The sequence below is a fragment of the Gorilla gorilla genome, chromosome 5 (genome assembly GCF_029281585.2).
Source record: "Gorilla gorilla gorilla isolate KB3781 chromosome 5, NHGRI_mGorGor1-v2.1_pri, whole genome shotgun sequence".
In the NCBI taxonomy this organism is placed as follows: Eukaryota; Metazoa; Chordata; class Mammalia; order Primates; family Hominidae; genus Gorilla; species Gorilla gorilla.
Window position 1 is genome coordinate 42251948 of NC_073229.2, and position 576716 is coordinate 42828663.

The window sequence follows — 576716 nt, forward strand, 5'->3', positions numbered from 1 at the left end:
TGGATATTTCTATCTCCCACCTCCTCATCTTGTCCTGCTGGAAGGTCTTCAGGGGCAATAACACGCAGGGACAGCTGGGCGCAGTGGCTCACGCCTGTAATCCTAGCACTTCAGGAGTCCGGGGCAGGCGGATCGCTTGAGCCCAGGAATTTAAGACCAGCCTGGGCAACACGGCGAAACCCTGTCTCTACAAAAACTACAAAAATTAGCCAGGTGTGGTGGCACGTGCCTGTCGTCCCAGCTACTCAGGAGGCTGAGGCAGGAGGATCGCTTGAACCTGGGAAGTCAAGGCTGCAGTGAGCCGTGACCGCACCACTGTACTCCAGCCTGGGTGACAAGGTGAGACCCTGACTCAAAAAAAAAAAAAAACAAAAAAAAACATGGAGCTAGGATAACAAGACCTACCTGAGGTTCTTAGGAGATGTCATGCATCAGAAATATGTCCATGGTGGTTTGCTTGCTTTCCTTTTTCATCATAGATTTGCTTGTAAGCAGACAGTGCACAAAGGACATTCCTCTCTGTTAATGAAACCCTTTTGGTGTTGAGGGGCCCATGTTTTCAAAATTTTTAAGGCGCTTACTGAGGTCTGCAAAAACTTCTCAGCTCTTCACTGTGAATTTTCATGGGGATTCTTTTTCTTCTGCAGTTTTTTCTTCCTTGCCTCTTCTTGAGGTATGTGTTCCTGTTCCAGTTCCAACAACTCCTTATTAGTCAGTTCCTCAGGAACCACCTGTAGGAGCTCCTCAATGTCTTCTTCTTCCACCCCCAGGTTAAAATTGTTTGCCGTCTCAACCACAGCCTTGTTGGTTTTTGCAACCTCCTTGTCCTTGGCAAATCCTTTGAAATCACGGATGAACCTCTTGAGTGTCTTCTTCCAGATGTCATTTATACGTTCCTTGGTAACATCACCCCAAGCCCAAGCAAGGGTCCTGATGGAGTCGTAGATGTAATCCTTTCAGAATTGCATCAGCGTCCTCTCCATGTCTTCCTTTGTTGCAGTAATAACCTGAGCAAAGCTGCTCCTCCTCAGGCAGTGGGCCTTAAAAGCTGCTGTAACTCCTTTACCCATTGGTTGGTAATCCTTAATCTCTTGTTTCAAGATCAGTCACTTGATGTGGCCTCTTACTGGCAACAATAGCCATGGATTTTCTATGACAAAGGGACCGTGATGAACAAAGCAACACGAGATTAATTGAAGCACAAGAGAAAATAATGCAATCAAGAGGCACAGTAAACAAGGCACGTTTATACTGCTGGTATAACCCAGTATTTCTTTTGTTTTGTTTTGTTTTGTTTTTGAGACAGGGTCTCACTCTGTAATTTAGGCTGGAGTGCACCGGCACCATCACAGCTCACTGCAGCCTTGACCTCCTGGGCTCAAGAGATCCTCCTACCCCAGCCTCCTGAGTAGCTGAGACTACAGGCATTCGCCACCACACCCAGTTAACTTTTAAACGTTTTTTATAGAGATGGAGTCTCACCATGTTGTCCAGGCTGGTCTCAAACTCCTGGGCTCAAGCAATCCTCCAGCCTCAGCCTCCCAAAGTGCTGGGGTTATAGGAGTGGGCTACTGCACCCAGCCACATATTGTTTTACAATAAACTGTTTTTAATAAGTAGAAGGAGTACACTGTAAAATAACAATGAAAAGTACAGTGTAATAAATACGTAAACCAGTAGCATAGTCACTTATTAAGTATTATATACTGTACATAATTGTATGTGCTATACTCTTATACAACTGAGAATGCAGGTTTGTTTACACCAGCATCACCACAAACATGACTAATGCATTGGGCTGCATTGGACTTTATGATGGCTACGACATCACTAGGTGACAGGAACTTTTCAGCTCCATTATCTCATGGGTCCATAAATCATATATGCAGTCCATCATTGACAGAAATGTCACTATGCCAGGTATGACCGTATAAGCCTATGTGCTCTCTTCCTGCTGCAATAAAGTCTCAGTCCTGCAACTCTGGGTTCATCATCTTTAGGAGAATGGAGGTGATAATACTCTCCATGTAGGCTTCAAATAAAGGAAGCTTTGCTGTTCGCTAATCTCAACTCAACAAGAGAGGCTCTAGGGACCAATTAGTTGGAGAAATGGTGACTTTGTTTCTTCTTTTTTTGTTTTTTTCCTTTCTTAACTTTGTTCCTGATTTTAATGGAAATGCTTATTTCACTGTTGATATGTGGATCTGGCCTTTCCTTCTCAACATCTTTTAACTTTTAATTTTGAAATAATTATAAATTCATAGGAAGTTGCAAAGATAATGCAGAGTCCCATGTACCCTTCACCCAGTGGTTCGCTTATTACCTATGTAATACAATTATCAAAACCAGGAAACTGATACCAGTGCAAAACTGTTAATCCAGGCCTTATTCCAATTTCACTCGTTTTTATGTGCACTCATTTGTATGTGAGTGTTTGTACACCTCTACCTAATCTGATCACATCAATAGTTAGATTTGTGTAGGCAGCACCTGAATCAAGATACAGAACTGTTTCATCTCTACCTAGGAAATCCCTGGCAGTACCTCTTCATAAATGACTTTGAAAGTAACTTGGCAAGATTGGTAGCTTTTTTAAACTTTCCTTTCACTATAATATACATGCAAAAAAAAAAGGATACATAATTGAATAAGTGAATCGCTCAATGAATTCTCAGAAGCAACACACTATGTAACCAGCACCCAGAGCAATGAAATACTACCAGCCCCTGCTTGTGGCCCCTTCTGGAATGACTGTTTTTCAGTGAAGTCACTGAGGCTACAGGTCTCTCTCGAGGACTTAATGTTGTGGAAACATGTCATTTTTCCTCTAAGATCAACAGGATAATACTTAACTTTGGGAACTTTAAAATAAGAGTTTTATGCTAAATCTTAGGCTGATTAAGTTACCTCTGCATATTAGTTTGCTAGTGTTGCTGTAACCGAATACCAGACTGGGTGGCTTAAGCAACAGTAATTCATTTTCTCAGAGTTCTGGATGCTAGAAGACCGAGATCAAGGTGTCGGCAGGTTTGGTTTCTCCTGACGCCTCTCATCTTGGCTTGTAGATGGCCGCCTTCTTGCCATGTCCTCCCATGATCTTTCCTCTGTGCCTGCGTGCCCCAGATGTCTCTCTGCACGTCCTAATCTCTTCTTCTAATAAGAAAACGAGTCGATTGGATTAGGACCCATCTCAATGGCCTCATTTTACTCATTTTAACTTAATTAATCACATCTCTTTAAAGGCTCTATCTCCACATACATTTGAGGTACTGGGGGTTAGAGCTTCAACCTATGAATTTTGACATAACACGATTAATTTAGTCAGCTGGGCGCAGTGGCTCACGCCAGTAATCCCAGCACTTTGGGAGGCCGAGGCTGGTGGTGGATCATTTGAGGTCAGCAGTTTGAGACTGGCCTGGCCAACATGGCGAAACTCCATTTCTACTAAAAATACAAAAATTAGCCCGTCATGGTGGTAGGCACCTGTAATCCTAGCTACCTGGGAGGCTGAGGCAGGAGAATCGCTTGAACTGGGGAGGAAGAGGTTGCAGTGAGCCGAGATCATGCCACTGCACTCCAGCCTGGGTGACAGAGTGAGACTCCATCTCAAAAATAATAATAATTTAGCCCACAACACTGAAGAAATATTTTTTAAATGCCTTTATTTTCTGGCTGGTCATGGTGGCCCATGCCTGTAGTCCCAGTACTTTGGGAGGCTGAGGTGGGCGGGTCATTTGAGGCCAGGAGTTCGAGACTAGCCTTGCCAACATGGCGAAACCCCGTCGCTACTAAAAATATAAAAAGTAGCGGAGTGTGGTAACACACATCTGTAATCCCAGCTACTCAGGAGGCTGAGACACAAGAATCACTTGAACCCAGGAGGCAGAGGTTGTAGTAAGCGAGATTGCACCACTGCGCTCCAGCCTGGGCAACAGAGCAAGACTGTCTGAAAAAAAATAAAATAAAAATTCCTTTAGTTTCAGTAATGGAAAGTCATCCTTGTTGAAATTATAAAGATTTTGTTCCTTTACTTAGCCTAGTATTTGCTCTCTCAGTAAATACACAACTCTTACAGGATTGAAGATGATCCAGGAGCCACGTAATTAGTTTAACTACAATACCCCATTCCCATTCTCATACTTCAACAAGCATTTATCTCAGCAAAATTATGTGAACAAATATGAACTTGAAAGAGCCAATCCTTTAAGATAAATCCCCAGTGGTTAACTAGGCCTAAATTTAAAATAGACCTAAGTGGGACCTGGCACTGTAGCTCACATCAGTAATCCCAGCACTTTGGGAGGCAGAGGGAGGTGGATCACTTGAGCCCAGGAATTTTTGAGACCAGCCTGGAGAGCATAGTGAGACTCCCCGATCTCTACAAAAAATTAGTCCACACCTGTAGTCCCACCTACTCAGGAAGCTGAGAGGTGGGAGGATCACTTGAGCCTGGGAGGTCCACACTGCAGTGAGCCGTGATGGTGCCACTGCACTCCAGCCTGAGTGACAGAGCAAGACCCTGTCTCAAACAAACAAAAAACACCTAAGTGAGCATTTGTTAACTAGATGTCACACACATGTTCTGAGTTCCCCCCAAAACCCACACCTTTGTTCAGTTTGGGAACTCCAGAGTTCACCTGAACCAATCAATCAGAGCTCACCTGCCTTAACCAATCAGGACTCAGATGTATCAACCAACCAGGCGTCATCTGTATCAACCAACCCAAACTCAGCTACACTGACCAATCAGAACTATGCAAGTTTCAATCCTTCATTTACATATGGACCTGATTGGAAACCTGGGTAGAATTTTGCTATAAATCCAGGACCCTTGCTTTGTTTTTTGAAACCCATCTTTGTTTTACACAGAAGACCATATCTCTGTGGTTTGGAAACTGTTCACGGCAATAAAGTCTCTTTCCTTCAAATTCCTTTTCAGAGAACTTCTGTTCACAGTTGCTAATGGAGTGAGTTAAAACAGCCTGGAAAGGAAGGAACTACTACTTGTTTGAGAGGAAAGCTCCATACAGTACTACCATATATGAAACTCCAGAAAATTCAAGCTAATCTCTAGTGATTGCCAGGGGAGAGGGGGATTACAAAGAGCCACGAGGAAACTTTTATGGGTAATTATGTTTGTTCAACAGCTTGATTGTGGTCATGGTTTCACAGATGTGCACACATATCAAAGCATCAAATTGTACTATGTGCAGTTTACTGTAAGTGAATTATACCTCGATCTGCATTTTTTTTTTTTTTTTTCTGAGATGGCCTCCTTCTGTGGCCTAGGCTGGAGTGGCCCAATCTCTGCTCACTGCAACCTCCACCCCCAGGGCAGAAGCAATCCTCCCACCTCAGCCTCCTGAGTAGCTGGGACTACAGGCATGCATCACAATGACCAGCTAAATTTTTGTGTGTGTGTTTTTTGAGACAGGATTTGGCCATGTTGCCTAGGCTGGTCTCGAACTCCTGGACTCAAGTGATCCACCTGCCTTGGCCTTCCAAAGTGCTAGGATTACAGGCATGAGCTACCATGCCCGGCCCTCATTTTAAAAATGGCTTTATTACTGATAAGAGCTAGATTAGAGGATGTAGTGTAAGTATACTCTCTCCAGAATCTAATCACCCTACCATGCTGTGGGCCTTCTGGCACTAGGGACAGACTGCCTGTTAATTGCAGACAACCACCCACACAGAGGAAGGCGAGCTGACTGAGCATGCTCAGTTCTTCCGGAACACTTGTCTTCCCACAGGGAAGGAGCAGGGGATGTTAGTCCAGCCTTCTGCAAATGTTTTTCTTTCTGTAAAAGGCCAGATAGTAAATAGTTTAGGCTTTGCAGACAGTCCCTGTCAAAACTACTCAACTTTGTTGTAACGTAAGAACAGCCATAGATAATACATAAATCAGTGAATGTGGATATGTTCCAATAAAACTTTATTTATGGACACAAATCTGAATGTCATATAGTTCACATGTTTCAAATTTTTTTATTTATTTTTAACCATTTGAAAACATAAGACCCACTTTTCGGCTCATGGGGCGTGCACACACAGGCTACAGGCCACAGTTTGCTGACCTATACTCAAGGGAAATCCCTCTACACTGAGGCATAAAGAAAACAAATTTCCCCCTAAAAATAAGCATTACAGAAAATACAGACACCTTTATTTAGATTAGTGCATATATTTAATAGTGTGATATTAGAAATACCTTGTCAACACATAGGGAAAAATAATATATTTTAAGCAATAAAACCAAGATTAAAATAGTCCATGATAGCTTTGTCACACAAAAACAATGGTAGTCACTCTCCTCCCCACGCACAAAAGGTGGCATCACTGGCTTGTTGAGTGGTACATTTTCTTACCTTGCTGCATGTTTTTCAGATAGTTCCTTAGTCATACACATGCTTAGCCTTGTAATGCCATGGGTATGAATCTTCCTTCATTGAATGTAAACCAGCAACTAAAGTGCTTGTTAGCCTGTGAGCCCTACAAACACCCACTCCCATATTCTAGGGCCTGTTTTTCTCTGTCCAGAGCTCTTAGCGTGCTTTATCTCCCAAAGATCCTCAATGATAAGCAGTCCACCATGAAGAATGCTGGTTGGTCATTCCATCTTGTGCTTTGTTCTGATGAGAAATGGGGTAACAAGACAGGACCCACTGTCCAATCACTACTGTGATGTTTGACTTCCCAGAGATTCAAGAGCCTTCTGTGATGGAAGGATCAGAGAGGCCAGGCTGAGATGGCCAAGGACAGAAAAGGAGGAGGGGCAGAAGAAGTCCATTGTAAACCTAGAGGGAGGGGTGGCCCGGGTGTGATCCACAGGAGACCAAGCAGGCCATCTCTCCCTCTGTCCTTGGCTCTCTGGATCCATTAAAAGAAATTCCCCTTAGTCCTGGGAATAGAACTTTCAGGTGGCCCAAAAGTTCCACCAGAATTTGCCCTCCATCCATCAAGGCAGGAGTTCTTTGTTTAGTGGAAAGCAGAACTCTACAGTTTAAAAAATTTGCATTCAGTTCTTGGAGCCACTACTTCTTGGCCATGACCTCTGGGAAGTTATTTAACCTCTCTGGGCCTTCAGAGGGCTATCTGCAACATAAGAATAATAGTATCTCCTCTTCAAGGTTGATTATAAGGATCAATTGAGTATGTAAACTGCATATGTTATGTACATAAAGCGGTAAATGTTCACTCCCTTCTTCCTCGTTACGCCCGATGACTTTACATTTGGGCTGCTGTCCCCTATGCCAGAAATTCACATTTGCATGCAAACAACCATAACCCTGGTCACTTGATAAGGCAGATTCTAGGCTTATGAAGCTCAATACTGGTTAAAAAAAAAAATCACATTTTCCTTCTAACACTATAGACAGTATTGAATTGGCTAGTTATACAGAAAGTGTAGGCATAAGCAAAGCAATTATTTAAAAAATAAAATGACACACTTTTTAGTTCTGCCTTTCCCCAGTAAATTACAATAAGTAAAAATAAGATGGTCCCATGAGGATGAATACTCCGGGAGATGACAAAAGCACCTAAAAGCTGAATTTTTTTAAAGAACCCATGGGGAAACATTTTCTCTGGCACTCCTGCCCTGGTGTTTAAATACCTTGCTTCTTCATCAGCAATGCATTCCTAGTTTTCCCATGTGTTACAAAAGCATTGTGCAACAGGATATTTTTTAGGTGTGCTCACACTTGGTACCACAACACTGGTTCTATCTCTCATTCTAATCTTCCCACAAAAAATGTCAAGGGCACCACCAAGGCCACCAGCCTCAGGACCAAGGGTGGATGGGGAACTACCCTGAACCAGTCAACGTAGCAGGCTACAATTAACTCCAGTTAATTGCTCGGGAGTACTGCTTTGTGGGTGGGAATGTTTTAATTGTCTTTCATGTTTGAAATAAGATTTATTCGGTAGAAAAACTTAAATGTACTTTTAAACATATGAAGTGAATACATCGATGTCAAGTTATTTTGGAAAGTACCTGTCGGGGACCAGAGTATCATAACCACGCCATCCAAGTTAAGACTGACTGTATTTCAGAGTTTTGGAATATATACACAATTGCTGAGTCGTTATCCCTATCTATGGCAGTCCAAACGCACAGCCTACAGAACATAATAAATGCTTAATGAATTAATCACTTCTATTGCATTTAATGTAAACTGGGGATCCGTTTACATTAGAGAACTATACTGCTAAACAACACCGAGAGGAATCAGTGTAGTTTTTCTTAGAGAAAGAAAAGATAATGTTACAATGCTACCTTCAACCTACACGGCATTAAGCTCCTCCTCCCCTTTCTATGGCCTCAGTCCTTAGAATACGATTCTTCCTTAGCTCTTGAATGGCCAACAGCTGCTTTCTTGAGAGAGATGAAAACTGCCATTGACATAGCACAGAATTAAAAACCAGGAGGGCCTGGCACTGTGCGAGTGTTGCCGTCAGCACAGAAAGCTTGCTGCATGCAAGACTCCGTACCTCCACAGATGACCCGTGCCTCTTAGACAAGCTATTTTAACATACACAGCCATCTGACTGCAGGTCCTACAAGAGAAACCGTGTTTAGAATGCTGTTCCTTAGAGGCAATCGCAGCGGCTAAGACAGAAATCATCCCTTTTTAAAACCTTGTTTAATTCACCTTCTCTAAGGTTCTACAGATAGAAATCGTTGTTCATCTTTAATATGAGATCGTGCCAGCTACAAAAACACAAAACTCTTTTAAGTATATACCTTAGAGTTTTACCCAGCCTTTATTTCTATTAACAAGCATCTCAGTTAAAAGAGCCACGTTTTTGTTTTGTGCCTTCAAAAACCGGTCTTTTAGTACGTGGGGATACACATCTAGCCCACTGGGGAAGAAGGTCAATGAACTATTCTAAAAGAGTGAGTTTTGTGCTGTAACTCTCACTGACTGGTCTTGGATTCAAGGATTCCTGTGGGGTCCTTCCACTTTACAATGAACTGCGCCATTATCTGTCCTTTGAGCAATAACTGAAGGAAGCTCCATTTCTGATGGAACCATTCATGGAAACCTTTGGATTCCCTCTCTCCATCTTTTCTCGGCTGAAGATTGTGTCCTGGTCACTGTCAAACTCAGACTCGGATACCATCAGGCTGGAGTTGTGCTCTGTGCTTCGGTGCTTGATACCTAGAGAGAAGCACAGAAGCATCTGAGGAGGAACGCCGTGATTCACTTCCAGCTGTCAGTCGTTGTGGTTGCAGGTCCTGTGATGAGCACGGAGTGGTGCTCTCCGCCCCTTGAAAGCAATCACTCAAAACAGCAGGCGGTTTGGGTTTCCTAGCAAGTAACTGCAGGGGCTTTGATGCCTCACCCGAGCTTCTGTCCCAGCTTTGACAGTGCCCAGCTGCTTGAGCCTGGGCAAGATACCGAACCTCTCTGAGCTTTCAGTCTCCTCCTCTATTCAACTGGAAGATAACAAAGCATCTACCCCATGAGTTTATGCTGAGGATTAAGTGAAATAGTGCATGTAAAGCTCTCTTGGCCCAGCCTTTAGTACATTGTAAGCATCCAACAAACGAAAGCTTCTGTGATTTTACCATTTGGTTAAAATATTTTTGGTAGAATATTTGATTTCAGGGGGTCAACCTAAGATACAGAACAGGTATAAGATTCAATTCCTACTCTCAAAGGATTTATGGTGTCTAGCTAGGGGTTTAAGACATAGACTTGGCTGGGCATGGTGGCTCACACCTATAATCCCAGCCCTTTGGGAGGCTGAGGTGGGAGGATCACTTGAGGCCAGGAGTTCGAGGGTACAGTGAACTATGATCGTGTTGCTATGCTCTAGCCCAGGTGACAGAGCAAGACCCTGTCTCGGGAAAAAAAACAAAAACAAGACGTAAAAGGCATAGACTCATGAGAAGATGGCTCATAATGGGTAAGATGTTTTTTAAATTGTATATGAATTAGGAGATAAGCACATATACTTATGGCTGGGGTTGCTTCAGTAATGTTTCCCATAGGGTGATGTTGCAGAACTTTCTCCTTAGTTCAGCTAAAACCAGGCTCTTGTCACACTACTAGGAAAGATTAGGCTCACGGAAACATAGAGGAGTGAGAAAAATGGAATTTATTGGTCAAAAAGGAAACAAAAACTCTCAGCAAATAGAGAGGGGGTCTTGCCAACAACCTCCTGCCTCACAGATTGAATCCCAGGTTACCACACAGAAACTGAAAAGGCCAGGCTCCTCCCCACTGCAAATGACACGAACTTCCTGTGGCTCCATCCCCTTTCCCCAGTGCGCAGGTGGACATTATTTAGGAAGAATCAGCTGGGCAAGGGCAGGGCCTTCACTGGGGACCAGCAGTCCGGTTTTTCAGCCTTCAGGCTGTTTTAGGCTTGGAGGTGGGGTTTCGCCAGGGACTCTTGGCTGTCTCCTGTCTCTATCAGTGAGATTTGAAGAAGAGATTTTAGACAAGAGGACAGGGGAAGGTCATGGAGTATGCAGAAGCATCCGGGAATATTTAGAAAAAAACTAGTTTGTTTGGAGCAAATGATTCATGTAGGAAATGATGAAGGAGAGGCTGGAGAAAGAGAGGCAGGGACCTCACAGAAAAGCACATGAATACAAAGTAAACCATGAAGTTTGGATTTTATCCTAAAAGCAGAGAAATGACACTATTAAAATGTTGTTCTGAGACATTAATAAAACCACAGTGTGCAGGATGGAAGACGGACAAAAGACATAGAAGCTGCTGTGGTCTGAATGTTTGCACCCCCACAAATTCATGTGTTGAAATCTAACGCCTAAATGGTGGTACGAAGAGGTGGGGCATTTGGGTGGTGATCGAATGGGATTAGTGCTCACATAAAAGAGGCACCAGAGGCCAGGTGTGGTGGCCCACACCTGTAATCTCAGCACTTTGGGAGGCCAAGGCGGGTGGATCACTTGAGGTCAGGAGTTCGAGACCAGCCTGGCTGACATGGAGAAACCCTGTTTTTACTAAAAGTACAAAAAAGATTAGCTGGGCATGGTGGACAGGTGCCTGTAATCCCAACTACTTGGGAGGCTAAGGCATGAGAATTGCTTGAACCTGGGAGGCAGAGGTTGCAGTGAGCTGAGATTGCACCACTGCATTCCAGTCTGGGGGATAGAGCGAGACTCTGTCTCAAAAAAAAAAAAAAAAAAAAAAAAGAGGCACCAGAGGCTGCCTTGCCCTTTGTACCATGTGAGGATGCAGTGAGGAGGCACCAACTATGAGGAAGCGGCCCTGCCCAGATGTTGAATTTGCCTTCCCAGCCTCCAGAACTGTGGGTAATAAATATCTGTTGTTCATAAGCCTCCTCTTCTGTGGCATTTTGTTAGAGCAGCCCAAACAGACCAAGGCAGAGGCAGTGCAACGTAGAGGAAGAGCCCAGCCTCCACCCCACCTTCAGCACTCACCAGCTATGTTACTTGGGCAAGTTGCTAACCTTTCCTTTGCCTCAGTTTCCTCATGTGTAAAATGGGGATAATCATTGCACATACCTCATACCGCTATGGGCAGGATTAGAATTCAATGGGTAAAGTACTTCAGATGTACCTAGTACATATTCAACATTAAATACCTGTTTATTATTACTATTAGTTCACGGGTGAAACTGTAAGGACCTGAACTGGGGTGGTGATGGTAATGACGAGGAAAGCGGGCAAGGGTCTAGCAGCAAGTGCGGGTGTCTGGAGTGGGGGGCGGTATGTGTGGAGCACCAGCGACTGAGGTTTCAAACTGGGGCAGTGAGAATGGGGGTTCTATGAATAGAAACAGGAATGTCAGAAGGATGAGTGTATTTTAAGACAAAGATGGGTGAGATAATGCAACCTAAAGCACGTTGAGCTCTTAGGTAAACGTCACTATAATACTTCTGATATTATGCAATGCAAATGGTGAGCACTCAATGTATGCTACTATTTATTCTTCCTGTGAGGCTCTTCCTGCCAAAGCCCTATTAGCTACACTCTCTGTACACGATCAGTCATTCTGACCTGAGTGTTCCTACCCGGCATCGTCCATGCATTGATAGAACTCCTTGCACTCCAGTATAATTACCCTCCCTCAGGCTGTGAGCTCCTGTAAAGGCAGGCTCTGTGCTTCCTCCTCTCCCAGTCTCCAGGGCCTAACCCGGTGCCTGTGCACAAGGTAGGCATTCAACACTCACTGTGAACAATGTTTTGCACCTCACAACTCTGAAAAAGATTATATCTTCCATAAAAATTATCTTAGTCATACGCCCAGAATTATGGAAAATCTATAGAATCGGTGTTTAGCAGCCTCAGAGGGCCAGAGAAGTTTCATTAAGTATGCAACAGTTAATAAACGAGAATGAAAAAGTTAACCGAGGTGGGCAACAGGTGCTCCTAAGCATAGGGATCAATACACTTTGTGAAGAAAGTCAATTTTCTGTAAAGCCTTTGTGTCCATCTTTATCAATGGCTAATTAGATAACGCAGCTGCTGAAAAATGTTAGGCTTTAAAGTCCAAATGTCCTCTTGCTGCATTTCTGTCCTAGCAGACCTAAAGGGAACAGCGTTCAGAGCTGAGCTGTGGGAGCGTCTTCAACTGCCCCCACCCTCCACCCGGGAGTAGAAAAAAAAGCAGGTGCTGGGGACATCTCTGTTTAAAAAGCAGTCTTTGCCCTGTGGTCACTGGTAGGTGCCCAGCTGATAACATTTCATATCCCTCATCCATTAATGCCTCAAAGTATTACACCAAAATTTCATTAAATTTATAATGAACCCACTGCCTCCTGCCCCCACCCCCGCATTAGCATATCCTCAGGATTGATGAAGGTTATTTTTCTTTTTCTTTCTTGAGACAGAGTCTCAGTCTGTAGCCCAAGCTGTAGTGCAGAGGTGTGATCTCAGCTCACTGCAACCTCCACCTCCCAGTCTCAAGCTATTCTTCTGCCTCAGCCTCCCGAATAGCTGGGACTACAGGCGCACACCACCACGCCCGGCTAATGTTTTTTTTTGTTTTTTGGTTTTTTTTTGTATTTTTTAGTAGAGATGGTGTCACCATGTTGCCCAGGGTGGTCTTGGACTACTGAGCTCAGGCGCCTTGGCCTAAGTGCTAGGATTACAGGCATGAGCCACCGTGCCCGGCCTGAAGGTTGTTTTTCATCACAGAATCCCAGCCTCACTCTTCCTTCCCAATTAAAGTGCTGACTCCAGCAAATCGTTCTCCCTCTATCCAAGTTAGCCCTCAGGCATACCTAGGTTAAATCATGTAAAGGTGCCAGGCAGTCATTCTGGAGACTGTCTTACCATATTTGGGCCTCAGTTCCATTCTTTCCTGTTCGTCCATGTTATCCAGGATGGTGTACTTTGTTTTTTTCCTGATTTTAGTCCTTTTTTGTCTGAAAGGAACAATGAAAAGCTCAACTCAGATCTTTAGAAAGGTAACTGAGAGCTAGGATTTAACGCACAGTAAAGACACTAAAGGAAACATTTTGCCTTTATGATGTGATAAGTTGGCGTCTTTTATTAAAGAAATATACACAAGGCCAGGTCAGAGCTCAGAGGGCCATTATGCATCTTGGAGAAACACATTTCTCGGTATGAACAGCCACATCACTCTTGCCCACCTATCTACAGGTCTCAGCTAAGCCTCAGGCTGCGGTGCCAATTCTCAACACCTGTGTGTTGGCCCAGGGAGCTCTTCTTCATGAGTAATTCCTTATTCAGAAAAGCCTGGATGAGCAAATGTTCCCCTGAACCTGTATCACCCTGCTATGTCCAATGCTGCAGTAATGAAAAGGTGTCATGAACTAGCAATCAGAAAAAAAAGCAAAAATTATAATAAATTCCCACAATTAATTAGCAACAGCTGCTCCCCACCTTTTTCTTTTTTTTTTTTTTTTTTCCTCAACACATGAAAATTATGCTGGTCCCATGCGCCTCATCCTATGTACAGAGACTATTTGAAAATACACATCCAAACCATGCCAAGGCACGCGGAGAACAAAATAGTAATTTCATAGTAAAAAAGCAATTTTATGGGAGCATGATGATCAGAAGCATAGGTCTCAATTTAGCACTTGCTAGCTGGTGACTTAGAGAAAATTATTTGAGACTTTTGTGCCTCCATGTCCTCACCTGTAAAATGGGAGTAAGAATAGTCCCTTTCTCACATGGTTGATGAGAGGACTGAATAAGATAATACAAACAAAGCACTTAGCCATTAATCACAATGGCAAATACTTCATAAATGTTCACAGTTATCACTACTAGCATCATCATCTTCTACTTGATAGACATGTCACAAAGCTGCAGATGTTTAATGCCATGCACAGTAGGGTCACATATGGCTCTGGGAAAACTTAACGGGATTTAGGCCTCTAAGTGCCTGCACCTGGCTCCCTTTCACCAGTCTTACTTTGGGAATGTAATCACAAATAAAACCAAAATAATCTATAAGTGATTTCTGAAAAATAACTATTAAAATACACTCCTCTTTTTGAGATGGAGTTTTGCTTTTGTCGCCCAGGCTGGAGTGCAATGGTGCAATCTCAGCTCACTGCAACCTCTTCCTCCCAGGTTCAAGCGATTCTCCTGCCTCAGCCTCCCAAGTAGCTGGGATTACAGGCATGCGCCACCACGCCCAGCTAATTTTGTATTTTTAGTAGAGATGGGGTTTCTCCATGTTGGCCAGACTGGTCTCAAACTCCTGACCTCAAGTGATCCACCCACCCTGGCCTCCCAAAGTGCTGAGGTTACAGGCATGAGCCACCTCGCCCAGATTAAAATATACGTTTTTTAAAAATCACACCTTTGGAGAGCAGTTACAATGTTTCACATGAAAGAGTGGACCTGATGCTCTCTTCTAAGGACAGAGGGTTGAGCATGGGGTTCTGGAAGATTTGGCCAATGAGGTAGCTTGAGGCTTCTCAGAGGTCAGCTCCATGGAAAAAGGAAACACCTAAAGCAAAAGTTCTCTTTGGCGGTGTTATTGCCTCGCTTACAGTTTCAAATTTATTAAAAATGATTCAGGTGGATTAGATTATTGCTTTACATAATGAAAATAATCAAAACCTACCATTTGTAACAGTATACTTCCAGAACTCCTTCCTCTATTGAGACCTGTAAGGCCACTTAGGTACTTGTGAGATATATATATATATATATATACACACACACACACACGCACATATATATATATATATCTGTATGTATGTTTTCATCACAGTTCCTGGCTAATAACTCCCACGGCCCTTGTTATAATGCTGGGGCACTTTAGGCCTCAGAAAACAGAATCTCTCTCTCTCTCTCTGACCTTCTCCTGCCTTCTTTCACCTGCTTTTTATTCTCCCCAAAGCAAGAAACTTCCCCTGCCTTTCTGTCTCGGAGCTGGCTATGAAGACATTCTCTGACCTACTTTGTCTGATTATAGGTCATAAAACCCTCATTTCAGAAAGAGTTCTGCCTCCTACGAGGAGAATAGAGTGCTTTACAGAGAGGCTGAGAAGAATCTGGACAGGCCTTGCTGGGCTTCCCCACTCAGCCTGTTAGCATCACATCATACCCTTTTGGTCCAACTACTTTTCTATAAATATCCAATGAAGTCTTCATAAAAGGCCCAAGACGACAGGGTTCAGGGAGCTTCTGGACAGCCAAACATGTGGAGGTTCCCGGAGAGTAGCATGCCCAGAGAGGGCATGGAAGCTCTAGGCCCCTTCCCCATATCTCACCCTATGCACCTCTTCATCTGTATCCCTTGTAATATCCTTTGTAATAAATAACCAATGTGTTTCCTTGAGTTCTTTGAGCCACCCTAGCAAAATAACTGAACCCAAAGAGGGAATTGAGGGACCCAATTTAGAGTCAGTCAGAAGCCCAGGTAAAACAACCTGGGGTATGCAACTGGCATCTGAATGGGGTGGGCAGCAGTCTTGGGGACTGAGTCCTTAACCTGTGGGATCTGACGCTATCTCCAGGTAGACAGCGTCAAAAGTGAATTGGAGGACACCCAGCTGGTGTCCACTGCAAAGCTGTTGCTTGACTTGTGTGTGCGAAGAAACTCCCAAACAATGGTCACAGAAGTCTTCTGTATTGATTGTGGTTGAGTGAGAAAACAGTACCACTCTAGTGAATATAATGTAAGACTGATAGAGAATAACATTAGATATGATAGAGAATCGTTGACCCTCCTAGAAAACACAAGAGCTGCAATGAGAAAAAGCTGCCTCTCATATTCCATTTATTTAGGCACTTATGCTTTGTGGCAGAAAGTGCATTACTATAATAAACAGCTTAGTGGTTTAACAAGCCCAAGTAAACAATTCCTAAGCTGTCAAAACACACTTAGTGTAGGGTCTCTATTTCCCAGGAATAAGCACTCTAGGTACCTTTTGCAGCAGCAGATGCAAAGCCAAGTGAAACCTCCTGTTAGCACAATAAGAGTAAAAGCCAACACTGTCACATAGAATATACTCCACTCTGAAACACAAGAAAACCAAAGTGGACATAGTTATAGGCTATTTGTAGAACAACTTTATTTTGATGATTCATAACAAATATTTCTGAATCCCTACAAGGAAAGGCCACCTGTGGAGTTGATAACATCAGACTGGTAGCAGAGCAGAGCAAGGTAAAATACAGATAAATCAAGAACTGTAAAACTAAAACTGCCCTGTTTTTATCTATTGGGTTTCAGGGCCTCACAAAGCACATATTTCATGCGAACTTGGGAACAGAATAATCTGAAATAACTAAAATTAGTCAATTACATAGTAATGCCTCTTATATAAACACACATGTATACCACATCAAAATATTCATTCCAGAATGCCAAAAATCACAACCCCTACCCCTGAAAGTTCTGGCTTGGTTTTAATAAAGCATCTATATGGCTGTTTATGGCATGAAGACATTTTTCACGGCCAGAGAGCAATTCAGAAACTACTTGACCCTCATTCCTTCCACATCCTTACAGAAATCTAACGTGAAAAGCTTTCAACAGTAATTCAGAGACAGAGAAGCCCAGTTTAAATCTACTAGGGAGCAAAGTTTAACTCTATTAGGCAGGGTGCGGTGGCTCACGCCTGTAATCCCAACACTTTGGGAGGCCGAGCGGGGCAGATGACTTGAGGTCAGGAGTTTGAGACCAGCCTGGCCAACATGGCAAAACCCCGTGTCTACTAAAAATACAAAAATTAGCTGGACATGATGGCACACACCTGTAATACCAGCTACTTGGGAGGCTGAGGCAGGAGAATTGCTTGAACCCAGGAGGCAGAGGTTGCAGTGAGCTGAGATTGCGCTATTGCACTCCAGCCTGGGTGACGGAGCAAGACTCCATCTCAAAAAAAAAAAAAAAAGGTTTAACTTTATTAAATGTTATATAATTTCATTGGAATAATGATCCAAGGGCTGGCTATTTTCTGATTTTTATATAGTATTAAATGGGAATATACTTTGGCAGTCAGCTCTTACTATCCTTGGTGCCAATTATGTCCATCTGGTTCCCCAAACAACAAATTTACTTAGTAGACTGCCATTAAAATATAGTTTTCTCCCCAGAAGGGGCACCAGCTTGCCCTGCTGTGGCTCCAGTTTTTGGTGCCTGCCTGTGTGAAGAGCTGGAAGAGTGGGCCAAATTCTCTTCTTTACCTGATTCTAGAAGATCCATACCAGGGGCCACTTCACCAGAAAATCACACTGAGCCTAAGCCAAGGCAGGTGTAACCTGGAAATGCAGCCCGTGGCCCAAGCAATTCTTTCTTAGAAATGCCAGCAATAGTGAGCCAATTCTGCTCTGCCAAAGGGAATTTTCTCATTAGGAAGTTTTATGTAAAAGCCTAAACACACCCCACAAAGTAGATTGTAAGAAGGGTCTTAACTTACTACCAAGTGAGCTGGTTCACTTGGCTTCAGGTGAGAAAAGCACTGAATGTTTATAACTGCAGACCTAGGCAGATAGTTCTCTTTTTCTATCTTTTCTCTTTTCTTTCCCTCTTTCCCTCCCTTCCCTCCCCTCCCCTCCTCTGCCCTCCTCTCCCCTCCTTCCTTCCTTTCTTCCATTTTTTTTGAGACAGGGTCTCACTCTGTCCACTCACTGCAGACTCAACTTCCTAGGCTGAAGCAATTGTCCCAGCTCATCCTCCTGAGTAGCTGGGACTACAGGCACATGCAACCACACTCAGTTAATTTTTTAAGACAGGGTCATACTATGTTGTCCAAGCTGGTTGGGACCTCCTCTCAAGCAATCCTCCCACTCAGCCTCCTGAGTAGCAGAGACTACAGGCGTGCATCACCATGCCTGGCTTATTTTGTTATTTTTTTGTAAAGGTGAAGTCTCACTATGTTGCCCAGGTTGGCCTCGAATACTAGGCAGATATTTCTGATACCTGAGAATGAGCTGCCTTAAGGCTCCTCACCCAAAGCCTCCTCTATACCAGAACTCACCACAGTTGCTCTCTCCATCCCAGATATAACGCTGTATAAGGTTCTCCATCCATAACTGAGAGCAAATGCAGCGCTTTGTGAGGGGGTCGCAGTGACCATGGCCAGAACACTTTAGAAGGCAACCTGCAAAGAGGTGTGTAGGGCTGAGGTCAGCATGCAGAAAAGGGAATCCCTGGATTCAGCTTCTTTTGTATCTTCAGTAGCATAGGTCCCAAATAAAAGCATCTTGTTGAATTAAGAGCCTCTTACAGTGTGGACAGGGGTTCTGGAGATAGTCTCTCATCACTGACAATCTCATCAGAAAGCAAATGGCAGAAAAAGCCAGTCCACATCACGCAGCAAAAGCCTTAAAAATATTGGGAGGCCGAGGTGGGCAGATCACAAGGTCAGGAGATCCAGACCATCCTGACCAACATGGTGAAACCCCATCTCTACTGAAAATACAAAAATTAGCTGGGCATGGTGGCACATGCCTGTAGTCCCAGCTACTCAGGAGGCTGAGGCAGGAGAATCACTTGAACCAGGGAGTTGGAGGTTGCAGTGAGCCGAGATCATGCCACTGCACTCCAGCCTGGTGACAGAGCAAGACTTTGTCTCAAAAAAAAAAAAAAAAAAAAAGTTTACTGGCTGGGCGCGGTGGCTCACGCCTCTAATCCCGGCACTTTGGGAAGCCGAGGTGAGTGGATCACTTGAGGCCAGGAGTTTGAGACCAGCCTGGCCAACACAGCGAAACCCCACCTCTACTAAAAATACAATAAATTAGCTGGTCGTGATGGTGTGCGCCTGTAATGCCAGCTACTCAGGAGACTGAGGCACGAGAATCACTTGAACCCAGGAGGCAGAGGTTGCAGTGAGCCGAGATCACACCGCTGCACTGCAGCCGGGGCAACAGAAGGACAGAGCTAGACTCAAAAAAGTAGAAAAAACATAACATTGTCTGGCCTAAGAAAATAATTCTAAGTATTTATCTGGAGTGCAATGGCAATTATTGAGGACATGCCCAAAGATTTATCTACATTATAGCATTATCTTTAAAACCAACCCTAAAACCCATGAATAAGAAACGGGTTGCATAATTATGGAGCATATCCAGGGTAGAATACTATGTGGCCATAAAAATTTTATTGAAGAGAAATTTTAAAGGATTGGGGAACATAATCATAGTATACTTTTTTTTTTTTTAAGAGACAAGGTCTTGTTGCTATGTTGCTGTGGCTGGTCTCAAACTCCTAGCCTCAAGACATCCTCCCTCCTCAGCCTCTGGAGTAGCTGGGATTACAGGCATGTGCTACTGTTCCTGGCTCATAATACGATTTGAAGTTAAAAATCAGATTAAAAATATATATCATGTCATCCTGATTGTAGAGATGGGGGAACTGGAAAAACATATATCAGAGTATTAACAAAAATTTTCTTTGGATGGTGAGAATTCTGGACCTAGAATTTAGAGAATTATCTTCCTCTTTGTGCCTCTCTGGATATTCTAAATTTTGTACAATAAATAAATATTATTTTTGTAGCTAGAAAAAAAAAGAGTTATTGGCTGGGTGTGGTGGCTCAGCACTTTGGGAAGCTGAGGTGGGTGGATCACTTGTGGCCAGGAGTTTGAGACCAGCCTGGCCAACATGGCTAAGGCTCTACTAAGCCATGATGACTAAGGCCATCTCTACTAAAAATACCAAAAAAAAAGAAAAGAAAAAAGGAGTTATTAAAAATTAAGTTACTCCATATTATAATTGAGAAACTCAATTGTAGATGGATATATATATATCTACATAGATAGACAGATAGATAGATATATAGACAGATATCTGAAACAAATTAAATTTTACTGCCCAAACATTATCATGTCCCTTGTAACTCTCATTTCCCTGGAGTCTACTGAAATAACCACTTCAACATAACAAGAGATTCATGTTACTCATGAAATGAAGATAGAAACAATGGGACTATGAATCATTTGAGTACCCTGGAAGGGGTGGTGAGCATGGAGCTAAGAAAAGAGGCACACCTGGAGAAGGCATTTGCGAGCTGTCTTAAATTTTCAAGGAGCTACATGACATTATCATCACAACCTAAGGCATGATGTCCAAGGGAAACAAATTATATAAACATGGCTTTTGCAGCCAGTAACACTTATTTGTCTTTAACACTGTTCTTTCTGCCAATAGCCATTACGTTGTGAGTATAATCTTAATTTTAGACCCATAATTACTATTGTTTTCCATTTTTCTTCCAAGACCAAGAGTAGTTGGCAAATGCATGCTGCAGGAAACTCTATTGGAGAAATAAATGTAAACAAGTCCCTGGATGCTAAAGTGAAAATGTTCACATGTCACTCCTCTTCTGTGTTTGTCAAACTTATCCATGATTGGCAAGTCTGATTGTTTTAGAATATTCCATAGGGGACCTACCTGCTGTATCAACCCTCAAGACCTTGAAAAGCAAGAAGTCAGCCTTCTCCTTTGAGAGCCGCATGTGCAGATTTCGGGCCACTTCAGCAGCTTTGAGAACCTTGAAAGGTGGACCGCTCTGTACATAAAACACAATCACGGTGCTGCGGAGGAGACAATGAGAGAGGACAGCCACATGGTCAGACGGTGACTACCATGACACGCTCACCACAGCATCTGACCTGTGAAACTGGGGAGGTAGACGGCTACAGCTCTGTGGCTTGCCAAGGACAGGGGCATATCTGTGAGCCAAGGAATTGATCTGTTTCTATTCACAAAGCCTCTTCAGTCTCAACGTACAGCTGATCAAAGACAGACAGATCTTCAGATAAAAGAAGCAATGTGTAAATTATGTATCAGTTTTTGAAAATCCTAACCAAATGGGTCTGGAGAGCTATCAGGTTAGTGAACAAGAATGCATCTATGTGCTGGGATGTATGAAGTGTTACATCCATGGGGATGGAAGCTCCCATGCACAGGACGCTTCTAGATCTTGCCCTATGTACCTTTTCATCTGGCTGTTCATTTGTATCCTTTAATATATTCTTTGCAATAAATCCATAATAGTAAAAAAAAAAAAAGGAGCAATGTATATATGTGTGCAAAAAGACAAATATACACAAAATAACTTGCAGACATGTCTTTCTTTTTACCTTTTTTGATTGAAATATAACTTACATATCATAAAATTCATGCTTCTAAAGTGTAAATGGAATGGCTTTTAGTATATTCACAAAGTTGCACAACCATCACCACTATCAAATTTCAAAACATCTTCATCACCCCAGAAGGACAATCCACACTCATTAGCACCTCCTCTCCACACTCCCTGGCAACCACTAATCTGCTTTTGGTCTCTATGGATTTGCCTCTTCTGGACACTTCAGGTAGATGGAATCATACAATATGAGACCTTCTGTGTGTGGCTTCTTTCACTTACCATCATGTTTTCAAAGTTCATCCATGTGGTAGCACACATCAATACTTTATTCCTTTTTATTGCCAAATGATATTCTGTTGTATGAATATATCACATTTTGTATCCACTCATCAGTTGGTGGACATTTGAGTTGCTTCCACATTTTGGCTATTATGAATTTGTGCTATGAACATTCATATACAAGTTTCTGTGTAGACATAAGTTTTTCATTTTTATTGAGTATATACCTAGGAGCGGAATTAATGGGTTATATGGTAGCTGTATGCTTAGCATATTGAGGAACTGCCAAACTATTCCACAGTGGCTGTACCATTTTACATCCCCACTAGCAATGTATAAATGTTCCAGTTTCTCCACAGGCTCGCCAGCACTTGCTATGGTCTGTCTTGGATTCTAGCCATCCTAGCAGGTGTGAAGTGATATTTCAACATGGTTTTGGTTGGCATTTCCCTGGTGGCTAATGGTGAGCACCTTTTCATGTGCTTATTAGGCCATCTGTATATCTTCTTTGGAGAAATAGCTACTCCAATCTGTATTCATCCCCTAGGGTTGCTGTAAAACACATCCCACGAAGTGGCTTAAAACAACAGAAACCTCTTCTCACAGTTCTGGAGGCTAGAAGTCCAAAATCAAAGTGTTCTGTTAGTTCTGGTGCTGCCAGCCATCCTTGGTATTCCTTGGCTTGTGGAAGAATCTCTCCAGTCCCTGCCTCGGTCATTACATGGTGTTCTTCCTGTGTGCCTCTCTCTGTGTCTCTTGTCCTCTTCTTAGAAGAACACCAGTCATATTGATTTAAAAGCCCACCCTACTCCAGTATAACTTCTTAACTAATTACATCTGTAATGAGCCTATTTCTAAGTAAGGTGACATTCATAGGTACCAGAGGTTAGGGCTTGACTATATTTTGGTGGGGGGCAGGGGGTGGATATAATTCAACCCACGGCAAGTGTTTCATCATGAAAGGGTGTTGGATTTTGTCAAATGCTTTTTCTATGCCTATTGAGATGATCCTGCAGTTTTGTCCTTTATCTTATTAATGTGGTTTATTACATTTATTGATTTTTATATGTTGAACCACACTTGCATTCCTGGGATAAATCCCACTTGGTTAATGGTCTATAAACCTTGTAATAAGTTGCTGGATTCAGTTTGATAGTATTTTGTTGTAGATTTCTGCTTCTATATTCACAAGGGATATTGGTCTGTAGTTCTCATTTCTTGTGATGTCTTTGTCTGATTTTAGTGTCAAGGTAAAACTGGTCTCACTGAATGAGTTGGGAAATGTTCCCTCCTCTTCTATTTTTTGGAAGTTTGTGAAGGACTGTTAATTCTTTAAACATTTTGCAGAATTAATCAGTGAAGCCATCTGGTCTTGAGTTTTGTGGAAAGTTTTAACATTACTAATTCAATCTCTTTATTTGTTATAGGTCTATTTAGATTTTTAAGTTCTTCTCAAGTGAGTTTTTGTAATTTATGTCTGTTTAGGAATTTGTCCACTTAATCTAGGTTATCTAATGTGTTGACATACAATGATCCATAATATTCTCTTATAATCCTCCCCCACCCACATTTTTTGGAGACTGAGTCTCATTCTGTTGTCCAGGCTGGAATGCAATGGTGTCAACATGGCTCACAGCAGCCTCAACCTCCCAAGTGATCCTCTCACCTCAGCCTCCTGGGTAGCTGGGACCATGGGCGTGTGCCACCATGCCTAATTTTTTTTTTTTTTAAGATGGAGTCTCGCTCTGTCACCCAGGCTGAAGTGCATTGGCACGATAGCTCACTGCAACCTCCGCCTCCTAGGTTCAAGCAATTCTCCTGCCTCAGCCTCTTGAGTAGCTGGAATTACAGGTACCTGCCACCACACCCAGCTAATTTTTGTATTTTTAGTAGAGACGAGGTTTCGCCATGTTGGCCAGGCTGGTCTTGAACTCCTGACCTCAAGGGATCTGCCCACCTCGGCCTCCCAAAGTGCTGGGATTACAGGCGTGAGCCAGTGCACCTGGCCACCTGGCAAGTTTTTTGTGAAGATAGCATTTCGCCATTGCCCAGGTTGGTCTCGAACTCCTGGGTTCAAGCGATCTGCCTGCCTTGGCCTCCCAAAGTGTTGGGATTACAGATATGAGCCACTGCATCCAGCCCTTTTTATTTCTATAAAGTCAGTAGTAATGTGCCTTATTTCATGCCTAATTTTAGTAATATGAGTCTTCTCTATTTTTTCTTAGTCAATCTAGCTAAGGATTTATCAATTTTGCTGATCTGTCCAAGAAACAACTTTTGGTTTTGTTGATTTTCAGACATGTCTTTGATTCAGTATTTGATATTTTACGAGGGAAATATATGATCCATTTTAGAAAGAGTTCCTTAGAAAATAATTAGAACATGTTTAAATTTGGTGTTTTTCTAAGTGAACTTCAGTTCTCTGGAAAACTAACCAAAGTGGAAGAGCTGACAATAGCTAGGCAAATGGAGTTACTGTGAATAGTGGGCTTTCATTCCCATATTCTTTTTCTCCCTCCTCCCACTCCACCCTGAGCTAGATAAGACTTTAAAAGTAAAACTCAGCCAGGCATGGTTGCTCACACTTATAATCCCAGCAACCTGGGAGGCCTAAGTGGGCGAATCACTTGAGGTCAGGAGTTTGAGACCAGCCTGGTCAACAAGATGAAACCCTGCCTCTACTGAAAATACAGAAATTAGCCGGGTATAGTGGGGGCACCAGTAGTCCCAGCTACTCAGGTGGCTGAGGCAGGAGAATCACTTGAATCTGAAAGGCGGAGGTTACAATAAGCTGAGACCATGCCACTGCACTTTAGCCTAGGCAACAGAGTGAGACCCTGTCTCAAAAAATAAAAATAAAATAAAATAAGAAATAGGTTAAATAAATAAAACTCAAATACAAAGATGTCATGAAAAATAAAGGCCAGAGTTTCAGCCTCATATACTCCCAGGAGATGGCAAATGGTAATCAGTGATCCTTTCACATTGAGAGAAGCCTCAGTCCCCATGAACGTGGGGCAGGGATGCAGCCCAGCTGTGAGACATCCTCTTCACATGCCCCAGACCCCTTGCCCAGCTCTGAAGACACCAGAGCTAACAACCATCTCCCCTGCTGTTCCCCAGCACCTCCTTCACTCAGAACATTCCCAATCAGCAAACATTTACTGAGAATTTTAGGAAGGACCTAGCATGATGTTGGCCATACTACTGCCCTTTGAGAAAAAAAGTATATGAATGGGATAAAAGTGTGTCAAAAATACAAAAGAAGCAGAGGAATGAACAGTTTTCTACTAGACTGGGATGAGGTAAGAGCTGGAATTTTGTACGGCCAAGGCCCCGCCTTGGGTGTGCAGCTCCTACCTGAGATCCGAGTGGGCCCGAATCTTCTGGACCTTAATGTCCGAGTCCAGCACATTCAGCAGCACAGCCAGCTGCCTCACAAGGGTGTCCTTCCGCTGCTCTGTCAGCTGCCCAACACCAACCTGCAGGGTCAGCTCCACCAGGCCACTCTTCCTAGGGTCTGGGGAAAGAGAAGATACAGGACTTGCACTTGGACATTTGCACAGGCTTTAGAGTATAAGGAGCGAGGTTTCTATAGGAGCTCAAAGTTACTCCTATGCCATTTCTACATTTGAGTTGTAGCACTCAGGTAAATTCTTTCAAACATCACAAAGGCCCCTATCTGGGAGTACTTTCCCTTCTTTTATCACAGTTTGTTGTTTATAATTTTTTTTCCAGAAGATAATCGGGTGTACCTAATTAGCCTCTGGGCTAGCTGAAAATTTCAGCCTCTTCCACATTTTCCCAGGACCAGAAAGAGAATTTTGCTTCCAAGTGCCATGGGCACTTCCCAGTCCAGTTTATGCTGAGGTCATTACAGCCACTTCACTGGAGCTGCCTCCCTCTGTGCCCTGGTATGAGGCCCTTGTGTCCACTTCACATTAAGTCTTTGTCTTCTGGCAGGAAAACAAACGTGAAAAGAAAATCTAGTTGCCAGATAACATTCTCTTTTAAAGACTGATGAGGCTGGATCTATCTGGGGATACACAACAAGGTGTAAGAGACATCCTCAAAGTGGGTCCAGCCAAGAGCTGGAGCCAGCCACAGGAGGCCTCCTACACCAGTCACATCTGTCAGCGTAAAGACCCCAAAGGCTGACCAGCCAGAGCCGGCATGGCCAGCTCCAGAGCCCAGGAACTCACCTGGCTGCACTTCCACAGTGGCAGTGTCTGTGTCCGAGGCCCCCTGACTGTCGGTGACTCGCAAGTGGAAAGTGTACACCCCCTCCACCAGATTCGTAAGCTGCAGAGCCGCACCGTGGTCAGAACCATCGATGACATCCTGCGAAAGAACACGGATCACAGGGCAGCTGTCAATCCTCGGGTCCCAATTTCTGGGCTTCTGTTGATCCTAAACCTCAGTGTCCCATCTTTTTAACACAGGTGTGACTTTAAGAGGGAGGCTGCAGGGGAATGAGGCTGGCGGGATAGCTAAAGACTGGAGAAATCCTCAGCATCTCTTCCCCAAAAAGCACCAGGGGGCACATCCTCAGACAGTATTTCCTGAACTGAGTTTACCAAGCACTTTCCAGGAATTACCAAATAATTAATTGTTTCCAACAAAGGGAAAGACCATTTGAATTAGGGCAAGGATGCTGAGAACAAAGCACAGGTTTTCTGGGTCTTATTTTCAAACATAGCTTTACAAAACTCTCATCTTGAATTCCCTCATAATGTATCATGTTCACCTGAAATAACCCAAGACCCTGTGTAGCGTCCTCTGTTCTGTGGGCTTCTAAGCTCCAAAGAATGAGAGAAGAACTTCCCAGACTCCTGCTAATAGAAGGGGTGATAACGAATATGTGCTGTGAACAGAGACTCATCGTTATTACATTTAGAGGCTAATCCCCCATCTAGTTGAATAGTGTTAATTCTAGAAGTGCTTAGAAAATATAAAGCATTTGGCAGGGCGTGGTGGCTCACGCCTATAATCCCACCACTTTGGGAGGCCGAGGCAGGCGGATCACGAGGTCAGGAGATCGAGAACATCCTGGCTAACAAGGTGAAACCCCGTCTCTACTAAAAATACAATACAAAAAAATTAGACGGGCGTGGTGGTGGGCACCTGTAGTCCCAGCTACTCGGGAGGCTGAGGCAGGAGAATGGCTTGAACCTGGGAGGTGGAGCTTGCAGTGAGCCGAGATCGCACCACTAAACTCCAGCCTAGGTGACAGAGCGAGACTCGGACTCAAAAAAAAAAAGTATAAAGCATTTTCAGTTCCTTCCCTGTGACCACTCCTTAGTACATCTCCAAGAGTAAATCTGTATCTCTCCAGCCCTTAGAAATGGCAGGAATGAAGACGTACATACATTTATGTCCTAAGAGGCAGAGTGATCTAATGGGGGTAAAATGCCTGCCAGGAGCTAAAAACCTAGGTGTGTCTAGTTTGATTAAAAATGGATTAGTTAAGGCTGGGCGCGGTGGCTCACGCCTGTAATCCCAGCACTTTGGGAGGCCGAAGCGGGCGGATCACAAGGTCAAGAGATCAAGACCATCCTGGCCAACATGGTGAAACCCCGTCTCTACTAAAACTACAAAAATTAGCTGGACGTGGTGGCACGTGCCTGTAGTCCCAGCTATGCGGGAGGCTGAGGCAGGAGAATAGCTCGAACTCGGGCAGCGGAGGTTGCAGTGAGCCGAGATTGCGCCACTGCACTACAGCCTGGGCGATAGAGTGAGACTCCATCTCAAAAAAAAAAGAAATGGATTAGTTAACCTTGGCCAAGTCACTTCTCATCTCTGCATTTTGCCTTCTGCATCTATAAAACGTAAATAGCAATCCCTGATCTATTGACTCATGTGGTACAATATGAGGAACAGAAAAGAATCCACTTGGACCAAAATACGAAGGATGGAAAAGCATCCTGCTGGAAGACTTGACCTCAAAGTGCTTCCAAGCTATGGTTTCCTGCCCCATCCAAAGTCTGTTCAGGAAAAAGAAAGGATTTCAGCTTTTGGCTAAATCTCAAAGCAGCCTACTGCCTCCAGCCTTCAGAACATTCAAATGTAGAAGCATAAGCACCTTACAGGGAACACGGAAAGAGAGATGAGGTCATTATAGAGACACTGCCATGGACCGAACTGTGTCCTTCCCAAACTCCTGTGTTGAAGCCCTAACCCCATACGACTGTATCTAGATATAAGACCTATAAGGAAGTAGTTAAGGTTAATTGAGGTCATAAGGGTAGGCCCCTGATCCAATAGGATTTACTGTCCTTATAAGAAGAGACACAAGAGTGTCTCTTCCCCTGATATGGGAGGACATGGTAAGAAGGCAGCTGTCTGCAAGCCAGGAAGAAAGACCTCACTGGGAACTGAATTAGCCAGCAACTTGAGCCAGTCTTCCCAGCCTCCATAATGGAGACAAAATAAAGTTCTGTTGTTTAAGCCTCCTTATACTTATATCCTTAGAATATACTGTGATATATTGTTTGCAGCCCAAGCTGACTAATGCAGATGTAATGATAAGTGGTCTAGGAGCAATTCTCTCTCAGTACTCACTCCAGCTGCTGGACTCTGGCCATCCCGGATCCACAGATAGGACACAATTTCTTGGTCATCAGTAGACCTTGAACCATCCAAAGTAATGGAATTATTGGGAAGCACAAGAACATGTCTGCCACCAGCCCGGGCTCTGGGAGGACTATTATTTTCTAAGTCAAATATAGCAAAAATGAAAGCAAAGAGATTGATTTAAAACACCAGTGATAGAATAAGTGTGTCATAAAACATCCACAACTCTTCCACCTTGCAGATACAGTATGTAGAATTAAAATATCCAAAAAGGCATTTTTTTCCCAGATGCATATAAGATACAGACTTCCTTAAAGCTCCATTTGTACTTAGTTAGCTATAATTTGTGATGAAAAAGGTAAAGCAGGTGGCAACCTGTACCTTGGGAATTTTTCTAATATTGTTATACTTTTTCTGTCCTTGAAAAATAGAAACAATGATTTTACCAACATTTAGGGTATTGAAAGTGGCAATATTTTGGTTTACAATATACTTTGGGTCATTTTGTACTGATCCACACTATCTGGCCAGAAATATTTCCACTTCAAGTACTGCCAAATCTTGACTCTCTAAGACAAAAAAAAGAAAAAAAAATTGAGTAAAAAGTAGGCTGGGTGCAGTGGCTCACACCTGTAATCCCAGCACTTTAGGAGGCCAAAGCAGGAGAATCACTTGAGACCAGGAGTTTGAGACCAGCCGGGGCAACACAACAAGTCTTCATCTCTATGAAAAATTAAAAATTGAAATAATAACAATGATAATTAGGCCCTCACTTCTCTGACTAGGTGTTAAATATAAATGAGGCAATGGCCAGGCATGGTGGCTCATAACTGTAATCCCAACACTTGGGGAGGCTAAGGCAGGATGAGTGCTTGAAGCCAGAAGTTCAAGACCAGCCTGGGTAGCAAGACCCGTCTCCATACACAAAAAAAATTAAAAATCAGCTGGGCATGGTAACACACACCTGTAGACCCAGCTACTCAGGAAGCTGAGGTGAGAGAATCACTTGAGATCAGGAGTTTGAGGCTGCAACGAGCTATGATCACAGCACAGTACTCCAGTCCGAGCAACAGAGTGAGACCCTGTGTCTATTTTAAAAATAAAAAAATGAGGCAATGTAAAAGCCATTTCTGATGTAATAACTTCAGAAAAGAGGGGCCAGGGAGCACTACAACACTGGGGTACAGTGGGGAGATCATAATAAGACACAGCCTCAATTTGGAGATGAGGCTGCTGTGAGGCAAATCCTGCTTGTCCAGAAGGGGCTCTGGGACCCAGCCTGATCCCTCCCAATTTCCCCTTAGAAACAAGTCAAGATGCCTGTTCAGACTATTCTCTCTACTTTTATGCATGGTTGAAAATCTCTACAATAAAATCTTTGGAAAAATCCAAATCTATATCACTTTGCTGTTAAAGTTGCTTCAGCCTCTCCCAGCTGCCCAGAGGATAAAGTCCAAACCCCTAGGCATGGCCCGTGGCACATATAACCCTCCATGGCAGAGCCTGTGCCTCAGGCTGCAGCCACTCTCCCAGCGTCCCACACTCTTGCCATTCTACAATGCTTGAACCTTTCCATCCAGCCAGGCTCTTATACTCCTCTGCACTTCAACACGTTGTAATCATCCATTCACTAATTCATTCAACACCTCTGATTTGCCATGAGTCTAGCACTCTGCTATACTGAGGATACAGAGATGTCTGAAGCAAAGACACTCAGGCAGTTCACAGTCAAATGGGAAGACAGACAAGGAGACAAGTACCTAAAGCAGTATTGCACTAGTCTAGACCACAGATTTCACATTAAGAAACGATATGGAATTTGAAAACATCTCTTTTCTTGAATTTCCAAGGAATAAAGGAAAAAAAGCATAATGGTGTCATTTGGACGTGGGTCTTTCATTACTAGTAGTCACAGAAGAGTGAAGTCATTAGAAGATATGCTCCACAAACAAAAGGAAATGTCTGCTTGCAGAGGGCGACTGAGAAACAGCTAACATGAATAGAAGAAAGTTGGCTTTTTTTCGGCCAGGCAGGGTTCGGCATCTGCTGCGAACAAATAAGCAAACACCAACATCTCTGAATAGTCATGGCCTGGCTGAGGGTCCTGCAGACTCAAAAGCAGAGCAGGCCCAGCCCTATCCACCTCAGACCCACTCACCCTTCTTCACAGCCACAGTGAGGGTGGACGTGCTGCTCAGTCCCTGCTGGTCTTTCACTGTCAAACGGAAGTGGTAGGTCCCCACCTGGAGACCAGTCACAGTGGCTATTGCTTTGTCAATATTTTCCATCTCCACTGCACTGGGGCCTCTATAAAACATAGAAGTGGTTAACATAAGGGAGGGGGCATGGGGTTTTGAATATGACAGGCATGCGATTTGTGCTCTTATAAATGTTTTGTTCCAGCTATAACATATACCATTTAGAGAATTCTAAGAAAACTCCATTCATCTGTACTCTCTAGTTCAGTGTAAGAGTCACAAGCTAAAACCTATCTCAGGCAAAGTCTGCTGGATTACTGGGAAGAGAATATTTGTTCTCGATTTTTTTAAGTCAAGCTGCCAGTGAAATGATCTATCCTTGGAAAATGAGCCTTAGAAACGACTCCCATTTCTTCTTTGAATAAAATTAGGTGAAATCCTCATCTATCTTTAGGGAGAGCATGGAGGAGGAGGGAATAAGCCAGATAAGCCCTCTCCTAGGAGAGAAATCACAGTATAGTCATTAAGATCGGGGCTTGTCAAAAATACCTCAGTATGGGTCCAAGCTCTTTCTCTTACTATCTGGGCAACCTTAGTCTGTGTGGTCTCATTAGTGTCTACAAGCCTCAGTTTCTTCAACTTTAAATAGGAATAATATTCTTATTTATCTCTTACAAACTGATACAGGGTTCTATGAGACAGAGCATGTAAAGCTCAGAAAATGTTAGATGATATGGGTCGCCCCTTACACTGCATTTCTGGTGTCTACAGTCACTGCAGGATGGGTTGAGTGTAGACAGGATCACACGCAGGTTTCCCTGAACCTCTTCTGTCATGAGCTCGCCTCACACCAAGACAGCCCTGTTCAACTGCCCCAAGCTCTACCTCCCTCCGCTGTCAATGATGTCCATCCACACTTAATGTACTCTTCAATCAATAACGCCCGGCCACTTCTAGAAACGTGCTTAAATCCCAACTCCTCAAAACGCTCAAGCTGATTGTTTACTACAGATCCTCCAGAGAAGGGATAATATTAGCATTCAGCATGGGCATGAACCTAGCTCAGTGGCGAGACAGACTACCTGACGTGCTCCCAGTGGTAGAAGACAATGCCGTGGTCATCGCTGCTGCTGCTCCCATCCAGGGTAGCACTTTCCACTGGGAAGATCAGCTCTTTATCAGGGCCGGCCACAGCCACTGGAGGTCTATTGTTTTCTGGAATTACAGAAACAGTGTGAAAAAGTATTATCTCTTTGCATTAAGTCTGCAATCCTGTGATTTCTTGATTTAAGTATATTACTCATCTTCAGACCAGGCAGCCACTAGAGTATGCAGCATAGTTTGGAATCCTGGAGTGAAGCACTGCAGCCTCCTAGCTGATCCAGGAGTTGAATAGTCCAAGTTCAAGACTGCCGTTATAGGCAGCCAAGAAACACTGTCTCTAATAGACACATCTTTGGTTTATTTGGTTTAAAAGATCCTCAGTCGGCCGGGCACAGTGGCTCACACCTGTAATCCAGCACTTTGGGAGAACAAGGCGGGCGGATCACGAGGTCAGGAGATCAAGACCATCCTGGCTAAGACGGTGAAACCCTGTCTCTACTAAAAATACAAAAAATTAGCCAGGTGTGGTGGCGGGCGCCTGTAGTCCCAGCCACTCGGGAGGCTGAGGCAGGAGAATGGCATGAACCCGGGAGGCGGAGCTTGCAGTGAGCCAAGATTGTGCCACTGCACTCCAACCTGGGAGACAGAGCAAGATCCGTTTAAAAAAAAAAAATCGTCATAGGGTGAAAGAGAAGGAAAGGAAAGAAGGGTAAAATGAGAGAGGGAAGAAGGGTGGGGGGAGGAAGGAAAGAGAGAGGAAGGGAGGGATGGAGGGAGGGGACAAAGGGACATCACAGAGAGGGAGGGAGGGGACGTCGATGTGAAGAGACCTGCTTTATCAGGTAGGGCTTACTTCCTTTTGTCTCTGTAGCCTCAGTGCTAACACAGTGCCTGGTAAACAGTAAATGTTCAAAATATTTTAAATTAAATGTTAAACAAAAGTAAAAGATATAAAGTATTGCTGATATTGGCAGGGCGTGGTAGTTCACGCCTGTAATCCCAGCACTTTGGGAGGCCAAGGCAGGTGGATCACTTGAGGCCAGGAGTTCAAGACCAGCCTGGCCAACGTGGCGTAACTCTGTTTCTATTAAAAATCCAAAAATTAGCCAGGCATGGTGGCACACATCTGTAATCCCAGCTATTCAGGAGGCTGAGGCACTAGAATCATTTGAACCTGGGAGGCAGAGATTGCAGTGAGTCGAGATCATGCCACTGCACTCCAGCCTAGACGACAGAGTGAGACTCTGTCTAGAGGAAAAAAAAAAAAAAGTATTGCTAATATTGATATAAATAGATAAAATATGTGTAAGCCCAAAAAAAGGGCCAGGTGTAGTGGCTTACACCTGTAATCCCAGCACTTTGGGAGGCCAAAGGTGAGAGAACTGCTTGAGTCCAGGAGTTTGAGACCAGCCTGGGCAACAGAGTGAGACCCTGTCTCACAAAAAAAAAAAAAAAAAAAAAGAAGTCATGTAGTCAAAAGCTGTGGCAGCCATTACCCAATGTTTGGACCATGCCACAGCCCCCATGATCCTACTCACTACATAATAGGGGTTTCCCTTTGCCGTAGGATAGAGTACTTGGGTGACCATACATTTACAAAGCCCTTTAGGATGGTGTCCCAGGCTCTCTTGGGGTCATCTATTGTCATTCCAATCCCTGACCAACCTCCCCGCCACCTCCCATTCCCACATCCCTACCTCTTTTTCTCTCTCTCCAGTCACAGTAATTCCTTTTAAATCTTTGAATGTACCAGACTCTCTTCTTTGGCGCTCACGCATACTGTTCCCTCTGCCTAAGAACTCTTCCTCTTCTCCTGTGCTGCCCACCCCTCCCATTCTTCACCGACTAACTGTGACTTGTGCTTCAACCTTGAGCTCATGTACGAGCTCTTTGAAGATGCATCTCACCCAGGTGAGTGCTCTTTCTTTGGGGTCCTGTAGCACCCTGCAGTTATTTTAGTAAAGCACCAATCACAAAGTTTTATGTGAACTTCTCCATAAGCCCTGCAAGGGCAGAGATCAAGTCTATCTTGTTTAATTCCACATCCCGGGGTCTAACTAATAGAATTTTTTATGTATTAGCGGCATAAATAAATAAGTTGTCTATAGGTTGAGTATAATCTCATTGCCAGGAACTGGATAGAGGTTCTGGGACTAACAGAACTCTTCTAGAAAAGTTCTAAGGCAAAGACCATTATCAAACAAAGGTATAGCTACCTTTAAGGTTATTTAACTCAGGAGGTAGGCAGAGCCCTGGGTTTTCATGAAACTATTAATGAACAGTGACACTGAACTGGAACGTGTTCCCCAATGTCTGGCTACATCTGAGTGTCAAGCCACACATAAGAACCAGCCCCTTCAAGATCCCCTGGAGCTCTCCAGAGCAGAGTGGGGCACCTGTGGATGCATCCACAAGGCAAATCGGAGCCCACAAGCAGTGCTGTGGATGGCTGTCATCTCATCCTTCATGCCATAGTTTACAGTCAAGGCAAGATTTAGAACCTTGAAATGAAATTAGTTTTATATGGAGCTTTGGCACCCACAGGCCGGTACCACCAAGTGTGGCATCTCCAAACCCCAGAAGCCCAGCTATCATTTCTGCTTTCATCTCTGAGGCCAAATCTCTTTCTCCTCCACCTACCAGGCTGGACAATCACAGTCACCACAGCAGTAGACTGTTGCCTTGAAGAATCTGTCACCTTCAGCTGAAATGTATAATCTCCTTCCTGCATTGCAGATAAATGAAGGTACGGCGTCTGTATTCCCTAAGTAATAGCAAATACAAAAATAGAAACAAAACAGAACAAAAAAGTAAAGAAGCACAAGTAAATAGTATGACAGAGTGAAAAACTAACAATATTACTTAATACAGAGATCTTGCTCAAAAAAGAAATGTGTTTGGCCAGGCACGGTGGTTCACATCTGTAATCCCAGCACTTTAGGAGGCCAAGGCAGGTGGATCACTTGAGGTCAGGAGTTCGAGACCAGCCTGGCCAACATGGTGGAACCCCATCTCTACTAAAAATATTTTTAAAAAATCAGCTGGGCATGATGGCGGGCACCTGTAATCCCAGCTACTTAAGAGGCTGAGGCACGAGAATCACTTGGAACACGGGAGAGGGAGGTTGCAGTGGGCTGAGACTGCACCACTGCACTGCAGCCTGGGTGACAAAAAAAAAGAAAAAAATATGTTGGTCCCCAGGAAAGTGCAACTGAAAGTCTACTGTGCATCCTCATATACTATTGAAGGAGTGTAAACTACTATAGCCTTTTTGGAAGCCAATATGAAAACAGCTATTAAAATATTAAATAAGCACATACTCCAACCCAGTAATTCGACTTCTTAGTATCTACCCCAGAGAAATGCACAAGGAGACTCGTCCATGGATGCTGACTGAAGCACAGTCTATCACAGCAAAACATGGAAACAATCTACACAACCATCAACAGGAGGATGGTCAAACACACTATGATACACTGTGGAATGCTAGTTTAAAAGAAAGAAGTTTAAAATCATGAGGCAGGTTTATAAGTACTAAAATGGAAAATGTCAAAGACATATTAAGCAAAAAAAAGAAAGTTGGGTCGCATTCAAAACCAAACAGCAAAAAATTTTTTAAAGAAATCCACACAAAAAAGAAATTTGTGGAACAATGCATACAATGTGAAAGGTATTGCTACATGTATATACACACACTTACACAGACACATGGAAAAGATTCTGGAAGTGTACACATTAAACTGATAAAAGTAATTATTTCCAATAAGGACACTTGGATGACAGTGGTGATCAATTTATTTGAACTTATTTTAGCAGAATTTATTTGAGCTTTATTATTATTATTATTTTTAACCACAAGAGGCAATTCATGTATTACTTTTGTAATCAAAAATAATTTTTTGGCCGGGTGCAGTGGCTCATGCCTGTAATCCCAGCACTTTGGGAGGCTACGGCGGGTGGATCATGAAGTCAGGAGTTCAAGACCAGCCTGGCCAAAATGGTGAAACCCTGTCTCTACTAAAAATACAAAAATTATTCAGGCGTGGTGGCAGGCACCTGTAATCCCAGCTACTCGGGAGGCTGAGACAGAAGAATCACTTGAACTCAGGGGGTGGAGGTTGCAGTGAGCCAAGATCATGCCACTGCACTCCAGCCTGGGCCACAGAGTGAGACTCTGTCTCAAAAAAGAGAAAATAAGTAATAATAAAAACAACTTTTTGCTGGGTGTGGTGGCTCATGCCTGTGATCCTAGCACTTAGGGAGGCCAAGGCAAGAAGATTGCTTGAGCCCAGGAGTTCGAGATCAGCCTGGGCAACGTGGCAAAACCCCATCTTCACACACACACAAAAAAATTAGCCAGGTGTGGTGGTGTGTGCCTGTGGTCCTAGCTACTCGGGAGGCTGAGATGGGAGGATATTTTGAGCCCAGGAGATCAAGGCTACGGTGAGCCATAGTTGCACCACTGCACTCCAGCCTGGGTGACAGAGTGAGACCCTGTTTCATAATAAATAAATAATATAATTTTGTAAAATTCTAAGTCAACCTAAGTTTTTACAAAGTCATTTTTTCAACTGAGTATGCAACAGCTACACTTGGTGACCTCAGGTTAATACCCTTTCTTTTTTGTCGTTGGTAATAGTTTCAATTATTGCTTATGTTTGAAGTTCATGGCATCATGAAAAGAATTTTTAAGTCTTATTACAATTTATTTACTTTTATAGATCCCAAGATTGTCTAAAGATAAATGTTTCTATGTGTATTTTTTAAGGTTTTAATGGAAAATTTAAAAAGAAAATTTTTACAAGATCCATTGTGCTACCAGGGGAACTTCTGAAATTTGAAATGCACCCTTTTAAGAACTTTTGAAAAAAAAAAACTTTCCCCTACTTTGACTAAATAAGGCAAACCACGTTTCTCTGAAAAGTTCAACAGGGAAAGTATAATTTCCCAGGAGTTGCCTCCAAATTGATCTGGTACGAGAATGCTTCTGCACACAATGGAAGGGAATGTTGTGGCAAATGGGAACTGAGCAGACTACTGTGTCTCACCGATGCCCCCAAGGTAGCCACATGTTTCAGGCAATTGCAAAGGTTTCACTTCCTTCCCCAGTAAGAACACAGCCTCAGCAGGCTGCTTGGTACAATTTTCAGACAAATATAAAAGGGTCTGATTCACAGACCTCATTTTGTGATTGCCCCAGTTAATACCCCTTTGGACCTCTTAATCAAGCTTAAGGCAATAAGGTTGTTACTATGGATACTCTTCGGGGAAAGAAGAGAGAGGGTGTCTGGCAACTGGGCTGGTGTGTAGAGGCAAGGCTCACAGCGTGGCCCAGCCCTCAGGAACTTTGGATACATGTCCAGTATGCATGGATGGATTCTGGAGTATTAGCTTTGGATGCATAATTCCTAATAATTAAGTAAAAGAAAATTAGGAAGATTTTTTTTAACCGTGAAAATACAAAATATCCCATCTTCCTGTTTTGTATCCAACCCGCCTCTGAATCAGAATTCTTAACACAACAGAAGCAAACATAGCACTTGCTACAACCCTTAGGTAGAGATGGACACCACCAAGAGGGTTCTCCAAGGATATCCAGACAACTCATGGCTCTTTCAAGTTCCATAAATCTACCCAGTCGCTTTTAACTCCTCATAATTGCAAGGCATGTTCCAGGAACACTGGAAAGCAAAGTAGGTAAGTTTCCATGGAATGTCCGATTTTATCTTAAATACTAATGAGAAATGTATCTTGGACTGGTGAGGCGAAATTTGAAGGAGAAAAGGAAGATGGAAATGTAAGGTCCTATCTTTTTTTTTTTCTCATGAAACTCAAATAATAACATAACTTCAAAAACACCAAGCTGGTTAGCAACAAAAACAAATAGCTTTGCCAATCACAAAAAGAAGAATAAGCAAACGGCTCACACACACAACAGAAGTTTCAAGATTATTATGTTGTTAGACAAATATGCTTAAAAGATTTGAACAAATCAAAAGGTAGATACAAAGAAGGCCCTAAAAAGCGACCAGTGGATGTAGACAAGATAACATGGAGTTTCTATAAACAGGAGAAACAGAATAACAAAAAAAATTCTGATAATGAGGTTTAGATTAGATTATTTCTAAGGTTTCTCCCAATACGAAAATACTTCTCTAAGAGATGTGAGACTTTTCCCAAACCGATCTCAAGATCTAATTTTCAACACAGAGCCAATTGGTTGCTGTCCTGTGCTTATCTAAGTGGGCGAGGGGAAGGGATGTAAACTTGGAAGATTTGTGAGCTTAGGTCCTTTTCTAATAATTGTAATAGATCAGATAACTTTACAAAATAAATTATCTAAATTTAACTGCCTACCCCAACCAATAGCACATAGCTAGGTAGACAGACAGACAGACAGACAGACAGACAGACAGACAGACAAAAGTCTGAAGGCAGGATGGAGAACTTGCCTGCATGACCACATGTTTGCCCTCACTCCCAGGACCCAGGGACCACTCATAGAGGACAATCTGGTGATCGTCACTGCTCTGGTTTCCATTCAAAGTGATGGAGTTTTGGGGCAAAGTTATGGTGTGATTTGGTCCTGCATTAGCAACTGGTGGGTAGTCCACAGCATTGTTCACTATTAGGGCTGCAGTTGTAGAGTTAGTGGCTCCGTCCGAGTCTGTAACAGTCAACCTACAAAAAGGAGAAGAAGCCATAGTTGGAAGAATATGCCAGGCTGGGTGCAGTGACTCACGCCTGTAATCCCAACACTGTGGGAAGCTGAGGTGGGAGGATCGCTTGAGCCCAGGAGTTCTGAGACCAGCTGGGCCATAGAATGAGACTCTGTCTCTATTTAATTAAAAAAAAAAAAATTAGCCGAGTGTGGTCATGCACAACTGTAGTTCTAGCTACTTGGGAGGCTGAGGTGGGAGGATCATTTGAGCCCGGGAGGTCAAGGCTGCAGTGAGCCGATATCGCTCCACTGCGCTGCAGCTCAGGCAGCAGAGCAACAGACCGTCACAAAAAACAACCAAAAAAAAAAAAAAGTAGACAAAAAAATAATATGCCAAATCTCAAGGTAAACTTAGGTAAATTTAGTCTGCTCATGGAACAGTTCTCGGAACAGGTAAAAATAGAAATTTAAGGATGAAGCAAAGATAAACACAGACTTGATATTTTTGTTTGCTTTTGTTGCTGTTGGCTATTTTTAGTTTTAGTTCATAACATATTGATGTCAGAGTTTCACCTTTATGGATTTCTGATTAGCTTTTGAGATGCTGGGTGAAGAAACCATCCTCACCCAACACAGATGCCACTCTCTTAACGGAGACTAAAAATGGATCAGGTTTAAGATCTGCCTGCAGGTTGAGCATGCAGAGACAGCAAATCACTCCTGAATTTTCAGCTACAAAGCTTTTTACTTTTTAATCCTTTTCTAGAGGACTTATAATTATGTTTTCAGGATACTCCTTGCAAAGCGGTGTTAGGATTAAGCACTTTCAAATGCGAACCAATGCTCAACCTCTGCAAACAAAAAAGAGAAGTGCATTAACTTTCCTGCACTAAACTGATTCCTAATGTGGTCCTGAGGACAGTGAATTCACAAATGGGTCACTTCATCCTTCTACGTTAAAGATGGTGGTGGGAGCAGTGATGAGTGCTAAATAATATCAATAGGCATATGACAATGAAGCTGTGGCAAGAATGCAGGCCTTCCCTGCAGGGAAAAGACATGTAGGGGGCACCTGTGCATTCTGAGCTTCCTTCCACACTATCCCTCATACTCCACACAACCAAGATCCAACTTCTACTTCTAGCTCTGACAGCAAACCAAACATCTAAAGTCCTTCCTTCTCAGCCAGGCTGAGTCAGGACACTTTCTGGGCTCGTTAGGAAATTTCTTCATGGGTTAGCAGCAGTAAGCTGCTCCAATCAGATGGTAAAGCGTAATTAAATACAAATGAATTAAATGAATCTCATAAAGTACCTTTCACTATATATAAATTTTACTCCAATAAATAAATAAAGTTCCTATTTTGATGAGGATATCAGAGTCTCCAGTGGCATGCAACCAAAACCCCCATGAAAGCCAAATCTCTTTTGATCAAAATAAGAAGTGCAGTGTTTTATGCGCATTAATTTAAAGAAACAGTCAAAATGTAAGTAGCAGGCAGCACAATAAAGGCAGGGACCCACTTGCCTGAAACTATAGTTACCAGGATCAAGGTTAGACAAGCGTAAGACGGGAGAGTCAACTGAAGTCTTCTCTTCTATGAAGGGCCCGTTTATTTCTTCCCAATGATAACTCACTATTTCAGTATCATCTGTACTTTCTACAAGATTAAGAAATAAAGACAAGAATGAAATACAAGAAGAGGAAGACATAAGTTTTATACTTTAATTACTGCATATTTAAATTCATTTTTATAAGAAATTATGTACTTGCCTAGATCTCAATGGATATATACTGTATTAGAAGGAGATTCTTTCCTACTCCTGAAATTATATCACTATTTTTCTCCTGGATTTCCACCAGATTTGAATGAGGCTGTTCCCACTCAGTTGAATATTTAAGAAGCACAGTGACAGATGCTTTTGCTTTTAAAAAACAGGAGTCAACAAAATGCAGCACATGGAAATGCTACTTCTGCTCACCTCAGCTACAGCATACTGATCATTTTAAATAGGCACCTGAGCTGACAGGTTCAAAAAGACTTGAGTTGCCTTTCTACAACTTACAAAACATCTTTTACTACCTTAATTATTAAGGGGTAAATCCAGAGAAAGGTCACAGCCTTACATGAAAATTTTCCATTTCTACTTTAAAAGTGAACAAACATAATGTGCCATGCAGATTCATAGAAATTTAGACCTGGAAAGGGGCTAGTTTCATCTAATTCATTTAAGGGAAGAACAGGTTCATGTGACAGATTAATAATCCTGAACAGTTTCCTGTAAATAAGCCATACTGAATTAGAGGAATCAAAATGTGACCTATTTGGTCATGTAAATATTTCCATTTAAAATATGCTTTATTTTCATGTTGCTAAGATGGAAATATGGATTATTTTTGAGTAGATGCAAATAGTCATGTCAATGTGATCTCTGTAAATTTGCAGGCTTGCAAGATAGAGCAGCTTTAATGGCTAACAAGTATTCTTCTCCCAACAACCAAGGCAACTGTTCTTCCTCTAAAGGATTTGGTATTAGCTTTGTGATTAAATGTACATAAAATGCAATTACCTGTTACACTGATAAGGTTGAACCTAGTCAAACACAGGATGTTTTCAACCTATTCTTATTTACATGGACACCTGTAGTTAACGCAGGGGCCCCTTCCACATATACTCCCATAGAAGAAACGATCTCTGAACGAATTTAAAAAAACCACCCGCTCCCTCACTGAAGACATCCCTTCTAAGAGTTCTTAAAAGTGATTTTCCCATCTGGGAGGGGGCACCTCCCCTCCCAAGTCAGGTCACGGGAGCTCCTCTATATAAAGACATATATATATATCATATATATGATATATATATCATATATATATCATATATATATCTTATATATATCATATATATATACATATATATATAAAGTGATTTTCCAACTGCTAACCATATATACCACACCAGAAGGAGATTCTTCAGTAATTGCTCTAATTCCCTATCAAATGGCCAAGCCCTAAAGAACTTTCTAATAGAATAGACAAAAGGTGACGGGAAAATAAGCACAGGATAGAGGAGCTAAAGGAACTAAAGAAGACATAAAACTAAAGAAGGAGGTGATCATTTATCAAAGTAACAACCCATAAGTCCTCCTAGCTTTGATGCAGAGCACTCATTACATTTCGTAGCACGTAGAGAAAAAAAGAAATCCCTAAACTACCACAGGATACACACGGCTGCCATCAATGAGGGCTGATGTCAAAGGCAAAGTGAGCTCTTGCAGTTGGGGAGAAACAACTGCTACAGGTGGCAGGTTGACTCTTCTGGCTGTAACAAAAAAAAGGACAGTGACTGAGCCCATGTTGTGTATGCGTATGTCATTACCCACATAAAATCATCTACTTTAAAAAATTGATTATACATGTCCTGTCAAGAAGGTGTTTATCCTACAGGCCTCAACTATGGAGAGCACTTTTTAAAGTCTGGAGTCTCTCTATGAATTTCAGGAGCTTGTCTGGACATTTACACTTTTGCATGTAAGCCCAGGCTCAGTGAAGATGTACAATAATAAACAAGGGTCTCATCACAGAATGTGAGCAGTAATTACAGAGCAGGAGCAAGGGATGAAGGGATTACAGTTCCAGCTCCTCGGATTGAGTGGATCTTATATCTCTAACTGAAGGCAACTACCCCCCTCCACCCCCCGTAACCATATGCAAAAGATAGAGCTGTCGGGCCCCCAGGGTGGGCTAAAGTGGGTACAAGGGAGGTTCACCTTGACTGGGTAGGTTGTGCCCTCAGCACAGGTGAGGGGGTGGTGGAGGCTGAAAGCCAGCCCATGTTCTACTCACCAAGCCAGGGCTGTGCCCACCCAGCCCAAGAACCACCTGTTTCTAATTCACATGAATGCACTGACCGATGGGCACACATTTTCCCCTGACCTCTTGGTTGCTCAGTTGAATGTATTCAACATGCCCCTGTTTCGAAGGTGAAGCTGAATCATGGAGAGTGGAGGTAGAAGTTAGAGTGGATGGTGAAAATGTCAGATAGAGAGGGCTAAGGTACATTTGCCACCATTCGAGAGCAGCCAGCAATAACCTTGTCAAGCAAGTACAAAGTGTTATGCGAAAGGTAGAAAAAAAAAACCAAAAATATAATCTTTGCGTGTTTTCTCTACAATGGAGCCTAATACAAAATAGGTTTTGTCTCTCGAGGTAGACAGGTAGATAGATATAGAGTCATCCAGGCACCAAAAATTGAGATAAATATGTACAACAGGAGGTCATTCTCTTACACCGGCTTACCAGGCTTAACAGTGACATTGACAAATCCTTCTCCAAAGGCGTTTTCACTAGAAACAGTGACTTTGAAGACATAAAGTCCGACGGACAACTGTAACATAAAGAAAAGTTAGACAGTTCAACATGCAAGACGTGATGGGTCCACTACGTAGAAAAAGCTAAAATGTCCCAGAAGCCGCACTCCTAAAGTCAGCATAGAGAGGGGGCTCAAGAGACAGTCTCATTTGGATCTGTCAAGAGGCTGCCGCATGTTTGAAGCCTGAATTCTGGAGCACTAAGGATCACCTAGACAGGCCTTTAGCTTCGCTGCAGAGGCTTCACAGAGGCCTGGGTGAGATGGACCAGCAGAGGGCAGCAGTTCTCAAACGTGTGTATGGAACCATGCATTTTTACCACCTAGCTCTGGTGCATTGGTTGCCAGTGGTCTGGATGCCACACTTTGAGAAACAGAGCTCCATGACATGAGGGTGATGCAAGTCTGTGTTGTACCATTAGCTGTGTGGTCCCAGGAGATGAAGTCAACATAATCATCTGGTAGGAGACTAGATCTCTAGTCGCTAAGTCGGTTTATATATCCTCCTAGGCCAGAAAGAGGGCATGTTTCTTGTGAGTGCTTGTATCATACAACAATATGTGATAGGGCAATTTGTGACCTGGAATGGAATTATTGGCAACTCTAGAGATGTGCCAGATTGAGAACCAGAGATAAGTAGAATGTCCTTAACACTGCAAGGAGAGCAAGAGTTACAACAGGTTTTTAACCTCTCTGCAATGCTTGTGGGACAACCAGGCTCTTTTCCCCAAACTGAGATATACCAAGCAACCCAAATAAAGAAAAGCCATCCAAAGCCTCTTCACCATCTGCCTGCCTACTTGCATGGCTGAAACTTTATTCATTCATATCCTACTTTTGATCTTACCATGAGAAAGATGTTTGCAGCTGGGCGTGGTGGCTCATGCCTGTAATCCCAACACTTTGGGAGGCCAAGGAGGGCAGATCACTTGAGGTCAGGAATTCAAAACCAGCCTGGCCAACATGGCGAAACCCCACCTCTACTAAAAATACAAAAAAATTAGCCGGGCGTGGTGATGCACACCTGTAATCCCAGCTACTCGGGAGGCTGAGGCAGGAGAATCACTTGAACCCGGGAGGCAGAGGTTGCAGTGAGCTGTAATTGCGCTACTGCACTCCAGCCTGGGCAACAGAGCAAGACTCTTGTCTCCAAAAAGAAGAAAGACGTTTGGGTTCAGTAGCTAAGAAGGTATTAACTGAGCTCTATGCCGTTATGCTGTGCTGTTAGACACAACCAGTCTCCAGTTACTTACTTGAGAGAGGTTAAGAGTTTGCTTGTGTCCTTGTTTTATTTCACCTTGGTAGTCTGTGGGGTGGCTTATTAAACTCCATTCATAGTTGTAGGTTGTTTCTGAGAGCAAAAAATAAATATGAGTAGTTATAAATTCTGAGAGGACACTAGATAACCTGGGCAGAGGGAAGATGACAGCCTTTAAACCACCAGTGCAGATTACCTTAGATATACTCAACTCAGCTTTCTTTTTTTTTTTAACTTATATATATATATTTTTTTTATTTGTTTTTATCCCCTCACTCTTGTTATCATCTTATGAACTTGACTTTCAACTATCAGCCAAGTAAAGAATAACATGTATCTTCTTAATGTAACATTTCTTTTTTTGTTATAAAAACATACATCTTACAGGAAATTTTTAAAATGTATAAAGTTAAAAAAAAAACCTCCCTAATTTAACCATTAGTATGTGACGAGTTTTTTCCTAGGGGGCTACATCTGACTATCCATATCAGTTTTAACATAGTATAATCCATTGTGCTTTTCTCTTTTTAACAAAAGGCAAGGAGATTTCAATTCATTTGATCTGTTGTAGGGGTTTATTTAAGGACACAAAAACAGAGTATAAACATGTCTATGTTAAGATGAAACTGTCTCCCAGCTTCAGATATTAGTAGTTAAAATATAAGGTACCTCGCCTCAAAGGATTAAAATGCAAATGCCAAATATTATCATCTCTGTGTATAAAATTTTGACCAATATGTGGTGGAGAAAAAAATGAATTAAGGAACTAATCTGAATGAGAAATAGTCAAACACCTTAAGAATGAGTTTACCTTAAAAACAATGCATTTGACAGGCCACAGGTCCCAGGTCAAATGCTTACTGAATGGTAGAGCATTGGACAAGTAGAAGAAAGAGCATTTTGAATAAATTTTTTTGAGCAGCTAGTGTGAGGCATCCTGAGAACCTGAGAGCCGTGATTGTCAATGCCACAGTATCTGCAAACAAACCTATGGGTGCACGCCACTTCCCTCTCATCCCGGTGGAATCTTCCCAGGTTCTATGGGTTATCACAGTTCAAGAACTGGTACGTGGCAGCCTCTCCTGATCTGCTTTGCATCATCAGAAATTTATGACTTTCCATCCTGACCAATTAAACGATACATACTGTATTTAATTTCCTAGATTCTTACTCCATTTGAAACTATTTCAACAAATGTTGATGCTTAAGAATAATCAAAGCCTTGTCCTCCACCTTTGTTTGTGACGTCGTGCAATGCTGTGAAAAAGAATCGGCGTTGTAAATAGCCTGTAAGGACCTGCTGAAGAAAAATACCCCAGTTCCTAGTGGTCAGGGAGGAAGGTTAAACTCTCACCTACAGGTGGCGCTGGCGCAACAAAGGCCTTCAGTTCAACTTCATTGTCGGGTAAAGTTATAATTAGGTTATCTCCAGCCGATACCATAAGTTCTTTCACTAAAAGTTAATTAGAAATAATACATGCAATTATATAATATAATGTGTTACATGACTGCTCTACACTAGATCTGTTTTTGGTATCCATAAATTAAAATAACATATGTTTTTGTAATAGTTCTTCATAAGATTTTAGCTAAGGCATGTTTTTCCTCTGGCTAGAAATTGAACTGTACACTATATTATAGTACAGGGTTTTAAACCACAAATATGAGTTGGCACTGTGACAAAAATAATGATTCAAATTGACTGAGCAATGTACTGAGTGACAAGAGTTGCGTGAAACAGGTTTCATGCAACTGTGGATTGGGTCCATTTTCTCCCTTGCTACCAGCTTTTCTTGACGCCCTGGTGTGAGCTATTTTTAGTTATAAAAAGATTGAGTGTAATCCTAAGTGTTTCTGTCTCATTAGTCACACTCCACTCAGTTCTGATAGTAGCCTCATGAATTACTGCTAATGGCCTTGTACTTGGAACTTTTCCAAGACAAAATCCAGTCACCCTCAATATAAAAAGCCTATTTTAACTTAAGCAGCAGCAACATTAACTCTTATCAAAAGTGCTTAGCCACCAAGTAAGCATTCAGAACAATACTTGTTTACTTTCTCTGTAACCAGATTACATTGATATATTCATAAATTCTATCGGTTTGGCTCCATTGGACATTAGTTTCACTTGTAAAATATATTGTGATATGTCCAGATACTACAAAGAGAAAAGCAAAGATTAAAAAAAAAAAAAAAAAAAAAAAAAGCTGAGTGCTCTCCAGAGGGATCAGCTGCAAGGAGCTGTCAGACAGGTTGTTCATTTAATCCACTCCCCTCCTCTCAGTCCTCAGTCCCTCGAGTGCCTCCTAGATCAGCTGCAGAGGCTCTCAGTGGCTTTGCTGGCTCCTCTCTTGTCATTTTCACTAACTCTTTATCCTGAAAGTCAGCAACTGTAGACCTAGAAGGGACATTGACCCAAACCTATCATGTTATAGATGGGGAAATTAAATCCTAGAAAAACAAAGCTGTCCAAGGCTGTATGGTAATTAGCAATAGGTCCACCAATATTTAATTTAAATGTATTCATTTCAACAAACACTTATATACGGGATTAAACTGTGCCAGGCATTGCCCTAAGGGCTTTAAAATGATCAATTCATTTAATCCTCATTACAACTGTATGCAGTAGGTTCTCTTAAAACCCAAACATCCTGGGCCAAACTCCCAGGCCAGTTTCTTTTTCCGTATACTACACAGCTTCTCTCCCACTATTATCTTTCTCTCTATGGAAGCTCAGGATCAAAGTAAATACAAAAGTTAGAGAGAGTAATCTCCAAAATACATGGCCCACAGAAAAGCTCAGGAAACATCACCCTTAGGTCTAGCATATTCTAATAACTTCCTTATTGGAAAATCTAATGGAAGCTTTGCAATCCTCACCACAGCCTCTGTGACACATGGAGCTTTGATACGTCTTCCCTTTTGGAACTACAGGAGACCAGAACATGCCACCCCAAAATATGATTTGTGAAAGGGAAATAAATCTCGGGACCCCCAAATCACTAAGCCAAAGAGAAAAGTCAAGCTGGGAACTGTGTCAGGCAAACCTGCATCTCATTTTATTCCTAAACAAGATACCTACAAAGATTAAAAAAAAAAAAAAGCTACATGCCTTCATTATAATTTGCCCACAAGAAATTCCTTGTGGGCCTCAAGATCTTTGCCCTAAAACAGTTTTGCTGAATTTCACCCTGGCAATGTAAATCAATAGCTTATCTTCACAGGTGCAGGGGGTGGGGGAAAGGACAGAGCTCAGCCATCCCTCTGCTCACCTGAGACAAATGCATATCTAATTGTTTCCTCTGCCCTATTGTTTATGAAAAAATACAGATTCACTGAGCCAGACAAGGCATAAGTGACTATTCCTCTACCCCCTCTGGCAAGTAAATGGTGTATTCAGTGAAAGACTGATCAAAGACTCAAAAGAATGCAATATTTGTCTCTTATCTACCTATGACCTGAAAGACCCCCTTCCAGTTGTCATGCCTTTCTGGACCAAACCAATGTACATCTCACACATACTGACTGATGTCTTATGTCCCCCTAAAATGTATAAAACCAAGGTGGCCAGGCACAGTGGCTCACACCTGTAATCCCAGTACTTTGGGAGGCTGAGGCAGGTGGATCACTTGTAGTCAGAAGTTCGAGACCAGGCTGGCCAACACAGAGAAACCCTGTCTCTACTAAATATACAAAAATTAGCCGGGCATGGTCGTGGGGGCCTGTAATCCCAGCTACTCAGGAAGCTGAGGCAGGAGAATCACTTGAAACTCAGAGGCAGAGGTTGCAGTGAGCCAAGGTCACGCCACTGCACTCCAGCCTGGCCACAAAGCAAGACTCTGTCTCAAAACAAACAAAATAAACCAAGCTGTACCCTGACCACCTTGGGTACATGTCATCAGGACCTCCTGAGGCTGTGTCACTGGTGAGTCCTTAACCTTGGCAAAATAAACTTTCTAAATTGATTGAGACCTGTCTCAGATACTTTTGGTTCACAGACTGTAGGAAACTAGAATATGCCATTGCAACTATAACTCTTTTATACAAGGATTATTTTGAGCTGTGTTTTTTGTTTGTTTGTTTGTTTTAAAGAAACAGCAGACCAAGAGGAGCTCTGAAAACAGAGTAGAAGTTACTCCTTTGTAAGGGGAATTTATATCTATAAAGGAAATCTCCATTTGTAAGGATGTCTCTCCTTCTATACCAGGAAGAGACGGGTGACTACATTCCAAGAGATCCACATCCATAGAGAAGGTCCTGACAAATCTGCATAATGAACCTCACTCTTGCTTACTTTGTTTATTCTAGGCACCTTTGGCCACTTGCCTTCCCCACAATCCTCTTTCCTTGTTTTAGTTCAAGATGCTATATAAGCCAGAGTTCCAGGCTTATATAATATAAGCTTATATAATATAATAAACCTCTCTGAGATTTCCTCATTTCCCTGGGTATCTCCCACGTATAGGTAAGATGCACATGTTATAAACTTGTTTTTTTTTTTTCCTCTTGTTAATCTATCTTTTGTTACAGGGGCACTAGCCTAGAACTTAGAAGGGTAGATGGAAAATTATTCTGTCCTCCTCGATAGAACTCTCTCCCTCTAGCTTTCCTCTTTATCTCCCACCTCTCTGGCACAACTACCCAATCAGTTTTGCAGGCTCCTTCTACACTTCCAGCTCCTTGTATAACAATGTCCCCAAAGTTCCAGTGCTCAGGCCTCTCCTCAGCTCACCCCCCTCTCTCCCTGGATGATCTCCTATGTCCCCCGTGTCTCCAACTATCACCTCCACACTGATGACTCGTAATCCTTTACCTTCAGCCCAACTGCTCATCTAATTTTAGTTCTGTATTTTCATATGTCTTAGCGTCCTCTTCCTTCACATCCTTACATTCATTCAATCACTTATCAAATCTTTGTGAATCTTCTCCCTTCCTGTCTCCTAAATCTGGTTCCTTCCCTCCATCTCTGCAACCATTCACCATAGCCTTTTCATGGATCTTGTTGCCTCTAGTCAACTCCACACTATTTTCTTTTTTTTTTCTTTTTTTTCTGTTTGAGACGGAGTCTCGCTCTGTCGCCCAGGCTGGAGTGCAGTGGTGCAATCTCAGCTCACTGCAAGCTCCGCCTCCCGGGTTCATGCCATTCTCCTGCCTCAGCCTCCCAAGCAGCTGGGACTACAGGCGCCCGCCACCACGTCTGGCTAATTTTTTGTATTTTTAGTAGAGATGGGGTTTCACTGTGTTAGCCAGGATGGTCTCGATCTCCTGACCTCATGATCCACCCACCTCAGCCTCCCAAAGTGCTGAGATTACAGGTGCGAGCCACCACACCTGGTCCCTTTTTATTCATTTTTTACTTTTTTCAAGACAGTCTTGCTCTGTTGCCCAGGCTGGAGTGCAGTGGAGCGATCTCAGCTAACTACAACCTCTGCCTCCTGGATTCAAGCAATTCTCCTGCCTCAACCTCCCAAGTAGCTGGGATTACAGGTGTGTGCCAACACGCCCAGCTAATTTTTTTGTATTTTTAGTAGAGATGGGGTTTCACCATATTGGCCAGGCTGGTCTCGAACTCCTGACCTCATGATCTGCTCGCCTGGGCTTCCCAAAGGGCTGGAATTACAGGCGTGAGCCACCGGGCTCATCCCACACTATTTCTTAATACAAATCTGATCATTTTGCTTTCCTGCTTAAAACCATTCAGGGATTCTCTATACCCATCCAGTAAAGTGCAGAATCTTTGGCACAAAATACATGATCTTTCCAGTTCTTGTCCTGCTTACCACTCCAGTTCCAGCCATACTGAATCCCTTACAGTTCTTCTGAAATGTCCCATGAGCTCTTGCACGTCTGTTTTCTTGCACAGGCAATGAATGAGAGATGATGGGTGGGAAGCACTGAGCATATTGCCTGGCACTCTGTAAGTGCTCAGTAAATACAATGATCACGATGGTTATGAAACATGTTGCTCCCTCCACCTGAACACCAGACCAATGCCATTTTTGCTGGCTCACTCTATCCTAGCATCGTCTCCTCTGGAAAGGCATCCCTGGACCCTGCTAGTGCATCAGGGTGCCCCTCTGCTCCCACAGCAGCCTCTCACAGCACTTACCATATTGTATCAGAACCACCTCTTTACCTGTCAGTCTCCTCTCCTGGACTATGGAGTCCCTGAGGGAAAAGACAATGTCTTATTCATCTTTTTATTCCCAGTATGCAGCACCGTTTCTGGCACATGATAGATGCTCAAAAATGTGCCTGGAGGGAATGAGTAAACTTTAAAAGTTGTCACCACCAAATTCTACAGCCTGTCTTCAGTACATTTCTTGAAATTGTATTTTTTAAAAGTTACCTGTCCTGGGAGCAGTGGTAGGAGATATGGGTAGCTCAGATGGGGTGGACCCAGAGGGGGCTGCGCTAGTGGGAGGTGTTGGAATGCTGTGCTCTGAACTCCCCGGGGTGACTGTGAGCACTGGGCTTTTCTCCACGGTGACTGAGCTGAGCTCCAGGCTTGCTGGAGGAAGACTATGGGAAGGCATTAGGACCTATGAGATCAATTACAAGGATAAATTGTTATTAAAAAAAAACAGTTCAACTCTTCAAGCAACTCAATGTTACCAAACTTTTTCATAAATTAGCTTTGGTAATGTTTGAAAAACCATGAATAATATTGCAAAACTCTGGAACTCTAGACCATCTCTCTCAAGTACTCTCTTTGCTGTCTATTAGAAATATAAGGCAACTGTGGGTTGGACAATTAGTACAGGTGAACTCACACAAACACTCAAAGAATGAGAAAGTAATTATAGTAGCCCCTAAACTGACCAGTTCAATGGACTGAATGTTTCTGCCCCACACCTCCTTCCACCCCGCAAAATTCATTTGTTGAAATCCTAACCCTCAATGTGATAGTATTTGGAGGTAGGGCCTTTGGGAAGTAATTAGGTTATCAGGGTAAAGCCTTCATAAATGGGATTCGTGCCCTTATAAGTAGAGGAGAAAGAGCTAGCTAGTTCTCTTTCTTCCTTGTAAGGACACAGCAAAAAGATGACTACCTGTAAATCAAGAAACCCTCACCAAGAACCCAACCCTGCTGGCATCCTAATCTCAGACCTCCAAACTTCAGTTCTGTAAGATATAAATGTCTGTTGTTTAAGCCACCCAGTTCATGGCTGATATGGCTAGGCTTTGTGCCCCCACCCAAATCTCATCTTGAATTATAATCCCCACGTGTCAAGGGAGAGACCAAATGGAGGTAACTGGATCATGGGATGGTTCCCCCCCATGCTGTTCTCGTGATAGCGAGTGAGTTCTCACGAGATCTGGTGGTTTTATAAGCATCTGGCATTTCCCCTGCTTGCTCTCTCACCTGCTGCCATGACTGTAAGTTCCCTGAGGCCTCCCCAGCCACGTGGAACTGTGAGTTACTTAAACCTCTTTCCTTTGTAAATTAACCAGTCTTAGGTATGTCTTTATAGCAGTGTAAGAATGGACTACTACAATGGTATTTTGTTACAGCAGCACAAGCTAAGACAATCACTAAAGCAACAATTGAAGACAATCAAATAATTCAATAGTAAACAGGCTTCTAGAGTAAGTCATCTTTATTCATTTTATCCATTATGTATAACCGATAACTTAAAGTTACAGAGTTAGCCAAGTTAAAGTTCTTAAACTAAACAGTGTGTGCTGGAGGGAAAAGTCTCATAATATGATAATAAAATATCTTTTGCGACTTTTAGTCAGTAACTGTGTGGGGCCAGGTAAGTAAAACTCTTAGACTAAGAATATAGAAGGCCCACAGGGACCATGTGCAGTGAGAAACTCACAGAAAGAAAAGCTATAATTCAAATGTAAATCAGAGAGGACGCCATTGGTGCTAATTGAAAAAACAACTACTCTTTTCTACAGTTGAGAAAAGTCCATAGGATATGGCATACATTTTGTGCTTGGAGGTGTGATCCCTTACATCACTACAAATAGTAACTGAGTCCCTACTGGGTTCCAGATATTTACTAAGCAACTGGTGAAACCTGCAACTAAATTTCCAGAACCAAGGCAAAAAAAAAAAAAAAAAAAAAGGACAAAATAATGAAATTAAGCTGTATTGATCAAACTAAGGGAAACCAATTGACCAACATTTTAAAAATCAGGTAGTGGGTTTACTATATAATTTTAAGATGTTTGATTTAATTGAATTTTCAGGCATCTGGGTTTGTGAAGTGAGTGCTATAGATTAAGCTGTTCATTGAATCTGTGCTCTCTAAGAATAGCATGAAATTCAAAATTACTGCAAACCAGGGCTGCAGAATAGGTGTCCATAACATTTTATACTAGGGCCTCTGCAAATCCCATAGGATGAATTGAATTTTTTTTTTTAATCAAGTCCTGAAAAATTATTGCCAAGTTGAAATAAAGAATGAAGGTAGACAGTGGTCAGAGAAATTAAGGCACCTTGGGCCAAGGTCACTAAGCCAGAAATGGCTGAAGGGGAAGAAAACTCTCATCCTCCTCTTCTCTAAAACATTCACTTTTCCACCATGCTGCCTCTCCAGGCTGGAATCACATGCCAATTCTTCCCTTCACTATTCAGTAATCCACCCACAACCTCCACCACAGAACTCCTCACTAAGTCATCAGGACACAAGGTCCTCTCCGACAAACCCCTCCAAAGAAAAATCAGTCCTCTATGGAAGCCACTGAGCACCAGCATCACCCATTTCAGCCTTCAAGTTAACCTGGGCCTCGTCAGCAAAAGTTTCAAATGGCTCTTGTTTCTATGCTCTCTACTCATTTACTTTAAAACAACTTGTTTTAGGTGATTTCTCTAGTCTTGTCCATAGGAAAACACAGTTGCAAAAAATGTCCTTTATCCTCTACAAGTTTGATCTTGATTTATTTTTCCTAGATACCCTATTCAATGGCACTATTTTATGCATAGTACTGTTATGAACATTCATGTACAAGTTTCTATATGGACATGTTTTCTTTCTCTTGTGTAAATACCCAGAAGTGGAATTCCTGGGTCATATGGTAAGTCTGCATTTAACATTTTGAGGAAATGCAAGACTGTCTTCCAAAGCAGCTACACTGGGGCCAGGCATAATTGCTCACACCTATAATTCCAGCATTTTAGGAGGCCAAAGCAGGAGGATTCTTTAAGCCCAGGAGTTTGAGACCAGGCTGGGCAACAGAGTGAGACTCTATCTCTACAAAAATAAAAATAAAAAAAATTAGCTGGGTACTGTGGTCCCAGCTACTCAGGAGGCTGAGGTGAGAGAATCACTGGAGCCCAGGAGTTTAAGGCTGCTGTAAGCTATGCTGCACCGTGGCATTTTGACCTGGGTGCGGAACAAGACCCTGTCTCTCAAAAAACAAAAATCAAAAACAAACCAAAGTGGCTGCAACATCTCACATTCCCACCAGCAGTGTATGAGAGTTCCAATTTCTCTGCATCCTTACTAACACTTATTATCTATTTTTAGATTTTATTCTAGCCATCTAGTAGATGTGAAGTGGTATCTCATTGTGGTTTTGACTTGCATTTCCCTAAAGATTAATGGTGCTGAGCATCTTTTCATGTGCTTCTTGGCTATTCTTCTATGATCTTTGGAGAAATTCTATTCAGATCCTTTGCCCATGTTTGAGTTGGGTTATTTGTCTTTTAATTATTAAGTTGTAAGAGTTATTTATATATTCAGTATACAATATTTATGGTATATTTATCCCATTTTATGGTATATTTATTCCATCAAGAAAGCTTTACTTTTTTGATGTTGTCATCTGAAATACAAAAGTTTCTACTTTTTATTAATTCAAATTTACCATTTTTCTATTTTATTGCTATGCTTTTGATGTACTAAGAAATAATTGCCTAAGTTTACAAAGATTTATGCTGAGTTTTCTTCCATGTCTCTTATAGTTTTAACTCATATATTGAGAACGTTGGTCCATTTTGAGTTAATTTTTTAAAAATAAGGTATGAGATAGGGGTCTAAATTCATTCTTTTGCATGTAAATATCCAGTTGTCCTAACATCATTTGTTGAAAATACTATTCTTTCCCCATTGAACTTTCTAGATACCTTTACCAAATACAATTGAACTATTTTACATATTTTTTTGGTGAGAGAAAAGATCTTAGTTTCTGTCATCAATTCCAAACTTTGCACTGCATCAGAATGAAATAGTTTCTTTTCTTTCTTTCTTTTTGTTTTAAGAGATGGGGTCTCACTCTGTTGCCCAGGCTGGTCTCTCACCCGTAGGCTCAAGCAATTCTCCCACCTCCACCTCCCAAGTAGCTGGGATTACAGTTGTGCATCAGTGTATTGGGCTTGAGCAAATGACTTATTATGCTATGCATCTAATTTTTGTGAACACTTATTCAGAGGTTGTCTACAAATCTAATGTACTTCAGAGGAAAATTTGTATTTCAATGGAAAGCAGCATGTTATCGGTGGGGCAAGGTGGCTCACATATGTAATCCTAGCATTTTGGGAGGCCAAGGCAGGCAGATCACTTGAGCTCAGGAGTTTGAGACCAACCTGGGCAACATAACGAAATCCCATCTCTACCAAAAACATAAAAATTAGCCGGGTGTGGTGGCACATGCCTGTAGTCCCAGCTACCTTGTGGGGCTGAGTTGGGAGGACTGCCTGAGCCCAGGAGGTCAAGGCTGCAGTGAGCTGAGATCAGGCTGCTCCACTCCAGCCTCGGTGACAAAGTGAGACCCTGTCTCAAAAAATTAAAATAAGATAAAAATAAATAAAAAAAAACATTATCTACTGGATACCTCTCCAGTTATCTGCCTCTAGTCGTTCTTGTATTTGAGCTATTTTTACAACTCTGTAAGTTATAGGTCATAAAAATGATAAAAATGTAAAATAATTCTTGTCTATAGACATGTAAATTCTCCTGTCTGCTAGAGCTTCAACTGAACTCCCTCCTTTCCTCACTGGAAACCCAGTTTTACCTCTGTTTGTACACTCATTTCAATATATTTTTTAACCTATGAATGTGCCTGTTCTTCAGGTTTTCTTGTAGGATAATTATAATCTAGTTCCTTCAGTGATTAATGAGTAGAATAAAATCTCTAACACGTGTTCATTTTATATCTAAACAATTCACAATTTCACCTATTTGAATAATTATTTTTTTTTATTTTTATTTTTTTATTTTTTGAGATGGAGTCTCGCCCAGTCGCCCAGGCTGGAGTGCAGTGGTGCGATCTCGGCTCATTGCAAGCTGCACCTCCCGGGTTCACGCCATTCTCCTGCCTCAGCCTCCCGAGTAGCTGGGAAGCTGGGACTACAGGCACCTACCGCCACGCCTGGCTAATTTTTTGTATTTTTTAGTAGAGATGGGGTTTCACCATGTTAGCCAGGATGGTCTCGATTTCCTGACTTCGTGATCCACCCACCTCGGCCTCCCAAAGTGCTGGGATTACAGGCATGAGCCACTGCTCCCGGCACTGAATAATTATCTTTTAACAAAACCAACCTCAAAGAACTAATGAGCCAAAAGATTTTTAATAGAGCTTGATTTCAGAGAGTTCCATCTGTATAAACCAGGAAGTAAATGACTTGGCAACATGAAAGACAGTAAATTATTTTAATATTTACTGATATGAATAAAGAACATGGTTAATCTCTAATACTTTCAGATTATTTTTAATTGAAAGTTTTTTCAGGCCAGGTGCAGTGGCTCATGCCTGTAATCCCAGCACTTTGGGAGGCTGAGGCAGGTGGATCATGAGGTCAGGAATTCAAAACCAGTCTGACCAATATGGTGAAATCCCATCTTTACTAAAAATACAAAAATTAGCTGGGCGTGGTGGCAGATGCCTGTAATCTCAGCTACTCAGGAGGCTGAGGCAGGAGAATCACTTGAACCTGGGCAGCAGAGGTTGCAGTAAGCCAAGACCATGCCACTGCACTCCAGCCTGGGTGACAGAGTGAGACTCTGTCTCAAAAAAAAAAAAAAAAAAAAAAAAAAAAAAAGTTTTTTCATTTTAATCCAATTATAAGTAAGGAAAAATATAGACACTTCAAAATTCAGAAAAATATAAGCAGAAAAAAACCTTCTGATTCAATCTTGGCTGGGCACGGTGGCTCATGCCTGTAATCCCAACACTTTGGGAGGCTGAGGCAGGCGTATCATTTGAGGTCAGGAGTTCGAGGCCAGCCTGGCCAACATAGTGAAAACCCATCTCTACTAAAAAATACAAAAATTAGCCGGGCATGGTGGTGCACACCTGTAGTCCCAGCTACTTGGAAGGGTGAGGCAGGAGAATCGCTTGAACCCAGGAGGCAGAGGGTGCAGTGAGCCGAGATCATGCCACTGTACTCCAGCCTGGGCGACAGAGCAAGACTCTGTCTCACAAAAAAAAAAAAAAAAAAAACCACTTAAAAATGACTTCTAGACCTTTTTAAACAATTTTTCGTGGTTGAGATTATAATGTATAGTCAATTCAATTCGGCATTCCTCACTTATTCTAACATAAGTACTGGAATCTAAAGAAGGAAAAGTTTTCCTTTAAAAAATTCTTAAAGTACTCCAAGCTTTTTTTTTACTTTATTTCCACCTATACTCAGCTTCCGCTGATCAACATGCTCACCACATTCTCAAGTCCTGACCAGTTTCCAAACAAGCAACCTCTGAGCTCTCCAACTACTCTCTCCTCACCACACAGTTCTCATTGTCTGTCTCCCTGACCTCCTGCCATTAACACTTAGGCTTTCCACCTGCTTTTGAAATCGCTCCACTGCAGTGACCCTCATTCTTTTTTCACCTGAGCTTTTTCATGGAACGTTTTATGACGCTTAAGTTCTCTCCTTCATAGCTCTCTCATCCTATCAAATTGTTCATGATGCCATGTTGAGTTTCTAGCAGCCAAAGCACCTGTTGGGTCTTGAAGAAACCTACTAGGGTGGATTTTCAAAGCCCCTGGGTGTATGTGCTGGCCCCAGGGACTTCTATACCATCTCCCGTTGCCTTAAATATCGCTAGAGTATCCAGGCGCGGTGGCTCACGCCTGTAATCCCAGCACTTTGGGAGGCCAAGGCAGGTGGATCATGAGGTCAGGAGATCTAGACCATCCTGTCTAACATGGTGAAACCCCATCTCTACTAAAAATACAAAAAAATTAGCTGGGCGTGGTGATGGGCGCCTATAGTCCCAGCTACTCGGGAGGCTGAGGCAGGAGAATGGCGTGAACCCAGGAGGGGGAGCTTGCAGTGAGCTGAGATCATGCCACTGCACTCCAGCCTGGGCGACAGAGCGAGATTCAATCTCAAAAAAAAAAAAAAGAAAAAAGAAAAAATCGCTACAGGCATTTCTAGGGAGAAGTGCTAAGTCATTATGAGCTGGCTGACTCGTGAAGGCAGAACTATTCTTTTTAACAGCCTGGCCATGGAGGTATAGCGAAGGAATGAGATGTTCTGCTTCCTAGAAATCTCTGAGAGACAGTCATCTTTCTTGCCACCACCTGAGACAGGTGCCCTTAGGCGGAACCTCCTTAAGCTCATACAGCCTGAATGAGTGCCCGGCTCCTGAAACTCAGCCCCTCCTACGGTCTGCCCCACTCAGCCCATCCCACCCCCAAGCACATCCTGAACACACCCACCTCTTTTCCAGAGCTGTTGCTGGATTGTTCCTGGAGCTGAGAAGCCTTTTCTTTCTCCAACACCTCTCCTGAAGATGGAGCAGTTGGCAAGGGAAGCAACACACTTCTCTCAGGGAGTTTTGGGGCAGGGGTTGAAGCCGACTCATTTAGGTAATGGAGCTCAGGGTCCTGCTGCGTCTCCGCTGGCACTGCAGGACTGTCGCCAGCAGAGGAGTTGAAGGCCCCCTCGCTGCCCGGCAGTAGGCCCCAGTCCATGTACTCGGCACTCCCTCTGGGCTCCTGCTTGCCACTGGGTTGCAAGAGGTCCTTCTCCAGCTCCCGGTAGTCATCTGAGTACTCAGACATCTCCTCTAGGCCCCAATCTTTGCCTAGAAAGGGCAAGTCCTTTCTGATATCCTCAGGTGAGTCCCCCCAGATCCCTGAGGGGGAGCCCCTGTTCAGCATCATGTCCCCATAGTCCAGCAGCTGTGCAGGCCTCTGAACAGGCCGGAGCACAAAAGTGAGATAAGACCTGATGGGGCCCATCTTCTTGGGCTCACAGTTCTCTTTGTGGGGGCAGCTCACCAGGTAGCAGCGGCCCTCGAACCACCAGGCCAGGTCACAGCTGGACAGGTCACAGCAAGCGGCCGTGCAGTCTACGACAGGGAAGGTGTGAGACACCCGCATGATTCTGGTGGTTTCCAAGTTAGGTGAAATGACTGCATTGGAAAATGTCCTCCCCTTGCTGCACTGCTTACAGGCACAACCTTTAAACAAAGTAGTTTCTAATGAGGGAGAGAGGCATATCACAGGGAAGCACCTCCAGCTTAAGAAACCAGGAAAAGGGAGTCTTAATCCCTGGCCAGTCTGGCAAGCAAATAAACAATCAGCATTTCACACAGAAAGATCACAGCAATCCATCAAACCATCCATCCATATATTCATCCCCCTACCTTCCCACCCACTCATTCATCTTCCATCCACTCATCCTTCCATTCATCCACCCGTCTTTCCTATCTTTCCACCTTTCTACCCATCCATCTATCCATCCTTTCACCCACATACTCATCCATCTACCCTTCTACTTTTCCATCCATCCATCCATCCATCCATCCACCCTCCCATCCATCCATCCATCTTTCTATTCTTCTACCTTTCCACTCATCCATCCATCACTCCATCCCTCCACCCATCCACCCACTCATCCATCCAGAGATTCTTACACCTATCCATGCACGCTTCCTTCCATTTGTTATTTTTTCATACAGTTTCACTCCATTTACTTAACAGGAACATTCTTCTACATTATATTTATACCATTTATAATACTTTGTTCCTCACATAAAATTCAATTATACAGGTTTACTTTACAAAATAGCATCATATCTTTGTTTTATCGTTAATTGATTTTAAGTCTCACAGGCTATTTTAATGGTGGATAAATTGACAGGGAAGCAAACTGTCACAAGGAGGCAAGGAGACCTTTGTAAGGCAGAAGCCTCCAACTCAAAGCTTAGGGCAGTTTTCAGTGTGGCTGGAGGTGGTGGATTCCTTGGGACACCTCTGGAGTGCACCATTCCTTTGTTCTGCAAAAAATCACCTGAATGGGGGCTGTTTAGATATACATACCTTAAAAGCAAAGATCTTAATGCTAAATAAAGAAGTTTGAGAAGGTGGGGCTCCCAACAACTAAATCATTCTTCATTTGGTCCAAGTTGCCATAATTACTTCAGAATCTATTAGAGACACTCTAGAAAGCTCTTCTATCAAACTGGAGACCAGGGAACCTGTCGCCTGTGTTTGTATGCTCTATAAATCCTAGCCCAATCTGTGGGAATACTAGTTACTTGATGATTCTTGACAAATTAATAAAATCACTGGTTAGCCTTTACAAAGGTAAAAAAGATAAAGAAGGCTGAGTGTGATGGTTCACACCTGTAATCCCAGCACTTTGGGAGGCCAACATGGGAGGACTGCTTAAGCCCAGGAGGTTGAGGCTGTAGTGAGCCATGATGGCACCACTGCACTCCAGCCCAGGTGACAGAGCAAGACCCTATCTCAAGAAAAAAAAAAAAAATCACCTAGAAGCATCTGCACCGTCTTGAATCTCCACCTGGTTCAGCCCTCCTGCCTCCACCATATCCATCAAGGTGACCCATAAGTCCTACAAGGTGTCTACCTCTGGCCCCTGGGCCTTCAGCAGCCACTCCTACACAAGCTGGCCTGGTGCCAGCATCAGCTTCTTGAGCTTCTCTCGAGTGGGCAGCAGCAGCAGCTTCCAAGGTGGCCTGGGCACCAGTATGGGTCTGGGTGGAGGCTATGGCGGGACCAGTGGTATGGAGGGCATCACAGCCATCACAGTCAACTAGAGCCTGCTGAGCCCCCTTAAGCTGGAGGTGGACCCCAACAACCAGGCCATGTGCACCCAGGAGAAGGAGCAGATCAAGACCATCAACAACAAGTTTGCCTCCTTTATCAACAAGGTATGGTTCCTGGAGCAGCAGAACAAGGTGCTGGAGACCAACTGGAGCCTCCTGCAGCAGCAGAAGACAGTTTGGATGAATGTGGACTGCATGTTTAAGAGCTACATCAACCTACGGCAGCAGCTGGACACGCTGGGCCAGGAAAAGCTGAAGCTGGAGGCCGAGTTTGGCAACACACCAGGGCTGGTGGAGGACTTCAAGAACAAGTACAAGGACAAGATCAATAATTTTACAGAAGGCTGGGCGCGGTGGCTCACATCTGTAATCCCAACACTTTGGGAGGCCAAGGCGGGTGGATCACCTGAGGATAGGAGTTCAAGACCAGCCTGACCAACATGGTGAAACCCTGTCTCTACTAAAAATACAAAAATTAGCTGAGCATAGTGGTGGGTGCCTGTAATTCCAGCTACTCGGGAGGCTGAGGCAGGAGAATTCCTTGAACCCAGGAGGCAGAGGTTGCAGTGAGCCAAGATCATGCCCTTGCACTCCAGCCTGGGTGACAGAATGAGAAGACTGCATTTCAAAAAAAAATAAAAAGTAAAAAAATAATTTTAGCGACGGAGAATGAATTTGTCCTCATCAAGAAGGATGTGGATGAAGCTTACATGAACAAGGTAGAGCTGGAGGAGTCTCGCCTGGAAGGGCTGAATAACGAGATCAACTTCCTCAGGCAGCTGTATGAAGAGGAGATCCAGGAGCTGCAGTCCCAGATCTGGGACACGTCTGTGGTGCTGTCCATGAACAACAGCTGGTCCCTGGACATGGTCAGCATCATTGCTGAGGTCAAGGCCCAGTACAAGGAGATCACCAACTGCAGCCAGGCCGGGGCTGACAGCCTGCACCAGGTCAAGTATGAGAAGCTGCAGGCGCTGGCTGGGAAGCACAGGGATGACCTGTGTCATACAAAGATGGAGATCTCTGAGATGAATCAAAACATCAGCCGGCTCCAGACTGAGACTGAGGGCCTCAAAGGCTAGAGGGCTTCCCTAGAGGCCACCATTGTGGATGCCGAGAAGCATGGGGAGCTGGCCATTAAGGATGCCAATGCCAAGCTGTCAAGCTGGAGGTCACCCTGCAGTGGGCCATGCAGGACATGGCGTGGCAGCTGCATGAGTACCAGGAGCTGATGATCATCAAGCCAACCCTGGACATCGAGATTGTCACCTACAGGAAGGTGCTGGAGGGCGAGGAGAGCTGGCTGGAGTCTGGGATGCAGAACATGAATATCCATACAAAGACGACCAGTGGCTACTCAGGTGAGCTGAGCTCGGCCTATGGGGGCCTCAGCTACAGCCTGGGCTCCAGCTTTGGCTCTGGCGGGTGCTCCAGCTCCTTCAGCAGCACCAACTCCTTCAGGGCCATGGTTGTGAAGATCGAGATTTGTGATAGGAAGCTGGTGTCTGAGTCCTCTGATGTTCTGCCCAAGTGAATGGCCACAGCAGCCCCTCCCAGCCCACCCCCTCCTATGACTGCCCCAGAGCCTGTGGGGGAGGCCACTGTGCAGGGGAGCATAGGGAACAGGAGACCCACCTGAGGCTCAGCGCTCCCCCTCAGCTGACCCGCGGGGGAGTTCACTGCCTGGGGTATCCCCCTTGCCCATGCCTCCAGCTACAAAACAATTCAATTGGTTTTTTTCCAAAATAAACCCTCAGCTAGTTCTGCCAACTGCCCAAAAAAAAAAAAAAAAAAAAGGAAGATGAGCAAATTGCAAATAACATTTATTGGGACACAATAACTCAGGAATTGATATTTTGAATTAAGGGAGAATACCTCATAAGAAAAGGGCAAAAAGGAATGAAAAAGTAGAGATTTGCAAAGGAAAAAATATGGGTCTCTAAACATTAATGACATCATCTAAAACATTAATGAAGGTATTTTCTAGAGTATATTAAAGATGAAATAAGGGGACATTTTTTCTTACACACTAAGCAGGAATGAGTTTAATAAGATGGATGGATGGAGGGGAGTAAGTGATCTACAAGTCATGATGGGCTTTTCCAATGGCAATACTTTCTGGAGTGGCCCTCACATCATATAAAATGGTGTGCCCAAAATTTGGGTGCTTCTGAATCATCTCCAGGTGCTGCTGAAAACCCAGATCCCAGAGCCACATCCCTAGGAGGTCTGGAGTGTGGCATGAGAAACTGCATTTTAACAAGGGTCTCGCTAAGGTTATCTTCCTTATGGCTTTGTTATATTTTGATAAACTGTACATAACAGTTTTTCTAGTCATATCACCACCCTCAATCCTTGGTATACTCAAATGGGCTCAGCCAGCCCAGTCTAGTCATGGGTCTTCTTAAATGATGCTCACCAATGATTTTTTTGCCATGAGTGTATCCACCATAAGCAAACTGAGTATAATGAAAATAAAGATTTCTGATAAAAGGAAGTCTGGCCTTTCCAGCTAGATCTAGTATGCAATTCTTTTCAATATACAAACATAAAGTTTTCCTAGTATATATGAAATGTGATTTTATTTTCCCATGGAATAGTCATGATAAAAATTAACTTATATTCCTGTTTACAGAAAACCACTCATGCATGAGGTCTGCCTTTCATGCTTTTACCTGTAAAATAATTCTATTGAAAAGCAAACCAACAGCGTCTTCACCTCAGGTTGATCTGAGTTGCTTACACTAGTCAAGAAACTCAAGTCCAACACGGGTATCTCCAGGGTAGTAGTTCCCTACCTGCAATTGTCACCAGCAGCAGCAATGAAGAGAGCACACCTGTGGGGGGCGCCATTCTGCACCACACAGTGGGTGATGGCAGGCTTCTGATGCGGCCCTGAAGAGCGTTTGGTGCAAGCTTCCTTTGATGTTTTTTAGGAGCCAGATTTGGCCTCAAGAACTTCAAAGGAAAAACATAAAAGAGGAAGGAAGAAAAGAATAGGTAAATGTAGAAACATCCAAAATTATTTCTATCATTCATTCATGTCAGTGGGAAGCCTGTCCTGGTCACATCACAGAGCCACATCCCAGGCAAACATCCACCTAGAGCGTTTGTTCAAATAGCCAGTATAGTTCCTAATAAGAGCCAAAGAATTTCATGCTTACTCTCCTTACAAGCTGTGGAAATAAGTGAGGACCAATCAAATAAGAAAAGCAAAGGCTATTTATTCAGAGCTTGTTATAGAAAGGCAGTCAGCCACCATCACTTGTTTTTGGCAGAGACTCAAAGACAGGCAGAGGAGTGGGAAAACTTTATAGCAGAAAAAGAGAAAGCCTCAGGTGTGCTCTAATTGGAGGCTGTTGCAGGGGGAAGCTGCAGGCAGCTCACTAGAAGTGGGGCATCCTCTGTGATTGGTTAGGAGGCATGTTTGGCTTTCTCTGACTGGTCCAAAGTTGGAAGAAGTGATAAAAATTAAGGAAGCCATTAGTTATTAATCAAGTCCTGGTCATTCGGGGCTGATTGTTACAGAAGTTACTGTTTAGCTTCCAGGATTGTTTTTAGAGATAGCAATCTGGCTTCCTACAAGTCTGACTTACAGCAGGCTGGCTTCCTAGGCTGCTTATTGTAGATAAGGGACTGGTTTCCCGGGCTGTGGATTGTCGGTCAAAGTTCTATTTTATATTTGATCTGGCCACTGTCTGCTTTTATATCCAGGCTCTCAAAGCTAAAACTATGAAATAATGATGGAATAAATCACACTACTGTATTTCTTTTTTTTTTTTTTTTTTGAGACAGAGTCTTGCACCGTCATCCAGGTTGCAGTGCAGTGGCACAATGTTGGCTCACTGCAACCTCCGCCTCCTGGGTTCAAGTGATTCTTGTGCCTCAGCCTCCAAGTAGGTGGGATTACAGGCACACACTACCACACCCGGCTAATTTTTCTATTTTTAGTAGAGGCGGGGTTTCGCCATGTTGGCCAGGCTGGTCTCGAACTCCTGGCCTCAAGCGATCTCCCCGTCTTGGCCTCTCAATGATTACAGGTGTGAGCCATCACGCCCAGCCTATATTTCATGAATTCTAACACATAAATATTTTCACATTTTACCATTTCTGATATCAGGATGTCCTACAATTGCAGATGGCCATGTGCCAGGCAGGAAGTGGATGGCATTGTTTATGCATGCACATCAGCTGTGCAGAACTGGAGTCAGAGGCTTGGAAGAACATCCCAAAGACAACATGAAGCTCTCTCTTAAGAAACGCTGCATCCCGGCCGGGCGTGGTGGCTCACGCCTGTAATCCCAGCACTCTGGGAGGCCAAGGCGGGCAGATCACGAGGTCAGGAGTTCCAGACCATCCTGGCTAACACGGTGAAACCCCGTCTCTACTAAAAATACAAAAAAATTAGCCAGGCGTGGTGGCGGGCGCCTGTTGTCCCAGCTACTCTGGAGGCTGAGGCAGGAGAATGGTGTGAACCCGGGAGGTGGAGCTCGCAGTGAGCCGAGATCACGCCGCTGCACTCCAGCCTGGGCAACAGAGTGAGAATCCATCCCAAAAATAAAAAAGAAAAAAAGAAATGCTGCATCCCCCAAAGCTCATGATGGCACGCAGGTAATATGTGGAAAACCAACAGGTATCAATAACTGCATTGACAAGTTATTGGGCAGGAAGAAAATTTAGGAATACCTTCATGTGTCAGTTATGTTCCTTTTTACACATGCACAAGAATGATTTATGATAAAAATTTGTCTAAATAAGCACCCCCCTCAATCTCTTTCAATTTGTTTAAACATTCTAAGTGAGAAGAAAGTGATAAATCTTGGCTTAATTGACAGCATTCTTTTCCTTAGTGGTATTTAAAATAATCATGCATTTTATTAAATACAATCATTAGCATCTTACATTTCATTGAATTTAGTTAATATAAGCACTTTATTTTTGCCTGGTACTTTCTCAGTGTGATCTTCACAACAACCCAGACATATTATTATCTCTGCATTAGGTGATAGAATTGAGGTTCAAAAAAGTGAACTGGTTTGCCCAAAGTAGAAGAACCAGTACAAGGCAGTCTGGACTTGGATCTGTACTCCAAGTGCTTATTATTTCAAATACATAACAAAGGCTCCCAGGAGGAAACACACAAGTTCATGTTCAAAAAACCTAGATAAGGTTTCCTAATGCGGTGTCAGAATCCCACTGTGAGTTGCAAGATGGTATGTTGTAATAAACTAGAATTTAGCTCCAGTTCACACCAGTCTCTCCCACCCACTCCTTCATTCCTCCTCCCTCCACGCAGAGGATGTGTGGATAAAACCTTATAGGAGGACAACACTCTTCCTCACCCCTGTTTCCAGAAGCACTGCAGTACTTTTAGAAATGTGTAAGTGTTGTAGGGATGAAAAAGAAAGGGAAACATCCTGACAGATGTCTCCAGTCAGTTATTTAAGAACTCTGTGGCAGCCTAATGGGGGCAGGAAATAACCAGAAAGGACAAGGAGCCTGCAAACAAAATCAAACACATAACATTCTCTTAAGATGGTGTCTGGAAGTTCCAGGCCTTGTTTTAGAGTTTAATCGAGAAACAACTCAAATCACAAGAGTGCCGCCCGTTGAAATGCACATAGGGGACTGCCATCGACCACACCGAGCACAGCTGCTGCCTAGCCTAACACCATCACTGGCCATGCTCTGGGTAGGTGAAAAGGGCCTTTAAGGTCCAGAGATGGGCTGAGTTAGACCAAGGGACAGGAAGGAACCAGAGTAAAGGTGAGCTAAGGTAAGGTCAGGAGGTGGGTGTAACACCTCTGTGTCAGTACAACGGAGCTGAGGCCATCAGAACACCTGCTTTGATAAGGTAAAATGGAGAAAGAAAACAGTAAGCATTTCATAACATTCATGCCTAAAATCCTAGAGGAAGAACACCTGGTTCTGCAAAGTTTGCCACCAATAACTCCCTTTGCTTCCAGTGAGGAAAGTATGTTAGAGATGGGAGGTGGAAGGGAAGACTGGCCATCTTCCATCTGCAGCCATTGACTACCCCCTAACAAAAGGGCAAGAGAAGAGCAACTGGCCTCCCAGAAATGACATTTATTCAGCTGCCCAAGGTGCTGGGGCCCAGAATAGCAACACTGCTATCAGCCAGGGACCACTGGTCAAGAATCCCATGGATACAGATTGGGCCTCCACCGTACCATGTGGTACCTTCAGGCAAATTAAGAAAAGGCAGCTCTAAGAGAAGATACTGCTCTGAAGGAACACAGTTTGGCAAATGGACTATAAGCCAAATTCCCAATCCCATGCCCCCTTGGTGAATGCCTTTGGTTGTGCAAGGTACAACTTTCACAACCATATTGTACCTGGAAAGCAATTTATTGTCATTATCTCAGTGCAAACATTACAGGTGCTCAGCATAAAAAGCATTTCCTCTTCTCAATACCATATTTAAGTTTCTTTTTTTGGGGGTACATTAATGTAAGAAGACAATGTGTCTCCATTTCCTCAACATTAAAAGGCATACGGACTAGATGTTATCAAAAATTCCTTCAGTTCTAATAGCTTATAAGTGTTGCTTTTTTGTTTTTGTTTTTGTTTTTTATTTTGGGACAGAGTTTCGCTCTTGTCACCCAGGCTGGAGTGCAACAGTATGATCTTGGCTCATAGCAACCTCTTCCTCCCGGGTTCAAGCGATTCTCCTGCTTCAGTCTCCCAAGTAGCTAGGATTACAGGCGCCAACCACCATGCCCAGCTAATTTTTGTATTTTTAGTAGAGATGGGGTTTCACCATGTTGGCCAGGCTGGTCTCGATCTCCTGACCTCAGGTGATCGATCCACCCACCTTGGCCTCCCAAAGTGCTGGGATTATAGGCATGAGCCACAATGCCTGGCTAAGTGTTGCTGTTTAAATACATAGTTAGTACTTTATGGATTAAATAATCCTTCACATATATTATCTTATTTGATCTACTTGTAGGAACTGTTTCTGAGTTAGGAGTTCTCATTCCCATTTTACAGGAAAGGATGCTGCTGAGTTTCAGAGTCAGTCTTTATACTCAAGACCTCAAGTTTTCACTGTGGCACCCCCACCCTCTTTGATAGTTCTGTGAAGTTCATCCATTCCACTGTGGATTACTTAAGACTTTCCTTACTTATTATTCAGTCTCCGAATGACCCAGTTCTCTTGCTGGACTCATGCTCTCTCCTGCTGCTTGCCTTTTGCCCACCTCACTGTAGTTTTCTGTCTTCATTAAAAGGGAAGAAAATATTTAAAGAATTTACATAGAAAGCCTGTCAAGCTCTTTAACAATTTTGATCAAAGGTAAAGTTTAATCGAGTGACAAAATAGAACTTTTAAAATAAGCCTTCACAAGTTCAAAATGTTATAAATAGTACAAGCCCATATATCCTTCCATAAACTCTGCATGGATCAATTGTATACATGTAAAGATCTGAAAGGAAATGTCCCCCCATGGTGAAAACTGGTGAGAATAATATATGCTTTTTTTCTTTTCCTTTTTTGCTTCTTTTCTGATCTGTATTTTCTATTTTTTTCTAAACTGAACATATCTTACCTTTGTATTAATAAAATACACTTATAGATTTCATTTTTATAGAAGACAGATATTTTAACATGGTCATTCTGACATAGGTTTTTAAACAAAATTACTGAGAGATGTTGGAATGGATGTTTCTTTTTTTTTTTTTTTGAGACAGAGTCTCACTCTATTACCAGGCTGAAGTGGAGTGGTGCAATCTCGGCTCACTGCAACCTCCGCCTCCCGGGGTTCAAGTGATTCTCCTGCCTCAGCCTCCCAAGTAGCTGGGACGACAGGTGCCTGCCACCATGCCTGGCTAACTTTTGTACTTTTTAGTAGAGACAGGATTTCACCATGTTGGCCAGGGTGGCCTCAAACTCCTGACCTCAAGTGATCTGCCCACCTTGGCCTCCCAAAGTGTTGGGATTATAGGCGTGAGCTACTGCGCCTGGCTGGAATGGATATTTCTGACTCCTATTTCTGGCTGTATCCTGTTACTCAATCTCATTCCTTCTCTAGGCTTCCGGTCATGCATGACCCCTAGGCCATCTGAGAAGCCTCACCCCAGCTGAATTCTTTCCCTTCTTTGGGTGACGGTGATGACATCACTGATTCAGAGATGGGGTAAGGCTCCGGACTGGTGTCAGAGAATGAATGAGATGTGGGAATGGGGTGAGCCCAGAGATGGGGCCAGAAATGGGCAAAGCACAGAAAGGTATTCAACAAGTACTGATGGATCACTTCCTGTGCCAGGACATGGACAAGGGAGGGATGAAGGTCTAGGATGCAGAGAATGAGGCTCAAGGATAAGATGAAGGTGACTGTGGCAAAGACTGCCTGTTCAGTGAACATTCTCCATTTATTCCTTAGTAATAAAACTCACATAATTATCTGGGGCCCCAGAATACCCAGCTAACAGACTACATTTCCCAACCTCCCCTCACCCTTTGCAGCTCAGTGTGGTCATGTGATTATACACTGGTCAAAGAGACAGAAAAGGAACTACTGAATAAAACTTCTGAGGGAAGCTCTTTTTGTCCTCCTCATCTTTTCTTCTTCCTGCTGCCTAGAACAGAAAACAAGGTCTGCTGCCACAGCAGCCATCTAGGACTACACAGAGGCCTTGAGAAAGCAAGCCAGTGCTGGGAAGATGGAAGGAGCTGGGTCCTTGAAGACGTGGGACTGCCTACCAGCCCTGGACAGCCAACCTTTGAATTCTTGAGGAAAAAATAAACTTTTCTCTCATTTAAGCCACTGCTTCTCTTGAACATTTGTTTCTAAGAAGCCAGGCCAGGTGCGGTGGCTCACGCCTGTAATCCCAGCACTTTGGGAGGCCGAGGCAGGTGGATCACCTGAGGTCAGGAATTTGAGACCAGCCTGACCAACATGGTGAAACCCTATCTCTACTCAAAATACAAAAATTAGCTGGGCATGGTGGCACATGCCTGTAATCCCAGCTACTTGAGAGGCTGAGGTGGGAGAATCACTTGAATCCGGGAGGTGGAGGTTGCAGTGAGCCAAGATCGTGCCATTGCACTGCAGACTGGGCAACAAAAGCTAGACTCCATCTCAAAAAAAGAAAAGAAAAAGAAAAGAAAGAAAGCCAGACCTAATTTTATCTGATAAGTGACACTATTTGTTTTTCGGGTTTTTTTTTTTTTTTTCCAGTTTATGGGTTATAAAATACTTTGGTTCAGGTAAGATCAAAGCAGACACCTACAGTGAGTAATGGCTGCTTTATGGACAATGCAAATACTATAAAGCCAAATGACAGTCTAATAATTTTTAAAATGGCAGATATACCCTTCTATTCTGGAATCACTTATATGGTAACTAACATATGCTTCCTTATAGAAGCAATTAATTTTTTAGGTGTATGTATATTTTCTCTTCAACTAAATTGTAAACTTCCTGAGGAAAGCGACTAATTTAAAACATAAGCTGATACATTTATACTTCTGGTTTTACTTATTTCTCATCTACTAATAGTAACAATTTTAGTTAAAAAATGAATGCTTAAGTATGCATTTTAAATAAAAATATGTTCCTTTAGTTAAAAACATTTTTTAAAATGACATGATTTCAAAATTGCTGCTCTCCATGCCAAATAACTTTGCAGTCCCCAACTGTGAACGAACTAATTGGCAGCATACTAGAAAAAAGATGCTTAAATGCCAATTTAAGTCTCAAGGAGAAAACAATTTAAAAAATAAACAGAAGATTAAATTATATCCACATCGCTTCAAATTCTAACAATTAACAACAACTAGGTAGAAGATGTAACAGAAGACTATAGCAATAAAAAATACAGAAAACATAATAGAGGACTATAGCAACAGCAACAGACAAAAAATAGAAGACCTAAGGCTGACTTTAACAAGGTATTTGCACATCTATTTTAAGACAACTTTAAAATGCTACTGAGGAAAAAATAAATAAATAAATAAATAAAATGCTACTGAGGAACACAATAAAACCTTAAATAGATGGAGAAAAACCTTAAATAAATGGAGGAAACCATGAATAAATGTTCTTGGACAAATAGACTCAATATCATAAATATATCAGTGTTTCCTAAATTAATTAAAATGGTGCTGGCAGAATTTTTATTTGGGTGAATGAAAAACTAGAAAAAATGAATTTTAAAGTGCACATGGGAAAATTAACAAGAAAAAAGGCCACATTTTTTGAAAAATGAGATAATTGAGGGAAAACTAGTCCTACCATATAATGAAATATATTATTTTTAAAAATCATTAAAGGAGGATGGTACAGGTGCAAAAATGGATCACTGAATGGTACAGATATTCAATAAATGGATCCAAATACTTCCAAGACCAAAAGACATGATTAAAAATCGCATGTCAGGCCAGGCGCGGTGGCTCACGCCTGTAATCCCAGCACTTTGGGAGGCCGAGGCGGGCGGATCATGAGGTCAGGAGATCGAGACCATCCTGGCTAACACAGTGAAACCCCGTCTCTACTAAAAATACAAAAAAATTAGTCAGGCATGGTGGCGGGCGCCTGTAGTCCCAGCTACTTGGGAGGCTGAGGCAGGAGAATGGCGTGAACCTGGGAGGCAGAGCTTGCAATGAGCCAAGATCATGTCACTGCACTCCAGCCTGGGCGACAGAGGGAGACTCCGTCTCAAAAAAAAAAAAAAAAAAAAATGGCATGTCAAATCAGTGGAGAAGGCCAGGTGCAGGGGCTCACACCTGTGAGCCAACCGCTCACAGTTTGGGAGGCTGAGGCAGGTGGATTGCTTGAGCTCAGGAGTTAGAAACCAGCTTGGGCAATATTTCAAAACCCTGTCTCTACTAAAACTACAAAAATTAGCTGGGTGTGGTGACAGCCACCAATAATCCCAGCTACTGAGGAGGCTGAGGCACGAGAATTGCTTGAACTTGGGAGGTAGAGGGTGCAGTGAGCCGAGATTATGCCATTGCACTCCAGCCTGGGTGACAGAGCCGGACCCTGTCTCAAAAACAAAACAAAAAAAAAACAAAAAAAAAAAGAAAGAAAGTCTGGGCGCAGTGGCTCACGCCTGTAATCCCAGCACTTTGGGAGCCCGAGGCAGGCATATCACGAGGTCAGGAGATTGAGACCATCCTGGCCAACATGATGAAACCCCGTCTGTACTAAAAATACAAAAATTGGCCAGACATGGTGGCATATGCCTGTAATCCCAGCTAATCAGGAGGCTGAGGCAGAAGAATTGCTTGAACCTGGGAGAGGAGGTTGCAGTGACCCAAGATCACGCCACTGCACTCCAGCCTGGGCAACCAGAGCGAGATTGTGTCTCAAAACAAACAAACAAACAAAAAAAATCAGTGGAGAAAAGGTAGGTTATTAAATAAATTGTATTGGAGAAACAGGTAGCAATTGAAAAAAATGCTAAGCTGTATCCCTGAACCAGATAAATTTATCTTTTTTTTTTTAGCTTTTACTTTTACAAGTGTTGAAATAAATTTCTGATGAAAAGCAGAAGCCCATAAAAGCACTACAAGAAACTATGAGCCTGACTTTTGACAAGGGTTCCAGGACAATTCAATGGGGAAAGAATAGTCTTTTCAACAAATGATGCCACAACAAACAGATACCAACATGCAAAAGAATAAAATTTTACCCCTACCACACAACATATACAAAAATCAACTCAAAATGGATCGAGACCCAAATATCAGAGCCAAAACTACAAAACTATTAGAAGAAAACATGGGTGTAAATCTTCATGAACTTTGATTATGCAATGGTTTCTTAAATATGACACCAAAAGGACAAATGATAAAAGAAAAAATAGATAAAATAGACATCACCAAAATTAAAAACTTTTGTGCTTTTAAGGACACCATCAAGAAAGTGAAAAGACAGCCCACAGAATGGGATGAAATTTTTGCAAATCAAAAATCTAATAAGGGATTTGTATCTAAAATATACAAATAAGTATTATAATTCAATAATAAAAAGACAAATCATTTTAAATATGAACAAGAACCTGAATAGACAGTTCTCCAAAAAAGATACATAAATTGCTAATAAGCTCATGAAAATATGCTCAATATCATTAGCAATCAGGGAAATGCAAGTCAGAGAGACAATGAGATACCAACTCATACCCACTAGCATGGCTATAATAAAAAAGACAATTAAAAACGTTGTCAAGCATGTGAGAAATTGGAATCCTCATACATTGTTGGTGTGAATGTAAAATTGTGCAGCCACTTAGAAAATAATTTGGTAGCTCTTCAAACAGTTAAACAGAGTTACTATATAACCCAGCAATTCTACTCCTATGTATATACCCAAGAGAAATGAAAACATATAGCCACAAAACAATGTGTACATGATAAGGGAGTTAGGCCTGGCAGGGTGGCTCACTCCTGTAATCCCAGCACTTTGGGAGGCTGAGTGGGGAGGATCGCTTGAGCCCACGAGTTTGTGACAAGCCTGGGCAACATAGGCTGAGCCTATGGTTTTTTTGAGCCAACCCTGCCTCAAAAAAAAAAAAAATTGTACATGAATGTTCATAATAGCCAAAAAGTAGAAACAACCCAAACATTCATCAACTGAAAAACGGATAAAAATAATGTGGTATATCCATGTAAAGGCATAGTAATAGGCAATATAAAGGAATGAAGTATTAATACATGCTAGAGCATGATAAACTTTGAAAATATACTAAAAAACAAACAAACAAACAAAAAACCCAAAACATTATGCTAAGTGAAAGAAGCCAGAAGCCAGTCAGGAAGAACCACATATTATTTGATTCCATTTATATGAAATATGCAGGATGGTCAACTCCACATAGACAAAAAGTAGATTAGTAGTTGTTCAGGGTTGGGAGATTGGAAGAAAATGGGGAGTAAATTATAAGATGTACAGAGTTTTTGCTTTTTTTTTTTTTTTTGAAGTAATGAAAACATTCTAGGCCAGGGGCAGTGGCTCACGCCTGTAATCCCAGCACCCAGCACTTTGGGAGGCCAAGGTGGGCAGATCACCTGAGGTCAGGAGTTCAAGACCAGCCTGGCCAACATGCTAAAACCCTGTCTGTACTAAAAATACAAAAATTAGCCAGGCATAGTGGAGGGCGCCTGTAGTCCCAGCTACTCAGGAGGCTGAGGGATGAGAATCGCCTGAATCCGGGAGGTGGAGGTTGCAGTAAGCTGAGATCATGCCACTGCACTCTAGCCCGGGCGACAGAGAAAGACTCTGTCTCAAGAAAAAAAAAAAAAAAGAAAAATATGGCTAAATTGTATCCACTAATAAAATATATGGATTTCTTAAATGTTCATGGAAAATCACCATAAGCACAGTAGAAGTGTCAACAACAAATGGGGAAAATATTTGCAACTCACATTGCAGACAAAGGATAATTTCCCTAATACATAAGAGCACTTTCAAATTAATAAAAATTCAATAGAAAAAGTCTATCAACAGACAGAACATAGAAAAGAAAATATAAGCGCATATGAAATACATTAAAAGATGTTCAGGCCCGGGGGCGCAGTTGCTCACCCCTGTAATCGCAGCACTTTGGGAGGCTGAGGCAGGTGGATCACTTGAGCCTAGCATTTCAAGACCAGCCTGGACAACATAGGGAGAACCTATCCCTTAAAAAAAAATAATTAGTGTGGCATAGTGATATGCACCTGTAGTCCCAGCTACTCAGAAGGCTGAGGCAAGAGGATTACTTGAGCCCAGGAAGCAGAGGTTGCAGAAAGCTGAGATCACACTGCACTCCAGCCTGGGTGATAGAGTGAGACTCTGTTTCAAAAAAAAAAAAAGAAAAGAAAAGAAAAGAAGAAAAAGATGCTCAAATTTACTCGCAAAAAGAAAAATGCAAATTAAAACAGTGAGATGCCATTTTTTACCTAAGAGATTGTCACATATGGAAAAAGTCTGGGCCAGGCATGGTGGCTCACACCTGTCATCCCAATACTTTCAGAGGCCCAGGCGGGAGGATCACTTGAGTCCAGGAGTTCGAGGCAGGCCTGGAAAACACAGCGAGACCTCATCTCCACAAAAAATAAAAGAATTAGCCAAGCATAGTGGCACCACCTGTAATGCCAGCTACTCAGGAGGCTGAGGTAAGACACTCACTTGAGCCCGGGAGGTCAAGGCTGCAGTGTGCCCAGATTGTGCCACTGCACTCCAGCCTGGGTGACAGAGTGAGACCCTGTCTACAAAATAAAGAAAAAGAAAAGATGGAAAAAAGAAAGAAAAACTAGAAACAACCAAATGTTTGTCAGCAGAAAGCCAATTAAATAAACTACGGTCTGGTCATAAAATGAAATACTTTGCATTAGTAAAGAAGCTCTTCATGTACTGTTATATACCAACACCTTTTGTTAAGTGAAGAAAGAAAGTGCAGAATGGTATATACAGTACTCACCTCTTGTGGGAAAGGGAATGGGGTGGGAAAAATATAAATATAAATTTGCTAGAAAATGTATAAAATATCTCTGGAAGAATTCACAAAAAAATTGTTAACATCTGTGTTGATGAGGGGAGAGAGGGCTCAGGGAGAATTTTGTTGTTGTTGTTTTTGAGAGGGAGTCTCACTCTGTCGCCCAGGCTGGAGTGCAGTGGCACGATCTCCGCTCACTGCAAGCTCCGCCTCCTGGGTTCACGCCATTCTCCCGACTCAGCCTCCCAAGTAGCTGGGACTACAGGCACCCGCCACCACGCCTGGCTAATTTTTTGTATTTTTAGTAGAGACGGGGTTTCACCGTGTTAGCCAGGATGGTCTCGATCTCCTGACCTCGTGATCCGCCCGCCTCGGCTGAGAATTTTTTTTAAAAAACAAATCGCCTTTTGTATTTTGTGAATTATGTGAATGTTTTTAATATTAAAAAAAAATTTAACATTCCTGCCTTTACTTTTGGTCGCTGAGAGCTTACATCTACTCGGCATTAAGAGCTTCAAGTGAGTAACACCAGACAGCCGTAAGAAAAGACCTGGGTTAAATGCAGGAAGGGAATCTGTGCGTAACACAGAGAGGGGTGGAGGATGAGCAGGGTGGGCAGACTTAGCAAATGAAAATACAATGCAGGATTCCCAGGTAATAATTGAATTTCAGGTGAATAATATTTTTTTTATTCTGCAATATTTGGGACATTATTATAGTGTTTTGTCTGGCAACTCTAACTGTGAGAAAATGCCCATGTGCCCTGGGCAACCCATTTAGAACTACAGCTCATGTATTTCTCTCCCCAGAAGATCTACAAACACAACACTATGAAGAGAAAGAGCTGACATTTACACTTCACTCCTAGAAGCAACAGCTCAACCCAGATTTCAGTCCATATCCTGAATCCCCACTGATTTCTGAAATCACTTAATGTAAGCACAAACAACTAGTTAACAAGAGAAAGAACACAAGGAGGAACAGACAGATCATGTGAGGGGGAAAAAAAAAAACAAAATGAGAGAAAGACCTAGAAAACAAACCACTGAACAAAAGGAATGGATTTTAATTTTAATTTTCAATTTTTTTGCATTGAGCAACCTTTATTTCAAAGAGATGGAATTACCATGCTGCTCTGAGACAAATTATTTTTCAGAGCCGGCTAACAGCTTTCATCTCAGCTGGGGCTGAGTGTATGAAAAAAAATCCTGTATGTGACAGCCAGGATTCAACATATCCAGAATCTGATATTTATTTCTTAACTGCCTTGTTTTTTTGGTAAGGCTTGCCCAAAACTATCCTGTGGATAATAGGAGGAAATATATTATTCATAGATTTCTCTTTCCATTTCACCGCAGTTGAGTTTGCTTTTGATTTCAGAAAAGTAGCTGTGACCAATAAACGCAGGTCAACTAAGAACAGCCCCAAGATACCCCGTGGCAGGTTTCCTAAGACTGTGATGAATTGCGAGCATGTTTCACAGATTGATTCAAATGTTGGAAGGAGCCAGCCTTAGCAATTCCTGACATATGCCAGGACAGACGCCTTGGGAGAGGAAGCAAATGCTCCCAACTGTGTCTCCACGCCCTTCTCTTCTCCTCCGGGTCTTCTTTCTATCACCTCCCAGTCGCGCCCAGTGCTCTCTCCCATACCCTGGAAATATCCAGCTCAAAAGCCAGTTATCTATGCAGCTTCTCAAACACAGCCTCCAAGCTGAGGTCATTGTTCCCTCCTCTAGACAAGTCCCAAAGCTAGATTATCACAAGTGCAACTATGTATAAAAATTGTAATTCACATTTGTAAAAACTACCATTCATTCCATAATGTTCCTGGCATTTTACGTCCATTAGTTTTAATCCTTTGGGAAAAAAAAACAATTACATATTACTGTCCCCACTTTATAGATGATGAAACTGAAGCTCAGAAAGGCTAAGGTATCCAAGAATTAGATCCAATCTGGGTATGTCTGACATCATAGAATATGTTCTTTCCCTATGCTATGCTGCATATGTGTCTCTCTCCTTCACTTAAAAAAAAATCAATTGGGTTTTCTTCTAATTTACAAAAGCAATAAATATTTATTATAGAGAATCCAAGCAGTTAGGTGTAGCAGAGTGAATGGCATTGTTTTACCAGCCAGACCCTCACTGTCATTATCCTCTCTGCCAAGTGACCTCACTATGTCATCATCACTCAGCATCTCGTTGCCTGGTTCCCATACATCCCATTGTAAGCCACAGGGCAGGGGCTCTGTCTGGTTGCAACTATATCCCCAGGAACTATAGGAGGGGTTGGTACATAGTAAGAGCTCAAAATTTATTCAATAAATGTATGAATGAATAAATGATTGATAAATCTCCTGAATAATTAAAAGTGAACTGTAATATACAGTATTGAGAGTTAATTGTAACTCTCAATTGTTTAAATGTAATTTAAACAATTACATTAATTTACATTATACAGCTTTTTTACTTTGGTCTTTACTTATTTGCATCCATCTGAAGTTACAAATGTACATTATAGCATTATGAATAATAATAAAAGACTGGAAACAACCTAACGTCAATTGACAGGAGACTGCTTTAACAAATTATGATATAGCCAGGTAATGAAATTCTATGCAGCTCTATATACACATTGGTATTATTGAAATCTCTAGATATTAAGTAAAAAATGCAAGGAAAGTCAGTGACTATAGTAAGCTACCTTTATGAAGAAGAAAGGAGGATATTTATTTCTGTATATCCTATTTGCTTGTAGTTGCAAAAAAAATACAGAAGAATATAAAACAAACTAAGAGAAATGATTACGTGTGGAGGGGAAGAAAAGGGAAATTAGTCAGGTGAGACACAAGGGTGGGAAAGAGACCTCCCACAGAGTATGTTTTTACTCTAGATAATGTGATATGCCCTCTAAATATTTTAAGTTAATCACTTTTAAAGGCAAACAGTGTTACAAAACAGCAGTTCCATGCTTATTCTCTCCAGCCCCAAGACCTACTCTGAAGATATAACCACCTTTAACACTTACAGCTCTTCTTTCTGTTACTTGCCTCCACCTTTTAAAAAATAATTTATATCACTATTTCTTGAGCTTTCCATTTCAAACATTCTCTTTTGCATCTTACTATGAAAGATGAAGACTTAGTCACCTCCTACCATGCTGCACACAGACACATACACACATCACCCCTTCTCTACTTCTTTCTCATGGTTCTATTATTGTTTAATTCCATCTATAGTCAGTATATCAAAGAGGGAGTCCCTCTTAAGAAAAAATATTATCAGAAATATGAGTTTCTCTGGTAAGCAAGATGAACATCTATCTTTTAAACAAGGCAGTGCTTTCTAGAACTGGAAGTCCAATAAGACAATTGTCAAAGTGAATAATTTTTCCAGACCCTTCCACAGAAGACATTGTTTGTAGGTATTAAAGACTCTGTTGTATGTTGTTTTAATACTCCTTGGAAATATTGCTTAAATACAAGGCTTTACAAAAATTACTGGTATGAAAATTGAGGATATTTTTAAAACCCAATTAATAATGTAAAACATCCAGTATGACCCTCTTGAGGTATCCTTAAAATTCATATATTCAAATACCATACAAGTCTAATTTATCTTGATGTTCTTAAGATGAGTAATTTACTTAAGTTTCTTACTGCAGTATGATTTTTAATAAGGTTATTATATATTTTTTTGAGACGGAGTCTCGCTCTGTTGCCAGGCTGGAGTGCAGTGGCGCCATCTCGGCTCACTGAAACCTCCGCCTCCCGGGTTCAAGCGATTCTCCTGCCTCAGCCTCCCGAGTGGCTGGGACCATGCACGACACCACACCCAGCTAATTTTTGTATTTTTAGTAGAGACGGGGTTTCACCATGTTGGCCAGGATGGTCTTGATCTCTTGACCTCGTGATCTGCCCACCTCGGTCTCCCAAAGTGCTGGGATTACAGGCGTGAGCCACCGCGTTCGGCCTGGTTATTTTTGATAGCTTATTTTCTAAAAACCCATACGAATGCAGTATAGACTTTTAAAACAACTTTTATTTTCTACAGGGTTTACTTTATTATAACTATGTGAATATTCTCACTAATGAACCACATATCTTTCTCTTAAAAACTTTTGTCTTACCTCTAGTTAATAAATTTCTCATTTGGTTGCTTTCTTAGTTTTCTATATATCACTATTCTTTTCCAAATATAACAATAAAACTATAAAATGTTTCTCAGTAAGTCAAACTCATCGCTCATATTATAAAGAAATAATGATGTTGAATTAAATTCATAATAAAATGCTGAATTCAAAAGGACTTTAAAATTGGGGGATGTTAAAGGGATGTCAAGTAAAGATATTTAAGCAAATTTAAAAACCTTATTACCAATATTTCATTTAAAAGTTGATATTTAATATCATAAAAGTAGGAAGGATATAATCTCATAATAAGGAACAACCATTTACATTTAATAAATGTAGTCGTAATAACTAAAAAAATACTAATAATAATAAAATGGAACCTCAAATGTCCAATATTAGGATATGATTAAACATTATTGAATTACAATGAAGGCATTTAAGTGATCTAGTAGCAGAGCACTTAATGGTATGATACAATGTCTATGATACAGTATTATATGAAAAATACAGCTTATAAACAGAAAACACAGTATTATCCATGAGTGGAAAAAGTCTGGATTTCTATATCTAGTAAAACAGCAATGTGGCAAAATCTTGAGATTGCTGGGGAAAATATAATAAATATGCTTTTAAATACCTAGCTGTACTCACAAGAAAATAAAGGATATCCCCAAAGGCCCAAAACAAAGAGGGAGCTAGAAAGCAGAGCGGAAAGCTGATGGTGAAGCTGAAGCTGCCAGATACAGCACTGATTTATACAACAGAGAGATGTGAGTTTCATGGATGCACAGAGGACAGAAGTCAGAGCCTTGAGCTCACTCAAGGTGGGGAGTAGGAGCAAAAATGCCTCATAAAGCCAGGAACCCTAAAGAAGTAGAACCTTGGTAGGGTGTGGTGGCTCATGCCTGTAATCCCAGCACTTTGGGAAGCTGATGTGGGTGGATCACCTGAGGTCAGGAGTTCGAGACCAGCCTGGCCAACATGCTGAAACCCCATCTCTACTAAAAATACAAAAATTAGCCAGATGTGGTGGCGCACACCTATAATCTCAGCTACTTGGATGGCTGAGGCAGGAGAATCTCTTGAACCCAGGAGGCGGAGGTTGCAGTGAGCCGAGACTGCGCCATTGCACTCCAGCCTGGGTGACGGAGTGAGACTCTGTCTCAAAGGAAAATGAAAATAAAAATAATAAAAATAAATAAAAGAAATAGAACCTCGTTCATGAAGGGTAGACCAGAAAAAAAAATTTGGCCACTGGGCTCTGTATGCAGATAAACTTCTCCTTCAAGAATTGGCAACCATAGGTTTGCTTAACATAAGTTTGGGCTTGGCTTTTCATTACTAGTTTGGCTTAATAAACCCCAGGGGCAGAAATTAACTTAAAGTTGTCCTGAGTTGTCAGTGCCACAGATACTTGGCAGAGGCAATTATAAATTCCTTCTGGAAGAACTTTTCTCAACCTCAGAGAGAACCTAGACAAACCAGAACTTACAATTCAAAATTACAGGCCAAGTAGAATGACTCACAGCTATAACCCCAACACTTTGGGAGGCCAAGGGAAGAGGATTGCTTGAGCCCAGGAGTTTGAGACCAGCCTAGGCAACATAGTGAGATATCATCTCTACTAAAACTTAAAAAAAAAAATTAGCCAGGCATGGTGGTGTGCACTTGTAGTCCCTGCTACTCAGGAGGCTGAGGTGGGAGAGTTGGCTGAGTTGAGGCTGCAGTGAGCCATGATCACACCACTGCACTCCAGCCTGGGCAACAGAGCAAGACCCTGTCTCGAAAGAACAAAACACCCCCAAACAACAACAACAACAAAAACACACAAAAAGTACAAAACACACAGGCAACACAAAGAAAAGCAACAGAAAAGAAAGACAAGAGTATTAGGTCCCAAAGATTTCAGATAATGGAATTCTGGCATATAAATATAAAATGAAATGTTTAAAAAAAAAAAAAGAAGTAGTAGCAAGGTACAAGACAAAAAAAAAAAAAGAGATCCTGGCAGATTTGAAAAATAACCAAGCACTTCTAAAAACAAAAAGATTTTTGCTATTAAAAGCTCAATGGATGGGCTAAATAGCAGATTAGACACTGCTGAAGAGAGAATTTGTGAACTTAGAAGGTCACATTTGAGCAAAGACTTAGAAGAGATGAGGGAGTGAATCATGTGGACAGCTGAGAGGAAAGAGTTCCGAGGCAGAGGGAAAAAGAAACACAAAGGCTTGAGTGGGGGGAATGTGCCTGTGTATTGCAGGAACAGCAAGAAGGTCAGCATCGCTAGAAAAGGGAAAGCACTAGAAGGTCAGGGTGGGGGACAATGGGAGGCTGTATTATAGGTTAGTATGAAGGATCTTTGGCTTTCACCATGAAACTGGAAATGTTTCAGGATTAGCTCCCTCGAGCTTCTGCATTGAAAAGAGAGTATAGCAATCAAAGGCAGAAATGGAGAGACAAGTTAGCAGCTTCGGCAATAATCCAGGTGAGAGGACGGTGTCTTGCACCAAGGTGGTAGCAGTGAAGGCCCTGAGGAGTCAGAGCCTTGATTTATTTTAAGGTAGAGCATATAGGATTTGCTGATGGATAAGATGTAAGGTGTGACACAAAAACAAGAGTCCTAGATGACTCTGAGCAACTGGAAGAATGGGGTTGTCATTCTCCAAATGCAAGAGATATCTAAGTGGAGCTGCTGAATAGGCCACAGGATAAACACGTCCAGGGTTCATGGGAGAGAGGGCTGGAGACATAAACTGGGAGGCATCATTGTGTAGCTGGTATTCAAAGCCACAAGACTGGTTAACACCACCAAGAGACGGAGTGACAATGGAAAAGGAATGTTCATGCTTGAGGGATGAACTTGAGTAGAAAGAGTGAAAATGCACGAGGGGGGAAATGGCCTATTTTCAAAATATTCCATGAATATGTCTCACCTAGTCACATGCATCTGCAGAGAGACCTTAAGGTGCAAGGGGGAGAAACTTAAAATAAAACAGTGCTTTCTGATCTTGAGAGTGCCATATTTTGCTGCAGCAGGCGTGCAAATCACACTATAGCAATTCCCTCGCTGCTTCAGCCAGAGCAAACCAAATATAGTTCCAGCCTGACTAAAAAGTGCCGACCATCTGAAATGACAATCACATGGATCCCATTCGCTGTTCATTCTAACACTGCTGGATTAATTGGCCTAAAATCCTGTTTTGTGTTTCCTTGGTCAATAATATGCTACTGAAAATAAGTTAGCAATTTATTTTCAATATATTTTGCCAATATTGGTCGGGAGTAGTGGAGTCAAGCTTCCTGAACTTGATATTCAGACATGAAAAAAGTATGCAAAACTGCTTCACAAATTTTTTAAAAAATCATTTTTGTCACCTGGACTGTGGCACTCCAGAATTTGGTTTTAATCTCAGCTAAGAAGATCCCAAACATGAGGCCTCTTCAATTTTTATATATAAAAAAAGGAAATGCTGACTATCCATAATTGTGTTTTTGTTTTTTGAGATGGAGTTTCACTCTGTCGCCCAGGCTGAAGTGCAGTGGCATGATCTCAGCTCACTGCAACCTCCACCTCCTGGATTCATGCAATTCTTCTGCCTCAGCCTCCCAACTAGCTGAGATTACAGGTATATACCACCACGCCCGGCTAATTTTTATATTTTTAGTAGAGACGGGGTTTCACCATGTTGGCCAGGCTGGTCTTGAACTCCTGACCTCAGGTGATTTGCCTGCCCCGGCCTCCCAAAATGCTGGGATTACAGGCATAAGCCACTGCTCCCGGCCCCATACTTGTGTTTTTGCTTTTTTTCTATCTTCAATCTTTCCCTAAAGACAACTGTATTAGTCTGCTCAAGCTTCCATAAAAAGAAAAAAGTACTATAGAGTCGGTGGCTTAAATAACAGAATTTATTTTCTCAAAGCTCTGGAGGCTGGAAGTCCCAGATCAAGGTCCGACAAGGTCAGTTTCTGGTGAGGGCAGCCACAGAGTGGGAGACTCTGGCATTTCTTCTAAGAAGTACGCTAATTCTATTGGATAAAGGCCCCACCCTTATGACCTCATTTAAAGTTAATTACCTCCAATAAAGTCTTTACCTCCAAATATAGTCACAGGGGTTGGAGCTTTAACATATGAATTTTGGGAGACACAAACATTCATTCTATAATAGCACCTATGCGTATGCATAGGAATGCAGCTGACTTCCTACTGCCAATTCAAAATAAGAAACAGAAACTATGTGGTATCAGCCAGGGTGGGCATGGAAGAAAACTGAGAAGCATACAGTCACACCTACATCCCTTTTAGGGAGTCCCTGTCACATCCTGCTCATCCTCCCATCATCTCCCTTCCATTATGTTTCCACAAACCCAAGCTTCCAAATGAAGGTGTTGGCTGATATTACTTATTTAAGCCTTAAGGTCTTATTCTTTCTTAGGACGTTAGCATTTTCATCTGGAGATTCCTGAAGACAAAAAGGTATTTCAGGTACCTTTGACAGATGATGGTACGGGAGATATTTGGGAGATGGGCGACTATCTTATGGTTCTCTACTCATAGTTCCTTAACACACTCACTTTATTATTGAAGCTTGAGAGAAGCAGGGTGTTGCAGCAACAGACCAAGCCCCCAAGTGTTCATTAAAAAGAGAATTGAGCTCTCTAAAGAGGCAGATCATGGAGACAAGAACCACCATTATTCCAGGGGACATCCAGAGACACAGCCCACACAAAAAATATATTCATATTAATCTATCTGGGAGGAAATTGGCATCATTAAGAAAATCTTGGAAAGCTCAAAATAAAAAAGAAAACTTTCTAGTTCAATATGGCAGATAGATGTATATCCAGCTCTCCTCTTTCCTCTGCATGGTCTTACTGGGGGGAAAAACTGTGAGGGGAGGCAAACAGGACATAAGAACAGACAAAAGAAAATAAACCATAACAACACTGGAAAATAAGAACGGACATCATTAATAGACCAATCATTTCAAAGAATTCCTGGAAGATAGAAAGCAGATGGCATGGCACTGACTGGAAAGGAAGAGAGGAAACTCATTTCCTAGAAAAAGGAAGAACAGCACTTTTGGTGACAGCACTGGAGAAGCTCCAAGCCCCGAGCCAATGGATGCAAAGAGACAGAACCAGCCAAGGCACAATCGTTGGGGTGATCACCAAACGAAAAACAGATCTCAAGCTAAAGCCAGAGAACTGCTCTCTCAAGAGACGGAGATCTACCTCCATGGGGCCCTGGTGGCAGCACTGGGCCTGGGAGAAAAGGAGAGTCAACAGAGTCTGCGGACACACAGCTTTGCCCTGGAATGAAATCTACTTTATTCCGAGAGTCAACAGAGTCTGCGAATGCACAGCTCTGCCCTGGAATGAAATCTACGTTATTCTGAAGCACCACACCTCTAGGCAGAGCTCTCCTTCCAGTGGCTGCCTGGGAAGTGCTCACCCACACACACCAGAGGGAAACCTCACCAGACACCTCCCACCCATGCACTCAGATGCCACAGCAAGCCTCACATGAATCAATGAGTGGACAGCTACGTCAGAAAGCACCATAATCGAGATTCAGAATGTTGCATCAATGCAAACTCCCTCATGGTACTTTTTTATAGTCACAGCCTCTCCTCAGCCCTAACCCTTGGCAATCAGAAATCTTTTCATCTTTAGTTTTGTCATTAGTAGCATGTTATAAAAATGGAATCATAAAGCATGTACCCTTTTGGTATTGGCTATTTCAACTAAAGCAAATTAACCTGAAATCCAAAAAAAAAAAAAAAAAAAGAAAGCAGCCAAGTATCCTATCAGTGGAGCCCCTCACAGATCAAAAGGAATAGGCAACCAAGGACTGCTAGACATTTGAGAAATTAAAAAAAAAAAAAAAAAAAAAAGAACATGAAAAAGAAAGGCTATGATAAACAAATAGAAGATTAAAGGAACAAAGAAAAACTTTAAACCACAATTAATATCAATAATTAAAATAGTAATTAATATCTTTGGAAAAATTTGAAAGGATATTGCCTCCATAAAACAAAAATAGGCTGCTACAAATGAGGGGCAAAAATCATAGAATAAGAAAAATTATTGGAAATTCAAAATAGGATTGTTAAAATTAAAACCTCAATGAACAAGTGGAATAACTGTTGATAATTCTAGCAGCTAATATATATTAAGTACCTCCTACGTGTTAGGCCCAGGATCTGTTCTTCACATTTTAAACATCCTAACATACCTAATAATCAAACTAACCCAGTGAGGCAGGTACTATTATTCTCCCCATCTCACAGGTGAGGAAACAGAGTTAAAGAGATTAATGGCTGGGCGCGGTGGTTCACACCTGTAATTTTAGCACTCTGGGAGGCCGAGGCGAGAGGATCACTTGAGATCAGGAGTTCGAGACCAGCCTGGCCAACGAAACCCTGTCTCTACTAAAAATACAAAAATTAGTCGGACATGGTGGCAGGTGCCTGTAATCCCAGCTACTCGGGAGGCTGAGGCAGAAAAATTACTTGAACCCGGGAGATGGAGGTTGCAGTGAACAGAGACTGTGCCACTGCACTCTAGCCTGGGCAACAGAGTGAGGCTCCATCTCATTAAAAAAAAAAAAAAAAAAAGAGAGAGAGAGAGAGATTAAGTCACTTGCTCAGACAGCTAAAAATTAGCTAAGTCAGAATTCAAAGTCAAGCTATCTGGCTCCAGAACACCTGTTCTACGTGGCTGAAGGCAAGTTACAGATTTGAAAGGTAGATGTGAGGACATTCCCCTAGTGTGCACATGAACACAAACACACACATACACGCACACACACAAAGACAAAGGAAAAGAAAATATGGGGCAATGTTAGAAGGCATAGGGGAGAGTCCAGAATTTTCATCATCTAGCTAAGAGGCATTATAGGAAGAAAGAACAGAGACAATAGAGGGGAAGAAGTGAAGAAATAATAGAACAAAATTTCCTTTAAATGAAGAAAACCAGTCTTCAAATTAAAAGGGCCTACATAGTACAAGCAGGCAAGCAGGATATATGGCCTAGACATCTTGATAAAAGTTAAGAACTCCAAAAGTTCTTAAGGACATACCCTAAAATCTTCCAAAGAGAAAAAAAATAGGTTACCTTCAAAAGAACCAGAATCACAGAGCAGCATCATATTTCTCATAGGCATTAGTGGAACAACGAGGGCAATGGAGGAATTCAAAATTCTAAGGGGGATGAAGAGGATTGGTGAATGGGTACAAAATACAGTTAGAAGGAATAAGTTCTAGTGTTTGATAGCAAAGTAGGGTGACTATAGTTAACAATAATTAATTGTGTATTTCAAAATAGCTAAAAGAGAAGATCTGGACTGTTCCCAACATAAAGACATGATAAATATTTGAGGTGAGAGGTGATGATATCCCAGTTATCCAAATCGATCATTATACATTGTATGCTTGTATCAAAACATCACATGTACCCCATAAATGTGCACAATGATTATGTATCCACAAAATATCCATAAAAATTAAAAATAAAAACTTTAATATATACAATGTAATACATCTTTAAATTCTAAAGAAAAATAATTTTGAATTTCTTTGTTTTCTTTTCTTTTTTTTTAGACAAGGTCTCACTCTATCACGCAGGCTGGAGTGCAGTGGTGCAATCTTGGCTCACTGCAGCCTCCGCCTCCTGGGTTCAAGCAATCCTTCCACCTCAGCCTCCTGAGTAACTGGGACAACAGGTGTACACCACTACACCTAGCTAATTTTTGGGGTTTTTTTTTTTTTTTGTAGAGACAGGGTTTCATCATGTTGCCCAGGCTGGTCTAGAACTTCTGGGCCCAAATGACCATCTACCTCGGCCTCCCAAAGTTTGGGATTACAGTTGTGAGCCGCCATGCCAGGCCTTGAATTTCTTTATTGCACAAACTATCTATCAAACATGTAAACAAAATCAACATATTTTTGAACATTTGAAAACTCAGAATATTATCACCTGCATACAAATAAAAATTTTTTTGAAGGAGGTATTCCAGCAAAATGAAAAATGAATCCGAGAAAGAATGATGAAATACATGATATACAAGAAACAATAGCAGCTAAGTGTAATGCAGAAGAAGGAAAACATTGAGGAAAAAATAGAAAATGATCTATTAGAAGATAATTGGAAGAACCTCGTGCTGGGACCTTGACACTCAGAATTCATCTGCACAGCTTCATATAGCCCCTACCTTCATCTCCTCTAGGGAAGGGGATGGAAAGGTGAAAATTACATTTCTCAACATCCCTGTACCTAAGGATCTGAATGTTATTCAGGTTCTGCCAATGAAATGCATTCAAGTGAGATTCGGAAGTTGGACGTGAAGCCCTGACTCCCATATTTCCTTCTACATGCAATGTAATGTGGGCTGAACAATGGAACCTGGAGTGCGGTGCCACATGATCCTGTCCTATTCAAGATTTCTGCCCAGCCTTAAGAGTTGTACAATATGGTTAGGCTCTTCAGCCTGTAATCCCACCTACTCAGGAGGCTGAGGGAGGAGGATGGCTTGAGTCCAGGAGTTCAAGGCTACAGTGAGCTATAACTGCACCACTGCATGCCAGCATGGGCAACAGAATGAGCTCCCCTCTCTAAAAAACAGAAACAATAAATAAAAGAATTGTATAATACAGTACCCTATAACTTGTTTTTTTTTCATTTCTATAAAATTGTCTGCCAAATAGAACAAGAATAAAAATGGTGTTAGGAAAATTGCTTTTCAGATAAATGACAAAATTAGAATCCCAACTTCATACCATATACAGTATAAATTTACATGAATTAAAGGCCTAAATGTGAAATGCAAAGCTTTAAAACTATTAAAAGTAAATGTAGCAGAAATATCTTTCTAACCACTGATTAGGGATGGATTTATTAACAAGACCCAAAAAGCAAACATTATAAAGAATATATTTAAATATATATGTGTATTCATTCTCAAATATTTATTGATACAACTTGATAAACAGAGTCTATGGAAATCCATAGCTAACATCATATATAATTGTGAAAGCCTGAAAGCTCTGCCCCTAAGATCAGGAAGAAGACAAGGATTTTGCTCTCACCACTTCTATCCAACATTGTACTAGAGGTTCTAGCCAGGCCAATTAGGAGAGAAAGCAAATAAAAGCATCCAGATTGGAAAGGAATGTGTAAAACTATGTCTATTCACAGATAACATGATCTTATATATAGAAAATCCTAATGAGTCCACAAAAATATGACTAGAGTTCAGCAAGGATGATATGAAAACAACATACTAAAGTCAATTGTATTTCTACACATTAGGAACGAATGAGCTGAAAATAAAATTAAGAAAAGAATTCTGTATACTAACATACTAACAGCATCACAAAGAGTAAGTACTTAGGAATAAATTTAACAAAAGAAGTATAAGTCTTGTACAGTGGAGACTGTAAAACATCATCAAAAGAAGTAAAGACAACCTAAATGAATGGAAATAACTCAAATGCCCATAGGCTTAAAATGGATAAACATATCATGGTATTATATATCTATCCGGTGGAATATTATTTGGCAATAAAAAAGGAACGGCATATCTACTACATCATGGATAAACCTTGACACCATTATGCTAAGTGAAAGAAATCAGACACAAGGACCACATTTTGTACCATTCCATTTACATGAAATGTCCAGAATACGCAAATCCATAGAGATAGAATGCAAATCAGTGGCTGCCAGTGGTGGGAAGGAATGGCATGTGACAGACTGTTTAAGCATCTGAGGATTTTTTAGAAGTGGTGAAAATGGGGCCGGGCTTGGTGGCTTGTGCCTGTCATCCCACAACTTTGGGAGGTCAAGATGAGAGAATCACTTGAGGGCAGGATTTTGAGACCAGCCTGGTCAACATAGCAAAATCCCGTCTCTACTAAAAATACAAAAATTAGCTGAGCGTGGTGGCACACACCTGTAATCCCAGCTACTCAGGAGGCTGAGGCACGAGAATCGCTTGAACCTGGCAGGTGAAGGTTGCAGTGAGCAGAGATCATGCCACTGCACTCCAGCCTGGGCAACAGAGCAAGACTCGCTCTCAAAAAAAAAGGGGGTGAAACTGTTTTGAAATTGATGGTTGGATAACTGTGAATATACTAAAAGCTACTGAATTTTATACTTTAAATGGGTAAATGTTCTGATATGGGAAATATATCTCAATGAAGCTAACATTTTAAAAAGAAAATGTATTGAACACCTACGTTTGCAGGGCACTATTCTAGTTTGTGAGGATATAGCAGTGAATAAAAAGGTTCCCTTTGGGAGTTTCCATTCCAGTGGAAGGGCCACATAAATTGTCCCAAGATACCCAAGGAATTTTGAGGTTTTATTGTGCAATTAGTTTTGGTAAACTGTGCAGAATAATGATGAAAAAGAGAATTTCCAGAAGCTAGGCGGCTTCTGGAACAAAAGTTCCAATTTGCAGGAAGGTAATAAGGTTATTTACAGAAATGGCAAATTAAGACCTAGGTGCCAAACTCCAGCAACATTCTAGAGTGAGTTATTGAACAGATAATTCATGAGCACTTCACAAAGACAGTAGTGACCAATTTATAAGTGTGGTCTTAAAAAAAGCAGGGCAGGCCAGCAGAACTCAATTGTTTTTCTTTCTACTTTTCTATATTTTCCAAATTTTCCATAATGATAACATGTAATATATCTTAGTAACAAAAGAGGACTTCACATACTTTTTAGATGGCTATTGTTCCCATGTTGTTAGATCAACAGAATGCTGTAAGAATTACGGGCTGGCAGGCTCTCCCAAGACATCCTTATGTGTACAGTGCAGAAATGCGCTGGGGATGATGTTACAATTAGAGATCACTGTCAACAGGTGGTAATGTGCTACCTGATAACCTCCTGGTCAAAATTTCTGCTGAGGACTTAGTGCTCAGTCATAGCCATGGAAAGAATGAATTGGGAGGGAAGGTGATTAGGTCTTAGTGAGCGTTTTCCCTCCCTCCCTTCCTTCTTTCCTTCTTTTTTTCCTCCCTCCTTCCCTCCTTTCCTCTCTCCCTTCCTTGTTTTCTTCTGAAAGACATGATTATGGTCTGATAAACAGAGGTCAGAATTAGGGAACAAATGATACAGTGAGGAATTCACAGCAAGGGCCTACCTAGGTCATGAGCTGTGGCCCTAGCAGAATAAAGAAATGAACACGATGTGTAGCCTGAAAACTGGAATTTACCTCAAGCACCAAAGTAACCTTTCCTACTCCGTAAATGCAAAAAGAGGCCAGGATTTCCAGCAATCTTCTTAGTGGTTTCGGTTCAGGGACTAACATTATGGTCTTAAAAGTACAGATAATTATCTAATGAACTGTTAATTAATCCACAGAAGACAATCTAGAAGAGGAATATTTGTGTGCATCATTTATAGTCACTATTCAAAAATTATTAAATTACTCAAATAACAGCATAAATGTTCACCAGAAGAATGCTGAAGACATGTCCTGAATGTAGGAGCCTCTTTCCAAATACTGCTTATTCTAGGGCAAAATGAACTGAGTAATTGTGCTAATGAAAAGTTAGACCTTATTCATCATTGCTTCCAGGTTTTATATTATTTCAAGCACACGTAGTGCTGGAAAGCATGTCCTAATAATTACAGAACATGGGCAATAAAAACATCCTATAATGGCATTTAGCTTCCTAAATCACCATATTTTTAAAAATCTAAACTTCCTAAATAAGTAAATTTGTGGACTGTTGCTTTTATAGACCTTGTTTTAGAGTAAGTACTGGTTAGAAATGTCAGGTATTGTAATTTTCCCACCTTTTTAAGAATTTTTTTGCTTTCAGTTCAATAATTTTTCTAAGGAACCTTATGTTTTTGTTTTCTAGCCTGTAAGTTCTCTTTAAAGTGTTTTTATTTTAATATGTCACACTTGATTCTGAAAGAATTCATGAGACACACTTGTAAGTTTTAAAGTGCAACTGCCCTGTGGGTTTTTAAAAGATCTGACCAGGTCCGGAACACCTGTCCATTTCCGTTCCCCCATCAGGTTCTCACTGCAGTGCTTTTTTCTTTCTTTCTTTCTTTCTTTTTTTAATACAACCCTTGCATTTACCATCTGAATTAGTTTCCTAGGGCTACTGTAACAAAGTACAGCAAACTAAGCACCGGAAAACAACAGAAATGTTTTGTAGTCTCTCACAGTTCTGGAAGCTGGAAGTTGGAAATCAACGCATCAGCTGGGCCATGTCCCTCTGAGAGTCTGATCAGAATCCTTCTTTGTCCCTTCCTAGCTTCTGATGGTGGCCGTCAATCCTTGGCATTCCTTTGCTTGCAGCTGCATCCCTCCAATCTGTCCCTCTATTGTCACATGGAGCTCTCCTTGTGTGCCTCTGGGTCAAAATTTTCCTCTTATAAGGGTACCAGTCGCAGTGGATAAAGGGCCCTCTCATAACCTCTTCTTGATACCATCCGCAAAAACCTTATTTTTACGTAAGGTCACATTCACAGGTATTGCGGGTTAGGACTGAACGCATCTTTTGTGGGGACACCACGCAACCCATAACACCACTGTTTGTACTTTTCAAAAGAAAAGCTTCCTGAAATTTGCCTGTCCTGTCCCATTAGCGACTGCATGAAGTACCTAGAGCAGACAGTATTTTCTAAGTTTAAGGTGAAAAACGCCATCTACCTTATAGTGAGACAAAATAACAACTCGAGCCTTTACACACTAGGGGTTTTCTTTCATCTCTGACCAAAGGAAGTCAGCCAATGATGGAATCAATGACAGTCCGGCATGGTGGCTCACGCCTGTAACCCCAGCACTTTGGGATGCCAAGGAGGGAGGATCACGAGGTCAGGAGATTGAGACCATCCTGGCTAACACAGTGAAACCCCGTCTCTACTAAAAATACAAAAAATTAGCCAGGTGCGGTGGTGGGCACCTGCAGTCCCAGCTACTTGGGAGGCTGAGGCAGGAGAATGGCATGAACCCTGGAAGCGGAGCTTGCAGTAAGCCGAGATCGTGCCACTGCACTCCAGCCTGGGCGACAGAGTGAGACTCTGTCTCAAAAAAAAAAAAAAAAAAAAAAAAGAAAGAAAGAAAACTCAGAATACATGAAACACTTATCCCAGCATAAGGTACTGTACAGCTAAAAGTGATGGGTGTGGAATGGTGAGGCTTTCTCATGGCTGCTACCTTTTTTAAAAATAAAAAGACAAAATGAGTTATGAAACAAACCTTGTGACTGAAACTTTGCTGTCCCCGTGGCTGCTGCTTTAGATCTGAGATAAAATTTTTAATGAAGGAGATTAGTGTGATTTTCAAAATTATATGTTACAGAACCTTGGAGAGGTACACCCCAGGAGAAATGTGCTTTTACTGGCTGCATCTCTCTGCCTGGGCTCTAGCACACTGTCTGAATGGAGGCTGAGTGAATGAAATAAATCCTTCTTTAAATAGCGTGACAAGGCCGGGCCTGGTGGCTCATGCCTGTAATCTCAATACTTTAGGAGGCTGAGGTGGGAGGCTCACCTGAGGTCAGGACCAGCCTGGCCAACATGCCGAAACCCCATCTCTACTAAAAATACAAAAATTAGCCGGGCATGGTGGCGCATGCCTGTGATCCCAGCTACTCGGGAGGCTGAGGCAGGAGAATTGCTTGAACCTGGGAGGTGGAGGTTGCTGTGAGAAGAGATTGTACCACTGCACTCTAGCCTGGGTGACAGAGTGAGACTCTGTCTAAAAAAATAAAAATAATAATAGCGTGACAAAAACTTACATTAAAAAAATTGCTGGGTGCAGTGGCTCACACCTGTAATCCCAGCACTTTGGGAGGCTGAGGCGGGCAGATCACTTAAGGTCAGGAGTTCGAGGCCAGTCTGGCCAACATGGTGAAACCCTTTCTCTATTAAAAAAATTAGCCAGGTATGGTGACATGCACCTGTAATCCCAGCTACTTGGGAGGCTGAGGCAGGAGAATTGCTTGAACCCGGGAGGCGGAGGTTGCAGTGAGCTGAGATTGCACCACTGTACTCCAGTCTGGGTGACAGAGCAAGATTCTGTCTCAAAAAAAAAAAAAAAGAAAGAAAGAAAGAACGAAAGAAAAAAGAAAAAAAATTACATTAAAAAATTAGTCATTATACATCGTACATTCCTAGAAAAAAATTATAAACAAATCATGCCAACAAATGGCTGCTTTTCTTCTTTTAGATTCTCGTTCCATTTATTCAATTGTGTGTGTGTGTATATATACATATATATATATACACTTTAGTACAGCTATCATCTTAGAGTTGTATAATACTTTCATTCAATATTTTATCACAAAAATTATCCTTCATTGTTATATTTTTCATAATTTGTTTGCAACATTCCATTGATTATTACAATTTACTTCATCATTTCTTTGTTTCCAACTTGGGATGTTTATAAATAATGCTGGAGTGAAATGCTTCTGCAGGCTCAGGAAAGGGCAAGCTGCAGCTTTTGTATCTGAAGGGAATGGAAACAGCCCAAAGAGGGCCTCTTTCAGAGATCCAAACAGACTGTCTGCATAGCATTGTCCTACAGGCTGTTAAGAACGAGCTGTATTTATAGGTTGCCCCATTTATGGTTTACTGAGTGAGGAAACTAAGCTGGCAAAGCCCTGCTTTTTAGAGCCAGTGAACTCACAAAAGACGCAGCCATAATATATTCCTAGTTCAATTTAGCCAGTGGGGCAGCTAGGGAAGTTCTCCTCTTTTATGATCCTCTTTCCTTGCCGTTATCAGCCACTACTTTGACAAAACCTGTCTTTGCCAAGGCAGCCTTCAGCTTCAGCGGTGAATGCAGGCCATGGGTCTACCTCCTGAGCACCTCTCCAGGAGTCACAGAAACAGCGCTAGAAAGGAAGGAGGGGATTTCCCACTCATTGGGAGGGTCAACTTGATAAAACAGATAACAGAACAATTGAAAGGAGCAATAAGTGGCATGTAGTGAAGGAGTATACGTTGGGAGAAAGAAGTGGTAAGAAACAAATATGCACCAATTGCTATGGTAAATTTTACCATCTTTTCCACAGTCTTAGATTAATGCACTGTCTTACAGCCCTTGTATTACAACATAACACCACAGTTTTCTACTCCTGGAAACACTGTCCCTACATTAGGAAAAACAATTTTACAAGGTGAAACCTTGAGTGTACACCATGTGGCTTTAAATATTCCCAATTATGGAAACAACTTAGCTTTCAAATGGCTCAGCACTTTTATTTCTCCCTAAATTCAATTCTTATCTAATGGGGTCACCACTGCTATCTAAGTAGGTGCTTTGCCTTGTGCTATAGTAAGTAAATTATCACCTTTAGAAAACATGCCCCAAGGAAGGCTAGAGAAAGTGCAGACACCCCCGCCAACGACTATGCAGCCCGCCCAGCCAGGGCTCCACCCTCTCCAGGCCCAGAGGCTGGATGCTTTGTATGTCAGTGAAAGTAAATCTGCTTTGTGCCATATTCTGAAGACAGCTGGTGATTACTAACCTTTAGTATCAGGCAACTGTTCATAAACCTGAGATTGTCCCATCTTTCAATTATTATCAGCAGACCTGTGATCAGCTAGTAAAAAGTTTTCCTTTAGAATTTAACTTTCAGGCATTAAGTAAATAATTGTTTGCTTTTTCCCTATGAAGGAAGAGGAGCAAAATGGAAAGAAGGTAGAATATTGTCAATTAACAATCCATCCTATTAAAAATCAGGAAATAAGTGGTTTATAATATTCATCATCGCCATTATCAAAATAATAGTCATTTATAATAGTTCTTTGTATCACAAGGCAATTTTACATATATCGCATTAGTTAAGCATCCCAATACCACCAGAGGTAAGACAAATATTGTTATCTCCAACAGGTATATAGAATATTCTAGTTGAATCGGTTGAAGCTCTGTGGCTCACCATTCAGAAGTTAAGTTTCCAGTTTCTCCAAAACAATCTTCTAAGTATCAATGAGTAAGGAATATAAAAGATGAAAATGAGTCTGGTCTTTCTTAATTTCAGCACTTTCTCTCGCCAAAGCAGTTGATAAATCATTCATGAGGCACACTTCTCCACTCCTTACTGCCTGGGCCTGGGGAGTGGTACAGAAAAGAAGGCAGTTCTAAAAGTAACCTGCAGAGATGACTTGCCTAGCTGCTCCTGCACCTACAAAACGGTCTCAAACTGCAAAATCCTCATCAACAAAGAAGGAGATAGAGTGAAGGAAATAAGACAGCACATGCAGCTAGATGCCAAGTCAACAAAGTAAAACTCTGGCAGTTTTTCAGTACTATTAGTCTATGCTCTGACTTTCTCCACTGAAAGTGGATAAACCTGTGCCAATCAACACAGAGGATTACTGATAAATATGCTGGCAACAGAGATAATGCTTTACAATTGCAGGATAAAATGACTCCCTATTAGGAGATCAAGTAGAATTAAGGGAAACATAATCCAGCATTGGTTTTTAAACACAAGAAGGGCATTCTTGAGGAACGGGGAGGAAGCAGATTCTGTGGGGCTCTAAAGGGAGGGCCAGGGACCAGCTGGGAGAAAATACAGGCAAGGAAGATATTCCAAACCCTCCTTTTTCAACTTCCTAGGAATCAGATTATTGGGGAGCTGCTGGAAAGATAATACAAGATTTTTTTCATACTCAAACTCATCAAACTAATAAAAAAATCAGCATTGCAGTAACACTGTGAGGCTGGTGAAGGGTTAGCAAAGTTCTCAGAAGCAACAGTATCTCTGTATATGCAGACAAATATACAGGTAGAAGGTGCACTAATCAGGGAGATCCCATTCCCAGGCAGGACCAAAAGCATTCCCAATATGCAAGAGGACTTATGGCATGACAGAGAAGCTCTTTTTAAACATAATCATAAAACTGTACTGGGAAAGATAATTAAAGATATGAATAAAGGGAACGTGAAACCTCATTCAACTTGGGAGGACAATACATATTAAAGATAACAATATGTTACGTTAACAGAGAAACAAAGAGTGAATTAAGGGCCAGGCTCAGTGGCTCATGCCTGGAATCCCAGCACTTTGAGAGGCCAAGGCAGGAGGATCACTTGAGGCCAGGAGTTTGGGATCAGCCTGGCCAACATAGTGAGATGCTATTTCTATATTTAAAAAAAAAAATTAGAAGAATGAATTAAAACTCAACAGAATGCTTTAAAATACTTAATGAAATTTATTTGAAAACATAAACCAGCAAAAATATAAAAGGATATTTGGGAAATGAGAAGAAAAGGTAATGATAAATTTAATACTTATTAGAACAAAAAATTATTAGATCAAAAAAATCTTCTAAAATGTAAAACCCCAAATGACTTTTTATTCGGACTTATTCCACAACAAACTAGGAATAATAAAACTACAGGATGAGAATTACTACTTAACAAATGCTGTCATGACAACTGTAAACTACCACTAGAAAGGAAATTTACTTGGATGTTCAAAAGACAAACAAAAAATTAATGTGAATAGTAAAGAAAAAAGAGGGAGAAGGAGGGAAATACAATATTAGTTTCAAACACAGGAACAAAATTATTTTGGATCAATTAAGGAATTAGATATTATCAAAGGCAAGATAAATAAACACAAAAAAATAGTCAAGCCCCACAGAGTAAAAAGTAGCATTCTCCAAATAGCATTTATTTAACACCTGTCATGAAGGAATGAAAGCTCTAAATGTTAGGAATACAGAGATGAATAAAGCAGGTTTGACAGAACTTCTACCAGCCTGGCAGACTAACACATGGAGGCTCCTTTCAACAAACACATGGCCAGGCAGAATAAAATACAAGCACACCTCGAAACACACACTACCTTGATTCAAGTGAGTTCTACAACATGTCTTATTTAATCTACTGTAGTCTCTTTTTCTGTCATGTATTCTATGTACTAGAGAAAAGTTTGACCCATAATGGGTGACAAAAGATGTACAAGTAATATTTCCAGACCTGTCAAAACCAGAGAAAAAGCATCACAATGAATATTAAAATATAAGTTTTAATGTGGCTCAAAGTGTGTATTTTCATGGGAAATAGTCAAGAAGCAAACAGTAAATATCAGCTGATATAAGAGGCAGAATTCCAAAATGGCCCCACAATTCTGATACCGTGTTAGTCCCATGATTACATTACAGTAGATAGCAAAAGGGATTTTGCAGATATAATTAAGGTTACTAAACAGTTGGCTTAAAGATAGGGAGATTGTCCAAATAGTCCTAACCGGTCATATGAGCTGTAAACCAAAAGGTATCTAATACAGGTCTCAATCAATTTAAAAGTTTATTTTCAAGGTTAAGGATATGCCTGGAAGAAAAAAGAACAAAATCACAGAAATAGTCTGTGGTCTGTGCCTTTCTCCGAAGATGATTTTGAGAGTTTCAATATTTAAAGGGGAAAAGCTGGCTAGAGGGGAAAGAGGGAGGATATGGTAATCCACATGTTCCAAGGGAAAAGAAACATGTAAGGGAACAGTCAATTATATATTTCTCTCAAGCTCTGCAAATCAGCACTTTACATAAGATAAGGTGAGCTTAGAGCAGCTACCTGTGGAGATATTTAACTTTTTCTCTGTAGCTATCTGCTTAGGAACAAAAGGAAAGGCAGTTTATTTTCTTTCTTTACTTTTTTTTTTTTTTTTTTTGAAATGGAGTTTCACTATTGTTGCCCAGGCTAGAGTTCAATGGTGTGATCTCAGCTCACTGCAACCTCCACCTCCTGGGTTCACCTCCACCTCCGCCTCAGCCTCCTGAGTAGCTGGGATTACAGGTGCACACCACCACACCCAACTAATTTTTGTATTTTTAGTAGAGATGGGGTTTCACCATGTTGGAAGGCTGGTCTCGAGCTCCTGACCTCAGGTGATCCACCCGCCTTGGCCTCCCAAAGTGCTGGGATTACAGACATGAGCCACCACACCTGGCCAGGAAAGGCAGTTTCTTGTAGGATTCAGCTTTTGGCTTAATTTTTTTTTTATTTCAGCATAGTGAATTTCTGTCCTCAGTTTTTGTTTTCCTTTCAGAGAACCCTTTAAAAGCAGAGTGTTTTCTCCAGTTGATAATAGAAGGAGAAGTCAGAGAGAAGATATCAAATATGAGAGAAATCTTCCATTCCTGGCTTTGAAGATGGAGGGGTCCATGTGGAAAGAACTCAAAAGCAGCTTACAGGAGCTCAGAGTAACCCTCAGTGGATATTCAGCAATAAATGGGGACATCAGTCCTACAACCCCAAGGAACTGGATTCTGCCAACAACCAAAATGAGCTTGGACACAGATTCCTCCCCAGAGCCTCCAGAGGAGACTACTTTCAACTGACAACTTGATTTGGCTCTAGTGAGACCCAAATAAATGCTAATAAATGGGTGTTTTAAGCAACTAAGTTAGTGGCAAGTTGTTCCATAGCAATAGCAAACTAATGCAACAGGCAAGTGGGTAGGCATCTTCTGACATTATGAAATACTATGAAAGAATAACAAACACCACTGCAGCCTAGAACGACCAATGAATCACGTAAATAAGGGCTAAAAGAAACCAGAGGCATGTCAATGAGAGACTAAAAACAAATGGAAGAAAGATTGCCAAGATATGCCTCTTTATGGGGACTTTGCTTTAACAACCTGTGGAGTATTAATTTACAGCTTCCATTTCCAGGATAAATGGAACATATATAGATGCAACCACAAAACACTTTGAATACATACCTACGCCCCAAAGAAAGGGAATCTCTAGGTGTCAGAGATCCAAGAAAAACCAAAGCCAAAACAGGTATCAACAGATGACATTGTGGGTTTCCCACAGGATTTTAGGATCTGAACATAGGCCCTAGCAGCAAGCACTGGGCATTCAATGACCACTTTGGAACAGGATATACAAGGGGTCTTCAAAAAGTTCATGGAAAATGTAAATTATGAAAAAACTATGAAGAGATTTCAATTTTTTTGTACCAAAATAAACTTTTACTAGCTTGTTATAACTTGTTTGAACAGAATCTAGTTTGAGGCACTAAGAAGAATAAGACATCACTTTTAAAACAGCCCCTATTAGAGCAACATGAATTCTGTGAAAACTGAAGGAAGAACAAACATCAAATTTATGATGAAGTTTGAGTAGAAGAATAGTAAAATCACTGATACTTTACAAAAAAACTGTATGAGGACAATGACCCAAAGAAATCAACAGTTTACAAATGAATAACTTGTTTTAAAAATGGATGAGATGATATTGAAGAAGCAGCCCACAGCAGCAGATCATCCACATCAATCTGCAAGGGAAAAGTTCATCTTGTTTATGCTCTTATTTATTTTCCTTTTTTAAAAAATTTTTTTCTTTATTTTTTCCTCAGAGATTATTGTTCTGATCATGCCCTAGTTGAAGAGAACAGATAATAAACAGCATAAAAAATAGCTGACACCATAGACATTTCAACTGGTCCAGCTTATACATTTCTAACAGAAAAATTAAAGTTGAGCAAACTATCTACTCCATGGGTACCAAAACCAGAGTGCCCAGATAAGCTGCAGACAAAAGCAGAGCTTTCAATGGAAATTTTAAACAAGTAGGATCAACTTTCTGAAGCATTTCTTCAAAGCTTTGTAACAGAAGATGAAACATGGTTTTACCAGTATGGTCCTGAAGATGAAGCACAATCAAAGCAATGGCTACCAAGAGGTGGCAGTGGTCCAGTCAAAGCAAAAGCAGAGTGGTCAAAAGCAAAGGTCACGGCAACAGTTTTTTGAGATGCTCAAGGCACTTTTCCTGTTGACTTTCTGGAGGACCAAAGATAACATCTGCTTATTATGAGAGTGTTTTGAGAAAGTTAGCCAAAGCTTTAGCAGAAAAATGCCTGGAAAAGCTTCACCCGAGAGCTCTGCTCATTCCTCTCAAAAAACAAGGGCGACTTTTCAAGAGTTTCAATGGTAAGTCATTAGGCATCCACCTTACAGTCCTGATGTAGATCCCTCTGTCTTCTTTTTGTTTCTTAGTCTTAAGTAATCTTTAAAGGGCACTCATTTTTCTTTAGTAATGTAAAAACAACTGCACTGATGTGGTAAATTTCTAGGACCCTCAGTTCTTTGGGGATGGACTAAGTGGCTGTCATCATCAGTTACAAAAGTGTCTTGAACTTAATGGAGCTTATGTTGAGAAATAAAGTTTATATTCGTAATGTTTTTTATTTCCATTTTTCTATGAACTTTCTGAAGTGCCCTCATATGGCCTTAGGACACAGGGGCAGAAGAGTGGGACTGAGTTCAACTGATGAAGGTAAGAGCCTTGAAGAATTGGTCCAAGAAGGATCCCGCCTATCAGCTAAGAAAGGAAGGATGTTTGCCATTTATGCAGATCCTTGAGTTAAAAAAAAAAAAAATCTCTCAAGGGAAATCAGAACCCCAGGTCTGCTTGGTAGAATCCAAAGTCTACCTTCATAATGTGGGAGCCCAGCTGAAGAAACTAATGAAAAAATTGGCTGAGCCCTAGGTAGAAGCATTGCAAAATCTGTCTAGAGGGATACTTCCCAACACAGAGCACATAGAACTCCACCAGAAAAGCAACTCCCACTGAAGACAAGTCACCTTTAAAATATGTAATACATACTAGGGAGCAAACCAATATAAAGGAGAGGTGGCAGATGAAACAAACAGAAGCAAGAACTGAAAGTAAAAGAGTATCAAAGAGACAGTAAAAAATAAGTATGTTTGAAGTGGTAAAAGAGACTAAAGTAGGGAGAGGAGACAAAAATCATAATAAAATAACAAGATAGTAAGATTTTTTAAGGGTATAGTTTAAAATACCTATATCAAAAGTTGTGTGATTAGAAATAAAGCTATTGAATTTTAAAATCCAGTGAACTCAAATGGGAGCTATATCTGTGGAAATAACCCAAAATGCAATTCAAGGAAATAAAAAATTGGAAAATGCAAACAAATAAGAGTTGTAAAGTAATAAATGGTCCAACAGACATCTCCTGATGGCTTCAAAAGGAAATAATAAAAAGAATTAGAAAGAGGCGGCCGGGCGTGGTGGCTCAAGCCTGTAATCCCAGCACTTTGGGAGGCTGAGGTGGGCAGATCACAAGGTCAGGAGATCGAGACCATCCTGGCTAACATGGTGAAAACCTGTCTCTACTAAAAATACAAAAAATTAACCAGGTGTGGTAGTGGGTGCCTGTAGTCCCAGCTACTCGGGAGGCTGAGACAGGAGAATGGCGTGAACCTGGGAGGCAGAGCTTGCAGTGAGCTGAGATTGCGCCACTGCACTCCAGCCTGGGCAACAGTGCCAGACTCCGTCTCAAAAAAAAAAAAAAAAAAGAATTAGAAAGAGGCAAGATGTGAAGGGATCAGTTGTAAGATGAATACATACTAGGGATCTAAGGTACAGCAATGGTAATTATAGTTAACAATCCTGTATTGTATACTTGAAATTTGTTAAGAGAGTAGATCTTAAATATTCCTATCAAACACAAACAAACAAAGAAACAGTCAATAAATAAATAAATGAGGTGATGGATAGGTTCATTATCTGGTTTGTGGTAGTCATTTCACAATGTACACAAATATCAAAACATCACATCTTTCCTGATAAATACAGCCAATTTTTATTTGTCAATTATACCTTCGTAAAGCTAGAGGGAAAAAATATGTAAAGAGATAATGGCAAACAATTTTCTAGAATTGATGAAAGAAAAAAAAGTCCTTATATCCAGAGAGTACAAGAAGTTCTGAGCTGGATTAAAGTAAATCTATTCCTATATTCACTGAAATCAAACTTTAGAACAACAAAGACAAAGAGTAGATCCTATAAGGAGCCAGAGACAAAAGACAGATGATCTTAAAAGGAACAATCATCAGACTGACAGCAATATTTTCATTGGTAAGAACAGATGCTAGGAAATAATGGAAATAAAATCTAGAAAGTATAGAGGAACAAAAACTGCCAACCTAGAACTTTATACTCACTGTTAGCACTGAAGAGTAATAATAAAATAAAGGTTCTTTTAAGATAAAGACTGAGTTTACTATGCATATATTCTTACTAAAAGAGTTACTATATGACATTTGGGGCTGGATGAAACTTTTAAAAAAAGAGTTATTATAAGAAAAGCTGGCTGGATGCAGTGGCTCACACCTGTAATCCTAACACTTTGGGAGGCCAAGGCGGGCAGATCACGAGGTCAGGAGTTTCAAACCAGCCTAGCCAACATAGTGAAACCCCATTTCTACTAAAAATACAAAAATTAGCCAGGTGTGGTGGCACGTGCCTATAGTCCCAGCTACTGGGGAGGCTGAGGCCGGAGAATCGCTTAAACCTGGGAGGTGGAGTTGCAGTGAGCTGAGACCACACCATTTCACTCCAGTCTGGGTGACAGAGTGAGACTCCATCTTAAAAAAAAAAAAAAAAAAAAAGTGCTGAACAGCAAGGATGAAAGAAGCATTGGTAAGCAAGAAACTGGCTAGCATGTTGGTGAATAATAATAAAATATTATTCAAACTAAAATGTCAAATAATAATAAAGTGAAAGATGACAGAGAGGGAAACTGACGTTAAAGTATAGTAAGGTCATATACTTTTAGAGAACAAAAACATTTATTAACTTTAGATTTTTGTGAGGAGAAAGGCTGTAATTGTTTTTATTGATACATAATAGTTGTATATATTTTGAGGGTATTTTGGTACATGCATACAATGTGTAATGTTACTAACTTTCAATTTTTTAAAGTAAATATGCATGTTAAAAATAAAACAGTCCCTTCTCTATAGAAGCTTCTACTATCCAGGAACAGGATAAGTGATGTTAAAAGGCATGCCCAGTGAGCAAGAATGCCATCGGGGAAAGAGAGATGAGATGAGGGCATTAGGGAAGCCTTCAACAACATGATGTTTAAGTTCTATCCTTAGAAATTAGCCATTTGTTGAAAAAATGCAATCCAGTCTGTGGGGACTGACTGTACATAAAAGGCATGGACTCTTGGAAGAGTTGGCATATTTTGAGTGGTTCCATATGGGTGTAATGTAGAATAGGTGTGGGTTATGATGGGATAAGAAGATGAAAAGGTAGACCAAGAAGAAATGTTAAAGAACTATATAGGTGACATTAAGAGATCTGCGCTTTATTTAGTAGGTGGTGGGGGCATATCGAAGACATTTTTTAAATTTTTTCATTGTGGTAAAATATATATAACATAACATTTACCATTTTAACCTTTTTTTTTTTTTTTTTTGAGACAGGGTCTTGTTCTGTTGCCCAGGCTGGAATGCAGTGGTGCAGTCATGGTTCACTGCAGCCTCAACCTCCTGGGCTCAAATGATCCTCCCACCTCAGCCTCCCGAATAGCTGGGATGACAGGCACATACCACCAACCCTGGCTAATTTTTGTATTTTTTTGTAGAGACGAGGTTTCACCGTGTTGCCCAGGCTGATCTCAACCTCCTGGGCTCAAGTCATCTGCCCACCTCAGCCTCCCAAACTGCCGGAATTACAGGCATGAGCCACTGCACCTGGCCCATTTTAACCATTTTTAAATATACAATTTAGCAGCAACCATCATCACTATCTATCTCCACAACTTTTTCATCATCTCAAACTGAAACTTTGTACCCATTAAACAATAACACCCCATTCCCACCTACTCCCAGTTCCTGGTAACCCTTATTCTTGTTTCTATGAATTTGACTACACTGAATAGTTGATGTAAGTAGGATCATACAATGTTGTTTGTGTCCAGCTTATTTCACTTAGCGTAATGCCTTCAAGGTTCATCCATGTTGCAGCATGTATCAAAATTTCCTTCCTTTTTAAGGCTGAGTAACATTCTATTGTGTATATTTAACATATTTTGTTTATCCACATATCCATCAATGGACATAACATTTAAAATTTATAACCAGGGGAGTAATGTGTTCATGTAACTGCTTTAGAAAGGTAACCCTAGAAGGAGATTAAAGGATACCACTTGTGAACCAAAAGATGAACCCGTTTCCAGAAAGTGCAAATGGTCAAACAGGTGGAAGAAGTCTAGTAAAATGAAGTCAGAAATGTCTCTAAGTTTGGGAAAAGCAGTTGTAGTATAGTAGGGGATAGGAAACATTGAAGACTAGTTAACCTAGTTAGCATGCTCAGAAACACATATCTGCATGGGAAGACCTTTCCTATACTACAATAAATTTTGAACATTTGGCACCTATGTTTAAGACAAAGAGGTTGAAGACACCAAATTAACAAAATATTTTAGCCTCTTAAGAAATACAAATATACTGAGAGAGATGGTAAAAACAGTTTTCTTGAAAATGAGACATCTTAGGCCTTGTATGGTGGCTGATGACTGTAATTCCAGCACTTTGGGAGGCGGAGGTGAGCAGATCACTTGTGCCCAGGAGTTCAAAACCAGTCGGGGCAACATGGCAAGATCTTGTCTCTATAAAAACTATAACAATTAGTTGGGCTTGGTGGTATGTGCCTGTAGTCTCAGTTACTCAGGAGGCTGAGGTGGGAGGAGGCAGAGGCTGCAGTGAGCCAAGATCGTGGCACTATACTTCAGCCTGGGTGACAGAGCAAGACCGTGTCAGAAAGAGAAGGGGATGGGAGGGGAGAGAAGGGAAGGGGAGGGGAGGGGAGGGGAGGGGAGGGGAGGAAGGAGAGAGAGAAAGAAGAAAGGGAAGGGAAGGGAAAGAAGGAAGGAAGGAAGGAGAAGGGAGGGGAAGGGGAGGGAAGGAGGGAGGGAGGGAGGGAAGTAAGGGAAAGAAAGAAAGAAAGAGAAAGAGAGAAAGAAGGAAAGGAAGGAAGGAAAGAAAGAGAAAGAAGAAAAGAAAGAAAGGGAAGGAAGGAAGGAAGGAGAGAAAGAAAGAAAGAGAAAGAAAGAAAGAAAAAGAAGAAAAGAAAAGAAAGACATTTTAAAGCGTTATTTTGAAAAAATTTTGAAGGTAACTCTGTTACGTTGATTACAAAACAGTGCAGCTACACATCATGTACTTCATCTTAATGATGAAAACAAAAGATGGTAAGGTATGCTGACATAATCACAATCTTAGAATAACAGGATTGTGATCCTGGGAAGGGACAGCCCATACTTCTCCATCATCACATGAATAAACATCCTATCAACTGTAATGCTTAAAATGTATGGGTGTTATGGGTGGCAACGCTGGAGTTAATTTACCCTCCATGCTCATATTCTGATGCTTAATAGCATGGAATGACCCCAACTTTGAAAATTCATTTTTAGGCCTGAATTATCCTCTTATTCAAGCTACATTGCTTAAATTAAATAGATGCTTACTATAATCCTTTGCAGCATTTTTTTTTTTTTTTTTTTTTTTTGAAATAGAGTCTTGCTCTGTGGCCAAGGCTGGAGTGCAGTGGGGCAATCTGGGCTCACCGCAACCTCCGCCTCCCGGAGTTCAAGTGATTCAACTGCCTCAGCTGGGATTACAGGCGCCCACCACTATGCCTGGCTAATTTTTGTATTTTTAGTAGAGATGGGGTTTCACCATGTTGGCCAGGCTGGTCTTGAACTCCTGACCTCAGGTGATCCGTCCATTTCGGACTCCCAAAGTGCTGGGATTATAGGCATGAGCCACTGCGTTCCCAGCCTCCTTTGCTTTTTTGAACTTAAGGAAAAGAATGACCAGCAAGTTGGCAGACAGGATAATTCTACAATATTATTTAGAAGGAAAAATAACTAAAACTTGAACACTATTATCTTTACCTACTGGTGTCATTTAAGAAGCTCTACTTTAAAACTTAAACACCTGCTGTTAAAACACCCTGCAAAATGATGATGCCAGATGTTACTCTGGCTCAACCATTTTTATCGTTTAATACAAATAAATGAGAAAATATTTTCTCATTATTGAATTCACATGAATAGTGTCTAAAGGTACAGATTTTTAAAGACAAATAGAAAAATAACCTACACTATTTGGGTAATGGGTACACTAAAAGCCCAGACTTTGACACTACACAATATATCCACATAACAAAACTGCACTTGTACACTCTAAATCTATAAAAAAAATTTTAAAAACAAATAGAAAAATAACCTACCAATTATTCTAGGCCTACTAAAGCAAAGCTCCTTCCTTGGGGGTATTAAGCTACCAGAATATTAAATTGACATGATTTTATGATTTTGATTATTATATTTTATTGTTGCTGTTATAAAGGTGCTGCAAGGAAAAATTTATGCATTTTATGATGATTTGATATCATAAATCAGAACAAGCTTTGGACATGTCAAAATAAATCTATTTTTTAGTACCAAATTATTTTTAAGGTATGAAAAATATTTCCTGAAAAAGAACACATCTCAAAAATAACAACTTTTATTGAAGCGTTACTATTAAAACATGCCAGGCAATGAGCAAAGATCTCTTAAACATATTATTGTATTTAATTCTTACAGGAATTTCGTTAAGTAGGTCCCATTGTTATCTCTATTTTACAGGTGAGGAAACTGAGCCTTAGAGGGTTTAGAGAATTTGCCAAATGTGAGACAGCCACTAAGTGGCAGAGCCACGCCCGAACCCACACCCTCCGACCTGGCAATCTGCAGCACTCTGTTCCAGAAACGGGCATACCTGGCTCTACATATAGCAGTGCCTCAATAACATCGTTTCATTCAACGTTGGTGACAAAAAAATTCCTGGCCAGGGCCACTGTCTATGTGGAGTCTGCTCATTCTCCTCATGTCTGCGTGGGTTTTCTCTGGGCTTCGGTTTCCTTCACATCCCAAAGCTGTGCATATGTCTACATGGTCCCCGTCTGAGTGAGTGGGTGTGTCTGTGAAAGTGCACCCTGTGATGGGATAGCTTCCTGGACAGGGCAGAGTCGGGGTTCCCACTCTGAACCAGAGAGACTCTGGCTACCCATGACCTTGAACTGTAATAATTGGGTAAATAATGATCTTGTTTTTACTAATCCTTCTTAACTGTATGTATAGATCCCATTTATTTCTATGTTTAATATTAGAAGTGTTGTGGTCTTTATTTAGAAGTTTGGTGATTTTTTTATGACCAGAAATATGCTGTAGGAACTTAACTCTTGTTTATATCAATTAGCCTATGGTAAAACTGGTTTCCTTATACCTCGTTGTGCTTAAAGGTTCACAGTTTCCAAGAACGTACCAAGAATGTTAAGTGAGGACTTAGTGTATTTATTTAAAGAGAATGCTTCCTATCTGTTGGCTAGGGAAAAAAAAAAGTCAAGAAAATTTAACAGCAACTCTATTCTTTTACATTCATATATTACCAAAGCTCTCTTTTGGCTATTTTTAATTCATAAAGATTTTGGCTGAATTATTTTCATTATTTTGAAACAAAAATTAAGTTCTTGCCTCGGCATTTTGCATTACAAATGCAAATGCATTACAAATGGTTAATACAAATAAATCAGAGTACTTAGGTAATATGTTTACATTCCCTTTTTCAAATTACAGAGGAATTCACCTTTCTCTGTGACTCCTACGTCTATAACTGAACTGACATCTCCAGTTTTCCTCATCTGAATTAAAAATAATACTAAAAAAAGCACAAAATAAAAGTTTACATTTGGCATAACTTTAGTAGTCTCTACAATTGTGGTCTTCCTATAATAAACAAATTGAAGCATTTGGAAAGTGAGCATGTATTTCAGGAATAAAGAAATAAATACCAACATTTACTTCCAAAATTTTTGTGTTGGGGGGGAACATTGTCTACAATTTATTTTTTCTGTTACTATCAAAAACATCATTCAACTTTTCAATTCAAGCAGTGGAAAAAATACTAACATTTAACCGACAAACAAAAATGTTTTGATGAACAAACCAGCAATAAAAGTGTACATGAGTATGTATATCATATTTTTCCTCCTTGTATTTAATTAACAAATGACCTTAAGATGATAACTCTCAAAATTTCAGGTTTATCCTCCTGATTAATTTGTGACATTCCTTGGAGGGAATTCAAAGAGAAGAAGAGAAAGGTTTTAAGCTTCAGATTATGGTAAGGAACAGAGACAAAATGCATTTAGCAAATAATAGGAAAGATCACATAAATAGTTCTGAATGAAGTTTAAAGAAAACGATTCCTTACTTCTAAAAAAATGCAATTCGTGAGGTTGGGAAAAGACACTCCAATTTCCCCGACTCCATCCTACTAGTCAACAATCAGTGCAGCAATCAAAAAATGCCCTTTCCTGAATGCCCAGAAGAATCTTAAGAAACTCACCTTCTGAACTCAGGGCGTCTCGATTCTACTTTTGTTGGGTATTGGCCTGCCTACTGGCTGCCCTCTTTCCTATTTCTCGGCCAGGCGGGCTGGGAAGTAGATACCGTACCTGGGGTCACTGCTGGCGACACTGAAGCTTGCCCCATGCGTTGCTGCTGGCCCTGAGCATCACTCGCCGTCCCACTTGTTCCTCCTCGTCGTCATCGCAGGTCTTACACACACACGTTCACACCCTCGCGCGCGCACCTGCTGTTAAGAGGTACAGCCCCACCCCAGCAAAATCCTCGCTTCCTCTTCCCCGGGACGTAGCCCCAGAGGACCGAATCTGGACCAAGCCCAAGACAGGCTGAAGCTACTGCTGCGCTCTCACCTGCGGCAGTGACAGCGAGCGCGGCCGCTCTGCGCGGGGCCAGCCAGGCCCGCCGAGGGCAGCACAGGTGGGGCAAGGTTGCACCCCCGGGGGATCCCCGCCCACCGCCCGCGGCAGCTTCTGCAGGCTCGGGGAAAGCGCGCGCCAGTGATTCAGCGCCTTTCCGCCGCCGCGGTTACCACGGCGACGCGCGCGCACGCGCACGCGCACACACGCCCTCAGGGATGTGGGGCGCGGCAGCCGCCCCTGCTCAACTACCCTGCCCAGCTCCCTGGTTGCGCTCTAAGTACCCGCACTGGGGCGACACACTCCCACCCCGCAGGGGACCAAGCAAAAGTCTTTCGTGAACCTGAGCGGCCTTCATACCCTACCTGCTTTCCTTCACCAAGCCCTTCCCTGTCACCGTGGCCCTAAACAGTCTGGGGGATGAACACTCCTTCCAAATAAACACCCGGGCCAGGGTGGCTCAAGGGAGCCGTGGGTGCACTGCCTGGGTCAAAACCCTTCGCGAATGTGTCCCCCAGCTTGTCCCCAGCTTGTGTCACCCCAGCTACACAAGTTGCATTCTTCCAGTGGGAGTCTCTTTGGCCCCTACTCTGTAATTATCTTTCTATTTTGAGCAGGTGCTTTCTGACCGAGACTGGGAACCCGTGCTAGGAGGGGCTCACATCACCTCCAGGCCTTGCAGGTTAACTGTATGCCCAGTATAGTTTGACATTTGCATCTTGAGGAACGTGATAATCTAAACCACAGAAAACTTGGGTGGAAGACTCTTGCATTTTTACTGTTTTAATAAAGATGCGAAAGCATCTAGGGATAATATCATGAGCAGAAAAGGTAGCCAGGGCATTCCTCGCACATCTCATTACTAGGAGGTATAGTGCAGTGCTTAGGGCTGAGTCACACACACTTGATGAATAAGCTTCTTGGCTACTCGTATTTACCGAAGAGCCTTAGACAAGTTACATAATCTAGATAAACCTATTTCCTCAATTATAAAATGAAGATAATAGCATTCATATAGGATGATTCTGGGAATCAAATAAGATAATGCACATTTAAAGAGTAAAAACCAGCTGGGTGCGGTGGCTCACGCCTGTAATCCTAGCACTTTGGCAGGCCGAGGCGGGCGGATCACGAGGTCAGGAGATCGAGACCATCCAGGCTAACACGGTGAAACCCCCGTCTCTACTAAAAATACAAAAAATTAACCGGGCGTGGTGGCCCGCGCCTATAGTTCCAGCTACTTGAGAGGCTGAGGCAGGAGAATCGCTTGAATCCAGGAGGCGGAGGTTGCAGTGAGCCGAGATCGTGCTACTGCACTCCAGCCTAGGCGACAGAGCAAGACTCCGTCTCAAAATAAATAAATAAATAAATAAATAAAAACTAAAGAGTAAAGACCTGTCCAGGACTCAAAGAGTGAAAATCAGCTTGGACTTGGAAAAGTTAGTACTGCCAATGATCAGGCTGAGAGGACAAATACAAAGTCAGAAGCAAAATTAACAGGCAATGTTGTTTCCTCTGAAGTCACACAGCAGGTACAAAAAAACAACACAACTCCTTGTGTTCCATTTTTGAATGACTACTACTTTCTACCTTTGCTTTACTATTCCCTTCCATAACTGGGGATACCCAATTGCTAAACTCCCTTCACCTCCTGACAGCACCCAATCCCTCATTAATCCCCCTTTCTCTCAATCTGCCTCAGAAACAGCAACCAACTGGATCCCAGCCCTGATTCCAAGACTCTCCCTGGAATCCTTTAATAGGAAGCCAAATCTTTACAAAAGACACTTCCTCCTTTCTCTGCTCACATGGCATTCCACAGGTACTCTTTCAATGCATCAAGCCAATGAAATCTGATTTTGTCCCCAACGATCCTTGGCTGATTAGCCTTTAAAGAAACATATTTTTAGCACATACACACACACACAGGCTTAGCCCAGAATGTTTAACTATACCATCTTTTTAACTCAGAGACACTGTAATGAATATCTATTTTCATTTTTAATGAATATATCTATTTTGGTATTGTATGAAAATGTTAGTCTCCTTCTTTAGGACACAGATGTGAGGCTACTACCTTTCACTTCTTTTCAGCATTCAACGGACATCCATTGAGCTCCTACTATATGCCAGACACTGCAAGAGGTAGTAAGGATAAAATGATGTATCCTTAGTATAATTTACTTTGTCTGCTCTTGCTTATGCTTTTGGTTGGGACATTTGTACAATAAAAGATAACTTATTTTGAGGGTGGGTAAAACTGAGGTTTAGGAAGGTTAAAGTACATTCCACATCAGTGGTAAAAATCGTGCTTAGCGTAATGACAGTGCTGCCTCATTGAAATACAAGACTTTAGGCCACGTACAGTGGCTCATGCCTATAATCCCAGCACTTTGTGGGCGAGGCAGGAGGATTGAGTGAGCCCCGGAGTTCGAGGCCAGCCTGGGCAACGTAGCAAGATCCTCTCTGTACAAAAAACAAAAACAAAAAGTAGCTGGGTGTGTGGTGCACACCTGTAATCCCAGCTACCCAAGAGTCTGAGGCGAGAGGATCACTTGTGCCCAGGAGGTTGAGACTGAAAAACAAAAACAAACAAAAAAAACCCCAGAAGATTCTATGTTAGAATTTCACTAAGCAGGAAGGTAAGGCAAGCAAAGCTACTACACTGGAAAAACTTTGAAAAATTCCAAGTAAAAAACTCAAGATATAGCAAATTAGTAGGTTAATTCATTGATAACTATTGCTCATGAAAGCAGACTAAAAGTGGTTTTTTTTGAGACAGTCTTGCTCTGTCGCCCAGGCTGGAGTGCAGTGGCATGATCTCGGCTCACTGCAACCTCCGCCTCCCAGGGTCAAGCGATTCTCCTGCCTCAGCCTCCTGAGTAGCTTGGATTACAGGCACGTGTCACCACGCCTGGCTAATTTTTTTGTGTTTTTAGTAGAGTCGGGGTTTCACCATGTTGGTCAGGCTGGTCTTGAACTCCTGACCTCGTGATCCGCCTGTCTTGGCCTCCCAAAGTGCTGGGATTACAGGCGTGAGCCACCACACCTGGCCTAAAAGTGGTTTGTTTCTATACACTTCATTTATAATTTTTTAGATTTTGTCATACGCAGTATACAAGAAGGTATTTCATGTAGATACTGTGAGTTATATAAAGGAAATGATACATCCATGGTTTTAAAACAATTTGACAATTATTTATTTATTTATTTTTGAGACAGAGTTTCACTCTTCTTGCCCAGGCTGGAGTGTAATGGCAAGATCACGGCTCACTGCAACCTCCGCCTCCCAGGTTCAAGCGCTTCTCCTGCTTCAGCCTCCTGAGTAGCTGGGACTACAGGCGCCTGCCACCACGCCTGGCTAATTTTTGTATTTTTAGTAGAGATGGGGTTTCACCATGTTGGCTAGACTAGTCTTGAACTCCTGACCTCAGGTGATCCACCTGCCTCGGCCTCCCAAAGTGCTGGGATTACAGGCATGAGCCACTGCACCCAGCTGATAATCCTTTATTTAATCTAATATACTATACTGTATTTTTTTTTTAAGAATTTAGACTTTCACCCATCTATGTTTTGCAATGTGATCTGAAGTTCTAACTTAGCTCTTCTAAATGAAAGCAATTTATGCCAGAATAACCCTTTTCCCACAGAAATGTACTATTGTATTACCTCTATGATGTATGCTACTCTACTATTAACATCTATTCTCATTTTTTATTTTATTTTTGAGACGGAGTCTCACTCTGTTGCCCAGGCTGGAGTGCAGTGGCACGATCTCGGCTCACTGCAAGTTCTGCCTCCCGGGTTCGTGCCATTCTCCTGCCTCAGCCTCCTGAGTAGCTGGGACTACAAGCACTCACCATCACATCTGGCTAATTTTTTGTATTTTTAGTAGAGACAGGGTTTCACCATGTTAGCCAGGATGGTCTCGATCTCCTGACCTCATGATCCACCCGCCTCAGCCTCCCAAAGTGCTGGGATTACAGGTGTGAGCCACTGCACCCGGCCCTCATTTTTTATTTTTAATGATTAAAATTATGATTAACACTTAAACTTTTTCGTTGTCACTACAAAGGGAATATTATATATAAATATCTTTTTTTAGGTGTTTAAATTTTGGCACTCCTGATATAAATAAGATTCTGTTACTTCTAATTATTCTCGCTGGCTTTTTTTCAGACAAAGGAAGCAGATATATTCTTGGTAATTCTTGGTGGAGTGAGAAGCAAATGGAAATCTGTTTTCTTCTACACAAAGAGGAAGAAGCAGCAGTAGAGCCAGAAGCAGGAAGCAGATAAAAAATTTAATCTCATCATGGACACAAAAACATACTAAAGCAAACCATAAACAAATAAAATTATTTAAATTTCTGTGAGGAAAATATTTTTCTTTAAAGCACACTTAAAAGTAATTTGCATTTACTTCCTGTAAAGCATTTCCATTTTACAATTAGCAAAACTAAAAGGCTATGTCTCTTCACGCATTTATTTTTGTTAGAAAAATGTCCCACGGTGCTATCAAACTGATTTTAACCATCATCAAGCTTAACTTTGCCTCTGTTGACAACATGACTACAAACATGAATCAAAAAGGAGTTAAGGAATTTTAAGCCATAAGGTTTCAATTATAGCTTACCAATTATGTAATTAGCTGACAAAAATCAAGTCTGATGTAGAATAGCTGTCATCTACTTAACTGCAGATAATCATGGCATTTTCATTTAAGATGATCTGAACTTATGAAATAAAGGATCCAGTCCCAAGAACTCAATAATCCCTTATGTTTTCTTTTGAAGACTTATTTTAAATTTAACTATTTCGGTGCCTGAATGGAAAAATATAAACATTAGCTCAGAGACAATGTGGTACCTGTTTGGAATCCAGCTGGCAGCTAGAAGCACCGTTGAAAACTCTGACAGGCTTTGTGCCCTTTTTATTAAATGGCCTCACATCCTGAACGCAGGAATGTGTTCATTTAAATAAACATTAATCTTTAATGTTGAGTTCTGAAAACACAACCATAAATCATAGTTGGTTTTTCTGTGACAATGATCTAGTACACTATTTCCTCCACAGCAAACCTACCTTTCCAGAAGGTGGAAATTGTATTTGCAAAAATCAGGACAAAACTCACATTTGAAAAGCATTTTACAATATTATATCTAAGTTGCACAGAAGACCCCAGTGATCACTAGGAAATCTACCACAGTCCAGTTTTTCTAATCCAAGAAGTTCCAAACTTCGGGGAATAATGTGTCCCTCTTCTGCTGCTGCTCTGAAAAATATTCGATCAAAACGAAGCTTACAAGCAGCAGTTATTCCAAGATTAGAGTTCATTTGTGTATCCCATGTATACTGGCAATGTTTAGGTTTGCCCAAAAACTCCCAGACATCCACAATGTTGTTGGGTAAACCACCACATCTGGTAACCTGAAAAGAAAAAGAATACTCTCTAAGATACACATAGCCTTTTGCCCACTAACTTAAAAAAAAAAAAAAGGTGTTTTTGCTATTACCGTGCAAGAAATTACTAATGCAGAAATGCAAAACAATGAGATACATTATAAAAAGTACTATGCTGCATAGTAGTATGTAATATAAAAATATCAAGACAGCCAGAGGGGTTTGGAATTTGCCCCTTCTCTTCTGCCACAAATAGGTTCCTAACTTTGGGTTTCAGATAAAACTTAGAAGGCTGAATATACATGGCCTGTTACTGCTGTTATCTGTTTTTAAAAACTGAACTCAAGTGAAAAGAAGGCAGAACTGCCACTCTACGTTAGTCTACAACTTCAGAAGTACAGCATTCATATGATCCAAAAATTTCAACTGCCTTCAGTTTTATTTGAAGTTTATTAATAATATTAATTCTGTTTGCTCATTCACACTCCAGGATTTAAAAAAATTGTTTGTGGTAAAATATACACAATATAAGATTTATCATTTTAACAAATTTTTTTTTTTTTTGAGGTGGGAGTCTCACTCTGTTGCCCAGGATGGAGTGCAGCGGTGCAATCTCGGTTCACTGCAACTTCCACCTCCCAGGTTCAAGCAATTCTAGTGCCTCAGCCTCCTGCATAGCTGGGATCACAGGCGTGTGCCACAATGCCCGGCTAATTTCTGTATTTTTAGTAGAGACGGGGTTTCACCGTGCTGGCCAGGCTGGTCTCGAACTCCTGGCCTCAAGTGATCTGCCCACCTCGGCCTCCCTAAGTGCTGGGATTACAGGCATGAGACACTGTGCGCAGCCATTTTAACAATTTTTAAGTGTACAGTGATGTAGCATCAAGTACATTCACATAGTTGTGCAACCATGACTATCATCCATCTCCAGAACCTTTTAATCTTCCCCAACTGAAACTCTGTACCCATTAAACACCAATTCACCTTCCCTTATACCCCCAGTCCCTGGCAAACACCATTCTACTTTCTGTCTCTATGAATTTGACCAGTTTAGGAAATTCATAAGAGGAATCATATAGTATCTTTTCCTTTTTGGATTGGCTTCATTCACTCAGCATAATGTCTTTAAGATTCGCCCATATTGTAGCATGTGTCAAAATTTCTTCATTTTAAGGGTGAATAATAATCCACTGTATACATATAGCACATTTTGTTTATTCATCTGTCAGTGATATTTGGGCTGCTTCCACCTTTTAGCTACTGTGAATAACACAGCTGTGAACATCCATGGGTAGATAAAATATATTCAAATCCCTGCTTTCACTTCTTTTGGGTATTTATACCTAGAAGTGTAATTGATGCATCACATTAGTAATTCCATGTTTAATTTTTTAAGGTCCTGAAAAATCCCACTGTGTCTCAACTGAGCTATAGGCAGGGAGAAAGAGACTTTGTTTCAGACCTGGAGATCTGGACATGGTGGTGGCAAGAAAAGTGGGTAAAAAAGGCTAATAAAAGCCAAAAAAGAAAAAAGAAAAGGAAACCTCAGAAAAAAAGAGAGTCAGGAACAATTATCATGGTCCAATCTTTCCATTGTTCTCATATTGCACCTAGGAATACTGCAAAGAAACAACCTTTTCTAAACTCTTCTACAATCATTTTCTCTACCTTTCTTTCTAATCCTATATATATATATACACACACACACACATATAGTTTAGTGTTGTCTATTTCTCATGCACATTTTTATTTTCCTCCAAAAAGAGCCCCTTCTTCCCCTAGGCATACAGCATAGGCTAAACAAATATTCGCTGAATTGCAAGGTCACTTAAGACATTTTCAGTGACTAAAGGTCCTAGTTTTAACAGCTTTGGTCAAAGGAACCTAAATTAGTCTCCATAGCAATAATCTGTCCTCAAACATCAAACTGACTTTGTCACTCACCTCTCGATCCCTTAGATTTGTATCTCCTGCAAATATAACTGTAGCTGACTCTGGAGCCTCTTGCATTTTCTTTAAAACCATTTTTAACTGATTCATTCGTTCCGCAGCATGCCCTCTGGTGCTCTCCAAATGGGATGTCATAAGGCAAAGCTCATTTCCTGACACATTCACCTGCAGCAGGACAAACAGTCATTAAAACTGTCCACTGACTATTAATACTGAACTTTAATAATAAAATCAGCAGATTGTTCTGTCAAATGGTATATATTTACTAAACTGAAACTGTAAAATCAGCACTATGCCTATCCCTCCGGATCAAAAGAAGTATTAAAGCACTAACTCTGTCCCCAAAGACGACGGTTTAGCAAGCACGACCTACCCCCAGATGTCACCTCCACTGTGAACCTTTCCCCAGTGTCCCCATGCCATCAGCGGCTCCCTCCTCAATACACCTAAAGTATGCTGAACAGACTGTTTCAAAGCCCCCTAGGCTAAATTAAAAGGACAATTATTTCCCTCCTACAAAGCCATAAGTCATTTGCAAAGCAGAGATGATTCTTATTTATTGCTGTATTATTAAGGGCCTGGCATACAGGTATTCCAAAAAAGTCAGTTAACTGAATGAATGAGAATCATTTACCATTTGCAATTAAGACACCAACAATGTACAATCTATCATTATACTAAGTGCCTGCAGAATAAAGTCTAATTCTTTCATATTGGTCATTCATGCTCTTCTATAATCAGGAGCCTACCTACTTCTCAACCTGTCATATTTGCCTCTCCATGGCCCCTACACTCAACTGAATAGAATGCTCATTCATACTCATACATGTACACCTCTTGCAACTTGCAAAAGTTTGCTCATGGTGGTTTCTCTACTTGGACTCTTTTTAACATCTATGTCTTACATATTTTTCAGGGTTCATTTCAAATACCATCTCCTCTATAAAACTCTCACTAAACAATCTGGCTAAAAGTCATCTCTCCTTTCTCTAAACTTCCACACATCATTTATACCTCTCCTGTGGCACTTATGCCTTTCTTATGTTTTAGTTACTATATACACACTCTCCCTTACTAATCTATATACTATATCAGAGCAAGATCTATTTTTCATTTTTGTAAGTCTCATAGAGTAAAATATAGCAGCATGTATAGAGTAGAAAGTAAAAACATTACTTTAGGAAGCAAATGTGGAATGTTAGCAAACTCTCAAATATTCTTAAGAAAACAATAGACCAAGAATTCTATCTGCATTTAAAATTTATGTAAAAACTTAATTTTAGAGAGTGTTAAAGACTATCTAAAAGAATCTACATGTGTGAAGCAAATTTTTCTCTAAAGGCAATGGTTTTAAAAAGAATAACACAAAACTATGAAAAAATCTTTTTTTAATAAAACACTCAATTTTTAAAAATTACTCACATGCACACATAAAAGGTTTCTCATCATTTTGGTACTTGGAAAAGGAATAATCTCTTGGCTTTTTAATTTCACTCTTGATTTCTTCAACATTATAGCTGTGAAATATCCTTCTTCATGACCTACAAATGTTTGTGGAAAAGAATTTAGGCTGAGAAGGTGAGAGTTATTTTCAGTTTACCACAAGTTTGCCTATTGAAGAATTTTATAGCAAACAGGTAACAGATATTTACATGGATCTAAATCTTTAAACTATTATTTCAAAATAGTTCATCATGGCCAAACAAGTCTACCTCCTCCCTCCCAAATTTTAGCTAGAAGCTTAGAAGAAATAAAATAAAATAAAAAAAGACCAGGCACAGTGGCTCATGCCTGTAATCCCAGCACTTTGGGAGGTCAAGGTGGGCGGATCACCTGAGGTGAGGAGTTTGAGACCAACCTGACCAAAATGGAGAAACCCTGCCTCTACAAAACACAAAATTAGTCAGGCGTGGTGGCACATGCCTGTAATCTCAGCTACTCGGGAGGCTGAGGCAGGCGAATCACTTGAACCTGGGAGGCAGAGGTTGCGGTGAGCTGAGATTATGCCATTGCACTCTAGCTTAGGCAACAATAGTGAAATTCCGTCTCAAAATAAATAAATAAATAAAAATGAAAAAAAATGTAAACAAGTGCCAAAAAATAATGCTGACAATATCAGATGAGAAAATTTGAGAAATTTCTGAAAGACACAGAGTAGATGAGATGAACTGTGGCCAGCTGATATCCACTTACTACTTCTCATACTAGAAGTTCCAGAAAAATTATAGTAAATGAATAAAAATCTAGAAAGATATAAACCTGCAAGAACAGAAAATAGGAGTAGAGGCCATGAATGAAAGCTTCCAATAGTTTTTCAGAAAACAGAAAACAGATGGAGAAGTGGTAACCGGTTTATCAGAAGAGAAGGAAACCACTTGAGTGACTGTAGCAGAGAACCATAGACAGGAAGCAAGCAGATTTGTTCCACCAAAATCTGGAAACACTTAGTGCTTGAACATAAAGGTACCACAAAAGGTAAGGTGCTGAGCTAAGACGAGGAGGGCCAGTTGAAGGTCTGGATATGGGGTTAAACAACTCCCAGGTTTCCTCAACTCCTTAGAGCTAAGTGACTGTCCCTCTATTAACAGGAGACTACAGTTTTACAGAGAACTAAATTTTAGAGGCTCCAGAGTCACCAGCCACAGGGAGGGGCATGCACGTTAGCCCAGGGCTGATAGGGGAATGGGTTGAACACTGATTAAGTAAAGTGTGCCTACTCAGCTCCCTTCCCCTGACCTGCTTCCAGAAGGTAGGCAAAACAAGCACACCACCCCAGCCCTAACACCCAGAAGGCAGAAAGCTAAATAATTCTTTTTTGGAGAAACAAAATGGTCTCAGATTAAAGGCCTGTATATACCAACACACTGACAATTGTGGGTCTCCCTCAAATGAATAAGCAGTTTGCTCTACAATCAATCCCTCACCCTTGTCCAGTAAGGTAAACTACTTAGCCTTGCTCAGGCATACTAAACTGTAATCAACATTTTAGTGTTTGGTGTTTAAATGTGAACCAAAAGCCAAGGATCCCTACATATTTAAGGAACAGGTCTAACATGACATGATGGATACTGACGTGACATAACATAATCAAAATAAACAAAAAGAAAGAAATAAAAACAATGCAGGGAAAGAGATTAAAACCTAAAACAAAAAACTAATAAAAAAGATACTGTATCCATAAACCAAGAAAAGTATGCCATAAAAAAGATATTCAGTGAATAGGAGGCCTAGGAAATTAAAATAATGCTATCTAAAAGTCAAGATAGTTGCCAAGAAAGTAGAACAGTCAATAGAGATAGGAGAATAAGAGAAAGTTAAGAAAATTCAAGGATCAACCCAGGAGGTCCACTGTTTAACAGAGGGAATTCAGAAAAATGGGAGAGTAAAAAAACTTAAGGAAGGAAAGAAGAGACAGGGAGAAAAGGAGAGAGAAATAACGAAGACAATGACAGGAGAGGCGAGGGGAATGGTGGGAGGGAGGGAGAGGGAAAAGGATTTTCCAACTAAGGTTTTCCACATATTAAAATTCCACAGATTAAAAGTTCCCACCAAGCATTCAGTACAATAGATTTTAAAAAGACTCAAAGAACATGAGGGTTAAAAAGAAGACCCTCAAAGCTTCCAGAGAGTAGGGAAAAAGAAAAGAATAAGAATTAGAATGGCATCAGCCTTATCACCCATCATCAATAATGGAAACTAGAAGACATTGAAGAATGCCTTCAGAATTCTGAAGGAAAACATCTATTTACCCAGATACCTATCTTCAGCCAAACTATCAAGAACTACAAAGCTACAACACAGACATTTTCAAATATGCTGGGATTCAAAAACTTCACTATCCATGCACTATTTCTTAGAAATTAATTAGAGAAGGTGCTCCAATAAAATAAGGAAGTAAACCAAGAAGGAAGCATGGGAATCAGAAATCCTAAAAGAATCCCCAAGAGAATACAAAAAAGTTCCATAAAGAGAGACACACACAGACTGAGAGAGAACCCTCTCCTTAGAAATTCTCGATTAAGGAGTCGATTGAAACTAAAAATCACATACTATATAAAAATGAAAGTCAAAGAAAGCACTATACAGTTGACACTTGAACAACACAAGTGAACTTTAAGGTCCACTTATACAGATATTTTTTCAGTAAATACGGTTGGTCCTCTGTATCTGTGGGTTCTGCATCCACAACCAAATGCAGGTTGAAAATATAGTCTTCCCAGGACATGAAACCTGCAGAAATGGAGTGCTCACATATAGATGGGTTCTGCAGAGCAGACTGAGGAAACTGAGTATGTGCGAATTTTGGTATCCATTGAGGAACCCTAGAACCAATCCCCTGAGAATACCAAGGAAAGACTGTATATGAAAATCATGAGATGTGGCCAAAGTAGTATTTTAAATATATTTAGCAAAAACAAAATAGATGGAAAATTTAAACACTAAATTACTCAGGGCTAAAAAAGTACAAAAAGAACAACAAAATAAATAAGGAATTATAAAATAAAGACTTTTTGAAAAAGCATAATAACCACAATGTGATTATTTCAGTTAAAACTTTTAACAACTGAATTTCACCAAAAAGGTGTTGTTTCTCAAATTTTAGTGATTTATATTTTCCTGAAAAATCATCCATTTCCTTTTCACACTATTAACATTAAGTTGTATAAAATATTCTCCTATAATTCTTGTAGTATTCTGTGTCTTGCTTATTTTTCTCAAACTTATTTATTTGTGCTTTTTCCTCTCTATGTCCCGATAGACCAACTTTGATTTATCTCTTTCACTGATCTGTTTTTCAAAGAAAAGACAAGTTGAATAACAAAAGTTGTTACCTGTAATAATCTCATAATTACTTGATCTCTTCTTTAGGTAGCTATAATATGGGGGAATAACTTCCTGTAGAAATATCACATCTGGGCTGTACCTAATGAAAAACATCAATTTATGACAAATACCAAGTATACCATTTCATTTTCAGCTACCTAAATGAAGGAAATCCCACAACATACCAAAAACAAAAAACCCTCTAGGGCACCTAATACTGAGTGTTTATGCTGATCTTTGATAACTATAAAATGAGAAAGATGTGTGCTATTTATTAATGTAGTACTATAACAAATATATCAAAAAGAACTAGAAAAACTGACAATAGAAACCACCATATTGAGAGACTTCAATGGTTCTATACACTAAGAGATGCTTTCAATGTTTCTTTCAATCCTCTTGAAGCAGTTATTATCCACAATGAAGAAAACTGTCCACAGAACTTAAGTGATTTGCCCAAGATCACAGAGCCAGCATGGGGCACAAATAGATCTTTTTGGTAGTTTTAATTTCACGTAGTTACGATAAACAAAGTTTAAGAAGAAAACAGTACTAAAAGGCTTCTAACGAAAATTAGTGTTCCCTCTTTGCTGCAGCCTGCAATCCTGCTCTCAGACGCAATCATCTCAGTTCTTCAGATGTTTCTTCTCAGAGCTGGACATTGAACTTAGGTTTAATTCTAAAGCCCACAACCTTGAACTGTTACTTTGTATATACATAAGACACAATACTATTAAATAGAAGTGATAATACTTACAAAGCTAAGTAGGAACACACCCCTCGAGCCCTCTCTGACAGATTGTTTAAATCTAATCCATCAATATTCCAGGTAATGAGAGAGAACATGCTGCCATTTTCTTGCTGAGTATCTTCAGATGGGCTGATTTTAGAAGTGGTGGAATCAGTTGTTTCTTCATTGGTTAGGTCAACACTGGCAAGATCAGAATAAAACACGGCTTTGCAAATAATCTATAAATTGATTAAGAATTATTTTGTATTTGTAGCCCTCATTTTACAGACAAATTTTAAAAGAGCCCTAAAAGTGACACTGTCCTTACAGGGTTAACAAGAATTGCATGCCAGGTTCTAGACAGAAATATAATTAAGCATTAATCACGCTGCACTTTGGCCCACTTCTTTGTACGGAAAGTCATCCCATAGCCCTATATACTGACGACTTGCATCCCCATTGCTCCTATGGGTAAGATCTCTGACATCAGAATCATAAGGCTTTTGTTTAAGAATTGCTTAAGATGTTTTTCAGACGCTGAATTCCAGCAGAAAGCTGACACCAGCCAGTTTGAACACACCCCAACAGGAACCGAATCAGCATGAGAATGCAGTTTCTTCATCTCTAGATCCCATGACTTCATCATTGCACTCTGACCAATCAACAATCCTCACACCTTGGTCCACTCCAAACCTCTTTAAGTTTCAAGCTCCAAACTTCTCAAGGAGAATCTGAAGTTTCCTCCAGTCCCCTGGTTTGGTCGCCTTACAATTAAAACTTTTTTTCTGCTGCAACCTTTGGTGTCTCAGGGTATTGACTTGCAAGCTGTACCTCAACTACCTAGGGCACATGTCCACAAGGTAGTCAGGACTTCCTGAGGGTGTGTCACGGGTGCGTCCTTAACCTTGGCAAAATAAACCTTCTAAATTGATTTAGACCTGACTCAGATACTTTTGGGTTCGTAGATAGATTCTTACTGTACTGTCCAAATGTTTGCTCACTTAGGCAGTTATAAACAACTTAATATCCTTCAATGACATGTGTCACTAGAATAATTGTATAAACTATGATCCCAAATTAGACTCAGAAATGTAGGATTTCTAAATCTTTTTGGAATTTTTTAAAATCATATGTTAAATAAGATCTCATTGTGGCAGATAAATAGGAACTGCAAATTCTTTGCTACTCCCCTCTTTGAATGATGAAACCTAATGCCCCTCCCCTTTGAATCCAGACCTTAGTGGCTTGCTTACTACAGGGAAAGAATATTCTGGGACTTTTGAGGTTTGGCCTTAAGATAATCTGCCACTTCCATTCAAGGCTTTTGGAACACTCCCTCCAGGAACCCTGGAACTGCCATGTAAAAAGTCCAACCACCCTGAGACTGCCATGCTGGAAAGGACATATGTATGTGTTCCAGTCCATAGTCTTGACTCCACCATCTGCTCCCCCAACCAATACCCCAGACATATGAGTGGAGGGACAAACTTTATTAAAAGGTTAACTCCTAAGCATTTATAAACTATTCATGAATTTTAAAAATAGGTGTCTGAATTTATAGTTTTAATGCCAACATTTTAACTTTTCTCCTATACACCATTCACCCAGGTTCCTCAAATATTAACATTTTACTTACTTAACATTTACTTGCTTTATTCTTTTTATTCTGAACCATTTGTTTAAATATTTTTGTATTATTTCCTAAACACGAAGACATGCCTTACATATACAGTTATGCACCACATTTGGAGAAGCGTGTCATTAGGTGATTTCATCATTATGCAAACATCATAGAGAGAATTTACACAAACCTAGATGGTATAACAGCCTCCTACACACCTAGGCTATATGGTCTAGCCTACTGCTCCTAGGCTACAAACCTGTACAGCATGCTACTATACTGGATACTGTAGGCAACTGTAACACAATGGCACTTACTTGTGTTCTAAAAATACCTAATATAGAAAAGGTATAGCAAAAATACAGTAATATAATCTTATGGGTTCATCTTCATTTATGCAGTTTGTTGTCAACTGAGATGTGGTTATGTGGTGCATAACAGTATACTCTAGTATGATCAACAAGTCAGAAGATTATCATTGATATAAGTTTTTCTTTTTCTTATTGCCTCCTATGGCTAGATTTAATAATATCTAAAGACCTAGTCCAATCTTGCCAATTGTGCTACTAGTGTCCTAATCCAGGATCACATGTTATATTTAGATGGCATGTCTCTTTTAATTTTCTTTAATCCAGAACAGTTTTTCAGTCTTTGTCTCTCATGACTCTGACATTTTTGAAGAGTACAGGCCATTTATCTTACAGAATGTCCTTCAGATTGGGCTTATGTTTTCCTATTATTTGATTCAGATTATGCATTTTTTGGCAGGAATGTCACAGAAGTGATAGTATGTCCTCCGCAATGCACCATATCAAGCATCTGATATGGAGCTGTCCCATTCCTGGTGATGTTAGCTTTGATCACTTGGTTAAAGTGTTGTTAACCAGATTTCTCTACTACAAAGTTATAATTTTCCCCATCATAGTAAGTATTTTGTGGGAAAGTACTTTGTGATTATGTAAATATGCTGTTGTTCACTGAACTTTCCTACTAGTTTTAGTATCTGTTGATATCTACCTGAAATAATTATCAATACGGCAGTTCCCAAATGAAGATTTTTTTTCTAATTCCTCATGTCTTCCACATTTAATAGATGGAGTTCTACTGTAAGGAAAAATGTTCCCTTATCTCTTGGATAACTGTATTTATATCAGTATGGGTTCTTTTTTTATGGATTGTAATCTATTCCTACCAAGCATCCTGTTGCTTGGGTTATACCAGATTTCATGGGGAAAGGGCAGGCAGCTTTTAAGCTAGGTCTTGTCCCCAACATTTTCTGGGCACCTCCTTACTTTCTAACACCACAGATATCATAGGCTCATCTTGTACTTTTTTTGCCCCTGCTCTGGAATCAGTCATTTCTTTTTAACTTCTTTTTTAATTTTTACATTAAGCCCCTTTCATTCTATGAAATCAGTCATTTCTGAAAAGCCCTTGTTCCTTTCAGTGAAGAACGGTATTTAAAGGCCACGATCTGGGTGCTAGATGAACTTAATGTCAATTTTGTAGCATAAAATATTTTGAATTGTCTTCCTTTTACATAAAAATAACCTTCAAGAGCATAAAAAAAAAGTGCAAAACTTTCTTTTGTGAATTTCATCCTACCCAAAAGTTCTCTTATTCAACAATGAGCTATTAGACTTTTTTTCAACGTCTTACTGTGGGTGAAAGAGAGATCAGACCGTTACCGTGTCTATGTAGAAAGAGGAAGACATAAGAAACTCCATTTTGATCTGTACTAAGAAAAATTCTTCTGCCTTGAGGTGCTGTTAATCTGTAACTCTAGCCTCAACCCTGTGCTCACAGAAACATGTGCTGTATTGACTCAAGGTTTAATGGATTTAGGGCTGTGCAGGATGTGCTTTGTTAAAATTGTGTTTGCAAGCAGTATGCTTGGTAAAAGTCATCGCCATTTTCCAGTCTCGAGTACCCAGGGACACAATGCACTGCGGAAGGCCACATGGACCTCTGCCCAAGAAAGCCTGGGTATTGTCCAAGGATTCCCCCCACTGAGACATCCTGAGATAATGGCCTCGTGAGAAGAGAAAGATCTGACCGTCCCCCAGCCCGACACCCAAAAAGGGTCTGTGTTGAGGAGGATCAGTGAAAGAAGGCCTCTTTGCAGTTGAGATAAGAGGAAGGCATCTGTCTCCTGCTCGTCCCTGGAAATGGAATGTCTCGGTATAAAACCCGATCGTACATTCTATTTACTTGGATAGGAGAAAACCGCCTTATAGCTGGAGGTGAGACATGCTGGCGGCACTACTACTCTTTATTGCACTGAGATGTTTGTGTAAAGTCAAACATAAACCTGGCCTACGTGCACATCCAGGCATAGCACCTTTCCTTAAACTTATTTATGACACAGAGTCCTTTGCTCACGTTTTCCTGATGACTCCACCATTACCCTCTAGTCCTGTCACATCCCCCTCACCAAGATGGTAGAGATAGTGATCAATAAATACTGAGGGAACTCAGAGACCAGTGCCCATGCAGATCCTCCGTATGCTAAGCACCGGTCCCCTGGGCCCATTTTTCTTCCTCTATACTTTGTCTCTCCGTCTTATTTCTTTTCTCAGTCTCTCGTCCCACCTGAAGAGAAATACCCACAGGTGTGGAGGGGCTGGCCCCCTTCATCTTACCACCAGAGAGAAAAAGCCAAGTGATTCCATGCCTGATCAAAGATGTTATTTCCTTTTTATGAAAAGCATTAAAACCAGAAAGGAGAAATTATTAGCTCTTTATTTCTGTCAAATCTTCTGTTTCATAACTGAATTTAAAAATATATATACTATCATAGACAAAGGTGTTTGCTAATCACATTAGGCCCCTTACCTATCCGGCACACACACCTTTTTTTCCAAGTTTAAAGATGTCCAACTATAACTCAATCTACCTCATAAAACTGTAAACACAATCCCTACTTTCCTCAACAGGTGGACTGTCATGGGTGATGTATGGGGAGAGCATGATGGTGTCATTAATCACAGCTTATACTTACTGAGCTCTATATGCCAGGCACAATTCCAAGTGTTTTACATCTATTAGCTCACTTAATCCTTACAACAACCCCATGAGGAAGGGGTTGCACAGATAAAGAAACTGAGGCAGAGAGAGGTTACACAGTTACTAAATAGCACAGGTAGACTTAGAACCATATTACTATCCCCACTGCACAAAGAAATTGAGGCAGAGAGAAGTTACACAGTTACTAAATAGCACAGGTGGACTTATAACCTTTGCATTTTGGCTCCAGAGTCCATGCTCTTATTCACTATGCCATCCTTTCCTCCTCTAGTTTCATTGTAATCCAATTCCATATTGATATAGTTTGGATGTTTGTCCCCTCCAAATCTCATGTTGAGATATAATCCGTAATGTTGGTAGTGGGGTCCAGTGGGAGGTGTTTGGGTCATGGGGGCAGATCCCTCATTAATGTCTTGGTGCTATCTTCACGATACTGAGTTCTTCTTGCAAGATCTGGTTGTTTAAAAGTATGTGGCACCACCCCACCCCCTTGCTCCTGCGCTCTCCATGTGATACCTGGGCTCCCCTTTCCCTTCTGCCATGATTGAAATCTTCCTGAGGCCCAGCAGAGGCTGGGGCCATGCTTCCAGTAGAGCCTGCAGAACTGTTAGCCAATTAAATCTCTTTTCTTTATAAATTACCCAGTCTCAGGTATTTATAGCAACACAAGAACCTAATACAAATATCTCTGCAATTTATGCAACACCCACAATATTTAATATTTAATGCAGCAAGAAAAACCAGGCAACTGTATTAAAAATTTCCTTTTGGAAAAATGAAAAGGGAAATAAACTCTAAAACGTTGCTGTACAGAAATACTAAGGGAACAGAAAGGGACTGGCAAACTTTAGGGGCATGATTTGTTGACTTCATTCCTAAGCAGAGGAGGAAGTGCTTTTGTCAGTATATCTGGTGTCTTAGGTTTTATGTGTTAGGCCAGTGCTCCTCAATTTTAAATCACCTGGAGATCTTGTCAAAATACAGATTCTGATTCAGTAGGTCTGGGTGAGACCTAAGATTCTGCATGTCTAACAAATTCCCGAGTAGCAGTGGCACGCTGCTGGTCCAGAGTCCACACTCTAAGTAACAAGGCTCTGGGACACGGGCTGTCAATGCTGGCTCTGCATTAGAATTACCTGCACAGCTAATAAAAAAAAAAAAAAAAAAAAGCCAATAAGGAATAATGGGCCCCACTCAAGACTAATTAAATTAGAATCTCTGGTTTTTTTTTTTTAATTCCCCAGATAATTCCAATATGCAGCTAAGATTCAGCATAGCTGTTTTAAGAGGATTTCCCTTGTCTCTCATCAGAGACACTGAAGATAGATTCTAACGTAGGGGACTAAATCACTTTAGTGTTCAATTTCAATTTTTGTTGATATCCCAGGAATTCACTCCAGAATTGAGATTCCTGCGCCATTCATTTAAGACAGCCAATGCCCTTGCTCAGCAGGGTTGAGTTTTTCTGGTCATAAAATCTTCCAATCAATTTTTTTTTCCTTTCATTTTTGCTAAAGCCAACATCAAAAATCTAATCAGGTCACAGGCCTTAGAAACACGCTGAAGTTTGCCCCTTCCCCATTTTTCTCTCTTGAGCAAACTAAACTTTAAAACTTCACTCTCATTCATACTTGACCTGAGTTCTGAGAGACAAGAGACCACAGCCTAATCAACACCTTTGCTTGTTTTTGCCAATTTACCATTCCGGGGTAAGAGAATCCTAATAGCCATGACACCATTGATCAGCTTGATCCGCATCTTTTCTGAGGGCCTATTACAGGAAATCTACTTATTTTGTTACTATTTATTGGTTACAATATAGTCTGTTGCAACCAACAGACATTAACTCAGCTTGGTTTGACCAAAACAGGAGAATTTCTAAGGAAACAAACATGTCACAGAGCCTGGTACAGAAATACAGCCATGTTTAAGGAAGGGCAGTTAAGGGCTTTCTCTCAATCCTACACTTCAACTTCCCTCTGCTTCATTGTCTCTCTGCAGACCTCTGTTCTCAGCTTCTTTGTACACAAAAAAAGATATGTATGAATCCTCACAGGTGCTAAGTTAACATGTTACAGTTCCAGCTCCATAGGAAGACTCAGACTTGACTCTCTTGGTCCTAATTCTGAAACCAAGGGGAGGATCTCACTGGCCAGTTTGAGCTAGGCAAACACCTCCTAGTCCAGCTTGCTCTGGTTAGTAAAACGGGAGCCAGAGACAGATCACTGTGGGTGAGTAGACAATTCCCCAACAAGAGGCAAGACAGAGAAAGGAACCTAATGAAAATATCTTATCCCATCTGTAAGCCAGTGTAGCTGAAAAGACCAAAGGGAAAATAAAGTCTCCACTATGAACAGTCAGTTTTACAGGTTGTACATATAGCTGCGAGAATTTTATACATTCAGTAAATATTTATTGGGAGCTTATTATGTGTCAAATGTTGTGTCAGACTTTGGGAAATTAACAATGTACAAAACAGATACTCCTTACTAGATGTGCAGTCTAGGAGGAGACATAAAATAATGAACAGCAATTATAATACGGACTAAGGTGTTGTAACAGGGGTCATGCAGGATGCTATAAGAGTACCTAAAAGGGGACTCTTGCCCAGACTTAGGACATCAGGAAAAGCTTCCTAGAGATAAATCATGTCTCAGCTTGGGCCTTTAAGACAAATATTAGCAAGGAAGGAAAAAGAAAAAAATTCCAGGCACAGGTAATAAAGATCTTTACGAAGTTTCAAAGACAGGAGAAGATGATCCGTTGGAAAAAAGTAAAAGTTTGATAGGCCTGGAACCTGGAAAGGCAGGTTCTAAGTTATGGAGCCAAATAGTAGAGGGCCTTGTAAGGCAGCTACACTTTTTAAGTGCAGTAGTGCAGGAACTGGAGAGGGGCACTGAAATAACAGGAGTAGGTGTGCATTAAAAAAAAATAACAACAACAACAAACCTATTATTCTGGCTGGCCAGCCTAGGGCCTAGAATAAATAAACAATACAGGAAGCAAGGAGACTTCCAAGTTGCCATTTTTCGATAGAAGATTTAGCCTTCGTTCATTTGTTTCAAACCTCTCGCTTACTTATTTCCTATCATTTGAGTTAAACATTACATTTCCATTTTTTCCTCCCTGGACCCCAAATCACGTTCGAAGCGACAGTCTGGGGCAGTGTTAGATCCGCTGCTGGGGCGCAACTCCGCGCAGCAGCAGCAACGCAAGCCCTGCTCCTCTGGCTACGCAGCTTGGAGATCTGCCTCAGCATCGTCCGCCCAGCTCCACGGCAGGTCCCAGGACGCGCAGGACTACCTGGTATGGCTCCCGCTCCCCTCATCACTTACTAGGTCTTGGGCTCAGAGTTGGTTTCAGGGCGGCGTTCCAAGGCGCTCTCCTCCACCGGAGGCTCGAAGTAGGAGTTCAGAGCCCTCTGAAAAACAAAGGCACAAGGGATGAAGTTTGTGCGCTCCACCGACCTAGGTAATGGAGCCGGAAGCGAGGACAGCAAAAGCGTACTTCCATCTCCCAGTCGTTCTCGGCCAGGAAGCACTGAGCCACAGCGGCATCGCAGCTTGCGACCGAGGCAAACTCCACACACAGAAGTCGCCGCTTTTTCACCTCGGGCTCGCCCTCTTCCTCCGCCGCCTCCCTCCCGCCCTCCAGGCAACTCCCCAACTCCATCTTCTTGCCGCCTCTGCACCGCCCCTTTAAGCGGAACAGGAGGCCAACGCGTGGCTCTGCGCAGGCGCCTGTGCCATGGCGCTGCCGCATCAACCGCCCGGCGGGGAAATGCGCTCCGCTCTCGGGCAACTGGTACAGCTGCGCCGCAAGCGAGCCGCCGGGGCGGTGGGTGCGAAGTGCGCATGCGCGCTTGGTCACAAGCGTGCGGGGAACGTCAGTGAGCAAATCGCGGACCACCGTGGCTGCCAGCTCGCCTGACGCCCGGCCTCTTGCGCTCCTAGGGGCGGAGAAGGGTGCGGGCTCTTCGCCCTTTGTGTCCTTCTTTCACTAACTTCTGGACTTTCCAGCTCTTCCGCAGTTCGTTCTTGCGCAAAGCCCAAAGGCTGGAAAACCGTCCACGATGACCAGCGTGACTCAGTCTCTGCGGGAGGTGATAAAGGCCATGACCAAGGCTCGCAATTTTGAGAGAGTTTTGGGAAAGGTATGGGAAAGGTATGGGAGAAGCCGTGGCTTCTAATGAAGGAAAAGAAAGCACCGTGCTTGGTGCCGTTGTGAGCTTTGAATAATTATCTCGTTAGGTTGTGTTCTAGTACGCCTGTAAATTCACCTTAGTAATAATGAGTATTACTTTAATGGAGCCCCTAAATATGCTGGGTCGAACGCGTAAGTTCTCTATCTAAACATAGATAAGTATGGTTATGACTCGTGGACACAGAATTCCTCAGTTCCAAGGCTGGGAGGGACTTTGGAGTTTGATCCTTCAACCAACAAACGTCTGCATTGCTCCAGAGAAGAGTAAGAGAAACCTCTGCATTTAAGGCACATTACCGTCTAATTCTCTAGGCTCTAGAAGATTAGAAGATACATAATTGCAATAAGGTACAAAAGCCAAGTGCTTGGTAGAGTGGTGAACGAAGGGAGAAGTTGTTCCTCTGTAGTGGTTTGGGAAATTTCTCAAAGGCACGCAACTCCTGAAGAAGTAAGTTAGCCCTTGGAGGAAGACTGAGTGCTTTTCTGAGACCAGCACTCACAAAGCCCGAAGGTGTTTGTTTTTGTTTTTTTAGGATGAGGTTTCGCCCTTGTTGCCTAGGCTGGAGTGCAATGGCGCGATCTCGGCTCACTGCAACCTCCAACTCCCTGGTTCAAACGATTCTCCTGCCTCACTCAGCCTCCCGAGTGGCTGGGATTACAGGCATGTGCCACCATGCCCAGCTAATATTGTACTTTTAGTAGAGACAGGGTTTCTCCATGTTGGTCAGGCTGCTCTCGAACTCCCGACCTCAGGTGAAACGCCTGCCTCCGCCTCCCAAAGTGCTGGGATTACTGGTGTGAGCCGCCACGCCAGACCTTGAAGGTGTTTGTTTGTTGTTGTTGTTGTTTTGAGATGGAGTCTTGCTCTGTTGCCCAGGCGGGAGTGCAGTGACACGATCTCGGCCCACTGCAACCTCTGCCTCCCGGGTTCAATTGATTCTCATGCCTCAGCCTTCCAAGTAGCTGGGATGATTACAGGCATGCGCCATCAAGCCTGGCTAATTCTTTATTTTTATTAGAGACAGGGTTTCATCATGTTGGTCAGGCTGGTCTCAAACTGCTGACCTCAGGTGATCCACCTGTCTTGGACTCCCACAGTGCTGGGATTACAGGCATGAGCCACCATGCCCCGCCAAAAGCAGGGATTTATTGAAAATCAAAGGACACTCCTGTGTTTGTGGTGTGGAGCAGCAGCTCAAGGGCCCTAATACCCCACTGAAGTGTCCTATTGGCCACTTGGTACTCATCTCATGTAAATGAAGTGGTGACCCACAATTGGCTGTGAAAAGCAGCCAGTGAAAGGCTAAAGTGAAGTTACAAAGTTGCCCTTATATGCAAACAAAGACGTGGCGTGCAATCAGCTGCTGAAGTGAAGTTACATAGTTACACTCTTATGGGAAGATCTGATTGGTTGCAGAAAGAATAATTTTTTTTAAGGGATAACTTACTTCTTAGCGTAATTTCGCTTTTTGCAACCAATCAGAGGTACTTTCAATTTCCCATCTGCCACACAGAAAAGGTGGGGTTTGGAAAGGGAGAAGCCTCTGGTTCTTTTGTTACTTGGTGTGGGAAGTTAGGGTTTTACTTTCAATTTAGTTCTAGGAAGTCAGCTTGAAACAGCCCTAGGTTCCCTGCCTCCAGATCCTATTCTCCTGCCTCGCTTGTAAGAAAATCATGTTCCATAAGAAGCATTTATAACTAAACCTTGTGAACCCCCAAAATTTGAGACAGGTCTCAGTTAATTTAGAAAGTTTATTTTGCCAAGGTTGGGGATGCGCACGCAGTGACGCAGCCTCAGGAGGTCCTGACAACATGTGCCCAAGGTGGTCAGAGCACAGCTTGGTTTTATACATTTTAGGGAGATATAAGACATCAATCAATATATGTAAAATGAACACTTGTTGGGTTCGGAAAGGCGGGACAACTTGAAGCGGGAAGGGGGCTCCCAGGTCACGGGTAGGTGGGAGACAAATGGTTGCATTCTTTTGAGTTTCTGATTTACCTTTCCTAAGGAGGCAGTCAGATACACATTTATCTCAGTGAGCAGAGGGATGATTTTGAATAGAATGGGAGGCAAGTTTGCCTTAAGCAGTTCCTAGCTTGCATTTTCCTTTTAACTTAGTGATTTGGGGGCCCAAGATATTTTCCTTTACATTTGCCCCCTTTTCTTTTTTTAAAAAAATTTTTTTGGAGAAAGCATTTTAGAAGAAAAATGAGTCTTTGATCCCAGATTTCATCTGATCTCTCATGCTAGGATGGTTTATTCCTAGACAGGTAAGTCCCAAGTTATTAGGAAAGCTAATTTTTAGAAGGCTGTGAACTCCCATGTCCTGTGAAGAGAAAATAGGGGGAGGAAGGGTGAAAAACAACAAACAAAAGAACAATCCTGGAAAATATACATAGGCCACGTTATTCTGAAGTCCATACATCAGTAGGCAGGTATGAAAGTGGCTTATGCATGTAAATAGGTTGCTGTTATCTTCTTCTGAAGTTTAAGTTGTCTAGCTTCAGTTTGCAGGGCTTTACAAAAGCACAGCTGTTTTCAGTGACTCCTAATTAGGAAAAAAAAGGAAAAGGAAGAAGAAAAAAATTAAAAATATTATTTTGGAGACTTGTAGCCAGGAAAAATTAGAATTCAGCCTAAACTGTAGAAAATAATAAAAATTGAAAAAATTAGGCAAGACTAGTATCTAACAACAAGTGGACTATAAGTTTTGAAACATAATTTTTCTCTCTCCAGTTTTCCATTTTTACTAAAGACAACTCATGGTAGGACTGATTTGCTTTATTATATTTGACCAGATTATTTGTATAAAGTGTAGCAAGAATAATTATTTTTCATATAGGCTTTTTAAAATTGGCTTTGAAGGAACTTTGTTCCATAGAAGGAATCTCAGATAAGATTTTTTTTAAAGCCAAGCTCAGCCATGGATTTGTACCATCAAATACCTATGAGTAGGGTGAATTTCCTCTTTTTGATGTTCCATGATAAACCAGGGGCTCCTGGACCTGTCAGAAAATGACATTCTTTACTTAGCACAGATCAGAAATCCTGTACAGAGACTGTGTAAAGTATAAGGCCAGTTTTCCCAAGGGCTTTTATTGGCTCCATAAGTCAGGTTTGATTACTTAAAGGAAAGTACACCTTTCCACTCAAAGCCTTGGTAAAATAATCAGTTTCTCCAACTGTGTCCTGTTACAAATGAAAACAGATTCTTATTGCACTTATGCAAATAACTGTATTGGCACAAGTTAAGAATACTCACAAATAGTTTACAAATTCTGGAGAAATCAGGTAGAGAGAAACAAATATGCTCCAAATTTTGTTGATTGGAGTATACTAAATTGTTAAAAGCTGTCAATAGCTCAAAAGAAAAGTTTCAAGGCTCTGAAAAACAAAGCAAAAGATCAGCAATGTTTTAAGCAAAAAGTCAAAAAGATTAGTTCAGTCCCCTTAGTTAATTCCTATTCTGCTTGATATTCATGAGCATTTTAGCTCTCCATGAGTTCTGAAAATTTTTCCTCTATTCTCATGTAACAATCTCCAAAGTTAATGGAGACCTGCATTCAAGAGGAAACAACAGGTGCTGGAGAGGATGTGGAGGAATAGTTATGTTTTTACACTGTTGGTGGGAATGTAAACTAGGTCAACCATTGTGGAAGACACTGTGGTGATTCCTCAAGGATCTAGAACTAGAAATACCATTTGACCCAGCCATCCCATTACTGGGTATATACCCAAAGGATTATAAATCATGCTACGATAAAGACACATGCACACGTATGTTTATTGCAGCACTATTCACCATAGCGAAGACTTGGAACCAACACAAATGTCCATCAATGATAGACTGGATTAAGAAAAAATGACACATATACACCATGGAATACTATGCAGCCATGAAAAAGGATGAGTTCATGTCCTTTGTAGGGACATGGATGAAGCTGGAAACCATCATTCTCAGCAAACTATCACAAGGACAGAAAACCAAACACCGCATGTTCTCACTCATAGTTGGGAATTGAACAATGAGAACATTTGGACACAGGGCGGGGAACATCACACACTGGGGCCTGTCGTGGGGTGGGGGGATGGGGGAGGGATAGCACTAGGAGAAATACCTAATGTAAATGAAGAATTAATGGGTGCAGCAAAACAACATGGCACATGTATACATATGTAACAAACCTGCACGTTGTGCACATGTACCCTAGAACTTAAAGTATAATTAAAAAAAACAAATTTAACAAAGAAAACATTATCAAGAATAAAACACTTAATGAATCTCAAAAAACAACAACAGCAACAACAACAAAAAACACTTTCTAAAGAGGACCAAAACAACACAACAATTGTGCGTGGATGACTAAAAGTTTTAGGGCAGCCATAGTCAAAGACACAATTGACAAGGAAATTTGATACCTCTCCTCTGTAGCACACAATAATTGTAACAATTATGATTATTACTGATAATGTACACTAGGTCATATCAGAATTACAGGAATTTCCCATAATTTTGGAACACATACCAATAACATATTTATACAAATACATCTCAAAGAAAGCCAAACACTGTCGCATATTCGACAATGCTTCCTGTGTAATTTTTGTACCAAATAAGCCAAATTATGCCATTTTTGGACTTTAGGGAACCTAATATCTTAAAGGACTAATTAGGTCTGAAAAAGACATAATTTATAATTTGATTTTGGAAAGTTTGTCAAATATCAAATGTTTAAAACACCTGATATCACAAAAATAGGATCACAGGTCATTATAAAATAAACCATTCATTTAACCAAAGTGATAACTCAAGGATTTCATAAAAAGGTGAAAACCTTCTTTCTTTGAGAGAGGAGACTTAACTTTCCAAACAATAAGCCCTAATAAAAACAGCATGAAACTAATTAAATTTGTTTTCAAAATTTTATAAACAATCTATAAAATTTTAAAGTTGACCATAAGATATAACTTCTAACTGGGCATGGTGGCTCATGCCTATAATCCCAGCACTTTGGGAGGCCGAGGTGGGTGGATCAGGAGGTCAGGAGATCAAGACCATCCTGGCCAACATGGTGAAACCCCTTCTCTACTAAAAATACAAAAATTAGCTGAGCGTGGTGGCACGCGTCTGTAGTCCCAGCTACTCGGGAGGCTGAGGCAGGAGAATCGCTTGAAGCCAGGAGGCGGAGGTTACAGTGAGCTGAGATTGAGCCACAGCGGTTCCAGCCTGGGTGACAGGGCGAGACTCCATCTCAAAAAAAAAAAGAAAACAAAAGATATAACTTCCATAAGCCTTTATAACCTTTATTAAGGAGTCAGTTAATGTGTCAAGAAAACCTTGTTAATCTGATTACAGGGGCCCATAAGCTGATCTTGCATCATTGTGCCTTTGACATTAATCATTAATTTATAGAGAAACCAAACTTATTGTATCTTTCAAATTTGGACCTTACAGTCTTACGTGCCCACCTCTTCTTCGATAGTCTCTGGGCCTTGAGGAGTTGAATGCCTTTAATTTCTGGCCCTGTATCTCAGGAATGCAGTTTATTTTGATTGGCGTCTTCTACGGGGCCTGAAGATGACAGCTTCAATTGCTGTCAGTGTTTAAGATTTAGCAGGACTTGGTGTCCTTTTCAGACCCAGGAGTCAAAGCCCTGTAACCTAAGGTCACAAGGACTTTAAAAGCACATACAGGAAAGTACGCAGTTGTAATCATGTTAATTAAAAAATTTTTTTTAATCTCAGTTTTTTCCTAAACATAGGAATTATTTCAACAAAATGTAAACTCTGTTAGGTCAGTTACCAAAAAGCAAAAGAAAAGACCTGCAATGCACAGAACATGATGTTGGAAGAAAACACTTCCTTTAGACCTTTAAGACAACAACGTGCCTTTTTAAAGGGCAGAGAAAGCTGAAAAAAAAGGCAAGATGCAATAAAAATTGAACTTTCAGTTTAAAAAAAAAAAATTAAATTCTCTTATAATTTTTTTTTTGAGATAGAGTCTCGCACTGTTGCCCAGTTTGGAGTGCACTGGTGCAATCCCGGCTCACTGCAGCCTCTGCCTCTTGGGTTCAAGCAATTCTTGTGCCTCAGCCTGCCAAGTAGCTGGGACTACAGGCACATGCCACCAGGCCTGGCTAATTTTTGTATTTTTGTTAGAGATGAGGTGTCACTACGTTGGCCAGGCTGGTCTACAACTCCTGACCTCAAGTGATCCACCTGTCTTGGCCTCCCAAAGTGCTGGGATTACAGGCAGAAGCCACCATTCGCAGGCAAATTCTCTTATAATTTATTAAGAGTAAGTTAACCCCTTAAGAAAAGTTTACTTTTCTAACCAATAATTTCGTGTATATGTGTCTTTGTTTTTTAACATAAAACCCAGTCTCTAGAAAGAGCATTATAATTTCCTTTTAATTGTAAACAACATGATCATATACAATTTTTTTAAAACAAATCCTCTTATTGTGACATACACAGACCATTCATGACATGCTTGAACTTTTATCTTAGGACTAAATTTACCATACAGTATTCTTTCTCATGTAAAATTATTTCTCTTTTAAACTTTCTTACCACACACACACAAAATTTGTTTTATAACTTCCTTTACAACATCTCTCTTATTTCCTGATTCCTTTACCTTGTTGTATACATAACCTTTAAATAAGTTTTGTGGGGTTTTTTTTTGTTTGTTTGTTTTTTATCTGAGACAGAGTCTTGCTCTGGCACCCAGGCTGGAAGGCAATGGCCTGATCTTGGCTCACTGCAACCTCCACCTCCTGGGTTCAAGTGATTCTCCTGCCTCAGCCTCTCGAGTCGCTGGGATTACACGTGCACCACAATGCCCAACTAATTTTGTATTTATAGTAGGGACAGGGTTTCACCATGTTGATCAAGCTGGTCTTGAACTGACTTCAAGTGATCTGCATGCCACGGCCTCCCAAAGTGCTGGGATTGCAGGCATGAGCCACCACCCCTGGCCTAAATAAGCTTTGAATTAGACAAAACTTACCGTTTTTGGGTTTTTTTTTTTTGTTTTTTTGAGATAGAGTCTCATTCTGTCACCCAGGCTGGAGGGCAGTTGCGTGATTTCAGCTCAGTGCAGCGTCTGCTTCCTGTGTTCAAGTTATTCTCCTGTGTCAGCCTCCTGAGTAGGTGGGATTACAGGCGCCTGCCACCACGCCCGGCTAATTTTAATTTTTTGTATATTTAGTAGAGACAGGGTTTCACCATGTTGGCCAAGCTAGTCTCAAACTCCTGACCTCAAGTGATCTGACTGCCTTGGCCTCCCAAAATGCTGGGATTACAGGCATGAGTCAGTGCACCCAGCCCTAGAGTTCAACTGTTTTTTTATTTTCTTATTATATTTTAAGTTCTAGGGTACATGTGCACAACATGCAGGTTTGTTATATATGTATACATGTGCCATGTTGGTGTGCTGCACCCATTAACTCATCATTTACATTAGGTATATCTCCTAATGCTATCCCTCCCCCCTCCCCCCACCCCCCGACAGGCCCGGGTGTGTGATGTTCCCCACCCTGTGTCCAAGTGTTCTCATTGTTCAATTCCCATCTATGAGTGAGAATATGTGGTGTTTGGTTTTCTTTCCTTGAAATAGTTTGCTGAGAATGATGGTTTTCAGCTTCATCCATGTCCCTACAAAGGACATGAACTCATCCTTTTTTATGGCTGCATAGTATTCCATGGTGTATATGTGCCACATTTTCTTATTCCAGTCTATCATTGATGGACATTTGTGTTGGTTCCAAGTCTTTGCTATGGTGAATAGTGCTGCAGTAAACATACATGTGCATGTGTCTTTATAGCAGCATGATTTATAATCTTTTGGGTATATACCCAGTAATGGGATGGCTGGGTCAAATGGTATTTCTAGGTCTAGATCCTTGAGGAATCGCCAGTGTCTTCCACAATGGTTGAACTAGTTTACAGTCCCACCAACAGTGTAAAAGTGTTCCTATTTCTTCACATCCTGTCCAGCACCTGTTGTTTCCTGACTTTTTAATGATCACCATTCTAACTGGTGTGAGATGGTATCTCATTGTGGTTTTGATTTGCATTTCTCTGATGGCCAGTGATGATGAGCATTTTTTCATGTATCTGTTGGCTGCATAAATGTCTTATTTTGAGAAGTGTCTGTTCATATCCTTTGCCCACTTTTCGATGGGGTTGTTTGATTTTTTCTTGTAAATTTGTTTAAGTTCTTTGTAGATTCTGGATATTAGCCCTTTGTCAGTTGGGTAGATTGTAAAAATTTTCTCCCATCCTGTAGGTTGCCTGTTCACTCTAATGGTAGTTTCTTTTGCTGTGCAGAAGCTCTTTAGTTTAATTAGCTCCCATTTGTCAATTTTGGCTTTTGTTGCCATTGCTTTTGGCATTTTAGACATGAAGTCCTTGCCTATGCCTTGAATGGTATTGTCTAGGTTTTCTTCTAGGATTTTTATGGTTTTAAGCCTAACATTTAAGTCTTTAATCCATCTTGAATTAAGTTTTGTGTAAGGTGTAAGGAAGGGATCCAGTTTCAGCTTTCTACATATGGCTAGCCTGTTTTCCCAGCACCGTTTATTAAAAGGGAATCCTTTCCCCATTTCTTGTTTTTGTCAGGTTTGTCAAAGATGAGATGGTTGTAGATGTGTGGTATTATTTCTGAGGGCTCTGTTCTGTTCCATTGGTCTATATCTCTGTTTTGGTACCAGTATCATGCTGTTTTGGTTACTGTCGCCTTGTAGTATAGTTTGAAGTCAGCGTGATGCCTCCAGCTTTGTTCTTTTGGCTTAGGGTTGTCTTGGCAATGCAGGCTCTTTTTTGGTTCCATATCAACTTTAAAGTAGTTTTTTCCAATTCTGTGAAGAAAGTCATTGGTAGCTTGATGGGGATGGCATTGAATCTATAAATTACCTTGGGCAGTATGGCCATTTTCACGATATTGATTCTTCCTATCCATGAGCATGGAATGTTCTTCCATTTGTTTGTGTCCTCTTTTATTTCGTTGAGCAGTGGTTTGTAGTTCTCCTTGAAGAGGTCCTTCACATCCCTTTTAAGTTAGATTCCTACGTATTTTATTCTCTTTGAAGCAATTGGAATGGGAGTTCACTCATGATTTGGCTGTTTGTCTGTTATTGGTGTATAGGAATGCTTGTGATTTTTGCACATTGATTTTGTATCCTGAGACTTTGCTGAAGTTGCTTATCAGCTTAAGGAGATTTTGGGCTGAGATGATGGGGTTTTCTAAATATACAATCATGTCATCTACAAACAGGGACAATTATAGAAGGACTGGGGGTCCTTCTATAAGCATTTCTAATGGAGGGTCCTGCCTTGCCGCTCTTTTGGCTTCAATATCCACTTGGCAGTTCCTTTCTGTTTCCCTTTCCTTTCCGGTGACCCTGGCAGTGTAAGACTGCCACCTCTTTAGGTTTCTGTACAGCCAATAGTAATCTCCTAAGGGCTTCCTGATGTTTGATAGGTGTTCCCTCGGAAGTTAGGAATTCCCGTCTCTCCATATTGCTGCATGGGCATGGAGGACTAGGTAAGCATACTTAGAGTCTGTATATATATTTACCCTTTTCCCTTCTCCTAATTCTAGTGCCCGAGTGAGGGCTATTAGTTCTGCAAGCTGAGCACTAGTTCCTGGAGTGAGGGGATTCGTTTCAAGTATTCCATTATCACTGACCACTGCATACCCCGCTTTTCAAAGTCCTTTTTCTGCAAAGGAACTTCCATCAGTATACAAGTTGAGGTTGGGATCAGTCAAGGGAACCCCTAAAAGGTCCCCTTGAGCAGCATTAGGTTTGAGCAATTACTTGTTGGCATTTATGTTCTATCTTTTCTTCATTGTCTGGAAGAAATGTGGCTGTGTTAAGAGTTGCACAAGTGCGCAGTCACACCACTGGCCCATCAAGTAATAGAGCCTGATATTTAAGTAAACGGTTGTCTGACAGCCACAAGTCTCCTTTAGCAGCGAGTATGCCATTCACATCATGAGATGTTCACACAGTAAGATCTCTTCCCTGTATTATTTTAACTGCTTCAGATACTAAGACTGCTACTGTTGCCGCTACCCGTAAACAGTGAGGCCAATCCTTTGCCACTACATCAATTTCCTTACTCAGGTATGCCATGGGTTGCAAGCTGGTCCCTCGGACCTGTATAAGGTCTCCTAGAGCTATTCCTGTTTCTTTTGTGACACATAAAGAAAAGTCTTGCCCCACTGGCAAGCTTACCACTGGGGCTTGGGTTAGGGCCTTCTTTAGGCCCTGAAAAGCCGCTTCTGCTTCAGGTGTCCATCTTACTAAATGGGTATTGGCTTTCTGAGTTTCCTTAATTAGTGTGTATAATGGCCTGACTATTTCGCTCTACCTGGGAATCCATATTCGGCAGAAGCTTGTTATGCCAAGGAACCCTCTTAGTTGCTTTAGGGTTTTGGGATGAGGATAAGCCAGTATAGGCTGGATACGTTCCTCACTGAGGGCCCTTGTGCCTTTGGATAATTTTAGCCCTAAGTATTTAACCTGCTGTGAGCAGAGCTGAGCCTTTTGTTTGGAAACCTTGTAGCCACAGGTAGCAAGGAAATTTAAGAGTGCTTGGGTGGCTTGATGGCACAAGGTTTCTGATCGGGTGGCTAAAATTAAATCATCCCCGTACCCAAGGACAAGAGTGTCCAGGTATGAGAATTGGCTCAAGTCTTGGGCTAATGCCTGGCCAAATAGATGGGGGCTATCCTTGAACCTTGGGGTAAAACAGTCCAGGTGAGTTGAGACATTGGGTTCGAAGGATCTTCAAAAGCAAACAAGAATTGAGAGTCAGGGTGTACAGGGATGCAGAAAAAGGCATCCTTAAGGTCCAGGACTGTAAACCACTCTGCTTTCTGTGGTTTTTGGGAAAGCAGAGTACAAGGGTTAGGTATAGCGGGGTATAGAGGAAGAACAGCCTCATTGATAATCCTGAGATCTTGCACTAACCTCCACTGTCCATTAGGTTTCTGTACTCCTAAAACTGGAGTATTGCAGGGGCTGTTGCATGGTTTTACTAGGCCTTGGGCTTTTAAGTCCTTAACAATCTTTTGAAGTCCTTGTTGGGCCTCGGGTCTAAGGGGTACTGCCTTTGGTAGGGAAAGGAGGTGGAATCCTTTAATTTAACTTGAATAGGACGGGCATTCTCTGCTCATCCATATTGTCCTTCTGTTGCCCAGACGTCAGGATTAATTCCTTCCTCAAGCAGGGGAAAACAAACAGGTGTTCCTTCTCCTATGTTCAGATATATAATGGCCCCTGCTTTTGCTAGAATGTCTCCCCCTAACAAGGGAGTGGGGCTTTCAGGCATAATTAGAAAAGCATGTGAAAAGAGTAGAGTTCCCCAGTCACAACTTAGTGGCTGTCCTAGGACCCCTCGGATAGTGACAGATCTGGAGGACAGTTGTCTGGGACAGGAGAGTAAGACTGAGAAGGCCATGCCAGTGTCCAGGAGACAGTTAACCTCCTGGCCTTCAATGGTCAAGCATACCCGGGGCCCTGTGAGGGTGATGGCATGGGCTGGTGCTTGCCCCGGGCACCCTCAGTCCTGCTGCTGGATCATCTGGTTAGTGGCTTCTGACTCAGAGGACCTTCGTCCCCTGGGGCAATGGGCCTTCCAGTGATTCCCTTGACATAAGGGGCATGGACGAGGGGGCAGCTTGCTTCTACTTGGACAATCTTTTTTAAAGTGTCCTTGTAGACCACACTGGAAGCAAGCCATATTAGGCATTCGATTTGCCCAGCTTTTCCCTTTTCCAGAGCCTCCAAAGTCCGCTTGCCTGAGGGCCACGACTAAAGCAGTGGCCTTTTTTTTATCCCGTTTGTCCCGTTCCGCCTGGTCCTCCTGATCTCTATTATAAAAAACCGAGGTTGCCAAGTTCAATAGGGTCTAAGTTTTGCTCCGGGCCTAAGGCGGACTTTTGAAGTTTTTTTCTAATGTCTGCAGTTGACTGAGTGATAAACTTATCCTTTAAGATTAGTTGGCCTTCAATAGAGTCAGGTGACAGAGAGGTATGCTTCCTCAATGCCTCCCTTAGTCTCACCAGAAAGGCAGTAGGATTTTCTTCCTTTCCCTGTGTTATAGTGGACATCACTGAATAATTCATAGGCTTCTTCCTAGTTTTCCTTAGTCCTAGCACACAAGTTAGCAAATGTCTGCGGCACCAATTTCCATGTTCTAATTCTGTGTCCCAGTGAGGGTCTACACTGGGAACTGCCTGCTGGCCTGTGGGGAATTGTTCTCTTTCCTCTATTGTCATCCTATCATTGACCTGACTGAGATACCAGAGATCACCAAACTCTTGGGCTGCAGTTATGGCGGCACTTCTGTCATTTGGGGTTAGTGTCTGATTTAGCAGTAACATTATATCTCTCCACATCAGATCAAAAGCTTTTCCTAACCCTTGTAAAACATCAGTATAGCCATCAGGGTTATCTGAGAATTTACCTAGGTCTATTTTAATTTGCTTTAAGTCTGAGAGAGAAAAAGGTACATGCACTCTGGCTGGGCTGACTTCTGCTCCTCCCACTGCTTGGAGGGGGCATAATCGGGGAATATTGGCACTGTTTGGTTCATTGTTTATCCCTTTGTCTATCTCCTTTGGACCTTTGGGTAAAAGGGGGGTCCTTATTAGTTGGGGAAGGAGTCGGGGGGATGCTGAGATAGGGAGGCAGACTCTGAGGGCTTCCTATAGGGCATAAACCACACTTTTTACATAATTGCGAGTTGTCTCTTAATGAAAAGGAAGTTTGCACATATGGCACTTCACTCCATTTGCCCTCCTTTCTACAGAAGAGGTCTAGCTGTAAGATGGTGTTATAATTTATACTTCCCTCAAGAGACCAGGTTTCTCCCCCTTGAAGAGGATATCGTGGCCAGGCAGTACTGCAGAAGAATATAAGTCATTTCTTTCTTAGCGTCTGAGGGTCAAATTGGTCCTTATTCTCCAGAATACATCTTAAGGGTGTTTTTGCCTTGGGGTGGGGGGAACGTTTCCCATCTGAAAAAAGAACATAGGGATACCAGCACCCCTAGTCATTTTCCGATGAGCATTAGTCCTAAAGCATCCTCTAAGGGCCTAACGCTTATTCTTTTCTAGGGTGCGTAACCACCCATGGACCTCTGCTTATCGAATTAGTTACGCTCACCAATGTAGCAGTCCTGCACCTATTTTCCCACCTCTCTTGACCACAAAGAAAGGGGTCTGGGCTGCTGGATTCTAGTGGTCCTTTACCAGCATGCCCAACGTTGCTTTTGTGCTCAGGGGTGAGTCCTAGAGCTGGGCTGGGTTCCTGGGTATTTCATAACAACCCAGCTCCCCCATCAAGATGCATTCCCATAAACAACACTCTTATGCAAATTCATTTCAGAGAGGTGTAGCTAACCTTTTGAGTCAGGATTGAAATAGTCTTTTGATTATGTAAGTATGGGCTTGGCTGAGTGCAAACAGCTCACACGTTTGAGGAGACCAATTATTAGGCAATTTTTCTAACTCTGCTTCCACAGAGTCTCTGTATCAATTACTGAATACCTATTGTGGTTTTTTCCCTCAATCACCTGGGAGGAACCATCTATCGTCCTGTCCTGAAGGGAGTTCCTCCTAGGTCTGGTCGGAATTTGTATGGTAATTAAGATTTAAATCCTTTGTTAGGAAATCTGCTGGGTTAAGTGAATTATCAGTGGTTGGAGTTACATTACCCTTTTCTAACATAATAGCCCCATACTTTAAGATTTTTGATTTAGTAAGCTACCTTTTTGCTTTTTTTTGACTTAGAATAATGTAACTGGTGAGGTGTGCTCACAAGTTTTCCTCTAAAAGTTACTTTTCTACTTTTAGCAAAGCAGTTGCCACTACCGACTGAATGCATTTGGGCCATCCGCGGGTTACTGGGTTAAGGATTTTTTATAGGAAAGCTACAGGTTGCCAGTGGCCTCAGTGCTTTTGGGCTACGCCTTTATTTACATTGACAACAGTGGTATTGGAGTATTATAGAGTCACAGAGAAGACCTTCAATTATCAATTACAGGTTTTAAATTTACACTGGCTTTTAAAGGAATAGGGCACACTTTTTTTTTTTTTTTACTATTTCTATCTTTTTCTTTCTTTCTCTCTTTGACTCCGTCTTTGTCTCTCTCTCCGTCTCTCCCTCTCTCTCTCTCAGCCATTACAAACTTGGGGCCCTGGCAAGGGTAGTGGGGAACGGGTCCCACATAACTGCCCATGTCGAGAGCTGCATACCTGAATCAGGAGGGACACCAGGGATAAGACTCCCTGGGTTACAGCCCAGGTGCCTAAGGACACAACGCAGAGCCTCCCTAGATCCCTTTGGAGATACAACTTGCTAGAGGAAATGAAAGTGTGAACCATTAGTACCTAGGAGGCAGGGATCAGAGGAAGTAAATTCAAAGGTAAGGAGAATTTTGGGGCTACACTTTCAAGAAAGTCGTGGTCAGGACCCAGGAGGTATGGGTCAGAAGGAAAGGTAGGGGCGCACGCATGGGCGACTGTTGAGTAGAGACTTCTGGCTGTGCCATGATCTCAACAGGCTAATGCCGGGAGTTCCGGATGACAGCTTTCTGCCTCTAGTCAGCCCTCGGCTTCCCCAAGAAAATTGAAAGTGGAAGCTGGCTCCAAGCAGACCAACGTCCCCAACTCAGAAGGGTTGGGGGTTGTTAGAAAGCCCTTCTGCAGATAGCGTAACACCTGAGTCTGAAGTCCGGCGGCCACGCTCATCGTTTTTAACTGGCCGACAGGTGCCCAGTATTTGCCTCCAATTCTAAGGAAGAATAGGACAGAATAACAAGCGAAAGTGGTCCAATATTACTCACCGCTTTGGATGTCCCTTCGTGGTCACCAAAATGTTACCGGGGGTCCTTGGTCCCAGAGCTCCCAAGATGGTTGTGGGCCACTTCCACAATGGTGGCAGGCCACTTCCAAGATGGTGGCAAGCCTCGTGTTCTCTTACCTGGGGTTCTTGGCCTCACAGATTCCAAGGAATGGAATCTTGGGCCACGCGGTGAGTGTTATAGCTCTATTAGAAGACGTGGGTCACGGAAGAGAACCGTGGAACCCAGTGACTAGTGTTCAGCTCGATTAGGATGAACCCAGGCACTTAGCTGTGCAGGAACAATGGCAAGCCTTTAGCCTGATTGGGAGTGGCAATGGACGCCTCGCTGGATCAGGAGCACAGCGGACACCCTGCTGGATCCGGAGGGATGGGAGTCGGTGGCGGGTCTGCGGTGGCGGGTCTGCGGTGGCGGCAAACAGCAGTGGTGGATGGCGAGCGAAAGCTTAGCTCGAGCCATAACAAACATGGACCAGAAGAGTGCAGTTACAAGATTTAATAGAGTGAAATAGAGTGAAAACAGAGCTCCCACACAAAGAGAGGGGACCCAAAGAGGGTTGCTGTTGCCAGCTTGAACGCCTGGGTTTGTATCCCGATCCTTGTCCCTCCCACTGTGCTCTCAGGCAATAGATGATTGGCTATTTCTTTGCCTCCTGTTTTTGCCTAATTAGCATTTTAGTGAGCTCTCTGGTTGGTTGGGTGTGAGCTAAGTTGCAAGCCCCGTGTTTAAAGGTGGATGCGGTCACCTTCCCAGCTAGGCTCAGGGATTCTTAGTTGGCCTAGGAAATCCAGCTAGTCCTGTCTGTCAGTTTGAGCCATAAAGTTAGTTCATGCTGGTACCAAGCACTGATAGGAGATTTGTCAAAGGTCAGGGGCACCTCCACTCAGAATCACTTTATGGTTACCAAATGTGAACCCCAAAAATTTGAGACAGGTCTCAGTTAATTTAGAAAGTTTATTTTGCAGTTGGGCCCGGTGGCTCACGCCTGTAATCCCAGCACTTTGGGAGGCCAAGGCAGGCAGATCATCTGAGGTCAGGAGTTCAAGACCAGCCTGGCCAATATGGTGAAACCCTGTCTCTACCAAAATACAAAAATTAGCCAGGTGTGGTGGCAAATGCCTGTAATCCCAGCTACTCAGGAGGCTGAGACATGAAAATCGCTTGCACCAAGAGGCGGAGGTTGCAGTGAGCCGAGATTGTGCTGCTGCACTCCAGCCTGGGTGGACAGAGTGAGACTGTCTCTCTCTCAAAAAAAATTAAGTTTATTTTGCCAAGGTTGGTTCCGATGACGTGCCCAAGGTGGTCAGATCACAGCTTGGTTTTATACATTTTAGGAGACATGAAACATCAGTCAATATATGTAAAATGAACATTGGTTTGGTTTGGAAAGGTAGGACAACTCGAAGCAGGGAGGGGGCTTCCAGGTCACAGGTAGGTGGGAGACCAACTGCTGCATTCTTTTGAGTTTCTAATTAGTCTTTCTAAAGGAAGCAATCAGATATGCATTTATCTCAGTGAGCAGAGGGATGACTTTGAATAGAATGGGAGGCAGGTTTGCCCTAAGCAGTTCCCAGCTTGAATTTTCCTTGTAGCTTAGTGATTTTGGGGCCCAAGATATTTTCTTTCACAGCCTGAAAAACAAAAGCCCTTGGTATTGTCAGCTTCTTGAGTTAGTTAACCAAAGAACGTTTAGGGGGTTTCCTAAATGTTTTAATGCATGCATGTCTGTTTTTCTGAGTAAGACAGAATACTGGGAAATTTGGAAGTGGAGTTTAAACACAGAATCAGCTGCAGTCATGTATAGGTCCCCTCCTGAAACACAACTCTCAGGCTGTGTTGTAACAATGTATATAATAACTGTCCCTAACTATCTCTCAGGGCTTTTGTGAAAAATAGAGGAAATAATACTTAGACAAATACATTTAATGTTTTCAAATGGCAAATGGCATAAAATCCAAGGGCATACTATTTGATAGTAACTCTTTGAAAGATAAGTTATCCAGAAAAGGATGTATTGGCCTAAGGGGAACTTTGAATTCCTTAAAAATCTATAGTCATTTTCCTTGGTAAGCTTTCAACAACTTCGTGAGTGTGTATCTTCTTGTGATAATCTTGCCATGGGTTGGATTGCCTTTGAGTATCCGGTTAAAATCCTCATACCTTGAACAGACACACTGGAATAGTCATAAACTACATCCTTGCCTAAGTTGGCAGTGATGGTAACTTGCCTTCCAAGAAGACTGATATGCCCGTTGAACCAGAAATACAGAGTTTCCCAGAAGTTGCAGTACGGTTGAAGTGTCCAGATTAGTGCTATCTGGTGGAAATACAATGTAAGCTACAATGTGAGTGATATCTGTAGTTATAAATTGTAAAATAGCCACGTTTTAAAAAGTGAAAAGAAATAGGTGAAATTATTTTAGTAATACAGGTAACAGTATATCCAAGATATTGTTTATCATGTAATCAATGTTTAAAAGTGTTAATCGGGCAGACATGGTCTCATGCCTATAATCCCAGTGCTTTGGGAGGCCCAGGTGGGAAGGTTGCTTGAGGCTAGGAGTTTGAGACTAGCCTGGGCAACATAGCAAGACCCCTTCTCTACAAAAAATTAAAAATTTTCCAGGCATGATAGTGCGTACCTGTGGTCTCCTCTTCTCTGAAGGCTGAGGCAAGAGGATCCCTTGAGCCCAGGATTTCAAGGCTGCAGTGAGCTATGATTGTACCACTGCACTCCAGCCTGGTGACAAAGTGAGACCCTGTCTCTAAAAAAAATTTTTTTTTAAATTTTTTGAGTCTTAAATCTTTCCATACTTAATTTTTGAAATCCAGTGTGAATTTTATACTTATAGTACGTCTGAGTTCAGACTAGCCACATTGCAAGTGCTCAGTACTGACGTGGCTACTGGCTGTTAAACTGTACAGATTGATACCATTGTAGGTACTCTGTATTTGCTAATTTGATCTAAAAGAGGTTTTGTGGCTGTTTATGTTTTGTATAGGCAGAGTTGCTAGGGATAAAGTATGTATTTATGCATAGTGATTCATAAATCTAGTTGTAGACATGGTCTCTTTCCTTTTACTGTACTTTTTTTTTTTTTTTTTTGATACAGAGTCTTGCTCTGTCGCCCAGGCTGGAGTGCAGTGGTGCAATCTCGGCTCACTGCAAGCTCCGCCTCCCGGGTTCACACCATTCTCCTGCCTCAGCCTCCCGGGTAGCTGGGACTACAGGCGCCTGCCACCACGCCCGGCTAATTTTTTGTATTTTTAGTAGAGACAGGGTTTCACCATGTTAGCCAGGATGGTCTCGATCTCCTGACCTCGTGATCCACCCGCCTCAGCCTCCCAAAGTGCTGGGATTACAGGCGTAAGCCACTGCGCCTGGCCCTTTTACTGTACTTTTAAAGGTAATATTAACTACACAAGCTGTTCTCAATTGGAGGTGATTTTGCTCCCCGAGGGACATTGGCAAAGTCTGGAGACATTTTTGAGGGACACTACTGGCATCTAATGGATAGAGACCAGAAGTGGTGCTAAATATCTTACAGTGTACAAATCTGTGCCCTATTCCCCCACAACAAAAAAGTATGCAGTCCAAATGTTCATAGTGCTAAAGTGAAAAGCATTGACTTAGAACAAAGTGAAAAGCATTGACTTAGAACAAAGATTAACAGTCAGGCTGGGTACCATAGCGCACACTTGTAATCCCAGCACTTTGGGAGGCCTAGGTGGGAGAATTGCTTGAGGGCAGGAGTTAGAGACCACCCTGGCTAACATAGGGTGTTAGACTCAATCTTAATTTAAAAAAAGGAAAAAAAAAAAAAAGGTTAACAGTCAGACTAAATGTCCTGCTCTTGATATAAAGATCACTTTTAAATTTGTCAACAAACTAAGTACTGTGGGACTATAAAGAAATACTAACCATAGTTCTTGGCCTCTAGGAATTTATAACCTAGGAATGGAAAGTGTATTGCAAGGAAGAGTCCCATCAGAGGTACTGTTTAGAAAAGGAGTTTCATGAGTAAGTTCAGGAAACACTGATGTATCCTGTTTTAAAAATTTTGGTAAAATACACATAACATAAAATTTAATACCTGTGTTAGTCCATTTGCGTTGCTATAAAGGAATACCTGAGACTGGGTAATTTATAAAGAAAAGAGGATTATTTTGACTCACAATTCTGCAGGCTGTACAAGAAGTGGGGTGCTTGCTTCTGGTGAGGGCTCAGGAAGCTTACAATCATGTCTGAAAGCAAAGTGCAAGCAGGTGCGTCAAATGGCGAGAGAGGGAGTGCCACACTCTTTTTTCTTTTCTATTTTATTTTATTCTATTCTTTTTTTCTTTTCTTTCCTTCCTTCCTTTCTTTCTTTTCTTTCTCTCCTTTCTTTCTCTTTCACTCTTTCTCTCTTTCCTTCTCTCTCTTTCTCTCTCTCTCTTTTCTGTCTTCTCTTCTCTTCTTCTTTTCTTTTCTTTTTTCTTACAGGATCTTACCCTGTCACCCAGGCTAGAGTACAGTGGCACATTCACAGCTCACTGCAGCCTCAACCTCCTGGGCTCAAGCAATCCTCCTTGTCTCAGCCTCCCATGTAGCTGAGACCACAGGGGCGTGCCACCACCTCCAGCTAATTTTTAAAATTTTTTCTAAAAACAGGCCTCACTTTGTTGCCTAGGCTGCTACACTCTTTTAAACAATCAGATCTTACATGAGCAAGAGGGGCACCAAACCATTCGTGAGAAATCTATCCCCATTACCCAAACACCTCTCACTAGGCCCTACCTCAGCATTAGGGGTCACATTTCAACAGGAGATTTAGAGGAGACACATACCATCTTAACCATTTCTAAGTGTACAGTTTTGTAATATTAATTACATCTTCATTGTTTTGCAATGATTACCACTATCCATCTACAGAAGTCTTTCCATCTTGCAAAACTGGAACTACGACCCATTAAACAATAATTCTCCATTTCTCCTCACCCCCAGCTCTGGCTACCACCATTCTACTTTCTGTCTCTATGAACTGACTACTCTAGGTACTTCATATAAGTGGATATATTGTATCCCTTTTACATATTAAAACTTTTGAGTAGTTCTGCAGTAAATAAATATGCTTAACATTATCGTGTTTAAGTTAGTTGCCATTGAAACTTTTCTCCCACAGTAACACGTGAAGGAACATACATTGGGAATATCAACTGATATGCACTGTGCTAGGATCTAGAAATACCATGTGGACTCCAACACACATAGAAATAAGGAAGTGGAATTCCAAAGGAAGGCAAAGTGTAAAGTCATCTTTATGGAAATGAGTGATGAAGGTGAATACCTGAATGAGATGTCAAGAGGAGGAACACACTGGAGAGAAGCAGTAAAGATTTAGGACTGAACCTTAAAGACATACAGGCTTGAGAGAAAGAAAGCATGTAAAGAAGACAGAAATGGTTAGAAAGGTAAGAATAGAATTTTTTTTTTTTTTTTTTTGAGACAGAGTCTCAGTTTATTGCCCAGGCTGGAGTGCAATGGCACGATCTTGGCTCAACTGCAACCTCTGCCTCCCAGGTTCAAGCATTTCTCCTGCTTCAGCCTCCAGAGCAGCTGGGATTACAGGCACGCGCCACCATGCCTGGCTAACTTGTGTATTTTTAGCAGAGATGGGGTTTCACCGTATTGGCGAGGCTGGTCTCAAACTCCTGACCTCAAGTGATCCTCCTGCCTCAGCCTCCCAAAGTGCTAGGATTACAGGTGTGAGCCACTGCACCCAGCCAGAAGAATAGATCTTATACTTACTATTAATTGAAAAACTTATAGATTTTGGACTGACTACAAAAGGGCAGTGATATTCAAAATTGATCAACATGATATACAAATAGATATTTTCAAGTTCATTGGTCATTAAAACTGTCTTATGTATAAGCAATACACAAGACAAAATAAGGCATTTTTTTTCAAAGATCTATGCACAAAAAAATTTGTTGCAGCATTATTTGTGATATCAAAAGTAGGAAATAGCTGGGCATGGTGGCTCATGCCTGTAATCCCAACACTTTAGGAGGTGAAGGCAGTAGGATAGCTTGAGCCCAGGAGTTTGAGACCAGCCTAGGCAACAAAATGAGATCCCATCTCTACACAAAAATAAAAAAATTAACCAGGTGTGGTGGTGTGTGCCTGTGGCCCCAGCTGCGCAGGAGGCTAAGGTGAGAGGAACCCTTGAGCCCAGGAGGTCGAGGCTGCAGTGAGCTATGATCACGCCACTGCACTCCAGCCTGGACAACAAAGTGAGACCCTGTCTCAAAAAAAAAAAAAAAAAAAAAAAAATTGTGTGAGGGGAAATAACCTAAATGTCCAACCATGGGAGAATTAGTAAAAGAAATCACAGTAACTGCATGTGACTGAGTCCTGTGTTACTATAAGTCACATCTTAAAAATGACTTACTAACAGGAGCATGTCATTAAATGATGTGCACCTTAAAAACTTAGAAATTTCCATTGTTTATTTTTAAAAACATCTACATAGCACTATGTGTCAGGCACTGTGCACTTTGTTCATCTGAACTCATCTTTTTATGGCGAGAGATACAATAAAAGTCAAAATACAACAGTCTGGAATTTCACCATACGAATTGGTGTTAAAATCTGATAGATAAAAAGAACTGTAGAGACAGACTGTAATAGGTAAGTAGGCACAAAAGACATAAATAGGCTGTTCACAGAAAAAAGGCAATAAACATTAAAGGATGCTTAAAAGCACTGTGAGTCTGGCTAATGCAAATTAAAACCATGAGATACTATGTTTTGCTGGTCAGAGTGTAAAAATTAAGGTAATATGCATTATTGTTGAGCAATGAGGGAACAACATATTCATTACTGTTGGAAAATAATCTGGCAGATCTGTTAAATTTAAAATATGGCTGGGCGCGGTGGCTCACACCTGTAATCCCTTTGGATTTGGGGATTTGGGAGGCCAAGGTGGGCGGATCACCAGAAGTCAGGAGTTCGAGACCAGCCTGGCCAACATGGTGAAACCTCGTCTCTACTAAAAATGCAAAAATTAGCTGGGCGTGGTGGTGGTGCCTGTAGTCTTTGAACCCGGGAGGTGGAGGCTACAGTGAGCCGAGATTGTGCCACTGAACTCCAGCCTGGGCAACGAGAAAAAGACTCCGTCTCAATAAAAAAAAAAAACTTTAAAGTATATACTCTTAATACCCAGCTATCTAATTTTGTCAGTCTGTCCTATACAAATAAAGCATCTTTGTGATGGTAAAAAAAATATAGAAATAACACATTTTTAAGAAATAGTTTGATAAATTCTAGTATATTCATAGTAGGGAATACCACACAGCTATTGAAAGAGATCTATATACATTGGGCTGGAGGCTGCGCATGGTGGCGTGCCTTCTCCTTTTGGGTCACTTAAGCCCAGGAGTTTGAGTCCAGCCTGGGCAAAATAGAGAGACCCCATCTCTAAAAAAATTAAAAATAAATAAATTGAGCTAGAGAAATGACTGTGATACATTGGGAAGAGAAAAATGAAAGCTGCCAAGTAATGTATATAATATGATCCCATTTTTGTAATTGAATAAAAGGCAAGAAAAACACCCTTTAAGAAAATTTTGTATACCCTGTGTATATATGAGTAAGCCTAGGGAATGGTATAGAATGATATTCAGCACCGAAAGAGTAGTAGGTAGGAAATTGTACTTCTATACTGCTTTATATATGTAAAATGAATGTTTTTATTTTTATAATTAAAAATCTAATAAAAACAGTAAGTTAGATGGCTCAGAGATAGGATTTAAGGAATCAGCATACAATTAGTGAAGTAATTAACTCAAGAGTTATTCATATTTTAGAGGAACGGAATGTGGCATAAACTCACAGCAAATATAACTATTTTATAAAATTAATTAATTTTAGCAGTAGTGAATGGATGACCAATTTCAAGAGAAATGATGAATACATTTTCTCTGCCATGGAACATAGTCAAGATTTAGTTCTTTCTATGTAGATCCTCTGAGCTACTGCTGAATTAAAAACAGCACTAAGAAAAAACTGTAGTTTTTACTTGGCCATCCTAGGAGTTCCAGGACTTTGTAGCATACAAAGTGAGCAGAGATGATTTAAACTTCTTTGTGCCTGTTTTGTTTTGTATGACTAATGGGCTGTTCCCCTGGCCTTGATTTGCCAGATTTGCATTCCTTCAGAGCATCATCCCTTCCCGGGAACTACCGTACTAGATTCCAAACTGAAGCTCAATTGCAAAAATTCTACACAATTTGCGCTTTCCGTCTTTAAAGGAGAACTGGAAGTGTGAACAAGCATTTCCCAAATCCTCAATCTATGGAAGACAGGATAAGAAAGGCTCCTTCCCTGTCAGCCCCCTTTTCCCAGGTTCAAGGCAGTAGAGAACCTGTCTATCAGAGAAATCTTGCCAATAAGATCCATGTGATAGAGGCCTTCAGAGCACCCACCTTTATAGGCATTCCAGAATGATTCAATAAAATCTGCCACTTACCAGCCTTTGGGGAAGAAAAATATAGTGATTTCTTTTTTAATCATTAAACTTTGTTTTAGTGGGATAGTAATTGTTTTTATTCTTTTGTAGCATATCTGTCACCACCACCAGTATCTCAGTGAACAAAAGCAGTGTTACTTAAGCTTAGCTAACTAACCTTCAGGGAATATTTAATTTAATTCCTGTTTGCTCTTCCCTAGGCCTTTGTTTTGCTTCCCATGGCATTAGTTTGCCAACTCTTGTTATTTCTGGCCTTCTCTTATAACCCTTGCTGTTTTGTACACTCCCTGAGGATTAGGGCAACATCGTACTCACCTTTGGATCCTCTACCCTTGCCCCATTTGCCTGCCATTTTCACTTATCCTTCAAAGTCCTTTGCAGGTGACACCTGCTATCTCTGAGAAGGCTTCCCTGGCAGCCCCAAATGTCTTCCTCTGATCTACTTCTACAACTTGACTAACTTTTGTTATGGAACTTTCTGTATATTATTGAAAATATCTGCTGATTTGTTTGTCTTCCCTCTATACTTTTTCCTTGGGAGCCAAGTCCATATGCTTAATAACCATTTGTCAAAGGGAACTTTAGTGCCTAGTGGAAGGTGCCTATTGGAAGGTGCCCAGTCGAATGCCTTTTACATAGAAGATTCTCCCCATAGTTTGTTCAGTTAGTTGCTGAAGCCACTAAATATTGGGCATATTGTTATAGAATGCTCCTTGTTGACCTTCAGGTTTCAGTGTATTCATTCACTCAACAAATATTTGAATGCCTACTATGTGCCTACACCCTTACTGAGCCAGAGACATACATTCCTTTAGGAATGTATGTTAGCTACTAAAACATTCCTAGTCTAGGTACTGGAGATACATCAGTGAAGACAACTGACAAAAACGCCTGCACGCAGTGGAAGTTCTATTTTAGTGGAGCAAATCAAACACTAAACAAAATAGGTAAAGAAAATATATAGTATGTTAGATGGTGATAATTGCTATAAAGGAAAATAAAGGTGGAAGATAGAGAGTATTGGTGCAGGAGAACTTAAATCCACCCCCCACCCTGCCCCAAGATGTGTATTCCTGTAAGTTCTTTTTTTAAGAATTCAATTTTAAATCTTATCTGGAAAGATATCACTGAAACAGCGAAGTTTCAATAAAGACCTGAGAAAGTCATGAATATTGAAGGAGAAGAGTATTCCAGGAAGGGGAACAGAAGGTGTAAAGGCCCTCAGACTTTCCATTGCTGTGCTTTCCATTGTTTGAGGGCCCCATTAGAGAGGGTTTTAAGCAGATGAGTAACATAATTTGACTTCTACAGCTGCTCTTTGACTTACGATGAGGTCGCATTGGGATAAGCCCATCATAAATTGAGATACTTTCAACTTAACAATAGTTTCATCTGAACATAAAGTCAAGGATCATGCTGAATGCATATCACTTTTGCACTGTTGTTTTCTGTCAAGCAGTTTATATTTTCAAAGGAGCATTCTTGTAGCTACTATTGAGACTAAACATGGGGATGGTGGCAAGGGCAGAAATAGGGAGATAAATTGGAAGTCAGTTGCAACAACTCAGGAGAGAAATATATCCTATATCCTTCTGAGTAAATCCAGTATCAAGTCTGGTCTTTGAACGACTAGTTAACTCTAAGACTTAAGAGCCAGCAAAGGAGACTGGGGAGTGGCTGGGAGAGTAGGAGGAAAACCAGGAGGAGGTGGTGTCATGGGAGTTAAGGGAAGCCTAGGAAAAGTTCACGACGTCACCAAATGCTGAGAGGTCACTTAAGGGAAAGAGAGGCTGCCAAGGGTCCTTTGAGTTTTGTAGTTAGGTCATAGTTGACCTCGGCAATAGAAATAATTTTAAGAAAATTCATGCCAAACTATACAAACCAAAGTTTCTGTTTGATAATAGTTTTTATAATAAGGATGCAAATTAAAGTGTTGTTGTTTTGGGGACAGGGTCTCACTCTGTCAGCCAAGCTGTAGTGCAGTGGCACGATCACAGCTTACTGTAACCTTGACCTCTTGGGCTCAAGCGATCCTCCCCACCCCAGCTTCCCTCGGAGCTGGGACTACAGGCACATGCCACCATGCCTGGCTAATTGTAAAAAATTTTTCTAGAGTTGGGGTCTTGCTGTGTTGCCCAGGCTGGTCTCAAACTCCTGGGCTCAAGCAATCCTCCCACCTCAGTCTCCCAAAATTAAAATGTTTTGATCACCTGTGATATACCAGGCCTTGTCCTAATTTGAATTTTAATCTTAATTTTTACAAAACCCTATAAGGGCAGTACAGTACATTGTCTCCATCAATGGGGAAACCTCAGTTCAGGGTCTTGCCTAAGTCTGCTTCCAGAGCCAGTACTCTTAACCATTAAGCGGAAGCCACCTGTGTAATGAAGCTACTAAAACATACATTATAAAGCAGAAATGCTGGACTGATAACAGCAATATGGTTGAACCATGGTACTTTTATAGCATCTACCTTTCGAGATCCCCTTGAACATAAATGCCATCTGTGTTTGTTGCTGTTGCTACCCCATCACACTGCCACATCCTGTCTTTTTACCTCCTTTCCTGCTTATATGAAGGTGCATTCATACACTGTCCTTAGACACACCTCCTGTCATCTGCAGTGTCACACACAAAGTTAGCAACGTCCATCGTCAGGGAAAATTGCTTGAAAACAGCCTTATTCACAAATATACACATACAAAATTGTCATCCATTAAGATTCTCTGTTTTTCTTTGTGCTTCTGTAGACAGTCTTCTTTTGGGGGTGGCTCACGTGTTTATGTACACAGATTTTCTCATACCATATGTCACACTCCTGTGCTTTAGGCCCATTACAGACACCCTTACTGAGCCAGAGACATACATTCCTTTATCTGTTTAGCAGAGGCAGTGGAGGCAGTGGTGGTGAGCTGCATAGCAGCCAGCAGCAGTTACAGTGATGGCAGTGGCTTATTTGTTTATCCCACTGCTCAGCAGAATGCAACTCTTTTAAAAAAAGACCAGAATGATCTGAGATGCCAAGGCTTAAAGAGAATTCTTGGTTCTCAGCTTCATAAAGGACCATCTCAGTGATGAATAACAGCATCTTCACTGCTGTTATTAGGCAGCCCTTCTCCTTATCTTTACTGAAAAAGTGAGGAAAGGAGAGACTGTGTCATGTGGAGTGTCTCTTTGTGATGAATTGTATCTCAGATGGGAGAGGGAGGGTGAGGGGCTATGGCAACCTGAGTCTTTTTTTTTTTTTTTTGAGACAGAGTCTCACTCTGTCGCCTAGGCTGGAGTGCAGTGGTGCGAACTCGGCTAACCTCAACTTCCACCTCCCAGGCTCAAGGGATTCTCCTGCCTCAGCCTCCCAAGTAGTTGGGATTATAGGTGTGCCCCATCATGCTTGGCTGATTTTTGTATTTTTAGTAGATACAGGGTTTCACCATGTTGGCCAGGCTGGTCTTGAACTACTGACCTCAAGTGATCTGCCTGCCTCGGCCTCCCAAAGTGCTGGGATTACACAGACGAAGTTGCATAAACTCATATGAATGCATGAAGTGCAAGGAAGAGACAGCACAATATAAGGCCATATATAAAAGGGACAGATTATTGTATATCTGTGTGTACATGTAAGAATTGTTATGATATACTGAGGAGCCCATTGTGGCAAATAGTGCTGAGCCATAAAAGTTCTTGCCAACCTACTGCAATTGTCCAACCTGCAGGATCCTGGGACTGAACACATCTGGACAGTTCTCTGTATTGTTAGGCCATGGCAGGTAAATTTTTGACCCCTTGACGTCATAAAAGCCTCCATACCATCTTCACCAAGACACCTAAGGAATCAGAACCCAGTTGTCTGTAGCAGTCCAGGTGATATGTGAGGGTAGGCTGTTTTGCATAATGGTTAAACCTGAGACATTCTAGTTAAACTTTTCGACAGTTTCTCATCTGTAAAATGGAGACAATAGTATTCACTTCAAACACTGGCAGCACTGAGACAGCACATGTCAAATTGCTCAGCATGGTCTCTAACATGGAGTTAGCTATGTTGATATAACTGAATAAACAAGTGTGTGCCCTACAGCCCGTCTTTACCAAGGCTGAGATTTTTTTTTCACAAGGTTCTCTCCCTACTCCCCTTCCTCATCAGAAAGAAGTTAGCTTTGCATTGGCCTCTTCCCCAGCAAGACTACTTATTAGCTCTGGGAGGGTGGGCAGGACATTCCTTCATCATCTTCCGTTGGTTTAATTCTCTTATTTGACTTGAGGAGACAAGAATTGAGAACATATAAAGGCATTTATATTGCCATATCAGGCTGCCCAGTACAAAATTCTCTCTATTCCAATGTAAATTTTAAAACAATTTTATTAGTATGTCCTTTGGCCTTTCAAGTTGGGGGGAAAAATCAAAACCAGTATTCTGTACTAGAAAAATCTAACTGACATTTGTCTTACATTTTGTCATCCCAGCCAAAGTTAGGTAATCAAATGGAACTTTAAGAACTAAGCTTTACTGAACAAATTGTGCCTTAAGATACACTAAAACTGAGGCGCGGTGGCTCATGCCTGTAATCCCAGCATTTTGGGAGGCCGAGGTGGGTGGATCACCTGAGGTCAAGAGTTCAAGACCAACCTGGCTAACATGGCAAAACCCCATCTCTACTAAAAATACAAAAATTAGCCAGGCATGGTGGCACGCACCTGTAGTCCCAGCTACTCAGGAGGCTGAGGCAGGAGAATCACTTAAACCTGGGATGCAGAGGTCGCAGTGAGCCGAGATTACACCACTGCACTCCAGCCTGGGTGACAGAGCGAGACTCTGTCTCAAAAAACAAAAACAAAAACAACACATTAAAACTACCTGTGCTGTCTACAAGCCTCTCGTATTTAGTTCTATTTCTTCAACTGCCTGGCTTTTTCCCTTATCTTCACCTGGATAACTCCTGCCTGTTCTTCAAGACTCAGATGTCGTTCTCCAGGAAGCCTTTCCTAATGTCTTTTCCCTGGAAATATACATTTTTAAAAGTTAGATATCTTTACTCCAAGAAACCTGTATTTATTCTGTCTACAACAGTTTCTTCCTCTGCAGTTTATGTAGTTGTCTCTTCCTTTAGACACTGAACCCGCTAAGAGCAGGGATTAAACTTCATTCATTTTTTACATTGTCAATGCCTGCTATAAAGAATCACATAAATGTGTGAATGAGGTTAAGTTTACACCTTATTCCTGCTCGGTGTGTATTATTAGTTTATGAGGACATCTTGTGGCTAGATCATTTATTGCTATAAACAGACGATCATAGGCCAGGCGCGGTGACTCACGACTCTAATCCCAGCACTTTGGGAGGCCAAGGTGGGTGGATCAACTGAGGTCAGGAGTTCGAGACCAGCCTGGCCAACATGGTGAAACCTCATCTCTCCTAAAAATACAAAAATTAGCTAGGTGTGGTGGCATGTGCCTGTAATCTCAGCTACTTGGGAGGCTGAGGCGGGAGGATCGCTTGAACCTGGAGGGCAGAGGTTGCAGTCAGCCGAGATCAAGCCACTGCACTCCAGCCTCAGCAACAGAAAAGGACTTCATCTCAAAACAAAAAACAAACAAAAAAACAAAAAACAAAAAACCCAACAACAAAAATCCTGTTCTAAAATTTATTTTTGACATTGATTTACCTGTTTTGCAAAACATGACATAATATTGTTTAGGATGTTTTATATCGCGTGGTTCTGTTTTCCTTCAGGGCCTTCAACAATAAAACCACTAAATAGGTGGTTTGTGAAACTCTCAAATGTCTTCCTGGTGGGAGTCATACCTAGAGGTTACTCATATATAGTTAGTGATTGGGAGATGTGAAGGTGGAAGGACCTACATCTACATCTCAGTTTCCATCACATCTTGGGTGATCTTGAAAATAAATCACTCTGAATTTAAGTTCTCTGCAAAATGGATGTTGTCTCTTCCTTACTATATAGTATATGTAAAGTGCTTGGCACAGTGCCTAGCATATCAAAGTGCCTAATAAATGGTACTTATCTAGAATATAACCAACCATTTAATGCTTGAGACATCCCCCTACTCCCAAACACAACAGACACACCAAATACTCATCCATATTCTTCCTGAACACCTCTAGTGAGGGTGGAAATTACTGTTTTGGATGCAGCACATTCCACTCACAGCTCAGCTCTAACTTATACCATGATATTATATCCTGATGGTTTTTCCTAGTAATTTAAACATAAATATATAAGAAACCTTACCTTTCCATAAGTTGCCTTTTTAAAGATGTTTGATATAAAAATCATAAATTCTTTTTTTTTTGAGACTGAGTCTCCCTCTGTCATCCAGGCTGGAGTGTAATGGCATGATCTCAGCTCACTGCAACCTCCACCTCCCGGGTTCAAGCAATTCTCCTGCCTCAGCCTCCTGAGTAGCTGAGATTACAAGGGCACGCCACCACTCCCGGCTAATTTTTGTATTTTTAGTAGAGACTGGGTTTCACCATGTTGGTAAGGCTGGTCTCAAACTCCTGATCTCGTGGTCCACCTGCCTCAGCCTCCCAAAATGCTGGGATTACAGGCATGAGCCACCACCGTGCCCAGCCAAAAATCATAAAATTTTAAATGCATTGTTGCGTATGTTTATCTTTCATGTAATACTTTTTCCTTATACTTACTATAAATGGGCCAACACCTTAAAAGCAGTAACTTACTTTGCTGGATTTTATTGTTACATTTATACTTTATACTAACATGGGTTTATAGTATAAAAGTTTTTTTTAAATGCTAGTAACTCAGTGACTGAATTTGTCTTTTAAGTTGAACTGTTCATTAAGTGACTTAAAATGTTATTATTATTCTGCTTGTACAAAACTAGGAAACAACAAATTAAACCTATAATGAGTTAACAGATCTCAGCTGGGTGGCTTTGTTGGCGTCAAAGGTCCAATGAGATATTAAAAAATGCCAGGCGTCATACATATGACTGAAAAGCTCAGACTGAATGTTTAATTTCTGCAGAGGAGTGAAGATCAGCAAAAACTACTATTTTTTCACTAAACACTCCTTTTTCTTTAAAAATAACTTGCATAAGGGTTAATTTCTATCAGAGATTGGCAATTTACTTGAATTTCTGAGTCAACTTTTTTCAGAAGATTCAGTTCAATCCATTGTTCTTCATGGGCTTTTTTAGCTTTTCTAATTCTACAGAATGAATGTTTAGGATTCTTTTTTTTTACACTTAGATTACTCTTGTCTCTGCTGCTCCTGGGAAAGTGATTTGTGAAATGAAAGTAGAAGAAGAGCATACCAATACAATAGGCACTCTCCACGGCGGTTTGACAGCCACGTTAGTAGATAACATATCAACAATGGCTCTGCTATGCACGGAAAGGGGAGCACCCGGAGTCAGTGTCGATATGAACATAACGTATGTATCCAAACTGTATTCCAAATACCTTCTGTGTGATAACTGTCTAAACAACTGAGACTAAACACATTTATATTATTAGTAACGCATGAGATTCAATTCGCTGCTTATCTCCTTAACTGCACCTATAGATTTTGTCCTAATATTCCACAGCCTTAAAATCTAGAACTAGAGCAGTTAATTTGCAAGTACAGTGTGTATCAATAGTAAAAAGGGAATGATCCCAAACATTCAAAAAAGCAACATTCAGCTTTTAATGTGTATACTGATGCAGGGGGAAAAAACCACAAACTGATGGCTCATAACTGTTTCATACAGTCCTTAAAAGTGCCATTCAGGGCCAGACGCAGTGGCTCACGCGTATAATCCCAGCACTTTGGGAGGCCGAGGCAAGAGGATTGCTTGAAGCCTGGAGTTCGAGACCCCCATCTCTACAAAAAATAAATATTATTTAATTTTAAAAATACCACTTATAACACTATGAGGATTGTATTGAGTACATACAATTCAAAGTAAAGTTAGAGTTCATATACACATTATAATCTTACTCTAACAAACTGAACACCATTGCTGGGGTTTTTTTTTTTTTTTTTTTTTTTTGGACACGGAGTCTCCCCATCACCCAGGCTGGAGTGCAGTGGCGCAATCTGGCTCACTTCAGCCTCCGCCTCTGGGGCTCAAGTAATTCTCCTGCCTCAGCCTCCCTAGTAGCTGGGATTACAGGTGTGCGCCACCATGCTGGGCTAATTTTTGTGTTTTTAGTAAAGATGGGGTTTCACCATGTTGGCCAGGCTGGTCTTGAACTCCTGACCTCAAGTGTCCACCCACCTCAGCCTCCCAAAGTGTTGAGTTTTAAGAATGGGCAGCAATCCTGGATCTCTCCCTGTGACTACACAGACATGTTCTGTGAGTTAAACTACATGATCAGGGAACAGTGCCCCTCAGGGTCAAACTTCCAAAATGTAAAAAACTCAATTCCAACATAAACTGGTACTATTGCAGCCCCATTCAATAAAGAAAGAGCTGGGCACAGGGATTTAGTTTCAAGACAACTGCTTTTTCCACCTAAGCAACAAAAATATAACTAACTGAGAGGTCAGGTTGAGAGCCATTGTGAGTAGATATGAGGGTAATGGAAATAATGTAGGCTTTTTTTTTTTTTTTTTGAGACGGAGTCTCGCTTTGTCGCCCAGGCTGGAGTGCAGTGGTGCAGTCTTGGCTCACTGCAAGCTCCGCCTCCCGGGTTCACACCATTCTCCTGCCTCAGCCTCCCGAGTAGCTGGGACTACAGGCGCCCACCACCATGCCCGACTAATTTGTTTGTATTTTTAGTAGAGATGGGGTTTCACCGTGTTAGCCAGGCTTGTCTCGATCTCCTTACCTTGTGATCTGCCCGCCTTGGCCTCCCAAAGTGCTGGGATCGCATTGGTGGTTCAGTGGTAGAATTCTCGCCTCCCAAAGTGCTGGGATTACAGGCGTGAGCCACCGCGCCCAGCCAATGTAGGCTTTTAAGGAATCTAAATATTTTATCAAGTTTACTTAAGAAACATTCAGTCCCTCTTCATGGGAATAACTTGAGGGTACAATAAGCAAATTACAAGATGCAGCCAAATGCCCTTTTTGAAATTAAGATGTACAGAAAAGAAAGGCTCTGCTTATGTTACTGGTGTGCATATTCAGCAGTCCTTATTTCATGTGGTAAGAGGTAAGATCAGTAGATGACTTGATTTTCCCTAAAAGTCTCTATTAAGAGCAGAGAGATCTTCAAACCTAGCACTGCATTTCATGATCTACTAAGGTACTTTTGCCTTTAGAACCCTAAGGAATTTTCAGTAAGTCAAACATAGTTTTGGCCTTTCAAATATGTGTTGCCAAAAGCATTGGCCATCAAGAGCTGCCTACGCTTCAAAAACTGATTCACTTCAACAAAAACTAGGACATGGTCTTTCAAAAGTTAGAGATATTTCAAAAGTAAATGAATAATGTTACAGTCAGTTAACACTTCATGATTCACTCTTTGATTTACTTGACATGGTACCAAATTTACTCCACCCCTGCACATCAAGTTCTATATTATACAGACTGAGGATGCCTGTTAGACTGTGACTTAGGTTAAAAACAAGCGAGGTTCCAAAACAACAAAAGGGGAAATTTTAGAGTATTACTGACAAAATGTCAATCTCCAAATTCCCCGGACTTAATGTTTACTCATCTGTAGCACAAAGGGTTCCTTATCTTCCCTCAGTTTAAGTTAATGGCTGTTAGCCAAAATTCTTGATTTCTAAGACAAAATTTAGGGAAATAATAAAAACTGGCCAAACTACTACTAAACATACCATTTTTCATTTCTTTACATTGAGGTATGTGAATTCAAGACAAGCCTGTTCTTTCCAGCAATAAGATCCACCTTTTTTTTTTTTTTGAGATGGAATCTTGCTCTGTTGCCCAGGCTGGAGTCCAGTGGCGCGATCTCGGCTCACTGCAACCTCTGCCTCCTGGGTTCCTGCCATTCTTCTGCCTCAGCCTCGAAAGTAGCTGAGATTACAGGTGCCCACCACCATGCCTAGCTAACTTTTGTATTTTTAGTTGAGACGGGGTTTCACCACGTTGGCCAGGCTGGTCTTGAACTCCTGCCCTCAGGTGATCTGCCCACCTCGGCCTCCCAAAGTGCTGGGATTACAGGCTTGAGCCATCGTGCCCGGCCAGATCCACCTTTCTTATACATCCTAGCCATAAATACTGAAGTCTTATTTTGAATATGGCAAAAATACATATCCTTTTTAAAGGTTTCTTTCTAAAAAGCAGAAACATAAAAATAAACTGTAAGGAAATTATTTCCCTTTAAAACATTAACATTTGTTTTAAACAATCCTCATCTCCCCAACTTTTTTTTTAATTAGCTGGAGCCAGCTGAGTTAAAGACAACTTATGATTACAAGTGACTAGGATGTACATCTCTGAAAAATATAGACAGTCCATCATCAAGATTGTAAGGACATCATATCAATTCCTTATAGTTGTTATATTGTCATTTTAGAGTCAAATAAATTGTAAATATGGATAGGACAATATATAGACACCAAGTGATATTTCATCTAAGAAGTTAAGGAGATTAAATGAAAGCTGGAGGAAATCTTTCACCAGCCCCAAATAAATGTGAAGTGGGAAATGTAAAGGGAAAAAAGGGGAGGCAAGAAAACCTCTTCTCACATATTTGGGAAAAGAAACTTGTGTGGGTAAGGAATGGGTAAAATAGAACCTGGTTAGGACCAGCCATTCACATTTGGTAGTACAGAAAGCTTACCAATACTACCGTTAAACTATTTTTAGGAGTAAAATAAGTTACATAGGAACGCTGTTGTGAGATGCACACAACTTTCCCTTTGAAAAATTATTTGCTGTTAACTATATTCATTTTCTTTCAAGGTACATGTCACCTGCAAAATTAGGAGAAGATATAGTGATTACAGCACATGTTCTGAAGCAAGGAAAAACACTTGCATTTACCTCTGTGGATCTGACCAACAAGGCCACAGGAAAATTAATAGCACAAGGAAGACATACAAAACACCTGGGAAACTGAGAGAACAGCAGAATGACCTAAAGAAACCCAACAATGAATATCAAGTATAGACTTGACTCAAACAATTGTAATTTTTGAAATAAACTAGCAAAACCAGAAGCAGCTAGAAATATTCTTGGAGGAAAAGGACCTGGATATCAAGTAGGGTAAAGGTGGGGGTGTCTTTTTTCACTTTAAGCATCTTGTTTTCTAATCATGTGTGATAATTGGGTGAAAAATTCTTAGCTCAAAGTGTTTTAAAAACAGGTAAAGCAAAGAAACTAGCAGGACCACTCTCAGTTAAGATTAAAACTAAAGTTCAGTGTTAAGCTAAAGGAGAAATAGAAATTAATGGTTCTAATTCTGTTTGGGCTGCTAGGAACAACAGAAATTTTTCATGGTTCTAGAAGCTGGAAAGTCCTGGGTCAAGGCCCCAGCAGATCCTGTTAGGTGAGGGCCCGCTTCCTGGCTCATAGATGGTGCCTTCTCACTGTGTGGTGGAAGGGGCAAGTGAGCCCTCTGGGTTCTCGTTTTTGAAATGGAGTCTCGCTCTGTTGCCCAGGCTGGAGTACAGCAGCACGATCTCGGCTCACTGCAATCTCTGCCCCCTGGGTTCAAGTGATTCTCCTGCCTCAGCCTCCCAAGTAGCTGGGACTATAGGCATGTGCCATCACATCTAGCTAATTTTTGTAGTTTTTTGTAGAAACAGGGTTCACCATGTTGGCCAGGCTGGTCTCGAACTCGTGACCTCAGGTGATCCACCCGCCTTGGCCCCCCAAAGTGCTGGGATTACAGGTGTGAGCCAATGTGCCCAGCCTGGGTTCTCTTTTGTAAGGGCACTTACTCCAATCTTGAGGGTTCTGCCCTCGTGATCTAATAACTTCCCAAAGACCCCCACCTGCTAATATCACCTTGGGGGTTGGGATTTTAACATACAAATTTAGGGGAAACACATGGAAACCATAGCAATGGCCAATCCTTAGTGAATCTTAGGTCCTTCCCAGATCTAAAATGCCAAGCTACACTTGCATTTCCTTTTTTTAAGATTATGAAACTTCAAAATATATGAACTACAGCCCATATTGAAAAATAAAATAGATTGAGCCATATGCCTAAAAAAGACCTCAAGAAAGTTTGAGGCAAAGCACGTTAGTGTTACAGGAAATGGTCCAATAGAGGGGGAAGAGAAAAAGCATGCTACTAGCCCCTTTTCTTGTACCGAGAATAAAACCATGCAGATCTCAAACCTCCAAGTCTACAGTATTGAAAAGACCAAGTTCACTTCTCAGAAGTCTCCAAGTTCAGTTGACTGTGGCACTCTGAGACAGCTTCTCACTGTCACTCAGGCTGGAGTGATACAATCACAGCTTACCGTAGCCTCAAAATCCCAGGCTCAAGACATTCTTCCACCTCAGTCTCCTGAGTAGCTGGAACTACAGGCGTGTGCCACCACGCCTAATTTTATTTTTGTAGAAACAAGGTCTCACTGTTGCCCAGCCTCGTCTCAAACTCCTAGGCTCAAGCAATCCTCCTGCCTTGGCCCCCCAAGTACTGGACTTACAGGTGTGAACCACTGCACCCAGCTGACTCTTACTTGATTTCTGTCAGGGAATCTTAATGAACATTTCATGACTAAAGACTAAAAAGGATGCAGCTTTAAGTAAATTTAAGTCAAGTTAACAGTTAAAGACAAATCCTTTCCCTACATTAGATCGCCTGCTGATCTGTCCACTGTGAAAGGGCAGAAGACTCCACAGTAGCAATAGTAGCAGTGAGCATACAGGAGTCCCAGATGTTTACTTCTAGTATTTCCCACTAAAAGGAAGCTGGGCTCCTTGGAGAAAACAGCTGACTCCAGGGCTTGAGGCTGGGACAGAAAGGTTACAGTATCCTATGCATGAAAGGAGATGCTCAAAATAATAAAGGCATGCAAATTATGATTTGGAGGGAAAAAAATAAGAGGCCATAGTGTTTAGGTAGATAATAAATGGCAGAGATAGAACACTCTCTTACAACAAATGCTGTAAATGGACAAAGCATTAGATTTAGAAAAATCACTATTTTGTAACCATCATAGTTAAAGACTGGTTTGGGTTTTAGTCTGGAAAGAATCGCCAAGGGAGCTCCTGATAAAGGAACAGGGTATTTGCACATTGCTTCCCAGAGATTGCTAGTAGTAAGTACCACATATAGGGCAAAACCAGGACACCTTGACCAGGCGCTCAAAAGTAACATCAATGAAGAGCAGATGGAGAGTATACTTGAGAAGGGCGTAAGCACGAATAAACAATTCAAATGCAAAATGAGTAACAATTTACAAGAAAAATTGCCCTATACTCCAAAAAACATAGAGGTCATGGAACACATAAAGGCTAAGGAACTGTTCCACATTAAAGACAACTGAGAACAACTAAATTCAATGATCCTGTACTCTAGAGGGGAGATCTAAAACAAGCTACCAAGGATACTGGGACAACAAAACGAATATGGATGATAAAGAGTATCAACATTCCCTGAGTTTGGTAATTTTACTCTAGTTATATGAAATATTCTTGTACTTGGAACATATGCCGAAGTACTAAGGAAGGGGTAAGGAAGCACAAAGCGTGCAACAAACTCAAATAGCTCACAGGTATAAATGTACAGAGAAAATGAAAAAAAATGTGGCAAAATAAAAATGAGGGTAAAGATTATACAACAGCTTTCATATTACTCTGGCAACTTTTCTAAATTATTCCAAAATAAAAACATAAACAATGGCTGCCAAAATGCCTAACTTGGTGAACATAAGTATAATTCAATATGGTAAATTAATTCAACATGGTAAATTAAGAGCATAGGCCTTAAGAGCCAGCCAGCCTGGTTTTAAATCCTCTACTACTTATGATCTGAGCTTGAGCAAGTTACTTAACCTCTGCATCTATTTCCACCAAAGGTTGAGAGGTTAAGACGAGCTTAGAAGAGTACCTGGTTATAATAAACATTCAAAATGTTATTTCAAATAGATTCTAATTTTTAAATAAGAGGACACATGAAAGCATTTTGAAATTTAAGAATGGCCCTTTCCCATGAAGCAAGGCATAAGGCCAGGTTGCTAACTGTTGAAAGCTGACAGTATGTTCTTGATTCCTGTTCTTGTTGAAATTACACACTCAATTGCCAGATATTTTTCTTCTGAATTTACTATTTAGCCACAGACTATGAAATGAAATAATTCCCTAAGGTGACCAGTAACATCAGTGAAATGGAAAGAAAAAGTTAACACTTCAAACTTTGTGTATTCACCTGAATAGTCAGGGAACTTTCACCTATTTTATTTAGGTTTTTTTTTTTTTTTTTTCAAATTCCAACCAGAAGCTAAATACAATTGGAAACTGGTAAGCACTAGTTTTACTCCAAAGGAGTAGGATCATTCAGATTTACTCCAATAAAAGTATGCAACCCTTAAGCAAAGCTTTTCTTCATTTAAAAGGAGAAAAAAAGAAAAACAAAAAAAAAACCTATACAGTAGTCTTTCCTTATGTTCATTGCACAAAATGAGTTCTGCTTTTAGAACTTTGACACTCAATGGTTAATTTTACAATTTAAGATTCCAACTTTATAACCTTTTTTCTACTCCAAAACACCCTTGTAAAGTTTTTCTTTAGGATGGTGTAGAAACCAGCATTTCTGCAAAATTCACTGGAATTTTTTTCTTTGTAAATAAAAATCTCTTCTCTGTAAAACCAAAAACAAAACAAAACCAAACCAAAAGAAAAGTCCTCTACCTATCATGGTTTCTGCAGCTATGCATGTATTTCTGTTTTATAGCTGCTTTATAGCTACTTCAGACTCCAGATCTGCTTTAATGTGTATAACTGCATCCACACGCAGCAGAATACTCTTACAATAGCAACTTGGGGAAAGAGATCTGGAAAAAAAAAAATACATGAGTACCAGGAAACAAACATGGCCCAGTAAAATATGAGGCAAAAATGCCTACAATGAGATGCGTTTTTCATTTAAGATTTCTTTCCCATGGTTGTATTTTCTTTTTTTAAACCAGTTCTGGTCATTAGAATGAATCTGACAGTGCTCTGGAACAACTGTGATTATAGCAAAGTTATTGTTTTTAAAAATGTTATTTATACCTGTTACATTCACTTCTCACCCTCTAAATACTGATGACAGATGTCAAAGAGGCAAAAACCAGCACAAATGGGAAGACCATAAAAATGAGTATCACCTTGTGCTTTCAGATACATTTAAGCATTTCAGTGTACAATAGTCCTTTCATTTCACATTTTTAGTAAGACACTGATGCAGTGCAGCAAATATGCAAAGCATCTTCTTTCACACAGTCCGTGCACGACATCTAATTTTTGTTTAAGTTCTGAGATAAAAATGATTTAAAAAAATCCAGGATGAACAAGTTTCAAAATGCATAGTGTTCTGTGCATGAGTCCATTTTCTTTAAACTCTGAAAGAATAAAGTGGTAAGAAAACAAGAAAAAAAACTGCTGCTGCATTCTCTGATCTTCTCCATTTTGCTGGTCAGTACTCTACTCTGGCATATAAGGACGGAGGTGATCCTCTATGGTGCCAACTGCCCAGTGGGTGAGCTGTTCCTGTGGCAGGTAGAGGCAGATGCTGCATAACTTGAAGATTGTAGCTTTGTTTTTTGGAGTCTGGAAGGGGAAAACATTTTAATATTTTTTAAAAATAAGACTTTAGCATAACTGTCACATGAAGTCCATTTCCCACAATTTATTAAACATCTTAACATACAGAGTAAGGGACAAATTGTAGTCCCTATCCATATTCTAGACAAACAAAATCTTGCCATATAAGATAAAGGAAAAATTTATGCAGAATTAGAAGATAAAAAGTTAGGGAAGTAAACCAGAGACTACTTGCTAGAAGAAATTAAAGCTAAAGGCATTTCATGGGGACAGATTTGAGAAGTTAGAAGTCATTTTTATATAGAGGAAGATAAAGCAGATGTGGTAAGAACAGAAGCTAGTGAGAGGATGAAGGAATAGGTAAAAATTTAAGGCTGGGTGTGGTGGCTCAGACCTGTAATCCCAGCACTTTGGGAGGCTGAGTCAGGAGGATTGCTTGAGCCCAAGAGTTCAAGACCATTCTGGGCAACATGACGAAAACCCATCTCTACAAAAAATATAAAAATTAGCTGGATGTGGTGGCACACGCCTGTAGTCCAGCCACTCGGGAAGCTGAGGTGGATAACCTGCACCCAGGAGGTCAAGGCTGCGGTGAGCCATGATCCATATGCCAGTGTACTCCAGCGTGGTGACAGAGTGAGACCTTGTCTCAAAAAATAAATAAAAGAAAGATTTAAGCATATCCTGGGGTAAGGGACTAGAAAAAAGCCAAAGTATTACCAGTTAAATCAAAACCCTTATTTTTAAAAAGTAGTTACCATTTGAACATCCAACTTAATTACAAAGTTCATCTTTTCTTCACTATCTAGCACCTCTAAAAGGCAAAATAAGGACTCTGACTTTGAAGATGTCTGAAGTAGCCTACAAATGTAAATAAACCTATACATATGTACATATACTTTACTTGTATTAGTTAATTTTAAATGTAACAACCTTACATTAAATTTAACAACCTTAGGATTATCATTTGTTCAATTTCACAGAAGCAACATGCTCACAGCAGTTACCTGTCCAAGATCATACAGCCAGCAAATGGCTGCATCTAAAAACTAAATTGCAATACTTGGATTGCTGCTTAAATGGGAAGTGGTTATTTGTTGTTGGCGGTGTTTTTTGTTTTTTTTTTTTTTGAGATGGGGTCTTGCTGCATTACTCAGGCAGGAGTGTGTTGGTGCCATGGCTCACTGCAACTCTAAACTCCTGGGCTCAAGTGATTCTCCCCTCCCCTGCCTCAGCCTCCAGAGTAGCTAGGACCACAGGAACACGCCACAATGTCCGGCTAATTTCTTTGATTTTTTTGTAGAGATGAGGTCTCACTCTGTTGCCCAGGCTGGTCTTGGACTCAAGCAATCCTCCCCCATCGGCTTCCCAAAATGCTAGGATTACAAGTGTGAGACACTGTGCCCAAATGGAAGTGCTTATTTGAAATAAATGTGGATCTTTTAAATATATGTCCCTCATCCTTTTAGATTTAAAAAGTCAGCCGGGCGCGGTGGCTCACGCCTGTAATCCCAACACTTTGGTAGGCCAAGGCAGGCAGATCGTGAGGTCAGGAGATTGAGACCATCCTGGCTAACATGGTGAAACCCTGTCTCTACTAAAATACAAAAAAAAAAAAAATTAGCTGGGCATGGTGGCAGGCACCTGTAGTCCCAGCTACTCGGGAGGCTGAGGCAGGAGAATGGCGTGAACCTGGGAGGTGGAGCTTGCAGCGAACTGAGATCGCGCCACGGCACTCCAGCCTGGGCGACAGAGACTCCCTCTCAAGAAAAAAAAAAAAAAGTCCAGGTCAGTGCTTCTGGAAACAAAGTGTGTTTCAAATCACCTGAGGGTTCTGTTTAAACTGCAGACTCTGATTAGTAGAGCCTGAGAGTCTATATTTTTAACAAGTTCTCAAGTGATGTTCATCCATTGCCCACACATCTGGTAGACATGCTTTAGGGCAATGGTTCTCACTATGTTCACTAGAATCATGACTTTTAAAAGCTTTGAAGGAGGTGTTTTTTTTCCCTTTTGTTTAAAAAAAAAAGGCTTGCCAGGTTGCTGTAACATGCGGCAAAATTTGGGAACCATTGTTCTACGATGAGGCCTGGGAAATACTTTTTTAAAAATTCATTTTATTTTTTGAGACAGGGTCTCGTTCTGTCATTCAAGCTGGAGTGCAGTGACAAGATCTCACTGTAGCCTCCTAAGCTCAAGCAATCCTCCCCCTTCAGCCTCCCCAGTAGCTGGGACTACAGGCACACGCCACCATGCCTGGCTAGTTTTTATATTTTCTGTAGAGATGGGGTTTCGTCATGTTGCCCAGGCTGGTCTGGAATTCCTGAGCTCAAGCAATATGCCCGCCTCGGCTTTCCGAAGTGCTGGGATTACAGGCATGAGCCACCATGCCCAGCCTATTTTTTGCTTTTTAAATAACTTCAAAAATAATGCAGTGTCTGGGGGACAAAACAATTAAGTAACTTGTATATAAAACGTTTACTAACCAATAAGCTTTTTGAATGAGCCTGTAAGTGGTTTTCAAAAAAGCTGCTTACCTGCAAGTGCTGTCTGTCAATGAAGAGAAACACTGACTGGTTAGGATTGTTGACAACGATTCCAGTCTTGTCCTTGCGGCTCAGTACATGCAGAAACTGTTTTTCATAGTCACCATGATGAAACTCAAATTTGGCCTAATTACAAAATACAACATTTATATTTAACTACAAACAAGTTATACTACCTATCTGCATCTATATGCTAGCTGTGCTGTCCAATAAAGCAGCCAACAGTCCGTTATCTTTTCCTCTTTAAAAAAACAAATTTTGGCAAACCCACAGCCAATAATATCACAGGCAAAATTTAGATTAAAAGCAATTTACAATTCCATTCTTCAGTAGCACTAGCCACATTTCAAATGCTCAACGGTCACATGAGTACTGGCCACCATTAAGAACAATCTCTTGAGATACAGAACATTTCCTTAATTGTAGAGAATTCTATTGGACAGTACACTCCACAACAGCAGTTGATCAGGAAATGCTCTGCATCAAAATGACTAAATCCTAGTACTCCACGATCATAAAATTGTATTTTCAAACCTACTCAGTCCAAGACTCCCACCATAGTACTTTAAGCCCCAAGGACATCTCTGTTGGTTAGGAGTCACATTGTTAACTGCTGTTTCTAAGAAAAAAAAAAAAAACCTGTTCATTCTAACCCTAGCTGCACAACTCACTAGTTACGTGACCGTATGCAAATCCCTTATCTAAACTTCAGCTTCCTCATCTATAAAATAAGGCTGTAACCCATTTCACAGGACAGTTAAGAGGGTTAAATGAAATGTAAAGCCCACAACTGAAATATAGTTTTGCTCCTCACAGATAGGCTCTGTTTTTATGTGAATTTTTCCCACAGTTAGCCTTGGGTCATTCTCAAAAATCTGTGAAGTTATGAAAGACTGTTATCAATTAAGTCAGAACACTCCCTTCAATCTTTTAACATGAGGAAGATCAACTCCATCCTCCCACAAAATATCTGTTGGGCATGGTGAGACACCAAATGCTACATGACATGACCAGGCTTGATGGAGAATTCAAGAAACCTAGATTTAACATTCAAGAAACCTAGATTTAACAATATGATATTTAGATAATACTGAGTTGTACAAATAATTGTTAGCCCATTTTGGTTCAAACAAATTTTATTGCCGTTACGTCAAAAACAGTAGGAAATAATAACATTGAAAAACCAAGTTCCTGCTATGTAGCATTTTATACCTAGGAGCTTTTCTTATAAACCATAACATAAAATATGATATAGCATCACAATATACCATATGTAAAATGATACTGAATTGTACTTCCATACAATTCAAATATTAAATTATTAGTATGATCATAAGCATATCAAAAGCATGCTATTAGCTACTAAACAATAGGAATAAGGTTACTTCAGCCTTAAGGGGCTTACTATACTGCTGAAGAGGACAAGTACCTCCAAATATAAAACCCAACTTGCTTCGAATCCTTTCCCAGAATAAGATGTGGTTATCTGTAAAACTCCAATTTTTTTTTTTTTTGAGACGGAATTTCGCTCTTGTTGCCCAGGCTGGAGTGCAATGGCATGATCTCGGCTCACTGCAACCTCCGCCTCCTGGGTTCAAGCGATTCTTCTGCCTCAGCCTCCCAAGTAGCTGGAATACAGGCATGCACCACCACGCCCAGCTAATTTTGTGTTTTTGGTAGAGATAGGACTTCTTTATGTTGGTCAGGATGGTCTCAAACTCCCAACCTCAGGTGATCCATCTGGCTTAGCCTCCCAAAGTGTTGGGATTACAGGCGTGAGCAACCGCACCCGGCCCAAATTGGGTTCTTATCATCAAACCACTATAGGAGAAAAAAAATAAGTAACAGTAAGTAACACGGGAACATTATGATTCTGGATTGCGCCTTTAAAGATTAAGAGGATTTCCCCAGGACAAAGTAGTGATGGTTAAGTAATCTGATAAATGCTGACTGGGCATGGTGGCTCAGACCTATAATCCCAGCACTTTGGGAGTCCAAAGCGGGAGGATCACTAGAGGCCAGGAGTTTGAGACCAGCCTGGGCAACACAGTGAGATCCTATCTCTACAAAACTAATTAGTTGGGCATGGTGGTGCACACCTGTGGTCCCAGCTACTCATGAGGTTGAGGTGGGAGGATCACTTGGGCCTGGGAGGTCAAGGCTGCAGTGAGCCATGACTATGCCACTGCACTCCAGCCTGGGTGACAGAGTAATACCCCATCTCACCATCTCAAAACAAAACAAAAAAAACAGCCATACTAGGAAACAGAACCAACACAAAAACAAATGTGTTAAAAACTGAAATACTATTCAAGTAACAAAGCTGCAATATGGTATGCAACCAGGGTGGGTGCAAGAACCAGTAATCACACTGAAAAAAGGTTTGAGTGAGACTGAAAAAGGCCTTCCTTATAATTCTTTAGCATTTCAATTCTATCATACTGAATATCCACTTATCTGAAAAGAAATGGTACACACACACAACTTCTCATAAGCAGCATGAAAGAAGTAAATCCCACAGAAGTAACGAAATATTCTAACAGTCAGGGGAGGAGCTAACCTTGGCAGTAGCATTAATAATGAAGAGAAAAGAAGAGATACATTTTAGTAGTACCTCCCAGCACTTCACAGTACACTGAAGAACTCAGTATTTAAAAACAATCCTTATTCTGGTTCCGATTATATCCTCACTACCCATATATTCAGATTTTACAGTGCTTCAAAAAGCCAGGCATGGTGACTCACACCTGTAATCTCAGCACTTTGGGAGGCTGAGGCAAGAGGATCACTTGAAACTAGGAGTTCAAGACCAGCCTGGGCAACAAAGTGAGACCCCCATCTCTACAAAAAATTAATTAAATTTTAAAAATAAGTAAAGTGCTTTAAGAGTCAAAAAACAAAAAACAAACAAAAAAAAGAGGCCTTCAAGTTAACATTTACCATTCCTTTTCTCATTTTCTTTGAGAAAGAACTGAGTGAGTTATATTTAAGGCCCCTCATATAGGATATTCATACATTTTAAATTACTTCAGAAAAGCAAATTAGTTCTTACAATATTAACCTACTTACTGCAGTTGAATTCTAAAGTCATTACCTACATCATACTGCTTACACTCAGTCCAGAATTTTAAGATTCTATAATTAATATAGGTAACTTTTCACAGTACAGGGTAGTGAGTTAAAAGCACAGTTAGTCCAGGCTTTTATCCTATTTAACTGCCTTGGGCCTTATTTACCTAATTTCTGTCTCAGTTTCCTCCTATCTACCCAGTTATTTTAAGGACTGAGATTAAATATATACAAAGTAAGAGAAAGTCTAAGGCCAAGTGTGGTGGCTCATACCCGTAATCCCACCACTTTGGGAGGCCAAGCCAGGCAGATCACTTGAGGTCAAGGACACCACCCTGGCCAACATAGCAAAACTCTGTCTCTACAAAAAAAATACAAAAATTAGCTGGGTGTCATAGCATGCGCCTAGCCTATAATCCCAGCTACTCAAAAGGCTGAGGCACAAGAACGGCTCAAACCTGGGAGGCAGAGGTTGCAGTGAGCCAAGATCACGCCACCACACTCCAGCTTGGGCGACAGAGCAAGACTCTGTCTCAAAAAAAGGACGGGCATGGTGGCTCATACCTGTAATCCCAGCACTTTGGGAGGCCGAGGCGGGTGAATCACGAGGTCAAGAGATCGAGACCATCCTGGCCAACATGGTGAAAACCCGTCTCTACTAAAAATACAAAAATTAGCTGGGCGTGGTGGCATGTCCCTGTAGACCCAGCTACTCGGGAGGCTAAGGCAGGAGAATCATTTGAACCAGGGAGGCGGAGGCAGAGGTTGCAAGGAGGAGGAGGTTGCAGTGAGCCAAGATCACTCTACTGCACTCCCATCTGGCAACAGAGTGAGACTCTGTCTCAAAAAAAAAAAAAAAAAAAAAAAAAAAAGCTGAAACTAGTACAGTCAACTCTCAATAAACATCAGCCATGACTTCAAAGAGTACTACTTGACACAAGACTAAAGTTAACTATTTCAAATAAGGTCCCAGTGGGAAAGGCAGGGTATTAGAAATTTGAAAACATACTGTAATAAGCAGACCTACATTTTTCCAATGGGAAATCCTTAACTAAAAAACAACAAAATCCTAACACCACCTCCAGAGAGCAGCTAGAGTTATCAGCCCTGCGCTGAGAACTTTAAACATGCCTTTTCTATTCCTGTTTTCATGCCTTTTATATTCATTTTCTCCCTTCAGTCAGATATCATCCATTAAATGACCGAAATACAGATGCTCCACGACTTGTGATGTTACATCCTGATAAACCCAGTGTAAGTTACACGTATTTTAAATCAAAAAGTGACTTTTGAACTTACAACAATTCCAATTTACAATGACTTCACCTGGATGTAGTCCCATCATAAATCGAGGAGCACAGTGAATTCATATGGCTTTCACATCATGGTAAAGTTGAAAAAATCTTAAGTCGAACCATTATAAGTCAGGGGAATCTGTACACAGTACTTTCTTATGTATGTAACCAATGGATTATCTTTAAAACTTAGTTGAATTAATCTTAAAACATTAAAAATGATAATTATTAGAGCTTATGTGTAGCAACATTACCATGGGGCGGGAGAGTATATCAATTTATACAGTCTGAAAAACATAAGCACCACAAAGATACTTCAGGGTAATAAGTAGAAGCAAAAGTTTTAAATGACAAATAACCCTCACAATTAGCTTAAAATAAAGAAGCCTTCTAATATTTGATTTAGTGTACTTAAAATGAGTCCTTAATATCACTTTTCTGATTATAAAAGTATACTTAAGAAAATCGTGGCAATATATGCCATAAATTATAAAGGGAACACAAATGTAAATATATATAATAAAAAAGGAAAGTTAGCTATACCTGACCTACAACTAAGCATAATTAACACTTTGGTGGACCTCCATCTTCTATGCATACAAATATACTGTAAATAAAACTAGGTTCAACATGAGTAAATGCCCTTAACACTAGAGGGGGGATTCACTTGAGCAATGTCTAGTATACCATGACAAACAGTCAAAAGTCAGCAAGATTTTAAGGTTAAGAATGACTACTAAATTTACTTCTTTCTTCTATAATTTTATATACAAATCAACTTCTACAAAATGATCTCTTCACCCATTTCAGATCACATTCCTTGGGGAAGCAGCAGTTAAACAAACATACGGTTTTAGAAGGATGTGTGGTGAAGGGTTCAAGAGTTACAGATCTCAGAAGCTTATCTGTGGTCCCCTCTATAAATCAGTAAATGTCCACTTTAAAAGATTTTCTCTAGTCATAATTTCAAAGCCACACTGGGCAGGTGGAACCACCACACTGTCAAAGAGATTCTATAATCCAAACGCTTTCTTCTCTTGCATCACAATATTCTAAATAGGGGAGACTCGTGAAATAAAACTATCAGAAACCATTTTCCCAAAGAATTTCTCAAGTTAGACCCTATTATATTCTAGTAGTTTTCACATATTGAAATACTCATCACACTTTAGACCAAAATACCTGAACAGGCCTAAAAGGCTCATCAGATTCTTTCCACCTAGAAAACAGGAGACAGACGATTTTTTCAATATCATTCCGAGGCCAAAGAATGAAATCCATCTCCTGAGTACAGCCAATTACATCCTATAAAATGATTAAAAAAAAAAAAAGTTTACTTTTAAAGAAACAGCTACATCAAGCCATGTCACAAATTATAGGGTTCCCCTATAAAAACATTTTATAAGTACAAAAGACCTACCATATATCATTTTATATCTTAGGAAGTAAACATAATAGTTTATAATCTGAATAGCTCATGATGTAATTTTTTATTTTTGGAGACAGAGTCCCTCTCTGTGGCCCACGCTGGAGTGCAATGGTGCAATCTCCGCTTACTGCAAATTCCGCCTACCAGGTTCAAGCGATTCTCGTGACTTAGCCTCCCGAATGGCTGGGATTACAAATGTGTGCCACCATGCCCCGCTAATATTTTTTGTATTTTTAATAGAGACGGGGTTTCACCACGTCAGCCAGGCTGGTCTCGAACTCCTGACCTCAGGTGATCCACCCACCTCAGCCTCCCTAAGTGCTGGGATTACAGGCATAAGTCACTGTGCCTGGCTCTAATTTTAATTTTTATCTTACAGAGAGTCACATACACTCAGTCCAATGCTCCTAACACCAAGACCTAGACTTACCAGTGCATGGTGAAAACTCCAACAAAATCTCTGATATCTGTTGTATTGTCAGACCCTGAACCTTTATTTCCACCTTTAAAAATCAATCTATTTAAAAAGATGTCTTAGAACTCCTAATATGAATCACTATCCTCTTATTATAGCTGAAATGCTATTTTTATTTTGATAGAAAACTACTTTTCTCCATTCCTGACTTCTGCTTCATTATTGTAGCCAGCATATTAATTTCTGAAGGTCCATAATTTCTTCCAGACCAGTATCTGGTTATCTCCAGCATTCTCCCCAAGTAACTGTGGGGATCTCTTGGTTCAGGTATGCCCAGATTAACTTTTAACATGTTGCAGAAGTTTACAAAGCTGGAAGCACTTCCTTATATTCGCATTCCCCCCAAAAAAGGAAATACAATAAACGGAGAAATAAGACATTTATCCACAATAATAATACACAATATTATGAGCCTAATACAACAAAGTTGTCCATGTTTTACTCAAGGTCAGGTTTTCAAAAACAAACCTACTTCAAAAATTTTTAAACTTTCTGCATAACACTTAAATTATTAAACCAGTTGGCTACTGGCAGGGTGCAGTAGCTTACATCTGTAATCTCAGCACTTTGGGAGGCCAAGGCAGGAGGATCACTTGAGGTCAGGAGTTCCAGACCAGCCTAGCCAACATGGCAAAACCCCATCTCTACTAAAAACACAAAGAATTAGCCAGGCTTGGTGGCGCACAACTGTAGTCCCAGCTACTCGGGAGGCTAAGGCAGGAGAATCATTTGAATGCGCGAGGGCAGAGGCTGCAGTGAGCCAAGATCACGCCACTGCACTCTAGCCTCAGCGAAAGAGCAAGACTTTGTCTCAAAAAAAAAAAAAAAGTCCGAGATCATCAACACCTAACACAGATTAAAGAAATCCCTTTATATACTTCATCCACCTAAGAATGGTCTGGCATAAAAAACGTGTTTTTCTAATCCTATAAACACAATGCTTTAAAGTCATGATCCCAGTTATCAACATGGCACAAAGACAAATTTACCTGAAGAGACTGGTCACTATCATAACTATCCACTTTAAGGGGGGTTCGGGGGGCGGGGAAATGCAAGGTTAATCCACAGAAACTTTATCAAGTCAAGACTTAAGGCAGAACTTACCCTTCTCATAGACTGATATCGAGGAGCATGGAGCTGTACCACATCCTTCTGTAAAAGCTCTAGGGAACTTTCCAAGGAATAGCTGGAATCTCGCACACCTTTCAGGATATTTTCTTCATAATTATTTGTCATGACTGGTATAACCTCAGACACTTCAAAAAGTGCTGACTTTTTCTTCTAAAAGAAAAGAAAATGGTGTATTAACCCACAGGGAGCACAGCCTTTTAACACTCAGTTCATATTACAATGTCATGTAACATTAACTCCACAAAATTCTTAACTGTCTGCAGTAACTTATACACTGAAGACACATTTTCAGATAAATTCCTTCTGTTCTTCCCCTACCTCCCCCTCCAACCATACATGTACAAACTATCATTAGAATGTTTAATGCTTGAGTTTTATAGCATAATGGTATCCATAGCACTATTTTGGACAATACTTCTTAAAATTAAAAATCTCACCAGTTTTAAAACAACGCTATTCAGACAAATGAATAGTTTTATTCCTTATATGGGCCAATTTCCATTACTTTCTCAATATTACATAATCAAAACCATCAATATTTGTGGTTTTTTTTTTTTTTTTTTTTTGAGATGGAGTCTCGCTGTGTTGCCCAGGCTAGAGGGCAGTGGTACCATCTTGGCTCACTGCAACCTCTGCCTCCTGGGTTCGAGGGCGTCTCCTGCCTCAGCCTCCCAAAGTGCTGGGATTACAGCCGTGAGCCACTGCACCCAGCCAAAACCATCAATATTTGAAAGACTAAAAAGAAGCACACCAAGTTCTCTTTTAATACTACTCAAGACCAAGTATGCATCACAAAACTACTTTTCAAAATTCTGTACTATTAAGTATATATCATGAATTATTCAGGGCAACTGCATGGACACTGTCCATTCACAGAATAAAACCAGATTATCGTTGGTGTTAAAGAATTAAGATGGTGCAATTTGGGGCAATATATAGATTAAATACAAAGATATGGTCTCACTACTTATTATCTTGGATTTATTTAAAGAGCATACATTATATCATCTTCAACTAAAATCCAATCTCATCAATTTTGAGTCAGCTTGTCAACAAAACAAAAGTGGAGATGTAAGTCCTTGATACCACCCAATCTTGGGACAGTCACTTCAAAAATTACTTAAAAATCACTTTACAATGCTATACTTCAGCAGCTAAGAATGTTCTTAAATACAAATAACCTTTTAGGAGTTACGAGTTGGGGCTGTGCGTGGCAGCTCCTGCCTGTAATCCCAGCACTTTAAAATGCCATGACAGGAGGATCACTTTAGCCCAGGAGTTCAAGACTAGCCTGGGCAATACAGTGAGGCCTGTCTCAGCAACAAAAATAGTAAGAGTTAAACAGTAGGGGGAAACCTGGAAAACTTCCAGATACTTAATAGATACCACACTAAGATTGTATTTCTGATCTGAAATTAGCTAACAATTTAAGCACCAAGATCCAAGTAGCACTTCCTTACATTCATAACCTCATCTTTGGTCAAATAAGCCTTGCTGATAATTTAAGAAAATGTTCATTTTAAGTTGCAAAAAATACTGCTTTTATCATCCCATCCTTGACTACTCACAACTTACTGTTTGCTATTTAACTGCGGAACTAATTCTGATTAAGACCTCCACCGCCCCTAAAAATGAAACTTCCTCTAGGTCATTTTAAATTTTTAAAAACTGTACTTCTATACAAGGCAAAATGAACGCTAAGTAAAAAAGAAAATCACACTTCTAAACACAAATTAACCATTTCAGTATTTAATTGCTCCTAAAAGGTGTATTCTACTTCATTAAATGTAAGAGAAAAGGTTACCGACATTACGCAGTTTAAGAAACAGGATAACTTTAGCATATAAACAGTCTTGATTACAATTTCACACTTTCAACCATCTTATTTATATTCTACATTAGATAATCTTTAAATTCCATCATAAGGTTTCCCATGTTAACTCCACATAAAATTTTGTAATCTTGCCCACCTCATGTCAACTCAGTGTATACTACTACTAAGCTTCAGACTCAAATTTATTTCCAAACCAAAGAACGCTCAAGGGTCTTTTCGCATGCCGCAACTGCTCAATTCACAGAATCACCCCTAAGGGTGAAAAACCAGAGCATACAAAGCAGACTTTTTTTCAACCACTCTTTAACCTAATATTCATAATAATTTAAGAGTAACAAATAATATACACTTACAAAAATCACTTGTGCTAATTCACCATTAAGAACTTTAAATTACCTTCTCCTTGAATACAAAGGCAATATACATCTTGAAGTCAAACTGGTCAGCTAGAGATTCTTTTTTCTTTCTAAGCTGAGCACGTAGTCTGTTCAGAGCTTGTTTCTTCCGGGAGTTTGGGTCCCCCATTTTGAAATACAGGTGGTACTAAAGCCTTTGGAAATTGTCACTAAACTATGGGCACTTTTTCTTAAGACTCAAGTACAACAGAAACAAGTCATTTTTTTTCCTGCTAATATGATTGATTAGCGAAAATCACTATAACCCAAAAACTGCACCTTCTGTCAATATTAGCAGACTGTCATATTACAGGGTCAAGAAACAAAAGCTGCTGTCCAGTCATGTTTGGACAATAACGTTTGGGGTCAGACGGGAAAAAGGGAGGAAAGAAAGGAAAGAAAGAGGAGAAAATAACTAACTTTCTGGAAAACACATTTGGCTTAACTGCCAAAATAAAGGCTTTGCGGAGAAATGAAAAGCCTATAATCAGGATTTAGGTGTGCAATAAAACACAGCTGACACCAGACCAATCCCTAAAATCCATCCGGATTTTCCCCCCTTTTTAGAAAAGGGATTAAGAAAAGAAACAGGGAGGGGGAAGTGTGATCCTTGCTTTCCAAAAAAAAAAAAAAAAGAACTCACCAAAACCAAAACAAAAACCAAAACAAAACACCAAAACAGGGTAGGTGAATGAAACTGAAATATCTAATTAGATTTTACCCAGCCAGCTCCATGGCTGTAGTACCTAATTCTTAGTTATTTCAGATTTCACTATTGCTATGTATTGTCAGTGCTTGTTATTGATTACACTTGGTGGTGAGCATAGAGAAAAGTGCAAAATCGGTAGAGAAGGAAAGGGAGAGGTACAGGGTTTCCCTGCAATCAACTACAGTGTATACCGGGGGCGGGCAGCTGTGGCCCAAAGGAGCCATGAGAAAAAACAGCGGAGTCATTACCAACTTCCCCATCACCCACATTTTCACCCTCAGGCGGCTGCTAACGCTGCTGCCAAGGAGAATCATGACGGCAGAAGGAAAAGGGGTATATAATACGGTATTAATTATTCCGGCTCTGTGGTTAGACCTGATTAATGCCCGGGTTCCCAACACCCCCAGCCTGCAACTAGTCCTACATTCCCCAAGGGAGACTTCCCTGTGGATCTGCCCCCGTTCAAGATGGTGGGGAGTGCAATTTATCTTCTTGTGAGCATTGCGGAGGCAAAGGTGGCGGGTTCTTCTCCCAAATCCCAGGCGGTGCCCGGAGACCACCTGCCTTCCGCCCCCCAAGGTCCCACCCCCACCCCTTGCCTTCAGCGGCAGCGACTCACTCGCACCACGGGAGACACAGGATCACTCAGGTTTTCACTCATTTCATCGTGGAAACAATTCCCGCCCGGGTGGAGTAGGCGGGAGAGGGTAAATGGGAAGGTTCAGTGGGGGAAAAAAAGAAAATGATTGTGTTAATGTTACTTCTAAAGTAAGCCCACCCACCCTCCCCCCAAAAAATTAAGTTCCCGGATTAGCGCTCTCTCACGTTGAACAGACCATGTTTCCAGAGTTTGGATTGTTTAGGGTGGGGTCGTTAGTTTGTTTCCCGAGGGGCAGGGGGTGGAATTGAGGCAGCTAGGGCGGGGTGGGTGACGGGGAAATCCCCTCCCTGTCCCCGCGGAGCCCGGGACTCACGGACCGACTCTAGGGCGGGGTTTGGGCCCTCTAGCCGCAGCCTGCGGGCGGAGCGGTGGCGGCGGCGGAAGAGGCGGCGGCGGCGGGGGCGCTGCTGGTAGCACGGGCAGGAGCCATGTCAAGAGAAAACCACCAGCCAACTGAGCCCCTCCATCCCCGCTGCAGTGCGCACTGTGACTGGACCGCCCGCGCTGCTGCCGCCGCTCAGCCCCCACCTGGGACCCATAGTCTGGCTCGGCACCCTGGGTGGCAACGGAGGGGAAGGACGCGGAGACAGCGGCGACAGGGAGAGAAAAAGAAAAAGAGGAAAAACAAAGAGAAAGATGGGGAGTTGGATTGGTACTGGCGGCGGAGGGGGAAGGGAAAGGAAGCCCTGCGCTAAGGGTCAGCAAAGTAACCCCCCAAAATAAAGTTATTTCAGTTCAAGCATCTGCTCTTGAGTCTTTCTTCCCCCTACAGTCGGATTCCGGCTCTCAGGAAAGGTCGAGGAGACGCGGAGGGGGGAAAAGCCGAAGCGGTTGGTGAGCGTCCGCGGCGGTACTGCCTCGTTCCCCCCCCCGCCGGTGGCTGCAGAAGCGGCGAAGGCCTCGGGCGCCTCCCGGGTCCGGGGCAGAGTCGCGTTTGAGAAAAGAAGCGAGAACAAACAACTTAAAATGGCAGCGACGGCCGCTGCGTCACCCGCCTCTCACCGGCACCGCCCCGGTGTGACTGCGACTGCGCGTCCTGCGGGACCCCACCATTTGCGCAGAATCAAAGGGGGAGAAAGGATTGGAGGTGGGAAAGTTTTCAAGGTTACCGAAAAAGAGGAAAACAGATCAAGAGTACGGAATAGGGACAGGTCTTTTAAAAGTGGAGTCTTTGAATTTAACCTCTCCATTTCAGTAATCGCCCCTCAAAAGGGGAGTTTGAGAGTTGAGACTCCTCTCTCCTCCAGTATGGAGTATCCAAGGGGCGTGGAAAGGGGGCTCCCCGCCACTCCTTCCGCCCCCCTTCTTCAGGAAGTCCCTGTCTCCTGAGTTGGCTCTTCGCCCCGCCCCGATGTCGTCATAAAAGCACGCCCTCAACCATCCTCAACAAAACACCCGGATGGAGTCGCACTTCCCGAGTCTCGTCAGCCTCTCAGAGTCAGGCTGGGCGCAGGACAGAGCCGAACTAGCGACCTGGGCGGGCCAAAACTGCGGAAGTCGGCGGAGAGTGGGCGAGGGTAGGGGCGGAGCAAAGAAGGAAAAGGAAAGTGTGTGCTGGAGATTGGAAGATTCTTATTTCGATTCTTATAATTAGTTAGTCCTGGGGGTCGGCTCCGCGGTATCCTGCGGCAGCAAACCTAGAACTCAATTCGACACCTGGAATTTAAACGGCGTGCGGGAGCAGATGTCTCATGTTAGTGCTACTTGCCTCTGTCCCCACCCCGCCACGTGCGCAGGCAGGGAGGGCGGTCCTCAAGCTTCGAACAAGGTCAAAGACGCTGTTCAGACGTTGCTGCTGTGGCTTAGGAGAGGAGCGGCCCAGTCTGACTCGTGGATTTTTACCCACTGCTGTCAGAACACACTTTCTGTTAGAATCCCCCAAGACCTCAGACCTACAGCCTGCCCCTTAGGTGGTTCACTGTCTTCATCGAAACGTTTGCCGCCGAATCGCACGTCTTTGGCACCAAAAAGCGTTGAGTCCATTTTTCAAAGCTCTAATGTGCTCTTTAAAACACAGTTATGTAAGTACTTAGCAAAGGTCAATACTCCACATAAGCAATGCTTATATACTCATTGGCTACTCTGAGATTTTAGAAGTCCATTGGGACCCCAATTACTACTTTTCACTTCGTGAAGTCAAAACAGATCAGCTGTAATAACATTATTTCAGCCATGAGCCAAAAGAATAACTGGTACCCACCCTTCAATATAAATTGTCCAGAACCAAAGGATGAGAGTCCTGAGATTTCCAAATAACTTCTAATCTCGGAAGATACAGCTTGCATTTTGCTAGTGCTTTGCTGATTTGTTTTCAAAATCATGTAACTATGGAAAGCTCACAGAGATAAAACAGAAAATGTCACATAGTTTAGAGCATTGGTTTAAAAAAGAAAGATTTTTAAAAGTAAGCCGAGCATGGTGGCTCACGCCTGTAATCCCAGCACTTTGGGAGACCGAGGCAGGCGGATCACCTAAGGTCAGCAGTTCGAGACCAGCCTGGCCAACATGGTGAAACCTCGTCTCTACTGAAAATACTAAAATCAGCCTGGCTTGGTGGCAGGCGCCTGCAGTCCCAGCTACTCGAGAGGCTGAGGCAGGAGAATCGCTTGAACCCGGGAGGCGGAGATTGTAGTGAGCCGAGATCGCACCATTGCACTCCAGCCTGGGCAACAGAGTCGGAGAAAAAAAAAAAAAAAACATATGAGACATACAAGCCAGTATGATCTTCAGGTGATCCGCCTGCCTCAACCTCCCAAAGTGTTGGGATTACAGGCATGAGCCACCGTTCCCAGCCGGCTTATATGTTCTTGACCTGGCCTTGACTTGTATCCATGATCAACTTCATGGAAGAATTTTTAAAATAACAGCTTTATTGAAATATAATTCACATACCATATTTATCTACTTGAAGTGTACAATCCAATGGTTTTTAATATATTCAGTGTTGTGCAGCCATTACATTACCCCACAAAGAAACCCTGTACCTATTAGCAGTCACTTCTCTTCTTTCTAGTTTATGTTCTGTCTATAGATTTGCCGTTTCTGAAATTTCATATAAATGAAATCATTTAATATGTGGTCTTTTGTGACTGGCTTCTTCACTTAGCATAATGTTTTCAAGGTTCATCCATGTTGTAGCATGTATCAGTACTTAATTCCTTTTTATTGTGGAATAATATGTATTGTATGAAATTCTATATTCATTCATCAGTTGATGGACATTTGAGTTGTCTCTGCCTTTTGGCTGTTATAAATAATGCTGCTGTGAACATTTACTTAAAAGCTTTTGTATAGACGTATGTTTTTAATTCTCTTGGGCATATACTTAAGAGTGGAATTACTGGGATATATGTTAACTCTATCTTTAACCATGTGAGAAACTGCCAGATGTTTTCCAAGTCCGTTGCATCATTTTACATTTCCTCCAGCAGTGTATTCCGATTTCTCCACATTCTTGTTATTATGTCTTTTTTAGTATAACCATCCTAGTGGGTATGATGTATGTCATGGTGGTTTTGATTTTCCTTTCCCCAATGATCAATGATGTTGAGCATCTTTTCATGTGCTTAGTGGCCGTTCTAATATCTTCTTTGGAGAAATATCTATTCAGAACTTTTGCCCATTTTTATTTATCTACTTGTTTATTTATTTATTTATTTTTTGAGACAGAGTCTCGCTATGTTGCCCAGGCTGAAGTGCAGTGGCATTATCTCAGCTCACTGCAACCTCCACCTCCTGGGTTCAAGCAGTTCTTCTGCCTCAGCCCCGAGTAGCTGGGCCCACAGGCCCCCGCCACCATGCCCGGATGATTTTTGTATTTTTAGTAGAGACGGAGTTTTACCATGTTGGCCAGGCTCTTCTCAGACTCCTGACCTCAAGTGATCCACCCACCTCGGCCTCCCAAAGTGTTGGGATTACAGGTGTGAGCCACCAAGCTCGGCCTTTTGCCCATTTTTAATTTAAAAAATTGTTTTTTAAATTATTAAGGTGTAGAAGTTTTTTATTCTAGATACAAGTTCCCTGTCAAATATATACTTTACAAATATGCTCCCCTATTCTAGATACAAGTTCCCTGTCAAATATATACTTTACAAATATGCTCCCCTATTCTGTGGGCTGTCCTTTCACTTTCTTGGTGATATCCTTCGCAGCACAGAAGTCTTTAATTTTAATAAAGTCCAACTTATCTATGTTTTTCATTTGTCCCTTGTGCTTTTGTTGTTTTATCTAATACACCATTGAAGAATTTTTTCACTACTATAATAATCGTGAAAAAAACAGTATGGAGCAGATGTTGAGGAAAAAATGAAGTTTTTAGTTTCAGCTACTGTGAAACAGAATTGGAGACACCTGGTCACAGCTGAGCAAATCCTATGAAACTGTGTTATGGTACTGTGCTAGGTCTTAATGAGATGAGCCAAGAAATAGCAGCAATGTCCCCTGGAGGAAGAAAACACTGCTAGCTCAATTTTCTCTGTAACTTGAAAGGGCTATAAAATAAGAAGGTAGTCGAAGGAACTAAAATTTTTTAAAGCCGTGACCAAACGTTTCTCAATGAAATTCAGATAAAAGTCAGAGAGCATTCACTTAAGATTTAGCTTCTTTAACTGTGGAGAAATGCATTTCATTGTGTTAGAAATGGCTTACTTAGGGTTAGGCTGCTTCAAACACAATAGGATTTGTGGAGTGATGATTTGATGGTGGCACCTTGGCTAAAAATATCTGCTTAACTTCCCTTTTGGAGTTTTAAATTATACCACTAGATACATTGAAATTTCCCTGGTTGAAATGCAGATATCACTGCAAAGGTTACATTTTAATGAAATAACACCTTATAGAGATTCTGTGCGAGCCTCCTTTCTGAAGAAACACAATGCAGGCCAGCTTGGGAGGGCTCCTGTGTTAACTTCCAATCTTAAAGAAGGACAACCTCGGATAATCCCAGTCTCTGACATTTATAGCAAGTTAGGAAATGATTTCTCAAACCTATGCTTATGTAGCCTAAATAAATGACAATAAGATAAACAATGAAGTATTTAACAATTGGTCTTCACTTTTCTAAAAAGAGCCAGCCTTTTCTTTTACCTTTAAAACATACATTGTCTGTACACACATGCTCTTCTTTTACAGAAATCTAGTTTTCTCAACATGCTCAAGCATATTAGACTTCTCAGGGTTCTCAAACATCTTGTCCCTTCATTAGTGCTATGAAATTTGTCAGACATGGGCCTTGAATTTTGGCCATATTTATGATTAACAGTTCAATAAGCATGATAAACGTCTACAACAGAACAAGTTTATGGTTAGACTCTACAGGCCTTGAGAACAAGTTCTGTTGCTCTACAGTTTGATCCTGAAAGCAGCCACACCAAGGATCTTGTCTCCAGATTTCAACTCTACAGATTTACCACCTAAGATAATTATGATATTATGTGTTAATAAAATTTCATAATCCAATGGGGATTTTCACAGCATGTACTCTAGCACATACAGACCTCGCATCTACAGCAGAGCTGCATGGTTATGAAACAAAAAGGGTATTAAGAAGAGAAACTATGTTTTGAGAGCTATTCTTACCCTTTTTAGGAGGATCAGGGGATAGCTTGGTAGTTTCTTCTTTAGTCTCACCCTTATTTCATGTTAGCCCAAACTATAGAGGTCAGTGCTTATTTGCAGGCTGATCGTTGAATATTTATTGAAGGCCTAAAACAAGTTGTAGGCTTGAAAAATGAGATTTGAGCCGGGTGCAGTGTCTCTAGCCTGTAATCCCAGCACTTCGGGAGACCGAGGCGGGTGGATCACCTGAGGTCAGGCGTTCCAGACCAGCCTGGACAACATGGTGAAACCCCGCCTCTTTTAAAAATACAAAATTAGCCAGGTGTGATGGTGGACTCCTGTAATCCCAGCTACTCGGGGGCCTGAGGCAGGAGAATCTTTTGAACCCAGGAGGCGGAAGTTGCAGTGAGCCGAGATCGCGCCATTGCCCTCCAGCCTGGGCAACAAGAGCAAAACTCCGTCTCAAAATAAAAAAAAAAGAAAAATGAGATTTGGCCAGGTAGCAGCCATTGTCCTGGAGCTTGGGACAGGGTTAAGGACCAGAGGCATTTTCAAGTGAGTACATCTATCCCACCATGTATTTTCTTTATTTTTTAACTTCTTCTTTCCCCTGTTCCTTTTTTTCTCTCGCCTGCCTTTCTTTTTTTCTTTTCCACTTCTCATGCTTTATGCCCACCAGCATTATCAGAAAATACTAATTAGACACCTTTTGTTTACACTTTGGGTTAAAGCTATACAGATTGCTGTCCAAACAAATCTGCTGGCACCATTTAATAAGGAATATTTTTTACCCATTATCTTTGCCTGTTAGTCTCAATTTGTTATCAAACACACTTCTATTTAGTTTTCCTTAACCCCCGGCTCTCACTGACTTTTGCTTATTGACTACTTCCTAATTTCATTTCAAATATTTTTCTAAATTCCAGATGTGACTCCCACAATTCAAAATGCTCTTACTATTCCATTTAACGTGTCTAGGAAGGTTATAGTAGATAAATTGAAAAAGCGACCTTCTGACACTTTTGTTAGAAATCCATCATCATCCTTAGAAAGAAAATGTTAAAATATTATAGAGTTCGTGCCACTCTTCTTACCCTATTCCCACATACAAAGAAGGCAAATTTGAGCAATTAACATATCAAGGAAAGTTTAAATGTTTTAGAATTTTTTTCCTCCCTTCCCAGAACACATTCCATTCTCTATTCCACAAAGATTAGGTGTTGGAAAGGAATGGGAAAGATATATACATGTATAACAATTTTTTCCACAGGTAAGGTAATTCCACTTATCTAAAATCATGTAAGTATACTGTAATTATGGACGTCCATTAATTCTTTGTCCAGTAATAAGACATGTTAGTATATATATAAGCCTATGTGCAAATATATACATATATAAGCATACACAGTACCAGTACACTTTTCGTTTGAACACTGCATGTTATCTGTTTGTAACAAATTGCCCTAAAATTTTGCAGCTTAAAATACCAAACATTTATTATCTCATATTAATTGTGGATCAGGAATTCGGGAGCAGCTTTACTGGGCAATTTGTCGTCAGAGTTCTTCATGAGGTTGCAGTCAGGATTTTGGCCAAGGCACCAGTCATCTGAAGGCTTGACTCAAATGACTGTTGGCAGGAGGCCTCAGTTTCTCACCATGTGGGCTTCACAACATAGTAGCTGGCTTCCCTCAAAGTAAGTGATCTCGGAGAGAGGGAGATAGAAGCCATAATGTCTTTGATGACCTGGGCAAAGAAGCAATACTCCGTTGTTTCCATATTGGTTATACAAGTCAGCTCTACTCAGTGTAAGAAGAGACTGCACAAGAGTGTGAGTATAAAGAGGCAGGGATCACTAGAGCCATCTTAGATACTGGCTACTATAAACATCTTTTATGTTATGTACAAAATAAAAAGTAGCCATCTAAAGGTTTTTACCAGAGACCTCTAGGTCTATCATAGTCAGCACAGATCAGGTTAGAGGTCAGCAAACTTTCTTAAATGGTAAAAGTAAATATTTTAGGCTTGCAGCCCATACAATCTCTGTTTCAACTACTTACCTGGGTGGTAGCATGGAAGTAGCCATAGATAATACATAAATAAATACATGCGCCTGTGTTCCAACAAAACTGTATAAAAACAGGCAGCTTGCCTGCAGGTTGCAGGTTGCAGGTTGCCCTGGACTAAATTATACCGAAATAAAACCCCCAAAATCTCAGTGGCTTAAACTACAAAGCTTTGTTATTCACTCACGATGAGTGAGTTATAGGCTTTCAGGAATTCAGAATTATGGAGAATCACATGTTTCCACGATCCCTGAAGCAGAAAACAGAGACAAGACAAATCCCACACTGGCTTTTAAAGCTTCCACCTGGAAGTGATATCAATCTCACTCTAATTTCTTTGGCCAAAGCAAGTTACGTGACTACCCCTAACTTCATGAGATCAAGGAAATACAAATACAACCTACCAAGTGCCCAAAGAGTTGGTGAAGCAGATATATTTGGTGATATGAATACTAGAAGCATACTATTTACAATTCTTTTGCTCTTGTTTTACCTTTAAACCTTTAGTTGAAGCTGACACTGTTAGCAACGTTAGGAGAACTCACTCACTGCGGAAACGCTAGACTATAAAGTCTATTTTTAGTCACATTTTGCTTTTGCTTTTCCCCAAACCACTCTTGTCCTACCTGCTTCAACTCTTCTGGATGTATCTATTGTCATTGCTTTCAGCAGACAATGTTTATGCTATAAAACTTAAGTTTTTGCTTAATGTAGAATAATTAGCAATTTTTTTTTTCTGCCTGAAATGGAGCTTCACTATTTAGCTTCCAATTCAAAGACAGGCTTCCTAATGTTTCCAGAAAAAAGAAATATAAGCAGTTAGTTATCTACCTCCTCTTCTACAACAGTAGAGAAGTTAATCAATTACAAATATTTGTTGAATACCTACTATATAATCACACTGTGCTGTGTGTTTTGAAGGCAACAGAAAAATAAACACTTGTTCCCAAAGAGTTTTAGGTAGTTACCAAAATAATAATAAACATCTAAAAAGAGTGAGTAATACTAGACTGTATAATTAAGAACTGAAATGTGAATGACAGGCATTGAGCAGGATAACAGTAAGATAAGTAGGAGGTCAATGAAAACTGAGTTAGATGAGATTCACAAAGGAAGCGTACTCAAGTTAAGTTTTGAAAGTTGGTAAGAATTTTGCTAGATTTAAGTGGAAGAAGAGAGGGAAGAGAAGAATGAAATTTCTGAAAAGGAAACATAATAATTGAGGGCATGAAGGTGGATTTTAGTCTGGTATATCCATGAGACAGTGAAGATATCAATCTAAATACAATGGAAGATGCACATTTAGAAAGAGCAGAAAATGCTTGAGAAAAGATAGAATGAAGCTCTGGTTCAAGATGGCAGCCTGAACACACACTCTTTGGTCTCTCTCTCTCGCAATACACAATTAAAAAGAGTAATAAATAATTTTCAAGTGAACAAAGCCAGAACACCTAAGAAAATGGGAGGAGGACAATTAGTAGACAATAGTTTTTAACTAAATGCTCATAAACTGATGCTGGTGTTGACACCCCAGTTAAAGCCCTCTTTCTTGGCTCCCTGCCACTTTTTCCTAAAGGGAAGCCTTTCTGTTTAGCACTCTCTACTTGACTGATTAGAACTTCCTGTCATGCCAGGCTTGGTGGCTCATGCCTGCAATCCCAGCACTTTGGGAGGCTGAGGCAGGTGGATCACCTGAGGTCAGGAGTTCAAGACCAGCCTGGCCAAACTGGCAAAACCTCATCTCAACTAAAAATACAAAAATTAGCCAGGCGTGGTGGCGGGCACCTGTAATCCCAGCTACTCAGGAGGCTGAGGCAGAAGAATCACTTGAACCCGGCAGGTGGAGGTTGCAGTGAGCTGAGATTGTACCACTGCATTCCAGCCTGTGCAGCAGAGCGAGACTCCATCTCAAAAAAAACAAAAAACAAAAAAAAAACCAAACTGAACTTCCTGTCAGCCTCTTCTATTTTCTGGACAATTAACTAGCAGGAAAACAGCTCTGTATAAAATAATAATGGAAACACATAGGAAAATCAGCTAATTTCCTCTTCTTCTTTTTAACATAAAAAAGTATCCCTAAATCACTGGACACATGAAGAAAATCAGCTACAAGCAATTCGAAAACTGGAAGAAGCAAAAATAAAGGCTGACTACACAAGAAACAATTTGGGGAACAGAAAAATAGCTTTTTAAGCCTCTAGTTAGTATTCTCAGAGGTAGTTTAGAAAATTAATACATGAAATCACAATGAGATGCTACAAATAAAGCACAATTAGAGAACATGAAAGAGCACTTGGAAGTTAATAATAAGCTTGTCACACTTCAAAATTGGTCAAAATATGACATTAGAAAAAAGGAGAAAAAAAAACTAGAAAATATAAAACTCCTAGAGGTCTAATCCCAGTTCAAGCTCTAACCAATAGGAATTCCAGAAAGAAAACCTAGGGAAAATGCAAGAATAGAAGTTACTGCAGAAAATATGCCAAAGCTGAGATACCCATGAATCTTCAGATTGAAAGGGCATACTGAAAGACAAGCAAAATAATAGTAGATGAAATAAGGAAAAAGATAAGATTCAAAAGGCAACCAGAACAGAGACAAATAGGTCACCTACATGGGAATGAAAATCAGACTGACAGCAGGCTAAATATCTAGAATTATCAGATATCAGAAAACAATAGTGTCTTTTCAACAAATAGTGCTAGAACAACTGGGTATACATATTAGCAGGGGGAGGGTCTTAACCACTACATCAAACCATGCACAAAGACTGTGATGACTCTTGGACCTAAATGCAGTAGCTAAAGCAAAAATATAGAAAACACAGGAAAATATTTTCATGACTTGAGGGTGGGCAAAGTTTTTTAGATAAGACACTAAAAGCAAAACCTTGGTAGAAACAATTGACAAATCAAAATCACCAACTTTTAAAACATTTGTTTATCAAAAACATTGTTAAGAAAATAAATAGACAAGTCACAACCTGGGAAAAAATTCTGCAAAACATATATTTGACAAAGGATTAGAATTCAGAATGTATAAAGAATCCCTACAACTTATTAATAAAAAGATAAACAATCAATTTTTAAACATGAGTTAAAGATTGAATCAGACACCCCCTGATATGGTTTGCCTGTGTCCCCACCCAAATCTCATTTTGAATTGTAGCTCCCACAATTCCCATGCATCATGGGAGGGACCCAGTCAGAGGTAATTGAATCATGGGGCCAGGTCTTTCCTGTGCTCTTCTCATGATAGTGACTAAGTCTCAAGAGATCTGATGGTTTTATAAAGAGGAGTTCCCCTGCACAAGTTCTCTCTCTTTGCTTGCTGCCATCCATGTAAGACGTGACTTGCTCCTCCTTGCCTTTGCCATGATTCTGAACCCCCCCCCGCCCCCAGCCATTTGGAACAATGAGTCCATTAAACCTCTTTCCTTTATAAATTAACCAGTCTCAGTTATGTCTTTATTAGCAGCATGAAAATGGACAAATACAGTAAATTGGTACCAGTAGAGTGGGGTGCTGCTGTAAAGATACCTGAAATAATGGAAGCGACTTTGGAAATGGGTAACAGGCAGAGGTTGGAACAGTTTGGAGGGCTCAGGAGAAGACAGGAAAGTGTGGGAAACTTTAGAACTTCCTAGAGACTTGTTGAATAGCTTTGACCAAAATGCTGATAATGATATGGACAATGAAATCCAGGCCAAAGTGGTCTCAGATGGAGACAAGGAACTTGTTGGGAACTGGAGTGAAGGTGACTCTTGCTAAGTTTTAGCAAAGAGACTGGTGGCATTTTGCCCCTGCCCTAGAGACTTGTGGAACTTTTAACTTGAGGGAGATGATTTAGGGTATCTGGTAGAATAAATTTCTAAGCAGCAAAGCATTCAAGAGGTGACTTGGGTACTACTAAAAGCATTCAGTTTTAAAAGGGAAACAGAGCATAAAAGTTCAGAAAATTGGAAGCCTGACGATGCGTTAGAAAAGAAAATCCCATTTTCTGAGGAGAAATTCAAGCCAGCTGCCAGAATTTGCATAAGTAACAAGGAGCCAAATGTTAATTGCCAAGACAGTGGGGAATATGTTTCCAGGGCATGTCAGAGATCTTCATGGCAGCCCCATCCATCACAGGCCTGTAGGCCTAGGAGGAAAAAATGGTTTTGTGGGCTGGGTCCAAGGCCCCCCTGTTCTGTGCAGCCTAGCAACTTTGTGCCCTGTGTCCCGGCCACCCCAGTCACGGCTAAAAGGGGCCAAGATATAGCTCAGGTGGTTGCTTCAGAGGTTACAAGCCCCAAGCCTTGGCAACTTCCACATGGTGTTGAGCCTGCAGGTGCATGGAAGTCAAGAATTGAGGTTTGGGAACCTCTGCCTAGATTTCAGAGGATGTATGGAAACACTTAGATGTCCAGGCAGAAGTTTGCTGCAGGGATGGGGCCCTCATAAAGAACCTATGCTAGGGCAGTGTGGAAGGGAAATGTGGGATCAGAGCCCCCACACAGAGTCCCTACTGGGGCACTGCCTAGTGGAGCTGTGAGAAGAGGGGCACCATCCTCCAGACCCCATAATGATGTTCACTTACAGCTTGCAATGTGCACCTGGAAAAGCCACAGAAACTCATTGCCAACCTGTGAAAGTAGCCGGGCGGGGAGCTACACCCTGTAAAGCCACAGGGGCAGAGCTGCCCAAGGCCTTGGGAGCCTACCTCTTGCATCAGCGTGACCTGATGTGATATGAGATATGGAGTCAAAGGAGATCATTTTGGAGGTTTAAGTTTTGACTGCCCCGCTGAATTTCAGACGTGCATGGGTTCTTTAGCCCCTTCATTTTGGCCAATTTCTCCCATTTGGAATGGGTGTATTTACCCAATGCCTGTCCCCCCATTGTATCTTGGAAGTAACTAACTTGCTTTTGATTTTACCAGCTCATAGGCAGAAGGGACTTGCCTTGTCTCAGATGGGACTTTGGATTGTGGACTTTAGAGTTAATGCTGAAATGAGTTAAGACTTTGAGGGACTGTTGGGAAGGCATGATTTGTTTTGAAATGTGAGGACATGAGATTTGGGAGGGGCCAAACTCATCACTCACATTATAAAGAAATAATGAGGTTGAATTAAATTAATAATAAAATGCTGAATTCAAAAAGGACTTTAAAAATTGGGGGATGTTAAAGGGATGGTCAAGTAAAGATATTTAAGCAAATTTAAAAACCTTATTACCAATATTTCATTTAAAAGTTGATGTTTAATATCATAAAAGTAGGATGGATATAATCTCATAATAAGGAACAACAACTTACATTTAATACATGTAGTCGTAATAACTAAAAAAAAACTACTACTAATAAAATGGAACCTCAAATGTCCAATATTAGGATATGATTAAATATTATTATATAACCCTACGATGAATTACAACGAAGGCATTTAAATTATCTAGTAGCAGAGCACTTAATGGTATGAAACAATGTCTATGATACAGTATTATATGAAAAATACAGCTTATAAACAGAAAACAAAGTATTATCAATGAGTGGAAGAATTCTGGATTTCTGTATATAGTAAAACAGCAATGTGGCAAAATCTTGAGATTGCAGGGGAAAATATAATAAATATGCTTTTAAATACCTAGCTGTACTGAGAAGAGAATACAGGATATCCCCAAAGGCCCAAAACAAAGAGGAAGATAGAAAGCAGAGCAGAAAGCAGATGGCGAAGCTGCAGCTGCCAGACACAGCTGCCAGATACAGCACTGATTTGTGCAACAGAGAGATGTGAGTTTCATGGATGCACAGAGGACAGAAGTCAGAGCCTTGAGCTCACTCAAGGTGGGGAGTAGGAGCAAAAGTGCTTCATAAAGCCAGGAACCCTAAAGAAGTAGAACCTTGGTAGGGTGTGGTGGCTCAGCCTGTAATCTCAGCACTTTGAGAGGCCAAGGCAGGTGGATCACCTGAGGTCACGAGTTCGAGACCAGCCTGGCCAACATGCTGAAACCCCATCTCTACTAAAAATACAAAAATTAGCCAGATGTGGTGATGCACGCCTATAATCCCAGCTACTTGGATGGCTGAGGCAGGAGAATCACTTGAACGTGGGAGGCAGAGGTTGCAGTGAGCTGAGATCACGCCATTGCACTCCAGCCTGGGTGACAGAGCGAGACTCTGTCTCAAAGGAAAATGAAAATAAAAATAATAAAAGTGAATAAAACAAGTAGAACCTTGTTCATGAAGGGTAGACCAGAAAAAAAAATTTGGCCACTGGGCTCTGTATGCAGATAAACTTCTCCTTCAAGAATTGGCAGCTATTGGTTTGCTTCACATAAGTTTGGGCTTGGCTTTTCATTACTAGTTTGGTTTAATAAACCCCAGGGGGAGAAATGAACTTAAAGTTGTCCTGAGTTGTCAGTGCCACAGGTACTTAGCAGAGACAATTATAAATTCCTTCTGGAAGAACTTTTCTCAACCCCAGAGAGAACCTAGACAAACCAGAACTTACTATTTAAAATTACAGGCTAAGTGGAACGGCTCACAGCTACAATCCCAACACTTTGGGAGGCCGAGGGAAGAGGATTGCTTGAGCCCAAGAGTTTGAGACCAGCCTAGGCAACATAGTGAGATGTCATCTCTACTAAAACTTAAAAAAAAAATTAGCCAGGCATGGTGGTGTTCACCTGTAGTCCCTGCTACTCAGGAGGCTGAGGTGGGAGAGTTGCCTGAGTTGAGGCTGCAGTGAGCCATGATCACACCACTGCACTCCAGCCTTGGTGATGAAGCAAGACTCTTTCTCAACCAAAATAAGTAAAATGGTACAGCCACATGGAAAAAGATCTGGAAGTTCCTTATGAAATGAAATCTACCCCTACCCTGTAGACTCAGGAACTTCATGCCTAGGTATTTATTCAAGAGAAATGAAAGCTGTGTCTACAAAAAGATATGTACAAGAATGTTTATAGCAGCTTTACTCATAATAGCTGAAAATTGGAAACAGCCCATGTGTCCGTCAGTGGGAGAATGGATAAACAACCTGTGGTATAGTCATACAGTGAAATAGACGAAGACTACAACATGGATGAATCTCAAAAGCGTGCTGAATAAAAGAATGATATAGAAAAGATTGAATGCTTGGGAGGCCAAGGCAAGAGGATCACTTGAGGTCAGGAGTTCGAGACCAGCCTGGCCAACATGGTGAAACCCCGTCTCTACCAAAAATACAAAAATTAGCTGAGTGTGGTGGCAGGTGCCTGTAATCCCAGCTACTCAGGAGGCTGAGGCACAAGAATCGCTTGAACCCAGGAGATGGAGGTTGCAATGAGCCAAGATCATGCCACTGCACTCTAGCCTGGGTGATAGAGCAAGACCCCGTCTCAGAAAGAAAGAAAGAAGGAGAGAAAGGAAGGAAGGAAGGAGAAGACAAGAGAAGAGAAGAGAAGAGAAAAGAAAAGAAAAGAAGAGAAAAGAAAAGAAAGAAAAGAAAAGAGAAAAGAAAAGAAAGAAAAGAAAAGAAAAGAAAAGGAAAGGAAATGCATACGAATTCATCCTCATGAAGTCACACCGTGGAGGGATTTACTGGAAAGAAACACAAGGGAACATCTAACGTTCTGTATCTTGATATGGATTTGGGTTGCAGTGTCAGAACTCATTGAATGGTACACTTAATATTTGTGTATTTTGTGTACAGATTTTACCTCAAATGAAAACAATTATAAAGAAATATTGAACTCTAAGTAATGATATGCATGCTGAAGTGTTTGAGAGTAAAGTATAGTGATGACTGCAATTTATTTTGAAATGCATAAAAAAGATGGGTCAACAGCTGAACAGAGAGATAGATGGATGGATGTTTGGTAAAACAAACATATTATAATGTTATTTGTAAACCTGGGTTGTATGTATATAGGTGTTCACTATAAATTCTTTAAACTTTTACTTTGAAATTTTTCATGATAAAATTTTAAGAAGAAATAAAACAATGAAATATTGCTTTCAACATTTTAAAAGAGAATTATCATAAATCTAGATTTTACATTCAGCTAAACTATCAACCAAGTGTTAGAGCAACATGAAGCTATTTTCTAGTTTTTCAAGGAATAATGAACATGTGTTTTTTGCCTCCCAAGAATCTCTTAGGGCTCCATCCCTACCCTATGCTTAGTTCCTGTGCTTCAGGTGGGATATTCCCACCTCTCAACATTATGGGTAGGCTTATAGCTCAGGTTTGGCCAAGTAAGTTATTTCATGGCCCTGGCCACAGTGGTTGATTCAGAAATGAGTCAAGCAAGTTCTATCAGGCAGTCCACGGGTATTTTGCTGGAACTGTCAGGAGAGTTATTTTTATTTTTGCTAGAATCACAATCTGTGAAGAAGAGATGAGCCTAGAAGGATGCTGATACCTCTATTCGCCAGTACAGGAAGTGACCTTGCTTGAGAATAAAGCCAATACAAAGGAAAACAAAACCAGAATATGGAGAGAAAGAAACATTGCAGTGATTACATTGTTGGAGCTCCTGGATTAATCTTTGGACTTTTTAGTTATCTGCCCTATAAATTCCCTTTTTCTTTGCATTACTTAGAGTAAGGGAGATATTAATCACATAGTGAGCAAGTCATATTTTTCTTCTTGTAGTGGGATGAATAGTATATACCCAAAACTCATGTCTACCTGAAACCTCAGAATGTGATATTATTTGGAGATAGGGTCTTTGCAGATGTAATTAATTAAGGATCTCAAGATGTAATCATCCTGGATTTAGGGTAGTCCCTAAATCCAATGACTGGGTTACATATAAGAAGAGGATAAGACACAGAGATACACAGAGAAGAAGGTCATGTGAAGACGGAGGCAGAGATCAGAGTGCTGAAGCTACAAGCCAAAAAATGCCAAAGACTGCTGGGAGCCACCAGAAGCTAGGAAGAGCCTTCTTCCCTTCATTCCTGAAAAGGGAAATAAAAGAAAAAAGAAAGAGAGAAAGAAGAAAGAGAGAAATAAAAGAAAAAGAAAGAAAGAGAGAAAAGAAAATAAAAGAAAGATTCCTCCTTAGAACTCCAAGAGAGCATGGCTCTGCTGACTTCCAGCTTCCAGGACTATGAGAGAATAAATTTCTGTTGTTTTAAGCCACCTACTTTCCAGTAATTTGTTACGGCAGCCCTAAGAAACTAATATACCTCTAAATAAAGAAAGATAACAATTAGAAACACAGGCTGCCTATAAGCCCAGCATTTTGGGAGGCCCAGGTGGGTGGGTCTCTTGAGCCCAGGAGTTTGAGACCAGCCTGGGCAACATAGTGAGACCTTGTGTTTACAAATATTACAAAAATTAGCCAGGCGTGGTGACACATGCCTGTAGTCCCAGGTACTCCGGAGGCTGAGGCAGGAGAATTGCTTGAGCCCAGGAGGTCCAGGCTGCAATGAGCCATGATCACACCACTGCACTCCAGTCTGGGTGACAGAGTGAGACCCTGTCTCAAAAAAAAGAAAAAAAAATTTAAAAACGCTGAGAAAAAATGTCCAAATATGAAGCAAGCTAAAAATGTGGCATGATTTTTGAGCAATTGAATGAAAAGACAGTCTATTTGGATGGATGTTAAGAACACTTTATTGTGGGCGGGGTGCAGTGGCTCATGCCTGTAATCCCAGCACTTTGGGCAGCTGAGGTGGGTGGATCACTTGAGGTCAGGAGTTTGAGACCAGCCTGGCTAACATGGTAAAATCCTGTTTCTACCAAAAAATACAAAAATTAGCCTGGCATGGTGGCATGTTCCTGTAGTCTCAGCTACTTGGGAGGCTGAGGTGGGAGGATTCCATGAACCCAGGAGGCAGAGGTTGCAGTGAGCTGAGATCATGCCACTGCCCTCCAGCCTGGGCAACAGAGTGAGACCCTGTCTCAAAAACAAAACAAACAAACAAACAAACAAAAATAATACTGTCTTGTGAATGGCCCAGGCATTGTGATAATGGAACTTGCCAGGAGGGCATTATTCCTGGCACAGTATTTTGTTCTACAGTGAACAGTATTTACATAGTCATAATAATGCAACCCTATATATTGGCATTACACTCTTAGAACAAATCTATAAAAATAACATACACTCCTTGAATATTGTCATGCACAGAATATAAATGCTATCCCTCTTGACAATGTGAAACTAAAGACATAGATGACAGAAGGTGGAATGTGGAAGGGGAAAGATACATGAGAGAGAGAGTAAGGAGACAAATGATCTCATTTTACTTTGTAAGGAGTTAAGAATATTCATGGCAGCACAATTATTATGTATACATAAAAATTAAAAATTAACAAATTAGAAGAAAGAAATCAGTGCCACCAGAGAATAGAAAAATGTTTGAAGAAAAAAGGCAATGAATAACAAAGTGTGTATTTCTTCAAAGTACTAAGGTTAACAAATGTCAAGCACAATTCTATAACTGGCTAAACTTTTATTCAGGATGGAAAGAGTAAAATAAAGCATTTTTATATATTTAAAAAAAAAAAAGAGGCCAGGCGCGGTGGCTCACGCCTGTCATCCCAGCACTTTGGGAGGCCAAGGCGGGTGAATCACCTGAGGTCGGGAGTTCGAGACCAGCCTGACCAACATGGAGAAACTCTACCTCTACTAAAAATACAAAATTAGCTGGGTGTGGTGGCCCATGCCTGTAATCCCAGCTACTCGGAAGGCTGAGGCAGGAGAATCGCTTGAATCCAGCAGACGGAGGTTGCGGCGAGCCAGGGTTGCGCCATTGCACTCTAGCCTAGGCAACAAGAGCGAAACTCCATCTCAAAAAAAAAAAAAAAAAAAAAAAAAGAATATTTAAAGCATCATTATTCATAGTAGCTCCAAATAAAACACAACCTAACCTAAATGTCCATCAACAGTAGAATGGATAAATAAATTGTGATATAATATAGGCATACAAAGAAATGTTTTACAATAATAAATGATAGCTACGTGCAACAACATGGATGAATCCCACAAACATTACATTGAGCGAAAGTAGCCAGACACAAAATAATGCTAACTATATAAGTTTGTATAACACAAACTATATAACCATATAAGACTATATTTATATAGGTGGAAGAAAAACAAATCTAATCTATAGTAGCAGAAGTCAAGATAGTGATTACCCTTGGGAGGAAAAAGAAAATAGTGCCCTAGTTATCTACTGGTACGTAAAAAACCACTCTGAACTTAGCAACTTAGAACAACCACCACAATGTGCTTTGCCAACAAATCTGCAATTTGGGCAGGGCTTCGAGGGGACAGCTCATCTCTGCCTCAACAGCATAAGCTTGGACAGTTCAAAGGCTGGGGGCAGTGAGGGCGGGTGTTGTTGGGGACTTGAGACTTGGAGGTGAAATCACTGGGAGTCTTACCCACTTACATGTCTGGCAGTTAATGCCGACTGTTTGCTGGGACCTCAGGGACTGTTGGCCAGAATACCTACACGTGTCCTCTCATGTAGCTGCATGGTTTTTCTTTACCATGGTGGCTGGATTCCAAGAGCAAACATCCCAAGAAACAGGAAGAGAAAGCTGCCAGTTTCTTAAGGCCTGGCCTGAAAACTGGCACAGTATCACTTCTGCGGTACTCTATGGGTTAAGCTGTCAATTGAGTCAAGATTCAAGGGCAGGAGATAGAGACATTATTTCTCGATGTGAGGAATGGTGTCAAAGTAGTATTTGGGGACTATATTTTATAATCGCTGTAAGCTCTAATTAGGAGCACATGAGAGGAGAGGGGGCTTCTGGGGTTCTGGTTTCTTGAGCTAGGTGGTGATTATACAGGTATCTTTACTCTCTAATGATTCCTTCATCTGTACATATGGTTTGTGTACCTTCCTGAGCATATGTTTCAACTCCAATAAAAGAAAAATTTAAAAAGGATGCAAACACTCTTTATGTCCAGATATAGAACAATCCCTAAGACATAGTAAAATGCTATCATGGTTAAGTACTGAGCTCTGGGGGCTTGCCTGCTGGGTTCAAATCTAGTTCTGCCAATCCTAGGCTTTGTGTCTCAGTTTTCTCATTTGTAAAATGGGGATTATAATAGCTGTTACTCCAGGAGGTTATCTCAAGGATTAAATGAGTTAAAACATGCAAAGCATTCAGAATACTAATAGAAAAATAGAAAATGCTCGAGAACTGCTTGCTATTTTTGTTATATTAAATGAAAATTGCAATTTGTATAGGTAAAGCAGTGTCTACAGTATGATGCCTTATATGGTTTGGCTGTATCCCCACCCAAATCTCATCTCAAATTGTAGCTCCCATAATCCCCTTGTGTCATGGGAGGGACCTAGTGGGCAGTAATTGAATCATGGGGGTGGGTTTTTTCCATGTTGTTCTCATGATAGTGAATAAATCTCACAAGATCTGATGGTTTTATAAAGGGCAGTTCCCCTGCATACCTGCCCTTGCCTGCCACCATTTAAGATGTACCTTTGCTCCTCCTTCACCTTCTGCCATGATTGTGAGGCCTCCCCAGCCATATGGAACTGTGTGTCCATTAAACCTCTTTTTCTTTATAAATTACCCAATTGTGAGTATTTCATCATAACAGTATGAGAACAGGCTAATACACTGCCATTTGTGGGAAAATGAGTAGACGTACCCATGGGTACAAACTATCTATAAGATCAGGATATACAATAAACTAATAACATTGGTTGCCTGTGGGAGGGAGATTTTTCACAGTGTAGACTTTGGTACCTTTTGAATTTTCAACTATATGAAGGCTGCATCTGGGAAATGGGTCTGGGTAGGGAAGAGGACTGTTGCTTTTTTATTGAGTGAAAGTAGCCAGACACAAAAATTTAGTGTTATATTTTCTACAATGTACATGATAAAAATACTAAAAGAAAAGACAAGATGGGTCAGATTACAGAGGGCCTTATAAAAGACCAGGCATGGAAATTTAGAGTTGATTAAGGCCTGAAAATGGCACTGGCAATGGTGATAAAAGGATGAATTTAAACACTTAATAGAAAAAATCTAGAAAGTAAAATATCTGGATAGAAAATGATAGAGGTAAGTGAAGAGGACACCCAAGTTTTGGTGCGAGTAACTGTTATGGACTGAATTGTGCCTCCCCAAAATTCATATATTGAAATCCTAATCCCTAGTATGCTTCAGAATGTGCCTGTATTTAGAGATAAGACCTTTAAAGAGATGATTAAGGTTAAAAAATTATTAGAGAGGTGAAAAAGTTATTAGAGTGGTCTTCAATCCAATATGATTAATGTCCTTATAAGAAAAGGGAGAGAAACCAGAAATACATGCACAAAAGAAAGGCCATTGCTGGGTACAGTGGTGCATGCCTGTAATCCCAACAACTTGAGAAGCTAAAGCAGGAGCATTGCTTGAGCTCAGGAGTCTGAGGCAGCAGAATGAGACCCTGCCTCTGGTGCAAAAAATAAAATAAAATAAAACCCATGTGAGGACCCACCAAGAAGATGGCCATCTGCAAGCCAAGGAGAGAGAGTTCAGGAGAAACCAAACCTGCCAGAACCTTGATCTTGGACTTCTGACCCAGAGAACTGTGAGAAGATAAATTTCTGTTGTTTTTAGCTATCCAGTCTGTGGTGTTTTGTTATGGCAGCCTGAGCAGACTAAGACAGTGACTAAGAAAGTGACCATGCCATGACCACAGGCAGGAAAGTGGGAAAGGGAGCTAGTTTGAGAAGGGAGGTGATTTTGAATTGCAGCACCAGCCAGGCATAGTGGTTCATGCCTATAACCCCAGCACTTTGGAAAGCCAAGCCTAGAGCCCAGCCATGGGAGGTTTGCCTGAACCCAGGAGTTCAAGACCAGCCTGGGCAATATAGTGAGATGCCATCTCTGCAAAAAACTCACAAATTATCTGGGCATGGTGGCTTGCATCTGTAGTCCCAGCTACTTGGGAAGCTGAGGCAGAAGGATTGCTTGAGCCCAGGAGCTTCAGGCTACAGTTATCTATCACAGCAGCACTGCACTCCAGTCTGGGTGACAGAGTGAGACCTCATCTCAAAAATAAATACGTAAATAAGGCCAGGCATGGTGGCTCATGGCTGTAATCCCAGCACTTTGGCAGGCCAAGGCAGGCAGATTACTTTAGGTCAGGAGTTCAAGACTAGCTTGGCCAACATGGCAAAACCCCATCTCTACTAAAAATACAAAAAAATTAGCTTGGTGTGGTGGTGCACGCCTGTAATCCCAGCTACTCGGGAGACTGAGGTGGGAGGATCATTTGAGCCTGGGAGGCAGAGTTTGCAGTGAGCTGATATCTGACCACTGCCCTCCAGCCTGGGCTACAGTGTGAGACTCTGTCTCAAAAAATAAAAAATTAAAATAAATAAATAAATACATATATACATAAAATAAAATTTAAAATTGCAGCCCCAGTGAAATATGGTGGCTCACGCCTGTAATCGCAGCACTTTGGAAGGCCAAGGAGGGCAGATTACCTGCAGTCAGGAGTTCAAGACCACCTGGCCAACATGGTAAAACCCCATCTCTACTAAAAATACAAAAATTAGCCAGGCGTGGTGGCACATGCCTGTAATCCCAGCTACTCGAGAGGCTGAGGAAGGAGAATTGCTTGAACCTGGGAGGCAGAGGTTGCAGTGAGCTGAGACAGAGCCACTGCACTCCAGCCTGGGCGACAGAGCAAGACTCCATCTCAAAAAAAAAAAAAAAAAAAAAAAAGAAAGAAAAGAAAAAGAAAACAGAACAGGCCTTTTTAACTGCAGAGGTAATGGCTACAGGGAAGATAATGTGACTTTGGAGTGAAAGGATGGAGAGAATAGGGAGCAAGGGAATACATAGCAAAGGAATGGCAAGAGAAATAAAAGGCAATAAAAAGGGAAGGAACTGCTAGCAAATAGGACAGAAGCCAAGGAAGCCGAACATTTGAGGCATGAGAAATCTTTTTTTTTCTTTTTAATGCTGTAGAGAGATACAGAGAAAGAAAAACCAGAAAAGAATAATGGATTTAACTAAAAAGAGGTCTTCGTTGACCTTTTAGAAAACAGTTTCAGTGTTGCTGGGAGGATGGAAACCGCATTGCCAAGTATGCAGTAGATGAGATTATGGATAGAGAACAAATGCAACCCCAAGGCATTTACCATCCATTTAAGAGCTTAGGTAGCCCACAGAAAGTGTGCTGGGGGCTGGGCATGACTATCCACGGAGACCTGTTGTAGCGTTGAAGGTAAATGGGGAAGGAACCAATGAAGTGGGAGAATAAAGGAAGACCAAGTAGAAGTGAAGTCCTCTGAAGGTTTGCCTAGGATGGTTGGGAACACCTTAGATGAATTTATTTTAGAAAGGAGGGGGATAAGACTCCCAGAGAGGGAGGAGGCAAGGTGGAGAGATGGCGTACCAATACACAGAAGTAGAAATTAGAATAATTGTAGGAGCTTGAGACTTGGTAGTGGCATACACAAGAAATTCATTGAATGTGAAGTAAGGGAATGGAAGGAAAGCTTGAGGAGAGAAAGAAAACCCATTGGTAAGATTATGAATTTCATACAGGTAAAAATTCATAAGAATTTCATAAGAATTCAGTAAAAGATACCAAGCAATAGTAATACCTATTCACTAATAAAAGCTCAAACATCTGTAAAACAAAAGAAATAACAAAGAACTAAAGACAATCTGGGCCGTTTACGAAATCCATGTGTGTGACCTTAAAGAAGCTCTTTCCCAAATCATTTTCTGTTGTTGCATTGCTGTTTCCAGAGTTCTGGAATTCTATGCCACAAGCTGAACATTAAGGTCATTGATATCATCTGAAGCCAGGAAGAGTCTCTGCTAGGAAGACTTTTAGCACAAAATCAACTATTCTCTGCTCCAAGTAAAATGTCTAAACTGTCTGCAAAGGCAAATGGCTAAAAGCTTTGACAGGAATACTTTGTTAAGTGAGATTAGTCATGACCTCTTAGTAATATAAGCCTGAAGAAAGAAATGAAAGTTGGAAGTAAAGATATGAGTCATGCTGCAACTTGGTAGCTGGCATTCATTCAGGAGCTCAACAATGTCAGCAGATCTTAGGCTCCTTCCTTCTGCTCTGCCAGTCCTTATTCTTGTTAACTCATAAATTCAAAACGGCTGCCACAGCTCCCAACATCACAGTTCAAAGGCAGAAAACAGGGTAGTCAGGGTAAAAGTCTTTATCCTCCTGGGGCTACTCTTATCAGGGGAAAGATTACCTTTCCCAGTAGCCCTGTAGTAGACTTCCCCTCAAATCTCTTTGCCATATAACTGACTACTCTTAGATGTAAGGAAGGCTGACAGAAGGACACAGAATGGCTATGACTGGCTTAGCTAATAATGACTCATCTGCTAGGGCTGGGTACATTCCCCAGACAAAATAAGGCAGTGGGGCTGGAGCAGGGAAATGGCTGTTGAGTAAGCAACAATGTCTGTCACAGTGAATTTAGCCCATATACATATAAGTTTGGTCTTAATTCTGTATCAAATTTTGTATGATATTTTCTGGGTTTTTGTTGTTGTTGTTACTTTTTGAACATTTCTCTACTGGACTGTATTTTCTTTGTGTTTGCATGTGTGTGTTTCCTAATAGTTTATAGGGAAATAAATTTTTGTTCTAGTGGTTACCTTATAACTACAAGTTTATATAATAAACCTAATCCTCTTTCTTCAAGCAAAACCAGTTGACTCCATACTATGAACACTGACAAAATTAGCACACTACCACTTCCCCTTTTCTGCTGTTCTTAGTATTTATCTTCGCTTTTTTTTTTTTTTTTTTTTTTTTTGTAGAGACATGGTTTCACCATGTTGGCCAGGCTGGTCTTGAACTCCCGGCCTCAAGTGATCCACCCACTTAGGCCTCCCAAAGTGCTAGGATTATAGGCGTGAACCACCGTGCCTGGCCTTTATCTTTGCGTTTCTAAATATACTTATTCTATTAGGTTGGTGCAAAAGTAATTGCGGTTTTTGCCAGGTACTTGATTTATCATCTTTAGATGATTTATTTCCATCCCTGGCTATTAAAGTAATGAAATCAGCACAACTTAAACTACCTCCCTCTCTTCGTCACCTTTTCTCTCCCCACTATTGTTCGTTTTATACTTTCTTGATAGCAGGCGAGAATTAGAAAGAATGTAGGTGCTTGGTACTTTTACTGACATATAAGGGAGATTTTCTTGCTTAGGAGGTTGGAAAGGAGATGGCTTTCACTTTGATAATGGAACCAAACATATGGCCTGGTCATGAAGGAAGGACAAGCTTCTAACCCAAGGTTATTTTCATGAGATATGAAAGGAAAAATATCAGCTCCTGGTGTGCTGGCACAGAGTCCCAGCTACTCAGGAGGCTGGGGCAAGAGGATCATTTGAGCCCAGGAGTTTGAGTCCAGCTTGGGCAACATAGCAAGACCTATCTCTAAATAAATCAATAAATAAAGTAATCAGTACTATGTGGAACTGAATTTTGAGGAAAGTCTAGTAGGGGAGAGATATATAGCTTTTCTTCAGCATCCAACACAGGATTTAAACCTGTGGAGAAGGTGGAGTTACCTCAGGTTTTTTATTTCCTTCTGAATGTCATAAGTAGATTTGGACCTAAGGCTGTCCAATTCCAGAGAGCAGTATAAAATGGGGAAGGCCGGGCGCGGTGGCTCACGCCTGTAATCCCAGCACTTTGGGAGGCCGAGGCGGGCGGATCACGAGGTCAGGAGATCGAGACCATCCTGGCTAACACAGTGAAACCCCGTCTCTACTAAAAAATACAAAAAATTAGCCAGGCGTGGTGGCGGGCGCCTATAGTCCCAGCTACTCGGGAGGCTGAGGCAAGAGAATGGCGTGAACCCAGGAGGCGGAGTTTGCTGTGAGTCGAGATGGCACCACTGCACTCCAGCCTGGGTGACAGAGTGAGACTCCATCTCAAAAAAAAAAAAAAAAAAAAAAGAAGCAGAATACTATGTATGCTCTTCCACTCTGCTTTGTGTGTGTGTGTGTGTGTGTGTGTGTCAGATGGAGTCTCGCTCTGTCACCCAGACTGGAATGCAGTGGTAGCTGGGGCTAAAGGCGCCCGCCACCACGCCTGGCTAATTGGCTAATTTTGTTTTTTGTATTTTTGTACAGACAGTTTCACCGTGTTAGCCAGGGTGGTCTCGATCTCCTGACCTGGTGATCTGCCAGCCTTGGCCTCGCAAAGTGCTGGGCACTCTGCTTTTTTCATTTAAGGATGTATCCCAGAAATTTGTTCATCTCAGAGATCTTAAATTTTTTTCATGACTCTATAGTACTACCTTGTGCCGATATACCATAATTTATTCAACTCATTGCCTATAGATGTGCGATTAGGTTAGTTCCAATATTTAGGTATTATAAATAATGCTACAGTGAGAAAGTCTAGAGTAAATTCCTCGAAGTGGATTTGCTACATCCAAAGTCAACGTGCATGTCATTGTAGAAATGCCTTGTCAGGGCCAGGCGTGGTGGCTCATGCCTGTAATCCCAGCACTTTGGGAGGCCAAGGCAGGCGAATCACTTGAGGTCAGGAGTTCGAGACCAGCCTGGCCAACATGGTGAAAACCCATCTCTACTAAAAATACAAAAAATTAGCTGGGTGTGGTGGCAGGCACCTGTAATTCCAGCTACTCGGGAGGCTGAGGCAGGAGAATCTCTTGAACCTGGGAGGCAGAGGTTGCAGTGAGCCAAGATCATGCCATTGCACTCCAGCGTGGGCAACAAGAGTGAAACTCTGTCTCAAAAAAAAAAAAAAAAAAAAAAAACAAAAAAACGCCTTGTCAGATACAGACAAATTCCCTTCTATAGGGCTTTTAACATTTGACACTCCCAGTAGCCATGTATATGAGTGCTTGTTTTCTCCCAGCCTCACCAGTAGAGTATTTTATTAGTTTTCTGTTGCTCTGCAGAAATTTCCACAATCTTAGTGGCTTAAAACAAAACATGTATTATCTCATACTTTCTGTGCCACAGGAATCTAAACGAAGTTCAGTTGGACCCTGAGCTCAGGGTCTTACAGGGCTGTAAACAAAGTGCTGGCCAGTGCATTGTCATCTAGGGGCTTCATTGGAGAAGGATCTGCTTCTAAACTCATTCCAATTGTTGGGAGAATTCATTTCTTTGGAGACATAACACTCATGGCCGCTCGCTTCTTCAAGGCCAGTAAGAGATACATCAAAAAAAGTCTAAGCCCTCTGTTGAAGGACATCCTAATGATTACGTCAAGGCCAACAGGATAATCTCACTTTCGATAATTTAAAGTATACTGATTTGGGGCCTTAATTACAATTATAAAATCCCACCACCTTTGCCTTATTGAATAACCTAATCATAGGCATAATCAGAGGTCAGAGATTATGGGTGGCATTTTAGAATTCTATCTACTGTAAGTATGTTGTCAAGCTTTTCTATAGCTGCTAGTCTGATAGTTGAAATAGTTTTTCAGAGTTTTAATTTGCATGTCTCTTATTCTCAGTAAAGTTGAGCATGGTTTTGTATGTTTAAGGACCATTCCTCTATCGTTTTCTGTGAACTGTCCATTCCTGTCTTTTGCCCATTTATCTACTGGGCTGTTGGCTTCTCCCTCTCAATGTTTTATAGCTCTTTAAAAATTAGGGAATGTAGTCTTTTATGTGTAAAAGAAATTCCCTATATTTTCTCTTACTTTATCATTTGTCTTTGCTTATGGAAATCATCTGATTTTTAAAATACAGACAATTTCCATTTTAAGACAATGTGTAGGCCACAATTGCGTATATGAAACAAAACATATTTAATGCCCAGGGGCCACCTTCTAGACCATCTTCAATCCTTTAAATAATTCTGCACTAAAATAATCCCCTGAAGATCCTGAGTATATTATTCTTTTTTTTTTTTTCTTTTTGTCTGAGACATAGTCTCACTGTTGCCCAGGCTGGAGTGCAGTGGCGCGATCTCCGCTCACTGCAAGCTCTGCCTCCTGGGTTCACGCCATTCTCCTGCCTCAGCTTCCTGAGTAGCTGGGACTACAGGCAACTGCCACCATGCCCAGCTAATTTTTTTTTGTATTTTTAGTAGAGATGGGGTTTCACCATGTTACCCAGGATGGTCTTGATCTCCTGACCTCGTGATCCACCCGCCTCAGCCTCCCAAAGTGCTGGGATTACAGGGTGAGCCACTGCACCCGGCCAATCCTGAGTATATTATTCTTAACATCATCTGAGTCTCAAGTCCCAAAACCTTCATTAGTAATGTGTTTCATCATTTCACTTCTCTTAGCTGTGCTTATACTCATCAAAGAAATGGTTTGTCAAAAAATAAATTGGTGCAATGTAATTATTATTTATCAATCTGAATAAAAATAAAAAATTGGTGCAAATATTTGTGGTTGCTAAAGTTTTGTTTTGTTTTGTTTTGTTTTTGAGATAGAGTCTCACTCTGTCACCTGGGCTAGATTGCAGTAGTGTGATCTTGGCTTACTGCAACCTCCACCACCTGGGTTCAAGCTATTCTCCTGCCTCTGCCTCCTGAGTAGTTGGGATTACAGACGCATGCCACCATGCCTGGATAATTTTTGTATTTTTAGTAGAGACAGGGTTTCACCATGTTGGCCAGGTTGGTCTTGAACTCCTGACCTCAGGGTGATCTGCCAGCCTCAGCCTCCCAAAGTGCTGGGATTACAGGCATGAGCCATGGTGCCTAGTGGTTGCTAAAGTTTTTATGGCTAAACATTTTCCAGTATTTCTACCTCCTTATCCCATCATTTAATCCTTTTTAAATTAATATTTTAAAAATTTTATTATTGGCCAGGTGCAGTGGTTCACGCCTGTAATCCCAGCACTTTGGGAGGCCAAGGTGGGCAGATCACGCAATCAGGAGTTCAAGACCAGCCTGGCCAACATAGTGAAACCCTGTCTCTACTAAAACTACAAAAAATTAGCTGGGTGTGGTGGCGGGCACCTGTAATCCCAGCTACTTGGGAGGCTGAGGCAGGAGAATCACTTGAACCCGGGGGGCAGAGGTTGCAGTAAGCCGAGGTTGCACCATTGCACTCCAGCCCGGGTGACAGTGCAAGACTCCGTCTCAAAAAAAAAAAAAAATTATTATTGAAAATTCCAAACATATATAAAAGTAGAGGGAGTGAATAAAAAATCTTCATGTACTCATCCATACTAGCCTCAGCAGTTATCAACACAAGGCCAATACTGTTTTACTCATACCAGTGGTTCTCAACTGGGGATGATTTTGCCCTGCGGAAGGTTATCTGACAAGGTCTACAGACATTTTTGGTCTTCACAATTGGGTTGTACTCCTGGTAGCTAGAGGGTAGAGGCCAGGGATGCTGCTAAACAGCATACAATGCCCAGGACAGCCCCCACAACGAACAATTTGCCCAGTCTAAAATGTCAATACAGCCCATACTGACAAAGCTTGATTTATACCTTTTCCCTTGCTTCTCTCAATAATTATTTCAAAGAAAATATATGGTATAAAATTTCATCTGTAATTACCATTTATAGGTAGAAGCTATTACAATAAAACCCACAATATTGTCATTACAACTAATCTCTTTTTTTAACCCATTGCTAATCAGGTAACCTTAAACAACTCATATCTTACCATCCCAAAATATTCAGTCAGCGTTCAAATTTCCCTTGGGTATTTTTTTAAATACAGTGTTTAGTTCAGACGAGATCCATACATTGCATTTGGTAATATGTCCCTTATTTGTACTCGATAACGCCTTCCTTCTGCTTTTTATTTTTAAAATATTTTAAAATTAATTTTTTTTTGAGACAGGGTCTCCCTTTGTCTGTAGTCCCAGCTACTCGGGAGGCTAAGGCAGGAGAATCGCTTGAACCCGGGAGGCGGAGCTTGCAGTGAGCCGAGATCGCGCCACTGCACTCCAGCCTGGGTGACAGAGCGAGACTCCGTTTCAATTAAAAAAAAAAAAAGAAACAAAGAAAAGGCTAGACGTAATTATTACCAAGGTGTTTCTGCTCCTTCAAATTGCAACAGCAGTTGTAATTTCAGTGCCTAGAACAGTAGTAATTGGCACGTATAAGGCGCTCAATGAATAGCTGCAGGATTAACTGATAATCGGTTGTCTCCTGAACAATTCCTACTGCACCACACCATAGTCAAAACACAAAAAGCCAAAATATAAAAGCCCCTAATACAACTACGAGGCCGTGGAGCCAGGGCTTTACACAAATATATGTCGTGTACTACATATTAATATATATGCACATACAATATTTTGTTCTTCCGGTGCTAACGACTAATGGAGGCAAATCTTTCTCCCTTTCGTAAAGGGCTAAAACTTTGCATTTTAAGGAAGTTCCAAGAGCAGGGTCGGAGAGGAGGGTCAAAGGGCACAGGCCTCCCAGCCCGCAGAAAACCCCCACGGTCCTCAAGTACTCGCTACCGTTGACCGCGCAGGCGCAGGAAGGGGCGGGGCCGAGGGAAGAGGCGATTCGCGGGATCCAGAGGCCCCGCCCCTCGTCTGCGTCAGTTGGTCACGTGGTTGTTCGGAGCGGGCGAGCGGAGTTAGCAGGGCTTTACTGCAGGGAGCGCCGGGAACTCCAGCGACCGTGGGGATCAGCGTAGGTGAGCTGTGGCCTTTTGCGAGGTGCTGCAGCCATAGCTACCTGCGTTCGCTACGAGGATTGAGCGTCTCCACCCAGTAAGTGGGCAAGAGGCGGCAGGAAGTGGGTACGCAGGGGCGCAAGGCGCACAGCCTCTAGACGACTCGCTTTCCTTCCGGCCAACCTCTGAAGCCGCGTCCTACTTTGACAGCTGCGGGGCCGCGGCCGGGGTAAGGGCGAAGGGGTTGTTGAACGGTCGCGGGAGCCGGGGCGGGGTTGGGAGGTGAGTCGAGGGACTGCCCCATTGGCTGGGTCGGTTTTGGCGCGCTCTCACTTCCGCGCTTCCTATTGGCTGGCTGGCGCAGTTCCCGAGGCGCGCGCCGCGGTTGGTAGGTTCGGACGCGCGGGGCCACACTGCCCGCCCCCTAGCCTGGCGCTGGGCCTCCGGGACGGGACAAGTTGGCTGGGTCCGGGCTTGGGGAGTGCAACGCGGGTAAGGGACTCAGCCTGGGCGTGCCAGCTGTGGGGATGAGGCGAAGCATCCATCCTCTTGGCAGTTAAGTGGCTGGTCCTGATCTGAGGGATCTGCAAATTTGGCTCATGGAAAGAGGTGGCTGAATCCTGCGTCTCCCATTAAACGGATACTGGCGTTGTTGATACGGGTTTCGCATGGACCCTGTCCTGTGCCAGGGTTTTTAATCTAGCTATTAAAGGAACTGGAGAATAACAAGCAAGTAAGGGTTGCAAGGTCGCTGACAGGCGTGGGAAACTTGTGAAGGATTAGAATGCTAAGTGGCTTTCAGCTTTTTTCACACTAAGGTACGTTTTACGTCGCAACCTAGGACACAGCTATCTAACCAAATGAGACGTTGATGGAAGCAATGTTTCTCGTCTCTTCAATTCCATTCTGTTCAGTTGCATTTTTCTAAGCAGTGTTGCTCATGACTCACTAAATAATTTCGAGATCACGGCCCGCGACCCGCAGTTTGAAGAACATTGCGTAGGGTCTGTTTACTGGGGCCCTAACACCATTTTCTTAACATGAAATAGAGTAGAAAATAGCAGAATGCCCGCACAAATTAGATTGTTTTGTTTTCTAAGCTTTTTTTTTTTGAGACGGAGTCTCGCTCTGTTGCCCAGGCTGGAGTGCAGTGGCAGGATCTCGGCTCACTGCCACCTCCACCTGTCGGGTTCAAGCGATACTCCTGCCTCAGCATCCCGAGTAGCTGGGACTACAGACGAGCACCACCACGTCCGGCTAATTTTTGTATTTTTGGTAGAGATGGAGTTTCACCATATTGGCCAGGCTGGTTTCGAACTCCTGACCTCAGGTGATCCGCTTGCCTCGACCTCCCAGCACTTTGGTGATCATGCAGGTGATCCGCCTGCCTCGACCTCCCAAAGTGCTGGGATTACAGATGTGAGCCACCACGTCCGGCCTTTCCTAAGCTTTTTTGTTTGCACGTGTGTGCACGCGCCAGGACACAAGGTAAAATGTATTAATGTTAGAAGCCACTGCACTGAGTAAAGGCATGGCCACAAAAATTAGGGACATCTATCGACGAGGCACAGGCGCAGACACGGCAGGGGCCAGTGGGTAGTGGGCAGTGGGCAGTGGGCAGTGGAGGAGCAGTTCAGATGCTGAGTTTGGCCCAGTGGTCTAGTCAACCACATTACATAGATCCCTTTCTACCTTTTCCCTCTTTCTTGCTTGTTAGTCCTTCAGTTCATGTTACTGGTTAAACATTTCCTACAAATGTAAATGCATGATCTCATTTGACCAGATATTAAGTCCGTATTAAGTTATTGTCAGAGCCCAGTTTATTATACCTTAAATCTGTCTTTGAGTCAGGAAAGTTAAGATGCTGCTCTTTAGGATGGACCTGGGCATACCCTAGTATCTGTTTATTTTGCTTTTTCTGGTGACTATTTAATCCAGGACAATATGTTTAGAAATTTTAAACCAGTTTTAGAAATTGGTTTAAAATACATTAATTTCATTTTTTCAGCTATAATTATTATGTGTGTATATATGTAAAATATAGATATCAAGAGTCATTAACTTTAGTCACCTTAGTCATTGACAGGGCTGAGTTTGGATTAAGAGAGAAAAAATAATAGTTCTGCTGTACAATAGTATAATTTTTATGATTGTAAGTATTTTAAACCTGGACTCCACCTTTGGGGGTGCAAACCATATTGTTTTTTAATTACTAGTCTTCTGTGCTTCACCATCTACATAATGAATCCCAGTATGAAGCAGAAACAAGAAGAAATCAAAGAGAATATAAAGGTATGTGATTGAATAACTTTAATTTTTTTTTGTAGAAAGCATGCGGCTAAAAGTATTTTGACATAATTTATCCAAATTTAGCCTGGCTATAATTTCTGTAAGTCTTGAGTTAGTCAGAGGATGAGTAACAATAGAGAACATTTTTCAAAAACTAATTACGGTTGAATATTAAGTTTGACCCAAGAATATGGGTTGTCTCTTATTTTGGTCTTTCAACAGTATTTTGTAGTTTTCAGAGCATGAATTTTACACTATTTATGTTAAATTTTTTCCTAAGTATTCTTTTTGAGGTTATTGTGAATGGAATTGTTTCCTTAATTTGATTCTCATTTGGTCATTGCTACTGTATAGGAAAATAGTTGACTTTTGTGTCTTGATTTTGTGTCCTGAAACCTTGCTGAACTTAATAGTTCTAATTGTTTTTTAGTAGATTCTTCAGGATTTTCTTTTCTTTTTGTATTTTCTCTGTGAATATTCCAGAAGTATATTTAGGATTTTCTATGTATAAGATTATTACTGCTTTGTTTCTACTCTTATATTTCATGAAATGTTATTAAAATCCATTGTGTATATCTTCAGAATTAAGAGTCTTTGACCACAGACATGTTTTGCATTATATTACACATTTTTCTAGAGTATACCATATTCATTACCATCTAACCTATTTGATTTGCGATACTTTTTCAATCCCTATATGATACTTTCACTGGAAATCTTATTCCAAGTATTTATTCTTATGACAGCAGGACAGAGTTTGTTTAGTTTTGAGTTTATACTTCTGACTAGATTCATCTTTATGGTTCTAAGTGAATTTACAATTTAGCTAGGTCCTTCCACACAACTTAAATTATATGAATACCTTGGGAATTGGACCACATCTTCAGGAAAACTATCAATTTGCGGGTTTAAATTAAATAAAGAGCCAGGTGCCCATGGTGGCTCATGCCTGTGATCCCAGCTACTTGGGAGGATGAAGTAGGAGGATTGATTGAGCTTTGGACTTTGAGAACAGCCTGGGCAACAAAGGGAGACCCTGTTTCTAAAAAACCATAATTAGCTGGGTGTGGTGGCACCCACTGGTAATCCCAGCTACTGGGAGGCTGAGGTGTGGGAGGAATTGCTTGAGCCTAGGAGTTTGGGCTTCGGTGAGTTATGATTGCTTCACTGCACTCCAGCCTGGGTGACAGAGTAAGACCCTGCACCTAAAAAAAAATTTTTTAATATTAAGTAAATTAAATTGAGTACCTAAAAGCCATTGATAAGTATAAGCAAGTACCTTTTGATGGGTTTTTTGTTTGCCTTGCTTTTCTTAGGATTCTTACAATATTTTTCTTGAATAAGAATGTCAATTGACATTATATTCGCATTGACAATTTGTGAATTTGATTCCATTAGCTTCCATTTAGGATGATGGCATCTTCCCACTGTGCTTTGTGTGTGATTATTTAAAATTTTTGTTATGAAATTTTTGAAATATTTAAAAGTATTTTAATAATTTACTTCCCCAGCTTCAGCAATTACCGCTATACGGCCAATCTGGTTTCATCTATGTCCTTATTTACTCCACTTTTCCTTCAGTGGATTAATTTGAAGCAAATCACAGCCAAATAATTTATATATTTCCAGCAGATTACATTTTAAAGAAAGTCTTGTGTTTACTAGCTACAGTGAAACTATCTTGAATATAAAGGATACTAGGTTCTGTTTGGTTTTGGTTCTACCTCCAAAGCTGAGACCTTGGGTGGGTTAGTTAGCATTTCAGCCTCAGTTTACTCATCTGTAAATTGGGAGAACTGGACTAGAACTAGATCCTTGTGAGTTGCATGCAAAATTCTGTGTGAATGTGCTTTTATGTGAATTTTTTTGGGGAGAGGATTCACAGAGTATTAAATAGTTTTCCAAAAAGGTTAAGACCCATTAATATACAAGAAACTTTCTGGCTTTAAGAGTCTATTATTCCAATGCATACTCTATATACAGAAAATAATAATAGTAATGTTACATTGTTTTAGGCAAAAGTCTATATAGCTTATATAAATAAAAGTTAAATCTTGGAAATGGTCTTTTTTTTTGGTGACAGTTACTTAGCTGGCTTCTTTGACCATTATTAACAGAAAGCATTTAAATAACACCTCTTGTTAGTAAGGTTCCAACGTTACATTTTCTTTTATTTGTCTGGAGACTGTTGACTAATCTATAATCTAAATTATATCTGAAATGTTGATGTAATATTTGTTCTCACAGTAGCTGGCATTTGTCCTTCAGTTAAATGGTGAGATAATAATCAGCAGTAGAAACTTTACCGTGGGAAAGGTGAACTCTTGTCATGTGAAGTACAGTGTGGAATCAGTAACTTTCTCACGCTGGTATGGTATCATGTTCTTGCTAACCTTGTTTGAGTATTCACCATTGTTTGCTATCCCATGGTGGCAGTATAACTAATGATATTTTGCAAAAATAGGAGAGAACTTTCAGATCATGAAATATACAGGAAGTTGTTTACATATTACAAGGAAGGCAATATTTTCACCAAAACAATAGCTTGGGCATTTTAGAGTATTTTAGTATGCCTCAGGCACTGACATTTTAGCCACCTTCTAATGAATGGGCTTGAAGCAGAACTGCTTCTACTATCAGGTAATGGTTGAGGGGGGATGTCTATTACACATGTACTTTGTTTTGTGTAAAGTATGTTCTGGAAAGTTACATTCTTTTGGTGAGTACATATAAGTATTTGGGGGATATTCATGATTTAAGGAGGCCTGAAATGAATCTTTTTGATTAGGGAAAGAAATATTTTGCAGTGTAAATGATTAACCTTTTCTTCCAGTTTACCTGTTTGGTGAGTTCATACCATAGATGTTACGATGTTTGGTTTTATAAAAGAGTACCTGTAAGTTTTTAGTTTCTGTGTGGAAGATTTTTTCAGAGAGAATACAGATAGCCTTCTTGTATTAGAATTTTGTCATATGTGGTTTGAAACTGTTCATTGGAGCTGAGGAATTTTGTTAGGTTTGTTTTAACTAGATATGATTAACAAAATGACCATAGCAAGAGCATGCATTGAAATGAGAGAAGTTAACGTGTGTTTGTGTCCAGTTTGGGTGATATGATTCATTCTTAAGAATTCTTTAAACTTTAATTTTTGGAAATAACAAGTTTGTCAGTTGATTAAACCAGTGTCTTGTTCATAGGTGACCTTACGCAATTATATAGCAGACCAAATGTTTGTGTTGTTAGTGTTCCTTTTTCCCCCCCTAAATTATAGAAGGACTAAGAGTAACACTCCATACAGAAACTCAGTAACTAAATAACCATATTGCAATTCAGTAACAAGATAATGAATTATGCTGACTTTTTAGAATAGTTCTGTCCCAAGAAGAACTCTGAAGATGATTCAGCCTTCTGCATCTGGATCTCTTGTTGGAAGAGAAAATGAGGTATGCACTATATGGCTAAAATGGGGTACTGGTGATACAATGTCTACATTGAAAACATTTCTACTATTTTCTTGGTCAGAAACACATAAACTGTTGAAATTTGGAAATAATTTTGGAATCACAATTATATATTTCCCAAAGAAGTGATTTTGGTTTTAATTGTTCAATTTAAGAAGTTCGTCGGGTGCAGTGGCTCACGCCTGTTATCCCAGCACTTAGGGAGGCCGAGGTGGGTGGATCGCCTGAGGTCAGGAGCTTGAGACAAGCCTGGCCAACGTGGTGAAACCCCATCTCTACTAAAAGTACAAAAAAATTAGCCAGGCGTGGTGGCACACACCTGTAATCTCAGCTGCTTGGGAGGCTTGAGGCAGGAGAATCACTTAAACCTGGGAGGTGGAGGTTGCAGTGAGCCGAGGTCACACCACTGCACTCCAGCTTGGGTGACAGAGCGAGACTCTAAAATAAAAATAAAAATAAAAAATTTTTAAAAAAATAAATAATAATTTCAGCTAAGCTCTTGACCCCAGTCTAATCCAAAATAATTGTTGCAAATAAAATTCCTAAAATGTTACTATATATTTTGGTAGAATTTTTAATTGTATAACTTTTTTAAAGATCCAGAGATGTAAAAAAGTTAGATATGCGTACTCTTTTTTTAATACATAAATGAAAAACCACCTAATTTCTTGTTAATTAAATCAAAGTAAATACAGTTGATAAGTGTTTTCATTATAGCTGTCCGCAGGCTTGTCCAAAAGGAAACATCGGAATGACCAGTTAACATCTACAACTTCCAGCCCTGGGGTTATTGTCCCAGAATCTAGTGAAAATAAAAATCTTGGAGGAGTCACCCAGGAGTCATTTGATCTTATGATTAAAGGTATGAAAAAATAGATAACTTTTGTCTTAATTTTAAATTATGATATAAGGAAAAATTTGTTAATACTATTATGAATTCTGCCAATTACTGTAATCTGGGGATAGTATAACAGCACTATAAATGTTTTTGTATGTGACCATTTGTTTGACAAGATCCATGTGTGGATGAAATGTTAGGAAAAGGAGGCCCAGTGCAGTGGCTCACGCCTGTAATCCAAGTAGCTTGGGAGGTTGAGGCAGGAGGATGGCTTGAGTCTAGAAGTTTGAGACTAGCCTGGACAACACAGTGAGGCTCTCTCTGTATGAAAAAATTAGCTGAGCATGGTGGCTTGTGCCTGTATTCCCAGCTACTCAGGAGGCTGAGTCAGGAGGATCACTTGAGCCTAGGAGTTTGTGGCCGCAATAAGCTATGTATGATAGCACCACTGGACTCCAGCCTGGGATACAGGGCAAGACCCGGTCTCTGAAGGAAAAAAAAAGGGTAGGGGGAAAGGATAGTTATTAATATGACAGCTCTGATAATTGGATTGCCTTGTAGGGGTTTACAAGACTTGGAAATAGGCTTTTTAGAAGAAAAATGTTTAGATAATGAGTTCGAGGTATGAAAGGAATTTGAATATTCCAGGAGAGTATGGCATAAGGAAACCAATAAAAATATGGATGAAGAGAGTAAAGATGAATGAGAAGAATTATGCCTATAATAAGTACTAGTTTTTAATAGAATGGTAGTATACATCAGAAGAAGAAGCAACTGATGTTTTGTAAGCATTATGGAAGATTATTATTTCTGTATGAATTATGGGTCATTGAATGTTAAGTACTGATGATAAAATTGAGGCCTAGAGAAGTTAATTGACTTGCTGAAGGTCACAGTAACATTTGGACTCATTTTGAATTGCCTTGAAGACAGGAAGAAGAGAAATAGACGGTAGGATTTTTATTAGGCAAAATTAGGAAAGGTTGACTGGATAGAAATAAAGCAGCTCTTTAAAAATATTGTAGATTAAAGAGCAGGATTTGTGACACTCATATCTGATTAGGTTAAAAATTAAATCAAGGATTAGTTAAACTGCTAAAGTTAAATATCAAGACAAATAACTATATATCATGTTGGTAATATAACCACAGGTGGAACACATTATCCATGTAACCCTCTGGGATACATGGTAAAAATTAAAATAACTGTGAAGAAATCCCAAACTTCATTACATTTGTTGTTTGAACTTTATTATATTTGTTGACAGTGGTATTAGTGTAATTTTGAAAAAAAAAAAGTTGTGTATATTTTAGGACTGAGCAAATGAATAACATGTTGAAGTATTACATTTCCTAGCACTGCCCCTAAACAGGTAGAAACAAACTACACCTCTGTAGAAAGGAGCACACCGTGTATCCAGTTCTTGGTTTGTAAACACTATTCTTCACTAAAGTTCCATGGAGAAATTGCTGATTCCAGGTCAGGGGCAGGGAAACTTTGGGTGATCATGGATTATCTTTTGACAGAAAATAAGGAAGTACTCAAAAACGGGTGGACATGTTGAAAGAACACATGTCATCTTGGAAGGATTCTCACAGACTACAGTTGGGAAGATTTGAGCATCAAAATGAATAACGTCAAGAATGGATTATAATACATTGAATAAAAAAGGACATATGAGTCTATACTGATAAATTTTCTTTTACATTGGGGTAGGAAAAGTTTTTATTTACAGAATAATGCTAACTACTACGTGTAGAAGGAATTACATAAGTGGAAAAAAATTGGTTTGCCATCCACCGTAGAAGTAATAGATATAAGCCAGAAACATCAATCATCAATGGAATTAAACTTAGGTAAAAAGTTGTTGGAGGACAGGGTATTGACACAGTCTCAAATATTTTGCTCTACAGATCATTAGTTAATTACTAAGGGAAAAAGTTATCTTTACAAGGCAGAAATCTGATAGATAGCATCTTAATCAAATGATCAAATTTAACATCTCCAGTATCATGACAAATTGGCATGTGCTTCTTGATGATACACTGAGGATACATACTTATATAGTATTCTTATACTATACATATATAGTATTCCTGCCAAAAATGTTTAGTTTGAATCTAATCATGGAGACAGAAATAAAAAATTAAGGACAGTGTACAAAATAATTGATCTGGACTTTGTAAAAATGTCAGTGTTACATAAAAAGACATGACCTCACAAAACAAATGTATTGCAAAAATCTTTAATAATCTAGGTGGAAGATATATACCTATTGTACTTTTGTTGTAATTCTTCTGAAGGATTGAAATCTTGGAAATGTTGGGGAAAATAGAATAATATTGATTTTATTTTTTAACTTTTAATCTTTTAAAAATGAGTATTACTAAACAATATGGGGGTACTAAGATTGGAAATTTTTTTGAAACAAATTACTTTGTTTTGACAGTAATGATTTTTAAAGTTATATGTAAAATATTATTTTAGAAAATCCATCCTCTCAGTATTGGAAAGAAGTGGCAGAAAAACGGAGAAAGGCGCTGTATGAAGCACTTAAGGAAAATGAGAAAGTATGTATTGAGTATAATTTGTACCGTTTTTAAAAATTCCAGGATTGTTTTGCTGCTTAGCACATTTTATTAGAGCAATATGAGCTAGCTTTAGTATTGGCTTAAGAAAAGTTTAAGTAAAAAGGCAGCTCTTGACAATTATACAAAATGAATCCTGTTGTGTTGAGAGTCAATTCTATGCTGCATGTCCTCCATGTTATATACTTGGAGGCATGTAATTTGATTTATAGCATAGCAAATCTATAGAATACTGAACTTTATTTATGTAATACAGCTTCATAAAGAAATTGAACAAAAGGACAATGAAATTGCCCGCCTGAAAAAGGAGAATAAAGAATTGGCAGAAGTAGCAGAACATGTACAGTATATGGCAGAGCTAATAGAGGTAGGTAATTTAATAGTTACCTGGTTCAAATTTATGTATTTTTCTATAAAGTTGAGGTAGTATAGTGTGATCACTTTGAAGTGTTAGGGCTCTGGAATCAGATTTCCTGGATTTAAGACTTAACTTCCTTCCTAACACCATTAAGTTTGCTGGGTAGAGTGGGTTTATCCGTTCAGGGCTTCATCTTCCTCATCCACAAAATGAGAGTAATGATGCCTACCTTATAGACTTGTTATGAGAATTAAATGAGTTACAATAGGTGGACAATTGCAAGGAGTACTTGCACAGAGTGAAAGTTCAGTAACTTAATTATTGTTATGAAGCAAAAGACCATATTTTTTGGTAGAGTTATTAAAAGGAATTATCCCTGGAAAATATGTATAGCAAATTATTTCATAGTTGACACATTCTAGGTAGTTTTAATTTTAATACCAGCTTGACATTACTGTCATTTATAAAATTGATAATTTGTACACTAAATGAGTTTTGTGGTTTTATCTGACTTTAAAACATTTTGTAAGTAGCTAATATGTTTGTAAGAATTAGCCTGGTGTTGCTTTATCAGACTTGACCTTAAAAAGGTTTTAAGATTTATTTATTCATGTTTGCAAAAAGTTTTTCTTGCTGATAGGAAGAAAGTTTTTCAAATCAAAACTTCATGTAACTGAATTGTGACCTTACATTTGAGATCCATGATAGAATTAATGTTTGAAGTTTTCATTTGGAGATAACTGTGGTAGCTCTCTTAACTGCCTTAAAAGTATTAGTCCACAGCTGATTGGAAATGTAGAACACCTAGTTGTCCTTGCAGCTGATTGGGAAGTACCTGTTTATACTCTGAAATAATTTCAGTGCTTTAAAAAAAAAAAAGACAAATTATTAAACACTTTGACTTTGCTGACTATGATCTAGCATGGTAGAGACTTTGATATAATACTGTTTATAAATGAATTTATTGAGGGGCAAGATGAAAAAAATCTCATAGCTATATCAGTATGCTATACGGGTCAGCTATATCAGTATGCTGATCAACTTAGGTTTTAACATTTTTACAATAAATTATTGGTTTATTCTTTAAAAGAGACTGAATGGTGAACCTCTGGATAATTTTGAATCACTGGATAATCAGGAATTTGATTCTGAAGAAGAAACTGTTGAGGATTCTCTAGTGGAAGAATCAGAAATTGGCACATGTGCTGAAGGAATTGTATCTTCCTCTACGGATGCAAAGCCATGTATATGAAATGCATTAATATTTGACTGTTGAGAATTTTACTGCCGAAGTTTACCTCCACTAGTTCTTTGTAGCAGAGTACGTAACTACATAATGCCAACTCTGGAATCAAATTTCCTTGTTTGAATCCTGGGACCCTATTGCATTAAAGTACAAATACTATGTATTTTTAATCTATGATGGTTTATGTGAATAGGATTTTCTCAGTTGTCAGCCATGACTTATGTTTATTACTAAATAAACTTCAAACTCCTGTTGAACATTGTGTATAACTTAGAATAATGAAGTATAAGGAGTATGTGTAGAAAATTTGTCTGTTTCTATGCTTTTATGTTGTTCTCTTTCCATTCTTTTGCTAACTACCTTGGAGGAGACAAGGAGAAAACGAACTTAAAGTATTTAGACTGAGATAGCTGAGGTTTTAACTCCCAAACTTTGTTGTACCTCAAGCTCATTGTAGACACTATTGATATTAACAAGTTGTTTTTGGAATGGAGCATGAGAATCTATTTTCCAAAAGCTTTTCAAGTGAATGTGATTAGACAGAGGCCCAACTGGCTAGCAGGATCAGACTCTTCTTGGAAGCTTAAAATGATGGATGATGGTGATAATCCTCAAGAAACAAAGTGAGGAGTGGGTAGAAGTTTGACAGAAAAAATCAGGAATAGCTGAAAATTATGGAGCTTTTCTATTTCACATATTGGTATAGTGCAAAGTATGTAAATATTGAAGACTAAGAGTAGGGTCAGATTCATTAGGGATTTCCCATATATACTAAGTTTTGAAGGAGGAAAAGTACAAACTAGGGGTATGCAGCATTGGAATTGAAAAAGTTCTATGAGAGGCATACAAGTAGTTTTGTATAAATTGGCAATAAAGAGCAATGTCATGCTTTTATTTTTTTTTCCTTTGAGACGGAGTCTTGCTCTTGTTGCCCAGGCTGGAGTGCAATGGCATGATCTTGGCTCACTGCAACCTCTGCCTCCCTGGTTCAAGTGATTCTGCCTCAGCCTCCTGAGTGGCTGCGATTACAGGTGCCTGCCACCACACCTGGCTAGTTTTTGTATTTCTAGTAGAGCCGGGGTTTCACCATGTTGGCCAGGCTGGTCTCGAACTCCTGACCCCAAGTGATCCGCCCACCTCAGCTTCCCAAAGTGCTGGGATGACAGGTGTGAGGCACCACACCTGGACTCAAGCTTTTGAAAGGATTGTTTTAGGTAAGTATCCTTACAGAACCTTAATTTTCTCTCTCTGTCACCCAGGCGGGAGTGCAGGGGTGCAATCTCAGCTCACTTCAGCCTCCACCTGATGGGCGCAAGTGATCTTCCCACTTCAGCCTCCCAAGTAGCTGAGACTACAGGTGTGTGCCACCACACCTGGCTAATTTTTTATATAGACGGGGTTTCGCCATGTTGCCCAGGCTGGTCTTGAATTCCTGGCATCAAGCGATCCGCCTGCTTCGGCCTCCAGAGTGTTGGGATTACAGGCGTGAGCCACCGTGCCTGGCCTTAATTTTCTTTAATACTGAGATAAAGCCTACCTCAGTGTTATCGTGAAGATTAAAACCTTTAGTGTCTAGACTAAGTGCCTTAAAAATGGAAGCTGTTACTAATCTATAACAACACTGTCCAGTAGAACTTATTGGGATGATGAGAATATCTGCTGTACAGTATGGTAGCCATTTCTGTGTGGCTGTTTAGCACTTTGAAGTGTGGCTAGTGTGAATGAGGTATGGGCATTTTAATTTAAGTCACTACAAGAAGCTAGTGGCAATTACGTTAATGTGGCTCTGTGTGTTTCAGGTGTGGATCACTAGCCTAAAGATAGAATTAAAGAATAGGTAAATTAATTTTAAAGGAATTGAAGAATATTCTGGATTAGAGCACGAGGGGACTCAGTTGAGAGGCCTTTAGCATGGTTAAGAAAGAAAATAGGTAAGTAGAATAGGGACTTGACAAATAGAAAGTATTTTTGTAAAATGCCAGAATTTGATGGTGGGGAGCAAAAGGAGAGGGAATTGAAGGGGATTAAAAAACTAAGGTAGTAGCTAAAACCATAAAACTTCTAGATGATATAGAAAAGTTCTTAGTGACTTTGGGTTTGTCAGAGTTCTCAAATAGGACACAAAAAAGCATCAACTTCAAATTAAACATTGTAAATTTTAAAAACTTTTTGAAAGACAAGCAAATGAAAAGGCAAGAACAGACTGGGGGAACATATTTGCAGAACATAGCCAACAAAGGATTTGTATCTATAAAGAACTAGGATATGTATGAGATGGAAACTAAGTGCATGAAAAGATGCTCAACATTAGTCACTAAGGAAGTGCAAATTAAATGACAACCAGATACTGCTACATACCTTTCAAAATTGTTTTAAGTTTGAAAAATAAAAACAACTCCATCAAGTGTTAAGGATGTGAAACATCTGAAACCCTCCTGCAGTGGTGGTGGCAGTGCTAAATGCTACAACTGCTGTGGAAAAGCTGAACAATTCCTTAAAAGTTATACATACACATTTTATATGGCTCAGCCATTCCACCCCTGGGTATTTACCCAAGAGAAACGAAAGCATATGTCCACATGAAGACTAGTTCACACATTTTCATAGCTTTATTTGTAATAGCCCAAATATCCATTGGTAACTGAGTGGATAAATTATGGTATAACTCTACAGTGGAATACTATTTAGCGATAAAAAGGGGACAAAAATTGGTACACACCACATGGACGAATCTCAATGTTGTGTGAAAGAAGCCAGTTAAATACATACTGTATGCTTCTATTTATTTAAAATCACAAAACTACAAAGTATAATGAGAAAGCAGATTAGTAGTTGCCTAGGGGTCATGTAGGGGCTGTTTTGGGGGACATATTTTAAGCTTCTAGTCCCTGGGAACTGACCCTAGTGATGGAGAATTTGTAGGAATTTCCTGTGGAAGATGAGTCTGATTTTTAATTAGGTATCAAATGCTAGTATAACATGTCAGCCGGGTGTGATGGCTACGCCTGTAATCCCTACACTTTGGGAGGCTGAGGCAGGCAGATCACTTGAGGACAGGAGTTCGACATCAACCTGGCTAACATGGCAAAATGCTGTGTCTACTAAAAATACAAAAGATTAGTTGGGCATGGTGGTGCACACCTGTAGTCACAGCTCTTCGGGAGGCTGAGGCACACAAGAATTGCTTGAACCTGGGAGGCAGAAGTTGCAGTGAGCATAGATTGCGCCACTGCACTCCAGCCTGGGCAACAGAGTGAGGCTCTGTCTCAACAAAACAAAAAACATGTCAATGAAAATACCTTGGAGAAGAGGTCAGGGAGTCAATCAAGCCTGGCCCATTAGAACAAGTTCTTTGAAGTTGGTTTAATAAAATGCAGTCGAGCTTCGTTAAGGAAATGGCAAATGGATAAGGATCAGTTGGAAAAACAGTATGCATGAAGCCTGGATTAGACTGAACTAATTTGTCAATATATTTTACAAGGCTAGCATAACTGATATCAAGATTTGAGGATGGACCAGCCGGGTGTGGTGGCTTATGCCTGTAATCCCAGCACTTTGGGAGGCCCAGGTAGGGAGATCACCTGAGGTCAGGAATTCAGGACCAGCCTGACAAACATGGTGAAAACCCGTCTACTAAAAATACAAAATTAGCCAGGCGTGATGGTGCATGCCTGTAGTCCCAGCTATTTGGGAGGCTGAGGCAGGAGAATTGCTTGAACCCAGGAGGTAGTGGATGCAGTGAGCCAAGATCGCGTCTTTGCACTCCAGCCTGGGCAACGAGCGAAACCTCATCTCAAAAAAAAAAAAAAAAAAAAAAAAAGGTAATGAGGATGGACCGTAAGGTTGGAGTGGGGGGAATCTAGAGCCTTATTAATACAGATTGAAAAATCATAAATAAAATGGCAAGTCTAATCTACTAAAAGATAAAACGATGACCAAGTTAGGGTTTATCTCAGGAATGCAAGACTGCTATAATATTAGTAAACATGAAGTTCTTTATATTAAAGGGGAAAAAGCATATCATCTTAATAGATAGTAAAATAGCAGTGATAAAATTCAACACCCTTTCTGGTAAAAACCCTTGGTAAGCTAGGAAAAGAAAAGAATTTTAACCTGAAGTAAACTATGCTACCCATGCTTAACATAATGCTTAATGGTGAAGCTTTGGAATTAGTTGCAAGGTCAAGAGCTAGAAAAGGATGGACCACAATTATTTCCAATTCTTTTGGAGGTGGATGCAGTGAGACCAAATAAAGGATAATTATAGGAAGGGAAGAGAAAAGCTAATCCAAGAGCAGCTAGAAATGAATTTTAAGACTACACCATGGGTAAGATATCTCCCCCAAATAAACTGAAGTGTTATTAGAAGAAAGAATAAATTCTAGTGAGCCAAAACGCAACAAACGTCCACCACACTGCCTTAGGGCCCTTGTACTTTTGGTTTGTTTAGAAAACTTCCTTGCCTATCCCACACCCTTCAAGATATTTCAGTTGACTTTTAGGTTGTGACTAATTAGGTTGTTAGGTCAACCAAGAAGGATAAGAATTGGTGTATACATATCTGAGCTCCTTGGGACCTCTGGATGAAATAATTCTTAAGGCATGTGTGTTGTGTGTTTACCAGATGGTTCCCCAGCAGGATTAAGCTTCCGTTTACCTACAGTGGCAGCTTTCTTCATAATACATCTTTTATTGGCTTTCTTCCCTTCCCTATTGCTAGTTCCCGAGATCACCTCCCAAATAATATCTTTCAAATCCTTAAGCAAATCCTCTGATTTGCTTCTAGGAAAACTCAAAAGTTGGGAGAGATGAACTTAGGAGGGACAGCAAAGGAAAACAAAATCACTGTTGTTAAAGCTTTGGTAAGCCAGCTTAAAATTCAAGGTTTACAGTAAAAATGCCTCAGCTCGAATCTGAACCTTGTATCTTACCTCCTTCAACTTAAAGGGGTTCCAGAGACCAAAAAGGAATTTGAATAGAACATATTATTAGACTACCTTATAAGCTAATCTTCTGTAGATAAAATGTTAACCAAAATTTCTCTAAACATTGTCACAGAGAGGCCTTCAGCAATTTCTGGTTAAACCTGTTAATTGAACAGAGCCATTTAATTTCTCTCTTTCCCAAACATTATTAAAATGACGGTAAGCTGTAAAAAACATCATAATCCCGTGCTGACCAAGCAGAGTCAACAGAAGTTGAGGCAAAAGTCACAATGCAGGGAACAGAATAAAACAAAAGCAAACGATGTAAGTATGGCTAAGCAATTCCATTTCTAGAAACTTATTCAACAGATATGCTCACACATGTGAAATTACACATATTTAAGGTTATTCATTACAACTTTGAACTATCAAAATATTGGAAATAAATGTTCATCAGTATAGGACTGGTTATATAAATTACAGTTCACCCTTGAACAAGGCAGCCATTAGGGAAGCCAACACCTGTGCAGTTGAAAATCTGCATATAAATTTTTCTTTTCTTTTTTTTTTTTGAGACAGTCTCAGCTCTGTCGCCCAGGCTGGAGTGCAGTGGCGCCATCTCAGCTCACTGCAACCTCCGCCTCCTGGGTTCAAGAGATTCTCCTGCCTCAGCCTCCCGAGTACGTGTGACTACAGGCGCGTGCCACCACGCCTGGCTAATATAAATTTTCTTTGGCAATCTTCTGCTTTTAAAATTTAGATACTTTTTCTTTTTTCTTTTTTTGAGATGGAGTCTGGCTCTATCACCCAGGCTTGCGTGCAGTGGTGTGATCTTGGCTCACTGCAACCTCTGCCCCTGGCTTCAAGTGATTCTCCTGCCTCAGCCTCCCGAGTAGCTGGGATTACAGGCACACACCACCATGTTTGGCTAATTTTTGTATTTTTAGTAGAGATGGGGGTTTCACCATGTTGGCCAGGCTGGTCTCGAACTCCTGGACTCAGGTGATCTGCCCACCTCAGCCTCCCAAAGTGCAAGGATTGCAGGCGTGAGCCACCACCTAGATAAATTTTCTGTTTTGAAATTGTTATTTGAGACGGTCTCACTCTGTCACCTGGAGTGCAGTGGCACAATTTTGGCTCACTACAACCTCTGCCTCCTGGGCTCAAGCGATCCTCCTGCCTCAGCCTTCCAAGTAGCTGGGGCTATAGGCACACACCACCACACCTGGCTGATTTTTTTTGTAGAGATGTCTCACTATGTTGCCAAGACTGGTCTCGAACTCCTCGATTCAAGCAATCCTCCCATCTAGGCCTCCCAAAGTGTTAGGATTACAGGCATGAGCCCCACCCCACCTGGCTGAAATTAGTTTTTTATTTGAGGGAAGGTCTTATGTTTTTTAGGCTGGGCTCAAGTGATCCACCTGCTTCAGTCTTACAGGTAGCTGAGATTACAGGCATGCCACTATGCTCAGCCTTGCATATAATTTTTTACTCTCTCAAAACTTAATGATTAGCCTAATGTTGACTGGAAGCCTTGCTGATAATATAAACAGTTGATTAACACATATTTTGTATGTTATATGTATTATATCCTGTGGTTTTGTTTTTTGTTTTTTGTTTTTTGAGACGGAGTTTCACTCTGTTTCCCAGGCTGGAGTGCAGTGGTGCGATCCGCAGCGTCTGCCTCCTGGGTTCAAGCGATTCTCCTGCCTCGGCCTCCTGAGTAGCTGGGACTACAGGCACACACCACCATGCCCGGCTAATTTTTGTATTTTTCGTAGAGATGGGGTTTCACTATGTTGGCCAGGATGGTCTCGAACTCCTGACCTCATGTTCCACCCTCCTCGGCCTCCCAAAAGTGCTGGGATTACAGGCGTGAGCCACCACACCCGGCCTATATCCTGTGTTCTTACAATAAAGTAAGGTAGAGAAAAGAATTAAGCAGATCATAAAGAAGAGAAAATATTTTTTACTATTCATTAAGCAGAAGTGGTTCATCATAAGGGTCTTCATCCTCATCATCTTCATATTGAGTAGGCTGAAGAGGAGTCTGGGTGGCAGACTTGCTGTCTCGGATGGTTGAGGCAGAAGAAAATCTTCATATAAGTGGACCTGAGCAGTTCAAACCCATATTGTTCAAGGGTCAACTGTATAGTACAGTCATACAATGAAATACTCTGAAGCAACAGAAAAGAATCAAACTCTTTAAGATGTAGAACAAAGTGTGAAATAAATTATGTATGTATAGAATGCTACTATATGTTAAAACAAGGACGACGTAAGGGATAGATGTATATTTTCTTCTATATAGATAGAATACCTCTGGAAACATACAGAAGAAACTACTTCTTTTCTTTTTATCCTTACATGAATTGATACATTTTAATTGGTTGCATATATGCTTCTTTTCCATATCTAATGTTTTCTTCCTGGAGTAGGAATCTCCAATAGCTGCAACACTTCTGGTTTTAGTGGAGACGAGGGACTTACCTGATTAGTGACTTTGGGAAGAATAGCCCTCAGGTGCTTGCCTCAGCTCTTCCCTTCTTCTTCTGGGGAGTGAGGGCTTGCACAGAGCACTGATGTTCTCAGCTGCTTCTCTTGGTTCAGGGACAGGCTGAAGTCAAATTACTAATCAAGTGAAGAATAAAGACATCACTGGACATGCAAATGCTCAAAACATTTACCTCCCCTTCATTCTTTCTCTGGAAACTACTGAAAAATTTTGAAATTAAAATGTTGGAATGAACCAGGAAAAGGGAAGAGAGAGTATACAGTAAACAGAGGCTTCAAGATGAGAGGGGTAATGGGGGGTCCTGGATGTTGAAGGGAACCCCTAAAATACTGTATTTGTTAGCTATAGGGCAGGCCCAGATTGGAGCAAGAGGATGGTGGAGCCAGAGCTGACAGTTACTCAGTGCATGATTGTATTGAGAGATGTTAGACATATAGAGGAAAGTGTGGGAATAAAGTAGTGATAGGTATTCAGAAAACTAAGTAAAAAAAACAAACTCCAGCCGGGCGTGGTGGCTCACGCCTGTAATCCCAGCACTTTGGGAGGCGGAGGTAGGTGGATCACGAGGTCAGGAGTTTGAGATCAGCCTGGCCAATATGATGAAACCCCATCTCTATTAAAAATATGAAAAAATTAGCCAGGCGTGGTGGCACGTGCCTGTAGTCCCAGCTGCTTGGGAGGCTGAGATGGGAGAATCACTTGAACCTGGGAGGCGGAGGTTGCAGTGAGCCGAAATCATGTCACTGCACTCCAGCCTGGGCGACAGAGCGAGACTCCCATCTCAAAAACAAAACAAAACAAAAACTCCAGAGAAAACAGAGCTGTGGAAAGAAGGAAGTGTAATCATAATATCCTGTATGACTTAGCCTTGAAAAATATTGAATTAATCTTATTTGGTTTTAATGTATTTATTTATAACAGAGATGGGTCTTGCTATGTTACCCAGGGTAGTCTCAAACTCTTGGCCTCAAGCAGTCCTCCTACCTCAGCTTCCCAAAGTGCTGGGATTACAGGTGTGAGCCACTGTGCCCAGCTATCATATTTTTTAAATGAACAATTGTGACATAATTACATCGAGAGAGGAAGGGTAGGGCAGGTGAAGGTAGGCAAGATGAGTGTTAGAATGCCAAATTCCATCTGTCCTATTCAGAAGGAAGAACAAAAATCCCCAAAATTGAAAAAAAAAGACAAGAATTAACAATGTATATAAATTATTTAGAAATATGAAGGTAAATAAATACCAGAAGAAACAACTGAAAGAATTCAGATGATTCCCTCTGGGAGTGTAAATGGGGAAGGGACTCAGAGACTGCTGTTTCTCACTAGAGGCCTTACATTATTTGACTTTTCAACTGTGTACGTGCATTACTTTGAAATAAAAACTTAATTTTAAAAGCATTAAAAGGCTGAATGTGGTGGCTGACGCCTGTAATCCCAAAACTTTGGGAGGCCAAGGCAGGAGGGAATGCTTCAGCCTGGGAGTTCGAGATCAGCCTGGGCAAAATAGCGAGACTCCATCTCTATTTTAAAAACGTGTGTGTAAACATATATGTGTGTATATATATATATATATGAAAAAGAAATTAGCAAGGCATACTGGCTTCCACCTGTAACTCTAGCTCCATGAGAGGCTGAGGTAGGAGGATTGCTTGAGCCCAGGAGTTCAAGGTTATGTATGATCTATGCCTCCAAATTTTCAGAGGCTAATTTGAGTAATAACAAAACTCTGGTCTCCCATTTAGCCAGCTCTACGTGTATTAAACTCTTTTTCTATTGCAATTCCCCTGTCTTGATAATGTTCATAGCTCAGTGGTGTGAGCTATGATTGCACACTGCACTCCAGCCTGGGTGAAAGAGTAAGAGGCTATCTCAAAAAAGAAAGAAAGAAAGAAAAAAGAAAAAAAGTAATTCCTGGCAGTAATTCAGTATCTAAATGGAACTTCCAATTTCCAACCCTTAATGTATTCCTATCAACTAGATTCTAGTTGAGAAACTCTACATTCCATACTTCACAAAACCACAAAGTATGGAAATGTACAGTTGCTCAGCAGAACATAGCTTTTTCTGGTCTAAGAGCTGAGAAAATTCCCCTCCAGATCCTTCTTAAGGAAACCCCATCTGATGATGTGATTAGCATCCTCCACAACATTCCTATCCCAAATACAAGTGAGGATCACGAATCTACGTGACATTTTTTTAAATAGCCCCCTCTGTGCCTAACACTAAAGCACAGCTCAGTCAAAGCAAGTCTGTGAAAGATGAAAGTACATAATTCAATGTTATGGTTGCAACTGAAGCTAGAGGCAGGTGTAGTTAGAGAATCAGGTACATATCCCTTAGGCACTTTTCTGCCAATATTATTTTTTCGAATAAAACTTTTGATGAGGTTGGTTAACACACAGAGTGCAGGTATTCTGTGGCAGATTATCTAGTAGACAAAACAGAATAACATCTTTTTATGAAAATCTAAGAGCCTACCTAACTTTAGGTGTCGGAACACACGCGCTCTATCTCCATCCAAACGTTTGTGCCAGTGGAGTTGCGGGCTGCTGCAGGTGGAGGTAGGCAAGAGGAGTGCTAATTCTAGTGCTAATTCCCAGTCAGCCCCATGTGCAACCAGATCATGCTCTGATAGCCGGAGAACCATCTCAAAAGCACCACCACTGGAGGTTCTGTACTGAAATAGGGCTGAAAGGATTCAGGTGGGTCAATAGTGCCTGCTGAAGGAGGCGGCCGTGGTGGGGCTAGGATTTGGCCTTTCTGAGTGCCTTGGTTTAATGTCATCTAGTAACTCCCAAAGTGCACCATTGCTCCTAACAGTTATATACATGATGCATCTTCTGATGAATTTCAGAATTTTATGAACTTAATTTTTGTGAGGTCTTTTTTTTTCACTTTTTTTTTTTTTTTTGAGTACCAATAAGTCTTTATTTATTCATTGTATTTTCCCAGGGAAAGGAGGAGGGAAGGGAAGAGTCAGCTTGTGTTAAAAAATGATTAGAAAATGGGAAAGGAAGTACCCAGTACAGCAAAATCAACCATCAAATAAACACCCCAGTGATGGGGTCACCAAAGCCTAAAGGGGCTCAGTCTCCTGCAGTTCAGGAATGAGGGAAAAGGATCAGGAAAAAAACAGACAGGTACAGGCTTTCCTACCCTCCCGCCCCATAAATTCAAGATTTTACACAAAGCTTTCTTTTCTAGCAGTAAACATGGAGTTACATTCGTTCGTCTCCTATTAAACAATCTTGTGGCCACTTTGACATAAGTTTCTAGTTTTTTTTCACTTTTAATAATTTTTTTTTTTTACTACACAGAAGCACAAGGTTAAAAAAAATTACCAGCATATTTTTTTCCAATGGGAAATCAATTGTAAAATACATATTTTTAATCAACTTCAAAAAAAGATATATTAGAAAATAAGAGTTTCATGATTTAATGGTAGACCTTGGGGATAGACATTCTCTCTAGCCTTCGTATAACAGGTGGCAAAAAATAATAATTCCAGTTCTGTAATTTTATAAGTATTCATGTAATTGCCCCATGAGTTCTTGCTCTTTGCCCAGACAGAGCAGATTTATCAAGACAGAGGAACTGCAATAGAGAAAGATTTTAATACACATAGAGCTGGCTAAATGGGAGACCAGAGTTTTATTATTACTCAAATCAGCCTCTCTGAAAATTTGGAGGCTAGGGTTTTTTAAGGATAGTTTCATGGGCAAGAGGCTAGGGAATGGGGAATGCTGATTGGTTCCATTGGGGATGAAATCATAGGAGGCTGGAACTTGTCCTCTTGTGCTGAGTCAGTTGCTGGTTGGTGACCATAAGATCAGAAGACCCAGCTTGGCAGTCTGGGTGGTGCCAGCTGATCCATCAGAATGCAGGATCTGAAAAATACCTCAAATACCAATCTTAGGTTTTTCAATACTAATCTGTAGGTGCAACCGGGGAGGTTGGAATCTTGTGGCCTCTGGCTGCATGACTCCTGAGCCATAATTTCCAATCTGTGGCTAATGTGTTAGTTTTATAAAAGCAGTCTGGTCCCCAAGCAAGGAGGGAGTTTGTTTCAGGGAAGAGTCTAGGTAATCATCTTTGTTTCACAGTTAAACTATGAACTAAATTCTTCCCAAAGTTAGTTTGGCCTATGCCCAGGAATGAACAAGGGCAGCTTAGAGGTTAGAAGCAAGATGGCGTCAGTGAGGTCAGCTTTCTTTCGCTGTCAGATTTTTCTCACTGTCATCATTTTTGCAAAGGCGGTTTCATTCATGTTCCCCATTGTATCTAACTGCATGCTTTAACATCTTTATTTCCTAATGGGAAAGAATACACTCATGAGCAAGCTCAATGGGCTCTCTCTATGAGGTAATTTTAAACAGCATTTCTTTTCTGAAGTTTGATTATTGCAGTTAACTGTGTGAAAATCTATACAGAACTCTTCAACTACAAAGGAAAACATCGATTTTTATTGTTTATTTCAGTTTTCCAGGGTAATACAGTGGCACAGAGAGCTGCAACATGTAACTGGATTTAGAGAAACTAATTCCTGTGAAAACCAATTAGGAAATACAGCACCTCTGCAAAATTCTCTGTCCATCCAGACCAATTCTCAGCAGCCAACATTTGCAAATGATATTTTAGAGCACTGTGGTCTTTAAGCTCCTTGACGCAAGACAAGTTATTGCATGTCATGACAGAGAGAACGTAACAAGTCCAAAATTTAAGGAGGAGGTAGCTGTTTATTTCACTTTTGATAGTAGACTCGAATCTGCCTTCAAAAAAACTAATGAGAATAGGAATAAATTGCAGACTTTTGGCTCTTTTCTGGCTGACAGGGTTTAAGTAACACCAACATGCCACACTCTGGAGCAGCAGGATCTTTATTTTTGGTGCCAACTCCTCATCTTGCAACAAGTGAGCCACTTCTTCCATGTACTCAGCTGCAAAGTTCCCAGCAGGTGGTCCTCCTGTAAAACAAGCATTTGCATTTCCAGAAGTATTTGGTGTATCTATTAGCTAGTAACACTTTGGAATGCTTATATGTTCATATTCTTGTTGCCCTGTAGAGGATACTTTGGATACTTTGAATTTTCCTGTCGTTTTCCCCCACCTCCCATGCTGCTGCCATGAAGACCAGAAAGTGTGTGTTGATAAGCAAGCAGTGATATGAAAAGCCTGGGAAAGTCTCTGCTTGCTGGTCTCCTCCCTGGTTCCTTTAAGCAAGCACCCAGGAGTGAGTATTTCTTTCTTTCTTTCCTTTTTTTTTTGAGACGGAGTTTTGCTCTTTTTGCCCGGGCTGGAGTGCAATGGCACGATCTCAGCTCACTGCAACCTCTGCCTCCCGGGTTCAAGCGATTCTCCTACATCAGCCTCTCAAGTAGCTGGTATTACAGGCATGCACCACCATGCCCAGCTAATTTTTTGTATTTTTAGTAGAGACGGGGTTTCACCATGTTGATCAGCTGGTCTTGAACTCCAGACCTCAGGTGATTCACCCACCTTGGCCTCACAAAGTGCTGGGATTACAGGCATGAGCCACCGTGCCCGGCCAAGAGTGAGTATTTCAAGGTGAATAAAACCTGGTTGTGTTCGCTTAGCAAATATCCCTCATCCAATGAAATGTTATCAGAATTTTAAGATTACAGCTAAGAAAAATTACTAAACTACAGTGTTATAAAATGAGTGTCGCGAAACACTCATTTTAGCACAGCCATTTAGATCAGTACCTGTGAAGGCCAGCAGTCCAATTTTCTGGGCAGCTTGAGCTCTCTTCTCAATGGGTAGAGATTCATTCATCAACACTTGGCCAAGTACAACAATTTTTTCCTCATGAAAATAAGTCTCAGCTGAAGGGATTTTTTTTTCCTTCTTCTTAACAAAAAAGCCCTTAACAGTGACACGCCAGAATTTCTGGAGACGCCGACACAGCCCCGCAAAATACCCATACATCTTAACCCAAATTTGCGTACAAGAAAATCGGCTGTTAGCCATTGTGTAAAAAGGCCAATGATCCTTCAGGTACACCACTGGCAGTCACAGGAGTTCACAGTCAAGAACTCTGGAATGCATCACTTAGCAACACTGTGGAATGGAATATACAAACCAGGGGAAAGCAATATATGCCTAAATTCTTCAGCTTGTCATTGAAGGCCTTCTACTATTTGGACTAAACAATTTTACTTTCATTTCTCTGGTGTACAAAACCTCAACTTAAACTTGTTTCCCGTAATGCGCATGAATCTCACTACTGTCTTTGAACCTTTGCTCAGGCAGGGTATATTTGGAACTTGCCCATTCTAGTCTGATTATTCCCACATGTACTTTGCTTCTTTCCATTGATCTTTCATAGCATTGTTACCTCTTTTACTTGTTTGCTACCCAAAGAGAGTTCTCTACATCATAGATTTATCTTATTTTGCTGAGAAAATAGAAGCAATGAAAAGAGAACTTGCATAACTCTTACCAGTGCATCCACCCACCTATCTGCATCTACGGTACCCATAGACTCTGTCTTTCCTCCTGTTACTGTGGGTACCCTCTCTGTTTGTGCAGTAGATGTCAATCAGCTCCTCTTACCTCACTCAAGGATGTTGCTCTACGGTTCTTCTCTTATCTTGGTAATTTTTCCATCTCAACTGGACCCTTTGCATTATCAACAAACACGCTATACTTTTTTTCTCATTAAAGAAAGAATACTCTCTTGACTTCATATGCTTTCTTCCCACAGCGACTGCACATTCACTTCCCTGCTCCCCTTTACAGTACAGCTCTTTAAAGAGCTGCTATACTCACCATCTCCAGTCTTTCTCATTCTTTCTTGGATGAATTCCAAACAAGATTTCAACCCCATGACTCCACTGACATTGCCTGTCAGGGTCATCAAATTGTCAGTCTTTGACATTTGACACTCCTTTCTCTCTGAAACACTTTTCACCCAGCTTCTAAGATACCACACTCCTAATTTTTCTCCTCCTGGCTACTCATCATTTTCCTTTACTGGTTCCTCTTCTTATGACCTCTAAATATTGGAGGGCCCAAGGCTCATCAGTCTTTGTATGTGTTCTTATTTTTTTTCTTTTCTTTTTTTTTTTTTTTTGAGTCATGGTCTCTCTGTGTCCTCCAGGCTGGAGTGCAGTGGCATGATCTTGGCCCACTGTAGCCTCGACCTCCTGGACTCAGGTGATCCCCCCACCTCAGCCTTCTGAGTATCTGGGACCACAGGTGCACACTACCATGCCCAACTAAATTTTTTGTAGAGATGAGGTTTTGCCATGTTGCCCAGGCTGGTCTTGAACTCCTGGGCTCAAACAATCCACCCACCTAGGCTTCCTAAATGCTGGGATTACAGGCGTAAGCCACCATGCCTGGTCCTTTTTTCTTTATCTATACTTCCTAGATAAGATAAACCAGTTTATGGCTTTAACTATTACCCATATGCTGAAGACTCCCAGTTATATATATTATATATATATTATATTAATTATATGTATATATAATTTTTTTTTGAGACATGTTGCCCTGTTGCCCAGGCTGGAGTGCAGTGGCCCAATCAGCTCATTGCAGCCTTGATCGTCTGGGCTCAAGTGATCCTCCTGCCTCAACTTCCTGAGTAGCAGGGACTGTAGGCCACCACACCTAGCAAATTTTTTTTTTTTTTTTTTTTAAGAAATGGGGGTCTCACTATGTTGTCCAGGCTGTTTTGAACTCCTAGCTTCAAGCAATCCTCCCACCTTTGCCTCCCAAAGTGCTGTGATTATAGGCATGAGCCACTACGCCTGCTCCAATTTTATATCTTTAACTGGATTTCTCACCTGAACTCCAGACTCATATTCAGTCACAAGCTTGATATCCCCATTTGAATGTCCAAGACGCTTTTCAGTTTTAACACTTCCAAAACAGAGTTCCAGGTCTTCCTCCCTAGACCTGCTGCTTCTTAGTTTCTATATCTTGGAAGATGGTATTACATCCTTCTAGTTGTTCAGGTAAAAAATTCTAGATTCATCCTTGGCTTCTATCTATCTCACATCTCGTTTTCAACTTATCAATGAATGTATTGGCTCTACTTTAAAACATATCCCAAATTTGAGACATTCTACAGAATATACCTACATATGCTCTTCAAATATTTTAATGTGTGAAGGCTTAAAAAAATTGGGGTTACTCTGCTAGATTAAAAGAGCCTGAGAGACATGACAACTAAAATAAAAATGTAGGCCGGGTGCAGTGGCTCTCACCTGTAATCCCAGCACTTTGGGAGGCCAAAGCATGTGGATCATCTGAGGTCAGGAGTTCAAGACCAGCCTGGTCAATACAGTGAAACCCTTTTTCTACTAAAAATACAAAAATTAGCCAGGCGTGGTGGTGCACGCTTGTAATCCCAGCTACTCAGGAGGCTGAGGCAGGAGAATCACTTGAACCTGGGAGGTAGAGGTTGCAGTGAGCTGAGATCATGCCATTGCACTCCAACCTGGGTGACAAGAGTGAAGCTCCATCCCCAAAAAATAAAAAATAAAAACATAAATGGCCAGGCGCGGTGGCTCACGGTTGTAATGCCAGCACTTTGGGAGGCCGAGATGGGCGGATCACCTGAGGTCAGGAGTTCAAGACCAGCCTGACCAACATGGCGAAACCCCGTCTCTACTAAAAATACATAATTAGCCGGGCGTGGTGGCGCATGCCTGTAATCCCAGCTACTCGGGAGGCTGAGGCAGGAGAATTGCTTGAACCCAGGAGGCAGAGGTTGCGGTGAGCCGAGATCGTGCCATTGCACTCCAGCCTGGGCAACAAGAGCGAAATTCCATCTTGAAAAATAAATAAATAAATAAAAATAAAAATGTAATCCCTGCTTGGATTCTGTACATAAACACGTGTGTATGTGTCTCTGTGTGTGTGTGTGTTTGTGTATGCTATAAACGGTATTACTGGGACAATTGGGAAAAACAGACCTTCCTTGTCCAATAAGGTAGTCACACATGGCTATTTGAAATGTGACTAGTCTCAGTTGAGATGTGCTATGAGTGCAACATGCACCCTGGACTTTGAAGACTTAGTAGGAAAAACTGTAAAATATTTCAATAATTTTTATATTGATCATATTTTGAAATATTTTACATTAGGTTAAATAAAATATATTATTACAATTAATATCCCCTGTTCTTTTTTCTTTGTCTTAAGTGTGGGTACTAGAAAATCCAAAACACCAAGCATGGCCTCTTTTCAAGGCTTTTGTACTTTCTGTTGTGCAGGGGAGAAAACATCATTTCTTTTTTTCCCCTTTTTACATTTTTAGTTGGGACACTGTCCTGAAAATAAAAGTCAGATTAACAAAAGAAAAATAAACGGAAGTTTATTAATGTGTGTTGTACCTAATGTGCAGGAGAGACTTCAGTTCCAAAGTATTTCTCTCTCTAGGCAGTGGCTTAGGGGCTTTGCTTAAATAGTATTTTAACTAAGAGCCATGAATCCTATCTAGTGACAAGACAGAGAAAAGACCATCTTCAGGCTTCCGAAAGGTGAGAAAATGCCTGAAGGTAAGTTGATGGGAAGAGTAAAGTCTGTTCCTGGGTCCTCTGGCAGTGCTGTCTCTGAGCTCTGGTTACGAGCTGACCAAGGCAGAAAGGAGTGGCAGAATATGTCCCTGTTTTAACCTTTTCACTATAATCTCCAGCATTTTAGAGAGGAATATTTTAGTTGCCTCCAGTTGCCTCTGCCTGGAATGTTCTTCCCAGAGATAATCCACGTGACTCATCCCAATAGCTCCTCGGGTCATTCCTCAAATGTAATTTTGTGTGAGGCCTTTGCACTCCTTTTTTTTTTTTTTTTTTTGACACAGGGTCTTGCTGTGTCACCCAGGCTAGAGTGCAGTGGCACGATCATAGCTCACTGCAGCCTCAAACTCCTGGGCTCAAGCAATCCTCCTGCTTCAGCCTCCCAAGTAGTTGGGACCACTGGTGCACGCCACCACGTCCAGCTGGTTTTTAAAATTTTTGTAGAGATGGGAGTTTCAGTATGCCATGCAGGCTGGTCTTGATTTCCTGGCTTCAAGGGATCCTCAGCCTTGGCCTCCCAAAGTGCTGGAATTACAGGTGTGAGCCACTGTGCCCGGCCCCTGACCACTCTCTTTAAACTTGTGATCTTTGCTTTCTCCCTGTGTCTGTCTTCACCCCACCTTGTGCAATCATTTCTCCCCTTCTCTGCTTTGCTGTCTTCCCTTTGCCAGGATATAAGGCCTGGGAGGGCAGGGATTGTTGTGTCTTTTATTTTTCTCTACTACTCTATTTCCAGTGCCAAGAACAGTCCTTGGCATACACCTCGTTCATAGTAAGTAAGCAACAAATACTTGTTGAATGCATGAGAAGTTAGAGTTCTAATTTTTAGCAAACAATTATTATTCCTTGAACAAGGTGTACTTAGGACTGTCTCAAAATCAAAAGATAATATTTGTTTACTAAGAGGTACTGTCTCCAGGAAAAGTCAGGGATAAAAGTATTTTATTTGAGTTTTTCTGATACAGCGAGAAGTACCGGCATTTTTCAGTGAACTGAGGTTTACAATTTTACTTTACAATTTTGTAAAGTAACTAAGGCAATTTAGTTAAACAGTATAGTAGCAAACCTTATAGAGGAAAATGTTTGTACCACTGACTCAGTAAAAGCAATCACTGGTATTTAACGAGTCACTTGGTAAATACTGTCAGAGTTGAAAGTCAAGGGCTTCTTTGTGATGATGCTGGTGGGGTCTGAGTGGGAACAGAACATACACAAATCAGTGAAGGCACTTTTTTTTTTTTTTCCCCGAGACAGAATCTCACTCTGTTGCCCAGGCTGGAGTGCAGTGGCACGATCTTGGCGTGAGCCACCATGCCTATTTGCCCTCAAGGAGCTCACAGTCTCTGCTCATAGATACCACAACAGTGAAACTTAGCTGTTTTCTCTCCAATTAGCTTTACAACAAACTGAGATTTATTATCTCTATTTAGAGATAAAGGAATTTCAAATTGAAAATAAAAGCACGAGCTGTGGTGGCTCACACCTGTAATCCCAGCACTTTGGGAGCTCGAGGCGGGCAGATCACCTGAGGTTGGGAGTTCGAGACCAGCTGATCAACATGGAGAAACCCCATCTCTACTAAAAATACAAAATTAGCAGGGTGTGGTGGTGCATGCCTGCAATCCCAGCTACTCGAGAGGCTGAGGTGGGAGAATCGCTTGAACTTGGGAGGCGGAGGTTGTGGTGAGCCGAGATCGCACCATTGCACTCCAGCCGGGGCAACAAGAGCAAAACTTTGTCCCAAAATAAATAAATAAAATAAAATAAAGGTGAAAATGAGGTGCAGTGTGTTCTGTAAATACCAACTTAGAAAGGGCGTGTGAAAAAAAATAACATCAGACTGCACATGATGCTAGTAATTCAAAAATAATTTTTATTTTAACTTACATGACTGAAAGATCAATGAATACAAATGCCACAAAACTAAAAGCACCCCCTCAACCAAACATAAAATACAGAAGTGAATACAAAAGATCTGGAATTAATTACTCATGCAATAGTCAAAAAAAAAATAAAAAATAAAAAAATGACAAACCAAACACAAAATCCTGTAACATCTGTGTTTGACTTTCTATAAAAAGAACCATTTCAACCATTTAACATAAGCTATAGTCTATACCTACTAACTACAGACTGTACAATGTACCTTAAAAGTGAAGGATGTATGAATATATATAATATTTATAAATATACAGATATGTACATTATAACTTCACAGTTGAAAGAACCATTTGCCAGAAGCCTGGCAAACAATTTGCACTTTGAAATGAAATGAGTCCTTTTTAAAAGTCTTGCTAAAATGTAAATATGTAAAATGACATCTAAATGATACAAACACGTCCATAGTACAGTTGATATTCCACAGTTTAAATTACACTCACATATATTGTTTTGATACCTTGGCATACCCCACCTTGTACACTCTTTAGAGGAAGAAAAGATATTTTAATAAGAGCTACTGAATGGTCTTGTACTTTGCTTAATGAACTTGCATCTCTGATACTGAAGCAATAATGGGACCTGATGTTTGAACTATTTGGCCAGGGAATCCTACCAGTGAGTGATTTCCCTGGGGGCAGTAACCACCCCCTCAGGATGTCCTTCTTTCTAATCCCACGGTCATTTTTACAGAAGGAGGGACCACTTTAAATGTCCCTCCACTCCTACTCCATTAGGATTTCTCTGACTTCTGGGTTCCTCTACCTCAAAGAGCATCACAGGTTTGTGAATCTACAGCTTTTGGTTTTGATTTGTCTTAGCAGCAAAACACCCCTACGGTAAGAATATCATAAAAAATAGCTCTCATTAATTAAAAAAAAAACATAAGCTTTGAGTTTTTTGTTTAAGTGTATAGGCATAATCTTAATGTAGTTCTTAGTCATTTACTTATCTTTTTTCCACAATGGAAACATGATTTTGGAATTTTCAGGATGGGGAAAAGAAACAAAATAAATTATGGGAGTTTTTTTTGTTTTTTTTTTTTTTTGAGACTGGCTCTCATTCCTCTGTCACATGGGCTGGAGTGCAGTAGTGCAATCTCAGCTTACTGCAACCTCTGCCTCAAGTGATCCTCCCACCTCAGACTCCAGAGTAGCTGGGAGCACATATAATTAAAACATCTAAACTCTCATAATGGGTCATTTTGCTGGGTTCTGCAGGCAAACTTTTATTTGAAGATATTCTTTTTTGTGCTTTGTATTGAAAGTAAAGTTAGGTAGCTAAGGGGACTACTCAACCCTGAGAACACGACCGAGAAAAACTGCAAGGCGTATGATGTTTGTCGAAGTATCACATGACTATTTCAAGCTTATAGAGAAACTTGCAAAAAAGTACAAAGATGGCTATTTTTAAATCTCATACATATTAAGATAAGATGGACTCTTTCACTGAGTATTATCAGACACAATCGACGATGTAATCTATTTGAATTATACCATAGCCCTATTCTATATTGGCCAGAGGAAAAGTAGATAGGTACTGTGAAACGAGACTCTGAATTCTTTCTATAACATGTTTTTTTAGTTGTTGTTGTTGTTTTGTTTTTTGAGACAGGGTTTTGCTCTGTCACCCAGTCTGGAGTGCAGTGGTGCAATTACAGCTCACTGCAGCCTGAATCTTCTGGGCTCAAGCAATCCTCCCACCTCAGACTCCCAAGTAGCTGGGACTACAGGTGCATGCCACCATGCCCGACTAATTAAACTATTTTTTTTGTAGAGACAGGGCCTTGCTATGTTGCCCCGGTTGGTCTTGAACCTCCTGGGCTTAAGCAATTCTCCTGCGTTGGCCTCCCAAAGTACTGGGATTACAGGCATGAGCCACTGCACCTGGCCTACATTTTTATTTCAGTTGTCGTGTCTCTCAGGCTCTAAACAATTTCCAGCCCAAACCACAGCACCATCTTGATGAAAAGGGCCAGATATTAAGACAGCTGTTAGGCAGTTAACCTGTAATTAAAAGGCTGTGGCAACTTCAGTTCCATGACGACCTCCGACTTTAACACAGTCTCGAGGAAATTTGTCCAATTGTTCATATGCCAGCCGCCCATCTTCTCCTAAATACAGAACATTAAACATGAATACCAATTCAAACTTAACGTTTTTATTCATTACTCAAAGTAACATAGTGCCAATTGTTTAGGGATGGGTTGCTATAATATGCTATGCTAACTTTTGGTAAGGAAAAGTTATCTTTTGTTATTCCTAATTATGTCATTGTTTTCCAGGTAATGCTTAGAACAACCAAGAACTTTTGAGCTAATTAATGCCAGAGACCAAAAGAATGCCAGGGTATGAAACAGAGTAGAAGTCTTATGGCCATTTGATGTTGACAATTTCATATAATCGATTTATTTTAGAGCAATTGTATGGATTATATTTTAAGTACATTAGGGATTTCAATATGGCTAATGCACTGAACTTTTACATAACTTTTACTTGTATACATTATATATCGATACATCTAAATGATATGTGGTAAAATCAATCTTAGGCTTTCAAACTTCAGCTAAAAATTACTTTTTACTATGTAAACATACAGAGATGCCTTCTACCAGCCACCAGCTAGTTCAGTTTTGTCCGTAACGCCACCTTGAATAGTTAGGATGCAATTGCAAATAATTTTAATGTTTTGTTCTATTTTTCTACTTTAGAAAATGATTTAGAAAATGAGAAAATAAAATGCAAAGACAAGTGATAAGAAGCAGGCTTTCATACATGTAATGCAAGTGAGACAAAGATGGAAATAGTTGTGCCTAATCAGAAGTTCAGCTGGGTGTGGTGGCTCACACCTGTAATCCCAGAACTTTGGGAAGCCAAGGTGAGTGGATCACTTGAGGTCACGAGTTTGAGACCAGCCTGATCAACACAGTGAAACCCCATCTCTACCAAAAAATACAAAAAAAAAGTTAGCTGGGTGTGGTGGAATCCGCCTGTAGTCCCAGCTACTTGGGAGGCTGAGGCAGGAGAATTGCTTGAACTTGGGGGCAGAGGTTGCAATGAGACGAGATTGCATCATTGCACTCCAGCCTGGGTGATAGAGCGAGACTCCATGTTTAAGGTAGGCTAGGCTAAGCTATGATGTTCTGCAAGTAAGATGTATTAAGTGCATTTTTGACTTAACAGTATTTTCAACTTACAATGGGTTTATTGGGATGTAACCCCACTGTAAGTCAAGGAGCAGCTGTCCTCAAAATTGAGTAAACTTAAAACTTCAGTTCCTCCATGGTGGCAAAGGTGAACAGCCCAACAGCCATTTAGGATGGCTGCTGTCATACTGGACAGTGCACATATAGAACAATCCCATCACCATGGAGGGATCTGTTGGACAGCTCTAGGTTAAAATGTCGAAATCATTCCATACTAGTTGGTAAATAGTTGCAGCCCTGAGTCCTTTAAGTGCCCGCAATGACCTTCTGCCCTTTGTCATAGGGCATTTTATCAATTCCTATGGAAAATACTATCCTCACTATATTAATTCAATCATTTGTGTAAGAGAAAAATGTGCCAGTATTTGTGTATTAGGGGCAAAGAAGATTCATAATATTGACTTCAGGGGGATCTCAAACTTTATATTAGAATCACCTGGGAGGCTTCAAAAAATCCTTAAAAAATCCTGATGCCAAGGAACACTTAGACCAATGAAAGCAGAATCTTTGGGAGTAGATTGTTTAAGCTTCCCTGGCGAATGTGCAGCCAGTGTTGAGCACTGCACACTGGTGGTGTGAGAGGACCCAGGGCTGATGTGAGCAGAGTGCATGAAGAGCTAAGGTGAAGCAGGTATGGTGATGGCTTCTGGAGATGCTGCTGTTTGCACAGCTCCAGTGAGGCCCGGGGCACATTCTGTAGGATCAGCTTCCATAGGTTACACTGGAAATAGAAGCTTTGTTGGCTATGCTTTATAAGCGCCTGGCTTACCTTCATGGTTATTTTAGAATACGAAGGGATAAAGGAGTTTAAACTAATAATACCTTGGTACATTTTTAGAGAATTAAATAATTTCTATGCCTAATACAACCATAAGGAATAACTTTTATTCTTTAAACAAATATATACTGGCTAAGATTTCTGTGGAAGAAATCATATATTCAATAGCAGAATGAAGCCTTGTTAAACCCATAATTGTAAGAAAGAGGGCCTAACAATAAATGGGATTTTCACAGTGATTATAAATGCCATGAGAGTCTTCTTCATGTTGTTAAGTTAGTATCACTAAACAAGGGTGGCTTTTTTCTAAGTTGCAGTATTGATTGGATTATGTCTGAGGATTTCTAGGAGCATAGTTTTTATACTTTAAGATTGTGTTGTTGAAGTAAAATTATTTATAATAATTATTTATACTTTTTTCTTTTTTTTTTTTTTGAGACAGAGTCTTGCTCTGTCACCCAGGCTGGAATACAGTGGCATGATCTCAGCTCACTGCAACCTCCGTTTCCTGGGTTCAAGTGATTCTCCTACCTCAGCCTCCCAAGTAGCTGGGACTACAGGTGCACCCCACCACACCTGGCTAATTTTTGTATTTTTAGTAGATACATGGTTTCATCATGTTGGCCAGGCTGGTCTCAAACTCTTGACCTCAAGTGATCCACTCACCTTGGCCTCCCAAAGTGCTGGGGTTACAGGGGTGAGCCACCAAGCCCAGCTATTTATACTTTTTAATACAGAGTTAAGAGAGGCTTTCCCCACCCTCCCAAGTCCCCAAAATGAATAAATGTATAATGCCTGCTAGGCATGAACCTTCATAAAATAAAGTGAAGAGGAAGGAGTATCTGGATATTTCAGAATAAAATAAGTACTCCAATTCTTTTCTTAGGTATCACGGCTCAGATGGGCAGAGGCCACAGGGCAGTCAGAGGTTAACCTGGGAGTCAGGGTGAGGCTGAGATACCTGGGGATTTACAGCATTCCCTGGGATGCATCTCTGGTACCTCACCCAATTTCTGTCCTCCAGGGAGTGTCAACCCCACCTGGCAACACAGCCTGGATTCCTATTGCCTTTGCTTTATGGTTTGACTTCTGTGTTCTTGATTCTAAATAGTACACAGACTGATCAATCCATATAGAAAGTCTCCAGACAATATAGTTCACTCTCAGCATCCAGACAGAACAAGGAGTTGGGGTGAGATGGACACTGATCAGTTCTTCATACTCTGTGTGTGAGAAGACAGCCTACAGTGGGGAAACTGCTAAACAGGGTACATGAAACTTCTCCTTACTGGAGAAGGGAACATCTAAAAGGGAACATCCCTTAGAGAGTGCCAGAAGCAAACAATCATGTAAACAACAACAATAAAACTCACCCAGAGACAAGAGGGTTTCTGAGGCCACATTTCTGATTTCTTCAGTATCAGATTGACACAATGTCACCAGCATTTTAATGCTTTCAGTAGCCTATGGGGGAAAAATAGGTTAAATCGTGTTTTGATATTTAGGTCTAGAGTTCCACGAGACTTGGCATTTCACAACTGGTGGGAACTTTAGCCTCACTTTGTTGCCCAGGCTGGAGTGCAATGGAGCAATCATAGCTCACTGCAGCCTTGACCTCCTGGGCTCAAGCAATTCTCCTGCCTCAGCCTCCTGAGTAGCCAGGACTGATTTTTAATTTTTAACCTTTGGTACAGATGAGGTCTCACTATGTTGCCCAGGCTAGTCGAATTCTTCTGCCTTGGCCTCCTAACATGGTGGGATTACAGGTGTAAGCCACTGTGCCCGGCCAGCTGGTAGGAATGCTAAAAACCACTTTACCTATGGGGTCAAACCTAGCTGAGTGTCTGAAACCCAATATTCCTGGGTGCCACTCCAGATGCACTATATCAGAATTTCCTGGGATGGGGCCCAGAGTTCTTACTTTCAGGAATTCTGATGATCAGCTAAATTCCTCATTCCACAGCACACTCCTGGTCTAGAGGAGTGAAGTGACGAGCTTGCTTTTCCAGAATAGAATCCATTTTCCCTGGTTCTTTCCACTGAATCTCACTGATTCCAAAATGGCTCTAATTTAAAAATTCTTACTATTTAGTTTATATGCTAAAATAGAGGAGGAGGTAAAGGCCATTAATAACAATTCTTCTATTTGTTTGTTCCACAAATATTTATTGAGCACTCCATGAACCAGACTATTCATAAGGCATGAGAGATTCCACAGTGAACCAGACATGGTTCTGGTCCTCAAGAATTTACAGTCTAGTGGATTCAGAGTATGAAAACCCATGCAGGTCACTGTATCCTTATGTCTTTATTTACTTTGTCTGTATCACAGACATCCGTCACTGGTATATCACTGGATATCAGGAAAGCACCCAAATAGCAATCACTGTGGGCTTTCTATTTGGGCACCTGAAGGTAATTTTTTTTTTAACCAAGTAACAAGGCAAAATTTCCTACAGCTGTTTCTTTTTTTTTCTTTGAGACAGAGTCTCATTCAGTCACCCAGACTGTAGTACAGTGGCGTGATCTTGGCTCACTGCAACTTCTGTCTCCTGGGTTCAAGTGATTCCCCTGCCTCAGCCTCTTGAGTAGCTGGGATTACAGGTGTGCGCCACCACGCCTGGCTAATTTTTGTGTTTTCAGTAAGGATGAGGTTTCACCATGTTGGCCAGGCTGGTCTCAAACTCCTGACCTCAGGTGATCCACCGGCCTCAGCCTCCCAAAGTGCTGGGATTACAGGCATGACCCACCATGCCTGGCCCTAGAGCTGTTTTTGATCACAGGCCATTAACTTTTTCTTTTGAGGTATTAATTCCTTTCTTTATCAGGCCTGCAGGTCCCTGCCTCTTTTCCAAGATTTTGGCAAGTTCTAAGGTGTGGCCTTCTCTCATTCTTTTTTTTTTTTTTTGAGATGGAGTCTCTGTCGCCCAGGTTGGAGTGCAGTGGTGCAATCTTGGCTCACTGAAACCTCTGTCTCCTGGATTCAAGCGATTCTCCTGCCTCAGCCTCCCCAGTAGCTGGGATTACAGGTGTGTGCCACCATGCCTGGCTAATTTTTTTTGTATTTTTAGTAGAGATGGGGTTTCATCATGTTGACCAGGCTGGTCTCGATCTCCTGACCTCAAGTGATCCTCCCGCCTCAGCCTTCCAAAGTGCTGGGATTACAGGCATGAGCCACTGCACCTGGCCTTCTCTCATTCTTTTCTCAAGACTGATTTGTCTTTTTTTTTTTGTGATGAAAGTAGGTCAAACATCACATCTTGCCATTGAAAGGGAAACATCCATGTCAGGCGTTCCCATTCGTTTAGTACTTGTTTACATTCTAGCTCTCTCCCTGCTCACGACACCTCCTTATGACAATCAAAACTGGTTCTCTGCTTAATAAAGAGAGCTTGCGGGGAAGGATCTGGGAATTCAGTGGCATACTGAATTTAGTACTTCTTTTCAAATCTTATTTGTCCTTGCTTTTTGTTGTTCACAATAAAAATAAGTGAAATCACCATACATCTCATCTCCCTTTTAAGATAAGATATACTTTCCTTTTTTTTCTCTCTCTCTCTCTTTTTTTTTTTTTGAGACAGAGTCTGGCTCTGCCACCCAGGCTGGAGTACGATGGCACAATCTTGGCTCACTGCAATCTCCTGGGTTCAAGCAATTCTCCCTCCTCAGCCTCCTGAGTAGCTGGGATTACAGGCACCTGCCATCATGCCCAGCTAGTTTTTGTATTTTTGTAGAGATGAGGTTTCACCATGTTGGCCAGGTTGATCTCAAACTTCTGACCTCAGGTGATCCACCGGCCTCGGCCTCCCAAAATGCTGGGATTACAGGCATGAGCCACTGTGCTGGCTAATAAGATGTACTTTTCTAATACTGACCTAAAGGCAAACTGGTTCCCTTGGGCTAGTGCAAAACATGATTGCTTTCTGCCACTTATTGACTTTAACAAAACAAAGTCACATGTAATTACTGTTTAAGGGAGAAAAATACTAAAACTAAGATACGGTGCAAAGAAGACGAGAAATACTGCTAAAAAAGTACTTTCAAACATGAAAGAAAAGCTGTTATATACACTCAGCTTAGCCTGGCTCCAAGCTGAGCTGCCAGGGGAGCTCCAAGGCTGGGCTTTACCTCAAGGATTTTCAGGGCCAGGCAAGCTGCTTTCTGGAGCTGGAGGTTTGTCTTTGTTAGTGCTTCACAGTAATAGAGCAAGGCCTGAAAGAGAAGGAGGGACCTCATGAAGGCATTTTGGTTTGTTCGTAGTTTAAGAGGTATACCTCATTCTTACTCTCTGAGATAAACTATAGCATATAACCTACACATTTTGCACTACCTTCAGAGCAAGAAAAAAAAGCCATTGAAATTCATATTAATTAAAAGAGTCGTTTATTCAATAAATTGATCCCTTATGTTCTCCTAGATCTACTATGACTCTAGGAGAACATAAGGGATCAATTTATTGAGTAACATAATGACCGTGGGCTTTTATTGGCCACCTAAAGGTAATTTTTTAAACCAAGTAATGAGGAAGGCAAAATTTCTCAGAGCTGTTTTTGATCCCAGATCATTAACTTTTTCTTTTAAGGTGTTAATCCCTTTCTTTATGTCCCATCATAAAGGCCTGCAAGCTCCTGCCCCTTGTCTCATGTGTCATTCCAAGATTTGAAATATTCTCCTAGAGTCCATGACTCTAGTAGAATATAAGGGATAATTTATTAAATAAAATTGGGAGAGAGTTATGATTCTGGCTTTTAAGGAGCCCTTAGATGTAGTAGAAATGCTAAGACTGTTTAGAAGGAACTGAAGAGAAGAAATGTATTAGGTCCCATAAGAAATCTACAAGGTAAGTCAGTCACTTGGAGAAGAGACATCTTACGGAGTGCCAGGGTGAGTTTCACAAAAATGTTTGAACTGGAATGGAAATGATGGCTTAGATTTCAGTGGGGAAGTTGATTGAAAAAAAGGTATTCAGTCAGAAATAAGGAAGACAGGAGGAGGCAGTACATTCCAGTGAGGAGGGTGGTAATGTCAGTTTGAGATTTGCTGAGTTTGATACATGGGAAATGAATGCTCTGTATAAAAAATCTCTGCATAAAAGTACATTATCTTTTTTTTTTTTTGAGACAGAATCTCGCTCTGTGGCCCAGGCTGGAGTGCAGTGGTGTGATCTCGGCTCACTGTAACCTCCATCTTCCGGGTTCAAGAGATTCTCCTACCTCAGCCTCCCGAGTAGCAGGATTACAGGTGCCCACCACCACGCCCGGCTAATTTTTTTTTTTTTTTTTTTTAGTGGAGACAGGATTTTACCATATTGGCCAGGCTGGTCTTGAATTCCTGACCTTGTGATCCGCCCACCTCGGCCTCCCAAAGTGTTGGGATTACAGGCGTGAGCTACTGCACCCGGCCAATTGTCTTATTTTTACCAAGCTAATTTCTTCCTAAATGGTTGATAAAATGTGTAGTACTTAACATTAATTCAAATGAATAAGAATCACTATATGTCATATTGGTTCATAGGAAACTTAAGTACTCTTGAAGAGAATTGAGGGTGGAAACAGAGGACTAACTTTTGATTTTGTTGGGCTATATTGTGCATTTCTTGCTATTTGTCTGAATTACTTTTATTTTCTATTTTTATTTATTTATTTATTTATTTTTGGAGATGGAGTTTCACTCTTATTGCCCAGGCTGGAGTGCAGTGGCACAAACTTGGCTCACTGCAACCTCCGCCTCCCGGGTTCAAGCGATTCTCCTGCCTCAGCCTCCCTAGTAGCTGGGATTACAGGCGGATGCTATGATGCCCAGCTAATTTTTGTATTTTTAGTAGAGACAGGGTTTCACCACGTTGGCCAGGCTGATCTCAAACTCCTGACCTCGTGATCCGTCCGCCTCAGCCTCCCAAAGTGCTGGGATTACAGGCGTGAGCCACTGCACACGGCCCCTGTTTTCTCAGTTTTATAGGACAACTCCATTTAAAAAAATTGAAAATATAATTTATATACCATAATATTTAGACTACAGCATGTATAATTCAGTGGTTTTTAGTATATTCACAAATCATCCCCATCATCTGATTTCAGAACATTTTCATTACCCCAAAAAGATATCCTGTACCCATTAGTAGTCATTCCTAAGACCCTTTCTCTCCAGTCCCTGGCAACTAATCTACTCTCCATCTCTATGGATTTGCCTACTTTGGACATTTCATATAAATGAATTCACACAATATGTGGCCTTCTATGTCTTGCTCTTTCACTTGGCATAATATCTTCAAGGCTCATCTAGGTTGAAGGATGTATTAGGATTGCATTTCTTTTTATGGCCAAAAAATATTCCATTATATGGCTAGATCACATTTTATTTATTCACCAGTTGATGAACCTTCAGATTGTTTCTACTTTTTGGTTATTATGAATACTGTGTACAAGGTTTTTTTGTGTGGACATATGGTTTAACACTCTTTTTTTTTTTTTTTTTTTTTTTTGAGAGAGTCTCTCTTGGTAACCCAGGCTGGAGTACAGTGGCACCATCTCAGCTCACTGCAAACTCCGCCTCCCGGGTTCAAGCCATACGCCCACCTCAGCCTCCTGAGTAGCTGGGATTATAGGCGCCTGCCACCACACCCGGCTAATTTTTGTATTTTTAGTACGGATGGGGTTTCACTATGTTGGCCAGGCTGGTCTTGAACTCCTGACCTCAGATGATCTGCCCTCCTCAGCCTCCCAAAGTTCTGGGATTACAGGCGTGAGCCACCGCGCCCAGCCAGTTTAACACTCTTTTTTTTTTTTTGAGATGGAGTTTTGCTCTTGTTGCCCACGCTGGAATGCAATGGTGCAATCTCGGCTCACGGCAACCTCTGCCTCCCGGGTTCAAGTGATTCTCCTGCCTCAGCATCCCGAGTAGCTGGGATTACAGGCATGCTCCACCATGCCCAGCTAATTTTTTGTATTTTTAGTAGAGATGGGGTTTCTCCATGTTGGTCAGGCTGGTCTCAAACTCCCGATCTCAGGTTATTCGCCTGCCTCGGCCTCCCAAAGTGCTGGGATTACAGGCGTGAGCCACAGTGCCCGGCTCTGTGGCTTAACACTCTTAAAGGTTTAACACTCTTAAAGGAAACAAAGATATGCAGTATAGGTTATTACAGCAAGAACAAAAGCAGTAACAGTAACTAGCTCTTAACTATACTAGACCTAAATAGTTAGAGCCTGAGCTTTGGCTTTTGAAAACCCCTCTCTGGCTTGCCTTCTGGCCTCTACTCACTTGAGGGTGAGCAGCCAAAAGGGGAGGAAATAAGCCTCAATCCACAACTGGGCAGCTACATGGGACTAGCCTCCAGTACAAAAGGAACAAGGTGACTGTCCCTGAAGTGCCACTTGCCATCAACCCTCTCCAAAGCTACCATTTCCAGAGGTGGATATACACCAAGGTCATCTTTAGCATTTCATCCCTATTGAAGCATTGTTATAATGCAAACATGCCCTAAAGGAAGGACAATTTAAGTTGTGATCACCCATTTAAGTCTTGGAATATGTGGTTTTGGTAAGGGGTAAACCTATGGTTTGATAGTTAACCTTCAAGGCCCTTGATATGAGTAAAAGAGGGAAATGGCAGGAGTTCAAGGCTGTAGTGAGCTATGATTGCACCACCTGGGTGGTGCATGTCCAGCTTGGGTAACAAAGTAGGATCCCGCCATTAAAATCCAAAACAAACCTGAGAGACAGAGAAATGGGCAGGGGAAAATAGAGAGGAGTCTTGTGCTGAAGTTCATCTACTTTATAATTTTAACAAGGGCTGGCCCTGGAGGTCAGAAACCAATCTATGGTGTCTGTGCAAAATGCTGAGTCATAATTCATTTAGTTTGATTATGTTGGTGGAAATATTTGTCTCCCTCTTTTCAGGAACACAAATATTGTAACCATGTGTGTAAATATATCTGAAAATATCAATTCACTTGTCCCAAGAAGAGATGACTAGGTACTTGTTAGGTGCCAAGCTAACATGCTAGGTGATAGGGCAAACCTGCCTATGTTAACTTCAGAGATGATAGCTGACCCTGTTAATTTTGGGGTTACTGAATAGGTTGCTCACTTTATGTATTTATTTATTTTTTTTTAATTTATTTATTTTTTGAGACAGAGTTCTTGCTCTTGTCACCCAGGCTGGAGTGCAATGGTGCGATCTCAGGTCACTGCAACCTTCGCCTCCTGAGTTCAAGCAATTCTCCTGCCTCAGCCTCCCGAGTAGCTAGGACTACAGGTGCCCACCACCACGCCCAGCTAATTTTTTGTATTTTTAGTAGAGATGGAGTTTCACTATATTGGCCAGGCTGGTCTCGAAATCCTGGCCTCAGGTGATCCACCCGCCTCGGCTTCCCAAAGTGTTGGGATTACAGGCGTGAGCCACTGTGCCCGGCCTATTTATTTATTGTTAAATGCCTGTTGAGTCATAAGGTTGCTCACTTTAGTTTGAGTGGTTGCCTAAGAATTGGTGGTTGCTCAGATTCATAACAATTCCAGGAAGCAAACAGAAGGCACATTATGAAGCCAGAAGCCCCTGTCACCATGCAGAGGCCACCAGCATCTCCTCTGACCAGTCCTGGATAATTAAATAAGCAACCACATCTGAATGCAACAGTATAGTTGGAGGACAGTGGATATTTCCTACTTGTCTAGGTGTGGGGAAAAGCATAAAATAATGAACCAACACACACAACTTTTATTTTGTCTCAATAGCTATGATCCTTGAAGCAAGGTTCCTGGTTTACGTGACACCAGCTCTCACAGAGGCATTTTTGTGTTGCTTTAGTGCTTTGCATCTAGTTTTAAGAACTTAATGTAATAACTTTTGCTATTCCGTATAAGAAAATATGGAAAGGGTTCAGGCTTTGGGAGTCAAACATTTCTAGGTAGTAATCCAAATTCTGTTACTTAACTAGTCTTAGTCAAGTTTAACTCCTTGGAGGCTCAGTTTCCTAATCCATAAAGTGGGATCATAGCATCCACCCTGTTAGAGATAAGACAGCTAAGTGATGCTGCACGGTGCCTGGTGTTTAGGAAGTACACAGTACTTGACAAGTATTATTTCTTGTTTTTTTGACTACTGGAAACTCTTCAAGGGTAAGGACTGCTTTTCCTTTATTTCTACAGTGTCCACAAAACCCTCCATATAATACCAGGGACACAGTAGTCACATAATGAAGATTTAGTCATGAAATATGAATTTGAGGGAATAAACATGAGAGCTGAATTGGAATAACAAGAGAACATTTCACCTGTGGCTAATGCCCTAAAAGTAAAAGATGCATATAGAATAGCCAAAGGAAGGCTATGTCTTACCTGTTGTTATTTCTTTTTTATTTTTTTATTTTCTGAGATGGAGTCTCGCTCTGTCACCCAGCTGGAGTCCAGTGGCGCAATCTCGGCTCACTGCAGCCTCCACCTCCTGGGTTCAAGTGATTCTCCTGCCTCAGCCTCCTGAGTAGCTGGGATTACAAGCATGTGCCACTAGGCCTGGCTAATTTTTGTATTTTTAGTACAGACAGGGTTTCCCCATGTTGGCCAGGCTGGTCTCAAACTCCTGACCTCAGGTGATCCACCCACCTCGGCCTCCCAAAGTGTTGGGATTACAGGTGTGAGCCACCGCGCCTGGCCCCCTGTTGCTATTTCTAAGGGCACATTTTGAACACTGGCCCCTCACTGTGACTAAAGAGTATCACAGACCTGCTCCCCATAAACTGCACACTCAGAAGCGTATATATCCTGCTACCAGCATGTTCACGATTCTTTAATTTTCCTTCTCTCTTTTTGGTAGGAGGTGAGAGTGGTCAGCCCACAGAACAGCTTTTTGAGCTAATTCCACTGAAAGATCATAACTGTGTAGCAAAGAACTACATAGAGTTCACCCTTTTGGACCAAAATGGCGTTAGAGTGGATTATTTTCTTGTGAGTACACAAACGTTCCATTACATATTAGCTTAGGCAGTGCCTTAGACAAGTTAAACAAACGGAGTTCAACATGGGACCTTTTCAAGGACAAGGAGAGGCCATGTTTAACTTTCTTGAGCTGATCTGGATTTTGATGAGAGTTAGTTTTTAGAATGACAGTATAAATTGTAAAGGGCTCCCAGGGGACCAATTCCACTTGTATGAGCCAATGTACTTAAACTACAGATTCCTGTTCATCTGGATGGCTATTGAATTAAAGCTGAGGGAGAGATAAATTACCTCTTCCCTGGAAATAAGAGTGATGGCTTTTAAAATTAAAAATATTCTGGCTCTTTCAGCCAATAGTTAGATTACTTGACCCCAAACTGCTCATAAGACATGCCTGTGTGCACACACATATACACACACATATGTTCACCATAATATTTTTAGAGTTGGACACTACACAAATGCCCACCAATACACAGTAAGAAAATAAATTCTAGGATATTCATACACGGACATGCCATTCATCCATAAATATAATGAAGTAGATCAATATGTTCTATCAAGGAAAGAAAATAACCGTGATATATTACATTTAAAAATCCATTATGAAACAGGATAGTGTGATCTCATTTTAAAAATTATGTATGTTAGCATATATATAGATACAATCCAAAAGAAGAGGCAGTATGTTATTAATAGTTTTCTCTGGGGGCTGGACTTAAGGGGTACTTATCTATATTTCTTTAGTTTTGATTGCTTTATGGAGCACACATTATTAATAAGCAGAAAAAATTATTTTTATAAAAGAATAAATGCTAAAATATTAGTAGTAAATGATAGGAAATTAAAGCAGCTTCAGGCTTGATGGCCATGGTTTAGTGTCTTACCTTTTCCCTGAAATGCTGATTTTTGGAGGCTGCTGCCAAGTAAAGCGTCACAGCCTCACTAACTTCGTTGTCCTGTCTGGTTAATAGCAGAGCCAGAGTCCTGAGTACTTCCTGCTGGGCCAGGAGGTTGCTGGGAGCAAGGTCACTCATGGTTTGTAGCAGTTTTTCATCTCTTAGTGATTGCAGAGTCTGAACCATGGAAACTGGAGGGTAAGAAGGAAGGAGATTTCATGTTCTGACATGCTAAAGTAATCAGCTCATTACAAATATAAATAAAACTCAAGTACATAAGAAAGTATAGTATAGTAACTCCAATACATATGAAAAATTAGCATCTGATAAAGGTGGTATTTCAGATTGGTGAGAAAAGGACAGACTATGCAAATAACTACATTACAGTGATGGGCAAAACACATGGGAAAAAGTGAAGGTGGGTTTCTATCTCATAATGGCTACAAAAATAACTTACAGATGAATTAGCCCAATGTAAAAATATACAGAAGAAAATACAAGTAGACATTTTTTACAATCTTCCTAATATATGTATGGCAGACTCAATTGCTCCTCTTTTAGTCAAACCTGTCTGGCAAAACCCCAATCCTGGGTGAACCCAGTGCAAAAACCAAGTCTGCACTGAGGCAACTGGGCCCCGATGGAGCAACCTATCTATCTATTTATTTATTTATTTAATTTTTTTCTCTTTTTTTTTTTTTTTTTGAGACAGAGTCTCTTTCTTGTTGTCCAGGCTGGAGTGCAAATGGTGTGATCTCGGTTCACTGCAACCTCTGCCTCCTAGGTTCAAGTGATTCTCCTGCCTCAGCCTCCCAAGTAGCTGGGATTATAGGCACATGCCACCACGCCTGGCTAATTGTTGTATTTTTAGTAGAGATGGGGTTTCACCATGTTGGCCAAGCTGGTCTCAAACTCCCGACCTCAAGTGATCCACCCGCCTTGGACTCCCAAAGTGCTAGGATTACAGGTGTAAGCCACCTTGCCTGGCCAGAGCAACCCATTTTGTTGGCTGGAATAGGAAGACAATATATTAAAAAATAAGGTTTTGAGTCCCATTTGGACAAATTAACCATGTTCCATGAATAAAGAGTATACTCTACTCCCTAATCAGAAATCCAGCATGATCAACCATTAGTCACAAAAACACTGGGATGAGAATATGTCTGGTCAGTACAGATGGAAAAATAAAAGCCAAAATTCATGCTCCATGAATAAAGCAACATTCTCTACACAGTAGACAAATTTGTGATTTATTTAGATTTTTTTTTTTGCTTAATTTCCTATTTTCCTTGCTGTGAATGCTATATCAATTTCACTGCTTTGTAAATAAACACCCTAGTAAAAAGCCTGAAAGGAAGCATTATGGATTATAACATCTAAATTAACAAATCACAGAAAATAGCCTAAATGCCCAACAATATAATCAAATACATTCAAATGCAGAACTATTAATCTCATAACTAATATAATCTAATACAAATGCTTTCAAAGAATAAGACAGAACATAATATCAAATAAAAAACAGGATCAATACTCTATAACGCATAATTACAATTTGGAATGTAAAACCCACGTACATTCAACTGAAAAATGCATTCAATTTAAAAAGTAGGAGGAGAGATTGGAATTTCTTTCTTTATACTTCTCTGTTTACATTTTTTTTTTTTTAAATAACGAAGGCTTTTCCCTTTTACAATGAAAGAAAAAAGACACTTAAAATGTTAAAGGTTTTTTTCATTGTCATTCCCCATTGCTGTTAGTAAATGAGTAGGCCTTCTTGGGGACCGTGTAGTAAGAGCCTAGAGATGTAAATTGCCACTGATGCAAACTGAGTAATATATCATTTTCTCAGAAAATGGATTTAGATTGGGGCAAATTTAGTATCAATAAATGAAGACTATAATATTATAAAATAAGACTTTGTGGTCCTAAAACAAGGTCTTTCTGCCCATGCTTTCTCTTCCTGGTCCTCTGTGCTGGCGTCTGCCTTGTAAGGGGTTATGCACAGACTCTCTCCCATGCTCCGTGCTGGTACAGTGCTGGGTGAAGGAAGATTTTTCTTCCTTCACTATGATGCCACCCAATGTGCTGACTGTGTTGTTGCAGGATTTGATGTTCTGGAGAGAGAAGGGGTAAGCCTGGGCTTGCGCCAGACATGTTGCTGCTGCCTGGTGCCGTGCCAGATTCACCTAGCTCCAAAGAACACACCTCATTCCTCCTGTCCCTTTTAACCTGCATTGGTCAAGGCTCTGTGGATTTATAAAGCACAAACCTGGGAACCAGAAACCAGCCCCTCACTACCTGGCTCCACTCCCAAAGTGGAGTTTTCACTTGATTTAGATTGTTATTTTATTTCCAGTCTCTGAAGGGCCATGTGGAATGGCAAGAACCAGCTTCATTGCTGCATGCCTGCACTGGCAGCTGTTCTTGTTCCCTGGACATGTAGCCCTGGAGTTAGTTTTCCACCTTTTCCTCCTTTCCCTTCCCACCATGTTACCTACCTGCCTTCTTTGAAACCCCATTTCTTCCTATTATTAATGAAAGCCTCACCAAAAAGGGCAATATAAAATAGTATTGCCTGTAGGATTGATCTGACTAATGGCAAATACATTACTGAAGGAAATAAATTACAGTGAAAGCTTAAATCATTTACCAGCTTCCTGTAAATGGTACCTCTCTGCCAGATGATTGAGTTGCTCCTAGTAAATCTCTGGTTCATTAACAAGGGGCTCACTAATGTTAAAAGTCCAAAAGTCACTTAAAAGGCAAATTGCACCTCTACTGTGGACTTGAAAAATAAAAGGCCATCATTGCCAAAAGCCATGATTTAAAAGAGCAGAGATAACGCCAAATTGAGCCACCACTACAATGTGACAAAAGAACATGTCCCACCTTGCCTGGCCAGCTGGCTCAGGTAACTCTCCAGGTCACTGACGCCGTGGCTGGTGAAGTAACTGTAATACTGGAAAACAGTGACGACTTCCGAGGACAGGCTGGAGGAAAGCAGAGGCTCAGCCCGGTCCAGAATTTGGGACACCAGGGTTCGAAACACTATTCGGAAGGGAAAGACACAAAGCAGCTTTAGATATATGACCATTCATTCATTCATTCATTCAATAATTTTTATTTTTATTTTCATTTTAGAGACAGGGTCTCACTTTGTTGCCCAGGTTGGTCTCAAACTCCTGGGCTCAAGCAGTCCTCCTGCCTCAGCTTCCCAAGTAGATGGAATTGCAGGCATGAGCCATCACACCTGGCTCAATAAGTTGTTTATCTTTTATTGTGGTTGAAGATAGAGTGAAGTAGTAAAGTAAGCAGCTGGATGGTTTTGCACATGTGCACACCTGTGTAACTGCCATTTAGATCAAGATATGGAAGACGGCCCGCATTCCATAAGGTTTTCTTGTGCCCCTTCCCAGTCTATAGCTACCCTTCCCTTCCCTTATATATAAAATACATAATGAATAAATATTATATATGTGTGTGTAGGAGAGAGATAAAAAGGAGGAGGAAGAGACAACTGAGAGAGGAAAAGAGAAGGAAGGAAGGAAAGAAGGAAGGAAGAGTGAAGGGAAGAGAAAGGAAGGGAAGGGCACAAATAGGCAACTAACAATCTGACTTCTATCAACATAAATTAGTTCCACCTGTTCTTGAACTTCATGTAAATGCAATTATATAGTATGTACTTTTGGTGTCTTGTTCCTTTTACACAACAAAGTATCTGTGAGAATCATTCAAATTATTGACTATAGCAACAATGTGTTCTTTTTAAAAATTGCTGGCCCAGGGCCAGACACAGTGGCTCACACCTGTAATCCCAGCACTTTGGGAGGCTGAGGCAGGTGAATCACCTGAGGTCAGGAGTTCAAGACCAGCCTGGCAACATGGCGGAACCCTGTTTCTACTAAAAATATAAAAATTAGCTGGTCATGGTGGCGTGTGCCTGTAATCACAGCTACTGGGTGGGGCTGAGGCAGGAGGATCGCTTGAACCTGGGAGGCGAAGGTTGCAGTGAGCTGAGATCACGCCATTGCACTCCGGCCTGGGCAACAGAGCGAGACTCCATCTCAAAATAAATAAATTAATTAATTAAAAAAAAATTGCTGGCCCAGTGTAGTGGCTCACAACTGTAATTCCGGCACTTTGGGAGGCCAAGGGAGGATCGCTTGAGCCCAGGAGTTCAAGACCAGCCTGGGCAAGAGAGTGAAACCCTGTCTCTACTAAAAGTACAAAAATTGGCCAGGCATGTTGGCATCTACTATAGTCCCAGTACAAAAGGAGAAGAGGCAGGAGAATCTCCTGAGCCCAGGAGATTGAGGCTGCAGTGAGCTGTTAAAACATCACTGCATTCCCCCTGGATGACAGGGTGAGACCTTGTCTGTATTTTGTTTTTAAAAATTGCTGTGTAATACTCTATGCTATGAGTATATTACAATTTATACATTCTCTTGTGGGCATTTAGGTTGTTTCCAATTTTTGGCTCTTGTGAGTAAAGCTGGTAGGAACCTTCATATAAATGTCCTTTCTTGTGAACATAGCACTTTATCTGTCTTTACATATTTAGGAGTGAATGTGCTGGATCCAACAGTAGGGGGTATACTGAGCTTTAGTAGAAACTGCCAAACAGTTTTTCCAAAGTGATCATACCATTTGACACTCTCGTACTGGTGAAATTGTAGTGAAAGAAGTATACACATAGAAATAACAATACATAAGAACGTAGTAGCTTTATTATTATTGAGATGGAGTCTCAGTCTATCACCTGGGCTGGAATGCAGTGGCATGATCTCAGCTCACTGCAACCTCTGCCTCCTGGGTTCAAGAGATTCTCCTGCCTCAGTCTCTCAAGTAGCTGGGATTACAGGTGTGGGCTACCATGCCCGGCTAATTTTTGTATTTTTAGTAGAGATGGAGTTTTGTCATATTGGCCAGGCTGGTCTCGAACTCCTGACCTCAGGTGATCCACCCGTCTCATTCTCCCAAAGTGCTGGGATAACTGACGTGAGCTACTGCGCCTGGCCAAAATGTAGCTTTAAATGTCACTGCTGATATTCTGAATTAAAACAGTTCAACACTTTCTTTTCTTAAATCTGAGTAGATGATGTTTTCCCTGGACAGTACACTTCTTTTTTCAGGGATGGCCTTTTGTGTGTTTCCCATCCGCAGGCAAGTGGTAGGAGGACCCCTCTCCCCCGACCCCCACCCCAATGCCCACTCTCACACTGAAGGACAGAAATTCTCTCTCTACTGCTGCCTCGTACCTGGGTCTGCAAGTCCTGGATATTCTTTGTTGACAGTTCTGGCAAAGCTGGCCTCCAGCTGCTTCATCACTCTGTCCGCTGGGCTGTGGTAGACACCAACAGGGCTGCAGCACTTGGTCCAGAATGACAGCAAAGACAGCTTTTTGTGAAATTCTGGTATGGCTGGAAAAGAAGAGCAACCCCCCATCTCGTAACACATTTTATTTTATTTTATTTTATTTTTTTGAGACAGAGTCTTGCTTTGTTACCCAGGCTGGAGTGCAATGGCATGATCTCAGCTCACTGCAACTTCCGCCTCCTGGGTTCAAGTGATTCTCTTGCCTGAGCTTCCCAAGTAGCAGGGATTACAAGCATGCACCACCACACCTGGCTAATTTTTGTATTTTTAGTAGAGATGAGGTATTACCATGTTGGTCAGGCCGGTCTCGAACTCCTGTCCTCAAGCAAACCACCCACTTCGGCCTCCCAAAGTGCTGGGATTATAAGCGTGAGCCACCGCGCCTGGCCATAACATTTTAAATGAAGCAGATGAAGATGTGTTGGGGAAAGGGTGTGTATGTGGGGGGTCTTTAGGGACCTTTTTTCTCCCCATAAGACTGTGGTTAGTTTTCAGATGGAACTAGCAGATTCCTGTGTGGTCGGCAGATGGCCCGAAGGGTAAAGAAGTTATGACGAGGAACTCATCCTGCTTGGGGAGCAAAGAAAATAGAGCAAAAACAAGTTCGTTTGCTGTGAGTGATAGGAAATACAGGAGCTCTACCCTTGGGAGGCATTCCAAACTTGTGATTTCCTATAACTCCACAGCAGAAATCATACAGGATCAAGGACTCAAACTGGAGGAGAGTTTCCTGAAGGGGATGGGAGGTAGCAGCAGGTGGCTGGAGGAAATTTTTACCCTGCCCAGGTGGTTCCCTGACTGAAATGACTGAACAGCATGGTACCAGGTGGCACAGGAACAACGTTTCACTTGAATGTGTCATGATCATGAGGAGGGGGCTGGGAGAGGAGAGGACACAAGTCACTCACAGCCTGAATGTCCTGCCCCTCTTCATGCCCCTCAGAGACCGGCCAAGGTCACCTACTTCTAGTGGGAATGGATGTGGGAGGCAGAAATGCACAGGGAGAAGATAGAGGAAGTTTTAGGCTTAATCAGAGATTACCTGGAAGACGCTGTTTCTGCTGAATATCTGATATGAAAAAAGACATAAATTTTGGTTTCTACAGAAGTGCCCCATAGCCAGATCACACAAATTCAAAGGCATCTTTCCCAGGTCAAATTCTTCATTTAAAACTCTTAGAACCAGGAACTCTCCTGGAGGCGTTTGCATCCATGTATTTGTACCTTTCCCCAGCAGGGTCTGGCAGGATCTTCCAATTGACAGTCGCTACAGGAGTTGTCTTAGCCACCTCCAGGGTGCAAGAGCATCCTATAGTCATCTGTCCCTAAAGGGAACCGCACCAGCAGAAAGTCTGTGAAACTCTGCCTGTGAAGTGGATGCTGTTTTTGTTTCTGTGTCTGACTTCTGGGGGTGGAGGCCCTCTGGAAAAAACTGTGTGTCTGCTGCTTTGACTCAGAAAGCCGAAATGTGACATTAATGAGCCCAATTTGTTTGGAGACCTTTCTCAATCCTGTGACCTAAGAATGCTTTTCTGTTTTTCCAACAAAGCAATGAACATGCATAGGGAGTGGACTGGGCTAGTGGTGTCATCATTTATGTGAATAGCGGTGTAACTGGCAGATACTTACCTTCCACAACAGAACTGATATTTCCTATGTTCTCATCACTGACAGCTGCGAGTTTCTCCATCACTTGGATCTGCCTAGAAAGCTTCTCTAAGAGACTTCTTGCCACAAATGGGGTTTTGCTTGAGAAAACAATTTGCTGGTAAAACAAACAAAACTCCTGTTTCAATTATGTTGTTTTCAGTAGAGCTTTCTCTACCCAGCCTCATCCTTCCTGAATGTGGTGATGATACTAAATAAACTCATGCGATGTTTTTCTTCCAGCTCGATAATGATCCTCATTCCATGCCAGTTACAACATCTGATGAAATCAGGCATGTTTTTGTTGCTTTGCATTTCTTCATGTGTGCATAAATTCTGGAACTTTCTCAGTAGTAGGTCTACAAGGTTATTATAAGCTGCCTTCCCTTTTATGTACTGTGAATCTGATCTTCCCCTTTGAAACGTGAGGGGCAGTTTAGGCTGTGTTTTGGTGTGTAAGCAGAAATAGATTTGTCTTACAAATGCAGTAATTTTTCACAGCATGGTTTTATTTTTGTGTGTGTGTTTAAGCTGAAAGTTAAGAGCAGGTTAAATAATAATGAGAATTACAATCAGAGCTGTCTCTTGATAACAAATGAGTGCTTCCTATGTGCCAGGCACTGGTCTGAGTTCTGTATAAGTGTTAGCTTATGTTATTTCTCAAAACAACCCAATGAGGCGGGTCTTATTGATATCCCCATTTTACTGATGAGAAAATTGAGGCACAGAGAGGTTAAGTAACCCGCCCAAGGTCACATAAGTTGTAAGTGGGTTTATTTGTGTGCAGTTCACAAGAATGAGAAGGCCTAAGAGAAGAAAGAATATAAGTCACTTGCTGCCCAATGGTTCTACTCCTTTCTGTGTCTCAGAGACCTGTCTCAATCACCTGGTAGCCGTAGATGCAGAATACAGACCTGTACTACTATGCTGAATTGTTTAAAGTATTGGGACTCTAAAACAAATAGGATTTTCAAACCCAGCAGTTTGGGAGGCTGAGGCAGGCAGATCACGAGGTCAGGAGATTGAGACCATCCTGGCCAACATGACGAAACCCCATCTCTACTAAATATACAAAAATTAGCCAGGCATGGTGGTGCAGGCCTGTAGTCTAAGCTACTCAGGAGGCTGAGGCAGGAGAGTCGCTTGAACCCTGGAGGCGGAGGCTGCAGTGAGCCAAGATTGTGCCACTGTACTCCATCCTGGGTGACAGAGTGAGACTGTCTCAAAAAAAACCAAAAACAAAAACAAAAACAAAAAACCAAAACAAAGTCTAGTGCAGCAATTATGTACTAACACCTTTCCTGTGAGTAAATACAATAGCAATGAACTGCTTTATTTTGAAAATAATCGTAGTGATTATGATTCTTAGAAAATGCACATCTTTATCTCTCTGTGGTTATATAACTAACAAGTAAGCTCACACATGAATCAATGCAAGCCAGAAGGTAAGCTTCTAAATCTCATTCCTTCAATCCACATCTTTGTATCCACCTCTTCTGTTTTTGTACCATTGCTCATCCCCACAGAAAGGATGAATTGTTATAATCATGGCCTTATTACCGAGAGAAACACTGCATTGACTGCTTGCACTAAAAGCATGCCAATTAGTCTTTGCGAGAAAACAGTCACTCCTTCAAAGATAAGAATTCTCTTATGTCTCACAAAATAGCTATTTTTCTCTAAAAGAGAAACAAGTGGTTTGCTTGGCATAGTATCAGGCTCAGCAAGGACAAAGAGCTGTCTCGTTCAAATGGTTGGTGAGTAGAAAACAGTTATACATAAATAAAAATCCCTGTCCGTTTTGATCAGAAAAAAAAACTGCACATTCTACCAGATTGGTTATCAGTCTCATGGTTTGTGAGACCTTTGTGGTTTTTGACCTCAAAACTCAACAGAAGAGTTCAACTAAGTGTTGGCTAACCAAGTGGCAGGAGTTATAACTGCCAACCAGTCTCCCACAGCACACAGTTGTCTGAGGCTTCTCTGATGCTCTTCATCTATGGTGGAGAAGCATATTCTCCTACATCTCATCACATGTCTGTTACCAAGGAGGCAACACTGCCCCTCTGCTGGGCTCCCGAGGGACCCCTGGCTCCTCACCCTGACTCTTGTCTTCCAACAGGTTCTGTGCTCTTGGGTTACCATTCCTCCTCCTTCTGCACCCTTCCTGCTTGGCTGATCCCCTTGACACTTTTTCTTTTCTTTTCTTTTTTTAATGAGGCCTTGGCCTCCCAAAGTGCTGGGTTTGAAAATCCTATTTGTTTTAGAGTCCAAATACTTTAGACAATTCAGCATGGTAGTACAGGTCTGCGTTCTGCATCTATGCCTACCAGGTGATCGAGACAGGTCTCTGAGAGACACAGAAAGGAGTAGAACCATTGTCACCCAGGCTGGAGCGCAGTGGTGCCATCACAGCTCACTGCAACCTCTGCCTCCTAGGCTCAAGCAATCCTCCCACCTCCGCCTCCTGAGTAGCTGGGACCATAGGCCTGTGCCACCACGCCTGACTAATTTTTGTATCTTTTGTAGAGATGAGGTTTCACTCTGTTGACCAGGCTGGTCTCAAACTCCTGGGCTCAAACAATCTTCCTGCTTTGACCTCCCAAAGTGCTGGGACTATGGGCGTGAGTCACTGCGCCTGATCTGGAACCATTTTATTAGCTTCTGCATTCTCTTCCTGTTCCACATACACCCAAGCAAGCTGGGAGAAGAATGATATTAGAAGAAAAGCAACCAGGTAAGGAGAAAGCTCTTAAGTAGATGCTTGAGGAAAAATGCTTTGTTCAAGACAGCTGAAACCCTTCCTGCAACAAAAGAATTTCAGAACATTTGCTCCACTGCTGAAAAACCTTAAGTGGTAAACAGCTTGAGATGAGAAGAAAAATTAGCTCTGTGGTGTCCCAGAATGAGAGCTAAATGGTGATGATGATGGCCTAGAGAATTATATCTTAGCATTGCTAATAAGAATTATTTATTCAAGGTCCAGGAGACTGTGGTTAGATTCTTTAACACTTTCTTTTAGCTATCCAGGTGGTGAAAAACTAATTCATTTGACATTCACGTTAATATATATTCAGCACTACTGGCTTTCAAACTCCATTGCAGATGGTGGAATACAAATGGCTTCCCCCCACCCCCTTAATCACATTATTCTCAGGTACTACCAAATGAGTCAAAAGTGAGAGCTAACCATATGCCACCTACTACTGTGAAGGTCTGGAGAGTTAGGTTCGAAGATGAAAAACCCAAGGTTGTAGAGGGATGGGCAGGCCCATCAGAGTTTTTGACTTGGCTCAAACCACAGCAAGACTGTTCTCTTATTCCTGAATTATCATTTCCCTGGCAACACTAAAAAATGAAAGCACACTTCCTGGTATGTAAATCACCTGGCATCTCAAACACAAATTCATTGCTGATCCTACCTGCACGAGTTGGGTGCAGTACTGGAGGTGCCTGACGATGGTGATGTCCAGGCTCTCGTTGCCTGTGGTCAGTGGGAGAGGACTTCCTGCCACACTGGTCCCAACTCCTGTGTCTTCAGTGAGCGCTTCACTGAGATGCCCCCTGGCTTCTGGGTGAACCGACCTGTAACTATTGAAGGTGGGCAAAACATTAGCTATTCTTTTTCTGTGCACAAACCACAGGTCAAGTCAACATGGTTTGCATCAGGCCCCAACAGCACCCATTGAAAACAGTCTTTCACTTGCCTATCTTGAAAAATAGAGACACCTTTCAAAAATTACTTAATTCAGCCTGGTCACCAAATTGCCTAGTGTTAAAAGGACATGCAAACAAATTGCTTTCAAAGTTCTTTCTCTACTTTTTAAGCCTAATGAACCACTTATGAAGTAGTTTCACCCAGAAGTCTTCGAAACATGCCGTCATTTTGAATGTGTTGCACTTTCCTGCTCTGTTGACAGGGTGATCTGCCAAATTTTCTGGAATTAAATTGTCCTCTATATTTGTGGTTTCCCAAAGGCAATACCATTAAGAAATAATCTGCCAAGGTTTTTCCCTGGCTTCAGATCAATTGCTACTTGAATAAAGGAAAAAGGAAAGCTGCCAAGAAGAGAGACATGATGTTCTACTCTGGACAAAAGTTAAAAAGGGTGTTTGAATATTCAGAGGAATCGCTTAGTTCTGCCTCTGACGCTTTGTTTAAACCCCCTTGTTGAACTGTATGAAGTTATATCACGGTAGGCACCTACATTTAAAAAAATCTCTTGCATTGATTATCTAATTTTATTCATAAACTAAACCTGCGTACTAGGGAGGGTGGGAATAGTGGTCTTGTTTCACATGATTAGCAGAGATTTTGAGTGTCCTGGTTCACACGGCTAGACGGGACAGGGAAGATTTGGGCTTCTAGCCTCACACTCTCTGGTGTCCACAATTTAAAAAGATTAGCACCAGAGCTTAGAGGCTTTGAATGCTTTATTCTGATTCTGATTCACATTTGCCTCCAAGGGGAAAACACTCAGTTTGTGTCTGGGCAGCCCACACATAGCAGCCAATACATATTTAAAATACACACACACACACACACACACACACACACACACACTCTCTCTCTCTCTCTCTCTCTCTCTCTCTCTCTCTCTCTCTCTCTCCCCTAATACTTCTGATGACATACAATAAGATTGATCAAATTAGACATATTTAATATCAATGATGTATAACATTTATAAAACCTGTGCTTGTGATATTTTTGTTGTTAAAATGTTTCTTATAGCAAGAAGAAAAAAAGTTTAGATTGATGCCTGACTTTGCTACATCCTGTAACAGCTTAAGGTAACAAGTATGCAGAAAAATTTTTGGATAAGAAGTATTTCCCAAATTCTATCAAGCTAAAAAATATTAAGGCAGAACAATTTATTTTTATTATTTTTTTTGAGACGGAGTCTTGCACTGCCACCCAGGTTGGAGTGCGGTGGCTCGATCTCAGCTCACTGCAACCTCCACCTCCCAGGTTCAAGCCATTCTCCCGCCTCAGCCTCCTGAGTAGCTAGGACTACAGGCATACACCACCATGCCTGGCTAATTTTTGTATTTTTAGTAGAGACGGGGTTTCACCATGTTGATCAGGCTGGTCTCGAACTCCTGACCTCAAGTGATTCACCCTCCAGCTTCCCAAAGTGCTGGGATTACAGGAGTGAGCCACCACTCCCGGCCTTATTTATTTATTTGAGAGAAGGTCTCGCTCTGTTGCCCAGGCTGGAGTGCTGTGGTACAATCTCAGCTCACCTTGACATCCTGGGTTCAAGCAATCCTCCCACCTCAGCCTCCCGCATAGCTGGGACTACAGGTGAGCACCACCACACCCAACTAACTTTTGTATTTTTAGTAGAGATGGCATTTTGCCATGTTTCCCAGGCTGGTCTTGAACTACTGAGTTCAAGTAGTCCTCTGGCCTTGGCTTCCCAAAGTGCTGGGATTATAGGCATGAGCCATCATGCCTGGCCAAATGTAGGATAATTTAAACATTACATTCATTTAATAAATTTTCTTTGCCATGTCCCCAGATTGCTTATGGGGTAAATTCAAGTTCTCATGTTTTTTTTTTCCTGGTTTTATTTTGAAAAAGGAAACCCTTCAGGGACAACAACAAACAAAAACTAACATCTTTCAGGGAGATTTGTGAAGGTTGAAATCATAGCTTGCTGTAACTTGAAAACCCATTTACGTCATATTGTGCCAAGGTAAAGATGAGCGGGCAATCCACACCCATTTTGGGAAAGTGTGTTTTCTTTCACAGCAATTGATGGAGGTGGGTATGTTCCATTGTGCTTATTTTGCTTTGTCTGTAGTTATAAAATTGGACCCCAGGCTCTAGTTCTCAAAACATGATTTGGCTGCACGAGGACACCTGACGGTGAAGGTGACAATGTTTCACCTTCATCTGCTGCTTCCAGAGAAGGTCACATTCTCCACCTAGAGACGTGCAGTACCAGTGGCAGTCATTGGTCATCCCCTCTTACATTCTACAAGAAATATGCACCATGGGACTTAAACTTGACTTGGATGCGTGCCTTGATGAACTCAATCTCAGGCAAAGACTCACTGGGTTGAAGGAAGCATGAAGGGTTGGGAAAGGGAAGCACAACAAAACAAAGGCAGCAGAAGTAAAGTGCAAGCCAGGGAGAACCAGGCCCAAATTTGTCATCCAGTAAGAGTTCTTCAGAAATGTGTATACCTAGTTAATTTGGAATTAATTACATGGGGTCAAGTTGTAGACACTGAACCCTATAAGACACATGTGAGGGCTGGGTGTAGTGGCTCACACCTGCAATCCCAGCACTTTGGGAGGCTGAGGCGGGTGGATCACATGAGGTCAGGAGTTCAAGACCAGCCTGGCCAACATGGTGAAACCCCATCTCTACTAAAAAAATACAAAAATTAGCCAGGTGTGGTGGCAGGTGCCTGTAGTCCCAGCTACTCTGGAAGCTGAGGCAGGAGAATGGCTTGAACCTGGGAGGTGGAGGTTGTGGTGAGCTGAGATCACACCACTGCACTCCAGCCTGGGTGACAGAGCGAGACTCTGTCTTTAAAAAAAAAAATGTGTACACATGTACTTGTATAAAACACTCTCATACAAAATTTTCCTCTTTATTTATAAAGAGGAAAATAAAGATATTTATTTTCCCTTAAGCAACCCAAAACAGGTGAATAATATTGACCCTTTTATTGCACTTGACAATAAAAAGGAACTGTAAGCCAACTGGTCACTCATGTGGAGAGTTTTATCTTCCTGGAAATGTGTACCAGGTCCCCTCTGACAGTAACAAAGAACTACTGTATCTGCTGTGACAGGAGAAATATAAGGAGACACTAACTTCAGACTTACCTGTGTTTCTCAGTCTCAGTGTCTGAAAATACTGAGTCAGCACCTCCGCCAACATTACAAACCTCATCACCATCCTCCTCCTCGTCAAAATCAGAGGTGTTCAGGAAATCAAAGCTTTCTAAAGCACTTTCAACTGTGAGACTTAAACTGGAAGACCAGCTGCGGCTTACTGCTGGCTTGCACTGTAAAGGCAGAAGGCACCAGGGAGAACATCAACATATCCGGAAAGAGAAACCAGACACACGATGCTCAATTGGAGATGCCACACTTTTTTTTTTGTTTCAAGTTTTTATTTTTTGTTAGCATTTAAAAAATGCATTTAAAAATCTTTATATCCAAAAAAGAAGTACAACCATGGATAAAATGGCACAATATCTGGGACTGGTTGCAGAAGAATCCAGAGGGAAATCAGCAGGTTGAAGAATAGGAAACAAGATTGGCCATGAGTTGATCACTGAGGAGGTTGAGGGATGGACACACTGGGATCCATTAGAGGATCTTCTCTACTTCTGTTTAAAATTTTTATAACAAAAAGTTGAAAAAAAAAACAAAACAAAACCATGTCAACCACAAAGCCTTGGGAAACAGAACTGCTATATCCCTCTGCCTAGTGCTCACCCCAAAGTAAAATACCACAAGCAGACAAATTTTAAGTCAGTGAGTCAATGCTGAATACTGACCAATCTCTAATTCCAAGTGGCAATGTCTTTGGTGTTTTACAAAAGGCGCTAGCTATCTAAGGCATCTGCTCTAAAGGACTAACAAAACAAATCCCACAAACAGGAGGTGGTTCAAATTCACCTAGCCCATGTTCGCTAGGTAAGAAGCCCTGCATCTTTTTTTTTTTTTTGAGACAAGGTCTTGCTCTGTCACTCAGGCTGGAGTGCAGTGGTGTGATCATAGCTCACTGCAGCCTCAATCTCCCAGGCTTAAGCAATCCTCTCACCTTAGCCTCCCAGGTAGCTGAGACCACGGGCATGTGCCACCACACCAGGCTAATTTTTTTCTTTTATTGTAGAGACAGGGTCTCCCTATGTTGACCATACCGGTCTTGAACTCTTGGGCTCCAGCAATCCTTGGCTTCCCAAAGTGCTGGGATTACAGGCATGAGCCACCGCACCTGCTCACAGCATATAATTTTTCCTCTGAGGACTGAGGAAAGAATGAATGCCTTGGGCATGACAAGAAGCAGCCCTGCTTCCTCTGGAGCTCTGCCTCAAAAGGAACAAGTCCCACCACTTCCCTGACCAGGCCCTGGCATCATGGGAGCAATCCCATTCTCTGGCCTGGAGCATTCTATAATGCTGGCCGCATGCAGAAGCATTACAAGCAAAACAATGCCAGTTACTATGGGCACAGAGTTGGAGAGAAGTATTTCCAAATATTCAAGAGGATGCTGGGGTGGGTTGAATGGGACAAATTCTGCAAGTTAGAAGCACTAAATGTCCTCCATCCAGTTAGGTGACACTCCTTGCTGATTTCTTAGCGCAAGGTAGGAAGGGCCTTGCAGGGATCTGTCTCTGACACTCAAGATGGCACAAAAGCACATGGGAAAACGTCTTTCGGTCTTTTAAATCACAGTTGTTTCATTCACCCTCAGTGATCTCCGTCCAAGAGGCAGCACCATTTAGTTTCTGATCGTCAAGATGTTTAGCATCCTAGGAATGTGAAGGAGGGAGAAAAGAGAAAGCTTTGTCCAGCTGATGCTTTAATTCTGGCTGGATACAAAGCCATTTGCCCCAGACCTAAACACACTCACTAGTGATGTTTTCAGCAGTCTCAGGGGGAGACAGGGAGTCGGTCTTGACTTCACCTACTTCTAGGGTCTTTTTTCCTAAGCAAGGTGTCTGCACAATTTTATCTTGTACAGTACGGATGTGTTTAAATATTGGTCATGACAAAGAAAGAGGCAGTTGAAGATTTTAGTAGCAGGACAATTTTGGAACAACAGCAGACTGAAATAATACTCTGGAAAGAAGTCTCTGATCACCAGTTTTTAATAATGCTTAGTGTTTCCTGTGGATTGAGCTACTTACCATCACCCTAGATGCCTGGAATGGGAGCTGCTATCACTACTGGATTTCTCTAAGGAATTCACTTTAGATGGCATCAATTTGTGTCTTAGCTCTTTGAAATGAATACCTTTTGCCCACAAAGCAAAGCTGGTCAACTTTGCAGGAAAGATAGGTGCTTAGTAGAATACCAGACAAGCAGCCTGCATATACAAGCCCTGAGCTGATGGTTTTGAACTGATATTTTACAGAAAGTAGATTCAGAGTGCCCTTCTGTTTCTTGGAGGCTGTGCCATCAACTGAACTATCTGTCATGAGCATTTGAGGACCTGGAGAGTCAGGACCTGAATTATCATCTGCCTTGGGCACAAATCTCCTCCAGAGTTAGGTCAGCAAGACTGAGTAGAGAAGGATAAGATGGTCAAAAAGCCTAGGAAATGTAGTTTCAGATGCCACTGGGCAGGCTATATATAAAAACAATCACCATATTTTTTTTTTTTTTTTTGAGACAGGGTCTCACTTTTTCACCCAGGCTGGAGTGCAGTGACGTGATCTCGGCTCACTACAACCTCTGCCTCCTTGGCTCAAGCGATTCTTCCACCTCAGCCTCCCGAGTAGTTGGGACTACAGGTGTGTGCCACCATGCCCAGCTAATTTTTGTATTTTTTGTAGAGATGGGATTTCATCATATTGCCCGGGCTGGTCTCTAACTCCTGGGCTCAAGTCATCTGCCCGCCTTGGCCTTCCAACATGCTGGGATTACAGGTGTGAGCCACCATGCCCAGCCAGGAAAACAGTCTTAGAAAGGGATGCAACAGCCTTCAGTGGGTTGGTTCTCGGCTTGCCCCTGCAACCTTACTTCCAAGCCTTTTTACAGACCAGGTCCCCAAAGAACTGCTCTTTTAAGAAAAAGGATCTGAGTTCTCTTTTCTTTTATATGACAATATAAATCAGAGCAGCAAAGAATACAAGAAGTAGCAGTGAGATTTGGGACAACAATTCAAATCTGTCTTCTTGTGCAGTGTTTTTTAAAAAATTAATCTGTATGCAGGTGGAGACAGATACATTCTGATGCAGCAATAATGATCTCATCATCAGGACCTCCCGCCTGCGAGGAAATCATCGTTCTCATCTTACCCTCCCACCTCCATCCTGGGCTGTCTGATCCCTATGGATTGAGGGTATCCCTGGAGAGTCTGTAGATCTCCCGCTCTAGAGCAGAACGGATGATTATTTTGCTGATGATTAATCTGAGATTCTGACTTGGTTATTTGGACCAATTGTGAGAGCAGGCAGTCTCCTCCAGCAGGCAGTGGCTCATGGCTCTCACAATGGGACGGATAACTCTGACTCCAACCAGGCAAAGGGCTCCCTGCTTTCCCGACCCCCTGAGAGGGATCCTATCCAGTAACGCCTGTGAGACTGTAATCATCAAAGTGCCTCTATTTCACATATGGGATTAAAATGATTAACCTGGGGACTGGGGGAATTTCAACATTCTCTAGAGCTCTTTGTTTAAATCCTAATCAATTTAGATAAGTTGATCTGTTGTTTGGAAAATAAAACTTAATATGCACTACTGGCATATTAGTGCCATTTAAAATGAAGATGATGAGCTATTAATCCTGTGACTGGACAGGATTTTTTTTTTAAATGATACCTCATCTTAAATAGAATGTTGGCTTAGGACAGCTCTCTCCAAACCTAATCCAATTTCTCTGAAAAGGTACTTACTTTTAGAATATCATCCAAATGCATGACTTCTTGGTTCAGATCCTGAAACTCTTTATACTGCTCTTTATGTGGTTCTAATGCAAGGAAAAGCCCATTAAAAGCATCCTCTAAGCTTCCATCTAGAAAGGATCTGCAGCCTTCGGATTCTCCACCAACAGAACCCTCAGAGAGCAGCCTGTCTGTGGCCATTGGCACCTCTGCAGATGTGAGCCTCTTGACTAGCTGCTTCGTGATGTTTCCTTCCAAAGTGTCCAGTTCCACAGGCTTGAGCTCAGAGGCCTCCTCAGACTCTTGCAGAAGTGCTTCTGCAACATCATTCTCAAGGAACAGGTGCTCAGCCCCAGCACCTGAGGACTGTCGGCGGCAAGCCTCAGACGGGGCCGAGGCAGGTTTTCTGGGCTCCTCTGGGTCTTCCTCCTTCACGTGTGACTTTGGCTCTTGGCCTTCTCCCAGGGAGTTCCTGGAAGATGCTGAGCTGGTGTCATCCATACCCTCATTCTGGGAGGCCAAGCTGCTGTGGTTAAACTCTGCAGGGGTGATGGTAATTTCTGGATTTGTTGAGTTGGAAGGGGAGCCTGTTGAGTGGGAGGTGAGGGCGCAGTCCCCGTTGGGCAGGTCACTGAAGCTGAGCGACAGTGGCATTTTCTCCTCGGCTGCCTTTCCATTTTCAAAGATGTCATCAGGTAGATTTGACTATAGATAAAAGATACCTCATTATTATTTTCAATACAAATGATGCATTTGGCTTGGCATGGTTTATTTCCAGACAGAATATAAGGCAATTACAATGAAAAAACCCAGAACTTTCAGAATGTTAGCATTTTATTTGTTGATGCCGTGTGTGTGTGTGTGTGTGTGTGTGTGTGTGTGTATCTGGCAAAAGAAAACAGACCATCAAGGACTGTTTCTATTGTTGAATCTAGGTGAAAGTTCATGGCAATAGTTTCAAGGTTTGACATTTTTCAAAAGAAAAGGTTGCATGGGGGGAGGGGGCTTGTTTTCTGAATTCCAAGAGCTCATAATATTTGGCAGCCATAGTTATGAATAACATTACCAATTTCTTTTTCTATTTAGGCATCTATCTTAAAAAACTTTCCAACATCCATGCAATTTAGTTCCAAAGTTGTTGATGTTTTGTTCTGCTTCAATTCTCAAAAATTATTTTTTTGAAAATCTCTGCCCACAAATCCCAAGCTCTGGAAAATGTTTTATTAATTTAGTAACCACGCCATAAATAATTCAAGGCCAGCCATACATTTGCATAACTTCTCTAGAAATAAAAGGAAAAGACTAATAAATGGAACATCAATCTTGCAGGAGGCAAACCCCAGGGCTCTCAGGCCACCTAGAAACACCAAGTCATCTGTCAAGCAGACCTGGGTGGTGTCACAGGTACGCCCTGTGCTTCATGAAGCAGAACTCTGAAGAGAGAGGCCAGAAATATCCAGGTAACCAAGATCATTCATTTATTCAGGCATTTCTATTTCGAAGTCAGCTCTCCTTGTGCTGTGGTCTGTGTATAATGCCTAAATGCCAAATGCTGCTCTGTGGAAAGGGCTTTTGAGTTACTGAGATTAACCCCTTCAAAATGGTTAATTTTTCTTTTTTCTTTTTTTTTGAGACAGAGTTTCACTTTTGTTGCCCAGGCTGGAGGGCAATGGTGCGATCTCAGCTCACTGCAACCTCGGCCTCCTGGGTTCAAGTGATCCTCCTGCCTCAGCCTCCCAAGTAGCTAGGATTACAGGCATGCGCCACCACGCCCCCAGCTAATTTTTGTATTTTCTTTGTAGTAAGACAGGGTTTCGCCATGTTGGTCAGGGTGGTCTCAAACTCCTGACCTCAGGTGATCTGCCTGCCTCAGCCTCCCAAAGTGCTGGGATTACAGGCGTGAGCCACTGCGCCTGGCCCAAAATGGTTAATTTTTCTTAGATCCCAGATTCAGTTTTTAAAGTAAATAAATGGTAAGTATCATGCTAATAATTGTTTTAATTATATAGAAACTGACAAATTCTCAAAATTTGCTGGGAATAAGCCCGGCAAATAAAAACATTACAGCAAATGCAGTGAAGAGCAGAAGGGAAGACAAAGGCTCCCCTTCCTCCTCCAGCCGGGTCCCTGGTCCCATTGCTGCTGTATCTGAGGCCACTAGATCCCGACACATGCAGTTCGTTGCACCCAAACTGTCTGTTGTAGCATGGTTGGAAGGTGACTTACTTTAACCACACGACGAGTGAAATGATGTGTCACTGGACACTTGAGTAACCTCTACAAGCTCTGTCTCTTTACCTCCCAAACTGAAGATGTTTTACTCTATTAGTGATTATTGAACTGTGGTCCACAATGTTGTTGGGGTGGTGGGCTCTGGTGCTCCTCTTCCTCCCCTCCCAGCTTGTGTATTTTAGTTTCTTCCCTCCCGTATTTGCACCCCCCACCTCATATACACCTTATGTCTCTAGGAAAGATAAAAGGAATCTTTTAGGGGAGGGATGAGGGATGCCTGGAGCCTTCTCCCTAGACCTTATCCATGGGGGTTCCTTAGGCTTCTAGAACCCATGGGCCCTCCATGTGGTTCCACTCAGCTTTGTCTGATCTGTGCACACATCTCATGGCAGCACAGAGGGAGGTGGGAGACACTGGGTATGGCAGGGAGATTGGGTAGTCAGGATTCTTATTCAAATTCCAAAGTCCTTCCCAGCCATTTCTCTTGAGACTCCAAGACTCAAGCTCAATTTCCACCTACTTAAGTGGCAAATATTGAGTGAGAATAAACTGAGATGCCCTGCCCAAGGGGACGTGCAGTCTACCAAGGGGACAAGTCTAACAACAAGCACACAACAGTACAATGGTGTGCACGCTATAACTGAGGGATGACATCATGAGGGAAGGGCCCCAATGAGGGAGTGGCTGCTGCCTGAGAAAGAGCCAATCCTGGAGCTCAGTGTGGAAGATGGTGAAGTAGGGGGCAGGCACCGGAAGAAGTGCATTCTAGAAGGAACAACATGCAAAGACATGAGCTCCTGAAAGGAGGTGGTGCATTTGGAGGACACTGAGAAGCTCCAAGGGGCCCCAGCAGAGGATAGAGAGTGAAAAAGTGGGATGGGCTTGTGGTGGGCTGTGGCCAGATGGGAACAGCCGCTCTGAGGACCTTTGCATTTATCTAAAAGGCTTTATCAGGAAAGCCATCCAGTTGTTTTCTAACCTTGTTCTTATTTAAATTATGACGTGAAACCTCTACCAACTCTCGCCCACAACCCTCAACCTGTAGCACATGAACATATGAGCATGAATATACATGTTATGTTAACGGTTGCGTGTACAGCTGTGTTAGCTCTTTGTGTTTTGTTCATGTTTTCATGTGTATTTCCCCCATACAATCTTCCCATTTTCCCTGAAAACTCCACCAGAGTTTAGCCTGGTCTTTTTCACCTGCTTTTTTTTTTTTTTTTTTTTTTGAGACAAGGTCTTGCTCTGTTGTCCAGACTGGACTGCAGTGGTGCAATCATAACTCACTGCAGCCTCAACCTCCTGGGCTTCAGTGATCTCCTGCTTCAGTCTCCTGGGTAGTTGGGACCACAAGTGTGCACCACCACAACAGGGTAATTTTTAAATTTTTTGTAGAGACGGGGTCTCACTTTGTTGCCCAGGCTGGTCTTGAACTCCTGGGCTCATGCAATCCACCTGCCTTGGCCTCACAAGGTGCTAGGATTATAGGTGTGAGCCACCATGTTCAGCCTTCACCTGCATTTTTTAATTCAATGAAAATGATGCAATTATTATTATTATTAACCCAAAGACTTTTAATCCTTTCCTCTGTTGACACTCAAAGCTTCGTTTTATACATCTGTGAAGAGCAGGATGTTCCATGTATGTGTGTGTGCATGCATGTGTGTGTGTATCCTCTGGTGACATAATGTATAATATATAATACTTATTGTATTCCTGACTGTGAATTAAGGATGTCTTTTTATGGAAGTGTTATAGAATTAACAAACATTATAATAAACTAAGACTGAGAACCTTTCAAATAGAAGTAGCTCTAGTAAAATTCATTGAAATCCTTTTGAGTTCCTTGAATGCCAATTTTTTGTTTGTTTGTTTTTGAGATGGAGTTTGCTGCTGCCCAGGCTGGAGTGCAATGGCACCATCTTGGCTAACTGCAACCTCTGCCTCCTGGGTTCAAGCGATCCTCTCACCTCAGCCTCCCAAGTAGCTGGGACTACATGCAGATGCCTCCATTCCCGGCTAATTTTTGTATTTTTAGTAGAGGCAGGGTTTGACCATGTTGGCCAGGCTGGTCTTGAATGCCTGAGCTCAAGTGATCCACCCACCTCAGCCTCCCAAAGTGCTGGGATTACAGGTGTGAGCCACCATGCTGGGCCGAATGCCAGTTTTTGAAAGGCTTAAACTTGTTTAAAATCTTGTTACCATGGATATCTTTGCCACAATGGAGAAAAATCACAGCACAAAAACAGGGATCATTAGAAGAGAAGGACAAACTGCGTCTCTATCAAAGTTACATGCACGACCAAGTGTCCCGCCCCAAGGACAGTACAGCTGTAACCATTACCCAGTGAGCAAGACAGAGAAGATAAAACAAGAGACATGCTGAGTCACACATGCCACAAGCCCCCGAAGTCAAGCACTCCATACCCGGGCAGGCCACACTCACATAGAGCTCTAGCACGGCCTTGGGACTCGGCCTGAGGGAGGGCAGGTCACTGAAGGAGCGGCTGCGGTGCAGCTTGGCAAAGAAAGTGTCTTGCAAGGCACTCAAGACAGACAGCCGCCTGGGCTTGTCTGGGGAAGGATGCAGCCACCTCTTCAGAAGTGAAAGCAAGATGGGGGAGTTAGTGGGAAGAATCAGGTTACTACATTTTGTTAGCTTTTTAGCAAGCATTTCTGATTAAAACAAGGAGGCTATTATTTATATGCACTTCTTTAAAAGGCTGATCTTAGAGAATGCTCAGAAAAATCTACATGTTACCATCACAGCAATAGGTAAGGTGGGCAAGGAGAGAGGAAAAACAGAGGAGGCTCACCACCTCTGATAGAATTACTAACTCCCAGCACTGTCTCTTAAGCATTTCAAATGCTGGGTGCAAGCACTGGCTCAGGTGCATTGATTCTACTCGGGAAATTACACTGAACTTACAAAGAAGGAGTGGTCTTTGAAGGTGGGCGTTTCCGGGGTACCCTGGCTGTACATGGACATTCTCCTCTGAAGGGCTGCCGCCTTGTTCCCAGCGCCTGAGGATGCGGTCATGTCCTCCACGTCAAATGGACTGCAAAACAACAGGTCCCCAGGTATGCACATTTGGTAAAATCACCTATCATCAACAGACCACAGGCTAAGAGAGTACCTCATTATACAAAGGTAAACTCAACCAGAGGTTCAGAACTGGGCTGGTTTTAGCTAAACTGCTTTGCAGAAAATAAACCTGGATAAAAGAAAAGTGGAGCAGAAAACTGAGTCTAGGCTCACCCAAGGGACCCCAGAATATTATCACAGCTCTAAGCACAATTTAGCTATACACTTAGATACACCTGTTCCTCATTAACATTAGAAACACAAATTTATGAATGCTTGCTTCAACAAAACAAGATGTTGAAAAGTCTATAAAAATTACCTGAACTTTGCGGGGCTAGATACCTTAATGGTATAAGACATCGACAGACTATTGTTCCATTCTAAAGAAAACACTCAAAAATAGAATCCCATTCATTTCAGTTGACACAGAGCCTCTTGTGTGGGAAGAGAATAACAGTCTGTTCACAATGATGCCACTTAACATCATGGCACCCGATTCATCCAGCAAGAAGAATGATCTTGCATGTGAGACATCAATGACTGCAGACTGTGGGGAGGGAAGGGCTGAGCAAAGCGTGCTGATGATGACAAAGCAAGGGTGTCTTTGCTGCTTCTACACCTGGCTTTCCATATTGTAAATGAGACCCTGAGCATGAATACTCAACATGTCATATTTACTTGGCAATATACCGGGGGCATTACATTAAATGTTGTGAACTACTAGTGGTTTTTTTTTGTTTTTTTTTTTTTTTTTTTTTTGGAGATGGAGTTTTGCTCTTGTTGCCCAGGCTGGAGTGCAATGGCACGATCTCAGCTCACTGCAACCTCTGCCTCCCGGGTTCAAGTGATTCTCTTGCCTTAGCCTCCCGAGTAGCTGGCATTACAGGTGCCTGCCACAATGCCCAGCTAATTTTTGTATTTTTAGTAGAGATGGGGTTTCACCATGTTGGCCAGGCTGGTCTCAAACTCCTGACCTCAGGTGATCCACCTGCCTTGGCCTCCCAAAGTGCTGGGATTACAGGTGTGAGCCACCGCACCTGGAGCTGCTAGTGTTAATAACTTATCATGACCTTTCTCACCGGGTGAATTTGGAAAACGATTTCTAAGTTCATTGCTTTGAAAAAAGATATCTCTTGCCCTTTGGGGATATTCTATTTCAGTAAATACAGTGCAGAGAAACTAAGGATACTCATAATTTTCCAGAGCAGTGTGAAGTTATGCAATAAAGAGGAATAAGCATCCGTGAGAATCAGGATTTTTCTGAGGTCAAAGTACCTCCTATTGGACAGATATTTTCTTTCAAATTAGTTTACTTGAGAGGACATATGCCCTTATATATTTAAAGGTAGAGAGGGAAGGAAGGTGACAGAAAAAATATTTTAAAATAGGAAGTAGAAGAGGAGATTGGTGACATGACCCAGGCTTCTCCAACTTTAACACGCGTGCACCTCACTCGGGGAGTTTGTTAAACAGATTCTGGGGCCTGAGCAATTCTGACACAGTAGTTCTGGGGTGGGGCCCGAGATTCTGCTTTTTATAACAAGCTCCCTGGTGATGCGGATGGTCCACGCACCAGCTTTGAATAGCACTAGCCGGTATCAGATATTTCTATATGATGAAATAAAGGAAGAGGCACTTACTACCAGGTGATTTCCAGGTTCAGTTTGATGGTGCCAAGGTCATTGATGTCGACAGCCACTACCTGAGGTCGGGCTGCAAACAGCTCTTTGGTCTCACAGGTCACGCTACCTACCAGGATGTGAGTTGCTAGCCCTTTGAGCTCCGTGACCTAGCAGAGAGAGTGGGAGAGGATAGGCCTTACATCACAGCAGAGGAGAAAGGTAGAATAATGTGTCATTTTTTTTTACTGAGCTAGGTTGGTCATTTCTTTCAGAATCATATCTGAAATCGGAAGCGGATTTTCATTTTTCTTTTTATTTATTTTTTTTTTGGAGACAGGGTCCCTCTCTGTCACCCAGGCTATAGTGCAGTAGTGTGATCATGGCTCATTGCAGCCTTGACCTCCTGGGCTCAAGTGATCCTCCCACCTCAGACTCCCAAGTAGCTGGGACTACAGGCACACGGACCACGTCTGGCTAATTTTTGTACTTTTGTAGAGATGGGGTTTTGCCATGTTGGCCAGGCTGGTCTCGACCTCCTGGGCTCAAGTGATCCACCCACCTCAGCCTCCCAAAGTGCTGGGATTACAGGCGTGAGCCACTACACTATGCCTGGCCAGAGGTGGGTATTTCAAAAGTGTATCTTAGATTGACTTTACTTACTCTGATGAGAGGGCAGCTGTCTTTGTAACAGACTTGTGCAGAGAAGTCTGTGGGATGGAGGGGCAACAGGCAGGGGTCACGGGTAAGGGCCCCACCAATGGATCATCCAGCCGTGGCACCAGGAAAGACAACAGGCAATGACAATACTGTACCTTGATGGAGATGAACCCAACTATCAGGGGCAGAAAAACTGTTTCTTCTCCATCCCAGCTCTGCTTGCCATTTACTTCTATTTTGCCTTTCAGTTTCCACCGCTGCCGGCCATACTTCATGAAAATCTGGAGAGGAGACATCCAAGGGCCTTCATGTCTTGCCACCCCCTCTTCTCCACCAGAACACCAAGATCAAAAGGAGAAAGACCTAAAGCCACTGCTGCCCTCCCCTTCTCCCTTACTCTCCCTCCACCCCCTTACTCTTGGGTGTGAATGGAGCTGGGGATGAGTGGGGAGGAGACTTTTTTTTTTTTTTTGAGTTGGAGTCTCGCTCTGTCACTCAGGCTGGAGTGCAATGGTGTGATCTTGGCTCGCTGCAACCTCCGCCTCCAGGGTTCAAGCGATTCCCCTGCCTCAGCCTCCCAAGTAGCTGGGACTACAGGCATGTGCCACCATGCCCGGCTAATTTTTGTATTTTTAGTAAGACGGGGTTTCACCATGTTGGCTAGGCTGGTCTCAAACTCCTGACCTCAGGTCATCTGCCCGCCTCAGCCTCCCAAACTGCTAGGATTACAGACATAAGCCACTGTGCCTGGCCCGAGACTTTTAAAGTACAGTAAGTTCTGCCTGCCTGAGACAGGGAGGGTACAGGTTTTCTGTAGTAAAAGGTCATTGCACTGTGCCCTTCTGCTCACTCATGCCAAGCAGTTCTCTCTCTTGTTAGTTCTACTTCAATAGAGCAGCCATTGGGATTAATTCTCCACACAACCCAGCTCCTTCAGTGAGATGAGGAAGTATCAGCTAAAACCCCCTTAGCAGTCAGAAGCAAGAAATAAAGACATCCTTACTCTGGATAGAGAGATGGAGCTGGCAAGGACTTTGAAATCCAACATACTCTTGGGGGAAGGTGTGCAATATCTCCTTGGTCAGACTGCTTTAATGTTTAAGGGAAGATACACCCTCACCCCCTGCTAAGAGGTATGAGTATAGAGGGTTTTGGAGGAGATGTTAGATGAAATGGTTATATAAGTTTCCTTTTGAAGAGGGAAAAGAACAAAGGCTATTTTTACTTTTTGGAGCACATTTTTACAAAGAAAGATCTAGATGTTATTTTTCTTCAGTCATGGTACTTATGATCAGCCATGATCCTGGATTGGCCCTTGGATCAGGAAAAAAAAAAACAAACCCTGCTTACCTAGTACAATATTGGGACACCTGGCAAAATATGAACATAGACTAATTCCAGGTGACGTTAGCTGAAGAGCCAGTGTTAAACTCACTGGTGTTGAGGGCTTAGTAATGCCTATGTGAGAGAATGTCTTTCCATTCTTAGAAGAATTTAGGGATGAAGAGTCCTGGTGTTTGCCTCTTGCTCTAAAATGGTTCAGGGGCTGGATGTGGTGGTTCACACCTGTAATCCCAGCACTTTGGGAGGCTGAAGGGCGGGCGGGGGGAGTCACTTGAGGTCAGGAGTTCAAGACCAGCCTGGCCAACATGGTGAAACCCCATCTCTACTAAAAATACAAAAAAATTAGCTGGCTGTGGTGGTGCACACCTGTAGTCCCAGCTACTCCAGAGGCCAAGGCAGGAGAATCGCTTGAATCCAGGTGGCAGAGGTTGCAGTGAGCTGAGATCATGCCACTGCACTCCAGCCTGGGCAACAGAGTGAGACTCCATCTCAAAATAAAAAATAAGTAAGTAAATAAATAAATAAATAAATAAATAAAATGGTTCAGCAAAATAATAGTAACAATGACAGCAATAATGATGATGATGACAGAGCAAATGTGGCATAATGTTACAAAGTGGTGAATCTAGATGAAAGGCTTATGGGAAGTCCTGTACCAGTTTCCAGACTTTCTCATTGGCTTAAAATGTTTTTCAAAATTAAAAATTAAAAAAAAAAAGACAACTTGAAAAGCAAAATAATGACATGACAACTGGGGGCCTTCAGGTCCATAATTCCAGCACCTAGACCAAGACAATACTTACTTCATATTGATCTCCAGGACAGAGGCGTGCAAAGCCAGCCAGACCTGTAACCAAGCAATTGGAAGGTGAGGTGTAGAATATATTTCCCCTCTCTATAGACACATACTGGCACGTTAAAAAGAATTCAAGTGAAGTGTCAGAACTTTGTGCAAACTCACATAACACTTTTTGGGGCCATTCATGGGGAGCAGCTGTTTTTGGGGGAGTTCCTTCTATCACAGGTAAAGAAGACATTCCTGGATGAAGTGATAGAAGAGGCGGTCTCTAAGGCAGGGGAGGCTGGGCAAGGGGGGGAGCTAGAGCTCAGAATATCTTGGGCTGATTTAAGATCCAAGTAGATTCTAGGGTTAGGGTATTAGGGCCAGAAAGATAGATTTATTTATTTATCCAACATATTCCCACGAAGATAATCTGGTCTCCTATTTTTCTTTCTGTCCTAAAATGTGTGATTTTTAAGTGCCTCCCATTTGAGTTAAGATTCCATGCAGTTATTTCCCTTGCTGCCCCCCAATTTACTCATTCTGATGTTTTCTTTATCCTTTTTATCTGGTGTAATGATACAATTTGCTGTTACAAAATCCCTGAAAATGGATTATTACTTACATAAAGCTAGTGATTAAGAAAACAAAATCAATCCAACCAACCAAATGATACACCCCCAAAAGAAAGACGGGACTTTTCTTCTACTGTGCCATCCAGCAAGTCATGTCTAACTGGATCTGCTCGATTTGAGATCTCTCTCTGGTGCAGCAGCAAAAACAAATCTTATCAGACTAGATGGCCACCATCCGAGGCCATCTCACGAACTCTGGGTTTGTCCAGTCTTTTTCTTTCTTTTTGTAGATATTTACTGAGAGCCGGCTGTATGTAAGGGTCTATGCTAGGCATCGGGGTAATAATTTGGAAATTAAAGATTTTATGGATACCCATGATATAGAACAAAATACGGTTAAAGCCCACAGAAATGAAACAGACAAGGACTTGAAGGCAGTAAGATGGAGTTACACCTGAGGTTAATTTGTTTGTCTACCAGCTATCCTACTCTAGAAAATTTACTTAACCCAAGTTTCTTCACCTTTAAAATAGGGTAACAGTGTCCACGTCATAGAATTGTTTGTAAGGACAATGGACGGCATCTAACACATAGTAGGTCGTTAATACATGGTAATGATGATATATCCAAGAGTGGGATAATACTATTTATTGAGTACATGCCATCCACTATTTAACGAAAGACGTAATCTATGTGAAAAGACACAAGGCTGGCATGGTGGCTCACGCCTATAATCCTAGCACTTTGGGAGGCCAAGGCAGGAGGATGACTTGAGCTCAGGAGTTCAAGACAAGCCTGGGCAACATAGTGAAACCTCATCTCTACTAAAAAGAAAAAAAAAATTAGCCAAGTGTGGTGGTGCATGCCTATAGTCCCAGCTGCTCAGAGGCTGAGGTGGGAGGATCGCTTGAGCCCAGGAGGTCTAGGCTATAGTGAACCGTGATTACACCACTGCACTCCAGCCTGGGTAACAGAGTGAGACTATGGCCGAAAAAGAAAAAAGAAAAAAAAGAAAGAAAACACACAGTAAATTGATATGCATCAGGGAGGCAAACAGCAGTGGAGAGACAGAAGGAGATCTTTGCTTTTTTCTGTATTTTTATGAGAATGTATTACTATATAATTAAAATGAAAAAAGAGAGACTATCTTATTTAATGTAGAATAGTTTCATGGAGGAAAGTAGCATTTGAATAACAGAGTTTCACCACAGTAAAATGAGGACATGGGTGTACAGATACTTCCAGGCTGGGTGAATGGCATGTGTGCATTTGACAATGTTTCTTGGATGTCTACTGTGTCAAGCATGAGTAAACGTGTGGGGAGGAAGGCGTGCTAGTCACATGTGCATAGCAAATGAGGAAACTAATCTCATCAACAGAGGCTTGTCAGTGACCCAGCTTTAATCAGTTGTTTCTGGCTTTAGTCAGCTGTTGTTTTCCTGCCAATCACAAAGCAAAGCCCTTTACATTCATAGGGGCCTAAAGACTAAAAGTTTTATTCAAGGAACCAAAAAAATTTCATAAAAATAGGTAAAAATCTTCATCCTTTAAAAATTTTTTGAAGGAAAAAAAATAAAGTTTTATGAGATTTCCAGTTAAGAATTCAGTACAGGCTGGAAGTGGTGGCTCACGCCTGTAATCCCAGCACTTTAGGAGGCTGAGGTGGGCAGATCACCTGAGGTCAGGAGTTCCAGGCCATCCTGGCCAACATGGTGAAACCCTATCTCTATTAAAAATACAAAATTAGCCGGGCGTGGTGTCGGGTACCTGTAATCCCAGCTACTTGGGAGGCTGAGGCAGGAGAATCGCTTGAACCTGGGAGGCGGGGGTTGCAGTGAGCCGAGATCATGCCACTGCACTCCAGCCTGGCAACAGAGCAAGATTCCGTCTCAAAAAAAAAAAAAAAAAAAAAAAAGGAAGGACACAAAACCTTACATAGAGTATAGCCTCAGCTATATATAAATGGATTCCCAGGGAAAAAAGTCTAGAAAACCATACCAAACTGTTAAAAATAATTATCTCTGGTAGGGTAGAATTAAGGAGAATGTTAAATTTTTTTTCATTAAGTGGTAATTTTTATTTGATTTCTAAAAAGATCATATACTTATTTTGTAATACAGAAAAAAGATGTAAAAAAGATCACACACCTTGGCAGGCAGCGTGTATACACAAAAAAGTTGGTTGGATATTTTAATAATTTTAACAAAGCTTAGCACTGGGTGGAATGATTATATATGATTTTATTTATTTTTTGTTATATTTCTCAATGTTTTAAAAAAAGAAGGTACTACTTTCAAAGTGTTTAAATAGAGATTGAAGAAGACACGAACAATTCCTCCCTGTTTACCCAGTAATTTTTTAGAGGCAGTCCGAGGAAATAATTTTGATGAGCTGGTCCAGAAACAGCTGTTAGTCCTAGGCTGTTCCCACACAAAGACATCCATATGACAAATGGGTCCCTTGGTACCTCAGCCTCCTTGAGTTGCTATTTATAGCCTTTGTGTTCTGGGTTGTTTTTATATTTATTTAAACGTGATTTTACCCAATAAAGATGCTGTGGATGGTATCACACCATGTGTTTTGCCTTCTATGAATAGCCGTGTTAGTACGCTGGAGACTCTTGGCCAGGCATGGTGGCTCACACCTGTGATCCAGCGCTCTGGGAGGCCAAGGCAGTAGGATCACTTGAGCCCAGGAGTTTGAGACCAACCTGGGCAACACAGTGAGACCCTATCTCTACGAAAAATTTAAAAATTAGCCAGTCATGGTGGCGTGCGCCCGTGGTCCCAGTTACTCAGGAGGTTGAGGCAGGAGGATTGCTTGAGGTTAGGAGTTTCAGGCGGCCGTGAGCCACTGAACTCCAGCCTGTATGACAGAGCGAGACCCTCGACTCAAAAAACAAAACAAAGCAAAAAACCCAGTAAGTTGAGAGTCTTAAATGAACGCTTCTACTTTCACCTGACTGATAGACGTTGCGTGGGTAAGCTGACAGCAAAAAAGGTCCCCGGATGCTTAAAAAAGAAGCATGTGCTGTTACCATCACTTGTCAGTAGGTGGCAGCAACTCACCAGCTCGTCCGTGCCTTCCTGCCCGTGGAGCCAGCACGTTTAAAAACAGCTTTCAATAATAATTAGAACACAACAACCCACTTAAAAAGACTTACTGAAATAAGAGCAGAATTAAAGAAGCCTGCATTCTACTAATAATTTTCTGCAGTATTTAGTTAGTCTTTAAAAAAAATACTTCTGAAAGAAAGTATAATGGACTTGTTTTTGTAAATCCTAAACTGGACATGCTAATTCTAATAAAATCCAAAGTGCTCTTTAAAAACCTCTGCAAATTGGTCAGGCACGGTGGCTCACACCTGTAATCCCAGCACTTTGGGAGGCCGAGGTGGGCGGATCACCTGAGGTCAGGAGTTCGTGACCAGCCTGGCTAACATGGAGAAACTCTGTCTCTACTAAAAATACAAAAATTAGCCGGGTGCGATGGTGGGCATCTGTAATCCCAGCTACTCCGGAGGCTGAGGCATGAGAATCGCTTGAACCCAGGAGGCGGAGGTTGCAGTGAACAGAGATAGTGCCACTGCACTGCAGCCTGGGTGACACAGCGAGACTCTGTCTCAAAAACAAAACAAAACCTCTGCAAATTAGTTCAGGATTAATCTATTGCCTGTTTATGTAATTACAGTGGAAGACTGGTTGAAAAGAAACTGATCTGACATTGTTACTAGATAAAGGTGAATAAAGGCGAAATCCTTTGAAGGTGTTTTTCCCCCCCTTTAAAATTACCAGAAATTTTATATCTGAAGAAAACTGAATGTGAGAAAGGTACTTGGTAGTGATGTTTTTTTCACTTCTCAGCCCATGTTACTAAGCAAAATTTCTTGGAACTGCTGTAGTGGCATCACTGATCCTCTGATTGTAGCAATAATGTAGCACAATGGCACTATCCAGGCACAAACAGCTTTTGTGCCGTGCTTCTTAAAGTTCTATCTGCTGTGTAAGCCACTGGTGGTACTGGCCATGGAATTAGCACTAACAGTGGGGCAATGACAGTTACAGTCTGTCTTTGAGGCCTGGCCAGGTTTCTTACAGGCTCTTGTCTGGGGGCCTGCTGGCATTTTCACAGTTGGAGAAAGCTGCAAGTGTTCTCGACAGTTTGTGATTACCAGTGCATGATCTAGAAAGCTTAATGAAAGCTTTCTAGCTTTCACTCAAAAAACCATCATGGGGGTTACCTCTGAGGATGCGCACTGGGGGCTTGCAGGGGTCATACCTTTGGATGTTTCACGGCGCTCACATATTACTGATCTAACACCTCCTCCACAGCCTCGTTTGGAGGGTGTTACAGCAGCTGCCTACTCTTGCCTGCCTTCCTTTGCTCAGACACCATTCTGCCAGAAGAACGCTCTACATCATTTTTCCCAGTTCTATGATGATCTTCCCTTCCAAGAGTCACACTTCCTACTTTAAGACAAACAACCAAGTAGCTATACAGTCAGGAGCTCCTATTACAGGTGTTACTGATCTATTGACCAGGCATAAATAATGCAAGTTTACTAGTTCAATGGTGGTTCTTCCTTCTGAGGAAGGTTGACCTGCCCTGGAAACTGTAAGGACCAGGATATATGCACTGCCTGGAACTTAATTTGAACAAAGTAATAATTTGGAGAACTAGTTTGCTCTAAGGAACTACATCCCTTTACCTCCATCCTGTTTGATAGTTTGCAGATTAAGTGCTCTCCGTTTAGCCTGGCATTCATGGATTTTTCTAGTCAGGACCCAACTAATTCTCCATAGCTCTTCTCCCAACAAGCACGTCAGCCACACCGGTCTACTTGTCACCTCTGAACAGGCTTTCCTCTGTTTGGTGAATGCTATTCTGGTGCTGTTCACCATACATTACACTGGGATGCCTTCCTCTTTCCTGCTCCTCTCCCCAACTAGAGAGGGGAGTGGCAACCTTTTCCTCCTCTCCCCTCCTGCTTCTGCAGCAAACTGGGTCACACTGTTGTTCAGGTGGTCATTTGTTCCATTGAATGAGAATACACAGCCTCATATGTCTGTTTTCTCTGGTAGACCATGTGGAACTCAAGGCCAGGGACCAGTCATCAGAATGCAGTCAAGTGCCTGGCCAATAGCAGGCACTCAGTAAGTACTTGCTCTATTCTCTTTAATGTCACTACCCCAAAAGGTTGTTTTCTAGTGTTGGGGTTGGGGCAAAAAGGGAAGTGAGGAAGGGTGTGGCACGAGGAAGTTAGTGGTTGCCAGGTCTGAGAGTATTGTGAAATAGTCTCAGTTTGTCAATATGTATGTTGGAAGTAGTTTTTACCAGAATGAGTAACAGATGAGAAAGCAGCTAATTGCAAAGACAATAGGATTTCTTGGCAGCATGAGGTTTCCCTTTCTCTTTATGGAGGAAGAGAAAGATTTCCATGGGGGTGTTTACCATTGAAAGCCTTCACAGATGTAGTTTCTGAGTTTGCCTGTTAGATGAGGAAAGTGGAGGAGACAGGAGTCTATCGATGAGGAAGGAGATTTAGTCTCAGGCCTGAGAAACCCCATGGAAGAAACCAAGCACTCAGGTAGACTCTCAGGAAGATCAGGCAGGAGAGCAAGAACAACAGAGAGAGGGGGAGATGGAGGAGCAGGAGCAACAGCAAATTCATCAGTCCATCAGGGCTGTGATGTAGCGGGGTGGCCAGGTCCCCCAGTAGGTGGCAGGGACTCCAGCATCATCCCCTCCCTGAACACCAAGCCTGAAGCTCCAGATCTGGTCCGAGGGTGGTCCCTTTCCTCCCATCCCACTCCTAGGGTGTCTCTGTGCTAGGTTGGAGAGGATCTGCCCGTGAGGGAGACCATTCTTTGAGCAATGGTTTATATTGTCTGCTCAGCTCTGAACTTCCCTCATAACATGGAGTTAGAGGTGGGAATGCATTAGGAACAAAGAACCCTGGAATTCAGTTTCTTGTCTGACTCCAATTTACGTGTGACTCCTGGGACAAGTCATTTAGCCTCTCTAGGCCCCTATTTCCCATCTGTAAAATCAGGAAATTACCATCCCACCAAAAATAGATGCACTTGATAATACTGAGCATCAGAAATAGGAGAAATATAGTACTTTTTAATATTAGCAGTGATAGGCGATGTGCATGATTTGAATTACCGTTAGGCTGCGAGACTCTGTGACTGTGCTAGTCTGTGTGGGTGGCGTCTGAGAGTTGGGGGAAGTAGAGGGAAGGTTTTCTGCTAAACACTGATTCAGGGCAGTTATTTTCCAGAATTGATCAGCCTGCTGATAGAATCATCCTCAAAGTTAAAATAAAAATTCCAGGGCGCACGTGGGACTATGGACCTGCGTGATTTTGGAACCACTGACTCAAGTGAGGACCCAAAAATGTAGAGAATGGACCTAAAAAATGGAAAAAAGCACAGATGCCAGACTCAGTAGCAAAGCAAGTGCTGAAACTTAACACTGAATACTAAACTGATTTCCTACCAGATCTGCCGGAAGAGAAGCATGCAGCCATTTGGGAAGCTGAGGGTCAAGGTCATTTATATTCCAGGTATTCTCAGACAGGTTCTCACATGTCAGTGCCTAGTGCTTGACAAAATAATTTCCCTCCTGAGTTAGATGATTCATTGGAAAATGAAGCCCTCCTGTCGAGCCCTTTCAAAAAAAAGTCTCCTTTCTTTACTCCCTTAATTGCAGAAAGTAGAAAGAGGGTGATTAAATCCCCATTAGCAACCCAGGGATCAAGCTGCTAAGAAACCTCAGAATTGCATAAGCACCAGCCCTCTTCACTGCAGTCAGATGGGCCAAAACTTGGAAAAGAAATTGACTTGCTGTGATGGCCGCTCATTTGACAGCCATGCCTGGCCACTGAGCCGTAAATCTGACAACACCTGAGCAATGCTCTATTTTCTAAAACCAGACTTCGTTTTTGTTCTGAAGATGCTGTGGTTTAACTCAATAATGTGTCTAGTTTGGAACTTTCTGGAATAAATACCAGAAAGGCACTGGGAGGGGAAAAATTCTCTGTGGGTTTAACACCAAGATTTATAAAATTTCATAGTTAGTTTGCTAGAAACGTGAGAAGCTAAAGGAAGAATTTAAAGATCACCCCAAAGAAGCCAACAGACAAGCTAGAATGTGGGACATTCTGTACAACAATGGTTTCTACAGCAAGTCAAGGGTAGAAAAAAAGGGGGGGAGAGGTTTGTTTTAGATTAAAGGAAATCTAAAAGATATACCTAACAACCAATTGTAATGCATGGACCTTGTTGGGATCCTAATTTGAACTAATCAAATGTACAAGGCATTTTTGAGACAACGGGGGAAATCTGATAATGGAATGGGTTAATAACCAGGGTTTATTATTTTTGTTAGCTGTGAAAACGTGACAGTACTTGGCATCGTGGTTATGTAAGATGACAGCCCCATGCTTTAAGAGATGCGTACTGAAGTGTATAGCAGCAGACTGACATATCTGGGTTTTATTTCATCAAAGGACTTCTCTTTTATCAAAGGAAAAACAAAAGCAAAGAGATGGAGCAAATGTGGCAAAATCTTGCTAATTATTACATCTAGGTGATGGGTTTATGGGGGTTCATTATAATGTTCTCTCCACTTCTGTGTATGTTTGAGATTCTGTCATAATATTTTTGTGTGTGTAGGTAAGCCTCAGGATGAGAAGCATCAGTAAACTATCAAAAGTGGGGTGGGTTGAGAGTGGGTGGCGCTGCGTCTTTGCAAGGAAAATAAAAATAGCATGGGCTCTCAAACTTCAAGGAGCTCTGCACTCTGCAGAGATGGCTCCTTATTCTCTCTAAACAAGGAAAATAATACCTTTCATCTTGATGGAGAATTCTCCCAGCAGATTCTCTAGCTCCGCTTCAATGGTGCACATATTCTGCAAAGAGGACAGGAGATGAGCATGAGAGCTAGCCTTTCACCCAACAGCTCAAAGCACACGACGTTCGAACAGCAGCACAACCACTGCATGAACAACGAGAAGCATTTACCTGTTTGCTCCACACAGCACAGCCTAAGAAACATTCTTGACAAGATGTTTGATCTGAGTCTAAGCCCACCTTTTAGTGTACAGGAAATTTAGGGCATAGATGAGCAAGTCAGATTATATCAAAAATAGACACATTCAGAATGTGGGGTAGTCTATAGGAATTAGCATGAATTCTACAAAAAGGCAGTATCATAGGGGAAAAAATTTCTAGATAAAGAGACTAGACAAACATAATCACCAAATGTAACAACTTAACTTTGGTAATATCCTGATTTGAAAGTAAATAAATCAAAACATTTATAAAAGATATTATTGATCCAAATAGGGAAAACTTGAAAATGGACAATATGTTATATAATTCTACGGGATGATTGTCAATTTTCTTGGTTGTGGTAATGGTATGTGGTTATGTAGGAAATGTAGATATTCCATAGGTTACTATTAAGAGATCCCTGGCTTGATTTAGCCATTGTATTACATATTTCTGTGCATACACACTTCAAAACATCATGTTGTATACCATAAATATGTAGTTTTTATTTGCCAATTACAAATAAATTTTAAAAAGAGATCCAGGTTAAAATACATATAGGGTGAAATGTCATGATGTCTATCACTTACTGTCAAATGACTTGAGGGGGATTTGATCATATGAGAGAGAGGGAAAGCAAATATGGCCAAATATTACCGATTGGTAAATCTAGATAAAGGCATATGGTGTTCAGTGTACTAGTCTTTCAATTTTTCTATAGGTTTGAAATTTTTCTTAAAAATTTGGGGCCAAAAGAGCACAAGGGCTGAATTCTGCTCAAGTGAGTAAGGCGGACTTCCTACTGCAAACCTGCAGCGCCCCAAAAATTATTTTTGGGTCTGACAAGGGTCTTCCCTTTGATGTTGAAGGAACAGGATAGAGAGAAGGAGTAACACCATCTGTGCATGTGGTTAGATACATAACTACCCTCACCCTACTTCCTCAATACCTGAGGACCTAAATAGAACAATTGCAGTTAGAAATGAAAAGGGAAAGTGCTGCGGCCATGGGCCATCCCCAGGGAGGCCCTTCTGCTGCTTGACCAGCTTACAATCTGGATGCTGCCTCTGCTATGCTAAGCAGCAGTCTCCATTGAAGCTTGATGCAGGGTGATGTCTGCAGGCTTCTCCCTCAGTTGCCAGCCTCCCACAAGGCTAGGGGTTCGAGGGTGGCCTCACTGACAAAAGCATGGCCAGCTTGATTAGTGCAGGCTGGTATTGCTTCCATTTGAATTCTGTATGCTGAGGACCTCAGCCTAGAGGTTCTGATTCTTCTATGTTTCTTTGTTCTGCTCCAAATGATCACTCTCATGGGATGCAAAGAGAATGGCATTGCTTTTTCCCTTGTAAATTCTCACTACCTGAACTAGCTAGCAAGGCTGGGGAAAACTTCCTGAAGTCTGAGCTCTGTGTAGCTTGAAAGCCTTGAAAACAAAGCCTCAGTATTATAAACCAATTTATTTCCTCAGAGTATTGGGCACTTCTGTGAAGAAACACAGTTTCCAGACATATCAATTATGCTATCATGCATGTCAGGATTGCTACCAGTATCTCTGAAAAACGTGAGAGCAGCTAGGTTAAGACTTGAGGACATCCATGGTCAAAATTTTCCTCCCCTGACCCCCTGGCACCCCCCCACCAACCACAGCCACTGATGAACATTGCTGCACACGAAAAAGCACCTGAGCCACCTTGACCTCATTGTTAAATCCTCATTTTAAACCATCATCATAATAACATGCTGGCTTTTGTGGTTATGTGAGGATGTATTTCCTTCTTGCTTTTTTGTTTTTTTGAGATAGAGTCCCTATCTGTCACCCAGGCTGGAGTGTAGCGGCGCCATCTCAGCTCACTGCAACCTCCGCCTCCCAGGTTCAAGCAATTCTCCTGCCTCAGCCTCCTGAGTAGCTGGGATTACAGGTGTCCACCACCACGCCCGGCTAATTTTTGTATTTTTAGTAGAGACGGGGTTTCGCTATGTTGGCTGGGCTAGTCTTGAACTCCTGACCTCAAGTGAACCTCCCAACTTGGCCTCCCAAAGTGCTGGGATTACAGGTATAAGCCGCTGCACCCGGCCATGAGGATATAAAACCACCTGATACCAAATGAGGTATGAGGCTACAGAAGTCCTGGACTTCTTTCTTCTCTAAGGCAGTTTAAATTGCACTCTATGTCTTTGAATTTGTGAGCAAGGTCATGATGCCATGCCCTGGTGCTTGATCAAGGGTGGCTGTGTCTGAAATGACCTGCAAATATGCCAACAAAGGCAGCCCCTGCATTCTGCTGGTCAGTTATCTGCATTTGTCCTATAAACATCCTTTATAATTGGAAACAGCTCTCCTCATTTCAGAGATCTGTAGAAATGGGGTCTCGTGAACTAGGACTGCTTCTAGGCCAGGAATTTTCAATCTGCAGCTCTATAAAGTAGGATGGGGGGGGGGTGGGAAGAGTCAGACCTTTATTTTCACTATCATTTAACTGAAATTAAACATGTTTAGGTATGATGAAGGTAGAAAACAAGCCACAGCAGTATTAGCCATACCTGTGACTTTGACACTGATAGGAATCACATATATGTTCACGTCACATTATTTATTGCAGATAACTTTTTAAAAAATCATTTATACTTTTCATTACTTTGATGTTTCAGTAGTTATTAGAGCCACTACTAGATCTTATAATTTGATGTGTTAATAAAGCAGCAGCATAGAACTATGTCACATATTTGACTTTTGAAATATTTTGAAAACTATACTGATGATATTGAAATAACTGTATTTCAATATATTTTCTTCTTTTCAATTCCTATGTATTTTATTTTATGCATTTAAAAAACATTCTAGGCCGGGCTCAGTGGCTCATGCCTGTAATCCCAGCACTTTGGGAGGCAGAGGCAAGCGGATCACCTGAGATCAGGAGTTCGAGACCAGCCTGGGCAACATATAGTAAAACTCCATCTCTACTAAAAATACAAAAATTAGCCAGGTGTGGTGGCACACACCTGTAGTCCCAGCTACTTGGGAAGCTGAGGCAGGAGAGGTACTTGGGAAGCTGAGGCAGGAGAATCACTTGAACCCGGGAGGCAGAGGTTGCAGTGAGCCAAGATCACGCCACTGCACTCCAGCCTGTGTGACAGAGCAAGACTCTATTTCTCAAAAAATAACAAAAAAATTATTCTAAAGGAGGAACTTAGGTAAAGAAGCCCTGCTTTAAGTCAAATAAAGAGAGAAACTTGGTTTAGACAAGAGGCAACACGGGAGTGTACACACAAAGGGATCCTACTGACAGTCATCCAAGCTGTCCTTCTGATCCCAGGGCTGAACCAGATGCTCAGCTCTGGGAATTGTTCAACAGACCCTCTACAGGCTGATGACTTCATTCATGAAATCTGATCTCTGAACAAAGACTCATGGGATAGTGAGGAGTGCTGCTTTAATAATTTAGTCATTTCATCAAAGACATTGGTATTAGGTGACCCCAGGAGGAGTGAAGACCTCTCTATGTCAGATGCTTGGGCCCCAGAGAGTTGGAAACCAGGAAAGCACACTTCTGTTCATGGTTCTTAATCTTGGCTCCTTTATGATAAAAATTTCTCACAATTAAAAAAAACATTGTAGGCAGAGGGTTACTGATCCAACACTGACATCCAGTGTAGCTATCTGAACCATAGGGTCTGCTCCACTTCCAGGGATAAAACTAGGCTCGATTTACACTAGAATATTTAGAAGTGTGTTTAAATGACACAAATCAGGGCAATGTGGCTTATGCATTCATTTTATTTTATTTTAGAGATGTGGCCTCCCTCTGTCACCCAGGCTGGAGTGCAGTGGCGCGATCGTAGCTCACCACAGCCTTGAACTCCTGGGCTCAAGCAATGCTCTTGCCTCAGCCTCTTGAATAACTAGGACTACAGGCACGTGCCACCACTCCCAGCTTATTCATTCATTTTAAGCAATTCTACCGATTGCCTTTCTTGCATACTTTTTAGGCTAACAGTAAAACCTATCTTTCTAGAGGGTGGAATGAGGTTGTGCATTGCTGTTTGCCTTGTTCTTGGCAATTACCAACAATTCACACCAGGCCAGATGGGATTCGGCAACTTAAGCAGGTTAGTGAGTTATACCTCTGTGTACTCCTTGAAGCTCCGATTGATCTCTGTCAGACTCTCCCGGGCAGCTTTGCTGGCAGGGGATGTTGCGAAGGCTTGCTTCATTTTGCTGGCACCATCCTGGAGGCGTCGCTGGATACAATAAGCTTCATAGAGTTCATCTACCTGCCAGAATCAAAACAGGAAACAGAAATAAATGTCAGGCTTGAAAGAAAATACATTGATCATTGTTACATGCTTAATTTACTTTATATTTCTGACCTCTACAAAGAGAATCCTGTAGAAGTATTATCCTTTTAGATAGGGACCAATCGTTTTTATTGTAGCCACTGTGATACATTTTGTCTCAAAACAGATTTTACTCTAATCCTGTTTTCAAATTTTGCAAAAGGGAAGTGCCTCTCTTGCATTGTTTGAGGCTATCATTGGAATTGTTTAAAATGACTCCCAGGTGACTTTGTGGGTTCATGGGTGGACTGTAAGTATTAAATAAGAAAGATAAGAGCTTTCTGTAAGTATTAAATAAGTATTAAACAAATAAGTATTAAATAATAAAAATAATTAAGTAAGTATTAAATAAGACTGTAAGTATTAAATAAGGAAGATGAGAGCCTTTTGTATATAGAACAAACAGTGAAAGGGTTTGTACAATTTCATACCAAGGTGAAAACTTTGTAGTATCCTAGGCTAATATCACTTTAAGAGGTAGTGTCACAATATTAGGATTTGTAATCCTGATATTTACACATCCAGATTTAGTATTTCATAAAGTAACTTGGGGATATATATTGAAGATAATTTTTGTAAAGTCTTGGCTCAACTGTAAAGGAAAAAGTTATTCTTAAAATTAGGGTAAAACACAATTGTCTAAATATATCAAACTGGGTACTTAAGAACTCAACTCTTTCATGTAAATTATATGTCAATTACAAAAAAAAAAATAAATAAATAAATAAATAAATTGAAGCAATATAAATGAACTTTTCCTTTGCTGCACATCTACACTTATGCTTCTAAATAATAACAATATACCCTTTTCAAATGACTATTGATTTTATACTCATATAAGCCTGATAATCAGCTAATTCTTCTAAGGCAGTGATTCTCAATCAAGCCAAGGCAATTTTGACCCCCAGGGGTCTACTGGCATCTAGTGGGTAGAGGCCAGGCATGCTGCTAAACATCCTATAATGCAGAGGACAGCTTCCTGCAATAGAGAATTATCCCCAAATGCCAGTAGTGCTAGGGTTGAATTTTTTTTTTTTTTTTTTTTGAGATAAGGTCTTGCTATGTTGCTCAGGCTGGTCTCTAACTGCTGGGCTCAAGTGATTCTCTTAACCTCCCAAGTAGCTGAGACTACAGGTGCACATCATTGTGCTTAGCTAAAAAAACCTGTTCTAAAGTTATTCCTAATGATATTTATCTCTATAAGTCTGATACTATCTTTAACTGACTGCAGTTAACTACAAGAATTTTCAGGCGGATAACAAACAACAATACCATCAGGCATTGTCAAAAGCAAATAAAACCTATTGCTTTGGGGAGGCATACTTACCTAGCACTATTTGAATTTTCATTTCAGTATGAACTTTGTTTCTTCACAAAGGAAGCTTAACTATAGATTCAGAAGAAGGTGGAGATGCATATACTAGATTTCAGAGTTTAAGAGTCCCCTTTTGTTCTGAAGGCAAACTTTTGGCTGCTCACTAAAAAGCATTACTATAACCTGTTTGAGGATTACAATTTTCCATAATTGCATTCTCTACACAGATATCAATGACACTTGGTTTAGAATGCAAATATGAAGAGACTAAAAATTATTCTCTTGATTAAAGGATTCTTTGTTGCTATTTACTTCAACAATGCACTCAACTCTGCTGAGAAGAACGCCCAAACTGAAAAGAATCATCTTTAATCTTCAGGGTCAGTGGATTTATCTCTGATTAAGAGGGAGATATAAGACTCATGGAGTGTCCTATCTGCTGATGACATCTTTTGGTTGATGGTTGGCATAGAGTGTGGTTTCCGTGCTTTAAAGCTAAGCCTCATCTGGTGAGCTTGGTAAAATGCTGATGCCTGGGCCCCACTCTGAGATGCTGATTCAGTAGGTTAGGGCTGGGCCAGGAATCTGAAATTTTAAATAAACATTGCAAATTGTTCTGATGTGGGAGATCCCCATAAAACTTTTAGAAACCCAAGTGCTAATATCTCTTCCAATGCAGGTCAGGCTATGTCACCCATGTGGTCTTCTGGGGAACTGCCCTTGCAACCCTTTCCCCTACTAGTGGGTACGCCAGAGTTTCTGAGCTTGTTATCCTTTCAATAAGGAGACAGTGCCCACAGGACCATCGGTATAGCCATAATGACTTAATCTATTACTTTGTGTAGCGAGAAAGTTTATTCTTTGTTTTTGCTTAAATATCAACCTATCCTAGCCAAATGGAATTAAACTTTTGGATAAAGTATACCTATGTAGTCACCTTAGCAGAAGGCCATTTGTAGGCAAGCATTTATCTTACCTATCAGTCAGCAGTGGCTCATTAAATAAACTGATTAATTGAATCATTCAATTACATATAATTTGTTAGGCATCTGAATATAAGATGTTGCAAACAGAAAGAGTACCACTGACCTTTGAAAACCATTGGGATTGTTGTATCTAACAACCATGGATGCAAGATTGATAAATATACCCTTTACCTAATACTGATTGTTTTCTTGCTGTTTTTTTGAATTAAACAATAATATGTCAAAGCTTGCCTGCCACATAAATACCTTCTGATGGATGTCATTGTTTTATTTATTGAGCTTAGCAGAAATAGGAGCAATTTCAGATTTGCCTAGGTAGTAAATATCTTTCAAAGCAAGAATGTACGAAGGCAGTAGCATATACATGTATATCCGTACATACAAATCATCCTAGAATTTTAAACCAGAAAGGATTCTTAGGATCATGTAGATCAAATCTGTGTACCTCCCCAGCTCCACTTCACAGAGTAGAAAGCCAAGATTCACATAGATGACATAGCAAGTGAGTAGGTGGCAGAGCTGGGAATAGAACCTAGGGCTTCTGAATCTTAGAGAGATCTGCTAAAACTCCCAGGCTCCCCACTTGGAAGAGAGGCTGATGGATATAGACAAACAGGAATTGATAATGGTGTGATTTAGCTGCCTCTAAAGGTAAATATTTTCTAGGTGGCACCAATGAATCCTGATAGTGCCCAGAACAAGGGGGTGATAGTCAGCCTCATTGGACCACCAGTGAACTATGGGGTTCAGGGCTGGGTGTCAGGGACACTGACAAAGTAGTGCACCTCTAGGGGAGAGAGGATAAAATGGCACCTGAAAACCATGCCATATGAGGGAGAGTGGAAAGAGCCAAGGGCTTGAGAGAGATTGAGGGAGGCGCTGAGACAGCAGTCTTTTGGTAGTTATAAGGCCTTCATGAAGAAGTTTATGGGGCACCAAGTGTTATGTGGAACCAGAGTGTAAAGTTAGACAAACATGAAGTTTTTTGTAGGGCTAGTTGGATTGATAGTTTATCTCTAAGCACTCTACACTGAGGCTGGAAGTAACTGTGCCTGTTACTTAGCACTTAATAAATGTTTGTGGAACTGAGGTAGAGCCAAAACTGTGCTGGGCCATCAGGCCTTCCATTCTTATTGTTCCTCCATCTTTAGTGCCCACTTGATGACGTAATTGCTAGTCAGCTTAGGAGTCAATTGGATAGGAAGTTCTCCACGCACTAGATACTACGCTCAGGCCAAAGGTGTATTTGATTAGCAACAGAACTGAAAAACAGGCAACGAGAACAGGAATTTCAGTTACCTTACTTATATGAAACTCCAGGCGTCTCATGTATCTTTCAATTGTTTTAATTTGCTGGAATTAAAAGAAGTTTGAAAAAGTACAGTCATTTATAGTTCAATTGACTTAGGCTTGTGAGAATATCTTGATTATATCATACTCAAAAGTATTAGAAAATCCAATATATTTCCCCTTTCCTTCTATCTTTGAAGCTATTTTAGAGATTCTCTAATACCAATTTGAATTTTTTTTTTTTTTTTTTTTTGAGACGAAGTTTCGCTCTTGTTGCCCAGGCTAGAGCACAATGGCACAATCTCAGCTCACTGCAACCTTTGCCTCCTGGGTTCAAGTGATTCTCCTGCCTCAGCCTCCCAAGTAGCTGGGATTACAGGTGTCCGCCACCATGCCTGGCTAATTTTTGTATATTTAGTAGAGACGGGGTTTCTCCATGTTGATCAGGCTGGTCTTGAACTTCTGAGCTCAGGTGATCCACCTGCCTTGGCCTCCCAAAGTGCTGGGATTACAGATATGAGCCACCATGCCCGGCCCTGGAAATTTATTTTTTTAATATTGAATAAATATTTTGAGATGTGAACTTGAATTAGTTATCGGAATCCTTGTGTTTAACATGAAGAAAGGCCAATCCAATGGAAGTCATTAGATTCTGACAGAAGAGTATCATATTGGAGTATATTTAAATTTCTCCATAATAATATATTTTGTCTTCTACGATTGGTTTTTTTTTCCCATTCACATTTTAGTGTCTTTGAAATTGGGGTGCATTTTACAATTGCTACCGGCAGACAGCTGCCTGTACAAGCTCAAAGATAATCATAGTTGTTCATGTGTCATCTCTTTGAGTTGTAATTGTTATTATATGCATTTAATTGCCTTTTAAAATGTCTTCAAAAAGAACACACTATGATTCAGCATTGAAATAAAATTATTGTGCACATAGAAAGGCATGGAGCAGCACCGTATATAAATTTTTTTAAAAAGAAAGGGGAAAAAAATCTGTCTAAACAGATCTAACAGTTTTCTTGATAACTATAAAATGCAAATTTTAGGTAAAATGAAACAACTGTCAGATTTTAACTGGAATCCTTTTTTTCTCTTCATGGCACATGAAATAATGGTGCATTTTCTAATCAACAATGACTCAGATTTGATGAAGTATAGTAATTTATATTCAGAGACAACACACGTAAAGGCCTCCAAATGCTTGGGAAGTTCTTAAACTTATAAAAGCACTACAACCCAGTGGCATTTTAATGGAAGTGACCTTAAACACTTTATTTAATCTATAGATCACAGTACTTGTTCATTATCCTCATCAGACAAAAGTATGCATTTTTCCAGGATTCAAAAAACTATTAGTTCTCTAGGATTTTACTGTCTCTAAGAGGGTCTCCCATTGACTTCTCAAAGATGCAGAGTTTTATTTTATTTTTTGAGACAGGGTTTTGCTCTCTCAACCCAGGCTGGAGTGCAGTGGGTGCAATCACGGCTCACTGCTGCCTCGACCTCCCGGCTTCAGGTGATCCTCCCACCTCAGCCTCCTGGGTAGCTGGGACCACAGGCACACACTACCATGCCTGGATAATGTTTTGTATTTCATTTTTTGGTAGAGATGGGATTTTGCCACATTGCCCAGGCAGGTCTCAAACTCCTAAGCTCAAGTGATCCACCCACCTCGGCCTCCCAAAGTGCTGGGATGACAGGTGTGAGCCACCGTGCCCAGCAAGGATGCAGAATTTTTTTCTTATTAGCACCCCAACACGGAATGGCAACTTACCTTGTCTAGGTCATACAGTACACCCTACAATAAAAAAAGGAATATCTGCATTTAAACATTATCCTTCAAAAGGTTACCCATCTTAACAGAATGATTTAGCCCGCATTTGCACATTATCTGTGGAAATAATGATCAGCCCTACAAAATTCTACTGGATGTTTTACTTTAAAAGAATAAAAACTTGGGTTATTTTGCTTTAAAAGAATAAAAACTTGGGTTATTTTAAATACCAGTAAGAGTACATTTAAGAGCTGACATTTATTTACAGTCTGTTCCTAGCATTGCATGCAGTCCTCCCTGCCCCTCGGGATCTCTAAAGTTTTCACTTGCTTTGAGCTCTCCGGTCCTACCTATTGAAGGGCATGTAAATTCATGGTCATTAAAAAAAATTTAAAATAAATGGTATGAATATAAAACATAGCAGTGGCATATGTGTTAAAAAATAACTGCCTCGCTGTCTAAACAAATAAAATTGATATTTAAGAAGAGTTTTGTTTTGTTTTTGAGACAGAGTTTCGCTCTTTTGCCCAGCCTGGAGTGCAGTGGCACGATCTCGGCTCACCGCAACTTCCACCTCCCTGGTTCAAGCGATTCTCCTGCCTCAGCCTCCTGAGTAGCTGGGATTACAGGCACCCGCCACCACGCCCAGCTAATTTTTGTATTTTTAGTAGAGACAGGGTCTCGCCATGTTGGCCAAGCTGGTCTTGAACTCCTGACCTTGGGTGATCCACCTGCCTCGGCCTCCCAAAGTGCTTAAGAAGAGTTCTTGAGGCTGTGATAAGCTTTTCTCAAATTGTTTTTAAAGCCAGCTCATTTCCTGTGTGCTCATAGTATCATAGTATAATCAGTGCACTATCCTCGTATCCTCCAATTGAAGGATTTTTACAGAACATGAGGTCTTGGCAGAAGCCCCTGCATTTGTTCACTGTTGTTTTCCAGGAGAGATATTTGCAGCCACTGAGGATGGTCAAGGGCATTCACCAGCTCTGAAAGCCCTGACACAGGGGTTCCACATAGATGCAGGCAATTTATATCCTAACATCAGTAGAACATAAAAATTTTTAACATTGATAAAGCCTTGAATCTCTAAGCCTTTGAAAAGGACAACAGTATACATTTGAGCACATTTCCTACAAAAGAAAAAGACAGCAGCTATGAATGTCTAGCTGCACCTCCTAGGACTATGTCGAGTTTTCTTGGGCTGATTTCTTGAAACAGTGAGGTATAATATGTAGAGTTGAACAAAATCATTTAAAATAGTGTAGACATTAGAACCACCTCTTCAATCACACAAGTCCTCACAGATTCATGAGAATAGAAGAAATTTGCAACATAATATGTACTTGATCTGGTCTAAGAACTCTTAACTTCTCATGGTGGTTACTCCTTTGAGCCTGTTTTCCCTCCCTGATTTTACTGATTATAGTTTTTAAAAATTGGAGTAAAAGTTCTAGATTCCAAATTATTTATATTAATTTTTTATATTTTTTAAAAACACAGACGGAGGGGGGAGTCTCACTTTGTTGCTCAGGCTGGTCTCGAACTCCTGGCCTCAAGCGTTCCTCCCGCCTTGGCTTCCCAAAGTGTTGGGATAACAGGCATGAGCTACCATGCCTGGACCCAAATTCTGTATGTACTAACAATATGCTAGGAAAACTTCAACTTTTCATTTCCTTGTATTATTTGGGAGGGTGGTAGAGGACATTAAAAATTTTTTTCCTGATTATAAAGTTTCATGAAGATATACATTTAAAAAATGATCTCATAAACATGCTTGGAAAATATTGAAAAGTATTAACTAGAATGCATTAAGAAGAAAACATACCCTTCTTTTTCCTTCTAAGACATACTGGGGGATGCAGATAGTACTCTGCCCCTTGGATCTGCTTTTCTCAAACATTCCTCCCCAGCCCCATCCAGTAAAAGAAGCTATTTGGCTAAAAAGAACAGTGTTAACATCATAATGACTGCATAGTACCTACCAGGCGAGAGTTTCTTTTCATATCTTTTAACTGAGCTGTCAACTTGTCCAGCTCCGTCTGGTGAACCTCCAGATATTCACTGCAAAGATAAGACAAGATGTAATCGTAATCTCTGCGCCTGTTAAGTGGAATCTGGTGCTGTTGCTGACTTTTCCTTCTCAAAGGGGATTAAGAATTGAACCTTGCTCTGTAGTTGGGCAGGAGGCTTTGTATTTTCCCAGTCTTTCAACATTTTGAAAGGTCTAGCAGTGGCACTGGATACTATCCAGCTGGGAAAGTAGAAAAGGAGAAAAAGGCTGAAAGTCGAGAAAAGAAAACCAATGGGGAGGCAAGGGGCAAGATGTCTGTAGAGTCAGCCCTGGCTCTGGCCTCACAGAATTCTATCTAGTCAAACAGAACAAATAGTGAATGTCCCATTGCACTCTAGGAAAGTCTTATTCTGGGTTCACAATCCCTGTAAGATATCAGGGAGGTTTCAGAACCCTCCTTCAGCAATGTCTAGAATGGATGTGTCTGTCCATCATTGTTTAAGTGAAACTCAATACTGCACAGGGTTCCAGGTCTCCATCAATGTTATGAATATGATGTGGAATACCAATATATTTCCCATCTCTGGGACTTATGTCAGGCTTCCCTATTTGTGGTACAAGAATAAAATACCTCCTACAGAAATAGACATCTAAAAAATGATCTCATAAGACCAGCTTTTCTCTGACCCCTTGGGTCTTTCCTTAAAGTACATTATCAGGTTCAAGTTCTTACTCAAGTCCATTTTTCAAGGCCCTGTAGACTTCTTCTACCCTTTTAGGCTGAGGCTCTTTGGGGGGATTGTTGTTTTTGTGGCCTAAATTGTGCATTTTCTTCAGTTTGGCCTGAGGCTTCTTGAGAGCGGAGGAATTTTCAATGAAGGAGTTACACCTATGGAAAGAACAGAAGAAATTGTGAGGATTGGGCATCCAAAAGGATTTGACCAAAGAAAAATGTCTTCTATTATTTACTTGTTTGTTTTAGAGACAAAGTCTTCCTCTGTCATCCAGGCTGGAGTGTGGTGGTGTGATCATAGCTCACTGCAGCCTTGAACTCCTGGACTCATGAGCTCAAGTGATCCTCAGCCTCCCAAGTAGCATGTGCCACCACACCCAGCTAAATAGTTTGTTGTTGTTTAAAGAGAGGGGGTCTCAGTTTGGTGCCCAGGGCAAAGTGCAGTGGTCTGATCATAGCTCACTGCAGCCTTGAACTCCTGGGCTCAAGTGGTCCTCCTACGTCAGCCTCCCGAGGTAGTGGGACCACATGCATGCACCACCACACCTGGCTAATTTTTTTTTTTTTTAGCTAGTCTAGCTTCAGTCAATCCTCCTAATGTGGCCTTTCAAAGTGCTGGGATAATTTTTTAAAACTTTTTTTGTAGAGATGGGGTCTTGCTATGTTGCCCAGGCTGGTCTTGATCTCTTGGCTTCAAGCAATCCTCCAGCCTTAGACTCTCAAAGTGCTGGGATTACAGGCATGAGCCACTGTGCCTGACCAAGAAATGTCTTTGTAATCATCTTGTGTTCACATTAGTGTCCTTTGCAGAAGGTAATGTTCCCAGATCTGAGCCATCCTGCATTTAGTTTCTTAGTATTAGATTTGTTAACTGCTGAAACCTGAAAGCTCTGTTGGGCAGAGGCTACCTAGAGTCAAAGTCTGGCTTCAGGGAATGTGTATTCTGAGTGGAAATGTATTGCTTTTCTAAAACATCATAGGAAGCTAAGGGCAAAGAGTTCCAGGTGGACATAATAAACAGGCAGAAGGATATAATCCAACTAAAAAGATACATGCACTATGCAATTTTAGGTACAAGTGTCTATGAAATTCAACGAGGATGTGAATAAATTCTTTTCGATAAGGGACCATAAGCATGACAAATAGCTAATTCTATATGACATTAAAATACATGTAGCTTTTTTAAAAGCTTTATTTTTAGGAAGTAAATTACTGATTAGGTATAACTTATAAAATTTCAACATCTCTAGTGGTGCCAGGGATACAGCTTGCAGCGGTAAGATTGATATCTGATAACTTAAAACCAGAGTACTGATCTAATTAGGAGATGCAGAGGCTAGGCCACTCACTGACCCAGCTATCAGTAGGAAAGCCGAGACCTCCGAGGCCGGAAGGTGCCTACTGCACCCCTCCCAGGTTAGTTATTCGTTATACTCTCTGCCATCACCGTGTGCACAAATGGGACAATACAGGTTAAAGCACATAGGGCCCCTCAGAGGGCAAAGACCTTTATGATAACAGAAAAACTGAAGATAAACTTGGTTACATGTTGCTTATTCACTATCTGTTCTTTCTTTCTTAAGTTCCCCTAAGTCCTGTTTCAGATGAGAGGAGATTCAGGAAACTAGAAAAACTAACTTTGGCAACCTCTGTCTGAATTACATCTGCTCCCCAGAGTCAATCTGCAGAGGCAGAATCATTGTCCACTGCATGATTTCATAGCAAACATAGTCTCCAAAGTCTGAATGCAATGGAAAATGTGCTTCAAAAAGGGGTGGAAGGAGGGGTAGGGAGAGGTCTATGCATATATCACTAGTTTGTCCTAAATCCTCAGCCATCATCCTTGCAGGAGGAATTCTAAATGATAGAAAATAAACTATAGCACTTAATTTTTAGTACATCCTCTCCATGAAAAAGATTAAAATGGGGGGGGGGGGCGAGGGGGCGGTTTGACGAGGCTGAATGCACACAGACCCTCTTCACAACATCAAAGTTCACTTCCTTGGCAAGCTGCATCCCGGGAGAGAACCACACAGTACTTGCCTGGATCGCCTTTCCTGGAGGCCGCTGAAACCCGCAAAGGACTGGCTTCTAATGATCCCATTGGGCCCTCCAGGCGAAAAAGACTGGGATCCTACCAACATGATTTCCGGGAGTCTGGTCGGTAGTCCTAGAAGACAGTGGAAAGATCATGACAATTTATAGGCAGGTTCAGACAGAAGATGCACTAAGCTTGTCAACAATGATAAAGGCTGTAAAGTAAGCCATGAGACTGTTAAGTGCTTGTGAGGTTCTTTATTATGGAGTGTCCTGAAGACGAAGGGTTCAACTCTCAAAAGAATAAGAAAGATACCCATCTATGGCCAGGCACGGTGGCTCACACCTGTAATCCCAGCACTTTGGGAGGCCGAGGCGGGTAGATCACCTGAAGTCAGGAGTTCAAGACCAGCCTGGCCAACCTGGTGAAACCCCATCTCTACTAAAAATACAAAATTAGCTGAGCGTGGTGGCTCATGTCTGTAATCCTAACCACTCGGGAGGCTGAGGCAGGAGAATTGCTTGAACCCAGAAGGCGAAGGTTGCAGTGAGCCGAAATCGCCCCACTACACTCCAGCCTGGGCAATAAGAGCAAAACTCTGTCTAAAAAAAAAGAAAAGAAGAAAGAAAAGAAAATAAATATAAATTACACAAAATTGTCCATCACTTTAGGTTTCCTTCAAGAATTTTTTTTTTAAACAAGGTTCAACCACACCCTCAAAAACATGAAAACTGTTGTAACATTTATCTCCATTCAACAACAATAAAAACACACAAATAGGCCAAGTCAAAGCTTCAGATAAGTCATGCGTCAAACTGAAAACACAGTCAAGTCTTAAGGCGGAATTCTACACCTAGGGGTCATAAAGCTAAAACACTAGGTTACTTTAGAGATTAACTTACTTAAACTAGTTCTCCCTTTCTATCTTTAAGAATATTCTGAAAGCTAAGATTGTGCCACTACTGTGACTGTGCAAAGTAAGAAGGGTAAAGGGAGTGCTCACAAAAGATGTGATAATCTAGGTTAGATAAGAACACAAGGGCGGTCGGGGGGAAGGTAAGAGGAAAATACAGCAGAAAGTGCACAACCTGTATTTCAGTCTTTTGCTTGGCTTTTGTAAGGACTTACCACAACAGACCAAGTAGCATTGTCAAAACACAGCTTCAGCTGAGCAGAAGCCCAGGGCTAGTTCCCCCAAAGGATGACCCTGCAACTGTTAGGTAATTCTATTCCTTTTAGATCAGGAGGAGTCAAAGCACATACCATTGTCTTAGCAGGTGACTTCAATCCAGAGAGGGGGACAGGCTAGCAGGAAAAAGGGTAAATAGTTACTGCCCAGATTGAAGACTCCAAAGTGGGCAGACAACAAATCGGTATGTTTGCAGAGTGTCAACAATTGCCCTTTAAAGACTCAATGAAAAAGAAAGAAAAGCTAAAAAAACAACAGCAGCAGAACTCTCTGGTAGTAAATCCAGATGTAATGGAAAGACCAATTTCACTAGACCTCCCTCAAAGCTACGCGAAGCAGCTCAGCAAGGAAGGCAGTTTGAGCGAGTTACTTCCCCAGAGAGAGAAGGACAAACAGCCTCCTCCCCCATGCTGCTGCAGGTTTTTAAATCCCCTCCCTCCCTCTCCAGGACAGAGCAGCCCTGGAGTTTGTATGCATTCTTGCGAGGTACAGGTGCTGACTCACTTGGCTACAGGTATGGCAATCGGCTTGCTCTTTCATCTGGGTGAGATGCAAATCCCACACTAGCTGGGGAGGAGCAGCTTACATTTCAGGGCATTCTCCAGAATTTTAGAAGTAATGAAGAAGTACGTATGAGCAGTAAAAGTAATATGTAGGGCACAAATGGTTAGACAAAATGCAAGTGCAGATAAGGTTCTCTCTGGTTACTTCTCCCCAGCCTCAAGGCTCAAAAAACTCCTAATTCTGTTATAAATAAATTTTTGATGCCACAAGGAAATTGCACTCAAACATAAATTTAATTTTCTCAGCAAGGCAATTTTTACTTCTATAGAAGGGTGCAACTTATGAATGGAGTAATGGTGAGACCACACTTGGACAGGGGAGGGGCAGGAGTTCTTATTCCTGAAGCATGGCCCTACTGCTGTGTCGTTCCCCTATTGGCTAGGGTTGGACCGCACAGTCTAAGCTAATCCCGATTGGCTATTTTAAAGAGAGTAGCGGTATGAGCCACAGTGGTGGGGTGGGTAGTTTGGCAGGAAGGATGGTTAGGAACAGGTAACTAAAGGTGACTTAGGTCAGAGCAGGTGACCAGGGGTGACTCAGGTCCAACAGGTGACCTGGATGAGTCAGGATGGAGCAGGTGACCAGGGGAACAAATGTGAACTACTGATTAGGACTGGTGGGAATGCTGTTTACTGAAACTAGGAGCAAGGAGACGAAGAGAGCCAGAAAGTTAAACTTTAAAATGGAGAATCAAAGAATAGGAGACCTGAACGTACTGACATACTGATTCTTTGAAGAGAAACTTGGGGTTCACTATATTTAACAATTCCTTTAATCCTTAATGAGGTTCTCCTCTGTGCTCTCTGCTGGTTACTGAGAAATCTGTCTACATTTCTTTAAGGGGATCTTTCTTAGGTTCATAAAGCATGCCTGTGGTATCACTGTATGCCATGCAAACTTGTAATAAACTATCATGCTTTCTTAATATTTCTGTTCTTTCTGTACTCAGTTTGACAACCAAGCACCCACCTTAATGTCTCAATTTGGCAAATTTTAGTATTCTATCTTATTTTGTAAATTATTATTCATTATATCTATTGTATCACAGACACTCTTTGATCAAAGGAAAAAACTTAGAGTATTCGAAATATTTAACTATACCATTATCTCATACCTCTTAGAAATTATATTTTTCAAGCCAATCTTCCCCCCCTTGTCCATTGGATCATGGTAGTTTAAACTACTGATGCCTGGCTCCTATCCCCAGGCACTGTTTAATTAATATGGGATATCACCTGGGTATGGGGAGGTTTGTAAAGTCCCCAGGTGATTCTGATGTTCACCAATGTTTGAGAGCCACTGACTTAGGAGTTTTGATTGAACAATCAGTTGCACTAGTGATAGGCAGAAAAAAGAAAAGAAAAGATACCAAGTTCATTGCAAATTTAAGACTTCTGTTAAAATAATCTGCTACAATTAATTAACTCCAACTCTTTCATTAAATGAATTAAACGCTGGAGAGTAAAACATATGTACCAGATTGTAAAATAATTTTCCTTCTTCCTCATTTTTTGTAACAGGTAAACAAGGTTCTCAAAATCAGAACAAATGTCTGTCCAGGATCCTAAGATTGTCAAATACTTTGGGAGGGGGAATAATGCTCAGAAACTTTTCATTAAATGTATGGTTGGGTGCAGTGGCTCATGCCTGTAATCCCGCACTTTGGGAGGCCGAGGCAGGTGGATCACCTGAGATCAGGAGTTTGAGACCAGCCTGGCCAACATGGTGAAACCCCATCTCTACTGAAAATACAAAAATTAGCCAGGCGTGGTGGCTGGCGCCTGTAATCCCAGCTACTGGGATTACAGAGGCTGAGGCAGCAGCATCGCTTGAACCTGGGAGGTGGCGGCTGCCGTGAGAGGAGATCGCGCCACTGTACTCCAGCCTGGCGAGAATGGGAGACTCTGTCTCAAAAAAAAAAATCGAGAAACTTTTCACTAAATTTACATATGGAACTGATGGCCACTAGGAATGTGACTAGAGTGAGCAGTTTTGTTTTGTTTTGCTTTTGTAGTCTTAGAAATGATCATTATCTATCAAGAAAGAATTTGGCCAGAGCTGGTTTAGGCTGAGATCTCTCTATCTTGCCATCATTTCCCCTAAAAGGTGACACATGGCCTAAGGAGAGTCATAAAACAAGCACGCACACACACAAAGTCTGGCTCTGGAAGAAATAAAAGGAGGAGGTTGGGGCAGGGTAGTGTAGAGGTATTAGGGACAAAAGTATACAAAACACTCCCTTCCCCATAGCTCCCAAGTCTGATGGAAGGGTGGTAGTTCTTCGCTACTATTCTTCCAGCTTCCCCAGCTCTTCTCCAGTTGTAACTGATCTTGCACCTCTTCGCTATCAACTGTTATTCTATTGACCACTCCACTCCTACCTCTTAGCGCCTTATATGTTTAGATTGTTCCCTGGCTTCCTAGAAGTCCCAAAGACCTGGTCTGTCCCCAGCTTTCAGAAAAACTACCTCTAAATTTTTTGGGTTTTAAAGACTTAATTGCCTCTGCCAGAGTAATCTGCATTTTAATAGCAGGTGCTCCATTGAATCAAAAGCCTTAACCTAAAGAAAGGACTACAGTGGAATTGCAGTATTACTGCTGGTAGGGATGTAAAATGGAATTAAAATTTTGGAGAACAATTTGGCAGTATCTGTTTAAGCTGCGAAACATACTAATCCTTTAACAGGGCACTTGTTTGATAGCTCCTCTAGGGAAATACCCAAATGCATGAAGAGGCATATACAGGGATATTCATCACAGGCAATGTTAATAGTAATGGAAAAATGGGAAATGATGTAAATGTTAGTCATTACAGGAATGGTTAACACTCAAAATTATGTTATAATTTTGATAATAACATTATGTAGCAGTTAAAAACAACATGGCCACATGGAAAGATCCCCAGGATAAACTACAGAATGAAACAGAGTATGATAGTAGGAATGCCAAAAACAAAACTATATAAAACCACGAACACAAATAGAAAAGTTCTGAAACTACACACAGTCTATGGAGAGGTGGGATTGAGTGGTAGTCAGAAACATTTTAATCTTTTCTGTATTATATTTTTATACAGAAAAGGTATTTGTGTATTTTTCATATAATGTAAAATTCTGTTTTGAAATTGCAGACATTTGGAGTTGCCTAGAAATGGAAGTGAAGAGGAGACAGCTCATAAACAAGATCATATAACTCTGTTGAGTAATAACTGTATTTATAAAATTGTTTATATTTATCAGCCTTGCAGAGGAGAAATGTGATTGCCAAGAAATATTGTATTAGGCTTTATAAATTCTGATTACATCAGAACTATTTAGATTTCCTGATGAAGTCCTTATTGTGAGTTCTGAGCTATGTAACAAGTTCATTATTTTTGTCTGCAAAACATTTAGAGCTGGGATTGTACTCCTGGTAACATGCACTATACCTGATATATACTCATATATACCCGATATATACTCTAGGTTCACCAGTTCACCAGATGCCATATCTATTAAGCAAGAAATCCCACATAAAACAACAAACTCAGGCCAGGTGCAGTGGCTCACGCCTGTAATCCCAGCACTTTGGGAGGCCGAGGCGGGTGGATCACGAGGTCAGGAGTTTGAGACCAGCTTGGCCACATAGTGAAACCCTGTCTCTACTAAAAATACAAAAAAAATTAGCTGGGCGTGGTGGCGGGTGCCTGTAATCCCAGCTACTCGGGAGGCTGAGGCAGGAGAATTGCTTGAACCTGGGAGGCAGAGGTTGCAGTGAGCCGAGATCACGCCATTGTACACCAGCCTGGGTAGCTGGGGCTTTGAAAAATGTTTCCAGTCTCTAAGTTATTGACGTCTCATCTGGTCTTTTGGAAAATTCCAGCATAACTAATATTCATTTTTGTGTGTTAAATCCCAGAAAGGACTCAAATCCTAGGCAAACAGTGTGGCTGCTATGGTTTGCTCTTCACTTGGCTTTGTTGCAGGAGGCCCTGGCTGTCATACCAGGTTGCCACCCGTGCCCTGCCACTCCTATAACCAATGGGAACAACAAAACAGGGTCTTTCTGGAAGGAATCCCAAGCACCTTGACTAAGAGTTGAACAAATCCTGCCATTCTGAGCTGAGCCTCTAGGCACAGAACCCTGAAAGCCACAGCTGTTTCTCGTCCCAGTTTCTTCATACAATGAAAATCACTGCCTTCTCTCTGACTATGCAGTGTTAAGTTCTAATTAAACACATATCAGGGTCTTTTGAAATTATAATAAGTATAAGATTTTACATGTTCTTGTATGAATGCTGTGATACAGGTACACTGGACTTTGGTGGATGCTATGAGCGACCACCTGACCCAAACACCTGGTGTCTGTTTAAATTAGAAGGTAGCTCATCAAATCAGCAGGCGGTTTTTGGACAAGAACACTGAATCTGAAGATAGAAGGGGGCTGAAGCAGATAAAAAAGAGAACAAGGGATTTCCACTCACCCATCAGGTCTCAGGCTCTGATTGGACCAGAAATAAAGGGTGGAATATGATTGCAGTTTGGGGGAAGAATTTGCACCTCCTTGGAGACCTTGGAGATAACCTGTCTCTTAAGAATAAAGGACAGGAATCAATCTTGGAGGGCTGCTTGGAAGATGGGTGATGAAGGACATCTGTCATGTGGCAGGCCTGCGCAGCAGGCCCTAAAGTGCAGCTCATGGTAGTGCCACCAGTAGAAGTAGTAAAAGTGATGGGGAAATGTTTGGAAAGTCCAGTCTAGGTGATGGTTCTACTTCTCCCTATATTTTTATGAACTGGCATTCTGGCTTATGTTTTCATGTGTGTTTGATTAGCTTGAGTTAGCAAGCCTCTCTTCAAATTTCAGCAATTTCACTGCGAGACAGGTAAGGCTAGGTATATATACTAAAGTAAGAATCCTGATTGTCAGGCCAGTGGCCGACCTCCTTTCAACATCTGCCAGATGTGAATCTTCAAACTCACTTGTTCAGAGTAGAAGTGCTGGAGGCATTGATTAACCTGCAAGGCAACTGGGCAAATTGACTACTCAGCTAGAAGGAATGCTAATATTTATTGTTAGAGTTAAGAATACTGACACTCATTAAAGGAAATATGATTCAGTACATTATGTTTAGTTTTTACAAGCACAAAAGCCCTCTCCTGTATTAGGAAAACACAGAAAGTAGAAAGAAGGCAGTGTAGGGAGAAGGAGAGAAGAACCATACTGTCTGTATCATCCAAAGACAACCACCGGGGGAATTTTGTTCCGTTAAATTTTCTCTAGCTCTTCCCTTCTCATATAAAGCATAATAATTTGAGCATATTGCATGCAAAATTTTGTATCCTGCTTTTTCTATCGGATTCTTTTTTTAAAGCTATGCCGAGGGGGCTATCAATTAGCTTTTTAACAAAGCTATCTTTAAAAGGATACTCAAGTCTACCCCATATTCCATGTGCTCCTTTGAATAATAAGAGGAAAACCAACGAGTCCGCATTACATGTGCCTTTTATTTCTGATTTTTCAGATATGGCAGTTTGGCCAGAGGCTAAAGGAAACCCCTGCAAGGATGAGACCATGTGATCATTTGTGCATGCTTGAGTTGCAGGACATCAAACATCATGAAATTAAAACGAAAATACAATAGCTAGATGCTACTGTCTTAACCCTTATGGTGTTTTCCTTTTTTAAAAATTTAACCAAATCTTCTATCGAATTAAGAATACAAACAGGCAATTCTGAGAGAGCCTTACTGATAGAAAATATGAGAGACATCTGTGATTTCTGAATGACATGAGTAAGGATATCTCAGTTCTCGCCAAGGCATTTCTCATGGGGGCCAAACGTCAACTTGAAAACCAATAGTTGTCACACTTACAAAGCTATGCCATCTCCATAAGCTAGACTGAGACCAACCCCTCTGAGACAAGACAATTGACCCATAGATCAGTTGGCTGTAGCTGGGGTGACATGCTGGCAAAAGTAAAAAAAATTCCACAGTCAATTCAAGTGTTTGCCTGAGGCCAGGGACGGGAGCAGGCAAGGAAGCAGAGAGAGGTTTTGGGGGTGGTGGAAGTGTTCTAAAACCAAATCATGGATGATGGTAGCACAAATGTATACATTTACTAAAACTCAAACTGTCCACTTAAGATGAGTAAATTTTATGGTATGTGAATTGTACATCAATAAAGCTGTTTAAAAAAAATCACTACCAATTTCTAGAAAAAGTCATCATTCCTTCTGCTAGAGGAAGTGCCAAGAAATCAGGACTTGGAAAAGCTGAATCAGTAAGCAACCAGCTGAGAGTTGCTTTCGTGATTTGATCCTGTCTCCCAGCGAGGCTTCATAAGATGTGACACCTGCCCTCACTGCACTTTCTGAGTCATTTCTTCATGCCCGATTTGGGTTCTTCCTTTCTTTTTCCCCTAACAATGCCATCCTGTTTATGCTCCCCAACATCGTGGTCAAAAGCAGATGTATAATTGAGTTGTCTGAAAGAGACATGTGGGCCAGATGTAAATAGCCTGCTATGCAAAATAATTATTTAAGATGAAAACTAAAAATACATGTCTGCTTATTATATGGTTACAAGGTACCTATTACAGAGCAGTTGACTAATCTTTTTTAAAAAGTAAATATATTTATGTCATTGGCCTTTAAAAAATATGGCTGCTTTAAAGTAAATCAAAGCAGGCCCGGCACGGTGGCTCACGCCTGTAATCCCAGCACTTTGGGAGGCTGAGGTGGGCGGATCATGAGGTCAGGAGATGGAGACCATCCTGGCTAACATGGTGAAACCCCCGCCTCTACTAAAAATACAAAAAATTAGCCAGACGTGGTGGTGGGTGCCTGTAGTCCCAGCTACTCGGGAGGCTGAGGCAGGAGGATGGCATGAATCCGGGAGGTGGGGGTTGCAGTGAGCCGAGGTTGTGCCACTGCACTCCAGCCTGGGCGACAGAGTGAGACTCCATCTCAAAAATAAAATAAAATAAAAATAAATAAATTAAGAAATCAAAGTAATGCTAATATTTGCTTCTCAGTTGTCAACATTGTTTGCTAACCCAGTGATGAATGCGTGTGGGATACACTGCTTGACTAAGACAACTGACATGAATGGATGAAAAAAAAGTGTAGAACAACTCAACAGAGCCTCACTCCTCAGCAAGGGGATGGAAGAACCAGGGCCAGATGTTCTAACTGGCCTTTTGGGCAAGTCCTAAACTCAGTGAACCTCACACTGTATCTGTAGAGTAAAGGAAGTAATTCCTCCCCATTTTAACAGGCAAGCATTGTAAGGTTCAATTGAAATCAAAGCTTCATCCAATCTAACAATCAGGAGACTACTTGGACATGTAGACTGACTTTCCACCATCTCTGTAGATGGCTGGATTTCTGCTTTAAAACACAGAGAAAATGACGAAGTGCTTTACAAAAGGCAAAGTGCTTGAGAAACCACAGATTACTATAATGAATACCTAGTTTTAACTCACTTGAAAAAAAGAAACTTAATTTTCAGAATCTCTGGAAAGTGATATGATAATTTTCTAAGACTCCATCAATCAATATAATTATTAAGTATATATTATATGCTCAACACTGGCAGGATGCTATGTGTTGTCCAAGATCCAAAGACAACCTAAGACTGAGCTCTGCTTTTAAAAATTTTAACAATTTAATTGAAGATAACATGACTATACATAAAGCGGATTGGAGACAATTTTTCACGTAAGAAATAACAGCGTAAAATTTGAAGCGGTACCTATCTCTGGGTTTTTTTGTTTTTTTGAGACAGAGTCTTGCTCTGTTGCCTAGGCTGGAGGGATGGATTGCAATGACTCAATCATAGCTCACTGCAGCCTCAATCTCCTGGGCTCAAGCGATCCTCCTGCCTCAGCCTCCCGAGTAGCTGGGACTACTGGCATGTGCCTCCACACCCAGCTAATCCTTCTGATTTTTAGTAAAGACGAGATGTTGCTATGCTGGCCAGGCTGGTCTTAAACTCCTGGGCTCAAGCGATCCTCCTGCCTCGGCCTCCCAAAGTGCTGGAATTACAGGTGTGAGCCACCATGTCCGGCCAAAGTGGTACCTATTTCTTAATCTTCCAAGGAAAGCAACACAGCAGAGACAATAAGAACGTGGAATCCAGAGTCAGACAAATCTGCACTCAGTTTGGGTTCTACAGCTACAGCTGCTTGAACTTTTGCACATTATTTAACTTCTCTGAATCCCAGTTTTCTCATTTATATAAAAGGATTAACATTTCAGAGGATTTTTGTAAGGTGCAAATGAGATAATATACATAAGACCTGGTATGTAGTAGGTGTTTAATAAGCCTAGCTGTTAATAATAATTTAAATAATAAGGAGTTTTCTCAAAAGAGAGGGAGATACATAAGACAGGAATAGCCAGGCAAGTTTAGGTAATGCTAAGGAAGCTAGAAACTAGCATCTTTTTGAAGATAGCAATTTTTAGGTAATTAAAAAGCATGGATTCATAAGGACTATAAATATAAGTACCTGGGATGTGCAGTTCAAAAGTCAATTTTACAAAAAAGATTTTGATTTTGAAATAATTTGAAGCTTACAGAAAAGTTGCAGGAAAAGTACAGAAAGTTCTCATCTACCCTTCACCCAGATTCATTCGTCGACATCTGCCACATTTTACTTTGTCATTCCTCCTCCAAATGCACACACACACACATTATTTTTTCCCAAATCCTATGAGACTAATTTGCACATATGTATTTATATACATTTCCTCCCCCACACTGAGTAATTTGCAGATGTGATGCAAATTTACTCTTAAATACTTCAATGTGTATTTCCTAAAATCATGGACATTTGCAGACATTTGCTGACATTCACTGACTATCGTAGTCTAATTGTCAGTATCAGGAAATGTAACATCAATACAATACTATTATCTAATGTACAGACCTTATTCCAATTTCACCAATTGTCCCAATAATGTTCCATGTATTGTCCCTCCTCCCCACATTCCAGGAGCCAAACCAGGATCAGATGCTCGCTGTTTTTTCATAAGTCTGTCCTTTAATCTGGGACAGTTTCTTGGCAATTCTTTGGCTTTGACATTGACATTTTAATGGAATTCAGGCCACTTGTTTTGCACACTGGCCCTTACTTTGGGTTTGTTTGCTGTTTTCTTGTGATAAAGAGTCAGACTATGCATTTTTAGCAGTGATACCACGTAAGTGATATTGCCCTTCTCAAGGCATTGCATCAGAGGCTCAAGGAGTTGCTTGGTGCCATTACCGGTGATGTTAACTTTGATCAGTTGGTTAAAGTGTTGTTGGCCAGTTTCTCCTACGGAAAGTTACTATCTTTGCCTTTCTAGTTGATACATAGTTGGTAAGGAGGTACCTTGAGGCTATGCAAATATCTTGCTTCTTTAACCCAGGAGTTTTAGCATCCATTGATGTCTCCTGCCCAAATCAATTATTCCTATAATGATGGCAAAATGGTACTCTTTAAACTCTATCATTCCTTCTACTGTAAAGAAAGAGCTTTTCTAATCCTTTCATTCATTCATTTATTTCTTTATTGTCACTTTATGGACTCATGGATTCTTGTTTTACTCAATGGGTTATAATCCATTACTATAATTTGATGCAAAAGCCAACTGTTGTCTACAAGCATTTTCTGAGCAGCACAGCCAGAGGGCTCTCACATTGCGAACCTCAAAACTTTGAATTACTGATGGGGTACTAACATCTTCAGGGCCTTGCTTGTATTTTAGTTATTTTCCCAAATGTCTTATCTCTTTAACCAAGCTACACCCACCGTGAGAGGGGGTACCAGCTGTCTTTTGAAACTTCTCTGATGCTCAGTACGGGGTAAGATACCAAAATCATTGGCTCTGCAGCCAGGGTGATCCAGGCTTCACCCAAGTCACCTGCTCTCTCTAAGCCCTAATTTTTTTTAATGAATAAAATGATGATCATACCTAAGTCACCAAGGGTGTTTTGAAGAGAAAATGAGATAACATATGTAAAAGACTTCATGTGGAAAAATGGTCTTTCCTACTAATTAGGACTTGCAATTTGAGAGATATCTGACTTTTATCAAATGGAATGTGCTAATAATAAACCCATACACATTTTACAGGTGAAGAAACACATAGAGATGAAGTAATTTGACATTACTGCTCTCCCTTTTCCCTCTCTTTTATTCCTCTTCAAAGCAATGACAGCAGAGTACGTTGAAGCTATTTTAAGGGTCTGGCTGAGTCATTTGAAGAGTAAAGAAGAAATGTTAATAGCATTTCTATTCATTGGGACAGTCAATTGTAGGAACTTCTAGATAATTGACACCATTTTAGCCCTGGGGAAAAATGAAAACTATTTCTTCTCCTTTTCTGGTGGATTAAATAAATGCAGGGAGTAGCAGCTGGCCTCACGATAATTAGAAGAGAAATGATTCAGGGCATAAAACTCGCCTAAGTCTAATGAGGGATTGGGTTGATTTTGACTAATGTTGTCATAACTCATTTTAAAATGCACAGTCTAGAACACTTGTAGACCCTCATTTGGTGTACACTACACGTCAAACGAGCACCAACTGTTTCCTTATTAGAAGGAAAAAGCATTTTGCACTTAAATGAAGCCTGAGGCTGTTTGTAATAATAAGTACATTTACCTATTTCAAAAAAACCCAGCAAAACCCATGTATATCAAAAAAGGAACATCTCTTGGGACTATGATCTTCAGAGACAGCTTGGCTGATCCAGCTGAGAGAAAAATACACCGACCAGGGATCCTCATTTTTTGATCACCAGGTTAAAAAAACATTGCCATATAGAAGAAAATGGCCCCATCCCTGGTATTATCAGCTCCTTCAGGCATATTTGCATGCAGCCTGTTTTCCCTAGAGCTTGGCAACTCATTTCTAGCTATTAGTGATTATTGCTTCTTTACTTCAGAACAGCATCAAAATGATACTGACATCCTCGCTTCTACTGGTATTTGACTTTACTGAAATTACCATTTTTAGAAGCTAATATTTTTTATTGTTCTCATTACAACCAAGCTACATCTTTGGAAATCCTAAACAGAAAAAGCCACTAGGTTCTAGGAGAATGTACCCAACAGTGTGCTGGGAAATATAATTACACACCATGTGCTTGTTTCCTTTGCCCAACATGTGCAATTAATGCTGGTGTTTATTAATGGGCATGAGGGTCCAGTAGGAAATTGAATTGAGCCTTATAAATAAAGCTACATGCTGTATTTCACCTCAGAGAAAGGATAAGAAATAATCTTAAATGAAAGCTTTTCAGATATGGCCTACATAATCACACTAATAGATTTTTCATATGGCCAATTAATTTCTTTCTGTCCATCCTAACAAGTAAATTGAATTGTTGGAGAATTGACTGGCAATTATGTGATGGTAAAAATAGCTGACAACATTACTCAAATATGGTAATGTTCTATGATCACGGCCTTTGTTTGAGCTAGGTTAGAGTTAAACCCTTGCAACATGAAGGTAAAGCAACAGACTTAAAACTAATTCAGCCATTTCAAACTCCAGTTACATTCGTCATTTTATTCCTGTTGTTATGACAACACTTTAAAAAGCAGCACTTTAAATGCTTAACATTTAGGCATCTTATTATAGACTGGAAAATAATACATGAGGTATAAAGTGCTGCTCCTAGGGGCTTAAAAGGGAGCCTGGGGATCATCAAGAGATGCAGTTGGAACACCTGGACTGCTTTCTCTGCTGTGGCCTCTAGAGCTCAGTAACTTTGCTTTTTTCTACCCTCAAGGCAGTGAGAGCTCATCCAAGGGAGGGAAGGTTAAAGAATTTATGTGGGAAGATACAAATTATTATTCACAGCCTCTATTCTGTGGTTGCATTTTTGAATAAGAAATTCACCGGCGACCTGAAGTATTTTATTTTCTTGATTATAGCCTGTGTCATGCAGTTTTTAAAAGGCTGTAAGTGATGATGTGTTCTGATTGATTTTAGTTGCTTATTGTTAGCTATTGGAATGACCTGTTTATGTGAATATAACTTTATAGAAGGAAATTCATAACACATAATTATTATGAAAATTAATTATTGATAAAGAGATAATGTGTTGGAGTGAACCTCTTACATGGATCTGTGACCTACTGTGTTTGTATTATCATCTGATAAAAGCACAGAAATGCTTGTTAAATTTAAAAAGTACATATTTTAAAGCAACTATGTTGCTTTAAAACAATGTATGTCCCTATACATAGGGAGATGTTTTTATTAAGGAAACAAGCTAGCTGAATGTTGGCATTTTCCAGTTATTATGTATTAGTAGATTGAAAATTATCTGTCATGTTTAATTCTCTCTGCCCTGAAATAAATTTCTCTGATAATTTTACCTTGGTAGAAAAGAAATAATTGCATCAAAAAGATACCTGCACCTGTATGTTTATTTTTTTATTTTATTTTATTTTATTTTTTTGAGACAGAGTTTCACTCTGTTGCCCAAGCTGGAGTGCAATGGCGTGATCTTGGCTCACTGCAACCTCTGCCTCCCGGGTTCAAGTGATTCTTCTGCCTCAACCTCCCAAGTAGCTGGGGGGTTACAGGTATGCGCCACCACGCCTGGCTAATTTTTTGTATTTTTAGTAAAGACAGGGTTTCACCATGTTAGACAGGCTGGTCTCGAACTCCTGATCTCAGGAGATCCACCCGCCTCAGCCTCCCAAAGTGCTGGGATTATGGGCGTGAGCCACTGTGCCCGGCCTGCACCTGTATGTTTAATGTAGCACTATTCACAATAGCAAAACTATGAGATCAACCTAAGTTTCCATCAGGGGTTGATTTGATAAAGAAAATGTGGTATATATACACAATACAATACTATTCAACCATAAAAAATAAAATCATGTCTTTTGCAGCAACATGGGTGGAACTGGAGGCCATTATCTTAAGTGAAACAACTCAGACACAAAAAGACAAATACTGCATGTTCTCACTCAGGAGTGGAAACTAAATAATGTGTACAAATGGACATAGAGTATGGAATGATAGACCATGGAGACTTGGGACAGTGGGGAGAGGGGAGGGGAGTGGATAACAAATTACTTCATGGATACCATGTATGTTATTTGGGTGATGTATATACTAAAAGCCTGGACTTCACCACTATGCAATCTATGCATGTAACAAAATTACACTTGGACCTTTGTACCCAATAGATTTTTTTCTTTTTTTTTTTTAAGAGACAAGGTCTTACTGTGTTGCCCAGGCTGGAGTATAGTGGTGCAATCATGGCTCACTAAAGCCTGGAACTCCTGGGCACAAGTGATTCTCTCCCCTTAGCCTCCTGAGTAGCTAGGACTACAGGCACATGCCACCACTCCCAGCGAATTTTTAAAATTGTTTGTAGAAATAGGGTCTTGCTATTTTGCCCAGGCTGGTCTCAAACTCCTGGGCTCAAGAGACCCTACTGCCCCAGCCTAGGATTACTGGGGTGGGCCACTGCACCTGGCTCCCATAAATTTATACAAAAAAAAAAAATTACCTTGGTCTTTCTAAATCTGTGCTGTTTTGTATAAAGTCATGTGAATTATTACTGAACAAAGTATAGCTGATGAAAAAAAGTAGAGGAAGAAAACTATAACAAACTGACTCCCTGCAGAACAACCCAGTGTCAAAGAGTTATTCCAGGATCTTAACAAAGTAAGGCAGTGCTGTGTACGTGTGTGCCGTCATATGCCAGCAGTTGCAAAGTTGAGTGGCTTCCCAGAGGCCTGTACACATGTCCTCTGCATGGTAATTTTAGCAAATTAAACTGCCATAAAAGGAATAGTGGTTTCATTGCTGGTTCTAGCTGCTGCATACCAAAAGGTAGTCACATGTATAACATCTGCTGAGTTATTTTTGGTTGCCAAAGACAAATAATTTGTCATTAGAATGCAAAGCAGTTAGGTATAGCTACGTGCAAATATCTAGATTATTAAAAAAACAGAATTATGTTCCTCTTTATTGTATATCAAGAGTGTTTAATAATTTCTTACTATTCTTTGTCTAAAGGATTTGAAGCTGTAATGACAGTAACGAGATAAAAAAAAAAAGGCCATCTAATTCTTATCTTTAAGTACAATGTAGCGTAAAGAAAGAACAAATGCTTATGTATCCGAGACTGGATCCATCAACATACGGCAAATTCCCAACACCAAAGACAAAAGAATACATTAGAGGCATATTTGTGCATGTGTGAAATGCCGTATTACTTGTATTCTGAGCCCAAAAGGCACTATCCCATTGTTTCCCCTCTCAGAGGCCCACATAACTCCTGTAATCACACCAAGCTCTCACTTAGGTTAGTAAGTTAGCTTCCACTATCCTCTTGCCAATTTATGGTCCTTAGCCAATTTACCTAGAGTGGAGTTACATCCATTCTTATTTATTTTATTTTATTTTTTTGAGACAGGGTTTTGCTTTGTTGTCCAGGCTGAAGTGCAGTGATGTGATCTCAGCTCACTGCAACATCCACCTCCCAGGTTCAAGTGATTCTTGTGCCTCAGCCTCCCAAATAGCTGGGACTATAGGTGCGTGCCACCACCCCCAGCTAATTTTTGTATTTTTAGTAGAGACAGGGTTTCACTATGTTGGCCAGGCTGGTCTTGAACTCCTGACCTCAAGTGATCCACCTGCCTCAGCCTCACAAAGTGCTGGGATTACAGGCGTAAGCCACATCCATTCTTACAGAGCAAGAAAATGAGGGTTGGAGACTTTTCCCAAGACTCCCGTCTCCCCTAATGCACCCTCCATCACCTCACACTCACCAGTTTTAAATCTTGTTTGTATCCGATAGATTTTTTTCTTTTTTTTAAGAGACAAGGTCTTACTGTGTTGCCCAGGCTGGAGTATAATGGTGCAATCATAGCCCACTAAAGCCTGGAACTCCTGGGCTCAAGTGATTCTCTCCCCTTAGCCTTGTTTCTTCTGCATCATTCCGTATGCTCACTCCCAGGACGTACTCTATCCTCTGGGTCACACAAGAACTGTTTGAAGGCCACTTTTTATTTTCTGGGACTCAAATCTCACTCTATTGCCTGGCTTCTTTTGGCCCTTGCCTTTTCCATTTTTTTTCTAGTTCACTGGGGAGAAAGTAGTTTTCATTCATTTTCTTGTGTCCTCATCTCATCAGCCTGGGTGAAGTTATAAACAGTGGAGTAAGAGGTGCTGATTCTTTGGACAGCCTGGGAGAAATAAAGCAGGGAACAGATCTTCTCTGGAAAGATTTTCACAGGGCCTCAGACTTCTTACTGATTAATGAATTTATTCGTGGGAAAAAATGGTGGGAGAAGGACAAGAAGAGACGCAGGAGACATAGCAAGAGAGGCAATGTGTGGATTCTGTTTGGACTATAATGGCAAACCAACTGATAAGTCATTTTAAGATACTTGGGATGTTTTAATATGTACTAGATATTAGATGATAATTTACTAATTTTGTCAGGTGTAAAATGGCCCTAGGGTTATGCAAGAAAATGTCCATACTTAGTTTGAGGCTACAGTGAGTTATGATCTTGCCACTGACTCCAGCGTGGGCAACAGAGTGAGACCTGTCTCTAAAAAACCAGAACAAAACAAAAGTGTGCATACTCTTGAGATGCAGTGGAAGCAGGTACAAGTGAAATCCAGAGGTCTGAATTTGCTTTAAGATACTTCAACAGCAACAATCACCAAAGGGATCAATCGAGCATGGAAAAATCTTGCCAATTTTTGTAACTGGGTGATGGATATTCAGGAATTTGTTACCTCATTTACTCTATTCTTGTGTATGTTTGAAAAGTTTATTTACTGGGTGTCTACCAGCCCACTGCTGATACAAAAAGACAATCCCAAATAGCTTAAGAGTATCAGGACACTCATCTAGCATAAAGTAGGTGAGGGTAGTCTCAGAGACAGTAATTCTTAACCTTTACCCCCTTTATGGAGCACTTTAGGACACAGTGAATGTAAGAATGGGGGATACAGACTGTAGGCAATATATGAAAACCCTTGTCCTCCTCAGGTCTCTGTGCAGATAAAGATGAGGCCATGAGAAGGGGAATGTGTCTATTTTCTCTAGAAGATGATTTGGTTTGGCCTTTTAGCCTGGTGCATTTACCCTATCCCACTTCAAAGCAAATAAGAAGGTTATAATATGACCACACTGGTGCTCAAATTAACTGGCTTCAATAAATTCCATATCTACCTAATTTTCCACTCCACTCAGGCCAACATCTGTGTAAATACAGAAGCCCCAACCAAACTGGAGAGCATCCTTCTTGGATATGACCCAGATCAACAGGGGAAGAGAATCGTGTTGTCAGGGAACCTTAGATTTTGCCTCTATCATCTGGTTTATAGGGAGAAGCTTGTGGGAATATTCTGGGACTTTCACCATAAACAAGAGAACAGAGAGGTCCTAGGCTGTCAGGATCCAAAGAAACAAATGCACAATTTGAGCCAACTGGAAGCTTTGAACTGGATCACATCAGCCATGCAAAAATGAAAAGATTAAATGATCTCCATGTAGGGAAGTTAGGTGTTCGAACCAACTGCCAGAGGACTTCTCCACCATAGCGAGCTAGCAAAGAATTTAGTAGTCCAGGTGCTATGAGGAGCAGGTGACCCATTAGAGGTCAAAGTCAACAGAAAGAAAGGTTCATCTCCTGGTGGCTACACAGCTGTTTGTATCTCAAATATTACTTGGAACTTCAAAGAAATACCTTGATTGACGAAGGTGATTCAGGACAATATTTCATGTTTGCAGACTGCACTTTTCCAAATGCTTTGGCACCTACTCTACATGCTAACAGCAACCTGTGAGTTAGGTAGGACAGTGATTATTATTCCTGTTTTACAGGAATAAGAAGAGGTTGTATAGAAGGGAAATGCATCTGTATTCTGAAACTGACCTGTGGGCAACTGTTCCAACAAGATTGTTAGCAGAACTGGAACTGGAATGAGGGTTTCTACCGCCCAGATGGGGTCTTGTTACTACTTATCTCCATTCTCCTTTAGCTAAGAATGCAGAATTCCCTTACTATTAACAATTTCCTTTTCCGTTTCTTAATTTTCTGTCAACCGGGAGGGGAGGATCATCAGTTCTCAGAATGCCTTGTGGCCCCACAAACATCATCAATCAGTACAAATCCAATTCAGTGCTCACATGGTTTAAGAACAGTAACTGGTGTCTCACTACGACCTCCTGTTCCCCGTCCCCAGGCATTTTACTTTCATATCCCATAACCATTCCCAACCACTAGGTGCTCATTGAGGGTCAACAACACAGTATAACAATAATAACAGCATTTCAGTTTCAACAAAAATAAATGGATAAATGGGTCATCTTTGCTATTCAGAGAGTAACATCCCGCACCTATACTCTTAGGGTTAAATCCACAGTCATGTCGACTGTTAGAGATGGATTTAATGGGTTTATTTGAAGACATCTGCTACATTAAAATATTTACCCTTGTCCCAACCTCTGCCTCCTCCTATTGATACAACTATCAATAACCTCGAGAAAGAGCCTAATATAGTGCACTAATTTAGAGGTTCTCAAACCAGGCCGTATCTTAGAATTACCTGGGCAGTTTTTTTGTTTTGTTTTGTTTTTTGAGACAGAGTCTCACTCTGTCACCTAGGCTGGTGTGCAGTGGCACCATCTCGGGTCACTGCAACCTCCGCCTTCCAGGTTCAAGCTATTCTCCTGCCTCAGCCTCCCAAGCAGCTGGGATTACAGGCACACGCCACCATGCCCGGCTAATTTTTGTATTTTTAGTAGAGATGGGGTTTCACTATGTTGGTCAGGCTGGTCTCGAACTCCTGACCTCATGATCTGCCCGCCGTGGCCTCCCAAAGTGCTGGGATTATCGGCGTGAGCCACCGCACCCGGCACCTGGGGAGCTTTTTAAAAATGTCATTGCCCAAGCCTCATTCCCAGAGATTCTGACTTAGTCTGGGGTAGGGCCTGGGCATAGGTACTTCAAAAAAAAAAAAAAAAAAAAAAAAACAACTTCCTAGGGTTTAATTTTTCTCCATACCCACAGCATGCAGTGATCATGTCACATTTGCCTCCCATCCTTTTAACATGTAAAGAAAAAAAAAGGAGTCATTCATGTTCTTTAGTCGCTTGGCTTCAACTTCACTGCACAAAATACTTGAAAAAGGCATTACAAATATTTACCAGAAAAACAGGATAAAATTGTGTCACTCGTTCAGTCGCATACAAGGAATGGTTCTGGGAATCTTAGGATTTAAAAGAATTTCTTCGGCCGGGTGCGGTGGCTCACGCTTGTAATCCCAGCACTTTGGGAGGCCAAGGCAGGTGGATCACGAGGTCAGGAGATCAAGACCATCCTGGCTAACACGGTGAAACCCTGTCTCTACTAAAAAATACAAAACATTAGCTGGGCTTGGTGGCGGGCACCTGTAGTCCCAGCTACTAGGGAGGCTGAGGCGGAAGAATGGCGTGAACCCGGGAGGCGGAGCTTGTAGTGAGCCGAGATCGCACCACTGCACTCCAGCCTGGGGAACAGAGCGAGACTCCGTCTCAAAAATAAATAAATAAATAAATAATAAAAAAATAAAAAAGAACTTCTTCATTGCACTGTTGTGAAGACTTAAAAGGAGCCCCGTGTCAGGATTGGAACTTGTTGTCATCTGTTCCTGTGTTTTCCAATAGTTTCACTAACAAAACAAATGCCTTCTACTTCAGCAGTGCTGAGACCAAAGAATCCAGCCTGCCTGGGTTTGCGGCATGGCAGCACCACTTTATACTGTGTGGCTTTCACGGGTTGCTTAAGCTTTTCAGACCTAACTGTATAATAGGGATAATAAAAGAACCAAACTCATAGGTCGCTATGAAAATTATATAGGTCAATTAATGGAAAGTGCTTAAACAGTGAAAGGGTTCATTGCTGTTCTTGTTACAGCGATGAGAATGTATTATCAAGTCAATTCCAGTTTACTAAAGTCTAGATTGAGACTTCCTGTACATCTCCTAGAGGAAAAAAAACTTCAAAGGAGGTTGATTTCATGAATTTTATCATGTACCTGGGCTGTAATTTTTAACTACTGTGCATTCTCAACTCTCTTGAAAGTTGAATTAATAAGGTGAGATTCAATTATAGAGACTACATAATACCAGGAGGTCAAAAATAGTTGGCTCTTCCTATTAAAAAATAGGCTGGGTACGGTGGCTCACGCCTGTAATCCCAGCACTTTGGGAGGCCAAGGTAGGTGAATCACGAGGTCAGGAGATCGAGACCATCCTGGCAAACATGGTGAAACCCCATCTCTACTAAAAACACAAAAATTAGCTGGGTGTGGTGGTACGTGCCTGTAATCCCAGCTACTCGGGAGGCTGAGGCACAAGAATAGCTTGAACCCGGGAGGCAGAGGTTGCAGTGAGCTGAGATTGTACCACTGCACTCCAGCCTGGTGACAGAGCAAGACTCCATCTCAAAATAAATAGATAAATAAATAAATAAAGTTGGTATTAAATGTGGCACAGGATCCCAGGGCATTTTACCACCAGAAGGAATGATTTTTAAGAGCAATTTTCTATGATATGATTGTGAGCTTTTCAGTGAAACCCTCCAGACAATCAGCCGCTCTGAACATTTTCTTTTTGAAGAACGCCATTCACACTGTATATTTCTCAAACCTCATCCCAAGACATTGGAAGTGAAAACACAGGGAGTAATGAATGTGGGTATTGAGTCTAATCAAATGGGATGGGCAGAGTTCAGATGTGAACTAGGCAATGTCTTTCACAAATGACATGCATTCACTTAAGAGTGTATTTTGATTCCTAGGAGGGCCAGAATTTTTTTCTGTACCAAAAATACATCATTTGGCAGGATGAGTCTATTGTTTGAGTCAGCAGTGAGGGTGTTCCAGCCCCAGGAGCAGATGCCCTCCAACTGTTCAGACTGGGGTATTCAGGGTGAAGAGAGAAGGGGGCCACAGCATGGACAGGTGGCTGCACACAGCCAGTCATAGCACCCCTCCCCCTCTGCCATCCTCCAGATTTGGATTCCGGATTACACTGTGTGCCACAATTAATATTCGCAGCAGGAAATGGCAAGTATCAAATTTACCAGTTATGTTTCTGTTAGCACTTCCAGAGTCAAGGAAAATTGTTTAATAAGGGCATTTGTCTTAGTAAATGAAAGTTCGTCTAAACTTTACATGTGTATGTATTACATATTTCCTGACAGTTGGCTCCGAGGCAATTTCATGCCATCATACCTGTCATTACCAGAGGGCCTTAAGTTACAGAGAATCTTAAAGATGGCCACAGTTAGTGTTTTTATTTTTATTTACTTGTTTATTTATTTTTTGAGATGATGTCTGGCTCTATTGCCCAGGCTGGAGGGCAGCAGCGGGATCTCGGCTCACTGCAACCTCCACCTCCAAGGCTCAAGGGACAGCCTCTCAAGTAGCTGGGACTACAGGCACGCACCACCATGCCTGGCTGAGGCAGGAGAATTGCTTGAACCCAGGAGGCGGAGGTTGCAGTGAGCAGAGATTGAGCCATTGCACTCCAGCCTGGGTGACAGAGCCAGACCCTGAAGAAAGAAAGAAAGGAAGGAAGGAAGGAAGGAAAGAAGCAAGGAAGGAAGGAAGGAAACATCAAGCCAAAGTGTAATGCTAGGCACAAAATATGCGCTCAGTTAAATGACACCTATTATCCTATTATTATCATCATCATCACTAAGGTCAAAGGTAAAAAGAAAATGGCCTTACCTAAACAAAGCTTTGTTTTTTTATACTTTGCTGTGTTTTCCTACTTAAGTTGGTCTTACTAGAACCTATAATCTGAAGCGATAAGTTCTGGCACAGTAATATGATTATTATGAAGTTGTAACTCCATTGTCTAAGCTGGGGTCCTCTGTGCGGGGGTGTGGGGGCAAGGGGGTAAGTCATCCTCAACTCACCCTGCTAATATTTTCTGCAGACAAAATCTGATTGTGGCAAGTAAAGTTGCCTTAGATAAGTTGTATCACTTTTTCTCAAAAAAGGGCAATTGAGAGCCAAATAGAGATCTTCCTTTTTCTCTTTGTGAAATTTCCTTTGGTTGTCCTTTTTTGGATCTTTAGAGAGCTTGATGGAGGGATAAGAAAATAAGAATGAAGATCAATATGCAAGGTGTTGCCTCTTGAACTTCACTGCAATGAACTAGCTCAATTCAACCTCCCGTGTATACGTTCCCATATAAGACATTACTTTTACAATTCATCACTAAGGGAATGTGTCCTTTAAGGAACTGCTGTATTTTGTATGCCCATCTTTCTGCTAGCAGGAACTTAGGTGATAACTTCCTTTGTTCCCCTTTCTGCCTGGTTACAAGGAAGCTCAGAGTAAAATTTACTGCTCCGTTATAACAAGAACATATTTACTTTCTCTGGCTCCTCCTTTTGATACTGGTATTCTCCTTTCAAAATTGTTCATTATTGTAACCTGTCTCGACTCAGCATCAGGGAGTAGTTTTTTTTTTTTTCAGTAAACTTGAACCACCTCTTAGCCTTCTCTCAATTACTAGGTGTGAGTTCAAAGAGGCCTTAGCAGCTGTCTATTGCTTGATAAAAGTCACAAGGAAATTTCCACTGATGTCCATTCATTGCCCCATAATTTGTTCCAGCTGTTTGTTTCAGTTTTTGGAAGCCACTGGATCATGGAGGTTCAGGGACAATGTGGGAACAAGTAGTGTGATCATTACCATAAATCTCCCACAAATCTTGATATAGGAAATAATTATCATTCTCATTGAATTATCCTCATAAAGGAAACTATACTCAGGCTAACATGGGGCCCATGAAGATAACTTCTTTTGCACTGATTTGAAAAATGGGCACTTCTGGAAGAGATAAAATATGAGTTAAGTCAGTGAATCACAGCTATTGTTCTGGAAATTATATTCAAATCTAGTCAGTCCAAATCTGATAACTCTATTTGTGATGCAAATAAAAAAAAATACTTCTACTTAGCAAACCAATGCAATTTTGCATATCATTCAGATTGGTTACCACTTTAAATCTTTTCTGATAGAGAGATAGAAGGGTAAACCATGCGTGAATTAACCACATCTGACGCTATTCATTTTCCTTCAACTGCAGGTAATTATCCTGCATAATTCTCCTATGCATAAATTAAAACTGCATGAATTAACAATGAGCTTGTTTTCCTACATTCAGTAATTAAGACAAAATTGATCAATGGATACTTTACATGTGGGCACGGATCAGACAAAAGTCCTCACAAAAGAAAAGGAATGATTCCTTTTTTCTCTCAAGTTTGTTTTTTCTCCATTTCCCTCCCCTTTTGTGGGGTTGTTCAGATCTCTGAGGCGTCAATCATTTGCAAGAGGAAGGAGAAGGCACACCACTGACATGGCGTTATTTATCAGCATGCATTGCTTACTTGGAGAAAAAGTGCCCATTTCATTTCCTGATGATAGGGCATCTTTGCAGACACACAGCTTACCCAGCTGGAATAATGAACCTTTCAGATGGAGGATGTGAAAAATCTTCTTCTTCATTATAATAGAAGCCTGAAGAGTCTCATTAACGCCTTGATATCAACTGAGAACCTCAGCCTACGTGGACAGTCTCTGTTTCGAGTTGCTAAGCCAAAAGATCTGGCAGCCACAACTCAGCTAAGTTATGTGGGAGAACTCGGGCTTTTTGAACATGCTACAAACTGGCAGTTGCTGTGGGAACTGTGGCTCTGAATTTGGAGTCTGTGTATTTACATCCACAGCCGCAGCACAGCCCAGACTCTGATGCCAGACGGCCTAGGTTTAAAACCAAGCTCTGCCTCTTAGTAATTTTTCAGAGCCTCCATTCTCTCATCTATAAAATGGAGTAATTACCTCAGGGTGTTGTGAGCACTCAATGAATTAGTACATGTGCCTGGCACATTAGAAATGCTATTTAGTGATAGCTATTACTTTTATAATAATATAAAACATGTTTATTTAGATTGGATGTTTCATTGTATGAGAAGCTTGGCCAGGCGTGGTGGCTCCCACCTGTAATCCCAGCACTTTGGGAGACCGATGCAGGGAGATGCTTGAGCCCAGGAGTTCGAGACCAGCCTGGCCAACATGGTGAAACCCATCTCTACAAAAAATACAAAAATTAGCCGGGTGTGGTGGCATGAGCCTGTGGTCCCAGCTACTCAGGAGGCTGAAATGGGAGGATCGTCTGAGCCCAGGAGATTGAGGCTGCACTGAGCTGTGATCTGGCCGCCACACTCCAGTCTGGGTGACAGAGTGAGACTCTGTAGTTTTCTGTCAATATGCAATATGAAATATGTGTACACATATCTGTGATTCAGAATTTGCATTTATGTGTTGTTGTTGTTGTTTTGTCTTGCTTTTTGTTGTTGTTGTTGTTGTTTTAAGAGACGGGGTTGTCAAAGCTGGACTTGAACTCCTGGGCTCAAATGATCTTCCCACCTCAGCCTCTGGAGTAGCTGGGACTACAGGCACAGACCACCACACCTGCCTTAGACTTCGTATTTATTTTTTGAAAATTTCGATGGCTTCAAACTCCTCTTGTGCCCAGGAAGGCCTTGCCTGTGTACCTACACTCAAGATCTATGATTCACCTAAAGGCAGATGATAGAGGGAAGGTCATTTTTACCATATGTAGAATCTTATGTGCCAGGCTTGGCCAGGCTTATACTCCCCCAGCTGGATTATAAAGGAGTGAAACTAGTCCCCTACACAAAAAACTATGCATCCTTTCAACAGGGCTTTTTTCAGTACCTTTAGCCTGATTACTGTGTATTCACATTTATGAAAACATCTTGAGTTAATGCAGCCCCTTAGCCCCTTCCTGCTTTGGCTATTTTCTTCCATCAGTGGGGGAAAGAGCCATTTTGTGACAACCAAAGAACAAAACCAAACCAAAACAAAAACTACATCTGGAAAACATCCTAATGTGAAGAAATACACATTGAGGATCTGGAAAGAAAAAATGACCCTTAAAAAAGAAACACCACGTGCCATTTCTATCCTATTTTAGGCCAAAGACCATTATGACAAAATTCAAAGGGCAAACTTTTTTTGGAATGTCATGGGAGCCTGAAAAGGGAGCAATTCCTGACCTTTATGTCATTACAGGGGCAGGTTTCCATTTGCAAAACCAAGTGTCCAACTGAGGACATTAGTCATGTTGTAAGAGAAAACGGTCATACTTCAAATAGGCCATAGTTTGGTGATTGAAAGGGGAGGGCAGGAAGAACAAATCACCTCTCCTCCCTCCAGAGAAACACAGTTTTTGCTGCCTCCAGGCTGGTTGAGTGGACCTCCCGGGGTGGAGAGCGCCCAGTGAGGAGTCAGAACATCTCAGTGCTAACCAGCTAATCCATTCGTTTGGTTTCCTAATTTGTGAAATTAGAGACATTGATGTTACATCACAGGGTTGTTCTGTGGTTTAACTGAGACCGTGGTTGTAAAAGTTGTTGAAAACTGCAAAAATCCACAGAGATATAAGGCACTATCACTGGGACTAAAGTATCGTGATGACTATTCTCAACTGGACCTTGAACTTAAACTTGAGGAACAGCAGACTTTTGGTATCAAAGAAGGAGGCGTGTGCAGAAGAGAAGTGGTAGAAAAGGAAAGACCAGCAGTCAACTGGCTGGAGGAAGTAAGGGATCGCCAGTTGTGGCAGAATGTACTGCAGGTGTCAGAGCATAGTGGTCAATCCAATTACTTTTTCTTTTTCTTTCTTTCTTTCTTTTTTTTTTTTTGAGACAGAGTTTCACCCTTGTTGCCCAGGCTGGAGTACAGTGGTGCGATCTTGGCTCACTGCAACCTCCGCCTCCTGGGTTCAAGTGATTCTCCTGCCTTAGCCTCCTGAGTAGCTGGGATTACAGGCACCCGCCACCACGCCCGGCTAATTTGTTTGTATTTTTAGTAAAGCTGGAGTTTTACCATGTTGGCCAGGCTGGTCTCGAACTCCTGACCTCAGGCGATCCACTCGCCTCAGCCTCCCAAAGTGTAGGGATTACATGCGCAAGCCACCGTGAATGGCACTTTTTCTTACTGGCACTTTTCCTTCTCTTTTTCTCCATCTCCTAAGTGGGACCCCAATTTGAGGACACTTCCTGAAGTAAGGTTTGCACTACCTATACTTGCTACATTGAGACAGCTCTGCTTTGAAAACAAGTTATTTGGATTCCTGTTTGTTCACATGCTAGATTAGCCAGTTTGAAACTAACCTCCTTCTCAATGGTACCAACTCCACTTTCCCAAATCCTCCCCCGGCAAACAAACCAAAATGTGCAACAGTTTGCTTCTAATATAGAATTTAAGAATGGGTTTCTTAGACCAATATTCTGCAGGAGGAGAAGGTGAGCTTTAGATTTGGCTGTTCTGTGACTGCTACTATCATGTTATTTACCTCACAGGGAAGAAATTTGATAGGAATAACACAACACTGTGGTCATATTCGACCTTTTTCTGTGTCTGACCGTATAAACCAATCTAGTTATTTATTGCTGTGTGACAAATCATTCCAAAATGTAGTGGCCTGAAACAACAGCAGTGAGTCAGGAATTGGGAAGGCCTCTGCCAGACAGTTCTGGCTCACGGTCTCTCCTCAGTTAGATGGTGGCTGGACATGAAACAGCAGGGTTTGGAGGAGCTGGGGGCTGGCCAGGCATCTTTCTCTTTCTTATCATCTCAGGTCTCTCTATGTGATCAGGTAGCTTGGGCTTCCTCCTAGCATGGTAGTCTCGGGATAGTCAGACTGCTTGCATGGTGGCTGATAGCTTCAAGAGTTAGTATTCCAGCCAATAAGGTAGAAGTTGAATGATCTTTTATGATCTAGCCTTAGAAATCACATTCTCTATTGATTGAGAAAGCCACAGTTTTGAGGGGAGAGAACATAAACCCCCATCTCTCCATGTATCAGAGTATCAGAGTCACTTTATTGAAAGATCATGCGGGGTGGGAGTTATTACTGAGGGCATCTTTGGAAAATATAATCTGCCAATCTGCCATATGGATGGACTGTAAGTAGTTAAAGGTTAAACTTTAGAAATTCAATATTTATCCCTGAAACGGATACTTACATAAAATCTCTCCTTAATCTCCAGATAGCAACTTCTTTTTTGTTTTTTTTTAACTTATTTATTTTTTAATTTTTATGGGTACACAGTAGGTGTATATATTTAGGGGATACATGAGACATTTTGATACAGGCACACAATAAATAATAATTACATCAAGATAAATGGGGGTATCCTCCAGAGAGTAAATTCTAATGTGGTAAAACAGGCAACTATTCTGATGCCTCTCCCCTACCTCCCCTTTGTATCTTAATGACTTAACACTCGTTAAACTTCCTAAAAATCTCAGGCATCCACTTGTGTTCTGCCACATGCTACTGTCCCTCAGAGAAGGATCGTGCCATGCACATACACCTGCAGCTCCCCGATTTCCTCATGACTTTCAGTGGCAGCTGCGTCAGATAGAGTGATCGGCACTCAGCATCGTCCCAACCCCTTCTTGCTGCCTTCCTTACTGGAGCTGGGAAGCTGAAAACTGCACTGTCCAGAATCCCCTGCAGCTAGGATTCCATGTGTGAGTTGGGGTCTCTGTCAAATGCACTTGCACAAGATTGAAGGTAGAAGCGGGGGCAAGGCTGTGTGTATGAGTTTCAGATGGCTGTTGTAACAAATTGCCACAATTTTACTGGCTTAAAGTGAAAATGACATATATTTACAGTTCTGGAGGACAGAAGTCTAAAATGGGTCTCACTGGACTAAAATCAAGGTGTTGGCAGGGCTGTGTTACCTTCCGGTGGCTCGAGGAGAAAATCTGCTTCCTTGCCCTTTCTAGCTTCTAGAGGTCACCTGCATTCCTTCCCTTGTGGGTCCTTCCTCCATCTTCAAAGTCAGCTATGTTCCATCTCCCTGATCTTTCTATCTTTCTTCCATAGTCACATTCCCTCTGACATAGCAGGGGAAGGTTCTCTGTTTTTAAGGACAAATAGAATTAGATTGGGCCCAACTGGGTAATCCAGGATACTGTCAAGTCCTTGACTTAATCACATCTGCAAAGTCCCTTTTGCCATGTAGGGCGACATAGTCACAGGTTCCTGGCATTAGGACATGGACATCTTTGCGGGGGGTGGATGTGCATTATTTTGCCTACCATAGCAGACTTCTGCTTCTTTTATTGTCACTGCTGGCAGCCACCTTCATGGAGTATCTGCTTTTTCTGTAGTGGCTTCCTGGCTGGCTTTTTCCTGACCATGCTAGTGGTAGTCTCATTCTGGAGCCAGTAGCTTCTCAAATCAGTGCACAGCTTCTTTTATTTTTGGAGACGGAGTCTCGCTTTGTTGCCCAGGCTGGAGTGCAGTGGTGTGATCCCTGCTTACTGCAACCTCCGCCTCCCAGGTTCAAATGATTCTCCTACTTCAGCCTCCCAAGTAGCTGGGATTACAGGCGTATACCACCGTGCCCAGCTAATTTTTGTATTTTTAGTAGAGATGAATCTTCACCATGTTGGCCAGGCTGGTCTCAAACCCCTGACCTCCAATGATCCACCCGCCTCGGCCTCCCCAAGTGTTGGGATTACAGGTGTTAAGCCACCGCGCCCGGCCAGTGTATAGCTTCTTGAGTATAGGTTAGGCAGTGGCTCCAGTAGCCCTGTTTTACAATGTACTTTTCTTAGGTGTTCCAAAAAGCTCAACCTAGAGTGTGTTTCCTTATCCTTCAACTTAGAGAGCATTTGGTTGGCCTTCCTGACCCAACAATCCTGTAACCCTTTTCATTTTATATCTTTTCTGCTGAGTAGATTCTATTCTCTGCAACTGAGCCCTGATGAAATGTTGGATCACCTGTGGGTGTCCATCACCTCAGCTTCATCTCTCTTTTTTTCTAAGCTCCACTTATTTCTGAGGATGACGCATCACCAAGACAACTCTAAATTAGATGAGAACTTGGGAGGATACAGATCAAATTGGCTAAAATGCTGCCAATAACTTTATAAACTAAAAATATGGCACTGCAATTCAAGGGTTACAGCTGGTAGTTATCTTGGAATCTTCATGTAGGATAGGTTAACCTTGAACCTCTGCATATCAGCAGGGCACCTAGTGTGAGTATACATTAATTGGAAGGTAGACTGTCACAGCTAAGGCCAAAGCCAAGTCATTCCAGGACTTCATATGTAGCAAAAAGTAGATAAATCAAGCGTCATACTGGAATTGACCTCTTGGGAGTTGCACTAGCTCCAGGAGCTCCAGGAAACTGTCACTTTGAATTTATTTCTCCTAGTAGGAGGAGGAAAATCACGTGTGCTTTTAGCGTTTCTCTGCCTTGCTTTTGTATTTCTCAGGTACTCTCCCCACTTTCCTGCCCTTGCCTTCCTTCCAAGAGCTCTCCTGGAAGCCAAGGTCAGAAGGAGACAAGCTTGAAGAGAATGGAGTCATTGTTTCTTCATTTAACATCCAAAACAATTTGTTTGAGAAGGAAGAGATCACTTCCAGAGGTAGAGGTAAAGGCCAATAGCATTAAACCCAAAAGTGAAGAGGCAAATACAAGAAAGAATTAAAAGACACTGTTGTTTTTCTGTACATAAGGTTGGTTTTCGGCATGGTCATTGGCCAACCTTGTTCTAGTATCATCATCATTAATAGTAGCCTTGTTTCACAGTTGTTCTTATCTGACCTTCCTTGCAAGACATGCCTTTTGACTGTCCCTAACTTTCCTACCTTCAGTCTTGATCTTAAATCTAGGTTCACAGGCAGTTAGTTAATAGTTGATATCTACCATTGTGTAGGCAGCATGCAAGTCCCAAGGATATAGGAACAAGCAAAACAGACCCTCTGTGCCTTCGGGGAGCTCACAGTCTTCCTAGTCTTTTTGTCTGGTAAATAGTCCCTTTTCCTTTCCATTTACCTGTAATCTTGGAATAGGCACATGAATGAAATCTTCATTGACTACTCCAATCACAGCCTTCTTCCTTTGACCTCTCATAGTCCTTTTCTTTAGGGTGACTGTGTGATTGCAACACCTCTGAGTGAAAGGTGGTGCTATTAATAATTATGCTGCAACAACAGGTGTCTATGGGGCAAACCAGGACATCCAGTCACCTATCCAACTCAATTGTGCTCCTCCTACTTCTCCACCAGACTGTGCTCCCTAGAAGGTATAATCAATATCTTACACTTTTTCTTTTTCTTAAGGGTCTCACTCTGTCACCTAGGCTGGAGTACAATGGCAATATCTCTGCTCACTGCAGCCTTGACCTTCCAGGCTCAAGCAATCCTTCCACCTCAGCTTCCAGAGTAGCTGAGACTACAAGCATGCACCACCATGTCTGGCTAATTTTTCTTTTTCTTGGTAGAGGTGGGGTTTCACCATGTTGCCCAGGCTGGTCTCAAACTCGTGGGTTCAAGCGATCTTCCCACCTTAGCCTTCTAAAGTGCTAGGATTACAGGCATGAGCCACCGTGCCCAGCCAATATGTTATACTTTTATATTGAATGCGATGTCTAACTTTGACCAGACCTTAGAATAATTGCCCAGTAAACACATGCTTAAGTTGAAACAAAAGTGGGATTCTCCTAAATTATATAACATTACAGACTTGAACTTAAAATCCACCTCAGAATTAAAAATGATTGCGAATCAGTTTTAGAATGCTAAATGGTGTACAAAATAACTCCTCTGAGACTCCTCTCTCCTTGGTCTGGTAGAGAACTCATTTTGATCTAATGGAACACAACATAGAAATATTGCACCTCATTTGCTTTCACTGTTGAAAAAAATCTAATTTCCTATTTAATTAATGTAATGAACTTGTGAAAACATTCATCTCCTCCACACAGTACTCATCAGTGTCATGTAAACAATGCACAATAAAATAAATTGGAGCAGCTTCTTTTCTTCATAGTGTTCCTGGTTTCCTTAGAGGGAATTAAATCCAGCACAGGGCCATGTGTAAATGATCTTTTTTGTAGATAGCCTGCCGCACTCAGGAAAACATGTATTATTTTTAGGGAATGTTTCCAACCTAAGTGAGATGAGTTTACTGTGACCAAAAAACAAAACAAAACAAAACAAGACAAAAACCTGGACCATGAACCTAGAGAAGTTGGTGGCTGCAGAGAGGAGACACAGAAGAGGGAAGAGGACATGTGAGGGTTTCATGCTTAATTCACTGGAGATACATGATGCATTGAGTGATTTTGTTCAGTTGAATCAACTTGAAGGTTTCCATATGCATAACAGTGAGGTTCTTGTTTTCAGGGGGAAAATGTTGTTTCAAGAAACTGCCTATAAGTAAATGAAATGAAGAAACGAAGCCAAAAGAAGGGCTCCTTCCAGATGAAAAGGCATATGCTCATGATCATTCTCCTTTTCTGAACAGATCTTTATAATAATCACATTGCAGGGTGTTTACATGACAACTGCTTTATGACACCATTCTACACCTAGGTTTGCCTTTGGGGAGCCAATTATGAGCGACTGGGCTATCTGTACCTCCTCTCCCCACCCCCACCCCACCCCAATTCCCTTGCTCCATTGTCTGTTTTCAGCTGTTATTCTTTTCTGGTTGAATGGCCACAAACACAAGCTGTCTATCTCCCCCAGCTCATGGAGCTCAGCTTGGCAGATGAAAATAAGCCTGGTAAAGGAGCTGTTCACAAGCACGAGGCCCTACTCACAGGACCACCGGTGCAGGAAGCCCAAGTAGAAAGTCAAATCTGCCATTGCCCTAAGGGGCACCCATTGTGTAAATAAAACGGACTTTCACTTCTACCACCACTTCCTCCCAAGAAAAGCAAGGAACTGTTTTTAGACTTCTGACTTCTTTTCAGAATGAAAACAGATAATCCATTGAATGCAATAAATGATTAAATAAAACTCTGGTTTGCAAACCCTTCAACCCAAGGGACTGTTGTATGTACAATTCAGCCATTTAATATAAAATCTGAAATCTGTGCTATTCACCCTGCACAGTTGCCTTTGTCTATATTTTAGTCTCTTGACAGAGGGGTGAACCAATCATCTGTGAATTAACACAAAGTGTAACAGAGAAGTGTCTTGGTTATACTTAGAAGTGGGCATGTAGTTGGTATCACAGTTGGGCTGTGGGGTTTTATCGTAGTAGGGATGTTTCCACTTTAGTGACCTCAGATTTAGGGAAGGACACTTGGCAGTCATTAGCAGGGCCCCAGGTCAATGGGTATGAATACTAAAGAGAAGAATTTTTATGAGAGTTTAGCTAACAAGATCCACAGATATAAATATCTCCCTCCACCCGCCCCCAGCCTCCTTGGCTTCTCCAGGTCAACCTTGGGTGGGTCCCTTCTCTGCTGGAAATAACTTCACTTTGCAGTTAACAAAAGGAAGGAGAGCCATTTCTGGAATTGTGTTTGTGTAATCAGAATTCTATGCAACTCCCTAGCGCATGCTTTCGGTTTTCCTTCTCTGTAGCTTGGTATTTCTTTATATTTATACTGAGGATAAAATATTCAAAGCGAAATCTCACATTAGAGTGTCAGAGGAAGAGAAAAGCAACAGCAATTGGGGGGGTCCTTTGGAAAAGCAACATATGCAGTATGTTTTTGCTAAACAGATTCCCCAATGTTCAAGTTTTCAGATGTTTGGATGCAGTAAATTTTTGGACAGGCGGATGCATTATCTTCCTGGGGGAAAAGACACAATTTGACACTATTGCAACTGAAGGGGAAGCTAGCACAGAAAGCTAATCCTGAGTGCTGGGAGATGGGGGCTTCAGATAGGGGAGTTCCTCAAGCTGCTGTTACCCTAAGTTGGCACATCCCTGCAGTTTGTTCCTACAGAAGGATAACTACTGATGCTTCCTCATTAACCACTGGAGAATAGCCATGATGGTGCTGGTTCTCGGAGAGTTCGTGGCTGACATCCCCTGCTTGTGACAGCAGCTAAAATACAATTTGAGGAAGGTAGATGGTGTGAGTGGGCAAGCTCAGAGGCTGGTCCAAAATGGCTGGAGGAGCAAGGGGAAGAGGGGAATTGAGTGAGTGGGAATACCCGGGTAGGGGAGGGAAGGAGGTGGGTACACTCTCAGAGCAAGACAGACCCGATAGAAAACAAAAGGATAGAAATGATTGTGTGTCAGGTAACAATCGGGCAGACGCTCACACAGGATGCCCAGTCCCGTAGAGATGGCCAAGTACAATTTCTTTAGAATGGGGGCAGTGATTACTCACAATCCTAGACCTTCTACCAAGCGTGTGGACGTAAGAGGGTAGGAAGTGGGGAGCAGGGAGGAAACAGCCCCAACATATATTTTATCATAACTGTTTTCCCAGATTAAAAGCTTGAACATTTTTCCTCAGTCACTCAAGCAACATGTAGGTATCTCCAAGACAGGGACCTACGAGCCTACCAATCTCACTCTGCGCCACCCCCATCCCAGCAGAATCAGCCCGGTTCTCCTGCTTTTCCACTTGCTCTCTCGCTCTCCAGGGAGCTGTCACTTCTCACAGCGCCTCTGCCACCTTAGCACCTGATGACTTCTGCTTATCTAATTTCAAAATGCACCTACTCCCTTCGAACGTGAGGGGTCTCTATCCGCTGCCCACTGCCCTGTGAGAGGGAGCTAGAAGGTTATCGTCTCGGGCAAGAGAGCTGCACATGCTCCGCTTGACCAGCCCCCTCCCATGCCACAGACACCTGCTAGGGTGCTCCTGTCCTCAGGTGCATCCCCTCCCCCCATCTTTCCAGACACAGATCGGCATCAAAGCAACACATTTTTTCCTTTCTTGCCCCTCTTCCCAATTCTCATCCTCCCATTCCACCTGGCCAATTTGGAATTCAGACACGGTGAGGAATGAGTTGGTTCATAGTCCAGCTCAAACGGGCAGCCCGGGGGCAAATGAAGACCCTTGAGACTGCTATCCCAGCCCTGAGCTGGATTCCCCATAGGCTCTGAGAGTGCCGAAGTCGTTCCGTGCCAGGGGGCCACCCAGGACTCCCATCTGGGGGCGCTCGCACACACACCCCTCCCTGACTCCCGGGGCCCGGCGCTTCCTCGCCCCAGAAATGTCCCAACCCCGGGCAATGCTGTGGGCCCCTCTAACCTTGGCCCGTTCCTCCACTCCCCAGGGCATCCTTCAGTTCTGCTTGCAAAAAGTGCGCGTGCCCCTTTCGCTCAGCAACTTCCCGACCGTACCCTGTGGGCTTCAGATGCCCGAACCCACCAGGGTGGTGGAAGCTGAGGACGCTCCAGTTTCAACGGCTGCTTAGCATTCAACGCTCATTCAAGTCGAGGACACCCCTCCCCACACAGACTTCACAGCGTTGTACGCAAAATCAGAAGCAAAAAAGGAGAAATGAAAAGGTGAACCTACCTAACGACGACGGCTCCTTGTCATGTCAGGGGCACACTCAGGGTTCTCTGGCATATAAAAGCCTCCGCACGAATGCAATGCCCGGAGCTGCCCGCACCTCCGGCTTTGCAGACAGCCTGAGCTGGCTCACTTGGGTGAAGGGGACCCCGGGAGGCAGTCGGGTGGACGCGAGCTGTCCCCAGCGCCGGCTGCCCTGACGCGTCCGCTCGCAGCAGCTGCGGCGCGCGGGGTGAAGTTGCGGGGCTGGCGGGCGCGAGGGTGGCGGAGCGCGGAGCTAGAGCGGCGGAGCGGGCGGAGGGGCGGGAGCCGTGAGGAGGGGGAGGCGCGGCGCGGGGGCCGGCGGCGTCACTTGTGCTGGGAGGGGAGGGCGGGTGGAGACAGCTGCTTGACAGCTACTTCAGCCCAACTCCAGGAGGCTGCGCTTCGGTGCCTGCTTCCAGCTGATCGCCGGCACGCCAGGCTCCTTTGCAAGAGCTGGCGCGGCAGCTTTGGAGTGACCCGTGGAATCGCGCCGGGGAGCGAGCCCGGTGGATCCAGCGCGCTGGAGGGAGAGGGCAGAGGAAAGGAGCCGAGGCAAGGAAAGGCCCTTTCAGCTAACCTTTTGGGATCTTTCATACAAGCTGGGCTGTGCATTGAAAAAAATGAGGCGGTGGTGTATGGGGTGGGGGCGGTGTGAGGGTAAGGTTGGTTGCCCACGGCAAGGGTTGTGCTGGAAAGCCCCGCTGAGGAGGGCTGCTTTGTAGGGCACTCTCTCTACCGGGGCTGCTTTGGACACAGCTCTCATAAAGATGGCAGAAAGAGAATTGTTTTTTATTTTGTTCTGGTGGATTTGAATGATAAAGGTTTCCTTTGGGGAAAGCATGGGTCTGCCTGATAGACAGACATTCCCAAAAAAGGGCCTTTTGGAGTGGAAACTGTATGGAACTGGGAGTCGACAAGGACCCAGGGAAAAGGTCCTGACTCAGTCTCCATCCTTACATAGGGATTCCCTGCTATGCCTCAGTCTCCTCATCTGTTAAGTGATCATAATGAATAAATTGTGTATTTAGAATATGTTAACTAGAATAGTACCACAAGACACATCCACTCCCTCCCACACCACTTGAGATTCAGTCACCTTGTGAAAGGATCAGTAATAATCAGTGAGCTGAGACATTAGCCGAAAGGGAACATCCTAGGAGACGTGTCAACATGGGAAACACCCACATCCAGTCGTGGTCTGGGCACTGCATCCTCGGGCTGGAATACAAGCAGCCAGAACCATCGCCTGATAAACTGTGTCATAACTCACCTAGGAATACAACAGAAAGGGCAAAATCGGCTTGATCCCCAGAAAGAACGCCCAAGAGCATGCCTTTACTAGACTGTGAGTTCATAGGGCAGGAACCATCTCTGTCTGATATAAGGTGTCCCCAGCACAGAGCAGGCACTCCATAGCTACATATTGAATGAAAGATGGATCACCCAGTCATTCTGAAGCACCCCTTCACTCTTACATTGATCCTTTTATTTCCCTTGCCAACCCCACCCTGCAACTTATCTGCAACCACATAGCTTTTGCCCATTTCCAAATGGCCACATCTATTCATTAAGATCCAGTTTAAATACCTTAATCTGCATCCATTTTTCCAAGATCCCTTGCCCCCCCCTTTTTTTTGCCCTTTCATTTCAGAGCTTTTATAGCACCTTAGTTTACTCTCCAGATGCCTAGCACCTTCCACCTTGTATCATGACTATTTGTGTAGAGATGGATGGTTCCAAACATTTCTCTATTTACTGGAGTCTGGAGAAAGAGACCTGGAAAGAAGTACAAATATGCAGTAGAAGTTTGGGGAGAACTGAGTAAAGCGCTACTGCAGATTAGCACAGTACTAATGGTCTCATAGGATGAATCTGGAGGGAGAAGGGCCTGACACCCACCCTGGAGAGAAGCCAACTGTATTTCCCCACCTTCCCACTCCCATCACCTTCCTGACTCAGGAATGGCACTGTTGTAAGTGACATATAACATTTTATGAGAGGTAGGAGGAAGAGGATGAAAAGAGAGATGAGGCAGATGATGTTAGGTACTTTGTAGACATTATCCCACTGAAGCCTGTCATCTCTTTCCCATAACTGCCTCCACTTAAAAGATAAGACTACTGATACTCTGAGAAGATGAACAAGTAACTTCCTGATGATCACAAAGATGAAGCTAGGGTTGAAAGTCAGATGTGATTCCAAATCAAGTGCTCTTTTTACTATAGCACATTCCACTCCCACCCCCAACTTACCCTATTGGGCTGAGGGGTATCTTGCTGAGGTTTGGGCATGACTGTGGGCATGACATGAGTGTGTGTGTGTGTGTATGTGCACATACAGAGCAGAGACCAGAAAGAAGCATGGAGTGGCTCCCCAAGCTGCTGCCTTTAGAGATTCCATGAGGTTGCCCCACTCACTGCTGTGGATTTAGGACTGAAGCTCTAAACAGGAATGAAGAGGGCACAGTGAGCTGTGTCTCCCCTTGAGGGAGCTTCCTTAGGAAGGGAGCAGAACGTGTGGAGTATGGAAGGTGAAGGGCCAACACAGGCCTGAACTGACTGCATTAGACTGGAAGCTCTGGCAATTGGGATCTGTCCTGGGTGACTTTGTAGACCCCACAGTTCCTTCCACAGAGTACCTCCAGAGAACAGGTACATGTGTGACTGAGGGACCAGGCAGCACAGATCTAAACAACCACGACACACTGTGTATTGGATTGCCTGGTCCAAATCCCAGAGATTAAGGTCATATAACCAAATAAAAAGCCCACACCAGGTCTCCTAGAGCTTAGTCTAAAGGTCTTCACACCGCCTCTCCAATCACTGCTCCTGTGTGGTCACCAAAGTCTTCATTCTTGGGTAGTTAATTTCTGCTTGCACCCATTCTCTCTCTTAAAATGCTGTTCACTTCCTTTTAGGTTCTTACTATCCCTTAGGCAGGATTCTTTATCCCCAAAACTTCACTGAGCAGAGCACTCAGATATCTCAGCTGGGTCCTTTTAACCTCATCCAGGGAAACAGTGAAGCCTAGAGCTTGACAGGCATTGGGGGTGGGTATCCTCACCTCCACCCATGAGACACTTGCATTGCTCTTTCAGGCCAATGAAAACGAATGGTTCTTTCCAAAGAAGAAATCGTTTAATACAAGTCAGGGTATTTTCCCCCCTCACATATAAATTTTAAATTGAAAACACCCCTAATGGCCGGGCATGGTGGCTCACGCCTGTAATCCCAGCACTTTGGGAGGCCGAGGTGGGTGGATCACTTGAGGCCGGGAGTTTGAGACCAGCCTGGCCAAAATGGCGAAACCCTGTCTCTATTAAAAATGCAAAAAATTAGCCGGGCGTGGTGGCAGGTGCCTGTAATCCCAGCTACTCAGGAGGGTAAGGTGGGAGGATCACTTCAACCCAAGAGGCGGAGGTTGCAGTGAGCCGAGATTACGTCACTGCGCCTCCAGCCTGGGTGTCAAACAACAACAACAACAACAACAAACAAAACAAAACAAAACAAAAAAGACCCCAAGTAGTAATAATAGCTATTATTTCAAGAAGTAATTGAGTGCAACCCAGGTGCCAGGCACTCTGCTAACGGCCAGAGGTAAGCCCAGTAGTTGTGAAACCTGCCTTGTAGAGTCTGGCGATGAGGACAGTTGTAAATAAGTGGGATGGTGACTTACGAAGGAGGCAGCACTATGGGTGCTATAGGAACTGTGATTATTTTTTATACCATAAAACAAGGTGTTTGAACTTCAGCAGCACTGAAAATGGCCTCTTTTAATAAATGAACTGTATCCCATTCTCCTCTCATGAGCACTTTTTAAGCCAGTGTGTGGTTGAAGAACGGACTCAGCCAAACAAGTCTTATGGTTCTTACTGCCATCAATCAATCCTAGTAAATACACCATTCATCAGAAGAAAGCAGAACAGCAGCCAAAATGCAACCAATTTAATTCCCTGACTTAGAGCTTCACATATGTAATAAAGAACTTAGACCATGCCTGAAGAACCACTGCCGTTATGAAGTGAAGTCGGTGCTCTAGGTCTAATCAGAAGGTCACTTAGAGATTTGGTTGTACCTACCAACCCTTATCTATCTATCTATCTGTCTATCACATAATTTTTTCTGCATTCCCTGCAGAAATACAAAACCATATTTCTGTATCTACCTGTGTCTATTGTTCTGGTGAATTTTGGCTTCTATTCTTACAGGCGACTAGTCCTAGAGACAAGTAAGCAGATACAACAGAGGTCTAATTTCTCTTTATAACTGTGATGCTTCTTATCCATAGGAACAGCAGATCTAACAGCCTTGAAGGTCTTTACTCTTATGACCTTTCTGTATAGGCACTTGGCCACCCAGATCCAAGGCCAAAATATGGCTTGGAATGCTGCCAGTTCTAAGAGTTTTGCACTCCTTTCTAATAGTATAATCTTTTGGCCTCCACATTGCTCACGTCTATTGAATTCTTCATTTGCTGCTCTGACCAATCTTTCTCCCTCTGTCTGTACTTTTTTTTTTTTTTTTTTTTGAGATGGAGTCTTGCTCTGTCACCCAGGCTGGAGTGCAGTGGCACGATCTCAGCTCACTGCAACCTCCACCTCCTGGGTTCAAGTGATTCTCCTGCCTCACCTTCCCAAGTAGCTGGGATTACAGGCGCCCACCACCACTCCCAACTAATTTTTGTATTTTTAGTAGAGATGGGGTTTCACCAGGTTGGCCAGGCTGGTCTCAAACTCCTGACCTCGTGATCCACCTGCCTTGGCCTCCCAAAGTGCTAGGATTACAGGTGTGAACCACCGTGCCTGGCCCCCGTCTCTCTGTATTTTTGATTTTCCAGCTTATGAAGTGCATAAGAATCACCCTGGGAAGGAATTTAACATGCAGATTTTTAGGTCTCATTCCTTCCACAGTGTCGTTTTAACAAGCACACTGATGGTTCTGGCACAGTCACCTCAGAATGCTCTTCAGGAAACACTGGTCTGAACCAAGTCCAAATAGGCATCCAGCTCCCTTGGCACTGCAGTTGGTTCCAGAAGCCTTCCCAGCTGCATCCCCGCCACTCTGCCATGCAGGCTCTCAGCTCTGGCTCTTCTCACCCTGCATCCAGGGAAGAGTCTTGGAAAAAGTGCTGGACTCAGAGTCGATGCCTGGGTTCTATTTTAGTGTTGCCAGTAGAGAACTCAGTGGCCTTTGTGGACCTATGTCCTCATCTATCAAACGAAGGGTTTGGACAACCTGATCACCAAGCTTCTTTTGGCTCTAACATTTGACAATTCCTGCTTCCACCTTTTTCCTCAGGCCATTCCTACTGCCTGAAAATTCTCTGCTGAGCCCTTGCCTCACTTTTCCTCCTACCTTTAATATTTGGCTCTAAAAATCCTGCCTGGCCCATGAAGCTCTGTTCAAACATTACCTCCTTCATGACACTTTCCTTGGCCATCTGTGCTGTACCTGAGTCCTCTTGTAAGTCATCTGTCCCCTGAGTGCAGACTCAATCACACATCTTCCTTTTGTAGTAGCTATTTAATACACTTCTCCTCATTGGTTTATAAGCTCTGCGATGTCAGGAACTATGTTTTGTGCTGCATATAGGATAGTAACCTCTATATTAATGAGTGTAGAGGATAGCCAATAAATATTGACTAAACGAGAAATGAGAGCATACACTATCCCTGCTGGTTTCTGCCACCTTTTTCCCTGGAGAAAGAACATAACAAGCCTGCATTTATTGGTGTCTGAACTGTACCTATAGAAGCATATTTCAACCCGACAAGTGACAGCTGGGTCTTGCTCACCACTTTCTGAACTGCTGAGAGAAAGACCCTGTTATCCTTTGCCCGTGTCTGGCACCCATGATAAGGTTCTCAAGGGAGTGGACATCTCAGGCTATTTCCTTGCCATTGTCACACATATCTGCTTGCACAATGAGAAACTTGTTTGGCCAACACTCTCGACATTTTAGTATGTCCCAAGAATGAATGTCCCGGAGGTTCAGAAGTCAGTCCCCTGTACTTGGGCAAATTATCCTAAGCCTAAACCTCCTCTCCACCCCCACTTCTAGCTTCCACACCAAGTGACCTGTAAGGCTGCATGGGTAGACAACAATCAGTGAAATGTTCAAAGTTGATGGGAAATAAAATATTCTCTAAATATAGCAGTCTCCTTCTCTCCAGAAACTTGAGATTGGATTTCTCATATATTATTATTATATTACATATAGAGATCATTTTCTGCAATAATATAATCTAGGCCAGCAGTTCCCCCGACCCTTTTCTTGGTTTCAAGATCCATTGATACAATACCATAATCTAGAATAGCCTTTTTGAATTTTTGGTCCCAAGACCATTTTATGCTTTTAAAAAATATTGAGGACTTTGGGGACCCCTTGAAAGGGTCCTGGGAAACCTCATGAGTCTTTAGTTCACATTTTGAGAATCAGTGATCTAGACGGACAAAAATGTTGGCAAAATGTTAACTTTACAAATTTGTATAGTTCTAAACCCCATAGGCTGAAAGTAAATGGCATACATTTAATCAATATGTATTATTGCACAAAGATATTAAAATAAGTATAACATGATTCAAAGCAGTTGTAGAAGTGATTGGAAAGTATCAATATCTATGTACAAGCACAATGCTAAGTACTTGATATGTAGTAGGCTTTTTTTTCTTTCTTTTTTTCTTGAGACGGAGTCTTGCTCTGTCACCCAGGCTGGAGTGCAATGGCGTGATCTTGCCTCACTGCAACCTCCGCCTCCCGGGTTCAAGTGATTCTCCTGCCTCAGCCTCCCGTGTAGCTGGGATTACAGGCGCGTGCCACCAGGCCTGGCTAATGTTTTGTATTTTTAGTAGAGACGAGGTTTCAACATGTTGGCCAGGCTGGTCTCGAACCCCTGACCTTGTGTTTTGCCCGGCTCAGCCTCCCAAAGTGCTGGGATTACAGGCGTGAGCCACCACGCCCAGCTGTAGTAGGCTTTTTTAAAGGTTCTAAGTTGACTTTCACTTCACAATATCTTTCCTTTTTCTCTCACGATCAGGGGAAACACTAAAAGAAGAGACGTATCTGTAAAGGTCCTCCAAGGTGATTTATTTATTCTGTGTCCCTGGGTCTGATGCAGTCCCTGGTTTGCAGGTTATCCCATGTTGCCCCTTTCTGTCCATCTCCATCTTCTGTCTCCTGGAGGGCTCACCTGTAGGGACCACGTCAGTGGCCGCCCTGTGATGTCCAGGTGGGTCTAGCCAATGGGGATCCCCAACAGGGATGAAAGTGAGGTGGGAATATGCATTCCCTGGCTCCTCCCTATGAGGTCACCTTGGGCCCCAGTATCCCCTGCATCCCCATCCCCCCTGTAACTCGTCTCATTGTAAATAAGCTTCCTTGAATTATTCTAACTTGAGGGAGCCGTCAGCTTTCTGACATTGGCTTGATTGATAATCATTAATCATTACCTATTATTGAAAATTTTAAAGTATCTGCTTTTATCCAGTCATTCATATTTTAAAAATATTTCTTCTTCAGGTAGCTCCTTTAATTTAATTTAATTTTCATTTCTCTTTCCATTGTAGGCCAGTGATGTTATTGCATGTAATCCTGTTTAATTCTTTTCCAACTCCCTGCCCCACCTAGGCAAAGATCTTCCCAAAGGTTAGTTCCTCCCTAATTCATAAAGTTGGGACCATTAACTTCAGGAGCTAATTTTAGGAGGAATTACAGGCCCAGAAGCCCTATTGCTTAAAACTTTGTCACTGACTGTTAATCTTCAAAATCTTCATGGACATTATTTTGGAGCCTGATTTATATCTGGAACTGAGGTCTCAGTAAGGTTAAATGAGCTGTCACTACTACTCAGGCAAAGCTAGAGAAAGCTCTAGAGTCTCAAGGTAGCTTAAAACACAAGGGAACACACTCTGAAGCCATAACTGAGGCTCCTCCTGGCTGTGCTGTATTCCTTTCTCTCATACTCCTGCTCCTAGGCTCTGAATCCAGCTGCATGCTAAAAAGGCCTGTGCCTCCTCTGTAAGCCTGGAAACCATTAGATACCCTAGCTAGCTCCAGGGTCTAATGCCTCTTTCCTTCCTAAGTCACTCTTTCACAGCCTGCACCTCCCCCAACTAACACACATTTTATGCAAAATCAGGATACTGGATACAAGATTCATCCCCATGGGCCCAGCACAGTTTCACTTTGCAGAGGTGAAAGTGGAAATCCAACTCCTGCAGCACAGCTTGCTCAACCCACAAAGCCTTCTTTGGTAGCAGGAACCTGGCCCCACTGCCCCTCTTTCCTTCTCTGCTCACATAGAATCCACATCCCTGGCAGCTTTGGAGAGGAGCTGTGACAACAGGATAGAGTGCTGTCATCCTCCATAATTAGCCAGGCTAGCAAGACTGCTGTAATATCACTACGTTGACAGTGCTCTTGCACCTAATAAATTATTCACGCCACCGAAGTGTAATCGCTGTCACGTTCAGAATAGGTCATTCACGCTAGGGCTGCTGGAGGTGAAAATTTCACGGCAATGGTAACAAATCCAAGAGCTTTGGTTTAAGCAAATCTCCAAAGAAAGTGGCTTCTCCAAGCAATCCCATATTAAATATCTTTTATGGAATCCCGGCTATGTTTTCATTAGCAGCAGCAAGAAGAGACTGAAACAGCTGTCTGCTGGCAGGAGTGAGAGTTGGGGGATGGAAGGCTGTATTTCAGTCTTCCTTTCCTGACCCTCCCCCCAAAGAGCCTCAAGGGGCTGCTTGAGGAAGATAAATGTGAACACCTGCTCTCGTTTGTTCTCTGCACACAAGACGATGGCTAAGTCACAATGAGGATAAGCCCTGTACATCTAGAAGAGCAAACGTACACAGGCGTCTCTGAGAAGTGCCTCTCAGCTGTGGGGTTTGCATTCACAGAGGAATTCAAGTTCAACAGCTGTAGGCCGTGTGCCCCTGCATTTCATATCCTAATTCACACACATTTGAGCCTCTTCACCACCGAGAATACACTCGCCCTCTTGTCGGCAGTAGATAGTATTCGACTCAAGTGCCTGGTGGAATACAAATATTGGACTGGCGATTTCGGTGTTTGGAGAGTTATTGGTGTTGTTACTATGTTATTTTAATGGTTTTTGAGGACTGTCTTACAGAAGGAAGAACAATTATTCCCCAGAATTAGAATAAAGAGAAGTGATTGAAGATATAACCTGTGGGATTTGAGTTAAAATAAAAGCAAATTTGGTGCCTACTAGCTATTGACTGTTAAATGGATGTGTGACTGATGGAGACAGATAAATCTCCTTTGGAGGGAAAAAGGGAGGGAGCTGAGCACTGGGGCTGATTGCTTGCCAGCCTTCTGTTAGGAACATAGACCAAACACCTCTTTAGGTCTCTTCCAGCTGAGATTCTATGAATGTATGGCCTTGGAGCAAAAGGGCAAGAAATGCAAGCATGTGAACTTGGTATGCATAGCACCAAATGCAGGAGAGCATGTGAAGATAAAGCATTCCCTGATGCATTCCCACAATTATCATGTTTATCAGAACACTGCTTCCCAGGACATTAAGCTCTCAACTTCAAATATTCACCTCCAAGAAGCCTGCTCAGATTAGTCCTTTCCCTCTGATCTTTCCTTAAATTGCCCTTTAGTGTTCTGAACAGTTTGCATTGTATTATTGAACTCATGGTCTTATGGAACACACCATATAGGTTATATAGCCCAATCCCTATAAGCTAGAGATAAATCTCTGAATAATTTTCTATTATGTATATGCTGCTTTATAGGCAACGTTTCAACAACTATTTCCTGAATGTTCGCTATTCTGAGTACTTAGAATGGGACTTCATGAAGTCATCCACAATTTATATGTATACTATAAACTTAACTGTCCAAAACTGGACTGCTGATTCCGCATCACAGCAATACCCTTCCTCACCTTAAGTCTACTCCTCCAGCAGCAGTCTTCATTTCAGTAAAGAGCAATGTTATCCTTCCAGATGCTTAGGCCAAAGCCCTGGAATCATCCTTGACCACTTTTTCCCATACCCGCAGTATTCAGCCAGTATCAGGCCAGGTAAGGATCCCATGAGCTCTTCTGGAATATGTCAGTAGTCTCCTAACCTACATTTTCCCCTATTCCCCCATCTTTCTTTCCAAGACAACAGTCAGAATGATCCTTTTGTAAGGTAAATCAGATTGCATCACTGCTCAACACTGGCCAATGGCTCCCCATCTCATAGAGTAAAAACTCAAATCCTTACAGTAACCTATAAGGCTTTACAGGAGCTGAACGCCCCAAAACCTCTTAGATCTCTCTCTCTCTCTCTTTTTTTTGAGGAGACAGAGTCTTGCTCTGTCACCCAGGCTGCAGTGCAGTGGCATGATCTCGGCTCACTGCAGCCTCTGCCTCCTGAGCACAAGCAGTTCTCCTGTCTCAGCCTCCTGAGTAGCTGGGACTATAGGCACGTGCCACCACACCCAGCTATTTTTTTTTTTTTTTTTTTTTTTTTTTAGTAGAGACGCTGTTTCACTATGTTGGCCAGGCCGGTCTCAAATACCTGATCTTAAGTGATCCTCCAACCTTGGTCTTCCAAAGTGCTAGGATTACAGGCGTGAACCACCACGCCCGGCCTTAGATCTTCTACCATTCTCTGCCTTGCTCACATTGGTTTCCTTACTATTCCTGGAACACTCTCCCTAGACCTCCATATGTTCAGACCTTGACTTCAAACCTCTGGGCATTTGTCAGTAAAGTCTTCCCTGACCACCATGTCCTATTCTGCCCACCCTGCACTTAATTTTTTCCCATAACACTTATCGCCCCCCCACCCCGATGTACTGTATTTTTATAGGCTTGTCTATTGTCTGCCTCGCTTCTCTGCAATATAACTTCACAAGGCTGGGACTTTGTTATATTCACTGCTGTACCTGAGAGCCAGAACAGAACTGAACCAAGCATGTGGAAGACTTTCAATTGATATTCTTTCTTTCTTTCTTTTTAAATTTGAGACAGAGTCTCACTCTGTCGCCCAGGCTGGAGGGCAGTGGTGCAATCTCAGCTCACTGCAACCTCCACCTCCTGGGTTCAAGCAATTCTCTTGCCTCAGCCTCCTGAGTAGCTGGGATTACAGATGTGTGCCACCACGCCCAGCTAAGTTTTGTATTTTTTAGTAGAGACGGAGTTTCACCGTGTTGGCCAGGCTGGTCTCGAACTCCTGACCTCAAGTGATCCGTCCTCCTCGGCCTCCCAAAGTGCTGGGATTACAGGCATGAGCCACCACACCTGGCCGATATTCTTTAAATGAATAATAATAAAAAAAACCTTATTTATATCCCTAAATAGCTCATAAGCTCCCAAGGGAGACACATCTTCTGATTATGCTATTCATCTCTAGAGGAGCCTCAGTAAGTGCTAATCTCAAAGTATTTTTGCAGAGTTCCTAAAACTGATGCCCAGCTAGGAAGAAATTAGTAGCAAGAATCCCATACGTAACTCTCACATATGCTGTTATAAAGGAAACAGTCTTTCTAAGATTGCATCGGATATGCTTAGCCTTGGTCAGCGTCAGCTGCCTAGAACCACTTCTATCTTTTGTGGAAATTCAGCTCCCTACTGTTAAATTTACCTGGCTCAAGAAAAAGCAACTGCTCTGTAGACCCTCAGGAATTGCCTGGTACTTTCCTGTTTTTTTTTTTGTACCCATTCTGAACTCTTTTTTTAAAAAAAAAAATGTGGTAAGGGGCCAGGCACGGTGGCTCACACCTGTAATCCCAGCACTTTGGGAGGCCGAGGCAGATGGATCATTTGAGGTTAGGAGTTCGAGACCAGCCTGGCCAATGTGGTGAAACCCTGTCTCTACCAAAAATACAAAAATTAGCCTGGTGTGTTGGCTTGCACCTGTAGTTCCAGCTACTCCAGGAGGCTGAGGCACAAGAATTGCTTGAACCAGGGAGGCAGAGGCTGCAGTGAGCCAAGATGGTGCCATCACACTCCAGCCTGTGCAACAGAACAAGACAGTCTCAAAAAAAAAAAAAAAAAGGTAAAATACACATAACATAAAATTTACCATCTCAACTGTTTTTAAGTGTATAGTTCAGTAGTGTAAAGTACATTCACACTGTTCTGCACCAAACTCCAGAACTCTCTCATTTTGCAAACCTGAAACTCTATGCCTGTTAAAGCAATTCCCTGCTCTCTCCTCCCCCCAGCCTCTGGCAACCACCGTCTATTTATTGTTTCTATAAATTTGATTACTCTTGGTACTTCATAGAAGTGGATTCATACAGTATTTATCTTTTATGGCTGACTTATTTCACTTAGCATAATGCCCTCAAGGTCCATGCATGTAGTAGCAGGTGTCAGCATTTCATTCTTCTTGCAGGCTGAATAATATTCCATTGTGTGTATATACTGTACTACATTTTGCATGGGTGGATACCTGAGTTGCTTCCACCTTTTGGCTATTGTGAACAATGCTGCTATGAATATGATATACAAGTATCTTTTCAAGATTCTGCTTTTAATTCTTTTGGGTATATACCCAGAAGTGGAATTGTTGGATCACATGGCAATTCTATTTTTAATTTTTTTAGGAACTGCCATACTGTTTTTTGTAGTGGCTGTACCATTTTATATTCCCACCAAAAGTGGCCGAGAGTTTCCTAACTCTTTTCAATAGCAAGATTTTTCTCCCCCACAGCAAGTTAGAACTGCTCAGAGGCTGGGCGCGGTGGCTCACTCCTGTAATTCCAGCATTTTGGGAGGCTGAGGTGGGTAGATCACTTGAGGCCAGGAGTTTGAGACCAGTCTGGCCAACATGGTGAAATCCCCTCTCTACTAAAAATACAAAACATTAGCCGGGGGCGTGATGGCACATGCCTGTAGTTCCAGCTGCTTGGGAAGCTGAGGCATGAGAATCATTTGAATCTGGGAGGCAGAGGTTGCAGAGAGCCGAGATGGCACTACTGCACTCCAGCCTCAGCGACAGAGTAAGACTCTGTCTCAAAAAAATAAAATAAAATAAATAAATAAATAAATAAAGAACTGTTCAGAAATGCCTCACAGAGCTCAACATTCCGGCCTCTTGTAATGCGTAGCAACCAGGAACCATGTGGCCCCTCTAAATGTGCATGGGTGTGTGTGGCAGTGCTTTTAGCGCTCTCCTGTCGTGTCTGTTTTGAAAAGGCTTTCTTGTTCTTGAATTAACATGCAGGCTGAGCAGACCCACGCTGGTCTGCTTTACAGACATGGGGCAGTGGGCAAGAGCCAGCACTCTTTTGGGATGATCAAAGCTCTGCTAATCCCATGTAATCTCCTAACGTAAGGTAATGCATTTCCAATTTGTGGTTTCTTTGGGATATGCTCCCTGAGGCCTGGCACCATCACTCCTTGGTAAATTGGGACTTGAGTGTGTGTAAAAGCCAAAAAGACAGCTTTGAGTCATGCTTGCCTATCATTCATTATCATGCATTATGGTTAGGTCTAAGGGCTTCAGATCTTGGAGATGTGTGAACTCGAAGCATCACATGGGGGAAAGAAGTCCCTTGAAATGTTGCAGAGGTGTAAATAGAAAAGACCCCTTGGACACTTGCTGTGTGCTATCTTCTTTCACCTGATTTACTGTTGGGCTGAGAGAAAAGATCCTTAGTCTTACGGTGTTTCTCCTTTTATAGGATGTTGCCTTCTGTTCCCTCCCCAACCCTGTTCCCTCCCCAACCCAAGGCATTCTGTCTTAGCCACCAATTTTTCATCATCCTTCCAATTGGTATTACAGAGCAATGTAATATAATGACAGATATTCTCTTTAAAAGAGTATTAAAATAACCATAAGAAGGGATAAGTCCCTTCCTACATGGGGCTTTAATAATGATAAGACCCTCCCAGCAGACATGAAAAGGAAGAAAGAGATGATACAAAAGGGGAAGAGGAAGAGAGGATTACAAAACTCTCAATGACCTTAAGATTTGGAAGTTGATGACATAGACTAGAGTTGGCAGGCTTTTTCTGTAAAAAGCTAGATAAATAGTTTAGGCTTTGTGGGCCAAGTGATAAAAATGAGGAAATTTTATAAATATATATAACAAGAAAGAAAATAAAATTTCACATATTGTTATTGACAAAATTCAAAATATAATTGAGTACTCTAAAAAATGGCCTAGTAAGGAGAAGAATGGAATTCTTTTCCTTTGGGATAATGTTTTGCTTAATTGAGATTCTAGGTTAGTGATCCCTATCACCAAATTAACTGCAAATGTTCATCTGTAAAAAACCATTCTTATCTTGCAGGTAGTTGGCTGGATCTGGCCTGAGGCCATGACTTATCCATCTCTGCCTAGACCAAGAGCAGTGCAGAAAGCCACTGACTCACTGTGCGCAGTTCTCAGTGTTACGTGGTGGGTCATAAAGGCATAAACACCTATCTTTCTGGGTGTATTATCAATATTAGGAAGACTCACGGGGCTATCTCTGTCTACTGCATTGTAGTCCTTGTTGTAAAGGACAAGCTGTGTTGCCTTTTTGCATAGGGCAGATGATGTTTCTGACCCACCATCAGTTGCCTTTCCAGAAGTGTAGAGAATTTAGGTTCAGGCTGGGTGTGGTGGGTCATGCCTGTAATCCCAGCACTTTCGGAAGCCGAGGTGGGTGGATCAGGAGGTCAAGAGATCGAGACCATCCTGGCCAACATGGTGAAACTCCGTCTCTATTAAAAATACAAAAATTAGCTGGGCGTGGTGGCACATGCCTGTAATCCCAACTACTCAGGAGGCTGAGGCAGGAGAATCGCTTGAACCCAGGAGGCGGAGGTTGCAGTGAACCAAGATTGCACCACTGTACTCCAGCCTGGTGACAGAGTGAGACTCCGTCTCAAAAAAAAAAAAAAACAATTTGGTTCACACATTCTTGGTCTATTCTGCTGCAGCTGGTACTGTTTTCAACCTAACCAACTAATTATGTGCCCTCTCATAACTTTTATGAGTGGCACTCAATAAATATTTGTTAATGAGCTCACAGAGGATTGATTCTATTCACTCTTTCTCTGTCCCATGTACATGTAGTATTATTATGAAGCAACTGAGCTAATGTTTGTCCTGTACATTTGTATAAAATTAATGTTTACACACAAATACACATAAACAGCTTATTTTTTTTTCAGGAAGTTTTACCACTGAAAATATTTTTAAAACAATGGAATCTAAAACAAAAACAAAACACCATTAGAGGGAACATTGTAGAGGCTTCATTTAAAATCTTAATTGCTGTTCTAAAATACTGTAATATATACAACATTAAAGTTTTCAGTGGGTGTTATCTTTAAATTAGAAATGTTTTAACAAATACAGAAAGTTCAGCTTTTCTCAGATTACATTTTTAAAAGAACTCTGTAAAGTGGTCATGGGGGAGGCAGTGCCTCTGATGTGTTTACCACAAGTAAATATTTACTCAGGAAATAGGTCCTGCATACTGTTAAAGATACGGTTAAAGATGTGATTTTCACCTCCAGCATTTCTGGAGGAGGCAAGGGGCCCCTCTACACAATAAAACTGCCATAGTGTTTCTCCCTTGGATACCCAGAGAATTTTCAGGCGGAGACCAGATTGATTAAAGCAATAGCACATGGGTAAGTAATCATGTATGTATTCTGTGCCAAGCAATGGGGTTATTCTCAGCCCTGCCTTGGTCACATGGTGGAGATCAGATAGCAACCAGGTTTGCTAATTCATGAGCCAGAGGTACCTCTATATTTTCAGGAAAGTGTTTGAGGTGAGCAGTCGCAATAGCTTTGCTTTAATCAACTGTGTCTTTTATTAAGCCAGTTCTTCCTAACAAAGGCCAGGAATAGAAGAGGGGAATTGTACAGACTTGGGGGGCTGAGACAGCTGAGAAAATCACTGTTACACAATAACTGATATTTATGTAGTAAACCCTTATGGTTTTCAAGTATATCATACATTATCTCCCTTTAAACGCAGCGTTTTTTGAGTGGTTAATCATCATCATCATCATCATCATCATCATCACCACCAGCATCATCAGCAGCAGCAGCAGCATCATCAGCATCATCATCTTCACCATTACCATCATCACCACCACCATCATCATCATTACCACCACCACCATGATTATAATCATCATTATCTCACTACCACCACCATCACCACCACCACCACCACCACAACTACAATCACCACCACCATCACCACCACCACAACTACAATCACCACCACCACCACAACTACAATCACCACCACCACCACCACCACCACCACAACTACAACCACTACCACCACCACCACCACCACCACAACTACAACCACCACCACCACCATCACCACCACAACTACAATCACCACCACCACCACCACAACTACAGTCACCACCACCATCACCACCACCACAACTACAACCACTACCACCACCACCACAACTACAATCACCACCACCACCACCACCACCACCACAACTACAATCACCACCACCACCACCACCATCACAACTACAATCACCACCACCACCACCACTACCACCAGCACCATGATTATTATAATCATCTCACTACCACCACCATCACCACCACCACCACCACCACAACTACAATCACCACCACCACCACAACTACAATCACCACCACCACCATCACTACCACCAGCACCACCACAACTACAATCACCACCATCACCACCACCACCACCACCACCATCATTGTGAATATCATCATCATCACCTCACCACCACTACCATCACCACCACCACCACTACAGCTATAACTATCACCACCATTATCACCACCACCATCATCAACATTATCATCATAATCATCATCACCATAACCACCACTACAACCATCACCACCATCACCATCATAACCAATACCACTACCACCACTATCATCATCATGATTATTATCACCATCACCTTACCACCACCACCATTATCATTATCTCTATAACCGCTACCACCACCATCATCACTACCACCAGTCCAACCACTACCGCCACCACCACCATCATCATCAATATCATCATAATCATCATCACCATTACCACCACTACAACCACCACTACCATCACCTTTATTATCATCATTTTCACTGGAAAAAGGGAATTGAATCTTCTCAGGGGTTAGGTAATTTGCCTAAAGCCAAACAAAGTTGAACTAGGTTTTATGAGTTCAAATATTTTGCTCATTCCACAGCATATATGCTACTTTCCCTCAGTTTGGAAGTCTGGAAGCTAAAAGTCAAAGATTTAAAAACAACAATGGCTTCAGAATTTCTGTATGCAAAGTACCCAATACAGCAATATGATTAGAAAAGGGGTCTGGGCCTTTTCTAGAAGCTGTTTGCAGAGCAACACGTGATTTTTTACTCAGATTGTAGAATGCAGACCACTCAAAACTGCAATGTTTTCTTTAAAAAGCTTTCTATTACGCTTTCTATTAAGATTAAAAAATTTAATTGATTTTTCAGTTTTTAGAGATGCTTGTGGAGATTAATAGGGGTGTGAGTCATGCCCTACCTCAAAAACATTCTTGGTATCCCTCAGCATATGAACCACAAGTTGAAGGAGAAGAGTTTGTTTTTCCTAATATTTTAGTCACCTAATTTATCTGAAGGCAGTTAAGAGAGTTAAGAGTGCCTTCCACAAATCATATCTGCTTATTTGAGTCTTTGGTATATATTTTTTTTAATACCATTCTACCAGTGTATTTTGATGTTATAAATAGAAAGAAAATTCCCACCATAGAAAATGTTTTCATATTTATTCTCTCTCAGAGATTTCTGAAGTTCAATTTATAGAGAATAAAAAAATTATACTCAAAGGCTCAGCCAGCTGACTCATCTTGTGATCTGAAAGGCAAGTTTTCTTTTTGTTACTTCTTACACTGAATGAACAGTTTAGAATGAAGTCAAGAGAGAGAAGGGACCAGCTGCTCTTACGCTGTTGCTGTGTGAGTGGTATAGTATAAATATTTAAACCTTTAACTCCCAATAATTCAAAGGCAAAGAAAGAAAAATCTGTGGAGAAAAGTAGCACCATAACCTCATCACTTTCCGGAAGGCAGCAACGTCTTTCTTCTCTTTATTTTATTTAGAAATAATTGCTGTCTAGGGCTAAACTTGTAATATAGCCACAGACGAAATAACCCCAGGATCTCTTCTCTGTTTAGAGGTTCTCTATTAATGAAAATCTTTACAAAGCTAGATCCGAGTGTGTTCTCTCTTCCTCAGTTTGGAAAAGAGACACCTTACCCACCCCAAAAAGTTCCCATGTTTCTCACACTTATATTTTAAGTTTCAAGAGTTTTACTTTGTATCCATCACTGTGTCTTTAAGTATCTTCTGCGTGAAGCATTTTTTAAGCAAACTGAGACATGAAAAAATTGAAGATAGAGAAAGCCAACATGTGAAAGAATGATGACATAAATTATTATTAATTTGCTTTCTGGAGAAACACTGCCCATTATATCTGGCTTTTGATTGCTATCACAGCATAGGTCAAAATCTTTCTCTTAAAAATATCTGAAAAGGATAAATTAAATTGTTCTTTTTTTTTTGGAAGGAATATTCTAAATGAAAAGATATGCTCTGGCTACACAGCACAAAGTAAAGATGTTTTTTAGCTTACATGATCTGATTTGTCTGTCAACAAGAATTGAACAGTTCAGGCTCTTGACACGTCCCTCTTCAGCCTAGGGTGTGCAGATGCTATGGAATCATCACCCTCATAGTCAGCCAAGCACATCCACATTTCAGGGTCCCAGAAACTAGCACCCAACACAGCCTGGACCATACTGAATGATGAGGAAGTACAAGAGAGTTTACTGTCTCATTAGCACCTGCATTTCTAGTTTCATTTTCTTCTTTCCATTTTCACTTTCTAGGACCATTTACTAGTTCTTTTTCTTGCTCTCCAACTTTTCTCTGTCCTTCTGGTACTTGAAAGAGTCACTTTAATTTGCCTCAACTAATACCTTTTCTCCTTTAAAATATCTTCCAAAATCAACTGAATTTTAAACATTTCAGTTAAACATCACAGCTTTTGGCAAATAATTAGTAGACAAAATTTTGCCATCCGAAAATAAATGAGAAGTTGAATAAACTGACATTTGCTTAGCACAATAAAGTATAGAAGGCAGGCTGAGCATGGTGGCTTACGCTTGTAATCCCAGCACTTGGAGAGGCCTAGGTGGGAGGATCACTTAAGGCAAGGAGTTTGAGACCAACCTGGGCAACATAGTGAGAGGCTGGCTTTACAAAAAAAATTTAAAAATTAGCTGGATATGGTGGTGCACACCTGTAGTCCCAGCTACTTGGAGGCTGAGGCAGGAGGATCCCTTGAGCCCAGGAAGCTGAGGCTGCAGTGAGCTGCAATCACACCACTGCACTTCAGCCTGGGTGATAGAGCGAGAGCCTGTCTCTTGAAAAAATACAGGAGGCATAGTTAGCCAGATAAATCACATCTTTTTAATAAATATGTTGGCTTGTGTAAGTGAAGTGGCTTCGATCAAAAAGAGAGGTGGAAGGGCAACCCTCCAAATTTATTTTAATATTTTGGTCACAAAAACTACACATTTCTTTTTCTTTGTTTAAATTGTCATAGCTACAATGAGTATGCATGTACTTTTAGTTTTCAACTCAAGCCCTATAGAAGACATACTCTAGTATATCTTACACACATCATTCCTAAAAAGTTAAGACTTGGCTTGCTGCTCATAGAGATATTAAAATAAACATCTAAAATGTTTTACTTGTAGTATTGGGCCCCTTTTGGCATTGGCCTGATCTAAACAGGTTACCCTGAGGTCACTGGGGGCCATAAATCAGGGGGGTGGACTGGTGGCTAAGACAGCCTGCATAGCTTTAGTGTAATGTGCTATTTTAGTTTATGCCCCTGCAATGACACCATCTCTTTGGCACCAGCCAAAGAAAGCTTCCTAGACATCTATGGGAAGAGAATGTTTTGCAGTAATCCAAGGCAGAGGTCACACAAGCATGAATTACTGTGGGGAGGTCTTTGTCTGCTCCAGACCCTGGGACAAATAAAGTAGGGAAAGTGACTTCCAACTAAAGCATTTATCCAGGAATTCAGGGGTGGAAATTGATCCAAGCAATCTTGGCAAATTGTGAAAGCAAAGAGTGACCAATTCTTTTCAACCCAGGAAACTAGGGCAGCCTCTTTCTGCCCCTTTTCCAATCCCATTATTGGGTCCACTTGAGAAACCCAGATATTTTTTGAGAAAGATTCAGCATAGTTAAATAGCAATGCTTGTATTTATTTATGTTATAAAATGTGGCATAATCACACAAAAATCTCCAATCCTCTCTGGCCAAGGCTCATATACTTTTACATTTGATTTCTCTTACTTTTTCCATGGAGGGTATGACTTAACCAGTCTGAACTTTCAACATTTACTAGTTTTGTACATAATATGAATTTAATTGCTTTTTTCCCCTTTCTTCTTTCTATTAATTTTGGAAGGAGCAAATACAATTCAGGAAACAATATCAAAATATTCCAGATTATACCAGATTGCATAATTATTTACCTATTAAAAGAAAAATACTACCTTGGTTTTGTAAACAGCCTACATGGAAAGACAAAAAAAAAATAGGTATTTATCCTAATTACAATTCTTTTTTTTTTTTTTTGTTAAGTGTTTTGCAGTCTTCTTGCTCCCTCTGACCTGAAGTTCCCTTTGAAAAGGAAAAAGTGCTAACTTACTTGGCTTGGAGAAAGGAGAGAGGCTTGGTTCAAAAGTGACTGGCAATTTATTTCCAACCAGCTGTTAGTCTCCTTAAGAGCAACAGGCAGCTAATGGTTGAATGGACTTCCTTTTGCCAGTTCATCTCCATCTGGGAGAGTTCCCCTCCTTTGTGGAGGTTGAAACAACTTTCTCAGACACAGTTATCCAGGACAGAAGTATTCTCATGCTCAGTTGCACTCTACCAGCTCTGGGGGACATTTGAAAATCTGACAAATGCTTTGTAGTTTCTTGTGATCTTCAAGCATAATCTTAAAAGGCATGTAAGTGTCCAGGAAATACAAGAACCTGAGAAACACTTTGCACACTTACTGTGAACTTGGGGTGTTTTATTATTCTAATCATTGCACCTGACAAAAGATTACTGCGCAGTGCTGAAAATGGAGGCAGGGGCGGGTTGCGTTTCTAAGGAAAGAAGCAATTGCAGCTTTAACTTGTGCCAAGGAATAATTCTGGCTGCTAAAATACTCACTGACCACCACCTGGTGAGCCGTTTGCTCCCACACGTGAATTCTGTTCTGTTCTTGAAAGCAGGATAGGAACCTACACTGTGCATGGCCCTTCTTTTTTCCTTTTTTCAATTGTCATCATCATTGTCATCATCATCAGCAGCAGCAGCAGCATTGTTGTAGTCATTACCATTATTACCCATCCAGTTATTTCCACTAACACTGACCAGACTGGCTGTCAAGATCACACAGTGACAAAACAGATGAAAGCCCTTTAATTTGATAAGTTTGAAACAACAATGGGAAAAGAGTCTGTAAGGCTAACTACTGGTTTTTCACTACCTTGATAATCAAATGAATCATTTCTCCAGGAAAGATTAAGCCTACTTGATAGTAACCATTTTCTAAATGACATGATGATGTTGTTAGGAAAGCAAACTTAAGACTGTGTGTGTGTGTGTGTGTGTGTGTGTGTGTGTGTGTGTGTGTGTGTGTGTATGAGAGAGAGAAAAAGAGAGAGAAGAAACAGACAGGGAGAGACAGAGAGAGAACAGACATTGGGATTTGCAGTGTGTAGGTGAATGCCTTTTCTTTCTCTTTGTCTCTCTTTCTCTTTCTCTCTCACTATATGCAACCCTGTTTTAGAACAAGAGCAGTTACACACCAATGCTCTGAAGTTCTGTGAACCTTAACATTTCCTTTAACCACAAAAAACAATTGCTGAAGCAAACAGGATCTCAGAAAGGCAGTTTAAAAAATACATTGTGAGGATGACTCATTGACTCATTTTTTTTCTTCCCAGATCTTTACAGTGTCCATATATCTAAATGGATTTATATATACTTTTAAGCAAATGCACCTAAATTCTAAATCTGTGTAACCTCTAGGAGAAAGGGATCTTAAAAATGTGTCAATTGCAAGGAAATATAGTTGCCCTAATAACAAGCTTCTGGGCATTTTCCTTTTTTTATGTTACGGAAAACTCGTTGTACCAAAAGCTTTCTGCTTAGGCATGTTAAGTGAGCTGAAAGTATGCGTGAATCCTAGAACAAGCATGAACTTTTATAGGTAGATACATCATTTTGAAGTAAAGACTGGAGACTGGGTAGTAGAATGCTCAGAGAATGTGTAATCAGTCACCTTGTTTCAGAAGAAGAATGAGGCTCAAAGAGGATAAATGACTTGCCCAAGATCCTCCAGCTATACCACAGCAGGGGCAAGGCTACAACTCAGACTCCTAACAACTTGTTCAGTGCTATATCTGCCACGTTAAACCTCTGAAAAGTTATTTATAAACTGAAGTTCTGTAAATAAGTCCTATTTTGAATCTGAGGTTAACCAGACGTGAAAAAATGGTCACTATTCTATAAACTCATTTTTGTAAATAGACAATAGGGATTAATATGTATTAAGTACTGACCACTATTCTAAAAGCTTTCCCTATCATAACACTTAAGCCACACACAGCCATATGAGGTTTGGACTCCATTTTATAAGTGAGTAAACTGAGGCACAGAGAGATTAGGTAACCTGCTTAAGGTCATAAGTGAATTGGTTGGCAAAGCCTAGACCGTGCAATTCCAGAGCTGAAGCTTTTAACTGCTACCCCAAACAGAGCTTGCTTAAAATGAGGCAGCAGCTGGACATGCTTTCACATGAATTGCCAAACATGAGCCACGGCTCTGAAAACTGAATAAAAATACACTGGATGTTGGCCTTGCAAGGATTTTCTCTTTAATCTTTAGGGATTAAGTTAAATGAGATAATCAGTTTGGAAAAGATAAAGCATACCACATTGAAGTGCAACGCAAACATTATGCATCTACTATGAAGACAATCTGTACAACCGATAGGTATTACTGTCCCACTTCACCATTGAGGAGACCAAAGTTAGCTTGTATGGGTACCACGAAGCAGAACCAGAATTTGAGTCTGAATCTCGTTTGACTCCCAACTTATCAACCTGCACTACCTCCCTCACTTCCCACCTCAGAGCTAGCTGGTTACCTAGCTGCCTGGAACCTGGGGACCTCAGCCATTCCACTACAACATGGTTAGTGAGGTTACAATAATCACCTTGGAAATGATGAATGCTCAGGAGAGAGAACACACCGGTTCATCCAGCCCTGCTTGGTCTTAACGCTTCCCTTCAGGACGGGGCCACGCGTAATCCAGAGTGCAGTGCATCAGCCTATAGACGGCGCTCTTAAGTATCATAGCCAGATGTAAAAGAGCAAAATTCCTATAGGCAAAGAAATGTGGGCTGGGCGTTTTGGAATGCCATTCCTGGAGGGAGGTGTGGGTGAATGATTGCCAATTTTTCCGTTCTAAGCTTATCTTCATAGTTGTGAGCATTTTTCAGATCCTAAAAGGAGTTAGTATCTAAGTATAAATTTTCTCTTTAAGGTGTTTGCTTAAAGAGGAAACATCTTTAAGAAGTGAAAGCTGAAGAACGGGGCCTAAGATCAAACTTCAAGGTGTTGGTGGCTCTAAACGCCTGCCATCAAAGTAACACAACAGAATGATAATTTGGTAAACAGCAGCGAAGCTCAATAGATATTCTTCAAATTGATTTAAGTTGTGATAAAAACCCAACTTATGATTTTAAATATTTCTGTAGCTAGAACAACATAGCATAAAGACAACATCAAAATATTAACAATGATTACATTCTACATGACTAGATTACAAGCGGTTCTTTGCGACACTCTAATTTTTCTTCAGCGAACTTGTATTGCTTGGGTAATTACACATACACAAAAACCTTACTACTGCTCCTTTTAAAAAATTACTGAATAGAGTTTTTTTAAAAATTGCTAGACGTAGTTTCTTGCAGAAAATAACCAAATTCACGAGATTCTTGAGTCCTAATTTCCTTTATTTAGGCGGCTCCAAATTCTAAAAAAGCTTTTGCCTATAGCCCAATCTCATAGGCAGCATTTGAACAAAACATCCATCCAATGACTAGATCATCCCTTTAAAATCGCAACCTTTACAGTTAAATTCCAGTGGATAGGTCAAGTCACGGAAAAGCAGCAAGATGAGAACAGAAAACTGAGCAGTGCCAATGGGGATTGGAAGCTACCAGGGCTCCAGTATCCCGACTTGGGAAAAAAGAAAATTGGAAAAGGGAATGGAGGGTTGGAGTGCCAAGTATGTGTGAGGAAGAGTAAGAGAGAAGGACCCAGGCCGGGCATGGTAGCTCACGCCTGTAATCCCAGCACTTTGGGGGGCCAAGGAGGGTGGATCACCTGAAGTCAGGATTTCAAGACCAGCCTGGCCATCATGGCAAAATCCCATCTCTACTAAAAATACAAAAATTAGCTGGGCATGGTGGTGGGCGCCTGTAGTCCCAGCTACTTGGGAGGCTGAGGCAGGAGAATGACTTGATCTGGGGAGACGGAGGTTGCAGTGAGCTGAGATTGCATCACTGCACTCCAGCCTGAGCAACAGAGCAAGACTCTGTCTCAAAAAACAACAACAACAAAAAAAGAGAAGGACTGAGAGAAAGACAGAGAGAGAGAGACAGAGAGAGAGAGAGAAAGAGAGAAGTGCAAATCAAAGCAACATGGTACCATGAAAAACCACTCCTGGTCCATTTGTTTAACTTCTTCCCTAGCAGCCCTGCTGTGCTCAAACCACTGTGACAGGCTTTCCTTAAGGTGTTAGACAAGAGACAGCACAGAAGAGAGACAAGGCAAAAAATTTAGTACTATTTTCCAGCCTAAACTAAACCTTTATTTTAGTCATGACTTTAAAAAATGTATTTGCGGGAATGACTCAACCCCTTGTTCCACCCCTTGCCTTGTGTATTCCTTCAGTGCCTAAGTTGATATTTGCAGCCACTACCTCACTCAGGATGCTTTGTTTTTATCATTTCAAAATGCTCAAGTCCTTGCCCAAGCTGGGCAAAAGTGTCCAGTGGTGTCAAAACAAAGCAAAGCAGACCGGAGAGCCTCCTGCCAGAAAGATGCATTTACCTTCACCAAAAATATCATCCTCTTCATCGACCAGGAGCTCCTCAGCATCAAAAAACTGCATCTTGGAGAGGACAGGCGCGAGAAGCAGCAGGCAGCAGCCCCGGCAGTCTCAGCAGTCACACTGCCAACCGAGGTGATTTCCTTTCCTTGGGTTGCCCAAGCCCTCTGGAGGGCAGCTTCCGCATCTGCCCTGAAGAAAGCAGTTTCATTCATATGAATAGGCTTCTTGAGCCTTGTGAAGAGTGAATCCCAGGTGGGGTAATTCTCACCACTGAGGAGAAAGAATTTTTTGAAGAGGGCTGCAGATCCGGTTGGATGTGAATACAGATATCACTCAAAGTCTGAATGCAATGAATTCTATTTCAAAGCAACAACTTTCATATTTCCTTAAAGAGGAAGGTGGGTGCTTAACTTTCTTGCTTATGAATTTGAACACAATGGGTTCTGTTGAAAGAGGGAGTTCATATTTCTCATATCTTGGTTTTGCTTCAATGACAATTTATCTGAAAGTAAAGCAAGCCACTATGTTAAACCAAAGCAGGCATTTAGAGGACAGAGCTTTTATTTTGCTCAGTAATAGTTGCATTTTTCTTTTCTTTTCTTTTCTTTTTTTCAAACCTCTTGCATTTAAGGATTGGAAACTTTACAGCATTTAAACCAAACTGAACCATATCTAGGCTTTATGTGGCTCGATTAAATCTCTAGTCAATGAATAGATAACTGGTTTTGGTCAAACATCTTACATTTCACAATATTTACTCAGTTTGATACTTCAGACTGTATCACTAAAGGAGAAAGAAGAAAATGTAACTCAAAAAGCAGTCCTCCCAAAGGGATGAGTGAACACTGAGCTTCTACGCGAGCACCATTGGCTGGCATCACCATATCAAGCTACCCAACGTGTGCCAAATTCTGTATGGCCGCTCAAACAAACACACATCTCTCTGAGTAATACTGAGACTTCATTTCGGGGTTTCCCAGAGCACTCCACTGTGTTGTAAGATCTCTTAGGTGGCCAGAAGCTTAGAAAATGCAAATGGAGATGACAGTGAGGAGCTGCTGACCCAAGGTGTTTATTTTTGGCGCTTTATTTACTGCATGGTTTTGAAGATACTCCCAGTGTTACCCTAGAGAAACTGTCCCCTCCTCCTGTAACTGCAACCTTGAAATTGCACCATTTTCTCCCAGAAGAGACTGTGGACAACAGGGTTGGAGAAATCCAGCTGTGAGAAGGGATCACCCCAGAGGAATTCAGGAATCAGACACTGAGGGTTAACTGAGCAGCAACAGTCAGTTCATCCCTGCATTGGTGGCTGCAGCAGTTCCCAAAGACAGTGTACAGCTTGGGTCCTGCTGGGATCACCAATTGTTGTCAATCAGGGCTGGAACCATCCTTAGAGGAGAGCTTGGAAATGTCTGGGGTGTTTTGGGTGGCACAATGACTGGGGGTTATTACTGGTATTTAATGTCTTAGCACTCAGGGGCCCAGGGATATCAACCTTACCATAATGCATGGAACAGTAGCTCAACAGGAAGAACTGTCCAGCTCCAAATACCAATAATGCCCACCTCGAGACACACTGAGAGGCAGAGAACTGGAGTTACCCTTTTCTCTAGCTCTCCTTTGCATCTCCCCTTTCTGACCCTTTTACCACCCCCTACCATGATCCCCACTTGAATGATGTTTCTGGACAAGGGTTGCACTTAGTTACATAAATTAAATTAATTAAAATGGGCCTAGGTGTAGGAAATTTGGGTGTGGACTAAAGCTCTCTTTGGTGTGGTTGGGATAAGAGGATGGGTGTCCATTTTGATAATCACTACATTTCTCAACTACTGTCCTATGTCCTTTAATCTCCACAACTTCATGAGGTGGGTGCTATTATCCCATTTTACAGATGAAGCAATGGGGGCTCTGAGGGCTTGAAAAACATTCCTAAGATCAGGCAGCTAGTGAGTGGCAGATTTGACTAATTCCAGAGCTCACTCTGTTACCTCATGTCTGGACAACTTATGGGAGTGACTGCACACAGTCCAGGTCACTGCAGCATCCCCGTGGCTCTTGGGGACCTGCACTACCTCCCTCACCTCCCACCTCAGAACTACCTGGTTACCATGTGAACCTGAGGGCTCTAGCTATTCCACTTCAAAAAGTTAGCATAACCTCTCTAGGCCTGTTTTATTTTAAGTGGGTGGAATTGTGTCTCCCCTATTGAATTCATATGTTGAAGTCCTAACCCCCAGTACCTCAGAATGTGACTTTATTTAGAAATAGGGCCATTGAAGATATAATTAGTTAAGATGAACTTAGATCATATTGGAGGAGGATGGGTCCTTAATCCAATATGACTAACTTCTTCATAAAAAGGAGAGATTCAGATAAAGACATAGACATAGGGAGGATAGTATGTGAAGATGAAGGCAGAGATCTACAAGCCAAGGAACACCAAAGATTGCCAGTAAACCACCAGGAGCTAGGGGAGAGGCCTGCAAGAGATTCTCCCTCACATCCCTCAGAAGAACCAATCCTGCCAACACCTTGACCTTGGACTTCTAGCCTCCACAGCTGTGATGCAGTAAGTTTCTGTTGCTTAAGCCACCCAGTTTTTGGTACTTCATTACAGCAGTCCTAGAAAATAATATACTTTCTCATTTGGCTTGTTTTGAGGATTAAGTAGGATAATTTATGTAAAGAAGCTGACACAGTACATGGTACACAGTAAATACCCAGTTATAATTATACGCCTAAGTCTCTCACAGGGAAGCTTAGGATATTTCCCAAATTGAAGGCTCAATGGGGATAGAGAATGAGAAGTCATCACACTCCATATAAAACCTCAATAACCCTTAGGAAGTTTCCCTCAGTCTCCTCTTCTCCAATTTAGATATCTCAGAAACACAGCTAATCATCTCAAAGAACAAATCACAAACGCTACCACGAACTCCTTGAAAGCACAGAGGATAGAAAACATGGTTCTTGCTCTCCAAAGTTTACAATTACCTTAGAGAGATATGACATACATGCATGATGTGTTAACTAAAAAGAAAAATTAATAAACTACAGATGCATGCATCAATATGGATGAGTTTCAAAAACATAATATTGACGTTGAAAGGTCTCAGAAAATTATCAATGGTATAATTATATTTATATGAGTGTCCAAAATGAGCAAATAAAAAAATGTAAGTAATCGCTAACAGAGTGCCAGCAACAGTTTTAAGTGCTTTGATTCACTTAATTCCTATATCAACCCTAAGATATAGATATATTTATTATCTCTATTTTAGTTTAAGGCCCAAGAGGTGAAGTGACCCACCCAAGGTCATACATTTGGTAAGTGGTAGAGGTACTGAGATTTGATCCCAGAGTCCAAACTCTTAAACACCAGGCTACACTATCTCTTATCTATGTAAAGTCTAAAAGAATGCTGAGCTTATATACAATTTTAACAAAGTGCAATAAACTGTGAAGAAGTGACTAGACAAAGGAGGCAGAGTAGGGGAGTGGGCTCCTAAGAGTGGTAAATTGTGGGAAGGTAACTAGGAATGTATGATAGCTAAGGATTGTTATGCAGACTCATCTCTCATATCAGGAAGAGGACCATGAGGCTTAGTCACCCAAGATGGGAAATAAAACACCTTTACAAGTGGAAATTTATGGCACTTAAAGCAGAAAGGAGAAGGGCAGAAGATTCTTTCTCAAAAATAGCTCAAAATAGTACTTGTGCTAAATTAGCGTATTTTGGGGGACACATTCTGATCCCCTTCGAATCCATATTAGAAAAGAAAGACTAAAGATAGGGAAATTCAGTGCTTAGTTAAGGGAGACGTAGGTCACAGAGAGTAGTTTTCACTAAGAAATGAGCAGTAAGTCTGGAACAACAATGAAAGAATCTTGTTTTTCAGTGATTGAGGCAAACAGCTCCAATAATTGGATTTGGGGAAGAGAATGAAAGTATAGATGAACCAGTATAAGGCAACTACTTTGATCAAATGCTGATTTGTGACAACCTGTACTAAATTTAACAGCAGAATTTCATCAAGGTCATAAGCACAGGAACATAGCAAAGCTTTTATACTCCAAACAGTTGGTGCCCACTTTATGCCATACTGGGTCTGTGAATTACGATGATATGAAAGGTCTGGTCCTTGCTTTGTGGAACTTTACTCACTTCATTCATTTGGAGAATAGTAATGAATACCTACTATATTTCAGGTATGGTGTGAAATATTTAAGTAAATATATAAGTGACAAGGCATGGTTGTGTTGAACATATGAATATCAACACAGTATTATTATTTTGAGTTATGAGAATTGAGTCTATAATAATCAATGATTTATTAATTTAAAATATTTCTGCATAGTTTGCTGTTTTGAAAAAAAATACCACCTGTGAAGCGTGTACAGGAGGAAACCATACTAGTGGAAAAATTTCATCATCCAACGTGGGCTTTTATTCCAACAGAAGAGCCTCACAATCTTCTCTCTGTGCTTCTGGAGAATTTCCCACTCCTTTCAGAAAGTGTTTTAAAATACTTAATTTTCAGATATACAAACTTCTGAACAGGGAGAAAAATCTGAAGTAATTAGGAGCAAAATGTTCGAAACAGAAAGGAGAACAAAGTAGGAGAGAGGAATTGAAACTGTGAGGAGTGGTAGGAATCAGAAAAGAAAAAGGTGAAAAAAACCACAGAGCCAGAAATAATCTTATCTTTGGGTAACTTTGCCAGTAAAGATGCACCTAAAAATTTGTCTAATTTGTCTAACTGTAAAATGCCATGTCTAAAGAGCTGGGACAAAAGGAATGTGATTTTTTTATTTTGAAACAGAGTCTGTCTCTGTCGCTCAGGCTGGCGTGCAGTGGCTCGACCTTGGCTCACTGCAACCTCCGCCTCCCGGGTTCAAGTGATTCTCCTGCCTCAGCTTCCCCAGTAGACTAGCTGGGACTACAGGTGTGCGCCACCTTGCCCAGCTAATTGTTTGTGTACTTTTAGTAGAGATGAGGTTTCACCATGTTGGTCAGGCTGATTTTGAACTCCTGACCTAAAGTGATCTGCCCGCCTTGGCCTCCCAAAGGGCTGGGATTACAGGCGTGAGCCACTGCGCCTGGCTGGAACATGATTTTTAACAGTATTCTTGTTTTCATGTTGCAAAGAGGAGGTACCAATCTCATGGGTACAATCTCATGAGGGTTGTCTCACGGGTAAAACCCTCCCAGAGCCTTTGGAAGTCTTCCTGCCTGCCTCCCCCAGTTTCAGGCACATCATTAGGCTGCAGGAGCCACACTTAGAGTCACTTACTGAAGGTGCTGGGGAAGCCTGACCAAAGTCCAGGACAGTTTCCTTCAATGGGACTAAAGACAATGAGGGTAATTGCCCACTGAGGGAATCCATTCCTTCCACTTACGAAAGAAGGATAAGAACCCAGCAAACGAGAGTTCTATGGCAAGACTCACATTGGGTATGGTTGGCAAGGTCATAACCATGGGTTAAAGGTATGATTGCTGGGAGTGGTTAGCTTGCAACTAGAAACAGAAAAAAAAAAAGCATATAAAGGCACTGGTTCTGGGATTTGACAGGGCTGAGTTACAATCTTGGCTTCGTTACTATCTAGCTCTTTGACTAGGGTTAATAATTTCACTTTGAATCAGTAAAATGGAATAATAATAATCAATTATTGAGTTAAGGGACAGTTCAGCCCTTTCCCACTAATTGTCCCAAATTAAAATACAAACTATATTAATACATTGTGCTATCAATGCAAACACAACTTCAAGACCCAGTCCCTAGTCCCTGGCCTTACCCTCTGTCTCAACCAGAATGTAATCACAAAGCCTCTCCAATAAAGAAATCCTGTAGCTGCTACTGATAATAAAATTTACCTCTCAGGGTTTGGCAACATTAGCTGAGATGGGTATCCTTTCCTGTGGCCCTACCATTGACTTTAAAAGCATTTTCAGGGATCACTGTACAGTCTGCCCCTCCTCCCCTTTTTTTAACCTCAAGACAAATTTCTTGGTGTGGGAGCTACAGAAAGTGACAGAAGGGGTGGAGAAAAGATACACAGGAAAATAAACTTTAAGAAGACAGAAAGGAACAGTCTTCCATGTCTGTGAGAGATGTGGGGAAAGTTTAAGGAGAATTACAATCTTCCCTCCCAGAATGTGACCCCAGACCCAAGACAGCCAAAGAAGGCAAGATGAGAAGGTATAACTTTCTCAACTTTTAAAGAAAGGCATGCATTTCGTGCACCCTAAATCTTATAATGAAAGATTGCTTGATAGCACATAAGTCACTGGGTGGCAAAATAAGAGACAATATAAAACATTGTCATTGAAAAAATGAATTTTATTTAATGACTAGTACTTGATCCTTTGGTAAATCACAAACTTTCTAATTATTTGTTTTCAAGGAACTGAAGGAAGATCTTACCGAGTTGATACTATGGGATCAAGAAATGTATTTTTAAATAATAATTTATTACATGATATTTGACATACGATTGACAAAAAATTAAAAGAGATTGGATGTTAGAGAAAACGCTGACGTAAAGACCTTTAAAAAGCCTTTCTTTGGGTATATACCCAGTAATGCGATTGCTGGGTCAAATTGTATTTCTAGTTCTAGATCCCTGAGGAATCACCACACTGTCTTCCACAATGGTTGAACTAGTTTATAGTCCCACCAACAGTGTAAAAGTGCTCTTATTTCTCCACATCCTCTCCAGCACCTGTTGTTTCCTGACTTTTTTAATGATTGCCATTCTAACTGGTGTGAGATGGTATCTCATTGTGGTTTTGATTTGCATTTCTCTGATGGCCAGTGATGATGAGCATTTTTTCATATGTCTTTTGGCTACATAAATGTCTTCTTTTGAGAAGTGTCTGTTCATATCCTTTGCCCACTTTTTGATGGGGTTGTTTGTTTTTTTCTTGTAAATTTGTTTGAGTTCATTGTAGATTCTGGATATTAGCCTTTTGTCAGATGAGTAGGTTGCAAACATTTTCTCCCATTCTGTAGGTTGCCTGTTCACTCTGATGGTAGTTTCTTTTGCTGTGCAGAAGCTCTTTAGTTTAATTAGATCCCATTTGTCAATTTTGGCTTTTGTTGCCATTGCTTTTGGTGTTTTAGACATGAAGTCCTTGCCCATGCCTATGTCCTGAATAATATAAATCATGCTGCTATAAAGACACATGCACACATATGTTTACTGCAGCACTATTCACAGTACCAAAGACCTGGAACCAAGCCAAATGTCCCACAATGATAGATTGGATTAAGAAAATGTGGCACATATACACCATAGAATACTATGCAGCCATAGAAAATGATGAGTTCATGTCCTTTGTAGGGACATGGATGAAGCTGGAAACCATCATTCTCAGCAAATTATCGCAAGGACAAAAGACCAAACACTGCATGTTCTCACTCATAGGTGGGAACTGAACAATGAGAACACTTGGACACAGGAAGGGGAATATCACACACCAGGGCCTGTTGTGGGGTAGGGGGAGCAGGGAGGGATTGCATTAGGAGATATACCTAATGTTAAATGACGAGTTATTGGGTGCAGCACACCAACATGGCACATGTATACATATGTAACTAACTTGCACGTTGTGCACATGTACCCTAAAACTTAAAGTATAATAATAACAATAATAATAATAAAGCCTTTCTTCCATAAAAGCAATAAGAAACTGGGAAAATGGTCACTATCGACTTTTTCAGAAGGCTGGAAATTAACCAAAGGCTTACAGCAATCCAGGGAGCATTTATTCAAGAAAAATGGCTGAATTTCAATAGAACAATGAGTTTTATGGCATTTTAATTTACCAACTTCCACACACTTCACCTTATCTCTGTGGTAGCCTTGAAAATCAGCAGCCTGCAATCACAGTGAAAATCAACAGCCTGGCAGCTATTGGAATGGTTGCAGAATGGAGATAAAGCTTCTTCAAAGTCCCATTCCCCCAAAATTGTCACTATTTGACCTGTCTGGTGGTTCTCTGGAAGACTTCACTCACAAGGCTTTTTATTTAATCTGATTTAGAGTTGCCAAGTATGAACAGTCTTTTCCTTGGGGGGTGTTTGTTGAAAAGAATCACAGGCAATTAGTCAATACTGCAGCCGCCTAAGGCAGTGGATTAGAGTTAGGGGCAAACAATAGGCTTACCAAAAAGCTTAAAAGAAAAAGCTTGGGAATAAGATGCCCATAGGAGACTTTGAAAAGCTCCCACATATTCCTGGGAATCTAGAAGGTGAAGCCTATATAGGGCTATGTGCATGCCCACAGCTGTGTATATGCTCAGAAAATACTTGAGAAGGCCCTAAGGTCTGACCACTGGCTAACCTTAAGGCTCTGCAGAAGCAGAAAGTAAAGGCTAAGGCAGAGTTGTAAAGTGCTTAACTGAGCATTGAAAGTGTGTCCTAGTGTGCATATAGAACCCCTTGGCAAAGACTACAAGATTTATTGGTCCCAGGCATCTAAAGAAATTTCTGTTCAATCATTAGTGTATCACTAAGCTAATCAAGCAGAGATTTCAGTGGCCACACATGACAAACAATATAGACTTTACAGAACTATCTCAGAAAAGTCACTAAAAAAACAACCAGAACAGCAACAAAAACCTTGGGGGAGCAGGGAGAATCTGATTTCCGGAGTTTCCATATAATTTTAAACATTCCGTTTTCAGCAAAAAATTATGAAACGTGCAAAGAAGCAAGAAAGTATGGTCTATACACAGGAAAAATAAACAATCAATAGGAACTCCCCAATGAAGCCCAGAAGATGTTGGCTGCAAACTTCCCAGATTTGATGAACAAGATTAATCTATAAATCTAAGAAGCTCAATGAATTTCAAGCAGGATAAACTCAAAGAAATCCACAACTAGACACATCATAATCAAACAGTAGAAAGTCAAAAACAAAAAGCATCTCACCCAAACAAAAGTGACTCGCCATATACAAGGGATCTTCAATAATACTAAAAAGCAATTTCTCATTAGAAGCAATAAAGGGCAAAGGGATGAAAAAAAGTTGGTTAATGGGCACAAAAATAGTTATATAGAAGAAATATGTTCTAGTGTTTGACAGTACAGTAGGGAAATTATAGTTGACAGTAATTTATTGTATATTTCAAAATAGCTGAAAAGAAGAATTGTAATGTTCCCGGCACAAAGAAAAGATACATGTTGGAAGTGACGGATACCCCAATTACTCTGATTTGTATATATTCCATACATGTATTAAAATATCACATGTACCCCCAAAATATGTATAATTACCATATATCAATTAAAGAAAAGAAATAAACCATAGAAGGCAGAAGAAAGTGGACAGCATATATAAAGTCCTGAAAGTAAAAAATAAAAACAAAAAAAACTGTCAACTAAGAATTGTATATCCAGCAAAACTATCCTTTGAGAATGAAGGAGAAATAAATATATTTCCAGATATACAAAAGCTGAGGAAGTGTATTACTAGTAGATTTGCCTTGTTAGAAATGCTAAAGACAGTCCTTTAGGTTGACATAAAAGACACTGGACAGTAACTCAAAGCCATAAGAAAAAATAGAGAGCACTGGTAGAAGTAACTTCATAAGTAAACATAAAAGACAGTACAAATGTATTTCTTGTTTGTAACTCTTTTCCCTCATCTGATTTAAAAGACAATTGCATAAAACAATAATTATACATCTGTGTTGATGGGCATATAATATATAAAGGTGTAATTTGTATGACAATAACAGCACAAAGAAGAGGGGAATGAGTGGAGTGATAGAGGATAAAAGTTTTTATATTCTCTTGAAATTAAGGTGGTATTAATGTAAACTAGATTGCTATAAATTAAGATGTTAATTGTAATCCCCAAGGCAATCACTAAGAAAATAAATAAAAAGTATAGTAAAAGCACCAATAGGAAAATTCAAATTATAAACTAGAAAAATATCAATTTAGCACAAATAATTCAGTGATACCTCTATAAAAAATTTCTTTTATTCTCATTTATTTTCTTATATGAACTTGGCTTCTTAGTGCTTACACCTATATAAATAAAATATGAATATTTTTACAAATTCCTGTCTCACTGTAGCAAAAGTAATATTCATCCATGGATAAATGAACTCACTGAAAGAAAGTCAACCTCATTCATCTCATTAAGAGATACATTTCTAATAAAATTTTGATTTCATGCTGGAAGATGATAATTATTTACTTATTTATTTATTTATTTTTAATTAATTTTTTTTTTGAGACAGAGTCTCAGTCTGTTGCCCAGGCTGGAGTGCAGTAGCATGATCTCAGCTCACTGCAACCTCCACCTCCTGGGTTCAAGCAATTCTCTTGTCTCAGCCTCCCAAGTAGCTGGGATTACACCACCATGCCCAGCTAATTTTTATATTTTTAGTAGAGATGAGGTTTCGCCATGTTGGCCAGGCTGGTCTCAAACTCTTGACCTCAGGCCATCCACCTGCCTCGGCCTCTCAAAGTGCTGGGATTACAGGTGTGAGCCATCGCACCCTGCCAACCGTCTCATTTTTAAAGCCCAAAGTAGATTCTGAAAAATTACATACCCTCACGCATTGGAAACCTTTTATCCTGTAATCCCAGCTACTCAGGAGGCTGAGTCAGGAGAGTCGCTTGAACCTGGGAGGTGGAGGTTGCAGTGAGCTAAGATCGCGCCACTGAACTCCAGCCTGGGCAACAAAGCAAGACTCCGTCTCAAAAAATAAATAAATAAAATAAGATGGTTAAAGACTACTGGTGCAGATCTCACATTGAGCAGAGTAGGACTACAGCAGGACCTGTAGGGCAGGGACTGGGATCAGGGGGTTCCTGGGGGAGCCAAAAGAAACAGGGGCCCAAGGGGTCTGGACCCTGCAGGAGGTAGGCCTCGCAGTGCCATCCCTTTGCACATACTAGCTTTGTGGGCTGTGACCCAGTCTCTCCTGACGTATTTCTTTTTGGCCTCCAAATTTCTTGTCCTCAAAGAAGGAATAAAACAAGGATTTAGAATTCAGGACTTGTTAAGTTGATTTTGGCCAAGTGTTTTTGGAAATTCTTCCTGGCGTGGCTTCTTTTCAGTATATGTGTTTCAGTGACCTCTGACTATACAGAGACAGAAAAACAATTTGGAGAAAGAGATCTTTTGAAGACTATGTGACAGAAAGAAAGAAGAAAGAAAAAAGGAGGAAGAAAGAGAAAACGTGAAGGAGGAGCAGAATATTCTTCTTTTGGAAGGAAAATACTTCCAGATTGTGTCTGTTTTTTTAAAGATTCCGTGAGAGGATATCCAGAGACACTCCTTGATTTAAAACTTCAGCCTTCCCTCCCGCAAATTCGGCTCTGGGTGCCTATCAATGCTACAGGACAGACGTGGGCCCAGATAAGGCTGAAACACACCTAAACTCTCCGTCTCGGGTTTTGGGCTCACCTTAGATGCACTCTAACTCTGCTCTGTCAGGCATCCAGGAAGAACTACATGCATTTGGGTCAATTTGGATGGAGGAAATGAAGAATTATTGAGTAAGAAATCACCATTCCTCTTTTGTGTACTGGCAGGCTCAACCCTGAATGTACCTTCCTACTTTAATGTCTGAAATGTATTAATAAATTACGATAAAGAATGAAACAGTGAAAACAAAACCCCAGAATAAAAGAAAAGAAAACGTGTCCTGTGGACCGAATTACGGAACGGTCCTGCTCAGGAGGGAATAAAGTCTCATGTTTTCCTGACCTGGGACTGGTGGAGAAAGAAGATGGTGCAATTCTCCTCTGATTCCTTACAGTTTAATTAGCAGCCTTGATCTTCTTCAAAAAGGGGCTCTACCTTTTCTTCTCTTTCAAATAAAGGATGGGGAGGAGAAGGAAAAAGTAGGGGGAAGGGGAGGGGAAGGAAAAGAGTAGGGGAAGGGGAAGGAAGGAGCAGTGAAGGAAGGGAAGGAAACAAAGAAAAAAGAAAAAAAATGAGATATTGCCTCAACTTTTAATGTATAAGTTAACTCTCGCATGTTTTAATAGCTCATCTAGTTCAATTTGGCCTTCAAACGCTATATCCCCTATTATAGAACTCACTTTCCATGACCACGCTCTTATAATTATTTTCCTAATTAGTTCCCTGGTCCTATACATTATTTTCCTAATACTCACAACAAAATTAACTCATACTAGCATCATAGATGCCCAAAAAATCGAGACTGTCTGAACTATTTTACCTGCCATTATCTTAATTTTAATTGCCCTCCTATCCTTACGTGTTCTGTACATAACAGATGAGGTTAACAACCCTTCTCTCACTGTCAAAGCAATTGGCCACCAATGATATTGAAGCTATGAATATACAGGCTACGAAGAATTAGTCTTCGATTCGTATATAGTCCCAACAGCAGACTTAAAGCCAGGAGAACTTCAATTCCTGGATGTTGATAACCGAACAATTCTCCCAGTAGAGATCCCCATCCGTATATTAATCTCATCCGAAGATGTCCTGCACTCATGAACTAACTATCCCCTCATTGGGCCTCAAAACAGATGCAATCCCCAGAATACCTGACTATGAAGAAAACCTCTGAGCATTAGGATGATGAGCCCAGATTCCTCTCCTTCACTGCTCTGTGTCTGTCTCAGATGATTGCTCACGGGAGTTGTTAGTTATTAATCACTCTGCTATTTCTTTCTTTCTTTCTTTCTTTCTTTTTTTTTTGAGATGGAGTTTTGCTCTTGTTGCCCAGGCTGGAGTGCAATGGCACAATCTCGGTTCACCGCAACCTCTGCCTCCCGGATTCAAGAGATTCTCTTGCCTCAGCCTTCTGAGTAGCTGGGATTACAGGCATGAGCCACCACATCCAGCTAATTTTGTAATTTTAGTAGAGACGGAGTTTCTCCATGGTGGTCAGGCTGGTCTCAAACTCCCGACCTCAGGTGATCCGCTCACCTTGGCCTCCCAAAGTGCTGGGATTACAGGCGTGAGGCACCACACCCAGCCACTCTCCTATTTCAAACATTTTTTTGCCTTTTAAATGTCAGTTCAGGTCGACCACAGGGAAACTTTGTAACGACCAATGGGTCAAGCTTCTGAGGCACTGGTTCTGGCCCCTTTTCCTCCTCTCTCCATCCCTCTCCCTCTTGTCCCTGTTCCCTGACTTCTCTTAGGTGTCAAAAACAATCCAGGGCTCATTTCATCTCTGTACATCCATGTCACTCTCTCCTCCTTAACTCTTCAAATAGTATCTTTTTTTTTTTTCCTTTTCTTAGAACCATATCTGGTGTGACAACAATTTGAAAAGCACCACCCATCCTCTCTGAGACCACAAACAGCGCTGAAGGCAGTGAACCAAGACTTACAAACAAGGGTGTAGACCAAAGAAAATGCTGGGGGCCAGAGGAGGAGAAAGCAAGAAGATAGAAACACCATAGTTTCAAGAGGGAGGGGAGCAGAAAGCCACCAGCTCTCCAAAAAACAAGAAGCAAAACCCAGAACTCAAACCTCATGAAAGTGTCACGAGGTTGAAGCCTTTAAAAGGTGTTTTTACAGCAGATTTTAGAGACTTCTCACCTTACCAACGGTTATAAACCCGAATCCTTGCAAATTCAGCAGGAGAGTCATTAGATTGCCCTCTCAGCCCCTGCACGTGAAGGGTCTCAGAGCTTTTCGGGACATCTTTAGGGTCAGGTTTTGTGAAATAGGTAGGTTGGGCCAGCTTTCTGGGGGCTCTAAGCAACCTTGGAGAAAATGGGCAGGAGTAAATAAAGGTATGCCAGCTTGCTTTTTCCAGTGGGGACTTGGCAAATGCCAAAAACAGTATAAATATTATATTCCCACCTTCTAATATCATGGAAACCCATGGTGGCGATGGGGCGCAGGGCTCACTAGCCACCCTGAGGTGAAGAAGTGGCCCCTCAGAGATCTGAAGCTGGTTGGCAAGAGTTCACCAGGGCCTAGCTCCTTGTCCCTCAGGGAAAGCCCCTGGGTGCTATAGCCCACCCCCTGGAAGGGGCGGCCCCTGGAGAAATGTTAGAATTCTGGGTGAATTATTTTCTTATGAAATTTCATCCAAAGTTTTAACAAAGTACCAAATAGGAGAGTTGTTAAGTATTGTGAATGAGTGGGGTGGAGGAAGCAGAGCGGGGAAGGGGTGGCTCCACTCTCTCACTATATTCACTGCTCATCCTAGAGATGACCTAGTGTCAAAAACGTTGCAAATGCAACCAGCTGCCTGTTGCATCCATGTAGTTCAGTTGTTGCTATTTACAGGGTAGTATAAATGCCCGGTGCTGCTATGAACCAAGGTGCGGAGTATCAGATGTTCCTGGAAGAGCACCTAGTAGTGTTTCATTGGATGGTATCTAGTAAAAACTTTATGCAAAAGTAATATGGTATTGCTGATTATAGGTATTATCTGATAATAATCATCCTGTCAAGTACTTGCTTGGGCCAGATCACTCTGTGAAGGCAGAAAGTTGGCAATGCTTGTCTTAAATGCAAGATTCTTTCTCTTTTCTTCCTCCCTCCCTCCCTCCTATTCAACCATCCTTTATTCACCCTTGGAAAAATTTGGGCTCTGCATTCACTCTTGCACAATCCTGTAATCTCATGGTTTACTTTATGATGACAATATTAATGACAATAAAGGCACATTTTCCCTAAGATACTTGGGAGTATGTGTGGCTTATCCTTCTGTTTTCCTTACGAAGTAAAAGGGAGTTCAGTGTGTCTGTCCTCAGTTTACTGATGCAGAGATTAAGGACAAGGAATCTAGGTGAATGGGCAGTAGGGGACATGAAACATGGCAGGGTCACCGGAGCAAGCCAAAACACTTTTGAAGAGCCAGTGAGTCAAACCTGTGGAAACCCATGCCAGAAAGTTCTTACAGGGATGACTGAACTGTTCCATCTGAACAAAAAGAAAATATATTCATTTAAACAAGCCCTAAAGTGCAGCTATCTAACAGGCGAGGTGGATGGGGTTGGGTGCATAGGGTTTGCTGCTTTAGTGCTGATTTCTCAAATCTTTTATTTTCTCTGCTGACCTATGCAGTCCCATAGAACACAGTCCAGGCATTAGACTTGCAGCCACAGGATCTAGGTCTTGTGTGTCAGTTTTGAAGGCAGCATGCCCTGCTAGACTGCGACATCCTAGAAGACAAAGGTCAACCAAGATCTTTGCGTGAGGCCTGATAGAAATCAATGTTCCAGACATTTTAAAAATCAATGACTTCATTGATTTCCAGTAGTTCTCTAGGCAAGAGCGATCAGAGACTTTAGAAGTTCATATCAACATGGAAGTGGTAGAATGACACCTGAGAGTGTAGTGGGTGGTCACCAGGTCACAGGTGTCAGGGTGATTGGAACACTCCTTTGCCCTACAGTGACCTTTGCTCTACCTCCCAATATTAGGCAGAGGAACTACCATTACACAGAGCCTGATTATGGTTTTTATGCTCAGGAGAACTTGTGTTGTCTTCTAAGTGCTGCAGCCCCCAGGTTTTGGTAAGAGAGGGGCAAATAGACATTTTCTCACGTAAGTTAATCAGCTCATTCATGAGTTTTGCAGTCAAATCGCTGTCTTTGCATGGTGTTGTCTGCCAACTAATGGAATAGGGCATCTTCAAATTTTGTTGACAAAGATAAGACTTCCGTAAAAGGATCCCTTCGAAAGCAGCTTAAAGAGAATTCCGAAGCAACTGTGCTTATAACAATAAATGTTTCTCCATCACTTTCTTTCCAGTTCCTTTGCCTCACGCTTCTGCTACTCTAGTTCTTTTTCCTAGTTTCTCTCCTGTTTTCATGCGCTAAAAGAAAACTGTGTGAGGCACCTCATAGGAACATTAAAAACTGGTACAAAGGAAATGTCACAGTTGGTGGGGCGGAGTTTTTAAAGGTTTGTGAGAAAAAGAAATCCAGACCTTGCTTCTGGCATTTTCTGGGTAGGATTTTTTCACTGGTCCCTAATTCACAGAATAATCAGCTTTGGCAGCAATATTTAGTTCTCCTTTCTTTCTACACACTGGGATGAGGGCATATGAGAACGGAACTTGTGGTAAAGACTACCTTGCCACAACAGGACCTCACCCTGCTTACCTTCCGCTGGATCCACAGTAGTCATAAACATGTAGTGAATGGTAAATGTGGGGCTTCCTGTATTCTGCAGTGGACATTGCCACACCACTGTCTCCAGTGGAATGAACCAGAATGTAAAATTTATGCCTCTTTTGAAATGCGATGGAGCAACATAGGATGACCACATTTTTTCTGTACTATATTGCACTCTTTTGCACAATGTGTAAGAACACAACATGAGAAACCCACAAAGAAGGAATTAGAACAACTGAGGTTGTTGGCTGGGCAGGCTGCAAGGTAAAGCGCAGAATAGTAAATGCCCCACCTAGCCAACATCCTCTGCCAGCTGTTATTCCTGTCACCTAATCTCTACTGCTCTCTCTCTATTATTCTTTCCTATCATCCATCCATTCATCCAGCCAGTCAGACAGCATTTACTAGGGATCCTGTCATGTTGGCTGCTGCGGATATAGACTGCGAGTAGTATGCTGGTAAAAACTAAATAACTAGCTCTGAGGTAAGGGAGCTGATTTGCAGTGCTTATGGATTTTCATAGTGCTAATACTCCCACCATGACTAATTTCAAGCTACTAACGCAACATCATTGAAGCAAAGTTGGGAAGAGATGCACAGTAGCACACCATTTCCACCAACCAGATACAATCGATGTAAATAACCTCCAGTGCACAGATAATAATAAAATGTAGTAATGAGGAGCTGATGAGTATTGAGTATTTATTAGCATTGTTTTAAATGTAATTTATTTAATTGTACACTTATATAATTTAATTTTAAATCATGGCTGTTTTAACAAACAGCTCACAACATTTCTGAAACTAACAACTGGCTCTCACAAGCAGGTATGTATTGACTCCAGCACACCACTAGACAGAAAGAAACAATGTATGCTGTTTGCTTTACAAAAGTCTTTTTTAAATCTAGAAAGAATAACATACATATGTAAATAAGGAGTAGCCATATAGTTAATGTGATGACGCAGTAGGGAAAAGTGCTGGGCATAGAATTAGTGGGAAGCACAGTGAGAACCTGTTATGCACTGAATGTATGTGTCTCCCCGAATTTCATATATAGAAGTCCTAATCCCCAGTGTGGCTGTATTTGGAGTAAGGAAGTATTAATAATTAAGGTTATGGCTGGGTGTGGTGGCTCATGCCTGTAATCCCAGCACTTTGGGAGGTCAAAGCAAGCGGGCGGATCACCTGAGGTCAGGAGTTCAAGACCAGCCTGACCAACATGGAGAAACCCCGTCTCTACTAAAAATACAAAATTAGCCAGGCATGGTGGCACATGCCTGTAATCCCAGCTACTTGGGAGGCTGAGACAGGAGAATCTCTTGAACCCAGGAGGCAGACGTCACGGTGAGCCTAGATTGTGCCATTGCACTGCAGCCTGGGCAACAAGAGCAAAACTCTGCCCCCCCCAAAAAATTTAAGGTTAAATGAAATCATAAGTGTGGGGCCCTGATCTGATAAGATTAGTGTCCTTATAGAAGAGACACTGGAGAGCCCTCTCTCTCTCCAGGTGTGTGCCCCACAGAAAGACCATGTGAGGACATAATGAGAAGGCAGCTTCCTGCAAGCCAGGAAGAGAGCTCTCACCAGAAACCGAATCAGCTGAGATGGGGTTCAGGCCATGCTACTTCAAAGTATGGTACCTTGGCATTTGAGAAAACAGCAGAAGCAAGAAGGTCGCTCTCACCTTTCCCTCATCCTTCTCTGCTGAAGCGGGTCACAAGGCTTTCATTTGAGAAGTACCTTCCCTATACCTGGAGGAATGGTAGGCCCTTATTTCTGAAGACACAAAGAAGAAACTGAACAAACAGTCTTCAAAACATTCCCCCAGTTTATGACCATTAGATGATCCCTTTGTCTAATCATATATCTGCATGACTGTCTCCTCGTCATCAAACCTAAGAATAAAAATACACAAGCTTCTCTGTTTCTTTGAGTCTTCATTTCTAAAGGCTCCCCTGTCATGTAAAACTTACGTTCATTAAATTTGTCTGCTTTTCTCTTGTTAATCGGTCCTTTGTTATTGGAGCCTCAGTCATGAACCTAGTGATGGGAAAGAAAGATATGCTTTCTCCTTACAGCTGGAACATTGATGATCTCGGACTTCTAGCCCCAAGAATTGTGATGAAATACATTTCTGTTGTTGAAGCCACCGGGGCTATTTTGTTATGGCAGCCCAAGCACACTAATACAGAGCCCTAAATAAAATTACCTGGAGGGCAGGTTGGTAACTTGGACTCAACAGAAGCACCTGAGGATGCTCAGAGGCAGGCTGGTTTGCATTTAGCAAGTGGCCCTCCCTATTCATGAATATTTTCTCTTATGGCTAGTCAGTGTCTTCAGATACAAACACCCTGGCACAATTATGATCCCTGGCAGAATGTTGACTGGAGAAGGGAGAACTCCAACTTTGAAGCCCAAGCTGAGAAACACAGCAGGGCAGGTGAGGATTGGTGACCAGTGACTGCCGCTGCAACACAGGAATCACACCTGGTGAACTGTGCAGGCCCAGTCTCTCTTTTTTTTTTTTTTTTGAGACAGGGTCTTACTCTGTTGCCCAGCTTGGAATGCAGTGGTGTTATCATGGCTCAGTGCAGCCTTAACCTCCCAGGCTTAAGCGTTTCTCCTGTCTCAGCCTCCCAGGTAGCTGGGACTACAGGCAAGTGTCACCATGCCTGGCAAATTTTTTGTAGAGACAAGATCTCACTATATTGCCCAGGCTGGTCTCGAACTCCTGAGCTCAAGTGATCCTTCTGCCTCAGCCTCCCAAAATGCTGAGATGACAGGTGTGAACCACTGCACTCAGCCTTAGGCCCCGTCTTTAATAGTGGCTTCTCGTGGCAAAGAAATAAACAGCACACATTGGATTAATAACATATTCTCATTCCCAAGAGTCCTAGCATTAATAATAAAATGTATGCCTTCTAGAATGAGAAAGTCTTTGAGATTCTTAGACATTTTGGTGGCTGCGCAGCACTTAGGGCATTCTTCCTAATGTGGTATATATGGACATGAACAAATAGTAAAAGAATTAAGAGTTGTGGCCATTTATATATCCTGATTTGTAGAACAGGTAATGACATATATACTGAGTATGTGCAGATGTGCTTAGAGGAAAGGATGTTGGCCAAAATGTGAACAAGGATGTTATCTCTGGATTAGATATTTTGGGAGGAGAGTTTACATCTATATGTTTGCTTGTATTGTTTGCATTTTAATTTTTTGTCAAAAAATTTATCAATTTATAATACCTGTCCATTGTAAATACAGCAAGTAAGATTGAAAAAGGAAGTTTAAAATCCAACCATAGTCCCAAGAGCCAGAAATAAACACTGTTAATATTTTGGCTTAGAACCTTCCAGATCTTCTGCTATGCGTGGCATATTTTCTTTGTAACCTCTCATCAGCCTTGGATTACTCTGTCTCCATTTCCTAGACCGGGGCTTCTGAGCCCTGGGGGACAGAAGGCTCACAGCTCACACAATATTAAGTTAGTTTTAAAACACAGTAGGCCCCTCACCCCTGCTCACAATTTTTAAAAAACGATCTCTAGTTAGCCCTTTTTCATTCCTCCCCCCACTATTTCAAAGCTTAAACCATTCTCCCTATCTCACCTCCTATTTCAGAGAAAATATAGACCATCAAGCATGACTCTCTTACTTTCTTCTCTTCCGCTTTTAAATCTGCAGTTTCTTTTCTTCCCCTCTGTTATAGTTGAAAACCTATCTCTTACTCCGTCTAAGGTCCATGCTGCTCCTTCAAAAAAAAAAAAAATTACAAGCCTGGTGCAGTGGCTCACGGCTGTAATCCCACTTTGAGAGGCTGAGGTGGGTGGATCACTTGAGGTCAGGAGTTCGAAACCAGCCTGGCCAACATGATGAAACCCTGTCTCTACTAAAAATAAAAAAAAAATTAGCCAGGTGTGGTGGCAGGTGCCTGTAATCCCAGCTACTTGGGAGGCTGAGGCAGGAGAATTGCTTGAACCTGGGAGGCGGAGGTTGCAGTGAGCCAAGATTGCAGCAACCGCACTCCAGCCTGGGCGACAGAGTGAGACTCCGTCTCAAAAAAAAAAAAAAAATTACAACTTTTCTCTGGTTTTATAATTAATCATACCCATATTGAAAATGTTAGGAAATATGAAAGACACAAAGAAGAAAATAAAAATCACATGTAACTCAAACATTAAGAGACAATTACTGCTGGCATTGTAGATTCTTTGCTTTTTCCACACGTGATTGTGTGTCTCTGCACATTAAATGAGTATTTTTACACAATTGAAATTATTCCGCACATGCTATCTCATAAATCTCTTTTTCCCTCTTACAATAGATCATAAATATTTTTGCATGACTACAAATATTCTACACCGAGATTTTAAGATGATTTTTTAGGTTAAAAATAACTTTTTCCTTATTTTAAAAGCAGTGTATGCTTATTGTGAAACCATTAGACTTTTGTTAAAAGGGAGAAAGACTTAAATACTTATCATCTTACCTCTGAGATATGATGAGCTGACATAATTTTTATATAAATTTAATAAAAATAAGTTCAGTCAGGTATCATTCTATATCATTTGTGATATACAAATATTTCATTTAATCCTCATGACACGCTAGGTAGTTGTAATTATTATGATAATCCCCATTTTCTAGATGAGGAAACTGAGGCCTAAAGAATTTAAGTAATCTGTTTGAAGTTTTTAAGTGGTAGAGGTGGGCTATGGACCTAGGCAGTCTGCCTGCAGAGGCTGGAGTTTTAATAACTCATCTGTGCAGCTCTCAATTTATAGGGAACGTCTTTCCACATCAATAAATCTTCCTCTCTGTGCCTTGCTTGCAAATATCTACTCTAGCTCAGAATCAGATAAACATTGTTTTGTTTTCTTGTAGTTCTTTTAAGATTTTCTCTTTCGATTACCAGTTGCATGTAGAATTACTTTTGTTTTTGCTGTGGGTGGATTCTCACTTCAGGTTTTTTCCAAATGGTTAACAAATGATCCAAGTTTTATTTATTGAACAACCTATCGTTTCTCCACCAACTTACACTGCTATCTTTGTTTCTGCTTCTGTCTTCTCTTGACTTCTTTGAAAATTTATTTCATCTATTATCCACCATTTCTCCTGGATCTTGAAAATATGAGGTAGCTTTGAATTATTGGTACATTTGCTTAATTAATTGATTGATGTATTATTCATTAAGTAGCATTTATAAAGGATGCAACAGGAAGATTTTTAAAAATCTCTCTTGGGACTCACTGTCTAAAGACGTGTACGACTCTTTTTAAGAAACACTTAAGTTGCACTTACAATGTGTCAGTCACTGTTCTTGGTGATTTACAAATATTATCTTATTTAATCCTCATAGCAAGACTATGATATAGGTACTATTTATATCCCCACTTTTCATATGAGGCAATAAAGCATCGAGAGGTTAAGTAACTTGTCCAAAGTTACATAGCTGGTAAATGGGTGGCTGGGAAAAGTTAACTGGCAATTCCAATGTTATGCAATGAGTGTCATTATCATAGGGGAAATATAGGGTTCTGTGGGCTGTTAGTAAGGGCATTTGATAGAGCCATGGGAGTCAGGAAAGACTTTTGGAGGGAGTGATGGCCAAATGATTCCTAAAGAATGAGAAGGAGGGCCGGGTGCAGTGGCTCACGCCTGTAATCCCAACACTTTGGGAGGCCGAGGCGGGTGGATCACGAGGTCAGGAGATCGAGACCATCCTGGCTAACATGGTGAAACCCCATCTCTACTGAAAAATACAAAAAAATTAGCTGGGCGTGGTGGCAGGCGCCTGTAGTCCCAGCTACTTGGGAGGCTGAGGCAGGAAAATGGCGTGAACCTAGGAGGCAGAGCTTGTGGTGAGCTGAGGTCGTGCCACTGCACTCCAGCCTGGGCGACAGAGCGAAGACTCCATCTCAAAAAACAAAAAAACAAAAACAAATAAACAATTACACTTAAAAAATTACAAATCCTTCTGATAACACTGTTGGTGGTATTGTAAACTGGATCAGTCTTTCTTGAGTGTATGATGGTGACAAGTAACATACTCTTAATAGTTTGATCTAGTAATGTCTTTTGAAAAACAACTTAAGGACATAATCTAAGAGAACAAAAAATATACACAAAGATGTGTTATTTAGGCAAAAATGGAAAAATATCCGAATGCCTAAGAATCAGAGAATGGATTTTAAAAAGCTATGTTTTGCAATGAAACACTATAGAACACTAAATAATAACTATGGTTATTATAGTGTAGTATGGTCACATGTACAAATGCATCTACTAAATAATGTTGACATGTGCAAAGCAGAATTTGCATATGCACCTTAATTGAAAATGATCTAAGGAAGGATGGATTCTGATACTCAAAATTAATTTAACACAATATTAATATCCATTAGATCTATTTTTAGCCTTCTCACAAAGGCAACCTAAATTTAAAATGGAAGTTAAAATAAACCTCTCTGAAAATCAAAATAAACACCTTTCTATTTCTTCAACACATTTTTTACTTAGTTACTTCCCAGCACATTAACTCCTTATTTTAGTATGAGAGGGGGAGAATAAACACTCAGAAGAAATGAAAGATTTCTTAGAATTTTGCTATTAAAATTAATTATTATTCCTGAGACGTATAATCAACACCCAATGATGTGTTATCTCTTTGATGTTTGATGAGCTACACTGGAAACATGTCTGCCTATAATTTGGGGTGAGAAACAGAGTGAACTTTCACTCTTGGGTATATGATGGTTTATTCATTTTCTAGGACTGTTGTAACAAAGTACCACAAACTGGGTGGCTGAAAACAATAGAAATTTATTGTCTCACAGTTCTGGAGGCTGGAGGTCTGGAATCAAGGTGTGAGGAGGGTGGGGGTCATCCAAGGACTCTGAGAGAAAATCCCTTCCATGCCTCCTCTGTCTTAGCTTCTGGAAATGGCTGTCAATCCTTGGGTTCCTTGGTTTGTAGATGCACCACTTCAAGTTCTACCTTTTTTTTTTTTTTTTTTTTTTTTTGGAGACAGGGTCTCACCCTGTCACCCAGGCTGGAGTGGAGTGGCCAATCATAGCTCACTGCAGCCTTGAACTCCTGAGTTCAAGCCATCCTCCAGCTTTGATCTTACAAACTTCTGGGATTACAGGCATGAGCCACTGCACCTGGCCCTTCTGCCTGCATCTTCACATGGCATTCTCCCTGCATCTCTGTGTCTTCTTAGGGGCCCACCCTATTCCTGTATAATTTCATTTTAACTAATTACATCTGCAATGATCCTGTTTCCAAATGAAGTCACATTCTGAGGTACCAAAGGTTAGGACTTCAACATATCCTTTTATGGGGACAAAATTCAACTCATAACTGGTAGCCTTGGAGTTAATGTAATTAATGCACCGTTTCATTTCAGAATTTTCTCAGAGCAAAATCTGTGATGTCCATGACAGGTCCTAGGAGGATCCACACAGGAAAAGGGCTGGTAATGGAGGAATGGTCTCATGAAAGTAGGACAAGATTGCTTTAATAGACTGCTGACCTTTTTTCCCAGGAGGGTGTCCTCACTTCTGGTTAACCACAGATGTAGTGCTGAAACCCAATGGGTAAAGACAGCCGCAGGCTGTTGTGGGGACTCTCTCTCTCCTTGATTTTATATTTCCACATGGAGGAACACACATTAGATAAATGCCTCTGTCCTCATCACTCCCTCATTCATCCTCCTCAGCCAAAAGCAAACTAACTGCTTGGTAAATTTTGGAAGAAGGCCATGAGCATACCCCAATTAGCCTTTTTCTCTCCTCTTTGTAACCAACTGCCAGCATGTCCTCTGTTTCTCCACACACTAAACTGTGTTGGGGCAAAACTCCATGGGGAAGGTCTGTGGCTGTCTTGTGCTGCTTATGACTTGGTGGGAAACAAACACTAATTCTGGGGGGTCAATGTTATGCCACCTTTTGGCCAACAGACCTAAGCCACACTCTCCAACCTGGTTTTTATCTACATTAAAAATGTGTCTAAATTTCCTATAATGCAGGTGATGTTTTAATTTTCTTTTGTCTACCTCCTTCTCTAAGTCTAAATGTGTTACAAGTTCAGGGAGAAAAAAGGTTGTCCCTCTAGTCATTCTTGAACCTCCAGAAGAGAATACAGTTAGTTCATTTTTAGTTACTTCCTCTACACTGTAAAAACCAGGTATGGAACAGACACCAAAAAGGGTATGGAGGATGCATGTTGTTGTCTGTTTGTATTGCTACAACAAAATCCTGAGACTGGGTAATTTATAAATTATAGAAATGTACTTCTTACAGTTCTGGAGGCTGGGAAGTCCAAGGTCAAGGCACCAGCAGTTTAGGTGTCTGCTGAGGGCCTGGTCTCTGCTTCCAAGATGGCGCCTTCAATGCTGTGTCCTCACATGGAGAAGGGATGGAAGGGCCTAGGCTAATTCTCTCCAGCCCTTTTATAAGGCTCTAATCTCATCCATGAGTGTCCAGCCCTCATGGTCTAATCACCTAATCACTACCTAAAGGCCCCACTTCCTAACACTGCTGCACTGGGGATTAAGCTTCAACATAAGTTTTGAATTTTTTGTTTGTTTGTTTTTTTGAGACCAGGTCTCACTCTGTCACCCAGGCTGGAGAGCAGTGGTGCAATCTCAGCTCACTGCAGCCTTGACCTCCCCTGGTGCAGTTGATCCTCCCACCTCAGCCTCCCCAGCAGCTGAGACTACAGGCATGCACCTGTAGTGCACCCGGCTAATTTTTCCATTTTTTGTAGAGATGGGGTTTCTCCATGTTGCCCAGGCTCATCTCAAACTCCCAGGCTCAAGTGATCCACCTGCCTTGGCCTCCCAAAGTGCTAGATTTACAGGCATGAGCCACTGTGCCTGGCCTCAACACGAATTTTGGAGAGGACACAAACCTTCCAACCACAGCACATGTTATTAACCTCCAGCCCCCAAGACTCTCCCCAGTCATACGAGTGAGGGGTGGAATGTGCTACAGCAGAAAAACGGGTGTTGGTGGAAATCAAGGGATACTTTGTCCATTTCTAGCTGCTTTTGCTCCTACTTATCAGTGAGCAACCATTTGAGGAGAGTCGGCTTTGGGCAAGGTACCATGCTGGACCCCGCTGAGAACACAAAGAACCATAAGGCAAACACCACAATCCTCAGTAAATTTACAGTCTTGTTGGCAAAACAAGCCACATAAAAAAGACAAATTATGATACAAGACAGGATATGACCAGTGCCAATGAGTTTTATAGGCAGTTAAAGTGCCATAAATATTCAGAAGAGGAAGAGAACACTATGGAACAGTTTGAACTGATAAGACATTAGGGGGATACCTGTTGGAGAAGGGAGTATTCCAGGTTGGGGGAACATTGTGTGAAAAGGGACTGGTGCTAACATGTTCAAGATATTTTAGTAAACAATTTGAGCAACACTTAAGAAGTCCCTAGCTTGTGAAAATCCAGGGGTTGATGCATACAGTGTAATATGGTGCTCCTTGGGTGGCTCTGAAGTCAAGCGTGTAGCCTGGAATTCTGTGCTCTGGGGCAAGTCACTTAACCTCTCCAAGCCTCACTTTCCTTGTATATGGGGTGGCCGCTGTCATAGGCAGTAAGGATAAAGCAATAAGTAAGAAAATCCCTATTTATTTTGTGCTTACTTTGGGGTACAGTTGTTATCCTAAGCGTTTTTTTTTTTTTTTTTTTTTGAGACAGTCTCGCTCTGTCACCCAGGCTGGAGTGCAGTGGCACCATCTAAGCTCACAATCTCCGCCTCCCAGGTTCAAGTGATTCTCCTACCTCAGCCTCCCTGAGTAGCTGGGATTACAGGCACCTGCCACCATGCCTGGCTAATTTTTTGTATTTTTAGTAGAGACAGGGTTTTCCCATGTTGGTCAGGCTGGTCTCAAACTCCTGACCTCAGGTAATCTGCCCGTCTTGGCCTCCCAAAGTGCTGGGATTATAGGCATGAGCCACCGCACCTCGCCTATTCTAAGCATTTTTTAAATGCTAGCCTGAGGCAGGTACTTTTATTACTCTCATTACACATGTGAAGAAAGTATGGTCCAGAGAGGCTAAGCACCTCACTCTAAGTCTCCCAGCCAGCAAGAAGCAGCAGCCAAATGCATACTCAGGCAGTCTGGCGCCAGAACCCATGCTTTCAACCATTGCGCTAACTAGCTGTAAGGTGGTGGGTTTGTGAAGGGATGTTGCAGTGGGAGATATGATTGTATAGGGTACAGATGACCTTGACCACCAGAGTAAGAAAAGTAAGAATATCTGGCAACTGAGAGTCTTTTCGATTTACTGCTTTGCTGCTTGAACAAGTTGTTTGGACTTAAAATTACAGGTTTTGGGTGGCCATGCAAGGCCTTACAGAAGAGATAAGTAAAAAGCTATTTTAGGAAGATTATTCTTCCTGTGACATAAATTATGGTTTGGGGAGGAGAGAGTTTGGAGGTCGGGGAGAATAATTAGAAGGCAATAATAAAGCTTGCATCTAGAGCAGGTGCATTGGGAATGTAAAGGGAGAGATGAGTTTAAAAAACACTACTATGAGAAGAATATTCACTCCATTAAAGAATGTTTAATCTACTAGTCTATCCTTGTATTTAATGCCATGGATATGTCATCTTTTTATTTGGTTTTCATGGTAACATGTATTATCTAGGAGAGGTGGGATAAAAGAAACTTCATGGTTTTTTTTTTAGTATGGTAAGGTTTGAGCTTTTAGCCACTTAATAGCATTTGAAAATGAGCTACATTACAGCAAAAAGGAGATTGTACACTGATATACATAAAAAGGTGACAAAATTCATCCTGGCTTCCTTAGTCTTGTGAAAATCTCTTTGAAGAATAGCATACATCTGTTCAAATTCTCTAGAAGTATTATTGGAGGGTGAATTTGCTTGAGGTCTCCACTTGGGATTCAGTGATTGGAAGTGGAAAAATGAATGACTCAAGGTATCTTTGTTGATGGAGGCCAGGCTCGGGAGAATCAAAACTGCAAATCCCACCGGAGCAGGGTTCTCTAGTTCTCCTGTGTCTATCCCTTTCTTTGATTGGCTACGCAAACCACAGCAGAGAATGCATGTGTTTTTTTGTTTTTGTTTTTTTGAGACAGAGTTTCGCTATTGTCTTCCAGGCTGGAATACAATGGCGCAATCTTGGCTCACTGCAACCTCCGTCTCCTGGGTTCAAGCGATTCTCCAGCCTCTGGAGTAGCTGGGGTTTCAGGCGCCCACCACCACACCCAGCTAATTTTTTGTAATTTTAGCAGAGACGGGGTTTCACCATGTTGGCCAGACTGGTTTCAAACTCCTGACCTTCAGTGATCCACCAGCCTCGGCCTCCCAAAGTGCTGGGATTACAGGCATGAGTCACCACGCCTGGTTGCATGTGTTTACCCCACTTTTTGAACCCCTACAAAGAGGTTTGCATTTGGCAAATAATCCACAACTAGCAGAGGAAAAGCTAGTGCTCACTCTTTTTATAAAAATGTTGATATAGTCTTAAATCTCTAGACGATACCTAAGAACAAGTGTAAAATAATAGAATAGAACAAATGGTATATATGTAGCTCTTCATGAAACGGACACATATATGTACATAAGTACACATATATACATATACACCAATATGTACATATTAATATGTAAGGCATTTTTCTGGGAAGACAAGGATAAAAAAAATCTCTCATGGAATTTGCATTGTTAAGAGAAAAAGCAAGCTGCAGAAAAGTTGTGTATAGCACAATTCTATTTCAGTTTTTAAAAAAGGTGTACGTATGTTCGTGCATGCATGTGAATGTGTGTGTGTGTGTGTATTTGTCCTCCTTGGCATTCGCTTAGCCTTTGGGTAAAAATACGTGTCTTTGATCTTGTTGTGGAAAATTCTCATACCTGATGTTTTCTTTTTCTAACTTTTCTTTTGAAATAATTGTAGATTCACAGGACATTGCAAAAATAGTACAAAGAGGTCCCACGTACCCTTCATTCTGTTTTTTGAGACAGGTTCTCTCAGGCTGGTCTCGAATTCCTGGACTAAAGCGATCCTCCCCTCCTCCCGCCTCCGCCTTCCATGTAGCTAGGACTATAGGTGCTCACCACCACCTGGCTCTAATGGTTACTTTTTACATAACTTTAGTGCAGTATCAAAACCAGGAAATTGACATTGGTGCAGTATCAAAACAAGGAAATTGACATTGGCTCTGTGTGTGTGTGTGTGTGTGTGTGTGTGTGTGTGTCTTTGCCGTTTCACCAGATGCGTAGGTCCCTGTAACTACCATCACAATTGAGATGGAGAATTGTTCCATCGCTACAGAGCTCTCCCTCATGCTACCCCTGTATAGTCACACATACTACCCTCCCATCACTGTCCTTAATCCCTGGCAACTCCTAACCTGTTATAAGACATTTTACAATGTTTGCAAATGTGTAATTGAACCCATACAACCTGTGTCCTTTTGAGATTGGCTTTTTTCCCTCAGCATGTTGACCTCGAGGTCCATTCAAGTTGCCGTGTGTATCAATAGTTCCCTCCTTTTTATTGTGAGTATATTGTATGGCTGGATATATACCATAGTTTGTTTAGCAATTCCCCTACTGGGAGACATTTTGGTTGTTTCCATTTCTTGACTATTGGAAATAATACTACATGGACATTTGTGTACAGGTTTTTGTGTGGATGTAAATGTTAATTTCTGTATCATAAGGCTGAGGAGTGCTGATGTACCATATGGTAAGTGAATGCTTACTTTTTTGAGGAAATGCCAAACTAATTTCCCAAGTGGCTATACCATTTTATACCCCCACCAGCAATGTATGAAATATCCAGTTTCTTCACATACTTACCTGCATTTGGTATTGTCAGTATTTTTTATTTTACTTGTTCTAGTAGATGTGTATTGATATTTCATCTTGGTCTCAATTTGCATTTTCCTAATAACTAGTGATATTGAACATCTTTTTATGTACTTATTTGCCATCTGTATTTCTTTTTGGTGAAGTACCTGTTTAAATTTTTGCTCATTTTTGAATTGGGTTTTTATGTTCTTATTTCTAAGATTTGAGAGTTCTTTATATATTTTGGATATTGTCTTTGCTCTGTCATCTTTTATTTTTTACTCTATCTTCCACATCTTTTAAACTTTCTTTCAATTTTCCATTTCTTTGTCTCTCTGAGCTACACTTTTTTATTTTTTTATTTTATTTTTGGGAGACAGGGTCTTGCTCTATTGCCCAGGCTAGAGCACAGTGGTACAATTACTGCAGCCTCCACCTCCCAAGCTCAAGAGATCCTCCCACCACAGCTTCATGAGTAGCTAGGACTACAGGTGCACACCACTACACTCAACTAACTTTTGTACTTTTTATAGAAACAGGGTTTCACCATGTTGCCCAGGCTGGTCTTGAACTCCTGGCCTCAAACAATCCTCTCACCTCTGCCTCCCAAAGTGCTGGGATTATAGGCATGAGCCACCACACCTGGCAAAGTTTTAATTCTGTTACTTTATTTTTCATTTCCAGAAGTACTACTTCATTCTTTTTGAAGTTTGCTTGTTTGTTTTATATAGTTCTTGGTTTCCTGCACATATTTTCAAACTTGCGTATTTCTTTAAACATATTAAACATGACCATCTTATAGTCTGTGTCTCATAATTTAATTACATGATGCCTGAAGTCTTTGTGGGTCTTTCCCGACTACACATAGTTTCTTTTACAATTGTTTGCAGATCAATGATTTTTTTAAAAAACATTTTATTGGAAATAAAATCTAGAAAAAGAAAAGCTATACACAAAACAAATGTGTAGCTAATGAATTATTATAATGCAGACACTATTTTTATTTACACCTAAGTCTAGAAATTGAATTTCAAGAGCCATTGTATAGGCCCTTCCATGTGCTCCATCTCAGTAACTTTCAAACGTACTCATCACATGGTAGATACTACTATGGACAAATTTGTTTCTTCTATATTGCAAGAGTTTCAAACTCTAATTTGGAGGATCTCAGATGATCACAACACAATGAACTGAGGACTCTGAAACATGTACAAAACCAACTGCAGCAGGGAATTAAATGATTGCTTTATTAGAAAAACAGAATGAGATTAGGTGAAAAGCATGAAAGAGGATATATAATCTTTTTCCTCCTTTGGCTCTGGTACAATTTCTTCTCTTTAGCTACAGAGAAGGAACAGAAGCTGTGGACCATGCTTCCCATCTGAGCCTGTCCTCACTTTATGAAGCTTAAAGATCTCAACCTGTAACCCCAGAAGCATCAACCAGCACATACATCAGATGGACAGATTACCATCAAGCTCTCTGCAGAACCACAGAATGCATCTCATAAAGCTTCTTAGATAACTATGGCTATCACTAGATATTTCACTATCATAATACAAAATTTTCATGGAATAGTATTGTGTTTCATCATTCTTATTAATATGATATTAAGTTTACAAAATTACCTAGCCTCCCTCCCCAAAATGTTTTCTTTAATACTGCATTTTTGATTCCTATATCAGACAGCTGGGATGCCACGTGTTGGGTCCCTGCCGAGTCGGGAAATTATACACTTGAGGATTATGAAATTGGGCTTGATTGATTTAATCACTGTAATCATTGGCATTGTGCAGATATGCAACCAGGAGGTTTTCATTCCAACAATTATGCATGATGAAGTCATGTTATGTGGGAGGCTCATCCTTGTGTTTATTTCTGTCTAAATGGGAAGGACAATGGAGAGTGAGGCATGATCCAAGGTACAGCACTGCCACGTGAACCCACATTAGCAGCCAGGGGGAGAATAAGGACAGGTAATGAGCTTAATGAAGTCTCTGTGCTGTACTTGACCATGTAAAGAATTTGTATCTAATTAAATATATACTTATGCCATTCTCCTTCGAAGAGGATTAAAAGGCAGAATATCTGCTATATGATAAGAACTCCATAGATATTAGTTTCTTTCTTTATGGCAAGTCCTTCAAGGTGGTCTCAGGAGCTGTACAGAGGTGAAGCTACTTCAAATCAACCACTTTCTTTCAATATCCTGGAGGCAGTGCGGACACGGACAGAATGTCTTCCCCCCACTTGGTTCTACAGATTTATTTGAGTTACTGACCAAAGGAGTGTCTCCCCATTGGGAACTGGTACATAATTAGAAGGGCTAGTGAGTCAATCTTTGAAGAAGGCTTTGAAGAAAGCTAACAGAGCCTAAACCATTCTTATCATTATGGAACCTCAGAACTCTGTCTTGGGAAGGAGCATGTCATGGCTTGAGAAATCATGTGAGCTCATTTTCACAGGACTCTGGGCATGTGAATTTGAAGGAGACTATGTGGATGTGTGGAACTGGGGAATAAGAAGAAGCATGTTGGCGGAAGTTTGGTCCAAGATATTGTCCAAGTACAGTATAAAGGATAAAGATGTGTTATCTACTGCCACCATGCACAGAATCACAGTATGGTGGAAGGAAGCAGGGCCTTGGTACCATCTGTTCCAATCTCTTCATTTCGCTGATGAGGAAATTGAGAGCTGGCAAGGGTGATCAAGATCACACAGCTGGTGAGAAGCCAAGAGGTCCCTGCAACTCAGGCCTTCTGACATGCCCTGGGTGCATTTCCCATATGACTGTACCTGAGAAATCCAAGGATCTGTTTATAACATATAATTGGTCCCTCTCCTAACCAGCATAAAGCTTCCATTAGGGCAGAAGTTACAGGATGAATTAAAGAATATATTAGTTGTTTTCCTGTGTAATAATACATGATCTAATTTAATCCTCAAAATAGCCTTGAAAGATAGGCATTCTCATTATTTTCCTTTGTGGATGAGGAAACTGAGGTGTAAGAAAAGTTATGTGACTTACAGACAAAGTATCTGGGACTTGAGTTGCGATCAGAGCCCAGGTCTTCAGACCTGAGACCATGGACCACCTGTCTTGGCTGCAAGATCTCAATCTTTTTTTTTTTTTTTTTAGATGGAATCTCGCTGTGTCACCCAGGCTAGAGTGTAGTGGCGCGATCTCAGCTCACTGCAACCTCCGCCTCCCAGGTTTGAGTGATTCTTCTGCCTCAGCCTCCCAAGTAGCTGGGATTACAGGCAAGTGTCACCACACCCAGCTCTATTTTTAATAGAGATGGGGTTTCCCCATGTTGACCAGGCTGGTCTCAAACTCCTGACCTCAGGTGATCCGCCCGCCTCAGCCTCCGAAAGTGCTGAGATTACAGGTATGAGCCACTGCACCCAGCCAAGACACCAATCTTATATGCAGTTAACTTTTATATGTTGCACTTTGACCTCTTGATACCATCTTTCAAATGAGGGCCTTGACTGCCTTTCCTCTATCTGACAATGATTTGAGATATTGCTGCCACTAAGAGGGCAGAGAGGACCCCTCCACTTCTGGAAGCACCTTTGGGGTATTGTCTACATTCACTCCTGCTGGTGTCACTCCCTGCTGAGTGGACGCATCGTGTATACCCAGTCTCCAGTTGAACGACCTGTGGATTAGAACTTGAGTCTGCAACTAATCCTGTGCTTTCCACTAACCAGCGGTTCTTAGCTGGGACAACTTTGCTCCCCAGGGGACATGTGGCAACGTCTGGAGGCAATTGTCAAAAATTGCAGAGGGGGATGATGAGAGGTTGCCACTGGCATCTAATAGGTAGAGGCCAAGGATGCTGCTAAACAGTATCTGGACTAGGGTGAGGGATTTTAGGAGGGCACATTCAGAATCACGCACATGCCAAGCCTACACTTGCAGGACCCTGAGAGTGAGTCATTCCTTAAATTCTGTGCCCTAGCATCTTCCTGGCCTCACTTCAGTCCCTGGCCTGCTGCTGCTAAATGTCCTACAATGCACAGTACAGTCTTCAGCACCAAAGAATTATGCAGCCCAAACTGTCAATAGAAACCCTGCGTGACATCATGTTGCTGGTTGCCTGACCTATACTGAACTGGCTACACCTTTCAGAGGCAGTGCCTGTGACTCCTGGCTGCCTCTGTAGGTGTCCCGTTTAATCACCTCATTTGCTTTTCCCTTTTTTCATGACTTTCAACCACCTTCCCATCATTAGACAAGCGATATAAAGTGCTTGTGAGAAAGCCCTTGGGTATTCTAGGGCAGTGGTTCTTAAAGTTTAGCTTGCATCAGAATCACCTCGAGGGCTTGTTAAACCACAGATCTTTGCACCCCACCCAGTAGTCCTGGGAGGAGGCCTGGGAATTTGCATTTTCTATGTGCTCTGGGGTGATGCCGTTACTGTTATTCCAGGTGAGAACCACCGATTTGGGCCTCGCTATTCAGAGTGGTCCAAGGACCAGCAATATCTGATCACCTGGTAAACTTAGAAATGCAGACTCTCAGGCCCATTCCTGTTGAGCCACTGTGGGTGAGAATCAGAATTTGCCATTTAACAAGATCCTGGGGTGATTCACGTGCAGGTTAAATTTTAGGGAGCTGGGATCTAAAACAGTAGTTCTCCATTCTGGTTGCATATTCTAGTGAATAACCCAAAGAAGCTCTTTGACATACTGAGTTGAATAACTTTTTACTCACTTATTTTCACAGTATGGGCCACTTGTTGGAGTGGGGTGTGAGACCCCAATGTGCAAACTTGAATTGTTGAGGGGCCCTCTAAGCCACTAGGCTGTCATTTAAGGTCGATGAGCCCTAGTGACCAGCAGCAGAATGGGTTTTGCTAATAAGGCTCTTTTTGATTGGCCCTGCTCCCGCTCCAACTTCACTTCCCTCCACTCTCCCCTTCACTTGTGGGGCCAGCCATACAGCCACTGCCCTGCCCCTTACTGTACCCCCAACTTGCTGAGCTCACAAGCCTCAGGTCCTTTATGCTTCATGCTCACCTTTCCTGATCCTAACCTGGCTGGCACCTTGTTGACATTTCAGTCTCTACCAGATGCCGCCTCCTAAAGAACTTCCCAGAGCCAACAGAGACCTTGTCTGTTCACTGCTGTCTCCCCAGTGCCTAGAGCTGTGCTGCACATGGTAGCTGTTCAATAAATATTTGTTGAATAAACAAAATAAATGAGTCTGGGGACAGCTAAGGGGGAGTGGAATTAAAATGTTCTTTATAGAAGAGGCAAGAGGACTCTGAAGTTCCTGGATGGGAAGCCTGGGAAAGGGAAGGAAAGAGACCTTCAGGGCTGAGCGCCTCATGGAAGTTGGAGGGGGAAAGAAAGGGGACAAAAAAAAAAGGACCAATTGTTAGAGCACGTGGGACCATGACAAACAGAGACATCTGGTTCAGATGTTCACCATGTGAGGTATGTGGTGTTATGAATCCCTTACTCCTTCTCCCCTACAAAGTCTTCAATAAGCCTCTATACCACCCAATGATAATTTTTGTGAGGTGAGCGGAGGCAGTAGAGGATTATTTAGGGAAACTCAAAGAGGTCTTGAATTCTGCATACAGGTTGGCACAGGGCTGAAAATAGAAGAGACAGGTTTTACAAAGCAAGAGCAAGAACAGGAGAGGGTGGATAGCTAAGGGACTTTTCAAATTCAAATTCCTGCACCTTCTCTGACTCCAGGCCTAGTGAGCTGGACCCTCCTCAGGAGGAACCCGAGAATACGGTGAACTAAAAGCTGTCTTGGTAATCTGTGAGGAACCCTGGGTCAATCAGTTTATAGCCTCCGGGTTCACATGAATGACATCCTAATGTATTAAGAGTAGGGAGAAGAGAGACTGTTGAGCCCTTGTGGGTGTGCATTTAAAGAACTGTGGGGTGGGGAAAGGGGCAGAGATTCTGAAACCAGGGAAATATCATGCTGATTTTCAATAAAAGGAAAAACAAAAAAGTGAGATTTCCATGGAGTTTATGTTGCCATTGTGTAGTGGTAGGAGTCTGCACTCTGTAGTCAGACAGCCTGGCTTTGAATTCTGGAGTCACTAGCAAGCGGCTATGAGATATTGCACAAATTTTTTAACATCTCTAAGCTCCAGTTTCCCCATCTGAAAGAGGGGATGACAACAGTACTCACCTCTTTGTGCTAGTGACAGAAATAAATGAGATAATCATCATGTAAAGCACTGAAATCGTGCCTGGAACATGGTCAAGCCTAGTTATGACAGTATTTTTATTATTGTGGCGGTTGAACAAGATATTAAAAGTGGACTACTAAAGGGATGCTTCATAGGGACTTAGAAGAGGAAGCAAAAAACTACCAGCGAGAGTGGCAGTCACCATAATTAATAGTGGTTGTGGCTGACTCCTTCCATTCAGAATGGACACTGGCCATAGCACAGCATGGGTTTATGGGCAACAAGGCAGCCTGCCATCATTGCCTTACTGCCAAGAAGACTTCGATCAGGGAGATCAGGGTGACATGTTGTCTCTGGATTTAGCACGTCATTGACAAGCACTTTTAGGATATCCCATAGACATGGAGACACACGTGCTGGATAAGGGATGCAGGAATGATTTGAGCAGGTTATGATTAACTAGCTGAATGCCAACCTGGCAGGAGCGCTCTCGCAGCCTGTTATGGCTCTTTTCTATCACTGGTCCTTTCAAAATGTTGACTGATAGTTCAGGATGAGTGCTTTGCAAATTTATTTTTGGCACCAATATTTTTCTTTCTTCCTATGTGTGGTTAATAGAAAGCCCAGGATACAAAACAGATGAAAGCAGATCTGTTCTGACTAAATGATTTGATGACATTGAGGAGGGTTCCCCTCATTTCCTGAAGCAGCTATGAACATTTAGGGCTCTGTGTCTTGAAAACTTTGGAGCTAGATGGAACCATGAAGGCAGATCCCAACGCCGGCAGGCAGTGACTCGTTGAGCCTTGAGCACTGAACTCCAAAGCCCAGGAGGAAATGAGGTCAATTACTTGAGAACTTGGCTTTGAAAATCAGCAAATATAGTTATGACTTTGAGCAAGTTTAATGAGTCTTGCCAAGTGTCAAATTCTTCAACTATAAAATGAGGAGAGTAATTGTACCTACTTCATAGAGTATTTGTGCAAATCAAAATGGAATAATGAATATAGAGCTTTTGACATATTATTATTATTATCATCAATAAGGGGCAAAAAAGTGAGATTTCCATGGAGTTTATGTTGCCACTGTGTAGTGGTAGGACAACTACACAATTATCTTTACTTGATAGAACCAAAAAGTTTCTATCCTTTAATTGCCTTTACTTGATCGAACCAAATTCAGCAAGATGGCATGTAACAGGGTAAAGAAAAAAAATTATATTTGAATCTTACAAAGATATGCAGAAATATAGATATGGAATTTGTTAGCAGTCTATGGAGAAAAAAATGTAGGCAGTTTAGGTAACAGTGAAACTCAATGTAAAAGTCAACCATATGTAGTCAGCAACAACAACAAAACAGGGCTAAATGCAATCTTAACCTGCATAACTTAGAACATTTCCATTTTTCCTGCTCCTGGTCAGTTCACATCCCTCATCTCAGGAGTCACACTCACAGGGAACTGAGAGATTGGACCATTCAAAGGAGGCTGGTGAAGGCCCAGACAGAAACCATTATGTTAGAAGAACAGTTGCAGGCATTATGACATTTACCCTGAAGAAGAGAGGTCTCAGAGGAGGGTAATACAACAGAGGTTTTCAGATATGTGGGTAGGCTTCAGGGGTTTTATAATGTCTCAAAGGGATATTATAATGCCTCATGGAGTGAAACTAGGAGGTGGAAGCTTCAGAGAGGTAGATTTAAGCTCTATATAACAAAGAACTCTCCAGGAATAAAGTTATTTGTCCAGCATTACAATGACTGCCTTGGGAGGTAATAAATTCCCTGTCACTGGATGTGTGTATAATTTGGCAGCATATGTTACGGAAGGAACTCACAGGTGGTTAAGTCTGGACAAATTTTAAAAGCTCTTTCACCCTTGAAAAATCTGTTTTACTAATAAATTATGAAATGCTGAGTAATGACTTTATTTTATGGGTGGAGACAGGGATAGAATTTCTTTATAGAAAACGTCTGTTAATGTGAATCTTGGATCTGTAGCCATGCTGGAGATGGGCTTGCTCCACTGCTGAGGGACATACGTGCATCCCAGCTCTTTTAATTATCTATGGCACAAATTTGAAAATAAAGTAATGAAAGGAGAGGAAGGAAGGAAAGAAGAGAGGGAAAAAGAAAGCATCTATTAACATATATTCATTTGATCTGAATAAACATTTCTCCAAAAAACATATTTAAATAGCCAATTAGGTGCAGAGAATAGGGAATGCTTATACACTGTTGGTGGGAATGTAAATTAGTTTTGCCACTATAGAAAGCAGTCTGAAGATTCTCAAAGAACGTAGAACAACATTCGACCCAGCAATCTCATTACTGGGTATATATCCAAAAGAACATCATCCTTCTAGGCTGGGCATGGTGGCTTGTGCCTGTAATCCCAGCACTTTGGGAGGCCGAGGCGGGTGGATCACAAGGTCAGGAGATCGAGACCATCCTGGCCAACATGGTGAAACCTCCGTTTCTACTAAAAATACAAAAAAAATTAGATGGGTGTGGTGGCGTGCGTCTGCTACTTGGGAGGCTGAGGCAGGAGAATGGCTTGAACCTGGAAGGCAGAGATTGCAGTGAGCTGAGATCACACCACTGCACTCTAGCCTAGTGACAGAGCGAGACTGCATCTCAAAAAAAAAAAAAAAGTCATCCTTCTACCAAAAAGACATATGCACTCACATGTTCATCACAGCACCATTCACAATAGCAAAGACATGGAATCAATCTCGGTGCCCATCAATGGTGGACTGAATAAAGAAAATATGGTATATATACACCATGGAATACAATGCAGCCACAAAAAAAGAATTAAATCATGTCCTTAGCAGCAACATGGATGCAGCTGGAGGTCTTTATCCTAAGTGAATTAATGTAGGAACAGAAAACCAAATACCACATATTCTTACTTATAAGTGGGAGCTAAATCTTGGGTACACATGGACATAAAGATGGGAATGATAGACACTGGGGATGACTAGAGGAGGGAGAGAAGGAGAGGGATAAGGGTTGAAAAATTAACTACTGGGTACTATGTTCACTACCTGGGTGACCTGGGTCAATTGTACCCCAAAACTCAGCATTACACAATATACTCATGTAACAATCCTGCACACATGCTCGTTGAGTCTAATAAGTTGTGTTGGGTGGTGGCTCAGGCCTGTAATCCCAGCACTTTGGGAGGCAGAGGTGGGAGGACTGTTTGAGCCCAGGAGTTAGAGACCAGCCTGGGTAACATAGTGAGACCTCCTCTCTGCAAGGAAAAAAATAAGGTTAGCTGGATGCGGTGGTGAGCACCTGTGGTCCTAGTTATTGAGGATCACTTGAGCCCAGGAGTTCCAGGCTGCAATGAGCCGTGATCATGCCTCCGCACTCCAGCCCTGGGTGACAGAGCAGCATCCTGTCTCAAAAACAAAAAACAAACAAACAAAAAAACCCAATTGAAATTATAAAATATGTTCAACATCATTAGCCATCAGGGAAAATGGAAATCAAAACCACAAGAGAGTATTTCACACCCAGCAGGATGGCTACAACACACTGATAATCACAAGCGTTGAGGAAGATGTGGAGAAACTGGAGCCCCTATACATTGCTGGTGGGAATGTAAAATGGTGCAGTAGCTTTGGAAAGGAGCTTCACAGTTCCTCAAAAGGTACCATAGCACTCAGCAATTCCATTCCCAGTTATATACCCAAGAGAAATGAAGATATTTGTCCACACAAAAACATGTATGCAAATGTTTGTGGCAGCATTATTCATCATAGCCAAAAATGGAAACAACTGTTCATCAACTGATGAATAGATAAAGTGTGGTATAGTCATAAAGTGCAAGATTACTTGGCAACAAAAAGTAAGAGGTATTGATACACGCTACAGCATAGATGAACCATTAAAATATTATGCTAAGTGAAAGAAGCCAGTCACAAAAAACTACATATTGTATGAGTTTATTGAAATAAAATGTAAAGAATAAGCTAATCTACAGAGACAGAAAGTAGACTGGTGGTTGCCAGGAGCTGGGGTGAAAGGAGAAGTGGGAAGTGACTGCTAATGGGTATGGGGTTTCTTTTCCGGGTAATAAAAATATTCTAAAATTGATCATGGTGATAGTAGTACAACTCTGTGAATATACAAAAAACCATTGAATTATACACTTTAAATTGGTGAACTGTACAGTATGTGAATTAAATCTCAATACAGCTAAAATAAATAATGAATCTCTACTTTTCTTCATTTGTAAATTTCACCAAACTACTAACTTTTAATTGTAGAAGTTTAAACACAAAGAATTTAGAGATATTTACAGCATGTATAACAGAGAATGGGAAATATACTTTAATAAGGAACTCTTCCAAATCAAATAAACAAATATAAAGAAATAAGAAAAAGATGTATAGCACAGTAAAAAACTAGGCAAAGGACACAATATGCAAGAGAAGTACAGATGAACAGAAAATTCAGAAAAGCATGGGATGGTGAAAAGGGGAGATATTGATTAAAGGGCACAAATATTCAGTTATCAGACCTAATGTTCAGCATTGTGACTACAGTTAATAATAATGTATTTGTTAGCCAGGCCCAGTGGTGCACACCTGTAGTCCCAGCTACTCGGGAGTCTGAGGCAGGAGGATTGCTTCAACCCAGGAGTTTAAGCCCAGCCTGGGCAATATAGTGAGACTCCATCTATAAAATAATGGTAATAATAATGCATAGTATACTTGAAATTTGATAAGAGAGTAAATCTCAATTGTTCTCAGCATACAAAAAAAAGTAACTATGTGAGGTGATAGATATGTAAATTAACTTGATTGTACTAATCATTTCACAATGTGTACATATATTGAAACTTCACTTTGTACACCCTAAATATATAAATATATATAGTTTTTATTTATCAATCATACCTCAGTAAAGCTGGGAAAAAACAAACTTCTAGAGATCGGTTGCTTGTATAACAACGTGAATATACTTTAGCACTATTGAACTATATACACTTAACGATGATCAACATGCTAAATTTTATGTGTATTTTGCCAGAGTTAAAAATTTTTGAAAAGAGAAAAGTGTCAAATTTATTAACAGCTAAAGAAATGCTAGCAGAAAGGTTAACTGGTTCAGCCTTTTTGGATGTCATATTAGTAACATGTTAAAATAATTTTTAAAATTCATCCTTTTGGTGGAATAATTTTATATCTAGAAAATAACAAGGAAAAAGAATATGTGCAAACATACTCACTATGGCATTATTTATAATGACAAAAAATTGCCGACAGCCAAATGTATGACAATAAGGAAATAGTTACATATATTAGAACATATATATGCCTTGAAATATTGTGCAACCACTTAAATTGTGTTTTTAAAAATGACTAAATTATTCTAGAAAATATGATATTAAGAAACAAGAAAAGGCTTTGCAGACGCCGCCGCCGAGGAAAACCGTGTACTATTAGCCATGGTCAACCCCACCATGTTCTTCGACATTGCCGTCGACGGTGAGCCCTTGGGCCGCGTCTCCTTTGAGGTAAGGGGCCTGGAAACCAAGAAGTGACTGCTCATCTAATCCATAAAGCTATGTTAACAGATTAGAGCTGTTTGCAGACAAGGTCCCAAAGACAGCAGAAAATTTTCATGCTCTGAGCACTGGAGAGAAAGGATTTGGTTATAAGGGTTCCTGCTTTCACAGAATTATTCCAGGGTTTATGTGTCAGGGTGGTGACTTCACACGCCATAATGGCACTGGTGGCAAGTCACCACTGGGAGAAATCTGAAGATGAGAACTTCATCCTAAAGCATACAGGTCCTGGCATCTTGTCCATGGCAAATGCTGGACCCAACACAAATGGTTCCCAGTTTTTCATCTGCACTGTCAAGACTGAGTGGTTGGATGGCAAGCATGTAGCCTTTGGCAAAGTGAAAGAAGGCATGAATATTGTGGAGGCCATGGAGTGCTTTGGGTCCAGGAATGGCAAGACCAGCAAGAAGATCACCATTGCTGACTGTGGACAACTCGAATAAGTTTGACTTGTGTTTTATCTTAACCACCAGATCATTCCTTCTGTAGCTCAGGAGAGCACCCCTCCACCCCATTTGCTCGCAGTATCCCAGTATCTTTGTGCTCTCGCTGCAGTTCCCTTTGGGTTCCATGTTTTCCTTGTTCCCTCCCATGCCTAGCTGGATTGCAGAGTTAAGTTTATGATTATGAAATAAAAACTAACAACAACAAAAAAAAGAAACGAGAAAAAACTCACTGCATATATATAGAATGACACCAATTTTGTGGCAAATAAGCCATACATATAGAAAAAAATACCAAAAATCGTGGTAGGATTACCAATGTTTTCAATTTTTTTTTGCTTGAAACTTCTCTGAATGTCCTAAAAGGTCGACAGGACTATGTGTCCCCCCTTCCGTTTTTTTGGTATGCCTTTTAAATCATAATAAAGGTACATGTTTAATTTAAAACAGAGAAATTCAGAACACAAGCCACTTTCAACTTCATCTAAGAGTCTATTCTATCAGATACATAACAGGAAACGGAGACCAAATATTTATCTCCAATATTGAAATAAAGCATAGTAGTTCCATATTTTATTGTTCAAATATAAGAAAACTCAGGAGAATCATGTAATAAACATTTTCTAGTTTTGCTAATAATCTCGATGGAAGGAAAAGAGCCAGGTCCCGTCACTGGCGCATCAGTGATGGGAGGGTAGCTATGGTTCTGTTGAAAGGCTGCCCTGATGTTTTGTTGGTTTCTGTAAACATCTGGCTCTTGAAATCCTAATTATTCAGGATGTAAAAGTTTTGAGAATTATAGTCATCAGAATTTCCAAAAAAGTTGTAATGTTTATTGAAGGGCAGAGGAAGCTTCCCTCCCTACCTCCATGTACTCATCTAAAGCTGTGATATCAGCAAAGGATTTTGGGTGGCCAGCCTGAATGTCAATCAAAACTCCATGGATATAGGGATAACACAAGGGCAGTCAGGGCCAGGTGTTTATATTGAAATGAACCCAGGAAGGGAAAGCAGCATTCAGTCTGTTAAGCTGTGTGAATTGAAGCTTTCCTGCAACTGCCAGAGTGGGATTTCGATCTCTCATTAGAATAAGTGAGAATAAGTAAGAAAACCTTTTAAAGTGAGAACTGCTTTAAAAACTACTGTATTGCTCAAATATGAATCTAGCGTGAGTGAGTCTTTTTCATTCTACGGGCTTTGTTTTTCAGGCCAGCTTATTGGAGTTGCAGAAATATTTTTGTTAAGCTGAAGGTCGCCAGTGGCACGGTTTTAGGCATATCCCTTCACTTCACTGAGCCTGAATGTCCCCGTTTCCAATGTGAGAGTGCTTTCAAGTTTTAAAATTATAGAATTCACTGAAACAAGCATGTTTATTCACTCCTCTCTGTGCCGCCATACTCCTCACATGAGTATATAAATATATATCACTTTAAGTAACTACTTTAGGATCAGGGTCTTATTTATACCAAAGGTCTTTGCATGTAAAAGCCAGTTGGCTCAACCAAATGGCCAAGAAAAGATGTCCCCTTCTCTCCCTAACCTCCATGTAGCTTCTCATACCAGATGGTACAATCTCTGAAATTCCATCTTCAGAGGGTTATTATTTAGGGTTAAGTTTGATCCTTTTTTTGGTCACTAATGCTTCATGGTGAATGGAGGTTGGGAATATTGCTCTGAGATAAGACTGCCTAGGTTTGAATCCTAAATTCTACTTAGTTGTGAGGCCTTCGGCAGGATATTTAATCAATCTATCCTTTAGTGTCCTCATTCATAAAATGGGAATAATTTTTGTTCCACTGTCATAGGGCTGTTATAAGATTTAAATAGATGAAACATGTAAATTCTCAGTAAACATTCATTCCTACTTCATCTGGTGGGAGAATTTCAAAGCCAAGTGAACACCTCAGGCCAAGATGTGAAAAGGTCCCAGAATGGAAATCGTGACAGAATGCTAGTGATATAAACCTCACCTACTGCATATATTAGCTTAGGCCTGGGGTGCACACTACTGAGACTCACATATTTTTGGAGAAAGGTTTAACATTATTTTCTCTATTTCATGAACTACTTCCTTCTCATCCCCAACTTCCTTTTATAATTGGCCTCTCAACATTTTCTATCACTCCTTATGAGATAATGAGAAACAATGGGCTTAACTTTCCTCTCTCAGCTGTCGTGCATCCTATCTATAGGTTGCAAAGATCCCCTCTCTGCTCCACTCCCACTGGTCTATTCCTGGGAAAACCGAAAACCAAAGAAGGAACATGCGATAGTTGCTTGAAATGATAGGGAAATTCTTTTTTTTTTTTTTTTTTTTTTTGCTGTTTTCTTAGCCCTGACATGACATTCCTTTTCTGTTTTTAAAAGACACAACACTGCACATTAACTGTCCTGTGGGAGAGACCACACCCTCTTCCAAGTCATCCCAGTCCACATCAGAAATGTGTCTTCTGCAAACCTGACACAAAGAGCTTCCCATTTTGAAAAGGTCCTGATAGAATTAATATGAATTGAATCTCATTCTTTTTACTGTAACCAACTATCTGGTGTTAAAAAAGACTTTTGCAGAATTCTGGGCAAGAATTATTAATGCATGTTAATGGGAAGCCTCCAGTTCTGCTTTGCTGGGGAAGGAAAGGCCAGCTCTCACAACTTCCTCCACACCATGTTGGGACCCAGAGCCAAATAAATGGTCCATCTGTCTTCCATATGATGAGTTTCAATTTGGAAAATTCAAGGCTAGTTTGAGTTATTGGAAGCAAGTTGGTGGTATAGCATGATAATTAAAAGCACAGGTTTTAAAACTGACAAATCCGGGTTCAAATCTCCATTTAACTACTTACTGCCTTTGTAAGTAACCAGTCTCTTAGCTCTGCATGATACAAATAGAGATACATCCTTCATATACATTAAATGAAGTTATGCAAGTAAAGCATCAAGCATATAGTAGGAACTTAATAAATTATACTGCTGTAGGTTGGCTAGTGACCATGTTTTTGACCACTAAATATAACACCGTAGGAAAGGAAGCAAGTGGAAAAGGGACAGCCCATATTTACAGAAGCCCAGGTTAAAGCCCTCTGCTAGGATGCATCAAAGAATCTCATCTTAGATAGGCTTCTCAGCCTTGAATATTTAATGCAATCCAAGTTTTCTCTGCCATTCCATAAACTCAGCACTGTTTCTTCTAGAGCCATTGAGAAGCTGCTAAGCATCTCAGTAAACACCACGAATGACTTTAAATTACTCTCCTTTCAGCTTTGTCCAGATTCAGAAATTACAAAGCAATAATGTGCTTCCCGATTTATCTACTGAAGTGATATGAGTTGCGCCTGTTATAGTGGGAAAGCTTCCTTGGACATCTATATTTTCCCATATCACCAAGAGGGAGTGAAATCAGGACACCTGGTCATCTGAAGTGTGACCTGACATACTCTTTTACAAATACATGCATTTTTATATAAATTGATTTTTAGAATAGTACTGTGTATTCCCTGATGTGAAAATAAGTTCATGAGCAAGCCTGTGGTTTCCCTCTCTCTCCTTGCTCTTGTCAGAGCCGTAGGTGCAACTATGGTTTGTGAATTAGGAAGGCAGTTGGCCCCTCACACCTATATGGTAAAGTGTGAATGAGGAGTCATGTGTACACAGAGCTCTGTAACTCTCCAGGTGCACAGAAGCACCTGCCACATCCCCAGGTGCAAGTGGGTATAAAGGCAAGTGTGTTGTGGAGTCACAGGGGGCTTTTGGGCATTGGTGCTTTGCTCCACTGCCGTCTCCCTGCCGCCAAATCATCAGAGGCTTCCTCTGGCCTGATACAGCTGGGCTCTGGGAAGGTAAGTGAGCTTATCCAGGATGGGAGCAGAGAAGGTGAGTGAAGATGGACAGAAACAGAGGAATGGAGCTTGGGGCACACATGCTTTCTCTGGCTCTCTGAATGAACACATTCATTCATTGTCCCAGTCTTCTATCTCAAATTCCTCTGCTTTACTTCTCTGTGGGATAACTTTCTCCACCTCTGTAGGAGATGCAAAAACAAGGGTGGGTCTCAAATAGTTGAAATTCTTTTCTATGTTGCCACTGCTTTTGCTCTCCTTCATTTGAACAAAAGGGTGTAGAGTTTGGATGAAAACCAACAGGGTTATAAAGAATTTTATCTTTGGATAAGGCTTTCAATGGCTGCTTTCTATGTCCTGTGAGCCTAGAGTTGCCTCGTGGGTAAGTAGAAAGCACTTATCAACCCAAACAAATATTTTCCCAGGTTCCCTTCCCCATAGAGCCATAGTGGATACTAAAATGAAAACAGTCAGCATTAATTCTTGCTTACCCTGCGCACTTTTTCTTCTGTAAAGCAGGAGGAATTCTGAATGTAGGGGAGGAAAGAGATAAGTTTGAATGACAAAGACTGAAGCCTAATGGAGGGAAAGGCTTTCTCTCTCCACCTCTAGGGAACATTTCCTTGCCTTTGGCATCTGCTGCCCACCTCCTGACCCCCGCAGCCCCGACTGCCCTGCACCTGATTATGCTAGCCAGCTAGGCCTTTCCTGAGCTTGCTCTGGTTCTGGAACTGGGAGTATAAATCTGTACTCAGTGGGCCCAGGGTTTCCTGGCCAGCCCTTCAACTGATTAAGCCTTGAGTCACCCGCACTCTGGTATGTTTCGCCTTAGTGGGTAACACTATAGACTCTGGAGCTATATCATCTAGGGTCGAATTCCTACCTCTGCCACTTGCTAATTGTGGAAGCCTGAGCAAGTCACATAACCTCTCTGTTCCACAGTGTTGTCATCTATGAAATAGAGACTATAGTAACAGCTACCTCACAGCCTTGCTGAAGGGATTCAATGAGGTGCTACTTGAAAGAAATTTAGAAGGGTTTCTGACAAAAAATTCAATAAATGCTAATTATTTTTATTTACGCCTAACATAGCATAGAGAGGAAGGGGGCTCACCTTGTCCCTTGGCACTGCAAAAGCAGAGTTTGGCAGACCTTTCACAGACCCTAAGCTGGGCCTCCCCTCAACTTTTTGCCTTATGAGGAATGGACTGATGAAAAATGACCCTAATCCAAGGTACTTGTCTCAGTAGCAACCTTTTAAAGATTAATAATGTTTTAAGAATCTCTAACTTCTAAGAGATCTCTTTTTTAAGTAATAAAAGAAAACATGTTTGTGGTAAAAATCCATATATTTTGTCTATAAAGTATAGAAAATGAAAACCAAAAGCATTTCTCAAAATTCCATTTTCCAAAGGCTGTTAACAATCATTGGCTTTGTATAAAGCAAAATAAAGGAATAATAGTTTTGTTTGGTTGTTCTACTTCCAGGATCCACATTCTTTTAGTTCTGCTGTCTATTCAAACAAAATGAATTATTCAGTAGTTTGTGTGACTGAATGTGAATGAAATTAATTTAGTGCAGATTTCTTTTTTAGTTTCTAGGTGACTCAGCTTGCCTTGTAACTATTGCCCTAGTAAGATTCATTCTCTGCTGATGTTGCATTTTGCTAGTTACATATTTCTGAGGACAAGTGAGCTTATCACTTATTCAGGCACCAAATATTTATTAAGCCAAGAACATTTTTTTCCTTACATTTGAGCCCAATGACTTGCTTACTTTGTGGCTTCCTAAGAATCAAATAAAAGTAGTTGGCTGATGTGCCTATGCTTCTCTACATATAAAATGGGTACAATATATTCGTTTGTCAGATAGTCATAATAAGGTCCTAATAAATGTGAAATACCTCCACTAAAAACGATCTAATATTAAGAAAAGAAAAATAGCTCAGAGCAGGCTGCATTATGTAAGGTATGCAAAATTTACCAGGCCCAGAGAGACAGGAGTATGGGATTTCAGTTACACTGGGAACCCCTTTGCCTGGGGAGCAATTGTTTAAAGACATTTTGTTATTTCTTTTCTTCCCTGCCTCACTCATTGTCTTCATGTTTCTGGAATTTGTGATACTAAGAACAATGTACAGCCAATCAGTAGCTTAGGTTATTTTAATGTGAATTCTTGGTAAACAATTTAGGAACTACCTCTTCTTTTTTCCTTTAAAAATCTGCTTGTAACTGCTGCTAATTGGAGGATCTATTCAGGGGACTAGAATCTATGCTCCTGGGTTGTTGCAGTCCGCAAACTTGGCCCAAATAAACTCTCTACTTATGTTAATTTTGCCTCAGGTTTTTTCCTTTAGGTTGAACACGTACACACACACACACACATACATATATACACACGCACACAGGCACACACATATATATACACATATACATATATATGTATATATGGCCTCACTACTGAGGCTGTATTTCCAGAACTTCATCTTTTTAAACAAAATGACTAATTGTAATATATATGTATACATAAGGCAAGTATCATACAAGCTTTGGAATCTGATCTGGGTTCTAATTATGGCAAAGACAGATAGTTGTCCCCCAGTACCCATTCTCCACTTATCCCTAAATATTAAAGCCCTGAGGCCAGGCGTGGTGGCTCACGCCTGTAATCTCAGCACTTTGGGAGGCCTAGGCGGGTGGATCACCTGAGGTCAGGAGTTCAAGACCAGCCTGACCAACAAGGTGAAACCCTGTCTCTACTAAAAATGCAAAAATTAGCAGGGCATGGTGGCAGGTGCCTGTAGTCCCAGCTACTCAGGAGGCTGAGACAGGAGAATTGCTTGAACCCGGGAGGCGGAGGTTGCAGTGAGTCGAGACCGTGCCACTACACTCCAGCCTGGGCAACAGAACGAGACTGTGTCTCAAAAAAAAAAAAAAGCCTTGAGTATTTGTGGAGCAGCTGAGCACCTGGCTGCCTGGAATAGAGACCAGCCTTTTCTGAGCCTCTGCAGCTAGGTGTGGCCGTGGTTAAGTTCTATCCAATGGTATAGAAAGAGAAATATTATGTGGGACTTCAGAGAAGCATCCCTAAAAGGTGGAGCACCCCATTTTTTGGTTTCTTTTCTGCTGCTAGAATAAGGACATGCTAGCTCCAAACTGAGTGGTCCTCATGGACCATAAGGAAGAAGCTACATGTGGATAATAGTGGGTGACAACATGGAAGGAGCTATAGACCTTGACACCTCGGAGCACCAGGTCAGCCCTGCACTATTTACTTCTAGTCTTTTTATACATGAGAGAGAAAAAGAAATAAACTTCTACATTTTGTTTGTTGTCTCACGCGTCCGTGTGAAGAGACCACCAAACAGGCTTTGTGTGAGCAACAAGGCTGTTTATTTCACCTGGGTGCAGGCGGGCTGAGTCCGAAAAGAGAGTCAGCAAAGGGTGGTGGATTATCATTAGTTCTTACAGGTTTTGGGATAGGCGGTGGAGTTAGGAGCAGTGTTTTGCGGGCAGGGGGTGGATCTCACAAAGTACATTCTCCAGGGTGGGGAGAATTACAAAGAACCTTCTAACACACATATCTAGGGCTAATCCTACCGGATACATTAGACAAATTACTCACAATTTTCTAATCTGTAAAACTGGAATAATAATTACTATCTTAAAGAGCTGTGAGGACTAAATGAGATAATGCATTTAAAGCACTTGGAGCTGGGCCCAGTGGTGCATGCCAGTAGTCCTAGCTACTTGGGAGGTTTGAGCCCGGGAGTTGGAGACCAGCCTGGACAACATAGTGAGAACCCCATCTCTCAAAAAAAAACCTAAAAAATAAATAAAGCACTGGGCATTGTATCTGGCCCCATAATAAATGCTCAATAAAATGTAAGCTTCAATTATCATTATTATTTACATGAATTCACCCATGATTTAGGAAATATCATCAGCCCAAGAACTGACAGGACATGTTGTAGTGATAGAGGAAAAGAGGGCCTTATGGTCCTCCCCTTTTCCCTGCTACCCTGGTGTCCCAACAAGGCAGCCTGGTTGAGGTTCCTCTTGGTGTTCTGTGTATCCCATCATTGCTGCTGAGGCTGGCACTGGGGCCCTGAGAAGCCCTGCGAGCCCCTCTGCCACCTGCCAAATCAACTTAATGGATGCAACTCCAAATGCAATAAAAGAGCACTGGACTTGGGTCCCCTCCTCAGGAAATGTGCCCTATGTGCAACTTTTGTGACTGGCCATAGACTTTTTTACTGTAAACAATTCCAAACTGGAGAGATGGTAATTTTTTCCAGTTGGTAACAAAGAACTGATCAACAACCATGAGGAAACAGCACTACTTAAACCATTATCAACTAGGATAGAAAGGCAATTTTGGTGGGAGAAAAGGGGCCAGTTACTGCTTGGAATTCAAAAGCTTATTCTCTTCTAACACTGCCAGAAAATAACCAGGGACAACAGTTGAGGTAAACTGGATTCTGAAAGGCAAGAGGTGGGACCAGGGGCTCCATAGACCAAGAGATTTTTTTTTTTTTAACCAGTAAAATAAAAGAGAAGGCTGCAAGTGATCAAAATCTCTTGACAACAACAAGTTGCTGACTGGCCCTGAATGTCTCAGCAGGAGCACATTGTTTCTGGAAACCCTAACCCAAGTGGATTATAAACCTGAGAATGGAAGGCAGTCAGTTACCCAGGACATCCAAGCTGGCTTGCCCTGACATGTTCTTCATGAGGTGATGACAGGGACATTGACAGGATGAATTTGTATCCCCCGCTCCCTTCACACTTCCCATTACGGCAACTTGAGAATGAGCAGTAGGGAATTCTGGGACCCCCCTAGACCCCTGGTGGATGTAAATCCTATAACTATCCATGGATCCTAGGTGAAGAAACACTTGGGCTGATGTACAGGGTACTTGCATGTAGCCAACTGCAAACTAGATTTACTGATAGCAGTAAGTCACTCAGGGAAATTTACAGTTTATTTTATATGATTTGGAGTGGTAGTTAATAGAATGAATGACAGAATCAGCATTCCAGGGGTATAGAAAGGCTGGAATAAGGTACTGAAAACAGGGTGAAATATCATAGTACAGGTGACAACATCCTGCACTTGGGTTCCAGGTATCAGCTGCATGAACAGAGAATGGGAAAAGTCTTGATAATGGTTCAGTGTGATAAAGACCTAGGGAAGCACTGTTCAAACTTCTTCCACAGAATTCTCTTTCAGAAGATTAATACTGTGTGTTGAGTGATATTAGTTGATATTTTCCTGAGTGTTTACTACATACTGGGCCCTGTTTTAAGCTTTCATGTATGTGCACTCATTTAATCTTTATAACAACCCTCTGTGATAGGTATTATTATTATAATTCCAGTCTACCTACAGGGAAGTAGAAGCACAGAGTGGCTAAGTAACTTGCCCAAGGTCACACAGTTGGCAGAACTGGGATTTAAATCACTGTCCATGCTCTTAACCACTGTGTCTTGATGCCTTTTGGAGGACTCATAAGTAAAGAAACTTGTTGAACTTTGAATTAGGATTAGACATTGTTGTTTTAGTACTGAAAACTTTTTAAAAAGGCAATTACATCTGGTAGACCAGTGTTTCTTGAAACAATAATTTAGGAACTAGTGCAAAACAGGTTATTTGACGCTAATAAAGACCAACCAAATAATGTAGTTGCCAGAAAAAAAGAAGAAACTGAAATATTGCTGTTTCGCAACAGGAGAAGCATTCTGTTCAGGAAATGTAGTTGTCCTGCTGTGTGCTCTATCCTTGCCTGACCTCACCTGAAACGCTCTGCTTGGCGCTGGAGAGCATGTCACAAACCAAAGACAATGAAAAATCTAAACACAACTACCATGTGAAGAATAGCTGATGTTGCTGGAGATATGTAGTCTGGAGAGGAGTTGAGAAGATTAAATTGTTCAAATATTTGAAGGACTTCTTTGTGTTCCTTTAGAGCAGGGGTGTCCAATCTTTTGGCTTCCCTGGGCCACACTGGAAGAAGAATTGTCTTGGGCCACACATAAAATACACGAACACTAACGGTAGCTGATGAGCTAAAAAAAAAAATTGCAAAAAATCTCATAATGTTTTTAAAAAGTTTACAAATTTGTGTTGTGCCGTCTTCAAAATCATCCTGGGCCATATTGGCCTAAAGGCTATGGGCTGGGCAGGCTTGCTTTAGAGGATAGAAGTAGAATCAACAGGTCAAAGTTACAAATAAGCAAATTTCAACTCAGGACAAAGGAGAATTTTCTAGACTATAACTGGCTGATAGTGAAGTCTTGAATGCCCAACTCTCAGCTGACTGAGCAAGAATCATGGCTGGCTGGCACAGCCAGGCGGACAAGTGTGGCTTGGTGGAAAGAGTATGGTCTAAAGACCACAGTCAAGTCCTGGCCCTGCCCCTTACCAGCTATGTGACTTACGTGCCAGCAAGTCTCAGTTTCCTCAGCAGTCAGATAGAGGTGATGATACACATTGCGTAGGGTTCTATAAATCAAGTCTAGAGTAGAAAGAGGTTTAATGACATATGACTGACAGGTGGTGCCATGTGGAAAATTACCTTGATGCAACAGAAGCCTCCAAGTATATGCTGCAAGACAAGCTATCCCAGAGGTCATGGAACAGAGAGGCTCACAGGCCAAATTAAAAGGCTCAAATCACATATTTGGTTAAATTATTTTGAAACACATAAGGAGATGAAAGGGAATAAGATGGAGTCCATTAAGATGCTTACAACAGGGTTACAAGTGAGGTGGAAGGTCCACACTACATAAAACCGGGGGTGTGCAATGTTCACAAAACAAAGACTGACACTAAACTGCTAAAAACCTGATTGTGTCCCTATGTATAAATGTCCTTGCCGTTTAGTCATTTACATATGGCATATACCACATGGGATAAATCAGAAGACCTCAGAGATTTGTCAATGTATTCAGTGTTCATAATATTATCTCTAAATAGAAGATTCTAAACTCCAAACTGATAATGCCGATAATAATAAATAAACCAGGCCTATACTGTCTTGTCATCAACAGATGGTTCCTGTTTTTCCCTCATACTTATCTAAGGGGCCTTGCTACAAACTGCAGCTCTAAAATTGTTTTAGAAGAAGCATCAAAGAATCTCAGTAACAGATGATACTTAACCCCTGTCAGACTCTACTCAAAGACTGAATTGGGATTTTCAAGACTCTTTCAGTTCAGAAGTGGACTTCATGAAGGTAGAGCTTAACCCAAGATCAATAAAATAAGAACTAATTAACCCAGGACTAAAATAACTGACCACACTATGGTTAATGTTCTATTGTGAATAGCTTCTTTTTTTTTATTTTATATTTTGAGACAGAGTCTCTCTCTGTCGCCCAGGCTGGAGTGCAGTGGCACAATCTCGACTGCAACCTCCGCCTCCCAGGTTCAAGTGATTCTCTTGCCTCAGCCTCCCAAGTAGCTGGGATTACAGGTGCCCAGCTAATTTTTGTACTTTTAGTACAGACAGGATTTTGCCATGTTGACCAGGCTGGTCTCAAACTGCTGACCCCAGGTAATCTGCCCTCCTTGGCCTCCCAAAGTGCTGGGATTGCAGGCATGAGCCACCACGCCCAGCTATTGTGAATAGCTTCTTAATCTATCTTTATCTTTCAGTTGAGCACACTTCCAATTGGTATCTTGTTTCAACTGACCCAATGGATTTCAAATAAATATCTTATAAAAGATCTGATAAACTGTCAAGAAAACTCAAAGAATAATGATTGTGTAGAAAAGACATCATATATTGGCTTGACTTTTTTCCCAACATCTGGTTGTGTGTGTGTGTGTGTTTATCATGCTTTTAGAACTTCCCTCCTATCTCTCCATCATGCCTTGTCCTTGCCATGTTTATGTTACAATCATCCAGAACAGGGGTTGGTTAGCCTGCTTCTTCCTTTAGTAAATAAAGTTTTATTGCCCATTCATTTACATATTATCTATGGCTGCTTTCACACTACAGCAGCAGAACTGAGTGGTTGGAACAGAGACTATATGGATCAAACACTGAAAATATTTACTATCTGCCCTTTTACAGAAAATGTTTGCCAATATCTAATCTAGATTTTAATTTGTGTTATTAATTTTAAATATATACCATATTTAGACAAGTCAACTAGTTTCTTTCCTCTACACTGATTCTTGAACCCTACATCTTCATCTTTCTTGGATTCATTATTTATTTTGTTGAAGTTTATGCTATTGTCATTCTTTCAAAAAGATTCTATTGGTGATATATATCTGCTGAGTTTTTAATATCAAAAATCATGTTATTTAATTTCTAGGATCATTGCTTCATTTTCATGGATGTAATATCTTAAACAAATTTGAGGAAAATTATTATATTTGTAATACTTATAAGTATATATTTTACTTATACTAATTGTACTTTTCTTTTTCTTTTTTTTTTTTTGAGACAGAATCTTGCTCTGTCGCCCTGGCTGGAGTGTAATGGCATGATCTCAGCTCACTGCAACCTCTGCCTCCTGGGTTTGAGTGATTTTCCTGCCTCAGCCTCCTGAGTAGCTGGGATTACAGGCAAGCACCACCATGCCTGGCTATTTTTTTGTATTTTTAGTAGAGATAGGGTTTCACCATGTTGTCCAGGGTGGTCTTGAACTCCTGACCTGGTGATCTGCCCACCTCGGCCTCCCAAAGTGCTGGGATTATAGGTGTGAGCCACCATACCCAGCCTTGTACTTTTCTTAAAATTATAAGATTTAAAAAATGAAAAAGATATCACATATTGACTGATTTTACTCCTTAGAATAGCAGTTAAACACTATGCAAAGTGCATTTACTAAGTTTCTTTACTTTTTGTTGTGGGTGTAGTTATTTGCATAGGTTTAATATTCAATACCCTGGCTGGGCGCGGTGATCCGAGCACTTTGGGAGGCCGAGGCAGGTGGATCATGAGGTCAGGAGTTCAAGATCAGCCTGGCCAAGATGGTGAAACCCCATCTCTATTAAAAATACAAAAATTAGCCAGGCGTGGTGGTGGGCGCCTGTAATCCTAGCTACTTGGGAGGCTGAGGCAGGGAGAATTGCTTGAACCTGGGAGACAGAGGTTGCAGTGAGCTGAGATCATGCCATTGCACTTCACCCTGGGCTACAGCATGAGTCTCAAAAAAATAAATAAATAAAATAAATAAATAAATAAATAAATAAATACCTTTTGTTGTGTCAATATAAATAAAACAGGCCAAATGCAACAAAACATACTATATCAAAAATAAAATCCTCACTTTCGGTTCCTGGACATTTTCTCAAATGAAAGAGTTGGCTTATCCAAAATGATGTTTGTAGTCATATTGTAACATGTGCTTTTAGGCAATAACATCTCAGTGTGCTGAAAAGATAAAGGTCTTAGTTTCTGGACGTGTCAAAGGACAAGACCAAATCAACTTTAATAGGTGGATATTTGCAAAAACATCATTGATAATGCTTCTAATGATGTAGAAAAGATAAATCAGCAAATAAGAAGTCAATACCAAAAGAGGAACTCCAACATTGCAGACAATTAGAGCTGATGACAAAGATGTGATACCTGGATGCTCAGAGCTTCATATGGCCTCATGGTCTCAAGAAGCCACAATCGTGAGTCGTACCCTGGGGCTTCTGAAAAAAGTGGACTGATTGGACTTATGTTGATACAAGTGAATAGTTTAAAAGCCACTGTTTCAATATTGTTTACTATGACAATGATGGTTTATAGTTTAAACTTATCTGTATGATGTATTAGAATGAGAGGACTGAATACTCTAAGGGTGACTCATAGTGTGCATTTGTTGCATTGTTTGAGAACATTCAGCTATGCTGTAGAAGTAAAAAAAGAAATGGGATATGTCATAAGCTCATAAGAGGTGTTAAGTAAAGTACTTAGTAGAGCACGTGTATGTTAAATATAGACAGAAAAGAATGGATGGGCCAGGAGAATCCTAGTATTTTATGAGATCATAAATATACACGAGGCACTTGGGCACTAAATGTACATCAGACATATGAAGCTCTAAATACACAATAAAATCCAAATGCTCAGGATACATAAAATATGCATGAGCACTCAACGTTCATAACACTTTAATTTGGCCAGCCATTGGTGGTACCTATCATGACCCACATGTTCTCTGTCCAAGGCACAAATAAAACCCATGGCTGTTCAATAGTCTAACCAATGAGCTACAGTTGCAGCCAGGCATACATGGCCCTGTTCCTGTGTCTTTCTAACAAGCATGCGTCATTAGCCCTGGGAACCTTCTGCTTGTAGAGCCCTTGCTCAAACCTCAGGTAGGTCTGGTCTTTATAATCATAGCTTCAGTGTTGAAGGCTGATGCAGCTGAGAGAGAGGACATAAAAACTTTGTACACTGTGGGATTCAGATAATATTATTCTTTCACCCTACTTGCTCTCTATTTTACATTACCTTACCAGATCTCTTCTTGCTATGTATTTTAAATTGTTTTAATAACCTATATAATTTGAGAATTTTAATTTAGTCTGTGAGCCATTCTGTTGTGTGACTTCTTGGGTAGCTTGTCTGGTGGTATACTAGGAGGTACGTTGTAACAAGGTAATTTCCCACAAGACAGATAGGATCCAGAATTCTGGAAACCTCAACCAGCTAACTGCTATGATTATGTCCCCCTGCTAGGTAACCAAGGGACATCTATGCACAGTGGCTGAACGCCATCCATGAAATCCCACCTATGGGTTTAGGTTTATGGAATTCACAACCAAACCTCACTGTGGGCCCCCAGTGTTCTGGGCCTCTTGGAGCCCTGAGAAGTCCTCTGCTTAGATTAGGTGGCCACCAAAACTGGCTAAGTGGCCTCTGTATCTCCCAGACCCATATCCAAACCTCAGCTTAAAGGGTTTTAATGAAACCCTCAAAGGAAAAAAAAGAATAGCATCCTAGAGACAGCCCGTCAAGGGAAGAGTTAGGTGAGTTGGTCTAACCTGCTTACTCCAGACCTTCCGAGGGAAGCTAACCCCATCCAGGCAGGAAGCAGCCCCACATCCCTCTTCTTGTACCTGATTTCTGAGATAAGAGAGCTCCACAGAGAGAGTTCACCATGTGGACTCAGAGTTTCAATTCATTTTGCATCCACTATGATATTTTAAAAGCTTTGACTCTTGACACCAAAGCCCTAGGGGGCAAGACAGGGAGCCTGACACTCCACCTGGTGGTCAGAGTGTTGTATTAACAGGTTTTTGCTAACAATCTGTGCACTGAGTTAGGAAAGCATTTGATAATGGTTTTTTCTCAAGAGCTCTGCAAATGGTCACAAAACAAGGTACTATAGGAGGAGATCCTTCCTTTGGAGTCCACTTGGCTTGAGTGACCTTTATAGTCCATTCTAAATCTTAGCTCTCATGAAATTTTCATAATTTGTCTTATCACGCAGAAGACATTACAGGTACTCCTCACTTTGCATGGTTCCAATATGCACGAATTTGCTCCTCCACCTGATAAACAACTTCAGCAAAGTTGCAGGATACAAAATCAATGCCCAAAAATCACTAGTATTCCTATACACTAGCAACAGCCAAACCAAGAACCAAATCAGAAAGGCAATCCAAGTCACAATTGCCACAAAAAGAATAAAATACCTAGGAAAATGGCTGACCAGGTAGGTGAAAGATCTCTACAATGAGAATTACAAAACACTAATCAAAGAAATCAGAGAAGACACAAATAGAAAAAATCTCATGCTTATGAATAGGAAGAATCAATATCATTAAAATGGCCATACTGCCCAAAGCAATTTACATATTCAATGCTATTCCTATCAAACTGCCAATAACAGTCTTCACAGAACTAGAAACAACTATTTTAAAATTTATACAGAACTAAAAAGAGCCCTAATAGCCAAGGCAATCCTAAGCAAAAAGAATAAAGCTGGAGGCATCACATTACTAGACTTCAAAATATACTACAAGGCTATAGTAACCAAAACAGCATGGTACTGGTACAAATCTGGATTTACATGTAAAACCTCATGATTTTAAAACAATGACAGCAATTCAAACTTAAATATCCTATGAGCCAAGCAAACAAAGTGCCACCAGGGAATGGCCTTTATTGTAAAACACCTGCAATAAGGATATCTTTGAATGGAAGACAAATTTGTTTGTTGTTTGTATTTCTGTCAGGTCAATAGTAATATTTTGTTGTTTGTATTTCTGTCAGGTCAATAGTAACATTTTGTTTAGCATTTCTAATTGTGTTTATTTGATCTTCTCTCTATTCTTTATTAGCCTAGCTAGTGGCCTACTTTATTAATTTTTCCAAAAAACCACCTCCTAGATTCATTGATCTTTTGAATGGTTTTCTCTTTGTAGGTCTCTAAGAACTTGCTTTATGAATCTGGGTGCTCCTGTGTTGGGTGCAGATATATTTAGGATAGTTAGACCTTCTTGTTGAATTGAAGCCTTTACCATTATGTAATGCCCTTCTTTGTCTTTTTCTCCCCTTTCTTGGTTTGAAATATGTTTTGTCTGAAATTAGGGTTGCAATCCATGCTTCTTTTTCTGTTTTCCATTTGCTTGGTAGATTTTCCTCCATCCTTTTATTTTAAGCCTATGAGTGTCATTATGTGTGAGATGGCTCTCTTAAAGACAGCATACCATTGGGTCTTGCTTTTTTATCCAGCTTGCCACTCTATGCCTTTTAAGTGGGGCATTTAGCCCAATAACTTGATTTTCATGAAAGAGGTTAATGGTGTGTGTGTGCGTGCACACATGTGCCTGTGCACATGCTCACTTTCAGTAATTCAAAGAAGTATCCTATATCAGAGGTCTTCAAACTGTGACCTGAGGGCAAGGCCAAATTCAGTCTGCCAATTGTTTGCTTGTTGTAAATAAAGTTATATTAAACAGTCATGTCCATTTGTTAATGTATTTTCTATGGCTGCATTCACATTACAAAGGCAGAGTTGAACAGTCTCACAAACTGCATAGCCCCCAAAGATGACAATATTTACTATCTGACTCTTTGAGAGCAATTCTGCTAATGCTTGCTTTAAATTTTGATTTGGTATCATTTTAAAAAATCTCATTAAATTTTTAACAGACTAATCAATTAACTTGTAGTTCAGCCCAAGATAAGAGTTGATTCTTGAGTTAACTGGTACCTAACACTTCACTCACAGTGCCATTCCTTTGGCTAAATGTATTGTTCTGTGTTAAAATGTAAGCTCCCAGACAAAGGTATGGCACACAGTAATTTCTGAATTATAGTAATTGGGAAACAGATAATTTCCAAAGAGTAGGTTTTTTAAGGTGATAGGAATAAGAGGATATGAGGAACTGGACTCTTTGAGACTGAGGAAGATACATCAAGCAAAAAGGTAAAGGGATATAAAGGGGATGTTAAGGAGAGAGAAGACTAAGCTTCTATTTTGTAAATTAGTGAAGATCTGGACCAACACAAATCAAAGAAAGTACAGGTCAGGTAATACCATTTGAAGGTCTGATCACGTTTCTTTGCAGCATCTTAGAGTGTATCACAATATAGCACCTTATTTCCATCAAAAACACCATGTGCTAAGCCATGAGGAGACTGGGATGTTGAAAGCCATTTGCAGGTAAAGTGGTGCTGAAAGCATTTCCGATCTGTTGTAATGGCTCTGATCACCATTGCTGCTCCCTAGCCCACTTTCGATTTTTCTACCTTTATTCTCACCCGTAGAAGAGCAAAGAAGAAGGGACTTGAAGGATGTGGGAGAAGACATTGGGGTACTCATGAGAGTGATGGGACATGGTTTGGGGTGTCTGTGGCCACCATAAGGCAAAGTTTTGGGTTCTGAAACCTGGGGTGGAACAATGTTCCCTGGCTCCCTGGGCCAGTGCTAATGACCAATAGCACCATGAAACTTGCATACCAGAAACATACTCCAAGCATCCTAATTTGGTCTACACTTGCCCCATCTCTACTTGAGCTTAAATCTTTATCTTAAAATGAGGATTATCTCTGTCTCTCTCTTCCCATTTCTTGTATGTATTGATTCACAGTGAACTCTGACAGCCAATGGAGCTCACATTTTGTTTAGACATTATACTGTGATGTATATGGCCCCAGTGTCTGTGGCCAACCATCCTCTCTGCCATGCAGAATTTGGTTGCTGAGGCCACTAGGGGATACTCTAAATCCAGGGAGCCATCTGGTTCTGAGGAAGAAGGGCTGGCAACTAGGCCTGAGCTACCAGCATGGGGACTTTTCCTTTCCTTTCTGCATCATCTTCTCTTCTTATTATGAGGGTTTTGTGCTAGAGAGCAGGACCCCAGCCTTAATAGGCTCCCTGGCTCTGCTGTTTGCTTTGCCTCTAAAGGGGTCCTCAGCCTGGGAGTGCACAGAGACTTTTCCTGGGGTGGATGTGGCTGCAGAGGAGGGTGAGGCTTCAGCAGTAGGAGCTGCTGAAGGGGCAATGAATTGTCTCAAAGGGTCCATCAGGACAGAAGAGAAATGGTCCCAGAGGGAAGCCATTTGGTTGGATAAAGTGTGCTATTCCTGGGTGGCATCACTGGGGGAAGGGAGTAGGGGCAAGTGGCCATGGGGAGGGAGGACTCTGGACAGCCAGGCCTTGCCTGGGAAACTGCCAATCCCAGCAACTCAATCCACCCATTGTACACAGTTTGTCATCCTCTAGATTCTGTGCCGTAGGAGCATCAGGGAAGTGAACTTGGAATGAAGGTGGCAGGGCTGCAGTCTCGCACAACTCCACAAAGCTCTGCTTACAGAGAATACAACATACAAGGTACCTCTTATATGTTCTCAAGTCATTCTTTATATTGTGAACCATTTTAATAAAGTTCATAGCAATTCCCCAAGGGATATTTTATATCTGTATAAATACAGATGTTTCTATGAAGATCTAACATCCCAACTCTACTCTCAAATCTGCAACTAGAGTTATTATTATTTTTTTTTGAGATGGAATCTCGCTCTGTTGCCCAGGCTGGAGTGCAGTGGCGCGATCTTGGCTCACTGCAAGCTCCGCCTCCCGGGTTCATGCCATTCTCCTGCCTCAGCCTCCCTAGGAGCTGGGACTACAGGCGCCCACCACCACGCCTGGCTAATTTTTTGTATTTTTAGTAGAGATGAGGTTTCACCGTGTTAGCCAGGATGGTCTTGATCTCCTGACCTCGTGATCCACCTGCCTCGGCCTCCCAAAGTGCTGGGATTATAGGCGTGAGCCACCACGCCTGGCCTAGAGTGATATTTTTAACCTAGAAAATAAAATTCCTTTATTTCCATGCTTAAAGTCTTTCAATGTTTCCTTATTGTCCCTAGACAAAGTGCAAACTACTTATCATTTTTCACGTGGTCTTTCACCACCTGGATCCTACATATTTTTCAGGTCTCATCTATGAACTATGGGCAGAAAATCTACAATAAACAAAATATCAAAAAAATTAGATAAAGACAGCCTGCTGTTATTTGGTTTACGACCCTGGGTTATTGCACAACAGGAATTGATGACTGCATCTTTTAATTACAGCCCTCAAGTGTGCAGAGGAGGTGGGAATCACAGTGAGCTCACCTCCTCAGATCACTTCTCTGTTTAACCATCGCTGGCTGCCTCTCGTCTATACAGTCCTGACTCCTGAGCATGCAGCTCTTCATGAATGGCCTTATGCCCTCAAGCCCTGTGCTGCCCCTTTCCCTTCCCTCCCACCACTGTTTCTGCTTCCTTTAACACCAGCTAGTCCAACTGTGTCCAACCACGCTGATGTACTTGACATTTCCAATCAACACTGTTTACTTTCAACACCCAGGTGAGAGGCTTCTCTAAGAACCCCTTCCCCAATTCTTCTGAGCCCCTGGGAAAAGTAAGCCACTTCCTTTAGTGTGATACTTCCTCTGCGTGACTCAGGCACTTTGTACAGGCTTCTATTATAGCACTTACTGTATTGTTCATAGTTAATTTCTCCATTGCACTAGGAGGTCCCTAGAAGGCAGAGCCCTTAAACTTTTCAATTTTTTATTCCTAGCACATAGCATAATGGACAACTCACAGGCGGTACAGAACAACTACTTGGAAATTAATGACATTTTATGGGTCTAACTTGTTTTGGAATGGGTTTTCCTTAGTGGCAATCATACATACGCTGAAGCGGCTACAAGTGTTCCTTCTCAATCTCACAGTTTCAAATGTGAATTACTAATTAGCGAGGATGGAGTCCAATGATTTTCAACCTTGTCTGCTCATTGGGCTCACCTGCAGAGCTTTTAAAACTCCCAACATGCAGGCCATAGCACACAACAATGAAATCAGAATCTCTGTTGGTGGGATGCAGGCATTTGTGTTTTTAAAAACTCCCCAGGTGATTCTAATATACAGTTAAGCCTGAGAACCACTAGTTTGAGTGTTCCTAGGTAGTTAATTTAAAAAACCTTTTCCTGTATGCTCACTATGTAGTAAACACTGTGTTAGGCATTTGGAGGGGAGGTGGGGTGGGAAGGTAGTATTTGGCCCAGAAAGAGGAAGAGCCTCAGAATTTCTATATTAGACATAGTGCTTGCTTTTAGGAAACTGCAGTCCTTACAGCCTCCATGAGCAATAGCAAATGGTGATGGTATCTAAATTGTATGGTTTAAATCAAGGTTTCCCAACAGTGGCATTTTGGGTTAGATAATTCTTGATTGTGGGAGGCTGTCCTTGGCATTGTAGGATGTTTTGAAGCATCTCTGGCCCCTACCCACTAGATGCCAGTAACAAGCAAAAGCACTCCTCACTTCCTACTGCCACAGTATATAACAACCAAAAATGTCCAACATGTCCAAATGTTCCCTGGGAGTAAAGTCATCCTTTGTTGAAAACCATTGATATAGAGCTCAGTGTAGCATGCTTTGCAAGACCCCCAGGTGATCTGTATGCACATTAAAGTCTGAGAAACACGCACTGGTTTAAAGCAGTGATTCCCGAAGTGTGGCCCGTGAGCAACATCAGCATCATCTGGGAACTTGTTGGAAATACATCCTCAGTCCCCACCCCAGACCTACTGAAACCAAAACTTTGCTTCGGTAAGTCCTTTGGGTGATTCTCACACTTAGATTTCAGGGCCACTAACTAAAGGGGAAAAGGAGATTGGATGCACTGGAGCAATCAAAAAAGTCTTAGGAATAGAGCTTGATTTGGGCCTTGAAACTGAATAGGCGGTGGGGAGGGTATTCCAGGTGCAGAGAACAGCATGAGAGAGGATTTTCAGATGTAAATTAGCCCACACTCTTAAACTGCCAAGCCCCTCTTTTTCTCCTTTTCCCCTTAACTTCCTCAATCTGTTTGTTTTCTTGTGTTTTGGATAGAAAACGGTCTCCTCTGCAATTTATACTCCATGATGTGTTCATCAGCTTGCTCAAGTAATTCTTTGAGAATCTCAACAAAATGATCACTTGCAAAAACACAGGAGTGTGTTTTTGAAAAGTTGTGAATAATCAAATTTACCATCAGACATATGTACAAATCAGTACATATTTACAAATGTATTTCTCATTTACAAGGATTTTATATTGCAAACCATTTTTATAAAGTTAATAGCAATCCCCCAAGGGATATTTTTGGTGACTATAAATACAGATGTTTCTATCAAAAAATCTAGCATCCCAAATCTACCCTCAAATCTGCAACTAGAGTGATATTTCTAACCCAGAAAATCTGATTCCTTTGTTTCCATGTTCAAAGCCTTTCAACGTCTCCCCATTGCCCCTATACAAAATGCAAACTGCTTACCATTTTTCACATGATTTTTCACCACCTGGATCCTATATATTTCTCATCTATAGACTACGGGCAAAAAAAATCTACAATAAACAAAATATCAAAAAATTAGGTGAAGACAGGCTGCTGTTATTTGTTTTACGACCCTGGGTTATTGTGCAACAGGAATTCCAATCGGCCCAAGGTTGGCCAGGACAGACCTTGTCAATGAGAGTTGACAATGGCACAGGAATAGATTGGACAATGTGGAACTTTATATGCAGTCATTTTTTTTTTTTAATTGTAGAGCTTGTATTGACTTTTTCCACAAACTATAGGAGCGTTTTTGGGTGAACGTACACTATAGGGATGTATATTCCTTTTGCCTCAGGCTCCAGTGTGACTCCACATAGCACTGAATCAGAGTGTTCCTTCCTCCTAATTGATCTGGGAGATCAAATGAAGGCTGATAGAGAATCTTGGGGATGTTGATTTGGATGTGAGACAGGAAACTTATAGGGTGGTTACAGGAGAATAAAAATTCCAGGCAGCAGTTTCACATAACTAGAGGCTATGGGCTGATAAGACCCTGAAAATCCAGGTGTGGACCAAGCTGACTGAGACTGACTGGACCCAACATGGAGCTGGATCCTACTTAGGTTTCACCTAGGACCTTATTATATGCTTATTAACATACAAATCACACACCTGCCAGTGCCATGACAGTTCCAAGAACATCTATACTTGCTGGAAAAATGGGCGGCATGATAATTCTGAGAAATCTCCACCTTTTCCCAGGAATTTTCATGAATATTCCACCCCTTGCTTTGGTTAAAGAAACCCACGAAGGTAGCAACCCCAAACCCCCTTGTGCATGACTCTTGACTACAACCACATTCCCTTGAGTGTGTAATTTTCCCTCTGCAACAAATCTCTGTACTTTCACTATTTTCTGACTCATTCTTTTTTTTTTTTTTTGAGACAGAGTCTCGCTCTGCTCCCTAGGTTGGAGCACAGTGGCATGATCTCGGCTCACTGCAAGCTCCACCTCCCGGGTTCACGCCATTCTCCTGCCTCAGCCTTCCAAGTAGCTGGGACTACAGGCGCCCGCCACCACGCCTGGCTAATTTTTTTGTATTTTTAGTAGAGACAGGGTTTCACTGTGTTAGCCCGGATGGTCTTGATCTCCTGGCCTCCTGATCCACCTGCCTTAGCCTCCCAAGGTGCTGGGATTACAGGCGTGAGCTACCGCGCCCAGCCCTGACTCATCCTTGAATTCCTTCTTGCAACAGTGTCAAGAGCCTGGACACTAGCTGGAGTCGAGGTCTCACCCATGTTTGGGGACCTCTCTGAGCCCATCAGTATCAGGTGGTGGTGAGGGAAGGTCGGCCAGCTGACTGAGATTTTTAGCTTCAAGTATGCCTTGCCCAATTCCTTGCCACCCTTCATCTTTTGCCTTCTTGGCCCCAGCCACCCAGGGCCATTTGTATATCCCCAATACCATGGTCTCTCTCAAGTCTAGTCCTATGCACACATTGGCACTCTTGCCTAGAAGGTTCTTACTGGTGTCTTTTCACCTGGACAACTCTTACTTTCACTTCACCCTCCATTAGAGGTTGCTTCCTCCAGGAACCCTTTCCTGACCAATGAAGGTGTCAGGAAGGTTGGGCATCCTTCATGTTAGCTCTGTAGCACTCCATGCTGACCACTCGCGAAAACTCACACAATGCACTCTAATGTAAGAGTTCACCCATCTTCCTCCCCGACTGTACTGTCAGGTCTGTAAGGGCAGGGATTGTATCCTGTGCACTGTTGTATCTCCTGAGCCCAGCCCTGTCCCTGATACATAGTAAGTGCTCAATTAGTCATTTATTAAATGAATAAGTGAACTCATGAATATCTGGCTTGAGGGGTTTTATATCTGTATTTTAATCTACAATTAATGCAGCACTTCTTTTTCCCAAACTAAAATTAGTTAACAATGTTAGGCTACATTTTTCGTGTTTTACATACAGCCAGCCTCTATTTTCTTTCTGTACTGCTTTTTCCTTTTTTTTTCTTCCCGTGCTGGCTTTTCTTTCTGCTCTTGGTGGGGCCTGGAGTATCTCTGTGGAAAAGTAGAAGGTTCTCACCAAGGAATCCAGCACTGAGCCTGCTGCCCCGAAGTTCCCCAGCATTGCTGCTTTTGTTGTTCCCCAGCATGCTGGACCAGCAGCAAGGAAATACTGACTCAAGTTCTTGGCTATAAACATCCGTGGAGAAATGCTTTCTCCAGAGATGGACCCATAAGTGGAGGAGGCAAAGAACATAATTCCTGTATATTGACCAGGCATCATTTACCACTCACATGGAGGAGAGCCAGTCAGTATGTTCAGGAAAGGGGCTGCGGACCTCGATTTTTTTTCAGGTGTAATTAAAGATACCATTCCCTAGCGATGTCCTGCTTAGAATTCAATTAATCTTGTGCATGTGCACACACATACGCACATGTACATATACATGCACATATATACGTGTAAACACACATATACTCGTGTATCTATATGCTTATACACATATTTATATATTTACACATGTGTATGTATACCATACTTATGTATATATGCATATGTAGCTACATACAGGTATACACATATGCATTTATGTAATCATACAAATACAGAGACAATATACATATTTTCAGTCCTAAAATTTTAATAACTTAGGTCAGGGGTTAGCAAACTTTTTCTGTAAATGATCAGAGAGTAGTTGGGTGCAGTGGCTCACGCGTGTAATCCCAGCACTTTGGGAGGCTGAGGCGAGCGGATCACGAGGTCAGGAGTTCGAGACCAGCCTGGCCAACATGGTGTAACCCCGTCTCTACTAAGAATACAAAAAAATTAGCTGGGCGCGGTGGCGGGCACCTGTAATCCTAGCTACTCAGGAGGCTGAGGCAGGAGAATTGCTTGAACCCAGGAGGCAGAGGTTGCATTGCGCCAAGATCACGCCACTGCACTTCAGCCTGGGCGACAGAGTGAGACTTCATCTCAAAAAAAAAAAAAAAAAAAAAATCACGGAGTAAATATTTTAGGCTTTGTGGGCCTTACTTTCTTTTTCCTTTCTTTCTTTCTTTTTTTTTTTTTTTGAAACATAGTCTCGCTCTGTCACCCAGGCTGGAGTGCAGTGGCGCGATCTTGGCTCACTGCAACCTCTGCCTCCCGGGTTTAAGTGATTCTCCTGCCTCAGCCTCCCAAACAGCTGGGACTACAGGCGCGTGCCACCATGCCTGGCTATTTTTTTCTTTTTTTTGTATTTTTAGTAGAGATGGGGTTTCACCATGTTAGCAAGGACAGCCTCGATCTCCTGACCTTGTGATCCACCCGCCTCAGCCTCCCGAAGTGCTGGCATTACAGGTGTGAGCCACTGCGCCCAGCCTGTGGGCCTTACTTTCTCTGATGCAACTATTCAGCTCTACCATTGTAGTTGAAAACAGGCATAGACAAATTATTAGCAAATGAGGTTGGCTATGTTCCAATAAAACTGTATATACAAAACAGCAGTGAGCTGCACTAGGTATACCAATCATAGTGTGCCAACCTTTTCCTTAGACTATAGGTATGACTAGAGCATTCAGTAAATGGCATTTAAAACAAAATTACCTAAACGTTAGGACAACCATATAAGTATGGGGTATTTTCTTACCAAATATTATGGTAAAGTACAAATTCTGTGGACAAGAACATAACGTATGTCCTCCAACTCGTAGACTCTACATTCATAAAAATTAAGATAACAACCACCTGTTACAGAAGGACTTATCCAAATGGTATGTATTTCTTCATTGTTCATCTTTTTGTTGTTTAAATATGTTCAAAATGCTTTAGGAAATAAGGTCCACTGTGAATCATTCACATTTCCTTATCTATTCAGTGAATGCTCAAGAAGTGGAAGCTTTTTTACTTCCTGCACGTTTCCATAGAAAGCAAAACCTGTATTTTGTGTTTTCTCCTTACAAATACTGAAGGAACCTGCAGAAGCAACAGTGCCCTTTAAGGACAACCAGGTGTTTTAGATATACAACATGTTATTTCTTTCTGAATCACATTCAGCTTTTTGTCACAAAATCCCTGGACAAGAATGAAAGCAGGGACTCAGCTCCACTTGGCACGGTGTCAATCAAAAATACCACATGTAGAAGTGATGGCAGCCACAGGAAAGTGGCAGTCCGAGGTGAATGAACGTCATGGTGACAGTTGCCTGAGCATTGTCAAGTCTGAGAAAGATTAAACAGCCATCTTGAAATGGAATGTGTGGTTCGTCCGAAGTTGCAGCCGGCAATGTACCTTTTGCAATTTGCAAAAGATCCAAGTACAAAAAGTGATTTAAGACAAGTTCATAAGGGTTGCAGCTCCTGCGAATTTTTCTGCAGTTAAAACATGGAACATTTTTATGTTTTATATTCCATGGAACATTTTATGGTTAAAACACGGAACAGGTTTTATAAAACATGTTTACGATTCACTTTTATTTTTATCAAGCAGATTAGATTGTAGAGAGAACAGATTGGTGAGTCACTTCTCGACCGTTCACATAGGGTCGAATCTTTAAAACTTTCTAAGTAACCTTTCTCAGAGCATGCATTTCTAAAACACAAAACCATTCAGCAATCATGGAAGAAAATGCAGAAAACATATTTTGACTTCAGCCTTTGAGAGTATCATTGGGTAAGAGGTATCTCAAGATTTATTTTTATTTAACTCTTTCCTCTTTGAAAGAGGTCTACATGAATTATCAGTTTTTCAGAATTAACACATTATTATTATTATTATTATCATCTCGTTTTTCTTCTTTTCGAGACAGGATCTCATTCTGTTGCCCAGACTGGAGTGCAGTGGCGCAGTCATGGCTCAGTGTAGCCTCAACCTCCCTGGGCTCAAGTGATCCTTGCACCTCAGCCTCCCAAGTAGCTGGGACTACATGAGTGCACCACCACACCTGGGTAATTTTTCTATTTTTTGGTGGAGACGGGGTCTTACTATGTTGCCCAGGCTGGTCTCCACCTTCTGGGCTCAAGCGATCTGCCCACCTCGGCCTCCCAAAGTGCTGGCATTACAGACATGAGCCACCATGCCTGGCCTAAAATCTCCTTTAAAGGTAGCATTACCTCTTATTCCAAGCCTAACTTTTATATTTTCCAGTCTTAGCTTTTCCAACAGGTAAGTGCAAACTTCAGATACTTACTTGTTCAAATAGTATTTTTGAATTCGTATGTTAAAAATAGTCTAATAAATCTGACCCCAGTTCAGTTATGACCATTTACCACTCTTCTTTCATTTGTCATGTCACTGTGTGAATAAAGTACAAATGGAAGCAGCTCTAGTGGTATTTTATATGTCCTAAACACACAATAGTGCATCTGGAGGGGATTTGAGTAGCACACAGTGAAAAGGAGTAACTGAGTAGAAACAAACCAAGGGATGTTATGGTTGTGATGTGTTCATTGTCTCAACTTCCTGAGACTTATAGACAGTTTCTGAATACCTCAAAAAAGCACTAAATCTGGCTAAAATACCTAACAACCACAATGATACCCAAACTCAGTGAAAGATGGAAATTAAAATGGAATAACTCATAGGATCTGATTGTTGAATGATGGATACGGAAAAAAAGAACAAAGCACAGACAGGCTTTAGACTACCAAAGTCATGTAACTAAATATCACACAATCAGATGCAAGTTAAAAAAAGTCTCTGTATACCTCATAATCCCTGCTGCTTGGTCACAATGTAGCATTTCCACAGCAGTTCTCCTTGGCCTGGAGAGGGTAATAGCTTCTCCTTTATGTTCACCATTCACCCCCTGTACTGGATTTTTCTCCACCTTGTCGCCTCCTCTCCAGGTTTTCTCCTGCCAAGAAGGGAGATGAGTGCCTGCAAACAGCATTGATTTGACAGTAGCCAGCATCAGGACTCAAGAAGCCAGGGATCCCTGCTCAGCAGGCCAATCAGAGAGATCCCATTATGCAAGGGGCTGCTGAGGGACTATTTGTCCCGAAGTGGAGGCAGAAAACTGAAGGATGCCCTTTTAGAGTTTGTATGGGTTGTTTTTGGAGAGAAGCCATGCCATTTTTTTGTTTTGTTTTGTTTTGTTTTACTGGCATCTAGTTTGTGTGTGTGTGTGTTGGTGTGTATGTGTACATGCGCACGTGTGTGCATGTAAATCTGCTGTCTTTGAAGGGAGACAAACATTTTTCCAGTTCCTTCCTTAAGGTACTTTAGTATTCTCACATTTTAATTCCCCATTGTTTTAATTCCAACCATCCAAATATGTTATGATCTGAATCAAAAGCTAGTACCCCAAATGTATTCAAATAGGCTACACACACACACACACACACACACACACACACACACACTCTGCTGTGTCATCCATTCTATTACCCCCAACATCATGGTATTAATTAGTGAATTCTTCCACCCTTAAGCTACAGCTGATAGCTTTGCACCAGGAGAATTTCTCTGCCTATTTCCCTATCTGGCAGAGCTAACAGGATTGGAGTAGCTACTCCTGCAGTAACACTTCACACTGTTGTGGTCACCAGAGGTTGAAGAAGGCCCTGGGGTTTTCATCTAAGAGGCTGACTCTGACCGGGTTTTCCGTAGATTTAGACTAGGTTCCACCTTAGTCGAACCAAATACAGCTCAAAATGTTTCTCCATCAGATTACAAATCAATTTACCAGACAAAACTCCCCATTAATCCATAAGTGTCATAGAGCCACCTGCACAGGTCTGCAGAGCATCTATACAACAATGATATTTTGTGTTCTGATTTTCCTACCTGTGCAATTGTGAAATATCCCTAAATAGCTGGTATTTATAAGTTTTCATTTGAAAGAAGCATAAGAAATCTATGTCTCATCTTAGTCAATGAAAAAAAATTATCCTTAACTGTGAACAAAGTCAGAGACATAGTCTCTCACAAGTGGGAATGAAGAAATTATGCAGGACCTATTTAGCTTCTGGTGAATGTGGCAGGTATTTCCAAGGGGTGTTTCAAAAATAAAATCCCTATGGAGATATATATATATATATATATATACCAATCAAAAGATATGCCATTATATACATCACCTTCTTCTCCTCTTTAACTTGACATTTTCTTCATGATCACTGAGCTCTGGGATCCCAGCCCTCCTACAATAGTGCTCTCCTGCCATGGTGACTCACTAACTTGTTCGTTTCAAAAGTGTTCTCAGATGATGAAAGCAATAGAACATTCAGAAAATAAAATAAAACTCTACAATTCTATGCCCAGCACAAAAGCTGCTCTAAGGTTTATATATTTCCTTCCAGGCTTTTTAAATTTTGAATCCTTACTTTAAAATATTTCTGTTAAACAAGCATGAGAAATCATTATAGGAAAATGAGACTATGACAGAAAATCATAAAAGGAAAACAATTAGAATACTCTCTAATCCCTCCACTCAGAAATAAATACTGTTAACACGTATACAGTTTTTCTTTCTCTTTCCATATACCAACACATGTTTTTAAAGGATTACTTTTCAATGCTCATGCCTCTTTCTGCCTTCATTCATTCATTTATTCATTTGTTCAATAAACATTAATTGAGCACCTACTATAATACCAGCCAGCACTTTACTAGAGTTAAAACAATGCACAAAAAATGGCATGGCCTCTCATGGTTCTCATGATTCTTATAGTCTACAGGGGAAGATAGATCTCAAACAAATAATTACTACTTTTTCTTTGAGGAATAAATTGTATTTGTCTTCGGGCCTTAAAGTCTCATCTGTCTTTTCAAATCTCTCTCGCCACCTCACCCCCACAAATTCCAATCTCCCTCTGCTTTTGTTCATTATTAAACCTTCATCACAATTCAAGTGAGAGGTGTCCTGGAACTCTCTGTTCTTTTTTGAAGAGTTCATCCCCTGTGTCCTCCAGGCACAGGTGAGTCACTGAGCTGGGAGGTGGCTCTGTGGAGTACGGACTGTACCACCAAGTGGCCTTGCACAAGTTTTTGATAACACCTACCAGAGCCACGAGAGTTCTGAGAATTCTCCCCACAGGAAGAGGAAGCATTTGGAATAGGAAGTAAGACTGAGCTGCCAAATATAGCACAGCTATATAAGAAGCCAGGTTGAGAAAGAGGAAACATGCACTCTTTTCAGCTGCCAGGCAGCACTTTGCTTTGGGGAAAAACAAACAAACTGTGCCATGGCTGAAAGCCTAGAGGAGCTGGAACTCAAATGCTGTGTGGTGCGGCTGCTGGGACCCTGTGGCTCTGGAATGGAACGCTGTGTGAATCCCAGTGCCAGGCTCTGGGAGGGTCTCTTGCTCAACCAAAAGCAGGGAGCGTTCTCCATAACCAAGGGCCTGCAGCAATTATTTGATTAACTTCACCAAGTTTCTGCTCTGTTTTCTGTTTTGGCTATGGTGACATGGACTTTTGTTATTATTATTATTAGTCTTCTTAATACTGCTGGAGAGAATGGCCAGTATCTTAATATCTTCAATAGATAAAGAAAAGCCTATTAAAGGCAAAATACCATGAACAGAGGATATTCTGTGTCTACACGGTAAGCTGGATCTTCTAGTCCACCTGAGTAGTGGTCTGCTTCTCAGAGGAGGTAACTTCTCTGATGTTGTTGGTCTTATCCTGTGGGTTGAAGAAGTGAGCACAAAGGACCTGCTGATTCATTTTCACATTCTCATCACTGACACTGCCTGCTCCACCACGGGTGCTCAATACTATGACAAATCCTCACTTGGTCAATTTTGTGAATGTGACATACTGAAAAATGTTACCATAAATAAAATGAGTGGGTTTTCCCTATGTACATAATAAGCAAGAGATGATCAAATGAAGTTTCACTTTACCAATATGCAGGCAATTATTATTTTTATAATTATTACTTCATTTTCCTTTGGCCTCTCTAAAAGTCCTGTGCTCTCTGACCTTATTCTTCTACCCCAGACACCTTGCACTCTTGGCTCTTCCTCCCTGCCCTCCCCATCTTCCTTCTCGGTGATCTTAGGCACCCCCATGGCTTCAACTGTATCATCTCTGTCAATAACTCCACATTTACATCCATGCCCAGGCTTTTCTCCCTGGCCCCAGAGCTGTTCTTCCAACTGCTGTAGACATTTCCACATTGATATCCGGGAGGGACCTCAAATACAACATACCAACAAATAAGCATGCTGTAGCCCCACCTGCCCTCACCCCTAGTTTGCCCCCGACCTGTATTTCCTATCATGTTTAGTGGCATCATCCCAGGCAACCAATGCTGGAAACACTGGAAATACCTCCAATGAAAATGTCAAATGGAACTGTTTCTGCCTTATTTTTATTTTTTAAAAATATTTTAAAATTATTTTTATTAAACTCAGTAGTAAGAATCTGCCTCATGTTTTACTGTGATGCCAAGACAAGCATGGTAGCTGAATGATGGTCCCCCAAACACATCCACATGCTAGTCTCTAGAACTGCATGGTAAAAGGGACTTTGCAGATGTAATTAAGCATTTTTTTTTTCAACCATGTTGGTCAGGCTGATCTCGAACTCCTGACCTCGTGAGACACCCGCCTCGGCCTCCCAAAGTGCTGGTATTACAGGCGTGAGCCACCGTGCCCAGCTAAGTTAAGGGTCTTGAGATGGGGAGATGGCCCTGGATCATGCAGAAGGGCCTGATGTACTCAAAAGGGTCCCCATAAGAGGGGTCAGTCAGAGAAAGAGATGTGAGGACAGTGGCAAAGGCTGAAATGGTGTGGCCACAAGCGAAGGTGGCTCTAGAAGCTGGAAAAGGCAAGGAAACAGGCTCCAAGCCTTGAGGGGAATGCAGCCTTTGAGTTAAGCCTTGTAAGATCCATTTTGGACTTCTGGCCTATAAGACTTGGACTTCTGGCCTATAAAACATAATAAAATTACACTGTTTTAAGCCACTATATTTTGGGTAATTTGTTACAGTAGCAATAGGACACCAATACAATAAGAGATTTCAGATATGAAAGGGAGCAGGAGACGATTTCCAAAGAAAGTGGCCTCTCTGACATCTGCTCCAAGAATAAAAGTGGTAGAAATTGGTCAGGGTGCCAAGGAAATTTGATGAGGAGATAGGCAAGATGATGGCTCTGGAGGAGCCATTGGCATTTGTGGGTCTCCTTCCATTCCCTCTAGGGAAGTGCCAGGGTTGAGAAGCACTGTTCTTGGCAGTTCAGCAGGTGCTACTTTCCACTTGGTATATTGGGAAACTAAGCAGGGAGAGGTCAATAGCTTGCTTGAGCTCATGTAGCTTGTTAGGGATGGAGCCAGGACACTGATGCAGGATGGCTCTGGTCCATGCTGACTGCTGCCTCACCTCAGAGAAGGCAACAAAAGCAGAGACTGGAGCTCTAATTGATGTAGGGTCTTGCTGGTGGCATCCTGCTGCTCTTGGCTTCAAAAGCATGGGCGAGTGATGTTGGTCTCATGGGGAAAGGCAAGCCCCTCGCAGTAGGGAGCACAAAGGGAAGAGGAGCTTACTAAGACCAGTGTCAAAAACAGAAGACCTGCTTCTGTAAGCAGGTCAGACAGAATACAGTGTTCTTTATCCCTTGCTTCTCTGCCTTTCAACCTTTATCTTGATTAGCAGTTTCTCTGAATTCACTTTCCTCTTTCTGGTAACTCAATCCTAAATACTCCAGCCTGAGTTGTTAATTTGGTCGATTAAACAAGAGAAATCCCTTAGAAATCATCTTACCATTCTGAAGTCCATATTCCTCCAGAAATATTTACTTCTGCCAGATAAATACCAATGAATTGGTAGGAAATGCTTCCTCCATTTTAACTTTGATCAAACTTCATTCAAAACCATGAAACCAAAAGAAGAAACCACAAAGCTCGTTACCACCCAGATGGCTCCCAGCTTATGAATAAATTGTATTCCAACAGTTGGCTTGTAAATCAGCGGTTCAGTATGTATGGTGGCCTTTCCCGCAGAAACCGTGTTTTAAATGGTGGTCAAGTTTCAAGCTCTCCCATAAAGTCTATCTAACTCATGAGATAACAAGTAATATTAACAGATAATAGAATTCCAGAAATTCTTTATGATTATTTTTTGGGAGGAAAGCAGGATAAGGAAAGAACTATACTTCCTGTGGGTAGAGGTGGGGACTCAACTGTCTCCAAGCAAAGAGGCCACACAGGCTTCTACTGCCCTGGGCCAAGTGGGTTTTGTGGCCAGCAGGAAAGGCCCTGTGGTGTGGCATGAGGCAGGAGAGCATGGGAGAACGGATGCCCAGAAGAACTTCCAGGAGAGAGTTTGGAGGAAGTAGTTCAGAGAGACAGAGGATAAAGAAGAGCTTCAAGATAAGAGAAAACTGGAGAAGAAGCAAATGGAAAATGTTTACAGGTATTATAGTAGGTTATGAGTTTAATTCTTTTTAATGTTTGCTATAGTTTGAATGTTTGTCCCCCATTAACCTCAGGTTAAAATTTAATCCCAATGTTGGAGGTGGGGCCTAATGGGGGTGTCTGGCCATGGGGACAGATCCCTCATGAACAGTCTCGTGCCCTCCCTGGGGATGATTGAATCATCACTCTATTAGTCCCCTCTTCCCACCAGAGCTGGTTGTTAGAAAGTGCCTGGCCCTCCTTCCTCCCCCTTTCCTCCTCTCTCACCCCATGAGCTCTACAGAGCTGGCTCCCCTTCACCTCCCGCCTTGAGTGGAAGCAGTCTGACGCCTTCACCAGATGCAGATGCTGGTGCGAGGCTTTGTGTACAGCCTGCGGAACCACGAGCCAAATAAGCCTCTTTACTTGACAGATTACACAGTTTTTCCTTTAGGGCAAAACAAAATGAACTGAGACAGTGTCCTTCAAAAGATTCAAGTGAAAATTAGAATTATTTTAAAATTACTTTTTCTTGCTAGATGGCATTTTTTGACTAGAACTCTATACTATGATTGGGCTATGGGAGCGCCAGGATTTACATGGGCTTTATAAGTAGGAGCCTGTGCTATAGATCCTGTATTATTCAGGCAAGCAGGAAAGAAAAGATTTCCTTCCACTTCCACTCCGTAAACGTTTCTTAAGCCAACATTTTTTTTAGTGCTTGCTAGGTCTCTGGTGCTACAAGGGACACTAGACAGGATGATATACAAAAATAAATAAGATGGACTTCTTGCCTTTGAGGAGCATATAGGTTATAGGGGAAGACACCACTGCCAACAAATGATCCCCATGCATGCTACACTAGAAGTGTGTGCAAGTAGCATAGGGACACAGATAAAAAATGGCTTCTCTGCCTGGGTGGTTGGGAAAGGTTGTTCTCTCTAGTTGGGACCCTGCTTGAGTCTGTCCCTTTTATCTTCTGCCTTCAAATATCTTCCCACGTTACTTCATCCTGTTCTTCACTTTTTCATCTACAGAATCTATGAAAAAAAATTTTTTTTTACAATGACTCATTGGAAAAGAAGAATTTGGCAATGAGGCAGTGGAGGGAGGCTAGGAATGCCAACAGAAATGGTGGTTACATGTTTTAACATTTTATAAATTTTATAAATTAGGAATTGGGTTTATATATATGTACACATATGTATATGTACATGTAGGTATATATGTGTGTGCATGTATATAATGTGTGCATATATGTGTGTGCATTGTAATCAAAAGGAAGTCTCCAGAAGGAGCAGTTTCCCAGGATCCAGTCTTCTGGTGAGACACTGGGGATGACACGGGGATTGACAGGGCTCCAGGCATCACTGCCACATTACTTTGGATCTTGTATCTGAACTCTAGAATATGTCACATAGTCATCAAACCACAGTTTAGTCTGCTCTTCCACAAAGGAAAACTTTATCTGTTGGCCTGTGTTACACTATAATGTGTGAGGGGAATTGGATGGTGTTACATCGGGAAGCCAAGCAAAGTTTATTGTTTCTTGGGATTACATTCTTATATTTTTATGTTCTTTAATAAAGCACAGGCTGAAGCATAAGTGAAAGGAAGCAAGTTCTTAACTACTAAAAATGGACTGCATGGCCCTGTCTCACACCGTAGATAAATAGTAGCTAAAAATGGACTGTAGACCCAAATATCAAAGCTAAAACTATAAAACTCTTAGAGGAATCTGCAGGAGTATTCTTTGTGACCTGGCGTTATGTAATGATTTCTTAGACATGACAGTAAAAGCATAAGTGACAAAATACAAAATAGATAATATTGGACATCATCAAAATCAAAACTTTTGTATTTCAAAAGACACTATTAAGAAAATGAGGAGAAAATCCACAGAATGGAAGAAAATATCTGCAAATCATATATCTGATAAGGGGCTTGTGTCCAGAACATATAGAGAACTCTTAAAACTAACAATAAAAAGACAAATAACCAAATTTTTTTAATGGGCAAACAGTTTGAATAGACATTTCTCCAAAGGAGATATGCAAATGGCTAATAATCACATGAAAAGATACTCAGAGTCATATGTCATCAAGGAAATAGAAATTAAAACCATAATGAGATCCTGGTAAGATGGTTAAACTAAAAAAGATAGATAATATAATAACATATGTTCTTGAGAATGTGGAGAAATTGAAGCTCTCATATATTGCTGATGAGAATATAAAGATTCAGCTGCTGAGGAAAATAATTTGGCACTTCTTCCAGAAGTTAAATATGGAATTACCATATGGTCCAGCAATTTCAGTTCTAGGTATAAACCCAAGAAAAATGAAAACATATATACACATAATGACCTGTCCACAGGTGTTCACAGTGCCATTTTTTATAATAGCCAAAAAGAAACAACCTAAATGTCCATCAATAGAGAAAATCGGTAAACATGATGTGGTTTATCCATACAATGGAATATAATTTGTCTATAGAAAGGATGAAAGTACTGATGCATGCTACAAAATAAATTAACTTTAAAAACATTATGCTAATTGAAACAAATCAGACACAAAATGTTACTTATGATCAGATGATCCCATTTATATAAAATATCCAAAATATAAAAATCCATAGAGATAGAGAGTAGATTACTGCTTGCCTATGGCTGGGGGAAGGGGAGATTGGAATGAGGAGTGCCTGATAATGGGGACCGGGTTTCCTTTTGCAGTGGTGAAAACATTTTGCAATTAGATAGTGATGATGGCTGCTCAACTTGGCAAATATGCTAAAAACCACTGTATGTTTTGAAAGGTCAAATTTTATGGTATATGAATCACATCTCAACAAAGTTGTTTTAAAAAAAACAGATTGCACAATCCCTGCCTCCATACAGAGGGGATGGGGGGCCAGGATCACTAGTTATTCTCTTATCAGAGAGTAGTCTGATTAAATAGCACTGCATCTCTGGGTTTTTTTTTTTTTCCTTTTTCTTCCAGAGAGGTGAGCATCTGCAGAATGCTGTCTGGCACACTGTGTTCATTAGAATAAGCAAAAATAGCATCCCACCTACTGAACAGCTGTCATTGATGTTCAGATTGCTGTTTTGCTTTTTTCTTTTCTTTGTTCTTAAAACATCATTAAATAAGCATGGATCTCCCCAAAGAAGCTCTAACTTTTGATTGGGTAATTCTCAGGATGTATTTTCTGAAAGGTCAGTGATTTTTTTTTTTTCTTTCAGAACAGTGATTCTTCAGTGGTGGTCTGAAGACCACGGGTGTTCCTTGAGGAGTCAGTAAGTCAAGCATCTGCAACTCCCCTGTGCACAGTGTAGGGCAGGGGGAATGAATGAGGCTATAGTGGGGTGTGGACTGTGGTATACTGGGAGGGCAGCACCTACTCTGCCTGAAGGGGGAGCACCTGCTTTGCCTGAAGGGGCGGCCCCTTGAGCATCAGGGGACGGTAGGGAGGTGAGCCCACCTTCATCAGCTCTGCCAGTTTTACAAATAGACACTGAACACCTGAATTTTTTTTCATGCAAAATCTTTATGTTTTAAATGCTGACAACCAAACTTAAAGGAAATGTAAATCATATTTGTGGGCCAAACAAAACATCTGTGGGCTGATATACTACAAGTTTGTGACCTGGGCCTATAGGGGTTCTCTGCACTGGCTCTTTTGTATAATTAATATCAAATTTTCAAATCAGAAAGTGAGTGTTGAAATGGTGCTTGGAGTTCCTGTAGTTCAGTCTCCCACTCCATGTAAAAAAGTCCTTTCTACAACAGGCACACTGAATTTAAGGAAGCTAATAATTCAAGCCAGACACTTGCAGTTTCTTCGTTGCCTTTTTATTTTAAAAGATTATGGAGTGAGGAGTTAGGTAAAGAGATGGAGGTAGAGGGAAGTTTTGGGAAGCAGGCCAAAAATTTAGGACTGGAAGGGGCTTCAATGTTGATTTTGGATTTTTGGATGATTCTCTCTTACGGTTACCCCTAGTATTTTTCAACCCTAATTTATCAAAATGCATCAGCAAGGTTGGGGCTTAGGTTTTCCAGAATTCCCAGAGGGAAACAGAATTTTAGACCTGGAGCAGACCTTAGAATTAATGTTGTCAAATTTTCTTATTTTACAGATGAGGGAACTGAAATCCGTGAGCTTTAAACCGCTTGCTTAAAGACACGGCTGACCTTTGTGGCTGAATCCTAATGTAGTTAATTTTCCTTTCAACGGGTCAACTTGCAACTGGTAAGTAGGATCCAAACAAAACTACAATCACCTTGAAATATCCTGTAGCCTTTTCTACCTCACATCTCAATAGCTCTCACTTTTTGAGAGACACAAAGATTTCTTTTTAAAGAAGCAGCTGGTATTTATTTGACTTCATGAGCTACCTTATTGGAATAATGAGATAACTAATAGAAGCTATTTCGAAATAGAGCCAACTACAGATTGCACATGATTCTGGAAACAGGGTTGGCATGAACCACAGATAATCCCCACAAGTCATTTCACTAGTTCCCATTGTCCTAATAAAAGCCTTTGGAGGGGTGCTAATAAGTGTCAAATTAAACAATGTGTGTTTCGTTTCCTCTATTTGCCCTCTGAAAGAGATGCTGGCAAAATGGCAGATACAGCAGTAGTGGGAAGGACAAGGAGGAGAAATGAAGGCACCAAAGAGCTCCAAAATTTAGACAGTCCATCCCTAAATGATCGAAAGTTGTGTGTAACATGGCACAAATTATTATGAGTTGAAATTTTTTGGTCACTAGGGACAAGGACAAAACAGAGCCCACGAGTGTGTGAGAAGGGCCCGAGGGATCATTCAGTTTGTTTGCATTGTTGGGTTTTGTTTTTCTCTTGGTATGGCACCTACACACAAATTTGACGAGCCAAAATATGAATAAGAACACAGGCAGTCACACGGACCTTTTATTAAATGCAGAGACAGTTATGTGTCACATGAAACATCAACAAAAGCCCAGTTCTGGTAACCAGCAAGATTTTTTTGCCGCATTTATACTTGGTCCTCTTTAATTATACAGAGTTGCCCCCAGAGTACTGAAATGATAGACTAGAACACGATGACTTCAGCAGGGGATCAGAGCTTTAGAGCTTCATCATTTATGTGAGCCAAGTGCGAAATTTCAGCCTGTCTCTCCTCTAAATGCAGTTAGGAGTCTTCGAAACCTTTTGTGTGAATCCAGGAGGGAAAATTGTCTGGCAAAGTCTGATAAGCATCATGTCAAGAGCACATTTGTACTCTGGTAAGAAGCCCAGGCCAATTGCTGCTGGGTTGTCATGGCAACAGAAATACACACCATTTACACATCAGCTTCTGAAATGAGCACAAAATAACAAAACCTTTTCGACAGGATGGGAGGTGAAGGGAAGAGCGGCATCATCTGTGCAGCCTGGTGAAACGGTGTTTACGACAGTCTACATGGCTCTACTGGGTATGCTGTCTCCTTGGATTGTGTCATATTTTTAACCCAGTGGGAAATTCATACGATCCTCTTGACTCTGTATAAACTGTGGGACAATTCAGTCACTTTTACCAAATCCTCATTTCCTTTTCAAACCCTGTTTACTAACTGATGCCAAATAGTATTATAGTAATTGGGAAATAAAGCAAGTCCCTCTCCTGCTTATTCCTTCCAAAGTACATTTCTTTACCTTTTCATGGAGGTTTTGTAGGATACTTACATATTGTAGAGGGAGGTGGAGAGGATACTCATATATTGTAGAGGGAGGTGGAGAAGGAGGAGGAGGTCTTTCATGGACCTACAGAAAATGAAGTTAATCATGGTTGGAAAGCCTCCCCTTAAAAATGCAGGTTTTTTTTTTTTTTAAGAAGGAGTCTTACTCTGTCACCTAGGCTGGAGTGCAATGGCATGATCTCGGCTCACTGCAACCTCCACCTCCTGGGTTCAAGCCATTCTCCTGCCTCAGCTTCTGGAGTAGCTGGGACTACAGGCATGCGCCATCATGCCTAGCTAATTTTTTTGTATTTTTAGTAGACACGGGGTTTCACTATGTTGGCCAGGCTGGTCTCGAACTCCTGACCTTAGGTGATTCCCCCGCCTCGGACTCCCAAAGTGCTGGGATTAAGGCATAAGCCACCACTCCCAGTCCTAAAAATGCAGTTCTAAAAATGAATAAAAAATAACAATTCATTCCAGTAGTTCCTGAGGCCCAGGGCATCAACAATAGATCAGAACTATATGGAATAAACCCACAATGTTGAAAAATTTAGGCTGAATGGAAGCTGGATCCCTGAAGCTAATCTCAGCGATTTAAAGTAGAGAATAAGGATGGAATGCATCCCCTCCATTAGTCTTGAAGTGAAACCGCAGGAACTCTATTCATGAGAAGTAAAATTAGCTGTATGTTCAGTTTTCATGACATTTGTTACTGCACTTAAGCATTCCACAGCATGACTTAATTGCTGCTGAAACACCTAAGAGGAAAGAGAAGGAAGGAAAATGAAATGTTTGATCTTTGAATGACAAAATAGTCACGAATCTGGGAACATTAAGTAACTAGAGATGGAGTTAGCGTCACAAGCAACACACGACAAAAGTCTTGTGTCTGACGATAATAAAGTTCCCTTAACTGATTCATCACTTCTTCCCTTGCTATAATTATGAACATTCTTCAAAAAAGTTCTGACATTAAAATTTCAAACTCTTGTTACTTCTGCTTTTCTATCTCATAATTAGAAAAATTTATTAATTCCAATTTTAGTTCTGGGTTTCTAAAAATTTCCAGGAATAAAACCTAGGGAGAAAGATCCTCTCATTGTATATATCTTCTAGGGGATTCACGTTCTGGGTGCTTCACTTAGACATGGTAAGTTGACAACATAGGGAAACAAAAGATCTAAAGAAAGTAGCCAGTCTCTCCCAGAGATTGCAAACCAGCATGCAGCCAGCTGGCAGACACTTTGTGGGGAGGTAGGGACTGGAACAGTGTTAAAAGAAGTGGCACTGGCATGGTGGCTCATGCCTGTAATCCCAGCACTTTGGGAGGCTGAGACGGGTGGATCACCTGAGGTCAGGAGTTCAAGACCAGCCTGGCCAACATGGTGAAACCCCATCTCTACTAAAAATACAAAAATTAGCCAGGTAATCCCTGTTACTTGGGAGGCTGAGGCACGAAAATCACTTGAACCCAGGAGGCAAAGGTTGCACTGAACTGAGATTGCGCCACTGCACTCCAGCCTGGGTGACAGACTCTGTCTCAAAAGAAAAATGGCATAAATGCCATTTAGGCAGAGCAAAAGCTCGGTTGTTTGCCACAGTCCTCCCCCATTCTTTACTGTCTTACATCTAGATTGCCTGCTTTTTTCTGTTGCCTGCTTACAGGTTTTGAGTTCGCAGTTTATGCACACATTTGCTGATGCTCCCCAGATTTTCTTACTTTTGGTATGTATTCAAATCAACCCATTTCTTTAAGACTTAATTCAGGTGTCCCCTCTTCCACAAAGTCCTTCCGGCCCTCTGGTCTCACCTGGCCACGCCTATCACCCCTATTCAGTGCCCTTCAGTTTTAGTTCTTACTTGTTCTCTAATTTGTTCAGGAGTAACCAAGTGGTAAACGCCCAGAGGGCCAGGTTGTGATTCACTGTTCTTGTGTTTTGACCCAGGACAGTGGTAGCTGCGGTGTGGGAGCTCAGGTTAGCTCACAACAGTTTTTCGACAGATGGGAATGCAGGAATCAGCAAAGTGAGGGAGTGTGGACCCTGGCACAGCCCAGTGGGCTTGCATTGGTTTCAAAAGGAAAATGAAAAGTTCTGTAAAGTCTTTAGGACACCTATGACAGAAATATTCTCTTGGAAGTTCAACATTGATATTTTGGTTCTTAGTAGAATAGTTAAAACACGTTTCTGCTTAACATCTCTAAGTACTGAGGGATGACAACAGGTAGGATGAACATAGAAATACAAGTAATTTCGTAATATCACCTAGGAAAGCCATAGCATTGAGCTTAAGTATTTGGTGACTGTATCAGTTTCCTGTGACTGCTCTTACCTCCTTGCTTATTTCAAAGTCTGAAGGGTTTCATGTTGGGTTTAGAAAAGCTGTAGAGCGGCGCCACCTGATGGTTACTACCCAGAGTGCCTGAACTGACCTTGCAATTTCAAACGTAGTATCTTGGCTAGCTCAGAAGACTTCTTCCTAATGCTTTACATGAAAAGAGCAAACTGATATACGTTCCTCTTGGAAAATCAGAAACATAAAGAAAATGTTTTAAATTTTGACAGAAGCAAACCCACTCATATACAGAATAATCTACCACCAAAAAAGAGTTTGTATATGATATTCATTGAATGCTATTAGATTTCAAATAGGTAATAAATAAGATTTTATTATCCAGTTTTTCTTTCTCCATTTTTTAAAAGCAGATGTTTTTTCTATATAGAACGCTCCTTAACCAATTGTTTGATTATACCCCTCACCCCTTCCAACAAACACAATGTATTTATTTATTAAAAAAATTTATCACTTGCCCTGTAGAATTTTCCACATTTTGGTTTGCGCGAATTGCTTCCACCAATATGTCTAACTTGTTTCTATTCCTTACATTTCCTATAAACTAGTAGTAAGATCTCGATTAGATTTTATTAAATCCCAGTTCTATTTTTGGCAAGATAATAGGTGATACTCTATGATGCTATATTAATCAAATCCTGAAGCACGTGCCTAGCTGTCCTACTTATCATGATATTAAGATTGATTTGTGGGTACAGGTAATGTCGGTTGGAATACTCTATTATAAAGTTCCCCAATAACTTTTCATTGAGGGTTTGGATATCTATTGATGATCATTGTCTCCATCCATTGTTTCATGAGGACTGCAAAATAGTGATGGTATAAGTTTTATTGTTACTCATATACCTATTAGCTGGGATTTTCTCATCATCTATTTAGTTAGCTTGAAATACAATTCAAACAGAAAAGAAAGAACAAATATGTGATCAATCTCTTTAAAATATATATTTAGAATAACAAATTAGTGTCCGGCAACCTTCAAAGGTGAGCAGTGATGTTTTGTGTTTCATTAGGAATTCATAGATTTTTATATTTGATGTATTTTAATCTATTGCAAGCATTATTCTTGTTGATGCCCAGATGGTCCCACATTTGACAAATGCATATGTTTTTAACATAAATCCTCTAATATGTGGCATAGTTGTTAAGAAAGCAGGCATACTGTAATGTTCTCAGGAGAAATTATTACCACTCTCAAGGAAGGCGATTTAGCAATATGTATTAGGAGCCTTAAAAAATGTATGCCCTTTGATTTATACTCTAGGATCAAACATAAAGCAGTCTTTTCTATGAAAATAATCAGGAACATAGCTAATAATTGTATAAAGATATTAATTCTAGTGAAAAGTTACAAAGAGAGGTCGGCGGGGCACGGTGGCTCACACCTGTAATCCCAGCACTCTGGGAGGCTGAGGCGGGTGGATCACGAGGTCAGGAGATCGAGACCATCCTGGCTAACACAGTAAAAAAAAAACACCCCTCTCTACTAAAAATACAAAAAGTTAGCCTGGCGTGGTGGCACGTGCCTGTAGTCCTGGCTACTCAGGAGGCTGAGGCAGGAGAATCACTTGGACCCAGGAGGCGGAGGTTGTAGTAAGCCAAGATCGTGCCACTGCATTCCAGCCTGGGCAACAGGGCAAGACTCTGTCTCAAAAAAAAAAAAAAAAGAAAGAAAGAAAGAAAGAAAAAGAAAAAAGAAAAAGATGTCAATAAGTATGATAATATACTGTAGCTACCATATTAAAAATCCAGTTTTTTGAAGAATTCTTGTTATCATGGGGATTTTTTATATTACATTAATTGAAAGAAGACTACCAAAACTGAATACATGGTGTGATCCCAGCTATTATATATAATACGTATATAAACAAAAGACTAGGAAGTCATACTTCAAAATATTAATAGTTATATCTGGATAGTGGGATTACAGGATATTTTTATGTCTCATTTGTATAGTTCTTTACTTTAAAAATTATTTCCAGTATTATGTATCACAATATGTCTTATTAAAAATGAGCTAGTATTAAAGGTTTTTCTGGACAATGTTAATTTGCCATTGTTGGAATAATAAACCAAGTAAGTCATTTATAATAAACAAGTAAAATGTCTCCTTATGTGTTAGTGAAAATTGTGCAAGAAAAAAAAGAACACTTTTCCCTCAGCCAAATGATCCTTCTGATTTAGTTAGAGAATGAAAACAGAACTAAGCAGGATTTGAAATAAAACATGCAGGAGCCTTCCTGAGATAAGTTATATTTTTCCTTCTAGAATCTGCTCATTGCAATTAATTAGGCTTCTCCAAGAGTACATTTTCCCTGTGCTATCCAATAAGTCAATGTGATATTCATCTTGATTCTTACTGTGAATGAGAGCATCAACATAGATTAAGATGGATGTATCTGCCATTTGTAATGAGATTCCACAAGGTATCTCCACCCACCAGTTCCTTTCTGATACTGGCAATTTCTGATTTTTGATATCCTAATGTCTAGTTGTCACTTCCAAAAGTCTGACAACCTCTAGTCCAAACCATTTATTAATCCTTAATCTCTGCCTTCCCCTCTTATTACCAAACAGGTATTCAATGTCCAAAATTAGATAGCCCCAATGAGATAAAAGAAAATAAAATTCACAAATAATATTGTCAAAACAACTTTTAACATGCTATTATAAGTCCTATTTCCTGGAAGCTCTTTGGGGACAAGTTTCATGTCTAGTTTAATTTTTTTCTTTTCTTTTCTTTTTTTTCTTTTTTTAGATGGAGTCTCTCTCTGTTGCCCAGGCTAGAGTGCAGTGGCGTGATCTTGGCCCACGGCAACCTCCGCCTTCTGGGTTCAAATGATTCTCCTGCCTCAGCCTCCCAAGTAGCTGGGATTACAGGTGCCCACTACAATGCCTGGCTAATTTTTTTGTATTTTTAGTAGAGATGGGGTTTCACTGTTTTGGCCAGGCTGGTCTCGAACTCCTGACCTCAGGTGATCCACCCACCTCGGCCTCCCAGAGTGCTGGGATTACAGGTGTGAGCCACTGCGTCCAGCTAGTTTAATCTTTGTTTCCTTTGCATATAGGACAGTGCTCATTTCGTGAGTATTGATTGATGATAGAAGTGAGATGAGGAGGAGGCAGAAGAAAGGGAGAAGGAATGCATTTCTGGACAGGGTGACTATATGAAAAAAGGTATGAGCTTTGAGTGCTAGAGGCAGTGAGGAGACCAGCTCTGTCTAAGAAGGATGATGCAAGGGGATTATAGAAATTAAGGCTGTGGCACCCAAATGCCCATCGATCAACGAGTGGATAAAGAAATTGTGGTATACATACACGATGGAATACTACTCAGCTATAAAAAGGAATGACTTAATGGCATTCACAGTGACCTGGGTGAGATTGGAGACTATTACTCTAAGTGAAGTAACTCAGGAATGGAAAACCAAACATTGTATGTTTTCACTCATAAGTGGGAGCTAAGCTATGAGGATGCAAAGGCATAAGAAAGACACAAAGAACTTTGGGGATTCAGAGGGAAAGGGTGGGAAGGGGGTGAGGGATAAAAGACTACAAATTGGGCTCAGTGTATACTCCTCGATTGATAGGTCAAAATCTCACAAATCACCACTAAAGAACTTACTTATGTAACTAAATCCCACCTGTTCCCAGAAAACCTATAGAATTAAAAAGATCTTTTAAAAAAAGGAAATTAAATTTGTGGCAAATGTGACAAGACTGTGGAGGGTCCCAACATTTAGCTGAGGAGTTTGTCTATAGTCTGAGTCAGTGAGAGATCAGATTGAAATCCACCCTATTACATGAAACATTCCTAAATTCCTTAATGCTTCAGATCAAGTAATTGGTTTATAAGAGAAACTTGGTGCCAAGGGAAAGATAAACATTAAACTAAAAAAAAAATGGTCTGTAATTATGTAGAAATGAACCCATCACTTTGATGGGATTAGATACATTTGTTTTTAGGTATAATTTACATGGAGTAAAATTAGCCCTTTTTAGTGCATAGTTCTACCAGTTTTAACAAATGTATACAGTAGTGTAACCACCACCACAATCAAGATACAGAAGAGTTACATCATATGAAAAAAGTTTCCTCATGCCTCTGTAGTCAACCTCTCTAACCAGCCCTTGGCAACCAATGATTCGCTTTCTGTCCTAATAGTTTTGTCTTTTCCAGACTGTCTTATGAGTGGTATCATACAGTATGTAGGCTTTTGAGTCTGGCTTCTTTCACTTAGGATAATGCATTTGAGAATAATCCATGTGGTTGCATGCATCAGTTCATTCATTTTTATTGCTGAGTCATATCTCATTGTATGGATATACCTACAGTTTGCTTAATCATTAATTCATAAGTAAAGGATAAATATTTCTTTTTAACATAACACATATAACTAATGTGGTACCTTCCATTTTTTTTTTTTTTTAGACAGGGTCTTGTTCTGTCACCCAGGCTGGAGTGGGGTGTGTTCATGGCTTACTGCAGCCTCAAACTCCTGGGCTCAAACTATCCTCCCACCTCAGCCTCCTGAGTAGTTAGACTACAGGTGTGTGCCACCACACCCAGCTAATTTTTTGATTGTTTTGTAGAGACAGACTCCCACTATGTTGTCCAGGCTGGTCTTGAACTCATGGGCTCAAGAAGTCCTCTCCCCATCATCTCCCAAAGTTTTGGGATTACAAACATGGTGGTGCAACCATGGCTAGCCCAAAATAATATTTATAAGGTTTAGGGATTTATTTACTAATTGTCAAAGACAGGTGAAGACAGGAAAAAGAGAAAATGCAAATCGAGTATGCATTAATTTCATAAATGTGAATGTCACTGCCCAGTAGACTCGTTTTCAGAGCAGTCAATTTTTTTTTTTTACTAGTGTATCTTTTAATTGTCATTTTATAGCTACCCACCACAGCTACCCCCCACCCTTCCCTTCAGTGACGACGTTTGCAGGCTTCAGGGGACCAGGGAACAAAGCTGGGGCCTGGTAGCCCCACTACGCTGCCAGCCGGGAAGAACAAGTCACAATTACAAATTATCACAACAATTAGCGCCTGTACTTGGGGGATCTGCAAATTGAGGAGGCCCCAGCTCCTCATTGTGCAGGGGTCTATTTGGCAGTGACCTTGCTCTGGAGACGATGATATTCCTATTCCTTCAGCCTGAGGGAATTGATGTTGATGAACCCGGTGGCATCAATTGGCTCATAATCACCCTGCACGTTCATGCTCACCGGCTCCTCGTTGTAGGGAGAGAGTGGGCACTCCCAGCCAAGGATGTACACCTGGCCCTTGAGGACGGACACCTGCGCTTTCCCTCCCACTTGCACCTAGGACTTGGCGATGCAGTGGCGGACAAATTCACACTCAGGGCTATGCCAGAAAGCGGTGTACACCAGCTCAGCAAATTTCAAGCCCAGGCCTTGTTTGATTTTGCACACCTCCCAGTCCATGGTGAAGGCCTCGATGTCTAAATGAGTGTGGTACAGGATGGTGCCTGCTGGGGTCTCATAGATACCCCGGGACTTCATTCCAGTGAAGCGGTTCTCCACGATGTCAGTACAGCCCACACCGTGTTTGTCCGCGACTTCGTTCAGGTACATGAAGGAGGTCGGGTGGGTGGAGCCATCCTTGACGTTGGTCACCTTCACGGGGACCCCTTTTTTTAACTCGATCTCGAGGATGTCAGGGGTGTTGGGGGCTTTGACCTGTTCCTAGGTCTTCGTGTAGAGACCTGGAGGCACTTAGTTCTTGGGGTTCTCCAGGATTCCAGCCTCGTAGCTGATGTGCATGAGGTTCTCGTCCATGTTCCACGGGTTCTTGGGAGTGACCGGGATAGGAATCCCGTGCTGCTTTGCGTATTCCAGCAGGTCATTACGGCCCTTGAACCGGTTGTAGAACTTGGGCATCCTCCAGGGAGCAGTGCCCTTTATCTGGGGGACCAGCGAGTACCAGGTGAGCTCAAACCGGACCTGATCATTCCCCTTACCCGTGGCGCCGCGGGACACCCCCTCCTGCTGGGCGATTTCCACTTGTTTGCTGGCAATGCAGGGCCTGGCGAGAAAGGTGCCCAGGAGGTAGCGGTCCTCATACAGTGTGCTGGACTGGATGGCCGGCCAGATGAACTCTTCCACAAACTCCCTGATGACATCCTCAATGCACACCTTTTTGGCCCCAAGTTTCAGTGCCTTCTTCCTGGCTTCCTCGAAGTCTTCCTTCTGGCCAGTGTTGGCCAGGTAGGCAATGACATCATAGCCTTGTTCCTTCACCCACACGAGGATGCAGGAGGTGTCCAGGCTGCCACCATAGGCCAGAACTCTCATGGAGCCTTTGCTGGACATAGTGTCTGGGATTGGAGGCGCGAGTTCCCAGTGTCTGGAATCTGTCTTCAGGGTGCAGTGAACCACTCGGGCTCAGGCAGCAGTGGCAGGCGACAGAACAAGAGCAGTCAGATTTTTTAACCATTGTTAAAGGTTTCCAGTTCTGTGCCCTTCTGGAAGCAGTGTGGCCCCAGACTGACAACTGACCCTCAAAGAGGAAGGAAAGCCCTCACCTTGCTCCCCGACAATACTGCAGTGGTGTTTCTCCTAACTTGTAACTGATGCTTCCCTACTCTGTCCTTGGAGCTGGTGAGTATCGGACTTAGCTGAAGCTGGTAATCATTTCTAGATTTTGTCAATGCTTTGCCTTCAGTTTCCTCTTTATGCCTGTTTTAATCCATTAATATCTTTCTCACCATGGGTTTTCTTTGATGACTAGGAAAGCTATTTTCTCTGTTTCTAGTTATTTATTGAAAATTGAAGTTGCCATCCTTTCAGCTCCACAACATTCTCTGAAGCCAAATTTGTGACTTCAGGTTGGATGTCGATGGGTGAGTAATCAGACGTGGGGCCATGCCCAGTTTAACTTCAAATATTCACACTAAATGAAGGGAAGAAGAGTCAAGAAAAAAAGAGAGGACAGAGTTTGATATGTAGCGGTCTCTTTATTCATTTAATGGTAACAGGAAGCCCTCTCTGCCTCACGCCTGCTCCCGCCCACAGGTCCTGGTGTACATGTGGGTGGTGGGAGTTCTAAAAATTTGATCTAAGATATAGTCAAGGGGGGAAAAAGGTAATTTAGAAGCTTCTATTTATTTAGCTTTAGGATTCTTCCACACAAATTCCAATAAGTGCCTGTGGTGTTACGGTTTCTGCTATTTGGAGATAGTACTTTGGATTTCTATAGAAACTCTCTGTTGAATAACAGTGCTCTGGAAGCCCAGAGCTAGGGGAATGCTGGGTGCGTGACGAGGCTTTTTTAGGGTTAGAAGTGTAAAAGCAATAGCACCTTTAAAAAAAAAAATGACAGCGACAGATAAAGAAGTTTACCCTCATCCCCTCCCAGCACTATTTGTGCCTTAAAAAGAGAAAACAAAAGTTCTTTTTAATTTAAAGTGAATTTCTAAGGAGAAAAAAATTTAATTGTTTTTAGAATATAACTGATTAAAACGAAAACTGAATGTTGAACTTGAGAAAACCATACAAATTAAAGAAAATGCACATAAAGTTTAAAAGAAAAATTTCCTGTGATATGATGACTATGCATATTCAACACGGCTTTGGAAAACATTGTTTTTTCACTTTAAGGAGCAATCTTTCCCTTCACTTAGTGCTCTAGTGAGCAATTGTTCAGGAAGAGTAAGAGGGTGGGTTTTCTTAGAGGTCAAGAATCAGAGCTGTAGGAGACTGAATTATGGGCTTGACTGGAAGACTGTGATACATTGATGAGCTTCTTCACGACTCCAAGGGATGATTTGTTTGTGCTTTGATACATGGTATTTCAAAACCAAATTGTACGTGTATTCACCAACAAAAGAAACTGAAGAAATTGCATGAGATTAAAAGTTACGAAGATTGTTGTTGTTTTTTTTTTTGTTTCTGAGTCACAAGCAAGTCATTTTTGAAAGCACTGTGCTCAGCAAGACAGGTTTATAAATGAATGCTACTCACAGGTGGAAACTATAGAATGAACAAAACCACTAAAAGCTACATAAAAGGTTTCTTATTTTTCTGTACTGTATGATTAATTAGAGCCATTGGGTGAAAAAGAGAGGAAAATTGCTTCTCTTTGTTGTATTTAGCTGTTAGGTAGTTTTTATTAGATATTTATATAGGTATACATTTTGTCACGTGTATAAATGAGAGCCAAGTTCATTATTTGAGGTCTCACTAATTGGGATTTATGATAAGTCACATAGAGATGGTTTTAAGTTTACCTCTGCTTAGCAAATGAAAAATAAAGGACTGCGAAGGGCGGATTGAAAAGATGAACCTTCTAAAGCATTTTGGAAGCTCAATATGCAAACAACCAAGACACTAATTAGAAATGCTTCCTGTTTATCCTTAAAGACAAGAAGCCTGAGAATTTCTAGAAGGCAATACTTTGTTACCCTGAGCAGCTGTACATTTTTCTTTTTCTGTATATTTTAAGAGAAAAGAGTTTTATGTGTACTTATAAAGAAATCATTTATATGAATTTCAGAATAAGAATCCTGCAATTTCTTTGAATTTATGACCATTCATTGTCAAATGGAGATTACGGTGGTCTAAAATTCAAGACCATGACAACTTTAAAGAAGGTAAACAGAGGAAAATCTTGGGACATATGGCAGGAATGCCTCTGAATGGAAGTTGGCAGGAGCTAAGAGGCTGAGGCCTGGGGGAAATAAATAATAACTCAAGTGCTCTCCAGTGGAGAGGAGGCTGAGAAGAGGCCACTCTGTCATGCTCCACAGGCCCTAGACCACTCCCGGGCTGCTCAGGTGTGAGTCTGTGCTGATTTGCTGACATCACCTCACAAGCCTCACAAGTCCTGACACAGCAAGGCCAAAAGAAACCACTCAGGCAAACGGCACATTCTGGGATCTACAAGTCTCCTATAAGTAGCTGTTCCAATTTCCAAATATTAAAACAAAAAAGCAAGCTCATTAAGAACTTGCTGATGCATTCTATTTTTAAAATAATAATAAAAAATAATTTAGGTGATACTGCATAGCTCACAAAATATTTCCACGTGCATTATCTTACTTAATGCAAACGACAATCGCGTAGGGGTGGATTCCATTCACCTAACTTTGCTTACAAGACGGCCCAAGCATCGAGAAGCGAAGAAAAGCACTTAGCACACAGGACTGCAGAGCCACCCAGCCCTCTGCGGGTTCCCAGGGGGAGGCGCTCGAGGGTGAAGTACAAACCCATCCCCAGGCTGTGAAAGAAAAGTCTAAGAGCTGGCCTCTGTGGGAGGGTCAGGGCCCAAGGTCTAAACATAGACATGCTGTGCAGCGGTTTCTGTTTCTTTCACGCACGGCGCAGAAGGAAAAGCGTTTGGGGTTCAGCTCTGCCAGGAAATAAATACATAACCGGCCTCGTGGTGGCCATGCTGCAGGTGGCACACTCCGAGCAGGCCCCTTGGGGGATGACAGGGGCATCTTCTGCTAAGCATGGGAACAGCCTTGGGCGCCCCCAGTGCTGGGGAGAAAGAGGGCCCCCCTCCCCGGGTGTGAGTCACCAAATCCCTGAGCGACTTAGGTGCTCCTGCCCCACCCTCTTCTCCACCTCAGCCCAGCCTCTCAAACACCTTGATCCGCAAACGCCCCCAGGTTGGTAAACCGACTGAACAAGAGGGAAGAGGCAAGTTCCGTGGGTCAGGGCATCACCGAACAGGAATCCCCGGAGACACGCTCAGGAGCCAAGGAGGGCAGAGGTGCTCCAGTCGGGCCGCTGAGCCATCCTTCTTGGCTGGGCTCTGAGAAGAAAGGGGAGTGGGCACTATCCGCTGGAAGTAAGCTGGCTGCCTACGACCCCTAACAGCTCTAAGCCCGAGGGTTCTGCGTGTTCAGATTTCTTTCTGAGTGGCCCCTACAACCCTCGTCCTGCATAAAAAAGTATTCAGGGACTCAAGGTAGGCATTCTGTAGAGATTTGAATATTCGGTTAATTTTCCTTCACTGTATTCTCAGATACCTGGACATCCAGCACAGCGCAGGAAGATACAGTTTCCAGTAGATTTCCAAATATCTCGTTAGCTGCCCTCAGACATCGCCAGCCCTTGTTCTGCCTCTAGGAGACTCCCAGAGCTGTGTGCATTTCAACCGGGCCCATGTTTTGAGATTTGGGGATAGGTGGTAGGGTGCATTTTCTGAATACAGAGGGTGGCCACTGGAAGAACCATAAAATTAGGAGTTGATTGATTTGAGCTTGAGTCCTAGTTCCAGCAGTGAAAACCCGCTCTGGACTTGTACACATGTGTCTGAACGTTGGCTCTGTTCTGCCACACTGTGGCCTGTGACTTTTAATAAGTCCTTTAACTTCTCTGAGCCTCAGCCTCCTCACTTGCAAAATGGATACAATTACCAACCTCAAAGGGTTGGACTGAGGATTAAGTGAAATAATGCCCAATAGGGGAGCTGGCACAATGCCTGATACTAATACTACCCCAAATAAATGACAGATGTACTGTCTTACTCCTTTCTCTCTGAGCTTCAGTTTCCACATAAGAAAAAAATTGGGGGGCAGGGATAGTACAGATCCTTCTAGCTCCTCAGGGTAGTTGTGAGTCTCCAATGAGATAATGCATGTGAAATCACTTCCACCACTAAGAATGTGAAGTTTTAATCAATTTTATCAGGTTGACACATTAGGGCCCTTCATCTGGTCCACACTAGGGTGGGAAAGTATGGGGAATAGTGGATCTGATTTGATGTGGGATGAGGTAAGGAAAGGCCCTGAGAATGGAGCTCTGTCTGGGACTGAGAGAAGGCACCATTGATCAGTACAACTGGAGGCAGCAGAGTGCTGGGAGAGGGTGCCCTCAAAGAAATAACGAGGGCCGGGTATGGTGGCTCACGCCTGTAATCCTAGCAATTTGGGAGGCCGAGGCAGGTGGATCATGAATTCAAGAGATCGAGACCATCCTGGCCAACATGGTGAAACCCCGTCTCTACTAAAAACACAAAAAATTAGCCGGGCATGGTGGCGCGCATCTGTAGTCCCAAGTACTCGGGAGGCTGAGGCAAGAGAATGGCTTGAACTCGGGAGGTGGAGGTTGCAGTGAGCCGAGATCGCAACACTGCACTCCAGCCTGGCGACAGAGCAAGACTCCATCCCAGCTACTTGGGAGGCTAAGGCAGGAGAATGGCGTGAACCCGGGAGGCGGAGCTTGCTGCAGTGAGCCGAGATCGTACCGCTGCACTCCAACCTGGACGACAGAGCGAGACTCCGTCTCAAAAAAGAAAAAAAAAGAAGAAGAAGAAGTAATGAAAAAAGGGGTGGATAGGAAACCAGGAACAAACTCTGGCCTGGACACAAAGGAATGTTCATGTATTGACTGTACCGAGAGAGAGAGTGGTCTGACTGATGCCTCACAGATGAGCAGGAGCAAGACCAGGAAGCAAGTCCCATACCCTGAGCTGGGACCCTCCGTGCCCCACATCACTTCTCAGATGACACAGAAATAGAGACAGCACTGGGAGTGAGGTCGAAGGAAGAAAACTATGTAGCCTTACCCTGAAGATTATGCTTCTCATCTTAAAAAAACCAGATATCTTCATTTTTTAAACTGCTGTGGGGAAATAGAAGAAAAATGATTTTTTTGTCCTTTGAGGGAATTATAATGATGTCTGGGCTACTCAGTTAAAAGCTGAGTTAAAAACATGAAGTTAAACTATATGCTTTTCTTAAGAGATCAAGATATTCTTTCACTCTTTCCCTTCTGTGTGCAGGATGTTATTGTTTTAGATTGAAAACACAGACTTTTAACTCAAGGTAGGGAAAGAAAATGGAATGGGAGAACTAGACAGCCAGAAAGCTCTTCAAACCTAGTGGGACTCGTGGTTCCTCCATAACTTGGTCTTAGCATGACAGGACTGTTACAGCCTCCACTATAGTGTCTCTCCCCTCTCTCCCATCCTTGTTCTTCTGTATCCTCCTACCTCTGCTTGTCTGTGTCAGCCTGGCTCCAGGTCTTAAATGGGGGGAAAAGATCTCTGTTTTGTGTACAGGTTGTATAATCATATACAATGTCAAAGAAAAAAATGTAGGGTTGACAACTGGCCTAATACATTCTGAATCATAATCATTTACTGCTGATTGAATAAACTGTCCCTTCGTAGTTGCCACTGATGATATTCCCAGGGTACACGTGAGGTGGAGTGGGATTCAGAGGGTTCAGAGTCCCTCGTTTGCTCAGAGCTTCCCCTGAGAGAGGACCAGAGCTATGGATAGAATTGGGGTGCCGTGCCCCAGAACTCGGGGGTTGTCCCCTCTGATGATCATGTTTACTCATGCTTTTTGGTGATTAGAGATCTTACCACTTGCAAATAACTATATTTTATAAGAATACATCTAATAATGGGATACTACTCAGCAATGAAGAGGAACAAATGTGCATGCAACATCATGGATCATGTTAAGTGAAAGAAGCAAGACTCAAAAGGCTACATACTGTATGATTCTGTTTATGAGATATTCTGGCTTTTTTTTAAAAGGCATAGGGTCTTGCTGTTTTTCGTTGTTGTTGTTTGTTTGTTTTCTTTGAGACGGAGTTTGGCTCTTGTTGCCCAGGCTGGAGTGCAATGGCGTGCTCTCAGTTCACTGCAACCTCTGCCTCTTGTGTTCAAGTGATTCTCATGCCTCAGCCTCGCAAGTAGCTGGGATTACAGGCATATACCACCATGCCCGGCTAATTTTGTATTTTTAGTAGAGGCAGGGTTTCTCTGTGTTTTCAGACTGGTCTCGAACTCCTGACCTCAGGTGATCCATCCACCTCTGCCTCCCAAAGTGCTGGGATTACAGATGTGAGCCACTGCACCCAGCGCCGGGGTCTTGCAATTGCACTTGCCCAGGCTGGAGTGTAGTGGCTATTCAAAAGCACGATCCCACTACTGACCAGTACAGGAGTTTTTACCTGCTCTGTTTTTGACCTGGGCCGGTTCACCTCTCCTTAGGCAACCTGGTGGTCCCTCGCTCCCAGGAGGTCACCATATTGATGTTAAACTTAGTGCACACACCCGGTCAGCAGAGCACACTATACCCCAGAACTCCTGGGCTCAAGCCATCCTCCCGAGTAGCTGGGACTACAGGCCTGTGCCACTGTAACTGGCTTATGAGATATTCTGGAAAAGCCAAAATGATAAAGACAGAAAACAGATCACTGGTTGACAAGAGCTGGGGAAAGGGATTGACTCCAAAGGGGCATGAAGGAATGTCTGGGGTGATGGAACTCTTCTATATCTTCATTGTTGTGGTGGTTACACGACTATAGGTGTTTGTCAAGACTCATAGGACTGCTCACTAAAAAGTATGCTGTGCTCTATGTAATTACACCTCAATAAACATGACTAAAAATTTTTTTAAACTATGAACAAAGATTGACTGATATATATACATACATATATATGAGTGTTTAGAATAAAGTATACAGATGTCTGCAATTTATTTTTAAAGCATTAAAAATAAGATTTATCAAAGGATTGATAGATAGGTATATGGTTAGGTATGTGATGTAGGTGGTAGTTATATATATATATAAATATAAATAAAATATCCATAGAATATATATATATTCTATGGATATCCATAGAATATATATAATATCCATAGAATATATATATTATATATAATACAAAAAGGTTATATATATATGTAGTATATTCACTGTATAATTATTTCAACTTTTCTATATGTGAAACGTATTAATAATAAAATGTTGGAAAACATTTGAAAATACATCTAATGCATTTTCTTCACCACCTATGCCATTTAGAGGGTTGCTTGTAGACCCATACACTTGCTTTCATACTCTCTGATGAGTTCAAGAATACTCTCCCTCTCCCCTTCAAACCATCCTAATAGGAGTAAAGTTTCCCTTGGTCCAGAGGGGAAGAGCTCTTGGGGTTCTTTGCCGACTCACTTACATGAATTTACTGTCCTCCCTTTGATGCAGTATCAGCAAGCGAATCCTTTATGGTGTGTTTTTTTTTTTCACTTGCTTGAAAATTGAAGGATTGGATTAATTTCACTCAATTTGTAACAAACCTCAGGGAACAAGCTTTGGACAGCAGCAATTCAAAGTGTTAGCAAGTATCTCAGACTCCGTTTTTCTTGGTATTGCCTGGTTCTTTCTGCAGGCTCAGGCTTTGTGTGCCTCTTTCCATCCCACCCTGTAATGGAGATGAGAACTAAGCCACCTGCTCCCAAGCACAAGAACCTCTCTGGTGCCTCAGAAACCAGGCACCCCTGGAGCCAACCCTTGATGGGATTGGAAATGGTCTTCTTTCCAAATCGCCCTCTGTTTGGTGGAGGATGAAAAGATCTCCCCTTCAAAGAGTATGTGAGGCATAGTTTTTTGATAATAGATATGCATACCTTCTCCCAATTACCCTGACCTTTAAAATAGCCCAGTTTCCAGCTGGAAACAGAAAGAGCAGCACAGCATGGCTGGAGAGTCACAGACATCAGGCCTCCATAAGTAAGTACGTGGATGGTTCAATTCCCAACCAATACAATCCGCTTTACAATTATAATCATGTTTTAATATTTAAGTGGTTCAGATTAGATACACTTAAAGTGTCCCAAACTCTACAAGCTTTCATTTGGATTTGGGTATATGGATCCTGTTTGAAGAAATGTATTGCTATTTATTGACATAAAAAGGTACCCAAGTTATGTTGTGAAATGAAACAGTAAGTTGTAGAACATGGTATTATTCTGATCCCACTTAAAAATATATTTAGCTCAGCACTTTGGGAGGCCAAGATGGGAAAATTGCTTGAGCCCACAAGTTCAAGACCAGCCTGGGCAACAGAGCAAGATTCTGTCTCTACAAAAAATTAAAAATTAGCTGGGCATGGTGGCACGTTCCTGTGGTCCCAGCTACTTGGGAGGCTGAGGTGGGAAGATGGCTTGATCCCAGGGGTTCGAGGCTGCAGTGAGGCTCCAGTGAGCTGCGATGGCGCCACATGCCTGGGTGACACAATGAGGCCTCATCTCAAAAAAAAAAAAAAAAAAAGTTTTATGGTTTTAACTCTTATTTTTAACATTTAAAAATGGATATTTAACTTAATGGGCTATAATCTATTAACATCATTGTTTATTTGATGCTCACAGTGTCCCAGTTTTGCCAGTAGAAGCCCCTCCAAGGCAGCTCCCCAGTCCTTTTGACAGATTCCCTTAATTTTTTGAGCACTTCTTTATTTTCTGGCACAAGGTGTTTCAGCCTCATCTTGTAATTTAACTGCTGCAGCCCTGGTATCAGCATTTTTCCAAGAAGCCCTCATTCCATTTGGTGTGAGTGATATTTAAAAACCAACATCTGGGTACTAAGTTGCTCATTGCTATTGGGTATTACTGCTTCTAGATCCTTTTAGTGGATAGAGCTAGGAAATATCTGTGTCTGTCTGTCTGTCTAGATTATTCTAATTCCAGGGCAACGAATAGGATTCTTTTTTGTCTTCACTCATTTTATATTTGTATCTGCCTTCTCCCACAATGAGAACTCCCAACACATCCTACAGGCTCCCAACACATCCTGTAGGTACTTGTTTGCTTAGTTCTACAATACACAACATACTTTTAGAATTGTTATAACTGTGGTCTACAAAAAACAAATCTGCTAAACAGAGTTTAAGATTATTTTTATTATTTTATTCTCTTTTTTTTGGTTTTTTGACTGAGGATATTTAGCCAAAGTATTGTGTTCAAATGTTACTTGGATTAATTCTTTTCTTTTTCTTCCATGTAGTTGTGCTATTCATTTGAAATACAGTTCATTGGTTTCTGTTTGCATTCAATTTGCATTTTTTCTCATACTTGTTTATTTAATTTTATTTTTGAATGTATAGAGAATTGGTAACGTTTTAAAACAAACTATACAAAAAGGTTTTATATATATATATTTAGTATATTTTACAAAAGAAATGGGAGTGCTACGCTGTACGGGGTGAGGGCTGGGAATTCTAGATGACTTTCTCTCTCTTGTGTGTTTCTGTATTGTTTGATTTTTATACAACATGTGCATATTAGCTTTGTATTAGATGAAAACAAAATCAAGACATATTTTTCAGTGCTACTGCCCAAGTTTACAGTTTTGACAATTGTTGGGGGGGGGGTGGGTAGGGTAGGAGGGGGTAAGGGGTGTGTATATAATTAACATGTTCTTACGCAGTGAAACAATTTCTTGGATCTTGCTATTTCAGAGGAAAAACTGGTACTCACATAGTGGGTTGAATCTAGGCTAACATATTTCAAGATGCTTTGCATTCCCTAAGATCCTCCTTACCCCCAACTTGACACACTAGCTTAATGCTTCTGAGAAAATTTGCTATTCTGGTAATTTTCTGTTACCAACCAGAGACCAAGTTATCATTCTAGTGATTAACTTTTGGGCTCTTTAGATCCTTCATCAAACAAACAACCTGAGAATTACAGACTTCAGAATCCATCGAGGCTCTGAGTTCTCTAATCCCTCTGCTGGTTTCATTTTCTTTTTTATGTTTGTTAGCTGTATTTGTATTTGCTGCTTCTTCCTCTCCTTTCCTTTTCCCTCCACACCCTCTCTTTTGTCCATCCTCAGCTGGAGACAGCTAAAATATCTGTCCAGATCATGTACATACAAAGAGAGCACTTTCTCAACCAACGGACCTCCCTGAATTATTCAAAGTACCTTCCATTCTCCAGTTTCCCATCATTTTTCTTCCTTGACAGTATAAACTGGAATTGGACATTTGGCAATTGTACCCATGGATTTAATCATTCAGGCAGGAAGGAGGAGGGTAAGCCTTCTACAGAAGCAAGTATTCTTCTGAATGATGAGAAAATAGGTAACAACATGTTTGAAGGTATATAAATAATTTTTATGCCAGTATAAACACTAGGGTCCCTAAAACAAAATGCAGTAGCATTCTCTGTAATTGGCAGAGCTGTTGGTAAACAAGATTCAGAACTGGGGAGAAACCCAGGCTTTGTGGGGCCCAGCCGCCTGTTGTCTGGGATGAGGCTGTTAATGGATAAATTTAGCAGGTGTCTAGACTGAAACCCAGGAAAATATGTGACCTATGAATTATACAGAATGTTCTAAAAGGTTTCTTTCTTTTTTATACTTGGGGTAACCCCCTCACTGACCTCCTCCCAAATCTTTAAGCTTGTAGCTTAAAGGAAACAGAAACCAAGAGAGGAATTTTCCTGGTATATCCTTCTCCACTTCAGAGCAGAGAAGCCCAGCCTGAAGCCTAAAATCGCAGCACAAGGGATTTGTCAGTCAGTAGCAATTCTGTTGGTCAGAACAGCAGCAAGAGACCAAATCAGCAGGTTGGAAAAGGCAGCAACACGGTTTCTGCTGTGGTCTGGGACACTTGGGTGTTTGTATCCACGCTGAAAAGCTAAATCTGCAACCATAGTGCCTCCCCATACTGGTACAAAATCCCAGAGTGGAGGAGACCAGGGGAGAAACATGAGTGTTGCCAAGGCCTGACCCTTGCCAGATAACAGGTAAGCCAGGACAGAAAGCTGATAGGAAGCTGGGCTGCTCTGTAAATTGACGCTGGATCTCTCTGCAAGCAGGGGCCATCTGCAGAGTGGGTAGCCTTGTGCAGATGGAGGACTGTGGGAGAGGTGCCCACATATCCTTCCTATCCCGGGCCCCTCTGTCTCCCTGAGATCTTGCCTTCAGGTTCTCATCTGAAGACAGTGGTATTTAGAAGAAAATCTAAGACTGTTTCTATGAATCAGAGTGCCTTCCAGAGCTGCACGTGCAGTGAGGAATAGCCAGCTGGGTTCTTACCTCCTTGTGTAGAATTGTCAACCCAGGATGGTGGCAGACAGGAGAGCCCTCCTTCGAAGTCCCATAGCCCCAACCACAGTCCAGGGCATGGTCTGTGGGATTCAGACTGCTGCCTGACCAGGTCCCCTTGCCCAGTCACAATTAAGAATGCCATCACACTGAGTCAGGAGAATGGCCGGCGAAGCAGAACAAGACAATTAAGTCACATTGACACTGGGAGGAAGTCGCCAGTGGTATCTCTGAGACAGCAGATTCCCTAATCTCAAGTGCATATCAGCTTTGTCACTGTTGTCTTTTCAGTGGGACAGAGAAAACTCATTTCCATTCCTTTGATTGGAGTCCACAAAAAGTGCTAACCAGCGGCTGCCTCCATCAAAGCTCTACCTAACAGAGTTCAACTGTTTTTGTTTTGTTTTGTTTTGTTTTTTGAGACAGCATTTGCGCTGTCACCTAGGCTGGAGTGCAGTGGCATGATCATAGCTCAGTGTAACCTCCAGTTCCTAAGTTCAATCAATCCTCCTGCCTCAGCCTCCTGAGTAGCTGGGTTTACAGGCACACACCACCATGCCCACTAACTTAAAAAAAAAATGTTTATAGAGACAGGATCTTGCTATGTTGCCAGGCTGGTCTCTAATTCCTGGCCTCGAGTGATCCTCCCACCTCAGCCTCCCAAAGCATTGGAATTACAGGTGTAAGCCACCACACTAGGCTAGAGTTCAACTTTTTAAAGAGGTGAAACAAGTTCCCAGTGGGCTCTGTCATCTGGTTGCATTTACTTGTACTGAAAACAGCCTGGAGATCCTCTGTGGGAGGCAAACACTCCATTTTCCCAGAAGAACAGGAGTCACACCCCTAGGGGCCAAGATCAGTTTTTCCCTAGTGTGTCTGTGTTGCCTCCTGTGTGGTGTGGTGTAAGCCAGCTGAATGTGAGGGTGGGGTGCCTGGCTGAGGAAGATGGGGATGCCTTCTCCAGTATGACATGTCTCCCATTATTTTGGGAAAAAATGTGGAGGTGGCAATGGTAAGCCCTTCATACTGCCTCAAATGCCACTATTACCATTTTTAGGCCCTCAGCTCCCAATAGCTACATTGCCAGGAACTGTGCTAGGCACTTGACATATTTTATGTCTTTCAATCCCCCCCAATAACACTGGGAGGTGGGTATTACTGTAATAACCATTTTAAGGTTGAGGAAGTGGGCATTCAGGAAGGTGGAATAAATTGCCCACAGGCCAACAGCTAAGAAGTTGTAGAAGCAGGATTTGAAGCCAAATCTCCTGGTTGTCAAAGCTTATATACTTTTCAGGGTTTCTTTCCTTTAATCTCCCACCCCAACTGTGGCAGACTAAAGGAAAGAAAGGCTCTCGGGGCATTCAGTTATCTGTGCCTGCCCCTCATTCCCGTGCCCTGCCCTGACCCTGCTGTCATCATGTAGAAGGCCCAGGCACCCACGGAGCTGTTGCTCTGTCTATACTCCTCTTTACCTGGGCAGGTCACAGGTAAGCAGCTTGACAGGGTTTACAGGACACCAGATAGGTCCTTCTCCCGAATGTCTGCTCAGTATCACACATGTGTGTCTTTGTAGTGACCTTTGGCCTATTTTAAAATTCAAATATCCCTAAGAAGGGTAACATATTACCGTTCTCATATCTTGGTTTGATTATTATTATTTTTTTTTACTACACTGCTATGGACTAGAAAAGAAAATAATCTAAATATTTCATTACAGATTCTGGGGGTGAAAGGAAGAAGTGAGGAAGGCTTAGGGAAGATGAACTTTGGGATCCATTGCTTTACTATGAGTTTAATTTTGATGGAACCCAAATGGTTATTGAGTAGATGAGGTGCCAGGTATTTTGCTAAGGGTTATAGGCATGCAGAGCTTATTAAGGATTTGTTCTCACCTGGGGAGATTTGAATATGGTCCAGGTATTAAATAATATGTGGGGATCATTGTTAATTTTATTACGCAGTTATGTAGAAAAATGTACTTATTTTTTAGAGATGCTCTTACTAAAATATGTAGTGCGGAGATGTCATAATGTCTGATTTATTTTTAAATGTTTCAACAGGAAATTAGATGAAGCAAATATGGCAAAATGTTAATAATTGTTAAATTTAGGTGATAGATATATAAGATTCATTATACTATTTTCTTAACTTTACTGAATGTTTGAAAATTCTCATAATAAAAAGTAAAACAAAAACAAACAAATGAGCAAACAAAAAACCTAAAGCTTTCCAGTAGCTCAAAATCGAAGTTCTATTGCAAAGATGACAATTAGGTTTTGTAGTAAGCAGAATTTGAAGATGGCCCCACAATTCTTGCCCCTTGGCATACAGGTTCTGTATAGTTCTCGAACCTTGGGTATAAATATGATGAGATTTTACTTCTGTGATTAGATTATGTTATATGGCAAAAATGAGGGATTTTTCAAATGTAATTAAAGTCCTTGATCAGTCAATTTTTAACTAATCAAAAGAGAGATTATCCTGGGTGGGCCTGACCTAATCAGGTGAGCCCTTTAAAGAAGAGTCTATAAGCAGCAAAAGACCCTTGTTGGCCTTGAGGAAGCAAACTACCATGTTGTGGAGAGGGTCATGTGGCAGAGAACAATGGGTGGCCTTTAGTTGCTGAAGGCCTCAGGCCTACAACTGCAAGGAACTAAATTCTGCCCACAACCATTGAGCTTGGAAGGAGACCCTGAGCCTCAGATGAGATTGCAGCCCCAGAGAACACCTTGATTGCAGCCTTGGGAGACCCTGAGCAGAGAATCCAGCTAATTCATGCCCATGGAAGCTGTGAGATAAAAAAAATGTATGTTGTTTTAAGGCAATAAACTTGTGGTAATTTGTTACAAAGCACTAGAAAACAAATATAAATTTCAACCAGTGAGGCAATTCTAATTGATTAGACATGGCAGCTTAAGGCACTATATTAGAAAGGATTCCAAGCCAGGGCCTGGCCCCCGTGGGGAAAAAGGAGAGAGCTGTGGTTGATTACCAATGTCTGCGTGGGCATGGAAATGGAGAGTGGTGGCACATGTCCCTCCTATCACCATTCAAGGTCCCTCTGTGTATTTAAAGAAAAGGGGTTTACTAACTTATTTTTCTTAATGACAAAATAACCCCAAAGGATTATATAACTTGAGTCCCCAAGTTGGAGGAAACGCTGACCTATGAGAAAAGCTTCAGAGAAAGAAGACAGGAAACGTTATCAAAACAGATTTTAGCAGCTGCAAAATATTGTTGAGGGCCACCCTTGCAGGCTGACATTTGCAGTGATAAGCGTCCTTTCCTCGCAGGTGTCTTCACTCTTTCTCCCTTTCCACTTTCTCTGATTCGCTGCCTGCAAACATGCACAGGTCTTTTGTGAGTTGGAAAATGCAACCCTCCAAAAATGTCACTTGATCCTGTTCCTGTTTCTAACTCACACTGACTCTCATGCAGCAGGGCTCTTGACCATCCTGGAAGAATATCAGAATTCCCTCCTTAGACATTATGCCAAAGAGGTCAGGACCAGCCTGCTTAATGTTGAGCTTACATTCAACATCTATTAATATATCATTTCATATTAAAACCATGCAGAAATCAGCACAGTATTCAGATGTTAGTCTCGAAATTTAAGTGAAATTTCTGTAGTAAAGCAGGCTTTTCTGATAACTCTTATTTTAAGAGTATAGGCCGACTTCCCATCCATACTAGTGAAACCATGCAGATCCATAATCCAGCTTTTCTCAGTGACGGATTCCATAACGGAGGTATTGGATTAAAACTGTAGGATCACAACTATTTTCCTACAGATATAGAATGAAGTTTCATAAAAACTGGAGTTTAAATTTAAGGTACGCGCAAGTAAAAGAAACATGATCAAGAAGGTAAAGGCCCAGAGAAAACTGATGGCTTCTTCAATTATATCAAAGAAAAAGAAGTATTTTGCTTGATGCAAATTGTTTGCTTGTCTTTGAATTGTCATTTGGAATCCAACCAGCTCAGCTTGCCTCCGAAACTAGTAGACTGTGACTATTTTGGATACATGTTCCTAAGCCACTCATTCATCTTAATTTAATTGTCTATACCAGGGACTTTTAACACATAAGGAAGAGTTGCCAACGTATAACTAGGCATCTAGGCATAAAGAACACTGTGTGATAGACTTCTACTTTTTTTTTTTTTTAGATGGAGTTTCGCTCATCGCCCAGGCTGGAGTACAATGGCACAATCTCCGCTCACTGCAATCTCCGCCTCTTGGGTTCAAGCGATTCTCCAGTCTCAGCCTCTTGAGTAGTTGGGATTACAGGTGCCCACCACCACGCCTGGCTGATTTTTGTATTTTTAGTAGAGATGGGGTTTTACCATGTTGGCCAGGCTGCTCTTCAACTCCTCACCTCAGGTGATCTGCCCACCTCCGCCTCCCAAAGTGTTGGAATTACAGGCGTGAGCCACCGCGCCCGGCCTGTGTGATGGACTTCTAATGAGAACAACACCTAGCACATAAACCAGGGCTTGGCTACTGGTGGTCCACAGTTGTCACACGTTGCCTCAGAACATTGGTATTACATATTTAAAATTCAAAGAATAAACTGCCAACATTTAAACTTGAGAGCTTTCACATAGAAATTAGTGTTTCTTGCTTTTTTTTTTGTTTTCGAGACAGAGTTTCGCTGTTGTTGCCCAGGCTAAAGTGCAATGGCACGATCTCAGCTCACCGCAACCTCCGCCTCCTGGGTTCAAGTGATTCTCCTGCCTCAGCCTCCTGAGTAGCTGGGATTACAGGCGTCCACCACCACGCCCGGCTAATTTTTGTATTTTTAGTAGAGACAGGGTTTCACCATGTTGGCCAGGGTGCTCTCGATCTCTTGACGTCATGATCCTCCCGCCTCGGCCTCCCAGAAGTGCCGGGATTACAGGCATGAGCTACCGCATCTGCCTGCTTTTTTTGAAAAATTGGAAAATCTACCAACCTCTACCCCATTCCTCATGGAAACAATCTGATGGCGTTGAATGGTGGGTGCCCCACTATGATGGGACACATATTTCCCCATTTGCTGCACCCTCTACCACTGCCTATTGCTACCTCATATTGAGGCCAAATGTCAGTTGTCATTTATCATCATGCTTTCACTATCATTTTTCTGACAACAGAGACAGGAAGAAAGTGAACTATTCCTTACCCCTGTGAAAACAAACCCCTTTCACTCATTCTTCTTAGCAGCCCAGCCCTCCACCCATTTGAATTTGCTGACATCTGAGATAAATAAACATCTCTAAAAACAGACACACACGAATTTGTTACTTGTTCATGAGAAATGGTCTTGGCATACATAGGAAATGCTTTTTCATTCTCAGATTACTCCAGCACTAAAAACTCCCTTTTGGTTAGAGTTCCTGTCTACTCAGTTGTGAGTTTGATAATTTAAGAAGCATACAATTGGGCCCTTTAAAGGAAATATGACTCACTGATCCTTGAATTTCACCTCATCTAGCGACACTGCTGATAACCTGTTTGATTCAGATGTTCCATTTTTTTCCCCACTGTAATAAACAAAAATTCCAATTCACATGACTCCTTGACCGATGTAAATATTTATTTGTATTTTCCATCTGGTTGGAGAAATAAAGAAAAGAGGCCCTGTGGCCCTGTCTTGCTCACCACTTGAAACAAAATGTATCTAGTTACCTCTAATTAGGATAGGGCTGGGAAGGAAATAGGAAGAGAGAGAGTCGGTAAAAAATACCAAAGTCCATTGGAAAACGGAGCACAGGAAAGTGGAAGAGAGGAGGAAGGGGGAAAGATTGGAGAAGATTTGCAGAGGGCAAGAAATGAGTGTGTTGCGGGAAAGTGTGGAAAACAAAGGCAGAGAGTAGGTAACACCGGTCGGGACACTCACGGTTGAGCTGGCGCCTCCGGATCCTGTCCCTCCATGGCCTGTTTCTGATCCAGTGTAATCGCGAAGGTAACACCATGGTCCCAACAGAGCGGCCTAAAACCTGCTCATGGCAAAGGAACAAAAGGGTCTTGCAGCTATCCCGGAAGTTAAGTCCAGACGTATAAAAATGAAAAAGAAAACTTAACCCCCCCTTTTTGTTCTTTTCTTAAAAAAAAAAAAAAAAAAAAAAAAAGAGTATTTGAGGCTTCCGTTGACTTCTTTTATCTTGTAACTTGCCTTGCCTTTCCTTCCCTTAACTCCCGACTGGCCCGAAGGCAGCTGCTGTGCTGGGCTGCCCTAGCCTCCTGTGCCATGTTTTATGCATGAAGATGATGGGGCGGTAATTTATTCAAGCAGAGACGATCACCGGGCTCCTGTGTCTGCCCTCGCGTCAGAGGAGCCGTGCAATGGCAGGGGGAGGGCAGGTGTGTCTGACTGCACGCAGGAATGGCCTGAAATGGGAATCCCTCTCTGTAGGCAGAAATGAAGAGCAGAGCTTTGCTGCTAGAGCTGAATCAGAGCAACACCCCTTACCTTTTAGGGCGTATGATTTATTTACTGCTGGGTCTCTGGTATCTAATATAGTGCCTGGCACTTGGTAGGTGAGCAATAAATATTTGTTGACTGAAAGAATGATTCGGTGATAACCAGCATAAGTGATTTCATACTTTCTTTTTCACCAGTTAATCTGCCCAGTGCACTGTCTTCAAATATGTCTATTTGAATTTTCTCACCCATTCTTTTTCTCCACCTACGATCACACTTGCCCCTCACCTACTAGTTCATACTTCAAAGCCTCATTTTACATGAGGCTTTCCTGAAGCCATAGACATGGGGCTGTCCTCCACGCACCTATTGCTCTCACCTGCAGGTGGCCCATGTCTGCACTGCCCAAATTTGTTAGGCCTTTTGTTTGTTCTCTGATTTCTTTTAAAGCACGCATCCAGGCTGGATGAAGTAGCTCACACCTGTAATCTCAGCGCTTTGGGAGGCTGAGGTGGGAGGATCACTTGAGGCCAGGGCAACACAGCAGGACCCTATCTCTACAAAAAATTTTAAAATTAGTTGGTCTTGGTGGTGTGTGCCTATAGTCCCAGCTACTCCAGAGGCTGAGGCAGGAGGATTGCCTGAGGGAAGAGTTCAAGGTTGCAGTGAGCTATGATTGCACTTTTGCTCTCCAGCCTGGGCAACAGAGAAAGACTCTGTATGAAGAAAAAAGAGAAAAGAAAAAAAAATTGCCCACATTCAAATACTGAGTAAGCTTCTTGGTGGCGAGAACTGTATATTCCTCTTTCTGAGCTGCAACATACAGGGGTTTACATGGGGAAGTGGTACATCAAGGGGTGGTTTGGGGCAGTTTTAGTCAGCCCCCTAAATCTCCATCAGCTCCTCCTCAAAATTCCCCAAGTAAAAATACACTCTAACTAAATACATTATGTTGGCTATAATACCACACTTAGGTGCTACAGCCTCTTCCAAATATGTGGCTGAAGACTCTCTTACATAGACATTCTAAAGCTGCCCCTGGCAGGGGAAGCTCAGTACATTGATTGCTTAGTTTGTTCCAAGCTTTTCCTCTGTGCAATGTCAGATTGCTCCAGAGAACAAACAGTTATTGATCAAGGCCTGAGGAGTAGTCTTGCCTTGAGGATGGAACTGAAAAAAGTGACACCCAAGTTACCAAATTTAGCCCAAGATAACCCATAAACTTGCTGATGGCAGAAACTCTGTCATTTATCTTTTGTGTCTCTCATGGTGCCAGAAGCAGAGGGACTGGGGGAAACTACCAAGAGATGGGAGTCAAGAGGCTTGTAATTCCAACTGACCAGATGAGTGCTTTAGGCACATCTCTTGGTCTCGGTGTCTTGTTTTCTTCACTTAGAATGGGAATGACCTACAGATTTCAGAGTTGTCAAGAGGAAATGAGATCAAGTAACTCTTTAGAAGTTGGTAGGATACTGGACTGGCACCCAAGAGCTCAGGCTCGCCTTCTGTCACTATGTCTGGTGGTAAAGAGAGTGCATTCCACAGCAGAAATGCCTGGGTGCAAACTCGTAGCACCCTATTTAGTATCTTCATGACATTAACATCCTTATGCCTCAGTCTCTTAATCTATAAAATGTGAGGATAAGAATGAGGGCTGCTGCCTTAGGGTTATGCTGATGACTTCATGAGTAAATACATGCTAAGGACTAAGACTTGTGTTTAGCATAGAGGAATTTCTCAATGTTGTCAGCAGCTATTATTAACTAGCCATGTGACTTCATGAAAGTTGGCAAATTGCCTGGGCCTCTGTTTCCTTATCTGCAATATGAGGGGGTCTGGGATACTTTATATCACAAGTTCTGTGTATTAGTTTCCTACTGCTGCTATAACAAATTACCACAAATTTAAAGGCTTAAAACAACACAGATCTGTCATCTTTCAGTTCTGGAGGTCAGAGTCTGAAATGGGTCTTATAGGGTGAAAGTCGAGGTATAGGCAGAGCTGCATTCCTTCTGGAGGCTCCGGTGGAGGATCTATTCCTTGCCTTTTCCAGCTTGTAAAGGCCTTTTGTATTCTATAAATCTATTTGCAGAGTGTCTTTGTTCGCCTGAGGGACCACCACTCTGAGTCATTACATTAACTGGCAATTGCAGGTCATGTGGGACATTCCTGGTCTAGACAATTTCTTGTGGATCCTGATCCCTCATGATGTGCCAGCTCCCCAAGACTCATTTTCTGAATTAGGGGGGAAAGGTAGAGACCAAAATTAAGACAAAATCTATGTAAGGTAGCCAGTGAGGTTTTCTTGACTATTGCCACTGAACACAATTCCCTAGAATGGCAAATGCAGCATAAGAAAACTATATTTGGTAGACTGGACCAAGCAGAAGAAAGAATTTCAGAGCTTAAAGACTGGTCTTTTGAACTAACACAGTCAGACAAAAATTAAGAAAAAAGAATTTTAAAAAAGGAACAAAATCTTCAAAAAATATGCGATTATGTAAAGCAACAAAACTTATGAATTATTGGCATTCCTGGGAGAGAAGGAGAAAAAATAAACAACCTGGAAAATATATTTGGTGGAATAATTCAAGAAAATTTCCCTAATCTTGCCAGAGAGATAGACATCCGGATACAAAAAAATCCAGAGAACACCTGTGAGATACTATACAAAATGAACATCACTAAGGAATACAGTCACCAGGCTGTCCAAGGTCAATGCTAAAGAAAAAAATCTCAAAGATAGTTAGAGAAAAAGGGCAAATTACATACTAAAGGAACCCCATCAGGCTAACAATAGATTTCTTAGAAGAAATCTTATAAACCAAGAGAGATTGGGGGCCTGTGTTCAGTAGTCTGAAAGAAAAGAAATTCCAACCAAGAACTTCATATCTCATCAAACTAAGCTTCATAAGAAAAGGGAAATATAATCTTTTCCAGACAAGCAAGTGCTAAGGGAATTTTTTTTCCCACTAGAACAGCTTACAAGAAATCCTTAAGGGACTTCTAAACATGGAAACAAAAGAGCAATACCTGCTACCACAAAAACAGAGTTAAGTACGTAACCAACAGACTCGATAAAGCAATTGCACAATAGAAGCTACAAAGCAACCAGGTATCAACTTCACAGTAGGGTCAAAACCTCACATATCAATATTAACCTTGAATGTAAATGGCCTAAACACCCCACTTAAAAGGCACAGAGCGGAAAATTGGATAAAAAAAAAAAAAACCCTATCTGTCTGCTGTCTTCAAGGGACCCATTTCACACATCGTGACACCCATAGGTGCAAAGTAAAGGGCTGGAGAAAGATCTACACAAATGGAAAACTATAAAAAGCACCAATCACTCTTCTTATATCAGATAAAACAAATTTTAAACCAACAACAATAAAAAAGACAAAGAAGGGCACTACACAATGATAAATAATTCAATACAACAAGAAGACTTAACTATACTAAATATATACACACCCAACATTGGAGCACCTAGATTCATAAAAATGTACTTCTAGACCTATGAAAAGACTCATACAACCACACAATAATAGTCGGGGATTCAATAACACACTGACAGCATTAGACAGATCATTGAGGCAAAAAGCTAATAAAGAAATTCTGGATTTAAACTTGATACTTGACCAATTGGCCCTAATAGACATCTACAGAATCCTCCACTGATCAATGACAGAATACACATTCTTCTCATCTGCACACAGAACATATTTCAAAATCGACCATATGCTTGGCCATAAAGCAAGTCTCAATAAATTTTTTAAAAATCAAAATTATACCATACTCTCAGATCACAGTGGAATAAAAATAGAAATCAATACCAAAAAGATCTCTCAAAACCACATAATTACATGGAAATTATACAACTTGCTCCTGAATGACTTTTGGGCAAACAACAAAATCAAGGAAGAAATAAAAAAAATATTTGAAATAAATGAAAACAGAGACACAACATACCAAAATCTTTGGGGTGCAGCAAAAGCAGTGTTAAGAGGAAAGCTTATAGCACTAGATGCCTAACTCAAAAAGTTAGAAAGATCTCGAATTAACAATCTAATATCACACCTAAAGGAACTAGAGAAACAAGACCAAACTAATTCCAAAGCTAGTAGAAGAAAAGAAAGAACTAAAATCAGACAAGAACTGAATGAAATGGAGACCCAAAAATCCATTCAAAGAATCAGTGAAAGCAAAAGTTGGATTTTTGAAAGGATAAACAAGATTGATAGACCACTAGCTAGACTGACAAAGAAAAAAAAGGGAGAAGATCCAAATAAGCACAATCAGAAACAACAGAGGTGACATTACAACTAATTCCACAGAAATACAAAAGATCCTCAGAAACTATTATGACTACATCTATGCAAACAAACTAGAAAATCCAGAAGAAATGGAAAAGTTCCTAGAGGCACACAATCTCTTAAGATTGAATCAGGAAGAAATTGAAACACTAAACAGACCAATATCAACTTCTGAAATTGAATCTGTATTAAAAAAAACTATCAACCAAGAAAACTCCAGACTAGATGGATTCACAGCTGAATTCTACCAGAAGTACAAAGAAGATCTGGTACCTATTCTACTGAAACTATTCCAAAAAACTGGGGAGAAGGGACTCCTCCCTAGCTGTATTTGTCAGTTCTCATAATGCTAATAAAGACATACCCAAGACTGGGTAATGTGTAAAGAAAAAGAGATGTAATGGGCTCACAGGTCCACATGGCTAGGGATGCCTCACAATCACGGCGGAAAGCAAAGGAGAAGCAAAGGCACATTTTACATGATGGGAGGCAAGAGGGGTTGTGCAGGGGAACTCCCATTTATAAAACCATCAGATCTCATGAGACTTATTCACTACCATGAGAACAGTATGGGAGAAACTGTCCCCTGATTCAATTATCTCCACATGGCCTCATCCTTGACGAATGAGGACACAGCCAAACCATATCACCAGCTCATTCTATGAAGTCAGCATCAACTTGGTACAAAAACCTGGCCAAGACACAATGAAGAAAGAACACTACTGGCCAATATCCTTAATGAACATAGATGCAAAAATCCTTAATAAAATACTACTAGCAAACTGCCTGGGCACAGCGGCTAATACCTATAATCCCAGAACTCTGGGAGGCCAAGGCAGGTGGATTGCATGAGCTCACGAGTTCAAGACTAGCCTGGGCAACATGGCGAAACCCCATCTCCACAAAAAAACACAAAAACAAAAATTAGCCAGGCATAGTGGCATATGCCTGTAGTCCCAGCTAGTCAGGAGGCTGAGGTGGGAGGATCACTTGAGCCCAGGAGTTCGAGGCTGTAGTGAGCCATGATTGCATTAGTACACTCCAGCCTGGGCAACAGAGTGAAACCCTGTCTTAAAAAAAAAAAAACAAAAAACACCTAGCAAACCAAATTCAACAGCACATCTGAAAGAGTTAATTCACCATGATCAAGCAGGCTTCATTCCTGGGATGCAAGGTCAACGTATGCAAATCTATATATAACACCACATAAACAGAATTAAAAACAAAAACCATTTGATCATCTCAATAGACACGGAAAAAGCTTTTGATAAAATACAACATCCCTTCATGATTTTAAAAAACCCTCACGAAACTAGGCACTGGAACATACCTTAGGAAAATACCTTAAAATAATAAGAGCCATCTATGGCAAACTCACAGACAACATCATACTGAACAGGCAAAACCTGGAATCATTCCCCTTGAGAACTAGAATAAGACAAGGATGCCCACTCTCATCACTCCTACTCAGCATAGTACTGGAAGGGCTAACCACAGCAATCAGGCAAGAGGAAAAAAAGGCATCTAAATAGGAAAAGAGGTCAAGCCATGTCTCTTTGCTGGTGATGTGATTCTATAGTTAGAAAACCCTAAGGACTCTGCCAAAAGGCTATTAGAACAGATAAATCATTTTAGCAAGGTTTAAGGATACCAAATCAATATACAAAAATTGATAGCATTTCTATACACCAATAACGTTCAAGCTGAGAGCCAAATCAAGAATGCAATCCCATTTACAATAGTTACACACACAAAAATAAAATGCCTAGGAATACATGTAACCAAGGAGGTGAAAGAGCTCTACAGGGAGAACTACAAAACACTGCCAAAAGGAATCACAGATGACACAAACAAATGGAAAACATTCCATGTCCATGGATTGGAAGAATCAGTATCATTAAAATGGCTATATTGCCCAAAGCAATCTGCAGATACAACACAATTCCTATCAAACTACTCCCGTCATTTTTTACAGAATTGGAGAAAAACTATGCTAAAATTCATATGGAACCAAAAAAGAGCCTAGATAGCCAAAGCAATCCTAAGCAAGAAGAAAAAAGCCAGAGGCATCACATTATCTGACTTCAAACTATACTATAAGGCCGCAGTAAACAAAATAGCTTGGTACTGGTACAAAAACAGACACATAGACCAATGGAACAGAATAAAGAACCCAGAAATAAAGCTGCATAACTACAGCTATCTAATCTTCAACAAAGTCAACAATAATAAGCAATGGAGAAAATTCAATACATCGCGTGGGGATAGCTGGCTAGCCGTATGCAGAATAATGAACTTGGACCCCTCCATTTCACCGTATACAAAAATTAAGATGGATTAAAGATTTAAATGAAAAACCTCAAACTATAAGAATCCTAGAAGAAAACCTAGGAAGCTCATTCTGGATATCGACTTTGGAAAAGAATTTATGACTAAGTCCTCAAAAGCAAGCACAACAAAAAAAAAAATGACAAGTGGGATCTAATTAAATTTAAGAGCTTCTGCACACACAGCAGAAGAACCTATCAACAGAGTAAACAGACAACCTACAAAACAGGAGAAAATATTTGCAACTATGTATCCAACAAAGGTCTAATATCCAGAATCTATAAGGAACTTAAACAATTGAACATGCAAATAATAATAATAACCCATTAAAAATTAACCCCTTTAAAAATGGGCAAAAGACATGAACAGACACTTCTCAAAAGAAGGCATACAAGTGGCCAAAAAACATTAAAAATGCTCCACATCATTAATTATTAGAGAAATGCAAATACAAGCCACAATGAGAAACCATCTCACACCAGTCAGCATGGCTCTTATTAAAAAGTCAAAAAACAACAGATGTTGGTGAGGCTGCAGAGAAAAGGGAACACTTATACACAGTTGGTGGAAATGTAAATTAGTTCAGCTACTGTAGAAAGCAGTTTGGAGATTTCTCAAAAACTTAACACAGAGCTGTCATTCCACCTGGCAATCCCATTACTCTGCATATGCTGAAAAGAAAACAACTTGTTCCACCCAAAAGACACATACACTCACATGTTCATCACAGCACTATTCACAATGGCAAAGATATATGGAACCACCTAGATGCCTATCAACTGTGGATTGAATAAAGAAAATGTGGTACATATACACCACGAAATACTACATAGACATAAAAAAGAGTGAAATCATATCCTTTGCAGCAACATGGATGCCACTGGAGGCCATTATCCTAAGCAAATTAATGCAGGAACAGAAATCCAAAGACTGTGTGTTCTCACTTATAAGTGGGAGCTAAACAATGGGTACTTACAGACATAATGATGGGAACAATAGACACTGCGGACTACTAGAGCAGGGAGGGAGGGATGAGGGCAAGGTTTGAAAAACCAACCGTTGTTACTACACTCAGTACCTGGGTGGCAGGATCATCATACCCCAAACATCAGCATCACACAATATACCTAGGTAACAATCCTGCACACGTACCCCCTGAATCTAAAATAAAAGTTGGAAAAGAAAAGAAAACTATATTTGGGAGACCTAGAAATGGATATTGTTCTAAGAGTCTCCTCTCTTCTTGGTTTTTACAATTGTTAATTGCAACACTTTTCTGTTTCTATACGGCATTTAACATAAATCAAATCAGATAGCTGCCAAGTAGGCAAATTCGAGATGAGAGAAATCTTACAGAAGCTGTCACGGTACTGTGACTATGTTCCCTCTATCACCTTCTTTTATTATATGGCGCTTGAAATTCTGTGCAAGCAATGAACTTGAATGTGGAGAATGTGATACAAAAAAATCAAGTGCTTTTTTTTTTTGCAATCAGCGTCAGACCTTCTTTCCTCCTCATTAAGCCACACATTTCCTAAAGCCTCTGCTGCATGAGTCACCAATGTTTCTGATGTACATAATTTACAATAGCAGATGAGAGAGAACAGCAGGCCAGAGGGGGCGGAAAGTACAGTTAGGTCTAAAATGAGAGGCAGTTGAAAAGTTTGCATTTTCTCTGCTCTTGTGAATTTAAATACAGATCTTGCCAGTTTCCTCATTATAATCATAGAAAGACTAGGGGGTGGGTGTATGGAACAAGAAGTGGAGGACTTGCCACCATCTTTTGTTGTTCTTTCCGGTCAGGTTGACAATGCTGAAGATCCATGGCTCCTACGTAGGGCTCCGTTTCCTGACTCTTCATGCTTTATATTTTCTTTTATCAGGTACACACTCATAAATGCCTGGAATAAATAGCCTTGTGGGGTGTTATTCTCCCAAGGAACAGTTTCATTTGTGTTAAGTGTACAATATCAATTTTTACTCTTTCTTGGGCTCGCGTTGTTATTAAATTTTCATAAATCGCAGAATTTCATGGTGGAAGCATGTACAGTCTGCAAGGAGCAATGTGTTTAAGAGAATATGGGGAAAAAGACATAATTATGTGATCCTTTCTTCATTTTTCCTTCAACTCATTTTTAATAAACGGAAGCTAGATGTTAGACTCAGGAGAAAAAGCATCAGCATGTCTGTTTCTACTTTAAAACCATCCTGGGGAGAAACAGACCTTCAGTTACTCAGTGGAGAATGGCAACTGCTGAGCCAAAGTACGTTGTGTGACTTTTATGGAAAGTCAACAAGGAAAACTTGGCATTATTTTAACATAAAAGCTTATCAAGCACCAGGAGGAAAATGATAGCACAGCACCTGATTTATTTCTCTTCTATGGCAAATACATACAAAAAGAACATGAGGTCTCAGTTTGCTCTTTGGAAATTGAAATGGAAGTAGTGGTCAGGTTCTAGCTGTGGCTATCTGGCTGTCTATCTACACACATTTATTGAGCACTTATGGAGAGATAGGCTGTGTGTTGCATGCTTTTAATAGACATGTGGTTTCACTTTATTTCCCCTACATTCTTATTCATGAGGAGTTATTAGCAATCCTATTTTACATATAAAAAAGTGAAGGTTAAAGAATACTCTAAATAATAATCCAACACATAGAGTACTTCACATGTGTTAATTCATATGATTGTCATATAATAATCCCATGACCATTTTGCAGATAGGGCAACTGAGGCACAGAGAAGTTTAGTAACTTGCCATGGTCACACACCCAGCAAGTGGCTGAGATGAGATTTGAATTGAGGTAGTCTGGCTCTAGAGCCCAAATATTTAACCACAACCTATACTAACTCTTGAAATTAAGCAAATAAACATTGCAGTGTAACCATTCATTCATAACATTCTATTTTTAAAACATGTACCATGTAACTTTGACAAAGGCAATTATTGAATAATAAAGAATTAGAAAATTGGACAACTATTAGAGAATTACCCTAGACAACCTCATATCCAAATGTCTCATTTTACAGAAAATGAAACTGACCCTCAGATTAGGAGACACCTCCAAGTTGGCACAGCAGGTTGGTAGATCAGGACCAAGTTGTACCACACCTTCTCCCCAAACCTCAATACAATGTGCTTTCCACTGCTGCTCCGATAAGATTTCAAGGCATTTTTAAGGCTTAGAACACTTTTGGGAGACAGTTTTTGTGGAATCAAGGCAGACAATTTTGGAGTATGAAAGAAAAAGCTATGAGGCTAGAGAGAGGACAGTGTCTGCATCTTATCTGTTCTCTTCTAGTCAGTCACAGCCCATTACTGCCCTCTCTCCTTCCTTCTCTTTCTCCCTCCCAAACTGGCTTCACCAGCATTTTCTGTCTTGATGACCTTCTACCCAGTTGCTCAAGACAGTGCCCTAGGTGCTGCTCCTTGCTTCCTAGCCCTTATGTCCCACATTCAAACCAACAACTGACCCACCTGATTCTGCCTCCTACTTGTTGATGAAAAGAATCAAACTCTGTAAAATATTCGAAGATATGTGTTCTGAGCCAAATATGAATGATCATGTCCTATGACACAGCCCTCAGGAGATCCTGAGAACATGTGCCCCAGGTGGTCAAGGCACAGCTTGGTTTTATACATTTTAGGGAGACATGAGACATCAGTCTAATACATTGAAGCTATACAATGGTTCAGTCCAGAAAGGCAGGACAACTCAAAGTTGGGGTGGGGGGGAGGAGGGGTGGAGCTTCCAGGTTACAGGTAGATTTAAAATTTTTCTGGTTGACAATTGAGTTTATCTAAAGACCTGGGATCAATAGAAAAGAAATGTCTGGGTTATGATAAAAGGTTGTGGAGACCATAATTTTATCATACAGATGAAGCCTCTGGGTAGCAGAGAATAGATTGTAAATGTTTCTTATCAGCTTTAAGGTCTATGTTGATGTTAATGCTGGTCAGCTTTTCCTGAATTCCAAAAGGGAGGAGAGTTTAATGAGGCAGGTCTGACACCCCCCTTCCCATCATGGCCTGAACTAGTCTTTCAGGTTAACTTTGGAATGCCCTTGGCTAAGAGGAGGGGTCTGTTCAGATGGTTAGGGGGCTTAGAATTTTATTTTTGATTTACAACACCCAGGAGTCTAGTTTGAGTGGCTCATCACCTAGGCATAAAAGAAAGTTCCTATGCATTGAGTTTAAGCTTCAGAAGATAGAAATCTAGACACTGCCTGGAGAAACAGATACAGAAATAACTATGATATTTCCCTGACCCCTTAATGGGCAGAAACTGGAGTGCAGGGGCGCTGGAACTAGCCAGCCACTTCAGCACCAGCAGGGGTGAATTCCACTCACTCATGGGATGGGGAGCACACAGGTGAGCAGGTGCAGGAGGTGGGGCAAGTGCTTTTAGGCACTAGCAGGAGCAAAACTCTGTGCAGGTCCCGAGGCAGCATCTGGCACCTGCGACCTCTGAAGCCCCAGAAGGAGTGTTACAGTGCCCTTTTAGCTTTGCCATCTGCAGACAGCTTAAGTGTTAATAGCTCAGTGGAGCATCAGCACGATACCCTTTTGCAACCACACTCATGGCACCCAAGTTCTTGTCCAGCATCCAGGAGGAACGAGGTTGCACAAACAAGTTGAAGGAGGTAAATGCAGGGGACTTTATTGCCAATGAACGTGGCTCTCAGCAGGAAGGGGAGCCAAAGAGGGGATGGAGCAGGAAGGTAATCTTCCCCTGAAGTCTGGCTATCCCCAGTCAGACTCCTCTCTGAAGCTATGCCATCAAGCTGTCCCTCTGAAGTCAAGCTGCTTCTCTCCAACTTCCAACGATAGTCCTCGTTGTCCAGCTGCTTCTCCTTTCTCTGCTGGCCAAGCCTGGGGTTTTTATGGGCACAGAATGAGGGGCAGGGTGGGTTATGGGTGGTTTTGGAAAGGGCAACATTTGAGCAGGAAAGCAGGGATGTAAGTTCTCACTTTGGGCTGCAGTATCAAGAGTTTCAGCTTGAGAGTGGGGACCTACCCAGGGACTTGCCCTCTTCTGCACAGAATTTCCCTGCTTCCTGTTCCTATCAATAGTAACTAGGTGTCAACTTATTAATTTAGCCACCCAGTGGCTGTCCCAAGAGCCCTCTAAATCTGCAATCACTGGAAGGCCTCACTGAAAAGTCTTCCTTTCTTCTGTGATTAAGGGCCTGATATTTTAACTTTTAGAATAACTTATTATGCAAATAGTGACCAATTGACATCAGTGGAGCAGAGTTGCCTTTATGAGTCAGAGTAGAGACAAGAGAGAGGTCTGTTTTCTCTCTTGATTAAATCAGCCTCAACGGAACAGCCCTGATTTAAACAGAAAAACATTTTTAAAGTAGTGATCTGTTTAACTTTTGTGGTGAGCTCCCTCTGGAGAAATATCTAGATGTAGAGGAGAAATATTTCCTTATTATACTTAGTTTTAAAAAGTCACTTTTTCTTTGACCTTAATGCCATGAGATTTGGATCCTTTTCAGTCTCGGCAGAAGAGAAGTGGGTTAAAGATCCCACCACCCGAAGGCAGCTTCTCTTCTTTTTACCTATAAGTAAACCATGAAATCAGAATCTCCCAGAACTTCAGAGCCAATGAGACCTCAGACATCACTGCCCCATACCTTCGTTTCATGGTAGAGGGAACAGAGCCTCAGGAGGAGAAATGTCTTGTCAACAGCCACAAAGCTAGTTAGTTCCTAAGGCATTATTAATAGTTGTTCTGACTCATAGCTCAGGGCTCTTTCCATATTCACAAACCATTGCAAACCAGACTTCCCAGTTATAAAATATATGTGTTTTTCACCAATGTCTTAAACATTGTATTTTATGTGTGAGCAACCAGCATAACAAAGACCATCTTTTAAAACTTATGCTATGAAACCAGAGGTTCTCAAAAGTTTCATGCAGCTTGTTCCCAAAGGGACATCTGATTAGAGTAACATCTATTCTTATACATTTTTAGGATGGAGGAGGAAGCAATTGAAGGGAGATAAAGAAAGGAACAATAAGGGGTCTTTTCTCCTTGACATCTCTGCCAAGGCACCTTGACTCATGAGAGTGTCCAGCCTACTTGAGGAAAATTGTCCAAGAAGTCTAAAGGTTTCTTCCTTATGAGGTTAATTCAATTCACTTTTTAAAAATGTAGTAGGCACTGGGCATACAAAGATGAATGATACCCTTTATCCTGGGAGCTTAAAATCCAGTGGAGAATGTAGAAGATACACAATACAGGTGGCCCTCCATATCTGCGACTTCTGCATACTAGGATTCAACCAACCTCAGTTAAAAATATTTGAAAAGGCTGGGCGTGGTGGCTCACGCCTGTAATCCCAGCACTTTGGGATGCCGAGGTGGGCGGATAATGAGGTCAGGAGATCGAGACCATCCTGGCTAATACGGTGAAACCCCATCTCTACTAAAAATACAAAAAATTAGCTGAGCGCGGTGGCAGGCGCCTGTAGTCCCAGCTACTCGGGAGGCTGAGGCAGGAGAAAGGCGTGAACCCGGGAGGCGGAGCTTGCAGTGAGCCGAGATCGCACCACTGCAGTCCGGCTGGGCGAAAGAGTGAGACTCCGTCTCAAAAAAAAAAAAAAGAAAAAGTTTGAAAAAATAAAAAATAATAAAACCACAATAAAAATAATACGAATTGAAAAGCAATACAGTATAAGGACACAGCATTTATATGTATTAGGTATTATTAGCAATCAAGAGATATTTAAAGTATATGGTAGGTTGTGCGCAGGTTACATGCAAATACTACACTAGTTTATATCAGGGATTGAGCATCTGAGGATTTTGGTGTCCTCAGGGGTCTAGAACTGATTCCCCACAGATACGGAGAGACAACTTGTCACTATACTACCAGATACAATGTGATTGGTGTCAGAGCAGCAGCAGTAAGTCATTTAGGCACCCAGAAGAGGGAGAACCAATTCTGAGAGGAGGAGGAAACTCAAGGCAGGTTTGGGGAGGAGGTGGCGTTTGAGCGATACTTTGAAAGATGGGGAATGAATCCAGGAGTGGAGAGGAGTGAAGAGAAGGGCATTCTTGGCCAAAGACTCACAAGAGCAAAGGCTGTGAGGGAAGACGACATACCGTTATGAATGGGATGAAAGAAGGAGGGAAGGTTGGGAACAGAGGGTGCAGCCTGTTCCCAAAGGCAGGCCTGAGGGGAGGCCACTGCTGGAGGAAGCACAGCCTTTCTAGTTGCAGTAAAGAAAGAGAAGCTGCCTTGGCATCGTGGGCCTCCTTCACCACTTGGGTGCCCTTCCTCTTCAGGAGACCACAGTTCTCAGGCTTCCTGCCTTCACCACAGCCGGCTTGAGCAGGAAGTATGGTAGATACTCATTCATACCACAGGGTGTTGCCATGGAAATGGATCAAAGTAAGGTGATATCCGAAGAGAACAGTAGCTGCCACTTAGAGCCTCAAAGAGGGGAGAAAGCCTTAATGGAGACTTCACACTCTAAGGTGTGGTCCAGAGTGTGCCTACGACCCAAGGCACCAAGACAAGACCTATCACCAGGAACTACCTCGCGAACTAAGCAAAATCTCAACAGAACAATGTACACCCACATCCGAAAGAAAATATGCCAGCGTGTAAAAAAGGAAGAAAAACTACCAAGAAAAATTAAACATTTCAGTTAACTGGCCAACGTATTTTAAAATGAAACAAACTTTTAAAAATACAAAAATATAAGCATTTATTGAGTGCTTACTATACACCAGACTTTGTGCTAAAGGTTTTTGAGGCATTATCTCCCACGCACCTGGAAGGCCAAATCACAATCCAAAATGTGCTTAGTGAGAGTGAAATCTGAACCAAGTCTAGTTGTTGGATGCTGATGGTTCTTGTCATTGAGTTAGGGTAACCAGTTTGTCCTGGTCTGCCCAAGACTTTCCTAGTCATTCCAGGAAACCCCTCAGTCCTAGGCAAACTGGGACAATTGATCACTCTACATCAAGTTATAATGGCCCAAAGTTTCCTTCTCCTCTTTTTAGGGCTTACTTGTGGAGAGGACTGCACATTTGTCTCACTGGGGCATCTCTCCTGGATAGCATTGGATGAACATTGCCAAATTCCCATGTTTATATCTTACAGTCCTTTCCAATTTTCCCATGCTTCTTTTCTATATCTAATGCCATAGATTCATCTCAAGATGGCGAAGCAGAACTACAGACTGGCTTGCCCAATTCCATTCCCTCTTCTCGTGCGTCTTCCTGCCCTGTAGTAGGGGAAACTCATTCTCCACACTCACTTGCAGCTCGAGCTCCTCGTGTGACTTAGCCTCTGCTAAGCAGATGCAGTGATGTGAGTCTTGGAAGGAGCGAGTGAGAAAAGTCAGCTGTTGGCCTTGTGCAGGGAGAGGGGACCTTCTGGCAAGCATAGTGGCAATAGCCAGCAGGGGCAGGGCAGCTACGGACCCAGCAGCTTCCTGATCATGGCAGAGGCCTAGTGCTTCTGGGGCCCTGCTGGCAACAGCTCCCTTAGTAGACCAGTTCTTTTGAGAGGTTCAGTCTAGATTGTGTACCTTCAACCCTCCCAATGATTTTTTGGAGCTATTAGTAGCCATTTATACCTCTCCTTTTGCATACACTAGCCAGAGGATTCTGTAATTTACAACAAAAAAGCACAGCCTCACACAGATGGATCCTATACATAGGATGCCATCATCAACAGCCTAATAATGGCTTCCTGGAATGCTGCCTTGAAAGGAATTCTGAGACCTCATCCAGGCTTAGTGAGAAAGACTGCTCTGATGCGTTAGGACCTCTTTTATGGTCCCAGAGAGAGCAGAATTGCATTTGCATCAGACTTTTGCCATCTGTGGTTGAGACTATTGACAAAAATAACTTATTTTTTCTTTTGTTTTACAACCATACTGTCATTTTAAGATGCTCTCTGCTAAGGTGTTGATAATTCTGGAAATCAGAAATTTTAGACATATTTCTTTACCTTAATTTTAGAAATATAAACTACAATTGTCTTTGATATGGAGAACTGAATAATTGTTGATGTAAATTCCTGAAGAATGTAAATGCTCTGTTGAAAATTTATTGCTTAGTAAAAATAAAGATGATTAAAAGATATTTTACATTCTAGTGAGTGTTACATATTCACTATTACATGTCTACACATTACAGTGTGTGTATATTATATTCAAAGAGTATCATAAGCAAAGTGACTAGGCAGAAGGAATGAAGATCTTACTCAAGTTTAAATCTATATATCCTATTTCCTATAATCATGATTACAACTTCCCTTTAATATTCAATAGTTTGAGAATGAAATTTTGCTTAGTGCTCTATAAAAATTGTAATATGTGTTTGTAATAGGAAAGTATGTTTGTTCAATTGGCTGTAGAATATGAGTATTATAGGAAACTAAATCTTCTCACTTAAACTCCAGATGAGTTTGCGATCAGCCTTTTGGTATTTTCTACTCTACACATTGTTCACATTTTCTTGTTAGAGAACACTTTGGCTGGACTTTCTTAAAGTTGTAGAAAGAAAATAAAGCCACCATGACATAATTTAAATACAACACAAAGCATGATTTCTTGAACAATTCTTAGAATCTGCGGTTCCTCATTGTACCACCCACACTAAAAAGGCTTGTCTCTCTTGAGGGAATTTTCTCTCTTGGAGGGATTTTGACTTTCACCTTCACAGGGCGAAAGGTTGAGGCTGTAGCAGAGATGCGATGGGCTGCTGATGTCACAAGGCCCAGGCATTGCTTGTTCTGACCCTAGAGCCTAACCTGGGTGAAACCCTTGTGCATCAAACCTGGGACGTGGGAGTGGAAAAGGAAACTTATGAAGTTGGAAAGAACTGAAAACAAATTTCCATTTCTTTCTCATTTCATCAGGAATGGTGTCCTCACTAAGGGTCTTTTAGTTGCAAGCAAGACAAATCCACTGCAACTATAAACTGATTTTTTTAGGTGGGGGGATGAAAAGGTAACAAAAGGTAAACAGATTAGGAAGAAAGAAATAATATTGCCTTTATTTGCACATAATGTGATTGTCTATGTAGAAAATCCAAAAGAATTAACCAAGAAAACTCCTGGAACTAATAAGCAGTTACAGCAGGGACACAGGATACAAGATTATTACACAAAAGTCAATCACTTCCTTATATACCAGAAATGACCAAGTAGAAACTGACATTAAAAAAAAAACATCAGCAGGGCACAATGGCTCACGCCTGTAATCCCAACACTTTGAGAGGCTGAAGCAGGAGGATCACTTGAGGCCAGGAGTTCAAGGCCAGCCTAGGCAACATAGTGAGACCCCCATCTCTACAAAAATTTTAAAAAACATAGCCAGGGCCGGGTGTGGTGGCTCACGCCTGTGATCCCAGCATTTTGGGAGGCCGAGGCAGGCGGATCACGAGGTCAGGAGATCAAGACCATCCTGGCTAACATGGTGAAACCCTGTCTCTACTAAAAATACAAAAAAATCAGCGGGCATGGTGGTGGGTGCCTGTAGTCCCAGCCACTTGGGAGGCTGAGGCAGGAGAATGGCGTGAACCCGGGAGGTGGAGCTTGCAGTGAGCCGAGATCACGACACTGCACTCCAGCCTGGGCAGCAGAGCAAGACTCCGTCTCAAAAAAAAAAAAAAAAAAAAAAACCAGGCATGGTGGCATATGCCTGTAGTCTCGGATACTTGGGAAGCTGAGGTGGAAGGATTGCTTGAGCCCAGGAGTTCAAGGCTGCAGTGAGCTATGATCATGCTACTGCACTCCAGCCTGGGCAACAGAGTCAGACTCTGTCTCTAAAATCAAACAAACAAAAATCCAAAAAACCCCACATTATCATTTACCCAAAAACAACAACAACAACAAAAACAACAACAACAAAAATGGGTAGGCATATTACAACAAGGCAAACGGTTAGGCAGCTATCTGCGGATGTGGATGGCCACTGGGAACCCAGGCAGCAATCTGTCAAACTTTGCCAGGCCTTCTCCTGCTCTCAGGAGCCATGAAGTCTAATCTGGGCTTCTGAGCACTCAGCTGTCTTCCTGGCTTTGTGGGCAGCACACAGCTCTGGAGTTAAACCAGAGGACTAACTCCTGAGCACACCCTTTAAAACTGTGTGACCTTAGATAATTTGCTAAACGACTTTAGGCCTGAGTGTCCTGGACCTTGGATAAGAATAACTATAGTTCATATCACATAGGATTGTGATGAGAATCAAATGAGCTCTTCTGTGTGAAAACAGGGCCTGCTGCATAGCCAGCACTGAATAATCATTAGCTACTGATCTGGTTGTACACTCTTTTTGCTCTCTGGGGCTTCATTTGCTCTGTCTCACTGGATGTCCAAGCCTGGCCACCTTACAATGGTGACCTTAGTTTCTAAGTCCACACCACCCCAGTCCAAGCCAATAGCCAGATGGAATGTGATTTTCTTGGTCTGCAAACCGAATTCTCAGGAGGAAGAACCTCCTTGGCTCAACTGTGGTTATGAAGGCAAATGAACTCAGCTGCGGAGGGTTGAATTGTGTGTGTGTGGAAAGGGGAGGGGTGTGGTGGCGAGGGGTAGCAGGTGGAGGCGATAGTTGTAGTCCTCAAAGAAAGAAAGGATATCTTTATGGGCTGGTTAATTATCCCAAAATAGGTAAGCCCAGCAACCCTGCATTTTGTAGTCTTCTGTGATATGTCTTTGATAAGCACTTGTGATGGTAAATTTTAAGCCTAACTTGACTGGACTCAGGGATGCCCAGATAGCTGGGAAAACATCATTTCTGGGTGTGTCTGTGAGGATGTTTTCAGAAGAGATTAGCATTTAAGTCAATAGGCTGAGTAAAGAAGATCACCCTCACCAATGTTGCTGGACATCATCTAATCCATTAAGGGCCTGAATGAAACAAACAGGTAGAGGAAGGGTGAATTTACTCCCTCTGGTTGACTGGGGACATCAAACTTCAGCTCTGAGACATTGAAGCTCCTGGTTCTTGGGCCTTCAGGCTCAAACTGGACTATGTCACTGGCTTTCCTGTGCCTCTACTTGCAGATGGCCAGTAATGGGACTCTCTAATAGCATGAACCAGTTCTTCATAATATATAACTATCTATCTATCTGTCATCTATCTACCTATCTATCTATCATCTATCTATCTATCACCTATCTATCTATCATCTATCTATCCACCCATCCTATAGCTTCTGTTTCTCTAGAGAACCTTGATGGATACAGCCCTCTTGGTGTTCATCCTAGGCACTTTCCATCCTTCCAATGCCATAGCTGTGTGTTGCTCCCCACTCACCCACTCTGTGCACTTTTACTGTGCCCTCTGCCCTCAGTCTCTCGAATCATTTTGCTCACAAGTGTGGAGAGCCAGAAGGACCTGGGGGTTTAGGTTTATGTATTCCCTTCCTCCAGGGCAGCCCTTCACCAGAGACTGCTAACTGCCAGTGCAGGCATCTGAAAGCCCAGCTCCCCTGCCTTGAGTGGGGACAACTCAGAGGCATAATTTGTCCTCCAGAGCTCCCCTGTGGGATCAGGCTGAGGCTGGCACTTTGCCTGGGGTGGCACTCCACTTGCGTTCTTCTCCCTCTCTATCTGGCTTCCCCTGGAAGTATTTTCTAAGTAAATCACTTACACCGGAATCCTGATCTCAGGGTCTGTTTCTAGAGCTCAATTGAAAACAATCCTACAGATCAAAACATGGGCCTGAACTCATGTGTGAGCCATTAATGAACGTAACTAATGTCCATGTGAAAAGGATTCTTTCATTCCTCTGAGATTTGGTTTTGTTTCTCATCCTTGCATTCTTTGGCGGGTCTCACCCACAGAGAGAGGCTTTTGGAGAGCCTGGATCTGTCGGCGTTCAGGAAATGACCTTCTTTCAAAGAAAACAAGGAGGACAGCCGCTCTCACTTAACAAACAAAAAAAGAGAGGTTAGTTTGGTATGAGACTTGATTTTCTTTGCTGCTTCCCCACCCACCACCAAGCACCCAATCCCACTTCCCCTTGTCAGCCAGGAGAGCCTTTTCTTTTTTGTATTGATATGTTTATTCCCAGACTTTATCTATTAATGTACAGATAGAAATATAGATTTGTGTGTTTAAACAGATGTAATAATTCTGCATATATTACTCTGCAAGCTGCTTTTTATTTTAACCCACAAAACAATGTACTTATTTCTTTTTTGCCTTCAGCTTGATTGAGGTGTAGTTGACAACACTATATAAATATAAGGTATGCAATGTGACATTTAACGTACCTATATGTTGCGAAATGATCACAATCAAGTTAGCTCACCCATTCATCACCTCACATGGTTCCCATTTGTGTGTGTCTGTGTGTGTGTGCCTGTGTGTGTGTGTGTGTGTGTGTTTGTGGTGAGAACATTTAGAATCTACTCTCTTAGCAAAATTGAAGTATACAAGGCAGTATTGTTAACTAGAGTCACCTTGCTGTACATTAGATCCTCTAGGCTTATTTAACTTACAGCTGAAGAGTCATTTTAGCTTTCAGAAAAAGAGACTCTTCCTGCTGAGTCCTGCTGAAACCTGAACTTGGATAGGCCAGCACACGGAGGCAGGATGAGACGTGACATTTCTAGGACGAGCTGCCACCGTAGCTGATTCTCACTTAGTGACACTCTTCACTCCTATCGCAGAGCTTACTCCTGCTGGTGATAAGAAGTGCTTTGAATGGATCTCAGTGAGAAACGTTTTCTCATGGAGGGAACACATAGGGCTGGCTGCCTTTTCAGGCCTGAAGCCAACTAAGAAGCTCCTTTGGGCCAACAGGATCTGTCCTTTGAGCTGGGCAAGACTTGGTGCCAGTGAGATGAGCCAGTCACTGGTAGATAGGGCAGGGTATGAGTGTCCCTAGTTCTTAAGCCCACTTCAAAATATTCTGGCCACCTTAGCTTGACATGAGTGACTAACATTCTACCACACGAATTCATCTCTTTGGATTGAAGACCTGTCTAATGCTAAAATGTAAACCTTAGAGGGATCACGCATTTTCTTGTTGCATTAACCAGACTCTTTTGGTTGTAAGTGACATAAACTTAAAATGGTATAAGCATAAACAGAATTTAATTGTCTCAATCATTATGGTAGATGGCTTGAAACTCAGGTGGATCAGGTGTCAAAACAATGTCATCAGAAATCTTTTTTTCATTTGTCAACTCTGTTTTTCTCAGTTGGCTTCATTCTCTGGGGACAATGATGGCCTCTCGTAACTTCTTACTCACTTAACAACCCAAAGGAAGGTGTGGCTCTTTCCCTGTCATTCCAGCCCAAATCTCAAGACTATGTCCCTTTGACTCAAATGGAGCCGTGTGGTCTTCTATAAACCAACCACTGTGACACTAATGGATGAGGTCACAGTCCTGTGCCAATGGCTGGGGTGGGAAAGAAGGGTCAGCCCCACCCAAGCCACATGTAATGAGAGTGAGAGGGGGCTGATCAGCAAGGAAAACTTCAGGTGCTCTTACCGTTAGAGGAGAAACTGGATATTAGGAAGGCAATACCAACACCTGTCCACCACACTTAGCAGTTTTCATACCACCAGGGTAATAGCTAGCAGAGAGCAGCTCCCTACAAGATGAGACATAGTAGAGATGGTAACAAGTCCGGAGCTTGGGGCACCTTACTAGGAAAGCAGGCAGGTTGGAAGATACTGCATTAGGGTTCCTTGAAGAGCTAAGGGGAACTCAGAGGCTCTGAGATTGAACAGTACATTCTTAGAAGTTAAGAAAAACTCTCAGACCAGGCCGGGTGCGGTGGCTCATGCCTGTAATCCCAGCACTTTGGGAGGCTGAGGTGGGCGAATCCTGAGGTTGGGAGTTCGAGACCAGCCTGATCAACATGGAGAAACCCCATCTCTACTAAAAATACAAAATTAGCTGAGCATGGTGGCACATGCCTGTATTCCTAGCTACTCGGGAAGCTGAGGCAGGAGAATTGCTTGAATCCAGGAGGCAGAGGTTGTGGAAAGTAGCAGGAAAATCCTAGGTAGCTTGACAAGTGTCAGGCAGGGGGCCAGCAATGCCACTCACAATTCATACCCACAGGCTTCCCCCGATTTACATGGTAGTTTCAGCCTCCATCCCTCTTTAACAGGAGCAAAATAGTGTATTCATGCTTTTCTGTATCATCCCCCAATGATCCTTAGTCATGCTTGTGTGAATTGGTGCCCAGCAGGCACAATTTTGCTGGACTATTCCATGATCTCTTTTTTGTTGTTTTCACAAACAGATAATAGTATGACTAATGGGCAGCTGATATTTTCCAAGCACCATATTATTAGAACCCCTTGAGAGCCAGCCTATTCTTCTGCTCTGCAGACATGGACACTCAGGCTTAGGGAAGTATGAAGTGATTTGCCAGCCTGTCAGTGGTGGGGCCAGGCTACCGACTCCAGTCATAGGGTTCCAGCCAACATCTTTAAACCCCATACCATAGCCAAGCATCTGAAGCCAGGAAGAATTGAGAAAGTATGGAGGGGAGAATTTCAAGGAGAAAAGGTTGAGGTTTAAAGCAGTCAGCCATGAGGGGTAGGGGAAAAGTCCCAGTGTACGAGACATGGCTGTTGACAGTCTGTGAACAGGACCAAGGAGGCAGCAGATGATGAGCACATGCTGCTCTACCACTTATGGGTAGAGTGGGCATATAATTGTTGGCCAAAACCAAGACCTTTTGAGAGCGAGAGGGCACTGTTAATAATTGTACCAGGAAGACTGCAATAAACCAAGACTGGTTTGGGCATACCAGAACACAGGGTCACTCTAACTAGGGCTACTAACAGTAGGGCTGGGATTGTTTTCTGATAGCAGTGATAGCTATGCATGGATTCATCCACAGCCCCTCCATCCATCATCCTTTTGGGGTTGCAGGATGGCTGGTGAGGAATGTATTAACTAGCCTTGGTCTTTGTAGTCCTGTGCTCTAACCAACAGAGTTTATCTCCAGACACAGTAGAGTCAGGGGACAAAAGATACAATTTCAATAATCTATGAACTTATTTAATTAAACCAACCATTAGCTAAGCAAGGCAGTATAGCAGAGTGGTTAGTGTATTTCACTTTGAGGTTTAGCTCTCAGTGATGTGACTCTGGACACGATACTTAATTTCTATGAGTCTCAGGCTTCTGATCTGTAAAATAGGGACAGGAGCAAACACTATCTGAGCTTTTACTTTGTTTTGGGTGCTGGGCTAAGCACTTTATGTGGATTATTTAATATCATCATAACCTTATGAAGCAGGAACTATCATTATCTCCATTTTGTAGACCGGGGAACTGGAGCTCAGTGGGACAGAGTAACTTGCTTGGGGTCAGACCATCAGTAAATACCAATTCTACAGGGGCTGTTTTTGGTGATTAAATGAGACAATGCTTATTAAAAGCTTAGCATATTCCACCTAATTAAATTGGTTAATTGTGGCCCCTTTTATGCGAAGTTCAATATTAGACCCTTTCTTTCTTCCCTTTTTTTTGAGATGGAGTCTCACTCTGTTGCCTAGGCTGGAGTGCAATGGCGCAATCTCGGCTCACTGCAACCTCCACCTCCCGGGTTCAAGCGATTCTCCTGCCTCAGTCTCTGGAGTAGCTAGGATTACAGGCATGTGCCACTCCGCTCGACTAATTTTTGTATTTTTAGTAGGGACGGGGTTTCACCATGTTAGTCAGGCTGGTCTGAAACTCCTGACCTCAGGTAATCCACTTGCCTCGGCCTCTCAAAGTGCTGGGATTACAGGCATGGGCCACCACACCTGGCCATCTTTATTCTTATTAAACATCCTTCCTTGGAAAAAGAGGATGTATTATTGTGACTTATGCGTATTGTCCAAAAATAAAATGAGTCACACATCTGAAGTCTGATGGCACTGGGGCAGTCTGCAACATTCAAGGGTTTTTCTGATCCCTGTACTCTTGTGTCTTCTGCTGAGAACAGAGATGTATATATTCATGTTAGTATGAGAAAATAGGTTTAAGCCACTTTTAGTAATTGAGATGAATGTTTCATATAAAGGATGGCTAGCAGCCACATTGCTGGGTGGGGAGAAAATGGCCAAATATTTAATATATGAAATCAAATTACTTCAGATCTGAATTCTGGGCCCCCCACTATTGTGGCTCTGGGCATGTTACTGAGCCTCCTTGAGCCTTCGTCTATAAAATGGGTTGAATAATACATATCTTTCAGAGTTGCTATGAGGATTAGAGATAATATATGCAAAACAGTCACATAATGGACACTCAATAAACACTAGTCATTATGACTGTTAAAAAGCTTAGCATGGCCAGGTTCGGTGGCTCATGCCTGTAATCCCAGCACTTTGGAAGGCTGAGGCGGGTGGATCACTAGAGGTCAGGAGTTTGAGACCAGCCTGGCCAACATGGTGAAACCCCGTCTCTACTAAAAAATACAAAAATTAGCTGGGCGTGGTGGCAGTCGTCTGTAAGCCCAACTACTCAGGAGGCTGAGGCAGGAGAATTGCTTGAACCCGGGAGGCGGAGGTTGCAGGGAGTCGAGGTCACGCCATCGCACTCCAGCCTGGGTGACAAGAGTGAGACTCCATCTCAAAAAAAAAAAAAAAAAAGCAAAGCATATTGACTGAAAGCCAGTAGAAAGCCCAAATGTAAGTCCTTAATAATAATTTAATATTCAGTATTACTGTTTTCTTACATTTGTAATTTGGATACTTTGGATCATATTTCCAACCCACCACATGTCAGGAGAACCCTCTGAATGAAATCCTTTAATACTCTTTAATATCCTAAGAGAGGACAGCATTGTTGACATGACCCATCTCTGAAAGCCCCAAGAATCTGAAACATGCAGGCTGTTCTTGCTGCAGCTGGGAAAATAAAATATCCACATGTATACTTAAACCCAGTTATTTTATTTTATTTTTTAAAGTGTCCTAAGTGGAGAAAAAGCAGCAGATACAGGATGGAGAGGGAGAATTCCTCCTAAACCAATTCCGAATTCCTCCTAAACCAATGCTTGTGTTTTGGAAACTTATTTCCAGGCCTCCTGAACCCTTCCCCTCCCACCTAGCCACTCTCATGTCTCCAGAAATGCCTTTAGCATTGCAAAGCAAAGGTTTCGTGGGCACACTGGGAGTATGCTACGAACTTGCAAAGGTCCTGGGGCCAGATGAAATCACCGGAACCACCTTCCCCTACACCCACGCAGAGGGCATAGGAGAAACCTGCCTCACGTAGAGGAAGACACGAGTGGATTCATATGAATAATGTGACACTGGGCTGTCTAGTTAACTAGCTCTTTGAGCCTTAGTTTTTTCATTGACAACATAGAGATAACAAAATCTTTGTATCTTAAAAGAAACAATGTATGTTGTATGCTTAACAAAGCACCTGATACATCATAAAACTTGATAAATGCTAGCTGTTATTGCTAAGGATCAACTGAAAATGTCACTGTGTTAGGCAGTATGACCGCAGAATATAAGATGTAGTCCCTGACTTCCAGCGCTTGCAGAGGAGTCAACACTAACTCACCTTAAATGGCCAGCCATCAGCTGGAGGCTCAGTTGTACGGTGTGATGGGGGTTTGGAGAAGGAGAGGTGCAGGCTGGGGATGCCACGGAGGTAAGCATTGAGGATGGTGGAGGTCTTGACAGATGCAAAGAAAGAAGAAACTTAATGGGAGCTATAACTGGCTCAGAGGAAAGGAGTGCTGTGGAAATGGGGTGTGTGACACTCCAGAAGGAACAGGAGCTGCTGCTCACCTCACCTGATCTACTCTGTCTGAGACCCAGGATCTTTTTTTTTTTTTTTTTTTTTTTTTTGAGACGGAGTCTCGCTCTGTCTCCCAGGCTGGAGTGCAGTGGCGCTATCTCGGCTCACTGCAACCTCTGCCTCCCGGGTCCACGGCATTCTCCTTCCTCAGCCTCCTGAGTAGCTGGGACAGGGTTTCACTGTGTTAGCCAGGATAGAGACCCAGGATCTTGTCCCAGTGGCGAGTCAGAGCCCCCTAAAGGAGTCATCTCATCCACCACCACCCAAGGGTTCTTCAAATCCTGAGCCTATAAACACAAGCACAGGAGTTGAAATCAAATCCACACTCTGGAATGAGAATCAGTTGTAGGTTTCCTTACAGTTACTTTGAATGTTATACATAATAAACTGTAAATGATACCATGAGTTTTTAGTATGAATTGTTCATTCATTTCCAATATAAATTGATGAAAACCCTTAGCTGAGTATGGCGATAAGAATGACCTCTGCTCTGTTCTGATTTGTGTTTCTATTTATCTCTGGCTATCCAGTTCATATCTCCTCTGTGTCCAAAGTTATTCTTATTCTACAGGGGACTAAATTCGGATAAATGCTAAAACTAATCATGCATCAAAGAAAATTCTTCATTTTGGTGTAGCACTATAAGTTCAGAGTGTTTTTGCAATTATATCCCTAAGGAGTTTTTGCTTTCTGTAATAAGCTTTACAAAATATAAGCTCAGGATGAATTATTATCCCAGGAATGATTTCTCCCTTTATTTGCCCAATTTTGTAGTACTGCTCTTTCTCCTTAATCTGGACACTTTTTCTCCAGTTACCTCTTTTCTGCCCCAAGTCACTAGCGAGAAATAAGAGTAAAGTTTAGTATTTTGTCCTTTTAATGGGAAAAGTCAGTTCCAGATGGGACCCAACCAAGCTCAAAATAGTTCTCTTCTGGGTGGGAACACAAATGCTACATTTCCTAGGTAATGTTATTGAAGCATGTTTGTCTTCATAAACACTTTGTAAAAAAAAAAAAGTGTACAATGATAACATAATTATTATTAGGCATGTACCATTTCCAGAATTCATTGTAAGTTCTACAGAGATGCACCAGAGCTGTGGATACTTTAGCTGGTGGGGTTCGGGCAGCTGGGACTCACTGTTGCAATGGTCACAAATGCCCTAATCATTGAGTCCTAAATGTCTAGTTGAACTTAATGCTTAGTAACATCTATCTACCCAGAGGGCAACAAAATGTTTGTTCCTGGCTTGTGAGGCCACTGATATTTTCATTTTTTTTCCCCACAGAACTATTGGCCTGAGGCCCCTGGAAACATTGCTTCATTGCTTGGCCTTATAAGAATTTACTTGACCTATTTTGTGGAAGCACATTTACCCCAGTCTTAGAGGTTTTTCCAAGCAAAAGAGATAAATGAATATTTTTACTGCTAAGTTTCATTCACCTGAGCCAATCACAGCTACTGAAATGACCAGGTTGGTAAATGCTGTTTTAATGGAAACAGGCTCTCCACAGGTCCAGATGGGGTAGGTCCATGCCTCAAAAATGAAAAATTCTCTTTTTAGCTCCTTAGCTGGATTACTGGGCAGGGCTACCATTTTGTGAGTAGCAGATAATTATTAACACATGAGACTCTCTCATTCGGACCGCACCCTTCAATGGCGTGATATCTGTGGTTACACAGAGCGTCCAGTCCTCCCATCTTGGTTTTTTAATTATGTAAATGAAAGAACAAAACTACCCAACTCCCATCTGCCCACAGGCTGAGGCTGAGAAGGACCCTAAGAACCTACCCCCTACAACATGGCATTTCAAAGTTAAGGGAGTCTAGCTTTTGTGTACTGAAGGGAATGTTCATTAACAAATGAATGTCTTAGACATAGGCCCCTTTCGTATTCCTGGTTGGCCTAAAGATGCATAATTTGAAAAAAACAAAAACAAAAATAAAAACGGCTCGGGGGGTGGTTGGGGAGAAGTGACCTCAAAACACAAGAAGTAACATTGCTTTGCCTAATAAAGTGACGTTTGAACTCCTCTGCTTGGCAAGTTAGGAAAATATCCCTTCCTTCCTAAAAATGGAGACAACCTTCTGGGAAAATAAACATTTATTGCTCAAAGGTCTGTGGGTTTGAGTCCACCTTCACCTGCATGTTTAGCCATGGGAAGATCTCTAAGACAGCCATACTAAGAGTGTACCTGCCTGCCCTGGATGCCAGGAGGCCTTGAAGTCCAAAGCCAGCAGGGCTCCCTCCCTCTCAGCCATGGACCCCGGGGTCTTGCAGTGATACAGGTGGTGGCTGATTGCATCTATGAAGCCATTGAGGAATTATTAGTGTGAATATTTCATTTGGAAATGCACTGCCTAGGAACAGGCATGGTCCTAGGATGAGTTCCTATGAGGTCCTAGGATGAGTTCCTTTGAGTGGAAGAGGTCTCCTAAATCTTGGGTGAAGAATGCCTGGGTGAGATAGGAAGGAGAGATACATTTTTTTTCCCTCTCCCTATAAAGAGGCCTGGATTTGAGAGCAGGAAAGAATGATTAGTAGTTGTGTGCATCCCAAGGCACCCTCCTGTGAAGGGAGCCTTAGAGATGGGTGTGGTGGGGCATGCTTGTAGTCCCAGCTACTAGGGAGGGTGAGGTGGGAACACTGATAGAGCCCAGGAGTTTGATGCCAGCCTGGGAGACATAGTGAGATCTTCCATCTCATTCAGGAAGGAAGGGAAGGAAGGGAAGGAAGGGAAGGGAGGGAGGGAGGAAGGGAGGGAGGAAGGAAGGGAGGGAGGGAGGAAGGAAGGGAGGGAGGAAGGGAGGGAGGGAGGAAGGTAGGAAGGGAGGGAGGAAGGAAGGAAGGGAGGGAGGAAGGAAGGAAGGGAGGGAGGAAGGAAGGAAGGAAGGGAGGGAGGAAGGAAGGGAGGGAGGGAGGAAGGAAGGAAGGAAGGAAGGAAGGTAGGTTGGTTTTTCACCAAAATAAGAGGAAGTCATACTTAGCATAAAACTTTAATTTTTAACCTTCTGCTCTGTAATGTCCTTAAATACCCAAAATCTTCGGTGAAGCGTGCCGCACATCAGCCTGCAAGGTGGTGGGGTGAACAGGACGCTACAGGGTGGAGGGGGTATCTGTGTGAAGACCCAAGGGAGAGCTTCCAAGGGACCACTGGGACCCCAAAGGAAGCCCCTCTCTTCCTAGACACATCAGATGAAACAGACTCTTGAAAAGGTGAAAGGCAGCCGCTTTAATTACTTTGAAGTCCTCATGGAGTCCACAGCTACAGCTTTCAAAGGGGCAAAAAGGAACTAGTGTGCCGGCGGCAGGGGTTTGATGTGGTCCTCTTCCGCCACCTGTCGACAACATAGGCTCATTGCAGTTTCCTAATGTACCTACTTGCAACTGTTCAAGGTCGCATTTTCTCCATTCAAATTAAAATTGAGTCCACAGGGAAAATACTTATTCTTACAATTCTAGTTTAACTATTTTTTTGGTTCAACTAACCTTGATTTTTAGCTGTTAAAATAATAACATGGCCATGACAAGAAGGCAAAGTTCTGATATCTTTTTTCTTACGTTTGGTTAATGCTTTAGAATATATGGAGGCACTGAATAAGGTTTTCGTTGTTTCTCAGAAAACATTATCCCCTTAAAGGTGTTGAAGGCATTTTTGGAAAAGAAAGAGTGCACGAGTAACATTTGCAAACAGCAGAGTGGTAGTTTCTGCAGAATTAACATTGTGGAGCACCGTGGGAAATATATGTTTAGGTAGAACACAGAAGACTGTCCATGTTACATGGGCCTGCACATTCACTGGAAGACTGAGATGCATCAGAACAATTGTTCATATCCTTTGATTCTATGATCCAATTTCAAGAATTTTCTTGAAAGAAAAGAATTTAAAAACATGAAAAATGTAATATGGATGGTATTCTTCATAAGATTGTTTAATAGTCAACAATTGAAGAAAAGTTGAAGCTATGGCTCATTCAGAATATGGAATATTATAATTATTTTAACATGTAGTAATATGAAAACATGATGTATAAGAAGATATAAAATATCTAACTAAAATAGAAATATTTAATAAAGCTGGAAAAGAATACTAAAAATATTATAACTGAGTTACAGCGGTGGAGTTAAGGGTTTACAATGTTATATATACTGATGTTTTTGTTTTTCTAATTCCACAACAAATATAAAAATGCTTTATAGTAATACATTTAAATGGTACAAAAGCATATAGAGTAAGAGGTAGAAGATCCCATTACCTTCCTGTCTTTCTTCTCCCTGTTAATAGATTGGTGTAAGTGCTTCACATCTTTGTCCTTGGAGTTACACACACACACACACGCACATGCATGCACACTTACACACACCCACATGCACATATACATTATATATTATTTACAGGCATACCTCAGAGTTATTGTGGGTTTGATTCCCGACCCCCACAAGAAAACAAATATCTCAATAAAATGAGTCACACAAATTTTTTGGTTTCCCAGTGCATATAAAAGTTATGTTTATACTATACTATAGTCCATTATATGTGCAAGAGCATATGTCTAAAAACCAATTATATATATTAATTTAAAAAATGGTTCATTGCTAAAAAACATGCTAATGATCATCTGAGCCTTCAGCGAGTTGTAATCTTGCTCGTTGAGGGCCTTGCCTTGATGGTGGTAGTTGCTGAAGGCTAGGGTGGCTGGTGCAATTTCTTAAAATAAGACAGCAATGAAGTTTGCCACATCAATTGACTCTTCTTTTCACAGAGGATTTCTCTGTAGCATGTGATACTCTTTGATAGCCTTTTAATCACAGTAGAATTTCTTTCAAAATTGGAGTCAATCCTCTCGAATCCTGCCACTGTTTTATTAACTAAGTTTATGTTATATTCTAAATCATTTGTTGTCATTTGGACAGTGTTTACAGCCTCTTCACCAGGAGTATATTCCATCTCAAGAAACCATTTTCCTTGCTCATCCATAAGAAACAACTCCTCATCTGTTGAGATTGCAGCAAGTCAGTCACATCTTCAGGATTTACTACTAATTCTAGTTCTTTTGCTATTTCAACCACACCTGCAGTTACTTCATACACTGAAGTCTTGAACCCCTCAAAGTCATCCAAGAGAGTTGGAATCAACTTCTTCCAAACTCCTGTTAATGTTGATATTCTTACATCCTCCCCATGAATCAGAGATGTTCTTGGTAGCATCTAGAAAGGTGAATCCTTTCAGAAGGTTTTAAATTTACTTTGCCCAGGACCATGAGAGGAATTACTATCAATGGCAGTTGTGGCCTTATGAAATGTATTTGTTAAATAATCAGGCTTAAAAGTTAAAATTACTTCTTGATCCATGGGCTGCAGAATGGATGTTGTGTTTGCAGGCATGAAACCTTAATCTCCTTGTATATCTCCATCACAGCACCAGAGTGACTTGGCACTTTGTCAATGAACAATAATATTTAGAAAGAAATAATTTTTTTCTGAGTAGCAGGTCTCAACAGTGGGCTTAAAATATTTAGTAACATATACTGAAAACAAGTGTGTTACCTGAAAACAGGCTTTGTTGTTCCATTGATAGAGGACAGGCAGAATAATGTGACATAATTCTTAAGGGCTCTAGGTTCTTAGAATGGTAAATGAGCATTAGTTCCAACTTAAAGTCACCAGCTGCATTAGCCCTGAGCAAAAGATTCACAATGTACTTCGAAGCCAGGCATTGACTTCTCCTCTCTAGCTGTGAAAGTCCTAGCTGGCATCTTCTTCCGGTAGAAGGCTGTTTCATCTATATTGAAAATCTATTGTTCAGTATAGCCACTTTCATCAATGATCCTAACTAGATCTTCAGGATAACTTGCTACAGTTTCTACATCAGCACTTACAGCTTCACCTTGCACTTTTTTTTTTTAACACAATTTTTTTTTTTAATTTCAATAGGTTTTTGGGGAACAGGTGGTGTTTGATTACATGAATAAGTTCTTTAGCGGTTTCTGAGATTTTGGTGCACCCATTCACTCGAGCAGTGTACACTGTACCCAGTGTGTAGTGTTTTGTCCCTCACCCTCCTCCCACCCTTTCCCTGAGTCTCCAAGGTCCACTTTATCATTCTTAGGCCTTTGCATTCTCATAGCTTAGCTCCTGCTTATAAGCAAGAGCATACGATGTTTGGTTTTCCATTCTTGAGTAACTTCACTTAGAATAATGGTCTCCAGTTTCATCCAGGTTGCTGTGAATGCCACTATTTCATTTCTTTTTATTTTATTTATTTTTTATTATACTTTAAGTTATGCGGTACATTGCAGAATGTGCAGGTCATGCCATGGTGGTTTGCTGCACCCATCAACCCATCATTTACATTAGGTATTTCTCCTAATGCTATCCCTCCCCTATCCACCCATCCCACAACAGGCCCCAGTGTGTGATGTTCCCCTCCCTGTGTCCATATGTTCTCATTGTTCCACTCCCACTTATGAGTGATAACATGTGGTGTTTGGTTTTCTGTTCTTGTGTTAGTTTGCTGGAAGTGGTGGTTTCCAGCTTCATCCATGTCACTGCAAAGGACATGAACTCATCATTTTTTGTGGCTGCATAGTATTCCATGGTGTATATGTGCCACATTTTCTTTATCCAGTCTATCATTGATGGGGATTTGGGTTGGTTCCAAGCCTTTGCTATTGTGAACAGTGCTACAATAAACATATGTGTGCATGTGTCTTTATAGTAGAATGATTTATAATCCTTTGGTTATATACCCAGTAATAGGATTGCTGGGTCAAATGGTATTTCTAGTTCTAGATCCTCAACCACAAAGGTTGAACTAATTTACACTCCCACTACCAGTGTAAAAGTGTTCCTATTTCTCTACATCCTCTCCAGCACCTGTTGTTTCCTGATGTTTTAATGATTGCCATTCTAACTGGCATGAGATAGTATCTCATTGTGGTTTTGATTTGCATTTGTCTAATGACCAGTGATAATGAGCTTTTTTACATATGTCTGTGGGCTGCATTAATGTCTTCTTTTGAGAAGTGTCTGTTCATATCCTTCATCCACTTTTTGATGGGGTTGTTTGTTTTTTTCTTGTAAATTTGTTTAAGTTCTTTGTAGATTCTGGATATTAGCCCTTTGTCAGATGGGTAGATTGCAAAAATTTTCTCCCATTCTGTAGGTTGCCTGTTCACTCTGATGGTAGTTTCTTTTGCTGTGCAGATGCTCTTTAGTTTAATTAGATCCCATTTGTCAAATTTGGCTTTTGTTGCCATTGCTTTTGGTGTTTTAGTCATGAAGTCTTTGCCCGTGCCTATGTCCTGAATGGTATTGCCTAGGTTTTCTTCTAGGGTTTTTATGGTTTTAGGTCCTACGTTTTAAGTCTTTAATCCATCTTGAGTTAATTTTTATATAAGGTGTAAGGAAGGGTCTACCTTGCACTTTTATGTTATGGAGACTGCTTCTTTCCTTAAACCTCATGAACCAACTTCTGCTAGCTTCAAACTTGTCTTCTACAACTTTCTTACCTCTCTCAACCTTCATAGATTTAATAAAGTTAGGACTTTGCTCTGGATTAGGCTTTGGCTTAAGGGAATGTTGTGGCTGGGTTGATCTTCTATCCAGACCACTAAAACTTTCTCCGTATCATCAGTAAGGCTGTTTTCTTATTTGTGTGTTCACTGGAGTAGCACTTTTAATTTCCTTAAAGAACTTTTCTTTTGCATTCATAACTTGCTTAACTCTTTGGTGCAAGAGGCCTAACTTTTGGCCTATCTTGGCTTTCAACATGCCTTCCTCACTAAACTTCATCATTTCTAGCTGTGGATTTAAAGTGAGAGACATGTGACCTTCTCTTCCTTTCACTTCAATACTTACAGGCCATTGTAGGGATCTTAATTGGCCTAATTTCAATAGTGTCACATCTCAGGGAATAAAGAGGCCAGAGGGAAGAGAGGAAGATGGAGGAATAGCATGTGGGTGGAGAAGTCAGAACCCACACAATATTTATTAAGTTTTCTGTCTTATATGGGTTTGTGGTGCCCCAAAACAATTAGAATAGTAACATGAAAGATCACTGATCACAGATCACAATAGCAGATATAATAATAATGAAAACATTTGAAATATGAGAATTATCAAAATGTAACACAGAGACATGAAGTGAGCCCCTGGTGCTGGGAAAATGGCTTGATAAACTTGCTCAGTGCACAGTTGCCACAAACCTTCAATTCACACACACACACACAAAATGTAATATCTGTGAAGTACAATAAAGCATAATAAAACAAGTTGTGCCTGTAAAGTGCTATTTAAACATAAGTGATATTTTTATAACTTAGTTCTTTTTAAATGTGCATTGTACGTCTTTCTGGATCAATAAACAGGGCTACCTCATTGTTTTTAACCACTACATATTAATATAATGTGATTTACTCTAATATATTTATTTCCTAATTGATAGATGCTTATTTCTTCTAAGCTCTAAAATGATACATAATTTTGCCAGTGCCCTCTTGTACATTTATCTCAGTGCATCATATTAGTAAATTAAGCTTCTTTTCATTTATTCATTGGCCATTTGTATTTCCTTAATTTTCTCTTAACTCCTGGGTTCAAGTGATCCTCTCATCTCAGCCTCCCGAGTAGCTAGGATTACAGGCCTGCACCACCATGCTTCGTTAGTTTTTTTGTGTCAGTTTTTCTTTCAAAGCAAAATTGTGTTCCATGAAAAAAGATGGCCAGTGTAGTTCATGGCTCAATAACGTAGGCTCCTTCCCTCGGGACAGCCGTCACACTTGAGTATGGAGCAGAAGTGCTGTGCTCACTCTTTCTATAAAACATGTACTCAAGATTCTTACTAAATTTATACACTTAACAAAATCAGTGCTTTCTCTCTTTTTTTAGACGTAGTCTCGCTCTGTCCCCCAGGCTGGAGTGCAGTGGCGCGATCTCGGCTCACTGCAAGCTCCGCCTCCAGGGTTCAGGCCATTCTCCTGCCTCAGCCTCCTGAGTAGCTGGGACTACAGGCACTCACCACCATGCCCAGCTAATTTTTTGTATTTTTAGTAGAGACGGGGTTTCATCGTGTTAGCCAGGATGGCCTCGATCTCCTGACCTCGTGATCCACCCGCCTCGGCATCCCAAAGTGCTGGGATTACAGGTGTGAGCCACCACGCCCGGCAAAATCAGTGCTTTTTCTTGCATCATCATGGATGTTAAATAAAACAAACTTTTTTTTTTTTTTTTAACTGTAAGCACCTAATACAATGACAGCATGGTTTGATGCCTCTACCTCCGTCCAGAATAAGGTGTCAGTACTTATACACACTACAATGTAAGGGTCAACAAGTGGAGGAAATGGCAAAAAAATTTAGTATTATTTTGAGAATAGTTCTGACCTCAAGGACTTTGCAAAAGGGTCTTGGGACCTCCATGGGTCTGTGATCATCACTTTAAAGAATTGCTTCAGGCTGGGCGCGGTGGCTCACGCCTGTAATCCCAGCACTTTGAGGGGCCGAGGTGGGTGGATCACAAGGTCAGGAGTTTGAGACCAGCCTGACCAACATGGTGAAACCCTGTGTCTACTAAAAATACAAAAGCCGGGCATGGTGGCGGGTGCTTATAATCCCAGCTACTCAGGAGGCTGAGGCAGGAGAATCACTTGAGCCTGGGAGGCGGAGCTTGCAGTGAGCCGAGATTAGGCCACTGCACTCCAGCCTGGGCAACAGAGTGAGACTCCATCTCAAAAAAAAAAAAAAAAGAATTGCTTCGGTGGAGAATTCCATGGTATGAATATACCACAATTTAATCTTCTCCTGATGGGTATTTGGGGGTGCTTCCAGGTTTCTATTAGAAAAAGGGATGCTATGAACATTCTTACAGATAACATGTGTTTTTGTGAATACATGTGTACATTTTTGTTGGGTATATACTGACGAAGGGGATTATGGAGTCATAGATTACAGGTATGTTCACTTTAGGGGTGCCTAATGATTAACCAAAGGGATTGTACTAATTTATACTCCCACCAGCAGAGTATGAGACTTCCTATGGCTCCACATCCTCAGGGACACTTGAAGTTGCCTTTTTCATGTTAGCCATTCTGGTAGATGGGTAGTGGTGTCTCAGCGGAATTTTAATTTGCCTTTCCCCAGTGAGTAATTAATTTGAGCATCTTTTCAAAGCTTCTTTTGTGAGTAGTTCAAAATTTTCTATTACTATATTATTGGTCTTTTAAATTTGTAAGAGCCACTCTGTGGCTTACCTTTTTATTCCCTTGATATCATTCTTAGTGAATAGGTTAATAGTAGCTTATGAATAGGTTCTTAAGAGCTTAATAGGTTATTTTGAGATTTACATATCATAAAATTTACCCTTTTAGATGTACAGTGCTATGAGTTTTGTCAAATGCATAGAGTTGTGTATCCTCCACCACCATCAAGATACAGAACGGTTCCATCCCCTGCAAAATTTTACTCGTGCTGCTCCTTCATAGTAACTGCCTCTCCCTCCCACTAAACTCTGGCAACCACTGATTCGTTCTCCATCTATATATTTGTATTTTGAGTCTGGCTTCTTTCATGTGCTGTAATGCATTCAAGATTCATTCACGTTGCATGTATCAACAGTTTATTCCTTTGAATTATGAAATAGTATGTCATTGTATAGATGCACTACCTTTTGTTTAGCCACGTGCCAGTTGACAGGTATTTGAATTGTTTCCAGTTTAGGAGTAATTCTGAATCAAGCTGCTGCAAACATTAAGTTTTCTGTGAACATATTTCCATTTCTCTTGGGTAAACAGCTGTGAGCCATGAATAGAGTTTATATTTACTGTAGTCTAATTGTTCCATTTTTTTCTCTTGACAGTTAGTGCTTCTTTGTGTTCTGTTTAAGAAATCTTGTCAGCAAGGTCACAAAGATATTTCCATATATCATCATCTAGAAGTTTTATTGTTTTGCTTTTCACATTTAGATCTATAATCCACCTCACACTGATTCCTTATTTCTGTTATAACATAGGGGTCAAGGCTCCCAGCATATGATATCCAATTCAACTAGCACATTTATTTAAAAGACTGCACCTCCTCCACTGATCTGCAGTACCATCTTCGTCTGAAAGTAAGTCTCCATGTTTGCCCGAGTTTTTGTGCTTTCCATTATGTTATATTGATCTATTTGTCTCCCTTGAGCCACTACCCTACTGTCAAATTACTATAAGTTTGTTATCCTGTAGAACATATACCATCTTCTTCTACTCCTCCCTCTCCACCTCCTTCTCTCATTCTTCCTATCCTCCTTATTCCTCATCTTCTTTAAAGAGTGCCTTGGTTACTCTTGAAATTTTCTATTGCTATGTAAATTTCAGAAACTGCCTCTTAATTTCCGTAAAACAAATACCTGTTGAAAGGCGTAAAACTTGTTGGGTAAATTTGACATTTAAAAAATATTGAGTCTTGGCAGGGCACGATGGCCCACACCTGTAATCCCAGCACTTTGGGAGGCCAAGACAGGCGGATCACCTGAGGTCAAGAGTTTGAGACCAGCTTTGCCAACATGGTGAAACCCCATCTCTATTAAATATACAAAAATTATCTGGGTGTGGTGGCAGGCACCTGTAATCCCAGCTACTCAGGAGGCTGAGGCAGGAGAATTGCTTGAAGCCTGGAGGTGGAGGTTGCAGAGAGCTGAGATCGGGCCACTGTATTCCAGCCTGGGTGGCAGAGCAAGACTCTGTCTCAAAAAAAAAAAAAAAATTGAGTCTTCCAGTTCATTAGCATGACATGTCCCTCTATTACGTCTTTGATATTTAGGTTTTATCTGAATATTGTTTTGTAGCTTTTGTTTAGAGATAGTGCACATACTTTATTAGATTTATTCCTAGGTATTTGATATTTTGATACTGTTATGAAAGGTATCTTTAAAATTTTATTTTCTGTTGATCACTGATAAATATTAGTTTTTTTCTGTATATTGACCTTATATCAGAAACCTTGCTAAACATTGTTTCTACTTATCTGTAGAATGTTTTGAATTTTGTGTGTTCACAAGAATATTCTCTGCAACTAATCTATTTCTTCTAATAATTACACTTCATATTTCTTGCCTTATATGCACTGACTAGGATTTTCATTATATTGCAAAGAAGTGTTGATGGCTGGTCTCCTTGAAATACTGCCAATCTGGGAAGGTTTAAACATCTCACTGCTAAAATATTTGCTGTAGTGTTTCTTTCAGAGAAAAATCTTTTCTATTCCTAGTTACTATGAATTTCTTTATTCACTTAAGTTTACAAATGGCTATTAAAGCATTTATCAAATTTTTTTGTACATAAATTGACATAATCCTATACAATTTCTTCTATTTATAATCAGGGTCTCACTGTTGCCCAGGCTGAGTGCAGTGGCACGACCGTGGCTCACTGAAGCCTCCACCTCCTGGGCTCAAATGATCTTCCTGCTTCAGCCTTCTGAGTAGCTGAGATTACAGGTGCATGCCATGATGAACAGCTAATTTTAAAAAATTTTTTTGTAGAGTCTTATTATGTTGCCCAGGCTGGTCTGAAATTGCTGGTCTCAAACTCCTGCACTCAAGTGATCCTCCCATCTCATCCTCCCAAAGTGCTGGGATCACAGGCGTGAGCCACCATGCCGGGACTAAAATTTCTCCTTTATTCAGTTAATGTGGTTGATTTTCACATGTGAAACTAACTTTGCATTGAGACTAAAGCCAACTGAATTGTAATAAATTATCCTTTTTATAAATTGCTAGGTTGGATTTGTTGATACTTTGGAATTTTGCATCTATGATCATTTCTGAAATCGTCCTGAAATTTTTGTTTCCCCACATGCTCTTGTCACGTGTTGGTGTCAATATTTTTGCTTCAAAAAACAAGTTAGGGGGCCAGGTGTGGTGGCAGCACACAAGAGCTAGCAGCTTCCCTGTCACTCTTTAGGGTGACTTCATACTAGGAGTGTGTCGACCACGAGACATCTCCCAGTAAATGGCATTGAGCAAATTTTGAGGCATTCAGTTTCTTGGCCTTTTCTGGAATTGGCGGGTGTCTGTGGAGGAAAATCAGTCCCTAATGCCAAGATTATCGTACCTTTGAGTTTCCTTCCTCTTCTGATCTTGGTAGCAGTGGAAGTGGTAGAGATTGGTCAGACCCTGGGTATATTCTGAAGATGGAGGTGACAATTTGTTGACAGAGTGGATCAGTGAGAGCCAAGTAGAAAGATGATTTCATGGTTTTTTATTTAAGTAATGGAAGTGAGACATGAGATACTGGAGATGGGGAGACAGCAGGAGATGTGGGGTATATGCGAGAGGAGTGCAAAGGGAAGTGAGGACATAGGAGCTGATATCAGGTCAGTGAACTGGTGGTCCTGGTGATGTCAAAGAATGGGTGGTATCAGAAGGAGAGAACTGGAAAGATAGCAGGAGAATAAATATAGACTTAGTATGAGAAAAATTCATATTTTAAAATAATCTTTTATGTGCTCACCATAGACATTCTGACCTACATTACATTGATATACATTATATTTATTTGCAGTGAGAACTGAATCATTTACCACACAGTATAAATCACAAAATTATAATTCCTGAATTTCTAGCATTATTGTTATGCATGTGAGCAGTTAACCAGAATAATCAAACATCACTGATGTTAATCTAAGCGAGAAGTTGGTAATAAACACTTCTAATTATGAATCTAGAAATTTCAGGAGACAAATTCCACCATTGAATTCTTGTATCTTCAGAATCAGACCTAGCATATATAATCAAAAAATAAATTTTGAAGTTCAAATCAGTGGTGTGTGTGTTAGAAATGCCAACATGTAAAACAGAATCCTAGTTAACAATCACATTTTCCTAAGAAAAAATTTGCGTCTTAATCATACGAATATCACGAAAACAGACCATTTCCAGTTTTCACTGTAGTCTTGGATGTTTTTCTCTTCCTGTTTCCTCTGTGATTGGATTCATATCTACTACAGTTATGCTTTGTTTTCCACAGAGAATTTGTTCCTGTTGGGTTCATTGGTTCTTTCTGTAGAGAACTGTGGATGGAACAAGTAAAATATTTTTGAATCTGGCTATGTAGTGATCTACAAATGTAAGCTATATATACAAATCACAAAGGCAAAGTGGAATTATCTATTGCTGATGTCATAAAGCATAGTCTCTTTGCTGTAAGCTTCCTGGGTTCAAGATGTAATGATAAATTTTTATTTTGCATCAGATCAGTGAATTCTTGAAATTTTCATGTGGTTTTGTATTCCTGTGAAATGAAGATATTATTAATGAACAACAGTATGAGTCTCATTTCAATGCCTTTTCATTTTCTTACTGCACTGGGGCAAATTTGTATTCTTATTTAGTTCAAGGTCTATAATGCTTTAAGATAAGCGAGAATCTAAAACTGGAATGTGAACTGGAATATGACCCTCCTCCCAAGTCTTAAGGATTTACCAACTGACTGTGGGCCACATGGTATTCCTGTTTATTTCATGGGGCTGATATGGTCAACATCTATTGTTCACTTACCATGGCATGTCACTTTTCTAGACATGCCTTATACTATGACATAACCCTGTGAGGTAAGTGCTATTACATTCATTTTACAGATGGAAATCTGGAACACAAAGAGATCCAATAATTTGTCCAAGGTCATATGGTAGGTGACAGAGCTGGAATTTAACTCAAAAGGTCAGACTCCAAGTCTCCTTGAGACAGCAATGTCCAAATGCACACAGTGATCTCTTAATTTCTATTGCCTTCATCTCTGCTCCGCTTCATTCACCCACTTATACAGAAACACCTTTAATTTGCCTTCCTTCAAAACTGCTCCATCTCTAAGACCTTGGACTTGTTGCTCTACCTGCTGCCTCCTTAGCTTTTATTCCTGTTGCTTTTTCACAATGGCTAAACCTGCTCAGCAACTGCATTGAGCCCTCTTAACTCTCCTTATTCTCCCAGTTCCCACTCCTGCCCCTTTGCTGGTTTCCCTTACTTCGGTGCCATATGAGGAAGACTTGCCATTGCACGAATTCACCTTGTATTTTTCCACCTTTTAACCTCACCCACTCTCTCTGTCTGGGATATTCTTCCTCTCTCTCTGTTTTAGCTTGTTTGAAACTTTTCCCAATCTTTAAGCCAATCTCCTACCCCTTACTCCTCAAATGCTATCTCTCTTCAACGTTCTTCCTGGTCATCTCAAAACCTCACATGCAATCCTTCTTTCCTCAGTATTCCCGACAATCAGTTTGTACAACAAATACAGTGCTCATGAGAGTCTACCTTGTAATAAAGTTGCATGTGGATTTCCTTAGCATCCCTTCTAGCTTATAATTATAACTTAGAAGTTCTAGCCCAGTGCTTTATGCTAGATTAGAATATGGAACAAGTAACTTTACAACTGGAAAGTATGTAAAAGATATTCTAATTCAAACCTTAATTTTACTGCTAAAGACATTGAAGCCTATTTTAAGAGGCGAGTCATGCTGACAATGGGAAAGAGAAATTCACTTGTACCTTCCTTCCTTGAATTCATATTAGGAATAAAACCATACGTGTGCTCAGCACTGTGCTAGGCACTAGGGCTACCCAGGTGACAGTTCCTACTTTTAAGAATCTCAGTATCTACTGGGAAAAACCATTAATAGATTATTATAACACAATGGGATGGGATACCTGTTTGTGGAATAAATAAATGCATGAGTCAAGGAGTTTACTGTCTTTGCAGTCATATTATATGGTCCCTTCAATCAGAAGCATGAGGAGACAGGTTTTTTTTTTTTTTTTTTTTTTTTTAGACAAGAGTTTCCCTCTGTGGCCCAGGCTGGAGTGCAGTGGCACAATCTTGGCTCACTGCAACCTCTGTCTCCCGGCTCAAGCGATTCTCATGCCTCAGCTTCCCAAGTACCTTGGACTACAGGCACCCACCACCATACCTGGCTAATTTTTGTATTTTTAGTAGAGATGGGGTTTCACCATGTTGGCCAGACTGGTCTCAAACTCCTGACCTCAAGTGATCTGCCCACCTCAGCCTCCCAAGTGCTGGGATTACAGGCATGAGCCACTGAGCCCAGCTGAGACAGGTTTTATAATTCACTTAATAAAATCATATCTCAGGCTGTAGGAAAGGAATGTCAAATCTGATTTGTGCCAGGCAAGTTCATCGTCATTAGTCCAAAAGAGGAGAGAGGTCTATTGGAAATGAGGAGGTGCTGCTTTCCATCTCGCCCTCAGTTTTTAGTTTGTCTCTCTTCAGTTTTTGTTGCTGCTTTCCCTCGTGTACTCAGGATTATGTTTTAAACACTCACAACCTGGACGATTTTGGTTTTGTTTACTTATTGGCTGTATGTTTACCTCAACCAGGCCAAAGGTTCTATGGACTCTGGACTGGATGCACTACTGATTTACTTTTTTTTCTGATGGTGGGGGTGGGGAGATGGACTTTTGCTCTTGTCTCCCAGGCTGGAGTGCAATGGCATAATCTCGGCTCACTACAACCTCTGCCTCCCTTGTTCAAGCAATTCTCCTGCCTCAGCCTCTTGAGTAGCTGTGATTATAGGCAAGCACCACCATGCCTGGCTAATTTTTGTATTTTTAGTAGAGACGTGGTTTCACCATGTTGGCCAGGCAGGTCTCGAACTTCTGACCTCAGGTGATCCACCCGCCTCGGCCTCCCAAAGTGCTGGGATTACAGGCGTGAGCCACCACACCTAGCCTGTTTATTTACTTTTTAAAACACTTGAATGGTCTTGTAATGTTAGCTGTTCTCAGTCCCCCAAAAGTCGGGTTTCTGTCAGGCAACGTGTCTGCTTAATTTAGGTGTCAAAGAGAGTGTCACGGGATGCACGGTAGGACGGCTCCCAAACCTACAGGATATTCCTTACTTGCAAAATCCCAGGCCCATTCTGCTCACAGCACATCAGGAATGACTTCCAGTTGGGTGGCGTGAGGGGGAGTTTTATTTGAAAATGATTCCAAAACCTGTAAGAGAGATAAAGCATGGGAATGTGCTCTGGAAACTTCCATGCCTGTTCGTTTGCCAGGATCTATTTGGTACCTGGTACTCTGTCCTCCCTGAGAGATAGTGTTTCTGTACTGTTCCAGCTGTTGATGTAGCTCAGAACTTTCAGGGTGTTGAATACAGATAGTCCCTTGAATGAGATTTTGTCTTATTTTTATTGTACTATGTACTATGATGTTCCTTGCTTTAAGGAATCCTTATATGTGAAAATCTAGATCTATATCTTGTACACAAAAGCAACAGAATCTAGTATTAGTGAAGGTACAGGTAAATGTATTCTCTCATACATTATTTTTGGAAAGGTGAACTGGCTTCCCGAAGAACGATTTGGCAGAGGGCACTAAAAGCCTAGACGCTGTATTCATAGAATCCAGCAGCCCCGCTCCTAGGAATTTAACTTACAGAAGTCACTATGAACGTGTGCAAGACACATCCACATGATTATTTGCCATTGTTTCAAATAGTGAAAAGTTAGAAATGACTTACAGGTCAAAGAGGTTAAATAAAGTGCTAATATAGGTATGTGGTATCAGGTAAGCAGGCATTAAAAAAGATGTAGGAAAATACAATACTGTGGAAAATCGCGCTGATAAACACACAGGTAGAAAAGTATGTATGGTATATGTGCTTGGAAGCAAAAAAAGAAAGATTAGCTAGACACCAAAATATCAATTATTATTTCTGGGTAGTGGGATTATTTGTAGTTTTAATTTTTCATTTTAAAATATTTTTTCAAATTTTTGACAGTGGATCTGTATTATTTTTATAACCAGAAGAATGTTTAGTAAATTCACTAATCCCATTTTCAGAGCAACAAGATAAAGTGCACTGTGACTGCTTCCCAATATTTATGATGACATCTTATATTTGTGACCCTTGTTACCAAAACACAATAGAACAAGATAGAGTTTAGCGATTTCCAAGATGGAATTATTTTCTTAAGAAAAAAAAAATCCCCAAGATCCCCTCAAAAGTTGCCAGATTCCTTTCTTTCTAGAACAAGAGTTAGGTATATGATCCGTTGAAAATGAAAAAAACTTGGAATGTCTCACAGCTGTTAAAAGATTTGAGGTTGACCTGGATGTCCCAATGTGGAAGGCTATCTAAAATATATTGATGAGTAAAAAATGCAAGTTGCAGAATATCTGTACTAGGATTTCATTTAAAAACAATAGCAACATCCCAAAGGTGGTGTGTGCTTTGCCAAAATTAAAAAAAAATAAAAACAACGGCAACAATAACACTCCCTCACTACCAACTATGTGGGACATCTTATTGAAAACAAATATATGTAGAGAAATGTTGCTATGTCCAGAAACAGGCCTGGGAGGATACACACTGAGCTATTATCAAAGCTTACCATAAGAGTGGGTGGAGGGAAGGGCAGGAAACAGGGTTTCATGAGAGGTGCTTGGTGGGGTTACTTCCTTTTTATTTTACATAGCTTCAGATTCTTAAGCTTTTTCATATCATTTAAAAACACTCAAAAGGAAATAAGTAAAAAAGAAATTTTAATAAATGCCTCTGCTTGCAAGCTCAGAGTACAAACTTTTGCTTACACATTTTAAATAATTAGAATTTTAAAATTAAATTTCTGCATTTTTTTTCAGAGGATCTGTGGTAATGAGAAAAAGTACTCTTTCCTTTGGTGATTATTTTGCAAATATAAAAATGGCAAATTGCCCTTTCTGAATTTCAGTGCAAATATTCTAGATATGATCCTAAAGACTTAAACAGTTTTGAAGTGCAGGCAGACAGAAACTCAGTGGGCCATTCCCTTAAACCAACTAGCCCACCAAATTCTTGCTCAGAGGTGAGCACAGACAAAAATGTGATGCAGGAATTCACTAATTCAATGACCATGCCTTTGCCACACAAATACTCATTCTTGTCTTGGCAAACATACCCTTTCCCTCTTATAATGTATTTCTCTTTCTTATACCAAAACCCACTTCCAGAAGGGTGCAATAACACATTCACATGAATGTATAAATGACTCTTTAATGTTATACCTTCCTAACCAGATTTGCTTTTTAACAAACTAACAAAGGAATGAAGCTCTAATGGTGGAATCTCACATATTAGTCAGAATCTGGGGGCTTCTGCAGTCACTGACTGCTTATGCATATCCACAGCGTCCTCAGCAATGGCCTGGGGGCGCCAGGTGCTTCCAGACTTACAGGTGATGGTATATGTCAGGATCCCGCTGGAGCCGTGTTTGGAATCCTATATACAACTCGTCCCAGAGTAGACCATTCTTCACCACGTGTCTGATGACATCCACCCGGCTATGGATCTGAAATAGACATGGAACCATTAGCAGGGGCAACCCAGGAAGCAGAGTATGGATCCCTCCTGTCCCTGGGAGGAGCAGCTGCCCATGATGGCAGAGGCACGGAGAGCCAAGGAGAAGAGTCTCCGGGAGCAGATATCACAGGCTGAGGAGAAAAGGAAAGATGCTAAGTGCAGCAGGACTCGAAAGAAGGAAAACAGGAAATGGATTAAGAGCACGGGGAGCATCTGAGAGCACAAACTGCAGATTCGTGGGTTCAAATCCAGACTCTAGCTGTGTGATCTTGGTCACCATTCTGTGCCTTGGCTTTCTCATCTATAAAATGAAGACAATAACAGAACATGCCTCATAGGATTGTTGTGAGGATGTATATAAAATACTTAAAGCCTGGCACATAGTAAGCACTCAAGAAATCTTTGCTGTTATCGTCATTCTAAAAGCCGAGTGTTCAAGTCTCCACCTGAACATTCAGAGGCAAAGCAGAGCCTGGAAGCTCACAATAGTCTATAGTTTCTGGCCTGTCATAGAACAGGATTACTTTAAATCAAGTGGTCAAGATCCTTATCCTTAAAGAATCCCAACTTTTAAACTGTTGAAGAGCCAAAGCAGCACAGGATTAGGAGACAAGCAGAGATGGTCTTGAGTTTCAGCCCTGCACTTACTAATTATGTGACCTTAAGCTTGCTAAGCCTCCGTTTCTCTATTACGAGACTGTTGAGAGAAAAAAATGAGATAACTTATATAAAGAAAATAAAGAGAAGTTATCCTTGGTTGCACATAGTTTTAACAATCCATCGGCACCAATGTTAGAGTTTAGAGGAGCCCTTTCAGCGTCTGCAACAAATTTTCTCCCGGTAAATATCATGCTAATATCAGTAGAGGCAAACTTTCCATAAGTGACAGGCTATTAAATGACACAGAATGATTGGAAGTTTGGCATTTTTAGATCTATTTCTCTTTTTTGCACCATTTGTATAAAACAATTATATGCATGATGAACTGAGGTTACAAACATAGGGCAGAGTTTTGCTAATAGAGGTTTAGAAACATGATTCTACAGTTTGGTCAGGTTAAGGTCGGCCTGGCTAAGATGCAGTACCAGGACCTGGTTCCTCCCAATGCAGGGTAAATGGCATTTTTGGGCCTTTTAGCTGGGAGAGAAGCACACAGGAGAATTGGAAGTAGATTTAAGAAATATTTGGGGTGTAAAATGGAAAGGTCTAGATGACTGATTAGATTTGGGGATGTAAGGAAAAGGGAAGAACCAAAGATTACTCGTTTGTTTCTAGCTTGACTGACTTGGGGAATGATATTACCAATGATCAGATAGAAAAAGGAAAGAGAACATTTTAAAGAAAGAAGATGAGGAATTGAACTTTGAACAAGTTGAAAATTATGTATTAAGCATTCAGATATCCAGAGAATTATATCTAGCAGGCAGTTGACTATTAAGAACCCAAAGCTTGACAGCATTGGAGGTAGCCAGAGAGAGCTCTGGGCTGGACATATGGATTATTTTTGGAGTCATTAACAGAAAAGTGATGTTAGCAGGTGAGTTTACCCAGGAGGAGACTTGGGAAGAACAGTGGAATGAACACAGAGTCCTGGAAGGAAACAAGAGACTTAAGCAGTGGCTGGGGAAAGAGGAACTCCAAAAGAACACAAAAGAATATTCAGGAAAACGAGGTACTGTCACTGGGCTAAGGAGAAGACTATTGGTTCACAATGACGGACAAATTGCGTGCATAACCTATCTCTTCTGCATTTCCAGATCCAACTAAAATGTTGCAAAGCAATTATACAGGAATAAACTGCCACAGTGAAAAGAAAAGGAAGTGATTCATTGACAGGAGAATTCAACTAATTACGTGAATCTAGAAAGCATGCAGACAAGTGGAAACCGAAGATGCAGGGCAGAGGCTGTACAATCCCAGACAGTACATGGAGGGGTGTTCAGATGTGGAGGGAAGAGAAGTAGGTACTGTGGATGACAGCAGGGCAAGCACAAAAGTTATGTCCATGAGATAGCTGGCCCCTTCCCTACCCTATATATGGCTCCCAGGTCAAATATATTTCGACAGTTCTCTCAATACATAGAATCAATTTTGGGGTAGCGGGAGAACAAGGGCAGGTAGTGTGTTTGTGATGCTGAAAGCAAGAGCCTCCACATTTTGGCACTCAGGGGTCCCCTAGCTGGCTTCTCTCCTCACCTTCACAGCTTAAAGCATGCTGATGATCCTTTGGCCAAATACAGCCTAGCTCTCATTTCATGTAGTCTATAACTCTTTAAGAACATTGACTCAGCTTTCTACATTTATAACTTTGGGTATTTCACATGAAAATCCAGATTTCCAAGTTCTCTGGAAATTTCAGATCAGCCGGAGCTCAGCAGGCCCGCCCCCTTCTCATCCCGCATTCTACTTGATGCAGTCTGCACCCAGCTTCACCAGTTTATGAGATGTGCCTTGCACCAGCGTGCGAGCCCTCTGTAAGTAGAGCCTACTGGATGACAGATCCTACACCTATACGTAAGAGCCCCAAATCAGCTGAAAAAAGTCTTTTTATCAGTAAATATGGACTAATCCTGTAATTCTTAAAAGTCACCCACAAAGAAAGGAGGATCAACCTAGCATAAGTTTTCTTTAGAGCAACCTTGTCTATAACTGGAAGCCAAAGGAGCAATGCCTTCCGGTGTCTATGGAAAATGATTAGTCACCCAGAATTACATGCTGAAACTTACACACCACGAGGCAGGAGACAGTTAAGCAGAAAGTCCCACATAGAAGTGAAGCAAGGACGGGAAAGGCATGGATGGGGTCTGGAGGCAGTGAAAGGTAGCAGATTTGCAGCAGAGCTAGAGAGGAGCCCTTCCAGGTTGGAGCAGGAGGATGGCGAGCTACAGGAGCCATGCATTTAAGAATGGAGAGTCAGTGTGATAGAAATGATGAGTTTGAAAGGCAATTAATACCTCCAAAAAGGTGGCAGGAGGGAGGCAATATGAGAAGGCTCCAGGTAGCAAGAAAAGGAGCTCTTCCACAGATAGGCATAACCTCTTTAACCAAACCTCAGCATATAGAACTCTCCCTAAAATCCTGGGAGATAAAAGCCCTCAAGCCACAGTATAACAGTACCGTGTGCAGAGCAGGCATCATGATTTTGCCCCATGGTGTATTTAAATCTGCAACAGAGCTGCTGCTTGCTTTATCCAGCAGATGCATTATGGAAAGCTGTGAAAAAGTGATTTTTTTTCCAAATTAAATATTTTAAATGAAGTTATTTAAAAATTTTCAAAGGTGAATCTCTTGAGGCTAAGACACCTCAATTTATAGGTTTTGTAAATTCAGATTTGAAAGGCTACACAGAGGCTAAGAGCATAGACTTTGAGCTAGACTGCTTGAGTTAAAGCCCCGCATCACCATTCATTAGCTGTACAACCATGGGCAAGTTATTCTAACTCTTATAACCCCAGTTTCCTCCCCCCCAAAATGGGGGCAGATAGTAGTATCTGTTCACAGGGTTGTTGTTGGATTAAATGTCTTAACATTTCCAAAGTGTTTAACACTGTGCTTGGCATAAAGCAAGCTTGGTAAGTGTTTGATATATAAAGCAATAAATGTAAAGATTTATTTTGTCTAAAAAGATGTAAGCCTATTTATCATCTATACGGTGCCTCACACAGGATTTTCTTACATGTAAAAATCCAGTTTTTTTGTTTGTTTGTTTTTTGAGACCCAGTTTTGCTCTGTCGCCCAGGTTGGAGTGCAATGGCGTGATCTCGGCTCACTGAAACTGCCGTCTCCTGGGTTCAAGCGATTCTCCTGCCTCAGCCTCCCAAGTAGCTGGGACTACAGGTGCCCACAACCATGCCCAGCTAATTTTTGTATTTTTAGTAGAGATGGGGTCTCACCATGTTGGCCAGGCTGGTCTCAAACTCCCGACCTCAGGGGATCCACCTGCCTTGGCCTCCCAAAGTGCTGGGATTACAGGTGTGAGCCACCGTGCCCAGTGCCAGTTTTTTTTTATTATTATTACCTATAAATCAGGTAGCAGATTATTAGTTTTACTGAAGTTTCCATATAGGATTTCTTCAATAGCAAGTACTAGTCAATTTATTAAAATGTAGTTCAAGAGCACATTTATTACATCTATTAGGTGAAGGTATATTTAAACCTCTACATTTAGGACATCACACATTTAAATGGCACATACAATAAGTTTAAGGGCAGACCGTATATCCTCATAACTAATGATTCTTACATTCATAGACAATTTTAAATTACAATGCATGCTCACATATATTATGTCATTTAACTATCACGACAAACTGGCAAGTGGGGAGCAAGACCTGTGCAAGCAAACAAAAACAAAAACCCCTAAAGCTCAGACAGCTTAAATAACTGCTCAAAGCCTCCTAATCAGGAATCATGATCAGCAGAAAGGGGCATCAGTCCCCATCTTGACACTGTCTCCAATGTCATGGATCTTTACATAATGCTGCCACTGGTGAGGGATTTGTTCAGAACTTGAATTCAATAAAATATGTGTTGCTTCATGTTGATCTAACTCCCTTTCCAGAGACACCCATTGGGAGGGGCAGAGGAAAATGAAGGTAGAGATCAATGCTCACAGGTCTAATAACAGCTTAGGTTGAGCAGGTGTTTGGAAGTGAGCAGACAGAGAAGTCAATCTTTGGGAATGGCTCATAAAGAAATAAGTGTGAACTTTGATCAATAACAATGTTTTAATATTGGTTTGTTAGTTGTGACAAATGTACCATAGCAAAGTGAGTTGTTAATAATACTTTGTATTAATTATATTAATTATAATTAATATTGTATTAATTATAATATCCTTCTAACTTTTCTGTAAATCTAAAGTTATTCTAAAATTAAAAGTTTATTTAGGAGGAAAGGAAGGAAGGGAGGAAGGAAGGAAAGAAAGAAAGAAGGAAGAAAAGCAGACTTCCACCAGTGTTGCTGCTTACTTCCTCATAGGGATGTTCTCGTTGTGGTCTTTCTTTTGGGAAGGATAAATCTAAAAAGTCAACCAAATAGTCATATCCTCCAGGAAAAGGATTGAAGTCCTCATCTGTCTCAATCATCTGTGCAAATGACAACATGGTAAAGAGAAGAATATCAATCAAGTGGTCAAGGTCTTTAAAAATTCTAAGAATGTGTAAGACTCAAATGCTCTTAAATGATAGATGATAGGAATGAATGGGAAATTAATATTAAGAGTCTCTTCTCTCACCTGAACTGTAACATTCAAATCCTAGTCTATATTAGCAAAACCGCTTCATGTCACTAACATCAAATGTATACAGCTGGTTATCGCTATCTGAAGTACTATTAGTAATGAGACATCAAATCCCACCATAAATTTGCAGGTGAGGAAATAAATGTGAGATGTTTCTCATTGTCATATAGCAGCTAAATAGAAATGGTTTCACTGAAAATGTTTTATAAAAAACTGTCAAAAGTTTTTCTCTTTTTCATACCAATTGTCCTAATGAAAATACCATTTACCAATGCTTCCTAGGTCATTAGATTTCAAAGACAATTTTCTAGAAATTATCTGGGAACTAATATAGATATTAACCATTTATTTGGCTAAGTGAGGACTGAAAAAAACCTTGCCTCTGCTACCCTTTTATTTCATTGAAGAAATAATGTCTTAATACCCCCCAAATAGAAAGGACTTAGTCATGGAATAATAACAATTCATCCCAAGAAAAGAGAGTTGATATACATACCTGCTCTCTTACTTATTTCACTATTTGCCAGCAAAAACTTTGTCACAGACTGGCCATGGGCCCCAGCTAGGTTTTTGCGGATCATTGCTTTTGAGAATAGCAAGTATTATCTGGCATTAATGTTCAGGAATTGAAAGATAAACTTGGGAGTACTTCTTACCCTGAGGGTAACGAATACTTGTGTCTTAAGAGTGTGAGTGTTGTCCATTTCCTGATGACATCCCTAAACTTTGCTCCCCTGCACAACCTCAGGCATCTCATATAAGCCACAGGTGGCTGGTTACTCACTGACTTTGCAGTTACTCCTGTCCCATTTCAGACCTCCTCTTTGTCTTGCACCCTCTGTCTGCTAGTATTTAGTTTGCTTTTGGAGATCTGTCCAGTTTTGGTGACTAGGTTACAACATGAACTCTTTCTTAGCTTGTGGCTCTGTATGTATGTGTTAGGGCTAGTTTAAGCTGCAGACCTAGGCCTAGTTCTTAATTTGTGCAATTCAGCCTCAGCATAGCTGCAGATAAGGGTTACCTGCTTCTACCTCACCTTGCTCCAGGCGATTACCTCTTTGGGTGGATCCTACCTTCTAGCCCCACAGTTTAAATAGCTGTTCCTGCCATGCCAAAAACACTCACAAACAACAAGAAACACGTGGTGATAGCAGATAAAAGATGTTCCAAAAGAAAAACTTAGGGACTTCAGTACATTCTCTAAATATTCAACAAGAGATTGCTGATCAATTGTGAAATCTGTTCTCTGTTAGGCAGTTGATAGGACTTAATAAATGCTTATTGGAAAACAAAGGGGTGTTCATGTATTTCCATTATACAAGAAAGCAAAGACGAACAATAGCATACCCTGACCACAAGGTTGTAATCTTTAAATCCAGCCCAAGTGAAGTATTCTTTTATCCAGGATGAGTGAAGAAATATTTCATCTCCTACAGCAGCATTCAAGATTTCCAAATAAGGTTCAAAATCCCAGGAATCCTTGTAAATTTTTGTCCCCTCTGGAGGCTCCATGATGCCCTTGCTTAAAGACACAAAGGTGTGAGAACAGTGAAAGAAAGTAACAAGTAATGAAGGCAAAAGTTAGTACTTAAGTAGCAAAAGTCAACCAGACTAGCAGCTTTGAGACCCCTCAGATAATTCACAAGGCGTCCCACAAGAGTGCCTCAGTGGTCTCACCATTGCCTAAATCAGAGCAGCTCCTATTGTCTAGTGTGATAGGTTTCTAAGTCAGATTTCATTTGAAGAAAGAAGTCTATGTCTAGAAAAAAACGTGTGAAAACCACTAATTTGGGCCTCTTTGTTCCAAACAAGTAAATTACGGAAATGTTGCTTATAATGTGGCCATGATTTTGTGGATGCCTGCACATTCGTGCCTCCCCACCCCAATTAGAATATAAGTTTGGTGAAAGTAGCAACCATGACTGAACCCAAAGCAGGTGCTCAATAAATATTTGTTGGATATATGGATGACTTTAGCCTATCTTTAAGAAATTCCCAGAACTTTGTGTCTCTAATATATGGTGCTCTTGCTGTCCTAATCAAAGCACAGCCAATAGACAGATGCAAGCTTTTATCCTTAAACCCAGCCAGTAATGTGGTAGAGTTCTCTGACAATCCTAGATTTCTGTCCATCCCATGTGAAGATGTATCCTTGCATAAAACATGGAATTTTAAATCCCGAGAATGGAATAGGATGTGTTCTGGATAAAGAAAATACAAGGAGGGAAATAGGTGCCCATCTCATAAAGACGTGGCAGTAGCTGACCTTCTTCTCAAAACTATACTTTTATATGCCTAAAGCTATGGATGTACTGGTTTCTGAAAAAAAAAATTTTTTTACCAAATCCTAAAGCTTCTTCCTTCTAAATGTATCTCAAAAATCTTCTTCTGCAACTTCTTGCCTTGCCTCAGTCTAGAGCTTCACTAATCTCTTTCTATAGAAAGCCACACCCTCCCAACCACTCTCCCTTACTCCAGTGGTTCTACCTGTTCCCCAGTCCATTCTCTGCAAAGCTGAAATGGTTTTTCTAAAACAAAACTCAGTGATGTCCCTTCTTTGCTTTATAACTTTCTGCAGCTCCCCTCACTCACAGGACAAATTCCCTGCACTGGCTTCTGGGGCCTTTCTCCAAGCCTGGCTGCCACCTATCGCACCCGTTTCCTCTGCTTTCACTCACCAGCCCTCTACTTAGGAAGACAGATGGCTTCATGAGGGCAAAAGCCTCTTCACAGCTGTATCCTCTGTATCTGGGATGATGACTTGCACACAGAAGGAGTTCAATAAATCATTTCTGAATGAATCACATATATTTATGCCCTCATTCAAAGTATCCGCATTCACCAAACCCATTATACACTTGCCTTCTCCAGCACATGCCATTGCTTCTGACTAGAATCTCTTTCTCCTCTCCACTTACTCGTGACATCCTCCTCATCTCTAAATGCCAAAGATCCAGATTAAGCTTTCCTTGGTCACAATTTTTTCCTCTTCCCCTTGCAAGGCAGTTAGAGCACTTGGTCTCTGTGTGTCCTCTATACTTTGTCTTAGCTCTAAGACCCAACGGTGTTGACTTTCTAGTCACCCAGAATGCTTTGGTGAGGCACAAGAATACAAACGCAGATTCCTGGGCTCTACCTCAGATCTACTGAATCAGGATCTGTGGGGGAAGGGAGTCCAGGGATCTGGATTTATGTGAGTCTCTTCAATTATTCCGATGTTCATTAAAGCTTGAAAACTACTGCTGGGGCAATCGAAAGAGAAGATTTTTGGAGAGTTAGGCAAATGTAAAATGACGAAGGCTCTTGAATACCTTGCTAAGAACTGGAATAATTAAAAACCTTTAGACCTGGAAAATAAAATTAAAAACACTTTTATCCTGGAGGCACTAAGGATATCCTACAGAATTTTAAACAAGAATGTTTGCATTTTAGAAAGGTTACTTTGTCAGCAATGAAGAGCAGGGGCTTTCAAACATTTTGCCTATCATCCCAATAAAGACTACATTTTACATTAGGACCCTGGAGTCCCCCTACCAAGGGTACCTATGAAACAAAAGTTTCATGAAATAATACCCTTGTTACATGCAATGTACTCTGGTATTTTCTATCCTATTCCATTTTATTCTATTCTATTTCATGTTTAAAACATTGGCTGTGAGCAATGGCATTAATTTTGTGACTTGCCAATGGATTGTGACCAGCAGATTGAAGACACTGGCATGAAAGATGGATCAAGGGAAGTTGTGGGGGAGGCACAGATACAAGTTGGGGGGCACTGCAGGAGTCTAGGTGAGAAATTTTGAGAGGCAGAATTAAGGCCAGGGCAGAAGAGGCTGGAGATGAGTGATGGATTTGTGAGTGCTTTATGAAGGAGAATTGACCAGATTTGATAACTCGTTTAATATGGGAAGTTAGCAAAAGACAGAATGAGCTGATTTATCATTCATACTGACTTTGCAGAGGTGAGGCTGGGAGAGGGTGAGCTTTTGGTAATTGCATGTACCACTCTCCAAAATGTTAGTCCATTTCCAAATAGCCCATGATGGTTTCATTTGGCTTAGAGTAGTATTCAAAAAAATATAGCTTTGTGGCATCATGTTAACTTTTCTTGGATTGCATTTCCAGTGTGTTATTGTTACTTGTTCAAATGTACTATCTGTGGAATGGGAAATTGGGTAATATTTGCACTGATATGAAAACTAATTTTCTTATTGCTTTTTACTTTCATAAAATAATTTATTTTTGAGCTGTATCAATGGACCTTAATAAAAGATTCTTCACTGTTTACTCTCTAATAAGGTTCTGAGATGATGAAAACATTTGAGTCACTGTTATATAGGATGAAAAGATTAGGAAAAAATTCAGTCTTTTTTTCCCCTAGATTTATGACATACTTATTGGATAGTTCATTTTATTTAAATGGTAAGACTTCCATTTTTAAAAAGTGAGGTAGGCCAGGCGCGGTGGCTCACGCCTGTAATCTCAGTCCTTTGGGAGGTGGAGGTGGGCAGATCACGAGGTCAGGAGTTCAAGACCAGCCTAACCAACATGGTGAAACCCCGTCTCTACTAAAAATACAAAAATTAGCCGGGCATGGTGGCATGTGCCTGTAATCCCAGTTCGTCAGGAGGCTGAGGCAGGAGAATCGCTTGAACCTGGGAGGTGGAGGTTGCAGTGAGCCAAGATCGCTCCACTGCACTCCAGCCTAGGCGACAGAGTGAGACTCCGTCTCAAAAAAAATAAAATAAAAAGTGATGTGTGGATTTTACTGTATAACAAACAAAATAGGAACCTGTCAAGAGGCCAGAGGTGAGCCATTTATTTTCTAATAGTATTGAAAAAAAATTATAAAACATTTTTATCCTCTAAAAATATTTAAGCCAAACCTGTCTGTTGGATCCTTCAGCATTCTTCCCAGATCAAGGGTGGCTCCCGGTCGAGGGGTCCATGTTATCACATCAGAGTTTTTCTTGATAAGATTGTTGAGTTCATTTGGGTCATTTTTGGTGTTTGTTTCCTTGATGTACCTGAGAAATAAAAGCATTCCCATGTAAGAAAGTTTATTCTCAGGTGCATGGTCTGATGAGTACAGATTTTTGTTTTGTTTTATTTTCTCCACATTTTCACTTTCCAATCTTCCTCCACTTATTCCATGGAAAAATAAAGACTATATTTGGGCTAATGTCCCTAATTAGAGAAGAAGTGTCAGTCAAAGAAGGTTGTACTTATACTTTGTTTTTAAGTATAATTGCATGGTGATTGGAATTGAAATTAGATGTAGCAAGACTGACTACTGAAAATAGGTGGGAATTGCACACTCCTGTATTTAATGTTAATATATAGATTAACTATTATTTGGCAAGCATTATACTAAGTGTTTAATATGAACTAATTGATTACCTTCACAATGCCCCATGAGGCACTATTATGATGCTCATTTTAGAGAGAGAGAAACTAAGCCTTAGAGAAGACACATGACTTGCTTGAGGCCATACCATTAGCAGTCAGCCCAGCCCCAGCTCTCCACCCAGCTGTCTGACACAGGCTGTGCAGCCAGCGAAGCCTCAGCCCTCACAGTTGCCACAAAACTTTGGGAGTAAAATCTGAAAAGCTTTTACATTCAAAACCATTAAAAATCTACTTGTTGTCTGGGCGTGGTGGCTCATGCCTATAATCCCAGCACTTTGGGAGGCCGAGGCGGGCGGATCACCTAAGATCAGGAGTTTGAGACCAGCTTGGCCAATGTGGTGAAATCCCCTCTCCCGTCTCTACTAAACATACAAAAATTAGCCGGTCATGGTGGCGGGTGCCTGTAATCCCAGCTACTCGGGAGGCTGAGGCAGGAGAATCGCTTGAACTCAGCAGGCGGAGGTTGCAGTGAGCCGAGATCATGCCATTGCACTCCAGCCTGGGCGACAAGAGCAAAACTCTGTCTCAAAAAAAAAAAAAAATCTACTTGTTACACATCCTCAGTTGCAACCCATCTTGAGATCCAATTTCTTTTTTTCTTTCTTTTTGAAACGGGGTCTCACTCTTTCATCCAGGTAGAGTACAGTGGCATGAACATGGCTCACTGAAGGTTCAACCTCCTGGGCTCAAGCAATTCTCCTGCCTCAGCCTCCCAAGTAGTTGGGACTACAGGCATGCACCACTATGCCAGACTAATTTTTTGACATTTTGTAGAGATGGGGTCTCACTTTGTTGCTGAGGCTGGTCTCAACTACTCCTGGGCTCTGAGATCTGATTTCTTTCTTTCGAGACAGAGTCTTGCTCTGTTGCCCAGGCTGGAGTGCAATGGCACAACTTGGCTCACTGCAACCTCCACCTCCCGGATTCAATCAGTTCTCCCTGCCTCAGCCTCTCAAGTAGCAGGATTACAGGTGCCCACCACCATGCCCGGCTAATTTTTGTATTTTTAGTAGAGATGGGGTTTCGCCATGTTGGCCAGGCTGGTCTTGAACTCCTGACCTCAGGTGATCCGCCCGCCTCTGCCTCCCAAAGTGCTGGGATTACAGGCATGAGCCTCTGCGTCTGGCTGAGATCTAATTTCTAACTGTGGCATTGATAAAAGCATGGTGTCTCCCAAATCTAATTCCATACCACAATCTTTCTTGAAAAGCCTTAACTCTTCAATTTCAATGTCATACAAGAAGGTGATTGTGGTTGTGTTGGAGCAGAAAGAGAAAGATCCAGAGAATGAGATTTGTCACTGTGATTCACCTAACATGGGTTTTATAGACAGACATTTCTGTTAAAGGGAATTTTACTTTCTTGAGCTACAAATTGGTTACACAGACGTGCTAGATATTTTTAGTGAGATAAGTAAAAAGTACATAATCATTTGTATTTCTATAGCACTAAGGTGACACATTTATGATCTTGGAATCAATTTTGTAGACACAAGTGAGAACGCTGTCACTGCACCAAAGACGTCAGTAGATTTTCTCTTTTTACACACATTAATATCCTCCCACTGTTACAGTCACCACCTTGTCTCATCTTCTTCCAGCCTTTAGTCTCTACATGGTTCACTAACAGGTTTCCCTGCCTCCAACTATGTTACTATTCATTACTCTTCCTAAAACATAATGTGTGGTGGTCACAAAGTTGTAACTTCTTGATGTGTCTTTGTCTCTCTATAAAATAAAAATAAAATCAGTATCTAGATGGGGTATTGTGGGAAGTGAAAGTATTTGCCAACTGCTTACATGCAACAGTACAGCTTTTAATTGCTTTAAATGACAGCATCACATTAAGTGGTCAAGTACCCACCACCTCCAATTCTTCTCCACGTCCTTGCAACTCAACCTACTTAATATTTCTTGAATCTGCATTCTCACTCCCCACTGCCATTCATTATTCCTTCCTGGGTTATTGCAATAGTTTCCAAACTGGTCTCCCTTTCCCTTTGCCATCACACAGGCATATAAACTAACCCCTCCAGTTCACATCTGATTACATCCCTGTTTCTCACCCGACTATCAGGCTCCCTATCCTTCCAGGAAAAAATCCAAATCACGTAGCATGTCCTAAAGTGCTCATACAACCCCTGTCTCCTGTTCTGAACTGTAATTTCTCATCCCAGCATCTTTTTATCTTTGCTGGTCAGTTCCTACTCCTTCTTTAAAATGCAGCATTCATAGACTCATCCAGTGTTTGTCTCCTCTCCTGCGTCTGTATCCCCTTGCCTGCATTGATCATTCTGTATTACAATTGTTCTTCTCTTCTAATAGACCATCACTCTGAGAACAGACAATCATTTTATCTCTAGTTCTCCAGTACTTAGCACAGTGCTGCTCAGTGAATGACAAATGAATTTGCGAGTAACGAAGAGCAATGATCAAAAGAAATTATGTTTTAACCTTAGACCAATCTTTTCTGAAAAAATTTGGAAGATACAAGAGAGCTAAATAATGTCAACAAGAAGTTTAAAAAGAAACACATCAGCAAGAGACCACATTAAGCAATTATACACATGTAGCTACGTTGCAAGAGAATGTAGCATGTCAAAATGATGACAACTTTTTAACAATGAGACAAATGAAGTGCAGAGAAGTCAGACAGATGGTGGTAGAACCAAAACCACAATCCCATGTACACCGCTCCTGCTACTGTACTGCTGCTTCCAGTTGATGAGAAGTCATGGGCAGTCCTAACAAGATTACTGTCACAAAAACTCGCCTCGAGGACTGACTTATTATCCAATAAATTCAGACAAATACAGGTAAGTATACTTTCTTGGTAAAATGACACACGCATTTCCTGCCTGCACATAGACAGTCCCTGCCCTTTGTTCACAAAATATCAGTAACTGTATGATAAAATAAATGTTTTTGTGAAGCAGATGATTGCTCATGAAAACGTTATAGCTAGGGGATGAGTCACTGCATAAGCTCAGGATCAAATAAATTTTATATACAATCAAGGAAGTCTTAGCAAAGTTTAAACATCTATAAACTTTCCTTTAGCATTTAAAATAAAATTGTACTCCATATAACACAAAATGGATAGATTTATTATATGTATTACTTTTGCAAGGGATTATGAAGTCCATAAAATGTGCATGTAATATAACTTGATTGTATCACAAATATGATTTAAACAAATATGCTTGCTGGGCTCAGTGGCTCACGCCTGTAATCCCAACACTTTGGGAGGTCAAGGTGGGAGGATCATTTGAGGTCAGGAATTGGAGACCAGTCTGGCCAACATGGTGAAACCCTGTCTCTACTAAAAATACAAAAAATTTAAAAAAATTAGCTGGGCATGGTGGTGCATGCCTGTAGTCCCAGCTATTCAGGAGGCTGAGGCAGGAGAATCCCTTGAACCTGGGAGGCAGAGGATGCAGTGAGCTGAGATTGAGCCATTGCACTCCAGCCTGGGTGACAGAGCTAGACTCTGTTTCTACCAAAACCAAAACAAAAAAACAGAAACCCCACAAACAAACAAACAAAAAACCCAATATGCTTGCCTTAACTACCAAGGCTTAAGGTGCTCTTTAAGAATCACCATGTTTGCCTTTTTTGATCTTTAATTTTTCAAATTTACTGAGATCCTTTTTTTTTTTTACTTTTTGAGGGAGTACAGATCTATAGATCTTAACAAAAATATAGATTCATGTAACTGCCACCACAATCGGGATACAGGACAGTTCATCACCCCCAAAACTTCCTTGCATTGCACCTTTGTAGTAAAATCCTTCTTTAACCCCTACCTCCTCACAATCGCTGATCTACTCTCTATCCCTATAATTTTGCCTTTTCCAGAATATCATATACATAGAATCTTTTAGTATGTAACCTTTTGAGACTGGCTTCTGTCACTCAACACAGTGCCTTTGAGATTCATCCACACTGTTGTATGCAGCAGTTCTTATTGTTGAGTAGTAGTCTGTTGTATGACTATACCAGAGCTTGTTTATCCATTCACCTGTTGAAGGCTATTTGGGTTGATTTGGTGATTATGAATAGAGCTACTATTAATATTTGCATATAGATTTTTTGTGTGAATAAAATTTTTAATTTAATTAGGGCAGATACTCAGGAGTGGAACTGTTGGATCATACAGTAAGGTTAGCTTCAAAGAAACTGCAAAAGTGTTTTCCAGAGGGACTGCACCATTTGGCATCCTTAAGAGCAAAGTGTGAGGGCTCCTCTTGGTCTGTATTTTTGACATAAGTTGGTATTGTCAATTTTCCAAAGTGCCATTAATTCTAATAGTTATGCCATTGTGGTGTTAATTTTCATTTTCCTAATGGCTAATGCTATTCAGCATCTTTTCATATGCTTATTTGACATCCATATGTCAAATACATATGGATACATTTGGTGATGTATCTGTTCAAATATTTTGCCAATTTTTAAATCTTCTTACTATTGATTTTTAAAATTATTTTAAATCGTAGTCTTATTGCTGAGTTTTGAGAGTTCATTATATGTTCTGGATACAAATTCTTTGTCAGGTATGCTATTTGCAAAATGTTCTCAGAGTCTATAGTTTGCCTTTTCATCCTCTTAATAGTTTCCTATTTATAGAGCAATCATTTTAAATTTTGATAAAGAATAATATATTAATTTTTAAAATAGATCATGCTTTTGATGCAACATCTAAGAAGTCTTTGCCTAATCCGTGGTCAGGAATATTTCCCCTATATTTTCTTTTAAAAATTTTATAGTTTTATATTAACATTTATATCTATAATCCATTTTTACTTACTTTCTGCATGTGACATAAGGTTCAGATCGAGGTAGGTTTTTTTTGTGTGTATGGGTGTGCAATTTCTCCAGTAACATTTGTTGAAAAGACTACCCTTTCTCCATTAAATTGCCTTTTTCCGGGCCGGGCGCAGTGGCTTGCAGCTCACGCCTGTAATCCCAGCACTTTGGGAGGCCAAGGCAGGTGGATTGTGAGGTCAGGAGATTGAGACCATCCTGACTAGCATGGTGAAACCCCATCTCTACTGAAAATGCAAAAAATTAGCTGGGTGTGGTGGTGTGTGCCTGTAGTCCCAGCTACTCGGGAGGCTGAGGCAGGAGAATCACTTGAACCCGGGAGGTGGAGGCAGAGGCTGCAGTGAGCCGAGATCACGCCACCACACTCCAGGCTGGGCGACACAGTGAGACTCCTTCCCGCCCCCCAAAAAAAGCCTTTTTTCGTTCACATTTCCCCAAATTGCATCTTTGCCAAAAATCAATTGGCCATATTTGTGTGGATCTATTTCTGGATTCTCTGTTCTGTCCCATTGATGTCTGTGTCTATTCCTTCACCAGTATCACACTATCTTGATTACTGCAGCTTTATAGCTAATCTTAAAATTAGAGAATATGTTCCTCTAATTTTATTCTTCTATTACAGAATTATTTTGATTAGTCTAATTCTTTTGCCTTTCCTATAAATTTTAGACATTATCTAGATCTACAAAATATCCTGCTGGGATTTTGATGGGCATTGTACAGAATCTATAAATTTGGGGATAATTAAAATATGAACTATATTGAACATCCAATTCATGAATATGGTATGCTGTTCCATTTATCTAATTAGAGTCTTTGATTTCTTTCATCTGTTTTGTAGTTTTTAGCATATGTACTCTGATATCCTGTTTAGGGTCAGGTCCACACGCACAGTGCAGCTTTGGAGTTAACCCAGGAGTTTATCCATAATTTTATGGGCTCACTTTCCTAAGCCTCCTCCTATCTGAAATCTCTCCATTATTTTCTGCTTCCCAGGTATCCCCTTCATCTTCTGGTTGAAAAGCCAGGGCTTCGATTTCCCTGTTCTGCTGTGCATGTTCTGGAAACTGCATATGCTTGTGGGGCAAAGTGGTGAGAGGTTAGCGAGAGAAAAAACTGCAACAAGGATTCTCTTCGTATTATTCGAACCGAAATTGCTTTGATTTGAGAAAATGATTCTTTTTCCTTGGAGTGTCATCTATGAGTGAGACTTCTAGCAGTCCTTCACCAGGAGTTGCTCAGGGCCTCTCTCATAAGCATATGTACAAAAAGTGAAAGTAAGTTAATTTTTGACTTAATTACTTAGGTGGCTAGAATCAGCAAATCAAAGAGAAGGATTGAGACTGCTGGTAAAGATTTGTTACAGCAGTGAAGAATGATCACTAACTTAGCAAAACTGTTAACAAGCAGATATAATGCTTTACTGCCTGGGGCCGTTTAGTGCAGGGGCAAACAGCTCAATGGACTAGAACATAACCTGTTATAACATCCTCCAGTGAACTGTAGGAACATCAAGCTGTTACATTACATTCTAAAACTTTGAAATGATGAATCCATGATATCAAGAAAAGATCAATTATGTTCTAATACTCTTTCTGAGAAGACAATTATACCTAAATCATAAAATTTTCACATCTAGAGAGATAAACTATACCTATCCAGAAAATTTTGCTACCTAGCATGATTTCACTACTTAAAATGCCCAAGTTCCCAGAAGTTCTATACAGCTAAGATTTTACTCTATTAAAAGGTCTATGATGCCAAAAATTATTAAACTCTGTTCAATAGAAATACAATTCAAGCATGTGTAATTTTAAATTTTCTAGTAGCAACATTAAAAAAGTACGAAGTAACAGGTAAAATTAATAGATTTTACTTAACTCAATCCAAATATGTTAATATGAAATCAATTTTTAAAAATTATTGAGATATTGTGCATTCTTTTCTGCATTATCAAGTCTTTGGAATCCAATGTATATTTTAAACAGAGTACATCTCAATTTAGATCCTACATTTTCATCAGAAAGACTTGATCTATAGATTTTATAAAATGTATAGTTCAAAAAGTAGCTTCTCATGCTCAAGTTGTTCCACACATACCCAAAAAGTTTCCCAATAAAGATAAGCAAGTACTAAAAATGTACTTTCATGTAACATTCAAATCCACATTGACACAACTGGTTCATATTTTTTTTTTAGAAGAACTGATTTGGCTTTGAAGCAAAAGCATAACAGTTTCAAAACTATGCCTGTCCAAGTTTAGTAAATTCACTAGCTTTTGTGTCAACTCATTAATATTACCATTGAATTCAAAGGGGTATTACATAAATCAAAACTCAACTATAAATTATCAATACTAATGAAACATTCTTCAAATTTTACTCAACTTTGCAGTCAATTTTAATGCTGTCAATTAAAAATAAAATCTGCATATTGGTTTTTTAAAAATGTATAAAACTATTATTAATTGGTGCCATGAAAAGTTTCCATTTTAACATAAATACGTGTGATGGGTTGTTTTCCCCTCAAAAATGAAATGTTAAAGTCCTAAGTCCTAGTACCTCAGAATGTGACCTTATTTGGAGATAGGGTCCTTATGGAGGTAATCAAGTGAAAATGAGGTCATGTAGGTGGGCTCTAAAACAATCTGACTGATGTCTTTATAAAAAAAAGGGAAATTTGGACACAGATAGGCACACAGGGAAAATGCCATGTGAAGAGACAGAGTAAAGATGGTCATCTACAAGCCAAGGAGTGTCTGAGGCAACCAGAGGCTGGGAGAGGGCCGGGAACCAATCCTTCCCCAGCAGCTTTAAACGGACCATGGCTCAGCCCACACCTTATTTCAAACTTCTGACCCCTAGAACTTAACAAACGTTTGTTAACAAAAATTGTAATAGGTTCCTAGGGCTGTTGTAACAAATTTTTGTTACATGACCCAGTTTATGTTCCTTTGTTACAACAGCTCTAGGAACCTAATAAAATAGTTCTTCTCGTATAACTAAGTCACAATTAAGCTTTTCCTTTCATTGTGTTCAAACACAAGGTGTGTTCAACATAATCTGACGATGTGATTAAGAACATGACGCTGGAGTCAGACTTAGGATGAGATTCAAAATGAGTTTTTCCATAGGCATTGTGATATCAGATTAAAAAAACAAACTACCCTGCCAGATTTTATCTTCGATTCCTGCATATTTGGCAAGCAATTCTTTTGTTTCAAGAAAATCTTGAAATTAATCATGTAGGTTTTCTTGACTTAACTGAGCATTGGCAAAAGGGACAAGATCAAATTCATGGTCTTTTATTTCTTTCAACAATTTCATACATTGGTGATGATTCATAGTATTTGCAGAAGTTATATTGCTGCAAGAAAAATCACATTAGATACCTAAAACATGAGAAGACAGCTTCAATCTGATAATGACATAATTCTATTCTGGAATGCAGTATGGTATAGAGAAAAGAGCTTTGGAACTAAGCATACCAGGGTTCCATTCTCAACTCATGTTTCCAACAGGGTGACTTTGGGCACGTCCCTTGACCTTTCTGAGTTTCAGATTCCTTACCTGCAAAAAAGGAACAATACCCCCTTCCTACGCATAGTGCTCTTGGGAGATTAACTTAGATGGCTTAGTTAAAAGTCCCCAGTTCACTTCACATAATAAATGGCAGTTGCCATCCTCTTTCCTGGGATCCTTTCGGAGAATATCTATCTGTTATTTTATCTCCTGAAAGAGTTCCTGGCTGCCAAGTGTAACTTTTATTCATGCTCTGTGTTCTCCAGCAGCTTGTTAAAAAGTTCCAGACACCTACTAATCACTTTCCTTCTCATGTCACACTGCTTTCACAGCAAAGTCGCTCATTCCACCATACGTTAAGTTGTATGTAAAAATGTACAAAGTGTCTAGCCATACTTGTCTGATGGGTGAGATTCCACAAAATACCCAGCAAAGGGACAATAAATTCGGGGTTGCAGGTTCTTCACCAGCCGAGCCTTGTAGTTCAGGAGCTTCTTCCTTTCTGTTTTAATGAATTGGGCTTTCCATTCCTCTGAAATGACAGGATTTAGATTAGAGTCTCCTCTGCTGGAAAATCACAGAAAAACACACGTTCTAGCAGATTGGAACTCTTTCAGGAGATAAAATTGATAGGTAACTAAGGCAGAAATAGAACAAGGCTCCATGTCATTAGTGGAGGATTTCCCCGGAGTTTTTATCTTGGAAATTTCAATTGGTTACTAGGAAAATGTTACGAAGCCAGCCAAAGGCACTGAGCTTTCTCCTTGTATATGGCAATTCATTCGGACCCTAGCTGAATACACAGGGTAGGATGCATAATCGTAGTTGGTGTGCATGCACATTTTAAGGGCATTGTAATTCTTGAAATTGTTAACTCTTTACTAACAATGAAAATGGCTTCATTATATTTGTAGATTATAACTGGTGTGTTCAACATAATCTGACAAATACACAGTGATTAAGAGCATGACGTTGGAGTCAGTTAGGATGAAAATCCTGACCCACCACTTACTGGTTGGGCAGCCTTGGGCAAACTACCTAACTTCTCCATGTCTGTATCTTCTCTGTAAATGGAGTCATGATGCCCCTCTCACAGCGCCGTTCATTTGCTTATTCATTCACGTAACCAATATTTATTGTGCACCTACTCTGTGTCAGACGTGGTTCTAGCCACTGGGAATAAAGTGGTGAACAAGGCAAAGCAGGTCCCTGCTCTCATGGAGTGTTCATTCTAGTGAGAGAAGCAAATAATGAACAAGTAAATAAAGTCATTGCAAAGAGTGATGCACCGTGAAGAAAATAAAACAGGGCAATGGAACAGAGAGTGGCTGGGGTGAGTGGGATGAGATGGAGGGAATCATTAGACAGGATGGTCAGTGAAGAGGTGACATTTGAGTTGAGACATAGATGAAAAGTTGCTGGTCACATGCAAATCAGGGCCAGCTGCACTCCAGGAAATGGAAACAGCAAACACAAAGACCCAGAGCAGGTGTGCACTTGACACTTTGGGTCTAAGAAACGAAAAGCAGGATGGGCTGATGTATAGCAAGCATCAGAGTGACAGGCAGTGAAGGAACTTGAGGAATTAGACAGGACGCAGAACATATAGGGTACAAGGTCAGGGAGCTGTTACTGTTATTGTTTCTATAAAATTTGACAAACACAGACAAGGATACAGAAAAAATATACAAGCTACCCATCACCTAGACATAATATTTTGGTATATTCAAGACCTTTTTAAATGTATATGTGTGTACTCACGCACATGTGCACACACACACAAACTCACCATCACACAGAATGGCATGATGCTAGTTAACCCTTAATAAGTATGTTTTACCTTCCCAGTCACACTTTTAACTTCTTAAGGACAGAACCTTCCCTCTATTTCTCATGTGGTTACACACTCTGGGAGGCAATGAATATAGACTTAGAGAAGAAAGCAAAGAACGGGACAAAGGTTATCTTCATATTGCAAAGCAGGGCATTTTCTGCCACACTGTTAGACAGGGATCACTTATCAGATACATTAATTTATTAAGTGGATATGTATTGAGCACTTACAATACTAGTGTTGAGGATATACACTTCCCCCATGTCAACCCCAACCCCCCTCTTGGACCCAGAGCAGAAGGGCTCCTGCCTAAGACCCCCAACCAGAGGACCCTCCTCTGGGTGCACTAGAGGTCCCCAACTAGAGGACCCTCCTCTGGGCGCACTGCTCCCTGATATGAGCATCCACAGTGCCAAGGGGATGTGTCTACATTGAGGCTGCACACACCCCATTAGGAACCATATTCCAAGAGCACCTAAGCCTGGATGACCCACTTCAGGCCTTTCCTGTTCTGCTCTATGGTCTACATGGTGAATCCAAATGATTCTCTTTCTTGGCTCCTCCTGAGGTGCTCTCAGATCTCAACATTTCCTTCATGCTCCATCATGTTTTGAGCTAGAAACCTTAGTTGGTAATCTGCAACTTACAAATCTGGTTTCCCAATAAGATTGCATGCTTCTTGTGGGGAGGGATCATGTCTCAATTACATTTGTATTTACTCTTACAGCATTTAGCAATGTGCCATGCGTGATACTTGGTATCACTTTCATACAAAATATTACCCGTAAATTTTCCACCACTGAAAGTCATTGGAAAGCCTGATGCTCCTCCAGCAAAATCACTCATCATTAGAGCAACCTTCATAGGCAGCCTTCCCCCATTGGGTCTGGTGCAGTCTACTGTATTGAGTATTTTATGACCTGTGGAGAAACAAAGAGGTATAGATATTCAAGGTGAAATCTTGAACACCCATGGTTTGAATTCCAAGACAAGGACTTCTGTATACAGTCTGTATAATTGAACTTATTTGATTATAGAAGAATTGATTGTATCAAAGGAAAAACAAACAGTAAGATTTTAAAACTTAAAGCTTTCAATAGTATATTTTCTGAATTTTCAAGTGACTAAATTCATCCCATTTGACTTGGTGGATACTAGGTGTCTCATGAAGACTTTTATCTTAATTCCACTCTAGCTCATAGATAGACTGCTTTCTTCTGTCAACTTTTTCCAGGTGTTGAGCCCAAAGGATCAGAAAAGAGTGGGTTAACATACTTCCCTGTACATTTTGCAAATTACATGCAAAGCTCATATTCAAATGATTGTTGGGGCAGTAAGGCCATCTTTTCATATGAAAAGCAGTGCATGATTATATTCCATGATATTTCTAGGTGAAAGTAATAAAAGACATTTATTTAATAAATGTAGTTTTGAAGAAATCACTATCAGTGGAATGTAAAATATCTATTGCCTTATGAAAGAAAGCTTTGCTCCTGTCACTATCTAGATGACATTATTTCTAATTTGTTTTTTGGAAAAATTATTTGAAAGATAGCTCCATATTTCTAGAACAAGGATATAACACGCTATATTCTTTCAAAATGGAGCTAAAAGATGAACATGTGATGAAATTTCATATAGATATTACTATCCTTCCTATTAAGAATGTTTTCCATTTTTCATTATCAATGGGGATAAAAACATACCTTTGTACTCCACAATAATGCAAGTGTCCATCTCAGGATGAACACCATCCATCAAGATCATGAATCGAAGATTTTTGTCCACCTGGAATTTAACAATAAAACCAACAACTGTGAATTTCAGTTTGGTTTTTAATTCAGTATTTGAGAAGGTAATCACTTGTTCTGGAAAGACTGGCCAATTGAACCTCACATTTGAAGAAATTTCCTTATTCAGAACTAGATTTATTACCTGTTCTGTAGAGTTGTACTATAATAGTATGGGTTAATGGAAAGAAAATCATCTTTGCCCAGGACAGTCTGCCTAACATTTGAAGCTCAAATAGAGGTTGTGTTTATGCAGTATCAGGGACATACCACATTGACCCATTTTTTCCTTAATCTTATGGTGACTATCTCACCTAACATTCATCACAGAAAGCATAACTGGAAAGCATGGAAAGAAAGCAGATTTCTGACCTGCTGCCATATTCCAAATGGCATGACATTGATATTAGTCAACTGGACACCGCTCTGATTCAGATTCCAAAATACAGGTCTTTCTGTGTTTCCAACATAAATGGGAATATCTGGTCTTCTCCCAGCAAGCTTTTTCAGTGTGGGGTAACTAGGATAAGACAGATGGAAAGGTTGAAAAGAGAAAAAAATAGTGTCATCTAGTATGACAGACAGTTTGTTCCTTATACCAACATATTGACAGAGAAGTGAGGAATTGAAAAACTGGACTCTCACCAGAGTCCAGAGAAAAGTTTCTGTTCAAGGATGACTGTGAAAGTGACGGGAGATTCTGAGGGGATTCATCTTTGTTGTTAGAACATATCAAATGCTCATGGTGTGGACATCAACCAGGTAGGCAAGTTCCATTTTCCACAGTGATGCTGCATGAAGGAGGGGTAGTTCTAACAGTAGGCACAGACGAGAAAAAGTCATGCTGTAGAGGAAAGAAATGAAGATCACGGAGATCCTCATTTCTTTGCATTCTTCAAGCAGCAGCTCTCAGTAAGAGAGAGGACTGGGACATAGTACAGGACAAAAGCCCATGTCTCAGGACCCTTTTGGGGGTTGGTTTTTCAACCTTCAAAGATTCTGTCCCTTTTTAAGGATAAATAATATATTTTGTATATCAAAGCCACACTTTAACAGACTATATTATTCATCCTTAAGGAGGGACAGAATTACCAGCTAGGCAAGACAGTAAAATTTAGTGTTGAGGAACTACATCCAACATTTGTAGTAATCCCAACTCAGTGCACAATCAATCATCCAAGTATTTTTGACTATCTAGACATATTAAGTCAGCTTTTATTTATTGAGCATTCATTACATAACAGGGTTATTATACCACTGTAGGGTGTGGTAGAAAGTTGAATAAACAAACGAATGATTACACATCTATTATATTTCAAACTTGGTGCTGGGGCAGTTTTACATACTATGTTATTCAATTCTTATCAAAAAGCTATGAATTTTTTGTTTTTGTAGATGAGGAAACATTCAGAAATGTACAACACACAGTAAACTGGTATTCAAATTTGGGTTTTCTGATTCTAAACCTAGTGCTTCTTCTATAAGAAGAAAGTTTCTAACTTTAATGAACATATTATCTGGTTTAAGAATCAGACTTGTACACAGAGTATAAGATCAGGTAAAATAAGATATATAAGCATAGGAAAAGTATTTTAAAAATCTGCATATCAGCACTTGGCTGTACTAATATTCAAGTTCCAGCATTGCGTTAAAAGCTATCCAAATAAGTAGAATCTGGAAGGAAGTGAGGGGAGCAACAACCTTTCTCCCCAAAAAACAAAAGATTCAAAAAATCAATGATTCTTTGAATGTACCTTCAATCTCTGGGTTCAGCAACGAAATCCTGCATTTTAAAGGACTTTGGGAGTTATGGTAAGTTATTCTAAAATGAATGTTCATTGCTTTGGATTTTTCAATTGCTAATAATCCTTACCGGCAATCCACCAAAGTACACTGGCCTTTTCCCTTGTTTTTTGTAAACCAGGGAGGCTTTATTCAGTAAATAAAGGTCAGACAGAAAGGTCGGGGACAAGCAATCTTGATGTTTATTAGTTGATTAGGCAAGAGTTGAAAAGTAAGGGTCTATCAAGGAAATAGACCCAACGGAGTAAAAATCACAGGCTTTGGCCCCTTTTCAATAATAAACTATCTGCAACACACTGCACAACCAATGTGTTGTGATACTATAGTTGAAAACTGTTGTTTTAATGCATGACAACTGTCCACACAAGCCCCTGAAATGAAACTAAATTGGTTTTCAGGACAGTAGTTACAGAATAACTCAACTAAATGAGTTCTTACCCTCCCTAAAAGTTCTTACCCTTCTTAAATTTAGTGTATTCCCATAGAATGCCTCTCATTAAGACTTTAGGTAATTGCATCTTAGACACTATAAAGCAATCATATCATTTATGTGCTGTTGTCCCTACACAAGCTATACAAAATTATTACCACACTTTACTGTTATTGTACAACAAACGAACTCAGGGCTCTTGTAATCCTGAAATTATGCAAGTATAGTTCCAGGAGGTAGTGTGGGACAAAGGTATCATATAAAGTAGAATTTTAGTTGTAGTACCACAGTATCCTAGGGGGTTGTGATCAGTTAAGAAGTATGTTGCAGGCAACTTGTTACTAAATCAGTTAATTCAAAAAAACAAAACAAAAAAAAACAAACAAACACTTCCCTGAAAAATAAATCAGAGCATATCCACACTTTAGAGTTCCCATATGCTTTAGAATAAAATATCAAGGGGCCAGTCAACCAGCAACCAACATGTTATCCCTAACCATTTTGTCATGTAGGGTCACAGAAAAACAAAGTCGAATTGCTTGAGTAGCACATTATGGGCATTGCTACGTGTTTATACTGGCAATCCAGCAGAAGTGATACAAATTTCAAAATAATGATGAAGAAATATGACCCTATAGTTAAGCAAAGGAATTGAGAATATGAGCTTCCCTCTTCTAATAGCTCAGTACCTTTGCAAATACGTGTGGTTTCTTAACTTAAAGTCCTCCTTTCTCCCTTCTTTTTAATTGTCTGGGTCAGGGAAAATTTCAGTTGCTATCATTAGTATCATATTACTCTGGTTCCAATGAAACATTGGGTGAGATTCAGTCAGGATTACTATGTTGGGTGTTTAGTGTTAGGATACTATAAATCAGGGCTTGGCAAACCATGTGTGGGCCGAATCCAACCTGCTGCTACTTGTTTATATACAACCTTGCAAGCTAAGGGTGGCTTCTTTTTTCTTTTGAAGCTTGCCCACAGCTGAGGGGATGGTTTTTACCTTTTTAAATGGTTGTAAAGAAAATCAAAAGGACAATGATATTTTGTAATACATGAAAATTATATGATATTCACATGTCATTATCCATAAATAAAATTTGATTGGAACACAGTCTTATTCAGGACCATCTATATGGCTGCCTTTGGGTTACAACAGCAGGGTTGAGTGGTTGCAACTCTCACTGTATGGCTTGCAAAGCCTAAAATATTTACACTCTGGCCCTTTATAGAAAATGTGTTCTGCCTTAGGGTGGGAAGTGAGACAGTTATTCATCCTCCCCTGCCTTCCTTACAATAGCTCCTTCCTCACTCCCAATGGTGTAAAGTGTAGAAATGCTTTTCTATTTGTATAATTTTATGGGGTACAAGTGTAATTTTGTTACAACCAAAGATTGCACAGTGGTGAAATCAGAGCATTATTAATCCTAATCATTTACATTTTATCCATTAAACAATTTCTCATCATTCACCTACTTCCTACCCCCTCACCTTTCTAAACCTCCAGTGTGTCATTCTACTCTCTACGCCTATTTGTGCACATTTAGCTCCCACTTATAAGTTAGAACATACCATATTTGTCTTTCTAGAAACAGTTTTAAAAGTATAAACTTTCTATGCAAATGTAAATATTTATCTTAATTAGTCCTTTTTTCATCATCCCAACTGAACCTACTTCAAAGTGAGCAGTGATTGCAAAAGAATCGGAGAACATTTGATGCCTTTCCTGCAGCATGAGCTTAGGAGTTGTGTGCTCAGGACTTCATTACCTCAGGTGGTCTGAGTGCAGATGACTGATGTAAATGAGGTCTGCCTGGCACAGCCTCTCCAGCCAATCTGATGGAGGCTCATGGAGCAACCACCATCCACGGGCAAAAGCAGGACCGATTAACCAAGGGTCAAACACCATTCTCTTGTCTCCTAACTTGAGGTCCATGCAGGCATGAGTGAGATATGTTATCTGTTAAAAGAGAGTGAGATCCCTATTACTGAATCGTTCATTACTGGTCAGCAACAATGAACTGAAATGCTTGGTTTGGCTGACATAGTACACAGGTTGGAGTACTTTGTTTCTAAGCATGATCAGGCAAAATCTTGGACTCAAATACATTCCAAAAAGAGCCTTTCATAGAACACGGTTCCCAGCACAGGTCATGACTTTATTCAAATATAAATTCTCATGGTTAGTTTTAGATGACAAATCAATTTGTTTACCTAGTTTTAGTTTATTTAAATTAGTTCCTAAACAGTTATTTACAGTCCACACTGAAGAATATATTTTGTGATCAGTCCTTTAAAGCATACTTTACAAGGAAAGGCAGTTAGAGATGTTATCACAAACATTTGGGGATTTAAATGCCAGAGTGGCTGTGAATAGCAATATGAATGGATGATTCTCGTGAGTTTGGTGGGTTGGCATAGCCACACAGACTCAACTGACAACTGCTGAACAGGCTTGCAAGACTTTCTCTTCTAAATTACCTGTTAAATAATTACTCCTTCTGGATGCCAAGGTCCTCTAAGAATAGATACAAACAATGACTTAGAGACTGGCACCATGGGGATTCCAAATCCAATTCCTCATTTTCTTGCCACAGCCTGGCACCTCCATAGAAAAGGAATGTATTGAGAAGCAGAGATGAGATAGCGGGAACGTCATGTGAAAAGGCAACAAAGTGGGTGAGGAAAGGTCAAGGCATAGATTAGTTTTTATTATGTCTATTCCGGGCAGGTTCTCATTTGTTTCCTTAAAATTAGCTGCCCAAATATACACAAACTTCCTAAATACACAGAAAAATAAATTTTTGATTGTGTACCTCTCCCAAACTATTAAAGTGTTTCCTCTGAAGGAAATTCTCTTCTAAAGCCAGAAAATACAACCAGCCATTCTATCCAGTAGTGATCTGGCATCAAGGGTAATCTCAAATAGTTTTGCATGAGTTTCCTTAGGGATTTTTCCCAAAGTTTTGTATTGTTTTTTTTCCTTGTAATCCCTGCCAAGTTCTGGGGGTTCCTTAAAGAATTTGTTATATGACTTTTTACCATATGTCCTAAATACCCATCTCAAAGAGTATTCAAGGTAATATAGGATGTTTACAGATATAGATGTTAAATGGACATCTTGGTCACGTTTTTGTTTTTAATAATATTATCCTTTTAATATTTCCTTACCTGGACTTCTCCAAAAGCCAACTCTTCAGGAGATCTGGGCTGTAAGTCCCAAGGGTTAGGAGGATTCAGTTCTAAAAGTAAAAGTCTGTTGTTTTCATCCATTTCAACAACTAGAATCAAATGAGAACAAATCTGGATTAATGACAAAAATGGCTTTTTAAAAGCATCACTGAAATAGAAATGCATGGTCTTCCAAAAATCAAAGGAAAATCAAAACAAAGGGTGCCACTCCCTTAGATCAAGCAATATATGCAGAGACTACGACTTAAGATGAACACCAATTCATTTCTTTATTCATATGGCACATATAGAACTTATGAGGTCTCAGTCATGTCAGGGATACACATATACAAACAAGACTTCCTTACGACTAAATGAATGATTGATAGAGATGACTTCGAGGCACTATGGGAATGCACAGGGAGGGGCATCTGATCTGCAAAAATGACACACATTCAGTAGGAACCATACTCTGAATTTTTATCTTTTCTGGGCTAGTGATACACAGTAAGATGCTGGGCAGCGGTAGCAGGTGCAGCTCCCAGTCAGCCATGTGCAATCACAAGGGTAAACACCAGATACTCTACAGTGGACCATGTTGCCAGGTGATTGTGCCCAACTGCAGGCTAATGTACACGTTCTGAGTATGCATACGGCACGTTAGGCTAAGCTACGATGCTTGGTAGGCTAGGTGTATTAACTACATTTTGACTTACAGTACTTTCAACTTATGATGAGTTTATCAGGACTTCACACCATGTGTAAGTTGAGGAGCATTTGTATACAATTCTGCTAATTAATTATACCTCAATAAAGCTGAGGGAATAGAGAATAGCTATCCTGAAGCCCCATTCAAAAAAGTGATTACCTCCAGAGCATGGGTGGGAGGATATGTGATATAATCAAGGAAAGATATATATTCTGTTGTTAATGTTTTATGTCTTAAGCTGGGTACATGGGTGTTCACTTAATTTTTAATACCTTTTAAACATTGCTTAAGAAATGTAATAAAAATATTTTTCTTAGTCATAACTATCACCTTATTTAATGGTGAAACACAAATGGCTTTCTTAATAAAATCAGGAATACATAAAGAATGCATTATTGAACGATGTTCCTGAAAATGCAAGTGGTATAATGAAGGTACATATTATTATTTCAAGGTTATATGATTGTTGAAAATTAGAGTCATGAACTAGAAAAAATGCTGGCTTTGGGAACATGTGGGTGGGAATCCTATTTCTGCTGCTTATTAGCAGTATCCTGAGCCTCAGTTTTCTGATCTATAAAATTATGATACATACCTTCATAGAGTTGTCATGGAGATTAGATGAAATAGTAGATACTAAAGTGTCTAGCACCATGCTTGGAACAAAGCAGGCATTTAATAAATAATAGTATTATTATGGTAATTATTTTATACTTAAAGGAATATATAGAACTTTAAAAGTTCATTGTAGGACAAACAAACCTATATACTGGCAAACTCATTAGAAAAATACAATTGTATTATGGGAGACCCTCAGGAAACTCTTGCACTGATAGCTACCCCTTCTTCATAATTTTTCTTTTTCAAGAGATGCAGAAAAAAATAAGTCTGTAATTCTTCACTTGATCTTAGCCAAAAGGCCAAGAAGCAATTGTAACTCTTAATCATTGTTCTGAAGCAATTACCATAAAGATCGCTATGCTCCTTGCACAAAGATAAATTGCATAGATGCAACGAAGAATGTGACATCTGCCAACTATTATAAATAAATTCATGAGAATATAGTATTATTAATTTGACCTTACAAGCTGATAAAATCTAGGTCATTTGGGTTATAATTTTATCCAGAAAAAAACAAACAAATGGTAGTCCCTAAAATCTTTTTTAAGGAAGAATAATGAAGGCGAAATGGAACAAAAATATACCATAAAACTATAATAATCAAATCACTGATTATTGACATTAGGTCAGCCAAAAAGTGGATCCTAATTATGTTAACTGTTTATTCTAAAGAAGGTATCATAAATATGTGGACCATCTAACATGGTGTTGCGGCAATTAGTTCTCTAAGTATTCTAGTTGATTAAGGACACAAAACGACCAAGCCATGAAAATGTATAAAATAGAATATCAAATATGAGAGGACTTTTAAATTTAATAGCAATGGAAATAATTCCAGTGGAAAATCTGAATAGATACAAATGTAAAATGAAAAAGTTCTAACACCAAAACAATTTAGCAAACACATTTTGCCAAACTATATTTAGTGAAATATTAGCATCATATTTGATAGAAAAATGCAAGTAAAAACAATGAGATGCAATTTTTGCCTCAAATGAGAACAGTCTGAAAGACTAAGAATGTTCTGAGCTGGTAAGGTATGGGGAGAAAAGGCACGCTCATAAACCAATCAGTGGGAGCAAAAATTTGTCAGTGTCAAAGAATGGATGGTAATGCTATACATATTAAAGAAGGAACATATGATGAACTCATTCATTCATTCATTCATTCGTTTAGGACATCAAGTGGAAAGGGTTGTGTTAGTCATACTTTCTAGTTCACGACATGTATTTGATCCATGCAAAGCTCTTTTCTTTTTAATCTTATTTATTTATTCCCTTTATCTCTAGTTCCCATTCTCATTTTCCTCCCCTCCAAGGTACCATTCTAAATGTTTGTGCAAAATATGTATTATATTGTGTGTGTGTGCATTTTTAATTTATATAAATGGCATTAGGTCTCCAATCTGTTTCTTACTGTTTTTCACTCAACACTATGATTTTGACACCCATGATGTTGCCATGTGTACATCTAGCCCACATCTAACTGCAGTTGACTATTCCATGGTTCATGTCTACCACATTTTACAAATTCACTCTCCCAGGGGTAGACTCCTAGATTCTGCCACAACAGAATTTCTTTGAGGTATAAACAAGAGCAGGATTTATGGATCCTAGTATGTTCATAAACCTCATCAGGAGCCAGGTACAGTGGCACATGCCTGTACTCCCACCTTCTAGAGAGGCTGAGATAGAAGGATCACTTGAGCCCAAGAGTTCAAGTCTAACCTGGGCAACATAGCAAGTCCCTGGCTCTAAAAACAACAAAACAAAAAGAAACAAAAACAACAAACAAAAAACTCATCTGGCTAGTTACTGCCAGATTACTCTTCAGAATGGCTGCAACAGCCACACTCCCATCACGTGAATGAGGACTTCTACGTCTCTGACGTTTGGCATCATCTTAGCTTCTAGCTTTTTACCACTCTAAATGATGTAAAGTGAAACTTGCTTGCTTCACTTGCGGTTTTCTGATTACTACTTAGTAAGTATCTTCATATGTTTAATAGCCTTTGGGTTTATTCGGTAAAATGCTAGTTCATACTCTTTCTTCCCTTTTTATTTTTCTGTCTTTTTCTTGTCAATTTGCATTACTTCCTACTCTATGCTTGATATTAATCCCTTGTTGATTATAAACATTGCAAAAAACTCTCAAATTGTCATTATGTCTTTTAATTTTGTCCATGGTCTCCTTCATTAAGCAGAAATCTCACGTTAATAAAATCATATTCGTCCATATTTAAAATTTTTGTTGCCCTATGAGCTGTACTTTTGAAGTGTTATCCAAAGAGTGAAGAAGTGCCACCCTATCTCTAGATTGCAGAAATATACTCCTATATTTCTTCCATTACTTTCACATTGAGGCTATTGGGCCATGTGAAGCCCACCTTCAGGCTGAAGTATATGAAGTGTTGGTGGTGAATGCTTTAATTGCCATACTATTTTACCAGTAATTCAACTACCTTATGAAACAACTCCAAATACAGAGAAGCTCTTAAACTCAAAAATACCAGTTTTAATTTTAAATAAAACTATGATGATCTTAAATTCTAACAGAAAAATGGCTAAATATATTAGTTAATATTTAATGTGAACATAAAATTATATGTGCATAGAATCTGACATTACGTCTAATATCATAATATTCACAAGATGCAAAAATGGTTTACATAAAATAACTGCTTGAAAAATTAAGTCTAACAAGAAAACTAGAGAATGGAACAGTTAGATGGAAGATTAACAGGGAATAGAAGACTTGAACAACACCATAAACTGACTGTACCTAATAGACATACAGAGAACACTTCACCTTGGGCCATAAAACAAGTGGACTTTATGCCACACTGGTTCAATATTTGAAAGATGCAAGGGTGATTCAACATTTGAAAATCATTCAATGTAACACACTGCATTAACAGAACAAAGAAGGAAACCACGTCATCATCTCAATTGACACAGAAAGGGCATTCGAAAAAAATCCAACATCCCGTTGTCATAAAACACACTCAGAAAACTAATAGGCCAGGCGTAGTGGCTCATGCCTGTAATCCCAGCACTTTGGGAGGCCAAGGTGGGTAGATCACTTGAGGTCAGGAGTTCGAAACCAGCCTGGCCAACATGGTGAAACCCCGTCTCTACTAAAAATACAAAAATCAGCTGGGTGTGGTGGCACATGCCTGTAATCCCAGCTACTTGGGAGGCTGAGGCAGGAGAATCTCTTGAACCTGGGAGGCGGAGGTTGCAATGAGCAGATATTGCGCCACTGCACTTCTGCCTGGGCAACGGAGCCAGACTCTGTCAAAAAAAAAAAAAAAAAAAAAAAGGCATCTAAGAAAACCTGACAGCTGTTTTCCCCCTAAAAGCAGGAACCAGACAAGCAGTTTCCTTGGCTAAAACCTCCATTTCTACATGGAGGCAACTGAACAGGAAAATGACATAAAAGGTATCCAGTTTGTAAAGGAAAAAGATAACTGTCTCTATTCACAGATGACACAATCTTGTATATAGGACACCCTAAGATATCTACAAATGAAACTATTAAAACCTTCAAAGGATACAAGGTATTTTGAAAATCAGCAATATTCTATACGCTAGCCGTTAATTTTTAAATAAAATGTACAAACAATTCCATTTACAATAGCATCAAAAAGAATAAAATACTTAGGAATAAATTTAATCAAAGTAGTATAAAACTTAGAACTACAAAATATGGTTGAAAGAAATTAAAGAAGACTTAATAAATTAATAGACATTCCATGTTCATGGATCAAGACTGAGTATTGATAAGATGGTAATACTCCCTAAATTAATCCACAGTCAACACAATTTTAATCACAATTCTGGCTGCTTTCCCCCCCCATACCTCACCCCCTGGGAATTGACAAGCTGACCCTAAAGACTCAAGACTAGCTGGCCTAGAGTAACTAAACTGTCTTTAAAAAGAAAATAAAATTGAAGGATTCACAATTCCCAATTTTAAAACTTACTACAAAGCTACAGTAATCAAAATGTGTGGAACTGGCAGAAGGATAGACATATAAATCAATGGAATAAAGAGTCCAAAAATAAACCCTTATATTTATGATCAATTGATTTTTCAACAAAGATGCCAAAACAATTCAATAGGGGAAAGAATAGTCTGTCAGAAAATGGTGCTGCAATTCATCCACATGCAAAAGAATGAATTTGGGCCCCTACATCACACAGTGTACAAAAATTAACGCAAAATGAATCAAAGACCTAAATATAAGAGCTAGAACTATAAAACTCTTAAAACAATAGGAATAAATTTTCATCACCTTGGATTAGGCAATTTAAATAATATTTCTTAGACTGGCTACACGTGGTAGCTCACATCTATAATCCCAGAATTTTAGGAGGCTGAGGTGGGGAGATCTCTTGAGCCCAGGAGTTTGAGACCAGCCTGGTCAACATAGTCTGACCTTCTCTCTACAAAAAGATACAAAAATTAGCCAGACATGGTGGTGTGTGCCTGTAGTCCCAGCTACTTGGGAGGCCAAGATGGGAGGATTGCTTGAACCTGGGAGGCAGAGGCTGGAGTGAGCCGTAATCATGCCACTGCACTCCAACCTGGGTGACACAGAGAGAAATAGATATATATTTCTTAGACTCTCTCTTAGACTATTATCTATGTGTGTGTATGTTAGTCTAATAAGTATATTAGAATAAAAGACTTAGTTATTCTAACCATATACTTTTTTAGATACCAGAAGCACAAGGTCCAAAGAAAAAAAAATTAGATGTCATCAAAATTTAAAACTTTTGTGCTTCAAAAGATGTCAACAAGAAAGACAGACAATAACAAGTCTTGGTGAGGATGAGGAGAAACAGAGTCATACATTGCTAATGAGAATGTAAAATGATGCAGTCCTTTTGAAAACAGTTTTACAGTTCCTCAAAGTTAAACATAGAGTTACCATATAGCCCAGCAATTCCATTCCTAGGTTTATAACCAAGAGAACAAAAAACATATGCCCACATAAAAATTAGATAAATATTCATAGGAAAAGTATTCATCATAGCCAAAATGTGGTATATCCATACAAGGAATGTTATTCAGCCATAAAAGTGAAGTAAATGAAGTACTAATATATGCTATGACATGGATGAATCTTGAAAACATGATGCTAAGTGAAAGAAGCCACACACAAAAGGCCACATATTGTATTATTCCAATATATGAAATGTTCAGAATAGGAAAATCCATAGAGACAGAAAGAAGATTGGTGGTTGCCAGTGTCTTGGAGAAAACGGGGAATGAGGACTGACAATCATTACAGGGCTTTTTTGGGAGTGTCAGAAAATGTTTTGGAATGAGATAGTGGTGGTGGTTGCACAATGTGTGAATATTTTTTTAAAAAGGATTAATGTGTGCAGTTTAAAAGGGTAAATTTTGTGGTACACAGATTATTTCTCACCAAGAGGAAGAAGAGGAGGAAGAGGAGAAAGAGAAAAGGAAGGAGGTGGGAAATGGGGAGAGGGAGGACAGCAACCACCAGAACAAAACATTCTAAAATGTTTTGGGTGATGCAAGTGTAGGTGAGACTCTTCCTTCTACTTTTCTGAATTCCAACGTTTTAATTGTGAACATATATTATTTTTTATAATAATAATAAAATCAGATGCTCATCACTGATAACATGTCCCCAGGTGGATCAAGCCCTTATCTTTCTCAGAATGTGGTATGAAATCCCTACAGCGTTGGTAGCACTGGACTAAAAAGTGAGCTCTGTTAACAAATGTTCCCTTCGTGGCAGTGTCTTCACTCCAGCTAAGGCTGAAATTCCCAGAATTTGTTATTTCCTGTCCTCCCACTGACCCTGCTGCCAGCTCTGGCCCTGCCTTTTGCCTGCATGATGGTTAACAGTAGCCTTAATCTAATTTTCCAGTGCATCCAACTTCCTGCTGGGAGGAAAATCCCTTACTTCTGCTCCTGTGGTCCCAATCCCAAGGATATATGCAGATTATTTGAGACATATGTATACAAATAAATTATGCTCTGTGTACTAACTACCATGAATTTAACAGGCATTAAATTAAACATTTTTTTACAACAACCTGTTTTTTGTAAGATGGCTACTAAAAATATTATTTCTATTTCACATTTGAAGAAATTAAAGCACAAAGGGATTGACTAAATTGCCCAGTGTCCCCAGACTGTGTATTGGAGTCTGGATCCGCACCCAGGTGAGAAGGCCCCATTGCCTTTGCTCTTAACACTTTGCTACAGTGTCTCTGTAAAGGTCTTGATCAAAAGATTTAGAGATTTTCATAAAAGCCCCTAAGCAGTTGTAGATTACTTGGTTATATATTCATAAAGTTGATAGTCTCTTGTCCTTTCACTTACACAAACTAACAGTGTTTATACCCGAATCTATGTTTATTATCAGTTTTATGTCAAATAAATTTAACAGTATTTGTACAGCACAGATAACCAGCTCCTAGTAATAAGGCAGCTGGCAGGTTTTCTGGGCTAAGTCAACAGATTCAGGGTGGAGTTCACTGGAGAAAACAGCTAGTGGTCCAGGTGTCCTGTTTGAGACGTGGAGGGAGGATGAATTTGTAGTCAAAACACTTAGCAACTCTTCCCAAATAGCATTCTATTTCCTTGTAGTGAATGGCAAAGGACACATACCTCAATAAGTAACACCTTTGTTTGTAGGAGAACTGGGAGAATGCTGGCAACACAATCTTGTTTAAAAAGGCATTTGGTGTTGGTCTCACAGAGACACATGGGTGAGAGTGGTCACGCCTATATAGTATGCCTATAATAATTTGAGCCTAAAAAAAATTTAAAGGTATTATATTCAAAGCCCACAGCCTGGAGGCATAGCCCAGGAAGCTTCCAGCTCAGCTCCCTTAACAGGTAATCTAAGACTGCTCTTATATCACCCACATGTGCTTATGCATGTATTTTTTAAATAATTGAGTCATTCTATTTATAATGTTTATAACATGCTTTTTTTGCTTTGTGTATCAGAAATAGGCTTGAGTGCAATGGTGTGATCTTGGCTCACTGCAACCTCTGTGCCTACTGGGTTCAAGCGATTCTCCTGTCTCAGCCTCCCAAGTAGCTGGGATTACAGGTGCCTACCACCATGCTCAGCTACTTTCTGTACTTGTAGTAGAGACAGGGTTTCACCATGTTATCCAGGCTGGTCTCAAACTCCTGACCTCAGGTGACCCACCCACCTCAGCCTCCCAAAGTGCTGGGATTACAGGTGTGAGCCACCATGCCTGGCCTCACCCAATGCTTCTATTCCTCCTCTCCCCTCATGCCTTCATCCAAGGTTCCTGACCCCTCCAGACATGGAGCTGGAGGAAAAAGGAGAGTTAAAGAAAGAGAGCAAGGGTCCTTTGGTCACGGAGCAGCAGCACTATCTGGGCTTGGCTTTTGCTTAAAGCTGGTTCTAAGGGATACCTCAGTGGGTTATTGCGAGGATCCGTCCAATTGCTTGGAAACACCCACCTGAAGTTCTCTGCACCTGGGTATCTCTATGCTACCTGGTTACTTATACTTTCCTTAGCCCCTAGCAACGTAGCAATACATCCAACTTTTCTCTGCAGGCCTTTTGGACCTAGAATGACTCTACGTTTATGCCTCCCATTCATGGTCCACATCACGTCCATAGGAAACACTCAACTGTTCTAGCCCCACTGAATTCTGGGAGTGCCAGTGTGCCTAACACAACCTCTTCTCCTTCAGCTTGTCTGTCACAGCTACATGGCCAATCTTTCATCCTTGAGATTTCTCAGGGGAGAATCAGACACCAGCCCACTGTGTCCCTTAACCTTGGAGAACACATATCAGACTCTCTAGGTGGTCCAGCTAAATTCTGGCCTAAGGAGAGGGGCCGGCATCCCTCAGAAGTTGCCCCTGCAAGGGGCATGGACTCTCAGTACAGCTTTCCAAATAACTCTTCCTAAGAAGTTATATTTCAAACTCCCCTTCTATGCTTCAGTATTCCTTATAAGGGTGAGGGATTTAAGAATGATCTGCTGGTTCTCAGCCTCTTTGTAAATCCTTTCTCAGAACTTCAATTTGGAATGGGCATCTGTTGTTTTGCAACCTCAACTTCCATTTCACCATCCTGTTACAAGGTATTGCATATGTTGTATATTTAGCATTTTCCATTTTTACATATAACCCAATTTTCCCAGGCCTCACCAGATTGACAATATAAAATAAAGTTGCAGTCTATCTTTATGCACAAATGATGATGGCAAGAGCCCCAACTGTTTTGCTGACTAGAAATTAGCACATTTTCAAGTGTCCCGAACGTATTTTGGGGACTTCCCCAGAAGCATGCTACACACATGCCCACAACCTGATCTGTAACTGCTTGGTGTCTGCTTTTCCCTCTTTTCCCACCCTGGCTTATAATCTTCCACATTGTCTGCCTAGGAGTTTGAGGAATGTCACATCATTGCTAGGTTCCAAGGGTAGGTAGAAGAAATAGCCTCCTCTCCAATTGTGTGTCACATGTGGACACCAGGACGTGAAATGGCTCTTCTTTGTCAGATAACGAATTCTGGCCATCTCCTACTTCCCACGAATCCTCCAACTCTCTCCTAAAAATAGTGCCATTATTTTTCTGATTGCCACTTTCCTGAGCTTGGGCAGTCCAACCTGGTCTACGGGCCAGAACAATTCCCATTTTTAGCTCCCCACAAACCACAGACTCCACCACCCAATTTCCCTTCCTTTTTCTCCCTCATGCCCAGGTACAAAATAGAAATCTCTGTGTTTATTAATGGATGGGAGGGAAAGAGAAATTGAAGTCTCACTAGCAGCTTCTGGGTCAACACTTTGCTTGTCAGGGATATTCAATATTATCTTTCTTTTGCTTTCTAAGTTCAAGAGCCATTCAGAAAAAAAAGCAAAGTGGAGGACAATGTATACAGTCTGCTACTAAGGAAGGGAATATTATAAATACGTACTAGTTTACAAATGCAAAAGATACCCCTAGAAGGACCCACAAGAAACTAAATAATAATGGTAGTTGCTTCTAGAGTGGGAACTTGGTGACTAGGGATCAGAGAAGGAGAGAAAATTTAGTTTTTACTCTATTTAATTTTGTACTTTTTGAAAATTTTACATGTGCATGTATACCCCAAAGAAATTAGCAGTTTGCAAATAGATAACTCATTTTAAGAAGAGAGAAGACAACGTTCAAGTTGAAGCCTGCAATGGCAGACCATCCGTATCCATTTGCAAAGAAAAAATTAATCTTGTTTATGCCCCAAATGAAGAGGACTAACAACTAACAGCACGAACAATAGCCTACACCACAGGCATCTTAATTGATTCACCTTACACAATTCTGACTGAAAAATTAAAGTTGAGCAAACTTTGCACTTGATGGCTGCCAAAACCATCCAGATCAGCTGCAGACAAGAGCAGAGCTCTCAGTGGAAATTTTAAACGAGTGGGATCAAGATCTTGAAGCATTTCTTCGAAGCATCGTAACAGAAGATTAAACATGGCCTTACCAGTATGATCCTGAAGACAAAGCACAATTAAAGCAACGGCTACCAAGAGGTGGAAGTGGTCCAGTCACAGCAAAGCCAGACCGCTCAAGAGCAAAGGTCATGGCAACAGTTTGTCGAGATGCTCAAGGCATTTTGTTTGCTGAATTTTTGCAAGGACAAAGAGTGGTAACATCTACTTATTATGATATTGTTTTGAGAAAGTTAGCCAAAGGTTTAGCAGAAAAATGCCCAGGAAAGCTTCACCAGAATCACACCGCAAAAATGCCTCTTGCTCATTTCTCTCATCAAACAAGGGCAATTTTGTGAGAGTTTCTGTGGGAAATCATTAGGCATCCACCTGGTTACGGTACCAATTTGGCTTCTTCTGACTTCTTTTTCTTTCCTAATCTTAAAAAGCAATCTTTAGGCTGGGTGCGGTGGTTCATGTCTATAATTCCAGTACTTTGGGAGGCTAAGGCAGGTGGGTCACCTGAGGTCAGGAGTTCGAGACCAGCCTGGCCAACATGGTGAAACCCTGTCTCTATTAAAAATACAAAGCTGGGTGTGGTGGTGGGCACCTGTAATCCCAGCTACTTGGGAGGCTGAGGCAGGAGACTTGCTTGAACCTAGCAGGCGGAGGTTGCAGTGAGCCAAGATCACACCATTGCACTCCAGCCTGGGTGACAAGAACAAGACTCCATCTAAAAACAAAACAAAACAAAACCAAAAAACTTTAAAGGGCACCCATTTTTCTTTGGTTAATAATTTTTAAAAGACTGCATTTATATGGTTAAACTCCCAGGACCCTCAGTTCTTTAGGGACAGACGAAATGGCTGATATTATCGCCTACAAATGCGTCTTGGCCTTGATGAAGCTTATGCTGAGAAATAAAGCTTATATTTTTTATCTCTTAATTCCATTTTTCCACAAAATTTTTAAAGTCTCCTTGTACTTAAAAAGAGATCTAACAGTTTAAAATCAGAATGTATCCTAAGCTTCAAGTGAGATTAGAAATAAGTTGACAAGAACCTCAGTAACAATAATAGCAGAATACATTTATCAATATTGATGGTATTTACCCAGCTCATCTTGACAGAAGCTTTCCGGAGGGTTGATATACTTCATGGTGCTCACATCTAATTTCCAGTTGTGCTTTGTGCATCTAACAGACCTGGATGAAAAATTGTACTTAAGTTTATGAAATGGTAAAAATAAAAATTAATCTTTATTAGGCTTAAATGTATTCTTTCATAATGATATTAAATTATAATGGAATTAGTTGGTTGAACACAAAATACATAAAACAAAAACTATCAATAGCTAATACTTAAATATTAAAAAAAAGCCTAATCATCAATAGGTAATTTTAGAAATAAAATTAATAAATTGAAGATAAAGCCTAATCATCAATAGGTAATTTTAGAAATAAAATTAATAAATTGAAGATAAACTCCATGTCACAAAATGACACATTTTAGAGAACAGAGACAGCAGAATAAAGAAGTCTTCAGAAACACCTCTTTTATAAAAGCCAAGCTGGATAAGATCCAATTGGGGCCAATACAAGGAAAAACGATAGTAGTAAATATGTATCTATAATTTATATCACTCTAAAATCCTTGACCCCTAGAATAGTCAACCAAAGGTTACATATTTCAAAGAGAAAAGATCTTATAGTTTAAGATTTTAGAGCATATATGTGAGATAAAATACAAGATGCTCAGTTAGATATGGATTTCAGATAATGAATTTTTAAAAATGCTTTCTATAATATTTAAGACATATTTACTCAGAAAATTAGTTGATAAATCTGTAATTTAAATTTAACCAAGGGTCTTGTATTTTTATTTAACACTAGCAACCCTGTTTTAGCATGAGAACCAGACTGTAATAAAACAGGTTGCTCAGTATCTTTTCCCCATCTTACCACAACTTTGAAGGGGACGGAGTGGCTAGAGGTTGGATATAAATAGTTCCGTTTTTTCTATTTTGGTGGTGGTTCTGGTGATTTTTTGTTGGTTTTAAGAGTTAAAGAATTTTTTTAAATAAAGAAATCTGTCGCAAACCAGAAACACCAAATTTTTTAAAACTAAAAACATCTACTTTAACATAAGTGAATCATGCTGATATTTCTGAATTTCATTATATCCAGAATTATTTCATGTTCTCCAAGTTATGAGGCAAAAAGCATATCCCACGCTTCAATTTATGAAGGATTATTTTATGACTCCTTTCTCATTGATGAGTAGCCAACAACCTTTCAATTAATTCTGATGGAACATTCCAACTGCAGCTATTAGGCATGCCACGCCATGAAAGGGAAAATTGGCAGAACCATGCGGTCATAGATGACAGGGAGACAACAGCTTTCCAGTTAGAGGAGGTTGTGAAAAATTGATAGGCTTTAAAGATGAGAATCATGGCTTATAGGATTTGTTGATCTTGGTTGTGTTGAGAAGAAAAATGGCTGAATAATGGTGGGTAGAACAGGTAGGTCTCTGTTCTCGGCTGGAACCTAGAAACTAGAAAAGACAGTTTCTTCAGATAAATAGCTACGAAGAGAATCCAACTATAATTTACTGAACTCAGAGAAGTGGATGGGAGAATACAGAGCATAAGTTAACACAGAAATGCAGTTTCAACGTGCAAATGCTTGGTGAGCTGCATCTGGGAATAAAGCTGGCAGAACCTGCTTCCTCATGGGCAGGAGAGCTAAGAGGGGAGGACTAATGTGTCAAGAGAACAGGTCAATCACCTGCAAGGCTGTGAATGAAGAAGAGAAAGGCTAGTCTGTGGGACAGCAACCACTATACTTAGATGAGCATATTAGACACAAAAACAATCTGAGTTCCTGTAAAAAAGTCCCTCTATATAAGCTACACAAGAAGCTCATTGCAGAGAAATAGTAACTATAATTCACTTTTTTGAGGTGCTTGCCATATACCACCATATGGCATTCTTTTAAGTTTTATGTGTTTGGCATCACTTAATCCTCTCAGCAACCTGACAAAGTAGGTAATATTTTCATCCTCATTTTAGAAATGAGAAGACCGAGGTCCAGAAAGGCTAAGAAACCTGTCGAGGGTTATGACCTAGCTAGTAAGTCGTGGAATCAGGCTTCTAAACCAGGTAGTCTGTAAGGAGAGATGATGCTCTTAATCAGTAAACTTTAAGGCCTCCTTAAATGGCTGGCTAAGTGGCACTCTGTGAAATGGCCCGCTAAGTTAAAAAACTAGGAGAGGAAACCCAGAGTCCCAAAGCTGTAATAGTTGGAAGAGAAAACCCCAACACCTTGAAGTGCTGGCGGAAGTTTACCAGTGACAGAACTATGTCTGAGGCTTCACTGACTTGAATCCACCCAGAAGATGGAAGAACATCAAAATGGGCCATCAGGGAATTACTTAGAGGTTCTCCTAGAGCAGAGTTGCCAGCTAAAAGGGTGTCCCATTAACTACTTTGGACATATTTATACTAAAAATACATTAGTTTTTTAAATCTGAAATGCACATTTAACTGGGCATCCTGTATTTTTATTGGTCAAGCTGGCAGCCCTATCTGAGGAGCCAAGCAAGCTACAGGTGCAATACTGGTGTGAAAGGAAAATATCTTGGGCCCCCCAAATCGCTAAGCTAAAAGGGAAAGTCAAGCTGGGAACTGCTTAGGGTAAACCTGCCTCACATTCTATTCAAAGTCACCCCTCTGCTCACACTGAGATAAATGCATATCTGATTGCCTCCCTTGGAAAGGCTAATTAGAAACCCAAAAGAATGCAACCATTTATCTCTTATCTACCTATGACCTGGAAGCCCCCTCCCTGCTTCAAGTTGTCCTGCCTTTCCAAACCGAACCAATGTTCATCTTATGTTAATTGATGTCTCTTGTCTCCCTAAAATGTATAAAACCAAACTGTGCTCTCACCACCTTGGGCATATATCATCAGGGCCTCCTGAGGTTGTGTCATGGCCAAATGTCCTCAACCTTGGCAAAATAAACTTTCTAAATTAACTGAGACCTGTCTCAGATTTTCAGGGTTCACATTTTGGTAACCATGAAGGGATTCTGAGTGGAGATGTCCCTGACCTTCGACTAATCTATGCTTGGTACCAGCATGAGCTAACTTTATGGCTCAAACCAATAGGACAATTTGCTGAGGCCTGAGAGCACCCCTCCAGAGAATCCCTGATGTCCCCAAATGTGGTAGAGATCTAAAGTTTATTTTGCTGGAAAAAAAAAAAAAAGCAAGTAAAACTCCAAAAAAACTTTTACTTGCTTCCAAAAAGGAAGGGAAGATTTCCTGTTTCCATGGCTATGGAAGACAGGTAACTCCTTTATGGAGTTTGAGCTCACTTCCAACAGGGAAGATGAGTTTTTTTTCTCTCTGCTTCTAGTATGGTAGAGAGCAGTCTACACCCTGAGACCCATCCCTAGGTAAGTAACTGAATTGGGGTTTGTCTTGGCTAAAGTTAAGATTAACAACCAGCTGGTCTTAATTTCTCCTTACTATTAGAGTACTCAGTAATGATATAAGTTGTGTGATTGTTTTGCTTAACTGTTTTTTTTGTTGTTGTTGTTCATTCCTGTTTTCATTGTTGTTTTGGACTTTTTCCCATTGGGTTTGATCAACTCTATCCAACTTGATCAAATCCAAAGGAAATTCCAAATTATGGGGAACAAGGCCTCTGAAGTGGCTAAATTCTCTCTCACACACACACACACACACACACACTCACACACACACGTGGTATGGGGTGGAGGGGAAAAAATGGCCAGAAAAAGGAAAAAAAAAAAAAAACAAAAATTTTTTATTCTAAGGGGTTTCATTTACATAACAAGGCCACCTTTTTGTTAGCCAGGCCAAACTGAAAGAGCAATGGCTGTACTTCTGAAATAGCAGCAATTTGTCCTAGCTGAAATATGGTAATGAGATTTTAAAAGTTTTTTTTTAAGGAGCTCAATGGTTAAAAGTCAGCTTAATTAAAACCTAACATCCACTTCGGGAGGCCGAGGCGGGCGGATCACGAGGTCAGGAGATCGAGACCATCCTGGCTAACACGGTGAAACCCCGTCTCTACTAAAAATACAAAAAAATTAGCCGGGCGTGATGGCGGGCGCCTGTAGTCCCAGCTACTCGGGAGGCTGAGGCAGGAGAATGGCGTGAACCCGGGAGGCGGAGCTTGCAGTGAGCCGAGATTGCGCCACTGCACTCCCGCCTGGGCCACAGAGCGAGACTTCGCCTCAAAAAAAAAAAAACCTAACATCCAAGATGCGTGTGTGTGTGTGTGTGTGTGTGTGTGTGTGTGCGCGCGCGCGCGCATGCACGCATATGCGTGTGTTTGTATTTAAAAGGCCTTCATGTTTTTGTTTTTCTCCTGGGACCTTGTCTTTTTTTTTTTTTTTTTTTTGAGCAAAAGTTTTTTTCTTTTCAGTTGACAGAATTCTGTTTTCTTCATTTACTTCTACTATCTCTCCTTTCTCTTGCACCCTCTGCTGCATGGAGGACCTAAAATAGTTTATAATAGCCTGGGGTTCCTTAAAGAAAATGGAGAAGGCACCAGACTCCCTTTCCAGGGAAAACAAATTTTTTCAAGAATGTAAACAGACAAGTTTGTCTCAGTTCTTGAACAGCTTACTTTTGTATTGTGTTACTTTTTTTTGACTAAAATAGTTATTGCAACAGAGGTTACTCTTGGGTTTTTAAGGAAGAATGTGGTTTAGACACTTAGAAATGTCTTTAATTTTTTTTTTTTCTGAGTGCACTGTAAAAGCACCACGTAGCCTAATCTCATATTAATTCTCCCTTTTTGGAGACCCAGGATTCAGTATGGGCTCTGCCCAGAGCTCAGGGATCCAGTTAAAAGATAGGTAGTCATTCCCTACCTAAATAAAATTAGTCTCCTTATAGAATCCTATGCTAGACTTCTATAATTTTATGTTTAATTTGGCATCCATTTTTAATCTCCCTCTAACACCACCAGACTTTTTCCTCTCTGTACCTTATGATGTAAATTTTGCTATATGATTTTCACCCGAGTTGTTTCCTTTAGTATGCAAATTTAAGGCTATTTAGCTGACAACTGCCTAGGGTTGTGAAACAGTTTATCAGGAATCTGAAAGTCTAAGGGGAAAAAAAGGTTTCTATAAATCTATAAGATGTACTTTTCTATCAGCATGCCCAATATATCTATGTATTTATGTGTTGTGTACACAGTGTTTCACTACTGAAAATGTATAAAAGAGCTCTAATTAATTGGCTTAAGAAACAAAGTGTTGGCTGGGTGCAGTGGCTCACACCTGTAATCCCAGCACTTTGGGAAGCCCAGGTGGGTAGATCACCTGAGGTCAGGAGCTTGAGACCCGCCTGGCCAACATGGTGAAACCCCGTCTCTACTAAAAATACAAAAAAATTAGCCAGGCATGGTGACAAGCACCTGTAATCCCAGCTACTTGGGAGGCTGAGACAGGACAATTGCTTGAACCCAGGAGGCAGAGGTTGCAGTGAGCTGAGATCACACCATTGCACTCCAGCCTGGGCAACAAGAGCAAAACTCTAGCTAAAAAATAAATAAATAAATACATAAATACATAAATACATAAATAAATACATTATCAGGAGAGAAGAAAAGACTAGTAAAATGCTTTTTCAACTTTACATAACTTAAGTAAAATTTTTAATAAATAAGCTAGCTTTAAAAATTATTGGTAAAGTAATATTAGAAATGTCTTAAGAATTGCCAGCATACATTTTTTGTTTACATTTATTAATCAAGCAGTTTCATAGTTATCCCTGCCAAATACTATAAGGTGTCAAACTTTGGCATAGGGGTTATAAAACTATAAATTCAGCCCAAGACAGAATGATCTTTACTTCTGCAATCTTTCATAAATAAGACACTGATATTAGTTTAATTAAAATAGCAACATCTTGAATTTAGTAAGATTACCATAACTTCTAATCTTGTGGCTTTAGGCAGTCTAGTTCACGAGCAGTAAAGTTTGTTTTGGGAAAGGACTGTTACTATCTTTGTTTCAAAGCTAAACTATAAACTAAGTTCCTCCCAAAATTAGTTTGGCCGACCTACAACCAGAAATGAACAAGAACAGCTTGGAGGTTAGAAGCAAGAGCAGGATGGAGTCAGTTAGGTCAAATCTTTTTCACTGTCTCAGTTATAATTTTGCAATGGCAATTCCATAACTTCAAATAATGACAATCGCAGTTTTTACAAGTGATCTAGGTAAATGATTAAAATAATTAGGTAAATGTAATAGAATAAATACTTGTAGACAAACTCATTATAATTTAGAATCTAAAGTTATATTAAATAATAGATATTTCATTATTTGGGCATTTTCCAATAAAAATATATTTGTAGGAAAACATTCTTTCTAAAAAAAAAAAGCAGTATGTCCTTTTAAAAAAGGTGAACAATTTTTGTCTAATTCAAAGCTTATTTAAAGGGCATGTATAAAACAAGGTAAAAGGAACCAAGAAATAAAAGACATGTAAAGAAAGTTATAAAAATAAAGAGCTTTTTTCGGTAAGAAAGCTTAAAGAGAAATAATTCCATATGAGAAAGAATCTTGTATGGTAAATTTAGTCCTAGAGTAAAATGACTGTTTAAGAAAGAAGGATGTTCAGCCAGGTGCAGTGGCTCAAGCCTGTAATCCCAGCACTTTGAGAGGCCAAGGCGGGTGGATCCCCTGAGGTCAGGAGTTCGAGACTAGTTTGGCCAACATGGCGAAACCCTGCTTCTACTAAAAGTACAAAAATTAGCCAGGCATGGTGGTGTGCACCTGTAATCCCAGCTACTCAGGAGGCTGAGGTAGGAGAATCACTTGAACCCGGGAGGCGGAGGTTGCAGTGAGCTGAGATCGTGCCATTGCACTCCAGCCTGGGCAACAAAGTGAGACTCCATCTCAAAAAAAAACAAAGGAAAGAAAGAAAAAGAGAGAGAGAGAGACAAAGGAAGGAAGGAAGTTAGTTCAAGACAAACCAGAAAGCCCAAGCATGTCATGAACAATCTGTATAAGTCACAATAAGAAGATTTATAAAAAACAAAACAAAACAAAAACTTTTATATGATCAAGTTGCCTATGATTAAAGGGAAATAATAATGGTCTTTCTAGAGGCTGGGTTTGATGTTAAAAAAATGCCACTTATACACTTATATTACATCTCGCTGGTTTTGGTTTTCTCTCCTCTTTTAAAAAGTGTGAAATAGTAACACTCCCCTTCAACTCATTTTCAGCTCATATAAGTTTTTTTCCCTGCTCAGTTTCTTTTTTTGGTGGCCTGATGCTAACAACATTTCCTTAAAGGTCTAAAGGAATTGTTTTCTTCCAACATAATATTCTGTGCACTGCAGAAGGTATTTTCTTTTGCCTTTTGGTAACTGGCCTAACAGATTTTACATTTATCAAAATAACTCCCATGCCATTATTATTAAGTTTGGTTTCCTTAGGAAAAACTGAGATGTAAAATGTTTTTTTAATTAAGGTTATTACATTCTTGTATCTTCCTGTATGTGCTTTTAAAGTCCTTGTGACATTGAGTTACAGGGCTTTGACTCTTGGGTCTAAAAAGAACACCAAGTCCTGCTAAATCTTAAACACTGACAGCAATTAAAACCTCATCTCCAGGCCCCCTAGAAGATGCCAATCAAAATAAACTGCATTCCTGAGACGCAGGGCCAGAAATTAAAGGCATTCAACTCCTCAAGGCCCAGGGGCTATTGCAGAAGAGGTGGGCTTGTGAGATCACAAAGTTAATTTTTAGAGATAAAATGAGTTCAGTTTCCCTATAAATTAACCATTAATGTCAAAGGCACACTGATGCAAGACCAGCATATCAACCCATGTCAAATTAACAAGGTTTTCTTAAAACATTAACCAACTCCTTAATAAAGGTTACAAAGATATAAAAGGCTCATGGAAGGTATATCTTATGATCAAGATTAAACCTTTATGGATTGTTTATAAAATTTTGAAAAACAAATTTAATTGGCTTCATGCTGTTTTTTTTATTAGGGCTTAATGTTTAGAAAATTAAGTCTTCTCTCTCAAAGAATGAAGGTTTTTGCCCTTTTGTTTTGAAATCCTTATCACTTTGGCTAAATGAATGACTTATTTTACAATGACCTGTAATCCTATTTTGTGATATTAAGTGTTTAAAACCTTTGATATTTGACAAACTTTCTGAAATCAAATTATACATTATGTCTTTTTCTGAACTAATTAGTCCTTTAAGATGTTATTAATGGGTTCCCTAAAGTCCAAAAATGACATATTTGGCTTTTTTGGTATGAAAATTATACAGGAAGCATTGTCCAATATGAAATGGTGTTTGGTTTTCTTTGGGCTGTATTTGTATAAATATGTTATTGGTATGTACTCCAAAATTATGGGAAACTCCTATTATTCTGATATGACACACTGTATGTTATCAGTAATAATTATAATTTTTATGTTAAATTATTGTGTGCTACAGAGGTAACAGAATGTCTGACTATGGCTGCCCTAAAACTTTTCATTATTCACAGACAATTGTCATCTTTTTTTGGTCCTTTTCAGAGGTAGTTTTATAATCAGCTATAGAACTCTTAACAGGTGTTCTTGAATGCATGTTTCTGATAGCTCTGGAGACTGTGACATCAAAATAGAGAAAAAACTTCGAGGACTCATGGAGAGCTGAAATGTTCATGAATATCAAGCAGAACAAGAATTAACTGCATGGACTAAACTAATAGAAGTTTGAAGTAATCTTTTTTAACTTTTTGCTTAAAATGTTGCTGATAATTTGTTTTTCAAAATCAAGAAACTTTTAAGCTATTTACAGCTTTTTAACAATGGAGTATACTCCTTTGAACAAAATTTGGAGCATATTTGTTTTTAAAACTACCTGATTTCTACAGAATTTGGAATCTATTTGTGAGTATTCTTTACTTATGACAATACAGTTATTTGCATAAGTGCAATAAGAATCTGTTTTCATTTGTAACAGCACACATTTGAAGAAACTGGTTATTTTACCAAGGCTTTGACTGGAATAGTGTGCTTTCCTTTAAAGAATTAAACTTGACTTATGGAGCCAATAAAAAGTCCCTTGGAAAAACTAGCCTCATACCTTTGTCTCCACAGTCCCTGTACAGGGTTCCTGACCTGTGGTAAGTAAAAAAAGGTCACTTACTGACAGGCCCAGGAGCCCCAGGTTTTTCTTAGGAGCTCAAAAGGAGAGGAATTCATCCAACTCATAGGTATTTCATGGTACAAATCCATGGCTGGGCTGTGCTTTAAAAAAGTCTTCTCTGAGATTCCTTCTGTGGAAAAAGTTCCATCAAAGCCAATTTAAAAGCTTATATAAAAAATAATTATTCTTGCTGCACTGTATACAAAGAATTAGGCCAAGTATAATAAAGAAAACCAGTCCTGCCATGATTTGTCTTTCATAAAAATGGGAAAGGGGAGAGCAAAAAATTATGTTTCAAAAACTATAGTACATCTATTGTTAGATTCTAGTCTTGTGTAATGTTTTTCAATTTTTATTATTTTCTACAGTTTGGACTGAATTCTAATTTTTCTTAGCTACATGTCTTCAAAATAATGTTTTCAATTTTTTTCCTTCTGTTTTTCCTCCATTTTTCCAAATTTGGAGTCACTGGAAACTAAGATGTGCTTTCATAAAGCCCTGTGAAATGAAGCTAAACAACTTGAGCTTCAGAAGAAAATAACAGCGACCTATTTACATACATAAGCCACTTTCATACCTGCCTACTGATGTATGGACTTCAGAGTAATGTGGCATATATCTATTTTCCAGAATTGTTCTTTTGTTTGTTGTTGTCCTCCCCCTATTTTCTCTTCACAGGACATGAGACTTCACAACCTTCTAAAAAGGAGCTTTCCTAATAACTCAGGACCTACCTATCTAGGAATAAACCATCCTAGCCATGAGAGATCAGACGAAACCTGAGGCCAGAGACTCATTTTCTTCTAAAATGCTTTCTCCAACAGATTTTTAAAAAGAAAAGGGGGGAAATGTGAAAGTATTTTGGGCCCCTCAAATCACTAAACTAAAGGAAAACTTCAAGTGGGGAACTGCTTAGGGTAAACCTGCCTCCCATTCTGTTCAAAGTTATCCCTCTGCTCACCAAGATAAATGCATATATCATTGCCTTCTGTGGAGAGGCTAATTAGAAACAAAAAAAAATGCAACCATTTGTCTCTTATCTACCTATGACCTGGAAGCCCCCTCCCTGCACCTTTCCAGACCGAACTAATGTTCATCTTACATGTGTTGATTGATGTCTTATATCTCCCTAAGATGTATAAAACCAAACTGTGCTCTGACCACCTTGGGCACATGTTGTCAGGACCTCCTGAGGCTGTGTCCTGGGTGCACGTCTTCAACCTTGGCAAAATAAACTTTCTAAATTAACTGAGACCTGTGTCAGGTCTTCAGGATTCATAGTGGTTAGTTAGCATTTAAAAATCAAATAACATGAGGGGCTGGGCCTTGATACTAGGTACAGAGCAAAGTAAATCTGTGTGAACGTTAGACAGCATTCTAGATTTGGGTAACAGGTAACTCGTGGACAACTACTCAGCTCTTATTCTGAATGCACCAGCACTAAACTACCCCTAAATGACCTGAGAAATAAGATTGACAACACAGTGGAAGAAAAAAGCCTAATACCAAGTGACTAAAGCCACATAGGGCAAATTAGGCTAAAGCAAAGCTTGAAAGGTGGGGTAAACACTCACAGAGTTACTGGTGTTGAGAATTAGACTGACAAAACACATGCCCAAGAGCGCTATCTGGCTCTGCCAGGCCATGCTGCTATTTCTTTGGCAGTCATTGAGCAAAAAACTAACAAAACAATCCTGTCCTGGTATTGCTGCTGCACTGGGGAGAGGTGATCTATACAGAAGGGAGAGAAGGGGAAGGGACAGTAGAGGAGGGGAGGGGATGGGAGGGAAGTTGGCAACAATATCAGTTCTAGGAAATGATCAGAAGAGTCACTGTTCAGGGCAGGAACAGTCGGGGCCCTGCTATTTTTGTTTAGTAATCACAACTAGCCTCCCGGGAAAATTCTATCTGCTGTCCAGCAGGCTTTGGAAAAGAGCCCCCCTATACACAAATGCACACACACAGGAGCATGCACACACACACACACACACACACACACACACACACACACACGGGAGAGAGAGGAAGGAGACCCATAGGAGGCTTGGGTCTTTGAATACCAAACCAGGTAAATGTGTGCTTTACCTATGCACACCCACACCCACACACACACACACACACACATACCCCAGAGAGGTTTTACTATTTATCAAGTCAGGAATAAATTTTAAATTAGAGTTCTTATAAGAGAGAGGAAAATTAAATAGAACATACAACTTTTAGATCAGAGAAATGGCCTAAACACGCAAGAGTAAAATTTTCTAGGGGAAGTAATTTGCTTATTGGTTCATTTAAAATTTCTAGATGAACACATTTCCTGCCAAATCTAATTGCAAGAAAGGTCACCAGTGAGAAAGCAAAGGACTCTTGGTACCTTCCGGCTAAATCCTCGATATCTTTTATGAACAGGCCTCCTTGGTGCTTGCACATATTCTTGCATGCCCTCAGTCGGCTCTTATTCTTGTACAAGATGTAGTCTTTGCCAGTGCTCTTATTGCGAAAGAAATTGATTCCTTCCTTAAGACTGGCAACTTCAACAGGTGATAGGCACAACAGGATCTCAGTTGTTTGTTCGATGCTATGAAAAGGCAAACATTTTGAGGGGGAAGGTTAATAATGTTAGGTTTTAAGAGACAATCATTTCAAACTGACAGCTCAAAACCCCTTTTCCCTAAAATACTTTGTAAGCCCCTTGCGTTCCAAGTACCCAGGTTTAGTGGCTACCTGAGGATGCATTTCTCCCCACCTTGATATGAATGTAAATATACATCTTACTTGTTAAATATGCCTCTCCACTTTTCTAGGGAACTAATAGCCCTCTTACTTGCCTGCCCATCGTCTGCCGGTTCCTCTGCCTGGGTATTTTGAAAGAACAGCAGTTGCTCGTATCGTTTCTGTTGCTCATTTGGTCCCCTAAGGCATTAGTCAGCCTGAAAACAGGACGTTTAAGGTATTTTCCTTTAACAGTTACTGATTTCCTTTGACAGTTTTCTCCCTCTACCACAGCTCTTTTAGAAGTCTAACACCATATTCAATTCTGAGAAGCCACTGTGCTGTCCCTCCCATCTCTGCTCTTGCGCATCTGGACTTCCTCTGCCTGGAACGCAGTTCCTCTCCTTCACCACGCAGCATCAGTCTTGGGTCAAATAGAAACGAATCGTCCCCTTCCTGGTTAAGTCTTCCAAGACACACCAGAGGTCCAGGCTGGCATTCTTGGTGTACATCCCTCTTCTGTAGAACATTATAACATTGTACTTGGCACACTGCCCTGTTGACTTACATTTAGGCACTTTTGAAAGCACTCTGTATCTTCCTTCTCCCCCTACCACTTAGCCCACTGCCTTTCACAGGATATGTCTTCACTAGCTCTCTACTTAATGAATCACCCCTCCCACTGCACTCAATTTGATTAATTTACAAAAAGCTCCAGCCGCAAACCAAGCATTTGAATCTTTTTTTTTTTTTAAGGAAACTAGCCGTTACACTTCTCAAACCCCAATTTCTAAACACTCTGTTTATAGTGCAACACTGAATCATAACGGAATATGATTTTTGCCAAAAAAGGTTCCAAAATATCTTTTGCAAATCCATGGTAGGAAATCTGGGCACATGTTGTTTAGTTTTATATTTGACTCCAAACAAAAAGTAGCCAAAATTCTCTTTGCATGTTAACTTAAAACTGATTTGGAGCGCAAGCATATTTGTGGCACTTTCAGTTTCATTTTTAGAAGCGCTGCAAATTTCTTAAAGGAGATAAAAATAATTTTAAGAACACTCCAGGGTAGAAAATAACAGAGAAACCACTTCCAATTTTAAACTGATGAAGGCATAGCTCTGTAATATTATGATCTTCTTTCTCAAAGCAGATTCTCATTGTCACCTCTGTCCCAAATTCCTAGTAATTGTGTTCCCAATGGACTTGCAATTATTCCAAAAATATGTTCTAAATGTACTTGATAGGAAGAATCCATTCTAAATTTCATGACTTCTTTTTTGACTTTGTTCTTACGAGTACAGATATCTGACACCAAGCTAACATAAGCACTGAGGCAATTCCTGGAATAATTAGTCTAAGAGTATAAAAGTCAAACCTCTCTAGATTTTTGTTGTTCCATTGAATGAATTCATATAGCCAAAGTTCTGTGTTAGATTTCAACTTATATCACAACCATGTAGAACAGGTTCACTCAACCACACTTTTGTTCTCAGTTCCACATGAAAGTCACATTGGAGCAGAAGGCAAAAGAAAAAAATATGTGCACCTATATACATGCTTTTCTGTGTATTGTTTAAATGATTAGTTTTTCCCCAAAGTATTTTTAAAGATATCAATGAATTTGCTTCTATCAAAATCAGAAAAATAAAACTGTAGCAAATTCTTGTTTTGCTATAAAACATTAAAACTAAAATGAATTGCCTTTTTTCGAATTGGTTTTGGGGGTAGATTCGAGTTACAAAATGGCCGCCCGGAGCGTGTTCGGCGCAGTTCCCCCAGCGGTCTCTGGCTGAACCGGCGCTCTCGCCTCCCTGCTGAACACAGCGTGAGGAGCGCCCCCATGGACATGGTGTTTGAGTCTCTGGGCTTGCCGAACACCAAGTCCTCTGAGTCCCGCAGCGCAGCACCGGAAGCGGCCGAGCGCGCTCAGCCCGGCGACCCCTGCGGGCTCCAGACCCCTGCGCCGCTGCGCCCCGGGTTTCGCCGCACCCAAGACCCAGCGAGTGCAGCGGCGGCCGCCGAGGAGGTTCGAAAACACGGCCAAAAGAAATGCCGAGAAGGAACTGACAGATAGGAATTGGGATCAAGAAGATGAAGCTGAAGAGGTGGGAACATTCTGCATGGCCAGTGAGGAAGTCTTGAAGAATAGAGCCATAAAGAAAGCAAAGCGCAGAAATGTTGGATTCGAATCTGACACTGGAGGAGCCTTTAAAGGTTTTAAAGGTTTGGTGGTACCTTCTGGAGGAGGACGCTTTCCTGGATTTGGTAGTGGCGCTGGAGGGAAGCCTTTGGAAGGACTGTCGAATGGAAACAACATAACCAGTGCCCCTCCCTTCACCAGTGCAAAGGCAGCGGCAGAGCCCAAGGTAGCCTTTGGTTCTCTTGCTGCAAACGGCCCTACCGCCTTGGTTGATAAAGTTTCAAATCCCAAAACTAATGGGGACAGTCAGCAGCCCTCCTCCTCTGGCCTTGCTTCCAGTAAAGCTTGTGTCGGAAATGCCTATCACAAGCAGTTGGCCGCCTTGAACTGCTCCGTGCGGGATTGGATAGTGAAGCACGTGAATACAAACCCCCTCTGTGATCTGACACCTATCTTTAAAGACTATGAGAAATATTTAGCAAACATTGAACAGCAACACGGGAACAGTGGCAGGAATTCTGAAAGTGAATCTAACAAAGTGGCGGCTGAAACACAGTCTCCTTCCCTTTTTGGCTCAACAAAATTACAGCAAGAGTCAACGTTTTTGTTTCATGGCAACAAAACTGAAGATACACCTGACAAGAAGGTGGAGGTGGCATCTGAAAAGAAAACGGACCCATCATCACTAGGAGCGACAAGTGCCTCATTTAATTTTGGCAAGAAAGTTGATAGCTCTGTTTTGGGCTCATTAAGCTCTGTCCCCCTGACTGGATTTTCTTTCTCCCCTGGAAACTCCAGTTTATTTGGCAAAGATACTACCCAGAGTAAACCAGTGTCTTCACCACTTCCCACTAAACCATTGGAGGGCCAAGCGGAAGGTGACAGTGGTGAATGCAAAGGTGGAGATGAAGAAGAGAATGATGAGCCGCCCAAAGTAGTAGTTACCGAAGTAAAAGAAGATGCTTTTTACTCCAAAAAGTGTAAACTGTTTTACAAGAAAGACAATGAGTTTAAAGAGAAAGGCATAGGTACTCTGCATTTAAAACCTACAGCAAATCAGAAGACACAGCTTTTGGTGCGGGCAGACACCAATTTAGGCAACATATTGCTGAATGTTCTGATTCCACCCAATATGCCATGTACGCGAACAGGGAAGAATAACGTTCTTATCGTCTGTGTTCCAAATCCACCAATTGACGAGAAGAATGCCACCATGCCAGTCACCATATTGATTCGGGTAAAAACCAGCGAGGATGCAGACGAGTTGCACAAAATTTTACTGGAGAAAAAGAATGCCTGAACACGCGAAGTCGGCTGCGGAATTATTGCCAAGTTCCTGCTTCTTCCACCGCCCCTTAGTCAGTTTTTCTTCTCTTCTTTGACATTCTAAGAACTTATAGATAACTTAAAACTTTTGTGAGGAAGATTAATGTGGCCAATAAAACCTTTAAATGTTAAGTGTCAAGAAACCGCACTCTCCCTTCTTAAGAACTGCCTAAAGTGTAAAATACATTTGAATGCAATTTTTGGAAAAAAAAAAAAAAACTAAAATGAATTTTAATACACCTACTTTTTAACATTTCAATATTTTTTCAAATACATTAATATTCTTGAAAATAAGTATTAAAATACATTTATACAGGGGCACATTTTTTCCTTTTTGCCTCAGAAGTAATGGCAGTGTGGCAGTATAACATCCTGTCTTTAAGTTTTGGATATTTCGTTTGTCATGGAATTTGTGCGTTCATTTTGGCCTTAAAAAATATTGTGTTGGCCAGGTGTGGTGGCTCACACCTGTAATCCCAGCACTTTGGGAGGCCAAGGCAAGCGGATCATCTGAGGTCAGGAGTTCGAGACCAACCTGGCCTACATGGTGAAACCCTGTCTGTACTAGAAATACAAAAATTAGCCAGGTGTGGTGACAGGTACCTGTAGTCCCAGCTACGTGGGAGGCTGAAGCAGGAAAGTCGCTTGAACCTGGGAGGCGGAGGTTGCAGTGAGCTGAGATCGCCCCACTGCACTCCAGCCTGGGTGACAGAGTGAGACTCCATCTCAAAAGAAAAAAAAAAAAAGAAAAAATATTGTGTTAAAATAATTTGTTTTAATCAAGATTTTTTTTACATTCCTTAAATTTTCTACAACTTAAAAGTGGTCTCACTTGTCTCACCCTAATCCTGGGCTCTGTTATTTTCTGATGCTTAATTATGATCTAAACTAGGAACTAGTTAGAAGTCAGCGTCATAGTCAATGTATGTATCTCACCTGACTTATCTCCATCCTGTTCTTTTTCTGAAGATTAGTAGGAACCAGATATAAGTGTGTAACAAATGAATTTTTAAAATTTACCTCACTAGAGATCACAGAAAATACCTATATTAATAAAAATGTCATTGGTTTACTATTTCGAGGGCCTATGGAATAAACAGTGATGCTCTTGAAACTTATTTTGAAAATTCAAAATCTAGACCTCAAAAAAATACAGAGAGGAGTAGAGTTTTATGAGGTAAAAATGTCATTCACTCATGCTCTGATGGCACCTCACACCCTGAGGATCTCTTCAAAGACCAGTGGCTGGGGCTTCTAAGCTCAGAGCTGAGGGAGAGGCAAGGATAGGAATGATATAAATGTCAACTATATTTTCAGTCCAAGCAGGGCAAGGAGCCAAAATAAAGACTACTTATGAAGCTAGAAATCCTCCAGAGGGTTATAATCTGAGAAAAAGGGTGGAGGAAGAAAAGGCAACTCATTCAGAATTTTCAGTCTGTATGTACATTTTGCTCTCCGTCTTAGGTATTTTGTTTTCAATGGGAAGATATTCAGTATTCTGTTCAAGAAAAGGTAAACTCTATGAAGGCCAAGACTACAGTGCCTGTCCCATGGTAGGTGCTCAGTAAATATCTAGTGAATTAAAGAATATCCTCACACGAACAAAATGTGTACTCCATGGTTAAAAGAAGAAAAATTTACCTACTGTACCCTGTGATACTCAATATCTAAAATCAATCACATAAGCTTCCACTTTAGGAAACTAGAAAAAGGAAAGTAAATTAAATTCAAAGGAAGCAGAAAAAAAGAAATGAAAATTAGAGCAGAAATCAATGGAATTGAAAACAGAAAACTAATAGAGAAATGCAACAAAACCAAATGCTGGTTCTTCGAAAAGATCAAAAAAGTGATAAGCCCACAGCTAGGCTAACTAATATTTTAAAAGAGAGAGAGGGAGGATGCAAAAATATTAATATCAGGCTGGGCACAGTGGCTTATGCCTGTAATCCCAGCACTTTGGGAGGCCAAGGCAGGAGCATCACTTGAGCCCAGGAGTTCAAGACCAGTCTGGGCAACAAAGTGAGACCCTGTGTCTAAGGCAGGTGTGGTGGCTCACATCTGTAATGCCAGCACTTTGGGAGGCTGAGGTGGGCGGATTGCTTTGAGCTCAGGAGTTCAAGACCAGCCTGGGCAATACAATGAAACCCCATCTCTACAAAAAATGCAAAACAATTAGCCATGCATTGGTGGCTTGTACTTGTAGTCCCAGCTACTTGGGAGGCTGAGACTGGAGAATCACTTGAGCCCAGAAAGCAGAGGTTGCAGTGAGCTGAGATCGTGCCACTGCACTCTAGCCTGGGTGATGGAGCAAGTCCCTCTCTCAAAGGAAAGAAAAAAAAAAAACAGACCCTGTGTCTACAAAAACAAAAAATACAATATCAGAAATGAAAGAAGGGACAACACTATGGAACTTATGGACATTAAAAAGATAATAAAGGAATGCTATGAAAAACTCTACGCTCACAAATTTGATAACCTAGGTGAAACAGACCAATCCATTGAAAGACACAATCTG

General features: G+C 41.1%; 9 protein-coding genes, 1 long non-coding RNA gene and 2 pseudogenes across 42 annotated transcripts in view; 4 read left to right on the forward strand and 8 right to left on the reverse strand.

The window, feature by feature from the left end:
- Positions 1 to 2537: 2537 nt before the first annotated feature.
- Positions 2538 to 108294, reverse strand: KIAA0319 (KIAA0319 ortholog). 6 transcript variants are annotated; one of them, XM_063707367.1, is made up of 21 exons: positions 107852 to 108272; positions 62746 to 62905; positions 57591 to 58336; positions 50320 to 50512; positions 45325 to 45423; positions 43966 to 44063; positions 42643 to 42730; positions 41573 to 41665; positions 39874 to 40006; positions 38138 to 38366; positions 34326 to 34449; positions 31664 to 31796; positions 30542 to 30690; positions 28372 to 28523; positions 26013 to 26151; positions 25171 to 25330; positions 20832 to 20974; positions 18418 to 18540; positions 16360 to 16450; positions 13280 to 13371; positions 2538 to 3153 (listed from the first exon to the last, which is right to left on the reverse strand). In XM_063707367.1, exons 2-21 carry the CDS (start codon positions 62798 to 62800, stop codon positions 3050 to 3052), a joined length of 3144 nt encoding a protein of 1047 aa, XP_063563437.1. In that variant the 5' UTR covers positions 62801 to 62905; positions 107852 to 108272; the 3' UTR covers positions 2538 to 3049. The 6 variants fall into 6 exon arrangements, with proteins under 6 accessions (XP_063563437.1, XP_063563438.1, XP_055246331.1 ...); XM_055390356.2 differs by lacking the exon at positions 2538 to 3153 and adding an exon at positions 5913 to 9164 and having other exon boundaries at positions 107852 to 108294; XM_063707368.1 differs by lacking the exon at positions 16360 to 16450 and having other exon boundaries at positions 3064 to 3153.
- A 4108-nt stretch (positions 108295 to 112402) lies between these two features.
- Positions 112403 to 129524, reverse strand: TDP2 (tyrosyl-DNA phosphodiesterase 2). Its single transcript, XM_004043343.5, has 7 exons — positions 129180 to 129524; positions 129008 to 129093; positions 121052 to 121225; positions 120303 to 120394; positions 116893 to 117011; positions 115465 to 115635; positions 112403 to 113547 (listed from the first exon to the last, which is right to left on the reverse strand). Exons 1-7 carry the CDS (start codon positions 129432 to 129434, stop codon positions 113266 to 113268), a joined length of 1179 nt encoding a protein of 392 aa, XP_004043391.1. The 5' UTR covers positions 129435 to 129524; the 3' UTR covers positions 112403 to 113265.
- Positions 129525 to 129684: 160 nt separating this feature from the next.
- ACOT13 (acyl-CoA thioesterase 13) lies at positions 129685 to 164370 on the forward strand. Of its 2 annotated transcripts, none has more exons than XM_055390367.2 (3): positions 129685 to 129825; positions 160504 to 160688; positions 164115 to 164370. In XM_055390367.2, the coding sequence occupies exons 1-3, from the start codon at positions 129745 to 129747 to the stop codon at positions 164269 to 164271; spliced, it is 423 nt and encodes a 140-aa protein (XP_055246342.1). In that variant the 5' UTR covers positions 129685 to 129744; the 3' UTR covers positions 164272 to 164370. The 2 variants fall into 2 exon arrangements, with proteins under 2 accessions (XP_055246342.1, XP_063563440.1); XM_063707370.1 differs by having other exon boundaries at positions 129705 to 129836.
- On the reverse strand, positions 131610 to 145324 carry LOC134758718 (uncharacterized). Its single transcript, XR_010134195.1, has 2 exons — positions 144742 to 145324; positions 131610 to 132427 (listed from the first exon to the last, which is right to left on the reverse strand). It is a non-coding gene; the product is annotated as an uncharacterized lncRNA (long non-coding RNA).
- Positions 164371 to 167522: 3152 nt separating the features above from the next.
- C5H6orf62 (chromosome 5 C6orf62 homolog) lies at positions 167523 to 183758 on the reverse strand. Of its 2 annotated transcripts, none has more exons than XM_004043344.4 (5): positions 181087 to 183758; positions 178830 to 179006; positions 177004 to 177126; positions 171449 to 171583; positions 167523 to 168917 (listed from the first exon to the last, which is right to left on the reverse strand). In XM_004043344.4, exons 1-5 carry the CDS (start codon positions 181213 to 181215, stop codon positions 168792 to 168794), a joined length of 690 nt encoding a protein of 229 aa, XP_004043392.1. In that variant the 5' UTR covers positions 181216 to 183758; the 3' UTR covers positions 167523 to 168791. The 2 variants fall into 2 exon arrangements, with proteins under 2 accessions (XP_004043392.1, XP_055246341.1); XM_055390366.2 differs by having other exon boundaries at positions 182414 to 183468.
- Positions 183759 to 212530: 28772 nt separating this feature from the next.
- On the forward strand, positions 212531 to 223650 carry GMNN (geminin DNA replication inhibitor). 4 transcript variants are annotated; one of them, XM_004043349.5, is made up of 7 exons: positions 212531 to 212842; positions 214830 to 214905; positions 218268 to 218345; positions 219081 to 219225; positions 221689 to 221771; positions 222046 to 222156; positions 223238 to 223650. In XM_004043349.5, the coding sequence occupies exons 2-7, from the start codon at positions 214855 to 214857 to the stop codon at positions 223397 to 223399; spliced, it is 630 nt and encodes a 209-aa protein (XP_004043397.3). In that variant the 5' UTR covers positions 212531 to 212842; positions 214830 to 214854; the 3' UTR covers positions 223400 to 223650. The 4 variants fall into 4 exon arrangements, with proteins under 4 accessions (XP_004043397.3, XP_004043398.3, XP_004043399.3 ...); XM_004043350.5 differs by having other exon boundaries at positions 212531 to 212710; XM_004043351.4 differs by lacking the exon at positions 212531 to 212842 and adding an exon at positions 213010 to 213105.
- Positions 223651 to 235274: 11624 nt separating this feature from the next.
- On the reverse strand, positions 235275 to 236914 carry ARMH2 (armadillo like helical domain containing 2). Its single transcript, XM_019029694.4, has 2 exons — positions 236557 to 236914; positions 235275 to 235797 (listed from the first exon to the last, which is right to left on the reverse strand). Exons 1-2 carry the CDS (start codon positions 236819 to 236821, stop codon positions 235370 to 235372), a joined length of 693 nt encoding a protein of 230 aa, XP_018885239.1. The 5' UTR covers positions 236822 to 236914; the 3' UTR covers positions 235275 to 235369.
- A 5314-nt stretch (positions 236915 to 242228) lies between these two features.
- Positions 242229 to 474171, reverse strand: RIPOR2 (RHO family interacting cell polarization regulator 2). 11 transcript variants are annotated; one of them, XM_055390378.2, is made up of 23 exons: positions 473730 to 473880; positions 307584 to 307710; positions 305541 to 305696; positions 304779 to 304857; positions 302797 to 302820; positions 301023 to 301076; positions 297210 to 297359; positions 292882 to 292945; positions 284478 to 284521; positions 282486 to 282611; positions 281692 to 281840; positions 279896 to 280025; positions 279413 to 279562; positions 274744 to 275436; positions 270998 to 271179; positions 267576 to 267744; positions 264136 to 264271; positions 262389 to 262550; positions 260020 to 260178; positions 257116 to 257318; positions 250428 to 250511; positions 247673 to 247763; positions 242229 to 244429 (listed from the first exon to the last, which is right to left on the reverse strand). In XM_055390378.2, the coding sequence occupies exons 1-23, from the start codon at positions 473803 to 473805 to the stop codon at positions 244329 to 244331; spliced, it is 3309 nt and encodes a 1102-aa protein (XP_055246353.1). In that variant the 5' UTR covers positions 473806 to 473880; the 3' UTR covers positions 242229 to 244328. The 11 variants fall into 11 exon arrangements, with proteins under 11 accessions (XP_055246353.1, XP_055246346.1, XP_030868091.2 ...); XM_055390371.2 differs by lacking the exon at positions 279413 to 279562 and having other exon boundaries at positions 473730 to 474171; XM_031012231.3 differs by lacking the exons at positions 279413 to 279562; positions 473730 to 473880 and adding an exon at positions 367883 to 368010.
- On the forward strand, positions 408454 to 409209 carry LOC101152760 (peptidyl-prolyl cis-trans isomerase A-like; annotated as a pseudogene).
- On the reverse strand, positions 454960 to 456501 carry LOC101152389 (argininosuccinate synthase-like; annotated as a pseudogene).
- Positions 474172 to 512881: 38710 nt separating the features above from the next.
- The window catches only part of CMAH (cytidine monophosphate-N-acetylneuraminic acid hydroxylase-like), a 374208-nt gene continuing 310373 nt past the window's right edge, over positions 512882 to 576716 (reverse strand). For 3 of the 13 annotated variants that reach the window (XM_055390396.2, XM_063707387.1, XM_063707389.1), the window contains 14 exons: positions 570394 to 570597; positions 558916 to 559007; positions 547015 to 547124; positions 545613 to 545803; positions 541986 to 542133; positions 541530 to 541611; positions 540606 to 540743; positions 538386 to 538521; positions 529123 to 529263; positions 525584 to 525758; positions 523965 to 524081; positions 518868 to 518983; positions 516551 to 516647; positions 512882 to 513709 (listed from right to left, as the gene is read on the reverse strand). In XM_055390396.2, coding sequence (XP_055246371.1) covers positions 513647 to 513709; positions 516551 to 516647; positions 518868 to 518983; positions 523965 to 524081; positions 525584 to 525758; positions 529123 to 529263; positions 538386 to 538521; positions 540606 to 540743; positions 541530 to 541611; positions 541986 to 542133; positions 545613 to 545803; positions 547015 to 547124; positions 558916 to 559007; positions 570394 to 570597 — 1810 coding nt within the window. In that variant the 3' untranslated portion in view covers positions 512882 to 513646. Of the gene's footprint in view, positions 513931 to 516550; positions 516648 to 518181; positions 518984 to 523964; positions 524082 to 525583; positions 525759 to 529122; positions 529264 to 538385; positions 538522 to 540605; positions 540744 to 541529; positions 541612 to 541985; positions 542134 to 545612; positions 545804 to 547014; positions 547125 to 558915; positions 559008 to 570393; positions 570598 to 570847; positions 571606 to 576716 lie in introns of those variants that run through there. The other 10 variants (XM_055390401.2, XM_055390395.2, XM_019029595.4 and 7 more) reach the window with 9 other exon arrangements.
- On the forward strand, positions 572856 to 574333 carry LOC101140640 (nuclear pore complex protein Nup50). The gene has a single exon (XM_019029598.4). The coding sequence runs from the start codon at positions 572856 to 572858 to the stop codon at positions 574173 to 574175; it is 1320 nt and encodes a 439-aa protein (XP_018885143.2). The 3' UTR covers positions 574176 to 574333.

Excerpts from the sequence above, each read along its gene's own strand:
- ARMH2 (XM_019029694.4), bottom strand. The coding sequence starts at position 236,821 with ATGGCTAACAGCCGATTTTCTTGTACGCAAATTTGGGTTAAGATGTAT. Across the intron at positions 235,798-236,556 it reads TGGACTGCTGGCCTTCACAG|GAGGACCACCTGCTGGGAAC; the intron begins GTACTGATCTAA and ends CTTGTTTTACAG.
- C5H6orf62 (XM_004043344.4), bottom strand. The coding sequence starts at position 181,215 with ATGGGGGACCCAAACTCCCGGAAGAAACAAGCTCTGAACAGACTACGT. Across the intron at positions 177,127-178,829 it reads GATATCAGTCTATGAGAAGG|GATGTAATTGGCTGTACTCA; the intron begins GTAAGTTCTGCC and ends ATCATTTTATAG. Across the intron at positions 171,584-177,003 it reads AGCCTTTTAGGCCTGTTCAG|GCCAAATTTGAGTTTCATCA; the intron begins GTATTTTGGTCT and ends TTTTGTAATTAG.
- ACOT13 (XM_055390367.2), top strand. The coding sequence starts at position 129,745 with ATGACCAGCGTGACTCAGTCTCTGCGGGAGGTGATAAAGGCCATGACC. Across the intron at positions 129,826-160,503 it reads TTGAGAGAGTTTTGGGAAAG|ATTACTCTTGTCTCTGCTGC; the intron begins GTATGGGAAAGG and ends TTTTACACTTAG. Across the intron at positions 160,689-164,114 it reads AGTGTCGATATGAACATAAC|GTACATGTCACCTGCAAAAT; the intron begins GTATGTATCCAA and ends TTTTCTTTCAAG.
- KIAA0319 (XM_055390356.2), bottom strand. The coding sequence starts at position 62,800 with ATGGCGCCCCCCACAGGTGTGCTCTCTTCATTGCTGCTGCTGGTGACA. Across the intron at positions 28,524-30,541 it reads CACTGTGGCTGTGAAGAAGG|AAAATAATAGTCCTCCCAGA; the intron begins GTGAGTGGGTCT and ends TATTTGACTTAG. Across the intron at positions 9,165-13,279 it reads GGAACTGAGGCCCAAATATG|GTATCAAGCACCGAAGCACA; the intron begins GTAAGACAGTCT and ends GCTTCTCTCTAG.
- GMNN (XM_004043349.5), top strand. The coding sequence starts at position 214,855 with ATGAATCCCAGTATGAAGCAGAAACAAGAAGAAATCAAAGAGAATATA. Across the intron at positions 221,772-222,045 it reads CACTTAAGGAAAATGAGAAA|CTTCATAAAGAAATTGAACA; the intron begins GTATGTATTGAG and ends TATGTAATACAG. Across the intron at positions 222,157-223,237 it reads ATATGGCAGAGCTAATAGAG|AGACTGAATGGTGAACCTCT; the intron begins GTAGGTAATTTA and ends ATTCTTTAAAAG.
- TDP2 (XM_004043343.5), bottom strand. The coding sequence starts at position 129,434 with ATGCGGCAGCGCCATGGCACAGGCGCCTGCGCAGAGCCACGCGTTGGC. Across the intron at positions 129,094-129,179 it reads AGAACGACTGGGAGATGGAA|AGGGCTCTGAACTCCTACTT; the intron begins GTACGCTTTTGC and ends TTTGTTTTTCAG. Across the intron at positions 117,012-120,302 it reads TAATTATGAGATTATTACAG|GTCATGAAGAAGGATATTTC; the intron begins GTAACAACTTTT and ends AAACATTTGTAG.
- LOC101140640 (XM_019029598.4), top strand. The coding sequence starts at position 572,856 with ATGGCCAGTGAGGAAGTCTTGAAGAATAGAGCCATAAAGAAAGCAAAG.
- RIPOR2 (XM_055390378.2), bottom strand. The coding sequence starts at position 473,805 with ATGGTGTTACCTTCGCGATTACACTGGATCAGAAACAGGCCATGGAGG. Across the intron at positions 271,180-274,743 it reads ATTTGGATGATATTCTAAAA|TGCAAGCCAGCAGTAAGCCG; the intron begins GTAAGTACCTTT and ends CTGCCTTTACAG. Across the intron at positions 257,319-260,019 it reads GAGCCAGCTGGCCAGGCAAG|TTTCCATGGTTCAGACTCTG; the intron begins GTGGGACATGTT and ends CTTACCCTCCAG.